General features: G+C 43.0%; 13 protein-coding genes and 1 long non-coding RNA gene across 28 annotated transcripts in view; 6 read left to right on the forward strand and 8 right to left on the reverse strand.

Moving 5' to 3' along the window:
* The window catches only part of LOC139392011 (PHD finger protein 14-like), a 139921-nt gene extending 102936 nt beyond the window's left edge, over nucleotides 1-36985 (forward strand). For both annotated transcript variants that reach the window (XM_071139649.1, XM_071139647.1), the window contains exon 20: nucleotides 35491-36985. In XM_071139649.1, the coding sequence (XP_070995750.1) occupies nucleotides 35491-35583 (93 nt within the window). In that variant the 3' untranslated portion in view covers nucleotides 35584-36985. The remainder of the gene's footprint in view (nucleotides 1-35490) is intronic.
* A 39096-nt stretch (nucleotides 36986-76081) lies between these two features.
* On the reverse strand, nucleotides 76082-108167 carry LOC139391661 (glucocorticoid-induced transcript 1 protein-like). Of its 2 annotated transcripts, none has more exons than XM_071139075.1 (8): nucleotides 107298-108167; nucleotides 90640-90785; nucleotides 87619-87708; nucleotides 81370-81513; nucleotides 80997-81146; nucleotides 80178-80394; nucleotides 79914-80034; nucleotides 76082-79747 (listed from the first exon to the last, which is right to left on the reverse strand). In XM_071139075.1, exons 1-8 carry the CDS (start codon nucleotides 107701-107703, stop codon nucleotides 79417-79419), a joined length of 1605 nt encoding a protein of 534 aa, XP_070995176.1. In that variant the 5' UTR covers nucleotides 107704-108167; the 3' UTR covers nucleotides 76082-79416. The 2 variants fall into 2 exon arrangements, with proteins under 2 accessions (XP_070995176.1, XP_070995175.1); XM_071139074.1 differs by having other exon boundaries at nucleotides 81370-81516; nucleotides 107298-108148.
* Nucleotides 108168-110669: 2502 nt separating this feature from the next.
* LOC139392240 (UBAP1-MVB12-associated (UMA)-domain containing protein 1-like) lies at nucleotides 110670-128757 on the reverse strand. Of its 2 annotated transcripts, XM_071140080.1 has the most exons (5): nucleotides 128623-128757; nucleotides 128420-128448; nucleotides 128219-128325; nucleotides 120191-120270; nucleotides 110744-115835 (listed from the first exon to the last, which is right to left on the reverse strand). In XM_071140080.1, exons 3-5 carry the CDS (start codon nucleotides 128301-128303, stop codon nucleotides 115533-115535), a joined length of 468 nt encoding a protein of 155 aa, XP_070996181.1. In that variant the 5' UTR covers nucleotides 128304-128325; nucleotides 128420-128448; nucleotides 128623-128757; the 3' UTR covers nucleotides 110744-115532. The 2 variants fall into 2 exon arrangements, with proteins under 2 accessions (XP_070996182.1, XP_070996181.1); XM_071140081.1 differs by lacking the exon at nucleotides 128420-128448 and having other exon boundaries at nucleotides 110670-115835.
* Nucleotides 128758-128965: 208 nt separating this feature from the next.
* On the forward strand, nucleotides 128966-130839 carry LOC139391785 (replication protein A 14 kDa subunit-like). The gene is made up of 3 exons (XM_071139331.1): nucleotides 128966-129180; nucleotides 129503-129614; nucleotides 129974-130839. Exons 1-3 carry the CDS (start codon nucleotides 129127-129129, stop codon nucleotides 130054-130056), a joined length of 249 nt encoding a protein of 82 aa, XP_070995432.1. The 5' UTR covers nucleotides 128966-129126; the 3' UTR covers nucleotides 130057-130839.
* Nucleotides 130840-140655: 9816 nt separating this feature from the next.
* Nucleotides 140656-143418, forward strand: LOC139391786 (uncharacterized). The gene is made up of 6 exons (XR_011629608.1): nucleotides 140656-140744; nucleotides 141017-141054; nucleotides 142086-142144; nucleotides 142325-142405; nucleotides 142571-142603; nucleotides 143350-143418. It is a non-coding gene; the product is annotated as an uncharacterized lncRNA (long non-coding RNA).
* A 99-nt stretch (nucleotides 143419-143517) lies between these two features.
* LOC139391789 (otolin-1-A-like) lies at nucleotides 143518-191769 on the forward strand. Of its 4 annotated transcripts, XM_071139336.1 has the most exons (14): nucleotides 143518-143591; nucleotides 143746-143812; nucleotides 175731-175860; nucleotides 179839-179871; nucleotides 180560-180630; nucleotides 180732-180803; nucleotides 180918-180984; nucleotides 188543-188588; nucleotides 189000-189068; nucleotides 189260-189323; nucleotides 189417-189452; nucleotides 189555-189591; nucleotides 189905-190131; nucleotides 190368-191769. In XM_071139336.1, exons 3-10 carry the CDS (start codon nucleotides 175846-175848, stop codon nucleotides 189313-189315), a joined length of 429 nt encoding a protein of 142 aa, XP_070995437.1. In that variant the 5' UTR covers nucleotides 143518-143591; nucleotides 143746-143812; nucleotides 175731-175845; the 3' UTR covers nucleotides 189316-189323; nucleotides 189417-189452; nucleotides 189555-189591; nucleotides 189905-190131; nucleotides 190368-191769. The 4 variants fall into 4 exon arrangements, with proteins under 4 accessions (XP_070995437.1, XP_070995438.1, XP_070995435.1 ...); XM_071139337.1 differs by lacking the exons at nucleotides 143518-143591; nucleotides 143746-143812 and adding an exon at nucleotides 175268-175423; XM_071139334.1 differs by lacking the exons at nucleotides 143518-143591; nucleotides 143746-143812 and having other exon boundaries at nucleotides 175456-175860.
* On the reverse strand, nucleotides 163508-174490 carry LOC139391787 (glycoprotein-N-acetylgalactosamine 3-beta-galactosyltransferase 1-like). Its single transcript, XM_071139332.1, has 3 exons — nucleotides 174241-174490; nucleotides 167418-168082; nucleotides 163508-164087 (listed from the first exon to the last, which is right to left on the reverse strand). The coding sequence occupies exons 1-3, from the start codon at nucleotides 174407-174409 to the stop codon at nucleotides 163911-163913; spliced, it is 1011 nt and encodes a 336-aa protein (XP_070995433.1). The 5' UTR covers nucleotides 174410-174490; the 3' UTR covers nucleotides 163508-163910.
* LOC139391788 (glycoprotein-N-acetylgalactosamine 3-beta-galactosyltransferase 1-like) lies at nucleotides 191576-196876 on the reverse strand. The gene is made up of 3 exons (XM_071139333.1): nucleotides 196684-196876; nucleotides 193397-194061; nucleotides 191576-192164 (listed from the first exon to the last, which is right to left on the reverse strand). Exons 1-3 carry the CDS (start codon nucleotides 196850-196852, stop codon nucleotides 191988-191990), a joined length of 1011 nt encoding a protein of 336 aa, XP_070995434.1. The 5' UTR covers nucleotides 196853-196876; the 3' UTR covers nucleotides 191576-191987.
* A 1046-nt stretch (nucleotides 196877-197922) lies between these two features.
* On the forward strand, nucleotides 197923-288299 carry LOC139392253 (protachykinin-like). 5 transcript variants are annotated; one of them, XM_071140104.1, is made up of 6 exons: nucleotides 197923-197966; nucleotides 198312-198441; nucleotides 284417-284519; nucleotides 284749-284772; nucleotides 287452-287508; nucleotides 287894-288299. In XM_071140104.1, coding segments are annotated over exons 1-6 (363 nt in total). In that variant the 5' UTR covers nucleotides 197923-197964; the 3' UTR covers nucleotides 287941-288299. The 5 variants fall into 5 exon arrangements, with proteins under 5 accessions (XP_070996205.1, XP_070996207.1, XP_070996202.1 ...); XM_071140101.1 differs by having other exon boundaries at nucleotides 197924-198441; XM_071140105.1 differs by lacking the exons at nucleotides 197923-197966; nucleotides 198312-198441 and adding an exon at nucleotides 283109-283507.
* A 1773-nt stretch (nucleotides 288300-290072) lies between these two features.
* Nucleotides 290073-306169, reverse strand: LOC139391636 (asparagine synthetase [glutamine-hydrolyzing]-like). The gene is made up of 12 exons (XM_071139021.1): nucleotides 306061-306169; nucleotides 303100-303355; nucleotides 300185-300425; nucleotides 299685-299870; nucleotides 299231-299332; nucleotides 298866-298993; nucleotides 297877-298003; nucleotides 297195-297301; nucleotides 296852-296952; nucleotides 296542-296623; nucleotides 295589-295744; nucleotides 290073-293785 (listed from the first exon to the last, which is right to left on the reverse strand). Exons 2-12 carry the CDS (start codon nucleotides 303346-303348, stop codon nucleotides 293576-293578), a joined length of 1689 nt encoding a protein of 562 aa, XP_070995122.1. The 5' UTR covers nucleotides 303349-303355; nucleotides 306061-306169; the 3' UTR covers nucleotides 290073-293575.
* A 689-nt stretch (nucleotides 306170-306858) lies between these two features.
* LOC139391637 (anillin, actin binding protein) lies at nucleotides 306859-321521 on the reverse strand. Of its 3 annotated transcripts, none has more exons than XM_071139024.1 (23): nucleotides 321355-321521; nucleotides 319623-319776; nucleotides 318679-319170; nucleotides 318117-318472; nucleotides 317495-317882; nucleotides 317073-317320; nucleotides 316767-316874; nucleotides 316499-316640; nucleotides 316069-316274; nucleotides 315718-315863; nucleotides 313315-313462; nucleotides 312808-312943; nucleotides 312473-312649; nucleotides 312102-312228; nucleotides 311960-312008; nucleotides 311808-311861; nucleotides 311235-311267; nucleotides 310944-310962; nucleotides 310603-310715; nucleotides 309805-309891; nucleotides 309450-309557; nucleotides 309034-309206; nucleotides 306859-308690 (listed from the first exon to the last, which is right to left on the reverse strand). In XM_071139024.1, exons 1-23 carry the CDS (start codon nucleotides 321370-321372, stop codon nucleotides 308576-308578), a joined length of 3597 nt encoding a protein of 1198 aa, XP_070995125.1. In that variant the 5' UTR covers nucleotides 321373-321521; the 3' UTR covers nucleotides 306859-308575. The 3 variants fall into 3 exon arrangements, with proteins under 3 accessions (XP_070995125.1, XP_070995123.1, XP_070995126.1); XM_071139022.1 differs by having other exon boundaries at nucleotides 317495-317885; nucleotides 321355-321507; XM_071139025.1 differs by having other exon boundaries at nucleotides 317073-317317; nucleotides 317495-317885; nucleotides 321355-321494.
* A 12185-nt stretch (nucleotides 321522-333706) lies between these two features.
* On the forward strand, nucleotides 333707-346865 carry LOC139391844 (putative tyrosine carboxypeptidase MATCAP2). Its single transcript, XM_071139437.1, has 7 exons — nucleotides 333707-334060; nucleotides 335509-336278; nucleotides 339748-339891; nucleotides 342466-342598; nucleotides 343009-343314; nucleotides 344352-344449; nucleotides 345174-346865. The coding sequence occupies exons 1-7, from the start codon at nucleotides 334036-334038 to the stop codon at nucleotides 345345-345347; spliced, it is 1650 nt and encodes a 549-aa protein (XP_070995538.1). The 5' UTR covers nucleotides 333707-334035; the 3' UTR covers nucleotides 345348-346865.
* Nucleotides 346866-353593: 6728 nt separating this feature from the next.
* LOC139391839 (endonuclease/exonuclease/phosphatase family domain-containing protein 1-like) lies at nucleotides 353594-380398 on the reverse strand. Its single transcript, XM_071139429.1, has 7 exons — nucleotides 379115-380398; nucleotides 367035-367086; nucleotides 361526-361636; nucleotides 356970-357104; nucleotides 356680-356812; nucleotides 356317-356511; nucleotides 353594-356089 (listed from the first exon to the last, which is right to left on the reverse strand). The coding sequence occupies exons 1-7, from the start codon at nucleotides 379963-379965 to the stop codon at nucleotides 355902-355904; spliced, it is 1665 nt and encodes a 554-aa protein (XP_070995530.1). The 5' UTR covers nucleotides 379966-380398; the 3' UTR covers nucleotides 353594-355901.
* A 19704-nt stretch (nucleotides 380399-400102) lies between these two features.
* The window catches only part of LOC139391669 (septin-7), a 42177-nt gene continuing 34779 nt past the window's right edge, over nucleotides 400103-407500 (reverse strand). For 2 of the 3 annotated variants that reach the window (XM_071139093.1, XM_071139096.1), the window contains exons 7-13: nucleotides 406748-406844; nucleotides 403595-403646; nucleotides 403159-403284; nucleotides 402762-402782; nucleotides 402017-402152; nucleotides 400945-401090; nucleotides 400103-400553 (exon numbers count right to left, since the gene is read on the reverse strand). In XM_071139093.1, coding sequence (XP_070995194.1) covers nucleotides 400517-400553; nucleotides 400945-401090; nucleotides 402017-402152; nucleotides 402762-402782; nucleotides 403159-403284; nucleotides 403595-403646; nucleotides 406748-406844 — 615 coding nt within the window. In that variant the 3' untranslated portion in view covers nucleotides 400103-400516. The remainder of the gene's footprint in view (nucleotides 400554-400944; nucleotides 401091-402016; nucleotides 402153-402761; nucleotides 402783-403158; nucleotides 403285-403594; nucleotides 403647-406747; nucleotides 406845-407500) is intronic. The other variant, XM_071139095.1, reaches the window with a different exon arrangement.

A 407500-nucleotide genomic window follows, 5' to 3' on the forward strand; every position in this document is an offset into this window, starting at 1 on the left:
CATCTGATATGAGAGATGGGAGGACATTTATAACACACGTCTGATATGAGAGATGGGAGGACATTTATAACACACATCTGATATGAGAGATGGGAGGACATTTATAACACGTCTGATATGAGAGATGGGAGGACATTTATAACACGTCTGATATGAGAGATGGGAGGACATTTATAACACACATCTGATATGAGAGATGGGAGGACATTTATAACACGTCTGATATGAGAGATGGGAGGACATTTATAACACACGTCTGATATGAGAGATGGGAGGACATTTATAACACACATCTGATATGAGAGATGGGAGGACATTTATAACACGTCTGATATGAGAGATGGGAGGACATTTATAACACACATCTGATATGAGAGATGGGAGGACATTTATAACACGTCTGATATGAGAGATGAGAGGACATTTATAACACGTCTGATATGAGAGATGGGAGGACATTTATAACACACATCTGATATGAGAGATGGGAGGACATTTATAACACGTCTGATATGAGAGATGGGAGGACATTTATAACACACGTCTGATATGAGAGATGGGAGGACATTTATAACACGCCTGATATGAGAGATGGGAGGACATTTATAACACGTCTGATATGAGAGATGGGAGGACATTTATAACACGTCTGATATGAGAGATGGGAGGACATTTATAACACACATCTGATATGAGAGATGGGAGGACATTTATAACACACATCTGATATGAGAGATGGGAGGACATTTATAAAACTTCTGATATGAGAGATGGGAGGACATTTATAACACACGTCTGATATGAGAGATGGGAGGACATTTATAACACGTCTGATATGAGAGATGGGAGGACATTTATAACACGTCTGATATGAGAGATGGGAGGACATTTATAACACGTCTGATATGAGAGATGGGAGGACATTTATAACACATCTGATATGAGAGGACATTTATAACACGTCTGATATGAGAGATGGGAGGACATTTATAACACACGACATTTATAACACTTCTGATATGAGAGATGGGAGGACATTTATAACACACATCTGATATGAGAGATGGGAGGACATTTATAACACGTCTTATATGAGAGATGGGAGGACATTTATAACACGTCTGATATGAGAGATGGGAGGACATTTATAACACACATCTGATATGAGAGATGGGAGGACATTTATAACACACGTCTGATATGAGAGATGGGAGGACATTTATAACACACATCTGATATGAGAGATGGGAGGACATTTATAACACGTCTGATATGAGAGATGGGAGGACATTTATAACACGTCTGATATGAGAGATGGGAGGACATTTATAACACACATCTGATATGAGAGATGGGAGGACATTTATAACACGTCTGATATGAGAGATGGGAGGACATTTATAACACGTCTGATATGAGAGATGGAAGGACATTTATAACACACATCTGATATGAGAGATGGAAGGACATTTATAACACACGTCTGATATGAGAGATGGGAAGACATTTATACACGTCTGATATGAGAGATGGGAGGACATTTATAACACACATCTGATATGAGAGATGGGAGGACATTTATAACACGTCTGATATGAGAGATGGGAGGACATTTATAACACACATCTGATATGAGAGATGGGAGGACATTTATAACACGTCTGATATGTTAGATGGGAGGACATTTATAACACGTCTGATATGAGAGATGGGAGGACATTTATAACACACATCTGATATGAGAGATGGGAGGACATTTATAACACGTCTGATATGAGAGATGGGAGGACATTTATAACACACGTCTGATATGAGAGATGGGAGGACATTTATAACACACGTCTGATATGAGAGATGGGAGGACATTTATAACACGTCTGATATGAGAGATGGGAGGACATTTATAACACACGTCTGATATGAGAGATGGGAGGACATTTATAACACGTCTGATATGAGAGATGGGAGGACATTTATAACACGTCTGATATGAGAGATGGGAGGACATTTATAACACGTCTGATATGAGAGATGAGAGGACATTTATAACACGTCTGATATGAGAGATGGGAGGACATTTATAACACACGTCTGATATGAGAGATGGGAGGACATTTATAACACGTCTGATATGAGAGATGGGAGGACATTTATAACACACATCTGATATGAGAGATGGGAGGACATTTATAACACGTCTGATATGAGAGATGGGAGGACATTTATAACACGTCTGATATGAGAGATGGGAGGACATTTATAACACGTCTGATATGAGAGATGAGAGGACATTTATAACACGTCTGATATGAGGGATGGGAGGACATTTATAACACACATCTGATATGAGAGATGGGAGGACATTTATAACACGTCTGATATGAGAGATGGGAGGACATTTATAACACACGTCTGATATGAGAGATGGGAGGACATTTATAACACGTCTGATATGAGAGATGGGAGGGCATTTATAACACGTCTGATATGAGAGATGGGAGGACATTTATAACACGTCTGATATGAGAGATGGGAGGACATTTATAACACACATCTGATATGAGAGATGGGAGGACATTTATAACACACATCTGATATGAGAGATGTGAGGACATTTATAACACGTCTGATATGAGAGATTGGAGGACATTTATAACACGTCTGATATAAGAGATGGGAGGACATTTATAACACGTCTGATATGAGAGGACATTTATAACACGTCTGATATGAGAGATGGGAGGACATTTATAACACACGTCTGATATGAGAGATGGGAGGACATTTATAACACACATCTGATATGAGAGATGGGAGGACATTTATAACACGTCTGATATGAGAGATGGGAGGACATTTATAACACGTCTGATATGAGAGATGGGAGGACATTTATAACACACATCTGATATGAGAGATGGGAGGACATTTATAACACACGTCTGATATGAGAGATGGGAGGACATTTATAACACGTCTGATATGAGAGATGGGAGGACATTTATAACACGTCTGATATGAGAGATGGAAGGACATTTATAACACACATCTGATATGAGAGATGGAAGGACATTTATAACACACGTCTGATATGAGAGATGGGAAGACATTTATAACACACGTCTGATATGAGAGATGGGAGGACATTTATAACACACGTCTGATATGAGAGATGGGAGGACATTTATAACACACATCTGATATGAGAGATGGGAGGACATTTATAACACACATCTGATATGAGAGATGGGAGGACATTTATAACACGTCTGATATGAGAGATGGGAGGACATTTATAACACGTCTGATATGAGAGATGGGAGGACATTTATAACACACATCTGATATGAGAGATGGGAGGACATTTATAACACATCTGATATGAGAGATGGGAGGACATTTATAACACGTCTGATATGAGAGATGGGAGGACATTTATAACACACGTCTGATATGAGAGATGGGAGGACATTTATAACACGTCTGATATGAGAGATGGGAGGACATTTATAACACGTCTGATATGAGAGATGGGAGGACATTTATAACACGTCTGATATGAGAGATGGGAGGACATTTATAACACACGTCTGATATGAGAGATGGGAGGACATTTATAACACACATCTGATATGAGAGATGGGAGGACATTTATAACACGTCTGATATGAGAGATGGGAGGACATTTATAACACACGTCTGATATGAGAGATGGGAGGACATTTATAACACACATCTGATATGAGAGATGGGAGGACATTTATAACACGTCTGATATGAGAGATGGGAGGACATTTATAACACACATCTGATATGAGAGATGGGAGGACATTTATAACACGTCTGATATGAGAGATGAGAGGACATTTATAACACGTCTGATATGAGAGATGGGAGGACATTTATAACACACATCTGATATGAGAGATGGGAGGACATTTATAACACGTCTGATATGAGAGATGGGAGGACATTTATAACACGTCTGATATGAGAGGACATTTATAACACGTCTGATATGAGAGATGGGAGGACATTTATAACACACGTCTGATATGAGAGATGGGAGGACATTTATAACACACATCTGATATGAGAGATGGGAGGACATTTATAACACGTCTGATATGAGAGATGGGAGGACATTTATAACACGTCTGATATGAGAGATGGGAGGACATTTATAACACACATCTGATATGAGAGATGGGAGGACATTTATAACACACGTCTGATATGAGAGATGGGAGGACATTTATAACACGTCTGATATGAGAGATGGGAGGACATTTATAACACGTCTGATATGAGAGATGGAAGGACATTTATAACACACATCTGATATGAGAGATGGAAGGACATTTATAACACACGTCTGATATGAGAGATGGGAAGACATTTATAACACACGTCTGATATGAGAGATGGGAGGACATTTATAACACACGTCTGATATGAGAGATGGGAGGACATTTATAACACACATCTTATATGAGAGATGGGAGGACATTTATAACACACATCTGATATGAGAGATGGGAGGACATTTATAACACGTCTGATATGAGAGATGGGAGGACATTTATAACACGTCTGATATGAGAGATGGGAGGACATTTATAACACACATCTGATATGAGAGATGGGAGGACATTTATAACACATCTGATATGAGAGATGGGAGGACATTTATAACACGTCTGATATGAGAGATGGGAGGACATTTATAACACACGTCTGATATGAGAGATGGGAGGACATTTATAACACGTCTGATATGAGAGATGGGAGGACATTTATAACACGTCTGATATGAGAGATGGGAGGACATTTATAACACGTCTGATATGAGAGATGGGAGGACATTTATAACACACGTCTGATATGAGAGATGGGAGGACATTTATAACACACATCTGATATGAGAGATGGGAGGACATTTATAACATGTCTGATATGAGAGATGGGAGGACATTTATAACACGTCTGATATGAGAGGACATTTATAACACGTCTGATATGAGAGATGGGAGGACATTTATAACACACGTCTGATATGAGAGATGGGAGGACATTTATAACACACATCTGATATGAGAGATGGGAGGACATTTATAACACGTCTGATATGAGAGATGGGAGGACATTTATAACACGTCTGATATGAGAGATGGGAGGACATTTATAACACACATCTGATATGAGAGATGGGAGGACATTTATAACACACGTCTGATATGAGAGATGGGAGGACATTTATAACACGTCTGATATGAGAGATGGGAGGACATTTATAACACGTCTGATATGAGAGATGGAAGGACATTTATAACACACATCTGATATGAGAGATGGAAGGACATTTATAACACACGTCTGATATGAGAGATGGGAAGACATTTATAACACACGTCTGATATGAGAGATGGGAGGACATTTATAACACACGTCTGATATGAGAGATGGGAGGACATTTATAACACACATCTGATATGAGAGATGGGAGGACATTTATAACACACATCTGATATGAGAGATGGGAGGACATTTATAACACGTCTGATATGAGAGATGGGAGGACATTTATAACACGTCTGATATGAGAGATGGGAGGACATTTATAACACACATCTGGGAGGACATTTATAACACATCTATGAGAGATGGGAGGACATTTATAACACGTCTGATATGAGAGATGGGAGGACATTTATAACACACGTCTGATATGAGAGATGGGAGGACATTTATAACACGTCTGATATGAGAGATGGGAGGACATTTATAACACGTCTGATATGAGAGATGGGAGGACATTTATAACACGTCTGATATGAGAGATGGGAGGACATTTATAACACACGTCTGATATGAGAGATGGGAGGACATTTATAACACACATCTGATATGAGAGATGGGAGGACATTTATAACACGTCTGATATGAGAGATGGGAGGACATTTATAACACACATCTGATATGAGAGATGGGAGGACATTTATAACACGTCTGATATGAGAGATGAGAGGACATTTATAACACGTCTGATATGAGAGATGGGAGGACATTTATAACACGTCTGATATGAGAGATGGGAGGACATTTATAACACACATCTGATATGAGAGATGGGAGGACATTTATAACACACGTCTGATATGAGAGATGGGAGGACATTTATAACACACATCTGATATGAGAGATGGGAGGACATTTATAACACGTCTGATATGAGAGATGGGAGGACATTTATAACACGTCTGATATGAGAGATGGGAGGACATTTATAACACACATCTGATATGAGAGATGGGAGGACATTTATAACACACGTCTGATATGAGAGATGGGAGGACATTTATAACACGTCTGATATGAGAGATGGGAGGACATTTATAACACGTCTGATATGAGAGATGGAAGGACATTTATAACACACATCTGATATGAGAGATGGAAGGACATTTATAACACACGTCTGATATGAGAGATGGGAAGACATTTATAACACACGTCTGATATGAGAGATGGGAGGACATTTATAACACACGTCTGATATGAGAGATGGGAGGACATTTATAACACACATCTTATATGAGAGATGGGAGGACATTTATAACACACATCTGATATGAGAGATGGGAGGACATTTATAACACGTCTGATATGAGAGATGGGAGGACATTTATAACACGTCTGATATGAGAGATGGGAGGACATTTATAACACACATCTGATATGAGAGATGGGAGGACATTTATAACACATCTGATATGAGAGATGGGAGGACATTTATAACACGTCTGATATGAGAGATGGGAGGACATTTATAACACACGTCTGATATGAGAGATGGGAGGACATTTATAACACGTCTGATATGAGAGATGGGAGGACATTTATAACACGTCTGATATGAGAGATGGGAGGACATTTATAACACGTCTGATATGAGAGATGGGAGGACATTTATAACACACGTCTGATATGAGAGATGGGAGGACATTTATAACACACATCTGATATGAGAGATGGGAGGACATTTATAACACGTCTGATATGAGAGATGGGAGGACATTTATAACACACGTCTGATATGAGAGATGGGAGGACATTTATAACACACATCTGATATGAGAGATGGGAGGACATTTATAACACGTCTGATATGAGAGATGGGAGGACATTTATAACACACATCTGATATGAGAGATGGGAGGACATTTATAACACGTCTGATATGAGAGATGAGAGGACATTTATAACACGTCTGATATGAGAGATGGGAGGACATTTATAACACACATCTGATATGAGAGATGGGAGGACATTTATAACACGTCTGATATGAGAGATGGGAGGACATTTATAACACACGTCTGATATGAGAGATGGGAGGACATTTATAACACGCCTGATATGAGAGATGGGAGGACATTTATAACACGTCTGATATGAGAGATGGGAGGACATTTATAACACGTCTGATATGAGATGGGAGATGGGAGGACATTTATAACACACATCTGATATGAGAGATGGGAGGACATTTATAACACACATCTGATATGAGAGATGGGAGGACATTTATAAAACTTCTGATATGAGAGATGGGAGGACATTTATAACACACGTCTGATATGAGAGATGGGAGGACATTTATAACACGTCTGATATGAGAGATGGGAGGACATTTATAACACGTCTGATATGAGAGATGGGAGGACATTTATAACACGTCTGATATGAGAGATGGGAGGACATTTATAACACGTCTGATATGAGAGGACATTTATAACACGTCTGATATGAGAGATGGGAGGACATTTATAACACACGTCTGATATGAGAGATGGGAGGACATTTATAACACACATCTGATATGAGAGATGGGAGGACATTTATAACACGTCTTATATGAGAGATGGGAGGACATTTATAACACGTCTGATATGAGAGATGGGAGGACATTTATAACACACATCTGATATGAGAGATGGGAGGACATTTATAACACGTCTGATATGAGAGATGGGAGGACATTTATAACACGTCTGATATGAGAGATGGAAGGACATTTATAACACACATCTGATATGAGAGATGGAAGGACATTTATAACACACGTCTGATATGAGAGATGGGAAGACATTTATAACACACGTCTGATATGAGAGATGGGAGGACATTTATAACACACATCTGATATGAGAGATGGGAGGACATTTATAACACACGTCTGATATGAGAGATGGGAGGACATTTATAACACGTCTGATATGAGAGATGGGAGGACATTTATAACACACATCTGATATGAGAGATGGGAGGACATTTATAACACACATCTGATATGAGAGATGGGAGGACATTTATAAAACTTCTGATATGAGAGATGGGAGGACATTTATAACACGTCTGATATGAGAGATGGGAGGACATTTATAACACGTCTGATATGAGAGATGGGAGGACATTTATAACACGTCTGATATGAGAGGACATTTATAACACGTCTGATATGAGAGATGGGAGGACATTTATAACACACGTCTGATATGAGAGATGGGAGGACATTTATAACACACATCTGATATGAGAGATGGGAGGACATTTATAACACGTCTGATATGAGAGATGGAAGGACATTTATAACACACATCTGATATGAGAGATGGAAGGACATTTATAACACACGTCTGATATGAGAGATGGGAAGACATTTATAACACACGTCTGATATGAGAGATGGGAGGACATTTATAACACACATCTGATATGAGAGATGGGAGGACATTTATAACACACGTCTGATATGAGAGATGGGAGGACATTTATAACACGTCTGATATGAGAGATGGGAGGACATTTATAACACGTCTGATATGAGAGATGGGAGGACATTTATAACACACGTCTGATATGAGAGATGGGAGGACATTTATAACACGTCTGATATGAGAGATGGGAGGACATTTATAACACGTCTGATATGAGAGATGAGAGGACATTTATAACACACATCTGATATGAGAGATGGGAGGGGATGGCCAGACAATGTTTCACCAACTAACCTCAGATCAGGTTTTATCTCAACAACAAAATCATCTGTTAGTATTCTATTGATCTTTCTATTGAGAATCCTTTCCCCCTCAGTTTGAATGTCAATCTCTTACCTTGGTCTAACACAGGTGAAAACAAGAATCCCTTTGTTCGAGTGCATGATCCCTACACTATTCTCTCTATTCCCTCCATAAGGGCACCTGCATACCTTAAAGACTGACCAGATCAATCAGCCTCAACAAGCGACTCGTTCTGAATCCAGCCAAGTGGCTAAAGCATGATCATCTCATAAATGGAGGTTGTATTTCACACACAGCCCAGGTTTAACCAAAGTTTAGTGTGATTTAAAGGCAAGAGGGGATGGCTAAACTCGACCGTGGGGACTGCTGTCGCAGCGGTCTGTGGCCCAGTGGTGGCCGGGTAGGCTGGGAGAGATGCTGAACTGAAGACGGAGGGAAAATCAATGACCAGAAGTCACCTCCATCACTTTAACTAGCCCACTCCGGCCCCCACGGGCCCCCGGCCGCCCCTCTCGGGCCAATTTGCAGAGAGTAAACAGTGTTGTGTGATCTGTGATTGCTGCTCTGCTGGGGTCCCCAGTGACCACCTCTATAGGACCATTACTCAGGAGCCAAGTTGAATAACCATGTTACATGGTGGCCACTTCACTACAGTGACCTCCTACAGCACAGTACATGCTGGATGGCCATGAAGTAATAGACATTCAGACGCCACCACTATCTGAGATGTGCTGAGACGGCATAGTAACCCTCTTGCAAGATGGCCACTTCACTAGGACCCCCTACTGTATGCTAGGTTACATGTCTAACACACGCAGACTAGAGCAGACCATGAAGATGGGAAGAAAGTGGGACTATGCCACCACTCCCTACGATGTACTGAGACAACATAATAACCCTGTTGCATGGTCGCCACTCAGTTCTAGGACCATCTCCACTACATACTGGATGTGTACTCAGTCCCCAGGATCACCTCCACTGCATACTGGATGTATACTCAGTCCCCAGGACCATCTCCACTACATACTGGATGAATACTCAGTCCCCAGGACCACCTCCACTACATACTGGATGTGTACTTAGTCCCCAGGATCACCTCCACTGCATACTGGATGTATACTCAGTCCCCAGGACCATCTCCACTACATACTGGATGAATACTCAGTCCCCAGGACCACCTCCACTACATACTGGATGTGTACTCAGTCCCCAGGACCATCTCCACTACATACTGGATGTGTACTCAGTCCCCAGGACCATCTCCACTACATACTGGATGTATACTCAGTCCCCAGGACCACCTCCACTACATACTGGATGTATACTCAGTCCCCAGGACCACCTCCACTACATACTGGATGAATACTCAGTCCCCAGGACCACCTTCACTACATACTGGATGTATACTCAGTCCCCAGGACCATCTCCACTACATAGTGGATGTATACTCAGTCCCCAGGACCACCTCCACTACATACTGGATGTATACTCAGTCCCTAGGACCCACTCCACTACATACTGGATGTATACTCAGTCCCCAGGACCATCTCCACTACATACTGGATGTATACTCAGTCCCCAGGACCATCTCTACTACATACTGGATGTATACTCAGTCCCCAGGACCATCTCCACTACATACTGGATGTGTACTCAGTCCCCAGGACCATCTCCACTACATACTGGATGTGTACACAGTCCCCAGGACCATCTCCACTACATACTGGATGTATACTCAGTCCCCAGGACCACCTCCACTACATACTGGATGTATACTCAGTCCCCAGGACCACTCGCTGAGACAGCTTATAACCTCTTTGCAATGCGGTTTGTTAGAAAAAATGTGATCCACATTTTAAAAATATATATATATATATTTTAAAAAAATAGAACTAAAAAAAAATACATATATACATCACATTGTTGGATTTTTAAGGAATTTATTTGCAAATTATGGTGGAAAATAAGTATTTGGTCAATAACAAAAGTGTATCTCAATACTTTGTTATATACCCTTTGTTGGCAATGACAGAGGTCAAACATTTTCTGTAAGTCTTCACAAGGTTTTCACACACTGTTGCTGGTATTTTGGCCCATTCATGGAGATCTCCTCTAGAGCAGTGATGTTTTGGGGCTGTTGCTGGGCAACACGGACTTTCAAAAGATTTTCTATGGGGTTGAGATCTGGAGACTGGCTAGGCCACTCCAGGACCTTGAAATGCTTCTTACGAAGCTACTCCTTCGTTGCCCGGGCGGTGTGTTTGGGATCATTGTCATGCTGAAAGACCCAGCCACGTTTCATCTTCAATGCCCTTGCTGATGGAAGGAGGTTTTCACTCAAAATCTCACGATACATGGCCCCATTCATTCTTTCCTTTACACGGATCAGTCGTCCTGGTCCCTTTGCAGAAATACAGCCCCAAAGCATGATGTTTCCACCCCTATGCTTCACAGTAGGTATGGTGTTCTTTGGATGCAACTCAGCATTCTTTGTCCTCCAAACATGACGAGTTGAGTTTTTACCAAAAAGTTATATTTTGGTTTCATCTGACCAATCTCCCAATCTTCTTCTGGATCATCGAAATGCTCTCTAGCAAACTTCAGACGGGCCTGGACATGTACTGGCTTAAGCAGGGGGACACGTCTGGCACTGCAGGATTTGAGTCCCTGGCGGCGTAGTGTGTTACTATTGGTAGGCTTTGTTCCCAGCTCTCTGCAGGTCATTCACTAGGTCCCCCCGTGTGATTCTGGGATTTTTGCTCACCGTTCTTGTGATCATTTTGACCCCACGGGGTGAGATCTTGCGTGGAGCCCCAGATCGAGGGAGATTATCAGTGGTCTTGTATGTCTTCCATTTCCTAATAATTGCTCCCACAGTTGATTTCTTCAAACCAAGCTGCTTACCTATTGCAGATTCAGTCTTCCCAGCCTGGTGCAGGTCTACAATTTTGTTTCTGGTGTCCTTTGACAGCGCTTTGGTCTTGGCCATATTGGAGTTTGGAGTGTGACTGTTGGAGGTTGTGGACAGGTGTCTTTTATACTGATAACAAGTTCAAACAGGTGCCATTAATACAGGTAACGAGTGGAGGACAGAGGAGCCTCTTAAAGAAGAAGTTACAGGTCTGTGAGAGCCAGAAATCTTGCTTGTTTGTAGGTGACCAAATACTTATTTTCCACCATAATTTGCAAATAAATTCATTAAAACTCATACAATGTGATTTTCTGGATTTTTTTTTCTAATTTTGTCTGTCATAGTTTAAGTGTACCTATTATGAAAATTACAGGCCTCTCTCATCTTTTTAAGTGGGAAAACTTGCACAATTGGTGGCTGACTAAATACTTTTTTGCCCCACTGTACACACACACACATTCATATACACACACACATACATTCATATATACACACACACATACATTCATATATACACATACATACATATACACACACACATACCTACATATACACACACATACATATATACACACACACACACACATATTTATTTTGTATTTATTTATTTATTTCACCTTTATTTAACCAGGTAGGCAAGTTGAGAACAAGTTCTCATTTACAATTGCGACCTGGCCAAGATAAAGCAAAGCAGTTCGACACATACAACAACGACAGAGTTACACAAGTTAAACAAACATACAGTCAATAATACAGTATAAACAAGTCTATATACGATGTGAGCAAATGAGGTGAGATAAGGGAGGTAAAGGCAAAAAAAGGCCCTGGTGGCAAAGTAAATACAATATAGCAAGTAAAACACTGGAATGGTAGATTTGCAATGGAAGAATGTGCAAAGTAGAAATAAAAATAATGGGGTGCAAAGGAGCAAAATAAATAAATAAATTCAATACAGTAGGGAAAGAGGTAGTTGTTTGGCCTAAATTATAGGTGGGCTATGTACAGGTGCAGTAATCTGCGAGCTGCTCTGACAGTTGGTGCTTAAAGCTAGTGAGGGAGATAAGTATTTCCAGTTTCAGAGATTTTTGTAGTTCGTTCCAGTCATTGGCAGCAGAGAACTGGAAGGAGAGGCGGCCAAAGAAATAATTGGTTTTGGGGGTGACTAGAGAGATATACCTGCTGGAGCGTGTGCTACAGGTGGGAGATGCTATGGTGACCAGCGAGCTGAGATAAGGGGGGACTTTACCTAGCAGGGTCTTGTAGATGACATGGAGCCAGTGGGTTTGGCGACGAGTATGAAGCGAGGGCCAGCCAACGAGAGTGTACAGGTCGCAATGGTGGGTAGTATATGGGGCTTTGGTGACAAAACGGATTGCACTGTGATAGACTGCATCCAATTTGTTGAGTAGGGTATTGGAGGCTATTTTGTAAATTACATCGCCAAAGTCGAGGATTGGTAGGATGGTCAGTTTTACAAGGGTATGTTTGGCAGCATGAGTGAAGGATGCTTTGATGCGAAAAGTATTTGTCCACGTATTCTAAGTCAGAGCCGTCCAGAGTAGTGATGTTGGACAGGCGGGCAGGTGCAGGTAGTAATTGGTTGAAGAGCATGCATTTAGTTTTACTTGTATTTAAGAGCAATTGGAGGCCACGGAAGGAGAGTTGTATGGCATTGAAACATACCTGGAGGGTTGTTAACACAGTGTCCAAAGAAGGGCCAGAAGTATACAGAATGATGTCGTCTGCGTAGAGGTGGATCAGAGACAGCAAGAGCGACCTCATTGATGTATACAGAGAAGAGAGTCGGTCCAAGAATTGAACTCTGTGGCACCCCCATAGAGACTGCCAGAGGTCCGGACAGCAGACCCTCCGATTTGACACACTGAACTCTATCAGAGAAGTAGTTGGTGAACCAGGCGAGGCAATCATTTGAGAAACCAAGGCTGTCGAGTCTGCCGATGAGGATGTGGTGATTGACAGAGTCGAAAGCCTTGGCCAGATCAATGAATACGGCTGCACAGTAATGTTTCTTATCGATGGCGGTTAAGATATCGTTTAGGACGTTGAGCGTCGCTGAGATGCACCCATGACCAGCTCTGAAACCAGATTGCATAGCAGACAAGGTATGGTGAGATTCGAAATGGTCGGTAATCTGTTTGTTGACTTGGCTTTCGAAGACCTTAGAAAGGCATGGTAGGATAGATATAGGTCTGTAGCAGTTTGGGTCAAGAGTGTGTCCCCCTTTGAAGAGGGGGATGACCGCAGCTGCTTTCCAATCTTTGGGAATCTCAGACGACACGAAAGAGAGGTTGACCAGGCTAGTAATAGGGGTGGCAACAATTTCGGCAGATAATTTTTAGAAAGAAAGGGTCCAGATTGTCTAGCCCGGCTGATTTGTAGGGGTCCAGATTTTGCAGCTCTTTCAGAACATCAGCTGAACGGATTTGGGAGAAGGAGAAATGGGGAAGGCTTGGGCGAGTTGCTGTGGGGGGTGCAGTGCTGTTGACCGGGGTAGGAGTAGCCAGGTGGAAAGCATGGCCAGCCGTAGAAAAATGCTTATTGAAATTCTCAATTATGGTGGATTTATCAGTGGTGACAGTGTTTCCTATCTTCAGTGCAGTGGGCAGCTGGGAGGAGGTGTTCTTATTCTCCATGGACTTTACAGTGTCCCAGAACTTTTTTGAGTTCGTGTTGCAGGAAGCAAATTTCTGCTTGAAAAAGCTAGCCTCGGCTTTTCTAACTGCCTGTGTATAATGGTTTCTAGCTTCCCTGAACAGCTGCATATCACGGGGGCTGTTCGATGCTAATGCAGATGTTTTTGTGTTGGTTAAGGGCAGTCAGGTCTGGGGAGAACCAAGGGATATATCTGTTCCTGGTTCTAAATTTCTTGAATGGGCCATGTTTATTTAAGATGGTTAGGAAGGCATTTAAAAAAAATATCCAGGCATCCTCTACTGACGGGATGAGATCAATATCCTTCCAGGATACCCTGGCCAGGTCGATTAGAAAGGCCTGCTCGCTGAAGTGTTTCAGGGAGCGTTTGACAGTGATGAGTATACACACACACACATATATATATATTTATACACACACACACATATACACACGCAAACACATACATACATATACACACATACATACATATACTGTACACACACAAACACATACATACATATACTGTACAAACACATACACACACATACATACTGTACACACAAACACATACATATATATACACACACAAACACATACATATACACACACATACAGTTGAAGTCTGAAGTTTACATACACCTTAGCCAAATACATTTAAACTCAGTTTTCACAATTCCTGACATTTAATCCTAGAATAAATTCCATGTATTAGGTCAGTTAGGATCACCACTTTTATTTTAAGAATGTGAAATGTCAGAATAATAATAGAATAATATTTTTTTATTTCATCACATTCCCAGTGGGTCAGAAGTTTACATACACTCAATTAGTATTTGGTAGCATTGCCTTTAAAGTGTTTAACTTTAACAATAATTTGGTTGAATTTTGGCCCATTCCTCCTGACAGAGCTGGTGTAACTGAGTCAGGTTTGTAGGCCTCCTTGCTTGCACACGCTTTTTCAGTCCTGCCTACAAATGTTCTATAGAATTGAAGTCAGGGCTTTGTGATGGCCACTCCAACACCTTGACTTTGTTGTCCTTAACCCTTTCACACGTACCATCACAAGGGTGTGATCGTTCTACAGTTGTCCCTGAAGCGTACAATCAAACCCGTGTGAATAGAATGCTTATTTAGAAAGGCCAATTTCGAATGATGCAACAACCAGTATTTGAGCTAGCCACACTTTTTTGTGTGTTATAAAACTGTATTTTTTTGTGAAGAATCAACAACAAGTGGGACACAATCATGAAGTGGAACGAAATGTATTGGATATTTCAAACTTTTTTAACAAATCCAAAACTGAAAAATTGGGTGTGCAAAATTATTCAGCCCCCTTAAGTTAATACTTTGTAGCGCCACCTTTTGCTGCGATTACAGCTGTAAGTCGCTTGGGGTATGTCTCTATCAGTTTTGCACATCGAGAGACTGAAATGTTTTCCCATTCCTCCTTGCAAAACAGCTCGAGCTCAGTGAGGTTGGATGGAGAGCATTTGTGAACAGCAGTTTTCAGTTCTTTCCACAGATTCTCGATTGGATTCAGGTCTGGACTTTGACTTGGCCATTCTAACACCTGGATATGTTTATTTTTGAACCATTCCATTGTAGATTTTGCTTTATGTTTTGGATCATTGTCTTGTTGGAAGACAAATCTCCGTCCCAGTCTCAGGTCTTTTGCAGACTCCATCAGGTTTTCTTCCAGAATGGTCCTGTATTTGGCTCCATCCATCTTCCCATCAATTTTAACCATCTTCCCTGTCCCTGCTGAAGAAAAGCAGGCCCAAACCATGATGCTGCCACCACCATGTTTGACAGTGGGGATGGTGTGTTCAGCTGTGTTGCTTTTACGCCAAACATAACGTTTTGCATTGTTGCCAAAAAGTTCAATTTTGGTTTCATCTGACCAGAGCACCTTCTTCCACATGTTTGGTGTGTCTCCCAGGTGGCTTGTGGCAAACTTTAAACAACACTTTTTATGGATATCTTTAAGAAATGGCTTTCTTCTTGCCACTCTTCCATAAAGGCCAGATTTGTGCAATATACGACTGATTGTTGTCCTATGGACAGAGTCTCCCACCTCAGCTGTAGATCTCTGCAGTTCATCCAGAGTGATCATGGACCTCTTGGCTGCATCTCTGATCAGTCTTCTCCTTGTATGAGCTGAAAGTTTAGAGGGACGGCCAGGTCTTGGTAGATTTGCAGTGGTCTGATACTCCTTCCATTTCAATATTATCGCTTGCACAGTGCTCCTTGGGATGTTTAAAGCTTGGGAAATCTTTTTGTATCCAAATCCGGCTTTAAACTTCTTCACAACAGTATCTCGGACCTGCCTGGTGTGTTCCTTGTTCTTCATGATGCTCTCTGCGCTTTTAAAGGACCTCTGAGACTATCACAGTGCAGGTGCATTTATACGGAGACTTGATTACACACAGGTGGATTGTATTTATCATCATTAGTCATTTAGGTCAACATTGGATCATTCAGAGATCCTCACTGAACTTCTGGAGAGAGTTTACTGCAATTAAAGTAAAGGGGCTGAATAATTTTGCACACCCTTTTTTTCAGTTTTTGATTTGTTAAAAAAGTTTGAAATATCCAATAAATGTCGTTCCACTTCATGATTGTGTCCCACTTGTTGTTGATTCTTCACAAAAAAATACAGTTTTATATCTTTATGTTTGAAGCCTGAAATGTGGCAAAAGGTCGCAAAGTTCAAGGGGGCCGAATACTTTCACAAGGCACTGTATGTCCAGAATGTGAGCAGTTTATTTTTGGATGCTGTGTTCAGATATTCACAGAAGTATCTATAGCATAACTCAATCAACCAAACCGGAAAAATGTAGGCAACAAGCGGCCATATTTTCTAACTCTCGGCTGACATAAACTACAATATGAATTAGCTAATAGCAATTACTATTTATAATTAATCACATCACAGGTGAGCTCACCATTGATCTAAATAATAGAGTAAAACACTTTCTAGAAATCCAAAGTAATCCGACGATTAGCATCAGCGCGCAGCCATGCTTTGTTTCCTCACAGAAACCAAAGATAAGAGAAGGCAAGATGAGTTTGGTCTGTTTATAGTATGCATGTTGAAGGGGTGTGTCGTCTACCATCGTTCACATCCCACAATTCACTTCCTGAAGTTCTCAAAAAATGAGTGAACCCTTACTCACCTCATTTTATTATAGCATCTTTGGTCCGACAGACGATTACGTGAAACCCAGAATGCATTGTATGTCAACAAACATGGCTCCACACATAGCTGGAATTAGCTTAGCTCATCATAAACAGTACAGCCTTCAAAAAAGTATTTTACACACATACTATGTGCCCATTACAGTCTATGCAAGAATCGAAATGCATGATTTATCGCCAGGACTTGAAAAACATGTGAATAAAACAGTAAATATATAAATAATTACCACAAAAAAAAAAAAACATTTTCTGATAGTGATTTGATACAAATGGCGCGTTCAGGCAGCCAATCACGTAACCTCTCCCTCCCACTCTGAGCCATTCAGTGTTGTTATGTACGTAGCTAGTGAGGTAAGCTGTAGCATTAGCAATGTCTTTCAAAAGGAGACAACTCACAAATGTGGAAATTTGAGATTTTTAAAAATTCTGACAATGAGTCTGAAAGTCAGGAATCAGATTCTGACAGTGAGGAGCTGTCCCCCAGCCATTGAGAACCCTGAATCTGAAGACCCCTTGTCCAGTGATGAAGTCCCAGTTCCCTTTGAAGATGCTGGTGGCGATGGAGGCAGAATGATAGTGGATGAAGTACAGAAGTGTGGTAGCTGGAAGGCTGCCAGTCATTTCACCCCTCCTGGCCCTGCTGTTTGCTCCTGGCCCTGCTGTTTGCTCCTGGCCCTGCTGTTTGCTTTGAGTCCCAGTCTGGAGTGCAACGCCCCTGGCCATTTCCATCTGAGGCAGAGTGCTTCAAGTTGTTTCTGACAGGGGAGCTGGTGAGAGACATAGCAGAGACCAATCACTTTGCCTTGGAGCTACAGGAGAAGAGAGAGCCAGGAGTGAGGGGGACAACCACAATTAGTGAAATGTATACCTTCCTGGTGACAGTCCTTCTCATGGGGATAGTAAAGAAGAACTCCCTAAGAGAATACTGGAGCACAGATCCTATGTTTGCAACTCCCTTCTTTGCCTCCCTCTTTTCCCAAGACCGCTTCCTAGTTCTGCTGCGATAACTGCATTGCATTAACAATGCTATTGCCATCCTAAATGACCCCTAAATTACAAAATAAGAAATGTCAACAGCTGGCAGTAAAGTGGTATGACAAACGAGACATCCATGTCCTCTCCACTGTCCATACAGCAACCATGTTGGCCACAGGGAAGGTGGACCACCTGACGGGAGAGAGAAAAATCAAACCTGACTATAACCTCAAAATGGGGACAGTTATTATATTTATTTTTTTTACCTTTATTTAACAAGGCAAGTTAAGAATAAATTCTTATTTTCAATGACAGCCTAGGAACATTGGGTTAACTGCCTGTTCAGGGGCAGAACGACAGATGTGTTCCTTGTCAGCTCAGGGGTTTGACCTTGCAACCTTCCGGTTACTAGTCCAACGCTCTAACCACTAGGCTACCCTACCTTTTGTAGTCCATACCTTCCTCTTCATAAAAGTCTTCATAGAGAGAGAAACTCATCCTTCCTGTTTATATTATGAGAAGAAGAAAGAAACTCTACCTTCCTGTTTATATTATGAGAGAGAAACTCTACCTTTCTGTTTATATTATGAGAGAGAAACTCTACCTTTCTGTTTATATTATGAGAGAGAAACTCTACCTTCCTGTTTATATTATGAGAGAGAAACTCTACCTTTCTGTTTATATTATGAGAGAGAAACTCTACCTTTCTGTTTATATTATGAGAGAGAAACTCTACCTTTCTGTTTATATTATGAGAGAGAGAGAGAGAGAAACTCTACCTTTCTGTTTATATTATGAGAGAGAGCGATAAACTCATCCTTCCTGTTTATATTATGAGAAGAAGAAAGAAACTCTACCTTCCTGTTTATATTATGAGAGAGAAACTCTACCTTCCTGTTTATATTATGAGAGAGAAACTCTACCTTTCTGTTTATATTATGAGAGAGAAACTCTACCTTCCTGTTTATATTATGAGAGAGGGAGAGAAACTCTACCTTCCTGTTTATATTATGAGAGGGGGAGAGAAACTCTACCTTCCTGTTTATATTATGAGAGAGAAACTCTACCTTCCTGTTTATATTATGAGAGAGAAACTCTACCTTTCTGTTTATATTATGAGAGAGAGAGAGAAACTCTACCTTCCTGTTTATATTGTTGATGTGAGCCATGACCAGCCTTTCAAAGCACTTCATGGCTGCAGGCTGGTGAGTGCCATGGGTCGGTAGTGATTTAGACAGGTTACCTTAGTGTTCTTGGGCAAAGGTACTATGGTGGTCTACTTGAAACATGTTGTTATTACAGACTTAGTCAGAGACAGGTTGAAAATGTCAGTGAAGACACTTTCCAGTTGGTCAACGCATTCTCTGAGTACACGTCCTGGTAATCCGTCTAGCCCTGCGGCCTTTTGAATGTTGTCCTGTTTAAAGGTTTTACTCACATCGGCTGCGGAGAGCGTGATCACACAGTCATCCGGAACAGCTGATCTGGGAGCTCGTCTGGTAGGCTCGTGTCACTGAGCAGCTTGTGGTTGTGCTTACCTTTGTAGTCTGTAATAGTTTGCTTGCAAGCCCTGCCGCATCCGATGAACGTCGGAGCCGGTGTAGTATGATTCAGTCTTAGTTCTATATTGACGCTTTGCCTGTTTGATGGTTTGTCGTAAGGCATAGCGGGATTCCTTATAAGCTTCCGGGTTAGAATCCCGCTCCTTGGAGGCTTATAGCAGCACCTAGATGTTCTACACAGATCCCGTCAGACCTGGGCCCTGACAGTAAATCTCAGTAAGACTAAAATAATGATGTTCCAAGTAAGGTCCAGTTGCCATGACCACAAATACCAATTCCATCTATAGTGGACACTGTTCCCAAACTGAGGTACACGCACAATTCTGTCGGGGGTATTCCAAATGCATTTTCTTGTGTTTTTCATTTTTTGACATGTTTTCAAACAGTCCATTTATATTTTCCAACGGTGCTATACATTTGGGTGAGGTTTTTCTCTTGCCTGAGTAGCCTCGTTTCACAGCCAAAAATAAAATGAAACCATCTAGTGTTCAGCCAAATTGCAACACAATGTCAAATACAGGTAGCCTAGTCAAATAATTAACATCCAATCACATTAATCGTTACTCTCTCGTGGGAATTCCACTAACGGTTTGTATGTAGCCAAATGTAGCTGCTGCTCATGTTGGTATCTGTACTGATGGTGCAAAATCCATGACAGGGAGACATAGTGGAGTGGTAACGCGCGTGCAAGCAGTTGTTCCCAACACCACTTAGGCGCCACTCCCAACACCACAGCTTGAAAGACGTTTTGGACACTACAGTGAAAATGGTTAACTTTGTTAAAGCAAGGCCCCTGAACTCTTGTGTATTTTCTGCACTATGCAATGATGGGCAGCAACCATGTAATGATTTTACAACATTCAGAAGTGCGCTGGTTATCAAGGGGCAAAGTATTGACACGTTTTTTAAAATTGAGAGACGAGCTAAAAGTTTTCTTTACTGACCATAATTTTCACTTGTTTGACCGCTTGCATGATACGGAGTTTCTCACACATACTGGCCTATCTGAGTGATGTTTTTCTCGCCTGAATTATCTGAATCTAGGATTACAGGGACTCTCCAACTATATTCAATGTGCAGGACAAAATTGAGGCTATGATTAAGAAGTTGGAGCTCTTCTCTGTCTGCATTAATGAACTCAAGCTTACAGACCATGTCAAATGTAATATAGTGAAGCACCTGTGTTGGGTTGGGTGCGCAATTACACAGGTACTTTCCTGAAACGGACGACACAAACAACTGGATTCGTTATCCCTTTCATGCCCTGCCTCCAGTCCACTTACCAATATCTGAACAAGAGAGTCTCATGGAAATTGCAACAAGCGGTTCTGTGAAAATTTAATTTAATCAGAAGCCACTGCCAGATTTCTGGATTGGGCTGCGCTCAGAGTATCCTGTCCTGGCAAAAATTACTTGAATCAGTTGTAGAACAGATTGACCTTTATGGTTGTGAGGTCTGGGGTCCACTCACCATACAAGATAGGGGGAGAGAGAGAGACTATACTTTCCTGTTGATAAAATAAATCAAATCAAATCAAAGTTTATTTGTCACGTACGCCGAATACAAACCTTACAGTGAAATGCTTACTTTACAAGCTCTAACCAATAGTGCGAAGAAGAAAAAAGTATGTGTGTGTGTGTGTGTGTGTGTGTGTGTGTGTGTAGGTAAAGAAATAAAACAATAGTAAAAAGACATTTGAAAAAAAGAGTAGCAAGGCTATATACAGACACCTGTTAGTCAGGCTTATTGAGGTAGTATGTACATGAACGTATAGTTAAAGTGACTATGCATATATGATAAACAGAGAGTAGCAGCAGCGTAAAAGAGAGGTTGGAGGGGGGAACACACAATGCAAATAGTCCGGGTAACCATTTGGATACCTGTTCAGGAGTCTTATGGCTTGGGGGTAAAAACTGTTGAGAAGCCTTTTTGTCCTAGACTAGGCACTCCGGTACCGCTTGCCATGCGGTAGTAGAGAGAACAGTCTATGACTGGGGTGGCTGGGGTCTTTGACAATTTTTAGGGCCTTCCTCTGACACTGCCTGGTGTAGAGGTCCTGGATGGCAGGCAGCTTTGCCCCAGAGATGTACTGGGCCGTACGCACTACCTTCCGAAGTGCCTTGCGGTCGGAGGCCGAGCAATTGCCATACCAGGCTGTGATGCAACCGGTCAGGATGCTCTCGATGTTGCAGCTGTAGAACTTTTTGAGGATCTCAGGACCCATGCCAAATCTTTTTAGTTTCCTGGGGGGGAATAGGCTTTGTCGTGCCCTCTTCACGACTGTCTTGGTGTGTTTGGACCAATCTAGTTTGTTGTTGATGTGGACACCAAGGAATTTGAAGCTCTCAACCTGCTCCACTACAGCCCCGTCGATGAGAATGGGGACGTGCTCGGTGCTTATTTTCCTGTAGTCCACCATCATCTCCTTAGTCTTGGTTACGTTGAGGGATAGGTTGTTATTCTGGCACCACCCGGCCAGGTCTCTGACCTCCTCCCTATAGGCTGTCTCGTCGTTGTCGGTGATCAGGCCTACCACTGTTGTGTCGTCAGCAAACTTAATGATGGTGTTGGAGTCGTGCCTGGCCATGTGGTCGTGGGTGAACAGGGAGTATAGGAGGGAAGCTCCAGTATTGAGGATCAGCGTGGCAGATGTGTTGCTACCTACCCTCACCACCTGGGGGCGGCCTGTCAGGAAGTCCAGGATCCAGTTGCAGAGGGAGGTTTTTAGTCCCAGGTTCCTTAGCTCAGTGATGAGCTTTGAGGGTACTATGGTGTTGAACGCTGAGTTGTAGTCAATGAATAGCATTCTCACATAGGTGTTCATTTTGTCCAGGTGGGAAAAGGCAGTGTGGAGTGCAATAGAGAGTGCATCATCTGTGGATCTGTTTTTGCGGTATGCAAATTGGAGTGGGTCTAGGGTTTCTGGGATAATGGTGTTGATGTGAGCCATTACCAGCCTTTCAAACCACTTCATGGCTACGGACGTGAGTGATACGGGTCTGTAGTCAATTAGGCAGGTTGCCTTTGTGTTCTTGGGCACAGGAACTATGGTGGCTTGAAGCATGTTGGTATTAGACTCAATCAGGGACATGTTGAAAATGTCTTGTGTATGTTGACCTGTTTAAAGGTCTTACTCACGTCGGCTAAGGAGAGTGTGATCACACAGTCGTCCAGAACAGCTGAGGCTCTCATGCATGCCTCAGTGTTGCTTGCCTCGAAGCAAGCATAGAAGTGATTTAGCTCGCCTGATAGGCTCGTGTCACTGGGCAGCTCGCGGCTGTGCTTCCCTTTGTAGTCTGTAATAGTTTGCATGCCCTGCCACATCTGACAAGCGTCGGAGCCGGTGTAGTATGATTCAATCTTAGTCCTGTATTGACGCTTTGCCTGTTTGATGGTTCGTCGCATAGCATAGCGGGATTTCTTGTAAGCTTCTGGGTTAGAGTCCCGCACCTTGAAAGCGGGAGCTCTACCCTTTAGCTCAGTTGTGAATGTTGCCTGTAATCCATGGCTTCTGGTTGGGGTATGTACGTACAGTCACTGTGGGGTGGGGGGACGTCCTCAATGCACTTATTGATAAAGCCAGTGACTGATGTGGTGTACTCCTCAATGTCATCGGAAGAATCCCGGAACATGTTCCAGTCTGTGATAGCAAAGCAGTCCTGTAGTTTAGCATCTGCTTCATCTGACCATTTTTTTATAGGCCGAGTCACTGGTGCTTCCTGCTTTAATTTTTGCTTGTAAGCAGGAATCAGGAGGATAGAGTTGTGGTCGGATTTACCAAATGGAGGGCGAGGGAGAGCTTTGTACGCGTATGTGTGTGGAGTACAGGTGATCTAGAATTTTTTTCCCTCTGGTTGCACATTTAACATGTTGATAGAGATTTGGTAGAACTGATTTAGGTTTCCATGCATTAAAGTCTCTGGCCACTAGGAGCGCCGCCTCTGGGTGAGTGGTTTCTTGTTTGCTTATTTCCTTATACAGCTGACTTAGTGCGGTCTTAGTGCCAGCATCTCTCTATGGTGGTAAATAAACAGCCACAAAAAGTATAGCTGAGAACTCTCTAGGCAAGTAGTGTGGCCTGCAGTTTATCACAATATACTCTACTTCAGGCAAGCAAAATCTAGAGACTTCCATAGATTTCGTGCACCAGTTGTTGTTTACAAACCCCCCGTCTTACCGGAATATGCTGTTCTATCCTGCTGGTGCAGCGTGTATCCCGCTAGCTGAATATCCATGTCGTCATTCAGCAACGAATCCGTGAAGCATAGGATATGCTTGACCCAGCCTCATCTACATCACCATCCCTAGCATGACTAGGCCCACCTATGCTGCCTGCATCTCATGGCCCCCTGCTTGTTGACCTCGATTTCCCCCACTGGCGCTTGTACCCTCACCTTGTCTACAGCCTTTATGTGGGCACGCAAAGCTCTTATGCCCCAAGTCCCCACACTCAAAGCACTGCAGACTATCTTTGCTGGCAAACCCGCGTAGAGCCCCTCCCCATGCCACACTTTAAAATGCACAATTTAACTGTTGCTCATTGTTATTCAGAAACATGAACACTTGCCTCCGGAACGAAACAACATGCTTATCGACATCTGCCTGAAAACCTGCCGACAGTACACGAAAACCGCAAGCAAACGACTCGGCTCTTTCCGGATTTGATCATCCGTAATTAACTGAAGCAGATTCGCAACTACCACCCTTGTCGAAGGAGTCGAAAGAGGAGAAATCGACACCAACACATCCCTTAGAAATATTCCACTAGCAATCAGTCTACCCACTAAATTTACTCTTTTCATGAACACAACCACAGCTTTGTTCATTCTGAATGCAGCATGTGCAGTACCAGTCAAAAGTTTGGACACACCTACTCATTCAAGGGATTTTCTTTATTTTTACTATTTTCTACATTGTAGAATAATGGTGAAGACATCATCTATGAAATAACACATATGGAATCATGTAGTAACCAAAAAAGTGTTAAAACAATCAAAATATATTTTATATTTGAGATTCTTCAAAGCAGCCACCCTTTGCCTTGATGACAGCTTTGCACACTCTTGGCATTCTCTCAACCAGCTTCATGAGGTAGTCACCTGGAATGCATTTCAATTAACAGGTGGGCCTTGTTAAAAGTTAAATAGTGGAATTTCTTTCCTCAATGTGTTTGAGACCATCAGTTGTGTTGTGACACGGTAGGGTTGGTATACAGAAGATAGCCCTATTTGGTAAAAGACCAAGTCCATATTATGGCAAGAACAGCTCAAATAAGCAAAGAGAAATGACAGTCCGTCATTACTTTAAGACATGAAGGTCAGTCAGTGCGGAAAATTTCAAGAAGAACTTCAAGTACAGTCGTAAAAACCATCAAGCGCTATGTTGAAACTGGCTCTCATGCGGACCGCCACAGCAAGGGAAGACCCAGAGTTACCTCTGCTGCAGAGGATAAGTTCATTGGAGTTACCAGCCTCAGAAATGGCAGCCCAAATAAATGCTTCACAGAGTTCAAGTAACAGACACATCTCAACATCAACTGTTCAGAGGAGACTGCGTGAATCAGGTCTTCATGGTCAAATTGCTTCAAAGAAACCACTACTAAAGGACACCAATAATAAGAAGAGACTTGCTTGTGCCAAGAAACACGAGCAATGGACATTAAACCGGGGGAAATCTGTCCTTTGGTCTGATGAGTCCAAATTTGAGATTTTGGGTTCCAAACGCTGTGTCTTTGTGAGACACAGAGTAGGTGAACGGATGATCTCCGCATGTGTGGTTCCCACCATGAAGCATGGAGGAGGAGGTGTGATGGTGTGGGGGTGCTTTGCTGGTGATACTGTCTGTGATTTATTTAGCATTCAAGGCACACTTAACCAGCATGTCTACCACGGTATTCTTCAGCAATACGCCATCGGATCAGGTTTGCGCTTAGTGGGACTATCATTTGTTTTTCAACAGGACGATGACACAACACACCTCCAGGCTGTGTAAGGGTTATTTGACCAAGAATGAGAGTAATGGAGTGCTGCATCAGATGACCTGGCCTCCACAATCACCCGACCTCAACCCAATTAAGATGGTTTGGGATGAGTTGGAGTGCAGAGTAAAGGAAAAGCAGCCAACAAGTGCTCAGCATATGTGGGAACTCCTTCATATCCTAACTGTTGGGAAAGCATTCCAGGTGAAGGTGTTTGAGAGAATGCCAAGAATGTTCAAAGCTGTCATCAAAGCAAAGGGGGTCTACTTTGAAGAATCTAAAATATATTTTGATTTGTTTAACACTTTTTTGGTTACTACATGATTCCATGTGTTATTTCCAGGGTTGGATAGATTACTTTCTAAATGTAATCTGTTAGTTAAATCAATGTTATAGTTTTCATAGCTGGCCATATATAGATGTTACATTTTACTTTATGGGTTGGTTAAGTAGGCTTCTTCTAGCCAATCACTTTCTACTACATATAATAATATGATTAAATGATATCTTTACATTAAAAACCATGTAATACCCCTTGATCTTCAAGAATAGGACTTGGAAAATTGGAAGTATAGATTAGCCAAATTGTTTTACGCGAGCATAACCCCAAAACGAAGGATTTATTAGACAGCCCTACTCTGTTGCTCATTGAGTCGAGTTGAAAATTAAATGCTGCACTCATGAAATGGCATGCTTTAAGCACTACTGAAAAGTGCTATTTACATGTGCAAAATTAATGCCATATGCTGCATTTGCTATAGGCCTATTGTTTACCTTTTTGTTGGTGACACTTTGATGTCTTGATAATATGCAGCTGTTTAAAGGGCAAATCCATTGATGAAACAATAACATTATTTATTTAATTCCAAGTCATCATCTCATATCTAGAGAGCTGCTGCCTACGCTGTCTGACAAAATCACTATTTTAGTAGTTCTTCAAAGTAAATAAGGCATAGTTTAAGGTCTGCTTAGTATCAACTATCAATAACTTCGATCATGTATTTTCAGGCTCGCAAAGCAACTTTTTTCTGTCCCTCTAGATATTGTGTTCTCTTTTCTCTCAGTCTTTGTGTCTGTTCCGGACAAGTAAGCGAGCACGCAATGGATTATGGTCATTGTAGTTAATTACCTTGTTTTCTGCTCTAAACAATGTAGAATAGTGGCCTGTTGGAAACTACAACTTCCTACTACATCTTACACTGTTAAGGCTTGATCGGATTTATCTCTACAGAAACTGCTATCGAGCTCACAGAAAAACAACTGAACGAAATGGAATTCAAACAATTGAACAGATGTAGGTCAATGAGTTGTAAAAAATAAATAATACCTGGAATGTCGGTTAATCGCTCAGCACTAATAGCCACATTCAGCAGTCCCTCAACCTGTAAGGCTTTTCATTGACTTGTCCTCTGGTCCCTCATTTCCAGCTTCTTTCAGGTTTCTGTTGTTTTTATTTGTTCCTGATTTCTTTGTATGTCCTCTCCATTACTCAGAGATAATGGAAGAGGCACTTTGGCCAGTTTGTCCCACAGATTCCTACCAAGCACTTTGCCTTTAGCCTTTATTTATGATTTAGTGCCACATTTTAAATGGTTCAAATTGGAAACTGCAGAGAAATGACTTCTCTTCTCTCACACACACACACACACACACACACACACACACACACATGCCGCCACCGCCACCATATATTTTCCCTGTGAGCATCAGCTCTTATCAAACAGAGGATAAAAAACCTCCCGCTTGTGCATTTTACCTCTGATTAAATTAAGCCTGGCTTGGTAGGCTCACCTCAGTATCTGTCATGCCTCACTAAAATGGAAATCCGCATCTCGGAAAAGAAGGGAGATTAATGAATGCCCTTTGTAATAAACGAAATGGGAATCACAAATATGCGCAGTCATGAAATTTAATTGTGCTGCTTTCTGGTGACTGGTTTGTCTGGGCGTTGTGGTGTAGGGAGTGACGGAGAGGAAGACGAGGAGTAGGGAAGAAAAAGAGAGGGAGAACAGGACCGGAGAAGAACGAGGGAGAGGAGAGGAGAGGAGGCCGTGTGTGTGTGTGTGGGTGAGATGTGTTTGAATGTAATGCACTGTCTGAAGGAACTAATGAAACCACTGTTTATGGCCCAACCAATTCTATTGTGTCCTCTCCTGAGTGGCCACAGAGGCTTTAAATCACACCGGTGCGCACATTCATACACACTCACACACATACACATACATTCATAAACTCCCACGCTCATACACACACACACAGACGTTCATACACACATTTCATGCTTATACACTGACACACACATACACTCTTCTTTTCTCACTCTTTCTTCCTCACTCACTCACACACACAGACACACCACCCTTCATTTGCTTAATCAATTCCTTTTGTGCCATTAGAATTTCATTTGTCCCTTTCAAAAGGACACAAATATCATCTTTGTGAAAGAGTGTTTGATGACTGTATGAATACACACAGGGCTTCACACCAGAGTCTGTCTTTGTACACTCTCTTTTTGGACATTAGTTTTGGTCATATGAGGTGTTTTAATCGTTAGTTATTTGTATGCTTTAATGTTGTTCACACCGTGGGTGTTTTCATGTGGTTCTAGGAGCATCAATACCTTGCAGGGATGCTGTAAACCCCTCAGAACCACCCAGCAGCACTTATCAAAGAAACCCAGTACCATAACACTACTTCCTCCACCACACACACACAGTGCACCACAGACAACCACACTGGTAAATACTATCAAAGCAAAAAGGAAAGTAAAGTCCTACTAATTAGCTGCTAATTCTTGTGAGGACTGCGGCAGCTTGATAAAGGGACGATGCTGAAGCTCATTAAAGAAGGAGATGTGGTGTTGGACATTTACATTTTATTTTACAGCATTGTTTTTTATCCCGCTTTATGAAGTTTTCTGCATGTGGTGTGTGGGCGGGGGGAGGGATGGAGGAGGGGGTTGTCTTTTGGAGCGATTGTGTTCTCCCTTTCAGCCAGTGGGGGTCTCAGCCTCGAGCACATTAGCAGCTCCATGGGCCTTTGTTGCCACCTAGGGTTCACTACTCTCCTCCCCCTCATCCTTGCTCTCCTCCTCTTGTTTTGGGGGAGTAGTCTCCATCTCTCTCCACCTCTCTCCTTCCTTCCAGACTCACATGTTGAGAGCAGCAGCAGCGTGTGAGAAAGCAGGAGAGCGGTAGACGACAGGCTCTGCATGCCCTTTAAGAACACCCAACTCAATTAGAATAAAACATGTGGCATGTCATTATCATACATGTATGTGCTGCTGGTGCCAGAGGGCTGGTGACCCATGGAGAGTATGTGTGGGCGGAACAGTCTCTCTCCCTCTACCTTTCTGTCTCTTTCTTCCCCTCCATCCCCTTCTCCCCCTACCTCTCTCCCAAAGGGGAGTGATGGAGATATGCCAGAGCCTGTCAGTTGCTCTCTCTCTCCCTCTTATCCCCTCTTCCTCCACCACTCTCTCCCTTTCTCCAGGCCCTTTGAGGGAATACCTCTTTCTTGTGGCTCTCTCCACTCTACTCCTCTCCACTCCACTCCACTCCTCTCCTCTCCACTCCACTCCTCTCCACTCCACTCCACTTCACTGTCTGTCAGGGGGCCCTGACGCAAGGCCGGTCCCACTATCTCGTTCTTCTGTTTCTGTGAGGGAACAGGCTCAGGGGTTCTGGTGCCAGATCTATTTGTGCTGTCTTGCTAACTCCTATGGTTGTGGTCATAATGGAAAGGGTACACCACAGCTTGTAGTAGTTGTTAGTTACTTGGCATTGTTCATGTCCTCCACAGCAGTGCAGTAATGATCATATCAGCATGTTTCCATGTTTTTATTAATGTGATTATTTAAACATGTTATGTACAGTATTTCACACTAGTAAAAATACTGAAAATGCTCCCGTCTCTCTCTGAACACGTTTTACTTGTGTAGCGTTAGCTCCTTCAGAGTATATTGTGTAGTGCCGTCATTCACCTGGCCTCTCTCTTTATCTCCTTCAGTGTATATTGTGTAGTGCCGTCATACACCTGGCCTCTCTCTTTATCTCCTTCAGTGTATATTGTGTAGTGCCGTCATACACCTGGCCTCTCTCTTTATCCCTATACTTTCTATACTGGACAAATTAAGTCTTTAAGTGTTTGCTGGAGCTGCTAACAGAACATGACCAGGTCAGCATAGGTACATTAAAATCAGCCAGTCAGTCTATTTACAGTACTTAAGGAGCTCCTCTTAGCCCCAACCCTGGCTGTTTATGAGACTGTTAGCATGCGCTAGCTATTGGCCAGCCTGGCCTCTCCTCGCCTCCTGTCTCCCCATTGCCTGGGGATGAGATAGTGAATGGTGCCACAGGTAATTGGAAAATTGGCAGGCTTGTCCGAGAGATTTGGTGGATGGCACGGCCCGATACGTACGTCGGCCGAGGTTCACGACATGTTGTCCCCGGCAACGATAGATTTATATCGGCCCGCGGGTGGGGCCCGGCCGAAGGAGGGAGGTGGAGAAGTATCCTGAGTTCAGGAAAGAGTAAGGCATTTTTTACCGGTGGGAGGCTGCATATCAAAAGTGCGTCCATAGAGGAGACACAGACAAGGTGTGTGTGAGTTACAGGGTGATATATGAACCAGAACTAAACTCTGGCCCTGGCTGATTTACGACTCCACTGCTAATGTCTTGCAGTTATCAAGCCTGGGAGATCCACTCTGCTTCGTAGTTAGGCTGCGTTCCACCCTATTCCCTATACAGTGCACTACTTTTGACCAGGGCTAATAGGGACTGCAATCTGATGTTTAAATACTCAATTGGCCCAATTAGCTGCTGTTGAAGTGCACTTGGGAGTTTGGGGAGATTTTCTCCTGTGTTATAATAACTACCATAGGAGTAGGGCTGGCACAATTACTTTATAACCATGTAACTGATGGTCAGAGATAAACACCGTCATGGAAATAAAATAACTGCCATAACTGAAAATAACTGCCATAAATGAACAGCTGACGGAAGACTGGACGGCTGGGCATTTGTGAGGTTGAGTCCAACTTTGTTTCTCCTTGCTGAAACAAGCCAGGGGTTTTAGCAAACGAGTCTTCATTTGCTTAGGTAATGCCCCCCTCCCTGCAGCAGCAGCACATGCAGTCAGGAACTGAGGAGAGAAGAAAATGTGCATCTTTAAAGATGTGTGTATGTATATATACATTGGGGAGAACAAGTATTTGATACACTGCCGATTTTGCAAGTTTTCCCACTTACAAAGCATGTAGAGGTCTGTGTCATTTCTATCATAGGTACACTTCAACTGTGAGAGATGGAATCTAAAACAAAAATCCAGAAAATCACATTGTATGATTTTTAAGTAATTAATTTGCATTTTATTGCATGACATAAGTATTTTGATCACCTACCAACCAGTAAGAATTCCGGCTCTCACAGAACTGTTAGTTTTTCTTTAATTAAGAAGCCCTCCTGTTCTCCACTCATTACCTGTATTAACTGCACCTGTTTGAACTAGTTACCTGTATAAAAGACACCTGTCCACACACTCAATCAAACAGACTCCAACCTCTCCACAATGGCCAAGACCAGAGAGCTGTGTAAGGACATCAGGGGTAAAATTGTAGACCTGCACAAGGCTGGGATGGGCTACAGGACAATAGGCAAGCTGCTTGGTGAGAAGGCAACAACTGTTGGCGCAATTATTAGAAAATGGAAGAAGTTCAAGATGACGATCAATCACCCTCGGTCTGGGGCTCCATGCAAGATCTCACCTTGTGGAGCATCAATGATCATGAGGAAGGTGAGGGATCAGCCCAGAACTACACAGCAGGACCTGGTCAATGACCTGAAGAGAGCTGGTACCACAGTCTCAAAGACAACCATTAGTAACACACTACGCCGTCATGGATTAAAATCCTGCAGCGCACGCAAGGTCCCCCTGATCAAGTCAGCGCATGTCCAGGCCCGTCTGGATTTTGCCAATGACCATCTGGATGATCCAGAGGAGGAATGGGAGAAGGTCATGTGGTCTGATGAGACAAAAATAGAGCTTTTTGGTCTAAACTTCACTCGCAGTGTTTGGAGGAAGAAGAAGGATGAGTACAACCCCAAGAACACCATCCCAACTGTGAAGCATGGAAGTGGAAACATCATTCTTTGGGGATGCTTTTCTGCAAAGGGGACAGGACGACTGCACCGTATTGAGGGGAGGATGGATGAGGCCATGTATCGCGAGATCTTGGCCAACAACCTCCTTCCCTTAGTAAGAGCATTGAAGATGGGTCATGGCTGGGTCTTCCAGCATGACAACAACCCGAAACACACAGCCAGGGCAACTAAGGAGTGGCTCCGTAAGTAGCATCTCAAGGTCCTGGAGTGGCCTAGCCAGTCTCCAGACCTGAACCCAATAGAAAGTCTTTGGAGGGAGCTGAAAGTCCGTATTGCCCAGCGACAGCCCCGAAACCTGAAGGATCTGGAGAAGGTCTGTATGGAGGAGTGGGCCAAAATCCCTGCTGCAGTGTGTGCAAACCTGGTCAAGAACTACAGGAAATGTATGATCTCTGTAATTGCAAACAAAGGTTTCTGTACCAAATATTAAGTTGTGCTTTTCTGATGTATCAAATACTTATGTCATGCAATAAAATGCTAATTAATTACTTAAAAATCATACAATGTGATTTTCTGGATTTTTGTTTTAGATTCCGTCTCTCACAGTTGAAGTGTACCTATGATAAAAATTACAGACCTCTACATGCTTTGTAAATAGGAAACACTGCCGATTTTGCAGGTTATCAAATACTTGTTCTCCCCACTGTGTGTGTGTGTGTGTGTGTGTGTGTGTGTGTGTGTGTGTATGTTTGTAAGTATGTATGATATATATATATATATATATATATATATATATATATATATATATATATATATATATATATATATATATATATATACACATACATGCATACATACATACATACATACATACAGTGGAGCAAAAAAGTATTTAGTCAGCCACCAATTGTGCAAGTTCTCCCACTTAAAAAGATGAGCGAGGCCTGTAATTTTCATCATAGGTACACAAAGAAATCCAGAAAATCACATTGTAGGATTTTTAATGAATTTATTTGCAAATTATGGTGGAAAATAAGTATTTGGTCACCTACAAACAAGAAAGATTTCTGGCTCTCACAGACCTGTAACTTCTTCTTTAAGAGGCTCCTCTGTCCTCCACTCGTTTACCTGTATTAATGGCACCTGTTTGAACTTGTTATCAGTATAAAAGACACCTGTCCACAACCTCCAACAGTCACACTCCAAACTCCACTATGGCCAAGACCAAAGAGCTGTCAAAGGACACCAGAACCCCACAGGGGGGACCTAGTGAAGGACCTGCAGAGAGCTGGGACCAAAGTAACAAAGCCTACCATCAGTAACACACTACGCCGCCAGGGACTCAAATCCTGCAGTGCCAGACGTGTCCCCCTGCTTAAGCCAGTACATGTCCAGGCCTGTCTGAAGTTTGCTAGAGAGCATTTGGATGATCCAGAAGAAGATTGGGAGAATGTCATATGGTCAGATGAAACCAAAATATAACTTTTTGGTAAAACTGTTTGGAGGACAAAGAATGCTAAGTTGCATCCAAAGAACACCACACCTACTGTGAAGCATGGGGGTGGAAACATGCTTTGGGGCTGTTTTTCTGCAAAGGGACCAGGGCGACTGATCCGTGTAAAGGAAAGAATGAATGGGCCATGCATCGTGAGATTTTGAGTGAAAACCTCCTTCCATCAGCAAGGGCATTGAAGATGAAACGTGGCTGGGTCTTTCAGCATGACAATGATCCCAAACACACCGCCCGGGCAATGAAGGAGTGGCTTCGTAAGAAGCATTTCAAGGTCCTGGAGTGGCCTAGCCAGTCTCCAGATCTCAACCCCATAGAAAATATTTAGAGGGAGTTGAAAGTCCGTGTTGCCCAGCAATAGCCCCAAAACATCACTGCTCTAGAGGAGATCTGCATGGAGGAATGGGCCAAAATACCAGCAACAGTGTGTGAAAACCTTGTGAAGACTTACAGAAAACGTTTGACCTCTGTCATTGCCAACAAAGGGTATATAACAAAGTATTGAGATAAACTTTTGTTATTGACCAAATACTTATTTTCCACCATAATTTGCAAATTAATTAATTAAAAATCCTACAATGTGATTTTCTGGATTTTCATTTTTTTTATTTTGTCTGTCATAGTTGAAGTGTACCTATGATGAAAATTACAGGCCTCTCTCATCTTTTTAAGTGGGAGAACTTGCACAATTGGTGGCTACTAAATACTTTTTTGCCCCACTGTATGTGTATATATATATATATTTATTTTTTTTGCTATTCAAAAAGTTATTATGGTGACTGTGGTTAATTGGCTGATCAATAACTGTCATCCAAAATTCTATGGCCATCACAGCCATAATGGGTAGCCTACACTGGTGTTTGGGAGCACTGAGGAATGTACCAATACCTTTCTACTATGTCGTTAGATATAGAGTATACTATAAGGATACTGTGAGGGGAAACAGAACCACATCTACACACCATACACACTGTTAGAAGAATCAGCGGACCTTCACATCCACACCAAGAATCTACACTAGGCCTACACCTCATGTAGGTCTGTCCAGCTGCACGTACACACACGCTCCTTAAAGCAGTCATTACATTTTCAAACTCGGTGTGTATATTAACCTCTAGAGAAGGAGATAATTGCATCTGTCAGAGTCATTTAGTCACTGTTGCGGCTGTCGCCACCGTCACTTTCACTTTGCCTTCCCTTCTGAATCAGCTGGGTGTCAAGTCCTGCCCACCCTGACTACAGCTCTTTGTTCTAAGAGGAAATGGCTGCTGAACAATGCCTTTAACACCAGCACAACACTAGCCTACCAACACTAACTACTTATCCCTGTTGGTATTGAGACAGACCTGTCTAGAAATCTCATTTATGGTTGTGAGTTCGGATGTGATTTGTCCAACTGTGGTCTAAAGGCATTTATATTTTTTACCTTCCAGAGACCCATTTTGAGGACCCAGGTGAGGAAAATACTGTGCCTGAATATTCTGTGCTGACCCTATTATATGTTTTATGTTTCAGGAAGAAGAGGAGGAGCGTGAGGAGGATGAAGAGGACGATTCATTCAAAGAGGAAATGACAGAGCACAACATCCCAACAGAAATTCCCAACTGAAACAAAAACAACTGTGTGACCTTATCTTTGAGCACAGTGATATTCATGTTATTGGTCAGCGGTCAGTCATTGTCATCAATTCCACTTCAAAGATCTGTAGGTAACAGGACAGTCTGTAATGTCTCACTGACATTACTGCTCATCTCTAGCCTGGTCCCAGATCTGTTTGTGCTGGTTTGCAGCTAATGACAACACAAACAAGATGGCATCAACAGATCTGGGATCAGGCTAACACAACTTTTCTCCTCAGTAAGATATGGGACAGAGTACAGAGGTACTAACCACATTTGTTTTGTAGCCAGAGGAACAGTATATTTTAGAGTAGAGAATGTATTTGGTAAAGAATGTACCGTGGAATCTTTTAGAGGGAATTCAAGTCATAGTATATATTTTCAAAAAGGACAGATCTGAAGCCTCACGCTCGCTATGGTAACTGGAGATGATGTCGCTGACGTGCAGGTTTTATCATAGAAATATACAATCTAGATTGTGTCTATGGTTTGTATATAAGATCTTCATGAAACAGCTCCTCAATGTATTCTGACTAAGAAGGTTTTTATTCGGGGGAGTCCAGTGTTAGATTTCTGTTTTCAGGTGCATCTGTCCGTGGCAGTATTTTGCAGCAGAGATTAAATCAAATATAAAACCCAGAGAAAGTATCTGGATGGACCAGACCAGTCAGACTGTTAGAGGATATGAACCTGCTTATGAACCTGACCAACCAAACATTTTCCTTCAGATCTATTTTCATACACTAATCATTATACAGTATGGTGTTCACACTATCCTCAGTAACCTGCTCCCTAATCTGGGATCATACTATCTCCTCAATGCCCTGTTTACATACACTGTATGTGAAGTGTTCAGTGGGGTCGAGTTTTTCTTGTACTATCTCTCATCACCTTTGAATTGAAACTCTATTTTCTGTACGGCATGGGAACACCACGGTCTTGTATCACCAGTTTTAAAAAGTTTTTGTTGGTGCTATCTGGTCTTCTCTCTATGGATTGTCATGACCTCTTTTTTTTATGAGTTTAGTTTTTATGTGTGTATGCATTTATGTTCACACTGTCTGACATGTCAGTAACCTCATACACATGGTGTGGCCTGTTGGTGGCACAAATCCATTTCAAGTCAGCTATCCTCTTTGTTTGTGGCTGCACTACAAGTCAAAGGAAACAAACTCTGGCTTATAACCCAGGCTGTCCAGGAACTACAACACAAGTCACCACGTTGACTTACCTGTTTAAGTGCTGCCAATGTATCATTTGTATGTTTTGATTTGACATTAAAGCAACAAGGGAAAAGGTCATGTATTTTTGGGGAATATGCATTTGCTAAGAGTATGTATTTAGATACTTTGTAAACGTTAAAGTGCCAATAAACTTCAATTCCACAACAATATTATGGTAATAACATTCATTTTGTCCCTATGACATTCGTTCTAGTTTTTTTTTTTTTTTAAGAATTGTTGTCAACATAAAAAAGAACCGTCCTTACACCAAGCGTTCGGACAACTGAAGTCATGAAAAGGGAAATTAAATGGCAACCATTAAACTTTGAATGCTTGATCATTGCACTACTTTGTCAAAAGTATTTAGGGAATAGGGTGCCATTTGGGATTCATTATAGATCCAAGCCTTCAGTAGTGGAGTGTTGAGGGGCCAGAGACAGCAAGGTGACTCCTTCTCTGTGTTCCTGGGTCATAATATGTTGCTCTATATGATTTATTCACACTAACCCCCATTTAAACTGCAGTCATGGGCCAGCACTAGTAGGGGTCTGTGCTCCACACACACTCATGCATATCTTCACAATCCTCCATACAGACACACTGCTCTCCCTATCTATCTCGCCTCTTTCTGTAACATTCATATACAAAAGGGTTGATAAATGAAACGATGTCTGATGGATCTTTATATCGCATTGCCTCACAATCGCCCCCCCCCCCTCCAACATCCACACCCCTGTCCCCACCCCCGCCCCTATGTCAAGGCGGGTAGCAGCATCTAGACATTAATGTATTAAGGGGCGTAATGCCAATTTGTTTCAAAGAGGAACTATTAATTTTCCCATTTCAAGGGAGGCAGGAGGGAACCCCTGTACAGCCTCTGAACCGTGAAAGACATTATCTGGAGAGCCTGTGTCTCTTTTTGGGGGGAGGAAAAGAGGGAGAGCGAGTGTGTGTGTCCCTCGTTCAGGAAAAGGAAAAGACACGTTAGAATTGATGCTCTTTGATGGGAGGGGGCGGCTGGTGGCTGGCGCCCGCAGAGGGTAGAGTCGGGCCTCCCGCCGCCGTTTTCCCAGCGTGCGGTCTGAGAGGGATGTCATTAGGCCTGTAATAACAGCGCTGGGCACGTTAATGGCAGAGTGGCCCGCTCCGTCGCCCTGTTGCCCGTCAATCTGTGTGTGTGTGTGTGTGTGTGTGTGTGTGTGTGCTCCGCCAATCTCCACCCCTATCTACAGTCGCAGCATATTAAACAGATCTTAATGGTCCCTATACAGATAGGCTCCATAGCAGATGGAGATGTGCTCAACAGCCAGCTGTCTAGAACAACAAAGAATAAAAGAGAAGAATGAAAAAAGCACTCGTGTTAATGTTTTGGGTGTGCGTGTGGCTATACATCTACGGGCACAAACGGGTGATGCACAGAGTAAGAGGGCGCTGCTTAGACCACTGCGTCACCGCAGTTCACAGAGCTTCTATCAAGCCGTGAGAAAACTTGATGATAGTTGATGGAAACAGTGCGTTGTTTTTTTTAATGGGGTGGATCAGCTTAATATCACGGAAAGATTGTTGCTTCCATCAATGGAATTGTTTGCATCATTTCCAATCCGCCATATATTTTTGGGGTAAATATGTATATTCATATACATACACGTAAGCATACATATACACATATATACCTATATAGATATACATACTTTTTTAAGAATATACCTTTATTATTCCCCGCAAACCCTACCATCCTTCCCCCAATTGGAGTAAACTAATAAACACTTAGGCTTCTACCTTCAGTTTATACATCTTATACACATTTTACAGACACTATCTATTTTACAATAGTTATATTTGTTTGCTTTTAGTCCTTCCTCTATTTCTGATGTCCATCCAGTTTGATTTGTCTTTGTAACTGTGCTATTTCACAATATTTCTGAACCTATATACATTTTTCAGACCCCATATTTTTTACATTGGTTATCTTATTATTAGTCCCACCCTTCAGCTCCATTCAACTCCCATCTATTTCCCAACATCATCCATTTTGGATTTCTATTTGTCATATATTTTTCAACTGTGCTGTGATATTTCACAAAGTACTGAACCTTTCTATTCTCATAGCTTCTACATATTATAAAGTAAATAAAAAATAAAACATTTTGCTCAAATAATTATTATGTTATTGATCGATTGACTATGGCTTTTCAAATCACCCAGTATTGCTGTCTGCAGCGTTAGTTCTAGGCAAATGTTGCAATTCTTCAGCCATTCTTGGACCTGTGACCAAAAACGAGCTACATATGGACAATACCAAAATAAATGATCTAATGACTCTGCCTCCTCACAGCAAAATCTGTAGAGCTGGGAAGATTGTATCCCCCATATATATATAACATTCTATTGTTTGTAAGAATTTTGTATAGTAATTTAAATGGAAAAATTGGAAGTTTTGAATCCGGCGTTGTTTTGCGTATCAATTCATAAACCCTGTGCCATACAATGGGTACATCGAAAGGGAAAAGGGCCATTCTTGAACATAGGATGAAACATTCCTACCAATTTACTAGAGAACCCGTTTGGATTTAAGTATAACTTTGTTTGACTGATGCCTTTAGAGAGGTCTAATGCTTTAATATTTAATCATTTCTGCCCTCCGAATTCATATTCGTTATATAAATAGACCCTTTTAATTTTGTCTGGCTTGCCATTCCAAGTCAAATTGAATATTTTTTGTTAATATAATTTAAAAAACAGGTCTCTAGGGGTAGGCAAAAGCATAAGCAAATAGGTCAACTGTGATATACAGTGCCTTGCGAAAGTATTCGGCCCCCTTGAACTTTGCGACCTTTTGCCACATTTCAGGCTTCAAACATAAAGATATAAAACTGTATTTTTTTGTGAAGAATCAACAACAAGTGGGACACAATCATGAAGTGGAACGACATTTATTGGATATTTCAAACTTTTTTAACAAATCAAAAGCTGAAAAATTGGGCGTGCAAAATTATTCAGCCCCTTTACTTTCAGTGCAGCAAACTCTCTCCAGAAGTTCAGTGAGGATCTCTGAATGATCCAATGTTGACCTAAATGACTAATGATGATAAATACAATCCACCTGTGTGTAATCAAGTCTCCGTATAAATGCACCTGCACTGTGATAGTCTCAGAGGTCCGTCAAAAGCGCAGAGAGCATCATGAAGAACAAGGAACACACCAGGCAGGTCTGAGATACTGTTGTGAAGAAGTTTAAAGCCGGATTTGGATAAAAAAAATATTTGCCAAGCTTTAAACATCCCAAGGAGCACTGTGCAAGCGATAATATTGAAATGGAAGGAGTATCAGACCACTGCAAATCTACCAAGACCTGGCCGTCCCTCTAAACTTTCAGCTCATACAAGGAGAAGACTGATCAGAGATGCAGCCAAGAGGCCCATGATCACTCTGGATGAACTGCAGAGATCTACAGCTGAGGTGGGAGACTCTGTCCATAGGACAACAATCAGTCGTATATTGCACAAATCTGGCCTTTATGGAAGAGTGGCAAGAAGAAAGCCATTTCTTAAAGATATCCATAAAAAGTGTTGTTTAAAGTTTGCCACAAGCCACCTGGGAGACACACCAAACATGTGGAAGAAGGTGCTCTGGTCAGATGAAACCAAAATTGAACTTTTTGGCAACAATGCAAAACGGTATGTTTGGCGTAAAAGCAACACAGCTGAACACACCATCCCCACTGTCAAACATGGTGGTGGTAGCATCATGGTTTGGGCCTGCTTTTCTTCAGCAGGGACAGGGAAGATGGTTAAAATTGATGGGAAGATGGATGGAGCCAAATACAGGACCATTCTGGATGAAAACCTGATGGAGTCTGCAAAAGACCTGAGACTGGGACAGAGATTTGTCTTCCAACAAGACAATGATTGAAAACATAAAGCAAAATCTACAATGGAATGGTTCAAAAATAAACATATCCAGGTGTTAGAATGGCCAAGTCAAAGTCCAGACCTGAATCCAATCGAGAATCTGTGGAAAGAACTGAAAACTGCTGTTCACAAATGCTCTCCATCCAACCTCACTGAGCTCGAGCTGTTTTGCAAGGAGGAATGGGAAAAAATTTCAGTCTCTCGATGTGCAAAACTGATAGAGACATACCCCAAGCGACTTACAGCTGTAATCGCAGCAAAAGGTGGCGCTACAAAGTATTAACTTAAGGGGGCTGAATAATTTTGCACGCCCAATTTTTCAGTTTTTGATTTGTTAAAAAAGTTTGAAATATCCAATAAATGTTGTTCCACTTCATGATTGTGTCCCACTTGTTGTTGATTCTTCACAAAAAAATGCTGTTTTATATCTTTATGTTTGAAGCCTGAAATGTGGCAAAAGGTCGCAAAGTTCAAGGGGGCCGAATACTTTCGCAAGGCACTGTAACTAAAGAGTTAATCAGGGTGATTTTTCCACATGGTAGCAAGATCTTGTCTATTTTTGCTACATTTCTATAAAAATGTATTGTGAGATCATTTCTATCTTTTGGGATTTGTAAACCGAGTATGTCCACATCTCCGTCAGACCATTTAATTGGTAAACTACATGGTAATCTCAAATGTGCATTTATTTGTGATCCAATACGTAATATCTCTTCATAATTTGGTTTTAATCCAGAGAGGATAGCAAAATTATCTTGATCCTCTATGAGGCCGTGGAGAGATTCTAATTGTGGTTTTAAAAGAAAACATGAATTATCAGCGTACAATGACACCTTAGTTTTTAAGCCACGGATTTCTAATCCCTTAGTATTATTGTTTGATCTAATTTTAACAGCTAAAATTGGCAATAGCTAACATTTTAACAGCTAACATTGGCAATAACGATGGCAATAATAAATAGGTATGCTGATAGTGGACAACCTTGTTTTACTCCTCTAGATAGTTAAAAACTTTCTGAGATGTAGCCATTATTTACTATTTTACACCTAGGGTTACTATACATAACTTTAAACCATTTTATAAGAGATTCCCCAAAATTGAAATATTCTAGGCATTTATATATAAACTCCAGTCGTACTTTATCAAAGCCTTTTCAAAATCAGCTATGAAAACCAGGCCTGGTGTCCCCAATATTTCATAGTATTCTATTGTTTCCAGTACTTGTCTTATATTATCTCCAATGTATCGTCCATGTAAAAAACCTGTCTGATTAGGATGAATAATATCTGACAATACTTTATTAATTCTATGTGCCAAGCATTTAGCAAGGATTTTTGCATCACAACACTGAAGTGTAAGAGGTCTCCAATTTTTTTATGGACTAGATCTTTATATTACTTGGGTCCTGTTTCAATAATAATGACATCAGACCACCTTGTTGTGTGTCTGATAATCTACCATGTATATAGGAGTGGTTAAAACATGCTAATAATAACAACAAGTTTCAATTGTTGCAAGTTGCATTTCTATATTGAATATTGAAAATGAATTTGGTCCATTTTTCCCCATTTTCCATCCAGTTCGCTTTATTTTTGTAATAAATTATACTGGATCTTTCTTGTGCATTGTTTTTTATTATGTTGTTTTTAGCCTTCCCCAAACCATAGCCCTAACCTTAACCCCTCAGAATGAATACCTAAACATAAACCTTTGTTTTAACCCTGTAACCACGCAGAATTAACCCTTTAACCACATGGAATTATTGCGGCAAAAATATAATTTATAAGTGAAACTATGAGATCCTGTTGAGGCCATACACAGGTTCAAGGAGATGTGCTCAACAAAAACAGCTGTTTCATTACATATGTCCACTTTATGAATGGATGTTCGTTTTATGTCTTCTTAACTTGACCATGTTATAGATTTACAGGGCTGCTTAAAAGAAAACTCCAACCATTTGTTTCATTAGTCCACTGTTGACATAGTCCCAAAATGTGTTGCTTGTCAGCTATTCAGTTTAAGATATGTAATTTGAAAATACAGATATCATCCCTGCAGGGCTCACTACTAACTTTTTTCCTCACGGTCCCCTTATTGTCCCGGAGTGTAATTTCAACTGTCCCAAACTGAACTTGAACCATCCCAAAATTTAAATATATATATTTGTAAATGTTTTGATATGCCAACATGGGTCTAGGTCATTTGCAGTGCTTTTTTAAAGTAAATGGTGTATTTCTGAGACATAAGCTTAATTTGTTAAGAAAAAAAACTTGTAGCATCTTAATAGGCAGCCATTACATTATTATAATGTATTAATTGAACATGCTAACCACGTATAGAATATATCTAAGAGAGAACAATGTCATTATGAACTGGTCACTGAGTAAATTGAAGTTAGAGACATTACATTCCACCACCAGCTGTCCCATTAATAAAAAACATAACACAACAATATACAATAAAGAACGTGTGTGTTCCCCAGCTTTCACTTTCTGTGCTTCGCCCTCCATCTTCAGTCACTGAAAAATGGTCACCTTGACCTTTTTGAGCACCACCACTTGGTAACAACCACGGCCTAAAATTTTCAACAGCCACTGTGTCAGGGAGATTAAAAAATCTACCAGCCACTCAGATTTTTTTACCAGCCTAAATAAATAAAAATTGCTCAAATTACACCAACAAAACAGATGAGATGGATATACAGCCTAATGGTAGAAACTTAGAAAGATGGGATATCTGAAGATGCAACAATAGGATTGTGCATTACTGCCTTTGGACAGTAGAATAAGAAATGCGGGTTTCAATGGCATATCAGGAAATCTTCGCTTTTTTTCTATTGTTGGATTTTGGCTGTAGGCTATTAAAAGCAAGGCAGGATGTAACATTTCCAGGTTTCAAACACTGATATGGCTTGCTCGGCATGGCACGTAATTATTTAAGTTATGAAATTGTATAATATTAAAATATAATTCCAATGGTGGGCAAATCGGCCTATTAGTATGCACATTTTACTGTCACCCAGCCTGTCTGAGGGCCCGCCAGCCCAGAGCTGAGGTTTCGTGTGACGGGAGTTTCTGTGTCATTTGCATTGTCTGTAGGCTATGGCTAGCTACTATGGTATTCTAGAGAATATTGTTCTATCTCCCTGACCTGAACATATTGCACACTGTAAAATGTGCAAAGTATTTCTGCATCACTGCCTGGCTGGGGGCTGTACGTGCGCATGTGAAGAGCTGAGTGACAGATTCATTTTTAGAAGCGCTGCACACAGGCATTAATTTACTTAAAACTGAAGTGAGACTTTGTCCTTGTGTTCCTTGGCTATTTACATTGTTTTGTTCACAAGGTAAGTTGTTTTTCAATGTTTGAGTTTCAACTACTATGGAAGAGAAACAATGTGGATGCTAGTCAGACTCAATCTCACAGGCACAAACATGACAGTTGCATTACCACGGTAACCTCCCGCCCTTAATGAGGCAGGTGAACATTTTTGTCTCATCTGGGATATTTTGGTTAAATGACAAAAAATGTAATGAAATTAAACAATACACCACATTACTTCTTACTAGTAATACATTTATTGTTTTAGAAACATTACAAAGCATGCTCATCTGTTCTTTTGTGTTTTGTCCCTTTTTCAGGACCGTGTCTTTCAAAGATAATTCGTCAAAATCCAAATAACTTCACAGATCTTCATTGTTAAGGGTTTAAACACTGTAAAGGGTTTAAACACTGTTCCATTGATCATGCTTGAGATGTTTCTACAACTTGATTGGAGTCCAACTGTGGTAAATTCAATTGATTGAACATGATTTAAAAAGGCACACACCTGTCTACAGTCGTGGCCAAAAGTTTTGAGAATGACACAATTATTAATTTTCACAAAGTCTGCTGCCTCAGTTTGTATGATGGCAATTTGCATATACTCCAGAATGTTATGAAGAGTGATCAGATGAATTGCAATTAATTGCAAAGTCCCTATTTGCCATGCAAATGAACTGAATCCCCCAAAAACATTTCCACTGCATTTCAGCCCTGCCACAAAAGGACCAGCTGACATCATGTCAGTGATTCTCTCGTTAACACAGGTGTGAGTGTTGACGAGGACAAGGCTGGAGATCACTCTGTCATGCTGATTGAGTTCGAATAACAGACTGTAAGCTTCAAAAGGAGGGTGGTGCTTGGAATCATTGTTTTTCCTCTGTCAACCATGGCTGCCTGCAAGGAAACACATGCCGTCATCATTGCTTTGCACAAAAAGGGCTTCACAGGCAAGGGTATTGCTGCCAGTAAGATTGCAGCCAAATCAACCATTTATTGGATCATCAAGAACTTCAAGGAGAGCGGTTAAATTGTTGTGAAGAAGGCTTCAGGGCACCCAAGAAAGTCCAGCAAGCGCCAGGACCATCTCCTAAAGTTGATTCAGCTGTGGGATCGGGGCACCACCAGTACAGAGCTTGCTCAGGAATGGCAGCAGGCAGGTGTGAGTGCATCTGCACGCACAGTGAGGCAAAGACTTTTGGAGGATGGCCTGGTGTCAAGAAGGGCAGCAAAGAAGCCCCTTCTCTCCAGGAAAAACATCAGGAACAGACCAATATTCTGCAAAAGGTACAGGGATTGGGCTGCTGAGGACTGGGGTAGTCATTTTCTCTGATGAATCCCCTTTCCGATTGTTTGGGGCATCTGGAAAAAAAGCTTGTACGGAGAAGACGAAGTGAGCGCTACCATCAGTCCTGTGTCATGCCAACAGTAAAGCATCCTGTGACCATTCATGTGTGGGGTTGCTTCTCAGCCAAGGGAGTGGGCTCACTCACAATTTTGCCTAAGAACACAGCCATGAATAAAGAATGGTACCAACACATCCTCCGAGAGCAACTTCTCCCAAACATCCAGGAACAGTTTGGTGACGAACAATGCCTTTTCCAGCATGATGGAGCACCTTGCCATAAGGCAAAAGTGATAACTAAGTGGCTCGGGGAACAAAACATCGATATTTTGGGTCCATGGCCAGGAAACTCCCCAGACCTTAATCCCATTGAGAACTTGTGGTCAATCCTCAAGAGGCGGGTGGACAAACAAAAACCCACAAATTCTGACAAACTTCAAGCATTGATTATGCAAGAATGGGCTGCCATCAGTCAGGATGAGGCCCAGAAGTTAATTGACAGCATGCCAGGGCAGATTGCAGAGGTCTTGAAAAAGAAGGATCAACACTGCAAATATTGACTCTTGCATCAACTTCATGTAATTGTCAATAAAAGCCCTTGACACTTATGAAATGCTTGTAATTATACTTCAGTATTCCATAGTACATCTGACAAAAATATCTAAAGACACTAAAGCAGCAAACTTTGTGGAAATTAATATTTGTGTCATTCTCAAAACTTTTGGCCACGACTGTATGTAAGGTCCCACAGTTGAAAAAACACACCATGAGGTAGAAAGAATTGTCTGTAGAGCTCCGAGAAAGGGGAAGGGTACCAAACAATGTCTGCAGCATTGAAGGTCCCCAAAAACACAGTGGCCTCCATCATTCTTAAATGGAAGAAGTTTGGAACCACCAAGACTCTTCCTAGAGCTGACCGCCAAGCCAAACTGAGCAATCGGGGGAGAAGGGCCTTGGTCAGGAAAGTGACCATGAACCCGATGGTTACTTTGACAGAGCTCTAGAGTGTTCCTCTGTGGAGATGGGAGAACCTTCCAGAAGGACAACCATATCTGCAGCACTCCACCAATCAGGCCTTTATGTAGAGTGGCCAGACAGAAACTACTCCTCAGTAAAAGGCACATGACAGCCAGCTTGGAGTTTGTCAAAAGGCACCTAAAGACTCTCAGACCATGAGAAACTAGATTCTCTGGTCTGATGAAACCAAGATTGAACTCTTTTCCAGAATGCCAAGTGTAATATCTGGAGGAAACTTGGCACCATCCCTACAGTGAAGCATGGTGGTGGCAGCCGTATGCTGTGGGGATGATTTTCAGCGGCAGGGACTGGGAGGCTAGTCAGGATCGAGGGAAAAATTAATGGGTCAAAGTACAGAGAGATCCTTGATGAAAACCTGTTCCAGAGCAATGTGAATGTTTCTGAATGTCCTTCAGTGGCCCAGTCAGAGCCCAAACTTGAACCTGAATGAACATGTCTGGAGAGACCTGAAAATACCTGTGCAGCAACTCTCCCCATCCAACCTGACAGAGCTGGAGAGGATCTGCAGAAAATAATGGGATAAACTCCCCAAATACAGGTGTGCCAAGCTTGTAGCTTCATACCCGATGCCAAAAGTTCTGAATACAAAGTACTGAGTAAAGGGTCTGAATACTTATGTAAATGTGATATTACAGTTGTTTATTTTATATAAATTAGCAAAAATGTAATAAAAATATATGTATTTTTAAATACATTTTGGCTTTAAGGCTGTAATGTATCAAAATGTGGAAAAAGTCAAGGGGTCTGAATACTTTCCGCAGGCACTGTATATATATATATATATATATATATATATATATTATTATTATTATTATTTTTATTTCTTTAACAGGACAATCTGCCCCTATGAGCATGACGCCTCTACATACACACTCCACCGCAGCAGTATGACTAATATCCAGTCAGTTTGAGATATTACAGTAAAGATTTACTTAAGTGGCTCTGTGACATTTACAAGGAGATTTGAGTAGTTCCCTCTGCTCGCTCGCTCGCTCACTCGCTCACTTTCTTTCTTTCTTTCTTTCTTTCTTTTTCTTTCTTTCTTTCTCTATCTCTCTATCTTCCTCTCTCCCGTCTCTCTCTCCTCTTCTCTCTCTCCCTCTTTCTCTTTCCCTCTTTCTCTCAGTTTTAATTGCTAAGGATAATTCCTAAGATATCATCTCAGTATGGAAGAGGTGCTTGGGTAACCTTTTCCAGGCTTACCATGTTATGACAGAGTCCTACTCCGTCTTTATTGCTCTGCGTGTGTGTGTGTGTGTGTGTGTGTGTGTGTGTGTGTGTGTGTGTGTGTGTGTGTGTGTGTGTGTGTGTGTGTGTGTGTGTGTGTGTGTGTGTGTGTGTGTGTGTATGAAGACACTCATTATGAGAGGAACTCTTGAAAAGGTTCCTGACACCATCAAGTCTCCCCCTTCACACAGCCACGTTAATGACTCTCTGACACACACAAGCGCACACACAGGTCGGTGTAAATCAGAAATGAGAGGGACTGAGTGTACAGTACGCTGGGACATAAGTCAGACAAAAGCAGAACTGAACTTTCACTAAACGCACACATACACTCTCACACCTGCACACTCACACTCACAGACTAGTTCATTCTGATACCTGGTTGTTGTGCCAGCTCGAACAAGGAGCTGGTAGAGTAGAACATGGAGGAGGAAGAAGACAGGGTTACAACTGTCATATATTTAGAGTTACTTTCTGTCTGTTGTGTAATATCCAGTTCATGTTGACAAAAGACTAATAATAATATTAGTTAAACATTTCACCATTCAGTAAAATTCCAAAGAAAGGACGACAAATCAGACCTTTCTATCTCAGTGTTTTGAGTTGTGCTTGATACTAACACAGGCTTGGTTGTGCCGTACAATGTCCGCTCTGATTTTTACCTAAATATTTTTTTCTAATGGTAAAGGAGTGACACTTAACTATGCTAAATATCTGTATGGTACCAATAACATTTGATTTTATTTTATTTGACATCGGGAAAGCGGTTCTGTCAAATTTACGGCCACATGAAAAGATAAATACCTTGAGGTACAAGGCCGTCCAGATACAGGCTACTGATAGTCTTCCTATTACAGCTTTATGTGTAATTCACACAGACACGAACAGGCTACACAGCACCATCTACACACGTACCTGTCTGTGTGTGTGCGTGAGCGTGTCTGTGTGTGCATGTATGTGTGTGTGTCTCCCAGGGCTACATTCACTCGCTGCCTTGTCCAGTGATAGGCCCTACAGTATGTCCAGATCAAGCAGATATTAGGAGACATACAGTACCAGTCAAACGTTTGGACACACCAACTCATTCAAGGGTTTGTCTTTATTATTTACTATTTTCTACATTGTAGAATAATAGTGAAGACATCAAAACTATGAAATAACACATATGGAATCATGTAGTAATCAAAAAAGTGTTAAATAAATCAATGCTTTTCCAACAGTCTTGAAGGAGTTCCCACATATGCTGAGTACTTGTTGGCTGCTTTTCCTTCACTCTGCAGTCAAACTCATCCCAAACCATCTCAATTAGGCTGAGGTCGGGTGATTGTGGAGGCCAGGTTATCTGATGCAGCACTCCATCACTCTCCTTCTTGGTCAAATAGCCCCTACACAGCCTGGAGGTGTGTTGGGTCATTGTCCTGTTGATAAACAAATGGTAGTCCCACTAAGCGCCAACCAGATGGGATGGCTTATCGCTGCAGAATGCTGTTGTAATAACCATGCTGGTTGTGTGCCTTGAATTCAAAATAAATCACTGACAGTGTCAGTTTAACACTTTTTTGGTTACTACATGATGCCATATGTGTTATTTTATAGTTTTGATGTCTTCACTATTATTCAACAATGTAGAAAATAGTAAAATAAAGAAAAACCCTTGAATGAGTAGAGTGTTGGGCCAGTAACTGAAAGGTTGGTGGATCGAATCCCTGAGCTGACAAGGTAAAAATCTGTCGTTCTGCTCCTGAACAAGGCAGTTAACCCACTGTTCCTAGGCCGTCATTGTAAATAAGAATTTGTTCTTAACTGACTTGCCTAGTTAAATAAAAAGAAATGGTGATCTGTTGTAGCAGGTACTTTGTCACAACAAAAGCAACAGGAAAGTAATTGACCTAAGTTATAGATCTGTACTCTTGTTCATTCACAGCCAAGGTGCCTGTAGCTAAGTACAAATACAAATTGTGGATTGCTGACTTTCAAGGTAAGTATAAATAATATTCAAATGTATCTGAAATACTTCTGTATGAGTACAACAAGGCATCATTCCTTCACCACAGTTGGCCCAGAGTCAAAGAATCTGTTCTATATCTATTTATATGGTCGTCTATCTATACTGTACCGACCGCATGCACGTGCACACACACACACACACACACACACACACACACACACACACACACACACACACACACACACACACACACACACACACACACACACGGCCTCGAGGAAGCTGATTGATAAATGCAGGCAGGAGTGTGTCTGTGTGTGTGTGTTTTTGTCTTTCAGGAAACACTATCTCCTGCAGGGACATAGAGCAGCCACCTCCGAGATGACACTGTGCAGTGCGCCACACCACCAAACACCATCTTTCTCACTCCACCAAGGACAGCAGCATAACTTATGACCCCTCTCCACTTCCTCTTCTTTTCTCTTCTCTTTCTCTTCTCCTGCCCCAATGCTTTAGCTTCCCTCAGCAAGAAAGCAACAATAGATCCCAAAGAAACAAACAAGCCTTTATAGTGTACTGCACTAACAACAGTTTCATAATGTTATTTATATGTAAATACCGACTTGTTTGTGTACTGTTAAATTGTGCTGAGAAAAAAAGCTCCCGAGTTATTATGCTAGAGCTCAAAGCGAGTGAGTGCCAATGCCCTCCACAGCAGCAAAATATGATTTATATCAGCAGATTGATACTCCTTTCTCTGTCTTTGCTCTCCTTATCTTAGTCTACATTTGTCTCTCCATTTTCCCTCTGCTTGTCTCTCAATATTTCTTCTCTGTATCTTCTCAATAACAAACACATTTCAATTCCCTCAACTGCTTTCAACAGTTAAGTTTTGTATTTGTATTTATTATGTATTCCCATTAGCGGCTGCCAAGGCAGCAATTACTCTTCCTGGGGTCCAGCCAAATTAAGGCAGTTATATACAATTTAAAACATTACAATACCTTCATAACAGATTTCACAACACATTAAGCATGTGCCCTCAGGCCACTAATCTACTACCACATATCTACAACACATAATCCATGTGTGCGTGTGTGTATGCGTGTGTCTGTGCCTGTGTGTGTCTCCTCACAGTCCCCTCTGTTCCATAAGTTGTATTTTTATATTTTCTTTAATCAGATTTTACTGCTTGTGCCAAATACAATGCTTTTAGTTTTTGAAATATTTAGGACTAATTTATTTCTTTGCCACACATTCTGAAACTGACTGCAGCTCTTTGTTAAGTGTTGCAGTTTCACTTACTGTGGTAGCTGATGTGAGTCAACATCATACATAGACACACAGGCATTACTCAGAGCCAGTCTCAGGTCATTAGTAAAGATTGAAACGGTAAGGGGCCTAGACAGCTGCCCTGGGGAATGACTGACTATGGATTATAGCTGCATTGCTTGCTGTTTGGGGTTTTAGGCTGGGTTTCTGTACAGCACTTTGAGATATCAGCTGATGTACGAAGGGCTATATAAATAAATTTGATTTGATTTGACTTGATTATGATGAAGAGGCTTCCATTAAAGATCACCCTCTGTGTTTTGTTAGACAGGTAACTCTCGATCCACAAAAAAACACAGGATGTAAAGCCAGAACACATAGAGTACAGTTTTCCAGCAGCAGATTATAATAATGTCAAAAGCTGCACTGAAATCTAACAAAACAGGTTCTACAATATTTTTTTATACATTTCTCTCAGCCAATCATCAGTCATTTGTGTAAATGCGGTACATGTTGAATGTCCTTCCCTGATAGCGTGCTGAAAATCTGTTGTTAATTTGTTTACTGTGAAATAGCATTGTATCTGGTCAAACACAATCTTTTCCAAAAGTTTACTAAAGGTTGGTAACAGGCTTCTTGGTTGGTTGTTTGAGCCAGTAAAGGGTGCTTTGCTAATCTTGGGTAGAGGAATGACTTTTTCTTCCCTCCAGGCCAGAGGGCACCCACTTTCCTGTAGGTTTAGATTGAAGAGATGGCAAATAGGAGTGGTAATATTGTCCTCTATCATTCTCAGTCATTTTCCATCTACAGTATGTTGTCAGATCTAGGTGGATTGTTATTGCTTTTTTCACCTCATCGACACTCACTTTACGGAATTCGAAATTACAATGTTTGTCTTTCAGAATTTGGTCAGTTATGCATGGATGTGTAGGTTCAGAATTTGGTCAGTTATGCATGGATGTGTAGGTTCAGAATTTGTTGTTTGCATGTTTGCTAATCTTACCATTGAAAAAAATAATTAAAGTAGTTGGTAAGTAGTTGGTTTTGTGATAAATTAGCCATCTGATTCAATGAATGATGGAGCCGAGTTTTCCTTTTTGCCCAAAATGTCATTTAAGGTGCTTCAAGGCTTTTTACTATCATTCTTTATGTAATTTATCTTTGTTTCTGGTTATGCAGCACTTTTGGTCACATAAGGTTACATCCTTACGTCCTTGCTGGTAGAATCTTGCAAAGGCCCATGGTCTGTTCCTGTAGTGTTATAGAACCTGTTTTGCCTTGATGCAGCTTTCTGTGCATCTCAGAGTCTTACAATGCCTCATTGCCTATAGCTCTCGCTATCTGTCCAAGTTCCCTAGCTGACATGTGATTAGTTTAAGGAAACTATAGTATGCTGCCATAATGCAGCTGTACTAGCCTGTGTGTGTGTGTGTGTGTGTGTGTGTGTGTGTGTGTGTGTGTGTGTGTGTGTGTGTGTGTGTGTGTGTGTGTGTGTGTGTGTGTGTGTGTGTGTGTGTGTGTGTGTGTGTGTGTGTGTGTGTGTGTGTGTGTGTGTGTGCAGTCTGAGAGTCATGACGAGGTTACTCTGTCTCACTTTAGTCTTCCTCCTGCCAGCCGTTTGCCTGAGAACTGTTATTAAATTGCCACGGCAACGTAGTGTTCTAGCTTCTCTCCATGACCTGTCTGTGATAACGGATCTGTTTGCTGTAAATTTCCCCCATCTCACACATACAGACATACACACACAGACCCTCCCAAATACCATCTGCTGCCCCAACAGCGCTGTGCCCACTCACAACCTCTAAAACTAGGCAGTCTGATTGACTCTCGAAAAGAAGGGGGTTCACAACACACCCCTGGCATAAAAACCCTTCAACCTCGTACATAATTCAGTCACTCAGGGTGTGGGTTATCGCTGTTTTCACCTCCTTCCCACCCCAAACACTCCACACAATTAATTTGACAAATTTGGTGCAAATCTAATGAAGCTGGTGTGTGTGGTTGTGCACGCAAGTGTGTGAGTACACTGTCATGACGTTGCCCTCTTTGGGTACAGCAAGCCCCATCCCCCTCTCCCTGCCTCCCCCTTTCCTCCTTCAACTAGGCTGCTGTGGTCAGAGATAGGTCGTAAATTCCTGAGGATCTCCTCATGGCCACACAGTATAAGAGACAGAGTGAATTTTCATAGAGAACAAAGGAATTTCTTCCACCTCACAGAACTTGAGGTCCGAACAAATTTCATGTTCCGGAGAAGGTATAAAAGGTCGGTGAAGAATCCAGCTACGAACTGGTTCGTTTGTTGCAACTTGGGGAAGCTCATGGGAGGTGGTGCGGCCACATTACCATACGCTGTTTATATAATAGCCTCAGATATGAGGTTTACATCTAATTGTTGTATAAGATGAATGAGTGAGTTTGATACTGTTTGTAAAATTGTGTAATGTGATTTTGGACTGTTTAATGAAGGAAACTCCAATTCCCTTTTGAGTTGAACTAAATCAGAGGACCGCCCCTGAGCCCAGTTAGGGTCAGGCATCCTGGGACAGCCACTTTTCTGCAATTCCGAATAAAACCCAACTTTGAGAAATTCTCAAATAGACCATGTTTCTCTCAATCACGGGAGTACAAAGTTTGCAGACCATTGCTGAATCTTTTAACCATACCACATGGTTAAACTCTTAGACTATCGATACCGACAGAATAGGAACAAGTCTTTGATATTAATTCTGCAGCTAGGAATTCGGTATCATTGAACGCGAAGAACGACAACCGCCGAAACATCCATTCTATAATGAATGAATGAATGTCACTCTGAACAATCCACTCTAACCACAACAGAGAGAGAGCAAGAGAGAAGACGGACAATTCTACAAAAGAAACAAACTTTTCAACAAAGATCCCGACGACACACTGAGCATAAATATATATATTGATTGCAATTGTTGCAAATGAGTGAGCGTTCATGTGCAAAGGATTAGCATTTCAATTGTTATAATTATCAACTCTGTAGTGTCTCATCTTAGTCGACCCCCACTTCCCTTTTGTCTGACAAGCCGCTTTGCCGGTTTAGCCCACTAGGGCACATTCTATCATTCCTTGTAACTATCTACTGTTTGTTTATCCATTTCTGTGATTGTTTAGTTAGTTAATAAATACATGATTTAAGACAATTGATGTATGGATGGACGTTTGGAATGAGGCTAACGTGAGGTAAAGTAAATAATTCATTAATTCGAAGACTAATTGATCAGATATAAAATAACTGAAAGGTTATATTGGGAAATTATAACTTTGTAATCGGAATATTTTCCTTGGTGCCCCAACTTCCTAGTTAATTACAGTTACATGATTAATCAGTTTAATCGCGTAATACTAATTACAGAGAGTCTTTGATAAAAACTAAAAGTCTTAATTTAATGATAGTAAAAACAAGACAACATGTATGTGCATGCGTGCGAGAGAGCGAGAGAGAGAGAGAGAGAGAGAGAGAGAGAGAGAGAGAGAGAGAGAGAGAGAGAGAGAGAGAGAGAGAGAGAGAGAGCGAGAGCGAGAGAGAGAGAGAGAGAGAGAGAGAGAGAGCGAGAGAGAGAGAGAGAGAGAGAGCGAGAGAGAGAGAGAGAGAGAGAGAGAGAGAGAGAGAGAGAGAGAGAGAGAGAGAGAGAGAGAGAGAGAGAGAGAGAGAGAGAGAGAGAGAGAGAGAGAGAGAGAGAGAGAGCGAAAGAGAGAGAGAGAGAGAGAGAGAGAGAGAGAGAGAGAGAGAGAGAGAGAGAGAGAGAGAGAGAGAGAGAGAGAGAGAGCGAAAGAGAGAGAGCGAAAGAGAGAGAGCGAAAGAGAGAGAGCGAGAGTGAGAGAGAGCGAGAGAGAGAGAGAGGGGGGGGGAAGGAAGTGAAGGAAACAAACATCTTTCTTATTCTAAATCTCTCACATGTTGGATGGATGCATGGAGCACATTCTATATAATTGGTTCCTGGACTCTTGTTTTACAGCCCTGCTTCGTCACACTGTGATTGGTCAGGTGCTGATTTATCAGTTTCTGATTGGTCAGGTGCTGAATGTCATTTGCTGATTGGTCAGGTGCAGAAATGGGGGATGGTGCTATCCAAATTTCATGAGGTGGACTGCAGTATGAGGTATGAGTAGTGTGTGTAGAGATGTTGTTTAGTGGGTCCCTGAGACGTATATTTCCAGTCTGGTTAGAGAGACAGGTATTCAAACTAAGTGGTTGAGGTGATGATAGTTATAGAAGGCCACAGAGAGTTATTTGGTATTTTATTAGTATCCTCATTAGCTGTCTCAAAAGCAGCAGCTACTCTTCCAGAAAAACATGAAGTAATACATGCTCGCACGCACACACACACACACACGCAAGCCCGCAAACACGCACGCACACATATGCAAGCCCGCAAACACACACACACAACAGACACCCCCATTGCCACTACAAATAGACTTAACTTTATCTTCAGAGTTGTATCTTCTCTTAAAAGAACCAAAACAGCTTTAGACCTACACTTGAATGTGATTTTATGTGTACTGAGAGTAAACATCATTCCAGTTTCCAATATGTTTGTCACGGTGTCTGCTCTACCTTAACCCACCCTTTTAGACTACAGTATTGGAAAGACTGATACTTCAGTGCCCTCCGAAGTGTAACAGAACTTTTTCACCACCATGCAGGGATGCAGATAAAATAGCGAGCTCCTTTGAAAAAAGCTGAAGAAATCTATAATAATCTCCTTCTAGCCAGAGCCCATATCTGCCCTCCAGCTCGGCTCTCTCTGCACATATTTAAAGGTCATCTCTAATTTTACAAGTGAAGTTAATGGTTGTTCCTACATGTCCATGAATTGGCTGATCTGTCAAGGAGAGCTTGTTTATGAGCCGTTTGTTACCCCTGCTGCTGCTGCCTTCTCCCCAACTCCTGTAGAGTTCCAGCCACCTCACGCTGCTCCCGGCTGCGCCACCAGAGCTCATTCCATTGGTCGTAAAAAACACAATTGCCCCGATTCATCACTGAATTAGTGGAAGCCTGACAGCCCACTGCCGAGCCCAGCCACAAGGCTGAGAATCGGTGATCCAGGTAGGGCTACAGTCACAAACTATTATTATATAAACTGATTAGTGAAGGTTGTCCTGTCAACCCTGGCCTGGGCAGCTAACTCTGGCTTGAGTTATGCACTCTGTTACATCATGCCATGCCAGAGTCTACAGTGGGAGTGGGCAGGAGCTGCACTAATACTATGCAAATATTAATACAGTACTATACTATACCAATATTAACACTGATACTAATAATATACTATACTTTACTATGATACTATACTTTACCAATACTATATTATAATGGGCTCCTGAGTGGTGCCTCGGAATAAGGCACTGCCTCTCAGTGCTTGAGGCATCACTACAGACACCCTGGTTCGAATCGAGGCTGTATCACAACCTATCTGGTTTTATATATATATATATATATATATATACACTAATACAAATCACATTTTATTCGTAACATACACATGGTTAGCAGATGTTAATGCGAGTGTAGCGAAATGCTTGTGCTTCTAGTTCCGACAGTGCAGTAAAATCTAACAAGTGAACTAACAATTCCCAAACAACTACCAAAAACACAAATAAATTCATTAAAAATCCAACAATGTGATTTTCTGGATTTTGTTTTCTCATTTTGTCTGTCATAGTTGAAGTGTACCTATGATGAAAATTACAGGCCTCTCTCATCCTGTTAAGTGGGAGAACTTGCACAATTGGTGGCTGACTAAATACTTTTTTGCCCCACTATACATGTGTGGCAGGGTAGCCTAGTGGTTAGAGCGTTAGACTAGTAACCGAAAGGTTGCAAGTTCATATCCTCGAGCTGACAAGGTACAAATCTATCGTTCTGCCCCTGAACAGGCAGTTAACCCGCTGTTCCTAGGCCGTCATTGAAAATAAGAACTTGTTCTTAACTGACTTTAAATAAAGGTTCAATAAAAATTATTGAAGTGGGATTGTTTAAAGTGACTAGTGGCCAGTGATTGGGTCTCAGCAGCCTCTCTGAGTAAGTGAGTCTAGCAGTCTGATGGCCTTGAGAAAGAAGCTGTCTCTCGGTCCCTGCTTTGATGCACCCGTACTGTACTGTTGCTCGGGTGGTTGATGTCCTTGATGATCTTTTTGGCCTTCCTGTAACATCGGATGCTGTTGGTGTCATGGATGGCAGGTAGTTTGCCCCCGGTGATGCGTTGTGCAGACCACACAACCCTCTGGAGAGCCTTACGGTTGAGGGCGGTACAGTTGCCGTACCAGGCTGTGATACAGCCCGACAGGATGCTCTCGATTGTGCATCTGTAAAAGTTTGTCAGGGTTTTGGGTGACAAGCCAAATTTCTTCAGCCTCCTGAGGTTGAAGAGACGCTGTTGCACCTTCTTCACCACACATTTGATTTGATTTGATTTGATTTGTCTGTGTGAGTGGACCATTTCAGTTTGTCTGTGATGTGTATGCCAAGGAACTCAAAACTTTCCACCTTCTCCACTGCTGTCCCTTCGATGAGGATAGGGTGGTTGCTCTCTCTGATGTTTCCTGAAGTCCATAATCCATCTCCTTTGTTTTGTTGACATTGAGTGAGAGGCTGTTTTCCTGACACCACACTCCGAGTGTCCTCACCTCCTCCCTGTAGGCTGTCTCGTCGTTGTTGGTAATCAAGCCCACTACTGTTGTGTCGTCTGCAAACTTGATGATTGAGTTGGAGGCGTGCATGGCCACGCAGGCGTGGGTGAACAGGGAGTACAGGAGGGGGCTGAGCACACACCCTTGTGGGGCCCCAGTGTTGAGGGTCAGCGAAGTGGAGATGTTGTTTCCTTCCTTCACCACCTGGGGGCGGCCCGTCAGAAAGTCCAGGACACAATTGCACAGGGTGGGGTTGAGACCCAGGGCCTCCAGCTTGATGATGAGCTTGGAGGGCACTATGGTGTTGAATGCTGAGCTGTAGTCAATGAACAGCATTCTTACATAGATATTCCTTTTGACCAAATGGGATAGGGCAGTGTGCAGTGTGATGGCGATTGCGTCATCTATAGACCTGTTGGGGCGGTATGCAAACTGAAGTGGGTCTAGAGTGGCAGGTAAGGTGGAGGTGATATGATCCTTGACTAGTCTCTCAAAGCACTTCATGATGACAGAAGTGAGTGCTACAGGGCGATAGTCATTTAGTTCAGTTATCTTTGCCTTCTTGGGTACAGGAAAAATGGTAGCCATCTTGAAGCATGTGGGGACAACAGACTGAGATAGGGAGCAATTGAATATGTCTGTAAACACACCAGCCAGCTGGTCTGTGCATGCTTTGAGGACGCGGCTAGGGATGCCGTCTGGGCCAGCAGCCTTGCGAGGGTTAACACGTTTAAATGTTTTACTCACGTCAGCCACGGAGAAGGAGAGGGGGGTGCAGTCCTTGTTAGCGGGCTGCAACGGTGGCACTGTATTAGTGTTTAGTTTGTCTGGAAGCGTGACATCGGTGTCCGTGACATGGCTGGGTTTTTGTAGTCCATTATTTCCTGTAGACCCTGCCACCCTGCCCACCTATTTTTTAGCACAAACAACTACCTCTTTCCCTACTGTATTTATTTTATTTATTTATTTATTTTGCTCCTTTGCACCCCATTATTTTTATTTCTACTTTGCACTTTCTTCCACTGCAAATCTACCATTCCAGTGTTTTACTTGCTATATTGTATTTACTTTGCCACCATGGCCTTTTTTTTTGCCTTTACCTCCCTTATCTCACCTCATTTGCTCACATCGTATGTAGACTTGTTTATACTGTATTATTGACTGTATGTTTGTTTTACTCCATGTGTTGTGTGTGTCGAACTGCTTTGCTTTATCTTGGCCAGGTCGCAATTGTAAATGAGAACTTGTTCTCAACTTGCCTACCTGGTTAAATAAAGGTAAAATAAATAAATCAATAAAAAAACAGACGTCTCATGTCTGAGCCGATGAGTTGCGACTCCACTTTTTGTCCTTGTACTGGAATTTAGCTTGTTTGATTGTCTTGCGGAAGGAATATCTACACTGTTTATATTCAGAGATATTCTCAGACCTCTTTCCATGGTTAAATGCGGTGGATTGCGCTTTCAGTTTTGCGTGAATGTCACCATCCATCCACGGTTTTTGGTTAGGGTAGGTTTTAATAGTCACAGTGGGTACAACATCTCCAATGCACTTCTTTATAAATGCACTCACCGAGTCAGCTATAGGTCGATGTTGTTCTCTGAGGCTGACTGGAACATATTCCAGTCCGGTGATCAAAACAATCTTGAAGCGTGGCTTCCAATTAGTCAGACCAGCGTTGAATGATTCTCGTCACTAGTACATCCTGTTTGAGTTTCTGCCTATAAGACGGAAGGAGCAAGATGGCGTCGTGGTCGGATTTGCTGAAGGGAGGACAGGGGAGGGCTTTGTATGCATCGAGGAAGTTAGAGTAGCAGTGGCCGAGGGTATTGCGCATGCACGTAGCATAATCAATATGCTGGAAGAATATAGGTAGACTTGTTCTCAAATTTGCTTTGTTGAAATACTATACTAATACTATACTATACTCTGTTAATACCATACTATACTATACTTTACTTTCCATTTGAGGTACATTTTCGGCAGATAATAAATCCCACAAACTAAGCAGAGCAGCTTTTTTTCAATTATTAATCGAACCAAAATCATAATTGTCTGCTTACCCTGACGTTTTGCAAGTGTAGGCGTTAATGGTGTAGTTGTTAAAGGTTTCTAAACTATTGTCCTCCATCCACACTTTGTGATGCTACCTACAGAGAGGTGTAACCTACATTAACTGATATCCTCTGATGATGTTGTAATATAGTTCAGGGTAGCTCCTCCGGTCCCACATTGCTGCTTCCACACACTCTTACCCACACCAAGCTCCACAGAAGCTGACAGTGAAGAAAAACGTGGTTGCCGTGGTATTGCCGACAGATACAGATGCTTAGACCTGCTCTCTGTGTATAATATTGTGAAGGGTCGTTCTTCTTTACCCTGCGTTTGGTTTTTCCTACATTTCTGTTCTATTTCTCACCTCCAGCTCTGTAGCGCAATGCTAAAGGTACGCTAGCTGGCAATTTCCCTCAGTTTTATCATCTTTATCTTCCTTTCCTCTGGTCTCGGTCTCTCTCTTCCTCTCTCCATCTCCCCCTCTTTCTGTCTCTCATTATCTTCCATTCCTCTGGTTTCTTTCTCTGTGAGTGGAGCGTGTCCTACACATCTGATGGTGTAATCTCCCTAGCGAAGCGCTTCATTTAAATAATGCCTTTTACAGGGTCATCACCACTCCTCTCTCTCCTTGACACCTCTCTCTCACAACCACCATAGGTTGGCTCATACAGAAATCTACACCCCAGATTTTCACTCTCACATGGCAGTATTCTGACTCAAAATGCCCTGTGGACATTTTGAGTAGGTGAGACACTATAAAGCAAGATCTGAAAACGCTATCCGGGAAAACACTATCTGAAGTTGACTGAGTGTCATCTATCCCAATCCTAATTTCATTACATCCGCTTCATCTGTATTTTGACTGGTTGACAGTAGACTGATACATATTACGGACAGGTCAGAAAGATGCCTGGATGCTAATCCATAATACAGTTCGACACCTGTCTTTCAGTAACATCACGTCCTATTGGCCAGTCTGCCTGTCGATCATTTGACTGTCATTAGATTGGCTAGTCTGACACCTGTCTATCATGGCTGGTAAAAAGCTCACCCTACTGTTGGTCGGTATGGCTTCCTCTCTCTTAGAAACTCAATGAAAGCGATGAGAGCCTTTCAGCGGATGATTTGGCCTAGAACTAAAGGAAAGGCATAGCGGGTGCCATGGCATGGCAGTATACCCTACCCTTCCTTCCTGCCAGCTTACAAGCCCCCAATATTCCTACAATGTTCCCACAGTGTCCCTGCAACGTTACAGAGCAACCAGTGCCATACGATTATCATAGTCACACAGCCTTAGACGATGTCATGAAAGAGGGGGGAAAAAACAATTGAGCATTAGAATGTGCTGGTTGGTGGAAAGCTGGCTTCAAACTTCCTCCTTGTCGCGAGAGAGAGAGAGAGAGAGAGAGAGAGAGAGAGAGAGAGAGAGAGAGAGAGAGAGAGAGCGAGAGAGACACAGAGAGAGAAAGAGAGAGAGGCTTGGACGACACTGGCAGACAAATCACATCGCTCTGCACCCTGAACGTCTGAACTGAATATGATAAGGCTTCATTACAATATGTTTATTTCCTCCTATTGAAACGGCTGCTAAAACAAAAGGGTAGTTGATTATTTTGCTTGATCATTGTAGCATTCAAGGCGTCTGTTTGAAAGGGAGAGAGAACAATGGGATAGGCTCACAGGGAGAAGGGGAGAGAAGGGGAGGCTGATGTGCATACAAGGCAAGGAGCAGGGCTCTGACATCCATGGGATCTGCCTGCTACCTGCCTGACTGTCCAGTTGAACACAATGGGCCCACGAGACAGAGACAGACACACAATAAAGCAGAGACTGTCAGTTCTGATCATCCCCTGTCCATCCACTGCCATGGCTACTGTCCCCTGAGAGCATGGAGTAACTCATATATTAGTTTTTCCTGATTCATAGAATACATTTTGACTGATTTCACAATAGGCTTGATATTTGAGGGGTTTGATAGAATTGATAGAGCTGTCTGTGACCAGGGAATCAATGCAAGAGTGGGCTCTGATGGGGGTTATTTAGGCCTTGAAGCAATACAGTTAAATCTACAGAAAATATTGGTGGAAATTTGGTTTAAGATAAATTATGTTTATACCAATTTGAACATTAGCCTTCTGTCTTCAATTTTTCCAAACATCCATAAATTAAAGTCAAGCATATCCATGTTACTAGCCTAAGAAACAAGGTTCATGAAATCGATAACTTGCTAGTAACAAATAACATACATTTTGTAATGGGGTGCGTGCTGGTGGCAGGGAAGTCAGGCGCAGGAGAACGAACTTGGTATGAACTGAGTATTTTAATAAATGCTCACAAACTCTGAAAACCAACATATACAAAATAAAGAAAGTGGGTACAAAACCCGTGGCACACCAGAACATACAAAGCACTGATACATACAACGAACAATCTCCGACAAGGACATGAGGGGAAACAGAGGGTTAAATACACAACATGTAATTGATGGGATTGGAACCAGGTGTGATGGAAGACAAGACAAAACCAATGGAAAATGAAAAATGGATCAGTGATGGCTAGAAGATTGGTGACGTCGACCGGCGAACACCGCTCGAACAAGGAGAGAGGCCGACATCGGCGGGAGTCGTGACACATTTACTGACTTATCTCTGAAATTCACTCAGATAATACATTTGATGATACAATGGTAGCAATACATGGTTTCACCATCTTCATGTTGCCGTTTGTGTTGTGTCATATTCATGTAAAGCTTAGAGAGGATCTCATGTCAAATGCTGTTGAAGTAATATGTCTACAGGTTCACCTGCCTCACCTAAAGCCCATTTCTGTGGGAAGCTGCTATAGACCACCAAGTGCTAACAGTAAGTATCTGGATAATATGTGTGAAATGCTTGATAATGTATGTGTTATCCATAGAGAGGTATATTTTCTGGGTGACCTACGTATTGACTGGCTTTCATCAAGCTGCCCACTCAAGAAAAAGCTTCAAGCTGTAAGGTTCAGGTTGTCAGTCAACCTTCCAGGGTATTTACAAACAGCACAGGAATGAAATCATCATCATGTATTGATCACATCTTTACTAATGCTACAGAAATCTGCTTTAAAGCAGTATCCAAATCCATCGGATGTAGTGATCACAATATAGTAGCCATATCTAGGAAAACCAAAGTTCCAAAGGTTGTGCCTAATATAGTGTATAAGAGGTCATACAATACATTTTGTTGTCTGGTGTGTAATGAGGAGCAACCAGATGCTGCACTTGACAAAATGATGAAATAAGCATGCACCAATGAAGAAAATTACTGTAAAAACTGTTAAATCCCAGGGGATTGATGAGGAATTGAGTATTGTACGGTAGATGTCAAGCCTGCTCCCGCTCCCTGGAGCTGAAAGGCACCAGGATCCCCAGCGTTACGCACTCCTGCCACCATCAGTACGCAAACCTGCATGCTCCCGCTCCCCCTCCCTGGAGCTGAAAGGCGCCAGGATCCCCAGCGTTACGCACTCCTGCCACCATCAGTACGCAAACCTGCCTTCTCCCGTCACACGCATCAGCGATTATTGGACTCACCTGGACTCAATCACCCGTGTCATTACCTCCTCTATATCTGTCTGTTCCCAAGCTCTGTTCCCGGCTTCAGGGTAATGTTTGTTTGTCTTTGAGACGCTGTCTCTGTCCTGTTTGATGTCTGTTCCATATTAACTGTTCTACTCCCCGTACCTGCTTCTCTTCTCCAGCATCGGTCCTTACAGTAGAAAGAGATGAGGCCAAAGGAATGGCAAATAAGTCTGGATGCACAGCTGATTGGCAAACGTAGTGTAAATTGAGAAATCATGTACTAAACTGAACTAAAAGAAGAAGAAGAAACTAAGATAAATTATATAAAGAAATGTATGAATTTATCAAATGAAAAAAAAAGGCAGACTCGGCTCCATCATTCATTGAATCAGATGGCTCATTCATCACAAAACCCACTAATATTGCCAACTACTTTAATGATTTTGTCATTGGCAAGATTAGAAAATGTAGACAGGACGTGTCAACAACAAATTCTGAACCCATGCAAAACTGACCAAATTATGAGCCCATGCATAACTGACCAAATTCTGAACCCATGCATAACTGACCAAATTCTGAACCCATGCATAACTGACCAAATTATGAACCCATGCATAACTGACCAAATTATGAACTCATGCATAACTGACCAAATTATGAACCCATGCATAACTGACCAAATTATGAACCCATGCATAACTGACCAAATTATGAACCCATGCATAACTGACCAAATTATGAACCCATGCATAACTGACCAAATTCTGAACCCATGCATAACTGACCAAATTATGAAAGACAAGCACTCTCATTTTGAATTCCATAAAGTGAGTGTAGCAGAGGTGAAGAAATGATTGTTGATCATCAATAACAATCCACCTGGATCTGACAACATACTGTAGATGGAAAATGACTGAGAATGATAGAGGACAATATTACCACTCCTATTTGCCATCTCTTCAATCTAAACCTACAGGAAAGTGGGTGCCCTCAGGCCTGGAGGGAAGAAAAAGTCATTCCTCTACCCAAGATTAGCAAAGCACCCTTTACTGGCTCAAACAACCAACCAAGAAGCCTGTTACCAACCCTTAGTAAACTTTTGGAAAAGATTGTGTTTGACCAGATACAATACTATATCACAGTAAACAAATAAACAGTAAGTTTTCAGCACACTTATAGGGAAGGGCATTCAACATGTGCAGCACAAACATAAATGGCTGGCTGAGAGAACTTGATAAAAAAAATATTGTTTCAGACTTCAGTGCAGCTTTTGACATGATCAATCATAATCTGCTGTTGGAAAAACATACAGCCCATGTACAGTGCATTCAGAAAGTATTCAGACCCCTTCACTTTTTTCACATTCTGTTACGCTACGGTCTAATTCTAAAATGGATTTAATAGTGTTTGTCCCTCATCAATCTACACACAATAGCCCATAATGAAAAAGCAAAAACTGTTTTACATTTTTGCAAATGTATATAAAAAACACTGGAAATATCACATTTACATAAGTATTCAGACCCTTTACTCAGTGCTATCTTGAAGCACCTTTGGCAGCAATTACAGCCTTGAGTCTTCTTGGGTATGAAGCTACAAGCTTGGCACACCTGCATTTAGGGAGTTTCTCTCATTCTTCTCTGCAGATCCTCTCAAGCTCTGTCAGGTTGGATGGGGAGCATCGCTATTTTCAGGTCTTTCCAGAGATTTTAGATCGGATTCAAGTTTGGGCTCTGGCTGGGCCATTCAAGGACATTGAGACTTGTCCCGAAGAAACTCCTGCATTGTCTTGGCTGTGTGCTTAGGGTTGTTATCCTGTTGGAAGGTGAACCATTGCTCCAGTCTGAGGTCCTGAGCGCTCTGGAGCAGGTTTTCATCAAGGATCTCTCGATACCTTTCTCTGTTAATCTTTGCCTCGATCCTGACTAGTCTCCCAGTCTCTGCCGCTGTTAAACATCCCCACAGCATGAGGCTGCCACCACCATGCTTCACCGTAGGGATGGTATTGGTCAGTTGATGAGCGGTGCCTGGTTTCCTCCAGATGTGACGTTTGACATTCAGGCATTCAGGCAAAATAGTTCAATCTTGTTTTCATCAGACCAGAGAATCTTGTTTCTTATGGTCTGTGAGTCCTTTAGGTGCCTTTTGGAAAACACCAAGCGGGCTGTCATGTGCCTTTTACTGAAGAGTGGCTTCCATCTGGCCACTCTACCATAAAGGCCTGATTGGTGGAGTGCTGCAAAGATGGTTTCACAGAGAAATTGTATGGTACCCTACTCCTCACAGAGATCTCCACAGAGGAACTCTGGAGCTCTGTCAGAGGGACCATCGGGTTCTTGGTCACCTTACTGACCAAGGCCCTTCTCCCCCAATGGTTCAGTTTGTCCGCGAGGCCAGTTCTAGGAATAGTCTTGGTGGTTCCAAACTTCTTCCATTTAAGAATTATGGAGGCCACTGTGTTCTTGGGAACCTTTAATGCTGCAGACATTCTTTGGTACCCTTCCCCAGATCTGTGCCTCGACACAATCATATCTCAGAGCTCTATGGACAATTCTTTCAACCTCATGGTTTGGTTTTTGCTCTGACATGCACTATCAACTGTGGGACCATTTATAGACAGGTGTGTACCTTTCCAAATCATGTCCAATCAATCGAATTTACCACACGTGGACTCCAATCATGTTGTAAAAACATCTCAAGGATGATCAATGGAAACAGGATGCACCCGAGCTCCATTGTGAATCTCATAGCAAAGGGTCTGAATACTTAAGTAAATAAAGTATTTCTGTTTTTATTTTTAATACATTTGCAAACATTTCTAAAAACCTGTTTTCACTTTGTCATTAAGGGGTATTGTGAGGGGAAACAATTATTTAATACATTTTAGAGTAAGGCTGTAACATAACAAAATGTGGAAAAGTCAAGGGGTCTGAATACTTTCCCGAAGGCACTGTATGTGTTATCGCTTTACATCCCCTGCTATATTGTGGATTGTGAGTTACTTGTCTAACATAACACAGAGGGTGTTCTTTAATGGAAGCCTCTCCAACATATTCCAGGTAGAGTCAGATATTCCCCAGGGCAGCTGTCTAGGCCCCTTACTTTTTTTTTATTTTTACTAATGACCTGTCACTGGCTCTGAGTTAAGACTGTGTGTCTATGTATGCTGATGACTCAACACTATACATGTCAGCTACCACAGCAATAGAAATCACTGCAACCCTTAACAAAGAGCTGCATTCAGTTTCAGAATGTGTGGCAAGAAATAAGTTAGTCCTAAATATTTCAAAACTAAACGCATTTAATTTGGAACCAGTCATCTATTTCTTGTATTGAATAATGTGGAAATTGAGCAACTTGAGGAGACTAAACTGCTTGGAGTAACCCTGGATTGTAAACCTTCATGGTCAAAACATATTGATGCAACAGCAGCTAAGATGGGGAGAAGTCTGTCCATAATAAAGAACTGCTCTTCTTTCTTAACAACACTATAAAAAATATGGAACAGTGGGTAGTGTGAAGAGACACACACACACAGGCACAGACACATACATACATACATGCACATGATAATATAAACACTATACACACACTTACACATGGATTTTGTGTTGTAGATATGTGGTAGTAGAGTCGTGCTTAATGTGTTGTGAAATCTGTTATGAAATGTATTGTAATGTTTTTAAAATGGTATATAATTGCCTTAATTTTGCTGGACCCCAGGAAGAATAGCTGCTGCCTTGGCAGCAGTTTACAGGGATCCATAACAAATGCAAATACTAAAGCATAGCATACTAACAGAAGTACTTTGTCAGTATTCAGTATTTCCTCATCTAAATCCTGTAGATAAGCCCAAAATAAGATCATATTCTTCCATTTGAAATCGAGGCAAAAAAACTTGTATAATTTTCACACTTCTATACCAAAGTGATCAATGTTTGAGCTTATCTACCGGACTATCTCAGTGTGAGAAGAGACAGAAACTCAAGTGAGGAAGTGTGGGTTTAACCTCTGAGCTTGGACTCTGTGTCCTGAGTGCTGATTGGTCAGGTGAAGAGGGCTCTGATTGGGGCCAGCTCTCACTAACTAGCCAGTAATTGAGGAGCTGATTGTTCTGGGTGTGAATTAAGGTGAAGGGGAAACTAACCTGTCTGCCTGTCTCTGCTCATCTCTGCCAAGTTTAGTCTGCCACACTTTGTGTAGGTACAATGCTTTATAACTTGTTACAACCACGTATAAGGCATTATAATGCATTATAACAGCATCATAATGCATTTTACCTGTGGGCTTTAAGTAAAGTATTACAGTTCAGTAAATGAATGTGAGGAGGGTGTTGTTGCCAGTTGAATCTCCGACCGTAGCATTTTTGTTTTTTGTAATGCAAGTAGATTGAGTACATCAATTGATCATGCCACATAGGCCTGCCACATACTGTATGACTGACGTTGGTAGTCATTGATTTGATAGAAATTCACTGGTTTGGCTTTGTTCCATTGCTTCTTTAATAGAAGGGCAGATTAGTATTGTTATTATGCATGAAATATTGGCTTTGAATAATATGGGAACAGCAACACTACTAAAACAGAGAAAACAGAGGATTACAAGAGGCTTTTTGTTCCATAATGTGATTTTAAAAGAAAGAGTCTTACCTTTGTTCCATGTTTCCCAGTAAGGTTGGTGGGAGGTGGAGATTAGCTCAGAGAATGGAGTTTGTCTGAAAGCCGATTAGCCAGAATTGAAACAGGGCCAAATTGAGTTTTCTCTGTTAAAAAAAAAGGCTGCCTGCTGTGTGTTCAGTCAAAAGTAAGAACTCTGAGAAATTATTCATATCATAACGAATGCCATTTCTACTTTGTGATCTTATGTTATTTTAATGCCTAGATGACATGCATTACATTGAATATTAGCAGGTAGACTGAGACATGTTGTCATAATATAAATTGCGTCCTTAAAATTAACATATTTTTAAACGAGCATATTTGTACCATTCCATAATATATTATGACTGCATTATATTATCAGAGGCATTTTAAATAGCACATCTTCTGCATTTGAATGTCATTTAAATCTCATAGGATCTATTATTATGTCCTCTAGATCAGTGGTTCCCATCCAGGGGTACTAGGACCCCTGGGGGTACTTGGCCTATCCACAGGGGGTACTTAAAATGACTCATGGGTCCATAGGGTTACTGGTAAAATGCACGTGAGGGGTATTTCATGGGTACTCCGGACAGAGGCAAATTCAGTTGGTGGTAACCAAAAAAGGTTGGGAACCACTGCTCTAGATAGCTCTAAACACCACACAGCTTTAGTTGACTCTCTTTTGTTCCTATATTGCCACCTAATGGATACAAATAGTACATATCATTGTTCCTTTTGAATTGTTTTTTAAATCAATTTTTAGGTCAGCCAAAATCCCTTTAACTGCTTTTAAAACACAAATTCTAATTTCAAATGTTGGAAATTGTAAGACCTACATAAATTCCCCTTCAATGCGTCCATTGAATTATGTGCCTAAACCTGAAAGTGTAGTTACGATAGGCCTAATAGGTATATGGTTCAAGATGCAAAGCTTTAAAAGAAGCCAGCTTCCTGTACGCAAAGGATCAAAACTCACGTTCTGCTTGGCATATGATTGACAAATGGATATGTCAAACTGGGATTTCCAAATCGATATGTCTCAAGTTTAACGTTAAAGTTTCCATTTAATGTCCCATAATCTGTTAAATATGAAGTCAGCTGGTAAATATATGCAAGTCGGCCAACATTTAATTTTTCAAGTAATGATATAAGACTTAATTCCTGAGTGTCTTCATTTGAATACTTCAGACTAAATCGACAGGCTTTTTGAAGTTTGAATAACTCAAGGCGAGACCCAGATGCAGACAGAGGCAAATGGTTCGAGTCTTAGATGTTTAATAATCCAAAAAGGAGTAGGCAAGAGAATGGTTGTAGACAGGCAAAAGGTCAAAACCAGATCAGAGTCCAGGAGGTACAGAGTGGAAGACAGGTTCGAGGTCAAGGCAGGCAGAATGGTCAGGCAGGCGAGGACAGAGTCCAGAATCAGGAAAGGGTCAAAACCAGGAGGACTAGAAAAAGGAGAAACAGCAAACGCAGGAGAACGGGATAAACCGCTGGTTGACTTGGACATAGACGACAAACTGGCACTGAGAGACAGGAAACACAGGGATAAATACACTGGCTCAGAGAGACAGGAAACACAGGGATAAATACACTGACACAGAGAGACAGGAAACACAGGGATAAATACACTGGCCCAGAGAAACAGGAAACACATGGACAAATACACTCGGGGAAACAAGCAACACCTGGAGGGGGTGGAGACAATAACAAGGACAGGTGAAACTGATCAGGGTGTGACAGGATATATCCAAATATAACCGAGCCGTGACCCACTGTCATCCACTTAACATTATGCATGTTTCAGCCTGCGTAAAGTTTTGAGGCTGTTTACAGTCCATGTGACAGTGCTTTCCTGTAGGCTGTACTATATTGTATGGTAGGTACCCTACTCCTCAGTCACTGTATAAACAAGCTAACTGCAGTGTTATCTGACAGACTGTCTGTCACTCCTCTCCTCCTCAAGACCACAGCTATGAAATAGCTACAGTTGAAGTCGGAAGTTTACATACACCTTAGCCAAATACATTTCAACTCAGTTTTTCACAATTCCTGACATTTAATCCTAGTAAAAAATCCCTGTCTTAGGTCAGTTAGGATCACCACTTTATTTTAAGAATTTGAAATGTCAGAATAATAGTAGAGAGAATTATTTATTTCAGCTTTTATTTCTTTAATCACATTCCCAGTGGGTCAGAAGTGTACATACACTCAATTAGTATTTGGTAGCATTGCCTTTAAATTGTTTAACTTGGGTCAAACGTTTCGGGTAGCCATCCACAAGCTTCCCACAATAAGTTGGGTGAATTTTGTCCCATTCCTCGTGACAGAGCTGGTGTAACTGAGTCAGGTTTGTAAGGCCTCCTTGCTCGCACACGCTTTTTCTGTTCTGCCCACAAATGTTCTATAGGATTGAGGTCAGGGCTTTGTGATGGTCACTCCAATACCTTGACTTTGTTGTCCTTAAGCCATTTTGATACAACTTTGGAAGTATGCTTGGGGTCATTGTCCATTTGGAAGACCCATTTGCGACCAAGCTTTAACTTTCTGACTGATGTCTTGAGATGTTGCATCAATATATCCACATCATTTTCCTACCTCATGATGCCATCTATTTTGTGAAGTGCACCAGTTCCTCCTGCAGCAAAGCACCCCCACAACATGATGCTGCCACCCCCGTGCTTCACGTTTGGGATGGTGTTCTTCGGCTTGCAAGCCTCCCCCCTTTTCCTCCTAACATAATGATGGTAATTATGGCCAAACAGTTCTATGTTTGTTTCATCAGACCAGAGGACATTTCTCCAAAAAGTACAATCTTTGTCCCCATGTGCAGTTGTAAACCGTAGTCTGGCTTTTTTATGGCGGTTTTGGAGCAGTGGCTTCCTCCTTGCTGAGCGGCCTTTCAGGTTATGTCGATATAGGACTTGTTTTACTGTGGATATAGATACTTTTGTACCTGTTTCCTCCAGCATCTTCACAAGGTCCTTTGCTGTTGTTCTGGGATTGATTTTCACTTTTTGCACCAAAGTACGTTCATCTCTAGGAGACAGAATGCGTCTCCTTCCTGAGCGGTGTGACAGCTGCGTGGACCCATGGTGTTTATACTTGCATACTATTGTTTGTACAGATGAATGTGGTACCTTCAGGCGTTTGGAAATTGCTCCCAAGGATGAAACATACTTGTGGAGGTCAACATTTTTTTTTCTGAGGTCTTGGCTGATTTCTTTTGATTTTCCCATGATGTCAAGCAAAGAGGCACTGAGTTTGAAGGTAGGCCTTGAAATACATCCACAGGTACATCTCCAATTGACTCAAATTATGTAAATTAGCCTATCAGAAGCTTCTAAAGCCATGACATAATTTTATGGAATTTTACAAGCTGTTTAAAGGCACAGTCAACTTAGTGTATGTAAACTTATGACCCACTGGAATTGTGATACAGTGAAATATAAATTAAATAATCTGTCTGTAAACAGTTGTTGGAAAAATGACTTGTGTCATGCACATTGTAGATGTCCTAACCGACTTGCCAAAACTATAGTTTGTTAACAAGAAATTTGTAGTGGTTGAAAAACGAGTTTATGTTCCTCAAAGGGGAGACGCAAGGTGAGATTGGAGGAAAGGGGTAGGGGGGACGCCGGGATGGGGCGGGGTGTACTTGTTGCCACTGTGTTCCCAGGAGGAGAAGAGAGAGACAGTAACCTCCCCGCCTCTCCCATCACTATGACAGCTTAGCCATGGTCACCCACTAACTAATGGCCGTGGGGCAACATTTATCTTGTTGCACTTTTCACCATAGAGGCTCTTGGCAAATATAGGGCGAGTGACCTACTACACCTGTACATGAGATACATTCAAAGTGTGTAGATTACATCTACCGATATTTGTTCCCCGCCACCCTGTTTTACTCAACACTTTAGCCACACATTCACATGCACCCTCAACACTTTAGCCACACATTCACATGCACCCTCAACACTTTAGCCACACATTCACATGCACCCTCAACACTTTAGCCACACATTCACATGCACCCTCAACACTTTAGCCACACATTCACATGCACCCTCAACACTTTAGCCACACATTCACATGCACCCTCAACACTTTAGCCACACATTCACATGCACCCTCAACACTTTAGCCACACATTCACATGCACCCTCAACACTTTAGCCACACATTCACATGCACCCTCAACACTTTAGCCACACATTCACATGCACCCTCAACACTTTAGCCACACATTCACATGCACCCTCAACACTTTAGCCACACATTCACATGCACCCTCAACACTTTAGCCACACATTCACATGCACCCTCAACACTTTAGCCACACATTCACATGCACCCTCAACACTTTAGCCACACATTCACATGCACCCTCAACACTTTAGCCACACATTCACATGCACCCTCTATCAATAAATCAATCATCCTCAATAAGGAAGATGTTGCGTCATAGATGCGGTATGTCTCCATTGAGATTCCAGAATCTACCCTGAAGCATGTATTTTGATTGTCCTTGTAGTTTATGATATCGAGGTCTACCACACACAAGCACGCGCGCGCATATACACACAAACAAACACACACACACACACCGGTCGTGTTCCTCTGCCAAGGCGTTTCTGACGCATGCCAGATCTTACAACGCCTGGATCGGTATTTGAAGTATCAGCTAACCACATCATGTTATAGCAATCTGTCAGTTGATGACACAGTTGATGACACAGTTGGGGTGGATATCACTCAGAGAATTAAAACAATTGGTGTATCGCTTTCATTTCCAGACACTCACCATCAGTGTCAGAAAGGTATTTACTGGAGCGCAGGCACCAGGTATGGTGTATTGAGAGTAATGTGTTTGAGATCAAGTGGAATCTATTCTGTAGTGGCCCCTTTCTATCACTAGAGAACACTCTACAGACACTCTGCTATTTCATAGCGACCCCTCAAAGATGGCTAGATAATAAACTGTACATGAAAAGGCCCAACCTGGCTGTGAAAAATAGATACGCGTTTGATAGTGTATGCATTTAAAAAATGTACATGAGGTATGCTTGTAAAACTTTTAAAATAAACTGTATAAGTGGACCTCGTTTTGACATTCACACAACTCCAGAGGAAGTGCTTTTGTTCTGCTAATAACTTTATTTAAATAAGACACAAGGCTTCTCTGTTGATTCAAATAAAAAAAGAGTCATCAGCCGCACACGGCTGTCCGTCCGTAACACAACACAAAAACAACGTGTGTGTCATCGAATCAGGACCAGTCATTTGAGAACAGTGGGCGGACTCTCACAGTACACCTAAAGGTACTGTACCCTCGGTATGCAAGCTCATCGCCTAACAACATTCTCCAATAACATCTTTGAGCACACACCAAGGAAATGGTGTGCAAAACAGAGGAAAACCAAACGTTGCCCTGTAGGGAGGCTTCTTACCAGTCTTCCTGAGTTTTTTCTAAATGTTACATATGGGCTAATCTTGCAACAGCGGTCTCTATTAACACAGAGGTGAGAGAGGAGCGGAGCATGTTCAAAGCTTTGTTAGTTTGATTGGTTGCTGTACACAGGAACATCGTAGCATTTTTACATGAATATTTCCACCGCTGGTTGACAGTTCATTTGTTGGTGGTATTGTTGTTGTAAAATGTGTTTTGGATAGTTTATTTTGTCTTGTTTCCTCTTCCACGGCAGGTCAAAAACATTCATGAAACCTTACACACTCTACTATAACTTTCACTCTCCCCTCCTATAACTTTCACACACTCTCCTCCTCCTATAACTTTCACACACTCTCCTCCTCCTATAACTTTCACACACTCTCCTCCTCCGATAACTTTCACACACTCTCCTCCTCCGATAACTTTCACTCTCCTCCTCCGATAACTTTCACACACTTTCCCCCTCCTATACTATTCACTCTCCTCCTCCTATAACTTTCACACTTTCCTCCTCCTATAACTTTTACACACTCCTCCTCCTATAACTTTCACACACTCCTCCTCCTATAACTTTCACACACTCTCCTCCTCCTATAACTTTCACACACTTTCCTCCGATAACTTTCACACACTCTCCTCCTCCAATAACTTTCACACACTCTCCTCCTCCGATAACTTTCACACTCTCCCCCTCCTATACTATTCACTCTCCTCCTCCTATAACTTTCACACTTTCCTCCTCCTATAACTTTTACACACTCTCCTCCTCTTATAACTTTCACACACTCTCCTCCTCCTATAACTTTCACACACTCTCCACTTCCTATAACTTTCACTCTCTCCTCCTCCTATAACTTTCAGTCTCCTCCTATAACTTTCACTCTCCTCCTCCTATAACTTTCAGTCTCCTCCTATAACTTTTAGTCTCCTCCTCCTATAACTTTCCCTCTCCTCCTCCTATAACTTTCACTCTCTTCTCTTCCTATAACTTTCACTCTCCGCCTCCTATAACTTTCACTCTCCTCCTCCTATAACTTTCACACTATCTCCTCCTCCTATAACTTCCAGTCTCCTCCTCCTATAACTTTCACACACTCTCCTCCTCCTATAACTTTCCCTCTCCTCCTCCTATAACTTTCAGTCTCCTCCTCCTATAACTTTCACTCTCCTCCTCCTATAACTTCCAGTCTCCTCCTCCTATAACTTTCAGTCTCCTCCTCCTATAACTTTCAGTTTCCTCCCCCTATAACTTTCACACACTCTCCTCCTCCTATAACTTTCAGTCTCCTCCTCCTATAACTTTTACACACTCTCCTCCTATAACTTTCAGTCTCCTCCTATAACTTTCACTCTCCTCCTCCTATAACTTTTACACACTCTCCTCCTCCTATAACTTTCACTTTCCTCCTCCTATAACTTTCACTCTCTCCTCCTATAACTTTCAGTCTCCTCCTCCTATAACTTTCAGTCTCCTCCTCCTATAACTTTCACACTCTCTCCTCCTATAACTTTCACTCTCCTCCTCCTATAACTTTCACACTCTCTCCTATAACTTTCAGTCTCCTCCTCCTATAACTTTCACACTTTCTCCTCCTATAACTTTGTCTCCTCGTCCTATAACTTTCACACTCTCCTCCTGTAACTTTGTCTCCTCCTATAACTTTCAGTCTCCTCCTCCTATAACTTTCAGTCTCCTCCTCCTATAACTTTCACACTCACCTCCTGTAACTTTCAGTCTCCTCCTCCTATAACTTTCACACACTCTCCTCCTCCTATAACTTTCAGTCTCCTCCTCCTATAACTTTCACACTCTCCTCCTGTAACTTTGTCTCTTTTAACTTTCAGTCTCCTCCTCCTATAACTTTCAGTCTCCTCCTCCTATAACTTTCACACTCACCTCCTGTAACTTTCAGTCTCCTCCTCCTATAACTTTCAGTCTCCTCCTATAACTTTCACTCTCCTTCTCATAACTTTTACACACTCTCCTCCTCCTATAACTTTCACTTTCCTCCTCCTATAACTTTCAGTCTCCTCCTCCTATAGCTTTCACACTCTCTCCTATAACTTTCACTCTCCTCCTATAACTTTCACTCTCCTCCTCTTATAACTTTCACACTTTCTCCTCCTATAACTTTCAGTCCCCTCCTCCTATAACTTTCACACTCTCTCCTATAACTTTCAGTCTCCTCCTCCTATAACTTTCACACTTTCTCCTCCTATAACTTTCAGTCTCCTCCTCCTATCATCCTATAACTTTCAGTCACCTCCTATAACTTTCACTCTCCCCCTCTTATAACTTTCACACTTTCTCCTCCTATAACTTTGTCTCCTCGTCCTATAACTTTCACTCTCTCCTATAACTTTCAGTCTCCTCCTCCTATCATCCTATAACTTTCAGTCTCCTCCACCTATAACTTTCACACTCTCCTCCTGTAACTTTCAGTCTCCTCCTCCTATAACTTTCAGTCTCCTCCTCCTATAACTTTCACACTCTCTCCTCCTCCTATAACTTTCATCTCCTCCTCCACTCTCTCCTCCTATAACTTTCACTCTCCTCCTATAACTTTGTCTTCTCCTCCTATAACTTTCACTCTCCTCCTATAACTTTCAGTCTTCTCCTCCTATAACTTTCACTCTCCTCCTTCTATAACTTTTACACTCTCCTCCTATAACTTTCACACACTCCTCCCATAACTTTCAGTCTTCTCCTCCTATAACTTTCACACTCTCTCCTCCTATAACTTTCACACTCCTCCTCCTATAACTTTCACAAACTCCCCTCCTTCTATAACTTGCACACACTCAGTGATGGTAAAAACAACACACAAACGGGTTAATCACATCAACAACCAATCCTTTTATTGTGTTTGTGCATGACCTTTTGCCCCACAGATCCAATGAAGAGCGAGCTGATTGGGTGAGCTGATGAACACTGATGACCTGCTAGCCAATAACTATGTGCTCTGGTGACATCATATCCAGTGCTGGTTTATGTGTCGAGTAATGGCTTTCTCAACAGGTTGTTAGGCTTTTCACACTACTGAGCCATACCGGGCCGAGCCACTATAGTTGCTGGAACCGTGCTGGAAAATAAATGATCAGAGCCAGCACAGTACAGTCCTATAGTGTGAATCTGGCTTAAGTGCTGATTTGGCTCTATACTCCAAACCAAAGGAATGAGAGAGAGGAAATGGAGTGGTGAAGAAGAAGCGAAACATATCCGACCCAACGGACACCAACACCTTGTCTATTATTGCACACATCTAGTTAACCAATGCCACATAGTTAATGTATGTAAGTCATTGGATAAGCTATATCGCTTGATAATAAGGTGCTAAATGATTAAAAACAACATCAACATTGCATTGATATTTTTAAAAGCCATATAGTATATCTAACAACGAACAAGAGTATCAATGTAGACAGGAATTCCACAAGCACACATTAGCATATCAAAATAAATAATGTTTCTGATTATGGTTTATCTTTGACTTGAATGTCTTATTAAAGGAATCATTGTACAGGTGGTGTTGTGTTCCATGCAAGAATGATGTTACAGACAAATCTGCAGAGGGAATTATTGTGCACAGAATCAAATATGGGACGCTCATAGGAGAATTGCTTCCTTTGAGGAAGATGATGTCAATAATTACTCATGAGTCATGACATTCTGAAGTGTAATGCTTTACAAAGACATGGACTGGATAAGGATCGGGACAGTTTACACCTTCCCTTAGAAATCCAAAGTTGAAACATCTACCAATTCTGCAGGTGCAATAAACCTACTAGGTCCTCTCTAATCAAACCTCAAACTCAGCGCACTGGAGGGCCTAAAGATCAACGTTTGGACATGACTTGATGAGTCTTCTCGACCCCTAACCAGCTAGAATCTCATGGAATGTCTTATGAATCAATAGTAAAGCATAATTATGTTGTCTATGTGATATTAAAACAGTCTCAGACTGGACGTCAGCTGAACGTAACCAATCAAATGCTTATTTTATTTGATGTTACTGCAGGCCATGACTTGACTAGGACCAGTCAACCCAGATTGACCTGAAGTTGAACACTGAAGTTGCTACCTGACCTTGACCACAGCACAACGGCTGCAGAGGGTTTGACCACACAGAATTGTCAGGCATCGACAGTCATGGCCATTACAGACTTCTCTCAAACATGCACAGCCGTTATCTCTCACAGTGGTCTTGGTCTGTTACTAGTCACTCATAAAGACAACCAAGACACCTAACAACCAGTGGTGTAAAGTACTTCAGTAAAAATACTTTAAAGTATTACTTAAGTAATTTGTTGGGGTATCTGTACTTTACTATTTATATTTTTACTATTTATATATTTAACTTTTACTTCACTACATTCCTCAAGAAAATAATGTACTTTGTACTCCACACATTTTACCTGACACCCAAAAGTACTTGTTACATGTTGAATGCTTATTAGCAGGACAGGAAAAAGGTCCAATTCCCGCACTTATCAAGACAACCATGGTCATCCCTTCTGGCTCTGATCTGACGGACTCACAAAGGCATCTTTTGGAAATGATGTCTGAGTGTTGGAGTGTGCCCCTGGCTATTCATACAATGGATGCCCCTGGCTATCCATACAATTTAAAAACAAGAAAACTGTCCCGCCTGCTTTTTAAAAAACTTTTACTTGAGTAACTTTCTATTAAGGTATCTATACTTTTACTCAAGTATGACATTGGGGACTTTTTCCACCACTGCTAACAACAGTCAACCTTTCATGTCAACCAAGCACAGGTCAAGTCTTAGGGCAGCACATCATAACACCATGTCTAGGGGGAATAAAAGGTTCCGAATTTCTGGAATGGAATCTGGAATGAGAGAAAGCAAAGCTTCAACAAGGAAATGCAGTCGGAGCCGAGTCAACCTGTGTCATGGAATATGGGCATACATTCCAAATTTCCTGAGTTTAGACTCCGTTTGTGATATATACCTGAAGCAAGGCCAGACGCAATGGAGACTGTGCAACGGATTGTGGCGGCCATTTAGAATTTTCTTCTTTATGTCTTTTTTTCCCACTTTTTTGATTATTCTTTGCATGTTTCAAAGGAGGTTTGGAAACATAACCTGGATTGTGTAAACATAAATCCTGAAAAAAAAAAATCTTCCTTTCTCCATTACTGTACATAACATAACACAGCAATACACCGTTTTCTATTTAAACAAGCGTTGTTTTTTTTCTTTTCACAAGATATATAATGTGTAATATGGTGTATAGAGCTTATTCATACTGTGGAGAATGTCAAAACAGAACACAATAACACATAAGTTAAAGAGATTCTCCGGTACTTTTGTATCATTTTTAGCCAGTAGTTCTGAAAGTAGCACACATGAGCCAAAAGTAGTCCCTGAAAATTGCGTACTACTTCACACATGCTCACAGATCTCTCTCTCTCTCGCTGAGCCATTAGGTCCAACCTGCAATTTTCATTGGATATCGCTAGCTGTCGTTCAAATGCCAGGGGCTGAAGCTCATTGGCTAGAACTCGAATTGCTAGGGGGCTGGCTGGCCTATGTAGGGGGAAATGTAGAAGAAAATGGCGCAGCACATCTTCAAGAAAATAGTGGCTTTCAAACTAGGAATTCTGTGGCTAATTGAGGTAAGACAGTAATTCTGCTCATAGATTATGCATGTATGATCCACACATTGACACATCCAGCCCAAAGCGGAAGGTTTAAAATATACTTTTTTAGTTGGCAAAGTACCGGAGCATGTCTTTAATCTTAAACACACTGCCAGTTTAAAACGCATGCCCCTTATCCAAAGTGTTTAATTTTCTTCCCATCCATCCCATGCCAGCATCCAATATCTCTACTTATTACGTGCTGTTAAAGAACATCATGTCTATCTCTGACAGGAACAGTGCTTTAGGAATAGGCTAGGAACATGTCTTTGTTTTCTCAGTTGTTAGTTGTTGTTGTCGTCGTCGTCAGGTACATTGTTGCTAGCACTACGCCATGCAGAGTATGTAGAGTTCAGCAGAGACAGAGAGGAGGGGGAGGTAATTTAGAGAAAGGAGACCAGACTTCAGTAATGATGATGATGATGGTGGTGGGGACGTAATAATCAAATGATTAATAACAATAAGAAACAGAACCATGTGACAGAGGCCAGCTCTGCCCAGGTCTAGCTGATGGCCAGGCTGTCTGTCTGAAGGGCAGTCTCTGGTGTCTCCCCCTGCTGGGGAGAGGAGGGCGTTGCAGGGGCAGCTTCCTCGGGGGTGGGAGCGTCGTCTGTGCTGGTGGAGGTGTGGACCTGAGAGGGGAGGACACGGCAGAATGCTGACATCATTGAGCTGGGGCCGGCCTCGGGGTCATCATCGGGGTGAGAGGTCACAGAGAGGTGCAGGGCACCGGGGGTCAGTCTGACGGGGCAGAAGGCGGAGCCGGTGGAGATGAAGTTGACCTTGTTCTTGTCGGGGCAGGAGAAGAGAGGGACGGACGCTGACTGCCTGGAGCTGGTAGGACAAAGGGAAAGAGACGGCGTGTTAACTCTTTTCATGACATGTATGAGTAACTGACCTTCAGTATCAACCACTTGGAAAATGTGGTGCGATAAAAGAGATCCTAAAAAATCTAATTAAACCCTCCTGGACCAGGTTCCTGGTCTCTTGCTGTACTTACCTCATTTCCTCAAACACCTTGATCTTCTCACAGCCCTCTGGGGGTTCTCTCTTGAACATGTAGCTGTTGTTGGGTTTAGGAGACGAGGCAAACTTAGGCAGCGGAGAGCTACTGCCACTGTCTGTAGACAGAGACAATGGTCAGAAACGGTTAGACACAAACACAGTCCAAGGTGGGAGTTCAGAGCCGTGCTCAAGGGCACAACAGCAGGATGGACAATGGAGGCCTTGCCCTTGGTCTGAGATGGAATTCTAACAGTCCTACCTTTATCCCTGTCGTAGAGCAGATCGTCAGTGGAGTAAGGGCTGCCCCCGTGTGAGCCGGACCCCGGGGGGCAGGCAGGAGAGGGACAGGGGGACAGGCTGGAACTACTGCTGGAGCGGCCAGGGACAGAGGGAGTCTGTGTGTCCACACTGCGGGTACTGCTGCTACGCTGTTGGGGGGGAAAGGGGGCTCGCCGCCCGTCTGGTACCTCCAACACCTGGGGATGGCAGGGGGATGAGGAGGGAGGAGGGGGGAGAGAGAGCAAGATGTTGGTCAGTAAATATTTGCAAGTAATAGGATTGACAGTGACACAACAGGTGAATGAATGGTGTTTGTGTGCGTGTTTACTCCTCTGTCACCTCCAGACACATGAGCCTGACTGAAGTCAATATGAAGTGTAAATATGTAGCCTTGTCTCATAGACTAGACGTAAAATAGTAATTGTAAATCCGGGACACTCAAATGAGTATGATATGTTACGTTTGGTATGGTTACATAAGATAGGTTACTTAAGGCAAAAAACTAAAGAGGGTGGTTGGTCTGGGCGTATAACGCAAACGTCTAGCCACCCAAAGGTTATGTGTTCAAATCTCAAGTTAGCGTTAGCCACCTAGCTAGAGTTAGCAACAACAAATTGCAATTCTTAATAACATATCATATGAAATGGAGGATGGACATCCACAAATTAATACATACCATATGAAACGTAACATAATATACTAAATTAATTGTCTCTGATTTACGTACAGAATAATACTAAATGCTCTGAGTCCAGGTTGAAATAAGTGATCGTATATGTCTAACAGTCCGTTCCCCCACCTTGAGCTCTTCCTTCTCTCCGTTATTGTCTCTGATGAAGACCTTCTCCAGCTCGTGGTTGATTCCCTCCATGCTGCTGGGCACTCTGGTGATGGAGGACTTGGGCACCGTCATGTTGGACATCTGAGATGACTTAGACATGCAGGACCACTGCAGGGACACAACCACAGAGAGAGACATTCAAAAATGAAACCTCCAACTTACACATATTATAAGAAGCACAGTTTTTGTGATTAAGCTTCACTGGCATGTTGGGTTGGCGAGGGCGCAGAGTTTGAACTTCTGGGCCGATTGCATTGGTTCCACTCTGCCAAACAAGCTAAACACACCGTTTTATTTTAACTCAGGTTTGGATGGCAGTATTGTGCCTCACCTGTGCTTGGTTGGCGGTGGTGTTGATGGTGTTGTTAGGTCCCTGTAAAGGAGACAGGCTGTCTTTGTCTCTTTGACACTGAGACTGACGACCTCCCTGCTGCTGTTTACTACCGCCACGCAGCTGCTGCCGGAGCTTGGCTATCTGCTGAGGAGAACAGAGAAGGAGGAGAGGAAGGAGGAAGAGAGGAGGGGGAAGTGGAGAGGGGGAGGAGGAGAAGAGAGGGAGAAAGACAGAGACAAAGGGAGAAAATAAACATGGGGAAAGAGAGAGGAAGGAATAGTAGCATGTTAACAGCTAAACTTTGTCACGTGTAATGTAGCCTATTTCATCTTATCACGTTTTTGACACCAATATATCCACCAGGGGTCGCTGTAGCTCAGGGAAAAGCCCCTAGGCAGGCAGCTCCAGTGATTAATACATCAGATCACATGTAGAGCTGGAAATGTATTTTCTTTAACGAGGCAAGTTAGTTAAGAACAAATTATTTTTTGCAATGACGGCCTACACCGGCCAAACCCGGACGATTCTGGGCCAATTGTGCGCCACCCTATGGGACTCCCAATCACGGCCGGTTGTGATAAAGCCTGGAATTGAACCAGGGTGTCTATAGTGACACCTCTAGCGCTGAGATGCAGTGCCTTAGACCGCTGCAACACTCGGGAGTTGTGCAGTCCCTACATACACTGTTCAAAAGTTTGGGGTCACTTAGAAATGTCCTTGTTTTTGAGTTGGAAAGAAAAAGAATCTCAGACTGGCCAATAAAAAGGAAAGATTAAGATAGGCAGAATAACACAGACACTGGACAGAGGAAGATTTTTAAAAAGTGTTATGGACAGACAAATCTAAGTTTGAGGTGTTAGGATTAGAGGTCGACCGATTATGACTTTTAAATTGTTAAATTATTTAAATTATTACCGATTATTGGAGGACCAATAAAAGCCGACACCGATTCATCGGATGATTTTTATATATATATATTTGTAATAATGACAATTACAACAATACTGAATGAATGAACCCTTAAATTTAACTTAATATAATACATAAATAAAATATATTTAGTCTCAAATAAATAATGAAACATGTTCAATTTGGTTTAAATAATGCAACAAAAAAAAGTGTTGGAGAAGAAAGTAAAAGTGAAATATGTGCCATGTAAAAAGCTAACGTTTAAGTTCCTTGCTCAGAACATGAGAAAGCTGGTGGTTCAATATTTCCTGTTCTTAAATACTCCCAGTTAAGAAGTTTTAGGTTGTAGTTATTATAGGAATTTCTCTCTATACCATTTGTATTTCATATACCGTAGACTATTGGATGTTCTTATAGGCACTTTAGCATTGCCAGCCTATTCTTGGAAGTTGATAGGCTTGAGGTCATAAACAGAGCTGTGCTCAAGCATTGCTAAGAGCTGCTGGCAAACACAGTAAAGTGCTGTTTGAATGAATACTTACACGCCTGCTGCTGCCTACTACCGCTCAGTCAGGCTGCTCGATCAAATATAAAATCATAGACTTAATTATAATATAATAAACACAGAAATACGAGCCTTTGGTCATTAATATGGTCAAATACAGAAACTATCATTTTGAAAACAAAATGTTTATTCTTTCAGTGAAATACGGAACTGTTCTGTATTTTATCGAACGGGCGGCAATACTAAGTCTAAATATTGCTGTTACATTGCACAACCTTCAATGTTTTGTCATAATTATGAAGGAAACCGCACAATTAGGAAACCGCACAATTCTGGCAAATAATTACAGTCCTTGTTAGGAAGAAATGGTCGCATTTACCCTGACTCTGCGTGCACTGAACGCAAGAGAAGTGACGCAATTTCCCTAGTTAATATTGCCTGCTAACATGAATTTATTTTAAATTAATACGCAGGTTTAAAAATATATACTTCTGTGTATTGATTTTAAGAAAAGTATTGACGTTGACGTTGATGCGCTTTTGTTAAATCATCACCCGTTTGGCGAAGTTGAAGTAGGCTGTGATTCGATGATAAATTAACAGGCACCGTGACCCCAAACTTTTGAATGGTAGTGTCCATCTAAAGGAGTGTGGAAGGAAGGCGACTAGCTGGCAGGCTAGTCATTGATCTAATAGCTAAAGGAAGAATCCATAAAACATAAAACGAGCACACAGACTGGGTCAATTTGAGTATGCAAACACATCTCGAAAGGCCATTTACGATGTACACAATATGTTTAATTTGCATGGTGCCATTCACACCTTTGAAAGCCCCACAGACGGTGCTAAACTGCATCTAACAGAAGATATGAGAGTGTTTTGGCTTCCTTATCTGGTTTGAGAATCCCCTGTGCTCTGACCAATAAGGACAAATGGCTAGAACTCCTGTCTTGTGTGGCTCTAGATATATATTTGACCCAAATCTTTGTCTTTATAATTCTGCATCCATATAGCCCACTGAGGAAAGTTCCAATTGCCAAAATAGCCTTTTGAACTCTCAGACAAGTGAGGGCCTTTCTATATCAGATATAAGCACAGTACAGTTAATGGCAAATCAGATAAACAGTTGCTTGCCACATGGTAGCCATCATATTCTTATTATGTATGCAGCATCTCACTACCAGCCAGGACAAGCCCCGACATGTTATTTTCCTTGCGCCTTTACACAGAAGTCATTTTACCATAGTAGCACAACACAGGTCACCTTTTACACCAGCAAGACATGCTATGGTGGAAGAAGATAAAGGATGGTTTGTGTAAATGCAATGTGAAACATTCCACCAAGTTGTTTATACTATAGAAACAAAACACAAACACCCAGCCTAACAGGAGGCTCTGTCTGAATGGACAGGCTGATATGTGATCCACTTTCTTTAGCCATCATGAACCTGGTGCACTCAACAGTTAGTCAGCTTCCAGATATAAAGAATCAGTGGGTGATAATAGGCCAAATCTCTCCTATAAGGCTGGGTCCAAAATAAAGACAGTAAAGAAAAGAAAAAAAGCCGACATGTATTATAAAATATGTTGCTCAACTGCTTTATGCCAGCACAGTAGCTAACTGAAAACAGGTAGCGCACAGTAGCTAACTGAAAACAGGTAGCGCACAGTAGCTAACTGAAAACAGGTAGCGCACAGTAGCTAACTGAAAACAGGTAGCGCACAGTAGCTGACTGAAAACAGGTAGCGCACAGTAGCTAACTGAAAACAGGTAGCGCACAGTAGCTAAGAAAACAGGTAGCGCACAGTAGCTAACTGAAAACAGGTAGCGCACAGTAGCTAACTGAAAACAGGTAGCGCACAGTAGCTGACTGAAAACAGGTAGCGCACAGTAGCTAACTGAAAACAGGTAGCGCACAGTAGCTGACTGAAAACAGGTAGCGCACAGTAGCTGACTGAAAACAGGTAGCGCACAGTAGCTAACTGAAAACAGGTAGCGCACAGTAGCTAACTGAAAACAGGTAGCGCACAGTAGCTAACTGAAAACAGGTAGCGCACAGTAGCTGACTGAAAACAGGTAGCGCACGCTGAAAACAGGTAGCGCACAGTAGCTAACTGAAAACAGGTAGCGCACAGTAGCTAACTGAAAACAGGTAGCGCACAGTAGCTGACTGAAAACAGGTAGCGCACAGTAGCTAACTGAAAACAGGTAGCGCACAGTAGCTGACTGAAAACAGGTAGCGCACAGTAGCTGACTGAAAACAGGTAGCGCACAGTAGCTAACTGAAAACAGGTAGCGCACAGTAGCTAACTGAAAACAGGTAGCGCACAGTAGCTGACTGAAAACAGGTAGCGCACAGTAGCTGACTGAAAACAGGTAGCGCACAGTAGCTAACTGAAAACAGGTAGCGCACAGTAGCTGACTGAAAACAGGTAGCGCACAGTAGCTGACTGAAAACAGGTAGCGCACAGTAGCTGACTGAAAACAGGTAGCGCACAGTAGCTGACTGAAAACAGGTAGCGCACAGTAGCTGACTGAAAACAGGTAGCGCACAGTAGCTGACTGAAAACAGGTAGCGCACAGTAGCTGACTGAAAACAGGTAGCGCACAGTAGCTGACTGAAAACAGGTAGCGCACAGTAGCTGACTGAAAACAGGTAGCGCACAGTAGCTGACTGAAAACAGGTAGCGCACAGTAGCTGACTGAAAACAGGTAGCGCACAGTAGCTGACTGAAAACAGGTAGCGCACAGTAGCTGACTGAAAACAGGTAGCGCACAGTAGCTGACTGAAAACAGGTAGCGCACAGTAGCTGACTGAAAACAGGTAGCGCACAGTAGCTGACTGAAAACAGGTAGCGCACAGTAGCTGACTGAAAACAGGTAGCGCACAGTAGCTGACTGAAAACAGGTAGCGCACAGTAGCTGACTGAAAACAGGTAGCGCACAGTAGCTGACTGAAAACAGGTAGCGCACAGTAGCTGACTGAAAACAGGTAGCGCACAGTAGCTGACTGAAAACAGGTAGCGCACAGTAGCTGACTGAAAACAGGTAGCGCACAGTAGCTGACTGAAAACAGGTAGCGCACAGTAGCTGACTGAAAACAGGTAGCGCACAGTAGCTGACTGAAAACAGGTAGCGCACAGTAGCTGACTGAAAACAGGTAGCGCACAGTAGCTGACTGAAAACAGGTAGCGCACAGTAGCTGACTGAAAACAGGTAGCGCACAGTAGCTGACTGAAAACAGGTAGCGCACAGTAGCTGACTGAAAACAGGTAGCGCACAGTAGCTGACTGAAAACAGGTAGCGCACAGTAGCTGACTGAAAACAGGTAGCGCACAGTAGCTGACTGAAAACAGGTAGCGCACAGTAGCTGACTGAAAACAGGTAGCGCACAGTAGCTAACTGAAAACAGGTAGCGCACAGTAGCTAACTGAAAACAGGTAGCGCACAGTAGCTGACTGAAAACAGGTAGCGCACAGTAGCTGACTGAAAACAGGTAGCGCACAGTAGCTGACTGAAAACAGGTAGCGCACAGTAGCTAACTGAAAACAGGTAGTGCACAGTAGCTAACTGAAAGCAGGTAGTGCACAGTAGCTAACTGAAAACAGGTAGTGCACAGTAGCTAACTGAAAACAGGTAGTGCACAGTAGCTAACTGAAAACAGGTAGTGCACAGTAGCTAATTGAAAACCCAGTCAGCAGCTGTGACAAAGTATGAATGTGTTCGTTGTCCGGCAGCATGACATGGCAAGTCAACAAACATGTTGTCCCTGCGACATTGCTGTGTGTGTACGCGGGTGTGTGTGAGTTGTAAGACATTAAGCTGGCACGGGCAGCATTTTAAACATGGCTGAAAGTGGAGCGAGTACATCCTATATAACGCTGAGGAAATAAGATCACAACAAGAGTTAAGTGACAGGAAGTGTTTGTAAATAATGAGGTCTATGAGGTTAGGATTACTGTGGATTACAATCGCTTAATAACACTGGGATCTCTTGAGGTTATATAGCCCTAACTGAAGGAGACTTCAACTCAACCCTGCTGCACTGCAGCTCCACTACAGCCCCAAGCTCCACTACTAGCACTAAGGAACATGCCTCAACACCACTATTTTAGCTGTTCTCCAGCTGCTAAACTAGGACGGTGAGAGAAAACAGAGAGATGGAGACAGAAAGGGGAGAGAAAGAATGAAAGAAAGAAAGAGGTTAAAAATGAAAGAGGAATCCGAGGCCTGCCTGGCTGTCTTTCCTGTCCATAAATTGCCTGTTGGGTTATGTGTCTGGTTAGTTAACGAGGGAGATAGATAGTGTTATCTGCCTCCTCCCTGCCTGTGACATTACAGCACCAGGGTGGAGCTGAGAGGGGATGATAAGACAACGACCGCCCGGCCCGGCGCGACGCTCTGTCTCTGACACCCAGCAGTAGAACAGACCAAGCCCTGAGCATGCGGAAGTCTGAGGTCAGACAGGAAGTTATATATAGAAGGTGGTACCGTGTGGAGAGAGAGAGAGAGAAAGAGAGATGGGTGGCAGGTGGTAGGCAGTTTCCTATAGACACTGATAACATTCTAGTATTGTCTTGTCAACTTCAAGCCATCTCAACATGGCAGAATCTACGTCTGGATTAAAGGAGGATGACAGCAATGATACGGATACATAGTGTGCTAGGACAGCATATTTCATCAGTTTTACAGGGAGGCCTACTGTACTGTATGTTGTCATTGTTGATTTGAAAACCCCTTTGGTCCAACGGTCATTACGAAGGTGCTGCAAGTTGTCGTTTCTTAAATAGGGTTTCTTGTGACATGTTTAAGTGTGGTGTGTGAGTGTGTACCTCTTTGAGCTGGTCGGCGCTGCCCCAAGACGCAGAGCGCTGGTGTGTGCTCCTCCTCTCTCCTGCTTCTTCACTCCAACATCCAGGTGTCTGTACACAACAAGGAAACAACCGATGATATCATGACCTAATTACCAACCTCTTATCCTCATTAGCCACGTCAATCATCATGATCATTATGGTCGGGAATAAAAGGCCTTTGCCCTAAGCCTAAACAGAGCTCTACTTTGCCATTTCAGATTTGCCCTTTGCGAAGTGTTAGGTTTGACATGGAAACCTTGATATGAGTACATCCTGTATAACAAGATCTAAAATGGAGCATAACTAGCCGTGAGTTGTGTGTGTCAGTTGACATCAGAACAAGGAGAGGTCTCTAAACGCCACAGCCTAGGTACAGCTACTGTGATGAAGAAGTTATTATGTCAACTGGACGGAGAGAAGCCCTTGGTTCGTCCCCTTGGTTACCCCTGGTCTGACCTGCTCCTGGTGCTGAGAGAGGCAAGGAGGAGGATAAGAGGAGGAGGAAGACAAGTGTAAACAGGAGAAAAAGAGAGAAGAAGGGCTCTCCACACATGGCAGGCATCAGACAGGGATTAAATACAGTGGGTGCTGTGATATAGATAGTCCTAGCTCTGTGTGTCTCTGCTTTCAAGAGGGCAGAGAGAGAGCGAGGATAGAGAGAGAATGTACACTTCGAATTAAATCCCAAGGTCAAGAACATTGGGAAGCAGCAGCACTCCAAAATGTTTTTTTAAAACAAAGACAACAAAGACAAGCGTTTCAGCGGTTATTCTTTCATCAGAGCATCCGAGAATGTACACTGTAAGGGCCAATGGAAGTGCTAGGCCAGTGCTATAGCCAGAAGCGGTAGTAGATATCGTGAAGTGGTGAGTTGAGTTATTCTATTAATCTGTGGAGACTTCACATTTCAAAGGTTGTCCTCTGTAACCCGCTCAACACCATCACCAAGCCAGGCAGGAAACAGAGAGAGAAAGCTTTAAACATTGTCTTTTTCATCTCCTATTTAAGGGAAGAGGAGGGGGAGCACACACTCACACACACACACACAAACTGAGTTACACGCATGCGCACACATACACACACCATCTCCTCTCCTCTTTCAGTGGACAATGTGTGACCACATACCGATCCCTGTTTGGTCCACCTTCCCTTCCCTGGTCCACCTTCCCTACGTGTAGATGTGGCAGATGTTTCCATGCATCTGGACAAAGAGCTGAAGTGAAGGAAAAGTGGAATGGGCGGGTTGATTCATACAGTAAACCGGCTGCCAGGTTGAGTCCACAGTAATATGATTTCTGGGATGATCTAGCAATGTGGCGTTTGGGTGGCCTGAGGAGCTTATTGGGCCCTGGTTGCCGAGCAGTGCAGTAAAAACAGGATGTAGGAGGTCATTATGGGATGTCATCTCTGGCTCCGGTGGTGTCATAACCCTGCTAGTTCACTCTCACTGAGGCTGGCTCCCACACTAGACCCAGAGAAGAGAAATAAAAAACTAAAGGCCTAATCTACCCCTTTAATGACCAGTTTGAGGGATCCAGAATATTGGGCTGACATTGTAAAATCCTGTTCAACGCAGAAAGCAGAATGTCCATTAAAAGGAGTTTTAGTCCAGTTGAGGAATAGGTTTAACCTAACCTACTGGCCCAGTACACTCACTAGCCTGCACAATCAATCTTCCACACACAAATACTTCTTCTCTCTTGGCATAATCTTAGTGCTATGTGTTTGGGCCTGTCTGTCATAACTTGGAAGGATGGTGTGGGTGTTGCAGGTCACAGCAATGTACAGAACAGAGCGAGGAAGAGGAGGAAGAAGAGGGGGAGGAGGAGAACATTCCAGGTCACAGACCCAAAGGCTGAGAATGACAGAAAATTACAAGGAAAAGGTGAAGAGTGGAAGAAGGAGAAAGAGGAGCAGGAGGAGAGAAAGAGGAGGGGGAAATTCCAGCCGCAGCAGGACTGGCAGCAACATGGCTCTGCACAAACAGTTGACTTCATCTGACAAGCAGAAGCCGTGTGTCACACAGACAGACAGGAGCTCGCATGTTCTCCACAATGACACCTTTGTGCTGCAGTGACACCCAGTGCCTACTTGTTCAAAACACAGAAGGCCAGGCAGGTCAATACAGAGAGTCAGGCTGGTTAATCTATTGTAAGTCTAGAGAGGCCCACAGATGCGTAGTTGGTAAATCTCAAAGTGACTGACGGAAACAGGGTGTATAGACCTGTGAAAGAGGTCAACAGCGGCTAACTAATATCTGTGTGTGCAGGTGAATCAGTGACTGAGTACTGTACAAACTTGACTGCCACTAGTCATTTGAAAAAGCCCGCTCCCTTATAGCGATGCAGCTCAGTACTCAGCCACTTCTGCTCACAGATGTAGGATCTTATTTTGATCACTTTTTTAAATCACTCTTTTGTTGCTGAGAATGTTCCTACAGATGAGCTTTGTCATTTACATAAATTCACTGAAAACTCACACTAACACACAGTTATATTAACAGTTTTGCACTTTTAATGTAGCCTACTTTTGACCAGCTAATAGCCTAACCATCCATCAAGAACCATTATGGAGTAAATGTTAAAATCCTGTTGCTGCTGGATTATTTTGCTGTGACAATATAAGTCAAATTAAGATCATACATCTGTAGTAGTTTCCTGTCCTTCACCTCAGCATGCTAGTTCAAAACTAGCATGATTTGCTGATCAAACTGTGCAGATCAGCAAACCAGAGCTATCAATAAACCTAGTTTCTTCTAGCTGGAATATCGTTAGGTCTTTGTCGTTGAATTAAATGCCACATGCATTCATCTCAGTAGGGGGACTGAACAAAGCGTGACACATGAAGGATAGGTTAGGGGGACAGGAAGTGGGGAGGCACCTACCTGAGTGGATTTGTCTTTAGTGCACAAAGAATAGTGTACAGTCATTCTTTCATCTCAGTGGGGGAACCAGACAAATCATGACACATAGTGGGGACAGGAATTGAGGGGACACCTACCTGAGTGGATTTATCTTTCATGCATGAGGGGTAGTGCACGTGGTGGTCACGAGGCCACTGGCCGGTAAGGTAGGGGCCGGTGATGGTACCCAGGGAGGAAGTCCGCCGGATGGCTCCCGAGTTACGCTGCTGGGGCTTGGACCTCTCTACCAGAGAGAGAGAGAAAGAGAGAGAGTGAGAGAGAGAGAGAAAGAGAGAAAGAGAGAAAGAGAGAGAGAGAGAGAGAGAGAGAGAGAGAGAGAGTGTGCAAGAGAGGAGGGGGATGAGACATTTTAATTGAGGAGGCTCTCACAGGCAACGATTTATTAGAATCCCCATTAGACAACGCCAATGGCGACAGCTAGCCTTACTGGGGTCTGACAGGTAACGATAAAAACATTACAGACAGTGGCCTCCCAGGTGGTGCAGTGGTCTAAGGCACTGCATTGCAGTGCTAGCTGTGCCACCAGAGATTCTGGGTTCGAGCCCAGGCTGTCGCAGCTGGCTGCAACCGGGAGGCCCATGGGGCGGCGCACAATTGGCCCAGTGTCGTCCGGGTTAGGGAGGGTTTGGCCAGCAGGGATATCCTTGTCTCATCGCACACTAGCGACTCCTGTGGCGGGACGGGCGCAGTGCACGCTGACCAGGTGTAAGGTGTTTCCTCTGACACATTGGTGCGGCTGGCTTCCGGGTTGGATGTGCATTGTGTCAAGAAGCAATGCGGCTTGGTTGGGTTTCGGAGGATGCATGGCTCTTGACCTTCACCTCTCCCGAGACTGTAACCACTACCAATTGGGTACCACGAAATTGGGGAGAAAAAAGGGGCAAAAAAAGAAAATAAAAAAACATGACAGACTTTACAATTTATATACACTACATGATTAAAAGTATGTGGACACCTACTCGTCGAACATCTCATCCCAAAATCATGAGCATTATTATGGAGTCGGTCTCCCCTTTACTGTTATAACAGCCTCCACTCTTCTGGGAAGGTGTTAGGGCATTGCTATGGGGACTTGCTCTTGTGGCTGAATGGAAGCATTACTGAGTTCGGGCACTGATGTTGGGCGATTATGCTTGGCTCACAGTCAGCGTTCCAATTTATCCCAAAGGTGTTAGAGACCCTGTTGAAGTCTGGGCTCTGTGCAAGTCAGTCAAGTTCTTCCACGCCGATCTTAACAAACCTGTATGAACCTCGCATTATGCACGAGGGCTTTGTCATGCTGAAACAGAAAATTGCCTTCACCAAACTGTTACCATAAAGTTGGATGCACAGAATCTTCTAAAATGTAATTGGATGCTGTAGCGTTAAGATTTCCCTTCACTGGAACAAGGGGCTATACTGAACCATGAAAAACAGCCCCAGACCATTATTCATCAGACTTTACAGTTGGCCCTATGCATTGGGGCAGGTAGCGTTCTCCCGGCATCCACCAAACCCAGATGCGTCCGTCGAACTGCCAGATGGTGAAGCGTTATTCATCATTTCAGAGAATTTCAGTTTCCACTGTTTCAGAGTCCAATGGCCGAGAGCTTTACACCACTCCAACCAACGCTTGGCGTTGCGCATGGTGATCTTAGGCTTGTGTGCGGCAGCTTGGTCATGGAAACCCATTTCATGAAGCTCCCGGCGAACAGTTCTTGTAGCTTCCAGAGGCAGTTTGGAACTTGTGAGTGTTGCAACCGAGGACAGACAATTTTTATGTGCTGCGCTTCAGCACTCGGTCCTGTTCTGTGAGCTTGTGTGGCTTACCACTTCACGGCTGAGCCAATTGTTACTCCTAGACTTTTCCAATTCACACCAACAACCCTTACAATTGACCAGGGCAGATCTAGCAGGGCAGAGATTTGACAAACTGACGTGTTGGAAAGGTGGCATCCTATGACGGTGCCACGTTGAAAGTCACTGAGCTCTTCAGTAAGGCAATTCCACTGCAAAGGTTTGTCTATGGAGATTGAATGGCTGGCTGTGTGCTCAATTTTATACACCTGTCAGCAACAGGTGTGGCTGAAATAGCTGAATCCACTTATTTGGGTGTCCAAATACTTATATATAATGTACACTTAAAAACATTAACATGTAGTGTGCATCTATCAGTTCCACATACATGTCAGTACATACACACAACAAGTAGGTCACATGGGGGAGAGGTGTTGTTTTAACCAGGTTTCACATGCGCTACATGAGATGGAAGGGACTTCCCTGTATAATACTGTATGTTTCCTTGAATTTGTTCTGGCCCTGGGGAGTGTGAAAAGAACCCTGGTAGAATGTCCAATGGGGTAAGTGTGTGTGTCAGTGCTGTGTGCAAGTTCACTATGTAAACAATTTGGAATTTCCAACATATTCATGTTTCTTACAAAAACAAGAAGTGATGTGGTCAGTCTTCCTCAACTCTTAGCCAAGAGAGACTGGCATGAATAGTATTGATATTAGCCCTCTGATTACAATGAAGAGCAAGACATGTCACTCTGTTCTGGGCCAGCTGCAGTACTTGACCATATGACTGAACAATAATCAACATATGATAAAACTAGAGCCTGTAGGACTTGCATTGTGGAGTGTGGTGTCAAAATAGCAGAGCATCTCTTTATAACAGACAGAACTCTCACCATTTCTACAACCACTGAATCTATATTTTATGACAATGGACAGTTTACAATCTAAGGAAACACCAAGTCATTTAGTCTCCTCAACTTTTTCAACAGCCACACTATTCATTACCAGATTCAACTGAGATCTAGAAGATCAGGAATTATTTGTACCAAATATAATGCTCTTAGTTTTAGAGATGTTCAGGACCAGTTTATTACTGGCCAAGCATTTCAAAACTGACTGCAACTCTTTGATAAGGGTTTCAGTGACTTAATTAGTGGTGGTTCGAAATGCGTATATGGATGAATCATCAGCATACATGGACACACATGCTTTGATTAATGCCAGTGGCAGGTCATTGGTAAAAATAGAAAAGAGTAGAAAGCTTTGAGAGCTGCCCTGCGGTATACCACACTTAACATGTTTGACATTAGAGAAGCGTCCATTAAAGAAAACAATCTGAGTTCTATTAGATAGATAGCTCGGAATCCACGATATGTCAGAGGTTGAAAAGCCATAACACATACAGTACCAGTCAAAAGTTTGGACACACCTACTCATGCAAGGGTTTTGAGGTTCTTCAAAGTAGCCACCCTTTACCTTGATGGCAGCTTTGCACAATCTTGGCACTCTCTCAACCAGCTTCACCTGGAATTATTTTCCAACATTCTTGAAGGAGTTCCCACATATGCTGAGCACTTGTTGGCTGCTATTTCTTCACTCTGTGGTCAAACTCATCCCAAACCATCTCAATTGGGATGAGGTCGGGTGATTTTGGAGGCCAGGTCATCTGATGCAGCACTCCTTCAGTCTCCTTATTGGTCAAATAGCCCTTACACAGCCTGGAGGTGTGTTGGGTCATTGTCCTGTTTAAAAACAAATGACAGTCCCACTAAGCGCAAACCAGATGGGATGGCATATCGCTGCAGAATGCTGTGGTAGCCATGCTAGTTAAGTGTGCCTTGAATGCTATATAAATCACAGACAGTGTCACCAACAAAGCCTCCCAAAACCATCACACCTCCTCTTCCATGCTTCATGCTTCACCTACTCTGCATCTTACAAAGACACAGCGGTTCGACCCAAAAGTCACAAATTTGGCTCATCAGACCAGAGGACAGATTTCCACCGGTCTAATGTCCATTGCTCATGTTTCTTGGCCCAAGCAAGTGTCTTCTTATTTTGAATTTTTTTCACCTTTATTTAACTAGGCAAGTGTGCTTTAATAGTGGTTTCTTTGCAGCAATTCGACCATGAAGGTCTGATTCACACAGTCTCCTCTGAACAGTTGATGTTCAGTCTGTTACTTGAACTCTGTGAAGCATTTATTTGGGCTGCAATCTGAGATGCAGTCAACTCTAATGAACGTATTCTCTGCAGCAGAGGTAACTCTGGGTCTTCCTTTCCTGTGGTGGTCCTCATGAGAGCCAGTCTCATCATAGCGCTTGATGGTTTTTGCGACTGCACTTAAAGAAACTTTCAAAGTTCTTGACATTATCTGGATTGACCAACCTTCATATCTTAAAGTAAAGTAATGATGGACTGTCGTTTCTCTTTGCTTATTTGAGTTGTTCTTGCCATAATATGGACTTGTTCTTTTACCAAATAGGACCGTCTTCTGTATACCACCCCTACCATGTCACAACACAACTGATTGGCTCATTAAGGAAAGAAATTCCACAAATTAACTTTTAACAAGGCACACCTGTTAATTGAAACGCATTCCAGGTGACTACCTCATGACGCTGGTTGAGAGAATGCTAAGTGTGCAAAGCTGTCATGAAGAATCTCAAATATAAAATATATTTTGATTTGTTTAACACTTTTTTGGTTACTATACGATTCCATGTGTGTTATTTCATAGTTGTGATGTCTTCACAATTATTCTATAATGTAGAAAATAGTACAAAATAAACCCTGGATGAGTAGGTGTGTACAAACGTCTGACTGGTACTGTACGTTTTCTCAACAACAGGTTATGGTCAATAATTTCAAAGGCTGCACAGAAATCTAACAATACAGCTCCCACATTCTTCTTATAATTAATTTATTTCAACCAATCATCAGTCATTTGTGTCAGTGCAGTACACGGTGAGTGCACTTCTCTTTAAGCATGCTGAAAGTCTGTGGTTAATTTGTTTACAGAGAAATAGCATTGTATTTGGTCAAACACAATTTTTTCCAAAAGTTTGGTAAGAGCTGTCAGCAAGCTGATAGGTCTGCTGTCTGACCCAGTCCATTACTTTTGCGCTTATAATCTATTAAAAAACGGATCAGATTACTATGCCAATCCACCACATTCTGTACAGTCAGAAGCACTTTTTAGCATCCCCACAATATATTTTTTAGAGGCAATATGTGATGCAGACAAACAACAATGTCACAGTGTTGTGGTCAGAGACTGCAGGTTGACTTGGTTACCCTTGGAGCAGCCCAGCCCATCCTTCCTCACGGCCAAGCCTTCATGATGAGGCAACCCTACACCTGATAAAAATACCTCACACACACCCCCAAGGCTCTTTCCAGGCTCCCTGGGACCTGAGGATCTGGGTCAAGGGCTGTGTGTTTGTTCTAGCAACACTCTCTGGTTGGTGTGTGTGTGTGTATGTGTGATAGAAACAACAATATTTACACCATCCTAACCCTGTGGCCTTGTAAGGGACTAGAATATTCAAAAACAAAAACTTTCAACTCACACGATGCTAGCTAGCGTATATATAGGCCTTTAGCAAAGTTGACCAAACAGGCCAGGTTTCTAAAAACAACATTCCAGTATGACATGAAACAGACTGGTGAAGTGCACAATAACACCTCTGATTTATGGAGGACTTGACCTACGCTGAAGTATCTCATAACTAGGAAGTATTGAGTAAATGTTGGTATTTTGTTGTGTTGCAAAAAAACTTCCGGCGCCGACAGAGATGGCCGCCTCGCTTTGCGTTCCTAGGAAACTATTCAGTATTTTTTAAATTTTATTTCTTACATTGGTACCCCAGGTAATCTTAGGTTTCATTACATACAGTCGGGAGGAACTACTGAATATAAGAGCAACGTCAACTCACCATCATTACGACCAGGAATATGACTTTCGCGAAGCGGATCCTGTGTTCTGCCTTCCACCCAGGACAACGGATCGGCTGGGATAGCCGGCAACCCAAAACAACGACGTCGTAAAAGAGGCAAACGAAGCGGTCTTCTGGTCAGGCTCCGGAGATGGGCACATCGCGCACCACTCCCTAGCATACTTCTCGCCAATGTCCAGTCTCTTGACAACAAGGTTGATGAAATCAGAGCAAGGGTAGCATTCCAGAGAGACAGAGAGAGACTGTAACGTTCTTTGCTTCACGGAAACATGGCTCACTCAAGAGACGCTAACGGAGTCGGTACAGCCAGCTGGTTTCTTCACGCATCGCGAAGACATAAACAAACATCTTTCTGGTAAGAAGAGGGGCGGGGGGGGTATGCCTTATGATTAACGAGACGTGGTGTGATCATAACAACATACAGGAACTCAAGTCCTTCTGTTCACCTGATTTAGAATTCCTCACAATCAAATGTTGACCGCATTATCTACCAAGGGAATTCTCTTCGATTATAATCACAGCCGTATATATTACCCCCCAAGCAGACACATCAATGGCCTTGAACAAACTTTATTTGACTCTATGCAAACTGGAAACCACATATCCTGAGGCTGCATTCATTGTAGCTGAGGATTTTAACAAGGCTAATCTGAAAACAAGACTCCCTAAATTGTATCAGCATATTGATTGCTGACAAGCTAAGCGTCAGTATAGAGACACAGTAGCGTCGCAATTCAACGGCTCAGACACAAGAGGTATGTGGCAGGGTCTACAGTCAATCACGGATTACAAAAAGAAAACCAGCCCCGTCACGGACCAGGATGTATTGCTCCCAGACAGACAAAATAACTTTTTTGCCCACTTTGAGGACAATACAGTGCCACTGACACGGCCCACAACCAAAACCTGCGGACTCTCCTTCACTGCAGCAGACATGAGTAAAACATTTAAACGTGTTAACCCTCGCAAGGCTGCAGGCCCAGACGGCATCCCCAGCCGTGTCCTCAGAGCATGCGCAAACCAGCTGGCTGGTGTGTTTACGGACATATTCAATCAATCCCCATCTCAGTCTGCTGTTCCCACATGCTTCAAGAGGGCCACCATTGTCCCTGTTCCCAAGAAAGCTAAGCTAAACGACTACCTCCCCGTCGCACTCATTTCCGTCATCATGAAGTGCTTTGAGAGACTAGTCAAGGACCATATCACCTCCACCCTACCTGACACCCTAGACCCACTCCAATTTGCTTACCGCCCAAATAGGTCCACAGACGACGCAATCGCAACCACACTGCACACTGACCTAACCCATCTGGACAAGAGGAATACCTATGTGAGAATGCTGTTCATCGATTACAGCTCAGCATTTAACACCACAGTACCCTCAAAACTCGTCATCAAGCTCGAGACCCTGGGTCTCGACCCCACCCTGTGCAACTGGGTACTGGACTTCCTGACGGGCCGCCCCCAGGTGGTGAGGGTAGGTAACAACATCTCCACCCCGCAGATCCTCAACACTGGGGCCCCACAAGGGTGTGTTCTGAGCCCTCTCCTGTACTCCCTGTTCACCCATGACTGCGTGGCCATGCACGCATCCAACTCAATCATCAGGTTTGCGGACGACACTACAGTGTTAGGCTTGATTACCAACAATGACGAGACGGCCTACAGGGAGGAGGGGAGGGCCCTCGGGGTGTGGTGTCAGGAAAATAACCTCACACTAAACGTCAACAAAACAAAGGGGATGATTGTGGACTTCAGGAAACAGCAGAGGGAGCACCCCCCTATCCACATCGATGGGACAGTAGTGGAGAGGGTAGTAAGTTTTAAGTTCCTCGGCGTACACATCACGGACAAACTGAATTGGTCCACCCACACAGACAGCGTCGTGAAGAAGGCGCAGCAGCTCCGCTTCAACCTCAGGAGGTTGAAGAAATTCGGCTTGTCACCAAAAGCACTCACAAACTTCTACAGATGCACAATCGAGAGCATCCTGTCGGGCTGTATCACCTCCTGGTACGGCAACTGCTCCGCCCACAACCGTAAGGCTCTCCAGAGGGTAGTGAGGTCTGCACAACGCATCACCGGGGGCAATCTACCTGCCCTCCAGGACACCTACACCACCCGATGTCCTTAATGATCTTTATGGCCTTCCTGTGACAACAACCACCCGAGCCACTGCCTGTTCACTCCACTATCATCCAGAAGGCGAGGTCAGTACAGGTGCATCAAAGCAGGGACCGAGAGACTGAAAAACAGCTTCTATCTCAAGGCCATCAGACTCTTAAACAGCCACCACTAACATTGAGTGGCTGTTGCCAACACACTGACTCAACTCCAGCCACTTTAATAACGGGAATTGATGGAAATTGATGTAAAATACATCACTAGCCACTTTTTACAATGCTACTTAATATAATGTTTACATACCCTACATTACTCATCTCATATGTATATACTGTACTCTATATAATCTACTGCATCTTTATGTAATACATGTATCACTAGCCACTTTAAACGATGCCACTTTGTTTACATACCCTACATTACTCATCTCATATGTATATACTGTACTCAATACCATTTACTGCATCTTGCCTATGCCGTTCTGTACCATCACTCATTCATATATCTTTATGTACATATTCTTTATCCCTTTACACGTGTGTATAAGGTAGTAGTTTTGGAATTGTTAGGTTAGATTACTCGTTGGTTACTACTGCATTGTCGGAACTAGAAGCACAAGCATTTCGCTACACTCGCATTAACATCTGCTAACCATGTGTATTTGACAAAAACATTTGATTTGATGTGCGGCTATGATCGGAGGTTTTGAGGGAAGAGGTTGACATGTTTTTCAAAGACATTAGCACAGCAGTGTTTTGCCCTCAAGTGTACTAGGTGGGCTTAGGGAGGCTGGCCCCCTTAACCTGCCCCTGCGCTGACTGACAGGTCCTGTACGCCTTAGTGGGATCAGATCCCACTGAGAAAGGCACAGGACAGGGTCACCTGGGGAAAATCCACTGGATTACAGGTAAATACTAGTGCATTCTGAGGGTACTTCTAGTAAGGCCTTGGCTGTGTTCTGACACACTATGTCAAGCAGCAGTTAGCTGTTTCAGGGAAGCAGAGGTCAGAAGAAGTAAGAAGTAACAGGAAGTAAGAAAGAGGAAATAATACGCTAAGCTCTTCTTGAAAGATGTTACTTGTGTTTCTTCTCAGGAAGCTAAAACAGCATGTCTGGTTGACTGTCTTGAAGTCTTTTTCCGACTAAACACAAAAGCTCTGGGATACTTTAGAATTGTCACATTATAATCTAATTCACATTCAAAATCACAAAATGACATGTGCAATATCCATATAGCAAGAAATTCATATCACATGCAATATTTTCAAATGCCACTCAGCCAAGTGCAATGTCCGTTTTTATAGTTTATTCCATGTTTCTCTCCTCTTGAGGAACAGTTGCATGCCGTTATGTTAGGTCAAATGCAGTCAACAGACTGTTCCAAACAAAAATTATGCTGCTTTCCACTTTGCTTCTTAATATAAATCATGTTATTTCTATGATTCCAACAGTTCACCCAAAAGTTTTGATCTATATCGCAGGTCAAATCGTTAAGACACTCCTCTTCAAACTTATTGGGCTTCTCATCATTTCATTTGTAGGAGTTGTAACTTGCTCATTTAAATGTTTGCTGTTCTACTACACTCTTAGAAAAAAACAGTGCTATCTAGAACCTTAAAGGGTTCTGCGGCAGTCCCTATAGCAGAACCCTATCAAGAACCCTGGTTGGTTCCTGGTATAACCCTTTTGGTTCCAAGTAGCATCGTTTTTCATTCCAGATAGAACCCTTTTGACAGAGGGTTCTACATGGAACACAAAATGGTTCTACCTGGAAACAAAATGGATTTTGGAACCCTTTTTCTAAAGGCGTCCGCATGCTTCCCAGCCGAAACAGTTCAAGCATTTATTATGACGGCATTTTGTGACGTTTTGTTGGTTTTTGACTTCAGCAAAGTTTTTTCGGCTGTTCGGGCGCACACACAAAATTCTCAAGGCAAGCCAAAGTCAAGAGCATAAGTCTACACCCCCTCATCAGCAATTGGTCAACAGTAGGGATTCGTCAATGAAGTGCCTGTTGTCATTAAATGAGAGACGACTCGTCCTCATGCAAATTATTTTCACTAGGGATATACTGCACCAAACATCCTAGTCAGATGCAAAACTGCGGGACAAACTTTTGTTCGGCAAAAAACGTCAAAATTAATGAGATATTTATTGAATTACCTCTGATTATTTTGAGGAAGTGTATCATGGCTATGGAGTCTCAAAATTGACAAACAGTACTATTGGCATATTTTTCTCGTTTTTCAAGCAGTCTTTTAAGGGAGTATGCAAGCTCAGCTAGGTGTCAGCCGAACTGAAGCATGCGGACACCTTATGAGTGTAGGCCTTCCTCACACCAGCTCTGTGCCTGTAATGGTTAGGTCTAGTCGGCAATACAAGCATTCATATCAACATAAGGGAACGAGAAAAACAGAGATCAGTTTGATTATATCTGTTGCAACGAAGCGTAAATCCTTATCACACGAGGGGGAAAACTGTAAGGGAATGGATAAATATGCAAACATTCAAAACAGACATTACGATGTCTTCTTCAAAGCTAGGTGATGTGACACACTGTCACAAGGAAGGTTCAAAAACGGCAACAGTCAGATAACAAAGAATAAACATTCAAGCTGAGCTCTTCAAAGTGCCTTATCAAAATAACATCCAACAGTTAAGGTCAGGTTTCACAAGGTTAAGCCTAACGTGGAGACTTTCATGAAGGAAAAAGAGCCAACCTAGCCTGCTTAAACCAGACGGAAGGCTGCTTTCACGATTAAAACATAATCTGTTTGGATGCCAGGCTAGGGCCAATCTGCAGTCAGTTTTAAAAATAATAGTTAAACAAAGCTGGAAAATATAGAATACGATACTATATGGAATAGGCCTACTATAAGTAAGCCTGTTAAATAAAGCCACATGACAGTTACAACAATACAGTACTAGACACGTCATGGCAGTTAGAAAGACACTTCTAAACCTACATACTTTCTCCTCAGGCCATAGGCTAACACCTACTGCTGAACATTGGTGAGGCAAGGACCAACTATGTATCAAATACACCCACAATGACTTAGATTAAGGTGATAGATGGCAATTACCGGGGGAACGAACAGAGAGAAAGGAATGGTGTTGACTGACGGAGAAACTCTCCCACATCACACCAGAACAATGTTTAAGGGAACACAGGCTTACATATGGAAAATCTATCCTAACAGGACAATGTCACAGGTTTAAGCCTAGGTTACATATGTGACAGAAACAACAACTAAAACATGCAATAACCAGTCTCAAGTCATTCAATAACCCTAATATGGTTATAGCCCCCATTACAATAGCATATTGACTATAATGTAACCATTACTATAGCATATCTCTCACCAATCTATCATACCAGGGGGAAAATGCACAGGTTTACATTATGTGGCTACTTACAGTGGCTTGCATAAGTATTCACTCCCTTAGACTTTTCCACATTTTACCGTTACAACCTGTAATTAAAATGTATTTAATTGTAATTTTTGTCAAAAATCTTCTTAAAATACTCTGTAATGTCAAAGTGGAAGAAATATTTTTTAAAGATGAATGAAAAATAAAACACTAATATAGCTTGGTTACATAAGTATTCACCCCCCTGAGTAAATAACATATGAAAAAGACACCTTTGGCAGCCATTAAAGCTGTCTTCTTGGGTAAGTTTCATAAGAGATTTGTGAATTCCTCTCCCAGTGTCTGGTGTAAGGCAGACATAAACAGCTTTTCCTCTAGAATTTAGAATGTGCTTAGCTCCATCTTGTTTCTTTGCATCCTGAAAAACTCTCCAGTCTTTGACGCTGTCAAGCATACCCCGAGTGGGCTCCCGAGTGGCGCAGTGGTCTAAGACACTGCATCTCAGTGCAAGAGGCGTCACTGCACTACCTGGTTTGAATCCAGGCTGCATCACATCCGGCTGTGATTGGGAGTCCCATAGGGCGGCGCACAATTGGCCCAGCGTTGTCCGGGTTTGGCCGGAGTAGGCCGTCATTGTAAATAAGAATTTGTTCTTAATGGACTTGCCTAGTTAAATAAAGAATACCCATACCATGGTGCAGCCACCACCATGCTTGACAATAAGGTGGCAGTTACTCACGGATGTGTTGGGTTTTCCCCAAACAGAAGGCTTTGCATTTAAGCCAAAAAGTGTATTTATTTTCCTTTAATTGCAGTATTACTTTAGTGCCTTGTTGTATGTTTTGGAATATTTGTATTCTTATTTTCACTCTGTTTCAGTCACTACAATGTTATTGATCCATCCTCAGTTCTCTCATCTCAGCCATTAAACTCCAACTGTTTTAAAATCACCAATAGCCTCCTGTTAACATTCCTGAGCAGTTTCATTCCTGTCCTGCAGCTCAGCTCAGAAGGACGACTGTATCTTTGATGTGTAAGGGTGGTTTAATACATAATTCACAGCATAATTATTAACTATACCATGCTTAAAGAGATATTCAATGTCTGATTTGTTATTGTTACCCATCTACCAAGCACTGCCCTCTTTTATGAGGCTTTTGAAAAGCTCCCTGGTCTTTGTAGTTGTATCTGTGCTTGAAATTCAATACTTGACTGGGGGACCAGACAGACGTTCTATGTATGGGGGACAGAGGAAGGGTTAGTCATTCAAAAAATCATGTCAACATCTATTATTAGTCCTTGTAACTCATTATTTGATTTGTTAAGCTAAATTGTACTCCTCAACTAATGTAGGCTTGCCTAAACAAAGGGGATGAATACTTATGCAACTATATTTTAGTTATACATTTTGTATTTAACTTAAATAAATGTTAGCATTGGGGTGTCAGTCCAACCAGGCCTCTACATTTAGAGCACCCGTCATCATACCATAAAACAAGAATGAAAGAAAAACACATATTCCCACTTTGGAATGATGCCCTGTGTGCATATGCTTTCTGGAAATTTCAATGATTTTTCTGCCAGGCCAAAAATAGAGATGTAAACAACGGAAGAAATAAGTTGAAATAGCCTAACATTTGGGTCTGGTCGCAGATACAAGCTTCTCTAGCCAAGATGAAAGCCTTTTATGTAGAAGCTATGGGACATTTATTTGACATTGGTGACAGAAAAGTATGTGATGATTCAAAATGATAGTTCTTAAATAAAGGTGATGAAATCACTCTCACTGTGTATCCGTACAGTATTAAACGGTTTACAAAAGGAGGTTAATAGTACAATAACACATGCTACTTAGCAGACGCTGTTATCCAAAGCCACTATTTTGAGTGTGTGTAGGCTATGTGATCCACGCGAGAATTGAACCCACAATCCTAGTGTTTCCAGAGGTTGAATGCTCAGCATTCATGCAAGATACGCAATCCCTCTCTATCTGCACGACTAACTCATTCATTCAACCCCTTACTATTTAAAGGCAACATTGACCCATATTGGAGTTTGGAAGAGAGACAGGTTGTGTTCTCAGTTCAAGGTGATGATGTCATGTGTTAATCACTCATAATCCCTCTCTCACTTTAAGTGTGGCTGACAGTTCAGCACAGGGTCGCACAAAGACTGTCACTAGCAGAACAAGCTCTGAGCATGACAGAGCCCTATAGATTTGTCCAAAAGTAGTGCACTATGTGCCATTTTGAACGGCTGTGGCTCTGGTCAAAAGTAGTGCACTAGCTTAATATAGGACGTAGCTCACAGATCTGCAGTATGGATCCTTTCATCAGGAAGTAGGTGGTTGTTGTTGTGTTGTGTTCCTTTAATGCCAAGCCTATTACAGGAAGCTGCCAAGTCTTTGTTTTACAGCTTCACGAGAGCGTCGTGAACTGGCTCATTAACTGTTGCGTCACACACTTTTCAGCGTAGTTTACAACCCTCGCTCTCTCTGAAGTTATACCTGGACAGAATTCACAAGTCCCTTGTAGGTAATGACTTCAGGTGTCAAAAGGAACATAGACTAGATTATATAATGCCTACGTCAACATATTCACTGTCCCATTTGTTCATAACTTGACACGGGGGGCAATTTTCTCGGGCACAGAAACACTTTGAATGCAGAATATCCACTGAATATGCTTTTTAGTCCTGGACCAGAATGAGGCTTAATCTGTGTCCAGGAAAGCGGCCATAAAGGGGTGACTACAAGAAATTGCTAGAAAGTTTAACTGCCCCCAACTTACTACCTGAAGATAAAAGGTTTAATGATAAAACGGCTACATTAAAGCTGTTCATGCCAGAGTAATGTATTCTAAATCACTCCCAGCCTGCAGTCCTCTATAAACCTGCTTTACAAGCTATACGCTTAAAGACCTGTAACCATAACATCCATCCTTTTTATACAACAAGGTATTGATTATTCTATACATGGTGGAATATGAGCCCAGATTCAATATGCTATGGAAATGCAAGCAACTCATGTCCCTAACATATATATGTTAGGTTGAAGCAGTACAAAATCATTGCCTTAACATAACAACCCTGTAGCAATGAGTTAGGCCTGTCTCTGCAGAAAGCCATAGATAGGATATAGGCCTACCTCCGACACAGAACTGACTGAGTGTCAATCAACTTTAAACAGATGGTTTTAAACACCTTCCTGTTATTTTTGGTTCATATAAGCTAGTTTCAGCTAAAGGTTGTGTGTTAAAAGGGCCTTTGAGTCAAGATGAATGAGAATGTTGTGGTGTCTCTCCAGGGGTTTTCCTGGTCTTTAAGCATGATGATGTCATCTCTCAGAACATTACCTTTTTTTAATGAGATGGAATGTCAGAACATGCCACACTGAACCAAGGAACGCTTTCAGCAGTGACAAACCAGAGTGTGAGCTTGCCTGCTTGTCACCCATTATCAAACAAACACCTACTTACACACAGACTTGTGCAAGTTGCATAACCAACACAGACTGGGCCCAAAGCACTACCTCATTTCATTTATTTAACCAGGATAGTCCACTCAGTAACAATGACCAGTGTTTTTCAGGGAGTTCTTAATGTTAATGTAGGAACTAAATAGTGTTAATTAGAGGTCGACCGATTAATCGGAATGGCCGATTTATTAGGGCCGATTTCTAGTTTTCATAACAATCGGAAATCTGTATTTTTGGGCACCGATTTTGCAGTTTAAAAAAATAAATGTATACCTTTATTTAACTAGGCAAGTCAGTTAAGAACACATTCTTATTTTCAATGACGGCCTAGGAACGGTGGGTTAACCTGGCTAAATACATTTTTATTGATGTATTATATTAAGTTAAAATAAGTGTTCATTCAGTATTGTTGTAATTGTCATTATTACAAATAAATACATTTTTAAAAATCGGACGATTAAGATTAATCGGCATCGGCTTTTTTTGGTCCTCCAATAATCGGTATTGGCGTTGAAAAATCATAATGGGTCGACCTCTAATGTTAATAGATGAGTTCTAATGACTGCATAACACATAGGGCCATCAACAATGACTGCATACACATGGCATACTAACACAGAGGGTATCAAATTACTTTTTCTATCATGTGGTTGTCACTTGTCATTCTTTGGAGACTAGACCCTACATGCTTGACCTGAGCTCAAATTCATAAATACTACAGTACAAATTACAAACTGTTAAAGATGAGAAATCTAGCCATTTGAATATCATATGGTTTTTAAGAGATTGCATGATAAGACATGTTAAGGCCTCCTTTTCCATTCAAACCCAGTCGTGGTGCCCCCTGTCCAATGCCCCCGACCTAAAAAGTACAGAAAATCTGTGGTGATCAGTGACCTCACAATATTGCATCCATAATATCTAGCTTGACATGGAGAGAGGTCAAGGCTTTCTAGGGGTCTGGGCAGTGGTATCCCGCTGTTCAATCAGTACTACTACCAGCAGACAGTCCTACTAAACCTGCAGAATCCGCATTGCACACCTAGGCTACTGAGGTCTCCTATTTTGAGAGAGGGTGCACAGAGAGAGCATATTGTGAACCTGGTAGCAAAATAAATGGATTGGAATACAGTCTCTACCTCTTCAAGAATCCATACCATCATAAGTTCTGGGAAAGAATAGCACTCCCTAATCACATTTCACCTCTTAGATAGATGTATTTACCTACCTGTCAAATACAGGAGAGTGCAATTGACTCTAAGGTGGCAAATAACACTACAGCTTTAGATAAACGTATTTACAACGAGCAAGAGCAGCACTCATATTTGCAATCGAATTATCGTGTTTACGTCTCGAGATGCGCTCGCTCCTGCTAGGCCCCAGTGTTGCCATAAGCGCGCGACCTTCTCCAGTCAACGACGTAATTATTTCCATTCCTTCGCGCTGGTAAACAAGCGTCCATTTCAGAGAAAATACCTAAATACATTTCCATGTCACTCTAATCATGAATGATATTGATTGAATACTTTTAACATGTCCGCCGATGTGGTTGCAGTTATTCATTTATTTTAATACGACGAACAAGTCGTGTTTATCCAACTGCCGCGCGCTGGCCTGGAGGTACAGTAACTGCATCGTCACCATAATAGCCACGGATACAGAAATCGAAAGCCCAAAGCAGTAGTTTGCAAATCAAACAACATAGTACATATCTGGTTTCAAAGCATCGCCTCGATGCCAATTCATTATTTGAACATGACAACATTTGGATACTGGGTGCATAATAATTCATATGACATACGCAATAAATTTCAGCATTTTCAGGGTTAGCTAGGTTTGTTATTTGCTATATCTGGATTGGTCTATAAACACACAAATGTTGGGCAAAACAATAAGTGTTTGCGTGCTAGTGATGCTGATGCGTCTAGCAGAGACCCCGATCTGACCCAATTAGCTTGCTAGCTATAGCAACAGCTAGCCTGTCTAGCTTTGGATGCAATAAATGGTGGGCAAACGGCACTACTGCACCTTTGAAAACAGGCGAGATCGGACACCGCTCAGGTGAGCTCTTGCTGTCCGGCGGCGAGCGTCTCTGCCTTGCGACCAGCCTGCCCTCCACCGAGCCGTTTCCACCCGGGTTCGCGAGCAGCAGCTGCGTCGGGCTGGAGGGACTGTTGCAAGGGGACGTCGATGTCGGTTCTGTGTTGCTCGCGACTGTGAAGGAAGAGGAGCAGGAGCGGGTTGGGCTGTGCTGACTTCCACGCAAGAGCTGGTATGGCACCGTGGCACGAATAGGCTGCAACCTGATCGTGGTGGTGCTGCCGTTGCTGCAGCCGGCCGGAGAGATGGTTGGGGAGACCCCGCTGTCACCGCTTCGCTTGACCCGCTGTTGCTGCTGTTGGGTTGAGTTGGTTGCTGATGATGCTGTTGACATTATGTTGATTGCCACAGTGCAACTCTTCCAGTTCACAAACTTGGCAAAAACAAATATACAAAGTTAAATCTTGAATAAGCCTCAAGTTACTTGCGAGTACTTTCGTTTGTTTACTCAAATATATCAATGTTACATGATAAAGCAAGTTGGTAACTTTCCCAAAAAAGCTGGAACATTTGTTCTTGTAAAAGTCCAGTTGAGTTTAGTTATTAATAAGCTGCCCAGCGTTAGCTTAGCTACTACATTTTCTCACTTTTTCTTCTACTTGTCCATGTTGAAGTGTTTCAACAAATATGCATTCTCGAAAAACTCAATTAAACATTTTCATATCGAACAAAACTATTTAAATCACTAAGTTCACTTATAAAAGCGCTATAACAACATAGCTAGCTAGTTAGCTATGTCTCTGTGTCGTCTGTCTTCCAACGCGCAATCCCTTTCCAGTGTCCCTCCTCTGGCAAACTACTGGCTGACAGACCAGGGCGGGACAAAATAACTCACTGTAAACCTCTGATTGGTTAATATTATAATAGAAGGACGAGGTCATCGGGCACACTATGCATCCTCCAATCGATTCATTGAAGTTGGCTGAAGATAGACTGCTCTCGAGCAAGCGATTGGTTGCAGAGTTAAATCTCAGAGAAATGGGTGGTGCACAATCTTCAGAAAAACAAAGGTCGTCTGGGTTTCTGTTGTTGACAACTGCAATGTTATTCTTATACCCAATCGACGTAAATTGAAACATCCACAGCACAGTTGAAATATTACAATACTGTAGCTAGATCCCTCCTAAAAATCCACATACTGCTGTACTAATGTAACAGACAGAAGCAATACTGTTACACTAACACATGTATTACAGTTTTATAAAGTACTAAGCCCTATATGTATTTTCACTACCAACAAGACAATAATAATACAAATATTTTTTTAACTTGTTTTTAATAGCCTGCTTTTGTACAAATTTGATCAAGTTCTTTTTTAAATTTATTTATTTTACTAGGCAAGTCAGCTAAGAACAAATTCTTATTTTCAATGACGACCTAGGAACAGTGGGTTAACTGCCTGTTCAGGGGCAGAACGACAGAACCTTCCTTGTCAGCTCGGGGATTTGAACTTGCAACCTTCCGTTACTAGTCCAACGCTCTAACCACTAGGCTAAACATACAAAAAAAAATATATATATATATATATATGTATAGCTGATTCACAATCAAATGCATATACGATTGAAAAACAAAGCGGATACAGAACCAAAATAAATGTTACAGTTGCTATCGGTTGTGTAAAGTACTTAAGTAGTAATTTCAATTATTTTTACTTAAGTCGTTTTTTGGGGGTATCTGTACTTTACTATTTATATTTTTTACAAATTTTACTTCACTACATTCCTAAAGAAAAGTATGTACTTTTTCCTCCATAAAAAGTACTTATTACACTTTTAATGCTTAGCAGGACAGGAAAATTGTCTAATTCACACACTTATCAAGAGAACATCCCTTGTCATCCCTACAGCCTCTGATCTGGCACACTCACTAAACACATGCTTGGTTTGTAAATATTGTCTGACTGTTGGAGCATGCCCCTGGCTTTCCATAAATAAATAAAAAACAAGTAAATAATGCCATCTAGTTTGCTTTAGATAAGGAGTTTTAAATTATTTATACTTTGATTTTGATACTTAAGAATATTTTAGCAATTACATTTACTTTTGATACTTAAGTATATTTCAAAACCAAATACTTTTACTCAAGTAGTATTTTACTGGGTGACTTTCACTTGAGTCATTTTCTATTAAAGGTATCTTTACTTTTACTCAAATATGAAAATTAGGTACTTTTTCCACCACTGGCTGCAATATGTAACTTTTTGGGTGACCGACCAAATTCACATAGAAATATAAGTCATAGAGTATGTCACTCTCATTGAAAGCAAGTCTAAGAAGTGGTAGATCTGTTCCATGTGCGCTATAAGTTGTCTTTAGCATCTTTTACTTTTGGTTTTGTACAGCAGCTTCAAACAGCTGAAAATACAATATTTTGCAAACTATTCGATTTAAAAGGCATTGGACAAGGACTGAAAAAGAGGTAGCGCTGAAGACCGGGTTCAGAATAAGGGGGTGTAAACTTTCCAGATATACCACAATGTAAAATAGTTTGATTTTAAAGTGCCATTCAAACTTCTTCACATGTAGGCTACATTTTCAAAGAAACCACAACTGAATGTTGAGGTTTTCCGGATGTACTATTGCATGTAACATCCTTCATAAACTCTTAATATGACTTTGAAGTTGCAGTGTTGGGGAGTAGTGAACTTCATGTAGTTCAACTAGTAATTTACCTACATTTTGAAGTAGCTTGGTGGTCGTTGAACTAAATTCAAATCAAGGTAGTATTTTCAGTAGTTAAATACTTTTTTTGCCATGTAGTGGAGTAGCTAACTACTAGAACTAAACTCTACTACTCTTTTAGCAAAAATAAAATAAGGGTGAAATCAGCATCAGACCTGTCCAATTCTCACTTAAAAAATAGTTTGATTAATATAACAAATTACATTCTGTTAACATCGGACAACAGAGGGATCTGTTCTTGACATTTTTCAACTATGACATTTCAGATTTACATTTGGATGTAGTGGACTACAATTTCAAAATATCTTTAGTGAAGTAAAGTGTATATATTTTTTTAAGGGTAGCTTTAGTGTAGCTTACTTTCTTCCAGTGTGAAGTAATTGGTAACAATATTTTCAGAGTAGCTTCCCCAACACTGAGTACTTGGTACATGATATCAGGATAATGTGCAAATACTTGGCTGATGCTCAGGTACTGCCATTATGAAAACAGAAGCAGGTAAGTAGGGCAGATAGAGGATATGTTGTTATTGGGCATGTAAAACATATTCTAACCCAATAAAAACATATTTCCTATGTAGTAGCTACTACTACTAATAAAAATACAGTACTCATGCTTTTACAGGTCAACCACCTTTAGAGAAACCTCAGTTCAATTACAAAAAAATAAACAGCAGGGCAAGATAATTAAATCATTTAAAAAACAATGTATTGTTAATAGCAAACATGCACAACCACATAAATGAACCACTTTGTAAGTAAACCCCCAAAATACATCCAAGTAAACCAAAAAAACTGAAGTTACTCAAACTTAAATCTCCCCAAAATACAAAAGAAAACAAGTATATACACTGCTCCAAAAAATAAAGGGAACCCTTAAACAACACAATGTAACTCCAAGTCAATCACACTTCTGTGAAATCAAACTGTCCACTTAGGAAGCAACACTGGTTGACAATACATTTCACATGCTGTTGTGCAAATGGAATAGACAACAGGTGGAAATTATAGGCATTTAGCAAGACACCCCCAATAAAGGAGTGGTTCTGCAGGTGGGGACCACAGACCACTTCTCAGTTCCTATGCTTCCTGGCTGATGTTTTGGTCACTTTTGAATGCTGGCGGTGCTTTCACTCTAGTGGTAGCATGAGACGGAGTCTACAACCCACACAAGTGGCTCAGGTAGTGCAGCTCATCCAGGATGGCACATCAATGCGAGATGTGGCAAGAAGGTTTGCTGTGTCTGTCAGCGTAGTGTCCAGAGCATGGAGGCGTTACCAGGAGACAGGCCAGTACATCAGGAGACGTGGAGGAGGCCGTAGGAGGGCAACAACCCAGCAGCAGGACCGCTACCTCCGCCTTTTGTGCAAGGAGGACCAGGAGGAGCACTGCCAGAGCCCTGCAAAATTACCTCCAGCAGGCCACAAATGTGCATGTGTCTGCTCAAACGGTCTGAAACAGACTCCACGAGGGTGGTATGAGGGCCCGACGTCCACAGGTGGGGGTTGTGCTTACAGCCCAACACCGTGCAGGACGTTTGGCATTTGCCAGAGAACACCAAGATTGGCAAATTCGCCACTGGCGCCCTGTGCTCTTCACAGATGAAAGCAGGTTCACACTGAGCATGTGACAGACGTGACAGTCTGAAGACGCCGTGGAGAACGTTCTGCTGCCTGCAACATCCTCCAGCATGACCGGTTTGGCGGTGGGTCAGTCATGGTGTGGGGTGGCATTTCTTTGGGGGGCCGCACAGCCCTCCATGTGCTCGCCAGAGGTAGCCTGACTGCCATTAGGTACCGAGATGAGATCCTCAGACCCCTTGTGAGATCATATGCTGGTGTGGTTGACCCTGGGTTCCTCCTAATGCAAGACAATGCTAGACCTCATGTGGCTGGAGTGTGTCAGCAGTTCCTGCAAGAGGAAGGCATTGATGCTATGGACTGGCCTGCCTGTTCCCGAGACCTGAATCCAATTGAGCACATCTGGGACATCTTGTCTCGCTCCATCCACCAACGCCACGTTGCACCACAGACTATCCAGGAGTTGGCGGATGCTTTAGTCCAGGTCTGGGAGGAGATCCCTCAGGAGACCATCCGCCACCTCATCAGGAGCATGCCCAGGCGTTGTAGGGAGGTCATACAGGCACGTGGAGGCCACACACACTACTGAGCCTCATTTTGACTTGTTTTAAGGACATTACATCAAAGTTGGATCAGCCTGTAGTGTGGTTTTCCACTTTAATTTTGAGTGTGACTCCAAATCCAGACCTCCATGGGTTGATAAATTTGATTTCCATTGATAATTCTTGTGTGATTTTGTTGTCAGCACATTCAACTATGTAAAGAAAAAAGTATTTAATAAGAATATTTCATTCATTCAGATCTAGGATGTGTTATTTTAGTGTTCCCTTTATTTTTTTGAGCAGTGTATTTCCATGCCTGTGAAACAAAATCAACATGCAAGGTTAGGTCAGTGATTGAATGACAAAGAGAGGAAGAGGCCTGGGAAAATCCACAGTGTCGTTTAACACAGACAGACAGAATACACTTGGTTTACAGCTATGCATAGCAAAGGATTGTCCAGAGAGGGTCAATACCAAACATTTCCTAATGTATACAGTAGAAAGTAACTTTACACAGGCTGCCAAAATCAGATTTTTTTTGCCCAATTATTGTCAAAAGAGCTGATCTGATTAGTAAAATAAAATAAAAATAATAATAATTGAGCTGCCTGTACAAACGCAGCATCTGTGGATGATTTCACATGATGTGGAATACCACAACATTGCAGTGAAAATACCAGTGCAACTTATGAGCCATCTTTTCAGATTCTTGAGTGGTTGTCTTGTGAGTTAACTACTCATAATTAGTTAACTTCAAAATAATTGTCATAAAATAAACAGTTTATTATGCAACATAATGTGGCTTCTCTTGGTAATTTATACAGCAGTCCAAAAGTTTTGATTGAGAGTTAACTGAATGTGTAATTGTTCACAAGATAATTTGCTTACCAGTCTGCAATGCAGTATATAGATACAGTGAATTCAGAAAGTATTCAGACCCCTTGACTTTTTCCACCTTTTTTTGTGACCTTATTCTAAAAGATTTTTTTTAAATCCTTATCTACACACAACTCACAAAGCAAAAACAGGTTTTTATACATTTTTGCAAAAGTATGTAAAAAAAAATAAACAAAACTGAAATAATAAATTAACATAAGTATTCAGACTCTTTACTCAGCACTTTGTTGAAGAACCTTTGGCAGCGATTACAGCCTCAAGTCTTCTTGGATATGACACTAAAGCTTAGCACACCTGTATTTGGGGAGTTTCTCTCATGCCGCTCTGCAGATCGTCTCAAGCTCTGTCAGGTTGGATGGGGAGTGTCGCTGAACAGCTATTTTCAGGTCTCTCCAGAGATGTTCGATCGGGTTCAAGTCCGGGATCTGGCTGGTCCACTCAATGACATTTAGAGACTTGTCCCAAAGCCACTCCTGTGTTGTCTTGACTGTGTGCTTTGGGTCGTTGTCCTGTTGGAAGGTGAACCTTCGTCCCAGTCTGAGGTCCTGAGCAGGTTTTAATCATGGATCATGGATCTCTCTGTACTTTGCTGCGTTCGTCCTGACTAGTCTCCCAGTCCCTGCCACAGAAAAACATCCCCACAGCATGATGATGCCACCACCATGCTTCACTGTAGGGATGGTGCCTGGTTTCCTCCAGATGTGACGCTTGGCATTCAGGCCAAAGAGTTCAATCTTAGTTTCATCAGACCAGAGAACCTTGTTTCTCATGGTCTGAGAGTCTTTAGGCATCTTTTGGCAAACTCCAGGCGGACTGTCATGTGCCTTTTAATGAGTGGCGTCCGTCTGGCCACTACCATAAAGGCCTGAGTGCTGGAGTGATGCAGAGATGGTTGTCCTTCTGGAAGGTTCACCCATCTTCACAGAGGAACTCTGGAGCTCTGTCAGAGTGACCACCGGGTTCTTGGTCACGTCCCCAACCAAGGCCCTTCTCCCTCAATTGCGCAGTTTGGCCGGGCAGCCAGCTCTAGGAAGAGTCTTGGTGGTATCAAACTTCTACCATTTAAGAATGATGGAGGCCACTGTGTTCTTGGGGACCTTCAATGCTGCAGAAATTATTTGGTACCCTTCCCCAGATCTGTGCCTTGACACAATCCTGCCTCGGAGCTCGATGGACAATTCCTTTGACCTCATGGCTGGGTTTTTGCCCTGACATGAACTGTCAACTGTGGGACCTTATATAGACAGGTGTGTGCTTTTCCAAATCATGTCCAAATCAACTAAATTTACCACAGGTGGACTTCAATCAAGTTGTAGAAACATCTAAGGATGATTAATGGAAACAGGATGCACCGGAGCTCAATATCAATACATTTGTTTTCAATTTGTCATTATGGGTTATGCTGAATGCTTTCCGATGGCACTGTATATTACAGGATACCTTGAAACACAGTCAAATCTGAACTGTGCCATGAGAACTAGAGGAAACTTAGTTCAGAATAAATAACAAATACAATGTTTGGGAGGTTACAACACATGATGACATCATGCTGAAGATGACCAAAAGAGAAGGCCACTCTCCTGAAAATAACTGTTGTAAATTAGGGGGTATATATTCTTACATTTTAAATACATTATCAAAAAGCTAGAAAGTTCCATTGTAGAAATGCTTATGCTACACAAACTTTTTTGGAAATGTCTTGTTAAAATATTCTTAACGTCATTGGCAAAGGTGAGGACACCAGGGTAAAAAACGTAACCAGATAAAGAAGTCATTTCCTTCCTAAGATTCCATTTGAAATCTGTCTGGTACGTACATTAGTGCAAACCCAAAAGGTGAATCAGTGATTCCTAAACCAACAACAACAGCTGAATCTAGACCCTGACTCTGTTCTTCAACGCAAGCCTCAGCTATGTTCAAGCATTCCTATCATCCGACATGAAGCTAACGCTCTTCTGACACACACACACTTAAAACAGTGAACCAGCACTACTATGACATGCATCAGCAAGTGATTAACATGCTTAACTAGCATTCCTAATCTGCAATCTTAAAAAGGTGGAATTCTGTGTACCCATCTACCTACATACTGTGTGTACCTACATCACTGCAGGCAGGTGCAGTTTTGACCCCACCTAATGCTGATCATCACCAGAACCAGGTTTATTATTAATTATAGTATTGCCATTCTCAGACAGAGCCCCATGGAACTGAAACTAAACCTGAATGGTAACGAGACAAGACAGTCCAAGGTTGTGTTCAGTAGAGCACATGTAGCTAAACTCTAAAAACAAAAATGTGCCTTTCTTATTAGGCAAGCCCAGGATGTCCCGCCCTGTTTCAGTATGTTTTCTTCTGTTTGCTGCCCAATGAACACGACCCAGGGTTGACAAAGGGTTGGTATTGGAGGAGGTTGACAGATCAAAAAGGTCAGAGGTCATACAGTCAGAAAGTAGACAGGTCAATGGTCACAGAGCACAGAGTTCTCCAGGGTGAAATCGTAAGTGAAGGAGGCCAGGTTGTGGTTGATGTCTCGGGGGGACATCAGCATCTCAGAAAAGAGGAACCCGGGACCCCCTGTCTGCATGGCCAGGACATGGGGGGCCAGGGTGAACGGGACATCTCCTAGTAGCTCTGGGAGAGACGGTGGGGCCTCCACGATGGGTGCAGGGGGCTTCCACATGGGCCCTGGTGATGGGGCGATCACGGAAGGTGGAGCGGGGGCTGGAGAGTGGTGGGCCTGGGAAGGTGTTGCACTGGAAGACTGGGGAGAAGAGGAGAGAAAATGTCCACCTTCAGGCATTACATTTAGAAACAAGTGTAGGTTACACATGACAAGGAACACTAATGTGGCACATTTTTGGCAAACATGAAAACAGATTTTTAAGGGCGGGTAGGTTGCAACTAAAACACTAGTGATCGAACACAAAACAGTATCATGACACGGTCAAGATGATGTTTCAGAGCTCTGCGAAGTCTTAAGGAAGGAAGCCACAAGGTGTGGCCACACACGACTCCAGCAACATTATCAAGTTCGCTGACAATGGTGTAGGCCTGATCACCGGCGACGATGAGTCAGCCTACAGGGAGGAGGTCAGTGACCTGGCAATATGGTGTCGGAACAACAACCTCTCCCTCAACATAAGCAAGACCAAGGAGCTGATTGTGGACTGTAGGAATTGGGGGGGGCGAGCACAGCCCCATCGACGGGGCGGCAATAGAGCAGGTAGACAGCTTCAAGTTCCTCAGTGTCCAAATCACTAAAGACTTAAAAATGGCCCAAAACACACATGCACAGTTGTGAAGAAGGCGCGACAGTGCCTCTTCCCCCTCAGGAGGTTGAAAAGGTTTGGCATGGGCCTTCAAATCCTGAAAAGATTTTACAGCTGTACCATTGAGAACATCTTGACTGGCTGCATCACTGCTTGGTATGGCAATAGCTCCACCCTCGATCGCATGGCACTACAGAGGGTTGTGTGGACAGCCCAGTACATCACTGGGGACGAGCTCCCTGCCATCCAGAACCTCTAGATCAGGCGGTGAGAAAAGAAGGCCCAGAAAATCGTCCAAGACTCCAGCCACCCAAGCCAGACTATTTTATCTGCTGCCGCACGGCAAGAAATGCTGGTGCATCAAGTCTGACACCAACAGACTCCTGAACAACTTCTATCCCCAAGCAATACGACTGATAAGTTGCTAACAAAATACCTACACAGCCCGAGTTTAACGTCTCTCTTTATTGACCTATTTCAATATTTGAACTGTCTCTATGCACACTAGAGGTCGACCGATTAATCGGAATGGCCGATTATTTAGGGCCGATTTCAAGTTTTCATAATAATCTGAAATCGGTATTTTTGGGCGCCAATTTTGTTTTACACCTTTATTTAATCTTTATTTAACTAGGCAAGTCAGTTAAGAACATATTCTTATTTTCAATGACGGCCTAGGAACGAGGCAGAACGACATATTTTTACCTTGTCAGCTCGGGGGATTCAATCTTGCAACCTTACAGTTAACTAGTCCAACGCTCTAATCACCTGCCTCACGAGGAGGCTAGCTAGCAAGGTAAGTTGCTAGCTAGCATTAAACTTGTCTTATAAAAAACAATCAATCAACGACTGGTCGTTGCTCCAATGTGTACTTAACCATAAACATCAATGCCTTTCTTAAAATCAATACACAAGTATATATTTTTAAAGCTGCTTATTTAGCTAAATAAATCCAGGTTAGCAGGCAATATTAACCAGGTGTGACGACCATCCCACTCTGTCTGCCGTATTCGCTCTTTGTTCTTGTTTCCTTATTAGGATGCCGGTGGGCAGAGTTGGGAGGGTCGTCAGCTACATGGGAAACACCTGGGCCCGATGTGTCCCAGGATAAATAGACCTCTTCCACATTCATGGAGGAGACTCTCTCCATGCAGACACCTTTCTAGATTTTGTTGTGCATCTTGGTGGCCTTTTGGTTGTTTGCTTTGGCACCTTTCAACACCCTGCATTATCACATTCATGCATGCAAAACACTCACTTACACTACTGATTACTGATTGCACACACTATTGTATATTGTACTTATTTAATAAATATATGTTTTGTTACTCCTTATCTCCACGTTGTCTCCCTTTTGTTACGGGCTTTGAGCCGGTTCGTGACACAGGTGAAATTGTGTCACTTCTCTTGCGTTCATTGCACGCCGAGTCAGGGTATATGCAACAGTTTGGGCCGCCTGGCTCTTTGCGAACTAATTTGCCAGAATTTTACGTAACATTGAAGGTTGTGCAATGTAACAGGAATATTTAGACTCGTGGATGCCACCCGTTAGATAAAATACGGGTGATCGTTTCCGGATTTGACCTAAGGCTCGTATTTGATATTTATAGAGCAGTCTGACTGGGGGGTGGTAGGCAGCAGCAGGCTCGTAATAGTCAAAGGTATATGGTTTAGAGAGAAATAGTCGACGCGTTATAATTCCTGTAATAACGTGCGGCTGAACTTCCTTCGTTATTTTACCGTTCATCTCCATAGAGAATGTCTTGATCTACTTCAGATAAGGTCTGTGTTTCGTGCTTAAACCACCTTGGTACCTGTGTAAATCTCACTAGGTAACGTTTGTCAACATATTTTCATAAATCCACTCTACAAAAAAAATGATCTTCGCTTATATTTAGCCAATATTGATCAGTTACTTTGTCCTATGGATATCTACACAGTTATAAAATTGGCAAGGTGGTGTAAGCCTACACGAAACACAGACCTTATTTTAAGTTAATCTAAAAAATATCCTATGGAATAGATGAAATAACCGCTTTTCAGATTTTACTAGAAGGTGTCATGGGAATTATGACTCGCACTTTGGTAGTCAATTCTTACCATGTCCATTATTAAAATAGGATTTCCTGCATATAGAAATTACAGTTTTTGTTTTCAACATTCATCACAGGTAACTTAAACTCTATTTTTATTCAAACAGTTGAGAGTATTTGTCTCCTAAGCAGACTCTTCAGTATCATTGTCACTTCAGAGCTGTGTGTGTGTTTTACAGATGGCAGAGAAAAGCAGAGCACCAGTGTAGGTATTACATGGAATTGGCACCAGGGAAAGCAAGGTGTCTTATTTGTGATAAAGATGTAAGCATGGAGTCAGCAACAGCTAAATCAAAAATAGGAATCACCTTAAGAACACCCATCCAAAAGCCCATATGCATTATATTAAGTTAAAATAAAAGTGTTCATTCAGTATTGTTGCAATTGTCATTATTACAAAAATGTGTATATATATATATATATATTATATATTATATATATTATATATTATATATATATATATATTCATTCAGTATTGTTGCAATTGTCATTATTACAAAAATGTGTATATATAACACACACACACACATATATATATATATATATATTCACACACACACACACATTTTAAACATCAGCTGATTAATCGGTATCGGCTTTCTTTTGTCCCCCAATAATCGGTATCGGCGTTGAAAAATCATAATTTGGTCGACCTCTAATGCACACGCACACACACACACACGATTTGCTCACTCACACATAATTTGTACATACATTTACTGGGGCAATTAACATAACATTCAGTTGGGACGTAACCACGGAAACATCCTTTAATGAGTCTGAGTGTTTGTGCTCTCAAACACGATGATGACGAGGACTCACCTGGGAGCATGAACAGCAGTGTGCTGTCTTTTCCTTATTTTTTATAACTTCTACCACTTCACATATAAAGTAAGTTCATATTTTTAAACCTTAACCACTATAGCCTAATATAACCTCTGTTACAACCAATACAGAACACTGTAGGTAGTGTCCCACCATCTGTCCCTCTCGATTTGTCATATATAGCCCACCCTGAAGCAGGACAGGTTTATAGTGTTGTAGGTAGGTGCCTGTACTGTATGAAGGTCAAGGGTCTGTAACTTCCTATGTGCACAACATGAAAGGGCAGGGCACGGCACACCGTAGATCTCAATCATTGAACTACGGGAGCCAAGCTGCAGTGCAATGTCACCATATGACATTCAACACACACAGCTTCCATTGACATATTGCCCTTGATTAAACTCATAATGGCCACAGGCAACTTCAAGGACTAGTAGCCCTAACCAGATCATACGGACAACTAGCAGCAACACAATAGAGCTTTTCTACAGCCACCATATGTCCAGACTGCAGTCCAGACCCAGTGTAGCAGGCATGGAGCATGCTGAATGGTAATGGCATTCGTTGGCCCGCAAGCCTCTGTGTGTTTACAGGATCACACCCATGCCACTCAGCATCTGTCACCAACACAGCAGCAGCAGACTGTAGGCAGTATGTATGCAGGCAGGATGAGCTAGGCCAGACAGGGAAGAAGAAAGCAAACTCACAGTGCTTTAAGTCAGTCAGTCTCACTGCTGTCCGTTTAAGTCTACAACAGTTGTGTTTCCTGGTACAGCACATTCAAGACGGACATCTTGGCAGTTTTGAGTAACGCAACCCATGTTGCGTCCTAAATGACTATATGGTGTGCTATTTTCGACCAGATACCATACGGAGTGTTATACTGTATGTTCTGCATAGCGCCGTCCCCTGGTTATAAAGACAATCACCTTTGATGGTTGCACAATGACGTTACATGATGGTTTGCTGATGTTTTGGATCTTCTGCCTCTGTTCCTCAACAGTTTCTCCTGGAGAGAAAAAAACAAAAAACAAGAGTCATTGTGTACACTGTGGGCGTAGGCCTAGATTCTTCATCAACATACATGTGCATGAGTCCCACTACTAGAACCCTCTCCAAGTCCTACTTTCCTAATGGTCTTCGTAACAGAAGTTATTAGCCTGACTGGTGTATTTTTTCCTTCATTGGGACAACCAGGTCAATTGGGTGATTAGATGTGGTTTAACGAGTAGAGTGGCCTTCTGATCACATTAATAGATTACACAGCATTAACACAGCAATACAGTCCCACAGAGCACTACGTGGACCAGAACACACCTGCAACTCTCTCTGGTGTGTAGCCTAGCCTAGCCTATGTTCCCAACCCTCACTCTGGTGTAGCCTAGCCTAGCCTATGTTCCCAACCCTCACTCTGGTGTAGCCTAGCCTATGTTCCCAACCCTCACTCTGGTGTAGCCTAGCCTATGTTCCCAACCCTCACTCTGGTGTAGCCTAGCCTATGTTCCCAACCCTCACTCTGGTGTAGCCTAGCCTATGTTCCCAACCCTCACTCTGGTGTAGCCTAGCCTATGTTCCCAACCCTCACTCTGGTGTAGCCTAGCCTATGTTCCCAACCCTCTCTCTGGTGTAGCCTAGCCTATGTTCCCAACCCTCTCTCTGGTGTAGCCTAGCCTATGTTCTCAACCCCATTCCTCTTGCATCATGTCATCTGGGGGACAACTACCAGGCCTTAGTAACTAGACTAATTGACTGCATGTTGTCAATGTCCACAGATAAACACTTTTCAAACTCTCCTCCTTCCCTTTTTCCTCCCCTCTGTAACCATTTCCATCTCCACTCCTACCCCTCTCCTCTGGGAGTAAACTCACTCTCCAGCATGGAGTCATCCTCCCTGATCTCACCAGCTTCCTTTGATCGGAGCTCAGTGCGTCTCCAGTCCACCAACGTCTCTCTCTATAGAGGGTTAAATTATCTCCATGAGAGGGAATTGAGGCCCAGAGCACCCTGACAAAACAAAGGTTACTCTACTCTGCACAGGAACAATGGGATCTATCGGCTCACTCTAGTCTAGTAGTACAATGTCTCTCAGCTTCACTAACATCAAGCTCAGATTATTTTTATTTTAATACAAATATTTTGTCTATTGTCTTAATTTATTGTTATGATGGATATTCATATATCCATCCATGTTTGAGGTATAGAATTATGCAATATAATATATGCCTTTTATGCCTTGAATTTATAGCTTTGATTTCCCCCCTCAGGTCTACAGGTACAAAAATATCCCTAGCTCTTCCCTCAATTTTCTGACAAGCCCACATTTCCATCCACATCTGTGAATTAATTCTTGGCATGGTAAGCATTGTTCACCTACAAAGCACTCATTATTCCACAGCAAGCAGTGCAAGTCCTAAGACAACAAGGGCATCTAAATAATGCCATGTAAAGTAAACCTAGCCTATATTCACCTCTTTATGTGTTGTCAGCATTGTACATGTCTCTGGCCTTGTCTCTGGACTCAGTCAGTTAGACACAGGCCTCTCTCTCTGGGCATGAGAGTACACATACAGGCAGTTAGGCCCTAACTCCCTATCTCTGTCAGTTTATTTTTTTTATTTTTTTATTTTACCTTTATTTAACCAGGCAAGTCAGTTAAGAACAAATTCTTATTTTCAATGACGGCCTGGGAACAGTGGGTTAACTGCCTGTTCAGGGGCAGAACGACAGATTTGTACCTTGTCAGCTCGGGGGTTTGAACTCGCAACCTTCCGGTTACTAGTCCAACGCTCTAACCACTAGGCTACCCTGCCGCCCCAGTAAAACACAGAGCATGCATCCGTCTGCTCAATAGCGTGCAGGAATTTTTCTCTCCCATTTACTAAATCCTTCAGAAGGAGAGAGGGATAACCAAGCGAATGTACTGAAATAAATAAATAAATAAAAAATAAATAAATAAATAAATATACACACACAATCTCTGCTTTACGATACAGAGGACAGGTTAGTTCGGTAGTACTTGACTTCACATTATTGTAAGGCTGCATGTCGTTTTCACGTTCAACATCGTGAAAATACCTTCACTTTGTGTGTCTGGATAACTGCCAGTGGAAACTGGACTGGCAACAACAACAAAATCTTTAAAGGACGTCAAAATGAAAATCTTGTCTAAACAGTGTCAGGGAAGGAGAGAGGCTTATAACGTTCTGGTTTGGATCATGAGCTGATCAACTTAACACAAGCGAAGAGGAATGAAAAGGAGCACAGTTACATTCTGCATCAACCTGCTCTGTGCAGTGTGGACCTTGTCAATGACATCACGTTATGTCATGATTCGTGCTGGAGTTGTGTGACCTGCTTAGAGTGTGGACCTTGTCAATGACATCACGTTATGTCATGATTCGTGCTGGAGTTGTGTGATCTGCTTAGAGTGTGGACCTTGTCAATGACATCGCGTTATGTCATTATTCGTGCTGGAGTTGTGTGACCTGCTTAGAGTGTGGACCTTGACAATGACATCACGTTATGTCATGATTCGTGCTGGAGTTGTGTGACCTGCTTAGAGTGTGGACCTTGACAATGACATGCAGCTTGTCAGGCTAGCAGGCTTCTTTTAAAACAGCTCTGCCAGTCCAGATAGGAAAGAACAAACTAGCTCTACTAATGATAGACACCGTTAGCCTCAGGTTTATTTTCTGGATGGGTTAAGTCACAATCTTCTCTTAAGCGACCAGTGATCAATGACTGAAACACTTATGAACTCACATACAAGTAATGCAAGGGTGTGCATCGTGCAATGACTTCAGGACTCCCTGGAAAACAGTGGCATTTGCTACTGAGTGCCCTACTATCTGAGCTAAATAAATAAAGACTTCAGACACAAAAACACAACCGCTGAGGACAAAGGTTAAAATGAATGTGGTGTGGGGGTGTAGGCTTATTGAACAAGAAGTTAGTGAAAGAGACAACTTCAACTGTCGTGAGACAGTAGACACTGACAGCCATCCAAATACAAGTAAGGCTATTGTCTGTCTACCGACTGGGCTTAGAGCCTGTGAGAGAGGGAGATTGGCTCCCAGAAAAGGCACAGGCAGCTGCTCATGACTTCAGCAGTCAACCAGGCCCACTCCTCAAGAGTGTCAGCATCAGACAGGGATGTGCAAACACACATCCTGCCTTTGAGGGACTGAAGGCCCTCGACTTGGATCGTCACAGAGATGACTAGGGAGATAGGATTTGTTTTATTATCTCATCTTATTCCATCTGACAGGACAAAAAAATGTGGTGTTACAGATGAACAGCTTAGACTGGGAAGAGGAATTCGTTGTTATTGTAATAGCTAATTAGCTAATCTTTTGAGGTAAAATGAGATTAAACTCCATGGCCCCTGACAAATGTGAGCCATCCCTCCATCTAGCGTCAGGGGTGGAGTCTGCAGATTTTTTCCCCTTAAAAGACTGCATGCAATCTTTTTTTATGAAATGTTTAAAAATCACACTGTATGTCTAATGTCGTGTAAACACACTGTGTGTGTTTATTTCATGAAAATAATATATTTTTTTGTCATTTATTTCCCTGAGCTTCCTTTTGCCATAGAAATGCTTAGTATGGTCATGTGGGCGTGTTGATACAAATTTGTATATATTTGCATATACAGCCCTGACTGGCAGATAGTCTAAAGTCTACCCCGCTTACCCCTTCAATGTAGGAGGATACAAACGCAAATAAAAGATGACTGGTTATTGGTCTGAACAATCAGACTGTGAAGTCATGCTGTGGGCCAAAACCTAAAGAGGCTGAAAACCCAGGCATAAAAATAACAGCTCTTTCACTAAAAGGTGATTATCATAATTTTCACAATTTCAGTGTTAATTCTACTGTACATTGTGTGTGTGTGTGTGTGTGTGTGGGGGGGGGTCATTAAAAGAGGGGGGGGGGGGGGGGTCTCATTTTTGAATGCACTGCCTGCCTCCTCTCGCTCGCTCGCCCGCTTTCCCCATGAGGATTTCTTTCTGCCTGAATAACCAAATGTGGATGGAGGCGAGAGGAGAGGATCCTGCTGCCAGCCTCCCAATCCCAACGGAAAATCCCAGTAGGCAGGGTTTGTCTCCCACAGCCTCAACCTGAATCTACACAACCGGCAGGCTGCTGGCTGGGAAAGTGAAAGGTTAGAGTGGCACATGATATCCACCCCCTTACCATACAGACCCAGACAGACGATATGCCCCCTGCCATACAGACCCAGACAGACGATATGCCCCCTGCCATACAGACCCAGACAGACGATATGCCCCCTGCCATACAGACCCAGACAGACGATATGCCCCCTGCCATACAGACCCAGACAGACGATATGCCCCCTGCCCTACAGACCCAGACAGACGATATGCCCCCTGCCCTACAGACCCAGACAGATGATATGCCCCCTGCCCTACAGACCCAGACAGACGATATGCCCCCTGCCATACAGACCCAGACAGACGATATGCCCCCTGCCCTACAGACCCAGACAGACGATATGCCCCCTGCCCTACAGACCCAGACAGATGATATGCCCCCTGCCCTACAGACCCAGACAGATGATATGCCCGCTGCCATACAGATGATATGCCCACGGCCATACAGACCCAGACAAAGCCCCACAGATCAGCTTTGTAAGAACTGCTTCCTTCGGTCTGGAGCCATCAGTACCAGGAAAGAGCATAACGTGAAAAGAGGCTGTGGTGCGAACGACAAATGTGAATGGCAGATTTCAGGGAAAACACGTAGCTAACCTTCACAGATTATTTTTTAAATTAACGTTTATACAGTAAAAACTATTTAAAAAGTCATTAAAAAAAAAAAATCTACAGAAAATTGTCTATGAATGTTCATGTTCAATGCAGCTGGACAAATTAGCCTAACAATGGCTTTCAATTAAAGTACAACCACAACTCCCATCAACATTCATTACACCCAGAGTAAATCTATTAATTCCATTATGGTGATTCACCTTTCAAACTCCCTGGTTTCCTCATCAGCCATCTGACTGAGCCCTTCCTTCCTTACAAAAACACACGCACAGTCATTGGCGTCTTTGAACAGAGAACGTGATTAAACAGAGCACAGTCATTGGGTTTACACTAGAACGTCTGTGAGCTCAGTCAGACTCTTTCTACTTTATCTGGGAAGAAACATTGGCTCTGAGACTGGCTCTCTTCTGTCTGCCAAGAGAAACAAACTCCTGACCATCTGTGTCTACTGCTCCACCAACAGCCAAAGCTGGGTTCAAGTACTATTTGAAATCACTTTAAATGCGTTTGGCGTTAGCTTTAACCTACCTGGAGTGCCAGATGGGTTGCATTTGCACTTTTGTGACTACTTTGGTTCCATTGCACCAGGCAAGCCCAATCAAGCCCAGCTAAAGTATTTGAAATGACTGAGTAGTATTTTAACCCAGGTCCACCAGCAGGGCTACCAGTCAAAGCCGTTTTTTAAAGAGCCAATTATACTGCTCTTTACTGGTAGAGGAAAGAGGGGGAGGGAGCTTCCTGACTTACAATAACATTTTCATTATTTGAGGCTTAGAATTTGAAAAGGTACTAAAAAGGAGGTTGATGCATTGGACCTTCAAAATTGGCAGGATTTACCTTCATTTTTCAGTAAAGAATGTAGCAATCCTATATTATGCAAAATTACCATGCCCATGAGCACCAGAAAACTGTTGTGCAATGCCTTACTTTCATTTCAGGTTCATCTCAACCTCAAGGAAGTGTTGAAAGACATTATTCAATGCTGGTGACATACTTAAAACTACACTGAACAAAAACAATAAAAACGCATCGTGCAATAATTTAAGATTTGAGTTACAGTTCATATAAGGAAATCAGTCAATTTAAATAATCTATGGACTTCACATGCATCCGTTGGTCACAGATACCTAAAGGTAGCGTCATGGATCAGAAAACCAGTCAGTATCTGGTGTGATCACCATTTGCCTCATGCAGCATGACATCTCCTTCGCATTGAGTTGATCAGTCTGTTGATTGTGGCCTGTGGAATGTTGTCCCACTCCTCTTCAATGGCTGTGTGAAGTTACTAGATATTGGCGGGAACTGGAACACGCTGTTGTACACGTCCCAAACATGCTCAATGGGTGACATATGTCTGGTGAGTATACAGGCCATGGAAGAACTGGGACATTTTCAGCTTCCAGAGATTGTGTACAGATCCTTGCGACATTGTGCCGTGTATTATCACGCTGAAACATGAGGTTACGGCAGCGGATGAATTGCATGACAATGACAATGGGCCTCAGGATTTCATCACAATATCTCTTTGCATTCAAATTGCCATCGATAAAATGCAATTGTGTTCGTTGTCTGTAGCTTATGCCTGCCCAAACCATAACCAGAAGGTAGCCTAGTGGTTAGGGCTTTGGGCCAGTAACCCAAATGTTGCTGGATCGAATCCCTGAGCTGACAAGGTAAAAATCTGTCATTCTGCCCCTGAGCAAGGCAGTTAACCCACTGTTGATGTTGATGAAGGCAGCACCTCTCTGAATCAGAGGGGTTGGGTTAAATGCAGAAGACACATTTCAGTTGAAGGCATTCAGTTGTACAACTGACTAGGTATCCCCCTTCCCTAACCCCACCATGAGGCACTCTTCAAAGTTGACATCAGCAAATCGCTCGCTCACACAATGCCATCTGCCCAGTACAGTTGAAGCCAGGATTCATCCATGAAGAGCACACTTCGCCAGTGGCCATCGAAGGTGACCATTTTCCCACTGAAGTCAGTTATAACGTTGAACTGCAGTCAAGACAACAAGCAAGATGAGCTTCCCTGAGACTGTTTCAGACAGTTTGTGCAGAAATTATTCGGTTGTGCAAACCCACAGTTTCATCTGGTGTCCAGGTGGCTGGTCTCAGACGATCCCGCAGCTGAAGAAGTTGGATGTGGAGGTCCTGGTCTGGAGTTGTGAATACAGTTGGACGTACAGCCAAATTCTCTAAAACGACGTTGGAGGTGGCATATGGTAGAGAACTTAAATTATCTGGCAACAGCTCTGGTGGACATTCCTGCAGTCAGCATGCCAATTCTACGCTCCCTCAAAACTTGAGACATCTGTGGCATTGTGTTATGTGACAAAACTGCACATTTTAGAGTGTCCATTTATTGTCCCCACAGGTGCACCTGTGTAATGATCATGCTGTTTAATCTGCTTCTTGATAAAAACAGATTATCTTGGCAACGGATAAATGCGCACTAACAGATATGTAAAGAAATGTGTGCACAAAATAAGATTTGTGTGTGTATGGGATCTTTCTGGGATCTTTTATTTCAGCTCATGAAACATGGGACCAACACTTTACATCTTGCGTTTATATTTTTGTTTAGTGTACGTGGACTGAAACCCTTTTTGAAGCTTAGTGTTACAAAGTAGAGGTTCAGGATTTAGTCTTGGAGATAAAAAAGAAGGTTCATTTAAATGTAAAAAAGGAACAAGAAACTCAAAATATATGCCTATGTTCTTGACTAAATGTGTACAGCAATTTGAAACATTTCAAATACAATTTTATAATAAAATAGTACTGGACACAATGACAACATTGTGTGCAACTATCTGAGACACAACCCCCAAAGCATTGTTCTGGGTGATATCAGTAGGTGATCAGGAGAGGCCCAGCCGCCATTTAGAGACCACTCGCAGATTTATAAAACAAGATTTGTACAACCAGAAGAGCATTGTGGAACCCACACATTTCACGGATTAAATAATAATCACAGCATTACTTTGTGTGTGTGTTCCACCCAACTTGTTAAATGGTGAGTGTTGGTTTCCAAACTGACCGGAGCCTACTGAGCAGTAGGATGGCCTGAAACCTCAAAGTTCTGCATCTAGACGTTGAGTGCCTATAGCAGATTTACATTTCTCACTCTTACAAATTCAGCAAGATGAAGTTTCGTGTGTTTCTCACCGATTATCACGAACCCATCTGTATCCCCCTCTGTCGATGACTTCTTGGAAGAGTCTTTATTACGATGTCCGAAAAAACTGAACATACTGACTGACTCCTTACGCTGTCTGCAAAGGCGAAAAAAACAACTAAGACCACATATTGCAACATCATCACGACACTTGGAATGATAAAATGCAGTAAACATTCTGCTGTTGTTACCTTTATGTATGTAGAACCTAGGACTATGCCTGAAAGTTGATCATAGATTGTAATATCAGAACTATATACAATGTGACTTTCAGTTTGATATCATTGTAACTTCCGAAGTATCAAATGTCACGTTTGACCAGCGAACTGACGTTAGCGGCTCTTTCTAACGTCTAGTTAGTTCGGTTTTTATCAAACAAATGCAAATGACTTACCTTACCAGTGTTAGGTTTCTTTAAAAAGTTGAGTAAAGTAACATACAATTTTGCTATTGTTAGATGATCTATGCAATTTCAAGATCTCAACAATGTTGTGTTGTTGTTATTGTGTCTTATGTGTTTCCGGTCATTCCTGTCCTATAAATGGTCCGTGTAGAAACAATTTCGATCATGATCTAATTCTGATCCGTTTTACAATGGTTATACCGCAATATATCGCTTGGATTCGGGTGTTTGGTTATTATACTAAACTTTTAAATGACTGAAGTGTTATTTATAAAAAGTATCCCTTCAGCTGGCATTTCAATATTAATATGAGAGACGATAATTAATACGAGCTTGTATCCTGAGAAAGAATGTAACATAGAACAATGCGGAAACATCGTCATACATTATATTTCCCGCGCTACAACTTGCTTGTCTGATAAACAATCGTTGTGCACAGCAAAATCTTTCGAAATAGCAGTTTTCGAGTCACAAAAAGCCAGGATTAACTCTGATATGCTGTCTCGATATATCAGCAGGCCGATTTGCTTCGTTGGAGACGTTGAGAAGGTAATATGCTAGTGTTATTGGTCCACGGTTAGTTCAGCACTATAAAATGGATTTCTAGTGAGTGATTCACTGTAAGTCGACTCGGACGGAGACGGGAGTGCTGCATCAGTGGAACTCAACGAGCCCGTAAGTACAGTCACAGCGTTTCTATAACGTTGGTTGCAAGACATAACTAACTAGCTAGCTACAGTAGACTGGTTGAACAGTAAGTAGCAAGGAATTGAGAATACAAATATCTGACAAAGACAACACTCAACTGAAAGTGAACATTGTACTTGAGTTTAGTATATTGCCTGATGTAACATTGTTTATTTTCCCCCAGCTTGATGAGGAGCTGAGCGGGGTGGTGGAGGTGCTTGGTATGGTGTCCAACAAAGGGACAATAATGGCCTCTGCATACAACATACTCAGAGAAGACAAAGGCATTCCTTTCGGTAAGTACATAATCCCTCCTGTGGAAAAGGGAATGTGTTCTCAAAGTTAGACTGCTAAATGACATTGTACACAGCAGGGTGACTTCCTGCAACAAAGTCAACAAAATATGTTATCTTCCCAATGTGGGCATATCTCAATGGAGAGCACATACTTGGGATAAATAATAATGGTGGTCTTGGCATATTTTAATTATTGTTGAGGATGGTGTTTCTAGGATGTCGCCCCACAGTATTTGAGGATATTGACCTCTTGCAGAGTCTACTTTTAAACGTACCAAAGACGGTGTTCAACTGGTTTGACATCTCTTTATTTTCTTCACATAATGGTTTAACTAATAGCATTTTAATTTTCTTTCCAGACCTGGAGCTGTACAATGAAGTCCTGAAAGTCATCCATGATTTCCCCCAGCACTATCCATTTGAAATGGCCACCAGTGGATGAGCACTTTGCACTTATTCATTACTTCCTAAAGATCATTGTCAACATGAAACTCCATTCTCTTGTTTGCCATTTTTTTTATCTACTTGTATATGAGTGTTAAATGTATATGTACAGTTTCTTCTATTTCTTCATATGGAAAATAAAAATGAGTGCTTTTATAACGGTCTGTTTAGTCATTACAACAAGATTCATTAATAAACCCAAAATAAGCCGTGTCTCAATTTGTTTGATATCATCATCCTCGACTAAAATCAAGCTTTATTATCTTAACTCAACCAAGTTACTGCATCAACTGTTTATAATATTGTCGTTAGCGGGTCTACTCCTTAGCTAATTAACTTGAACAGCGAGGGTTAGGAGGACTCCTAAACAGTAAAAGCATTTGGCTAGTAATTTTTTTGGGGGGGTGGGCTCCCGAGTGGTACAGGGGTCTAAGGCACTGCATCTTAGTGCTAGAGGTGTCACTACCGACCCTGGTTCAATTCCAAGCTGTATTGCAACCGGCCGTGTTTGGTTCACCCATAGGGCGACGCACAATTGGCCCAGCGTTGTCAGGGTTTTGCCGCAGTAGGCCGTCAATAATTTATTCTGAACTGACTTGCCTAGTTAAATAAAAATGTATATATATTCCCCTCCCATGTTTTCTGATCACCTTTTATTTATTTTTTGACAAGACTAAAAACACCAGCAAATCTGCTTCTTGCGATCAGTCTGCAGTCTACAAATGATTTGTAATTATGTTCCAACCCTCTGACCCTCCGCTCAAGAAAAAAATTGGTCCGTGGCTGAATCTAGTTGATCACTGAGCTAGAGGGGTCTCTGCAATATATATTGTATTTCAAATCTGACCATCTTCTACTCTACTGCATGCATGGCTGTGTTGTAACGCCCTCTGTTGATGCAAAGTGTTCACAAGCTGCTGTACTGCTGGAACCACACTTCTTACCACCATGTGGTGAGGTAGGGACTAAATAACCATCAGCAACACGATCACTGTATTACTTAACCCTAAAATAAAAAGTAGTTTCCCACCCCTGAAAAAACAATGTTTTTGTTTCATTATATCCCATCAGTATATTCATGGGTTGACAAGTTTGAGATTGTTCATCACTTTAGTCTTGGCAAATGCCCTCCAAATATTATGACATCTATGCATGGTTCACATTCTTTACCTGAAATCTGAGATGCACAATTGACTGAATATCACCGGGTGTAAAATTCTAATTGTTATTGTAATTTTCTCATCTATAGGACCAGCCCATGCAGTATGTGCGTAAAGGCAGTATTTCATTCTGTAATAAACACTGAGAAAGGTTTCATTTCTCAATGGAATTGTATTTAAGACCTGTTTTGAAATGAAAAATAAAATATTGCTTAATGGCAATTGTATGTCTGTGTATATCATCGAAGCACAGGAGCTGTAATGATTGTCTGATAGTGCTAATGTTATATGATATGCTGCTTGCTATATTGTGCTTCTTGGTGAGTGTGAGAGGAGCAGCTGCAGGGCAGCTGCCATATTGTGGGATGTTCAGACAAACTGTAGTGGGGATTGTTATGTTGCTATCACTGTCACTTGACATCATTTATCCAACCAGAGACAGTCTGTCAAAGATAACTGTCTTTTTGAGAGAGAGAGAGAGAGCTAACAGTCTCTATGAGTAACAGAGTCTGATTAAATCTTAGTTTACATACCAAGACATATCTCTTCTATTAGCTTCGTGGCTCTTTCCCATGAATGAAACAACTCTCCATCATACAATATGAACTGACATGTCTAAAACAACCTCTCCCCAGTTTCACACATCTATCCCAGTATCATGCCTATCAGGGGCCCATCTGAAAGGTTTGACTATGCAAATAGTCTTGGTGCTCCGGTACCACTTGCCGTGCGGTAGCAGAGGGGATAGTCTATGACTGGGGTGGCTGGAGTCTTTGACAATTTTTAGGGCCTTCCTCTGACACAACCTGGTATAGAGGTCCTGGATGTTGTACTGGGCCGAACGCGCTACCCTCTGTAGTGCCTTGCGGTCGGAGGCCGAGCAGTTGTGCAGCTGTGATGCAACCCATCAGGATGCTCTCGATGGTGCAGCTGTAAAACATTTTGAGGATCTGAGGACCCATTCCAAATCCTTTCAGTCTCCTAAAGGGGGAATAGGTTTTGTCATGCCCTCTTCACGACTGTCTTGGTGTGCTTGGACCATGTTAGTTTGTTGGTGATGTGGACACCAAGGAACTTGAAGCTTTCAACCTGCTCCACTACAGCCTCGTCAATGAGAATGGGGGCATGCTCGGTCCTCCTTTTCCTGTAGTCCACAATCATCTCCTTTGTCTTTATCACGTTGAGGGAGAAGTGCTTGTCCTTGCACCACATGGTCAGGTCTCTGACCTCCTCCCTATAGGCTCTCTCATCGTTGTCGGTGATCAGGCCTACCACTGTTGGGTAAGGGTATGTAACACTTTGAAGTCACATTTTGTACAGTTTGAACACTTATTTTTTTATTATACTACATTTTTAATCCAAGCCTCTGTGGTGCTTGTACACCAGCTGCAATGGAAATGCTGTAAAAAAATAAATAATAATAATGAAAAGGAAAAAGGTCACACACCAGATTCTCTGCAGCTTCACGTCTCTCTAAATGACAGGCCTTGGCAGAAGATCTCTTTGGAAATTATTTAGTGAAATACCATGGATGCCACTGCAAGTCCTGCCCAAGGTCTTATTCATTAGAACACTTTGAATGCTGCAGATAGAACATGAAACCTTTAGAATGTGTCTGATTGGTCATGGAACATTTAGAATGTTGCAGATAGAACATGGAACCTTTAGAATGTTGCAGATATGATATGGAACCTTTAGAATGTTGCCATATTTATATCTGCAGCAACGCTCTGAACATTGGACTCTGTTGAACAACATGTCTAGTCATGACACTATTTGGTGTTCTTGCCTCTTGGATGACAGACTGTGCAAACTCCCAACTGATGGAGAGACAAGACAACCTGGGTTGGAGTCCTCTATTCTCCATCAGAGCCTGCTGTCTATAGTTTTGTTTTGCAGTCTCATGTTTAGTCGCTGCATCCCAAGAGATGTCAGGAAGCCGCCCTTCAAACTCCCTGGCCGGTGGTGGCAGGGCTGGCATCGGTCCTGGCGCCCGGCTCTGTTGGTTTAACATAGCCTGGCCCAGACACACACCCTGAACCCAGCTACCGACCCAGTACTCACTCTCACAGTGCCAGAGCATGGCTTTCACAACAACCACACTGAATAATAATAACACTATATGCCACTGTGCAGACACTTTTATCCAAATTGACTTACAGCATAGCATCCCTGTGGGAATTGAACCCACAACCTTGGATTTGGATAGTGTCCTGCTCTTACCAATAGAGCAACACAGGACTTCAATTCCAGCCATGCAGTTATCAAGCATCATTCCTTGAACATTCTCAGAAGTAGAACTTTTTGGCAGATATGTTCTGTGGTTTGACATCTTTATAATGTGTGGAAGAAGAAGCAGCATGGTCCCTGTCACAGTGTAGATGTAGATCACTGTCCCCCTCCAGCTAATGAGCACCCTTCAACTAGGGAAGTTTCTGGCCGATTCCTCAGGATGACATTTTAAGTACTGTGAAAGACAAATATATGAGGCTACTAATGCCACCAACATGTGTCCTATTGTCAATATAGGTTGGTAATTTGTCATTTGAGCAAGTTTGTGAACCTGGGATCTTGTGATAGTGAGTGACCTTGATGAAGTCGCTAGGTGTCTTCATTACATCTCAGAAAAACATATTGTGTCAACATCTGTAGTCCTTCTGGCCCGTTGCACCAAACCTGATACATCTCATGGGAAGATTGTTAACCTTTTCAGTTGGAGCAATCCCTCTTTCTCAGACATTTTTTATTGACGTCCTCAGGAGTTGGCATGAAAACCCTCTTGGTCATGTCTCTGTGCTGTAGGTTATAGGAAGGAGACAGGTACAGTGATGATGTCTCTTTCACATTGAAGTCATCCAGATGAGATCTGGTGCTTGCTAGTCCCTGAACAGTGCTGGGTTGCTGCTTGGAGTGGATCCAAGATGTTATTCAATGGTCATTGATCAATAATATGTTCAACCTATTCCTTTCCTTTAACAGATCATTCACGCCATCCCTACACTCTTAGAAAAAAAGTGCCATCTAGAACCTAAAAGAGTTCTTCGGCTGTCCCCATAGGAGAACCCTTTAAAGAACCCTTTTTTGGTTCCAGATAGAACCCTTTTCACAGAGAGTTCTACATGGAACCAAAAAGGGTTCTCCTGTGGGGACATCCGAAGAACCCTTTAAAAACCCTTTTTTCTAAGAGTGTAGCAGTTGGGTGGCCTACATGTACTCCAGACCTAGGTCAAAATTATAACTCAAACTCTTGAGGTGCACTTGATTTAATTAGTTTGACCAACACACAAGGTGGGCCGTGTTTGCACTTTTGGTATTATTACGTTGGCTTCATTGTAGGCTAGCCTACCGGGCAAGTTAAATCAAGTGCACCTCCAGGTTTTGAAAGTATTTGGCTGACAGTAAGTATTGGCTCCAGGTCTGCAGTCCTCATGTGTTTTACCTATAAATCATAATTAGGGCCATATTGCCCCTGTCGACTTTTAGTGGCATGTCAGTGAGGATTGATATTTGACTCAATGGATCATGCTAGAAACTTGATCACTCTGAACCGGAAGGGCAACAGAGGTTCACCATGACTGTGTGTGGGTTCAATGGGACTCCGTAGTCTACAGATATGAATATAGACATATACAGTAGTCCAACTAACGTTATTTATTTCATTGTAGCACTTTAATAACATTAGAGGTTGGGTGGGAGGGATGTTGCACGTTGATAGGCCACAACATGGTTTAGTTGGTATGAATGATGACTGAGAAAACAAGGTGGTCTGACCTCAATGTTGTAGAGTGAACAAAAACGGAATGACTATTGATGTTATCAACGTCAAGAATGTGCAATAACCTATACTCATATTTCTTTCCATCAATCCGTTTGACAACAGTGTGATTGTCGGTGCGCTTCATAAAAATTCAGTGTTCCAGTGCAGCCCCCTTGTGCAGGTTTGAACCGATTCGAGCAGGTTGATCACAGTGGCTCTCTCCTGCTTTAGGACTAAACCGGGGATTAAAAAGGTTGCCCACCGGACTATGTATTTCAGAGCAAATTAGCTGACTATTACTGTGATTCAGTGTATTTAAATAAGAATCAAGGGACGGTTTAATTGATTTGAAACTATGTTATGTAACATACGTGTCAAGTGCACTGTAGGCTATTGAACATCAGGTCATCTCCAGAGAGAAATTTGTTGTAGGCAAATGACAATCGCATGTGTTGTATGTTGTGTTGCAGATCGAAATGCTATTTTTTTGAAATGATGATGGGTAACCCTGTCATTTTGATGATGAGTTCAGGGTTGTTTGTGCTTTTAAATGAATCAATCCTTTGATCTGGGAGCATTAACTAGTTCTCAGAGTAATTCTCAGGAATTATACATTTATAATGACATATTTACAATGAAATATTTGATATGAAATAAATCAATTGAAATGGAATTCAAGAACTGTAAAACTTTTTTGGAACTAAATGGGGAAAATTTCAGAAGAAAAAAGTTTTTTACCATATCCTGCAAATTACTGCTATAGAGGCAAAAGGTAACTGAGAATAATTTGGCATCAGAATCCATTCTATCGGGTGAATGAAACAGAGGATCTGACAGAGACTAGTAGTTCTGGTTCCCTTGGTAGTCATTATGTTACACCTGCAGTTATTCCCTCACTGGAGACTTCATGTGCAACCTGTTCCTATAAACGATTACACTGGCCCAAATTGATCTGGCATTAATTCATGTTTTGTATTATGGTGTTGGTGCCCATCTAGTGTGTACATAAGTCATAACACTCTTCAGTGTGTGTGTGTGTGTGTGTGTGTGTGTGTGTGTGTGTGTGTGTGTGTGTGTGTGTGTGTGTGTGTATATATATATATATAAAACAAAAACAAAAAACAAGTATGAGACCCAACACCAATGTCCATTGAAATAATAATAAAAGCCAGGTGTTTAGCCGTGAGACAGCGGCTGACAGCCTGAGGGTGACGTTGCTGATGACCGACAGCGTGGACCATCCCTGCAGCCCCAGTGCTGCGGCCGAGGCCAAGAACCACAACATTTGTCTGTTCACCATCAGGCTGTCGGACTACCCAGGCAGGGACTGGCCCACCAACCCCAGGCTACGTTCCATCGCCAGCACCCCGCCACAGCAGCACGTCCTCAGCCTCACAGACAACCTGCTGGAGGCTAAATTGAAACATACATTACTGAGCACTGAGTGTGAGCTATTATTGTTTAGAATGTGCTTGTCAACACGGGTAAGTCCCTTTTTTTGTAATCATCCATTGGGAATGTAAAGATAATTATCTCTGAGGTGTATATTTAAATGTTGCTTCTCTTACATTGTGTGATGTATTGTTGTCTCTACCTTTTTGCCCTTTGTGCTGTCGTCTGTGCCCAACAATGTTTGTACCATGTTTGTGCTGCTGCCATGTTGTGTTGCTACCGTGTTGTTGTCATGTTGTGTTGCTACCATTCTGTGTTGTTGTGTTAGGTCTCTTTATGTAATTTTGCGGTGTCTCTTGTCGTGATGTGTGTTTTGTTCTACACTTGTATTTTGAATCAAATCAAATTGTATTTGTCACATGCGCCGAATACAACACCTTACAGTGAAATGCTTACCATCCCAGCCCCTGTCCGCGCAGGAGAACTTTTGCCTCTTGGTAGGCCTTCATTTGAAATAAGAGTTTGTTTTTAACTGACTAGTTAAATAAAAAATCTATAAAATAATTATCTTGGTTTCAGTACCCACAGCCAAAGTCTTGTCTATGTGATATAGGAGAGAAGGAAGCCTAGTGAGTCCACTTTCTTATCTGTCTCATCAGCTAACCTAGATAGTGTCAAACTCATTCCACAGAAATCCTAGTGTCTGCTGGTTTTTGTTTTCTCCTTTCAATTAAGACCAGGTGAAAGGTGAAAGGAGTTATTTACAAATTAGTGACCTTAATTCATCAAAAGCATCCTCTAGTACCCAGTTAACGTCATACACTATAACGGTCAGTTCATCAGGAAGTACACTGAAATTTCAATTCCAATTTTCCTCTTGAAAGGCAATGACTGGTTTGACTGAATTTACATGAAATTGACCTCAAACCTTCACTTCATATTTCCCAGTGTTGTGTCTGTGTGTCGGATCTGGTGTGTTGAGGTGTCCAGGTTGACAGAGGTTTACTCTGCAGTAGGAGCAGTAATCCTCAGACAGGTCTGTGTTATTGCTAGCAAGTTCACCAGCTGGACAACCATTTGCTATAACCCCCCTACACACCCTCTGCATGCAACCAGGGGCTCTCCCAGGGTTAGTACCCCATTCCCATTAGGGAGATGAGAGGTTATATGGCACAGAGGCCCCTGATTCTGTTGAGTTGACTGAGGCTATACGGCACAGAGGCCGCTGACTCTATTGAGGTTACTAAGGCTATATAGCACAGAGGCCACAAAATGGCGCAGACAGAGATGGTCGCCTCGCTTCGAGTCCTTAGGAAACTGTGCAGTATTTCGTTTTTTATGTATTATTCCTTACATTGTTACCGCCCAATTTTTCAGTTTTTGATTTGTTAAAAAAGTTTGAAATATCCAATAAATGTCGTTCCACTTCATGATTGTGTCCCACTTGTTGTTGATTCTTCACAAAAAAATACAGTTTTATATCTTTATGTTTGAAGCCTGAAATGTGGCAAAAGGTCGCAAAGTTCAAGGGGGCCGAATACTTTCGCAATGCACTGTATCTTACATTACTCCAATCATATACAGTTGAGTACAGTTGAAGTCGGAAGTTTACATACACCTTAGCCAAAAACATTTAAACTCAGTTTTTCACAATTCCTGACATGTAATCCTAGTAAAAATTCCCTGTCTTAGGTCAATTAGGATCACCACTTTATTTTAAGAATGTGAAATGCCAGAATAATAGTAACGAGAATGATTTATTTCAGCTTATATTTCTTTCATCACATTCCCAGTGGGTCAGAAGTTTACATACACTTAATTAGTATTTGGTAGCATTGCATTTAAATTGTTTAACTTGGTTCAAATGTTTCAGGTAGCCTTCCACAAGCTTCCCACAATAAGCTGGGTGAATTTTGGCCCATTCCTCTTGACAGAGCTGGTGTAAACTGAGTCAGGTTTGTAGGCCTCCTTGCTCACAGACACATTTTCAGTTATGCCCACAAATGTTCTATAGGACTGAGGTCTGGGCTTTGTGATGGCTACTACAATACCTTACTTTGTTGTCCTTAATCCATTTTGCCACAACTTTGGAAGTATGCTTGGGGTCATTGTTCATTTGGAAGACCCATTTGCGACCAAGCTTTAACTTCCTGACTGATGTTTTGAGATGTTGCTTCAATATATCCACATAATTTCCTGCCTCATGATGCCATGTATTTTGTGAAGTGCACTAGTCCCTCCTGCAGCAAAGCACCCCCACAACATGATGCTGTCACCCCCGTGCTTCACAGTTGGGATGGTGTTCTTCGGCTTGCAAGCCTCCCCCTTTTCCTCCAAACATAACGATGGTCATTGTGGCCAAACAGTTCTACTTTTGGCTTTTTTTATGGCGGTTTTGGAGCAGTGCTATAGGACTTGTTTTACTGTGGATATAGATACTGTTGTACCTGTTTCCTCCAGCATCTTCACAAGGTCCTTTGCTGTTGTTCTGGGATTGATTTGGACTTTTCGCTCCAAAGTACGTTCATCTCTAGGAGACAGAACGCGTCTCCTTCCTGAGCGGTATGGCGGCTGCATGGTCTCATGGTTTTTATACTTGCGTACTATTGTTTGTACAGATGCATGTGGTACCTTCAGGCATTTGGAAATTGCTCCCATGGATGAACCAGACTTGTGGAGGTCTACAATTTGTCTTCTGGGGTCTTGGCTGATTTCTTTTGATTTTCCCATAATGTCAAGCAAAGAGGCACTGAGTTTGAAGGTAGGCCTTGAAATACATCCACAGGTACCCCTCCAATTGACTCGCATGATGTCAATTAGCCTCTCAGAAGCTTCTAAAGCCATGACATAATTTTCTAGAATTTTCCAAGCTGTTTATAGGCACAGTCAACTTAGTGTATGTAAACTTCTGACCCACTGGAATTGTGATACGGTGAATTATAAGTGAAATAACCTGTCTGTAGACTATTTTTGTTGATGTCCTAACCGACTTGCCAAAACAATAGTTTGTTAACAAGAAATTTGTGGAGTGGTTGAAATTCTCCAGCCTATGTGCATGTAAACTTCCGACTGTATATACTGTATTTTATACCATCTATTGCACCTTGCCTATGCCGCTCGGTCATCGGTCGTCCATATATTTATACGTACATATTCTCATTCACCCCTTTAGATTAGTGTGTATTAGGTAGTTATCTGAGAATTTTTAGATTACTTGTTAGATTTTACTGCACTGTCGGAACTAGATGCACAAGCATTTCACAACACTCGCTTTAACATCTGCTAACCATGTGTATGTGACCAATACAATTTGATTTGACACTATTAAGTTGACTGAGGCTATGCGGCACAGAGGCCCCTGACACTATTGAGTTGACTGAGGTTATTCGGCACAGAGGCCCCTGACACTATTGAGTAGACTGAGGTTATTCGGCACAGAGCCCTCTGACACTATTGAGTTGACTGAGACTGTATAGGCTTCTACTCAGGGTTTGAGGCGGATCATATACAGAGGTCACAGAAAGAGCATAGACAGGGGATTTACGCACCGAACGATCACAGTCACCTACACACACACAAACAAACACCATGGGAATGTTATGGGAACAACCAGGGATGAAAAAGGGCCCCAATAATATGTTATGTCCAATGATCTGTCCTCTGATGGAATGATATCTCCATTCCTGTGTAATTTGCATGGGCGAACAAGCCAGTCTGGATCTGACGGTACTCCAAGTCCTGAAGGATTTTGTGTATATTCTTTGTTTTGTCCTGAGATAATCTGTCGTGACAGAAGCAGTGTTTTTATATGCGTTGATGTTCGTTGGAATGTTTTTACATAGGTCGATGGCTGTACGGATGCATTCACTGTCTGGTCTCTGGTGTCACTGTAGGGGGAACCTGGTATCAACGGAAGGCCTGGGATGGAGGGTATCGAGGTACTGTAGCATGCATGACTAAACCAATCTACACAGGTATATTGTTGACTTATAGCTGATGTAAAGATTTCTATTGAGCTCTCTCCTGTTGTTTTAGGGTCTGCCCGGCACTAGAGGGGATAAGGTGAGATACCAGTACTACTTGGTGATCTTAAATTCATTACAGTACATGTGCAAAAACAACTGACCCATGATTGGATGCTGAATCATAGAGAAACAGCTGGTCAAGGTCCCAATGCTACCCTGACAACAAACAGTAGTGATTGTTCTACACTACATGCTAGCTAGATAATATCAGTCTGAACCAGTGCCCATGGTCCTCTGGCACGCCACTGTTTACAAAGGCTCAGCGCACTCAAAATTCAGTTTTTCTCAGCTTTTTCCTGTATTCCAGGGGAAGAGAGACAAGTGCGGCGCCCCCAGGATGAAGGGAGATCAAGTAGGTTTTTTATGAATTACTCTCCCCACTCTCCCCATGCCTCTGCTCTGTTCATTGTGAATGGCTCTCCTCAAAGCGAACTGCTGCTCAGTGCATTCTTTTGGCTTTCCGACTGTGGATGAAATGCATTGTTATGTGAAGAAATAGCTACAGTATACGCTAGACTTAACAGCCTGTAAGCTTGTAACTGTGAGTGAGAATTGCACATATCCTCAATAGGCTGTTTTGTCCCTTTTCCCCTCCCGACTGTGACCTGTTCCCACGGGGGCCAGACGGACCTCCAGGCCCTCAGGGACCCAGAGGAGAGCAGGTGACTCGATATAATACAATACAACTTTTATGGCCATAAATCCCACTCCCCACACAACACTCTGCCCATTCATACCTGTGTGTGAATGAGTGAGGGGTCAAATTGAACGATTCCTGTGTCTACACCCCCACATCTGACCCTCCACTGGAACCATCAGTATCTCATGGACATGCACACTGAGTATGAAGCTCTTCTCCCAGTCTGCACTTGTGGAATGTGAGTCCTGGCTAAGTTCTTATCCTTGTCCTAGTGGAGCCTATCTAAAGCAGTCAATCCAAGCCTGCAGTGCACTGTCTTTATCTCCCACCAGACTATTGTCCAGCAGGATTAGTGTTTTGCACATGTTATCCACTCCCTCTTAATTCCTCCTTAAATGCTTTTCACACCCCTCCAGTGTTGCCATGACGACAGTAGTCCATCGTCTGAATACGGTTGGTGGTTTTTAGATTTGAGTTTCAGACCTGGTCCAGACCATGTTCACATGGGGAGTGGAAAAATAATTTGATTGACCACACCCTGACCCTCCAAAATATACATGACCTGTTTGCCATACCATACTTTGTTCTTACATTTCCAGGAGAGAGACATTTTTTAAACTCCCAATCACGGCCGATTGTGATACAGCCTGGAATCGAACCAGGGTCTGTAGTGATGCCTCTAGCACTGAGATGCAGTGCCTTAGACCGCTGCACCACTTAGTGGAGGTCCTGGGGACCAGGGCCCTGAAGGACCTGTAGGACCCAAAGTAAGGATGATGCTAAACTTCCTATACCTCCAGAAATGTTCTAGATAAAGATTACAGTTAAAATGTACAAAGAAAGTTGGGGAAAGGTGAATGATGCCCCTCTTTCCCAGGGTGACCTAGTGGAGTGACGGAACATCCAGGGGATACTGGCATTGGGTTTCCTACACCTAAGGCCAGTTTAAATCTGTTGTTAGCGGTGACTCTCTAGGGGTGATCTCTCTAGTGATCTCTCTAGTGATATCTCAGACTCTAATCCTAATTTATCCTGTGTCCTATGGTGATAAAGGAAACCAGGGAAGACCTGGACCCACCAGTCCCATGGGTATGAGTGAACCAGGGCTGCTGGTAAGTTCACAGCATTCTTTAGTTTTTATGACTAGATATCTTCCTTACATTAATGCTTGACATAACCCTATTGTAGAATTACCCTGCAGTGTGTCAGGATGTACACTAGGCAGAGACATATTGTAAATAATTGAGCTTTGCTCTTTGCTGACGAATATAAATTATTTTTATCTTCTTTAGTATGTCTACTAGAGTCTGATTGGTCCTCCAGGGCTTCAGGGAACACAAGGGTTCCCAGGAGAGGATCTACCAGGGCCTAAGGTGATACACCATCACTAGCTGTTCCTCCCACTGATTAGTCTAGCTTGGATATGTACTGTATGTGTATGCTATGCTGTATGTGAGATATGACATGTACTGGAGTATTCTCATACTCGTACAGTGAAGTATGTACCTAGATAATGTCTCAGTGTCTTATTGTTTCAGGATGACATGGGTTCAAGGTTCAAAGGTGACAAGGTATGTTGACCCTAACCCTGACATTAACCTAAAACACCTCAAGATGTGAGGTATTGAAGTGCTGTGTGTCTATGGTGATGATGGTCATGAAAACATGGAGTACAGTAGGGCAAGAGTTCTCAAAGTGGGGTAAGTTCTCAAAGTGGGGTAATGCAGGGGGTCCGGCGACAGAATTGTCTCTCTGCCCCAAGTCTAAATTTGTAGAATAGCAGGAAGTGCTTTACAATGTGAAAATGGTCTCTCTGATGCCTTTTAAATGTTCAGTCCCGGGGGCCGAGACTTGATAAGTCCGGCCATGCACTGCAGAAGTCATAGTAAAACCTCTTGTATGCCATTTTTATCACACTGTAGTAGGAGTTGTGTTCTGATATTATGACAGCGTCCTTGATGAGATTGCTATCATAAATGGGGTCCCAACGCAAAAAATGTTTGGGAACCCCTGCATGGGCTATTTACAGATGGGCTATGTAGAGGTGCAATGATCTGTGAGCTGCTCTGACAGCTGATGTTTAATAGTGAGACAGGGTAGGATAGGTATAGGTCTGTAACAGTTTGGATCTAGAGTGTCTCCCCCTTTGAAGAGGGGGATGACCGCGGCAGCTTTCCAATCTTTGGGATTTTCAGACAATATGAAAGAGAGGTTGAGCAGGCTAGTAATAGGGGTTGCAACAATTGCGGCGGATAATTTTAGAAAGAGAGGGTCCAGGTCCTCTAATCAGGGACTGATTCAGTTGTCTTTTCCACAGGGTGACCAGGGCTTCCCAGGGCAGCACGGAACACAGGAAGAGAGAGGAGTCGTGGAGCCAGGGCCAAAGGTGAGTGGATGGCAAAGGTCTCCAATGCAGCATACAATACACAGCTGAGATGAGCAGGTGTTGAATGTGGAGGTGTGTGTCTGATCTGTGGTCGTTTCCAGGGTGAACCAAGACCTGACGGATCCTCTGGGATACCTGGTATACTTGGGGAAGATGGAGTGGTCGAATCTAAGGTAAGCAAGGTGTCAAAGTTAATTTAGAGATCATAGTTCATTAGGTCCCATTGTACATGTACTATAGAGTATAAAGAGCACAGACATTTGAAGTAGTTATTCCATAACTTGTTAACTTGTTTATAGTCTTCATTTTCTTTGTGTCTTGAAACAGGGTGAGATTGGTTTGCCAGGACTGCGAGGGACAGAGGGTGCCTGGGAAAGGTATTCCTGGAGAAAAGGTAGAGTTCTATTTTTTAGGTTTAGGATCTAGAATGTTAAGCCAGACAACCACCCACAGTCCTATAGAATCCTTTGTTAGTTCTGGCCTACCTGCATACACCTATGTTAAACACAGCATTGTCTGCTTCCAGTATAAGAGTCATACTGATTAACTCAAAGTTAAGCAATACAAGAAAGGATATCCTGAATAGTCTACCTTTGAAGTACAGGATGGACAAATATTGCGCTGGGCCTTACACAACTTAATTGAGTGAGTTTACCAGTCACCCTCTCCCGGGTGACAAAATATTGAACATGCCTTATACGTCAGGCTGGCTGAATAAACATTTCCTGAACACAAAGTCAATATATATCTACTACAACTAGACTCCCTGACTGTTGCTGTACCTTCAAAAGGCAATTCCAAGCAATATTATGCGTCATAATGAAATATGATAAGTTATGAATTGCACCTGTATTGATAACGGAAGCTTAAACACAGTAGTAGTGCTTTCAGAGAATCCAGACAGGGTTGGGTGTCCCAAATAGCATCTTATACCCTTAAAGTGTGGTCCACTCCACTCTCGTTGAACTGGGTCCTTTCTATGACTTCTGCAGTGAAACTTTTGACAATGACGACCAAAATGGTCAAGACTGGAGTCCCCTTTTATAGGCCCGCGGACCAATTTCCCCCCCAAAAAACTTACTGTTGATAGTTATATTATTCTAATACATAAGGTGCAATTTGGAAATTTGGTTGTGCGTCACCAGTCACTCAATTAGCCCATGTCATTTTTTTAAGGTTGGTAAATTAGTGTAGTGGCCAGCTATCTAAACTTGTAAGCATGGTTGAATTACAAACCGGGGTAGAGCCCATTGATCATCAGCTATCATGTTAAAAACTGCAAACATTTGCCTTCAACCTATGGCAACCTATGGCCCTTCTTCCAAGATTACGTAGCAGTGAAGACGGGGTTTGTTCGTCCTCTCGTGTACTTTTGTATTTTTCGTATTTTTTTGTACATATATTTCAATTTTATTTTCAATCTCTTTTCAATTTAATTCGATTATACCTTCCGGAAACCAATGTGATATGGAATCGCTATTAGTTTAAATTTTAGAACACATTCACGAACCTCCAGAAGCTAACCAGCTAATTAGCTACACGCTATTTAGTCATTGTTAGCCACTGCTAGCGGCTTTTACCTTCTGCACAGATAACAGCCCTGTTTTTAGCCTGGATAATACTCGCCAGTCTACCAGTATCGGACTATCTCTCCACAACAACGCCGGATTCCTGCCGTAATCCCTGGACCACTACTTCTGATCTTCACAGCTAGCTAGCTACCAGCTAGCTTGCACTCACCGTGGCACCCAGTACCGAAGCTATCCCTGAGGCCCACCTCCCGGCCTACTCAGCTGTTCACCCGAACCCCACTCATACACGGCTAGAGCCCAATACTCCACCGGATCCTTGCTGTAAACTCTGGACCTTGGCACCGGATCACCGCTGCTACCGATTGGCTATAGTGGCTAACGCCACTGCCACGAAGCTAGCACCAGTTAGCCGTGAGCCAGGCGCATCTCCCGGCTAGCAAACTAAATTCTACAATACCTCTTTCGCCATCTGGCTTGGATTCTCTGTCGACACGGCGCCCCGCCGCACCACCACAACTGGTCTGCCGACGAATACTCCATCCGCTGTGCCTTCAACGGGCCTCCGTCGGAGCAGACGCTCCTACTAGCCCCGGGCTACTAACTTTAAATGCCGTGTCGCCCGCGTGCTAGCGTAGTGGCGGCTTCCCTGTTCCATCTACTGCTGCCCCCTGGACACTATGATCACTTGGCTACATAGCTGATGCCTGCTGGACTGTCCATTAATCACGGTACTCCATTCTGTTTATTTAATTTTTTATCTGTCAGCCCCAGCCGCGAACTCAGGCTCTGTGTGTAGTTAATCCGACCCTCTCTACCTAGTCATCGCCATTTTACCTGCTGTTGTTGTGTTAGCTGATTAGCTGTTGTTGTCTCACCTGTTGTTTTAGCTAGCTCTCCCAATCAACACCTGCGATTACTTTATGCCTCGCTGTATGTCTCTCTCAAATATCAATATGCCTTGTATACTGTTGTTCAGGTTAGTTATCATTGTTTTAGTTTACAATGGAGCCCCTAGTTCCACTCTTCATACCTCTGATACCTCCTTTGTCCCATCTCCCACACATGTGGTGACCTCACCCATTACAACCAGCATGTCCAGAGATACAACCTCTCTTATCATCACCCAGTGCCTGGGCTTACCTCCGCTGTACCCGCACCCCACCATACCCCTGTCTGCGCGTTACGCCCTGGATATATTCTACCACGCCCAGAAATCTGCTCCTTTTATTCTTTGTCCCCAACGCTCTAGGCGACCAGTTTTGATAGCCTTTAGCCACACCCTCATCCTACTCCTCTTCTGTTCCGCGGGTGATGTGGAGGTAAACCCAGGCCTTGCATGTCCCCAGGCACCCTCATTTGTTGACTTCTGTGATCAAAAAAGCCTTGGTTTCATGCATGTCAACATCAGATGCCTCCTCCCTAAGTTTGTTTTACTCACTGCTTTAGCACACTCTGCCAACCCTGATGTCCTTGCCGTGTCTGAATCCTGGCTTAGGAAGGCCACCAAAAATTCTGAGATTTCCATACCCAACTATAACATTTTCCGTCAAGATAGAACTGCCAAAGGGGGAGGAGTTGCAGTCTACTGCAGAGATAGCCTGCAAAGTAATGTCATACTTTCCAGGTCCATACCAAACAGTTCAAACTTTTAATTTTAAAAATGAATCTCTCCAGAAATAAGTCTCTCACTGTTGCCGCCTGCTACCGACCCCCCTCAGCTCCCAGCTGTGCCCTGGACACCATTTGTGAATTGATGGCCCCCCATCCAGCTTCAGAGTTTGTTCTATTAGGTGACCTAAACTGTGATATGCTTAACACTCCAGCAGTCCTACAATCTAAGCTAGATGCCCTCAATCTCACACAAATCGTCAAGGAACCTACCAGGTACAACCCTAAATCTGTAAACATGGGCACCCTCATAGACCTCCTGACCAACTGGCCCTCCAAATACACCTCCGCTGTCTTCAATCAGGATCTCAGCGATCACTGCCTCATTGCCTGTATCTGCTACGGGTCCGCGGTCAAACGACCACCCCTCATCACTGTCAAACACTCCCTAAAACACTTCTGCGAGCAGGCCTTTCTAATCGACCTGGCCCGGGTATCCTGGAAGGATATTGTCCTCATCCCGTCAGTTGAGGATGCCTGGTCATTCTTTAAAAGTAACTTCCTCACCATCTTAGATAAGCATGCTCCGTTCAAAAAATGCAGAACTAAGAACAGATATAGCCCTTGGTTCCCTCCAGACCTGACTGCACTCGACCAGCACAAAAACATCCTGTAGCGGACTGCAATAGCATCGAATAGTCCCCACGATATGCAACTGCTCAGGGAAGTCAGGAACCAATACACGCTGTCAGTCAGGAAAGCAAAGGCCAGCTTTTTCAAGCAGAAATTTGCATCCTGTAGCTCTAACTCCAAAAAGTTCTGGGACACTGTAAAGTCCATGGAGAACAAGAGCACCTCCTCCCAGCTGCCCACTGCACTGAGGCTAGGTAACACGGTCACCACCGATAAATCCATGATAATCGAAAACTTCAACAAGCATTTCTCAACGGCTGGCCATGCCTTCCTCCTGGCTACTCCAACCTCCAACAGCCCCCCCCCCCCCCCCATAGACCCATAGACCCATAGAAATCAGCTGAGCTTGACAATCTGGAACCTCTATTTCTGAAACTATCCGCCGCCATTGTCACAACCCCTATTACCAGCCTGTTCAACCTCCTTTTCGTATCGTCTGAGATCCCCAAGGATTGGAAAGCTGCCGCGGTCATCCCCCTCTTCAAAGTGGGAGACACCCTGGACCCAAACTGTTACAGACCTATATCCATCCTGCCCTGCCCATCTAAGGTCTTCGAAAGCCAAGTCAACAAACAGATCACTGACCATCTCGAATCCCACCGTACCTTCTCCGCTGTGCAATCTGGTTTCCGAGCCGGTCACGGTTGCACCTCAGCCACGTTCAAGGTACTAAACGATATCATAACCGCCATCGATAAGACAGTACTGTGCAGCCGTCTTCATCGACCTGGCCAAAGCTTTCGACTCTGTCAATCACCATATTCTTATCAGCAGACTCAGTAGCCTCGGTTTTTCTAATGACTGCCTTGCCTGGTTCACCAACTACTTTGCAGACAGAGTTCAGAGTGTCAAATCGGAGGGCATGTTGTCCGGTCCTCTGGCAGTCTCTATGGGGGTGCCACAGGGTTCAATTCTCGGGCCGACTCTTTTCTCTGTATATATCAATGATGTTGCTCTTGCTGAGGGCGATTCCCTGATCCACCTCTACGCAGACGACACCATTCTGTATACATCTGGCCCTTCCTTGGACACTGTGCCATCTAACCTCCAAACAAGCTTCAATGACATACAACACTCCTTCCGTGGCCTCCAACTGCTCTTAAACGCTAGTAAAACCAAATGCATGCTTTTCAACTGTTCGCTCCCTGCACCCGCACGCCTGATTAGCATCACTACTCTGGATGGTTCGGACCTAGAATACGTGGACATCTATAAGTACCCAGGTGTCTGGCTAGACTGTAAACTCTCCGTCCAGACTCATATCAAACATCTCCAATCTAAAATCAAATCTAGAGTCAGCTTTCTATTTCGCAACAAAGCCTCCTTCACTCACGCCGCCAAACTTACCCTAGTAAAACTGACTATCCTACCGATCCTCAACTTCGGTGATGTCATCTACAAAATAGCTTCCAATACTCCACTCAGCAAACTGGATGCAGTTTATCACAGTGCCATCTGTTTTGTTACTAAAGCACCTTATACCACCCACGACTGCGACCTGTATGCTCTAGTCAGCTGGCCCTCGCTCCATATTCGTCGCCAGACCCACTGGCTCCAGGTCATCTACAAGTCCATGCTAGGTAAAGCTCCGCTTCACTGGTCACGATGGCAACACCCACCCGTAGCACGCGCTCCAGCAGGTGTATCTCACTGATCATCCCTAAAGCCAACACCCCATTTGGCCACCTTTCCTTCCAGTTCTCTGCTGCCTGTGACTGGAACGAATTGCAAAAATTGCTGAAGTTGGAGACTTTTATCTCCCTCACCAACTTTAAACATCTGCTATCTGAGCAGCTAACCGATCGCTGCAGCTGTACATAGTCCATCGGTAAATAGCCCACCCAATTTACCTACCTCATCCCCATACTGTTTTTATTTATTTACCTTTCTGCTCTTTTGCACACCAGTATCTCTACCTGCACATGACCATCTGATCATTTATCACTCCAGTGTTAATCTGCTAAATTGTAATTATTCGCCAACCTCCTCATGCCTTTTGCACACAATGTATATAGACCCTTTATTGACTTGTTTATTGTTTACTCCATGTGTAACTCTGTGTTGTTGTCTGTTCACACTGCTATGCTTTATCTTGGCCAGGTCGCAGTTGTGAATGAGAACTTGTTCTCAACCAGCCTACCTGGTTAAATGAAGGTGAAATAAATAAATAAATGTGTAGAATTGCAGGAAATTAGCTGTAAAACTGCTCATTTTTATCTCCACCCCATGGCAAAATGATTAGAAATGCAGCAAACTTGCTTTAAAACTGCAACATTTTCTCTATGCCCCATGGCAAAATGTGTAGAATTGCAGTAAATTAAATTTAAAACAGATTTTTTTCCCCTTCGCTATTACGAGGGGGCCGCTAAAATGTTTTACTCGCAAGTTGGAGGGGTATGGATGTGGGTACACAGACCCACGAGCCACTGGGGCCCCTTATGATGAGTTCAGATTTTTAGTGGGCCCCACCCCCATCAAAGTTGCCCATCCCTGCTGTAGATGTTAGAGAACGTTAGGGTTTAAGGCGGGTCATCTTTAATAGAGGAGGCATTAGGATTTATGCCTGGGTTTGGATTTAAGTGTTTTTTGAAGGGAATTCTAGGGGCTAAGTTTAGGGTTCGATTATATGGCTGTTACGAGTGTCATCTGAGGTTCTTAGTCAAGTTACATGTGTGGAAGGCCACTTGGAATTCTTCAACTTGGGTGGTTTTCCGACTTGAGATCTTCACCCAACATTTTTAAGAAAGTCTCCCATTGACATCAACGAGTCTGAGATGTGCCTATCTACATTTTCAAGCAGGCCTTCTATGCAAATGTTTCCCAGAAGCATTGACAAGAAGCCAGCAACCATTGTTTTGCTTCACTGCATTTTACAGCCTGGTATCATAGACTAGACATAACCAGTGGTGATTTTAGCATGGAAATCTTGGTGGGGGAAAAATCAATGTTGGGATGCATGCCAGCAAAGCCACTACGCAATACAACACTAAAAAATACAATAATTGCACAATAACGGTGAGGAATGGTGCCCACAAACTGTTAGTTTGTCCCAACTGCATTGATTACCAACAACTACGAGACAGCCTACAGGGAGGAGGTGAGGGCTCTGGGAGTGTGGGGCCAGTAAAATAACCTCTCACTCAACGTCAACAAAATGAAGGAGATGATCGTGGACATCATGAAATTTTAGAGGGAGCACCCCCCTATTCACATCGACGAGACAGCAGTGGAGTAGGTGGAAGGTTTTAAGTTCCTTGGCGTACACATCACTGACAAACTGAAATGCTCCACCCACACAGGCGGTGTGGTGAATAAGGCGCAAAAGCGCCTCTTCAACCTCAGAAGGCTGAAGAAATGTGGCTTGTCACCCAAAACCATCAAACTTTTACAGATGCACAAATGACAGCATCCTGTAGGGCTGTATTATCACCTGGTATGGCAACTGCACCGCCCACAACCGCAGGGCTCTCCAGAGGGTGGTGCGGTCTGCGCAATGCATCACCTGGGGCAAACTACCTGCCCTCCAGGACACCTACAGCACCCGATGTCACAGGAAGGCCAAAGGAAGGCCATCAAGGACAGCAACCACCCGAGCCACTGCCTGTTCACCCTGGGGACAGAGAGAGTGACAGCTTCTATCTCAAGGCCATCAGACTGTTAAATAGCCATCACTAGCACAGAGAGGCTGCTGCCTATATACACATACTTGAAATCATTGGCCACTTTAGTAAAGTGACTTGTTTTCCATTTGTTAATATCAATTTAATAATGTTTACATATCTTGCATTACTCGTCATGTACAGGTATATTATATACTGCATTTTATACTATTCTACTGTATCTTAGTCTATGCCGCTCTGAGATTGCTCGTCCATATATTTACATATTCTGAATTCCATTCCTCTACTTAGATTTGTGTGTATTGGGTATATGTTGTGAAATTGTTAGATATTACTTGTTAGATATTGCCGCACTGTCGGAACTAGAAGCATAGAAGCACGTGTATGTGACCAATAAAATGTGATTTGATTTGAGCAGTCCCAAAACCTTACCACTGCTACACCTGGCTATCCGCGGAGCCTTGTCTGGCAGTGAAACAGTTCATTCAGCCTCATTTACTGCCTTTTTAAAAAGAAACATAGCTGATATGGCTGATTTGCTGAAACAAATGTGGTTTCTAATGACAATTGAGATGTACAAACTATGGCATGAGGGGATGACAAGCGGATGAGGCAATCCGTAATTTAGATTAAGACATTAATGAGCGAGCAGCGACGGATGTAGTCAATAACTATTTGTTCAGCACTTTTGAAATGTACAGCAACAGAATTGAGAACATGGGCTGTTCTTAAAGTGTTCTCCCTGTACACCAAGTCAGAACAGTAGGATAAATAAAGGGGGCAAAAAAGCAGACAATGAAAGCTCTTACAATATTTGATGATTGCATTTCTCAAAACAGGTTATAGGCTACATGTGCACCACCAATTCAGAACAGTAGACAAAATTAAGAGGGGTAAATAGACCAAATTATTATGGTGAGGCACATGGGCTACTAACAGCTTACTATACAACATACACTTTGTCTTACTTTCTTAGCTACAGTATACTTACAGTTGAAGTCGGACGTTTACATACACCTGTTGGGGGGTTAGGTAGTGTCAACAAAAATCTTCAACACATTCAACCATTGATTTGAGGGCAGAATATATGTTTCATTAATTAGTGTTTGATTAAATCCGCAATCTTTGTTTGTGGTAACCATGGTTCCAAGCAAAGATGTACAATAGAATAAAAAAATTCCATACCATTTGTTCATTAAGCGATTTGAAAGGGATACTGAATATTTTGTAGGCTTACTCTGTAATCAATATTTATGTACTCCCTCCCTTCAGCATTCTTCACCTAATTTACAAAAAGACTTCAATAACAACTAAATATAATAAACAAAATAATGTGTGATTTCTTAGTATCAATCTTTTAAAGCAATATGTTGGGTGAATTTTGGCCCATTCCTCCTGACAGAGCTGGAGTAACTGAGTCAGGTTTGTAGTTCTAGTTGCTCGCACACACTTTTTCAGTTCTGCCCACAAATTTTCTATAGGATTGAGGTCAGAGCTTTATGATGGCCACTCCAATACCTTGACTTTGTTGTCCTTAAGCCATTTTGCCACAACTTTGGAAGTATGCTTGGGGTCATCGTACATTTCCGACCAAGCTTTAACTTCCTGACTGATGTCTTGAGATGTTGCTTCAATATATCCACATAATTTTCCCCTCTCATGATGCCATCTATTTTGTGAAGTGCACTAGTCCCTCCTGCAGCAAAGCACCCCCACAACATGATGCTACCACCCCCGTGCTTCACGGTTGGGATGGTGTTCTTCAGCTTGAAAGCCTCCCGCTTTTTCCTCCAAACATAACGATGGTCATTATGGCCAAACAGTTCTATTTTTGTTTCATCAGACCAGAGGACATTTCTTTGTCCCCATGTAAAGTTGCAAACCGTAGTCTGGCTTTTTTAATGGAGCAATGGCTTCCTCCTTGCTGAGCGGCCTTTCAGAATATGTTGATATAGGACTCGTTTTACTGTGGATATAGATATTTTGTACCTGTTTCCTCCAGCATCTTCACAAGGTCCTTTGCTGTTGTTCTGGGATTGATTTGCACTTTTCGCACCTTCTTTTTGGCTGATTCCTTTTGATTTTCCCATGATGTTGTAACGGGATTCTTCCTGGGAAGGAGAGGAGAACCAAAACGCAGCATGATTGAAGTTCATGGTTCTTTAATTAGAAAACTGAACATGAACACTTAACCAAAACAACAAATGTGAAACCCGAAAACAGTCCCGTGTGGCACTGACACAGGAAACAACCACCCACAAAACCCAACACAAAACCGGCTACCTAAATATGGCTCCCAATCAGAGACATTGACTAACACCTGCCTCTGATTGAGAACCATATCAGGCCCAAACACAGAAACAGACAAACAAGACATCCAACATAGAATGCCCACTCAGATCACACCCTGACCAAACAAAACATAGAAACATACAAAGCAAACTATGGTCAGGGTGTGACAGATGTCAAGCAAAGAGGCACTGAGTTTGAAGGTAGGCCTTGAAAGACATCCACAGGTACACCTGCAATTGACTCAAATGATGTCAGTTAGCCTATCAGAAGCTTCTAAAGCCATGACATCATTTTCTGGAATTTCCCAAGCTGTTTTTTTTATTTCAGCTTTTATTTCTTTCATCACATTCCCAGTGGGTCAGAAATCCACACACACTCAATTAGTATTTGGTAGCATTGCCTTTAAATTGTTTAACTTTGGTCAAATGTTTCAGGTAGCCTTCCACAAGCTTCCCACAATAAGTTGGGTGAATTTTGGCCCATTCCTCCTGACAGAGCTGGTGAAACTGAGTCAGGTTTGTGGGCCTCCTTGCTCGCACACACTTTTTCAGTTCTGCCCACACATTTTCTAGGATGAGGTCAGGGCTTTGTGATGGCCACTCCAATACCTTGACTTTGTTGTCCTTAAGCCATTTTGCCACAACGTTGGAAGTATGCTTGGGGTCATTGTCCATTTGGAAGACCCATTTGTGACCCAGCTTTAACTTCCTGGCTGATATCTTGAGATGTTGCTTCAATATATCCACATAATTTCCCTCCCCCGTGATGCCATCTTTTTTTGTGAAGTGCACCAGTCCTTCCTGCAGCAAAGCAGCCCCACAACATGATGCTACCAACCCCATGCTTCACGGTTGGGATGGTGTTCTTCGGCTTGCAAGCCTCCCCCTTTCAAGTTATGTCGATATAGGACTCGTTTTACTGTGGATATAGATACTTTTGTACCTGTTTCCTCCAGCATCTTCACAAGGTCCTTTATTGTTGTTCTGGGATTGATTTGCACTTTTCACACCAAAGTACGTTCATCTCTAGGAGACAGAACTTGTCTCCTTTCTTAGCGGTATGATGGCTGCGTGGTCCCAAGGTGTTTATACTTGCGTACTATTGTTTGTACAGATGAACTTGGTACCTTCGGGCATTTAGAAATTGCTCCCAAGGATGAACCAGACTCTTGGCTGATTTCTTTTGATTGTCCCATGATGTCAAGCAAATAGGCACTGAGTTTGAAGGTAGGCCTTGAAATACATCCACAGGCACACCTGCAATTGACTCAAATGATGTCAGTTAGCCTATCAGAAGCTTCTAAAGCCATGACATCATTTTCTGGAATTTCCCAAGCTGTTTTTTTTATTTCAGCTTTTATTTCTTTCATCACATTCCCAGTGGGTCAGAAATCCACACACACTCAATTAGTATTTGGTAGCATTGCCTTTAAATTGTTTAACTTTGGTCAAATGTTTCAGGTAGCCTTCCACAAGCTTCCCACAATAAGTTGGGTGAATTTTGGCCCATTCCTCCTGACAGAGCTGGTGAAACTGAGTCAGGTTTGTTTCTCCTTGCTCGCACACACTTTTTCAGTTCTGCCCACACATTTTCTAGGATGAGGTCAGGGCTTTGTGATGGCCACTCCAATACCTTGACTTTGTTGTCCTTAAGCCATTTTGCCACAACGTTGGAAGTATGCTTGGGGTCATTGTCCATTTGGAAGACCCATTTGTGACCCAGCTTTAACTTCCTGGCTGATATCTTGAGATGTTGCTTCAATATATCCACATAATTTCCCTCCCCCGTGATGCCATCTTTTTTTGTGAAGTGCACCAGTCCTTCCTGCAGCAAAGCAGCCCCACAACATGATGCTACCAACCCCATGCTTCACGGTTGGGATGGTGTTCTTCGGCTTGCAAGCCTCCCCCTTTCAAGTTATGTCGATATAGGACTCGTTTTACTGTGGATATAGATACTTTTGTACCTGTTTCCTCCAGCATCTTCACAAGGTCCTTTATTGTTGTTCTGGGATTGATTTGCACTTTTCACACCAAAGTACGTTCATCTCTAGGAGACAGAACGTGTCTCCTTTCTTAGCGGTATGATGGCTGCGTGGTCCCAAGGTGTTTATACTTGCGTACTATTGTTTGTACAGATGAACTTGGTATCTTCGGGCATTTAGAAATTGCTCCCAAGGATGAACCAGACTCTTGGCTGATTTCTTTTGATTGTCCCATGATGTCAAGCAAATAGGCACTGAGTTTGAAGGTAGGCCTTGAAATACATCCACAGGCACACCTCCAATTGAGTTATGTCAATTAGCCTATCAGAAGCTTCTAAAGCCATGGCATCATTTTCTGTAATTTTCCAAGCTGTTTAAAGGCACAGTCAACTTAGTGTATGTAAACTTCTGACCCACTGCAACTGCGATACATAAGTTAAATAATCTGTCTGTAAACAATTGTTGGAAAAATGACTTGTGTCATGCACAAAGTAGATGTCCTAACCGACTTACCAAAACTATAGTTTGTTAACAAGAAATTTGTGGAGCGTTTGAAAAACAAGTTTTTTTTTTTTCTTCAATTTAAAGTTTTATTAAGTTTTCTTGTTTTTCAATCAACCAACAAAACACATTCCACATTCACAGATGTGACAGGCTTTAAAAAAAATAAAAAAAATAAAAAATAATAATACTTTTGAAAAAATAAAAACACAATTAAAATGAATGATAAAGTCAAATAAAAGCATTTATTTTTCTTAATCTATATATTTTCCTTGGTACATATATATATATATATATATATATATATATACATACATACATACGTACATACATACGCACATATACATACACACACACACACATACGCACACGTCCTCAAAAACTAAATAAAAAAATAATAATAAAAATAAAAAAAACATAACACTTGCAGCAGCACTATTAAGGTTCTTATCAGCTATTTCAAGCATTCGCTGAGACGACGGGCCAATAATTCGTTTTTAGGTTTTACAGTACCTTACACAACATGTATCTGCGCATTTCCCTAGTCACCCCGTTCACTCTGCCCAGTTTGAAATATAGTTGAATAGTGGAGACCAGAGTCTATCAAACTTGGGCTGTCTCTTGTGGAGGTCATAAGTGAGCTTTTCAAGAGGAAGAAAGTCAACAATCTGGTCAATCCACATTTTAAATGTAGGAGGAGTATTAGAGGCCCACAATAGAAGAATACATTTCTTAGCAAAGTATGTAATAGTCATAAGCAAATTTTCTCTGTCAGGATCAAGAACAAAGTCCTGCTGGGCATTAAGAAGATAGATACACGGGGTCATATCAAACTGTACCTCTAGTATTTTCTGTGCAGCAGTATGTACAGATTGCCAGAATCTGGCAATCTCCCTACAGCTCCAAAATACATGCATATAGGTTCCGCTTTCAGAGGTGCATCTTTTACAGTTAGGAGACATATCTGTTTTCATTCTATGGAGTCTCAAAGGAGTATAATAAAATTTGTACAAAAATTTGTAATTAGATTCTTTCATTTTTACACTGGTAGAGGAGCAGTATACCCTGTCGCAAACCTCCGCCCATAACTCATCACTGATAGTCAGACCAAGGTCCTTTTCCCAGATTATTTTCAAAGGAGTAAAAGAGGAGCTTCCTTTCTCAGAAATGAGTCTATAGATGTAAGATGTTTTGCCTTTAATTGATTGTGCTGTGACAAGAAGGGTTTCAACTTCATTCAACTGAGTTCTAAACCTCCTCTTGGAGGTAAATGAGGAAATTACATGTCTAATTTGAAGATATTTTTAAAAAATGGGATCTTGGCACATCGAATTCACTGCAGAGCTCTTGAAAGGATTTCAGTGTAGTGGTTTTCTGATGAAATAGGTCTGAAAAGGTCCTGATTCCTAGGGTATGCCAAAGATTAAAGTTGGCATCCCTCAGGGCTTTTGGCAAGTCTGGGTTGCCTACTATAGGCGAGTGAGAACATATTTGGGAGGAAATGCCCAGGTATTTCTTACAGTCCCTCCACGCTAGTAGGGTGCTGTAAATCACAAAGGTTTTGGCTATGTTGCCCACTTCACTAAAGTTATTAATGAATATAATTGAGCTTAAGGGCAATGAACCACAGGATTGGGCTTCTATCTGAATCCACGTTGACTCTTGTCTGTTTGTGATCCATGTTAGCATGTTGCGGATTTGGGCAGACCAGTCTGTTGGATCCCCCGCTCAGTCTCAATTCTGTGTTCCGAATAAAACAAAAACCGGGAACAGTTAGCAACGCACAACGTCTCCCTCTCCCCACCAAAGAAATGCCTCATCCTCTCCACCACGCATTGAGTAAATAACACAGTTGCCCTCGTCCAGACCATAGTAAAAGAGGGGAGAAAAATAAAATCAATAGCCCAGCCTACATATGCCTCTCCCAAGGGACATAGGGAACCCCAGGTAATAATAGCAACAACAAAAAAACAGGGAAATAAAAGTAGGCTGAAACATTAGTAGGCCTAGGTTAGGCTATACAGCCCATCCCTCTCAGTTAAAGCACAATAAATATAAATTGGATGGCTATAATGACATTTAGGGGGTGGATCTCTGGATATCGGCTATATGTCGTCTTACCTCCTTTAGTAATGGCATTAATCGCATTTAGTCATTGGTCTGTTTCTCATTGGCCAGGATTGTCTTTCAAAAAACGTTTTGCCTCTTCGGGAGTTTCGAAGTGTCGCAGGGCTCCTTGGTGAAGAATCCTGAGCTCGTTTGGGTATTTGAATCCCCTGAAGATGCCTCGGTCAATGGAGTATTTCTTCACTTCGTCAAATTCTCTGCGCTTTCGGCGTATTCCAGCTGACAAGTCCTGGTGTAAAGCGAGTTTGGCGTTTCCCACTGTGATGGTCTCTGCGCTTTCGGCGTATTCCAGCTGACAGTGATCTTCAGGTCGTAGCTTTTGAAAGAGGCCCGTGTTCCGAATTTACAATTCCGAGTTGGATGAAAGTTCAAAATGTATTTTCCCAGTCATAACTCGTTTTTCCTGAGTTCCCAGTTGTCTTGAACTCACTAAAGTCAGATTTTGCAGTTCCGAGTTAACAGTTGTTTTGAGCACGGCACAAATCATGCTTCATTGACAGTATGGCCAATGTTGAATGTTTATAGTTTTAAACTAGGAAAAGAGACTCTTAATCTTAGACTTTGGACCACACAGCCACTCCACTGAATCACAGGCTAATAATTGCTAGCCACACTGATTGATTGTTAGCCACACTGATTCCTTCCAAACCACTCATTGTTGAATTTGCAATTTCCAACTTGTTGTGTAATGTTTTTGGCCGATGAACACCAATAAGTTTCATCTATAATTTTACTTCATTATTTCTCTTCATATGACAAGGATTAAAAAGGATTTGCCAGTAGATTGTCGACTTGATTCATGATGATGACTGATCAGTGCAATCAAAGCTATTGTAGATGTAATGTGATTTTACATTTTATCAGTGGCCAATGACCTTGAGCCTTCTTGGATGGGCACTTCTATTGTAACTCTATGGCAGCACCCAAGGGGCTGGAATTTTCTAGCTCTACCCTTAGACTTGGCGATGATGATGTGTCCTCATGAGTGACAGAACACTGAGACAATCACGGTGCAACACTACCACAGAAAACACTGAGCTACGCTGAAACACCTGCATTTTGGAGCTGATTTACTCAAGAAAACAGAAAAGAGACCACGTTTCTATGCGGCTTTATTATCTCAATGATATATATTCTTTTACATTGTTTGCAAACTGATATGTGACGCGTATTAATGCCAAAATAACATGCAAAACAGAAAAGCCCCCCCAACAAATGTTTTGGGGCCCCACCTGCCCTGAAATACGGGTCACCACTGGACATAACATAGTAAATCTAAATCCTGGACACTCAAATTAAGGTCCTGGTGTAAAGCGAGTTTGGCGTTTCCCACTGTGATGGTGTTGTTTTTCGCCGCCTATAGGACTCGTTCCTTGTCGGTGAATCTCAGGAGACGTATGGTGATTGGGCGCGGTGGTTGTCTGGCTGCTGGTGGGGGACTCAGTGCTCGGTGAGCTCTCTCGAGCTCGATTGTACCACATACCTCCTACCCCTTGGCCCTACCCCATTCCCCTGTATCCTCTATCCCGTTCCACCTACCCTGTTTCCCCTACCCCCTAGCTCCTACCTTGTAGCCCCTAACGCGTAGCCCCTAACGCGTAGCCCCTACTCCCTAGCTCCTACCCTCTAGGCCTTTTCCCCTACCCCTAGCTCCTACCCCTAGCCCCTACCCCCTACCTCCTCATTCCTACCCGTAGGACCTACCCCCTATCTCCTACCCCGTAGCCCTACCCCATAGCCCCTACCCTGTATCAGTAACCCCTACTCATAGCCCCTATCCAATAGCCTCTACCCTATTCCCCTGTACCCCCTAACTCCTAGCCCCTACCCCCAGCTCCTACCCTGTAGCCCTGAACCTGTAGCCACTACTCCCTAGCTCCTACACGTAGACCCTACTCCTAGCCCCTACCCACTACTCCCTAGCTTCTAGCCTCTCCCTCTAGCCCCTACCTCCTAGCTCCTGCCCCTACCCCCTAGCGTCTAACCCTAGACCCCACCCCTTACCTCCTAAGGGTTGGGGGGGGGGTGGGGGGGGGCAGCAAAGTACGGGATGTATTTATTATTATTATATATTTTTAACCCCCCCCCCCCCCCAATTTTGCGGTATCCAATTGGTAGTTACAGTCTTGTCCCATTGCTGCAACTCCCGTACGGACTTGGGAGAGGCGAAGGTTGAGGGCCGTGCGACCTTCCGAAACACGACCCAAACAAGCCACACTGCTTATTGACACAATGCCCGCTTAACCTGTAAGCCAGCCACACCAACTGTGATACAGCCTGGGATCGATGCAGTGCCTTAGACCACTGCGCCACTCAGGAGGCCCCCGCAAATTGATTTTAACAAACAATTGGTCCCCCCCAAAATGTGTCCCTCCGTTAAATTGCAAAATCCCAATGTGGCCCTCGAGCCAAAAAGTTTGCCTACCCCTTCCCTAGCTCCTACCCCTGGCTCCTACGCCTAACTCCTACCCTCTGGCTCCTACCCCCTAGCTCCCACCCCTGGCTCCTACACCTAACTCCTACCCCCTAGCTCCTACCTCTAGCTCCTACCTCTAGCTCCTACCCCTAGCTCCTACACCCTAGCTCCTACCTCTAGCTCCTACCCCTAGCTCCTACCTCTAGCTCCTACCCCTAGCTCCTACCTCTAGCTCCTACCCCTAGCTCCTACACCCTGGCATAGACCCTTCATTTGCTGTAGATCTGTTTGCTGACACATATTTTCAACATCTCTTGTTTCTTTTCAATACCAGTGTCCTTTTTTAAAAAGGTCAAATGTTTTTCTTTTTGAAAATTGGCATGTGGAACTGAACTAATGTTTGTTTTTTGTAGGGTTCTGTGTGTATTGTTTGTCTTTGTGTGGCTTATCATATCTTGTCGTATCTGTACATGGATTTCTTCACACATTTCCATACACCCACTATAAATATTTTGTCTATGGTAGGCTCAGATCTGTTTTCTTGTTCAGATTACATCATAATGTTACTAAACCAGTTATCACATCTTCAACAAACAGATGGTATTAACCCATTTGTCTCTCTGTAAGTCAGTTAAAATAGAAAGTAATATAATATAAGCATTTATAAAACAAGTGTAATGCTTTATAACTTGTTATAATGATGTAGAAGACTTTATAAAGTCTGACAAAAACCTTGTCTGTTCCAGTGGTGGGGTGCAGACAGCTGTTGGACCCTGGGCCATGTTGGACCCTGGGCCGTGCCCAGTTCTGGTACGGAGGTTGCCAGGGCAACGGAAACCAGTTTGAGTCGGAAGCCAGGTGCAGGAGCACCTGCGTCCGCACGTAACAGACAGTTGTGCTTTGTTTAAAGAGAGGAGGGCCGTGTGCAAAGCCTGCACATTTCCCAATGTTGATGTCAGAGGGATGCACTGAGGACATGGGGTCCTATCTATCTATGGCTGCATCCCAACTCTCCCAAGGATGTGGAGTGTGTAAGTGCATACTTTGGGATAAGGGTGGAGAATCGGGACACAGCCTCTCTATCAGTTACAGTTTGACCAAAGATCAGGTGAACAACAGCACTGCTACACTGATGCTCCAGAGAGGACCTGTATACTCTATTTCTCTATTGTGTTCTTTATGTAGTCTGTGAACTACCCCCTGTACTGTACAAATATTCTACCTCTTTATATTTTTTATATTTTCACACACCCTTGTTTTTACTCATTGTGTTGCTTCAAATAATTGTCCATTAAAAGACACCTTAACTTCCAAACCAAAAACACTGAACAGATTATCACGGGTCAGGAGTCTCATAGAAATATAGAAATATAGAAATATAATTTTAAGTTGAAATCTTGACTAAGTTCAGCACACGTCTTTAGCTAACAATCTGAATGTAATATTGCGTTAGACCTTCAGAAATCTATAGAACTCATTAAGTACATACTTCTATTTTCATTTGAACATAATATCACTATAACCTATGTTTTACTTGAAGTTGTAAAATATATATATTTACATTGTACAACAAAAGCAAAGAAGGAAATGTGAAACTCAAACAGAATGAATTTAGCTGTTTGGTTGAATAAATATATAATAAAATATAGAATGCCCGAATCATAAGAACCTTTAATAAATACAGTGCCTGGCAAAAGTATTCGGCCCCCTTGAACTTTGCGACCTTTTGCCACATTTCAGGCTTCAAACATAAAGATATAAAACTGTATGTTTTTGTGAAGAATCAACAACAAGTGGGACACAATCATGAAGTGGAACGACATTTATTGGATATTTCAAACTTTTTTAACAAATCAAAAACTGAAAAATTGGGCGTGCAAAATTATTCAGCCCCCTTAAGTTAATACTTTGTAGCGCCACCTTTTGCTGCGATTACAGCTGTAAGTCGCTTGGGGTATGTCTCTATCAGTTTTGCACATTGAGAGACTGACATTTTTCCCATTCCTCCTTGCAAAACAGCTCGAGCTCAGTGAGGTTGGATGGAGAGCATTTGTGAACAGCAGTTTTCAGTTCTTTCCACAGATTCTCGATTGGATTCAGGTCTGGACTTTGACTTGGCCATTCTAACACCTGGATATGTTTATTTTTGAACCATTCCATTGTAGATTTTGCTTTATGTTTTGGATCATTGTCTTGTTGGAAGACAAATCTCCGTACCAGTCTCAGGTCTTTTGCAGACTCCATCAGGTTTTCTTCCAGAATGGTCCTGTATTTGGCTCCATCCATCTTCCCATCAATTTTAACCATCTTCCCTGTCCCTGCTGAAGAAAAGCAGGCCCAAACCATGATGCTGCCAGCACCATGTTTGACAGTGGTGATGGTGTGTTCAGGGTGATGAGCTGTGTTGCTTTTACGCCAAACATAACGTTTTGCATTGTTGCCAAAAAGTTCAATTTTGGTTTCATCTGACCAGAGCACCTTCTTCCACATGTTTGGTGTGTCTCCCAGGTGGCTTGCGGCAAACTTTAAACGACACTTTTTATGGATATCTTTAAGAAATGGCTTTCTTCTTGCCACTCTTCCATAAAGGCCAGATTTGTGCAATATACAACTGATTGTTGTCCTATGGACAGAGTCTCCCACCTCAGCTGTAGATCTCTGCAGTTCATCCAGAGTGATCATGGGCCTCTTGGCTGCATCTCTGATCAGTCTTCTCCTTGTATGAGCTGAAAGTTTAGAGGGACGGCCAGGTCTTGGTAGATTTGCAGTGGTCTGATACTCCTTCCATTTCAATATTATCGCTTGCACAGTGCTCCTTGGGATGTTTAAAGCTTGGGAAATCTTTTTGTATCCAAATCCGGCTTTAAACTTCTTCACAACAGTATCTCGGACCTGCCTGGTGTGTTCCTTGTTCTTCATGATGCTCTCTGCGCTTTTAACGGACCTCTGAGACTATCACAGTGCAGGTGCATTTATACGGAGACTTGATTACACACAGGTGGATTGTATTTATCATCATTAGTCATTTAGGTCAACATTGGATCATTCAGAGATCCTCACTGAACTTCTGGAGAGAGTTTGCTGCACTGAAAGTAAAGGGGCTGAATAATTTTGCACGCCCAATTTTTCAGTTTTTGATTTGTTAAAAAAGTTTGAAATATCCAATAAATGTCGTTCCACTTCATGATTGTGTCCCACTTGTTGTTGATTCTTCACAAAAAAATACAGTTTTATATCTTTATGTTTGAAGCCTGAAATGTGGCAAAAGGTCGCAAAGTTCAAGGGGACCGAATACTTTCGCAAGGCACTGTATCATATGTACAGATAAGACCTACACAGATTATACGATTAACAGTTGTGGTCGATAGTGCAAGCCTACAGTTAAAGGCAAAGTCTGGAAGATTCCTTGCTTCTCAATGCAAATTTGATTAATGATATGCAAATGCCTTATGAGCTTAGTTCAACAGTCTCACCCTGTCACAAAAATAAACGATATTACTCTATTGTTCATGTATTTGTTGTCTATGTAAATAATGTATAGCTTCAAAATATGTTTAAAACTACAATGTCAGTGAATTTGAGAGTGGTTCCATTTCCTCAGTCTCATTGCTCAGCTTACCAAAGAAAGTGGCAATGTCAGGCTGTTGTTTCGACATTTAAACATGACACAGTAATAAGTTCTTTCTTCAGTGCAGTAGTCCGTCTGTGATATCTCTGTATTAAGCAGAGACAGGTGTGGTGGTGTTACTCTCAATTTCAGCCGCTACAGCATCAGGGTTGTACCTGTACTTGTATCCATAGGGCCGTAGATGATAGGTGAAGTATTCCAGCGTGTACATCTCTACAGGGTAGATGTAGTGAAATGATACAATGTGATCTGAACAACAATCTGGGCCCTGGGGGAAAGAACAACGACAGTCTGATTAAGTATATTAATAGTCGTTTAGGTAGTATGCCAAATGCTTTATTAAGCCTGTATAAAACATTATACAAGTGTTTATATAAGGCCCTGCGATAGACATCAAGCTGCCTCACGATACAGTAACAAGATATAGGCTCTTGTCTTATGAGCCTTTCCTGCTCGCACAAACCTTGGCTACTTACTTATAATAAGTACAAAGCCATGAGTAATTATTTTCTTTAGCTACTCATAAGCCATAATCATGACACACTGAATTCTAATCCCAAAGCATCTATGACACCTTTCACAATACATTACACACAATACATTTCTTTGTAGCTGTTTAGATACCACTACAGTCAGAGGCTGGCACCAAGATAGTATTGAATGAGCTGAATTCCGTCATAAGCAAACAAGAAAACGCTCACCCAGAGACGGCGCTCCTCGTAGCCAGGGACTTTAATGCAAGGAAACTTAAATCAGTTTTACCTCATTTCTACCAACATATTCAATGTGCAACCAGAGGGAAAAGAACTCTAGACCACCTTTACTCCACACACAGAGATACATACAAAGCTCGCCCTCCATTTGGCAAATCTGACCACAATTCTATCCTCCTGATTCCTGATTACAAACAAAAAAATAAAGCAGGAAACACCAGTGACTAGATCAATAAAAAAGTGGTCAGATGAAGCAGATGCTAAGTTACAGGACTGTTTTGCTAGTACAGACTGGAATATCTTCCGGGATTCCTCCAATGGCATTGAGGAGTACACCACATCTGTCATTGGCTTCATCAATAAGTGCATCGATGACGTGGGTACCACAGTGACCGTACATACCCCAACCAGAAACCATGGATTACAGGCAGCATCCACACTGAGCTAAAGGATAGAGCTGCCGCTTTCAAGGAGCGGGACTCTAACACGGAAGCTTATAAGAAATCTCGCTATGCACTCTGACGAACCATCAAACAGACAAAGCATCAATACAGGACTAAGATCGAGTCATACTACACCGGCTCTGATGCTCGTCGGATGTGGCAGGGCCTGCAAACCATTACAGACTACAAAGAGAAGCCCAGCCTAGAGCTGCCTAGACACGAGCCAACCGGACGAGCTAAACAACTTGATACTCAATTCGAGGCAAATAACACTGAAACATGCATGAGAGCACCATCTGTACCGGAAGACTGATCACACTCTCCGCAGCCGATGTAAGACCTTTAGACAGGTCAACATTCACAGGGCCGCAGGGCCAGACGGATTACCAGGATGTGTACTGCGAGCATGCACTGACCAACTGGCAAGTGTCTTCACTGACATTTTCAACCTCTGTCCGAGTCTGTAATACCAACATGTTGTCACACCCTGGCCATAGAGAGCCATTGGATTCTCTATAGTGGTTTAGGTCAGGGTGTGACTAGGGGGGTGTTCTAGAATGTGTATTTCTATGTTGGTGGTTTTGTATGGTTCCCAATTAGAGGCAGCTGGTAATCGTTGCCTCTAATTGGGGATTATATTTAGGAAGCCCTATCTCCCACCTGCCCACCTCCCTCTGCAACTGGATCTTGGACTTCCTGATGGGCCGACCCACAGGTGGTAAGGGTAGGTAACAACACATCCGCCACGCTGATCAACACAGGGGCCCCTCAGGGGTGCGTGCTCAGACCCCTCCTGTACTCCATGTTCACTCATGACTTCACGGCCAGGCACGACTCCAACACCATCATAACATTTGCCGATGACACAACAGTGGAAGGCCTGATCACAGACAACAACGAGACAAACTATAGGGAGGAGGTCAGAGACCTGGCCTTGTGGTGCCATGACAAAAACCTCTCACTCAACATGATCAAGACAAAGGAGATGATTGTGGACTACAGGAAAAAGAGGACAGAGCACGCCCCCATTCTCATTGACGGGGCAGCAGTGGAGCAGGTTGAGAGCTTCAAGTTCCTTGGTGTCCACATCACCACCAAACTGGTCCAAGCACACCATGACAGTCGTAAAGCGGGCACGACAAAACCTATTCCCCCTCAGGAGATTGAAATAATTTGCCATGGGTCCTCAGATCCTCAAAAGGTTCTACAGCTGCACCATCGAGGGAATCCTGACTGGTTGCATCACTGCCTGGTATGGCAACTGCTCGGCCTCCGACCGCAAGGCACTACAGAGGGTAGTGCGAACGGCCCAGTACATCACTGGGGCCAAGCTTCCTGTCATCCAGGACCTCTATACCAGGCGGTGTCAGAGGAAGGCCCTGAAAATTGTCAAAGACTCCAGCCACCCTAGTCATAGACTGTTCTCTCTGCTATCGCACGGCAAGTGGTACCGGAGCGCCAAGTCTAGGTCCAAGAGGCTTCTAAACAGCTTCTACCCCCAAGCCATAACACTCCTGAACAGCTAATCAAATGGCTACCCAGACTATTCACATTGCCCCTCCCCTCCCCTCCCCTCTCCACACCACTCTCTGTTGTCATCTATGCATACTCACTTTAATTAACTCTACCTACATGTACATACTACCTCAACTAACTGGTGCATCCGCACATTGACTCTGTACCGGCACCCCCCTGTATATGTTATTTTTTACTGCTCCTCTTTAATTACTTGTTACTTTTATCTCTTATTTTTAATCTGTATTTTTTTTAAAATTGCACTGCCGGTTAGGGGCTCGTAAGTAAGCAATTCACTGTAAGGTCTACCAGGCGGTGTCAGAGGAAGGCCCTGAAAATTGTCAAAGACTCCAGCCACCCTAGTCATAGACTGTTCTCTCTGCTATCGCACGGCAAGTGGTACCGGAGCGCCAAGTCTAGGTCCAAGAGGCTTCTAAACAGCTTCTACCCCCAAGCCATAACACTCCTGAACAGCTAATCAAATGGCTACCCAGACTATTCACATTGCCCCTCCCCTCCCCTCCCCTCTCCACACCACTCTCTGTTGTCATCTATGCATACTCACTTTAATTAACTCTACCTACATGTACATACTACCTCAACTAACCGGTGCATCCGCACATTGACTCTGTACCGGCACCCCCCTGTATATGTTATTTTTTACTGCTCCTCTTTAATTACTTGTTACTTTTATCTCTTATTTTTAATCTGTATTTTTTTTTAAATTGCACTGCCGGTTAGGGGCTCGTAAGTAAGCAATAACCTGTTGTATTCGGCACATGTGACTAATAACATTTTATTTGATTAGATTACGCATGGAGATAGCATCACACCCACATACAGACCTGAAAAGATAATTGAATAGAGTGATATATATGATCGTACTTGATGTAAGTGTCCACTTCATTAGGGTTAGGCTATGCTCACCTCTCTTGGTTTGTAGTGGTCGTATAAGAGATACCAGGGCAGTTTTCTGGGTGGCTCTTTGACCAGGTACTTCTGTGGTGGATAGGGATGAAATGTCTGCCTTCCCTTCACATCTCTGGAGTCCCCCGGCTCCACACCCATAGTCTCCATACACTTCCCTAGAGCCATGTCTTCTATGGTGGAGAAGTGGGAACATTTCCCAGTGTCGAATCCCTTGATGAACCTTCTGACGGCTTCTTTACTGAGGACATAGCCGGCTCCACCACTCATGTAACCCTGCTGGACGAACGGGCGGAACCTTCTCCCAAAGTATACAGGCTTCTCCGCGTCCTGTTTAGACAATGTGTGTCGGAGGTTCTCGATGACCACGAACGTGTCATCGTCGGCTTTGAGGACCCAGTCGTAGTCGTTGCGGTGGTGTTGGTAGATGTACTGGAAGGCTCTGATGGTCTTCCAGTAGAGCTGGTCTCGTCCCTCAGTTACGTTGAGCCCCACCGTGGGGAATTTTGTCTCCACTGAGCTCATGTAGAGGACTTTGTTGCATCGTTTGCCCCAGGTGGCCCGGATGTGTTTGGTTCTGGACTCCAGGTTCTTAGGCCCAGTCATGATCCAACATAGTACTCGTACATTTTGGGACAGGCTGGCTGCAACACTCCTGTCCTCATCTGAAAGAGATCATTTAAAAATAATGAATAAAAAGTGTGGTCAATTAGCACATGGTGTCCCAAACTTGGTCCTGGGGTGCGTGCTTAGACACCTCCTGTACTCCCTGTTCGCCCACGTCTGCGTGGCCGCGGACAATTTCAACACCATCATTAAGTTTGCTGACGACACAACGGTGGTTGGCCTGATTGCCGACGACGTTGAGTCAGCCTACAGGGAAGAGGTCAGAGACCTAGCAGTATGGTGCCAGGACTACAACTTCTCCCTCAACATCAGCAAGACAAAGGAGCTGATCGTGGACTACAGGAAACAGAGGACCAAGCCTGCACCCTTCCACATCGACAGGGCTGTAGTGGAGCAGGTCGAGAGCTTGAAGTTCCTCTGTGTCCACATCACTATGGAATTATCATGGTTTACACACACACCAACACAGTCATGAAGAGAGCATGACAACACCTCTTCCGCTTCAGGAGGCTGAAAAGATTTGGCATGGGCCCTCAGAACCTCTAAAAGGTATACAGCTGCACCATTGAGAGCATCTTGACGGGCTGCATCACAGCTTGGTATGGCAACTGCTTGGCATCTGACCCCAAGGCGCTACAGAGGGTAGTGTGTACGGCCCAGTACATCACTGAGGCCGAGCTGCTTGCCATCCAGGACCTCTGTACCAGGTGGTGTCAGAGGAAGGCCCTAAAAAGTTATTCTATCTGCTACTTCATGGCAAGCTGTACTGGTGCACCAAGTCTGAAAGCAACAGGGCCCTGAACAGCTTTTCAAATCAAATCTAATTTTAGTTGTCACATACACATGGTTAGCAGATGTTAATGCGAGTGTAGCGAAATGCTTGTGCTTCTAGTTCTGATCATGCAGAAATATCTAACAAGTAATCTAACAATTTCACGCCAACTACCTTATACACACAAGTGTAAAGGAATTAATAAGAATATGGACATAACAAATATTTGAATGAGCGATGGCCGAACAGCATAGGCAAGATGCAGTAGATGGTATAGAGTACAGTATATACATATGAGATGAGTAATGTAAGGTATGTAAACATTTTATAAAGTAGCATTGTTTAAAGTGGCTAGTGATACATTTATTACATCAATTTTTCATTATTAAAGTGGCTAGAGATGAGTGGCTAGAGATGTGTGTTGGGAGCAGCCACTCAATGTTAGTGATGGCTGTTTAACAGTCTGATGGCCGTGAGATAGAAGCTGTTTTTCAGTCTCTCGGTCTCCGCTTTGATGCACCTGTACTGACCTCGCCTTCTGGATGATAGCGGGGTGAACAGGCAGTAGCTCGGGTGGTTGTTGTCCTTGATGATCTTTTTGGCCATCCTGTGACATCGGGTGGTGTAGGTGTCCTGGAGGACAGGTAGTTTGCCCCCGGTGATGCATTGTGCAGACCTCACTACCCCCTGGAGAGCCTTGCGGTTGTGGGCGGAGCAGTTGCCGTACAAGGCGGTGATGTAGCCCGACAGGATGCTCTCGATTGTGCATCTGTAAAAGTTTGAGTGTTTTTGGTGACAAGCCGAATTTCTTCAGCCTCCTGAGTATGAAAAGGCGCTGCTGCGCATTCTTCCCCATGCTGTCTGTGTGGGTGGACGATTTAAGTTTGTCCGTGATGTGTACACCAAGGAACTTAAAACTTTCCACCTTCTCCACTGCTGTCCCGTCAATGTGGATAGGGGGCTGCTCCCTCTACTGTTTCCTGAAGTCCACGATCATCTCCTTTGTTCTGTTGACATTGAGTGTGAGGTTATTTTCCTGACACCACACTCCGGCAGCCCTCACCTCCTCCCTGTAGACCGTCTCGCCGTTGTTGGTAATCAAGCCTACCACTGTAGTGTCGTCTGCAAACTTGATGATTGAGTTGGAGGCGTGCATGGCCACGCAGTCATGGGTGAACAGGGAGTACAGGAGATGGCTGAGAACGCACCCTTGTGGGGCCACAGGGTTGAGGATCAGTGGGGTGGAGATGTTGTTACCTACCCTCATCACCTGGGGGCAGCCTGTCAGGAAGTCCAGAACCCAGTTGCACATTCCGGGGTCGAGTTTGGGGCAAGACCCAGGGACGAGTTTGGAGGGTACTATGGTGTTAAATACCGAGCTGTAGTCGATGAACAACATTTTTACATAGGTATTCCTCTTGTCCAGATGGGTTAGGGCAGTGTTCAGTGTGATTGCGTCATCTGTGGACCTATTGGGGTGGTAAGCAAATTGGAGTAGGTCTAGGGTATCTGGTAGGGTGGAGGTGATATGGTCCTTGACCAGTCTCTCAAAGCACTTCATGATGACAGAAGTGAGTGCTACGGGGTGATAGTCATTTAGCTCAGTTACCTTCGCTTTCTTGGGAACAGGAACAGTGGTGGCCCTCTTGAAGCGTGTGGGAATAGCAGACTGGGATAGGGATTGATTGAATATGTCCGTAAACGCACCAGCCAGCTGGTCTGCACATGCTCTGAGGACACGGCTGGGGATGCCGTCTGGGCCGGCAGCCTTGCGAGGGTTAACACGTTTAAATGTTTTACTCACATTGCCTGCAGTGAAGGAGAGCCCGCAGGTTTTGGTTGCGGGCCGTGTCAGTGGCACAGTGTTGTCCTCAAAGTGAGCGAAGAAGTTGTTTAGTTTGTCTGGGAGCAAGACATCGGGGTCCGCGACGGGGCTGGTTTTCCTTTTGTAGTCCGTGATTGACTGTAGATCCTGCCACATACCTCTCGTGTCTGAGCCGTTGAATTGCGACTCTACTTTTTCTCTATACTGACGCTTCGCTTGTTCGATTGCCTTGCGGAGGGAATAGCTACACTGTTTGCAATCGGTCATGTTTCCAGTCACCTTGCCCTGATTAAAAGCAGTGGTTCACGCTTTCAGTTTTGAGAGAATGCTGCCATCAATCCACGGTTTCTGGTTGGGTAATGTTTTGATAGACGCTGTGGGTACAACATCACCGATGCAATTGCTAATAAACTCGCTCACCGAATCAGCATATTCATCAATGTTATTGTCCGACACTATGCGGAACATATCCCAGTCCACGTGATCGAAGAAATCTTGAAGCGTGGAATCCGATTGTTCGGACCAGTGTTGAACAGATCTGAGCACGGGCGCTACCTTTTTTAGTTTCTGTCTATAAGCTGGGAGCAACTAAATGGAATCGTGGTCAGATTTTCCGAAAGGAGGGTGGGGGAGGGCTTTATATGCGTCGCGGAAGTTAAAATAACAATTATTCAGGGTTTTGCCAGCCCGGGTCACGCATTTAATATGCTGATAGAATTTTGTGAGCCTTGTTTTCAGATTAGCCCCAGCTACAATAAATCCACCCTCAGGATGTTTTTTCCAGTTTACATAGAGTTTAATATAGTACTTTCAGGGCAGTCGATGTGTCTGATTTGGGCGGGATATACACGACTGTGATTATGATCGAAGAGAATTCTCTTGGAAGATATTGTGGTCGGCATCTGATTGTGGGGAATTCTAAGTCGAGTGAACAAAAGGACTTGAGTTCCTGTATGTTGTTATGATCACACCACGTCTCGTTAATCATAAGGCATACACCCCCGCCCTTCTTCTTACCAGAGAGATGTGTGTTTCTGTCGGCGTGATGCGTGAAGAAGCCGGGTGGCTGTATCGACTCTGACGTATCCCGAGTGAGCCATGTTTCCGTGAAACAAATAACGTTGCGATCTCTGATGTCTCTCTGGAAGGCAACCCTTGCTCGGATTTCGTCTACCTTGTTGTCAAGAGACTGGACATTGGCTAGTAGTTTGCTCGGGAGCGGTGTGCGATGTGCCCTTCTACGGAGCCTGACCAGAAGACCGCTCCGTCTGCCCCTTCTGTGGCGCCGTTGTTTTGGTGTCACCGGCTGGGATCCGATCCATTGTCCTGGGTGGTGGACCAAACAGAGGATCCGCTTCGGGAAAGTCGTATTCCTGGTTGTAATGTTGGTGAGTTGACGTTGCTCTTACATCCATTAGTTCCTCCCGACTGTATGTAATAAAACCTAAGATTTCCTGGGGTAACAATGTAAGAAATAACACACATAAAAATAAAAAAAATACTGCATAGTTTCCTAGGAACGAGAAGCGAGGCGGCTATCTCTGTCGGCGCCGGAAGTAAGACTGCTAAATATCCGATAGGCTAAGGTACAGGCAGAGAATTTTCGAAATGCGTTTTTAGTGAGGCAGGCAAAAACTATCATACACGGGAGGATTAAATTACGGTGGAAACAGAGCTCTGAATAGAAGTGTGTCACAAAAAAAACAATACCTCACAATGATGGGGTGCCTCAAACTGAACTAAATAGTGTGATAATGACACACAGGTGTGTGAACAGGTGATCAGAATTCAGGTGATTGGGATCTGGAGAGTGAGTTGCATTCAGGGGATCTATGTGGGGTTTGAGCATATCATGAAACAAGGTGAGATCCAGATGCAGACACAAGAGGCAGATTGTTGGAGCTTTACAGTGTTTATTAATCCAAAAGGAGTAGGCAAGAGAATGGTTGTAGACAGGCAAAAGGTCAAAACCAGATCAGAGTCCAGGAGGTAAAGAGTGGCAGACAGGCTCGTGGTTAAGGCAGGCAGAATGGTCAGGCAGGTGGGTACAAAGTCCAGAAAGAGGTAAGGGTCAAAACCTGGAGGACTAGAAAAAAGATAAATGCAAATAGCACGAGAACAGGAAAAATGCTGGTTGACTTGGAAACACAAGACGAACTGGCACAGAAAGACCGGAAACAGGGATAAATACACTGGGGAAAAACAACGACACCTGGGGGGGTGAAGACAATCACAAGGACAGGTGAAACAGATCAGGGCGTGACAGAGCATGTGAGTTGGAAGCAGACATTACAGCTGTTACTGTTAATTATCTATCTTCTTGACTAGTTACTTTATCCTTACCTATATGTACATTCTGTACAATGACAATCTAAATGATTCTGTGTGTTCAACTTTGTGGCAACAGTTTGGGTAAGGCCCTGTCCTGTTTCAGCATGACATTGCCCCCGTGAACAAAGCAAGGTCCATACAGAAATGGTTTGTCGAGACCGGTGTGGAAGAACTTGACTGGCCTGAACAGAGCCCTGAACTAAACTCCATCTTACACCTGTGGGATAAATTGGAACGCCGACTGTAAACCAGGCCTAATCGACCAACATCAGTGCCGACCTCACTAATGCTCTTGTGGCTTAATGGAAGCAAGTCTCCACAGCAATATTCCAACATTTAGCGGTTTCCTTCCTCTCTGGCAGCTGAGTTAGGAGGGACGCCTGTATCTTTGTAGTGACTGGGTGTATTGATACACAATCCAATGTGTAATTAATAACTTCTCGATGCTCAAAGGGATATTCAATGTCAGATTTTAGTTTTTACCCATCTACCAATAGGTGGGGTTTCCTTCTTTGCTAGGCATTGGAAAACTTCCCTGGCCTTTGTGGTTGAATCTATGTTTCAACTTCACTGCTTGACTGAGGTACCAAAAATCATGTTAAACACTTATTGCACACAGAGTGAGTCCATTAATTTATTTTGTGACTTCTTAAGCACATTTGAACTTTTCAAAACATTTCAGCTATTCATTTTTTATACATTTGTAAAAATGTCTAAAAGCATAATTCCACTGTGACATTATGGGGTATTGTGTGTAGGGCAGTGACACAAAATCTCAATTTAATAAATTTTAAATCAGGCTGTAACACAACAAAATGTGGAAAAAGTCAAGGGGTGTGAATACTTTCTGAAGGCACTGTATTTGAATCAGCTGTGTAGTGATAGGGCACCCACGTTTTTTTGTTGGGGGGCCAGGACCGAGTTTGGGAAACTGTACTTTATCCAAAGTATTTGGTTGTCATTGAAACAACTGCATATGGCCTATGCAGGAATCAAACCCCGAACAGTAGTGTTCCCAGCACTGTGCTCTTATCCACTGGCATCTTGGAACCAGAATTCTTTCAGGAATCACAGATGTTAGAAGATTCTCTCACACACACAAAAAAAGCTTTCTACTTAGACCTTACATCGTCATAGCAAGTGGAGAAAACCTCAAAACGCATTTGTTTACATTACATTCGTTTTTGATGAATAACATTTTACTACAATATTGGGATTAAGAAAGCCACAAATAAAATGCAGTGAATGGATATTCAGAAGTCAATTACCTGAGTGCATGTGTCTTGGAACCCTTTTGTCATTATGAACTCCACTGGAGTTACCCAGTGAGAAAACAGCTGGTTTTGCAGTGCTGGTGTCTGAGTAAACAATGTATTGAATAGACAGAAATCCTATACACAGCCCAGACACAAAGGGTACCAGTGAAAGAGTGATCATAATTCCCCTCTTTCAGACCAAACACTGTGAGTGATACAAAAAAATAAGTGAGTTAGGGCAGGTGAACAAACACTTGTTACTTCCAACCTGTCAAAAATAATTTGCAAATATGCTATATACAGTATACAACTGACGTTGATTGTGCTATCATGTTCAAGATCACTTTACAAGTGGGGATGCATTTAAAATAAAGGATTGTAATAATGACTCTCAATCAAAGTTACTGTTACTTTTAAAGTTACAATAACACATTTTGCAACATTTTGATATTTAAATATTTTGATATTATCGTTGGTAATTTTTACTGGAAGAAAACGGGCTTACCTGTTCATACAAAAAGGTTTAACACAAATATTCTCCTCTGATTGTGGATAACGCATAGAAGCATGGATTGACAAGAGTAAGAGCACATAGCGGTGGGAGTGAGTTTTATAGGCAGGTGAACTCATGGTTTATCAGGTACCTCCTATACTCATGCATGGAATGTTACCAAGCAGTTTGTCTGAATTTTGCCATGTCTGATACATCTGATGACGAGACTGCGAGTATGTATGTGCGCTAGTAGGCTATAATTGACACATTTTCAGTCTGTGCATGATCATATCCACTGATACAAATGGTATCCGTATTTGTTGTTTAAATTCGGATATTGAACGAACGGTATACGGATCGTGCTTTCATACATTTATCTGCAATCACGAGAATGTTCTAGGAAACAAAAATCGATTTAGTCAGTGTCGCCCCTATTTTTTTCTCTTTCTCTTTGGGGGAGGGAACTCAAATAAAAATGTCATTTTTTATAATAAATAACAACTTTGTAACAGTTCTATAACATGTTCATAACCACTCTTCATAATACTTGTCTCAGGTTACGATGGACATTGAGAATCCCCTGACTGATTTGTTTCTTGTCGTTTAGGCTACTGCTTAGTGCTGCAATGCATATAGAATTTGATGCAAGTCATTTCCAATAACTGGAACATATGAAATTCACGTGAATAACTTTCTACAAAGGTATTTGCTTTCACCTGCTTGCTCTCACATTTGTCACGAAAGGACTTGTGAACGCGATGTTTCGCTTGAAACCTGAATGTTGTGAGTTCGAGCCAGCAATCACAGATTAGTATAGCTAGTTTAGTTAACATTCACCTTGTCATACAATCAGCCACCAAGTTGTCTTTGAAGGAAAGTCAAGTAGCTAACCGTCATACATAGTTGGCTAGCGATCTTACTAGATTTATTTGTTTTTGCGTGTTTCTCTTGCCAACAACTTCATGGCGAATCCTTCCCATGTATCAAGAGTTTTCTCTTTGTATAAGAGGATTCTACTGTTGCACCGGTTCCTGCCCATTGATTTGAGAGCGCTGGGAGACCAGTATGTCAAAGATGAATTCAGAAGGAACAAAACGGCGGCGCCCGAGGAGGTCACTATCTTCATGAGGGAATGGGGGGTAAGTTGGCAACACTACAGAACACATTGCATGTGCACGGTCAATACATATACATGTGTAGCTAATAAATGAAATTGATAAGCACGTACTTATACTTATGGCCATGTTAGTTATTGCCTTGAATAGAGGATATTTGAGGGGACAGGAGATTTAACAAATATCGTTGGTCCCTTTTTTCTAGAAGAACATGTGCCGTTTAATCCCTCGCCGCACGATGGCGGTGTTTACCATAATTCCAGAGCCTAGACAATATCTCTGCATCTCTGATTCAAGATTTTAGCACAGCACGCAATGAACATATGTTATTGATCATCAGTATTGTAGTACATGCAGCGTATCTATTAAGCCCACGTAGCCATTAAGCCCACGTGAATCTTTGGGTTCAACCCATTTATCTGGTTGTCATATCCATGACCGTTTTTATTTTAAGCCATTCAGATATTTTATTATTAGGTTATTGACAGCTGTGTAAGTACCCACTAGTGACCACTTTCAAAGCTGTAAAAAAACGTTGGTGTTGAGGTGACCCCCAGATAAACACATTTTTCAGATATGTTTTGTATCTTCTCAGATCATACTTTATGTACAATTAAAATATGAATGTGCATATATATGCACAGGATAGCACATGTCATGGGCATTAATGACTATTTCTTACCAATTGAAAATATTTTTCATGCTAGTTATTGAGCCTGTATGTCACAGTCACACAATAGCAGCATCATTTGGTTAACTTCTACAATATAATAGATTTCAGGCATTCACAGCTTACATTTTGAAATGCATTTAGTCTTATTTTACTGTTAAATGAACCTTGTATTGTTATACATTTTCGTCAGTTTGTAATTTTTCTCAGGTGAGCTTAAAGCGGTGGTCACCAAGCTTTTCTGAGTCAAAATGCAAGCCGAGATCTACCGCTCACATGTATTGTTGTTCAGACCATTTAAAAACATGATACTGATGGTCAGTCACAGGGTCCACCTCTCAACGTCCCTCCGCTCTCCCTTTCCTCCACTGACACTGTCTTCCAGCTGATGGCGAAACTCGAGTCGCCTCATGCACAAATTCATGATACACTTTCCTACTCCTTCATTACAGTTGGTAGGTAGGAAGAAGTAGGAAGTAGGAAGAATGCACATTTTATGGCTTATAAAAGTGTTGAATAAAAAGTGTTGACAGTGCTGAATAAGAACTTAAACATAAACTCACTTTTATAAACAGTCTCTGACAGTTTCTCTCTAGTCATGGTTTTAAATGTTTTGAAATCTCACAGTATCAACTTTGCTGTACCTTTCTTTTACGCCTGCTATGTTAATGCGGACACAGTAATCTTAGCCATCCGATTAGCCAGCGGTCGGCATATAGTGCACTTGATTTGTACCTTCAGACACATGAAATCTAGATCAACCGGTACCACTGGCTTAAAGGGTGCAGTAGCACAAAATGTAAACGGCAATAAAGAAATGTTGTTCTATATCATCAACACTAGCGTTGCATAATATTGTAGTCTATAGCAGCGGTCCCAAACCACCGGGCCGCGGACATTCGCTACCGTGCCACACAGAAAGGATAAATATTATTATTTTTCTTTATTTTTTTGGGGGGTAAAATAATAATTCTATACAATTATAGGCTATTTGTGCAGTAATTACATTGAACTTGGTGCAATCTGTTGGTCTCTTTCTCACCACTCTAATATCTCTGTCAGGCCCACAACAGTTTACAGACTTTGAACTTGAGTAATACGTGCGCAGCGAGTTCATCACGGTCTGCGTGAGCTGTGTTGCCCGACAACTTTGTACTATGTTAGCTGACATGAATAAAAACAAACAAACATAGCTGGAGAGCTTCTTCAGAAGGTGTAAGGGAGATAAAAGGCCCAACGACGTTGTTGGTAATGCAGACAGCGGTGCCCGAGACTGCAAAAAAAAAATTGCCTCATTCAATAGAAAATATGATGTTCTACCTAAAATATGGCTTTATTGTGTCAGGTGACTTGCATGTTCCAAGCCCCCTGTGCGTAGTATGTGGAGATAGGCTATCTAACGAGGCAATGAAGCCCTCAAATCTGCTTTGGCACATCTAAACCAAGCACCCTACACTTAAAGACAAACCTGTTAAATTCTTTGAGCGAAGAAAACGTGAACATGAAGGACAGAAGTAAGTCTTGAAAGCCACCACATCAACAAACGTGGCTGCACTGAGAGCGTCATACTTAGTGGCTAGCCGTATTGCTAAAGGCCAAGAAGCCTTTCACTATTGGCGAGGAGTTAATAATCGATCAAATTGTAGACGGGGCAATCTGTATTCAATACAGCAAGTAAACAAACCATGCTCCTTTTTACGTCTTGCGCAACTCTCAATAGTGTAACGTTGTTCCAGGATGTTCTTATTCTTCGTTGCACAAATAAATAACCTCAACCAAATTCCAAAGACTGGTGACATCCAGTGGAAGTGGTAGGAACTGAAAAATGGTTCCTATCAAATATCCCTTGGCAAAGACAACTGAGGGAGCAGTCAGAGGCAAAAAAAAGTTAGTCCTCAGAGTTTTGCCTGCTACATAAGTTCTGTTATACTCACAGACATGATTAAAATAGTTTTAGAAACTTCAGAGTGTTTCCTATCCACATCTACTAATAAGTTGAAATTGGGCGCGCTATTTATCCAAAAGTGAAAATGCTGCCCCCTATACCTTAAAATGTTAAACTATCCTGTTAGTTGTTATTCGTACAAGCCATCCGTCCTACCTAACAACACCCATTTAGTATCCCGGCTTAATAACTCGGGCAAACGGACCTCTGTTATTAAGTTTAGTTTATTTCTGGTAGCGCACCTGACCGTAGGTCTTCGCTGACCTATTCCTACTGTGTATACAAAACCCTGTGTATATTGGTCATACAAAACCTTGTTAATCTGTTTGGAGTAATGAAGCTCCTATAATTGATCAATTCAAAAAAAATGTAGAACATTAATTCAAAGATAACTTTCATCGTTCCCCCCAAATTCGAGAATAAAGGCTACTGACCTTGTCACTGACTGGGAAAAGCAATGTTCGTTGGATCTAGTCACCGTCCCTATCGGTCTGGGGTGTATAGAGCCTCAATGTCAGGGGACAGGACTTTGTTATACGGGACGTCCGTGCACGGTTCTCGGCTTATTACCTTCAGATGACAGGGACAGGTATTTAGATCCGGCTCGAAGGACCAATTGTTAAAGGAATTAGATTCCTATATGATTATCAACCAATTCAGTTAAAACACTCTGCCCATTTATAAGAATTTGTAAGATACTTATTTGCATAAAATAGACAGAGACCTGTCTCAAATTCAATCAAAAGCGTTTATTCTCGAGAGTACTGATCATGGTACAATTTACAACAGGTTATAAACTAAAAATGATGTCATAGGTTTTAAGCTATCCTTCCTCCACTCCGATACAATGGCAGTATAGTTCACAAGCCTTCCCACATCGTCCACCACCTGTTAAATAATTTACTACTAGCCCAGGGTCTCTCCTCTCCCTGTGTAGAGATAAGATGTCCCATAAGGAACACAGCATTCCAGCCAGTCTGACGATAGCTCCATTCGTTTCTAACAAGGAACAGACAGTCCTTCTAATTCTGGACGAAAACTACACACATTCAGTATTATGATTATAATAAGATTCATACATCCATACAGTAACATAGTAGTATTCTGTTTAGTCATTGGAGTCACCTGGGCTCAAAGTATTTAAGATCCAGACTGGCCGTGATTGGGAGTCCCATAGGCCTAACACAAGGGTTCCCAGGAGAGGATCTACCAGGGCCTAAGGTGAGACACCATCACTAGCTGTTCCACCCACTGATTAGTCTAGCTTGGATATGTACTGTATGTGTACGCTATGCTGTATGTGAGATATGACATGTACTGGAGTATTCTCATACTCATACAGTGAAGTATGTACCTAGATAATGTCTCAGTGTCTTATGTGTTTCAGGATGACATGGGTTCAAGGTTCAAAGGTGACAAGGTATGTTGACCCTAACCCTGACCTTAACCTAAACCACCTCAAGATGTGAGGTATTGAAGTGCTGTGTGTCTATGGTGATGATGGTCATGAAAACATGGAGTACAGTAGGGCAAGAGTTCTCAAAGTGGGGTAAGTTCTCAAAGTGGGGTAAGTCCGTCGACAGAATTGTCTCTCTGCCCCAAGTCTAAATTTGTAGAATAGCAGGAAATGTGCTTTACAATGTGAAAATGGTCTCTCTGATGCCTTTTAAATGTTCAGTCCCGGGGACTGAGACTTGATAAGTCCGGCCATGCACTGCAGAAGTCATAGTAAAACCTCTTGAATGCCATTTTTATCACACTGTAGTAGGAGTTGTGTTCTGATATTATGACAGGGTCCTTGATGAGATTGCTATCATAAATGGGGTCCCGACGCAAAAAATGTTTGGGAACCCCTGCACTAAGGGATTACCTCTCATCCCCTGATCCTCTAACTTCTGACCTCCAGGGAAACACAAGAGCCCCAGGGTTCCCAGGATTGATGGGTTTTCCTGACCGCGGCAGCTTTCCAATCTTTGGGGTTTTCAGATGATACGAAAGAGAGGTTGAACAGGCTAGTAATAGGGGTTGCAACAATTGTGGCGGATAATTTTTGAAAGAGAGGGTCCAGGTCCTCTAATCAGGGACTGATTCAGTTGTCTTCTCTACAGGGTGACCAGGGCTTCCCAGGGCAGCACGGAACACACAGGGAGAGAGAGAAGTCGTGGAGCCAGGGCCAAAGGTGAGTGGATGGCAAAGGTCTCCAATGCAGCATACAATATACAGCTGAGATGAGCAGGTGTTGAATGTGGAGGTGTGTGTCTGATCTGTGGTCGTTTCCAGGGTGAACCAGGACCTGACGGATCCTCTGGGATACCTGGTATACTTGGGGAAGATGGAGGGGTCGAACCTAAGGTAAGCAAGGTGTCAAAGTTCATTTAGAGGTCAAAGTTCATTAGGCCCCAGACATTTGAAATAGTTATTACATAACTTGTTTATTGTCTTCATTTTCTTTGTGTCTTGAAACAGGGTGAGATTGGTTTGCCAGGACTGCGAGGGACAGAGGGTGCCTGGGAAAGGAATTCCTGGAGAAAAGGTAGAGTTCTATTTTTGAAGGTTTGGGATCTAGAATGTTTAGCCAGACAACCCCCCACAGTCCTATAGAAACCTTTGGTAGTTCTGGCCTACCTGCATACACCTACATTAAACACAGCATTGTCTGCTTCCAGTATAAGAGTCATACTGATTAACTCAAACTTAAGCAATACAAGAGAGGATATCCTGAATAGTCTACCTTTGAAGTACAGGATGGACAAATATTGTGCTGGGCCTTACACAACTTAATTGAGTGAGTTTACCAGTCACCCTCTCCCGGGTGACAAAATATTGAACATGCCTTATACGTCAGGCGTGCTGAATAAACATTTCCTGAACACAAAGTCAATATATATCTACTACAACTAGACTCCCTGACTGTTGATATACCTTCAAAAGGCAATTCCAAGCAATATTATGCGTCATAATGAAATATGATAAGTTATGAATGGCACCTGTATTGATAACAGACGCTTAAACACAGTAGTAGTGCTTTCAGAGAATCCAGACAGGGTTGGGTGTCCCAAATAGCATCTTATACCCTTAAAGTGTGGTCCACTGCACTCTCGTGGAACTGGGTCCTTTCTATGACTTCTGCAGTGAATCTTTTGACAATGACGACCAAAATGGTCAAGAATTTGTCCAGGTCCTAGTTATAGGCTAGCTACCTGAGCAGGTAATATGGGAAATGTTAGGGTTAACTGCTGGTTGGTCACAACTGCTGTGGAGAATTATAGACTGGAGTCCCCTTTTATAGGCCCGCGGACCAATTTCCCCCCCCAAAAACTCAGAGTCTCAACTTACTGTTGATAGTTAGAATAATAGAATACACAAGGTGCAATTTGGAAATTTGGTTGTGCGTCACCAGTCACTCAATTAGCCCATGTCATTAGGTTGGTAAGTTAGTGTAGTGGCCAGCTATCTAAACTTGTAGTAAGCATGGTCGAATTACCGACCGGGGTGGGGCCCATTGATCATCAGCTATCATGTTAAAAACTGCAAACATTTGCCTTCAACCCATGGCAAAATGTGCAGAATTGCAGTAAATTAGCTTTAAAACTGATTTTTTCCACCTTCGCTATTACGAGGTGGCCGCTAAAATGTTTTACTCGCAAGTTGGAGGGGTATGGATGTGGGTACACAGACCCACGAGCCACTGGGGCCCCTTATGATGAGTTCAGATTTTTAGTGGCCCCCACCCCCATCAAAGTTGCCCATCCCTGCTGTAGATGTTAGAGAACGTTAGGGTTTAAGGCGGGTCATCTTTAATAGAGGAGGCATTAGGATTTATGCCTGGGTTTGGTTTTAAGTGTTTTTTGAAGGGAATTCTAGGGGCTAAGTTTAGGGTTCGATTATATGGCTGTTACGAGTGTCATCTGAGGTTCTTAGTCAAGTTACATGTGTGGAAGGCCACTTGGAATTCTTCAACTTTTTCAGTCTGGGTGGTTTTCGGACTTGAGATCTTCACACAACATTTTTAAGAAAGTCTCCCATTGACATCAAGGAAGTGTGAGTTGTGCCTATCTACATTTTCAATCAGGCCTTCTATGCAAACGCCTGCCCAATATTCCAAATATGTGCACTGTTTCCGCCAGGGTTCCCAGAAGCATTGACAAGAAGCCAGCAAACACTGTTTTCCTTCACTGCATTTTACAGCCTGGTATCATAGACTAGACATAACACTTATCTCCCTCACTAGCTTTAAGCACCAACTGTCAGAGCAGCTCACAGATTACTGCACCTGTACATAGCCCACCTATAATTTAGCCCAAACAACTACCTCTTTCCCTACTGTATTTCATTTATTTATTTATTTTGCTCCTTTGCACCCCATTATTTTTATTTCTACTTTGCACATTCTTCCTTTGCAAATCTACCATTCCAGTGTTTTACTTGCTATATTGTATTTACTTTTCCACCATGGCCTTTTTTTGCCTTTACCTCCCTTATCTCACCTCATTTGCTCACATCGTATATAGACTTGTTTATACTGTATTATTGACTGTATGTTTGTTTTACTCCATGTGTAACTCTGTGTCGTTGTATGTGTCGAACTGCTTTGCTTTATCTTGGCCAGGTCGCAATTGTAAATGAGAACTTGTTCTCAACTTGCCTACCTGGTTAAATAAAGGTGAAATAAAAATAAATACAAATAAATAACCATTGGTGATTTTATCATGGAAATCTTGGTTGGGGAAAAATCTATGTTGGGATGCATGCCAGCAAAGCCACTACGCAATACAACACAAAAAAATACATTAATTGCACGATAACGGTGACGAACGGTGCCCACAAACTGTTAGTTTGGTCCCAACAGCATTGATTACCAACAACTACGATACAGCCTACATGGAGGAGGTGAGGGCTCTGGGAGTGTGGGGCCAGTAAAATAACCTCTCGCTCAACGTCAACAAAATGAAGGAGATGATCGTGGACTTCATTAAAACGCAGAGGGAGCACCCCCCTATCCACATCGAAAGGACAGCAGTGGAGAAGGTGGAAAGTTTTAAGTTCCTCAGCGTACACATCACTGACAAACTGAAATGCTCCACCCACACAGACAATGTGGTGAATAAGGCGCAACAGTGCCACTTCAACCTCAGGAGGCTGAAGAAATGTGGCTTGTCACCTAAAACCTTCACAAACTTTTACAGATGCACAAATGAGAGCATCCTGTCGGAATGTATTACCGCCTGGTATGGCAACTGTACCGCCCACAACCGCAGACCTCTCCAGAGGGTGGTTCGGTCTGCGCAACGCATCACCGGGGGCAAACTACCTGCCCTCCTTTGACACCTACAGCACCCGATGTCACAGGAAGGCCAAAAGGATCATCAAGGACAGCAACCACCCGAGCCACTGCCTGTTCACCCCGGGGACAGAGAGACTAACAGCTTCTATCTCAAGGCCGTCAGACTGTTAAATAGCCATCACTAGCACAGAGAGGCTGCTGCCTATATACACAGACTTGAAATCATTGACCTCTTTAATAAATGGAAAACTAGTCACTTTAGTAATGTCACTTTAATAATGTTTACATTTCTTGCATTACTCCTCGTGTACAGTATATACTGCATTCTATACTATTCTACTGTATCTTAGGCTATGCCGCTCTGAGATTGCTCGTCCACGTATTTATATATTCTGAATTCCATTCCTCTACTTAGATTTGTTTGTATTGGGTATATGTTGTGAAATTGATAGATATTACTTGTTAGATATTGCCGCACTGTCGGAACTAGAAGCATAGAAGCAAGCATTTCGCTACACCAGCAATAACATCTGCTAAACACGTGTATGTGACCAATAAAATTTGATTTGATTTGAGCAGTCCCAACACCTTACCACTGCTACACCTGGCTATCAGCGGAGCCTTGTCTGGCAGCAAAATAGTTCATTCAGCCTTATTTACTGCCTTTAAAAGAAACGTAGCTGATGCGGCTGACTTGCTTAAAGAAATGTGGTTTCTACTGACAATTGAGATGTAAAAACTATGGCACAAGAGGACGACAAGCGGATAAGAGCCAATCCGTAATTTCGATTAAGACATTAATGAGCGAGCTGCGACGGATGTAGTCAATATAACTATTTGTTCAGCACTTTTGAAATGGACAGCAACAGAATTGAGAACATGGGCCGTTCTTACAGTGTTCTCCCTGTACTCCAAGTTAGAACAGTCGGATAAATAAAGGGGGCATATAAGCAAACAATGAAAGCTCTTACAATATTTGATGATTACATTTCTCAAAACAGGTTATAGGCTACATGTGCACCACCAAGTCAGAACAGTAGACAAAATTAAGAGGGGTAAATAGACCAAATTATTAGGGTGAAGCACATGGGCTAATAACAGCTTACTACACAACATACACTTTGTCTTACTTTCTTAGCTACAGTATACATATCTCCCTGGCATATTACATATTTCACGCAGCAGCATACACTACATTTTCTGGACTCACATTGTTGTACTCACTTGAACCGGAAGGTGGCGCAGCGGTCCTACGTGGGAAAATTGTATCATCAAACTTTGTCATCAAAGTCTGGCATTCATTTGGGAAAAAGTTATATTTTGACATTCCCTGGATGACTATTTAATAATTTGATAGCTTGAAATTAGCTTGAGGTTGATGACAGTCTGTGTTAAACTGTGTATCTTTGCACAGCCCTGGAGAGTACGCTGCTGTTTATCTTATCTGTACATGGATTTCTTCACACATTCCATACACCCACTATAAATGTTTCGTCCATGGTAGGCTCAGATCTGTTTCCTTGTTCAGATTACATCATAATGTTACAAAACCAGTTCTCACAACCAGTTCTCGCAAGTAACAGACAGTTGTGCTTTGTTGAAAGAGAGTTGGGCATTGTGCAAAGCCTGCACATTTCCCAATGTTGATGTCAGAGGGATGCACTGAGGACATGGGCTCCTGTCTATCTATGGCTGCATCCCAACTCTCCCAAGGATGTGGAGTGTGTAAGTGCATACTTTGGGATAAGGGTGGAGAATCGGGACACATCCTCTCTATCAGTTAAAGTTTGACCAAAGATCAGGTGAACAACAGCACTGCTACACTGATGCTCCAGAGAGGACCTGTATACTCTATTTCTCTATTGTGTTCTTTATGTAGTCTGTGAACTACCCCCTGTACTGTACAAATATTCAACCTCTTTATATTTTTTATATTTTCACACACCCTTGTTTTTACTCATTGTGTTGCTTCAAATAATGGTCCATTAAAAGACACCTTAACTTCCAAACCAAAAACACTGAACAGATTCTCACAGGTCAGGAGTTTCATGACATAAAATGATCTGTTGTGTACTGAACTTAGTCCAAATGTAATCTTTAGCTAACAATCTGAATTTAATATTTCACTAGACCTCCAGAAATCTGGAGAACACATTAAGTACATACTTCTATTTGAATTTTAATAACATATTATGTTATCCTCTGTTTTACTGTAAGTTGTAAAAAATATACACTTGACTGAAGAATATATATATTTTTACATTATACCTTTACAAAATTAAAAAAGGAAATGTGAAACTATCAACAGAAAGAACTCAACTTAGTACAACTGTCTCCCCCTGTCACAAAAAAACTATATTACTCTATTGTTCATGTATTTGTTGTCTATGTAAATAATGTATAGCTTCAAAATATGTTTAAAACTACAATGTCAGTGAATTTGAGAGTGGTTCCATTTCCTCAGTCTCATTCCTCAGCTTACCAAAGAAAGTGGCAATGTCAGGCTGTTGTTTCGACATTTAAACATGACACAGTAATAAGTTCTTTCTTCAGTGCAGTAGTCCGTCGGTGATATCTCTGTATTAAGCAGAGACAGGTGTGGTGGTGTTACTCTCAATTTCAGCTGCTACAGCATCAGGGTTGTACCTGTACTTGTATCCATAGGGCCGTAGATGATAGGTGAAGTATTCCAGCGTGTACATCTCTACAGGGTAGATGTAGTGAAATGATACGATGTGATCTGAACAACATTCTGGGCCCTGGGGGAAAGAAGAACGACAGTCTGATTAGTATATTAATAGTCGTTTAGGTCAGGGGTTCTTCAACGTTTTCAGCCTGGGACCCAAATGAGAAATTCTGTGTTTTCCTGGGACCCAAGCATAGAAAAATATGCAACTATATATAAATATCAGTACATTTCATTGCACTTATGCCTAAAACAAATGCAATATAGACAAAAACAAATAACAATTAAATATCCATATAAATATATATTCATGTTAATTTTCCCCCATTAAAAACACTCTTACATATCTGTCTAGGTTGGAACTGTTGCTGTTAAAATACAAGAAATCATTTTCATTCTGAACTGGAATAAACGGATTGATCACATCCATGAGCTGTGGATGTTTGGTCAGGACGTGTCGTTTTATTAATTTGTTCGTCATGAGAGACTCATTACTAAGCACTTCCACACGCAAAACACATTGTGGGCGCTCCTCGTTATAAGTTTGTATGAAAGAGAGAGAAACTCATCGCTGTATATGTGTTTCATGACAATTGAGCTCAGTCAGAACTTGTGGCTAGCATCAATCCATTTGATAACAGCGGTGAGTGATGACGATTGGGAATGACAAGTCCACACCGCATCTTTTTTATTCTGTTTTTTATTAACAAATCAATACAGGAAGTACATGTGGGAACACAAGTATATATAAATAATATACAATGGACAATTGGGCTAGGCGGTACAATATCACATTACAGAAGGACCTTAAGGGACATACATACACTCATTATTCTAACAGCTTTTTTGTTAGTAGAGTATTTAATTGTCTTAAAATACAGTTCAATTTATTTTTGTGAGGTAAGAAAATGTGTTTATTTGTTTGTGAATTTACTTTTGTGAATATGAAATTTGGCCAAAAGAATAATGAAATGAATTACATAAAAATGTTTCAGCTTACTTCTATCATAGATAAAGAATCCAAGCAGTACATCTCTCCGCAATAGTGTAAGATCATAATAAATGTGTTCAATTATAAATCTACTAATGTCTTGCCACAGTTTTCTTGCATGAATACAATGCCAAAAAAGATGCAACACTGTTTCTGGGTGGTCATTACAAAAGGGGAAATTTGAGTTGATGCTTTCCTTAAACTTCTTCATATAGTGGTTGACAGGATAATATTTATGAATAATTTTAAAGGAAACTTCCTTCATTTTGTTAACAAGTGTGTGTGTGGCAACATCCAAACTTTTTTCCAACAGATATTATCAATAAATCCATTCCAATAAGGCATGACATAAGGACATACAACATCCTGCTGAAACAAGGTTCGTATCGCTCTGTTGTTGAATGGACCAAAAGAGAAACAAATCTTTCCTACTGATGAGTCAACAGGGTCAATAGAAGGTAGGCTCTGAGGGCCAGGTCTTGACATGTTCCTGAATAACATAGCAACACCTGAGGGAACGGCATCTAAAACAATTGCAAAATCTTTAGGTGTTACAGGGACCTTGTAAAGTGATAAGAATTCTTTATAACTGAGTAAAAGACCCTCTGCATTTACCAGTTGGCTCACCAATAGGATATTATTTCAGAAGCAATATTCTAAAAACAAAGAAGTATTTTTATACAATATATCCCGATTATTCCATATATAATATCTGTGTAGAGAAAAATTATGCTTATAAATTAAGGACCATGATAAGAAAACCTGCCGATGAAAAGCAGAACATTTCGTGGTCGTTAGTCTTGTCCCATCGCTGCAACTCCCATAAGAACTTGGGAGAGGCGAAGGTCGAGAGCCGTGCGACCTCCGAAACACGACCCAGCCAAGCCGCAACCCTTCCCTAGCCCCTACCCCTGGCTCCTACGCCTAGCTCCTAGCTCCTACCTCTAGCGCCCACCCCTAGCTCCTACACCCTGGCATAGACCCTTCATTTGCTGTAGATCTGTTTGCAGACACATATTGTCAACATCTCTTGTTTCTTTTCAATACCAGTGCCCCTTTAAAAAAGGTCAAATTATTTTCTTTTTGAAAATTGTCATGTGGAACTGAACTAATGTTTGTGTGTTTTGCAGGGTTCTGTGGGCCAGCCAGGTCCACCAGGTATCCCAGGAGCCCAAGGTAGGGGCATATTATCATACTGGACTGGCATGGTGGGGTGTGCGATAATGATCATCATTTTATTTTACCTTTATGTAACTAGGCAAGTTAGTTAAGAACAAATTCTTATTTACAATGACGGCCTAGGAACAGTGGGTTAATTGCCTTGTTCAGGGGTAGAACGACAGATTTTTACCTTGTCAGCTCAGGGATGTCAAACTAGCAACCTTTCGGTTACTGGTCCAACGCTCTAACCACTAGGCTACCTGCCGCCCCAGTTATCTGTATGTTCAGAGGGAAATTGGTTTTGGTACTATCACACTGACGTGGCACAATATTCTGTGTGCCACTGTATACAGTGTTGTGAGCTGTTATAACAGTAGCCGTGATTAACCATGCTAATCATTAGTCTGGTCTTCTTGTGACCTTCAGGGGGAGCCTGGGTTCCAGGAGCCAATGGGCCCTCGGGGGCCTCCAGGGGGTGGCTTTCCAGGAGAAAAGGTACAAACTTAGCCAACATGTTTTATCCCTGCGGGAATTGAACCAACAACCTGAGCCACACAGGACTGTAACTGCCAAACAAACACACACAGACCGGTTCAATGACGACATGGACACACACAACCATTTGCTGTTCACTATAAATGTTCTTGTTGATGTGCTTAACATTACTGTCATATTACTGTACACAGGGGGATTGGTGGAGACTGTGGGTGGAAGGGAGAATTTGGAGAGCCAGGGTCTGTAGGACACATGGTATGATAGTCTTCTGGTCCCATCATGGTTATAAAATAACTTATTTCATGGTTCATTTATATGTTGATTGCTAACCTGTGTCCAAACTTGCAGGGGAAATCTGGTGAGAAGGGGGAACCTGGCCTGACAGTGAGTAGAGCACAAAATGCATACTGTTTCATAATGGCACCTTTGTTAAGTCTCTCAACCATATTTTTATATCTTAATAACGTTTTCTTCTTCCTCCCACAGAGAGAGGATGTCATCAAAATGATCAGGGACATTTGTGGTGAGTTAAAACAGCTCATTGACTGTGAATGGATGTGTACAGAACATAAACACTATTGACTTACAGTTAGCTGACGGATCTTCCTTCTAAGGAACTGTGCCAAGAGCTCCCTGGAAAACAGTGGCAATTGTTACTATTGCTGGACTATCCTTTTCTAAATAGATCAAAATGAATATATTAAATGTTCTTCTGTTTGCTCTTTGGGTTCTAGGCCAGGTTACTGTAAAACACTTTGTGACAACTGTTGATGTAAAAATGACTTTTAAAATACACTTGATTGATCGATAAAGACACTCTTTCTGTTTGTTCTCAGGCTGTGGTCTGAAGTGCAGAGAGAGTCCTCTAGAGCTGGCGTTTGTGATTGACAGCTCAGAGAGCGTTGGACCGGAGAACTTTGAGGTGGTCAAGGACTTTGTGAACGCTCTGATTGACCGTGTGTCTGTGAACTGTGAGGCCAGCAGGATCAGTGTGATCCTCTACAGTCATTTGGACATGGTGGTGGTCAATGTGAAGCAGCAGTCCAGCCAGAACGATGTTAAGGTCAGTAGTATTGAAGCAGATGAGTACCTGTTGCAGACTGGGTTCAAATCCAGCGTTTCCTGCATGCCACAACTGTGTTAGCCTTCTGAGCTAATGTCTAGACATTCTTGAAGCAGACCTGTGTTCATTCTGCTGTATCCTTTTTCTGTCTGATGTTAATTACACTCACACATTCATCCACTGGTATGTCTGTCTGTCTGTCTGTCTGTGTAATTTCTCTGACTGCTGTGAGGAAGATGCTATACCTGGGCGAGGGCACCTTTATGGGTAGTGCCATCTTGAGAGCCAACCAGCTGTTCCAGGCCTGTTTGTCATCAGAGTGGTAAATAAGAAAGACCCGCTGTACGCAGAATTCCAGGCTGACATGATTGCTATCACCTCTGGCCCAGATGAGGAGCATGTGTACCTGATTGACGACTTCATGAGGCTGCCCACTATGTGGTTCTAGATCAAGTTCAAGACTCTAGATCAAGTTCAAGACTAGATGCTAGACTGCCTAGTATATGGTTCTAGTTGAGTTTTATTTACACTGACACTCATAGCAGTCAATACAACATGGAATCCATGCAAATAACATAGGCCTATCTAAATACATTGATAAAATAACTACCAGAACTTAATAGCTTGAAATTAGCTTGAGGTTGATGACAGTCTGTGTTAAACTGTGTGTATCTTGGTACAGCCCTGGAGAGTACGCTGCTGTTTATCTTATCTGTACATGGATTTCTTCACACATTCCATACACCCACTATAAATGTTTCGTCCATGGTAGGCTCAGATCTGTTTCCTTGTTCAGATTACATCATAATGTTACAAAACCAGTTCTCACAACCAGTTCTCGCAAGTAACAGACAGTTGTGCTTTGTTGAAAGAGAGTTGGGCCTTGTGCAAAGCCTGCACATTTCCCAATGTTGATGTCAGAGGGATGCACTGAGGACATGGGCTCCTGTCTATCTATGGCTGCATCCCAACTCTCCCAAGGATGTGGAGTGTGTAAGTGCATACTTTGGGATAAGGGTGGAGAATCGGGACACAGCCTCTCTATCAGTTAAAGTTTGACCAAAGATCAGGTGAACAACAGCACTGCTACACTGATGCTCCAGAGAGGACCTGTATACTCTATTTCTCTATTGTGTTCTTTATGTAGTCTGTGAACTACCCCCTGTACTGTACAAATATTCAACCTCTTTATATTTTTTATATTTTCACACACCCTTGTTTTTACTCATTGTGTTGCTTCAAATAATGGTCCATTAAAAGACACCTTAACTTCCAAACCAAAAACACTGAACTGAACAGATTCTCACAGGTCAGGAGTCTCATGACATAAAAAGATCTGTTGTGTACTGAACTTAGTCCAAATGTAATCTTTAGCTAACAATCTGAATTTAATATTTCACTAGACCTCCAGAAATCTGGAGAACACATTAAGTACATACTTCTATTTGAATTTTAATAAAAATATTATGTTATCCTCTGTTTTACTGTAAGTTGTAAAAAATATACACTTGACTGAAGAAAATATATATTTTTACATTATACCTTTACAAAATTAAAAAAGGAAATGTGAAATTATCAACAGAAAGAACTCAACTTAGTACAACTGTCTCCCCCTGTCACAAATAAACAATATTACTCTATTGTTCATGTATTTGTTGTCTATGTAAATAATGTATAGCTTCAAAATATGTTTAAAACTACAATGTCAGTGAATTTGAGAGTGGTTCCATTTCCTCAGTCTCATTCCTCAGCTTACCAAAGAAAGTGGCAATGTCAGGCTGTTGTTTCGACATTTAAACATGACACAGTAATAAGTTCTTTCTTCAGTGCAGTAGTCCGTCTGTGATATCTCTGTGTTACGCAGAGACAGGTGTGGTGGTGTTACTCTCAATTTCAGCTGCTACAGCATCAGGGTTGTACCTGTACTTGTATCCATAGGGCCGTAGATGATAGGTGAAGTATTCCAGCGTGTACATCTCTACAGGGTAGATGTAGTGAAATGATACGATGTGATCTGAACAACATTCTGGGCCCTGAGGGAAAGAAGAACGACAGTCTGATTAGTATATTAATAGTCGTTTAGGTCAGGGGTTCTTCAACGTTTTCAGCCTGGGACCCAAATGAGAAATTCTGTGTTTTCCTGGGACCCAAGCATAGAAAAATATGCAACTATATATAAATATCAGTACATTTCATTGCACTTATGCCTAAAACAAATGCAATATAGACAAAAACAAATAACAATGAAATTAAATATCCATATAAATATATATTCATGTTAATTTTCCCCCATTAAAAACACTCTTACATATCTGTCTAGGTTGGAACTGTTGCTGTTAAAATACAAGAAATCATTTTCATTCTGAACTGGAATAAACGGATTGATCACATCCATGAGCTGTGGATGTTTGGTCAGGACGTGTCGTTTTATTAATTTGTTCGTCATGAGAGACTCATTACTAAGCACTTCCACACGCAAAACACATTGTGGGCGCTCCTCGTTATAAGTTTGTATGAAAGAGAGAGAAACTCATCGCTGTATAAGTGTTTCATGACAATTGAGCTCAGTCAGAACTTGTGGCTAGCATCAATCCATTTGATAACAGCGATTAGTGATTTGGAATGACAAATCCATGGCTAACAGCGCATCATCCGCTGCCTGAACGACAGCGCTGCATCGGGTGGGTCGCGGAGTGATCTTCAAGAAAACTGCAGAAAAAAAGATCCGGTAAAACGGGAAGCACACGGGCACCTCCCTCTCACACTCGCGCAGCTGCCAAACTGAGCAGGGACCGCTGCTAAGCAGAGAGCGCAGATGCACTTGGCCTAATCAATAATTATACATTTACACTGACACGTCGCGACCATACTTTAAGAAAGGCTGGTTTAGGTAGTATACCAAATGCTGTATTAAGCCTGTATAAAACATTATACAAGTGTTTATATAACAGACATCATCAAGCTGCCTCACGATACAGTAACAAAATATAGGCTCTTGTCTTATGAGCCTTTCCTGCTCGCACAAACCTTGGCTACTTAGTTATAATAAGTACAAATCTATGAGTAAATATTTACTGTAGCTACTCAATCATAAAACACTTTGAATGCCAAACCCAAAGCATCTATGACACCTCTCAATATACATTACACATGATTGAGGGAGTATCACACCCACACACAGAGCTTGACATATAATTGAATAGAGTGATATGTATGATCATACTTGATGTAAGTGTCCACCTCATTAGGGTTAGGCTATGCTTACCTCTCTTGGTTTGTAGTGGTCGTATAAGAGATACCAGGGCCGTTTTCTGGGGGGCTCTTTGACCAGGTACATGTCTGGTGGGTAGGGATGAAACGTCTGCCTTCCCTTCACATCTCTGGAGTCCCCCGGCTCCACACCCATAGTCTCCATACACTTCCCTAGAGCCATGTCTTCTATGGTGGAGAAGTGGGAACATTTCCCAGTGTCGAATCCCTTGATGAACCTTCTGACGGCTTCTTTACTGAGGACATAGCCGGCTCCACCACTCATGTAACCCTGCTGGACGAACGGGCGGAACCTTCTCCCAAAGTATACAGGCTTCTCGGGGTCCTGTTTAGACAATGTGTGTCGGAGGTTTTCGATGACCACGAATGTGTCATCGTCGGCTTTGAGGACCCAGTCGTAGTCGTTGCGGTGGTGTTGGTAGATGTACTGGAAGGCTCTGATGGTCTTCCAGTAGAGCTGGTCTCGTCCCTCAGTTACGTTGAGCCCCACCGTGGGGAATTCTGTCTCCACTGAGCTCATGTAGAGGACTTTGTTGCATCGTTTGCCCCAGGTGGCCCGGATGTGTTTGGTTCTGGACTCCAGGTTCTTAGGCCCAGTCATGATCCAACACAGTACTCGTACATTTTGGGACAGGTTGGCTGCAACACTCCTGTCCTCATCTGAAAGAGTTCATTTAAAAATAATGAATAAAAAGTGTGGTCAATTAGCACAGGGTGTCCCAAACTCGGTGCGTGCTTAGACACCTCCTGTACTCCTTGTTCGCCCACGTCTGCGTGGCCGCGCACAATTTCAACACCATCATTAAGTTTGTTGACGACACAACGGTGGTAGGCCGGATCACCAACGACGATGAGCCAGCCTACAGGGAAGAGGTCAGAGACCTAGCAGTGTGATGCCAAGACAACAACCTCTCCCTCAACATCAGCAAGACAAAGGAGCTGATCGTGGACTACAGGAAACAGAGGACCAAGCACGCACCCTTCCACATTGACAGGGCTGTAGTGGAGCAGGTCGAGAGCTTCAAATTCCTCTATGTCCACATCACTAAGGAATTATCATGGTTCACACACACCAACACAGTCATGAAGAGGGCATGACAACACATCTTCCCCCTCAGGAGGCTAAAAAGATTTGGCATGGGCCCTCAGAACCTCTAAAAGGTATACAGCTGCACCATTGAGAGCATCTTGACTGGCTGCATCACGGCTTGGTATGGCAACTGCTTGGCATCTGACGACAAGGCGCTACAGAAGGTAGTGTGTACAGCCCAGTACATCACTGGGGCCGAGCTCCTTGCCATCCAGGACCTCTGTACCAGGTGGTGTCAGAGGAAGGCCCTAAAGAGTCTAAACTGTTCTCTCTGCTACTGCATGGCAAGCTGTACCAATGCACAAAGTCTGCAAGCAACAGGACCCTGAACAGCTTCTACCCCCATAAGACTGCTAAATAGTTAGTCCGGGTAGCTATTGGTAAACTACTTAACTATATGCATTGACCCTTTTTGCAACTCTTTTGACGCATCACATACACTGCTGTTGTCATGAACATGATGGGAGACAGAGAGCTGGTTTCAAGCGCAGGGCACAGCAGGTGTTGATTTGTAAAGGACCACAGGAGGAGGCAGGTAGCTGGGCCCAGGGGAAGGTAGAAGGTCATACACAGGCGGTCCGAAAAGGCAACAATACAGGCAGGGAAAAGGCTAGTAATGTCATACCTATCAGGCAGTAGGTTGATCACAGGAAATCCGATAGGCTTAGGTACAGGCAGGGAATAGGCAAAAGGCATTTTTAGTGAGGCAGGCCAAAACTATCATACATGGGAGGATTAAATTACAGTAAAACCAGCACTCCAACTAGAAGTGTGTCAGAAAACAATCAATACCTCTCAATTATGGGGTGCAAAGAACTGAACTAAATAGTGTGTGATAATGACATGCAGGTGTGTGAACAGGTGATCAGAATTCAGGTGATTGGGATCTGGAGAGTGAGCTGCGTTCAGGGGATCTACGTGTCTATTATCTATCTTGTTGACTAGTCACTTTATCCTTACCTATATGTATATTCTGTACAATGACAATCTAAATTATTCTGTGCTTTCAACTTTGTGGCAACAGTTTGGGAAAGGCCCTTTCCTGTTTCAGCATGACATTGCCCCTGTGAACAAAGCGAGGTCCATACAGAAATTATTTGTCCAGATCAGTATGGAAGAACTTGACTGGCCTGCACAGAGCCCTGACCTCAACTCCATCTAACGCCTATGGGATAAATTGGAACGCAGACTGTGAACCAGTTCTAATCGCCCAATATCAGTTCCTGACCTCACTAATTCTCTTGTGGCTTAATGGAAGCAAGTCTCCACAGCAATATTCCAGCATTTAGCGGTTTCCTTCCTCTCTGGCAATCTTTGTAGTGACTGGGTGTATTGATACACCATCCAAAGTGTAATTAATAACTTCTCGATGCTCAAAGGGATATTCAATGTCAGATTTTAGTTTTTACCCATCTACCAATAGGTGGGTTTTCCTTCTTTGATAGGCATTGGAAAACCTCCCAGGCCTTTGTGGTTGAATCTATGTTTGAACTTCACTTCTCGACTGAGGTACCAAAAATCATGTTAAACACATTGCACACAGTGTGAGTCCATTAATTTATTTTGTGACTTCTTAAGCACATTTAAACTTTTCAAGACATTTCAGCTTTTCATTTTTTATACATTTGTAAAAATGCCTAAAAGCATAATTCCACTGTGACATTATGGGGTATTGTGTGTAGGGCAGTGACACAAAATCTCAATTTAATAAATTTTAAATCAGGCTGTAACACAACAAAATGTGGAAAAAGTCAAGGGGTGTGAATACTTTCTGAAGGCACTGTATTTGAATCAGCTGTGTAGTGATAGGGCACCCAAGTTTTTTTGTTGGGGGGCCAGGACCGAGTTTGGGAAACTGTACTTTATCCAAAGTATTTGGTTGTCATTGAAACAACTGCATATGGCCTATGCAGGAATCAAACCCCGAACAGTAGTGTTCCCAGCACTGTGCTCTTATCCACTGGCATCTTGGAACCAGAATTATTTCAGGAATCACAGATGTTAGAAGATTCTCTCACACACACAAAAAAAGCTTTCTACTTAGACCTTACATCGTCATAGCAAGTAGAGAAAACCTCAAAACACATTTGTTTACATTACATTCGTTTTTGATGAATAACATTTTACTACAATATTGGGATTAAGAAAGCCACAAATAAAATGCAGTGAATGGATATTCAGAAGTCAATTACCTGAGTGCATGTGTCTTGGAACCCTTTTGTCATTATGAACTCCACTGGAGTTACCCAGTGAGAAAACAGCTGGTTTTGCAGTGCTGGTGTCTGAGTAAACAATGTATTGAATAGACAGAAATCCTATACACAGCCCAGACACAAAGGGTACCAGTGAAAGAGTGATCATAATTCCCCTCTTTCAGACCAAACCCTGTGAGTGATACAAAAAAATAAGTGAGTTAGGGCAGGTGAACAAACACTTGTTAATTCCAACCTGTCAAAAATAATTTGCAAATATGCTATATACAATATACAACTGACGTTGATTGTGCTATCATGTTCAAGATCCCTTTACAAGTGGGGATGTATTTAAAATAAAGGATTGTAATAATGACTCTCAATCAAAGTTACTGTTACTTTTAAAGTTACAATAACACATTTTGCAACATTTTGATATTTAAATATTTTGATATTATCGTTGGTAATTTTTACTGGAAGAAAACGGGCTTACCTGTTCACGTAAAAATGTTTAACACAAATATTCTCCTCTGATTGTGGATAACGCATAGAAGCATGGATTGACAAAAGTAAGAGCACATAGCGGTGGGAGTGAGTTTTATAGGCAGGTGAACTCATGGTTTATCAGGTACCTCCTATACTCATGCATGGAATGTTACCAAGCAGTTTGTCTGAATTTTGCCATGTCTGATACATCTGATGACGAGACTGCGAGTATGTATGTGCGCTAGTAGGCTATAATTGACACATTTTCAGTCTGTGCATGATCATATCCACTGATACAAATGGTATCCGTATTTGTTGTTTAAATTCGGATATTGAACGAACGGTATACGGATCGTGCTTTCATACATTTACCTGCAATGACTTTATTTTTTTATCTTTATCTTTGAGGGAGGGAACTCAAATAAAAATGTCCTGTTTTTATAAATAACAACTTTGTAACAGTTCTATAACATGTTCATAACCACTCTTTATAATACTTGTCTCAGGTTACGATGGACATTAAGAATCCCCTGACTGATTTGGTTTTTGTCGTTTAGGCTACTGCTTAGTGCTGCAATGCATATATAATTTGGTTCAAGTCATTTCCATTAACTGGAACATATGAAATTCACGTGAATTAACTTTACTTCCAAATACAAATTCACCGCTAGGGGGCACTATAAGAAAACAGTCATCTTGAGGTTTTCCGATCCAAGTCTGTGAATGGTCAAAGTAAATTCTACTTCCGGGATAAACAAGGGCACGCTGTTTTGTTGAATAACTGTCCTTGTTTTAATGTGACTAAGTTGACAAAACTGCACATCTACAGAGGTATTTGCTTTTATCTGAATGTGTCATGCGACATTTGTCACGAAAGGACTTGTGAACGGGACGTTTAGCTTGAAACCTGAAAGTTGTGAGTTCGAGCCAGCAATCACAGATTAGTATAGCTAGTTTAGTTAACATTCACCTTGTCATACAATCAGCCACCAAGTTGTCTTTGAAGGAAAGTCAAGTAGCTAACCGTCATACATAGTTGGCTAGCGATCTTACTAGATTTATTTGTTTTTGCGTGCTTCTCTTGCCAACAACTTCATGGCGAATCCTTCCCATGTATCAAGAGTTTTCTCTTTGTATAAGAGGATTCTACTGTTGCACCGGTTCCTGCCCATTGATTTGAGAGCGCTGGGAGACCAGTATGTCAAAGATGAATTCAGAAGGAACAAAACGGCGGCGCCCGAGGAGGTCACTATCTTCATGAGGGAATGGGGGGTAAGTTGGCAACACTACAGAACACATTGCATGTGCACGGTCAATACATATACATGTGTAGCTAATAAATGAAATTGATAAGCACGTACTTATACTTATGGTCATGTTAGTTATTGCCTTGAATAGAGGATATTTGGGGGGACAGGAGATTTAACAAATATCGTTGGTCCCTTTTTTCTAGAAGAACATGTGCCGTTTAATCCCTCGCCGCACGATGGCGGTGTTTACCATAATTCCAGAGCCTAGACAATATCTCTGCATCTCTGATTCAAGATTTTAGCACAGCACACAATGAACATATGTTATTGATCATCAGTATTGTAGTACATGCAGCGTATCTATTAAGCCCACGTGAATCTTTGGGTTCAACCCATTTATCTGGTTGTCATATCCATGACCGTTTTTATTTTAAGCCATTCAGATATTTTATTATTAGGTTATTGACAGCTGTGTAAGTACCCACTAGTGACCACTTTCAAAGCTGTAAAAAAACGTTGGTGTTGAGGTGACCCCCAGATAAACACATTTTTCAGATATGTTTTGTATCTTCTCAGACCATACTTTATGTACAATTAAAATATGAATGTGCATATATATGCACAGGATAGCACATGTCATGGGCATTAATGACTATTTCTTACCAATTGAAAATATTTTTCATGCTAGTTATTGAGCCTGTATGTCACAGTCACACAATAGCAGCATCATTTGGTTAACTTCTACAATATAATAGATTTCAGGCATTCACAGCTTACATTTTGAAATGCATTTAGTCTTATTTTACTGTTAAATGAACCTTGTATTGTTATTCATTTTCGTCAGTTTGTAATTTTTCTCAGGTGAGCTTAAAGCGGTGGTCACCAACCTTTTCAGAGTCAAAATGCAAGCCGAGATCTACCGCTCACATGTATTGTTGTTCAGACCATTTAAAAACATGATACTGATGGTCAGTCACAGGGTCCACCTCTCAACGTCCCTCCGCTCTCTCTTTCCTCCACTGACACTGTCTTCCAGCTGATGGCGAAACTCGAGTCGCCTCATGCACAAATTCATGATACACTTTCCTACTCCTTCATTACAGTTGGTTGTAGCAGGAGTGGAAGTAGGAAGAATGCAAATTTTTTGGCTTATAAAAGTGTTGAATAAAAAGTGTTGACAGTGCTGAGTAAGAACTTAAACATAAACTCACTTTTATAAACAGTCTTTGACAGTTTCTCTCTAGTCATGGATTTAAATGTTTTGAAATCTCACAGTATCAACTTTGCTGTACCTTTCTTTTACGCCTGCTATGTTAATGCGGACACAGTAATCTTAGCCATCCGATTAGCCAGCGGTCGGCATTTAGTGCACTTGATTTGTACCTTCAGACACATGAAATCTAGATCAACCGGTACCACTGGCTTAAAGGGTGCAGTAGCACAAAATGTAAACGGCAATAAAGAAATGTTGTTCTATATCATCAACACTAGCGTTGCATAATATTGTAGTCTATAGCAGCGGTCCCAAACCACCGGGCCGCGGACATTCGCTACCGTGCCACACGGAAAGGATAAATATTATTATTTTTCTTTATTTTTTGGGGTAAAATAATAATTCTATACAATTATAGGCTATTTGTGCAGTAATTACATTGAACTTGTTGCAGTCTGTTGGTCCCTTTCTCACTACTCTAATATCTCTGTCAGGCCCACAACAGTTTACAGACTTTGAACTTGAGTAATACGTGCTCAGCGAGTTCATCACGGTCTGCGTGAGCTGTGTTGCCCGACAACTTTGTACTATGTTAGCTGACATGAATAAAATAAATAATAATAATAAAATGTTTTTGCCGTGGTCCATGCTCAATCAGGCACGATGCACCCCCAAATATTTTAGTCACTTAGTTGAGACAATGTTCAGTTGTCCCTTTAAGGGCGGAAGGTTGCCGTGGTAATAGTGAAACTCGCATGTCTCTGAATGAGACTGAATCTCTGTTATTCGCTAGCACATGCAGCAAACTCAAACTAACATTGAAAAATAACTTGGTGTGTGAACAAAAGGAAGTAAATAGCCAAGAAGCACGGGGACAAAGTCACACTTCTAGACTTTCGGCTAAATTAGACAAACTTCTGTGTGGTGGGCTTCATTTTTAAAACCTTTCAGCATTTCACTTAGATCTACAGTGCAAGCACAGCATAGAAATAGAATGAATAGAATGGGAATCCCCATTCAAGTCAATGGTGTCATAATGGATGCCCGATTCGTATCATATGTTACGAATCCAAAACAGATAAGCCTTATTTACGCAATTATTCAGACCCTTTGCTATGAGACTCGAATCCTGTGCATCCTGTTTCCACTGATCATCCTTGTGATCTTTTTACAACTTGATTGGAGACCACCCGTGGTAAATTCAAATGATTGGACATGATTTGGAAAGGCACACACCTGTCTATATAAGGTCCCACAGTTGACAGAGCCTGTCAGAGCAAAAACCAAGCCATGAGGTTGAAGGAATTGTCAGAGAGCTCCGAGACAGGATTGTGTCAAGGCACAGATTTGGGCAAGAGTACCAAAAAATGTTTGCAGTATTGAAGATCCCCAATAACGCAGTGTCCTCCTACATTCTTAAATGGAAGTAGTTTGGAACCACCAAGACTCTTCCGCGAGGTGGCTGCCCGGCCAAACTGAGCAATCGGGGGGGAAGGGCCTTGGTCAGGGAGGTGACCAACAACCCGATGGTCACTCTGACAGAGATCCAGAGTTCCTCTGTGGAGATGAGAGAACCTTCCAGAAGGACAACCATCTCTGCAGCACTCCACCAATCAGGCCTTTACGGTAGAGTGGCCAGATGGAAGCCACTCCTCAGTAAAAGGCCCTCTTGGAGTTTGCAAAAAGGTACATAAAGCCTCTCAGACCATGAGAAACCAGAGTCTCTGGTCTGATGAAATCAAGATTTGGCCTTAATGCCTGGCGGGAACCTGGCATTAAGGCCAAACAGTATAACAACCCTAAGCACACAGCCAAGACAACGTAGGAGTGGCTTTGGAAACAAGTCTCAATGTCCTTGAGTGGCCCAGCTAGAGACTGGACTTGAACCCAATTTAAAATATCTGGAAAGACCTGAAAATAGCTGTGCAGTGACGCTCCCCATCCAACATGACAGAGCTTGAGAGAATCTGCAGAGAAGAATGGGAGAAACTCCCCAAATGCAGGTGTGCCACGCTTGTAGCGTCAAACCCAAGAAGACTCAAGGCTGTAATCGCTGCCAAAGGTGCTTCAACAAAGTACTGAGTTAAAGGGTCTGAATACTTATTTAAATGTGATCTTTAAGTTCATCTTTAATGAAGAATTTGTAAACAGTTCTAAAAATCCATTTTTGCTTTGTTATTATGGGGTATTGTGTGTAGGTTGATGAGGGGAAACAAAACCATGTAATCCATTTTAGAATCAGGTGGAACTTAACAAATTGTGGATAAAGTGAAGGCTCTGATTACTTTCCGAATGCACTGTACTTTGTTTCCCTCATTTACTCAAGTGTTTCTATTATTTTGGCAGTTATCTTTACGTTGAAAAGTGTGTGGTCATACGCACATCCTTAAAAACATAGTTGCTGGGCTAATAAAGAATACTTGTATAGAACACGAAGGCCCTCACACTGTTAAAGCTCCCAATTCAACGCTTTATTGACAACGTTTCCACCCCAAACAGATCTTCCGCTGGTCAAATTATTGCATCACAATACCAGGCAGCCGTTAAGTGTACCGCTGAGTTTACCCGTCAATCTTTTTTATTTGACCTTTATTTAACTAGGAAAGTCAGTTTTAAGAACACATTCTTATTTTCAATGACGGCCTAGGAACGGTGGGTTAACTGCCTTGTTCAGGGCCAGAACGACTTGTTTTTTTTTACCTTGTCAGCTTGGGGATTTGATCTAATGTCTAATGCTCAAACCACTAGGCTACCTGGGTTCCAGGTTCCAAGCCCGTCCTTTCATTCTATTTGGGGTAGCCTAGTAGTTAGAGCGTAGGGCCAGTAACCGAAAGGTTGCTGGATCGAATCCCCGAGCTGACAAGGTAAAAATCTGTTGTTCTGCCCCTGAACAATGCAGTTAACCCGGGAGGCCGTCATTGTAAATAAGAATTTGTTCTTAACTGACTTTCCTAGTTAAATAAAGGTTACATTTAAAATAAAAAAAATGTATACATTAAAAAAATATATATTTCTGTGGCGCACATCCCCCCAGACACAGCTGCTATGCAAGATGGGAAATGGGATTGGTATTTCATTGTGCGATTACCATGCAGTGAAACAAAATAGCTATGGCAGCAATTTATTTTGAACATATTTTTTGGTCGCAAATGTCAGTGAAATGGTCGCGCTGTAGAGCCCTGATGTAACCAATGCATTCAGATTCAGAATCCTCCTATCTCTCTCTTCCCCCTCTCTTTCTCTCTATTCATTCATTAAGGAGTGGGTGAATCACCACTCCCTTCCTCCGTCCTAGCTGCCTCAGAGAAGTGCGGAAGGGCGGCAGGCAGAGCCCAAAGAACAGACAAGGAGCGAGACTCCTAAATGTGATTACATACACACACTCTTAGACACACCCACGCATACATACACACACTCTTTCTCTCACACACACACACACACAGAGACTCCTAAATGTGATTACATACACACACACACACTCTCTTAGACACACCCACGCATACATACATACATACACACACACACTCTTTCTCTCACACACACACACACGCACAGAGACTCCTAACCAGATTACAAGCACTGAGTGTTCAGTCTGATTCAGTTACATAGGACCCGTGGAATAGAGCTCCTCCTAATAAATCGCCCTGTATCAAAACAGACAAGCTCTCACATGAGGGGGAGGGACACCACAGAAGCAGGGACCAGGTCTGCTTAATACAGCCAGTATGTTAGGGACTCGGGAGAGAGTGGAGTGGGAATTACCTTTAGAGAGAGTGGAGTGGGAATTACCTTTAGAGAGAGGGAGAGAGAGTGGAGTGGGAATTACCTTTTAGAGAGAGTGGAGTGGGAATTACCTTTAGAGAGAGTGGAGTGGGAATTACCTTTAGAGAGAGGGAGAGAGAGTGGAGTGGGAATTACCTTTTAGAGAGAGTGGAGTGGGAATTACCTTTAGAGAGAGTGGAGTGGGAATTACCTTTAGAGAGAGAGTGGAGTGGGAATTACTTTTAGAGAGAGGGAGAGAGAGTGGAGTGGGAATTACCTTTTAGAGAGAGTGGAGTGGGAATTACCTTTAGAGAGAGAGAGAGTGGAGTGGGAATTACCTTTAGAGAGAGGGAGAGAGAGTGGAGTGGGAATTACCTTGAGAGAGGGGGAGAGAGAGTGGAGTGGGAATTACCTTGAGAGAGAGTGGAGTGGGAATTACCTTGAGAGAGAGTGGAGTGGGAATTACCTTGAGAGAGTGGAGTGGGAATTACCTTTAGAGAGAGGGAGAGAGAGTGGAGTGGGAATTACCTTTTAGAGAGAGAGAGTGGAGTGGGAATTACCTTTAGAGAGAGAGAGAGTGGAGTGGGAATTACCTTTAGAGAGAGTGGAGTGGGAATTACCTTTAGAGAGAGTGGAGTGGGAATTACCTTGAGAGAGAGTGGAGTGGGAATTACCTTTAGAGGGAGGGAGAGAGAGTGGAGTGGGAATTACCTTTAGAGAGAGTGGAGTGGGAATTACCTTTAGAGAGAGTGGAGTGGGAATTACCTTTAGAGAGAGTGGAGTGGGAATTACCTTTAGAGAGAGTGGAGTGGGAATTACCTTTAGGGAGAGAGAGAGAGTGGAGTGGGAGAGAGAGTGGAGTGGGAATTACCTTTAGGGAGAGAGAGTGGAGTGGGAGAGAGAGTGGAGTGGGAATTACCTTTAGGGAGAGAGAGAGAGAGAGAGAGTGGAGTGGGAATTACCTTTAGAGAGAGAGAGAGTGGAGTGGGAATTACCTTTAGAGAGAGAGAGAGTGGAGTGGGAATTACCTTTAGAGAGAGAGAGAGTGGAGTGGGAATTACCTTTAGAGAGAGGGAGAGAGAGTGGAGTGGGAATTACCTTTAGAGAGAGTGGAGTGGGAATTACCTTTAGAGAGAGGGAGAGAGAGTGGTGTGGGAATTACCTTTAGAGAGAGTGGAGTGGGAATTACCTTTAGAGCGAGGGAGAGAGAGTGGAGTGGAAATTACCTTTAGAGAGAGTGGAGTGGGAATTTCCTTTAGAGAGAGGGAGAGAGAGTGGAGTGGGAATTACCTTTAGGGAGAGAGAGTGGAGTGGGAATTACCTTTAGAGAGAGTGGAGTGGGAATTACCTTTAGGGAGAGAGAGTGGAGTGGGAATTACCTTTATAGAGAGTGGAGTGGGAATTACCTTTAGAGAGAGAGTGGAGTGGGAATTACCTTTAGAGAGAGAGTGGAGTGGGAATTACCTTTAGAGAGAGAGTGGAGTGGGAATTACCTTTAGAGAGAGAGTGGAGTGGGAATTACCTTTAGAGAGAGAGAGTGGAGTGGGAATTACCTTTAGAGAGAGAGAGTGGAGTGGGAATTACCTTGCGAGAGAGTGGAGTGGGATTTACCTTTAGAGAGAGAGTGGAGTGGGAATTACCTTTAGAGAGAGTGGAGTGGGAATTACCTTTAGAGAGAGAGAGATTCGCAGCCGACCATACGTTTGAGTTTTCGAGATTCAGAGGGAGGTTTTGACCAGCCAAAGCTACCCTAGCAAGACTAGGGACTACTTTACCCACATTGCTTTGGCACAAATCCAGTCGTATAGTTTAGACTAAATAGGTTTACGGAAGAGATGCATTAAAAAAGTACACCGATTGTCAGTTGTTCAAAACTTACTCTGAGAAAGTAGAATAGATTTGGATATCAGCTTTATACTGAATTTGTTGTTACCAATGGACAAATAAAGTTGTACTGTAACCTTGAGAAAGTCATTTCTACATGACAGTCAACAGGTTTCCTAAAAAGTTTGAATATAAATGTGACATTGAAATGTCTGTCCTGGGTCTCCACGACAACCCCAAAATGATTTTACTAGTGGCTCCAGCACACGACTGCTCTCCTCTGTCTCCAAGAAAATATGACCCCTTGGCCAACACTCAAAATAATTCCATTATGTACAAGACAGGAGAAAGCCTTTTAGACAAATGGCCTGTTATTTCTTAAATTGAACCGCTTCCAGAACCTTCCGATGTCTTTATGAATGGCTCGATGCAAGGTCCTAACATTTGTTCCAGACAGGGATTCGTATTTAATTTTTATGAATAAAAACAGATGTTTGCTCTATATCTCCTTGTTGTTGATTCGTAAAAGGTCTTGACACAGATTTAACATGTCTGTCTGAGCTGTGTCCAATGACACACTATGTTGTCTTGGACATGCTTCAGCATAGGTCACACTAGCTTGATGGACATCATCTGTCCCAGTAGCATAGCAAGGAGGATACCAGGGAAAAGGAATAATTGAAAAGGATTTGTTGACTGTTCTGTTAGCTGTATTTGCCACTCCACGGTTACAGTGATCAACCTCTTATATTGATCAGATTGTCCTGCACAAATGTGATCACTATGCAGTGCTCTCACTGCACTGTATTAGTTAAATGGTTTGGTCCTCTTTATGCAGTAATGTGTGCTTTGAGAGCTGCAAGAGGGTGCTCTGAAGGGTTGACATTTTAGAAAATAAAAATGGATTCCCGTCCCCGATATCTCTTATAGTCAGTGTCAGCCCTAGACTCTTGCCTTTCCTGATATTGTACAATGTACAGTCGTGGCCAAAAGTTTTGAGAATGATACATATATTAATTTCCACAAAGTGTCTTTGGATATTTTTGTCAGATATTACTATGGAATACTGAAGTATAATTACAAGCATTTCATAAGTGTCAAAGGCTTTTATTGACAATTACATGAAGTTGATGCAAAGAGTCAATATTTGCAGTATTGACCCTTCTTTTTCAAGACCTCTGCAATCCTCCCTGGCATGCTGTCAATTAACTTCTGGGCCACATCCTGACTGATGGCAGCCCATTCTTGCATAACCAATGCTTGAAGTTTGTCAGAATTTGTGGGTTTTTGTTTGTCCGCCCGCCTCTTGAGGATTGACCACGAGTTCTCAATGGGATTAATGTCTGGGGAGTTTCCTGGCCATGGACCCAAAATATCGATGTTTTGTTCCCCGAGCCACTTAGTTATCACTTTTGCCTTATGGCAAGGTGCTCCATCATGCTGGAAAAGGCATTGTTCATCGCCAAACTGTTCCTGGATGGTTGGGAGAAGCTGCTCTTGGAGGATGTGTTGGTACCATTCTTTATTCATGGCTGTGATCTTAGGCAAAATTGTGAGTGAGCCCACTCCCCCCACCCCACACATGAATGGTCTCGGGACTGTTGGCATGACACAGGACTGATGGTAGCGCTCACCTTGTCTTCTCCGGACAATCTTTTTTCCGGATGCCCTAAACAATCGGGAAGGGGATTCCCGTGCAGATGCACTCACACCTGCCTGCCTGCTAATGAATAGATTCGTGTTGTAGAATGGCTTGATTCATGCATATCATATTTTCCCCAGTGAGGGTGGTAAAGCAGGTCAATGATGTTTCTCTAGGGATATGGGACTCAAGGGATATGGGCTTTCCATATTGATGTGATATATTCATACATGGCCTATCTATTGTGTTTCCTTAATCATTTTCATTAATTCAGCTGAATTGGCTACTGAAAATCCTCTGTAGGCAAGGGTTTGCCAGAGCAATGGATTCGCTGGAGGGGAATGGAATGGTTAGTTCTTTGATATGTCTAAAGCAGTGGTTCTCTGTGTGTACCTGGCCTATCCACACAGGGTACTTGGGAAGACATAAGCTGATTGATCATTTGCACATCAGGGGGTACTTTGAGCATGTGATTAGTGGTACAGGAATCAGAAATAGGGCTGTTATGGTGACTGTATTACCGCCACACTGGCAGTCATCAGTCATGCCAGCAGTAAAATTCCATGTGATCGTTGAGTCTGCTTTCATGCACTCTGGACATGTATTGGTAGTACCCAACTCGCTAACGATCATCAGTCCCTATTGGCTTGGTACTCAGGGCTCTATTGTCCCTCCAGGTCCTAATGGCATGGTACTCAGGGCTCTATTGTCCCTCCATCAACAGGAATATCACCTGTCACGCAGTGAGAGCATGTTCCTCAAACAGGGATATCACCTGTTGGGGCAGTGAGAGCATGCTCCTCAAACAGGAATATCACCTGTCACGCAGTGAGAGCATGCTCCTCAAACAGGAATATCACCTGTCACGCAGTGAGAGCATGCTCCTCAAACAGGAATATCACCTGTCACGCAGTGAGAGCATGCTCGTCAAACAGGAATATCACCTGTCACGCAGTGAGAGCATGCTCCTCAAACAGGAATATCACCTGTCACGCAGTGAGAGCATGCTCCTCAAACAGGAATATCACCTGTCACGCAGTGAGAGCATGCTCCTCAAACAGGAATATCACCTGTCACGCAGTGAGAGCATGCTCCTCAAACAGGAATATCACCTGTTGGGGCAGTGAGAGCATGCTCCTCAAACAGGAATATCACCTGTCACGCAGTGAGAGCATGCTCCTCAAACAGGAATATCACCTGTCACGCAGTGAGAGCATGCTCCTCAAACAGGAATATCACCTGTCACGCAGTGAGAGCATGCTCCTCAAACAGGAATATCACCTGTTGGGGCAGTGAGAGCATGCTCCTCAAACAGGAATATCACCTGTTGGGGCAGTGAGAGCATGCTCCTCAAACAGGAATATCACCTGTCACGCAGTGAGAGCATGCTCCTCAAACAGGAATATCACCTGTCACGCAGTGAGAGCATGCTCCTCAAACAGGAATATCACCTGTCACCATGCTTCAAACAGGAATATCACCTGTCACGCAGTGAGAGCATGCTCCTCAAACAGGAATATCACCTGTTGGGGCAGTGAGAGCATGCTCCTCAAACAGTAATATCACCTGTTGAGACAGTGAGAGCATGTTCCTCAAACGGGTATATTACCTGTCACGCAGTGAGAGCATGCTCCTCAAACAGGAATATCACCTGTCACGCAGTGAGAGCATGCTCCTCAAACAGGAATATCACCTGTTGAGACAGTGAGAGCATGCTCCTCAAACAGGAATATCACCTGTTGAGACAGTGAGAGCATGCTCCTCAAACAGGAATATCACCTGTTGTGACAGTGAGACCATGCTCCTCAAACAGGAATATCACCTGTTGAGACAGTGAGAGCATGCTCCTCAAACAGGAATATCACCTGTTGAGACAGTGAGAGCATGCTCCTCAAACAGGAATATCACCTGTTGTGACAGTGAGACCATGCTCCTCAAACAGGAATATCACCTGTTGAGACAGTGAGAGCATGCTCCTCAAACAGGAATATCACCTGTTGAGACAGTGAGAGCATGCTCCTCAAACAGGAATATCACCTGTTGAGACAGTGAGAGCATGCTCCTCAAACAGGAATATCACCTGTTGTGACAGTGAGACCATGCTCCTCAAACAGGACTATCACCTGTTGAGACAGTGAGAGCATGCTCCTCAAACAGGAATATCACCTGTCACGCAGTGAGAGCATGCTCCTCAAACAGGAATATCACCTGTCACGCAGTGAGAGCATGCTCCTCAAACAGGAATATCACCTGTCACGCAGTGAGAGCATGCTCCTCAAACAGGAATATCACCTGTTGGGGCAGTGAGAGCATGCTCCTCAAACAGGAATATCACCTGTTGAGACAGTGAGAGCATGTTCCTCAAACGGGTATATTACCTGTCACGCAGTGAGAGCATGCTCCTCAAACAGGAATATCACCTGTCACGCAGTGAGAGCATGCTCCTCAAACAGGAATATCACCTGTTGAGACAGTGAGAGCATGCTCCTCAAACAGGAATATCACCTGTTGAGACAGTGAGAGCATGTTCCTCAAACGGGTATATCACCTGTCACGCAGTGAGAGCATGCTCCTCAAACAGGAATATCACCTGTTGTGACAGTGCGAGCATGCTCCTCAAACAGGAATATAAAATATAAATATAAATATAAAACTGAAGTTGCCTACAAAATGGACCGGTGGGAGAGCACACGGCCTCCATTCGCTATAAGATTGCATGCAGATCTGTCTTTTTTCCCCCTGCCCCTGTTCCTGCTCATTTAATAATGGGCCATTCTAAATCGAAACAAATTCAACGTATTAGCAAATACGAGATTAAATTGAGAATAATCTGATGGGTGAAATTATGATCGATCACTTGATGAGGACTTTCTCAAGTCATTAATAGTCTCTAGTCGCTTCATGCAGCCCATATATCTTTTGATTTCTAAGGCATTCTAAGCTTTGTATCATTCACAACTAAAGTTGCCAAATAACTCTAAATCTAGCATATGTTTCAAATGATCACTTTTACACTCAACATAGCCACTTCATATGCACACTCGCTCCGGAATGGGATAAATATCCTTTCTATTTTATTCAGCTAAGTTCAATTATATTCTTCTTACTATAAAATCATATAAAATAATGCCACGGGACTTATAAACATATCTTGTCTGCTAACTGAACAAGCCTACAGTCTATGGCATGGCACATAGCCAGATAACATACAGTAGACCAACTCATATTCTGTTCTTCTGAAATACATTTTCTTCATATCATAATGTTTCTTTAGAGCTGAATAAAATACATCATGGATGTATTGTGATGGTGTATATTAAATTGATTTATTAGACTTTTTAAAATGTAGATGCTCCAAAAGCACACATCAGTGGCTGGTATGCATGGAGGCCTGGAGATGCTCAACATGTTGTTAATTAACGGTCAGTTACCGTGAGAACGGATGTATTTTGCATGACAGTAACCGTCTGAATGTCATTACCGCCAGAGCCCTAAATAAAATAAATAAAAACACTGTCATGACACATGTATTTATAGTTGTTGTGACAACATGGCGTTATTCTATGGCTGGTTTTGACACCTACATAAGAGTTTAAAACCTACCACACAAGGCAAAACATTCCATTACACCATAGCCTACTGGTCAGTAGTATGTTTATGTTATATAGCATTTTCAGAAATGGACCATATTAAATGATCATTGTAATTGTGCACACATTGATGTCAGGCATGCAGCTACCTCACTGCTCTGCTTCTGATGACTGGGATGAATGCAGGAGCAGATTTCAGGATTAGGACAAAACACCCTCTTTTTGACTGATGACTGACATAAGGCCATGTACGTGATAGGCCTAAATGGATTATGATTGATGGTCATAACGCTTTATGACACTGTCAAAAAGCATATCTTCTTAGTCCAAGTAAAGTGACACAGGATGGTCATAATGCTTTATGACAGTGTCAAAAAGCATATCTTCTTAGTCCAAGTAAAGTGACACAGGATGGTCATAATGCTTCTTGACACTGTCAAAAAGCATATTTTCTTAGTCCAAGTAAAGTGACACAGGATGGTCATAATGCTTTATGACACTGTCAAAAAGCATATCTTCTTAGTCCAAGTAAAGTGACACAGGATGGTCATAACGCTTTATGACACTGTCAAAAAGCATATCTTCTTAGTCCAAGTAAAGTGACACAGGATGGTCATAATGCTTCTTGACACTGTCAAAAAGCATATCTTCTTAGTCCAAGTAAAGTGACACAGGATGGTCATAACGCTTTATGACACTGTCAAAAAGCATATCTTCTTAGTCCAAGTAAAGTGACACAGGATGGTCATAATGCTTCTTGACAGTGGCAAGTGTAAAAACGTGACTTTAAAGAATTCAGTACAACAACAACAAAGAATTTAAGAAACAAAAAACATTCAAAAGAAAGGAATCTTCTTGGCAGGGAAAAAACACATTTCAATAAATGTGGGTTTTGACACTCTAATGTAGGTGTCATAACCAGGCATAAAACGCAATATATGTCACAACAGATGTAAATATATAGGTCATGTCAGTGTTACGACCATATTGTGACAAGTTGTCAGCTGTTATGACATGGTTATGACCGTGTCATAACGTGTTATGACAGTAGGTGTCAAGTGAAGTGTTACCGGAAATTAATTGTCTTAATGATCCTTTATTTCTCTGTCTCTGCTCTAGAACTACCAGGACAGTCTAACTGTTCCTTCCCTGTCTCTGCTCTAGAACTACCAGGACAGTCTAAATGTTCCTTCCCTGTCTCTGCTCTAGAACTACCAGGACAGTCTAACTGTTCCTTCCCTGTCTCTGCTCTAGAACTACCAGGACAGTCTAAATGTTCCTTGTCTGTCTCTGCTCTAGAACTACCAGGACAGTCTAACTGTTCCTTCCCTGTCTCTGCTCTAGAACTACCAGGACAGTCTAACTGTTCCTTCCCTGTCTCTGCTCTAGAACTACCAGGACAGTCTAACTGTTCCTTCCCTGTCTCTGCTCTAGAACTACCAGTACAGTCTAAATGTTCCTTGTCTGTCTCTGCTCTAGAACTACCAGGACAGTCTAAATGTTCATTGTCTGTCTCTGCTCTAGAACTACCAGGACAGTCTAACTGTTCCTTGTCTGTCTCTGCTCTAGAACTACCAGGACAGTCTAACTGTTCCTTCCCTGTCTCTGCTCTAGAACTACCAGGACAGTCTAACTGTTCCTTCCCTGTCTCTGCTCTAGAACTACCAGGACAGTCTAAATGTTCCTTGTCTGTCTCTGCTCTAGAACTACCAGGACAGTCTAAATGTTCCTTGTCTGTCTCTGCTCTAGAAATACCAGGACAGTCTAAATGTTCCTTGTCTGTCTCTGCTCTAGAACTACCAGGACAGTCTAAATGTTCCTTCCTTGTCTCTGCTCTAGAACTACCAGGACAGTCTAACTGTTCCTTCCCTGTCTCTGCTCTAGAACTACCAGGACAGTCTAAATGTTCCTTCCCTGTCTCTGCTCTAGAACTACCAGGACAGTCTAACTGTTCCTTCCCTGTCTCTGCTCTAGAACTACCAGGACAGTCTAAATGTTCCTTCCTTCCCTGTCTCTGCTCTAGAACTACCAGGACAGTCTAACTGTTCCTTGTCTGTCTCTGCTCTAGAACTACCAGGACAGTCTAAATGTTCCTTGTCTGTCTCTGCTCTAGAACTACCAGGACAGTCTAAATGTTCCTTGTCTGTCTCTGCTCTAGAACTACCAGGACAGTCTAAATGTTCCTTGTCTGTCTCTGCTCTAGAACTACCAGGACAGTCTAACTGTTCCTTCCCTGTCTCTGCTCTAGAACTACCAGGACAGTCTAACTGTTCCTTCCCTGTCTCTGCTCTAGAACTACCAGGACAGTCTAAATGTTCCTTCCTTCCCTGTCTCTGCTCTAGAACTACCAGGACAGTCTAAATGTTCCTTGTCTGTCTCTGCTCTAGAACTACCAGGACAGTCTAAATGTTCCTTGTCTGTCTCTGCTCTAGAACTACCAGGACAGTCTAAATGTTCCTTGTCTGTCTCTGCTCTAGAACTACCAGGACAGTCTAACTGTTCCTTCCCTGTCTCTGCTCTAGAACTACCAGGACAGTCTAACTGTTCCTTCCCTGTCTCTGCTCTAGAACTACCAGGACAGTCTAACTGTTCCTTCCCTGTCTCTGCTCTAGAACTACCAGCACAGTCTAACTGTTCCTTCCCTGTCTCTGCTCTAGAACTACCAGGACAGTCTAAATGTTCCTTGTCTGTCTCTGCTCTAGAACTACCAGGACAGTCTAAATGTTCCTTGTCTGTCTCTGCTCTAGAACTACCAGGACAGTCTAACTGTTCCTTGTCTGTCTCTGCTCTAGAACTACCAGGACAGTCTAAATGTTCCTTCCCTGTCTCTGCTCTAGAACTACCAGGACAGTCTAAATGTTCCTTCCCTGTCTCTGCTCTAGAACTACCAGGACAGTCTAAATGTTCCTTCCCTGTCTCTGCTCTAGAACTACCAGGACAGTCTAAATGTTCCTTCCCTGTCTCTGCTCTAGAACTACCAGGACAGTCTAACTGTTCCTTCCCTGTCTCTGCTCTAGAACTACCAGGACAGTCTAAATGTTCCTTCCTTCCCTGTCTCTGCTCTAGAACTACCAGGACAGTCTAACTGTTCCTTGTCTGTCTCTGCTCTAGAACTACCAGGACAGTCTAAATGTTCCTTGTCTGTCTCTGCTCTAGAACTACCAGGACAGTCTAAATGTTCCTTGTCTGTCTCTGCTCTAGAACTACCAGGACAGTCTAACTGTTCCTCCCCTGTCTCTGCTCTAGAACTACCAGGACAGTCTAACTGTTCCTTCCCTGTCTCTGCTCTAGAACTACCAGGACAGTCTAACTGTTCCTTCCCTGTCTCTGCTCTAGAACTACCAGCACAGTCTAACTGTTCCTTCCCTGTCTCTGCTCTAGAACTACCAGGACAGTCTAAATGTTCCTTCCCTGTCTCTGCTCTAGAACTACCAGGACAGTCTAAATGTTCCTTCCCTGTCTCTGCTCTAGAACTACCAGGACAGTCTAAATGTTCCTTCCCTGTCTCTGCTCTAGAACTACCAGGACAGTCTAAATGTTCCTTCCCCTCTGTCTCTGCTCTAGAACTACCAGGACAGTCTAAATGTTCCTTCCCTGTCTCTGCTCTAGAACTACCAGGACAGTCTAAATGTTCCTTCCCTGTCTCTGCTCTAGAACTACCAGGACAGTCTAAATGTTCCTTCCTTGTCTCTGCTCTAGAACTACCAGGACAGTCTAAATGTTCCTTCCCTGTCTCTGCTCTAGAACTACCAGGACAGTCTAAATGTTCCTTGTCTGTCTCTGCTCTAGAACTACCAGGACAGTCTAAATGTTCCTTCCCTGTCTCTGCTCTAGAACTACCAGGACAGTCTAAATGTCTGCTTTAGAACTACCAGGACAGTCTGTCTCTGTCTCTCTAGAACTACCAGGACAGTCTAAATGTTCCTTCCCTGTCTCTGCTCTAGAACTACCAGGACAGTCTAAATGTTCCTTCCCTGTCTCTGCTCTAGAACTACCAGGACAGTCTAAATGTTCCTTCCCTGTCTCTGCTCTAGAACTACCAGGACAGTCTAAATGTTCCTTGTCTGTCTCTGCTCTAGAACTACCAGGACAGTCTAAATGTTCCTTGTCTGTCTCTGCTCTAGAACTACCAGGGCAGTCTAAATGTTCCTTCTCTGTGTCTGCTCTAGAACTACCGTGATACCTTGCAGACCCAGGTGCTGGAGTCTGCTAGGGACCGTTTGAAGAAGGTGGAGTTTGGAGCAGAGCTGTCGGAGGGGGATCTCAAACTGTTCCAGGACGAGCAGGTGGGACAGCTGTATGAGCTGATGCTGGAGTCCACCAAGCCCAACAGACAGTTCGACATCCAGGAGGAAGGACTGAAGAAGTGAAGGAGTAGATGTGATGCTCCCATACTGACCAGAGAGGGAGGTGGTCCATCTCAATAGTTTAAAGTGTCTCTTTCCTTGTCTTCTCTCCTTCATATACACAGGTTTTTTTTTCTTCATTGAACCTGTATTTTTACAGGACAGGTTAGTCTCATTTAGTCAGTTATTGAAGCGAGACGTTTCATTTCACACAGTGGACACCCCACAGATATGTCCAATTCATCAGTGCAGAGGGAGAAAGACACTTTAGACCAGGGGTCGGCAACAGGCAAGCCGCGGGGGCAAAGTGATTTTGTTTGGCCCGCCAAAGTTTTTAGTGAAATAAGACTAGCATCGCCAGGAATTCATCTCAAAAATGTAATTCAGGAACATTTGTTCCCAAGTATTCCCAGAAATGTAAAGAGGGACATATGTGATGGTGTCTCAATGTAATCAAGGTATGAAATGATTGTTATTTTCAAATACAGTCTGTTTTTGGGCTTGCTTTTGGTCAATTTGCAGTGTGCAAATGACAGAAATTGGCCTGCGGTTGAATCTAGTTGTCCCCCTGCTTTAGACTAGTGCGCTGGAGCCAGGGAGAAGAGTAAGGGATTTGTGACTACTCTGACTGGTACACCTCCGAAGAAACGAACTGCACTCAAGCCCCAAATGAAATGGATGCTTTTAGGAAATGTTGTAATTATATTAAAGTACTGTCTGTGAAATAAAAATACCACTGCATGCTCAGTATCTGTTCATTTCCTTTCTCTCTTGTTGTGTTTGTGAGGACAATGGAGGTTCCTGGAGAGGACCTGAAACTGGCACTACACTGTCACACTGCTGCGTCACAACTAGCACCCTATTCACTAAATAGTGCACTACTTTTGACCAGGGCCCATGGGCACTACTTAGGGAATAGGGTGCCACTTTGGACCCTAACACAGTCAGTAATTAGCTTCATGGGAAGCTTCTCACAGGAGCGTGAAGCAGTACTCATGTCTCAATATAGAGACGAAACAGAGACGATGGCAAAGAGAGAAGATGCATCTTTCCTCCAAAGATGCGAAGTATTAAAAAAACCCGATTGAATCAATAACGCCACCTTTGTTCGGTCCCCCTGCATAATCTGATCCATTGTAAGGGAATCGTGTTTGTGTCTGTCTTTGTGTCTGTGAGTTTCATTGTCAGTCATGTGGAAATATGAACATGTCCCCTCGTGTAGCAGCGAACGCTGTGAACCAAGATTAAGGGAGTGAAGGCAATGTGACAGAAGTCGTTGTGCATCAACACATGTCATATTGCTCAAAAGCTCACACTTTTTATTCTACAATGAAGAGCAATTTGTATGGCGTTGCACTTCGCAAGTATTTTGGGATAAAGAAATAGACCTTGCAGACACAGAATGGCACAATGAATGGGGATTATCAACTAGATGGACAGTGGACAGAGCCTGCTTTTACCTAATGGGTCATTTTTTATTTTATTTAACTAGGCAAGTCAGTTAAGAACAAATTCTTATTTTCAATGACGGCCTAGGAACAGTTCAGGGGCAGAACAACAGATTTTTTTACCTTGTCAGTTCGGTGGTTTTGATCTTGCAACCTTTCAGTTACTAGTCCAATGCTCTAACCACTAGGCTACCTGGTGCCCCATTCAATTATTGCTTGATCAAATGGCAATAGCACCTGAGGCTGTAGTACCCTCTGGTGTCAGTCTGGGACCTGAGTTCTATTCTTCATAACTAGGAATAGATTCAATGTTTTTTTGTTGCTGAAAGATTCTGTTTCATGATCATATCTACAATATTCCATCCGATGTTCCATTCTGTTTTTCCTTTTGTCTGTTGTTTGGTCAGACGTTTTGGTTTTCACAACCCAGTATGATGTACTCAATCTTACACATTGACGGACCGCTGGTCTGTAGTGTATGGCTGTATTGTCACACACACACACACACACCTGAAACTGAAAATGCTCCCTCATTGCATCATTTGAGGGTAAATTGGTTAGTTCTTTTATTTTTTTTATTTTTTATTTCACCTTTATTTAACCAGGTAGGCTAGTTGAGAACAAGTTCTCATTTGCAACTGCGACCTGGCCAAGATAAAGCATAGCAGTGTGAGCAGACAACACAGAGTTACACATGGAGTAAACAATTAACAAGTCAATAACACAGTAGAAAACAGAGGGGAGTCTATATACAATGTGTGCAAAAGGCATGAGGAGGTAGGCGAATAATTACAATTTTGCAGATTAACACTGGAGTGATAAATGATCAGATGGTCATGTACAGGTTGGTGTGCAAAAGAGCAGAAAAGTAAATAAATAAAAACAGTATGGGGATGAGGTAGGTGAAAATGGGTGGGCTATTTACCAATAGACTATGTACAGCTGCAGCGATCGGTTAGCTGCTCAGATAGCTGATGTTTGAAGTTGGTGAGGGAGATAAAAGTCTCCAACTTCAGCGATTTTTGCAATTCGTTCCAGTCACAGGCAGCAGAGTACTGAAACGAAAGGCGGCCAAATGAGGTGTTGGCTTTAGGGATGATCAGTGAGATACACCTGCTGGAGCGCGTGTTGCCATCGTGACCAGTGAGCTGAGATAAGGCGGAGCTTTACCTAGCATGGACTTGTAGATGACCTGGAGCCAGTGGGTCTGGCGACGAATATGTAGCGAGGGCCAGCCGACTAGAGCATACAAGTCGCAGTGGTGGGTGGTATAAGGTGCTTTAGTGACAAAACGGATGGCACTGTGATAGACTGCATCCAGTTTGCTGAGTAGAGTGTTGGAAGCCATTTTGTAGATGACATCGCCGAAGTCGAGGATCGGTAGGATAGTCAGTTTTACTAGGGTAAGCTTGGCGGCGTGAGTGAAGGAGGCTTTGTTGCGGAATAGAAAGCCGACTCTTGATTTGATTTTCGATTGGAGATGTTTGATATGAGTCTGGAAGGAGAGTTTGCAGTCTAGCCAGACACCTAGGTACATATAGATGTCCACATATTCTAGGTCGGAACCATCCAGGGTGGTGATGCTAGTCGGGCATGCGGGTGCAGGCAGCGATCGGTTGAAAAGCATGCATTTGGTTTTACTAGCGTTTAAGAGCAGTTGGAGGCCACGGAAGGAGTGTTGTATGGCATTGAAGCTTGTTTGGAGGTTAGATAGCACAGTGTCCAATGACGGGCCGAAAGTATATAGAATGGTGTCGTCTGCGTAGAGGTGGATCAGGGAATCGCCCGCAGCAAGAGCACCTTACGCTCACACAGTGGGAGGTAGGTGTCAAAGCCTCTAAGATCACACACCCTGCTCAGGAAACGTACACGATGTTATGCTAGCAGACACAGCATGCTAGCAGAAGTCTGTGGGGTAACACTAGTTAGCATTTGCTCCTGAAACGACCTGTAATTCTCTTCATAATGGACACAGAGACATAAATGTATCCACGAGTTCATCTGACTCTGGGGAAGTAGATACAGGGCCTTTTTGCCAAAACCCTGAAGTATCCATTTAAAAGCAGCACTCTTTACTTCAGCAAGATTCACACACAGAGGGAGCGGGGATAGATCCATACGGAACCAGTCAGTAGAAGGGCATGTCACCTGGCTCTGAGCGGTTCCGACGAGCCAGAAGAAAAGTGTGTATCCAGGGGATTAGGGGGCGAGAGGAGCGATGTAGCGTGTAATCTCTGTCTGTGAACACTGGGAAAGGAGAAAAGGAGTGATCAACCAGGGTCGTGTTTGGCAACTTTTCAGATGCACTGCTGCTGCTGCTTCCACTGTAGAGAGGGAGGAGGGGAGAAGATCTTAAACACAAATCAATGGCCCCGGTACAGCTTTATGTCTTTATGTTAGCTGAATGGAGGAATATTCCCTTTAGCCACGTCTGCCCGTCTTACTGATCAATGACAGTCTGTGGTAATACTGAAATCTTAATGAGACCAATAGATACACAAGCACAAACAAACAAGGATTCTCCAGCATCATGATCACATAGTTTAGAAGCATATGTTGTTCTACACCGTGATTGTTAGGTTCCCCAGTTTCTGTGTTGTGGGTTTGTGTGTGTGTGTGTGTATTTGAGGAAATGGCTTCCTGGAATCCTAAAGCAGCTGATTGGCCGGCCCCATCGCTGATTGGCGCTCTGACTCCTCCCTCTCAACAGTTGTCTCTGCAATTACCAACTCCTCCAGCTTGATAAAACCCAGTGTTCCTTTGTCAGAAGAGAGCTTATTTTTATGTCCTGTGTTGGTTGTTGGTCAGTGAAAGTTTTGTTGATATGATTTTGTAGCCGCTCCTTCAGAGGTCTGTGTATGCCAATAGGACTTAACGTTTTTGGTTGATGAAATTTTTCACTTAAAGTATTGGTAATTATTCTGTTTAGTTTGTTCCCAGGGGGGAAGGGGAACGCACCTTGGGAGTGTTTAGGCAAGAGGCCTACGGGTATACATAACCCGTAGTATTTAATCTGTATAATCTCTTCCTCTGTTGTCCTTCCCTGCATTTAAGATCACATACTGTTTCACTCCACGGGGAGTTGAGATGTAGCAGGGTGTTGCGTTCCCTCCTCCAAGAGGGGTGCCTAACATAATGGGGGCTCATCCGGGATCATTAAACCCACTGGACCCTGCTGCTCTGAGCTTTCTGTGATTGGTGATTAAGGTGTGGTGGTAAGGTTGTGAGTTTAGGTTACGTGTGTTCAGTAGGCTGCTGCTCTGAGCTCTCTGTGATTGGTGATTGAGGTGTGGTGGTAAGGTTGTGAGTTTAGGTTACGTGTGTTCAGTAGGCTGCTGTGTACAAAATGGCTGCCTCAGCCGTCTCCAGTTTTATTGAAGCGCCCTCTGTTGTTGTGTAAAGTAGACCTTTGCGCCATAGCTGACCATTGTAGACTCTCTCATTATGAAATCCCTAAAGGCTGAGCCTTTGGTGCTACTCAGGGAGGGTTTAGTGAGAAAATACATTTTCTTGTTGAAAGGTGAGGGAGGCTTCAGGAGAGGAGACGGGTTGACCTTCCAATGCCAAGTTGGAGGACGGCACGGAGGAAGGGGTTGCTCGTACCCCCTTTGCCCCAATTTGACCTTTTCTCTTCTGCTTCGGGTCGTTCCGACGGGACCGCTAGGCTAAAGGTGAGGCTGGCCCGTTTGGAAATGGAGCAAAAAGATAAAGAGCTCATTAAACAGCTGGAGTTTGAAAGCTAACACCTTTGCTGATATTCGGGAGTTAATTCTGTTGGAGGATTTTAAAAGTAACCTCCCTGATAGAATTGGAGTTCATTTAAATTAACAGAAAGTGGCGACATTGGCGCAGGCAGCAGTGTTGGCAGATGAGTACGCTCTTACACACAACTGTTTGGTGCGCCTCGTTTTGAAGGCCGAACGATTACATCATCAGTGCCTCGTCCGGGTCGTTTTTCTCCTCCGGTGACCCTAAGACTTCTCACAACATCTGTGACTGGAGTTGGAGTTAAAGGGCATCTACAGGGTGGTGGTGGAGGGACGCTGGATCAAAAACACACCTGGGTCAAATAGGAGACACTGGCCAAGATTCAAGCCAACACTGTCACACCCTGATCTGTTTCACCTGTGCTTGTCTCCACCCCCCTCCAGGTGTCGCCCATCTTCCCCACTTATCCTCTGGGTATTTATACCTGTGTTTTCTGTTTGTCTGGGCCAGTTTGTCTTGTTTGTCAAGTCAACCAGCGTTTTGTCTCAGCTCCTGCTTTTCCCAGTCTTTATTTTTCTCTGTGTCCTGGTTTTGACCCTTGCCTGTCCTGACTCTGAGCCCACCTGCCTGACCACTCTACCTGCCCCTGACCCTGCCTGCTGTCCTGTACCTTTGCCCCATCACTCAGGATTATCGACCCCTGCCTGCCTTGACCTGTCGTTTGCCTGCCCCTGATGCCGTAATAAACATTGTTACTTCAACACAGTCTGCATTTACCTGAAATGTTAAACACAGATCAACAACCTGCGCATGGTGATTATGCATATGGATATCCCCTTTAAGAGTAAATGGCAGTGCACAGATTCTCTGTTAGTTGGAATCCCAGCCACAGGAGAAATATATTCTGGATGGTTCGCCAGTTCTTAGTCAAATGATGTACTGTATCTCCTACTGTATAGTCTCCATTATAATGGTGTGTCTGATCTACCCCTATGGAGGCTCTGTCCATATTAGAGCTCGACAGGAAGCACATACACCCTTTCAGATCTAAATAGGCTGCAGTACGGAGGTGAAGTGAAAGAGCTGTCTGTAAGGAAGGAGGTTGTCTCTAATTTTGGAACACCACCCGGAAGGAAGTAATAGAGACAGCGTTTCATTTATTACAGTCAATTAAATGTTCTTTGGTTTCAGGATAGACGTTAGTGTGGAAAGTCTCCATGCACACTGTAACGTATACTCAGGGAGTCAGGAAGCAAGTGCAGTTAGTGAGTTTAATGACAAACATGGAACGATACAAAACAAGGGAAGCGATTAACATGGAAACATAAACCATATTGCCTGGTGGGTGATGACAAAGGAGGGTTGCCAGGACTGATGGTTAGTAGACTGTGGAGCGCAGGAGTAGATTTGACACACACACAAAGTAGCCAGGCTACCTGAAATAACGGATAAATAGTTTAGTGCACCTAGCCCTTCATGCTGTTCTTCTGTCCTCAGGTAGTGTACACAGGACAAAATAAGTTATTTTAGTTTACAGAAACGCTGTGATTATTGTTGACTTAAAATCGCTGACTTTATAGACCTATGATTTTGAGAAGAGAGTATAGTCTCCATTAGAATGGTGTGTCTGATCTACCCCTATAGAGGCTCTGTCCATATTAGAGCTCGACAGGAAGCACATACACCCTTTCAGATCTAAATAGGCTGCAGTACGGAGGTGAAGTGAAAGAGCTGTCTGTAAGGAAGGAGGTTGTCTCTAATTTTGGAACACCACCCGGAAGGAAGTAATAGAGACAGCGTTTCATTTATTACAGTCAATTAAATGTAAATTATCAGTTGTAAATGAATATGTATGAGACATATACAAATATATTATTTATTTGCGTATATGAGCATCCATGAGCTCCATTGACCATAATTGAGCAGTATTAAAATAAGATAGATCTTCGGTTGTCTGCTGTCCAATGGAAAGTGACAGGTTGTTATCTGAAGGGGCCCAGAGACACCTGTGTGTGTGTGTTATCTGAAGGGGCCCAGAGACACCTGTATGTGTGTGTGTTATCTGAAGGGGCCCAGAGACACCTATATGTGTGTGTGTTATCTGAAGGGGCCCAGAGACGTGTGTGTGTTATCTGAAGGGGCCCAGAGACACCTGTGTGTGTGTTATCTGAAGGGCCCCAGAGACACCTGTGTGTGTGTCATCTGAAGGGGCCCAGAGACACCTGTGTGTCATCTGAAGGGGCCCAGAGACACCTGTGTGTGTGTGTTAGCTGATGGGGCCCAGAGACCCGTGTGTGTGTGCATGTTATCTGTGGGTGCCCAGAGACACCTGTGTGTGTATGTTATCTGATGGGGCCCAGAGACACCTGTGTGTGTATGTTATCTGATGGGGCCCAGAGACACCTGTGCGTGTGTGTTATCTGAAGGGGCCCAGAGACACCTGTGTGTTATCTGAAAGGGCGCAGAGACACCTGTGTGTATGTATGTGTTATCTGAAGGGGCCCAGAGACACCTGTGTGTGTGTGTGTGTTATCTGAAGGGGCCCAGAGACACCTGTGTGTGTGTGTGTTATCTGAAGGGGCCCAGAGACACCTGTGTGTGTATGTTATCTGAAAGGGCGCAGAGACACCTGTGTGTGTGTGTGTGTGTGTTATCTGAAGGGGCCCAGAGACACCTGTGTGTGTGTGTTATCTGAAGGGGCCCAGAGACACCTGTGTGTTATCTGAAAGGGCGCAGAGACACCTGTGTGTGTGTGTTATCTGAAGGGGCCCAGAGACACCTGTGTGTGTGTGTGTGTGTGTGTGTGTGTGTGTGTGTGTGTGTGTGTGTGTGTGTGTGTGTGTGTGTGTGTGTGTGTGTGTGTGTGTGTGTGTGTTATCTGAAGGGGCCCAGAGACACCTGTGTGTGTGTGTTATCTGAAGGGGCTCCGAGACTTTGTCACTGATGATTCTATTATTTATTTACACAGTGAATAATTCATGAACCAGGGGTTTGTTGTCTTGGATGAACAACAAACAACACCCACGCCAAGTAAACACATTAGCATGACAAAATGAAAAAGTATTGAGTTATTGTTATGACACAATGTTTCTCTATGGAAATAGTCTCTTTGTGGGAGAGGGAGCGCTAAGCATCACTATAACCGTGTTTTTTAATGGATCATAACCAGAACCAGCACAGCCATGGGTTTCCACAGAGCGGACTGCAGCTTGTTCCTTCTGTTTATTTTGCTGCATTTTTTTATTGTAAATGATGTCCCCCTGTTTCCTACTTCTCCCGTTTCTTTTATCACAGCTACTGTATCTTTTGGAACCCCAATGGCAAACTAAAAGATATTGGATGCCCAAAGAGATGATTCAAAACTCATTGTATTGTGGCATTTTGGAGTCACTGTTATTGTGAAAAAGAATAGTGTGTTCCTAAACACTTCTACATGAATGTGGATGCTACCATGATGACGGACAATGAGTGACTGACTGAGTTGTGAATAATAATGAGTGAGAAAGTTAGAGGCATGTCGAATGGCAACAATAAGATGGGTGGATGCCCAAAGAGAGGATCCTAACTCTGACTCTGTGTAACGTCTTACGTTACTACTACAGTACATCAACATTACAGGGTTGGGACTCGTGTGTAACCATGGTGAATTCAGCAAGACCTTTAATCATTTTAGTCATTCTACACTGAACAAAAATATAAACGCAACATGTAAAGTGTTGGTTTCATGAGCTGAAATAAGATCCCAGAAATGTTCCATAAGCACAAAAAGCTCATTTCTATCAAATTTTGTGCACAAATTTGTTTACATCCCTGTTAGTGAGCATTACACAGGTGCACCAATATAAGGCCACTCTAAAATGTGCAGTTTTGTCACAAACAATGCCACCGATGTCTCAGGTTTTGAGGGAGTGTGCAATTGGCATGCTGACTCCAGGAATGTCCACCAGAACTGTTGCCAGATAATTGAATGATCATTTCTCTACCATAAGCCACCACCAATGTTGCTTTAGATAATTTAACAGTACTTCCAACCGGACTCACAAATGTCAACTTTGTGAACAGAGTGCCCCATGGTGGCGGTAGGGTTATGGTATGGGCAGGCCTAAGCTACGGACAACACAATTGCATTTTATCAACTGCAATTTCAATGCACAGAGATACCATGATGAGATCCCCATTGTCGTGCCATTCATCCATCACCTCATGTTTCAGCATGATAACGCACACCCCCATGACGCAAGGATCTGTACACCATTCATGGAAGCTGAAAATGTCCCAGTTCCTCCATGGCCTGCATACTCACCAGACATATGTCACCCATTGAGCATGTTTGGGTGGCTCTGGATCAACGTGTACGACAGCGTGTTCCAGATCCTAGCCAATATCGATCAACTTCCCACAGCCATTGAAGAGTGGGACAACATTCCACAGGCCACAATCAACAGGCTGATCAACTCTATGTGAAGGAGATGGTCACACCAGAACTGACTGGTTTTCTGATCCACGCTCCTACTTTTCTTTAAGGTATCTGTGACCAACAGATGTATATCTGTATTCCCAGCCCAGTGAAATACATAGATTAGGACCTAATGCATTTATTTCAGTTGATTTCGTTATATGAACTGGAACTCAGTGAAATTGTTGCTTTTGTTTTTGTTCAGTATATTTCTATTAAGACAGTACTTCAACTTGTTTCTAAAGACTCCTTTCATAACTCATTCTAAACTCCAAAAGTAGTGTGCAAATTCACTCACAACATTTTCAGTCAGACAAAGTTTGGAGGATGACAAGGACTCTTGCATTGATTTGGGGATTCAAGCCTTTCCACTGTGCATTGAAAAGAAAACATTGCGTACTTGACCGCTCCATCGACCTTGGATAATAAAAAATACAAAAACTGGAGAAGTGAATCAAATATGTAAATAGTTTGTGTTAACATAGAGAGAGGAGTGTGCTAGAGGTTGACTTGAAGGACCATAGGATGTTAGGGTCATCTGTGACTCACCCGAGCCCTGTTGTTCACTGAACAATTGATGTAGGTTGAAGAGCTCTCTCTCTTCCTCTTATTCACTTGTTCTTTCTCTCCTCTTTATCTAACTGTTTCTCTTTGTCTGCACCAGTGTTTCAAGAACATGGAGGCTGAGGAGCTGCTTCTCTCTCTCGCTCTCTCCCGCTCTCTCTCGCTCTCTCTTTCTCTAAAAATCATTGTTGCCGTGCATTTGTGGATGTTGTGTTGTTGCTCAACAAAATACATGAAAGAAGATAAAACATGAAAAATATCATGAACAATGTGATAACTTAAATAAGCATATAATTGTCAAGCATATTATTACCAAAATGAAATCTCAAGTAGAGGCTAAGAACAAGTAGACCATGTTGAGTACAATCTACGCTTGTATCCACACACACTAGTCCGCTACATGCTCCCACTGTCCCTCTCCTTCTATATATATTTTTAATAAATAAAACTAAAATACAACCGTTCCGTAAGTATTCAGCCCCTTTGTTTAGGCAAGCCTACATTATTTCAGGAGTCACGTGTGCTTAACAAATCACATAAGAAGTTACATGGACTCACTGTGTGAAATAAGAGGGGTTGACATGATTTTTGAATGACTAACCCTTCCTCTGTCCCCCATACATACAACATCTGTCAGGTCCCTCAGTCAAGTATTGAATTGAACTACAAAAGACCAGGGAGCTTTGTTTGAAAGCCTCATAAAGGGCAGTGGTTGGTAGATGGGTAACAATAACAAATCAGACATTGAATATCTCTTTAAGCATGGTTAATATGCTGTGGGTTATGTATCAAACCACCCAGACACATCAAAGACACAGTTGTCTGAATACTTTTGCAAGACACTGTATTTAGGGTAGGCACTAGTAAAAACAGCATCGTCTGATGTCACTATGTAAAGTTCAGGCAGTTGTCATCATACACCCACTCCTGGTTCTCACATGCTTGTTATTTACCCTCTACGACACGGTTCAACCTCTTCCAGAAATCTCTCCACGCGTTTCCATTCAAGATGAATGTTGTTCCCTTTTCGTGCAACGTTGAGTGTGAACAATCAACCCCTCTGTCCAAGCACTGAATCTGATGACAAATATGTTCAAATCCTAAATACACAAAGCTGTCGTGTCTTATGTTATAATTGCTTCAGTTGCTCCAATGTAATGTAAAGCCTTTGGTGTTTTTTTGTGATTTTTTTTTAGGAGGGAATTATGTTATTTTCTTCTGTCTTTGTCCCAATCCAATAGCGCAGCTGACGCATCACATTCTACACTTTATTATCTGATTGGGAATCCCAAATACAAAAGCCGGACCTACTGTTTAGCTGAGCTGTGGAGAATACAAGTCATTAACTGCGTTGATGTCTGAAATGGTGATGGAAACTACTGCTATACTATACTATTAGTTTATTTTTATCTCAGCCTGATACATAAAACATGTAGAAATGTAAATGTAAGGAGATCTTCCTCTCTTCCCCCACCTCTCTCTCTCTCTCTCTCTCACTCACTCTTTCACCCTTCCCCCCCTCCCACTTCTCTCTCTCTCTCTCACTAACTCTTTCTCTCCCCCCCACCTCTCTCACTAACTCTTTCTCTCTTCTCCCCCACCTCTCTCTCTCTCACTAACTATCTCACTAACTCTTTCTCTCTTCCCCCACGTCTCTCAATTCAATTCAAGGGGCTTTATTGGCATGGGAAACATGTGTTAACATTGCCAAAGCAAGTGAGGTAGATAATATACAAAAGTGAAATAAACAATAAAAATTAACAGTAAATATTACACATACAGAAGTTTCAAAACAATAAAGACGTTACAAATGTCATATTACGTATATATACAGTGTTGCAACGATGTACAAATGGGTAAGGGTACACAAGGGAAAATAAATAAACATAAATATGGGTTGTATTTACAATTGTCACGTTCTGACCTCTATTTCCGTTGTTTTGTATTTATTTAGTATGGTCAGGGCGTGAGTTGGGTGGGCAGTCTATGTTTGTTTTTCTATGTTTTGGGGCATTTCTATGTTTTCGGCCTAGTATGGTTCTCAATCAGAGGCAGGTGTCATTAGTTGTCTCTGATTGAGAATCATACTTAGGTAGCCTGGGTTGCACTGTTTGTTTGTGGGTGATTGTCTATGTTGATGGCTTGTTTCAGCACAGTCCATATGATTAGCTTCACGGTTGTTATTTTGTTTACTGGTTTTGCATAGTTTTCAGTGTTCACTACTTTCTTTATTAAAGATTGACCATGGACACTTACCATGCCGCGTATTGGTCCTCAGATCCATCTCGCCTCTCCTCTTCAGATGAAGAGGAGGACGGCCGTGACAACAATGGTGTTTGTTCTTCACTGGTTGCCCTTTTCTTGTTGCAACAGGTCACAAATCTTGCTGCTGTGATGGCACACTGTGGAATTTCACCCAGTATATATGGGAGTTTATCAAAATTTGATTTGTTTTTGAATTCTTTGTGGATCTGAGGGAAATATGTCTCTCTAATATGGTCATACATTGGGCAGGAGGTTAGGAAGTGCAGCTCAGTTTCCACCTCATTTTGTGGGCAGCGTGCACATAGCCTGTCTTCTCTTGAGTGCCATGTCTGCCTACGGCGGCCTTTCTCAATAGCAAGGCTATGCTCACTGAGTCTGTACATAGTCAAAGCTTTCCTTAAGTTTAGGTCAGTCACAGTGGTCAGGTATTCTGCCACTGTGTACTCTCTGTTTAGGGCCAAATAGCATTCTAGTTTGCTCTGTTTTTTTTGTTAATTCTTTCCAATGTGTAAAGTAATTCTTTTTTTGTTTTCTCATGATTTGGTTGGGTCTAATTGTGCTGCTGTCCTGGGGCTCTGTGGGGTTTGTTTGTGAACAGAGCCCCAGGACCAGCTTGCTCTTCTCCAAGTTCATCTCTCTGTAGGTGATGACTTTGTTATGGAAGGTTTTGGGATCGCTTCATTTTAGGTGGTTGTAGAATTTAATGGCTCTTTTCTGGATTTTGATAATTAGTGGGTATCGGCCTAATTCTGCTCTGTCTGCATTATTTGGTGTTCTACGTTGTACACGGAGGATATTTTTGCAGAATCCTGCATGCAGAGTCTCAATTTGGTGTTTGTCCCATTTTGTGAAGTCTTGGTTGGTGAGCAGACCCCAGACCTCACAACCATAAAGGGCAATGGGCTCTATGACTGATTCAAGTATTTTTAGCCAAATCCTAATTGGTATGTTGAAATTTATGTTCCTTTTGATGGCATAGAATGCCCTTCTTGCCTTGTCTCTCAGATCGTTCACAGCTTTGTGGAAGTTACCTGTGGCGCTGATGTTTAGGCCAAGGTATGTATGGTTTTTTGTGTGATCTAGGGCAACGGTGTCTAGATGGAATTTGTATTTGTGGTCCTGGTGACTGGACCTTTTTTGGAACACCATTATTTTGGTCTTACTGAGATTTACTGTCAGGGCCCAGGTCTGGCAGAATCTGTGCATAAGATCTAGGTGATGCTGTAGGCCCTCCTTGGTTGGTGACAGAAGCACCAGATCATCAGCAAACAGTAGACATTCGACTTCAGATTCTAGTAGGGTGAAGCCGGGTGCTGCAGACTTTTCTAGTGCCCGCGCCAGTTTGTTGATATACAGTGGGGCAAAAAAGTATTTAGTCAGCCACCAATTGTGCAAGTTCTCCCACATAAAAAGATGAGAGAGTCCTGTAAATGTCATCATAGGTACACTTCAACTATGACAGACAAAATGAGAAAAAAAATCCAGAAAATCACATTGTAGGATTTTTAATTAATTAATTTGCAAATTATGGTGGAAAATAAGTATTTGGTCACCTACAAACAAGCAAGATTTCTGGCTCTCACAGACCTGTAACTTCTTCTTTAAGAGGCTCCTCTATCCTCCACTCGTTACCTGTATTAATGGCACCTGTTTGAACTTGTTATCAGTATAAAAGACACCTGCCCACAACCTCAAACAGTCACACTCCAAACTCCACTATGGCCAAGACCAAAGAGCTGTCAAAGGACACCAGAAACAAAATTGTAGACCTGCACCAGGCTGGGAAGACTGAATCTGCAATAGGTAAGCAGCTTGGTTTGAAGAAATCAACTGTGGGAGCAATTATTAGGAAATGGAAGACATACAAGACCACTGATAATCTCCCTCGATCTGGGGCTCCACGCAAGATCTCACCCCGTGGGGTCAAAATGATCGAACAGTGAGCAAAAATCCTAGAACCACACGGGGGGACCTAGTGAATGGCCTGCAGAGAGCTGGGACCAAAGTAATAACGCCTACCATCAGTAACACACTACGCTGCCAGGGACTCAAATCCTGCAGTGCCAGATGTGTCTCCCTGCTTAAGCCAGTACATGTCCAGACCCGTCTGAAGTTTGCTAGAGAGCATTTGGATGACCCAGAAGAAGATTGGGAGAATGTCATATGGTCAGATGAAACCAAAATATAACTTTTTGGTAAAAACTCAACTCGTCGTGTTTGGAGGACAAAGAATGCTGAGTTGCATCCAAAGAACACCATACCTACTGTGAAGCATGGGGGTGGAAACATCATGCTTTGGGGCTGTTTTTCTGCAAAGGGACCAGGACGACTGATCCGTGTAAAGGAAAGAATGAATGGGGCCATGTATAGTGAGATTTTGAGTGAAAACCCCCTTCCATCAGCAAAGGCATTGAAAATGAAACGTGGCTGGGAGTCTTTCAGCATGACAATGATCCCAAACACACCGCCCGGGCAACGAAGGAGTGGCTTCGTAAGAAGCATTTCAAGGTCCTGGAGTGGCCTAGCCAGTCTCCAGATCTCAACCCCATAGAAAATCGTTGGAGGGAGTTGAAAGTCCGTGTTGCCCAGCAACAGCCCCAAAACATCACTGCTCTAGAGGAGATCTGCATGGAGGAATGGGCCAAAATACCAGCAACAGTGTGTGAAAACCTTGTGAAGATTAACAGAAAACGTTTGACCTCTGTCATTGCCAACAACGGGTATATAACAAAGTATTGAGAAAAACTTTTGTTATTGACCAAATACTTATTTTCCACCATAATTTGCAAATAAATTCATTAAAAATTCTACAATGTGATTTTCTGGATTTCTTTTTCTCATTTTGTCTGTCATAGTAGAAGTGTACCTATGATGAAAATTACAGGCCTGTCTCATCTTTTTAAGTGGGAGAACTTGCACAATTGGTGGCTGACTAAATACTTTTTTGCCCCACTGTATATGGTGAAGAGGGTGGGGCTTAAGCTGCATCCTTGTCTCACCGCACGCCTGTGTGAAGAAATGTGCGTGGTTTTTTTTTCAATTTTAACCGCACTCTTTTTGTTTGTGTACATGGATTTTATAATGTCGTATGTTTTACCCCCAACACCACTTTCCATCAAGTTGTATAGCAGACCCTCATGCCAAATTGAGTCAAAGGCTTTTTTGAAATCAACAAAGCATGAGAAGACTTTGCCTTTGTTTTGGTTTGTTTGGTTGTCAATTAGGGTGTGCAGGGTGAATACATGGTCTGTTGTACGGTTATTTGGTAAAAAGCCAATTTTACATTTGCTTAGTACATTGTTTTCATTGAGGAAATGTACGAGTCTGCTGTTAATGATAATGCAGAGGATTTTCCCAAGGTTACTGTTGACGCATATCCCACGGTAGTTATTGGGGTCAAATTTGTCTCCACTTTTGTGGATTGGGGTGATCAGTCCTTGGTTCCAAATATTGGGGAAGATGCCAGAGCTAAGGATGATGTTAAAGAGTTTTAGTATAGCCAATTGGAATTTGTTGTCTGTATATTTGATCATTTCATTAAGGATACCATCAACACCACAGGCCTTTTTGGGTTGGAGGGTTTTTATTTTGTCCTGTAGATCATTCAAGGTAATTGTAGAATCCAGTGGGTTCTGGTAGTCTTTAATAGTTGATTCTAAGATTTGTATTTGATCATGCTCTTTATTCTTTGTTATAGAGCCAAAAAGATTGGAGAAGTGGTTTACCCATACATCTCCATTTGGGATGGATAATTATTCGTGTTGTTGTTTGTTTAGTGTTTTCCAATTTTCCCAGAAGTGGTTAGAGTCTATGGATTCTTCAATTACATTGAGCTGATTTCTGACACGCTGTTCCTTCTTTTTCCATAGAGCATTTCTGTATTCTTTTAGTGATTCACCATAGTGAAAGCGTAGACTCAGGTTTTCCGGGTCTCTATGTTTTTAGTTGGACAGGCAACTAACTGTTTCTCTCTTCCCCACCTCTCTCTCTCACTAACTCTTTCTCTCTTCCCCCTCCTCTCGCTCTCGCTCTCTCCCTCGCCTTCGCCCTCGCCCTCTCTCTCTCTCTCTCTCTCTCTCTCTCTCTCTCTCTCTCTCTCAATTCAATTCAATTCAATTGACTTTATTGACATGGCAAGTTCATTATTACTTACATTGTCAAAGTATACATATCGAAAAATACAAATAAAATAAAAATATATATTTATATCTAAAATATTTATGTATATAAATAAATGGTGGGACCAACAGCAATAATAATAGTAGTAATGGAAATGGGATTACCATTAACAACAACTACAACAACAATATTAAAGGGTCAACATGACTGAGAAGACACATGACCTGATATGAAAGACAAAACAAAACAAGATGGGAAATATTATCGACATTACTTTGCACTTTTCACTGGCTCTCTCTCAGGTTGTGGCAGGAGTACACATATTTGGCTTTTCACCCAATAAATAGTTGATTTTTGTTATAATTTCAAATTCTTTGTATTGAATTATAATTTTAGGAAATAAATGTTCTCTTTGGTCCGAGTATTTGTCACAGTGTAATAGGAAATGCAGCTCTGTCTCTACCTCTCCCCTGGAGCAGAGTGAGCACAGCCTGTCCTCTCTGGGCAGCCAGGTTTATCTGTGACGACCGGTCTCTATAGCCAGACTGTGCTCACTGAGTCTGTACCTAGTCAATGTTTTCCTCAGTTTTCTATCAGTCACAGTGGTAAGATAGTCTGCCACCATGTACTGTCTGTTTAGAGCCAAATAGCATTGAAGTTTACTTAGATTTTTTGTGGTGTCTTTCCAATAGGTGATATATTTTTATTTTTGCTTTGTGATGATTTGGTTCGGACAGATTTTCTGAGTGCTGTCCTAAGGCTCTATGGGGTTGGTTTGGGTTGGTGAACTGAGCCTCAGAACCAGCTGGCTGAGTGGACTCTTCTCTTTTTTAATCTCTTGGCATTGTATAGCTGTGTGATGGAATGTTTTGGGGTCACTTGTTTTTAGGTGGTTGTAAAATTTGATGGCTCTTTTTTCTATTCGAATGAGGAGGGGGTATTGGCCCAATTCTGCTCTACATGTGTTATTTGAAGTTTTTCTTTGCACTTGCAATACAGTCTTGCAAAACTCTGCATGCAGTATTTCGATTGGATGTTTGTCCCATTTGGTAAATTCATTATTAGAGATTGGACCCCATACTTCACTGCCATATAGAGCAATTGGTTCTATAACTGATTGAAACATTTTGAGCCAGATTCTAATTGGAATTTCGATTTTGATGTTCCTTTTAATGGCATAAAAGGCTCTTCTTGCTTTGTCTCTCAGCTCATTCACAGCCATGTGAAAGCTACCTGTGTTGCTGATATTTAGTCCTAGATATGTGTAGTTTTTGGTGTGTTCTAATAGAACTGTGTACAAATAATTTATATTTGTCATCCTTATATTTATTTCCAGACCCCTATTTCAGCCCAGGTCTGACAGAACCTGTGAAGATGATCTAGATGTTGCTGTAACCCCTCTTTAGTGGGAGACAGCAGCGCCAGGTCATCAGCGTACAGCAGACACTTGATTTCATTGTAGTGTAGGGTGATACCAGGTGCTGCCGATTCTTCTAATGTTTTTGCCAATTCATTAATGTAGATGTTAAATAGTGTTGGACTTATTGGGCAGCCCTGTTTCACTCCCCGTCCCTGAGAGAAGAAGTCTGTTTGCTTGTTGTTAATTCATTAATGTAGATGTTAAATAGTGTTGGACTTATTGGGCAGCCCTGTTTCACTCCCCGTCCCTGAGAGAAGAAGTCTGTTTGCTTGTTGTTAATTCATTCATGTAGATGTTAAATAGTGTTGGACTTATTGGGCAGCCCTGTTTCACTCCCCGTCCCTGAGAGAAGAAGTCTGTTTGCTTGTTGCCAATTTTAACCGCACATTTGTTTTTAGTGTACATTGATTTTATAAAATCATGTTTTCACTCCAATACCACTTTCTATTAGTTTATAGAAAAGACCTTCGTGCCAAATTGAATCAAATACTTTCTTGAAATCTACAAAACACGAGTAGATTTTGCCTTTGTTTTGTTTTACTTGTTTATCAATTAGAGTGTGGAGGGGTGTAAATGTGGTCTGTTGTACGATCATTTTTTAGAAATCCAATCTGGCTTCTGCTCAGGATGTTGTGTTCGTCAAGGAAATGATGTAGTCTGCTATTTATAATACTGCAGAGAATTTTCCCCAAGTTGCTGTTAACGCAAACTCCTCTCTAATTATTTGGGTCAAATTTGTCTCCATTTTTATAGATTGGTGTGATCAATCCCTGGTTCCAAATATTGGGGGAAATACCTGCAGTGAGGATAATATTGAAGAGTTTGAGTATTGCCAATTTGAATTTGTGGTCTATATATTTGATCATTTCATTTAAAATACCATCAGCACCGCAGGCCTTTTGGGGTTGGAGAGTGCATAGTTTTTCCAATAATTCTTCTTCTGTAATTGGGGTATCCACAGGATTCTGATAGTCTTTGACTGATGATTCAAGGATTTGTCATTTTTCTTGTATATCTTTTTGTTCTGGGCTCTTTGTTATATTCCTGTAGATGTTTGCAAAGTGATTTCTCCACATATCCCCATTTTGGATAGCCAATTCCTCATGATGAGGTTTGTTTAATTTATTACAATTCTCCCAGAAGTGGTTTGATTCAATGGATTCCTCAATTCCACCCAGCTGATTTCTAATGTGCTGTTCCTTTTTTGTTCTTAGGGTGTGTTTGTATTGCTTCAGTGTTTCCCCATATTGAAGTCATATATTTTTGTTGTCTGGTTCTCTGTGTTTTTGATTAGATATATTTCTCAATTACTTTCTTAGATTTTTGCAATCATTATCAAACCATTTTTCATTATCTGTTATTTCTGGTTTGCTCTTATGCTTCTTTAAATTAGCCAAGGAGGCTAACTTGTCAAAACCTAAAGTTTATGTTCCAAACAGCCAAATTTACACCTTCATTGCTGTAGGAGAATGTTAAGGCTAAAACGTTATCCAGGAGAGATTGTATTTTTTTGGCTACTAATTGCTTTTTGGTAGATGTCTGTACTGTTTGCACTCCATCTATAGGCCTGTTTTGTACCATGTCATTTATTGGGCCGTGATGCTTCATGGTTAGGTTCTGCTCTTCTCAAATTCACTGTGATTTTACTGTGGTCTGAGAGAGGTGTTAGTGGGCTGACTGTTAAGGCTCTGAAAGACTCTGGGTTTAGGTCAGTAAGGAATTAGTCTACAGTGCTGCTGCCAAGGGATGAGCTGTAGGTGTACCTACCAAAAGAGTCCCCTCTCAGCCTACCGTTGACTATGTACAGACCCAGTGTTCCACAGAGCTGTAGGTGTACCTACCAAAAGAGTCCCCTCTCAGCCTACCGTTGACTATGTACAGACCCAGTGTTCTACAGAGCTGTAGGTGTACCTACCTAAAGAGTCCCCTCTCAGCCTACCATTGACTATGTACAGACCCAGTGTTCTACAGAGCTGTAGGTGTACCTACCAAAAGAGTCCCCTCTCAGCCTACCATTGACTATGTACAGACCCAGTGTTCCACAGAGCTGTAGGTGTACCTACCTAAAGAGTCCCCTCTCAGCTTACCATTGACTATGTACAGACCCAGTGTTCCACAGAGCTGTAGGTGTACCTACCTAAAGAGTCCCCTCTCAGCCTACCATTGACTATGTACAGACCCAGTGTTCCACAGAGCTGTAGGTGTACCTACCTAAAGAGTCCCCTCTCAGCCTACCATTGACTATGTACAGACCCAGTGTTCCACAGAGCTGTAGGTGTACCTACCAAAAGAGTCCCCTCTCAGCCTACCATTGACTGTGTACAGACCCAGTGTTCCACAGAGCTGTAGGTGTACCTACCAAAAGAGTCCCCTCTCAGCCTACCATTGACTATGTACAGACCCAGTGTTCCACAGAGCTGTAGGTGTACCTACCTAAAGAGTCCCCTCTCAGCCTACCATTGACTATGTACAGACCCAGTGTTCCACAGAGCTGTAGGTGTACCTACCAAAAGAGTCCCCTCTCAGCCTACCATTGACTGTGTACAGACCCAGTGTTCCACAGAGCTGTAGGTGTACCTACCAAAAGAGTCCCCTCTCAGCTTACCATTGACTATGTACAGACCCAGTGTTCGACAGAGCTGTAGGTGTACCTACCAAAAGAGTCCCCTCTCAGCCTACCATTAACTATGTACAGACCCAGTGTTCCACAGAGCTGTAGGTGTACCTACCAAAAGAGTCCCCTCTCAGCCTACCATTGACTATGTACAGACCCAGTGTTCCACAGAGCTGTAGGTGTACCTACCAAAAGAGTCCCCTCTCAGCCTACCATTGACTATGTACAGACCCAGTGTTCCACAGAGCTGTAGGTGTACCTACCTAAAGAGTCCCCTCTCAGCCTATCATTGACTATGTACAGACCCAGTGTTCGACAGAGCTGTAGGTGTACCTACCAAAAGAGTCCCCTCTCAGCCTACCATTGACTATGTACAGACCCAGTGTTCCACAGAGCTGTAGGTGTACCTACCTAAAGAGTCCCCTCTCAGCCTACCATTGACTATGTACAGACCCAGTGTTCCACAGAGCTGTAGGTGTACCTACCTAAAGAGTCCCCTCTCAGCCTACCATTGACTATGTACAGACCCAGTGTTCCACAGAGCTGTAGGTGTACCTACCTAAAGAGTCCCCTCTCAGCCTATCATTGACTATGTACAGACCCAGTGTTCCACAGAGCTGTAGGTGTACCTACCTAAAGAGTCCCCTCTCAGCTTACCATTGACTATGTACAGACCCAGTGTTCCACAGAGCTGTAGGTGTACCTACCAAAAGAGTCCCCTCTCAGCCTACCATTGACTATGTACAGACCCAGTGTTCCACAGAGCTTCAGGAGCTGTACTCTGTTTTTGTTTTTCACTTTGTCATAGTTGTTTCTGTGGGGGTATGTAGGGAGGGAAAGGTTGTTGCTTCCTGGTAGGTGTTTATCCCCATGACTGTTAATAGTGCCTTGTTCTTCTGCTGTTCTACCATTCAGGTCTCCACAGACCAGTACGTTGCCTTGGGCCTGAAAGTGACTAATTTCCCCCTCTAGAATGGAGAAACTCTCTTCATAGAGTAGGGCGACTCTGAGGGGAGAATGTATGTGGCACAGAGGAAGACGGTTTTATCTGTCAAGACAGCCTCCTTGTTGATTTTTAACCATATAAAGAATTCTCCTGTTTTGATCAATTCGATTGAATGAATTAGTTCAGATAAATACCATAGTAGCATTCCCCCTGAGTCTCTGCCCTGTCTGATTCCTTTTAATTTAGGGGGTGGCATGATTATCACCCTATAACCTAGTGGACAGCCATTGGAAACATCACCTCTGCACCATGTTTCCTGTAGTACTACAATATCAACATCATCAATTTCTTTCAGGAAGTCTGGGTTTCTGCTCTTTAGTCCAAAAGCAGAGGACTTCATTCCTTGTAAATTCCAACATGCAACGTAAAAAGATTTCATAACTTTTTAAAATTTTTCTTTACCTTCAAAATGAGAGAAACACTCACAATCCAACAAGAACTATTAAAATAAGATTTTTCAATTAAAGTAAACTCTTATTATGCAAATGTGATTTGTTTATCATTTAAGATAGAATTTGTGTCATGCCACTTGGGTGGGTGTAGTGTGAGGATGGTGGAGTTCTTGTGCTCGGCCTATCACATGTAGCGTCCATGACCCTCGGCCTATCACATGTGAGCATAGTAGACTCAGCATTTGTTTAATGTCACTCATTTGGTTGGTGGGGCTGGGCCAGTTGCTCCTCTCACAGCCTGTGCGTAGCTCTGACTGCTGGGCTGTGGCTCCTCCAAGTGTGGGTCTGCGGTGGGGGGCAGGGGATGGGAGGCCTCGTCCGGGTGGCTCTGAAGCTGGGCTGGGGTGGTCTGTGCTGCGCTGGCTGTGGTAGGCATTGAGGTTGGTGGTGCTGTGGTCGTGGCTGGGAGTTCCAGGGTGCTGGTGCAGGATGTTGTCTCTGTGATCTTGGGGGGGTGGAGGTTGCTCCGCTGTTCCTGGGTGGAGAGGTCGGACTGCAGTTTAAAGCGACGTCCTTGAGAGTCTTGGCAAGGATGGGGACGGTCTCCCTGTACAGGTGAACATGGTCATAGAGACAGTCCAGATCGAGGGTGGGATGATGGGGACTGTCTCCCTGTACAGGTGAACATGGTCATAGAGACAGTCCAGATCGAGGGTGGGATGATGGGGACTGTCTCCCTGTACAGGTGAACATGGTCATAGAGACAGAGACAGTCCAGATCGAGGGTGGGATGATGGGGACTGTCTCCCTGTACAGGTGAACATGGTGTCCAACATACAGGTGAACATACAGGTGAACATGGTCATTCAGATCGAGGGTGGGATGATGGGGACTGTCTCCCTGTACAGGTGAACATGGTCATAGAGACAGTCCAGATCGAGGGTGGGGGATGTACAGGTGAACATGGTCATAGAGACAGTCCAGATCGAGGATGGGGACGGTCTCCCTGTACAGGTGAACATGGGTCATAGAGACAGTCCAGACGGTCTCCCTGTACAGGTGAACATGGTCATAGAGACAGTCCAGATCGAGGGTGGGATGATGGGGACTGTCTCCCTGTACAGGTACATAGAGACAGTCCAGATCGAGGGTGGGGATGGGGACGGTCTCCCTGTACAGGAACATGGTCATAGAGACAGTCCAGATCGAGGGTGGGATGATGGGGACTGTCTCCCTGTACAGGTGAACATGGTCATAGAGACAATCCAGATCGAGGGTGGGATGGTGGGCCAGGTGTACATTGGGTCGCAGGGCTCAGTCCCGGGAGAGGCTGGCGTTTATTCTTTGGATTGTGGCAGGGTGGAAGTCATTCCTCTGTAGAAGGGTGACACCATGATTCTTGAGTTGGGGAAGATTGCAGAGGCCTTCTCAATCACTCCCCGTAGGGAAGTCGCCACCCTCTCTTGCTGAGCACGCAGGTTGTTGCTTCCGGTATGTATGATTATGTGGCTTGGCGACCCAAGATGGGCCTTATCAAGCAGCTCCATGGCACTCTGCGTTGTTGGGCACCACACCTTTCTCCTTTTGTGTCGAGGGAAAAGTTTCTTCTCCTGAACAAATTTCCCATTTGAGTCCATCAACAAGACAATGTCAGACGATGTCTCTCTCTTTCTCTCTCTCTCTCTCTCTCTCTCTCTCTCTCTCTTCCCCCACCTCTCTCACTAACTCTTTCACCTCTCTCATCCAGCACCCCTCTCTCTCTCTTCCCCCACCTCTCTCTCTCTCACTAACTCTTTCTCTCTCTCACTCACTCACTATTTCTCTCTTCTTACCCCACCCCCCACTAAATTTCTCTCTCTCTCTCACTAACTCTTTCACCTCTCTCTTCCCCCACCACTCTCCCTCCCTCTCTCCCTTCCCCCACCTCTCTCTCTCTCTCTCTCTCTCTCTCTCTCTCTCTCTCTCTCTCTCTCTTTCTCTCTCACTCACTCACTATTTCTCTCTTCCCCCACCCCCCACTAACTCTCTCTCTCTCACTAACTCTTTCACCTCTCTCTTCCCCCACCCCTCTCCCTCCTCTCTCTCTCTTCCACCACCTCCCTCTCTCACCTCTCTCTCTCTTCCCCCACCTCTCTCTTACCCCACCTCTCTCTTACCCCACTCTCTCTCTCTCTCTCTCTCTCTCTCTCTCTCTCTCTCTCTCACTAACTATTTCTCTCCCCCCACCTCCCTCTCTCACTAACTCTCTCTCACTTCTCTCTTCCCCCACCTCTCCCTTCCCCCACCTCTCTCTTCCCCCATCTCTCTCTCTCTCTCTCACCTCTCTCTTCCCCCACCTCTCTCTCACTAACTATTTCTCTCTTCCCCCACCTCTCTCTCACTAACTATTTCTCTCTTCCCCCATCTCTCTCTCACTAACTATTTATCTCTTCCCCCACCTCTCCCTCTTCCCCCACCTCTCTCTCCACTTTCTCTCTTCCCCCACCTCTCTCTCTCTCTCTCTCTCTCTCTCTCTCTCTCTCTCTCTCTCTCTCTCTCTCTCTCTCTCTCTCTCTCCCTCTCTCACTAACTCTTTCTCTCTTCCCCCACCTCCCTCTCTCACTAACTCTCTCTCTCTTCCACCACCTCCCTCTCTCTTCCCCCACCTCTCTCTCTCTTCCCCCACCTCTCTTCCCCCACCTCTCTCTTACCCCATCTCCCTCTCTCTCTCTCTCTCTCTCTCTTTCTCTCTCTCTCTCTCTCACTAACTATTTCTCTCCCCCCACCTCCCTCTCTCACTAACTCTTCTCTCACTTCTCTCTTCCCCCACCTCTCCCTTCCCCCACCTCTCCCTTCCCCCACCTCCCTCTCTCTCTCTCTCTCTCTTCCACCACCTCTCTTCTCTCTTCCCCCACCTCTCTCTCTCTCTCTCTCTCTCTCTCTCTCTCTCTCTCTCTCTCTCTCTCTCTCTCTCTCTCTCTCTCTCTCTCTCTCTCTCTCTCACTAACTACAGTGCCTTGCGAAAGTATTCGGCCCCCTTGAACTTTGCGACCTTTTGCCACATTTCAGGCTTCAAACATAAAGATATAAAACTGTATTTTTTTGTGAAGAATCAACAACAATCTCCCTCTCTCTCTCACTAACTCTTTCTCTCATCTCTATATCTGAATTTTTTTTTTGGGGGGGGGGGGGGGGGGGTATGATATGCCTCTAACTTTCTCACTCATCATTATTCACACATATTTTAGGATAATCCATAATGATGGTAATATCCACATGAGTGTAGAATTGTTTAGAAACGTTCTATTCTTATTTACAAAAAATTGACTCCAAAATGACACCATATGATTTACCATTCATTTCTATTTGGCCCAAAATAATCTGAAACACAATCAAAAACAAACAGCAAGTGCATCCAACAAGTTTGTAGAGTTGCAAGCTTAATATAATCATTGCATGCTAGGAATATGGGTCCAAATACAAATATTTTCACTACATTACTACACATAAGTGAATTTGTTGAAAAAGTTATGTAATTTCTAAACGGTTCACCCAATATGGATGAAAATACCCTCAAATTAAAGATAACAGGCTGCACTTTACCCTCAGCCAAAACAACAACACAATTGTCACTGTCCCAATACTTTTGGAGCTCACTGTAGGTGAAAGAAGCATTCATTCTTAAGTCAATTCATTCAACAGGCTTCCACAATGGAGTTGATTCCACTGTGGATAACTGTGCTCTTGCTCTCTCCCTCTCTTTCTTTCTTTCTCTCTCTCTCTCGCTCTCTTCTATTTTTTCTCTTACTCTCTCATTATCGCTCTCTCTTTCCCTTTCTCTCTCTCTCATTTTTCCTCTCGTTCTCTCATTCTCTCTCTCTAGAGAGGTGGGAGGAGATTTTAATAAAGGCCTTAAAAATGACATTGATTTGTTGGTGCCTTGGCATTGATACCAGGAAGTAAAAGTCCAGAGAGATGCTCTCTCTGCAGAGATGACACGGCGTCAGCCATCGTACAACATCCACTTAAAGGATTGTGGGGGACTTTACTAAGAAGTAGAAATCAATACACTGTCCCAGACAATACTTGTGAGTTATTTATGATAAAACAACCTGTTGATTGTTGTTTTTTCAAAACGTAAAGAAATTATGCATGAATAGCTACTCACTTAATTCCATCACATACATCAGTCACCTAGTTTCATACAATATTACCCTCTACTACACAAAACCCATCTATTCATATTTATAGTAGGGCTTAAAATGCATGATGTGTGTAAAGTTCAATGAACAACCACATTTCCCCCCACTGAAAATAACTCAAAAGCCAGGGCTCCCTTATTAAAAGAGATTCCCATCTTAAGGGTCTATTGACTTTGCACCCGTGCGTCAATCTAAGTAACATAATTTTAAAAATCCCCATCAAAATCCATCAGTTTAAGCTAGAGATACTGTATGTCTCGATCCGCCAATGTTGGCCTTCCGCATCTGCGGTGGAAGGTGGCCGAGCTACTGCTGTGTTTGTCAGACTACGAGACATCCCAAAAATTGGTCTTCTCACAAAAACATCTGTAGCTTCCGAACAGTTTGGCCTATTAACAGGATTGTGTTCTCCGTTTTGCTCTCCAAGCCCCACGGGACTCGTCTGAAGTCAGAAACACTGATGTCCCAACTTCTGTCTGTAGTGTCCAAACCATTTGGGCTACAAACTAATATGACCCCACTGTGGAAAGGGGAGACTCACGAACATGATGGTGTTCTTTGTTTTGTGTTTTCACAAGTGGCACGGGACACGTCTGGAGGTAGCCCATACTAATGCATGGAAGTAGTTTTGTGGCAAGACAAATAAGGGGTTAAATATGTGTCAAAACCTTTTTTCATGTATTTTTTCCATTTATGAATGTGTTATTCAATGCATTTCTATTGTCTACAGTAGTAAAGGCCACATTCAATATTTTATCAAATGTTTTTTTTGTATACCCAGAGGTTCTAAAATTCAAATAGGCGGTTAATGGAGGTTGAATTGTGACAGCAGGGTTTCTAGGGAACAGTGGGTCATCCCATATACATTCTCAACAAACATCTCTCCACTAGCAATCCATAGAGTAGCAACTTTCTCAGTAATTTTCTACAGGGAAACCTCCATGCCCAGAAACCATCATGTAAAAGTTTGGTATTTATTCCGACTCTCAAAAGGCCGTTCTCAGCACAGACTGTCAGAGCCCTGAGGAATAGGGTTGTATTTTATTCCAGACATATCTGTTCAGGAAGGGAGAAAAAACTCACATATTTCGGTGAGCTAACATTAATTTCTCAGCCCTTCTTCCAGTCCACAGTGTCTTTGCACACTGTAACAGAGGTGGTTCAGTGAATCACACTCATTATGAGTAACCTTTCTTTGAGACCCAATGACTTGTGTTAGCTCCCCTGGGCTAGGCTGCCTTGGGTTTTAGTTTAGCGGGATAACATAGTTATGTGGCTAGTAGGAGACCCGGGCTTGAACCGAGGCGGTCACAGCGGCCCTTTCAAGAGTGTGCAAAGCTGTCATCAAGGCAAAGGGTGGCTACTTTGAAGAATCTCAAATATAAAATATATTTTGATTTATTTAACACTTTTGGTTACTACATGATTCCATATGTGTTATTTCAAAGTTTTCATGTCTTCACTATTTTTCTACAATGTAGAAAATAGTACAAATAAAGAAAAACCCTTGAATGAGTAGGTGTGTCCAAACTTTTGACTGGTACTGTAAGTATTCAGACACTTTGCTATGAAACTCGAAATTGAGCTCAGGTGCATCCTGTTTCCATTGATTGTCCTTGAGATGTTTCGCCAACTTGATTGGGGTCCACCTGTGGTAAATTCAATTGATTGGACATGATTTGGAAAGGCACACACCTGTCTATATAAGGTCTCATAGTTGAAAGTACATGTCTGAGCAAAAACCAAGCCATGAGGTCGAAGGTATTGTCCATTGAGCGCTGATACAGAATTGTGTTGAGGCACAGTGCCAAGCTTGTAGTGTCATACCCAAGAAGACTCAAGGCTGTAATTGCTGCCAAAGGTACTTCAACAAAGTACAGAGTAAAGAACACTTACAATTGAAGTCGGAAGTTTACATACACCTTAGCCAAATACATTTAAACTCAGTTTTTCACAATTCCTGACATTTAATCCTAGAAAAATTCCCTGTGTTAGGTCAGTTAGGATCACCACTTTATTTTAAGAATGTGAAATGTCAGAATAATGGCAGAGAGAATGATTTATTTCAGCTTTTATTTCTTCCATCACATTCCCAGTGGGTCAGAAGTTCACATGCACTCAATTAGTATTTGGTAGCATTGCCTTTAAATTGTTTAACTTGGGTCAAATGTTTCAGGTAGCCTTCCAAAAGCTTCCCACAATAAGTTGGGTGAATTTTGGCCCATTCCCCCTGACAGAGCTGGTGTAACTGAGTCAGGTTTGTAGACCACCTTGCTCACACACGCTTTTTCAGTTCTGCCCACAAATGTTCTATAGGATTGAGGTCAGAGCTTTGTGATGGCCACTCCAACACCTTGACTTTGTTGTCCTTAAGCCATTTTGCCACAACTTTGGAAGTATGCTTGGGGTCATTGTCCATTTGGAAGACCCATTTGCGACCAAACATTAACTTCCTGACTGATGCCTTGAGATGTTGCTTCAATATATCCACATCATTTTCCTGCCTCGTGAAGCCATCTATTTTGTGAAGTGCACCAGTCCTTCCTGCAGCAAAGCACCCCCACAACATGATGCTGCCACCCCTGTATTTCACGGTTGGGATGATGTTCTTCGGCTTGCAAGCCTCCGCCTTTTCCTCCAAACATAACGATGGTCATTATGGCCGAACAGTTCTATTTTTGTTTCATCAGACCAAAGGACATTTCTCCAAAAAGTACGATCTTTGTCCCCATGTGCAGTTGCAAACCGTAGCATGGATTTTTTAGGGCGGTTTTGGAGCAGTGGCTTCCTCCTTGCTGAGCGGCCTTTCAGGTTATGTCGATATAGGACTTGTTTTACTGTGGATATAAATACTTTTGTACCTGTTTCCTCCAGCATCTTCACAAGGTCCTTTGCTGTTGTTCTGGGATTGATTTGCACTTTTCGCACCAAAGTACGTTCATCTCTAGGAGACAGAATGTGTCTCCTTTCTGAGCGGTATGACGGCTACGTGGTCCCATGGTGTTTATACTTGCGTACTATTGTTTGTACAGATGAACGTGGTACCTTCAGGTATTTGGAGGTACCACGTACCTGATTTCTTTTGATTTTCCCATGATGTCAAGCAAAGACGCACTGAGTTTGAAGGTAGGTCTTGAAATACAGCCACAGGTACACCTCCAATTGACTCAAATGATGTCAGTTAGCCTATCAGAAGCTTCTAAAGCCATTACATAATTTTATGAAATGTTCCAAGCTGTTTAAAGGCACATTCAGCTTAGTGTATGTAAACTTCTGACCCACTGGAATTGTGATACAGTGAATTATAAGTGAAATAATCTGTCTGTAAACAATTGTTGGAAAAATGATGTGTCATGCACAAAGTAGATGTCCTAACCAAACTATAGTTTGTTAACAAGAAATTTGTGGAGTGGTTGAAAAACAAGTTTTAATGACTCCAACCTAAGTGTGTGTAAACTTCAGACTTCGTAAATGAGATATAAAACCTGTTTTTGCTTTGTCATTATGGGGTATTGTGTGTCGATTGAGGAGGGGGAAAAACAATTTAATCAATTTTACAATAAGGCTGTAGCGCAACAAAATGTGGAAAAAGTCAAGGGGTCTGAATACTTTCCGAATACAATTCAGCACCACGGACAGCTCCGCATTCAGTGCTGTACAGAGAATTTACACCACAGATTCAGCACCACGGTCAGAGTTAATTAGTAGCAAAAGGAGATATCTTTTTACTCTGCATAAGCGGCACACACACTCTGACCCGCTGGTCAAAGGAACAATGCTGCAGTGAGGTCACCATGTTTGTGCCACAGTTTGAGCCTCGGAGAAGGGAGGCTGGGCCATACAGAGACAGGAAGGATGGCTCACTCAGAATGAGTACACACACACACACACACACACACACACTGACCCCGTCACAGAGGATGAGAGGCTGGCCACAGAGAGAGGAGACAGGAGACAGAATGTATCTTCCTGCTGCTAATCAGGAGGATGATGTGAATAGGCAGGGGAGAGAATGGAGTCAGCGTTGTGAGTGACACCTCATTGAGGAGGCAAGACGTTCCATCTATCCTCATGTTTCTGCACGCTTGCTTCGGCGACACACAGTTGATGATGCCAGCATCATGATGCACAGACAGAGACAACTCAATCAATAGGGAGCTTCAACAAAACAGAGACTGTATATCTCATAGTCTGAGTTAGGGTTTGAGTGACTTCATGTTATTTTTAGGTGACAGGAAGAATATGGTTAGGGGTAGCAATGTAACAATCATGGTGCAGCTTTATATAATGATTGTGGTGACTCTTCAACACATGTACTGTACAGACTCAGTCAATGTTTATTCAATCAGGAACTGCTGTCAAGGTGTGAATGGATGTCAAATACAATTTGAACATTCTTTTAGAAAATGTCATAGAGTAGGTGTCTGAGTAAGATGTCACATGTGCAGACTTGGTCAAGGTCTTTTTTCATGTCCCGATTGGACGTAATTCCAGGAAATGGTCATATGGTGTGTACATGCTGTAACAAACAGGGATTCCACAGATGAAGAATCCACAAGGACAATGACACCATAGTGCATATAAATTACAAACAAGCAGAAGAGTCCATGTTCAATGGCAGAATAGGGTCTGTAAAAATGTATCCACTTTATCTCCAACTACAACTTACCTTGGCGTTGTCATTGACAGGAAAGGTTGTTACACTGATTATCTGGCATAACGTACTCCACAACAGAGTTGATATTGACATTGTGTACCAATTTACAGATTACAGATATGCATCAATTCATTTTCTGTAACCAAGGTTGTGGAGGAGGTAAGAGAAGGGTTTGTCACGTGCGCCGAACAGGTGTAGACCTTACAGTGAAATACTTACTTACAGGCTCTAACCAATAGTGCAATTTTAGGGTAAAAAATAGGTATTAGGTAAACAATAGATGAGTAAAGGAAAAAAAACAGTAAAACGACAGTGAAAATAACAGTAGTGGGGTTATATACAGGTGGTACCGGTACAGAGTCAATGTACTTGAAGAATTAAATAAAGAAGTTGTTGTATCCTTACTGTTGGTCCTTCAGCACCACCCTTTACAATACGACCAAGAGAGGTTAAACAAACATCACAAACAATGACACAGCTCTGAATAGGCTCTCTCTGGTATTTGTTAACAAACCCACTCATGCGAGGTGACAAATGACAAGCCAATATTTTATTTAGTGTTATTATAATAAATGCAGCCGTGATTCAGATACACACAGTCCTTGAACATGGACATAAAACTTAACATAGCTCCAAGGACAAACTGGGAAGAGTAATACAATTAAAGACATAGGAAATTAATTATGACCCTGTAAAATTGTAAGACGCATAAACTCAGCAAAAAAATAAACTTCCCCTTTTCAAGACCCTGTCTTTCAAAGATAACTTCACAGATCTTCATTGAAAGGGGTTTAAACACTGTTTCCCATGCTTGTTCAATGAACCATAAACAATTAATGAACATGCACCTGTGGAAAGGTCGTTAAGACACTAACAGCTTACAGACGGTAGGCAATTAAGGTCACAGTTATGAAAACGTAGGACACTAAAGAGGCCTTTCTACTGACTCTGAAAAACACCAAAAGAAAGATTGCAATGTCCGTACTGTGAGATGCCTAAGACAGCGCTACAGGGAGACAGGACGGACAGCTTATTGTCCTCGCAGTGGCAGAGCACGTGTAACAACATCTGCACAGGATCGGTACATCCGAACATCACACCTGTGGGACAGGTACAGGATGGCAACAACAACTGCCCGAGTTACACCAGGAACGCACAATCCCTCCATCAGTGCTCAGACTGTCCTCAATAGGCTGAGAGAAGCTGGACCAATGGCTTGTAGGCCTGTTGTAAGGCAGGTCTTCACCAGACATCACCGGCAACAACGTCGCCTATGGGCACAAACCCACCGTCGCTGGACCAGACAGGACTGGCAAAAAGTGTTCTTCACTGACGAGTCTCGGTTTTGTCTCACCAGGGGTGCTGGTCGGATTCGCGTTTATTGTCGAAGGAATGAGCGTTACACCGAGGCCTGTACTCTGGAGCGGGATCGCTTTGGAAGTGGAGGGTCCATCATGGTCTGGGGCGGTGTGTCACAGCATCATCGGACTGAGCTTGTTATTGCAGGCAATCTCAATGCTGTACATTACAGGGAAGACATCCTCCTCCCTCATGTGGTACCCAGGTATTCTAGTGGTTAGAGCATTGGGCCAGTAACCGAAAGGTTGCAAGATCGTTCTGCTCCTGAACAAGGCAGTTAACTCACTGTTCCTAGGCCGTCATTGAAAATAAGAATTTGTTCTTAACTGACTTGCCTAGTTAAATAAAGGTTAAAAAAAATTGTAATAATATATTTTTTAAAGAAGGCTCATCCTGACATGACCATCCAGCATGACAATGCCACCAGCCATACTGCTCGTTCTGTGCATGATTTCCTGCAAGACAGGAATGTCAGTGTTCTGCCATGTCCAGCGAAGAGCCCGAATCTCAATCCCATTGAGCACGTCTGGGACTTGTTGAATCGGAGTGTGAGGCCTTGGGCCTTTCCCCCAGACATGTCCGGGAACATGCAGGGGTTTTGGTGGAAGAGTGGGGTAACAGCAAGATTGGCAAATCTGGTGCAGTCCATGAGGAGGAGATGCACTGCAGTACTTAATGCAGCTGGTGTCCACACCAGATACTGACTGTTACTTTTGATTTTGACCCCCACCCCCCCCCCCTTTGTTCAAGGGACACATTATTCCATTTCTGTTAGTCACATGTCTGTAGAACTTGTTCAGTTTATGCCTCAGTTGTTGAATCTTGTTATGTTCATACAAATATTTACACATGTTAAGTTTGCTGAAAGTGAACGCAGTTGACAGTGAGAGGATGTTTCTTTTTTTGCTGAGTTTGTCTACACATCCAGAAATGCACACGAGAAACATGATCCACTCTGACCTCGGAGCCAGGTCAGATGAGAGGCGTTGAGGTGGAGGAATTAATTAATGAATACAAGAGGAGGAGAAATGGGAGGATGGTGAAATAAAGGAGAAAGGGAAGAAAAAGAAAGGAGTGGGAGGGAAGAGGGTGAAATAAAGGAGAAAGGGAAGGAAAAGAAAGGAGTGGGAGGGAAGAGGGTGAAATAAAGGAGAAAGGGAAGAAAAAGAAAGGAGTGGGAGGGAAGAGGGTGAAATAAAGGAGAAAGGGAAGAAAAAGAAAGGAGTGGGAGTGAAGAGGGTGAAATAAAGGAGAAAAGGAAGAAGAAGAAAGGAGTGGGAGGGAAGAGGGTAAAATAAAGGAGAAAGGGAAGAAAAAGAAAGGAGTGGGAGGGAAGAGGGTGAAATAAAGGAGAAAGGGAAGAGGGTGAAATAAATGAATAAAGGAGAAAAGAAAAAGAAAGAGTGGGAGGGAAGAGGGTGAAATAAAGGAGAAAGGGAAGAAAAATAAAGGAGTGGGAGGGAAGAGGGTGAAATAAAGGGGAAAAAGAAAGGAGGGAAGAGGGTGAAATAAAGGAGAAAGGGAAGAAAAATAAAGGAGTGGGAGGGAAGAGGGTGAAATAAAGGAGAAAGGGAAGAAAAATAAAGGAGTGGGAGGTAAGAGGGTGAAATAAAGGAGAAAGGGAAGAAAAAGAAAGGAGTGGGAGGGAAGAGGGTGAAATAGGGGCAAGCTATTATGACTTCTAGAAAAAGAACACACAGAAGAGAACAGATGCAATTTTCCTTTTCCAGTTATGTTATCATTTCTTGAAGATACTATCTCCATTTGATGGGGGAAAATAAATTTTACAATGGAGAGAATCAGTCACTTCCTGTGTAAATTGCTGGGAGAATACCATGTCCCTGTCTTGTGATACAACACCTGGTGCTGAGTGGAGAACAACAAAAAGGAGGATTCAAACATTGTATTCATATTCATCTCACTATTATACAGAACATAAAGAGCAGATTAAAGACGACATTAAAATAGCATTTGGACGCGTTGCTCTTGAACAACAGCCAGTGTCTAAAAGTCTTCCAAAAATGGAAAGAAGAGAGAAACATCCCGTAAAATGATGCAACTATGAAGTTTTCAGTTCCTGGTGCTCTTTATCCACCTGTTAGTCAGTGTCTGTTGATGTAAGGGTCACATGGTTTCACTGACCTTTAATACCTATGGTAATACTGTTCTCATGTGGCTGTCAGCACTAATCCACTGGTTTAATCACAGTGCTGGAGAAACCAGACTATTTATCACATGGAGGGGGTCTCCTCTCTTCCTCCTCCTCCCCTCCTTGTCTCCTCTCCTCCTTCCCCCCTGCCAATTAGGTTTGAAAGAGATATCGGCCGCTGTAACGGAGCACCAGGGATCAATGGAAAAATGCTGCTTAGAATTCTGGACACTTATCTTCTCCATACAGCACCACGTGCAATCTGACATGGCCCACGTTTCCTACGCACACACAAACACAAACACAGGTCTCAGCCTCTCCCTCTTCAAAAAAGCTCCTCAAACACCAGACTATGGAAGAGGGTGGATCTCCAATTTGGCTCGCGATCATATGTTGAGCAAATGCAGAATAACCTTTTCTATTGAATTTCATAATTTAAAAAATGTATCCTGTGTTTTTTGAGTAATAAATACGCTGCTATTCAACTGACTGCCTGGCATAAAAGCCTTGGTCCACTACCCAAACGACATCCAGCCAACTTGACACAACTGTGGGAAGCATTGGAGTCAACATGGGCCAGCATCACTGTGGAATGCTTTCACACCTTATAGTCCATGCCCCGGCAAATTGAGGCTGTTCTGAGGCCAAAGAGGGTGCAATGCAATACTAGGAAGGTGTTTGTAATGTTTTATACACTCAATGTATATAGACAGTATATAATGTATATATATGTATAGACAGTATGGACAGTATATGAATAGAAAAGGTGTGTACAGCAGTAGTTATATAGGATGAACCATGACTACAATACTGTATTATACATATAAAGTGGGTGAAACATTATGTAAACATTATTAAAGTGACCAGTGTTCAAAAACTCTATGTACAGGGTAGAGTACCGGGTGGTAGCTGGCTAGTAACAGCACGTTCAGGGCAGGGTACTGGGTGGAGGCCAGTTAGTGGGGAATGTTTAACAGTCTGAAGGCCTGGAGATAGAAGCTATTTCTCAGTCTCTCGGTCCCAGCTTTGATTCACCTGTACTGTCTCCTCCATCTAGATGGTAGCAGGTCCATGTATGATCCCTTTATGTGTCACAATCAGAGTCAATGAGGACTGGTGCCAACGTGAGCTTAAGGTACCAGAATGTTTTGTGTGTGTGTGTGTGTGTGTGCGTGTGTGCGTGCGTGCGTGCGTGTGTGTGTGTGTGTGTGTGTTTGCGTGCATACCTGTCTGTGTACGTGCATCCATACGTACGTGCTCTTTACTACTGTGGGTAAAATCAGTTGAGTTCAACATCACCCTGAGAGAGAAAGGACCGCAGTGCCTTAATAAACACCGCCTACATTATCTCCATGCAGCCGCAATTATCCTGTCAGAATCACAGCCGGAGGTCATGTGACCAGCCAAGAGAGAGAATATCCTACAGTCTAACATGTCAACATCATAGAGATAGATACAAATTGAATCAAATTACATTTTATTTGTCACATGCGCCGAATACAACAGGTGTAGTAGACCTTACCGTGAAATATTTACTTACAGGCCCTTAACCAACAATAGTTCAAGAAATAGAGTTAAGAAAATATTTACTAAATTAACTTAAGTAAAAAATTCAAAGCAACACAAGGGGGTACCGGTACCGAGTCGATGCGCGGGGGTACAGGTTAGTCAAGGTAGTTTGTACATGTAGGTTGGGGTAAAGTGACTATGCATAGATAATGAACAGCGAGTAACAGCAGTGTACAAAACAAGGAGGGGTGTCAATGTAAATAGTTCGGGTGGCCATTTGATTAATTGTTTAGCAGTCTTATAAATTGGGGGCAGAAGCTGTTAAGGATCCTTTTGGACCTAGACTTGAAACTCCGGTACCGCTTGCCGTGCGGGAGCAGAGAGAACAGTCTATGACTTGGGTGACTGGAGCCTTTGACCATTTTTTGGGCCTTCCTCTGACACTGCCTAGTATATAGGTCCTGGACAACAGGAAGCTTGGCCCCAGTGATGTATTGGGCCGTACTCACTATCCTCTGTAACGCCTTAGCAGTTACCATACCAGGCTGTGATGCAACCTTTCAGGATGCTCTCGATGATGCAGCTGTAGAACTTTTTGAGGATCTGGGGACCCATGCCAAATCTTTTCCGTCTTTTCCGCCAGATCAGAGGCAGTAGGAATGACCATTGTGTTAATTGGACCATTTTCCTGTCCTGTTAAGCCTTCAAAATGGAAGAAGTACTTTTGGGTGTTAGGGAAAATGTATGGAGTAAAAAGTACATTATTGGGCCTCCCAAGTGGCGCAGCGTCACTACAGATCCGGGTTCAATTTCAGGCTGTATCGCAGCCTGCAGCAACCGTGAGACCCATGAGGCGGCGCACAATTGGCCCAGCATCGTCCGAGTTAGGGGAGGGTTTGGCGGGCCGGGATGTCCTTGTCCCATTGTATTCTAGTAACTCCTGTGGCGGGCCGGGATGTCCTTGTCTCATTGTGTTCTAGTAACTCCTGTGGCGGGCCGGGATGTCCTTGTCCCATTGTGTTCTAGTAACTCCTGTGGCGGGCCGGGATGTCCTTGATGTCCTGTGGCGGGCCGGGATGTCCTTGTCTCATTGTGTTCTAGTAACTCCTGTGGCCGGCCAGGATGTCCTTGTCTCATTGTGTTCTAGTAACTCCTGTGGCGGGCCGGGATGTCCTTGTCCCATTGTGTTCTAGTAACTCCTGTGGCGGGCCGGGATGTCCTTGTCCCATTGTGTTCTAGTAACTCCTGTGGCGGGCCGGGATGTCCTTGTCCCATTGTGTTCTAGTAACTCCTGTGGCGGGCCGGGATGTCCTTGTCCCATTGTGTTCTAGTAACTCCTGTGGCGGGCCGGGATGTCCTTGTCTCATTGTGTTCTAGTAACTCCTGTGGCGGGCCGGGATGTCCTTGTCTCATTGTGTTCTAGTAACTCCTGTGGCGGGCCGGGATGTCCTTGTCTCATTGTGTTCTAGTAACTCCTGTGGCGGGCCGGGATGTCCTTGTCTCATTGTGTTCTAGTAACTCCTGTGGCGGGCCGGGATGTCCTTGTCTCATTGTGTTCTAGTAACTCCTGTGGCGGGCCGGGCGCATGCACGCTGACTTCGGTCGCCAGTTGTACGGTTTCCTCCGACACATTGGTGTGACTGGCTTCCGGTTTAAGCAAGCAGTGTGTCAAGAAGCAGTGCAGTTTTGCAGGGCCGTGTTTTGGAGGACGCATGGCTCTCGACTTTTAGCTCTCCTGAGTCCGTACGGGACTTGCTGCGATGGGACACGCCTGTAACTACCAATTGGATATCATGAAATTGAGGAGAAAAAGAGGTAAAAAAGTACAACAAAAAACAATTACATTATTTTATTTAGGTATGTAGTGGAGTAAAAGTAAAAGTTGTCAAAAATAGTAAAGTACAGATACCCAAAAAAACTACTTAAGTAGTACTTTAAAGTATTTTTACTTAAGTACTTTACACCACTTTAAACCTTCACATGATGAGTAATCTTGCCATGACATAATATACTTTTGTAATATGCATTTGTGAGGAAAAATGGCGACCCACCACCACTTTGTCAATCTACGCAAGAGGCTTTGAATGTTTACCAGGAATCCTTTAACTTCAGAGCTGTACAGCATAGAACAGAACGATTGAAAAGGAGCTTTCTTTTCAGATCTGTCCATGCGCTGTCCACAGATGGGATTTGTATCTCTCATGCCCTCCCCCTTGACCTAAGGGGTTGGTACTCTTGACCGGAGTACCAAGAACAGGTTCACGTTTTACTGCCTGAATAGACCTTCTCTTTGACTGTCTAATGCATGGGGGCTTGGAGAGAGCTTCACTCCGCTAGAGCGATGACAAACCCTGTCTTTCTCTCCCTTTACCTTGGCATTCAGGACACTTGACATCCAAGTGCTTTCAGCTGTCAAGGACATTGCTGTCCCCCTTTCACCCAACCTCCATCCCTATAAAACAACCCTTTATGCACCCGTTGTCAGATCGAGAAGCTCCTTGCTTTCAAGAGAAACCATTTTAATTACTGCCTGTCTCTGAGGTCCATCCCATATTCATGTAAGAAAACCACATAAAGGACAGTAAGTGGTGGGAAGAAGAGATGAGAAGATGTGGTAACTGAGTTTCTGTGGTCACACTCAGCCTGCCACTGAAGGCGTCTTTCTGTGAGTCACACAGACCAGGCGATCAGGTCAGTGTTCTGTATAATGACGATCAGGTCAGTGTTCTGTATAATGAAGATCGATGCATAATGACGATCAGGTCAGTGTTCTGTATAATGACGATCAGGTCATAATGATCGATCAGTTCTGTCAGTGTTCTGTATAATGAGTGTTCTGCATAATGAAGATCAGGTCAGTGTTCTGTATAATGACGATCAGGCAAGTGTTCGATCAGGTATAATGACGATCAGGCCAGTGTTCTGTATAATGGCGATCAGGTCAGTGTTCTGTATAATGATCAGGTCAGTGTTCTGTATAATGGCGATCAGGTCAGTGTTCTGATCAGGTCAGTGTTCTGTATAATGACGATCAGGTCAGTGTTCTGTATAATGAAGATCAGGCCAGTGTTCCAGTGTTCTGTATAAAATGGTAAAATGGCGATCAGGTCAGTGTTCTGTATAATGGCGATCAGGTCAGTGTTCTGTATAATGACGATCAGGTCAGTGTTCTGTATAATGACGATCAGGCCAGTGTTCTGTATAATGACGATCAGGCCAGTGTTCTGTATAATGACAATCAGGCCAGTGTTCTGTATAATGACGATCAGGTCAGTGTTCTGTATAATGACGATCAGGTCAGTGTTCTGTATAATGAAGATCAGGTCAGTGTTCTGTATAATGACGATCAGGCCAGTGTTCTGTATAATGGCGATCAGGTCAGTGTTCTGTATAATGACGATCAGGCCAGTGTTCTGTATAATGACGTTTACCTGTATGTGTCTGGAATATATTACAGCGAACTGAAGGAAAAGCTACAGACAACAAGTACATATGATGCTGGTGATGGATATTCCAACAGCAGCTGTAAATGGATTATGTTTCAGCCTTGGTGAATTCAATTTAAGGTTTTCTTTACAAGATTGAGAAACACGTTGTGAACGTATTATATCAGATCTAGAAAGTGTTTGGGGTGAAAAGAAACTATTACAAAGAACACAATGTGAAAGAATACTGTGGTGGCCATTACTTGATAGAAAATGTAAAAAATGTTACATTACAGTAAATGTATTAACAATCTCAAACCGAAACTGTCCATTAAAGAGGACAACAATTCCTTGCTGGGTCTCAGGGGGAGGCAAACCTGACAAACTTGCTGTGTTTTTTTCTTAGTGCAAGGCACTTGGCTCCACTCTCTTGACTTGTATTACTGGACCAAACTGAAATAGACCACTGCATTGGAGAAAGAACATGTTAATGAAACAATGTTTTACTGACATAGACACAGGAAATTGCATCCCTTCTAAATGTTTGATCACTTTGTTTGTTTTAATTTAGATACATGGCTTCTGTGTGGGTGGCAGACCAGCGCTCTCGATATCTCCTTTTCCTCTTGATAAACACAACAGACCATTGTGCAAACACACCTGCTATTACAAACGCAAACCTATCACTACCCACCAATTAAGTGCTCATTGAAAATAACCTGTTGAGAACTAACTGAGTCAGACACGTCATGAAAGTACATAATGTACAGTACTGAGGTGAAAATGTCAAATATGTCAAGAATACTTCAATTCATGAAGCAGTCGCACCTATTGTTCCATAGTGTGTGTGCCACACCACACACACACATGCACCCACGCACCAAAACACGAAATGCACACACATACACATATGCACATTCACACACACACACCCATAGCTCTGCTGGCTCAGGGACGTGAACTTACCTTGAGCATAACGAGCCTGATGACAGCAGAGTCCCCTCTCTGAGGGTCATGCCTCTCATTCCAACTCACACACACCAGAGAACACCTTCCTAACTGTGGCATAAAACTAGCCTTGAATCCTCCACAGTGCTGGGTGAGTGAAATTTAAGCTGCAGTACGATATTCAGTGGGGTCAGAAACAAAAACCCATGTTCCTACGTTCATCCTAAAGAAGCGCTCAAGGACACATGTTTTCAATGGAAACTCAATTACATTTTGTGGAAGGCTGTACTGAAGCAAGAGGGTTGAGAATAATGTTGGTGGGAATGAAAACAGGATATTGAAAAGATTATAATGCACAGAGTAACGCAGTGAGTTATGCCTAAATCCTACCAAGTTCTCAACCTTCAGCCATTGATGTTGAGATTGGCATGGCAGTTATGCAACTTTACCTCACATTGGTATTTGGCCCTTGATTGATTGAACTGTTAATCACACCCTTCTCCAAGTGTTTGTTTTACCTGACACATCTGAAGTGGGGATGAAGCGCTGTCAGAGGGTGTCAGAGCCACAGCAGTGATGGCTCACCTAATAATCTTGGACATAAATCTAATCTCTACTCCTCAGGTTTACTCTGTTGGGATCTCTTCAAATCCATCACTCTGTGTGTGTGAGAGAGAGAGAGAGAGAGTGAGAAAGAGAGACACACAAGGCTTCTGCTCTCTGCTAAGCCAAACCAGGCTGATGAATCACAGTGCATGACAGACAGAGTGGACGCTGGCATTTTACAGGAAATCCTCTGGGAATAAAAAGGCCTCACTTCTGGAAAGGCCTCACTTCTGTTGGGCAGAGTTCGGGGGAGAGAGATGGAGAGAGAAAGAGAGGGAGAGAAAAAGAGAGAGAGCGAGAGAGAGAATGGGAGAAGGGAAGGGAGATTGAGCTATAGAGAGAGGAAGGGAGAACAAGAGAGCGGAATAAAGAGAGAGAGAGTTTAGAGGTGTCACGACTTCCGCCGAAGTCGGTCCCTCTCCTTGTTCGGGAGGTGTTCGGCGGCCGACGTTACCGGCCTTCTAGCCATCGCCGATCCATTTTTAATTTTCCATTTGTTTTGTCTTTGTTTTACACACCTGGTTTCAATTCCCCAATTACATGTTCATTATTTAACCCTCTGTTTTCCCCATGGTTTTTGTGTGTGATTGTTTTATGTATGTTCAGTCCGTTATTGTGAGCTCGGTATTATGACATGTTATTGGAATATTTGAGTAAAGTTACTTGTGTTACTCATCTCTGCTGTCCTGCGCCTGACTCCTCTGCACCAGCTTCACCCAGACCACTACAAGATGTTAAACTGTCTGTGACAGCCTCAGGGCAGTCAATAATCATTTTCCTAATGAATTATCAAAGTAGAAATGCGATTGTTTAAAAGCATTATGGAACTCAATGACTGTTAACATAGTGTCCCATGGCAGTACAAGGGTATCTGGTACAGCTATGAAGATGAATAATAATATCTGATATAATTATAGTGTTCTGTTTGGCCCTGGTATCATCGGATGAGGCCCACAGTGTCTCCTGACCCCTACTGTCTCAGCCTCCAGTATTTATGCTGCAGTAGTTTATGTGTCGGGGGGCTAGGGTCAGTTTGTTATATCTGGAGTACTTCTCCTGTCTTATGCGGTGTCCTGTGTGAATTTAAGTATGCTCTCTCTAATTCTCTCTTTCTCTCAGAGGACCTGAGCCCTAGGACCATGCCTCAGGACTACCTGGCATGATGACTCCTTGCTGTCCTCAGTCCACCTGGCCGTACTGCTGCACCAGTTTCAACTGTTCTGCCTGCGGCTATGGAACCCTGACCTGTTCACCGGACGTGTTACCTGTCCCAGACCTGCTGTTTTCAACTCTCTAGAGACAGCAGGAGTGGTAGAGATACTCTTAATGATCGGCTATGAAAAGCCAACTGACATTTACTCCTGAGGTGCTGACTTGCTGGTCATTTATGAACATTTTAACATCTTGGCCATGTTCTGTTATAATCTCCACCCGGCACAGCCAGAAGAGGACTGGCCACCCCTCATAGCCTGGTTCCTCTCTAGGTTTCTTCCTAGGTTTTGGCCTTTCTAAGGAGTTTTTCCTAGCCACCGTGCTTCTACACCTGCATTGCTTGCTGTTTGGGGTTTTAGGCTGGGTTTCTGTACAGCACTTTGAGATATCAGCTGATGTACGATTTGATTTGATTTGATTCTGAAGGGCGAGGGTCTGCAATACTAATCGGTGCTGAAGCTTATTTTCAGCAGGGCACACACACACACACACACACACACACACACACACACACCATTGTGTTTCATCTGAATACATGTCAACAGCTCTCCAGAGGAAACTTTAGACAACAATTTACTGAGCCTTTGAGTAAAGCAGCGTCATAAAAATTGGGGTGAGAACTTAAATCATTTCATCTATCAATCCTGAAACAATAGTCTTTAGAATATAAGAAGGCAAGCAAAAGCGTAATCTTACGACGCTCACAAGATCTCTGGAAAAGTGACACAGATTGACACAGATTGATGAGGGAGGATAGAATGCAATCAATGCAATCAATGATCAGAAATGACGAGGCTCCTCAGAGACAGTTAGTCATTTAGCTTTAGTGAGAGAGAGGAAAGGATGCATGGCATGCCACAGTGTGCACTAAGTCATGAGAGTATTCACCCTCGCTCCTCCTGCCTCGATGCTCAGCTTAAATGGTTTGGTTGATGACACCACGAAGAACACCATCCCAACCGTGAAGCACAGGGGTGGCAGCATCATGTTGTGGGGGTGCTTTGCTGCAGGAGGGACTGGTGTTCTTCGGCTTGGAAGCCTCCCCCTTTTTCCACCAAACATAACGACGGTCATTATGGCCAAAGTTCTATTTTTGTTTAATCAGACCAGAGGACATTTCTCCAAAAAGTACAATCTTTGTCCCCATATGCAGTTGCAAACCATAGTCGGGCTTTTTTATGGCGGTTTTGGAGCAGTGGCTTCCTCCTTGCTGAGCGGCCTTTCAGGTTATGTCGATATAGGACTTGTTTTACTGTGGATATAGATACTTTTGTATCTGTTTCCTCCAGCATCTTCACAAGGTCCTTTGCTGTTGTTCCAGGATTGATTTGCACTTTTCACACCAAAGAACTGTCATCTCTAGGAGACAGAAGGCGTCTCCTTTCTGAGAGGTATGACGCCTACGTGGTCCCATGGTGTTTATACTTGCATACTCCTCTGCACCCGCTACACCCAGACCACTACAAGATGTTAAACTGTCTGTGACTCTGCGGCGGATGTCTGTCCAAAGAAGTGTCATCTCTAGGAGACAGAAGGCGTCTCCTTTCTGAGAGGTATGGCAGCTGCGTGGTCTATTGTTTGTACAGATGAACGTGGTACCTTCAGGTGTTTGGAAATTGCTCCCAAGGATGAACCAGACTTTTTTCTGAGGTCTTGGCTGATTTCTTTTGATTTTCCCATGATGTCAAGCAAAGAGGCACTGAGTTTGAAGGTAGGCCTTGAAATACATCCACAGGTACACCTCCAATTGACTCAAATGATGTCAATTAGCCTATTAGAAGCTTCTAAAGCCATGATATCATTTTCTGGAATTTTCCAAACTGTTTAAAGGCACAGTCAACTTAGTGTATGTAAACTTCTGACCCACTGGAATTGTGATACAGTGAATTATAAGTAAAATAATCTGTCTGTAAACAATTGTTGGAAAAATGACTTGTGTCATGCACAAAGTAGATGTCCTAACTTGCCAAAACTATAGTTTGTTAACAAGAAAGTTGTGGAGTGGTTGAAAAACAAGTTTCAATGATGACTCAAGCCTAAGTGTATGTAAACTTCCGACTTCAACTGTAGGTATAGTTAAAGTAACTATGCAAAGATGATAAACAGAGAGTAGCAGCAGTGTAAAAGAGGGCGATGGCGGGTGGGGTTGTGGTGGGACACAATGCAAATTGTCCGGGTAACCAATTTGCAGTTTCCGTACCAGGCAGTGATGCAACCAGTTGATGTTTCAGCTGTAGAACCTTTTGAGGATCTGAGGACCCATGCCAAATCTTTTCAGTCTCCTGAGGGGGAATAGGTTTTGTCGTGCCCTCTTCGTTTGACTTATCGAGAACTTGAAGCTTAAAATTTCACATGATCACAGACCACAACTCCCTCTCTCTGTAGTAGTTGGTGCAGGTGCGTTGGAGCTGAGTTGTCTGCACTGCTATTTATTTCACCGACACGGTTGTGTTGTGAGGAAACTGGAAATAAGCTTTCAGATAAAACACTTTTCCAAACACCTGAGCTATTATAACAGAGTGAGGTTTTCAACACACCAGTCATATGCCAATGCCGTAAAAATGAAAATTGTGTGCTGACCGCCGATGTAATCACACATAAATTATTGTGTACTACCGTCACATGTAAATTACTGTGTACTCTGGCAGCTAAAGTGGCACGCAACAAGTGGAATAACAGATTATTCAAACATAGTGGTTGAATTGATGCTTTTGAGTTGATGAGAATAGGGCATAGGCTACCCAGTAAACATGTCATATGCTTCCATAATACTGATGCCCTAGAGGGGGGGGGTCTTTCAAATGCAGGCTTTTTCCACAGACTCTTCCACACTGATGGGTAGAAGGGTTTGTCAAACTGTACATACACCTCTGATACCTCTTAAATAATATGTAAATTATATTACACTTGTCTTAATAGTCTACTGTGTATGGTTTGGTATACATAACAATATGTGGCTTACATTGTGGCTGTAGACATGGGTATACAGTCTAGACTACACAATAATAACAGAAGAAGTGAGGCACGTCAGCAAATACAGTAAACCAGTAAAGTACTGTAAAGTAAATACAGTAAACCAGTAAAGTACTGTAAAGTTTATTTTATGGAGTCTTCACAGTCATCAATAACATCGTATAACTTTATTTTAGTAGTAAATCTAATGCCGAGCCCCATAAAACATTTTATCATTCGTTTAATCTCTTGCCGTAAAACCTGCTACTATAAATTGAGCGTCTCTGGTTCAGCTTTGTGTGTACAATGTGAGTTCAGCCTCAGCACCCAGGAAATTTGATATTTTGTGTGGATACAGGAGGCAGATATGGCCTGTACTAAACATAGCTGTGTGTGTGAGCGTGTGCGCGTGAGCGTATGCTAAGTACTCTGGTTCCTCCAGTGTGTGTGTGTGTGTGTGTTCATGGATCTAATTCTAATAGTACTTACAGTTCCAATATATTAGTACCTACCTGTAGGCCTATGTGGCTGGGATTCAAAATATTGTATTTTTAAACATTTTAAAGTTTGGTTTTGTAAAGTTAATATGTGGCTGAATAGGAAATAGACGTTTGTAGGGGAGGTGTTCCCGTTCATTCTTTTGGAAATTCCTGGATTGATCTCTGGTGCTTCTCCCAGTGGGCCTGATTTAAGACTGTCGCTGTCCAGTGTCATGTGGTGCTGCGCTTCAGAATTCCAATTCCGTCGCTGCAGTTCATTTCATAAATGTATTAGACCACAAACTAGTCCATGAACTCAATGAAGCTGATACGAAATTATATTACCACATGGACATTGATTTTGATCCTCAGAGAAACCTTTACAAACATTTTACTGGGCATGTTTGACATTGTCTTTCATTAACAGGCATATTTCTTTGTTGGAATTCCTGGAAAAGTCATGACCTTGAAAATCATTTGTTCACAGAATACTGTTTTCAAGGTCCTTTTCAAAAGAGAAATTTTACTCTTACTTATGATTTTGCTTCCTTCTTCAATCGATTCAGTTATGGGCATTAGGTCTAGTGTAGGCTTATAAAAAAGAAATTTTCTCTAGAGTCAGCCTCATTCAGTTTAAGGAGAAATTACAAATTACAACCTAACCTTGAGTCAAGGATGTTCCTCCACATACAGTATGTACAAGTATCTGTTCACTACATTTGTTGACCTCTTTTTCTGTGAATGGACTGAAGGACATGTTTTCAGCTTGCCGTTAATTTTACGAGTGTTCAGGAAAGGTGGAGTAATTCACATTGGAAGAGAGATTTGTCAATATCTCATAAATTGGAGTCAGACACGGCAAATAGCTCTGTGTAATGCATCCCTCGTAGGCATGACATTCCATGGAGAGTTAATGCATTAGAGAGCCTTAAGGAGATGGTTTTTCAACCGAAAACAATCTCCTTAAGGCTCTCTAATGCATTAACTCTCCATGGAATGTCATGCCTACGAGGGATGCATTACACAGAGCTATTTGCCGTGTCTCTTTCTGATTTCGCTCATGCATATTATTTCAGCAAATAAACTGAAACCAGAGTTCAGATAATTGAAAGCAGTGAAGAAGTAAAAAAGCGGCGAAGAGACTCATCTCGATAGACATATAATTTGACACAACTGACAGTGTATCCCATGCACCTCTCCACTACAGGGACATGACATCTCTAAAGGGACAAAGAGGATTGAACAAGCTAAGGATGCTTTACATGCTTACATTATTCTAAAGCACTTTCTATGTGCTTACATGATTCTATGTGCTTACATGATTCTTACTTATTGTATTTTTTTTACCCACTTTTTATCCCCAATTTCGTGACATCCAATTGCGATCTTGTCTCATCGCTGCAACTCAATAACGGGCTCAGGAGAGGCAAAGGTTGAGTCATGCGTCCTCCGAAACATGACCCGCCTAATCGCGCTTCTTAACATCCGGGTCTGTAGTGACGCCTCAAATACTGCGATGCAGTGCCTTAGACCTCTGCGCCACTCGAGAGGCCGTGCTTACATTATTCTAAAGCACAATATATACTGAGTGAACAAAACATTAAGAACACCTTCCTAATATTGAGTTGCACCCCACTTTTGCCCTCAGAACAGACTAAATTTGTCAGGTCATGGACTGTGTCGAAAGCGTTCCACAGGGATACTGGCTCACGTTGACTCCAATGCTTCCCACAGTTGTGTCAAGTTGGCTGGATGTCCTTCGGGTGCTGGACCATTCTTGATACACATGGGAAACTGTTGAGTGTGAAAAACCCAGCAATGTTGCAGTTCTTGACACACTCAAACCGGTGCGACTGGCATCTACTACCATACCCCGATCAAAGCCACTTAAATCTTTTGCCTTGCCCATTCACCCTCTGTTGTCTCGAGGCTTAAAAATCATTCTTTAACGTGTCTCCTCCCCTTCATCTACACTGATTGAAGTGAATTTAACAGGTGACATCAATAAGGGATTATAGCTTCACCTGGATTCACCTGGTCAGTCTATGTCAAGGAAATAGCAGATGTTCCTAATGTTTTCTTCACTCAGTGTACAGTGCCTTCAGAAAGTAATCATACCCCTTGACTTATTCCACATTTTGTTGTGTTACAGCCTGAATTCCAAATGGATTCATTTGTATTTTTTTCTCACCCTACACACAGTACCCCATAATGACAAAGTATTATAAAAAAAAAATGACATTTTTGCTCATTTACAAAAGTATTCACATCCGGAGTCAATACAGCTTTGCCAGTGATTACAGCTGTGAGACTTTCTGGGTGAGTCTCTGAGTGCTTTGCACACCTGGATTGTACAATATTTGCCCATTATTCTTTTCAACTTTATTTAAACTCTGTCAAATTGGTTGTTGATCATTGCTAAACAACCATTTTCAAGTCTTGCCTTAGATTTTCAAGCAGATTTAAGTCAAAACTGTAAACTCAGCCACTCAGGAACATTCACTCTCATCTTGGTAAGCAACTCCAGTGTAGATTTGGCCTTGTGTTTAGGTTATTGGCCTTTCTGAAAAGTGAATGAATCTCCCAATGTCTGGTGGAAAGCAGACTGAACCAGGATTTTCTCTAGGATTTTGCCTGTGCTTAGCTCCATTTTGTTTATTTTTTATCCTGAAAAACTCCCCAATCCTTAATGATTACAAGCATACCCATTACACGATGCAGCCATCCCTATGTTTGAAAATATGGAGAGTGGAACTCAGTAACGTGTTGTATTGGATTTGCCCCAAATGTAACACTTTGTATTCAGGCCAAAAAGCTAATTGCTTTGCCAAATTGTTTTGCAATATTGCTTTAGTGCCTTGTTGCAAACAGGATGCATGTTTTGGAATATTTTTTATTCTGAACAGGCTTCCTTCTTTTCACTCTGTCAATTAGGTTAGTATTGTGGAGTAACTACAGTGTTGTTGATCTATCCTCAGTTTTCTCCTATCCCAGCCATTAAACTCTGTAACTATTTTAAAGTCAACATTGGCCTCATGGTGAAATCCCTGAGCGGTTTCCTTCCTCTCCGGCAAGTAAGTTAGGAAGGATGCCTATATCTTTGAAGTGACTGGGTGTACTGATACACCATCCAAAGTGTAATGAATAACTTCACCATGGTCAAAAGGATAGTCAATGTCTGCTTTTTTATTTTTTACCCATCTACCAATAGGTACCCTTCTTTGCAAGGCATTGGAAAACCTCTCTGGTCTTTTGTGGTTGAATTTGTGTTTGAAATTCACTGCTCGATTGAGGGATCTAACAGATAATGTGTGGGGTACAGAGATGAGGTAGTCATTCAAAAATCATGTTAAACAATATTATTGCACACAGAGTGAGTCCATGCAACTTATTATGTGACTTGTTAAGCACATTTTTACTCCTGAACTTATTTATGCTTGACATAAAACAAAATGTTGAATACTTATTAACTTAATTAAGACATTTCAGATTATCATTTTTCATTCATTAGTAAAAGTTTCTAAAAACATAATTCCACTTAGACATTGTGGGGTATTGTGTTTAGGCCAGTGACCAACAATCCCAATTTAATCCATTTAAATTCAGGCTGTAACACAAATAATTTGGAAAGAGTCAAGGGGTGTGAATACTTTCTGAAGGCACTGTATGTGCTTAACCAGCCATGACCTCTTAACACCAATCATAAGCCATACAGAAGCATAGACATCAGCCAATAACAATAGAGTGATATGTAGCATGTGATGTGTAAAATAATACTGCCTATTAAGTACTGTGAATGATACTGTATATTTGTCTATGATTCCACAGCCTTGTGAACACTAAATGTTCACATTAAACTAGAGAGCAACAGAGTTCCACAAGAAACACATAATTGCAGTGTAATTATAGCAATGACAATGGAACAGAGACATGTGGCATGTTAAATAGACCTTAATGTACTGTTAATGGGCTTTGTCAACTGTTTTAAACAAAAAGCATCTTTGAGAAACCAAAAGGTTATTCTGTGGTTCGGATGCTTAGGGTGGGGGTTTATATAAAAATTAGACAAGCAGAAATAAGTAGCTATTATCAATCATTAATGCACTCTGGTAGGTATATTGTAGTCATGTACAGTGACAGAGTTTTTGTTAGCTTAAGTCTTACAGTCTTACCACGATTTAAAGTCCAGAATCACTTTTAAAAAATTGCAACAGCACAACTGTCTACTTTGACCTCGTTCAACAATCCCTCAATCATGGACCAAAAACCTTCTCATTGGACCACAGCCATTCGGGCTGTCAGATTTAGCTAGAAAATCAAATTCTGTCTAATTTCCATATTTGGTAAATCAATCTAGGAGTCCTGCATCTTATTCACTCTGACCGACAATCTGTGAATCTGATTTACTTTGTCAAACTTCAGAGAAAAGAGAGGATAGCCGTGTCTGTCTATTGGGACTGACGTGCGTGAAGAGCATATGAATAGGACCAGAGCCATAATACATATCTCTCTATACAGGAATACTGTATATGTGTATACAGTGCATTCTCAAAGTGTTCAGACCCCTTGACGTTTTCCCCATTTTGTTACATAACAGCCTATATCTTAAACTTGATTAAATATAACTGAAATACCTAATTCACATACAGTATATCACAAAAGTGAGTACACCCCTCGCATTTTTGAGAATATTTGAGTATATATTTTCATGTGACAACACTGAAGAAATGACACTTTGCTACAATGTAAAGTAGTGAGTGTACAGCTTGTATAACAGTGTAAATTTGCTGTCCACTCAAAATAACTCAACACACAGCCATTAATGACTAAATCTCTGGCAACAAAAGTGAGTACACCCCTAGGTGAAAATGTCGAAATTGGGCCCAAAGTGTCAATATTTTGTGTGGCCACCATCATTTTCCAGCACTGCCTTAACCCTCTTGGGCATGGAGTTCACCAGAGCTTCACAGGTTGCCACTGGAGTCCTCTTCCACTCCTCCATGACGACATCACGGAGCTGGTGGATGTTAGAGACCTTGCACTCCTCCACCTTCCGTTTGAGGATGCCCCACAGATGCTCAATAGGGTTTAGGTCTGGAGACATGCTTGGCCAGTCCATCACCTTTACCCTCAGCTTCTTTAGCAAGGCAGTGGTCGTCTTGGAGGTGTGTTTGGGATCGTTATCATGTTGGAATACTGCCCTGCGGCCCAGTCTCCGAAGGGAGGGGATCATGCTCTGCTTCAGTATGTCACAGTACATGTTGGCATTCATGATTCCCTCAATTAACTGTAGCTCCCCAGTGCCGGCAGCACTCATGCAGCCCCAGACCATGACACTCCCACCCCCATGCTGGACTGTAGGCAAGACACACTTGTCTTTGTACTCCTCACCTGGTTGCCGCCACACACGCTTGACACCATCTGAACCAAATAAGTTTTGGTCTCATCAGACCACAGGACATGGTTCCAGTAATCCATGTCCTTAGTCTGCTTGTCTTCAGCAAACTGTTTGCAGGCTTTCTTGTGCATCATCTTTAGAAGAGGCTTCCTTCTGGGACGACAGCCATGCAGACCAATTTGATGCAGTGTACTCTGGATATGAAGCTGAGCACGTGCACTCAAGTTCTTTGGTCGACCATGGCGAGGCCTGTTCTGAGTGGAACCTGTCGAGTTAAACCGCTGTATGGTCTTGGCCACCGTGCTGCAGCTCAGTTTCAGGGTCTTGGCAATCTTCTTATAGCCCAGGCCATCTTTATGTAGAGCAACAATTATTTTTTTCAGATCATCAGAGAGTTCTTTGCCATGAGGTGCCATGTTGAACTTCCAGTGACCAGTCAGTATGAGGGAGTGTGAGAGCGATGACACCAAATTTAACACACCTGCTCCCCATTCACACCTGAGACCTACCAACACTAACGAGTAACATGACACCGGGGAGGGAAAATGGCTAATTTGGACATTTTCACTTAGGGGTGTACTCACTTTTGTTGCCAGCGGTTTAGACATTAATGGCTGTGTGTTGAGTTATTTTTAGGGGACAGCAAATGTACACTGTTATACAAGCTGTACACTCACTACTTTACATTGTAGCAAAGTGTAATTTCTTCAGTGTTGTCACATGAAAATATATACTCAAATATTTACAAAAATGTGAGGGGTGTACTCACTTTTGTGATATACTGTAAATATTCAGACCCTTTGCTATGAGACTCGAAGTTGAGCTCAGGTGCATCCTGTTTAATTTGATCATCCTTGAGATGTTTCTACAACTTGATTGGAGTCCACCTGTGGTAAACTAATTTGATTGGACATGATTTGGAAAGGAACACACCTGTCTATATAAGGTCCCACAGTTGACAGTGCATGTCAGAGCAAAAACCAAGCCATGAGGTTGAAGGTATTGTCCGTAGAGCTCCGAGACATGATTGTGTCGAGGCAGAGATCTGGGGAAGGGTACCGAAACATTTCTGCAGCATTGAAGGTCCCCAAGAACACAGTGGCCTCCATCATTATTAAATGGAAGAAGTTTGGAACCACCAAGACTCTTACTAGAGCTGGCCGCCCGGCCAAACTGATCAATCGGGGGAGAAGGGCCTTGGTCAGGGAGGTAACCAAGAACCCGATGGTCACTATGACAGAGCTTCAGAGTTCCTCTGTGGAGATAGGATAACCTACCAGAAGGACAACCATCTCTGCAGCACTCCACCAATCAGGCCTTTCTGATAGAGTGGCCAGATGGAAGCCGCTCCTCAGTAAAATGAAAACCCACTTGGAATTTGCCAAAAGGCACCTAAAGGACTTTCAGACAATGAGAAACAAGATTCTCTGGTCTGATGAAACCAAGATTGAACTCTTGGAATGTGAAAAGCTGTCATCAAGGCAAAGCATGGCCACTTTAAAGAATCTTAAATATAAAATATATTTTGATTTGCTTCACACTTTTTTGATTACTACATGATTCCATGTGTGTTATTTCATAGTTTTGATGTCTTCACCATTATTCTACAATGTAGAAAATAGTTTTAAAAATAAAGAAAAACCCTTGAATGAATAGGTGTGTCCAAACTTTTTACTGGTACCGTATAAAGGGAATCTACATGTATCTGTCTCTGAGTAGGACCAAACATGCAACAAAGGAAGCATAAAGGAGACATGAAGTAGATCCTTGTCTCATCGCGCACCAGCGTCTAACCAAGGTTGCCAGGTGCACAGTGTTTCCTCAGACACATTGGTGTGGCTGGCTTCCGGGTTGGATGCGCGCTGTGTTAAGAAGCAGTGCGGCTTGGTTGGGTTGTGTATCGGAGGACGCATGACTTTCAACCTTCGTCTCTCCCGAGCCGTACAGGAGTTGTAGCGATGAGACAAGATAGTAGCTACTAAAAAACAATTGGATACCACGAAATTGGGGAGAAAAAGGGGTACAATAAAAAAATAAAAATGTTAACAAATAATTTTAAAAAACGGACCATCCTACCGATCCTCGACTTCGGCGATGTCATCTATAAAATAGCCTCCAACACTCTACTCAACAAATTGGATGCAGTCTATCACAATGCCATCCGTTTTGTCACCAAAGCCTCATATATCACCCACCACTGCAACCTGTACTCTCTCATTGGCTGGCCATCGCTTCATACTCGTTGCGAAACCCACTGGCTCCAGGTCATCTACAAGTCTCTGCTAGGTAAAGCCCCACCTTACCTCAGCTCACTGGTCACCATAGCAGCACCCACGCGTAGCACTCGCTCCAGCAGGTATATCTCACTGGTCATCCCCAAAGCCAATTCTCCTTTGGCCGCCTTTCCTTACAGTTCTCTGCTGCCAATGACTGGAACGAACTGCAAAAATCACTGAAGCTAGAGACCCATTTCTCCCTCACTAACTTTAAGCACCAGCTGTCAGAGCAGCTCACAGATCACTGCACCTGTACATAGACCATCTGTAAACAGCCCATCCAACTACCTCATCCCCATACTGTATTTATTTATCTTGCTCCTTTGCACCCCAGTATCTCTACTTGCACATTCATCTTCTGCACATCTACCATTCCAGTGTCTAATTGCTATATTGTAATTACTTCTCCACCATGGCCTATTTAATGCCTTACCTCCCTTATCTTACCTCATTTGCACTCACTGTATATATATTTTTATTTTTTCTACTGTATTATTGACTGTATGTTTGTTTATTCCATGTGTAACTCTGTGTTGTTTTATGTGTCGAACTGCTGTGCTTTATCTTGGCCAGGTCGCAGTTGCAAATGAGAACTTGTTCTCAACTAGCCTACCTGGTTAAAAAAAGGTGAAATGAAAAATATATATATATAAATACTGAGTTAACTATGTCATACAGCCTACTACTATTCTATACAGCCTACTACTGCAACCCTACTGAGTGAACTATGTCATACATCCATTCTATAGATTCCTACTGCAACACTACTGAGTGCAACACTCTCTACCATGCCCCTTTCTGTTTCCATCCTCACGATTTCTCTCCTCCTAATCCTACTCTCTCTCTCTTTCTCTCTCTATCTCCCTCTTCCTCTCTCTCCCTCTCTCTCTCAATCTCTCCCGCCCTATACCCAGTCCCCAAACCTCTTTCTTTCTCTTTCTCTTTTACTCTCTCTCCCTCGCTCTCGCTCTCTCGCTCTCTCCCTCTTTCCCTCTTTCCCCTCCCTCCCCCTATCTCTCTCGCTCTCTCTCCCTCTACCAAGAGGGGATCCGGCATATGCCCATATCTGTCTGGCAGTAAATGATGACGTCTAAGGCCAGTTACATAGGCCTTCCCATCAGTACCACAGACTGACATCACTCAGAGGTGTATCCGATCTCGCTTGGCATAAGGAGGACATCACTCACAATTTTCTACTTCCTTTATCCACCATCGTTTGGATTCCATGACATCTAAACGTTCCTTCTCTGGTCTCTCAATAAGCTACATACAATGTAATGGTCAGTTAGATTCATTCTGGACAAATGCATACAGCTCAGCTCAGGAGACTGGGTAGACCAGAGAGGATACATTTTATGTCTCTATATTACTGCACTCGATGACCAAAAGACTGTACCAGACGAACAATCAAGAATCAAATATACCACACATACCACACAGCTTCAGGCATAGCTAATCAATCCAAGCCCTTCTGATCAATAACCTTATCAAATGTGCACTTACACAGCCTTCTCTCTTCCTCATGTTAACTTTTAACACCAACTGTAAAACCAATGAGAGACATAAACTCTTTATTGTTCCACAGGCTCTTGAACATGGCTTGGGTCTGTTTGTGGAGCCAGAGATCAATGATAAAGGCACTGATAGTCAGAGTGTTTTAGAACCTGCCCATTCATGTTTCATTCATATTCAATATCTCTCCTGAATTTCCATATCCTTCAAGTTATTCTCTTTGACTGGATCTGTGGGAATAGGTAGGACGGGGGTCCCAGGTGGGCTAGTGATATACTATGGCCTTTCAGACAGGCTCTGTATTTACACTCTACTCTTGTCTGCTCCTTTGTGTCTCTCTTCAGAGAGAAAGAAGAAGAGCTCTGCTACCTGAACAATGATGTGACCTTCTGCTTCAGATGATCTCCTGAGATACACTCATCTGAAGGAGACAGTCTAGTGTATAGCTAGAGGATATACTGTTGTGGAGGAAATACTGATAAAAGACACTAGGAAGGGATTGCATTTTCACCCGCTTGGACTCAGTGCCTGCCTGCCTGCCTGTCTGCCTGCCTGCCGTCACAGCCAACTGAGTTCTCTGGTTCTATGAATGAATCATCCCAGTCGTTTTTGAACGGCACTCCGCCCCGGGGCGCTATTCCATTCAGGATCATTGATAGAGTGCTTTTAATTAAGGTGGCTGGGCTACTTAGGCTGGCGGTGGAACGTTGCCGGCGGGCGATGGCAGGGCTTGCCAAGTCCAATGGAGGTATAGCATGGTACTCAGTCACTCTCATCCCCTCCCTCTGCTAGCCAGCCCTCCATTCATCCGCCTCTCAATGAGGTCCCATATGGCAAGCTGCAAAGACAAAATTGTCTATATTGTGAAAATGTATGAACACAACAAATATGTTTTTTGGTGTAGGCTTAAGGTCAGTGTAAGGGCTAGTAGATAGTTAGTTGAACATCTACAAACCACCTGTAGGGGAAATTCCAAATAAGGTGTTATCGACTGCTCTAACTCATAAATATTCATGGACATATTTTGGTAATTAATGAATGATTTAATTAATTGGCAATTTAGAGGATTGTCTCTGTTGTTGATCACTCTTCAGATATCTACTGATATCTACAGATATTTTTGCCCGCTTTGAGGACAATACAGTGCCACTGACACGGCCTGCAACGAAAGCATGCGGTCTCTCCTTCACTGCAGCCGAGGTGAGTAAGACATTTAAACGTGTTAACCCTCGCAAGGCTGCAGGCCCAGATGGCATCCCCAGCCGCGCCCTCAGAGCATGCGCAGACCAGCTGGCCGGTGTGTTTACGGACATATTCAATCAATCCCTATACCAGTCTGCTGTTCCCACATGCTTCAAGAGGGCCACCATTGTTCCTGTTCCCAAGAAAGCTAAGGTAACTGAGCTAAATGACTACCGCCCCGTAGCACTCACATCCGTCATCATGAAGTGCTTTGAGAGACTAGTCAAGGACCATATCACCTCCACCCTACCTGACACCCTAGACCCACTCCAATTTGCTTACCGCCCAAATAGGTCCACAGACGATGCAATCTCAACCACACTGCACACTGCCCTAACCCATCTGGACAAGAGGAATACCTATGTGAGAATGCTGTTCATCGACTACAGCTCGGCATTCAACACCATAGTACCCTCCAAGCTCGTCATCAAGCTCGAGACCCTGGGTCTCGACCCCGCCCTGTGCAACTGGGTACTGGACTTCCTGACGGGCCGCCCCCAGGTGGTGAGGGTAGGCAACAACATCTCCTCCCCGCTGATCCTCAACACTGGGGCCCCACAAGGTTGCGTTCTGAGCCCTCTCCTGTACTCCCTGTTCACCCACGACTGCGTGGCCACGCACGCCTCCAACTCAATCATCAAGTTTGCGGACGACACAACAGTGGTAGGCTTGATTACCAACAACGATGAGACGGCCTACAGGGAGGAGGTGAGGGCCCTCGGAGTGTGGTGTCAGGAAAACAACCTCACACTCAACGTCAACAAAACTAAGGAGATGATTGTGGACTTCAGGAAACAGCAGAGGGAACACCCCCCTATCCACATCGATGGAACAGTAGTGGAGAGGGTAGCAAGTTTTAAGTTCCTCGGCATACACATCACAGACAAACTGAATTGGTCCACTCACACAGACAGCATCGTGAAGAAGGCGCAGCAGCGCCTCTTCAACCTCAGGAGGCTGAAGAAATTCGGCTTGTCACCAAAAGCACTCACAAACTTCTACAGATGCACAATCGAGAGCATCCTGGCGGGCTGTATCACCGCCTGGTATGGCAACTGCACCGCCCTCAACCGTAAGGCTCTCCAGAGGGTAGTGAGGTCTGCACAACGCATCACCGGGGGCAAACTACCTGCCCTCCAGGACACCTACACCACCCGATGTCACAGGAAGGCCATAAAGATCATCAAGGACATCAACCACCCGAGCCACTGCCTGTTCACCCCGCTATCATCCAGAAGGCGAGGTCAGTACAGGTGCATCAAAGCTGGGACCGAGAGACTGAAAAACAGCTTCTATCTCAAGGCCATCAGACTGTTAAACAGCCACCACTAACACTGAGTGGCTGCTGCCAACACACTGACACTGACTCAACTCCAGCCACTTTAATAATGGGAATTGATGGGAAATGATGTAAATATATCACTAGCCACTTTAAACAATGCTACCTTATATAAATGTTACTTACCCTACATTATTCATCTCATACGCATACGTATATACTGTACTCTATATCATCGACGGTATCCTTATGTAATACATGTATCACTAGCCACTTTATACTATACTATGCCACTTTGTTTACATACTCATCTCATTTGTACATACTGTACCCGATACCATCTACTGTATCTTGCCTATGCTGCTCTGTACCATCACTCATTCATATATCCTTATGTACATATTCTTTATCCCCTTACACTGTGTACAAGACAGTAGTTTTGGAATTGTTAGTTAGATTACTTGTTATTACTGCATTGTCGGAACTAGAAGCACAAGCATTTCGCTACACTCGCATTAACATCTGCTAACCATGTGTATGTGACAAATAAAATTTGATTTGATTTGATTTGATTTGATACTGGAATTCAAACAAGAACCAATAAGTATCTGCTCCACTGAAGCTGAATATTCATAACTTCCCTTTCAAAGAGACTTTAAGCTTTAACAATCTATAGATGTATGGACTGTCCTTAACCTTTAACTCATTCAGCAAAGTTCCTTTTATTCCTCCGTATTCTCACACACACTCCGTCACACACACTCTGTCACACGCACTCTGTCACACACACTCTGTCACACACACATGCAAAAACACACACACAAACAGACACACACACAGACACACCATTGAACACTGCAGTGGTGCCAATGTAGTGACATTGTCTGTGACTCACCAAGCACAGTCTGAATGATGATGAGGCTCCCTCTGAGAAACAACCTACATTAATAGGATTGTTTTCTTGTCTTGCCCAAATAAGGTGGATGAATGGCAGAAAGATGGTCAGCCCTGGACTGAAGGCGTTGCCCATATAAGGTGGATGGATGGCAGTAGGATGGTCAGTCCTGGACTGAAGGTGTTGCCCATATAAGGTGGATGGATGGCAGTAGGATGGTCAGTCCTGGACTGAAGGTGTTGCCCATATAAGGTGGATGGATGGCAGTAGGATGGTCAGTCCTGGACTGAAGGTGTTGCCCATATAAGGTGGATGGATGGCAGTAGGATGGTTGGTGCTGTACTGAAGGTGTTGCCCATATAAGGTGGATGGATGGCAGTAATATGGTCAGTCCTGGACTGAAGGTGTTGCCCATATAAGGTGGATGGATGACAGTAGGATGGTCAGTCCTGGACTGAAGGTGTTGCCCATATAAGGTGGATGGATGGCAGTAGGATGGTCAGTCCTGGATTGAAGGTGTTGCCCATATAAGGTGGATGGATGGCAGTAGGATGGTCAGTCCTGGATTGAAGATGTTGCCCATATAAGGTGGATGACAGTGAGATGGTCAGTCCTGGACAGAAAGTATTGCCCATATAAGGTGGATGACAGTAGGATGGTCAGTCCTGGACTGAAGGTGTTGCCCAGATAAGGTGGATGACAGTAGGATGGTCAGTCCTGGACTGAAGGTGTTGCCCAGGTAAGGTGGATGAGAGTAGGATGGTCAGTCCTGGACAGAAAGTGTTGCCCAGATAAGGTGGATGGATGACAGTAGGATGGTCAGTCCTGGACAGAAAGTGTTGCCCATATAAGGTGTATGGGTGGCAGTAGGATGGTCCGTCCTGGACTGAAGGTGTTGCCCATATAAGGTGGATGACAGTAGGATGGTCAGTCCTGGACAGAAAGTGTTGCCCATATAAGGTGGATTACAGTAGGATGGTCAGTCCTGGACTGACGTTTTTGCCCATATAAGGAGGATGACAGTAGGATGGTCAGTCCTGGACTGACGTTTTTGCCCATATAAGGTGGATGAAAGTAGGATGGTCAGTCCTGGACTGAAGGTGTTGCCCATATCAGGTGGATGACAGTAAGATGGTCAGTCCTGGAGAGAAAGTGTTGCCCATATAAGGTGGATGACAGTAGGATGGTCAGTCCTGGACTGATGTTTTTGCCCATATAAGGTGGATGAAAGTAGGATGGTCAGTCCTGGACAGAAAGTGTTGCCCAGATAAGGTGTATGACTGTAGGATTGTCAGTTCTGGGCTGAAGGTGTTGCCCAGATAAGGTGGATGACAGTAGGATGGTCAGTCCTGGAATGAAGGTGTTGCCCATATAAGGTGGACGGATGACAGTAGGATGGTCAGTCCTGGACTGATGGTGTGCCCATATAAGGTGGATGACAGTAGGATGGTCAGTCCTGGACTGAAGGTGTTTCCCATATAAGGTGGACGGATGACAGTAGGATGGTCAGTCCTGGACTGAACGTGTGCCCATATAAGGTGGACGGATGACAGTAGGATGGTCAGTCCTGGACTGAAGGTGTTGCCCATATAAGCTGGACGGATGACAGTAGGATGGTCAGTCCTGGACTGAAGGTGTTGCCCATATAAGGTGGATGGATGACAGTAGGATGGTCAGTCCTGGACTGAAGGTGTTGCCCATATAAGGTGGATGACAGTAGGATGGTCAGTCCTGGACATATAAGGAGGATGAAGTGTTGCCGTTTTTGCCCATATAAGGTGGATGACAGTAGGATGGTCTGTCCTGGACTGAAGGTGTTGCCCATATAAGGTCGATGACAGTAAGATGGTCAGTTCTGGAGAGAAAGTGTTGCCCATATAAGGTGGATGACAGTAGGATGGTCAGTCCTGGACTGATGTTTTTGCCCATATAAGGTGGATGAAAGTAGGATGGTCAGTCCTGGACAGAAAGTGTTGCCCAGATAAGGTGGATGACAGTAGGATAGTCAGTTCTGGGCTGAAGGTGTTGCCCAGATAAGGTGGATGACAGTAGAATGGTCTGTCCTGGACTGAAGGTGTTGCCCATATCAGGTGGATGACAGTAAGATGGTCAGTCCTGGAGAGAAAGTGTTGCCCATATAAGGTGGATGACAGTAGGATGGTCAGGCCTGGACTGATGTTTTTGCCCATATAAGGTGGATGAAAGTAGGATGGTCAGTCCTGGACAGAAAGAGTTGCCCAGATAAGGTGTATGACTGTAGGATTGTCAGTTCTGGGCTGAAGGTGTTGCCCAGATAAGGTGGATGACAGTAGGATGGTCAGTCCTGGACTGAAGGTGTTGCCCAGATAAGGTGGATGACAGTAGGATGGTCAGTCCTGGAATGAAGGTGTTGCCCATATAAGGTGGACGGATGACAGTAGGATGGTCAGTCCTGGACTGATGGTGTGCCGATATAAGGTGGATGACAGTAGAATGGTCAGTCCTGGACTGACGTTTTTGCCCATTTAAGGTGGATGGCAGTAGGATGGTCAGTCCTGGACTGAAGGTGTTGCCCATATAAGGTGGACGGATGACAGTAGGATGGTCAGTCCTGGACTGAAGGTGTGCCCATATAAGGTGGACGGATGATAGTAGGATGGTCAGTCCTGGACTGAAGGTGTGCCCATGTAAGGTGGATGACAGTAGAATGGTCAGTGGATGCCCATATAAGGTGGATGACAGTAGGATGGTCAGTCCTGGACTGAAGGTGTTGCCCAGATAAGGTGGATGACAGTAGGATGGTCAGTCCTGGACAGAAAGTGTTGCCCAGATAAGGTGGATGACAGTAGGATGGTCAGTCCTGGACTGAAGTTGTTGCCCATATAAGGTGGATGACAGTAGGATGGTCAGTCCTGGACAGAAAGTGTTGCCCATATAAGGTGGATGACAGTAGGATGGTCAGTCCTGGACTGACGTTTTTGCCCATATAAGGAGGATGACAGTAGGATGGTCAGTCCTGGAGAGAAAGTGTTGCCCATATAAGGTGGATGACAGTAGGATGGTCAGTCCTGGACTGATGTTTTTCCCCATATAAAGTCGATGAAAGAAGGATGGTCAGTCCTGGACAGAAAGTGTTGCCCAGATAAGGTGGATGACAGTAGGATGGTCAGTCCTGGACAGAAAGTGTTGCCCAGATAAGGTGGATGACAGTAGATGGTCAGTCCTGGACTGAAGGTTTTGCCCATATAAGGTGGATGACAGTAGGATGGTCAGTCTTGGACTGAAAGTGTTGCCCATATAAGGTGTATGGATGGCAGTAGGATGGTCAGTCCTGGACTGAAGGTGTTGCCCATATAAGGTGGATGACAGTAGGATGGTCAGTCCTGGACAGAGTCTTGCCCAGATAATCTGGATGACAGTAGGATGGTCAGTCCTGGACTGAAGTTGTTGCCCATATAAGGTGGATGACAGTAGGATGGTCAGTCCTCGACAGAAAGTGTTGCCCATATAAGGTGGATGACAGTGGATGTTCAGTCCTGGACAGAAAGTGTTGCCCATATAAGGTGGATGACAGTAGGATGGTCAGTCCTGGACAGAAAGTGTTGCCCATATAAGGTGGATGACAGTAGGATGGTCAGTCTTGGACAGAAAGTGTTGCCCATATAAGGTGGATGACAGTAGGATTGTCTGTTCTGGACTGAAGGTGTTGCCCATATAAGGTGGATGACAGTTAGATGGTCAGTCCTGGAGAGAAAGTGTTGCCCATATAAGGTGGATTACAGTAGGATGGTCAGTCCTGGAGAGAAAGTGTTGCCCAGATAAGGTGGATGACAGTAGGATGGTCAGTCCTGGAGAGAAAGTGTTGCCCATATAAGGTGGATGACAGTAGGATGGTCAGTCCTGGACTGAAGGTGTTGCCCATATAAGGTGGATGGATGACAGTAGATTGGTCAGTCCTGGAATGAAGGTGTTGCCCATATAATGTGGATGACAGTAAGATGGTCAGTCCTGGACAGAAAGTGTTGCCAAGATTAGGTGGATGACAGTAGGATTGTCAGTTCTGGACTGAAGGTGTTGCCCATATAAGCTGGATGACAGTAGGATGGTCAGTCCTGGACTGAAGGTGTTGCCCAGATAAGGTGGATGACAGTAAGATGGTCAGTCCTGGAGAGAAAGTGTTGCCCATATAAGGCTGATGACAGTAGGATGGTCAGTCCTGGACAGAAAGTGTTGCCCAGATAAGGTGGATGACAGTAGGATGGTCAGTCCTGGACTGAAAGTGTTGCCCATATAAGGTGGATGGATGGCAGTAGGATCAATCCTGGACTGAAGGTGTTGCCCATATAAGGTGGATGGATGACAGTAGGATGGTCAGTCCTTGGACTGAAGGTGTTGCCTATATAATGTGGATGACAGTAAGATGGTTAGTCCTGGACAGAAAGTGTTGCCCAGATAAGGTGGATGACAGTAGGATGGTCAGTCCTGGACAGAAAGTGTTGCCCATATAAGGTGGATGACAGTAGGATGGTCAGTCCTGGACTGACAGGTGTTGCCCATATCAGGTGGATGACAGTAAGATGGTCAGTCCTGGAGAGAAAGTGTTGCCCAAATAAGGTGGATGACAGTAGGATGGTCAGTCCTGGACTGACATTTTTGCCCCTATATGGAGGATGACAGTAGGATGGTCAGTCCTGGACAGAAAGTGAAATGAATAGGTGAAATAAGTGAAATTGTTCAAGACTGAAACTGAAAAAACTCAAAACTATTGCTTGAAGATTATACCCTGCCTTCAGAAAGTAATCATACCTCTTGACTGGTTCCACATTTTGTTGTGTTACAACCTAAATTCCAAATTGTTTAAACTTTTTTCTTTCTCACCTATCTACACACAATACCCCATTATGACAAAATGAAAATATGTTTTTCAATACTTTGCAGAAGCCCATTTTACTTGTGTGAGTCTTTCTGGGTAAGTCTCTGAGAGCTTTCCACACCTAGATTGTGCAACATTTTTGCCCATTATTCTTTTAAGTTCTTCAAGCTCTGTCAAATTGGTTGTTGATCGTTGCTAGACTACCATTTTCAGGTCTTTTTTTCAAGTAGATTTATGTCAAAACTGTAACTCGACCACTCAGGAACATTCATTGTCTTCTTGGTAAGCAACTCCAGTGTAGATTTGGAGTTGTGTTATTGTCTTGCTGAAAGCATACTGAACCAGATTTTCGTCTAGGATTTAGCTTGTGCTTAGGTTTATTCCACATATTTTTTATCCTGAAAAACTCTCCACCCTTAACAATTACCGGCATACATACCCATGACATGATGCAGCAACTACTATGCTTGAAAATATGGAGCGTGGTACTCAGTAATGTGTTTTATTGGATTTTCCTCTAACATAACACTTTGTATTCAGGACAAAAAGTGAATTGCTTTGCCAAATTGTTTTGCAATATTGCTTTAGTGCCTTGTTGCATGTTTTGGAATATGTTTTATTCTGTACAGGTTTCCTTCTTTTCACTCTTTCAATTAGGTTAGTATTGTGGAGTAACTACAATGTTGTTGATCTATCCTCAGTTTTCTCCTATCACAGCCATTAAACTCTGTAACTATTTTAGAGTCCCTATTGGCCTAATGGTGAAATCCCTAAGCAGTTTCCTTCCTCTCCAGCAACTGAGCTAGGAAGGGTCTTTGTGGTTGAATCTGTGTTTGAAATGCACTGCTTGACTGTGATAATTATACTGTATATATGTGCCCTCGGTCCTTTTCGGTTATTGTTACCATGTCCGTTGGACTTGTGAGTACCTGTGCTGTTGTATCGGCTTCTATGCTACATGTTATTGTGCACTTGTTTTACGGGTCTCTTCCCGTGTATTATTTAGAGGTTTACACATCGCTCTTTTGTTTGGGTGGAGAAAATAAAAAACCCTATTACATATTCCTGCACTTGTCCTATCATTATACAGCGTGACAGAACCACTGCAATGTGGTCTGACCTCCAGTCTGGTATAGTTGGTCACCTTGTGAATATGAACATTGATTCATGTTAACAAAAGCCTTATAATCCCTTTGTGACAGTGACACCGTTCTGTTTGAACGAAGCCCAGTCATTGATAACCTCACTCAATGTCATTATTCTACACAATCCCAATTAACCAAGTGACAGAAGAGACCATGTACATGAATAGAGCACAGTATCCTTCACCGTGACCTAAGGCTGCATCCAAAATGACACTAAGTGGTGCACTATATAGTGAATAGGTTGCCCTTTCGGACACAACACTAGTTATCATGGATACATTCATCTGAATCTGTTTCAATTTCCACATGTCATGTGATAAAAACCCAGGATAAACACAGACATGCATTAATCTAACATCAACGGTTTGACATTTGAGAGTCATTATTTCTACCATTGATAGAGCCTACACTTTCTCATGCTGTTTTGAACCTCTAATGCTGTAGGGATAATACGGAAGGGAGTGGTTTGTGGCACACACCAGTGGAGGCTGGTAGGAGGAGCTATAGGAGGACGGGCTCATTGTAATGTCTGTAATGGAATAAATGGAACGTTATCAAACACATCCAACACATGGAAACCACATGTTTGACTCCATTCCATTTTAGCCATTTCAATGAGCTGGTCCTCCTACAGCTCCTCCCACCAGCCTCCACTGATGTCAGCTCATACCGCAGTTACACCTCCAACACCATCAAAACATCTGCTATGTGGATGTCGGCCAACGCTGGTTAACGTCTTTTTGGACAGAATAATGTTGTTTCTCTCATATTTTATGTGCTGATTCACTTTAACCTCACATATTCAGAATTCACTCTGCTTTGCCAAACAATTGCATGTATCACTGTGGGATATGTAAAATTGTCCACACACAATCAGACTATCCTTTACTCTTACTATCTGTTTATCTATCTGCAGCAGGCTGACTTGTTCATTACACATTTTATGCACCACATAATGACTCGCAATTCAAATCCACTGACACTTTCAGTAAGGTACAAAAACCACAATATGATCCGGGCCAAGAGACACATTATCCTGTTTTATATGTTTTAGGATTCCTTGTTGTGGGAAAGTCTCTGTCTCTAAAAGGAGAGAGAGAGGGAGAGGATAGAAGAGGAAAATGGGAGAAAGAGAGAGAGAATGAGAGGGAAAGAGAGAAAACGTTATTTTGTATAGTAAAAGCCCAAACAGAAACATCATATGCTTTTTCAAAAAGATTTTCTGACACGGGACTTGATGACAGTTGGTTGTGATCCTGTAATCTCAGAGTTCCATACAGCCCTGTGTTACGTTATCAGATGGAGATAGTAGTGACATGTTGAGTGATACCTGCTGGGAATCAAGCTTGATTCTATTATCTACATGGTGGTGACATAGAGCCTCACCCCGGTCACCTGCCATGCCATGCTGTGTCATATCATGCCATCATATCTCTACAGCTTTTTATATAATTAGCATAGCTATATCTGTTTCTCTCTGCCTCTCCACCCTGCTAACCTCCCCTTTATCTTCCTTGTCCACCCTGTCTACACTCCACCCCTCCTCTATCTACACCTTTACTCCCTCTACCTCCTTTTACCTCTCTCTACCTCCCTCTTACCTCTCACATCTCTCCAGCTACCTCACATCTCGCCATGTACCGCCCACCTCTCCCCTTCTACCTCTGCCTTTTATCTTCCTTCTTTACTCCCATAGCTCCCAGGGCTCTCCTCACATTCTTCCTCTACAGCAGCACGCCCACCTCTCACTCCTTCTCTCACTTGCTCCCTCTCCTCGTTTCTCTTTCATATTCTCTTTCACTCAGTCTCCATCTTCCATTGTCTCTCCCACAGAATACCTGCTTCTTCTGATTTAAGAGCCCTTTCCCCTTCCTCCCCCTCCCTCTCCCTCTCTCCGTCCCTCTCTCTTTTTCCCTTCTTCTCTCTCTCCTCAGTACCTCTCCTCTTCCCACTTTTAATTCGATAAGCAGTCCTAGTTGTGAGGATGATTAAAATCCATCTAAAGTGTCTTGGTGACTACAGATACAGTGGCAGCACAGATAATGTCATTAATATTAGCAGCAGCGTAAATCCATCCACCATAACTTTGTCTTCAGACCCGCCACTGCTGATGAACTAATCCTGATCCATAAATGTAATATTTGTTATTTATAAATTGAACGTTTTAGTAATATATGCATGTGATCTAATGACAGGCACAATGTGACGAGGCAAAAGGTCAAATTTCAAAAAGAGGAGTAGATTCAGGTGTCATTAGAACACATCCTATAGGTTGGATCACTGTAAAATGTCCACATTTTGACTGGGTCAATCCTAAAGTACTCATTGTAAATTATGCACATCATCATTGTATCTCTGTCAAGGCTATTTGTATTGTGGTGTATGTGTTATAAATGTACACATCCCACTATGTGATTGATGGTGACAGTGTGACCTATTAGATCATCCGTAGACTATATATACTGTACATGACAGTGACATTATATATATATGCATCGTGACTGAAAGACACCTTGTGTTATTTATTGGTCAAATTAAAATGAGCAATTTTCCATTAACAACATGTTTAAATAAAAGGAGCCCGTTGTGGCTGGGAGAAAGGCACTTGAGTTGTCAAGCACTCGGTGAGCTGCGTGGACACTGTGAACTGTGTGTTGTCAGTGTCAGTGCATCTCTCTCTTCACATCCAACACCTTTCTGCTAAACAAGCCAAGCTTTGTAATGAAAATCAGCTGGCTCCTTTCTGTCTCTGTGGGGTCAGACACCTGTTTAATTCTATTCTATTTCAGTTTAAGGGCTTTATTGGCATGGGAAACATGTTCAAATTGCCAAAGAAAGTGAACTAGATAATAAACAAAAGTGAAATAAACAATAAAAATGAACAATAAACATTACACTCACAAAAGTTCCAAAAATAATAAAGACATTACAAATGTCATATTATGTGCAAATAGTTCAATTACAAAATGGAAAATAAATAAAACATAAATATGTGTTGTATTTACAATGGTGTTTGTTCTTCACTGGTTGCCCTTTTCTCGTGGCAACAGGTCACAAATCTTGCTGCTGTGATGGCACACTGTGGAATTTCACCCAGTAGATATGGCAGTTTATCAAAATTGGGTTTGTATTTGAATTCTTTGTGGGTCTGTGTAATCTGAGGGAAATATGTGTCTCTAATATGGTCATACATTTGGCCGGAGGTTAGGAAGTGCCGCTCAGTTTCCAGCTCCTTTTGTGGGCAGTACATATAGCCTGTCTTCTCTTGAGAGCCAGGTCTGTCTACGGCAGCCGTTCTGAATAGCAAGGCTATGCTCACTGAGTCTCTCACTGAGTCTCTCACTGAGTCTCTCACTGAGTCTCTCACTGAGTCTCTCACTGAGTCAAAGCTTTCCTTCACAGTGGCCACTGTGTACTCTCTGTTTAGGGCCAAATAGCATTCTAGTTTGCTCTGTTTTTTTGCTGATTCTTTATGTGTCCTGAACCATTGTCAAATAGCCTATATCTGGGTAGAGACAAAGATAACACACACTTCTGAGAGAAGCCTATAGTGCCTATAGGGGAACCTTGTCTGTGTGCTTTTAGAGAAGGGGTTATGGATATTTGTTTTTTAAATGACTAAATGGTTATGGATCACTACAAATGAGGTCACTACAAATGAGGTTCTGTATCTAAGAGAAAAACATTTTTATTTTCTCATCATGCAACACATTAAATTCTAATAAGAATGACACCACTTTTAGGACCGCTTAGCAATTATAATGATTCAATTTCCAATGATTAATTTTTAGAAAAGTGACTTTCAGAATCCAAACTACTGTCAATGTGAAGAAAAACATGTTCCACTGATGAGTAAGGTGCAAATCAACTTTCTTTTTATGTTGAATTTTTGCTTTGGCGTAGGACAGGTCTTAAAGACTTACGTGAAACCTTCAACTTCAGTGCGTCATCAGACTCACTTACATCCTTCGCTTCACTTGGACAGTCCGATTACAACGGGAACAATACACTGAGTGCCAAGGAGGGTCATAGGGGAACGTTTGAAAGTAATATTGACCATATGCAAAATATCACAACGGATATTAGTCATCACACAGCTCCGAGGAAGTACCTGTCAAGTAAATGTACTTGCTTAATTGATATAAAGCGAATTAGATACCTGTCACCCTTCTATCCCTTGCTATATAACCTAGTGCAGTACTACCGTGTGGTCACAAAGACACAACAGGACCAAAGTGAAGGCATTAAAGAGCAGCAGAGCTCGCTTACTGGAGCAGAGATAGAACTGAGGCGAGGTTACAACCAAGGAGGGAACATATCATTTTTGCGCACGCTTGAGGCACTTATATGGAGAGAAGATACCAATTTCCGCAGGTGTCAACATCGAGCTCTCAAAAGTCATAGAGAGTGGCTAAAAAACATTTAAACTCAGTTTACAAGTGCCCGAACAGCCTATTTCTACTTTTGAAAATCGAAACAAACGAAGAAAGACTTAAACGGCTGAAGAGTTGCACGCAACAGATTGCTGCATCATGAAATTACTGCTACCGCTTGTGATAGCTTTTCTTGCTATCGCCCAAGTTTTTTGTGAAGAAATTGGTCCAAAGGAAGATCTTGATTATTGGATGAACGATCAAATTACGGTAGGCATTAATGATTTGATGTAAGACAAGAAAATATGTTAGGACAATTGTTTGTTAGAATCGCCTTGTAAAAAATTGACATGGGAAAATGTAGGATTGCTTAACTATGGGGAAAATACGTTTTTAATTGGATGGCACAGCCTTGTGTTTTGTTTCATCAAAATGATTGAATGGAATTTCAACCAATTTCTATAAAATAAAATAAAATGTAAAATATTTATATGCTTTTATAAAATAAGTCACCTGTTTGGAGAGTTTGGTCATGCGTAATTACGCATGTATACAGACAAAACATCAAACATTCTACCAGCAACACAAATTCTATGTCCGTGAAAGATGTATTATGATTCAATGGGGATAAAGTATGAGCTCTTAGCTCAGTGTGCTTCCACCATTACCTTAGTCCCAGAATGAAGCTCTATTCACATGTAGCGCACGTTCTTCCTCTGACATTGCGGGTTGGGCGCCTGCCAAGTCTCCGGGCGGGGCTCTTATTTCTCATCATCTGCAGTCGGTTTGGGAACATTCAGCAGATTACGCAAAGCGTTTTAACGAGGCGGGAGGGCTATACAATAGGGAAGGAACCAACGGAATTGGTTAATTGATGGGCACTTTAATGTGCATGGTCCATTAGCCATAGAGGCGGTTGGACTACTACTTAGACTAATGCTGACCTGTAGGCAACCCCGTCAGATACAAATAGGTCGGATATAAAAGTTCACACGGGGGTGTCTTTACTGTTTTATATTGATTGCTCTGCGAGATTAAATCTAGTGCTATACAAGTGTACAATATTTTACGTAAAGGTATAGGTTGGAAGGCAATAAGGAAGTCAGTTTCCCCACCCCTCGTCCTATCTCCTTCTCTGGTGTCTAATGTTCCATTAATTAGATTTTCTCCCTCGTGCAGGACGAGTGGCTGTCATCTGACCCATTCGGAGAGATACTGCGGAGAATGACGCGGAAACCGAGGCCGCATCAGTTCTTTGGCCTAATGGGGAAACGCTCCTCCGGTAAGACTGTGCTTCCTCGCGCCTCGCCCTGTCCTCACCCTTCACGCTCTTGAAGGCACTTTCCCGTTTATTGAAATTAAATGCCAATATTGATATGCATTATTAATGCCTTTAATAATTACATATTGTATATCAATATATTTATGCACGTTTTGTAGCGTATTCATACATTCTTGAATTAGATAATTATAGGCCTACATTGACTGAAGTCCCCCCTTTATTCCAACAGCAAATCCACAGATAACCCGAAAAAGTAAGTGAAAAACGTATTAATAATTACTTAATTCATCTTTTAAATTAATCTTGGAGAACATTTCCCAGGAAATGTTGCAATTGTCCATGCATACCAACAAATTAAGCCATGATTTAGTTATAATTCGTTTTTCTGACATTATGTTACAAATGGACAGGGACTGTGTGGGCAGTGTGTAAGGCAGGCAGGGGAAGCCAATCAGAACATTTGGCAAAGTTGGGGAAAATCTATTGTGACATCAACCCAAGTGATGATGGCTTTATTTGCACATGGGCCAGGTGGACCATGTGACAAGTGATGAAGTGTGATGAGTTAACTCCATGAGTAGGGGGGATTAGGGATGACACAGGTCCTTCACCTGTATTTCACCTGTATTTCACCAGTACTTCACCTGTACTTCACCAGTACTTCACCTGTACTTCACCTGTATTTCACCTGTACTTCACCTGTATTTCACCAGTACTTCACCTGTATTTCACCAGTACTTCACCTGTACTTCACCTGTATTTCACCAGTACTTCACCTGTATTTCACCAGTACTTCACCAGTACTTCACCTGTATTTCACCAGTACTTCACCTGTATTTCACCAGTACTTCACCTGTACTTCACCTGTATTTCACCAGTACTTCACCTGTACTTAACCTGTATTTCACCAGTACTTCACCTGTATTTCACCAGTACTTCACCTGTACTTCACCTGTATTTCACCTGTACTTAACCTGTATTTCACCAGTACTTCACCTGTATTTCACCAGTACTTCACCTGTATTTCACCAGTACTTCACCTGTACTTCACCTGTACTTCACCTGTATTTCACCAGTACTCCTATGTGGGCGAGAGGAGTCGTGCTAACCAGAGGGGTGACATGATGTGAGAGGTGGGGTGAGAGGGGTGTGAGGGAGAAGACAGGCTGGTGTCACATATCCAGTGCCATAGGCCAACAGGTCCTCATTATCATTCATGGGAGGGAGAACACAAACCACATGTTGCCCAGCAGCAAAAAAACTAACAAAATGCAGGGGTTGAATAATTATATTTATTTTTGCATAATGGTAAATAAAAGTAGATAGAGAGAGAGAGACCGGAAAATAAACCTGACAAATGTTTTAATTAAATCACAACCCACACAGCTAACAGGTCGTTTGATGGGATTTTAGGATGCAGTAGGTGGTAGTCTTAGTTCTGCCTTGAAGACAACTCTAGTCCCTCGCTAGGATACATAGTCTTAATTCTGCCATGAAGACCCCTCGCTATGTCTCCCCTCTGTTCAGTCATTGAGGCATTTCCTTAATGACTCCCCCACTCAGCGATATGAGGCAGCAAGTACGTCATAAATACGTGTAGACCAACGTGTTGCCGGAGCCTTGATGCAGGCATGACTATGTCAGTCATTACAGGCAAAGAGAGAGAGAGTGAAGGAGAGAGAGAGAGTGAGAGAGAGAGAGAGAGTGAAGGAGAGAGAGAGAGAGAGTGAAGGAGAGAGAGAGTGAAGGAGAGAGATAGAGAGAGTGAAGGAGAGAGATGGGGAGAGAGAGGGTGGGAGAGAAAGGGGGAGAGAGAGGAAGAGAGCGAGTGCTTCGATCAATGCCCCAAGGACATTTAGGCGTTCAATTATATTGGTTACGCTGATGATGGAAAGATGGACCCGAGCAGCTCACCCTTCCATTGACACAAACCTATAATATAATATATACATTGTACAGTGTGCATATATATAAATATAATATGATCTATACCTTTTAAGATATATATAGTATGTTACACACAGCAAGGGGCCAAGCACTTATGATGTCCGGAGGGACAATTGAGAAGTGACTCATGACTAGACCACCAATGGAAGATGCACATGATGCCATCGTCCCTTTATGATCGTCATGATTCCCATATTTCTGATGGGAATATTGAAGCATTTAAGTAAATTGATCACATTTGAGTTTACCCCACTTAATTTGAATGAGTATGATGGGTGTGTTGACAGATAGGGTATCCCAGGGGTCTCACGCAGAGTTTTATAACCCCACTACTCCCCCGTCTCCCCTACATCCTCCCCCGTATCCCCATTCCCTCCACCCTTATATTATATTCCATTAGGGGGATTGACAGAGGCTGACAGAGACAACAGTCAGTCTGGGACGCAAATGTCCCCTCAGTACGTACATCCTATCCCTGCCCTCTTAGGAAAAAATCTCCAATCACAACCCTTCATTCCAAAACCTGTGGGTGGGCGCCGCTCTATCCCTCAGTCACTAGGGCAAGGGGATGGAGTCCGTCAGTCAATTTGTACGATACTAGAGATCAGTAGGAGAGGTCACACTCTGCCACCATCGAGGTTATACACCAGGCATTGCATCGCTAACAAAAAATTATGGGTCCCACTATATTTTGATAGTCCCATATAGATGATCTACACATGGTCATACTATCAACACACTATCTGTTGATAAGCAACTGCTTGCTAAGGTAACGGTTAGGTTTAGAATAAGGGTAAGGGTTAAGGTTAGGGCTAGGTTTAGTTTAGGGTGTAAATAATAATGGCAGTTATTGGAAGAACTCACACCTTTTTGTTCAGCACACTAGTCACTGCATCACTCACTGTCTGTAATTGCAGTGACAATGGTTTTAACTGTTACAGGAAGAAACTCACACCTTTTTCTCCTCTCTTATCTTCTCTTTCAGGGCATAAAATTAACTCCTTTGTTGGACTGATGGGTAAGAGGAGCCAAGAGAAACCAGGTAAGGGCCTCATATGAGCTTTTTACACGACTGATCGAACCGAGCTGTTCTTAGGGTGGCAGGGTAGCCGAGTGGTTAGAGCGTTGGAAGGTTGCAAGTTCAAATCCCCGAGCTGACAAGGTACAAATCTGTCGTTCTGCCCCTGAACAGGCAGTTAACCCACTGCTCCTAGGCCGTCATTGAAAATAAGAATTTGTTCTTCACTCTCTCTCTCCTTCACTCTCTCTCTCTCTGACTTGCCTAGTTAAATAAAGGTAACATTTAAAAATGTAAAAAATTAGCTGGCCTGGTTACAAATCCACAATAATTGCTGGATCTGTGCTTAAAATGACAATCTGAAAAGAAACTGTGCTGTGTTATTTACAAGCTTTCTCTTCAACTACAGATTCATATGAGTGGAACGCACTACAGAACTACGACAAGCGCCGCTAACCGGTTGGTCTTTCTTCAGTCCTCTGCTATTGGTCCGCTTCTCATCCAGTCATTCCTACAGACAAATGGAAGGGGTGTCTGATGCCGAGTTTTGTTTTCTGCAAAATATGGATATTTAGTCAAAGTTATTGTAAGTTAGCATAATAAAATGTCTTGTTTTCACATCGTGGTTTTGTAGCTGTATTGTACCTGACAGTGCCAATTTCATTTGTCCAGGAAGAAGGGAGCTCAAAGGAGGGCAGGAGTGTGATCTAAAGAGGGTTACAAAATGACGGTCGTTTTCCCCAAAATTCACAGGTTTTCCGGAAATCCCGGTTTTAAGATTAAAACAGAAGGGAAATCGTAAACCAGAAATTCTCAGATTCTGGGAAATCCTGGGACATTTGGGAAAGTTTGCGGAATTTTGCCACGCGCGGTGTGATCTGGTACTCCTACCGTACTTTACAGAAACATAATGTTATTTAATGTATGTCACAGTATTAGTGCCATCAGCATAACATATGTTCCAGAGAATGCTATTGTCGTGGAACATCAAAGCAAAGCTCTACCCCAGGGTATGTAGAACATTGCACTGCCAAGCCCACTGTCTAGTGCCTCATAAATGATTGTGCTGTAAATCAACTACACACTCTGGTACATGCTGCTCTATCAGAGCACGCTCTCGTTTAAATTGACTGTAAATCAAACTGTCATGTTTATAAAACCAAGATGTATGGTATGATATGACAGAATACTTGTGTGTGATTATGGCTTGATATATTAAAACTATTTTCTTTATTGGTGGAACGTGAATTTCTTATTTTCACCGATAGGAATATGCTGTGAAAGCGAAGAAAGGCAATTGTTCAACGGATGTAGATATCGTGGAGTGGTGCACCCTCTGAGGGACAAAGAAAGTAGCACACAGAGTTGTAAAATTGGGCAACCCCTCCCTCTCACACTGAAGAACAGACAGTACACACATCCAGGTACTTTCCACAGGTGATGGAGTTGTAGGCAAACTCATGGAAAACAGAAAGCAAAACGCTGCACACTGCCGCTCATGCTCCCAGGTGATATTTATTTACGTTTGCACCCTTAGGTTTTCATCAGGCATCCATATCCCAGGTGGGGGTGGAAGGTCCTATATATAGAGGCAGTACCCAGTGACATTACTTCCTGAAATAGGAGGTAAAAAATGTATGACATAGTTTCACAATATTAACATTCAATGTATCAAAATATATGATCATACACAGGGAATGTGATCAATATTTACAGTAATATACATACACATACAATATTCAACAATGATTTTTTTTAAACAATTTGGACATATTGAAACTATAAAAACGGTTTCAAGTCAAACTTCTCGTTAAGGCCAAGAGCCTGTGTGTTGAGCCTGTGTGTTGAGCCTGTGGATCCAGAAAGATTCCATTTGAAGAAGTTTCCTCTCAATGTCCCCTCCCCTGCATGACACCTTGACCATTTCTATTCCAATGTATCTCAGAGAACTAATAGGAAGTCCAGCTTGTACAAAATGAGCAGCAACAGGATGTTTTATCTCACCTGTCCGTATATTGCTGCAGTGCTCACTGGTCCGTGTCTTAAGGCTTCTATGGGGTTTCCCTGTGTAAGACGGGCCACAAGGACAGCAAAGCTGTCAAGGCAAAGGGTGGCTACTTTGAAGAATCTCAAATATAAAATATATTTTGATTTGTTTAACACTTTTTTGGTTACTAAACAATTCCATATGTTATTTCATTGTTTTGATGTCTCCACTATTATTTTACAATGTAGAAAATAGTAATAAAATAACGAAAAACACTGGAATGAGTAGGTGTCCAAACTTTTGACTGGTACTGTATAAATGTTTTACTTTCTGTTTCAGGAAGTGATGTCACTGAGTACTGTCCCTATGTATAGGACCTTCCACCACCACCTGGGATATGGATGCTTGATATCACCTGGGAGCATGAGCAGCAGTGTGCAGTGTTTTCCTTTCTGTTTTCCATATTAGGATACCCATAGTACTTAGAATGCATTCCCAATATATTGCGTTATACTTAAGTTGTATGTTAGTGCGGATATTGTAATGCAAACTCATGAATATCATGACCACACACACAACAAAAAAACACATCAGATAGATATTGTCAAGGGTATGGGGCACTTTTTATATCAGTAGTGGTTAGGATGAAATACAGTAGACAGACATAGCATTATGTACATAACTTTAGACATCTAATGCTGTAGTTCCATCAGTCTAGAATCTAGATGGATCGTAGTTGAGAAAACAAAGTGCAATCAAATGCACCATGGTTAGCATCTAACTTCCAGTGTGTCTTTTGGTTTCACTATTTTCCTTAAGTAATGTAACCCATTATACGAGTCTGTCTCAAGTATGTTTCGTCTTCAATTGAATCATGTTGTTCCCAGCTTGACATTCAATCTGTAACACATTCTATTGTTATCTCAAGACACACTCACGCAAGAACCCTCACATAAATACAAAAACACACATCCACGCACACACTTTATTGTGGTTTATAGACCACTATTACACCATGTCATGGCCTTTGCTCTGATTAGGATAATCAGGGGGGGGGGGGGTGAAAACATGTTGTTATGATTATGGCCCAATAGTCAAGCTTTTTATAGTTGCTTCAATAAAATACTACTTTTTTTATGGTGAGTGAGTGTTGAGCATTATCCTTTTCAATAAGAAATGTTCAAAGAAAGATAACCTTGGGGATTGATCAAGGCATCAAAGCATTACAAAGTTCCATCATAATTCTGTTCTGACATTTAAAATGTTTAAGAGACATGAGTTGAATTGGGATACTTCTCTTTATCATGTTGGGTAAAGAACAGGAGAATGTCTATACCAGTGGAGGCTCCTCAGAGGCGGAAGGGGAGAACCATCCTCAGTGAATTTCATTTTTTTTTTTAAGTAAAACTTTTTAAAGTAATTATTTTTTAGATGAAACAATACTATAATAAATATAATCACGTCACCAAATAATTGATTAAAACACTATTTTGCAAAGAAGGTCTACAGTAGACTCAGCAGCACTCTGTAGGGTAGCACCAAGGTGTAGCAGGAGGACAGCTAACTTCAGTCCTCCTCTGGGTACATCGACTTAAAAAGAAAACCTAGGAGGCTCATGGTTCTCAACCCCTTCCATAGACTTACACAGTAATTATAACAACCTCTGGAGGATGTCCTCCTACCTATCAGAGCTCTTGCAGCAATGGGGATCCATAATCAATACAAATACAAAATGACATGTTGTCCACCCAATCAAAGGATCAGATAATTAAACTAGTACTGAAAGCATAAGCTATAGCTAGCTAGCACTGCAGTGCATGTGGTGCATAGTTGACTCAAAGAGAAAGACAATAGTTGAACAGTTTAACAAATTAATTTCTTCCATTTGCAGGAGAAGCAAGAGAGAAGTGTATATAGAGAGAGATTGTTGTTTTTTTTAGCTAGTAAATGCAGCTAGCTAGTTTAGCCTACTGAAACACTCCGCCCAAACAGCAGGATGCTATGTTAGTCATAGCTGGCAAGCTATCTAACACAACACTGGAACTCTTCCAAGTCAAGGTAAGCTTGTGGTTTTATTAAATTATTGCCCCCGGGGCCTGATGGTGTAACTGCTTACTGACTATACACTGTAAAGTTACTGCATGATTGTAGTGGGTTTACTAACGCATTAGTTCTATTAGCCATGTTGACTAGGACGTTACTTTAGCTAATATGGTGACAAAGATGCAGGCTGTGTGTGGTGGTTTGGCTTGGAACGTTTTTTTTGCCTGATCACATACAGCTGATGTGTTGAGCATTGAAGTCCACAAGCGACAGGAAGAGGTAAGAGGAGGAGCGCGCAGATGCGAGAAGAAATACAACGTGGCTGTGTGTTTACGCGTGATCAGCGGTATATTCATTCCGCGGATTCTGTTGAAACGCGTTTCTTAAAAAGTAAGCAAACGGAACAAAACGGGGAGAAACAGAGTTGTGTCATTGTTAGACATCGCAAGTGTCACTGATAGTGACAGTCCATATGAGACCCAGGCCATGCAGGGTGTTACCCTCCAGTCTAGGCGGGGGCGCTGTTTCAACTGTTGGACCAATGATTACGTCCTATATCAGCTAGATGCAGGACAGTGTGTGCAAGGCGGTATTGAATGTCACCGTCTGTCACCTCAAATATATGTCTCTGGACCTGTGTTAAGCTACGTTATAAACGTTAATTCATAGGCTAGGTTGTAGCAGCCTCATGATGGGTATAGGGAAAATATGAGAAGCACGTAGTAGTCTGAACCTATCGCTGTTACATTGAACTGGCTGAATGGAATATGAATGACAGTTATCCAACATGCTGAAATAGAACGGCACTGACCGCAACTGATCTATACCTAAAAGCTATCCGGTCTATTGTCTCCTGTGACATAATCAAGACATCGGAATTGAACCTATTACAGCCTGCTCCCTGTCTGGGTAAGAGGCAAAAGGACAATTGCAGTACCGGTTATACGCATCTAACTTAATGTAAATGACAGAAAAAAGCACTCATTAGGAACAGTTAAATATCATGTTAAGGTTTAGCCAATGTCTGACGCTGTTAAAATATGTATGTCATTTAGATATAATAATATGTACTATGTAATCACCATATGGTACAATAATCGATGAAAGCATTACAGTAGTGCTACTGAATTCCAGATAGATGGCCTACAGCATCATTCCAGTCTTCCAACATTATCAACTATTCCTAGTGAAACAGCAGTTTCACAAATCAGTACTGACCCTGTAACTGTAATTAACACTGGTTAATTACTAGAGCTTGATGATTTTATTTTATTTATTTTTACCTTTATTTAACTAGGCAAGTCAGTTAAAAACAAATTCTTATTTTCAATGACGGCCTAGGAACAGTGGGTTAACTGCCTGTTCAGGGGCAGAACGCTCGGGGGTTTGAACTTGCAACCTTCCGATTACTAGTCCAACGATCTAACCACTAGGCTAACCTGATTCCTCCATAGAGCTGCCATAATTATCGCATAATTGTGTAACCGACAATTATGGTCAATAACGTGAAGTAAAAAATAGTCTTAATAAATTCATTTTAGGAAAAGGGGGATTCAACTTTAGATTCAAGTAGAAAAAATTTACCCAATAGCAGTTTTACATGAAATGGGTAAAGTTGGTAATCATTTTATGAGCGGAACGGCACGGTTGGGAGAAGTTTCATTTCCAAAAGTTCCAAGAGGTCAAATCCATTCGTTTTTCTTTTGTCTTATCTAAAGACGCATTATGAAGCGTTACAAGGTCAAACCATTTTTAAACAAAAATTACAATAACCGTGATTATTTGCATGAAAAGTAAGCCTAATCGTTACCCAAAATTCCAGAAAAATCACAACTTTAGCATCAGACTGTTTCCAGATAGGTATGTTGTGAAGGGGAGGTGTAGTAATGGTGTGAAGATGAGGTGTAGTAATAATGGCACAAGTGATTGACAGCTGACACAGTCTACGTTCCAATATCCATACTAGCATACCACTTAGAATGCATGCCTGCTCAATAGACTGCTTCACTCTAAGTGCTACGCTAGTGAGGACACTGGAAAAGAGCCACTGTTGTTTCTGTATCACTGGTCCTTGTCAGGCTTGTAGATGGAGAGGGTTCTGGCTGAGGGGTCTGTAGCATTGATCCAGCGGGGCATCCAGTAGTGGCTGAGCCACTCAGCTTGGCCCGGGTAAAGCTTCTCAAACACCTGGCGGTAGAAGTACGCCTCTTTGGTTCTGGGAGGGAGGAACGGGAACGTCTTAGGAGACTTCTCCAGCTGGAAGTCGTTCACCTTGGAGGAGTGAAAGAAGGAGTCAGAATGTGTGTGTGGGTGTGCATACGTCATGTGCCAGCGTGCCTGTGTGTGTGTGTGTGTGTGTACATGCGAGCCTGCTGTGTGCGTATGCACGTGTGTGTGTATGACTGCGTGTATGTGTACCTTGCTTTTTTCCATTTTTACTAACGACATGCCACTGACTGAGTAAAGCCAGAGTTTCTATATATGCGGATAACTCAAAACTATACAGGTCAGCTACTACAGCGACTGCAACGCTTAAAGTGCTGCAGTTAGTTTCAGAGTGAGTAGCAAGGAATAAGTTAGCCCGAAATATTTCTAAAAATAAAAGCATTGTATTTAGAACAAAACACTCACTAAACCCTAAACCTCAACTAAATCTTGTAATAAATAATATGGAAATTGAGAAAGTTGAGATGGCTAAACTGCTTGGAGTAACACTAGAATGTAAACTGTCATGGTCAAAACATATTGATACAGTAGTAGCTAAGATGGGGAGAAGTCTGTCTATAATAAAGTGATGCTCTACCTTCTTAACAACACTATTAACAAGACAGGTCCTAAAGGCACCTAGTTTTGTTGCACCTGGACTACTGTTCAGTCGTGTGGTCAGGTGCCACAAAAAAGGAGTGTTAGGAAAATTGCAATTGGCTCTGAACAGAGCAGCACAGCTGGCCCTTGGATGTACACAAATATAATATTAATAATATGAATGTCAATCTCTCCTGGCTGAAAGTGGAGGAGAGATTGACTTCATCACTACTTTTATTTATGAGAGGTATTGATTGACAAGCTGAATGCACCAAGCTGTCTGTCTAAACTACTGGCTCACAGCTCGGACACCCATGCATACCCCACAAAACATGCCACAGTACCAAAGTCCAGAACAGACAATGGGAGGCACACAGTACTACATAGAGCCATGACACAATGGAACTCTATGCCACATCAAGAAACTGACGCAAGCAGTAAAATTAGATTTAAAAAATAAATAAATAAAAAACTGATTAAAAGGGCCTCCCGGGTGGCGCAGTGGTTAAGGGCGCTGTACTGTGCCATCAGAGTCCTTGCGTTCGCGCCCAGGCTCTGTCGTAACCGGCCGCGACCGGGAGGTCCGTGGGGCGACGCACAATTGGCCTAGCGTCGTCCGGGTTAGGGAGGGCTTGGTCGGTAGGGATGTCCTTGTCTCATCGCGCACCAGCGACTCCTGTGGCGGGCCGGGGGCAGTGCGCGCTAACCAAGGTTGCCAGGTGCATGGTGTAGCCTCCGACACATTGGTGCGGCTGGCTTCCGGGTTGGATGCGCGCTGTGTTAAGAAGCAGTGCGGCTTGGTTGGGTTGTGTATCGGAGGACGCATGACTTTCAACCTTCGTCTCTCCCGAGCCCGTACGGGAGTTGTAGCAATGAGACAAGATAGTAGCTACTACAACAATTGGATATCACAAAATTGGGGAGAAAAAAGGGTACAAATTCAACAAAAATAATAACAAAATTAAAATAAAATAAATATTTAAAAAACCCTTATGGAACAGCTGGACTGTGAAGCAACACAAACATTGGCACAGACACATGCATACACACACACGACAACACTATACATACACATGGATTTAGTAATGTAGATATGTGGTTGTGGTGGAGTAGAGACCGGAGAGAACACAGTGTGTTGTGAAATCTGTGAATGTATTGTAATGTTTGAAAATGGTATAAATTGCCTTAATTTTGCTGGACCCCAGGAAGAGTAGCTGCTGCTTTGGCAGCAGCTAATGGGGATCCATAATAAAAACAAATACAAAATACCTCAGACTCCATCTGGTCCTGCAGGCTGTTGTACCAGGACTTCTTGACAGAAGTCATTCCGTCACTGAAGGCCTCTTTACGCCGCCATAGGATCTCGTCTGGGATCAGGTTCAGACCTTTAAATGAGTCTCTGAGGAGGTGCTTCTCCACTCCATCCTGGTTACACACACATCCCTCAGTCAAACTGAACTGTGTTTGGAATTATAGCACTGGAACCCTTTACATGTTTAGAGACAGATTTTTATTGCAAGGACTCTGATTTGGATACACAACACTTACAATCACACAATACACATCTTTTCCACTTTTGCAATAATACTGATGGGTTCTGACTTCTAAACGTGAAAATATGAAATATGACACTGAGGGACAGAGAGGGCATTGAAGACCGTTTACGTTATTGTTATACATCAGGTATCCTATGGAAAGGACTTGCTACACCAGAAGGTAATGGTAATATGTAGGAGGAATGTATATGGTGGGGTCAATTAAGGATGGATATGAGCTAGGGCCTTGGAATGTTACTGAGTAAGGGAAAGGCAATCACATGGATGTGGTCATTAATAAGGGTGGAGAGCTGTGGATTAGTGAGGAATGGGGGCCGAGGTCAGGTCACATTAAGGGAGAAGGAACAGTTTATTACCCACATCACTACGCTTCCTGCCTAGCAATAAATATGTAATGTTTAGAGGGAAGGAGGATACTTCACCTAACGTAGGGTAGATATACTTGGGCTGGTGGGAACATGGCTTTGTCTGTTCAGCTGTCTGACCCATTGGGCGAATAAACTTGGTTTGAGCTTTTCATAGTTGTCCGTCAGTTTTTACTCTGTTATTTAGAACCTAACAGTACATTACTTCCGATTTCATACTCCATTATCTCATCAGAGACAAATGTAGGGGATAGGGAGATTGGGATAGTGAGCATATGGTGATAAGGCTGAGAAAACTGACCTTAGGTTGCCTCATCTCCTCAGGCAGGGAGAGGTAGTACGCTGTGAACCTGTGGTCCAGGAAAGGCACTCTCAGCTCTAGACTGTAGAGAGAAGAGGAGAGTCAGAATCCTAGATCTTCTGTATTAAACCTATAGCTTCTTAAAAGAAAGAAAGAAAGAAAGAAAGAAAGAAAGAAAGAAAGAAAGAAAGAAAGAAAGAAAGAAAGAAAGAAAGAAAGAAAGAAAGAAAGAGCAGATAGCGGTCTGACAAGTTTGAGGAATGGATGTAAAAATGAATGAATGTATTGAAAAATAGGTTGATGCCCCTACCCGTGTGCAGAGGTGGTGCGGTCTGCTCTGAGCACGTCAAACAGGTACAGCTCCTTCAACAGACGAACACTGTCCTCTGCTGCTGCCTTGGGAGTGGGAGCCTGGAACAGGAAACACAACAACTCAGCTCATATTCCCAGACATAACAACTGGTTCCAGGGTTGGGTTCAACTCCATTTTCAATGAAGTCAAACCAGGAATTTCCCATTGATTTCTAATAAATATTTTCAATTCCTGCACTTCCTGAATTGACTACTGCAGTCACCACAACACTGTCTGGTACATGAAATTTGGTGAGGGGGAGAGAACGACACATCTCTGATGTGGAACAGACTTACAGTACCTTGTGGAAGTAGATGTATCCTTGTGTCAGCTCGTCAGAGCCTTCCCCAGAGAAGATCACCACGCTGTCAGTCTTCTCACGGATGTACTTTGACACTAGGTACATGCCTGCAGAATGAGAAAGGATTATTGGAAACAGAATTGAGTTGAAGTGCTCTCTTGGCTATAACTTAAGCCTTGCCAAATATACTGTACATTTCTTATAAAAAAAGTTATTGCGCCATCTAGAGGCAAATAAAACCATCTGTATTTAGCAGGAAAAAAGTCAATGAAAGTAAACTGATCATCACATGAACTTTGGTCTTAACTTGAAGTATGCACTTTTGGGACTGTTCATTTGTACCAGACAAACTGAATCACGTATTTCATCAACATATTAGGCCAAGGTCTGGCTGATTGCTTCTCTCTATTGACAGGCTTTTACAGGCCACACTCACTAATCTCCCAGGATTCCACTGGGATTCAATCCAGCCAATCAGGAGGAAAAGGAATGCAGCTTGTCCAGACTCCCTTTGTCCAGGTCATTGGGCACATTGACAAGGTACAAAGAAGCTGTCTAGTGTCTCGGTATTTCACAAATGTGTCATTCTCATAGCCTATCAATTCATCTTCAATGGGACACCACTTCTGATTGGTGTTTGGAGGTCTAGGCCAATCTAAGATGGGACAGTGTGCTCTCTCACCAACAGAGGCGCGTATGGTGGTGATGTCATAGGTCTCCAGGTGAAAGATGACCTCCTCCACGGCTTTGAGACCCTCTTCAGGGGTGAAGTTCACCTCGTGGTGCTCACTGCCGATGTAGGACGCCACCTGGAACAACACAAGGCATTCACCAAGAGATTCATTCATGTTCTATTTATTGCCTTCAGTTTATTGAGAACACATACTCTTTTACAATTACAGGGAGCAGTGACTTCACAGGCTTCTTCACAAAGGAGTCTTTGGTATTATATTTGTATTATTCTATTATGTTGCGTTTTCATTATTTTAAATGCTCCTTTGTAATGCCCTGGGAGCTGTAATGTATTGGGTAAAAGGTGATACAAAAATAAAGTTAGATTATTACTGATTATGAAGTTGTTTTTTTAACGAAACTGATTAACTAGCCTGCTAATATTGTTGCGCTCGCTAAGTCTAGAAGTCTTAGGCCTAGTTAACTGGTCTGTAACTTGATGTAAGATGTGCAACTATGTGAGAAATCAGCGTATGAGGTCAGTGTTGTATGTACATGCGCTCAGGAGACAGCAAACTTACAGGGATCCAGGGCCAGCTCCGTCCTGACTCCTATGGGTCAGCTAGCCCAAGCAGATGATTATTTGTTGTTGAAAAGGGTGACCAAAATATATATTTACAAAAATAAACTTCAAAAGACCACTCCAAAACTGAAAAGGTTAACTAAAACAAAAACACAAAGACTTGCAGGCCGAGGGGCTCTATGGCCACCTCTCTATGAATCATTCACGCTCAACCTGATTGCCTGTACCTGTGGGCTTCATCAAGGCTTGACAGAGCACCTGGACCCGGTTGCTGCTGCCCCCCTGGGGATGGAGTGTAGAAGTGGTAGTGTCTAATCATGCTGCTAAGACCTACCCAACCCGTTCCATAACAATATCATCACCATTATATTATAAGGCAGAGTCTCTCTATGGAGGCTGGAGAGAGCCTCACTCACCTTGCGAGCAGCCAGAATGTCTGGGCTGTCTTCAGCCCCGATAGCGAAGGTCTGGATGGGGTACTTCAACTTCTCCTCTTTGGCCAGTTTAACCAGCGTAGCTGCCACCAGACTAGAGTCCAAACCACCTGATAGAAATATATAATAACAGTCATACACCTCATTTACTAGATTATCACACGTTTAATTTGACCTATGGTGTAAAGATAATAAGAATGTATTATAATTGATGTATTTGCACAGACAAGCATTAGTGAAAACAAGTAAAGTAAAAGACCTCAAGCATTACTAACTCAAGCCACAAGCTTTCATGTGTGACACTACACAAAGAGGCAAACATACTCTGTAATAATCATTATTTGTACCTGAGAGAAGACAGCCGATCCTCCTGTGGGCCATGAGGCGTTTCCGGACAGCGTTCTCAAACAAAGACCGGATGTTGCTCTTCACTGTCTCTGGGACAAAACCTAGAGGACAGCAAGACATCTTACTGTCATCACACAGGGACCAGTCAACTGAATGGTTGAAGACCAGCAAATCAACTCTAGCATACTACACATCCAACTCCTATTGTCAGTGACTACAATGATTTCAGTTGGACAACAGGCTTCATTCATGGCAATACCCTCAATACCAAAAACCTGCATCCTAAAAGAACAATCAGTGACCCATTCCTCTCTTCATCTTATGTGTCAAACAACATCTGTCATCTTTCACTGATAGCTAGCGACAGGTAGTGACACAGTTAAATAATCTGTAACCTTGGCCGCTGTCAATCATGATGCTGACATTATGGAAATACTATGGATGGGTGTGTACCTGAGGGGAGCCTCTCTACTGTGTCATAGGCAGCGTGGTTGGGCTCCTGGGTGCAGCAGTGGAAGCGGTCCATCTGAATAGACCCTACCTTCCCTGTGGGCTTCAGGTCAAACACCTCAAAGTGTCCTGGGAGGAATGGAGTGATCTTAGGAGGTGAGGACATTGAGTGGGTGATATCAGTCAGACCTGGGAACAAACAGAAAAAGCATGTGTTTAAGAACAAACATGGAAACACTTTACATTAAGTTGTTATCATACCTGTGTAGTAACACTGTTGTTACACACTAGAAACAACATCTTAGCATTTTGTTACAATTGTACTTGACCAAGTGAATTTCCATTGAATAGCAATAGAGTTGAGCAGTTTTTTTTTTTCTCTACACTCTGTGACAAAGTTCATCCTATCCTATCCTGAATAGGTATTGTTCTTTAATCCACTTGTGTAGCAACCAAAACAGCTCAACCCCAATGGAGATATCAAGTAAGTAGTCCCCTCTCACCTTTTGCCTCAGAGCACACAGCCAGGAAGCCGTCGTCAGTCAGTAGTTTGAACAAGGGCCGCACGCCATACGTATCCCTCCCCAGGAAAACCTTCCTATTGGCTGTGTCCAGGAGGACGAAGGCGAACACTCCATCCAATAGGGACGCCATCTTCTGAATGCCGAAGCGCTCATACAGGTGAAGCAGGATCTCACCATCTACTTTGGTCTGGTAGTCAGTAAACTCAAACCGCTCCTTCAGCTAAAGAGGGAGGAAGATGGAGAAAAGTATTAGGATTATTATGAGACATAAGACATTACAAGTGGTCATACATGCTCATGACATACACTCACCAACATATTTATTTGGACAGTGAAGCAAAAACTTTTAATTTGGTTCTATCAGTGGTGGAAAAAGTACCCAATCATCCTACTCGAGTAAAAGTAAAGATACTTTAATAGAAAATGACTCAAGTAAAAGTCACCCAGTAAAATACTACTTGAGTAAAAGTTTAAACTATTTAGTCTTAAATATACTTAAGCATCAATAGTAAATGTAATTGCTAAAATATACATAACTTAAGAATCAAGAGTAAAAGTATAAATAATTTCAAATTACTTATATTAAGCAAACCAGACGGCACTATTTTCTGTTTTTTAAATTTACAGACAGCTAGAGTAACACTCAGACATAATTTACAAACGAAGCATGTGTTTAGTGAGTCTGCCAGATCAGAGGCAGTAGGGATGACCAGGGTTGTTCTCTTGATAAGTGAGTGAATTGGACCATTTTCCTGTCCTGCAAAGCAAATACATTCTTTAGAAATGTAGCAGAGTAAAAGTAAAAGTTGTCAAAAATATAAATAGTAAAGTAAAGTACAGATACCCCCAAAAAACTACTTTGTAAGTACTTTAATTTATTTACGTAAGTACTTTACACCACTGGGCTCTATACTCCAGCATATGAGGCGACAGTACAGAATGTCCCCTTTTATTTGAGGGTATTTTCATACTTACAGTGCCTTAGGAAAGTATTCAGACCCCTTGACTTTTTCCACATTTTGTTATGTTGGTTACAGCCTTATTCTAAAATGGATCAAATTTTTAAAATCTTCAGCAATCTACACACAATACCCCATAATGACAAAGCGACCCTTTGCTATGACTCAAAATTGAACTCAGATGCATCCTGTTTCCATTGATCATCCTTGAGATGTTTCAACAACTTGATTGGAGTCCACCTGTGATAAATTCAATTGATTGGACATGATTTGAAAAGGCACACACACCTGTCTATATAAGGTCCCACAGTTGACAGTGCATGTCAAAGCAAAAACCAAGCCATGAGGTTCAGGAAATTGTCAGTGGAGCTCTGAGACAGGATTGTGTATTGAGGCACAGATCTGGGGACGGGTACCAAACCATTTCTGCTGCATTGGAGGTCCCCAAGAACACAGTGGCCTCCATCATTCTTAAATGGAAGAAGTTTGGAACCACCAAGACACTTTCTAGAGCTGGCCACCTGGCCAAACAGAGCAATTGGGGGAGAAGAGCCTTCCTTGGTCAGGGAGGTGACCAAGAACCCGATGGTCACTGTGGAGATAGGACAACCTACCAGAAAGACAACCTACCAGAAAGACAACCATCTCTACAGCACTCCACCAATCAGGTCTTCATGGTAGAGTGGAAAGACAGAAGCCACTCCTCAATAAAAAGGCACATGACAGCCTGCTTGGAGTTTACCAAAAGGCACCTAAAGACTCTCAGACCATGAGAAACAAGATTCTCTGGTTTGATGAAACCAAGATAGAACTCCTTGGCCTGAATGCCAAGTGTCACATCTGGAGGAAATCTGGCACCATCGCTACGGTGAAGCATGTTGGGATGTTTTTCAGCAGCAGGGACTGGGAGACTAAGATGAACGGAGCAAGGTACAGGAAGATCCTTGATGAAAACCTGCCCCAGAGTGTTCTGGAACTCAAACTGGGGTGAAGGTTCACCTGGCTTCAGGACAAGTCTCTGAATGACCTTAAGTGACCCATCCATAGCCCGGACTTGTGGATGCTACAATGATTACAGATAATCATAAATGAATCGTGAATAATGATGAGTGAGAAAGTTACAGATGCACAAGGATCATGCCCTCAAAACATGCTACCCTCTCACCATTACAAATAACAGGGGAGTTTAGCATTTTTAGGGGGTATGATATTTATGCCTCTGATACTTTCTCACTCATTATCTAAACAGTAAATCAGATATGTATGAAAATACCATAAAATAAAATGTACATTCTGTACTGTCACCTCATATAAAACTTTTGATCTCAACTCCATAATGCTAGAGTATAAAGCCAAATTAAAAGTTAGCTTCACTGTCCAAATTAATACAAAGGGTAGTATACATGCTTATAACTGAATCACAATGGATTGTAAGTAATGTATGCACAATCACATCCAACAATTGTGCATACTACAAAAGATGTGAGATAATAATTTAATGCCATTTTTTTAAGAGACAGATAATACCATTATCAATATGATCTTTGAAGATATTACGACTTTCTTCCCTCCCTGTTTTCACAAACTCACATTAACAAAAGTTTACTTAACTTCTTTGGCCACGTAAGTCTCTTTGGCATAGAAATAGTACCTTCTTAAGAAAGGAGGAGTTAACTGGCCTAAAGCCATACTATATCCCTGCTTCGTGACCTGCAAGTAGAAACTCAATACGTTCCACACCAAAACTTGGCCAGATACTAGGGTTCCTTGAGGCCTGGTACCATCTCCATTCCTACAGTAGCCTGGGGCTCAGAAGTTTGGATTCCAGGCTATACCTTATATGTCTATGGGCCATAACTACTGTGGTGTTTACAAATCTATTGAGCCTGGGATTTGTGAAACAGTGAAACAATGTGGATTCCAGGCCAGACCTACCGTATGGTGGTTGTAGATTTCTCCGTTGTAGACAAGCCAGAGGTAGGGGAACTTCTTGATGCGGATGGGCTGCATGCCATACAGCTGGTCTACAATAGCCAGGCGATGGAAGCCGAAACAACAGTTAGTGAAGCCGTTGATGTTCTCAAAGCGAAAGGCGTCAGGGCCCCGGTGGGCAATCTTCATAGCGCTGGTGCACTGAACCGACAGGCACTCATCACTGCCAAACAAGGCCCATATACCACACATCCTGGGGCTGGAGAGAGCGGGGCGGGGAGAAAGAAAGAGGGAGAGGGTGTAATAAATACATGCCACAAAGGGCAGAGAAGATGGTCCAGAGACTAGTGCCCCTTTCGTAACTGTTCTTTACAACCTTTCAACCAGTGGAGGCTCCTCAGGAGGAAGGGCAGAACCATCCTCAGTGAATTTCATAAAAATAGTAAAACATGTAAAAAGTTATCCTTTTTAGATAAAACAATACTAAATATAATCACGCCACCAAATAATGATCAACACACTATTTTGCAAAGGTCTACAGTAGCCTCAACAGCACTCTGTAGGGTAGCACCATGAGGTAGCCGGAGGACAGCTAGCTTCTGTCCTCCTCTGGGTACATTGACTTCAATAAAACAATCTAGGAGGCTCTTGCTTCTAACCCCTTACAATAGACTTACACAGTAATTATGACAACCTCCGGAGGATGTCCTCCTACCTATCAGAGCTCTTACAGCACGAACTGACATGTTGTCCCCCCAATCAAAGGATCAGAGAATTAATCTAGTAGTGAAAGCATAAGATATAGCTAGCTAGCATTGCAGTGCATGTGGTGAGTAGTTGACTCAAAGAGAGAGAAAGACAATGAAAATTAAGGAGAAGCAAGAGAGAAATGTATAGAGAGATTGTCATTTTTTTCCCACTTTCAGTTTCACTTACTTAGCTAGCAAATGCAGCTAGCTAGTTTAGCCTACTGAAACACTCCGCCCAAACAGCAGGATGCTATGTTAGCTAGCTGGCTATGACTAAAACAACACTGGAACTCTTCCAAGTCAATGTAAGCTTGTGGTTTTACAAATGTATTGCCACCGGGGCCCGACACTGTAAAGTTACTGCATGATTGTAGTGGGTTTACTAACGCATTAGTTCAATTAGCCATGTTGACGAGGACGTTACTTTAGCTAATATGGTGACAAAGATGCAGGCTGTGTGTGGTGGTTTGGCTTGGAACGTTTTTTTTGCCTGATCACATACAGCTGATGTGTTGTGCATTGAAGTCCACAAGCGACGGGAAGAGGTAAGAGGAGCGCGCAGAAGGAATAAAACGCAAGAAGAAATACGTGGCTGTGTGTTTACGCATGATCAGCGGTGTATTCATTCCGTGGATTCTGTTGAAAAAAAAGTTTATTGAATGGAAGCAAACGGAACAAAACAGGGATTAACATACTTGAATTTGTCCAATAGAAATTATCGTTTGCATCCGTCTCTCGACCTGTGTGCACCTACGTTATAAACGTTCATTAATAAGCTAGGTTGTAGCAACCTCATGATGGGTATAAGGAAAATGTGCGTATCACGTAGTAGTAGCTATACCTATCGCCGTTACATTGAACTGGGTAAATGGAATATGAATGACAGTCGTCCAATATGCTGAAATAGAAATGGACATAGTGCACCTTTGCCAATCAGATAGGAAACTATAACACACCACACTTTTGGGTGGGGGCCACAAAATCTGAACTCATCACGAGGGGCTGCAGTGGCTCGCAGGTCTGAGTACCCACATCCATAACCACACATGCAGCGAACTTGCGAGCAATACATTTTAGCGGCCCTTTTGACAGGGGAGAGAAATTGTTTTAGTTAATTTCCTGCAATTCTACACATTTTGCCATGGTCGGAAAGAAACGTTTGCAGTTAATGTGCCATCTGAGTGAGAGTGACTAACAAATTCAACGGGGGTCCCCCCCAGACTGTAATTTGACTATGACAAGTTTAGATAGCTGGCTAGACTAACCAATCTAAAAAATGTTAGCTGACGCAGGCTAATTGAGTGATTGACATAACTGCTGATTCACAACCAAATTACACCTTGTACAGTATACTATAACTCTCAACAGTAAATTGAGACACCGACTGAGTTGGGGGGGGTTGATCCGCCAGTTGCCCATCCAAAACTTAAACTGTCTTGACTGTCCACTAAAGCACCTCTAAAAATACCATCCACCAGTAAATCTTATTTAATAACTTTCCAACTGTATTGCACTTAAGTCATTATGAGTGTCACTGCTAGTGACAGTCCATATGAGAGACATGCAGGGTGTTACCCTCCACCCTCCAGTCTAGGCGGGGGCGCTGTTTTCAACTGTTGGACCAATGATTACGTCCTGCTAGATGCAGGCAAGAGTGTGCAAGGCGGTATTGAACGTCACCGTCTGTCACCTCAAATATATATCTAGACCTGTGTGCAGCTACGTTATAAAAGTTAATTCATGGGCTAGGCTGTAGCAACCTCATGATGGGTATAGGGAAAATGTATCTCGTCAAAGAAATAAGGCCGTGGTCATGTAAAAAAAAATCGAGAAGGAAGAAATACTTGAAGGGTTATGGACTATTGGACATATTGTACCTTCGCTAATCAGATAGGACACTATAACACACCACACTATGATACTTTTTTACAAAACTATTGACGTCAACGTATTACACTGTGTATTAGAAGTAGTATTACTGTTAAGACATCAAAACCGGTTTCACAAAGCGAGTCCCCATCACATTTATTAATAAACAAATACTGTGTCGCTCTCTGCTCCACACATGGTAATGTAAACGTATGTGCCATGTGGCTTTGTCAAGCCGCACGAACTACCCGGCCATAGAAAAGACGAGTTAAGATTCACTCCGTGATAAATACACATTCGATTGAAATGTCTAAAACGCATTAACATAGTTTAGTGAGAAACATACCTTTGTCGTTGACACAAAGGGGTGAATTAATAGTATTCTCCTCAGCGCCTGAAATGATGCAACGACAGAACTTCTGTACACGGTAGTGATGACTGTCCTTGACTGAACTGGGAGGGGCGTGACTTGCAACTTCATGTTCGGTTGCATCACTTTATGGTTATATTTGAGATTCACATTTGACATACATTCTGGTTAGTTTTCGAGCCAAAGGTAACATGTTACAATAAACATACACTACATGACCAAAAGTATAGGGACACCTGCTCGTCGAACATCTCATTAATTAATCATTGGCATTAATATGGAGTCAGTCTTATTCTAGCAAAGACAGTTTCAATTTATACTGAATAAAAATATAAATGTAACAATTTCAAAGACTTCACTGATTTACAGTTCATATGTAAATCAGTCAACTGAAATAAATAAATTAGACCCTAACCTATGGATTTCACATGATTGGGCAGGAGTGCAGCCATGGGTGGAGCTTAGATGGCAAACAGCCCCGCCTCCCCCCAACAAATGTCCACAACATTTTAGAGACAAACTTCGTTATTGTGTGTAACATTTCTGGGATTAAAATAAAATGTTTTAAAAAATTCAGCTCATGAAACATGGGACCTACACTTCACATTTTTGTTCAGTGTAGATAGGTTTTGGAAGTGACCATGTACAATTTAACAAACACTGAAATATTTCTCACCCTTCATAGCCAATTTTAGATTGACATGCTACATATGGTCTAAAACACCAGAAAGTACCTTTCAAATGCAACCCTAATCGTCTTGAAACAAAACACTATTTTGGTTAAAGCTGGCATTTATTTAAGTCTCATCGTTTCAGAATTACCAGTACATCAGGAATATTTGGAGTGCTTGTTGTGCCAATGAAAGACAGGACAGATCAGAGGATATAATAGAACTGCCAACATGTGGAAAATTAACCTTGTGCATTAATTAATGGGTAGATAAGACATACTATTCCCCCCAAAACATCCATGTAAAAGCACAAAAAGGTGATGCACTCAGTCCTCTAAGCACATGCTTAAAACTTGGACTGAGAATAAGCTTTGCAGTTCATGACAGTGCATAGCTAAACTAAAATCAGAATAGAAATGTGCCCATAGGTTATTGCAATAACATCAACTGTCAAAGTTCACCATTACAATATAATGGTGGTAAAATATACTCATATCTGCTGACCCACACCCAGTTTAACTGTAACCATTTAAAACATGTACACAAAAATAAAACATCTACATAAAACAATATTAAGGGTTCTCGTTCCGTAGTCTCATTGACCTCCAGAGTGTGCAACATGATAAATACAAGATTAGCTATAGTTAAGATTTCAAAGGGGAAAAAGGGAATAGCAAAACAAGAAGGGTATTGGAGTGGATAAGTGTGCGGCTAAATCTAAAATCCTTTTACGGTTGGTTGTTCAACAGTGCTTCCAAATCATGCCATTCTCCCAATACGATGAGAAAGAGGAGCATTCACATGTATGTATATAGAGAAAATTCTGGTGCATCACCTTGGCACTGACGCAGATTATTCTAGAATTGGGTGTGACAAAGTTAAATATTGAATAATGTTCCTCATATCAGACAACAGATTCAACCGAAAAAGCCACATCTCGTCAGGAGTTTGATCATGTGAGTAACAGCACAGAAAACCAAAATTCAACCGTCTCAAAATTCTCTCAAAGTTGGTAGTATGGCCTCAACACGTTGGAAATGCATAGAAAATACAGGGTCAGCATGGATTGTGTAAAAGCACCAGCAGCCCTTGTCAATACTGTAATATCTACTAAAGTACAGCTTTATTGTTCTCTCTCGCACTCATAACTTAAACCAGGGATGGGCAACTTCGATGTGGGTGGGGGCCACAAAATCTAAACTCATAAAGAGGGGCCGCAGTGCTCACAGGTCTGAGTACCCACATCCATAACCACACATGCAGCGACCTTGCGAGCAAAACATTTTAGCGGCCCTCTTGACAGAGGACAGAAAATGTTTTAGTTAATTTCCTGCAATTCTACACATTTTGCCATGGTCGAAAAGAAACGTTTGCAGGTAATGTGCCATCTGAGTGAGAGTGAATAACAAAATCAATGGGGGTCCCCCAGACTGTAATTCGACTATGACTACCACAAGTTTAGATAGCTGGCTAGACTAACTTACCAATCTAAATAAATGTTAGCTGACGCGGGCTAATCGAGTGACTGACAAGATAAAAACTGCTGATTCACAACTAAATTACACCTTGTATAGTCTACTATAACTCTCAAAAGTAAATTGAGGCCCTGACTGAGTTGAGGGGGGATTGATCCACCAGTTGCCCATCCCAAACTTAAACTGTCTTAAAGCACCTCTAAAAAATACCACCCACCGGTAAATCTTATTCAATAACTTTCATACTGTATTGCACTTAGTCATCGTGTCACTGATAGTGACAGTCCATATAAGACCCAGAGCCATTCAGGGTGTTAACCTCGGGTCCAGGCGGGGGCTCTGTGCTCAAACAGGCCTGTAGCAGGAGTCTGGCTGCCACATGCGCAAGTCCACTAGGATCTGGTTGAGCTTCTGCATCCACACGTTCCTCTCGTCCTTGGTGTCGGCACACAGCCAGTTCCTGCAGGTACACGGAAAGAGTCATGTGTTTCAGTATACAGGAACGGAGACCCAAGTCCAATTCAGTTTCCTTCTCCCTTAAGTGTGTACTCGTTAACTTCCTTGAAGGATGTGAAGGTATTGGATTGGTTTAAGAAATATGTTAATACTAGACACTGCCTACTCCAATCCAATTATTTTAAAATCTTTGAAGGGAGTAAACAAGTGCTCACTTCAGGGAGAAGAGTGCAAAAAATAGGAAACTCGGGGTCAAGTGCATTAAATGTCAAAATCAGCCAACATTCTTCACGCAAGGTATTTGCCTATAAAACACAGTGCGATGGCAACTTCGACCAGAGACTTACTTGGTGACACACATTGTGTTTTTACACTGGCTGACGAGCGTCTCTATGTCACTCTCTCTCTGAGGCCGGACGGTGATCAGCTCAAATGTGTTGGGCCGGGCACAGAACTCCCTGTTGGCTGGCTCCACCTTACAACTGGTGCAGTTGGCCAAGTTGATGCGTCCAATTGGCTTCTAGAAAGACATGGATCCGCCCAAAGAAATAAATTGAAAATTAAAATATAAAAAGCTACTAATTGTAAACAACATGAATTGGCATAAGGGTACATTAAAACTCAAGAATTACCTAAATAAAGCCTGAAGGCTGATTTCCACTGGAGTCCTACAGTATTTTGAAATGAGGCTCACAGGGCTATTCATTCAAGAATAAAGGCTCCAATAGTGATCAGGCAGGTTGGCTTCCACGTCCTCTCTTACCTTGCGTTTCTCATCATCAGGGTAGGTCCAGTAGGAGATAGAGTATCCTGACAGGACACACCATCTCCTGTGCCATGCTCCGAACCCACTCACATCCTCAAACATTGTCTGAAAAACAGAAGGAAGCTATTGAAACTGCTTGTGTAATAAACCTTGACTGAGACATGAAGACATGAATGCCTAGGCTTGGTCTCTGCTTCCTCTGTGGTCTAAGCAGGGTTCCTATAAACACACTGACAATTACTGTGTAAAAAGGATTGATAAATACATTTCATTGATTGATACGATTTAGCTCAGCAGGCTAACAGTCTTGAGGTGTACAGGGGCCCCGCGTTCAAAGCCAGTGTGTACTCACCAAGAAGCCTCTCTCCTCCACCAAGGAGCCCACCTCACACTGCATCTTCAGGTAGAGGTGTCCCTCCAAGGGGCACAGGAAAGGCACCTACAGATTACACAGGACATGTAACAGTCCTCAGCTGTAAGACTACCAACACAAAATGCTTTCATCGGGCGACAGGACAAATTGTGTTAATCGAGCTTTAGACTGAAACGCAAGACTTGTCTTCTTGTAGAGAAGATTCAATTGGATGGTGAAATACATTAACTGGAAACTGCCTGAAACACCCCAAAAAACATCCAGCAGAACTTATTTTCCTTACAACAATACCAACCAACTTGTAGATTGAGGTTAGAAATGTTAGATGGTGCCACAACAGAACCACATTATGTCACAAACCCCAAAATATTAAAGTGGTCGTGGATCGATTAGCAACCTTGCTGTGAAACATATCTCTGAGAAGCGCTCTTTCAATGCCTTCATATTTGATCTAAGAGAGAGAAACAAGGTATGTGTGAGTGAATGAGTGTCAGAGTCTGGCAGGTAGCACACAGACCGTGCAGGTGGGGAAAAAAAAGAAAAAAAACTCAGAATGGGAGGTCCTTCTCCCTGTCAGTTCCAAACGCTAGAAATGTTACCCCCTCCCCTACGACTACACTAGACATTAGCTGGCATTGTGTGCAGAGATACAGCCAGACTGGAAATAGAGGGTGAATTCAGGATATAATGGAAGTGACTGCATTGTACAACAGTGAAAGCAAATGAGTTAGAACATTAATATTATATATTTTTATGTAAAAGGTCTATGGATTTTACCTTCTCCAATGGGAACTTGTTTTTCCCAATAGAGGCTAGCGTTAGCTTGTGAGACCCGACCAGGACAAAGTTACTGGTTCGTACTGCATTAGGGCCCCCAGGACTGGCCACCACTGCAAAGAGCATTAGGAGGATGTTTCAGCAATGTTTTTGTAATTGCGCAGACATTATCGTCATCCAGAGACTTGCAACAATAAGTTCAATTAAGTAGGTGAGACAATCACACATCACAACAACTGCAAGTAAAACCTTCAAAAAAATATTCACTAGCAGCAGAATTATTTAAACAAGCACAGTAAGACATCAGGGTTCAAATTCATCAACCGAAAAAGTACCCTTACCTGGAGTCAGACTGCTCTTCTACAGGAGCAGCGAGCCAGATATGTTAGAAAGAGAGGCATGTTTTGAATCATTTACAAGATGGCTGGCTGTGCATACAACATGCATGACAGCATAATCTACACAGTAACAGAATATTACTATAATGCATTCACCGATGCAAGTCTACATTTCTCATGTGGCAATCATTCCTACTTATCACCCCCATAACAGATCCGATGTGTTAAAATATTCCGCATATGACCACAAGGCAGTACGGTCTGTTTTAGAGGTTGGTAAGAATGAAAGCTTACAGTGATGGCGAGGAACCTCTTGGGAGTGATGGCCTAGAAAGAGAAACGGTGATTCAGTTTCAGAAGAGGTTACGTTGGGACACAAACAAGTGAATGGGTAATTCAAATCACTGACTAAGCCAACTGCATTGCCAGCTGTGAACAAAGCCTTCCATCCTACAAAAGGGACCCTTCACCGTGTGGAATGAAAAGTAGAGCCTGCAGGCCTAGTGTGTGTATTTGGCAGCAGCAGGCCCAGGGCCTGGTAACACCAGCATTAGATGTGTTCTACTGCCGAGTAGTAACATTACAGTACACCCACACAAAAAGGTGAATTGGGTTTAAAATCAGTCCCTACAGACAAGCACAACTCGTGGGCCTTGTGAACATGGCTACAGAGTGTTTGAACACACACCATCTCATCTTAGTGACAGGACATCATTTGAAAGTGGCTCTACATGCATATTCTGATGCATAACAATGGCAGTGTATTCAAGCAGAAACTAGCAGCCAAGATACAAGACTATACTCAGTTCCAACATTCAATAAACTGATTTGTAGTTTGTTATGGCACATTTGAGAAAATATAACTACCTTTGACTTGCTGGGCTTCTTCCTCTTGTCAGGGTTCAACTCACGCTTCTGCACCTGAAGAAATAACCAGGGTTAGAGTAATATCCCAGATCAAAGAAGTCAGAGACCTCCTCAAACAATATCTGCATTTGCCGAAAGTAGCAAAAACTCACCAGGCAGTAAACCTCAATATCAATTGCAAATTCATTAGAGACATCAGGCCTAAAATGGAAGCCAGAGAAAGACATTAGAACAGGACATGAGTGGTATTATTCTACAGAATTCCAGAGAGAGAATGTGTGTAGTTTAACTCACATGGTGAACTTGGTAGAGAAGGTGATCGCGTCTCCACTGATAGCGCTACGTGTGCTGGCTAGGGGAGTAGCAACTGTATTCTCAGCTCCAGCACGGATCATGATGAAGAAGTAATGGCTGGACCACTCTTGAATAAACACATACAATAGAAAACTTAATGATTTCAGTCTAACACACTATACATGAAGTATATTGAGCAATGTACATTTGGATCTTGTTTTTGACAGCACAATGTGGGAAACAGGAGATCAAGAACTTTGTCCCTTAAAAGCAATTTGGTTGCAGGCAAATTACAAAAAAATATCCATCATAATTAAAATAAATCAATTCTAAGATAACCAAGTAACAATTGTTGTGTGTTGGGTCTCTACCTGGATTGTTACCAGTGGAGCAGACAAAGTCAGCTTTGAGGGGCAGTCGTAGTTCCAGGAGGGAGATGGATCCCTTGGAGGCTGTGACCCCCATGTCCCCACCCTGCCCCATTTGACCGCTAGGACCCTCTCCCTTCAGACCGTCCAGCTCTGCCTTCAGGGCCCCCCGCTTCTCAGCTGGAGGTAGACAAGAATATAAGAAAACTGAATGCAATAATGCGAAATGCATGTAGATAATCTCAAGATATAATAGCAGGTCCCCAAGGGGTATGGAGCAAATTGGGATTGGCTGTCAGTATGTCCACCCATGTTTTAGGGGTGGAATGGGAACTCACTGGCTATAAGCAAAAGCCTCTCAGCCTCTGCCTCCACCTGCGAGCCTTTCCCATGCTCCTCATCAGTACAGCAGTTCAGGGCCTGGCTAGCCTGGCTGATCACTGTTTGCTGCAGGTTTATTTCATTGGTCAGAACCTACAAGGAATCAGAAAGAAGACATCTCATTGGTCACATGGAATGAGGAAATCAACATCAGTGGTCAGAAGAACCTACACGGAATGAGGGAGAAAGATACTTGATTCTATGAAATCAGGTTTTTGTACAGAGTGAGATCCTTCTCACAGTAGGACACCGGAATTGTTCTTGTGCTGGCATTGTGGTCGAGTCTGTTTCTATCCAGCCAGACTGTTGGTCTGCACAGTACGGGACCATTAGTTTGCTTGCTGTCAGCACGGCGTGTTATAGGGACCATATACGCAAATTACAGCCGGCACTCTGTTCAGAGGTGCTAAGTACTCTTGGCCGGCAGACGCACAACAATCCTACCGGTCTGTTCATGCCTTTACCTTGATCTTCTGTTTGATGTTGGTGTGTCCTTGGCTCCTGGGTTCCTCTGCTGCTCTACGAGACACATCCTCCTTCCTCACGATGACCTGCCTCACACGAGGCCTCTCCGTACTCTCCTTGATTCTGGTCGACCTGTACGCATCAATACTGGAAGAGAAAGGAAAACATACGTAAAGACTAAAATCGATAGTTATATGGCAATATTATTTTTGGACGATATCGATATTTGACTCAAAATCAAGATTTGAAAGAAAATATATTAAAACAAGTTTGCTACTGTAGGTAGCGTTAGCTTGCACTAGTCGGCTGTACCTGCGCCAAAACGCCAGTATTTTCCTCCTATTGTTCGTTCCCCCATCTTCGTTAAATAGCAAGCCAACATTTTCAGCACTTTCATTTCACTGACTGATCAAAATGCGTTTGCTCATGCTCTCTCTGCAGCAGACAGTGAGCAATATGTTTGGAAAATCAAATCACAATATTCAATCACAACACACATAATTGTGAATATGGCAATAGTATCGATTCATATCAGCACCTAAGTATCGTGGAAATATCGTATCGTGAGGTCCCTGGCAATTCCGCCCCGTAGCACTCCGCCCCGTAGCACTCACTTCCGTCATCATGAAGTGCTTTGAGAGTCTAGTCAATGACCATATCACCTCCACCCTACCTGACACCCTAGACCCATTCCAATTTGCTTACCGCCCAAATAGGTCCACAGACGATGCAATCTCAACCACACTGCACACCGCCCTAACCCATCTGGACAAGAGGAATACCTATGTGAGAATGCTGTTCATCGACTACAGCTCGGCATTCAACACCATAGTACCCTCCAAGCTCGTCATCAAGCTCGAGACCCTGGGTCTCGACCCCGCCCTGTGCAACTGGGTACTGGACTTCCTGACGGGCCGCCCCCAGGTGGTGAGGGTAGGCAACAACATCTCCTCCCCGCTGATCCTCAACACTGGGGCCCCACAAGGGTGCGTTCTGAGCCCTCTCCTGTACTCCCTGTTCACCCACGACTGCGTGGCCACGCACGCCTCCAACTCAATCATCAAGTTTGCGGACGACACAACAGTGGTAGGCTTGATTACCAACAACGACGAGACGGCCTACAGGGAGGAGGTGAGGGCCCTCGGAGTGTGGTGTCAGGAAAATAACCTCACACTCAACGTCAACAAAACTAAGGAGATGATTGTGGACTTCAGGAAACAGCAGAGGGAACACCCCCCTATCCACATCGATGGAACAGTAGTGGAGAGAGTAGCAAGTTTTAAGTTCCTCTGCATACACATCACAGACAAACTGAATTGGTCCACTCACACAGACAGCATTGTGAAGAAGGCGCAGCAGCGCCTCTTCAACCTCAGGAGGCTGAAGAAATTCGGCTTGTCACCAAAAGCACTCACAAACTTCTACAGATGCACAATCGAGAGCATCCTGGCGGGCTGTATCACAGCCTGGTACGGCAACTGCTCCGCCCTCAACCGTAAGGCTCTCCAGAGGGTAGTGAGGTCTGCACAACGCATCACCGGGGGCAAACTACCTGCCCTCCAGGACACCTACACACCCGATGTCACAGGAAGGCCATAAAGATCATCAAGGACATCAACCACCCGAGCCACTGCCTGTTCACCCCGCTATCATCCAGAAGGCGAGGTCAGTACAGGTGCATCAAAGCTGGGACCGAGAGACTGAAAAACAGCTTCTATCTCAAGGCCATCAGACTGTTAAACAGCCACCACTAACATTGAGTGGCTGCTGCCAACACACTGACACTGACTCAACTCCAGCCACTTTAATAATGGGAATTGATGGGAAATGAAGTAAATATATCACTAGCCACTTTAAACAATGCTACCTTATATAATGTTACTTACCCTACATTATTCATCTCATATGCATACGTATATACTGTACTCTATATCATCGACTGTATCCTTATGTAATACATGTATCACTAGCCACTTTAACTATGCCACTTTGTTTACATACTCATCTCATATGTATATACTGTACTCGATACCATCTACTGTATCTTGCCTATGCTGCTCTGTACCATCACTCATTCATATATCCTTATGTACATATTCTTTATCCCCTTACACTGTGTACAAGACAGTAGTTTTGGAATTGTTAGTTAGATTACTTGTTGGTTATTACTGCATTGTCGGAACTAGAAGCACAAGCATTTCGCTACACTCGCATTAACATCTGCTAACCATGTGTATGTGACAAATAAAATTTGATTTGATTTGAATTCCCAGCCCTAGCCATCTCTTGAACTCAGTGAAACTAAATCAAATTCAAATTAAAGTTGTTGATGTATCAGTAGAAGGGGTGAAGCTCAGCCAGCTACATTAGAGTTTGGGTATGGGCTTTAACTGGTTGGTTACCTGTAGGGCAGGTTGTGGCCATCATCGGTCTCTAGCCTGTCTGATGACCCAGCCCGGAGCATGCGAGCCCTCTGGAACTTACTGGGTCTGGAAACACTGTCAGGAGTTAGGCTCTTAGCGTTGAACGAACTGGCTGGGGTTGACATCTGGGCAGGGATATACATGAAAGTAATTAGGTTGACCCCAAAAAATACATAATTTGCCATAACATTATATCTAGTCCATGGGCGCAAATAAAATATGACAAGCTGGCATTAAAAAGCAGTTGTACGTCCCCAAGACATTAAATGGCTGGAAGATTTTACTACTTTGTATGCTTTAAGTTGTTTCCAGCTTTGTACTTTAACTCACCATCATCTTCACTGGGCTCTTGACCACAGCAGCCACAGTCTCAGAGAAGGGGGTGAGGATGGACATAGAGGAGATGTTCAATTCATCTTCCTCCTCACCACTCTGCACCTCGCTCTGGTCATGGAGCCCGTCAAAGATCCCGTTGATCACATCAGAGTTGATGGACTGGTCCACGTTCACCTCTAGCTCATGACTCACATCTTCGTCTGTAGTGAGACAATCGTGAGTGGAATATTATATAGTGACGCCAACGGTATGAACTTCGATTGTAAGGACTGCTCTAATTAAGTTAGTTGTTGACCGAAACCATAGGACATTAAAACACTAACTTACAACCGATTCAAGCAACCAATGACTTATTATTATGATAAGTGTACTATTCGAAAGCCAAGTTAGTATGATCAAGTAGTATACTCAGTAAGTACAGTACCTGATTCCTCCACTGAGAATTCAACTCGCTTCACAGGGCTGAAGGTTGGGTTGGTGGCAGCAGGTACATTGGGTTTTTTGGGTGCTGAATTCAGGCTATCCAGAGGGGAAGCGGTTTGCTCATCAGGCTGCTCAATCAGATCCTGAGAATAATTATTACAGGATAATTTAACATTTCCTTCCTAATTGCTTTGCAGTCATCCATCATACAGTCTGCACATAAACGTTTGGTCCAAGCGTGGTCAAAATAAATATACTTCACCACCAACCTTGGCCTCTGTGTTTCTCTTGGTGTCTGCCTCTTCATCCTTGATCTTCCAAATGTTGTTCCCTTTCTGGAACCGGTTACGAATCTGAGCCAGTTCCGACTCGCGCTCCTGCAATAAAGAACAAGGAAATGACGATGTTTCATCAGTTTGTCAACAGTCTGGTCACAAAACAAATGTCATAATTACATGTGTAATACTTTATTTTCAAAAAGAGCTTAGAAAAATAAAATGCCAAAGTGCTGTACAAAGGCAAAACTAAAGACATTAAGGCAGAAAGTCTGAGCAAATAAAGTGAACTGTACGTACCAGTTTCTGTGCAAGGTCAGCGGTGGTGGTGTTGGCAAACTGGGCAGCTCTCAGCCTCTCCTGCACCAGCCTGGTGTTGGGGGTTCCAGAATGGCTCACCACAGGGGTATGACCAACCAGGCCTGCCCCAGACGAGTTTACTACGGTTGGAGTATGAGCGGCAGCTCCATGGCTGGTATCAGTGGAACTCAGGCCGGAGCGCTCCTGGCACCTTTCCCCAAAACGCTCCATGAACGACTTGACACCTGCTGGAAACAGAAAAATATTTAGTAACTCTTGTGAGGACAATGGAAGTGGACAGCAACAGACAAATGAGCAGAGACTGCATATTAAAACATCTGATATTTTAGAACCACCTAATAAGTTGTCAACTTCAGCTTAGGAAAAAGAAAAAGCTAAATTGAGTGCTCATTCTAGCTCACTTGGAGTTCCAGTTGCTCCTGTGGTGCCTCTCTGCTGCAGGGGAGTGGCCGGGGTGGCTTCCTTGGTGAACCTCTCCCTGGTCTGCAGGACAGAGGGCCCAGTGTTCGAGGGCTGTGTAGGGAGCTCTGACTTCTTGGGGCTGGCATTGACCTCCAGGGCTCGGGACAGGGCCTGGTTCTTCAGGGGGCTCTGAGGCACAGGTGAGGGAGCACCTTTTTGGGAGCTGGGTGTGAAGGCTGAGGCTCTACCCTGGCAACTCCTCTGGGGACTGGGTAAAGGAGAGGGGAGACCTCTGCTAGTCTGTCTAGCTGGTCTGGCTTCAGGTACTTCAGTCTTCTGGTGGCTGGGGTGAACCACTCCGGTGGACTTGACTGGGGAGTTGAAAGGCTGCTGAAGAAATGCAAGAGGGAAATTTATTAACCAAACTATTTAAAATAACTTGTTACTGCACACTGCTTTCTTGCAAAGCATCACCACTTCCTATCTTAATTTCTACTTTGAATCATTTTCACATCCAAAATGCCTCTGTAGAATCAGCCTCTCCCATGGGAGGACATATTACTCACAAAAGTTACGTACATCATGATTAATAACCAAGCCAACTGTCGCATTATGACTCGCCTGGTTGGAGTCCAGAAAAGGCTTGCTGTTTGTGGACTGACTCATTTGTGTCCGGTCTGCAGCCACAGAGATGGGTTTGATACCTGCCTCTCTCCTCCAAGCAGGGGTGGCGATACTGACACTACCAGGGTTCCCTTGTGCATGGTCTCTGGTACGAGGGGCGGCGTGGCTGAGGTCGTCCTCCCAGGACCCAATGCTGGCAGCAAGGTTGGCCAGGCGACCCTTCCTGCCCATGGGGGCTTCTGAGGATGCAGCAGCAGGGACAGGTGTGGGGACCGGGGCCAGAGCCTGCCTAGGGTGGGTCTGGTTCTTTACTGGGGACAGGGCTGCTGGGATGTCTCGAATCTCAGAGGTACCTTCGACAGGAAAAACATGGGCATTCATATTTGTCAGGAAAAAACAAATATGCTTTTAATATGATTGTTAATATGATTGTAGGAGTCTAATTCCAAACTGATATTGTTGTGTAAAAATGTTGGTTTTCAGGTGATCTATAAAGGTTAAGCAGGTGCTACATGTGCAAATGAAATTATCTAGCTAGTCAACAGGCCACGTGCCTTACCTTCAGAATCCCAGTACTGCCTTTGTTCAGCCAGTCTGGCCAGGCGAGACTTCATGGCAGCAGGGGTAGAGGAGGTGGGAGCCTCCCTCTGCGCTTCTCGGTTCCCCTGAAGAACCAGGCTAGCAGGCACCACCTCCACATTCTTGGTCCTCTGTGGCTGTGGAGCAGCACTCACAGCCACCTTCTCTGGTTCTGGGGCAGAGCGTGCTACCTCCCTGGCCTGCTCTGGGACAAGCTGTGCTGCCAACATGGGCTCTGGTTCAGGAACGGGAGCTGGAGGACGGACAGCCACCCTCTCCAAAGAGGCGGCAGAGCGGACGCTGGCTGGGCCCGTTGGGGGCTTCCGGTCAGTCTGGGGGTCTGTCAGAGTAGGGGTCAGGGTGCGAGAAGTCATTGAAGGCTCCCTGTTCTCCTCGCCAATCATGGTGGGCTGGCCAAGTTCACCTGAACGACTCCGCTTTGAGGGAGAGGGCTTGCTGGATGGGTGAGGGGCTGGGGGGGTCAAGTGAGAAAGACCATAAGTTAAGTTTACAGTGGGAGATTTCCAATCCACAAAATTAATATTTAAGTATTTACCTTGAGTGCCATATTAAAGCTCACAAATATACATTAACAGATGATCTAAAACTTCACCATTTTGTCTATATTCGAATACAGCCTAGGGAAAGCTTCAGCCATAGACCCATCCCACCGACTTGATATGAACAGATAATTCTCAGTGAGCTGTTTCAAAGGTCAAGCTTCAGGTATGGAAAGCCATACATGTGCAGGGCATGAAGTTCAACCACCTCCTAAAGGCTAATGGAGACATCTAAGGGTTAAATTAAAACGATTCCCATCAACGCAATACTTACTATCGCAGCCAGAGCGATCACAGGGCTAGAAAATGAATGTATTGATAAATTATGTTGTATCATATTGAGAATAAATGAGTAAGATCGTACCTTTTTCGATGACAGGCACTGTGACCAGGCTGTTGCAGGTCTCAGCAAGAGGCTCCCTAGCTCGCTTGGCCATCTGTCTGTTAGCAGCAGTGGGTCTCTCTGCCATCTTCTTCTGCAGGTTCTCCCTGCGAGCACGGGTCCTCTCCAGGAGTTTCTGAGCAGGTAAAAAAGCACGTTATTAGAAAATGTAACACATTTGCAATTAAAAGCAGTGTCTACACCATTTCTTGCTTTTTTTCTTCTAATTTAAATTAATCTAATAAGAACATAACTCAGGAGTAGCCGGACTTACCATCTGTACAGCACTGACTTGCACAGATAAAAGTGAAGGACAATTGCACAACATTGTAAACTTAAGTTTGTGCCATTTTACTAAGTTTTCCTTTCTGCTATTGCACCCATATTGAGCAGTGGATTGCAGTGGTCTATAGCTTTAAAATAGTGAATAAGTTTTAGTCCATGTCATAGGGTCAAGAAAAACTACTAGGTCTGGGGGAGATAGGGCTGCAGTTGTCTCTACACTCCTCCCTGGCCTCCTCCTCTCCTGTCAGTTCTCATCTGAACACCAAAACCCTAGCTGGCCTCCCAGTCCAAGGCAAACAGTCCTGAGGCATGATTTATTGCCCTGGCTGCTACAGTGCAAGACTCAACACATTCCTGCCTGTTTCAGTTGCCTACACGTCTCACACCCAGCCAGGATGTGTGGAAAACTTGTTAAAGTGTATGTGTGTCATTCCTCAGGAATGAGCCACTTCTGACGTGTTGTGGCTACTGGATTTGAAATCTCCCAGGCATTTCTATTGGTTGGAATTGACATTTTATGGATTTTGCTGCCAGCCACTGCTTTTTTGCTATATCAGTGTTGTTATGAAACACACTTAGTTCCTAACTTGAGTGACTTGAGTGAAAAAATGAAATATACACTCACTCCTCCTGGCACATTTGGTAAAATTGATAAAGCTGACTGAGTGCATCAGAAAGGGAAATTGACAGACATATGTTGTTTGGAAATGAAGGTGGAAAACATTACTGTATTCATACTATTCTCTTCTTCATACTGTAGTTGACCAAGGAATCCATTCATTACCTATTAAGGGAATTGTAGTATTCTCAGATTCCTCTCTCCCTGCTCGCACGTTAGGGGAGGGGCTGAGGTTTTTTGACAAGATGACAATCATCTGACTGCCTTGTGCTGGCATGCAATTTTAGTACAGTATTATGAATTATGAAGAGGAAAGGTAGCAGGCTAACATTAGCTATAAAATGATATACGTATGGAAGGTGTCAGGGTTTAGATGTCACTTCTATACTATTTGACTTGGCTATCTAACGTTAGCAACGTTTCCAACAACGTTCAGTTAACGTCATACATTTGAATTAAGCTAAAGTTACCCAGCTACACTAGTTAAGATATTTAAATTCACATTTGTTGAAGAACAAGTATTAGTTTGACTCCAACCAATACTTTCAATGTTATGTCCCAAACGTTACTACCAGTTAAAGTTAGCTACCTAACGTTACCACACAAACGTTAGATATTTAACGTAACTAACGTTGTTTTGAATCCAGGTTTTACAACATTATTTCAGTTCCACAAATATGGGTTTGACAGTGACTATCAAACAGGATTACCATCTTTATGCAATGCAACAAGAAATAATGTTTTGTTGGCTAACGCGTTACGTTATCGTTAGCTGGCCATGGCAGTTAGCTAGAAACAAACTGCACTCACCTCGGTAAACGGATCCATTCCGATAAGAGTTTCTTTGTTCAAATCTATTGATTTAGCTAACGTATACTGAATAATCGTTGTTTATCTATCCTAATACACTAAACGCGGACAGCTTCTCAGCCGCTGTTTCTGCAGACGCGTCGTTCGTTCCTTCTTTTTTTAACAAACAGATCTGTTCAATATTTGAATTTCAGTGCTGTGTTCACTGCGCAAACTCCGACGGTTGGAATCACGCAACAGCCAATGATAAACCCGATGGGCGAGGACAGACTGAGTCTAGCCATTCAAGTCTCTCTCCATTTAATTCAAGGGCTTTATCTCTCTCTTTCAATTCAATGTCATTTAAGGGCTTTATTGGCATGGGAAACACATGCTAGCATTGCCAAAGCAAGTGAAGTAGATAATGAACAAAAGTGAAATAAACAATAAAAGTTAACTCACTGTTGATTCACTGATGTGATCTTCCTGTCTGGGTTGGCGCCCCCCCCTTGGGTTGTGCTGTGGCGGAGATCTTTGTGGGCTATACTCAGCCTTGTCTCAGGATGGTAAATTGGTGGTTGAAGATATCCCTCTAGTGGTGTGGGGACTGTGTTTTGGCAAAGTGGGTGGGGTTATATCCTTCCTGTTTGGCCCTGTCCGGGGGTGTCCTCGGATGGGGCCACAGTGTCTCCTGACCCCTCCTGTCTCAGCCTCCAGTATTTATGCTGCAGTAGTTTATGTGTCGGGGGGCTAGGGTCAGTTTGTTATATCTGGAGTACTTCTCCTGTCCTATTCGGTGTCCTGTGTGAATTTAAGTGTGCTCTCTCTAATTCTCTCTTTCTCTCTCTCGGAGGACCTGAGCCCTAGGACCATGCCTCAGGACTACCTAACATGATGACTCCTTGCTGTCCCCAGTCCACCTGGCCGTGCTGCTGCTCCAGTTTAAACTGTTCTGCCTTATTATTATTCGACCATGCTGGTCACTTATGAACATTTGAACATCTTGGCCATGTTCTGTTATAATCTCCACCCGGCACAGCCAGAAGAGGACTGGCCACCCCACATAGCCTGGTTCCTCTCTAGGTTTCTTCCTAGGTTTTGGCCTTTCTAGGGAGTTTTTCCTAGCCACCGTGCTTCTACACCTGCATTGCTTGCTGTTTGGGGTTTTAGGCTGGGTTTCTGTACAGCACTTTGAGATATCAGCTGATGTACAAAGGGCTATATAAATACATTTGATTTGATTTGATTTAACAGTACACATTACATTCACAGAAGTTCCAAAAGAATAAAGGCATTTCAAATGTCATATGTCTATTTACAGTGTAGTAACGATGTGCAAATAGTTAAAGTATAAAAGGGAAAATAAAAACAAATATGGGTTGTATTTACAACGGTGTTTGTTCTTCACTGGTTGCCTTTTTATTTTGGCAACAGGTCACAAATCTTGCTGCTGTGATGGCACACTGTGGTATTTCCCTCAATAGATATGGAGTTTATCAAAATTGGGTTTGTTTTTGAACTCTTTGTGGGTCTGTGTATTCTGAGGGAAATGTGTCTCTAATATGGTCATATATTTGGCAGGAGGTCAGGAAGTGCAGCTTAGTTTCCACCTCATTTGGTGGGCAGTGCGCACATAGCCTGTCTTCTCTCAAAGGTCTTTATTCTCATGGGAAACATGTTTACATTGCCAAAGCAAGTGAAATAAACAAAAAAAATAACAGTAAACACTACACTCAAAAGTTCCAAAGGAATAGAGACATTTCAAATGTCATACTATGGCTATGTACACAGTACCAGTCAAAAGTTGACACACTTACTAATTCCAGGGTTTTTATTTATTTTTAATATTTTCTACATTGTAGAATAATAGTGAAGACATCAAAACTATGAAATAACACATATGGAATCATGTAGTAAGCCAAAAAGTGTTAAACAAATCAAAATATGTCCAAACTTTTGACTGGTACTGTACGTTGTTGTCTCTCTCACACACACAAACACACACACACACACACACACACACACACACACACACACACACACACACACACACACAGTCTTGTACAGCTAACCTTCTGGGGACACACAACTAAGTTTCATTCAAAATCCTATTTTCCCTAACCCATACTCTTACCTTAACCCAAAAGCCTAACCTTAACCCTAGCTCCTAACTGTAACCCTAAAAATAACCTTATATCCTAACCCGAGCTCCTAACCCTAACACTAATTCTAACCCTAACCATAAACCCCCTAGAAATATAACTTGACCTCGTGGGGACTAACAAAATGTCCCCAGTTGGACTTCTGGTCCCCAAAAGAATAGTTAAACACATCCACTATTCTGTCCTACGTGTGTGTAGACTGGCCACGGTCGGAGACGATGTCCTCCGGAAGGCCATAATGCTGGAAGACCTGCCGGAACAGAGCCTCAGCGACCTGAAGAGAGGTAGGGAGACCAGAGAGAGGAATAAACTGCCATGATTTAGAAAATCTGTCCACAACCACCAGAATGGTGGTGAAACTGTCAGAGGGGAGATCTGTCACGGGATGGAGTTTCCCTGCTGAAGCATGTCAGGGAGACTTAGTTTGGACACACACAGAACAGGAGTTGACATAGCGAGTAACGTCCTGCTTCAAGGTGGGCCACCAATACTTTTCGGAGAGTGATTGTATAGTACAGGTGATCCCAGGATGTCCAGCGATGAGAGAGGTGTGTGCCCAGGTCAACAGTCGTGTCCTTATCCCAATGGGAACGTAGAGACGCTCAGGAGGACAGGTAGTGGGAGAGGGTTCCCTCTCCAGAGCCTGGTGAATGTCCACCTCTATGTCCCAGACCACAGGGACTATGACACGAGAGAGAACATGAAAACAGGTCCATCTGCATTCGGGGGGGGACCAGTCCGTGATTCTCATCTTTGACCATGAGAGGCCGGCTCATAGTCTGTGGCAAAAATGAGGGAACGCGAACAACAGGTATAGGCCAATCAAAAAGGTTCTTTATTGTAAACCAAAACTATTAACTTTAAACAAAGAAAAAGGAATGAGGTGTGAAAGTATCATAATGTAAGGTGTATGTAAAGTGCAGGGATGCATGAATCTGTGTGAATGACTGAGTGAAAACTATGCACAACTACAAAGGAACAAACAAAACAGGATCATACCTGGAGGAGCAGAGAGAGAGAGAGAGAGAGATTAGTGAAGCAGTTTAAATACCCTGAGCCCAGGTGACTCCAATCACTAACGACCCTCCTCTGCCTGCAGGAGGAACCGCCCCTGCACTGCAAAGGGGCCGTGACACCCCCCTCCTTAAAACCCACATTTTGGCCCAAACATATTCACAACAATAAAATTCCCCAAAAAGAAAAAAAGGATACCAGTCCCGGCTCCTAGTAGTGGCCCCGTGTCCTCCAACTGACTGTCCGCCCCTCAAACTCAGCAGCCCTGGTATCTGGGGAGCAATTTAAGAGGAAAGAGGCGCAGACAGCCCGTAGGGGTCAGCAGAGAGAAGATATAAACTAGGTTAAAGGAGCACGGGACAGAGCATCAGCAATGATATTATCCTTACCACTAATGTGTCTAATATCAAGGTTGAATGGTTGCAAGAACAGAGCCCAACGCATCAGGCGCTGGTTGGGATTTTGCAGGGACCTCAGAAAAATAAGTGGGTTGTGGTCAGTGAACACAGTTAAAGGGGTCAAACCAGAACCAACATAGACCTCGAAGTGCTGTAAAGCCCAAATGAGACCTAAAGCCTCATTTTCAATTACAGAATAGTTTTGCTGATACTTGTTAAATTTTCGGGAGAAGAAACTGACTAGACACTCAACATTGTTATCATTCTCCTGGAGAAGCACAGCCCCAGCACCGATTTGACTGGCGTCTACCTGCAATTTGAAAGGTTTCCCAAAATTTGGTGCTACCAACACAGGTGGCAAACACAAAAGAGCCTTAACTGCATCAAATGCCTCTTGACACTGGGTGGACCAGATAAATTCAACCTTGGCCTTCAACAGATTGGTCAGTGGGGACACTACTACCGAAAACTTTTTACAGAAAGCACGGTAGTACCCCGCCATTCCCAGGAAGCTTATCAATTATTTCTTTGTGGAGGGCTGTGGGAACTAAAAGATATAATTTATTATTTTGTGATATCATTAAGGATAGTATAACAAGACAACTGTAACTCTGAAGGTGTACACATTCTAGATCAGGTTTGCATCTAATGTTGTATAAAATAAATTATTAAGTTTAAGAATATTTTTGTGAAGATAACAATGTGATTTTAGCCTTCTAAATGATAATTGTTTTTCATATAAACTTTTGCTCAGTCAGTAACCATGATCAAGTGAGCACAGAAATTGTGTTGGCGTAATGGAACGCCCTATTTTTACTCAAGAATAAAAGGACTCGTGACGAAATGTACATTAGACCAGAGAACGTGAGGACGTGGTCCACATGTTGAAATGGTTGGAATTTAAATAGAGACCAGACAGCATGGAGCGGTGGCTACACGGCTGACAAATGGTTTAAAACTACAACACCAGAATGAGTGAAGAAGATAGACTACACCGAAACATTCAGTCTGTAGTTAAGTCTGGTAGTCTAGTAAACTCGACCAAAGACCACCGCGTGTGTAAAATTTGGAGTATACTTTGTAACAAACACTCAGAGACAAAGAAGCTTACAACTGCAAATAACAGTTCTCTCGTAGGTACTCCAGAGTATCCATCCTAAGGACACTCTAAGATAAAGAAGCCTACTACAACTAAGGGCATTTTGAGCTCTGGTGGACAACCAGAGATTTACACAACCAGAGACTTACATTGAAATACTCACCATAGATGGATCAAATGGTTTCATCAGAGAGACGACAGAGAAAGAGCGTAGTTTCCAAATGTATGGACATATAAGCCCACTCTCTTTGTCTCTCACACTCCTTATCGTTCCCGACCTCCTTTCCATTGTGTAACAAGCCGCCATATCGTGTTAGTCCACTAGGGACTGTGTTTCATTGCATTATGTTAGTAATCAATAATGTGTTTATGTATTTCTGTGTGATTTTTTAGTTAGTTAGTAAATAAATAATTAAGCCAATTTGTGTATCACTTTGCAGATTACATTATTTATTTATTTATTTAACCTTTATTTAACCAGGTGGACCAGTCGAGAACAAGTTCTCATTTATAACTTTCCTGAAGTCCACGATCATTTCCTGTGTTTTGTTGACATTGAGTGTGAGGTTACAGGAGAGGGATGAGAACGCACGCTTGTGGCGCCCCAGTGTTGAGGATCAGCGGGGTGGAGATGTTGTTACCTACCCTCATCACTTGGGGGTGGCCCGTCAGGAAGTCCAGGACCCAGTTACACAGTGCAGGTTCGAGACCCAGGGTCTAAAGTGAGTTGTTTAGCTCAGTTACCTTAGCTTCTTTGGGAACAGGAACAATGGTGGCCCTCTTGAAGCATGTGGGAACAGCAGACTGAGATACGGATTGATTGAATATGTCCGTAAACACACCAGCCAGCTGGTCTGTGCATGCTTTGGAGGACATGGCTGGGGATGCCGTCTGGGCTGGCAGCCTTGCGAGGGTTAACGCGTTTAAATGTTTTACTCACGTTGGCTGTAGTGAAGGATAGTCTGCAGGTTTTGGTAGCGGACCGTGTCAGTGGCACTGTGTTGTCCTCAAAGCAAGTTAAGTAAAAATACTTAAGTAAAAATACTTTAGAGTACTACTTAAGTCGTTTTTTTGTGTGTCTGTACTTTACTTTAGTATTCATATTTTTGACAACTTTTACTTCACTACATTCCTAAAGAAAATAGTGTACTTTTTACTCATACATTTTCCCTGACACCCAAAAGTGCTCATTACATTTTGAATACTTAGCAGGACAGGGAAATGGTCTAATTCACTCACTTATCAAGAGAACAGATCTGGTCATACCTACTGCCTCTGATCTGGCAGACTCCCTAAACACCAATGCTTCATTTGTAAATTATGTCTGAGTGTTGGAATGTGCCCCTGGATATCTTTCACTTTCCTTAACATAAGGAAAGTGAAATCATTTGTACTTTTACTTTTGATACTTAAGTATATTGTACCAATGACATTTACTTTTGATACTTAAGTATATTTAAAATCAAATACTTTTACTCAAGTAGTATTTTACTGGGTGACTTTAACTTTTACTTGAGTAATTTTCTATTACGTTATCTTTACTTTTACTCAAGTATGACAATTGGGTACTTTTTCCACCACTGGCCTTCTCATTACCCTCCACAACCACATAGGCAAAAACCCAGCAAAAGCTTACCACCACTCCTCTTCAATCTCATTAACAGCACCATCATCTCCACAAACAAGTCTCTCCTATCTGACCTGCCTGTCTTCACACTGCTCAACACTGCAGCTGAATCAGAGCAGATCACCACTCAGGTTTCACCTCCTCCACCCATCTCAGACCTATAATCATGACCATCAACTTAGCCGCAATACACTGACACATAATCATTTAACTGCTTGCATACTCAAATATTGAAATCTGTGATATACACCCCTGCCCCACCCTACCACTGACTGAATCCTTTGAAACATCTGTATATATCCTTAAAAATGAATAAAACCGAGTATCTATATACAGTATCTCTCCACACACCGTCTAACGTCCTCACCCCGTTCTCTCCTGCCCTCAATCATGTCCACATCTACACTTGGTTTCGGAAACAGCCACGGAGGAACGTTCCCGAATGCAATTGACGGCCCTATCTCTCTCTCCCCCAGTCCATATTCTACCACCTTTAGCCCGATTGTTGACCCGAACGCCCTCTGCTTACCCCCACCTTTCTCACAGCATTCCCCAGTTGCCATGACCGCATGATGTCCTTCTGAACTCCCTTTCAACCTCGCCCAGTACGCTAATGCAAGTTTGTCCCGCCTTATCCTCAGTGGCAGATCCCCACTATTCACCTGTAACATGTGTTATCTGACCCCCAATCATATCCTGCCACTACCCTGATGAGGTTCAGCACCTTCCTACACCTAATTAAAATATACTCAATATGTCTCTTCCAAGTAAGCCTCAACAAACTACATACCTACCAATTAAACTCAGACACCTACCTACTGTATGTGCAGTCTAACATCTTTAATCTTCCTTCTTGAAAACACCATAAAGCAGGACTTGGCCACAGACATCCTAAACCCCTATGTTAGAGACCAATCCTCCACAACTCCCATAGCTTCTTGCATCTTCCTCATCACATATTTCACATGCCCACCTCTGTTCTACAACCCCATCATTGGCATAGAAGGCCACACCCACTCCCTGTCCCACATCCTTAAATATGTCATCTAGCCATCAGGGTGAACAACACCGGACTAACACATCACTGAGGAGTACCATTGTCCACTTCAAACCACATTGACAACTCTGACCCCACCCTCATCCGTAGGACTCAATTGAAGTCCATGATCCAGTTATACAGAAGTCAGCCAATGACTCAACTTGATCAACAAGCATTCCCTCCACATGGTATCATAAGCTTTCTCAATGTCAAAATGCACAACACTCATCACCTCTTTTTTTGTCAGGTCCTTGGCTATCTTTGTACTAACTGTCACCATGGCATCCATGGCAGACCTCCCTTTCCAGAAACCCACTCTGTGCTTCACTCATCAAACCACTGACTTTCAAGAGATACATCATCCTACTCACTATCATCTTTTCCATAAATGTACACGTTGGATGTCAGAGCGATAGGCCTATAATTGCCCACCCTAGCGGGATCTTTACCTGATTTTACAAACGGCAGCACCACCTCACTTTTCCATCCAGCAGGTATCAATCACCCCAGTCCTCCACACCTTATTATACAACCCTAACACTGCTTCCAACATACTCTACAATACATGCTTAAACATCAACTGTACTACTGATGCAAGAAGCTATGAAACATCTTCCAGCGCCGACAAAGATGGCCGCCTCGCTTCGCATTCTTAGGAAACTATGCAGTATTTTTATTTTTTAATGTATTATTTCTTACACTGTTACCCCAGGAAATCTTAAGTCTCATTACATACAGCCGGGAGGAACTATTGGATATAAGAACAACATCAACTTACCAACATTACGACCAGGAATACGACTTTCCCGAAGCAGATCCTCTGTTTGGTCCACCACCCAGGACAATGGATTGGATCCCAGCCGGCGACCCAAAACAACAGCGCCGTGGAAAGGGCCAGACGGAGCGGTCTTCTGGTCCACCGCTCCGAGTATCGCCCACTGCTCTGAGTATACTACTAGCCAATGCCAGTCTCTCGACAACAAGGTAGACGAAATCCGAGCAAGGGTTGCCTTCCAGAGAGACATCAGAGATTGTAACATTCTCTGTATCACGGAAACATGGCTCACGTTATAGACACCTGGTTTCTTCACACATCGCGCCGACAGAAACAAGCATCTCTCTGGTAAGAAGAAGGGCGGGGGTGTATGCCTTATGAATAACGAGTCGTGATGTGATCAAAACAACATACAGGAACCCAAGAGAATTGTCTTTGATTATAATCACAGTCGTGTACACCCCCCCAAGCAGACACCTCAACGGCCCTGAAAGAACTTTATTGGACTCTATGTAAACTGAAAACCACATATCCTGAGGCTGCATTTATTGTAGCTGGGGATTTTAACAAGGCTAATCTGAAAACAAGGCTCCCTATATTTTATCAGCATATCGAATGCACGACCAGGGCTGGGAAAATTCTGTATCATTGTTATTGTAACTTCCGCGACGCATACAAAGCCACCCCTCGCCCTCCTTTCGGAAAATCTGACCACGACTCCATTTTGTTGCTCCCAGCCCATAGACAGAAACTAAAACAGGAAACGCCCGTGCTCAGGTCTGTTCAATGGTGGTCCGACCAATCTGATTCCACGCTTCAAGATTGCTTCGATCACGTGGACTGGGATATGTTCCGGATAGCGTCGAACAACAACATTAATATATACTCTGATTCGGTGAGCGAGTTTATTAGCAAGTGCATCGGGGATGTTGTACCAACAGCAACTATTAAAACCTTCCCCAACCAGAAACCGTGGATTGATGGCAGCATTCGCGCAAAACACTGCTTTTAATCAGGGCAAGGAGACCGGAAACATGACCGAATACAAACAGTGTAGCTATTCCCTCCGCAAGGCAATCAAACAAGCAAAGCATCAGTACAGAAACAAAATAGAGTCGCAATTCAACGGCTCAGACACGAGACAGGGTTTACAGTCAATCACGGACTACAAGAAGAAAACCAGCCCTGTCGCGGACCCCGATATCTTGCTCCCAGACAAACTAAACAACTTCTTCACTCGCTTGAGGAAAATACAGTGCCACCGACACGGCCTGCTACCAAAACCTGCGGACTCTCCTTCACCGCAGCCAACGTGAGTAAAGCATTTAAACGTGTTAACCCTCGCATGTTTTTACGGACATATTCAATCAATCCCTATCCCAGTCTTCTGTTACCACATGCTTCAAGAGGGCCACCATTGTTCCTGTTCCCAAGAAAGCGAAGGTAACTGAGATAAATGACTAGCACTCACTTCCGTCATCATGAAGTGCTTTGAGAGACTAGTCAAGGATCATATCACCTCCACCCTACGTGACACCCTAGACCCACTCCAATTTGCTTACCGCCCCAATAGGTCCACAGATGATGCAATCGCAATCACATTGCATACTGCCCTAACCCATCTGGACAAGAGGAATACCTATGTAAGAATGCTGTTCATCGACTATAACTCAGCATTTAACACCATAGTACCCTCCAAACTGGTCATTAAGCTCGAGACCCTGGGTCTCAACCCCGCCCTGTGCAACTGGGTCCTGGACTTTCTGACGGGCCGCCCCCAGGTGGTGAGGGTAGGAAACAACATCTCCACCCCGCTGATCCTCAACACTGGGGCCCCACAAGGGTGCGTTCTCAGCCCTCTCCTGTACTCCTTGTTCACCCATGACTGCGTGGCCATGCACTCCTTCAACTCAATCATCACGTTTGCAGACGACACTACAGTGGTAGGCTTGATTACCAACAACAACGAGACGGCTTACAGGGAGGAGGTGAGGGCCCTCTGAGTGTGGTGTCAGGAAATACAACCTCACACTCAACATCAACAAAACAAAGGAGATGATCGTGGCCTTCAGGAAAAGGCAGAGGGAGCAGCCCCCTATCCAGATCGACGGGACAGTAGTGGAGAAGGTGGAAAGTTTTAAGTTCCTTGGCGTACACATCACGGACAAACTGAAATGGTCCACCCACACAGACAACGCGGTGTAGAAGTTCAAAATTTGGCTTGTCACCAAAAATACTCACAAGCTTTTACAGATGTACAATCGAGATCATCCTGTATCACCGCCTGGTACGGCAACTGCTCCGCCCACAACCGCAAGGCTCTCCAGAGGGTAGTGAGGTCTGCACAACGCATCACCGGGGGCAAACTACCTGCCCTCCAAGACACATGCACCACCCGATGTCACAGGAAGGCCAAAAAGATAATCAAGGACAGCAACCACCCGAGCCACTGCCTGTTCATCCCGTTATCATCCAGAAGGCGAGGTCAGCACAGGTGCATCAAAGCAGGGACCGAGAGACTGAAAAACAGCTTATATCTCAAGGCCATCATACTGTTAAACAGCCATCACTAACATTGAGTGGCTGCTGCCAACATCCAACAACTCAAAACAACTCAAATCGCTAGCCACTGTAATAATTAAAAAATGGATGTAATAAATGTATCATTAGTCACTTTAAACAATGCCACTTTATTTAATGTTTACATACCCCACATTACTCATCTCATATGTATATACTGTACTCTATACCATCTACTGAATCTTGCCTATGCCGTTTCGCCATCGCTCAGCCATATATTTTTTGTACATATTCTTATTAATTCCTTTACACTTGTGTGTATAAGGTAGTTGTTGTGAAATTGTTAGATTACTTGTTAGATATTACTGCACGGTCGCATCTAGAAGCACAAGCATTTCGCTACACTCGCATTAACATCTGCTAAGCATGTGTATGTGTCCAATAAAATTTGATTTGATCACATAACATACCCTATCTCTAGGAGCAGCTTGCCCACAGCCTTCCAACGCCAACATCATCTCAAACATAGAGAACTCTGCATTCATAGCTTCTCCTGACTCTTTCTCTTAAAGACATCTCCATGCTTCTTTAACTTTTCCCTACATCTCCTCTTACTCTCATCACACAGGTGCTCACATCTATGAACCGGTGCAAATGCACCACGTAGGACATTTTACTTTTCTTTACTTGATACAGCTGTGATGTTTCCTTCTACCAACACTGGAATTCCATCAGTTTTATCTTTCCCCGTATTAAAAAAAATATATACATTTTCCAAAGTGTACCAATTTCGGTCCCTCTAACAATAGTGGAACAAAATTCCTGCCATGCGTACCTTTTCACTGTCTTAATCATTCTTCTGGCCATTGCTCTCTGTCAAGCCATTCTTAAGTACCTGTAGAGTGGTCTGGAGTTCATCTGAAATGTACCATTATGTTTCACATGATAAAAATGTTTTGATTGATGGAACAATCCAGCCAATGGTTAGGCAGCTGTGGTTTTGGCAGAGGAAACTGATTGGTCAGGACTCATGAGTAAAAGGTCCTGCCCCAGAGCAAATCTCTACAAATGAACAAAACTTTCTACAAATTTACAAATCTCTTGGTAAGGTGATAACAGTGACAGAACTCTGAGTACATGCAGATTCAAAATCTGCAAGTGTATCTTAAATTCACAGTAGAATATTCATACTCGTAAATTCACTTTATGCTTTAAATCATATTGAATGTATTCAAATGTCAAATTACAAGTTTGCGACCATTCTTAAATCTTTCACACATCATGATACAAACTTGCGAGTCATACTTGCAACCATGAATCATAAATAGTGTGTGTTCACGAAATTCAAAATACAAACCCTGTGCTTCTGTCATCATTATAATCCCATAATTCAAGGCCCTACCTTCAGTGAGACATAAGGAGGATGGAATTTGACCTGCCCGGTTAAATGAAGCATATGCTTTTCTTTATGCCATTGAGTCTGAGTCACAAATTTAAAACATGCAGAAATACATGGAATCAGATGAGCAGATATTGAATGAAGCTACATTTATTAAACAATTTGGCGGAATTTGTATGAGGTTTAGTTAAAAAAAAAGTGAAAAACATAATACAAATATGTATAAACTGTAATGACACTTATATAATAATATTAGTTGCAAAAAATCGAATCTCTTGTATTTTTAATGAAAACGTCATCTCACAGAAGCACAATCGTTTCTGTGTGACGTTGCCTGGGCACCATGGAAACCGCTCTTAGCTTGTGTCATTTCTTTCTTCAGTCTCTATAACAGTTTGAGAGCTACAGGAGTACGGAATGACTGATGACATTCTCAGTTAGCTGGTTATCTGTTATCGTTATTTGACCATCTAGTTAGTTCGCTAGCTAGCTAATCTTGTTTAGTTTGATCTAGCTAGCTAGTTAGGTTAGTGACAGTTGGTAAACTGGTTAGCTAGCTACATTAGCCAAGGTTACGTATTAGCTATCTAACGTTAGCTAGCTACTAGTTTTTTTTGCTTGGAAGACGTTGTTGTCAAGAGGTGGTCCACAGAACAAAGACTCGAATCAATGCTCGAATCAATAAAAGTCACTGGTATGTATGCACTTCATCTGTGTATGACTTGAATTTGCTTGAATTAGCTAACATTAGCTTTCCAATCTGTCCAGAAAGCCAGCAACAACAAAAACACACTGCACTTCAAACAGATAAAATGCTTATAATAAGTTGTGCTGCATATATGCTGCATTTCCACTCACTCTGAAACTGGCTGTTGTTTTGACATCCGTTAATTTGATGTTTTTAATAGTAAAAATGTATTCTATTTTTAAATCCGTTCTAGAGCAAAAAACAACAAGCACTAGTATCATGACAGGTCAACAGATAGAGAGAGGCCAAGTTGAAAGCTGCATCCTCTGAAGATGGAGAGGGTCAGTTTATGGCTTGAGCGGAGTGAGCTGGTCAGGGAATGGTAGACGATGGTGCTGGAGTCTGCTGATGATCTTGTAGAGACATAATAGACATGTTAGACATTATAAAGCAGTCATAACGTACATGCTTAACTTTTCAAGCACCTTTCAAGACACCAAAAGTCACTTTTACATACACAAGATAAAACATCTATAAAAGCACACATTTAAAAGAGTAAGCATATAAAAAGTACACCAACATTGTTATATCAAGTCTAACAATGCATTATTACTGTCAGTAGCTGTTGCAGTACTTGTTAGTACATTGACATGGTCAAAGGATATTTATCCATTCTTAATGTATTTGTTCCATGACCAGCTACGGACTCATCTTTTGGAATGATTCAGCTTGGGCACTGTTATCTGAAATGGTTTGTTTTGAAATCTGTTGTTGCCATGTGATCTGCAGAAGTCCTGAATTGGTTGAGTTGTTAGTGCAGTGGTTGCATAGCTTCCACATCAGTGCTCCTGTCTGAACAAAGTAGTTATACACAGTGTGATGACGCTCCTGGTCAACCAGCCCATCTCACTGGAGCACAGAACACAAGGCTCTGCACTATGGCTGCTACCCTGTCAGACTCTGGAGGCACGATGGGAATCATTTGGCGACACGCCTACATCATAACTGACTGTGCTTTGTGCATAATAGTCCCACTAAGGACTGCTGGTACAATTGCTATAAAGCTGTAACTGGAGAGGTTGTCGGAAATGTCCATTTGAGGTCTATGCACTGTGATTCTATGAAATGGAGGAGGATAGAAGCAGCCTTTATTGCCTTGGGCTGAGTGAGTCAGTGTTGCTCTGCAAACACAAACTAATGATATCACCCTCTGAGCTATTGAATAATCCTCTATTGGGTTCTGTAAACAACACATGCACACATGACATACTTCACAGAAATCTAGCTTTAGAGCTGAACTGGCTGCAGACTGAAGAAGCTCCCCTGTCTCGTTCTGTAAGAGGATTAGTCTATGTACTGTTCAGTGAGTGAGTGAGAGAATCTAAAATAAGTAAGCTGCTGCGTCAGTATTACTGACTCAACCCTCGGTCAGTCATCATCACTTGTTGTTTCAGAAAGGCTCCATTGGCCAGAGATGGAGCAGTCTAAAAAGTACCTACTGAGCTTGACAGTGCCGGTAGAGATGGAGATCTCTAAGAAGTACTCAAGCCCCACTGTGCCGGACAAGCAGCCTCTGAGCCCCACTCAGGTGTGCCTGGAGAAGCTGTCCTCCAGCATCCTCAAGGACCTCTTCACCACAGGAACCAGCAGCTACAATGTGCTCCTGCAGGGCGAGGAGGAGGAGAGACAGAGCCCAAAGCACTCCCCGTACCGCAGGCCCAAGAAGACTGTGAGATGTGCCTCTACATCCAGCAGGTCACACGATAACCACCGCCATCCGTCTGTAACTCCTCTGTTACTGTTGGGCCAGCAGGGCAGTGGAGACACCAGGGACACCAGGCACTCCTCCCACCACCATATCTTCTCCTCCGCCTCAGGGGGCTTTGCCAGCGGACAAAAGGCAGCCCACAGCATCACGGTCCTGGGTAGCACCATGGGCCTGTCCCCCCGCCCTGTCACCCGGCCACGGAAGACCTGCTTTTCCAGCTCACCCCGTACCAAGCTGCCCTCGCTGCCCAGAGGAGGGGTGATGCGGGAAGGGGAGAACGCCGGAATCAAGAAGCTTTGCATCCTCACTGCCATCAAGCCGTCCAACGTGGAGAAGGAGAAGGTGAAGTTCTTCAAGTCGGACTTTAGCTACAATCCTCAGTTTGAGTACAGCAACCCTGTGTCTCCGCTGGTGCTGGCTCGCCACAACAATGCCTCCGACCGCTTCCTGACACAGGTGAGACCCAGGTCAATTAATTAATAGTGTTTATTTGGGCCATTTTAAACCATAAATGTCCCTACACATCAGCTATAACAGTGGAGAGGTGAGGAGCGAATTATCATGCCAATTACTGTTACAGGTAAGTCTAAGGACAGGAGACAAGTTTTATACAACTAAGGCAAGAAGTAGACTAGGCACAACAAACAGTAAGCACTTCCAGAGGTCGGTACAGATGACCTACCCTGTCCTAAACCATGTCCCAAGTGCCCAATACTACTGCTGAGCCGGCTGATTTTAAATAGTGAGGCACATTGTGCCGGGGTCAAGCCCAGAGCCTGTGGCCAAACAATTTCTCTCTGCCAAACCTCTTATTCTCCCAGGACTGAGCTGAAGTAAATATGCTCACTCGGTGAAAGCCACATAGCCAGGCAGCAGACAAACCCTGACAGACAAGCTTGGATAGATTAGTTGGGGGGGAAAGGTGCTTTAAAACTCAAGCTTAGCACACCAGTCAGGGGGTGGAATGAGACACCAGTGCTCTCTCTGTCTGAGCTGTAGTCTGGAGATCTATCCACATTAGTATTTATCAAATGGCTATCCACATTAGCCCTTAGAAAGGCCAGATAGCCAACAAGCTACTCTAACGACAGATCAATAGCTGAGTGAGTATGTTAAAAGTCATGTTGTGATTACCCCAACAAGAGAGACAAGAGAAATCAGACATCATAAAGGTTATTGGATACATGAATATTACTGCACATCTTTGTACCTCACGCAATAGTTAGCGGAGCTTCAAGAATGAATTGAGGGAGAAATACATTTCCAAGAAAATATTATTTCAAGCACTACTGTAAATCACAGTGATTGTACTAGGTAGCCTGCTGTATAACATATAGTCCAGTAGAATTAATAGAATGTAGTCTGGGCTAGTGTTTTGAGTGTGGTTGGAATTTAATAGCAACCCCTAAGGTGTTCTGTTGTGTGCTTGCTATCTGGGTAACACTAGTATACTGATAGGAACCTATGGCAGCCTCTTTTGTTGAGTGAAGACTACAGAAAATGTAGGTAACGTGATCCTGTGGTGGACGTTGCCGTTTGTGCTATCATGTTTACTTTCTTCCACTCCTGGGATTAGTATTGTTTTACACATTCCCATTGTGTATAGCTGTGTGGCCATTCACTACACTGATGTAGAATAGAACCCCTTTTTTTGTTTTGATCCTCAATGCTGACAATCAACTGTTATTAAACTTCAAACGATGAAACACAAATTAGCCTATCTGCCCAACTTCATGTTGTTTAGGCTACCTCATGCAGTTATCTTAACCCTGATAAGCTTCAGGAACTCATTTACACTGTGTGACTTCAACAGCTAATTGTGCTATTGCGCAACAACTCCAGTTACTGTACATTTAACAGAACTGACTTGATTTCCAGTCTCTATTTGATCTCTATGGCGTGTGCGCTGGGGCGAGAGAGAGGATGATCTCTGTAATGATCTGTAGGGAGCAGGGACTGTTTCTATTAAGCTTAGTCCACAGCCCTGACCACACCACAGAGAGAAGAGAGAAAGCACTGACCTGTCCTGCCCTGGCCTTGCCACCTGACAAAACAACTCCAAGTGCTATTCCTAAAAGGGAGCTATTTACAGTGCCTTGCGAAAGTATTCGGCCCCCTTGAACTTTGCGACCTTTTGCCACATTTCAGGCTTCAAACATAAAGATATAAAACTGTATTTTTTTGTGAAGAATCAACAACAAGTGGGACACAATCATGAAGTGGAACGACATTTATTGGATATTTCAAACTTTTTTAACAAATCAAAAACTGAAAAATTGGGCGTGCAAAATTATTCAGCCCCTTTACTTTCAGTGCAGCAAACTCTCTCCAGAAGTTCAGTGAGGATCTCTGAATGATCCAATGTTGACCTAAATGACTAATGATGATAAATACAATCCACCTGTGTGTAATCAAGTCTCCGTATAAATGCACCTGCACTGTGATAGTCTCAGAGGTCCGTCAAAAGCGCAGAGAGCATCATGAAGAACAAGGAACACACCAGGCAGGTCTGAGATACTGTTGTGAAGAAGTTTAAAGCCGGATTTGGATAAAAAAATATTTCCCAAGCTTTAAACATCCCAAGGAGCACTGTGCAAGCGATAATATTGAAATGGAAGGAGTATCAGACCACTGCAAATCTACCAAGACCTGGCCGTCCCTCTAAACTTTCAGCTCATACAAGGAGAAGACTGATCAGAGATGCAGCCAAGAGGCCCATGATCACTCTGGATGAACTGCAGAGATCTACAGCTGAGGTGGGAGACTCTGTCCATAGGACAACAATCAGTCGTATATTGCACAAATCTGGCCTTTATGGAAGAGTGGCAAGAAGAAAGCCATTTCTTAAAGATATCCATAAAAAGTGTTGTTTAAAGTTTGCCACAAGCCACCTGGGAGACACACCAAACATGTGGAAGAAGGTGCTCTGGTCAGATGAAACCAAAATTGAACTTTTTGGCAACAATGCAAAACGTTATGTTTGGCGTAAAAGCAACACAGCTGAACACACCATCCCCACTGTGAAACATGGTGGTGGCAGCATCATGGTTTGGGCCTGCTTTTCTTCAGCAGGGACAGGGAAGATGGTTAAAATACATGGGAAGATGGATGGAGCCAAATACAGGACCATTCTGGAAGAAAACCTGATGGAGTCTGCAAAAGACCTGAGACTGGGACGGAGATTTGTCTTCCAACAAGACAATGATCCAAAACATAAAGCAAAATCTACAATGGAATGGTTCAAAAATAAACATATCCAGGTGTTAGAATGGCCAAGTCAAAGTCCAGACCTGAATCCAATCGAGAATCTGTGGAAAGAACTGAAAACTGCTGTTCACAAATGCTCTCCATCCAACCTCACTGAGCTCGAGCTGTTTTGCAAGGAGGAATGGGAAAAAATGTCAATCTCTCGATGTGCAAAACTGATAGAGACATACCCCAAGCGACTTACAGCTGTAATCGCAGCAAAAGGTGGCGCTACAAAGTCTTAACTTAAGGGGGATGAATAATTTTGCACGCCCAATTTTTCAGTTTTTGATTTGTTAAAAAAGTTTGAAATATCCAATAAATGTCATTCCACTTCATGATTGTGTCCCACTTGTTGTTGATTCTTCACAAAAAAATACAGTTTTATATCTTTATGTTTGAAGCCTGAAATGTGGCAAAAGGTCGCAAAGTTCAAGGGGGCCGAATACTTTCGCAAGGCACTGTATATAGCCTAATCATAGATAGCTCTGCTATTCAGTATATCCCTCCAAACAAATCAACTGAAGGATCTTGTTATTTCCCTCAATATCATCTGAACACGTTGTACTCCTGAACTGAATCAAGCCTTTGTAGCTGTATCCTCACTGAGATAACACCTAAGTCCATTATTAGATTTTAGCATAATGTTTTCTGTCATTGTGTTTCTCTCCCCCTACAGGCGGTGCGTATCATGGAGTTGGCCCTCCAGAAGTATGGGAATTATGAGAAGTTTGAGCAAGCCACAGGAGGCAACCTACTCACCAAGTGCCGTATCTGGTACCTGGTCAAGAAGTACATGGAAAAGGAGGGTTGTATTGGGGAGGTGAGAGGATATGAGCCAGCTGGAGTAATCTGATTCTAGAACTGTGGTCAAGGGCAACTTTTACCTGGAGAATGGTAGAAGGAACCCCTTACCACAGATCCAGGGTCAACTACAGTGCCTTCAGAAAGGATTCACACCACTTGACTTTTTCCACATTTTGTTGCTACAGCCTGAATTTAAAATAGATTAAATATATATTTTTTGTCACTGGCCTACACACAAAACTCCATAATGTCAAAGTGGAATTATGTTTTTAGAAATCTTGAGTCAATAAGTATTCAACCCCTCTGTTGTGGCAAGACTAAATAAGTTCAGGAGTAAAAATGTGCATAAAAGTCACTTAATAAGTTGCATGGACAGTAATAGTGTTTAACATGATACCCCACACATACAATTATCTGTCCCTCAGTCGAGCAATGAATTTCAAACACAGATTCAACCACAAAGACCAGGAAGGTTTTCCAATGCCTCACAAAGAAGGGAACCTATTGGTAGATGGGTAAAAAAATAAAAACAGACATTGAATATCCCTTTGAGCATGGATAAGTTCTTAATTACACTTTGGATGTTGTATCAATACACCCAGTGTAACGGATCTCGTGGGTTGAAGAAGGAGACCAAGGTGCAGCGTTGTAGGTGTTCATGATTTTTAATAAACTGAACACTGCAACAAAATAACAAAGTAGAAAAAAACGAAAGCGCACAGCTCTGTCAGGCAACAAAACAGCTAAACAGAAAATAACTCCCCACAAAACCCAAATGGAAAATGACAACCTATATATGATCCCCAATCAGAGACAACGATAGACAGCTGCCTCTGATTGGGAACCATACTCAGCCAAAAACACAAAGAAATAGAAAACATAGATTCTCCCACCCGAGTCACACCCTGACCTAACCAAACATAGAGAATAAATAAGGATCTCTAAGGTCAGGGCGTGACACCCAGTCACTACAAAGATACAGGCGTCCTTCCTAACTCAGTTGCCAGAGAGGAAGGAAACCGCTCAAGGATTTCACCATGAGGCCAATTTTTTTATTTTTTATGTTTATTTAACTAGGCTAGTCAGTTAAGAACAAATTCTTATTTACAATGATGACCTACCAAAAGGCAAAAGGCCTTCTGCGGGGATGGGGGATTCAAAATAAATGAAATAAAAATATAGAACAAAACACACATAACGACAAGAGAGACAACACACCACATAAAGAGAGACCTAAGACAACAACATAGCATGGCAGCAACACATGACAACACAGCATGGTTGCAACACAACATGACAACAAAATGGTAGAAACACATGGCAGCAGCACAACATGGTAGCAGCACAAAAGAGGGTACGAACATTGTTGGGCACAGACAACAGCACAAAGGGAAAGAAGGTAGAGACAACATGATTGAGTCTTTGAATGAAGAGATTGAGATAAAGCTGTCCAATTTGAGTGTTTGTTGCAGCTTGTTCCAGTTGCTAGCTGCAGCAAACTGAAAAGACAAGCGATCCAGGGATGTGTGTGCTTTGGGCACCTTTTTAACTGAATGTGACTGGCAGAACGGGTGTTGTATGTGGAGGATGAGGGCTGAAGTAGATATCTCAGATAGGGGGGAGTGAGGCCTAAGAGGGTTTTATAAATAAGCATCAACCAGTGGGTCTTGTGACAGATATACAGAGATTACCAATTTACAGAGGAGTATAGAGTGCAGTGATGTGTCCTATAAGGAGCATTGGTGGCAAATCTGATGGCCAAATGGTAAAGAACATATATTTTGGTGACCAATGGTCACTTTAAAAGAGTTTAATTGCTGTGATAGGAGAAAACTGAGGATGGATCAACAACATTGTAGTTACTCTACAATACCAACCTAAATGACAGAGGGCAAAGAAGGAAGCCTCTACAGAATAGTGTTGACTCAGGGGTGTGAATACTTATGTAAATTTGATATTTCTGTATTTCATTTAAATACATTTGCAAAAACTAAAAACATGTTTTCACTTTGTCATTATTGGGTAAAATATATGTAATCTTTTTTTAATTCAGGCTGTAACACAACAAAATGTGGTTTAAGTCAAGGGGTATGAATGCTTTCTGAAGGCACTGTATGTTCATCCATCTAGTGGTTATGTCAGAGAGCAGTTCCCAGATGTCCCATGGCTATAAAAGAACAGCCACACAGTTACAGGAGAAGGCTGACATCCCCGACTTGTACAAGGTTTCCATTTCCATGAGCACATCCGCTTTACAGCCCTGTTGTTTTTGTTGAATAAATGAATAATAACTTCTGACACGTTCTGAGTCATGAAGGTCATAGAGACCATGGGAAACAGACATAAGAAAATACCACTCTCCCAGGGCCTGGTTAATCTTGTTCCTCCTAAATCTCCCAAAAGAACAAACCCCCTAAGATCACTATAATTAACATTCTGCACACCAGAATCAAAGCAATTCCCACATAGTAACCCCATATTCTGCTATGGTACCGTAGCGCTTATTAAGGTAGACTTTTCTTAACCACATATCTCTATGTGGTGTCTTTGCCAGAAAAATCGCAAAATCTCTCCCTCTCTCTGTTGTCAGATAGTGGTCAACGTGACAGACGACCTCCTCTCCAGAGCGTCCATGACGGTGGTGAACAGCCGGCCCACTCTGACCATCAACATTGCCACAGCCCGGGAACACTGGCTGGAGGGCATGCTACAACACGAGATCGGTTGGTACTATAACTCCATTATACCTCTAGGGGTGCTTAGTTTTGTCAAGAGGTGCACAAATCCCAGTGTTTGTTCCAGTATTGCAGCCACACAGTAATTCAAGGGTAACAATGCACACAGTTGTCCTGGATCAGGGAGAATGGGTCAGGAGTGCTAGGTGCAAAATATGTATTGGTTGATAAGAGGCACTTCCACAACCACAGCACATTTAAATGAACACAATCATTACTCATGGTCCTGGACCACTCAATACTGAACTTGCTGTTTGCTCTCAGTAATTCACCGGCCCACTAGTCTGCTCTGCTGTACTCAGCAGCACTGTTATTTTTTCTAGGATGCTGGGACTCCTCACCCTGGTGGTGCAATATAGCCACTGCGATCATTTCCTGTGTCTGTACCCTCTGCCCAGGCACACACTACTTCCGGGGCATCAACAACGCCCAGCAGCCGTGGAACAGCGGAGTCGGCAGGAAGAAGCACAACCTCCGACCTTTGAACCCCACGGAGGAGGGGCTGGCCAGCATCCACTCTGTCCTGTTCCGTAAGGACCCTACCCTGTGGAGGGCTGCCTTGCTCTACTACACTGTGTACCAGGCCAGCCGCATGTCCTTCTCTCAGCTGTTCCACAGCCTGGGACGCTTCGTCCAGGACCCCAACACACGCTGGGACTATTGTGTACGAGCCAAGAGGGGACAGACCAACACCGCACAGCCAGGTAACTAACACAGACATAACCGTTTGTTCACACGCTCATCCAGATGTAGTATCTTAATTTGAGCCGGTTTGCTACAGCAGGAAAATAATCAATCCTGCAGCAACAAGAAATGTGAATTATTATGTGGATTATAATTAATGGACATTTTTGTAGGGGTCGATACATCTTTCGTAAGGGAAAATCAAGTCTGAAATTTGAAGGTGTAAATTGCAAACTTCAGAAGCCTTTTTAAACCGCCGATACACCACACGTTCTGAATGTTCTGCATTGCAGGAAAGTATTCCTGCAACGGGGTGATCAAATTAAGCTCCTACATCTGTACATAGGCGGTCCTGCATGCAGCTACACGCCTATCTCTTACTTGAGCTTTTCCTCCTACTGGAGTCAGCATTTTCTACCAGGCCTTGACTGTTTTTAACTTCTGATGTAATGAATGTGGCCTTGGCTGTTTTTAACTTCTGATGTAATGAATGTGGCCTTGGCTGTTTTTAACTTCTGATGTAATGAATGTGGCCTTGGCTGTTTTTAACTTCTGATGTAATGAATGTGGCCTTGGCTGTTTTTAACTTCTGATGTAATGAATGTGGATGTAACAGCTTTCTTCTGTGGACAAAGGATCGGACCAAAGCGCAGCGTGGTTAGAGTTCAACATGTTTAATCAAGACCATAAACGTGAACACTACAAAATACCAAAACAACAAATGTGGAAAAACCAAAACAGTCCTATCTGGTGCATAGCCACAAAGACAGAAGACAAGAAACAACCACCCACAAAACCCAACACAAAACAGGCTACCTAAATATGGTTCCCAATCAGAGACAATGACTAACACCTGCCTCTGATTGAGAACCATATCAGGCCAAACATAGAAATAGACTAACTAGACATACAACATAGAATGCCCACTCAGATCACACCCTGACCAAACAAAGCATATAAACATACAAAGCAAACTATGGTCAGGGCGTGACAGTGGACTTGGCTGTTTCAGTACGTACTGATGTCATCTCCATGGGCTTGTTGTTGTATATTTCAGGTTGTTTCAGTAAGGACCAGGTTTACCTGGATGGCATCCTGAAGATCCTGAGACACAGAGAGAAGATTGACTTCCAGCTGCTAATGTCCCTGGGGAAGGTGGGTAACAGGGGGTCTGTTTAATATATCAGACTAGGACCCATAGACATAGCAACAGTAGGTTTATCAGGAGGCTGCCTAACCTGCATCCTATGCCTTTTTGTGAGTAATGATTATTTTTCAAAGGGTTTGCATTACACTGCAGACAGGAGACGCAAAGGGCGATGTGTTTGACTGCACAGCTTTCGTATCGCTCTCCTCTCTCCCTCTCTCTCCACCATAACTACAATGCCTATTTGCACATGAATTTAAATGAGATGCCAGGCTGAAAAAGCTTACGTAAATACAGCAGTATGAGGAGAAAGCAGAGCAGACCATATTATGACTTCAGGCATAGAGAGGGAACACATGACTCAATGTGTTTCACACAGATGGGCTTCCAGTGTTACTGCTGTCTGTTCTAGGCATATCTGTATAGCACAGGTGGCCAACCCTCCTCCTAGAGAGCTACTTGGTATGCAGGCTTTTGTTCCTGCCATGCTTTAGCACATTTGATTCTAATGAGCTGCTCATCAGAGCATGGATTCACAGTTCCTGGTGTGTTAGAGTAGGGCTGGAACAAAAGCCTGCCTGGAGAAGGGTTGGCCAGTGGCAATCCCTGCTGAATAGAAACCTGCTTGCATTACATTATTCCATCTGGATTGTTTCTGTCTGATGTTTTTATTTGCTTGTTCTAAAACACATTAGCATGATCTCGATTGTTTCTGTCTGTCTGCTTGCCCAGGTGTCGTACAAGGACGTGGATCGGCTGAAAGGCCTGGCGCAGATGGAGCCCGTGAGGATACCTCACTTCCTGCAGGACACAGCGTGCTACGCTGAACAGCTGGAGAAGATCATGGAGGTCAACCAGCTGACTGATGAGGAGCTCAGGGTGCTCATCCGAGACATGGAGGACTAGTGGGCCTGCACACTCAGTTACTCCAACACATAGCTTTTATAGGTTAACAGCAACCGGACCAAGATCCATTTGGGATTGAAACATTTTGTAAATAACAAAGGCATAGAGGTTGTTATAAGGTTGTTATAAGGTTGTTATAAAGGTATGTGTTGGAGTACGTGAGTGTGCGGGTTCTTCTGTCCCAGTACCCCATGAAAAGTGACCATATGCTCCTCATCTGAGCATACCCAGAAAGAAGTGACCCCTGACCCTCCAGCATGCCACACTTCCACTGAGCTACTGAGCTACCGAAACCTCATTAAAGTCAGTGACATCATTCACAGTGACAACCCTGCATCTCTCACTACCATCCCCAACAGGCAAAATGGCATATGATGTCATGATGATGTAGTTTCCTGGTTGAAAACTGGTTTTCTACTACGTATGGTAGCTGTGTGACGTGACATGACTTGTGCAGCGTACTGTATTGTATGTAGGATTTCCCTCTCCATATTTCTCCATCTCTCTATCTCTCTCTTGCACCCCAAAGGTAAGTGCACTTCTATTTTCAATCTTCTGTTCCAAAGACAAATGGGTTCCTATGCTTTTACTGTGCCCTTGGTTGGTTGCTGTTCTTATAGTTGATGTTCAGGGAATTACCCATGAACCAGAGAGAGTGTGTGGTTGTCAGGATCGGGCTGCAGTAAGAGACATACAGGAGAGAGATGGCTATGGTATCATAAAAGCACAACACTGATTCATGATGTGCCAGGTCACAGTGGAGGAAGGCATGTGGAAGAGGCAAACTAACGAAGCACAAGACAGCAGCATAGTGCTGAGATAGTAGGATTGTGATAGCATAGAAGTGCATTGTGGATCATATGTATTTGTGCCCCGTTGATGTATCCGGCAAGAGGTTACCTTGGTGCAGCAGCATCAATCCCTTCAAACACCCACCGTCTTAAGATTTGCACTTTTCTCTCCAGCATTTATAACCTTTCACCTATGAACTTTGAACTGCTTTGTTTCTGGCAGTTTCCTTAGAGAAAACCTTATAACCTTACACTTATAAACTCTCCTTGCTGCATTTTAAAACCAACCAATAGGCCTAGTGTTTTTAAAGGCACAGTACAACAGTAATATTGTACTGTAATGTTTTTCTCCATTTGTCAAACATGATTGACAGGTTGTTGATGTTCTTGCTTTTGGTACCTGTTATGAGAACTGAACACTGTGATATTTGATAAATATTGTTCTATTGACACTTCCACCTAGCCTGGTCCTAGATCAGTTTGTGCTGTCTTGCCAATAGTTATTTCTAATGACCATAGGAGTTGGCAGGACATCACAAACTGATCTGAGACCAGTCTAATTTTGACCTGATGTAGGTAGCATGTTTGCTGCCGATACTTCACCACAAATGGCCCTGGGCATGATCCAACTGTATGATGAGCACTATGTATTGTATTGCACTGTATTTTAATACCTCCTGATGTTCACTGAAGCCCCGGGAAACCCTAATAAAGTGGATCCATCACCTTGGAGACTTCTGTCTCAATCTGAGGAAAGAGGTGTTGCAGTCACCTTGTCACTTCATTAATCTCCGGTTTCGCTGTGAGACTTGACTCCATTGTGGCTCTGTGTTTATTGGCACCTACAAGTACTGACATGCTGGACAATAGGCCTCTGTCTACACGGATCACCAACGGATCCTGGGCGGTCACTCTGCTCCATAGAACCTGGGTTGTATTCACTAGGCATGAAATGGAAGAAAACAGGCTGAAACAGGGAGGTACTATCGGAACTTGTCCAATAAGAAATTTTCTGTTGCAGAACATTTTTAAACGTTTTTCTACTGGTGTGCCCTGATTTGTTAAACTGATAGGTGCTTGTCCTACTTGAGGAGACAACTTCATAGTGGGGGCTGGTCCGGAGGTGTTTTCTATGGTTAGATATGGGTGTTTATCAGTGGAGCCTGCTGAGGGGATGACGGCTCATAATAATGGCTGGAATGAAGTCAGTGGCATGGTATCCACCACATAGAAACCATGTGTTTGATACCATTCCATTGACTCCATTTCAGCCATTATTATGAGCCGTCATCCCCTCAGCAGGCTCCACTGGTGTTTATAGTCTATTGGTCGAGCTTGACCTGGCTGTGTTATACTACTAACAATGGAATCAGGTTCATTTTAACATGGAAACCAGATGATAAATGTATGAGATTCTACTTTTTACGCAAGACAATGTCAAAAGCCAAGTTTCTAAACATTCTGAGTCAGTTTTTATTTTGTTAGGGGGTGTTTCACATGGCTTGGAAGCCAACCATAAATATTTCACAGAGCCATTTTGTTTTAGAAGCTTGTCTGGTAGAAGTGGGTTAAATGTTTGTAGGACATGTGTGACAGCTGATGTGTGGGTGGGCTCAATGAGAGGAGGCCTCTGCAGTCCACATCTTTCACCGCTAGAGGGCAGTCCCATCCACTACTTTCTCCATAGCTCTATTCGGCAGTGAAATGATTAGACTATGAAATGTGAAATCACTTAAAAAACGGAAGAAAGCGGCAACTCAACTCCCAACATCATATACCAATGATGAAAGTAGAATTATGCATTTTACTTTAAACACATTCCATCCTAATGTGACAGAGCCAGTATTGACCGATAATAACCACACTCTTAGTGAGGATATGTTTGTATACATGACATCACAGACCGAAGGTTCCTTCTGAACTTCCTCATCCTGTAATACATGATGTTGACAGTGATGTAACCATAGCAACAGAGGATGTAACATCCCCCAAGCACAGTTCACTCCGACATGTGCCACTGAAAGAAGAACTTGGCTGAACTGAAACAGATAAGCTGTCGCAAGAGCAGAGGTCGACACAGGCACACTTACCTTCAGGATGTCCCAGCTTCCAAAATAGGAACCTCAGCAATGAATAGTCCTTATTTTCACATTAATCATGTGGTTGGAAAGCCAGGTCTACTTTTTTAGGATATTGATAATGAATACTCTTAAATGTCTGCCCACATGACAAAATACTACAGTTTACTATAGAATAGTACAATACTTACTATAGAATTATAACGGAAACTGTAGTATACTGTAGAATCTGTATACTGTAGGATCCATCGATCATGTATATTGTAGTACTTACTATAGGATGTTGTAGTATACTGTAGAATACTATAGTAAATACTACAGTGCTATCTGCAAAAAAACTGTACTAAATACTACAATAAGGTCTGCAAAAACACTGCACTTTTAAATAGTAAATACTACAGTGTTTAATTTGCATATACTCTGCCAATTCCCCTCCCCCATATCGCAGTTTGAGCCACCAACAAGTGAGAAACCTACATGCTATGTATAGACCATATATTGTGTTCCCTACAGATTATAGAAAAGGGCAGAAGCTCTCAACTATCTGTTCCGACCCCAGTCCTATCTACCTACAGGTTATGAAAAATGTGTTCTTTTAGTATTTCTCCAGTAGGTTTCCTGAAGAAGAAAGCCTCCACTTCTATGTCAAAGATAATAAAACAAAAACACTACAGTAAATACTACAGTATACTACAATACACAAAAACACTACATTAATTACCATAGTATATTCTACAGTTGTCTTTTACCACAGTATTTATACCATAGTTAACTGTAAATACTACAGTATACTACAGTAAATACTACAGTATCCACTGTAGTGTTTTTGCAGACTACAGTGAATACTACAGTAAATTCTGCAAGAACACTACACTGAATACTATAGTATTTTTTCATGTGGGTAGTGAAGTGTTATAATAACAGTCAGCCCTAGGATTCAAACCCACTTCTCTAACCTCTGTTAAGAGGTTACATTCCATCACTATCCCTAAGCTCAACATGAATAAAAAGGAATAAATCAAAGTTAGCGGGATTGCAGAAGATCACTTGTACGAAAAACAGTCTCTGTTTCTGGGGCTTTTACAGAGCAGCTTTAATCTGTTAAATGTCACCATTGTCTGTATATTGCACATTGTCTGTCACCATTATAGTGGTAGCCAACACACTTCAATGCAAAAGATCCACTGTCTGTTCACCTGTTCTACTATACTACTACTATTCTACTATATGTTATAAACCTAGCTCCCTTTCGGATGCATAGAGCAAAACATTTAAATGATAATAGCCTATCTAATAGGCCCAATTAAATGAGAGATGCTCATGGTAATTTGTTATATGGCTACTTCAGGAATATGAACTCATCGTAGCCAGAAAAGGTGCAATGGTTATGATATACACTGAATTTACAAAACATTAAGAACACCTTCCTAATATCAAGTTGCACTCCCCGTTTTGCCCTCAGAACAGCCTCACTTCGGGGACACATGGACTCTACAAGGTGTCGAAAATGTTCCCCGGGATGCTGGCCCATGTTGACTCCAATCCTTCCCATCCTTCCATACCAGTGTGTCAAGTTGGCTGGATGTCTTTTGGGTGGTGACCCATTTTTGATACATGGGAAACTGTTGAGCTTGAAAAACCCAGCAGCATTGCAGTTCTGGCTAACCTAGACTCAGAGCATTTCGTATTATTCTGTACGTAAATCTGTACGTAGACCCTCCATTTCATATGATATGTTACGTTTCGTATGGTATGTATTAATTTGTGGATGTCCATCATTTATTTCATATGATTTGTTACGAATTACAATTTGTATGGTATTTTACGAATTTGCAAATAGTTAGCATGTTAGCTAACTCTTCCCCTAACCATAACCTTAACCCTTCCCCTAGCCCTAACCTTAACCCTTTAACCTAGCCATCTAGCTAATGTTAGCCACAACATATTGGAATTCGTAACATATCACACATTTTTAAAGTACATAACATATTTAGCAAAGTAGCTAAAAAGTAGTAAGTAGTTGAAAAGTTGCTAATTAGCTAAAATACTAAAGTTGTCCATGACGAGATTTGAACACACAACCTTTGGATTGCTAGATCAAATTATATGCCCACCCACCTTTTGTTTTTGCCTTAGGTAGCCTTTTGTCTTAAGAATTTAAAATGGATTCCATTGAGATCGTATCACTGGCTGACACACAACACCCCATAATGTCAAAGTGGAAGTGTGTTTTTAGAATTTTTCTTTTACAAATAAATGAAAAATGAAAAGCTGTAACATCTTGAGTCAATAAGTATTCAACTCCTTTGTTATTGCAAGCCTATATCAATTCAGGAATAAAAATATGCTTAATTAACAGGATTTTTAAATGACTTTCTGTACCCCACACATACAATTATCTGTAAGTGGCTGCATCATGATATGGGCATGCTTGTCATTGGCAAGAACTAGGGAGACATTTTCACAGGGTGCAACTTCGGTTTTAGAAGTGGGAGGGGGGAATTAAAAAAAAATCCAGTTGGATAAACACGCCAAACAGCCTACCCGACCGCTCGGAGACGTCCGCATGGTCCTAAAGCACACCGTTGCTTTGTTTTGTATCACATTCTAATGATAAAACTGTGAGGGAGAAAAATGCAATTTCAGAATATCCCCGCGTCCCCAGTGAAAGTTACGCCCCTGTTATTTTAGGATAAATAGCAGAGCTAAGCACAGGCAAAATCCTGGAGTTAAACCTGGTTCAGTCTGCTTTCCAACAGACACTGGGAGACAGATTCACCTTTCAGCAGGACAATAACCTAAAACACAAGGGCAAATATACACTGGAGTTGCTTACCAAGACGACATTGGTCGAGTTACAGTTTTGACTTAAATCAGCTTGAAAATCTATGCCAACACTTTAAAATGGCTGTCTAGCAATGATAAACAACAAACTTGACAGAACTTTAAGATTTTTTCAATAATGTGCAAATATTGTACAATCCAGGTGTGCAAAGCTCGTAGAGTCTTACCCAGAAAGGCCCACAGCTGTAATCGCTGCCAAAGGTGATTCTAACATGTATTTAGTCAGGGGGTTGAACACTGTAGTTCAGAGATATATGTGTGTGTGTGTGTGTGTGTGTGTGTGTGTGTGTGTGTGTGTGTGTGTGTGTGTGTGTGTGAGAGTTTACATACTGTATCCTATCTTCATCTGAACAGACAATGTGTTGGAAGGAGCTAGTAATTGGTTGCCGGGCTCCATGTCAAGTTGCCTCACTTCAGTTTACTTATGGCACTGCCTACTCCTGATGATTTGTTTTTCAAATCATAGGAGCAAAAAATATTTAGCTTTATCTGGGACGCTAAACCAGACAAAATAAAGTGTTCCTATCTATATAATGAATACGAATTGGGTGGGTTGAGATTATTACATTTTAAAAGCACTAAACCTCTCTCTAAAAGCTTCACTTATTCAAAAGTTTTACTTGAACCCTAAATGGTTCTCAAGTAGATTACTAAGAAAACCTCGTCCATTGTTTAAAAATGGCCTTTTTGTCTTTGTGCAGATTGCCGTGTCTCATTTTCGATTAATTTCAAACAAGCATTGCAGAGCTGGCTACAATTTCAAATTTATCCCCCGGAAAAGATAAAACAAATATTACAACAAATATTATGGCTCAAAATTATGGCTCAAAACTCAAATGTGCTGGTTGATAAAATACCTGTATTTATGGGAAAGATGTTTGAAAAGGGTATTTTGTTCTTAAATTATATTGTAAATTGGAATGGTAGAGTTATGTCTTTCATGGAGTTATCAGAATTGTATGGGACGATCGGCTCAATCCAAGAGTACAACCAATTTATTACAGCATTAACCCAAAAATGGAGGAGGCAGGTGGCAGCGGGAGGAGATGGGGAACTGGTCTTTCTGCCAAATATAAAGGATCAAAACTGTCAGAGGAATAAAAATAGCATAAATATGAATGTATACCAGTTTCATTTGAGGACCAGGATGTTGACAACTGTGCCACACAGACCGCAAAATTGTTGGGAGAGAGTTTTGATGTACTGATTCCATGGTACAGGGTGTATGAGTTGATATATAAAACGATGCAAGATTCAAGACTTCGTGCTTTTCAGCTAAAATTATTATATAGAATTCTTGCCACCAACAAAATGTTGAATATTTAGGGCGCAAAATCATCAACGCTCTGCAGATTTTGTTGTGAGGATACAGAATCAATAGACAATTTATTTTGGTATTGCCCTCAGGTAGCCTGTTTCTGGTCTCAGGTTCAGGAATGGCTGAAAATGCATAACATAGATCTAAAATTGACCCTAGAAATAGTACTGTTAGGAGATCTGGAGAGACCGGGTCAGTCAATTACTAATACTGTTAGTAAAAGTATTTATCTTCAACTCACAATATGTGGATTCTGTTTGATTAGATAGATTGAAATTGTACGTTAAACATCACAGCATAGTTGAAAGATATATGTTGCACAGAAATCCGAAGAGGGTGGCCAGCAGAGATGTGTTGGGCTGAGGGAAGCTGAGGGTTGGGATGTGGAATTGGAGACAGGTGGGAGTGGAGTTGCTGGGCGGGAGATGATGATGTTCAAAGATAAAAGTATGAGAAATAAAGTCAAAATAAAACATAATAAAAAGTCTGTTTGAATGACACTGAGGGGCAGTGTTTTTACAGCTAATGCTGGTTTGCCTGAGGATGATGCAGTGCAGGTGTTTGTACACATGCATATGCACACACTCTCATTCCAATACACACATATGTAAATAGTGTCAGACATGCACTCAAACATCTTACAGTCGACCTTGCTGTTATGATTTCAGTTGTCCTTGATGTCCTTTGTTTTTTTGCATTTTTTCTGTTTTCCTTTGTCTTTTTAGTAAATTGTCTTGGTTGTTGGAGCACTGGGGGGTTTCTTGGGGGTGGGGAATGTAATACATTTCATTTATTATTATTTTTTCTTGTGGGGGGGACTGTGGGAGGGGTAGCTATTGGGGAACTTGGAGGGTTTGGGTCCCCGTTTTTGGCCTTGTGGGAGATCTGTTGACTGTATGTTTTGGATATTCAATAAAAAAAATATGTATAAAAAAAAATTGCCTCACTTCCAACGCACACACACGTAAAGTGCCTAGAGCAGCTTTTTTTGTGTTGAATTTTACCCCTTTTTCTCCCCAATTTCGTGGTATCCAATTGTTGTAGCTAATATCTTGTCTCATTGCTACAACTCCCGTACGGGCTCGGGAGAGACGAAGGTTGAATGTCATGCGTCCTCCGATACACAACCAGCCGTACTGCTTCTTAACACAGCGCGCATCCAACCCGGAAGCCAGCCGCACCAATGTGTCGTGAGCCGTACACCTGGCAACCTTGGCTAGCCCGGCCCGCCACAGGAGTCGCTGGTGCCCGGTGAGACAAGGAGATCCCTACCGACCAATCCCTCCCTAACCCGGACGACGCTAGGCCAATTGTGCGTCGCCCCACGGACCTCCCGGTCGCGGCCGGTTTCGACAGAGCCTGGGCGCGAACCCAGGGACTCTGATGGCACAGCTGGCGCTGCAGTATAGCGCCCTTAACCACAATAGAGCAGCTTTTAATGGCTTCAACAGCTGAACTCCAGCCTCCCATTTCCCTCAGAGTCAAATGTACCAGTATTACTGTGCATCAGTGTGCAAGCTATAGGCTACAGCTAGGTTATGTACAGTGCATTCAGAAAGTATTCAGATCCCATGACCTATTCCACATTTAGTTACATTATAGCCTTATCCTAAAATGGATTATTCTGTCCCTTCATCAATCTACACACAATACCCCATAATGACAAAGCAAAAACTGTTTTTTTTGGCAAATATATAACAAATTACTCAGTACTTTGTTGAAGCACCTTTGGCAGCGATTACAACCTCGAGTCTTCTCGGGTTTGACTCTACAAGCTTGGCACACCTTTATTTGGGGAGTTTCTCCCATTCTTCTCTGCAGATCTTCTCAAGCTCTGTCAGGTTGGATGGGGAGCGTCGCTGCACAGCTATTTTCAGGTCTCTCCAGAGATGTTCGATTGGGTTCAAGTCCGGGCTCTGGCTGGGCCACTCAAAGACATTCAGAGACTTGTCCCGAAGCCACTCCTGCATGGTCTGGCTGTGTGCTTAGGGTCGTTGTCCTGTTGGAAGGTGAACCTTCACCCCAGTCTGAGGTCCTGAGCAGGTTTTCCATCAAGGATCTCTCTGTACTTTGCTCCGTTCATCTTTCCCTAGATCCTGACTAATCTCCCAGTTCCTGCTGCTGAAAAACCTCCCCACAGCATACAACTGTAGGGATGGTGCCAGGTGTCCTCCAGATGTGACGCTTAGCATTCAGGTCAAAGAGTTCAATCTTGGTTTCATCAGACCAAATATTCTTGTTTCTCATGGTCGGAGTCTTTTAGCTGCCTTTTGGCAAACTCCAAGTGGGCTGTCATGTGCCTTTTACAGAGTAGTAGCTTCCGTCTACCATAAAGGCCTGATTGGTGGAGTGCCGCAAAGATGGCTCTCCTCCTTGAAGGTTCTCCCATCTCCACGGAGGCACTCTGGAGCTCTGTCAAAGTAAGCATCGGGTTATTGGTCACCTCCATGACCAAAGCCCTTCTCCCCCGATTGCTCAGTTTGGCCGATCGGCCAGTTCAAGGAAGAGTCTTAGTGAATCCAAACTTCTTCCATTTAAGAATGATGGAGGCCACTGTGTTCTTGGGGACCTTCAATGCTGCAGAAATGTTTTGGTACCCTTCCCCAGATCTCTGCCTCGACACAATCCTGTCCTGGAGCTCTACGGACTATTCCTTTGATCTCTCCGCTTGGTTTTCGCTCTGACATGCACTGTCATCTGTGGGACCTGTGGACATCCAATTGAGATGTCCACAGGTGGACTCCATTCAAGTTATAGAAACATCTCTAGGATGATCAATTGAAACAGGATGCACCTGAGCTCAATTGAGTCTCATAGGGTCTGAATAGTTATGGAAATAATATAATTTTTTAAAATAAATGTGCAACAATTCTAAAAGCCTGTTTTCACTTTGTCATTATGGGGTAGTGTGTGTAGATTGATTAAATTTATTTTTTTCCTCAGCAATTTTAGAATAAGGCTGTAACATAACAAAATGTGGGAAAAGGGGGTAAGAATACCTTCCAAATACACTGTAGGTCACAGGCACAAGTACAACAAAATCATGAGAAATTCACATTAGTTGTGTTTGCTTGTATAGTATTAGGGTAACACATTCAGATTCAATTCCTGGTGGCATTAAAATCACTCCATAGCCAAGCTCATAACACTAACAGACATGAACATGCTAGGGCTCTAGTGGTTGGATCTCATATCAAAGATGAGCACAGGGAATGTCCATTTCCTTTTATTTCATATACATTTAAAAAATGTTTTGGCACACTGATGTCTAACACACTATCAGTTTTAAATTATTTACTGCAAAACCATGTCATGATAAGTCTCGACTGTACATTGATAAAGGAAACTAAAAAGGCAATCTCGGTGCTTCAATTCACATTCGTCAGGTAAATCCACCCTTCGATCCACTGCAAAACCCAGGCCAAAGCAGGATCCAATCCAGGGCAAAGTCAAGTCAGTCTGATATCACATCCACCGTGCCACAATCTTCCTTCTGTATCTCTGTGGCGACAGCGAGCCGCAGTCACCGCTCGTGTTTCGACATACTTTCTCCTCTCTCTACCACGGAAACTCTGTTTCTCAGCTCCTTCTGTGCCACGTCCACGTAGAACTCGGCCATGACAGGACAATGGTCGGACACCACCCCGCCCCACGACCAGTTGTCAGGTATCCAGGGGTTGGTCAGGCCCTCTCGCACCACCAGGCAGTGTCCTGCAGGGGGCAGCACACACATGGAGATAGACAGGTCAGAGGGTAACACATTCAGATTCAATTCCTGGTGGCACTAAAATCACTCCATAGCCAAGCTCATAACACTAACAGACAAATTCAAGTCTAGCATTCATGTGCCAATGGTTAGATTGGTATGTTAATGCAGTTAGAATATGTAGCGTTCATACCATTTCTAGTTACACCGACACAGTTACAAACAGACGTACCTGCGTAGATCTTCTTCAGTGACTTGCTGACCCAGATGTTGTCCAGACAGAGGGAGCCCTTGGGGGAGCGGGTGCTGATGTTGGTGAACATGTTGGGGGGCACCAGTGGGCTCAGCCTCTCCTTCCTCAGCTGGTCCAGCTCACTGCTCTGGGGGGGCAGGCCAAAGTCTCCCAACACCACCAGGCCCTTCTGAGCTGTCACACAGATGAACCACAGATGGACATTAGCAATGTAGCTACATTAGCTTTGTAACTAGGTCAATTCAACTAAAACATTAAACCACTGAAGAGAAAGATGGTAAGAATAAAGGAAGAGGATGTAAGGTTAGTAAAGACAGAATAGGGTGACCTTCAGCTACTGACCTTTCAGTGTGTCCTGGATCCTGGAGGTCAGTCTGTGGGCCTTGACTTCCTCAGAGGTGTGGTTCCTACATTTGGACTCCCAAGCCCCAGCACTCATGTGGACATTGACCATTGTCATCGCCAACGATCCAACCTAGTCACATATTAACCATTAAAATGATGTTAGTCTCTCTGGCAGGACATTATATGGTTATAATGGTTTTGATAGGGGCAATAAAATGACTCATGCGTTCTATTCGTAATATCAGTTTAGGGAGTTCCAACCAAACACACACTCCTTGTTGACTTACATAAAAGTGGGCGAGATATGGCCGGGGGTGGGGGTGCATCCCGTTACCGTTGACGACAGGACTCTCCAGGACTGAAGCATCTTTCAGGTCAATCCCAGAAGAGCTGTCCCACAGGAACCCAGAATAACTGACTCCCTGGAGGAGAGAGGACAACAGGAGACACAGTCAGACAAATAACGTCCTCCCTTCCCTCAGGGAGTCAAACAGAGAGGAATAAAGAACACTAGTTCAACTTCCAGGATGCCCTTGAACCAGTATTGGAGTCAACTCAGTCTTCAGTGCACTTCCCAAAGCCAGAGCTCAGCCTCTAGCAACTAAACTATATCTACAGTGCCTTGCGAAAGTATTCGGCCCCCTTGAACTTTGCGACCTTTTGCCACATTTCAGGCTTCAAACAAAGATATAAAACTGTATTTTTTTGTGAAGAATCAACAACAAGTGGGACACAATCATGAAGTGGAACGACATTTATTGGATATTTCAAACTTTTTTAACAAATCAAAAACTGAAAAATTGGGCGTGCAAAATTATTCAGCCCCCTTAAGTTAATACTTTGTAGCGCCACCTTTTGCTGCGATTACAGCTGTAATTACCCTGACATTACCCCAAGCGACTTACAGCTGTAATCGCAGCAAAAGGTGGCGCTACAAAGTATTAACTTAAGGGGGCTGAATAATTTTGCACGCCCAATTTTTCAGTTTTTGATTTGTTAAAAAAGTTTGAAATATCCAATAAATGTCATTCCACTTCATGATTGTGTCCCACTTGTTGTTGATTCTTCACAAAAAAATACAGTTTTATATCTTTATGTTTGAAGCCTGAAATGTGGCAAAAGGTCGCAAAGTTCAAGGGGGCCGAATACTTTCGCAAGACACTGTATATCACACAGGCTGACAGTACAAGATGACAGAACTCAGCCTCTATACTATATCACACAGGCTGACAGTACAAGAGGACAGAGCTCAGCCTCTATACTATATCACACAGGCTGACAGTACAAGAGGACAGAGCTCAGCCTCTATACTATATCTATATCACACAGGCTGACAGTACAAGAGGACAGAGCTCAGCCTCTAGCCTCTATAATATATCTATATCACACAGGCTAACAGTACAAGAGGACAGGGCTGGGAGGCTGACAGTACAAGAGGACAGAGGGGAGGACAGGGCTGGGAGGCTGACAGTACTAGAGGACAGGGCTGGGAGGCTGGCAGTACAAGAGGACGGGGCTGGGAGGCTGACAGTACAAGAGGACAGAGCTGGGAGGCTGACAGTACAAGAGGACAGAGAGGAGGACAGGGCTGGGAGGCTGACAGTACAAGAGGACAGGGCTGGGAGGCTGACAGTACTAGAGGACAGGGCTGGGAGGCTGACAGTACTAGAGGACAGGGCTGGGAGGCTGATAGTACTAGAGGACAGGGCTGGGAGGCTGACAGTACAAGAGAACAGAGGGGAGGACCAGGCTGGGAGGCTGACAGTACTAGAGGACAGTACTAGAGGTCTGAGGGGAGGATTTGTGATGTCCTTCCAGACTCCCTCTGTCTACCCAAGGACGTCAGAGGACAAAAAACAGAGGAACTCAATTTAACCTTGCGCAATACCCTAGATGCAGTTGCACCCCTAAAAACATTTCTCATAAGAAATTAGCTCCCTGGTATTCATAAAATATCCGAGCTCTGAAGCAAGCTTCCAGAAAATTGGAACGGAAATGGTGCCCGACTAGCTTGGAAAGACAGTACCGTGCAGTATCGAAGAGCCCTTACTGCTGCTCGATCATCCTATTTTTCCAACTTAATTGAGGAAAATAAGAACAATCCGAAATTCCTTTTTGATACTGTCGCAAAGCTAACTAAAAAGCAGCATTCCCCAAGTGAGGATGGCTTTCACTTCAGCAGTAATAAATTCATGAACTTCTTTGAGAAAAGATCATGATTATTAGAAAGCAAATTACAGACTCCTCTTTAAATCTGTGTATTCCACCTAAGCTCAGTTGTCCTGAGTCTGCACAACTCTGGCAGGACCTAGGATCAAGATAGACACTCAAGTACTATATCTCTTGACACAATGATGAAAATAATCATGGCCTCTAAACCTTCAAGCTGCATACTGGACCCTATTCCAACTAAACTACAGAAAGAGCTGCTTCCTGTGCTTGGCCCTACTATGTTATATTTTACCTCTTGGGGATGTCATTCGAAAACATAAATGTTAACTTTCACTGCTATGCGGATGACACACAGCTGTACATTTCAATGAAACATGGTGAAGCCCCAAAATTGCCCTCGCTAGAAGCCTGTGTTTCAGACATAAGGTAGTGGATGGCTACAAACGTTCTACTTTTAAACTCAGACAAAACAGAGATGCTTGTTCTAGGTCCCAAGAAACAAAGAGATCTTCTGTTGAATCTGACAATTAATCTTGATGGTTGTACAGTCGTCTCAAATAAAACTGTGAAGGACCTCGGCGTTACTCTGGACCCTGATCTCTTTTGACGAACATATCAAGACTGTTTCAAGGACAGCTTTTATCTACGTAACATTGCAAAAATCAGAAACTTTCTGTCCAAAAATGATGCAGAAAAATTAATCCATGCTTTTGTTACTTCTAGGTTAGACTACTGCAATGCTCTACTTTCCGGCTACCCGGATAAAGCACTAAATAAACTTCAGTTAGTGCTAAATACGGCTGGGATCATATTACTCCAGTGCTAGCCTCCCTACACTGGCTTCCTGTTAAGGCAAGGGCTGATTTCAAGGTTTTACTGCTAACCTACAAATCATTACATGGGCTTGCTCCTACCTACCGCTCTAATTTGGTCCTGCCGTACATACCTACACATACGCTACGGTCACAAGACGCAGGCCTCCTAATTGTCCCTAGAATTTCTAAGCAAACAGCTGGAGGCAGGGCTTTCTCCTATAGAGCTCTATTTTTATGGAATGGTTTGCCTACCCATGTGAGAGACGCAAACTCGGGCTCAACCTTTAAGTCTTTTCTGAAGACTCAACTCTTCAGTGGGTCATATGATTGACTGTAGTCTGGCCCAGGAGTGTGAAGATGAACGGAAAGGCTCTGGAGCAACGAACTGCCCTTTCTCTCTCTGCCTGGCCGGTTCCCCTCTTTCCACTGGGATTCTCTGCCTCTAACCCTATTACAGGGGCTGAGTCACTGGCTTACTGGTGCTCTTTCATGCCGTCCCTAGGAGGGGTGCGTCACTTGAGTGGGTTGAGTCACTGATGTGATCTTCCTGTCTGGGTTGGCGCCCCCCCTTGGGTTGTCCCGTGGCGGAGATCTTTGTGGGCTATACTCGGCCATGTCTCAGGATGGTAAGTTGGTGGTTGAAGATATCCCTCTAGTGGTGTGGGGGCTGTGCTTTGGCAAAGTGGGTGGGGTTATATCCTTCCTGTTTGGCCCTGTCCAGGGGTATCGTTGGATGGGGCCACAGTGTCTCCTGACCCCTCCTGTCTCAGCCTCCAGTATTTATGCTGCAGTACTTTGTGTCGGGGGGCTAGGGTCAGTTTGTTATATCTGGAGTACTTCTCCTGTCTTATCCGGTGTCCTGTGTGACTTGAAGTATGCTCTCTCTAATTCTCTCTCTCTCTCTCCCGGAGGACCTGAGCCCTAGGACCATGCCTCAGGACTACCTGGCATGATGACTCCTTGCTGTCCCCAGTCCACCTGGCCGTGCTGCTGCTCCAGTTTCAACTCTTCTGCCTGCGGCTATGGAATCCTGACCTGTTCACCGGACGTGCTACCTGTCCCAGACCTATTATTTGACCATGCTGGTCATTTATGAACATTTGAACATCTTGGCCATGTTCTGTTATAATCTCCACCCGGCACAGCCAGAAGAGGACTGGCCACCCCTCATAGCCTGGTTCCTCTCTAGGTTTCTTCCTAGGTTTTGGCCTTTCTAGGGAGTTTTTCCTAGCCAACGTGCTTCAACACCTGCATTGCTTGCTGTTTGGGGTTTTAGGCTGGGTTTCTGTACAGCACTTTGAGATATCAGCTTATGTACAAAGGGCTATTTAAATTAATTAGATTTTATATCAGGACTAACTTCCTCTGAGGATAAACACTGCTATTTACGCCTTCTGGTGGTCGGGAAGACAGAGTGTGTGTGTGTCCTCTCAGAGAGATTCTTAGTGGTTTAAGACAGACATTCTGGGAACTGAAAGGACCTCTAAAAAGGGTCCCATAAATCAACCCCCTTTTAAATCATACATACCTTTGATCCCTACAGCAGGCCTTAGATCATGTGAACTATTTTGCTACGTCTGGTTACTGATAACAACCCCTTAGTTGGTTCTGTTTAATGAGTGTAGAAAGGTTGTTCAAGAGTTTATAGGGTTATTACATGTTTTACTGATAATGGCTGTGTTTACATCTTGGCTGTGTGAACTATTGAGATGGGTGGTCTGTTTCAGATGGGATGTGAAAGAGGGGTTGGAGGGGGGGAACAGAGCGGGAGAGAGTTGGAAAAAGAGAAGCAAGAAAGACCGACAGAATGGGAAAGAAAACGTTTTTTTGTGCAGTGATGTAATCAGTACCCCTACCTTGTTGAACAGTCCTGTGGGTTTCTCAGAGACGGTGCTCTTCCAGACTCCCCGTGGTCCTCTCCACTTCCGCACGCTGTCCAACGAACCCTGGTTCAGTTCCACACAGAACTGCAACACAATAGAGGGGTACGTATTTTTACACAACACCGGACAGTCGACCATTGAAATAGTGTACTAGTCATTCTACATTCTCATCATTTCATTTGAATGAAGTGGGCATTGCAATAGATGTAGGGTGTGTAGGACTACACAGAGCAGTACATCACAACTACAGTCAACACAATTTGTCTCAATGTTTATTTATCCTCTACGATCTGTTCTTAAAATAGCCACAGAAGATATTTAAAATACATACAAATAAATGAGCACTGTTTTAGTATGAAGTGAAAGATATAACTGAAATGTCTCCTCAAATGATACCTTTAAACCAAAATTATACCATTTGAAATTACCTCAAGTAGTACCGTATTCTACAGGAAATAGACTCAGAAAAAGGAAGTGACCAAATGTATTTCAGGGTGCACCAGACACCATTAGTGTTGAAACGTCACTGAAGTTTGTCAACGATGGAATGGGAGAAAGTCCTTCTCTTCCTGGCTGAGCTGCTACCAGGTCTACTATAAGTCCTGGAGGGAGAGCTTCCCTACGGGGAACCAGAAAAGCAGAGGGTCTGTAACGCAGTGTGACTACCATCAATAAATACCCCATCGTCCTCTCCCGTCAGCCTCATTAATGTCAAGAACCAACTCAGTCTGACACAGCGACAAGTAGCCCACCATAAATTATGCTAATAACAAAAGTTTCAAAATGGCAGCCGGAAGAAAACAAGCAGGATTTACTATCGCCATGATGCCTGGATCCGACAGAAGTGGAGGGAGATATGAGGATGGATGGAAGGCAGCTCTACCCAGGAACAATAAACACACAGCCATAATTCAACCAGGGATGAACCAAGACGTGTGTATAGAGGAGGCCTTGGCACAGCTCCCGAGACCTGCGAATGTAATCATCTAGCACAGCTATTCCCAAACTGGGGTACGCAATACTGTCGGGGCAATGCAAAATATAAATGGGATTCACATCATTTTTTACCCTTCACATTTTCAAACAGTACATTTATATTTTCCAAAGTGGCTATACATTTGGATGAGGGTTCACTCCTTCTTATGTTTAATAAATGTATTGTATAGTGTGTGTGTGGCAGGCTTACAATGATGGCAAAAAACAACATTTGAGAGTGCGCTGACCCTGGTGCTAGAGGGGGTACGTAGCTGGAGGTTGAATGTTTGAAGGGGTACAGGACTATAAAAAGTTTCGGAACCACTAATCTAGCACAATGATGGGAAACTCTGATGGGGTGGGGGCCACAAAAGAAAATCGGAACTACGGGTGGCAGTTGCGCCACCATACCCCACCATAGAAAACTATCGCCAACGTGCTTCAACACCTGGTTTTAAAGCAAGTTTCCTGCAATTCTACACATTTTGCCGTAGGGCGGAGAGAAATGTTTGCAGTTTTTAATGACATCTTAGTCACTGACAACAACAAACAAATCTATGGTGGCCCCCCTTGGCAGTTATTCATCCATGAATACTACAAGTTTAGATAGACTAATTTACCAATCAAAAAATATTTAGTTGACATGGACTAACTGACTATCAGTGACTGACATAAGAGAAAAACTTAATGCCCAATCAAATTTCAAAATTGCACCTATTGTAACTCGCAACAGTAAGTTGAGACTGACTGAGCCATCCCCCTGGTTGATCAAAGGGCCTTCAAAAGGGGGGCAGACCGAATTAAAGTTAATCAGCCTTGATCAATACTGCGGACAGGGGGCCATAAAACACTGTATGTACCTGGTCACCATGGAGACATTGGATGTTTTAGCAGCAGTGAGTGCTTTATTCCAGATAGTTACTTGTTGTCATGGAAATAAGGAAGCATAGCAAATCCACACGACTACCACGTTTCACTACTGTTACACAATAGAAAAATACAGTACTAGTCTGAGGGAAAGAAAAAAGGAAATGTGTGGGAGTGTGAAACGGGAAGATAGACAGCAGTATTGTGGGGGGTGTTCGTAAGGGTGAAAATTGTAAATAGTGTGGGTGTGTGTTGTGATGTAACTGACTAGATGATGGTTACCTCCACCATGTTGCTCTACTACTGATTGTTGTTTGGTTAGCCCAGGGTTAACAAGTGCTTGTGTGAAACAAGGGCAAGTCACCTTGGTCAGATTTAACCTAGGTTTAATGCTAGCACTGGGCTAAGAAATGTGTATGTGAAAGACCCTACTGCCAGTCAGCCTCAGCCCTAATGAAACACAGTCAAGTTGTTCTGAAGCTTACACTAGCAAAGCCTGGTAAACAACTAGAAGAACACCAAGAGTAATCTTTAGGGGAAAAGGAATCATTGCTCAGTAATTCACCATAAACCACAGAAGGTTCCTTAACAACAAAACAGAACAAGAAAACAGTGACCAAGACTGCTACATGCTTAGAGTGACTAAACAGTGAAAAATGTCAACCGTCAGTAAATACGCCAACTCAAACTGCTGCTTTAGTCATAGTGTCATAGCGTGTGCTGTGTCATGCTGCATCACAGATGGACACCTCATAAGATGTGTTGACCATATTTGCAAAGATTAAAGGTAAACAAATGACAGAGAAAGCCAATCAAATAATGTATTTGTGTTGGGGGTTTGTCCAGTAGTAGTGCCATCACCCCTGGAGGCAGCTGCTCAAATCAGCGATTACAGCCTGGAGTCTTCTCGGGTTTGACGCTACAAGCGTGGCACACCTTTATTTGGGGAGTTTCTCCCATTCTTCTCTGCAGATCCTCTCAAGCTCTGTCAGGTTGGATGGGGAGCGTCGCTGCACAGCTATTTTCAGGTCTCTCCAGAGATGTTTGATTGGGTTCAAGTCCGGGCTCTGGCTGGGCCACTCAAAGACATTCAGAGACTTGTCCCGAAGCCACTCCTGCATTGTCTTGGCTGTGTGCTTAAGGTCATTGTCCTGTTGAAAAGTGAATTGTTGCCCCAGTCTGAGGTCCTGCGAGCTCTGGAGCAGGTTATCAAGCATCTCTCTGTACATCTTTCCCTCGATCCTGACTAGCCTCCCAGTCCCTGCTACTGAAAAACATCCCACAGCATGATACCACCACCATGCTTCACCGTAGGGATGGTGCCAGGTTTCCTCCAGATGTGACACTTGGCATTCAGGCCAAATAGTTCAATCATCTGACCAGTGAATCTTCTTTCTCATGGTTCATGAGTCCTTTAGGTGCCTTTTGGCAAACTCCAAGTGGGCTGTCATGTGCCTTTTACTGAGGAGTGGTTTCCTTCTGGCCACTTTACCATAAAGGCCTGACTGGTGGAAAGCTGCAGAGATGGAAGAACCTTCCAGAAGGTCAACCATCTCCATGGAGGAACTCTGGAGCTCTGTCAGAGTGACCATTGGGTTCTTGGTCAGCTCCCTGACCAAGGTTGGTGCCCTTCCCCAGATCTGTGCCTTGACACAATCCTGTCTCAGAGCTCTACGGACAATTCCTTCGACTTCATGACTTGGTTTTTGCTCTCACATGCACTGTCAACGGTGAGACCTTATATAGACAGGTGTGAGCCTTTCTAAATCATTAACAATCATTTGAATTTCTCACAGGTGGACTCCAATCAAGTTGTAGAAACATCAAGCCTGATCAATGGAAACCGGATGCACCGGAGCTCAATAGCAAAAGGGTCTGAATACTTATGTAAATAAGCTATCCGTTTTTTATTTGTAATACATTTGCAAGAAATTCTAAAAACATGTTTTCACTTTCTCATTACGGGGTATTACATGTTAGATGTTTAATAGATGTTAGATGTTTAAAAAGAAAATCAATTTAAGAATGAGGCTGTAACGCAACAAAATGTGGAAAAAGTCAGGTATGAATACTTTCTGAATGCACTGTATGTATCTACAGTTAAATCTTGTTTTGTCTGATTATAGGGGAGGAACTCTCAACTGGAAGCTATGAAACCATTATGGCCTATTTATTGCCTTCCCTCCCTAATCTTACTACATTTGCACACACTGTATATAGACTTTTCCTATGTGTAACTCTGTTGTTTTTTTTGGTCGCACTGCTTTGCTCTCTTGGCCAGGTCGCAGTTGTAAATGAGAACTTGTTCTCAACTGGCCTACCTGGTTAAATAAAGGTGAAAAAATAAAGTAATTTCAGTTTTGTAATTTTATCTAACATTCAATTTGTGGAATTCCATTGGAGAGTTAAAGAATCCCTGCAGGGAGTTGATGAATTAGTTTGGGGAATAAGACAAGGGGGACAGATGTGATGTTAGAGCAGTGACCGATAGAGTCTCTGGCAGCCTGCGTAGCCTTTGGGTTTGGTGTGAAATCAGAACCGTTCAGACTTCATGACTCACTGACTGCCTGAACTGCAGAGATAGAGGGAGAGAGAGAACATTTTATATGTGGAAGACGAGCGGAAAGAGGAATCAATGGATCATTTCTCTTCATAGAGCAACCCCCTTCCTTCCGCCTGTATTTTCCTTTCAGCTCTCTTCCCTCCTCTCTTTAGAGAGAAACTATCAATCCCTCTCTTTAGAGAGGACCTTTCTCTCTGTAACTCTCTCTGAGAGACAGCAGCTCTGCCGACCTAGTTCTCTCTCCAGGAGCACATCACATACGGTCTCTCTCCCCCTCGGTGTAAACTATGTTCTATTTCAAGGCAAACATTTAGAGTGTGAACTGTGAAGCCACTCTCCTGTGCTTTCACCACTATAAATAAGTCAGTAGTTGCTACGGTAGGTGTGGAGAAAGGGAGAGGGTGTCTTCTTTACGAGTGCGAGGAGATAGAGATGGGGGACACTGCCCTGGTATGCTGCTGTATACCGCTAAAATACCTGCTTCTCCATTACTGGATGTAATGTCATCAACGCATTAGGGGTTCTCTATGCACATCTGTGCTCTACTTTGGTAATGAGGTCAGGAGAATGTAGCTGTGGACAGAATCAGAGAAGGTCATATCTAGGGGCTGCCTGATGTACGATAATGAAGCAATAGGACGGTGATGTTTGGTGAATATGCACTCAGTTAACTGGATAGACGTATAGATAAATGATCTTCAGACTAGATCTGATCTGTTGTGTGTACAAGTAAAATGTTGGCCAGTGTCTAGATGATATTGGTGTTTATATCAGTGCTGGAGCAGACTTTTAGTAACAGCTGTGTGAGTGAGAGAGAGAGAGAGAGAGAGGAGAGAAGAGAGAGGGAGAAAGAGAATTATGCTTAATTGAGAAAGAACAGAAGGTTAAGTGGGTGAGAGAGACAGCAATCGAGGGAAGATCGCTACATGTTTTTATTGTCAAGAGCATCTCATAATTATCACAAACATAAAGATGATCTGTACTGGTGGACTAATAGGTACACACAGCTTTACTCCCCAAATCAATAAGAAAAGGTATTTTATCTAGTAGGTGAAGTAAGGGACTGCTACACTGTACCTTGTCAAGGGCCTCCCGATCTACCAGGTCTTGGACGGCCAGTAATTTGATGCTGGAGAGAGAAAATGAGACAGAAAGATGGTGTAAGACACATGGATGCATCAATAAAACAGTGGTGATTTAATCTCTGTTATCCAAGCTGACATTATTAGCGATATGATAGGATAGTACACACACACACACACTTCTGGTAATAGAGGCCAATGCATTATTTACACAACAACCACAAAGGTTATGAGTAAACACAGTCCATATCCAGGATGTTCCTGTCTCTACAACACATAACATGACTCAGTCTTTTCCCCTGAAGCACCATGTGATTAAGTTCAATGGATATGTCTGAAATGGCACACTATTCCTTACATAGTGCACTATACACAGCGGCTCTAATCTAAAGCAGTGCACTAGGGAATAGGGTGCCATTTCGGATGCATGAAAATAATTTATTATGCAAAGAATAGCAGAGGGGGGAGAGGAGACTGAACTATGGGTGGCAGGTAGCCTAGTGGTTAAGAGCGTTGGGCCAGTTGGTGCAGAGATAGTAAAGTAGGTTCCATGCTCTCGTAAACATTCATCTATTTACTTTCTAATGGTTTTTCTAGCCCACTAGCCAACATAACAAAAAAGGACAAAGCACTATTCTCTCTCTCCATCCTGCTGTGCACACTGTGTTCACGTCTCCTTCACTGCTGTCTATTAACTAAATGAGTAAACTGAACATTCCTCAGTCGTTCACCGACTCATTCAGACTTGTTTAAAACAAATACGCCCCAGAGAAACCTCATTTGATAATGGGATTTAGAATTATTTTTTATCTCCAAAGGAGGGCTTAGACTATGGACTACTATTATAACAGAAGAGGTATTTCACAGGCCTATTTCACAGATGGGATAACACACACCACTGTTACATTATGTCCATTATGGAAATATTTCACAGCGCACATCTTCAGGCTCCAATGCCGACCAGGTAGTGTTTTATGGCCCCCTGTCCACAGTATTGATCAAGGCTGATTAACTTTAATTAGATAATTACATCTACGGCAGTGAAAAATGAAACTCCATTTTCTCCAGGATAAAACATGTAGTCTAGTGTATTTTATGCCTATTGTGAAGAGCCTCTCGCTATGTGCTAAATAATCACACACACACACACCTAGTAATCCTAAAAAGAGGCAGCGAAATGAGGCTGCATAGGCAGGGGGGGTTTCTATTTGTGAAACGCTGCTACTACTGCAGAGGCCACCACAAGCTTAGCTCCACGCCGATCATTAAAAAAAAGCCTTTCAACAGATTGCATTCTTTCATAAAGTATTTGTGAAACTGGGCCAGTTACATGGTGGGTTGCTGTGGCCCACATGTACTCCATGAATGAAGACAATCTGTTGGGATAACAGTAATGATGTAAGACACAATCACGATATGTGGCAAATGTAGGTGGCAGTAATAATAACGGCCCTAAATGAGTTGGTTCTGCGTAGTTGTGACAGACTTACGTCATGTGATGCAGCAAATGTTGACAAGGTGTTGGGAATGAAATTGCCTGAGGGGATGTTTGTCACGACATGATTTCATAATTTGTGGTCCTACAAGATGGTGAGGGGCCAACCACAGATGCAGTCAGGCTTCTCAATGGTGTATTATTCAAGTTCATACCTCCTCCCTCTCCCCTTAGTACGCTGATCACATTATCCTTCTGCAAGAAGCCCCATCCTCAATTAGCATTTTCTGCATCAGGGCAATCAATCAATATGAAGGTCAAAGTTGTGGTCTCTACTTCACCTGGTGCCAGGTCTCATAGGTGCTCACTCCACCTAGCTGCTGCACTGGGCCCTCACTCACTCCCTAAGACAGCACCACACACAGGGCAGTGGACTCCCGCTCTCTACCACCACGCAACAGCCTGGGGAAACGTTTCTCACGTTAGGCCCCTCACCCCGCAGATCCAGAATGCTGTGGAATCTGTTATCTTCACTCCTCAACCTTCACTTCAGTTAGTTCTGGAACCAGGGGTCCAGTACATTAATATCAACTCAGCAAAAAAAGAAAAACGTCCCTTTCTCAGGAAAGATCATTCGTAAAAATCCAAATAACTTCACAGATCTCCATTGAAAAAGTTTAAACCCTGTTCCCATGCTTGTTCAATGAACCATAAACAATTAATGAACATGCACCTGTGGAATGGTCGTTAAGACACTAACAGATTACAGACGGTAGGCAATTAAGGTCACAGTTATGAAAACGTAGGACACTAGAGGCCTTTCTACAGACTGAAAAATACAAAAAGAAAGATGCCCAGGGTTCATGCTCATCTGCGTGAATGTGCCTTAGGCATGTTGCAAGGAGGCATGAGGACTGCAGATGTGGTCATAATAAAAGGTAATAAAATTGCAATGTCCGTACTGTGAGACGCCTAAGACAGCGCTACAGGGAGACAGGACGGACAGCTGATCGTCCTCGCAGTGGCAGACCACGTGTAACAACACCTGCACAGGTACATCCGAACATCACACCTGCAGGACAGGTATAGGATGGAAACAACTGCCTGAGTTACACAAGGAAGGCACAAGTCCTTCATCAGTGCTCAGACTCTCAGCCTATTGCGGAGAGGCTGGACCGAAGGCTTGAAGGCCTGTTGTAAAGGCAGGTCCTCACGAGACATCACCGGCAACATCGTCATCTATGGGCACAAACCCACCGTCACTGGACCAGACAGGACTGGCAAAAAGTGCTCTTCACTGACGAGTCGAGGTTGTCTCACAAGGGGTGATGGTCGGATTCGCGTTTATCGTTGGAAGAATGAGCGTTACACCGAGGCCTGTACTCTGGAGCGGGATCGATTTGGAAGTGGAGGGTCCATCATGGTCTGGGGCGATGTGTCACAGCATCATCGGACTGAACATGTCATTGCAGGAAATCTCAAAGCTGTGCGTTACAGGGAAGACATCCTCCTCCCTCATGTGGTAGCCTTCCTGCAGGCTCATCCTGACATGACCCTCCAGCATGACAATGCCACCAGCCATACTGCTCGTTCCGTGAATGATTTCCTGCAAGACAGGAATGTCAGTGTTCTGCCATTGCCAGCGAAGAGCCCGGATCTCAATCCCATTGAGCACGTCTGGGACCTGTTGGATCGGTGGGTGAGAGCAAGGGCCTTTCCCCCCAGAAATGTCCGCGAACTTGCAGGTGCCTTGGTGGAAGAGTGGGGTAACATCTCACAGCAAGAACTGGCAAATCTGGTGCAGTCCATGAGGAGGAGATGCACTGCAGTACATAATGCAGCTGGTGGCCACACCGGATACTGACAGACCTTTGATTTTGATCCCCCACTCCCCCACCCCCTGTTCAGGGACACATTCTTCCATTTTTGTTAGTCACATGTCTGTGGAACTTGTTCAGTTTGTCTCAGTTGTTGAATCTTATGTTCATACAAATATTTACACGTTAAGTTTGCTGAAAATAAACATAGCTGACAGTGAGAGGACGTTTCTTTTATTGCTGAGTTTATATCAGGAGACAGACAGGACAGCTAAGCCTAGACTGATTTTCTAATTCTAGCATTCAGCTCAGTCACTGTGGATGTGACTGGAGATGTGGACTAGCAGGATTCATGCCCTGCCACTCTCTACTGCCAAACATGTCTCAAGCACAGTAGGTTGGCTGTTTTCCAGCAGTTATTATTGAACATTACACAACACTGCCGTTGCATCTGTTCTGATTTTGACCCATTATGCAACGCCGCATCTGCTAATATAAGTAGAAGAAAATCGTGTCAACGTTAGCCTCTCGGTCTTCTCTGCTAGGGACTGAGGTGGTGGTGGTTCACAGGAGCACCCAGTCCATAAAAAGAGGGAGGGAATGACAAAGAGCATAAACGAGAGAAGGCAGGGATGACCGACGAGACTAAACTGATAAGAACAGCAGAGAGTCCACCCAGAGATAGGAGACTATTTCGCAGCAATATAATCGACTGATAGTATATGGAGACAAATTATTACATAATGTACTATGGACCCATTTGCAAAGGAACACTCCATAACCAGCACTTAAGGAACTTTTTTTAGCTGCTTTGGTTGTGGTCTTCAAATGGTTTGATGCTTTTGCTTACCCACCACACTAGAGCTTCCACCCTACCCTAAAACCCTAATTCTTTCATAATAGATTGTGAGCGAGATCTCGACATCTCTGGTCTCCAAACAGGAACTACGCAATCAGAGATAGTGAACACAAACAGGTCTGGAGCCAGAGCTCTCTAGGAGGGTGACAACAGCCCTTCCTCTTCTCTAGGTGTGATCACACAATGTGAGGCTACAATAGAAAGCCTCTGGGACTCCACTGCCTCCTTGCACTGACCACGGGTGACCTGGCTGCAGTGCACACATGGGGCCTGATGCTAGTGTGACCACGACCTTACAGGAGAGTGGAATTTACACACACACACACACACACACACACACACACACACACACACAGTCAGAAGTTTGGACACACCTACTCATTGAAGGGTTTCTTTATTTTGACTACTTCTACATTGTAGGAAGACATCAAAACTATGAAATAAGACACATCTATGGAGTCATGTAGTAAGGGTTAACCAAATCAAAATATATTTTACTTTTGAGATTCTTCAAAGTAGCCACCCTTTGCCTTGATGACAGCTTTGCACACTTTGCATTCTCTCAACCAGCTTCAGACCCCTTGACTTTTTCACATTGTTACAGCTTTATTCTAAAATTGATTTAAAAATAGATACTGTATAATTCTCAGCAATATACACACAATACCCCATAATGACAAAGTAAAAACTAGAGGTTGACCGATTATGATTTTTCAATGCCGATACCGACTTTGGAGGACCAAAAAAAGCAGATGCCGATTAATCGGCCTATTTTTTAAATGTATTTGTAATAATGACAATTACAACAATACTGTATGAACACTTATTTTAACTTAATATAATACATCAATAAAATCAATTTAGTCTCAAATAAATAATGAAACATGTTCAATTTGGTTTAAATAATGCAAAAAGCAAAGTGTTGGAGAAGTAAAAGTGCAATATGTGCCATGTAAAAAAGCCAACGTTTAAGTTCCTTGTTCCTTTCATTATTTATTTGAGGCTAAATAGATTTTAATCACACCATTTACTCAGTAGTTTGTTGAAGTACCTTTAGCTGCAATTACAGCCTTGAGTATGATGCTACAAGCTTGTCAAACCTGTATTTGTGGAGTTTCCCCCTATTCTTTTCTACAGAACCTCTCAAGCTTTGTCAGGTTGTATGGGGAGCGTCGCAGTAGAGCTCTTTTCAAGTCTCTTCAGCGATGTTCAATCGGGTTCAAGTCTGGGCTCTGGCTGGGCCACTCAAGGACATTTTGAGACCTGTTCCGAAGCCATTCCTGCATTGTCTTGGCTATGTGCTTAGGGTCATTGTCCTGTTGGAAGGTGAACCTTCACCCCAGTCTGAGGTCCTGAGCGCTCTGGAGCAGGTTTTCATCAAGGATCTCTGTACTTCGCGCCATTCATCTTTCCCGCGATCCTGACTAGTCTACCAGTCCCTGCAGCTGAAAAACATCCCCACAGCATGATGCTGCCACCACCATGCTTCACCGTAGGAATGGTGCTCTAGGAATCTCTAGGAGTCTTGGTGATTCCAAACTTCTTCCATTTAAGAATTATGGAAGCCGCTGTGTTCTTGGGGACATTCAATGCGGCAGAATTGTTTTTGGTACCCTTCCCCAGATCTGTACCTCGACACAATCCTGTCTCGGAGCTCTACGGACAATTCCTTGGACCTCATGGCTTGGTTTTTGCTCTGATATGCGCTGTCTGTGGGACCTCATATAGATAAGTGTGTGCTTTTCCAAATCATGTCCAATCAATTGAATTTACCACAGGTGGACTCCAATCAAGTTGTAGAAACATCAAGGATGATCAATGGAAAGAAGAAGGACCTGAGCTCAATTTTGAGTCTCTTAACAAAGGGTCTGAATACTTGTGTAAATAAGGTGTTTTTCAATTTTTTTTATACATTTGCTAAAAATCTCCCCCCAAAAATTCACCATGCCATTATGGGGTATTGTGTGTAGATTAAATAAAACATGTGCCTCTTCAATGAATTTTAGAATAAGACTAACGTAACAAAATGTAAAAAAATAACAGGATGTTATTGTGTTCAAACTCCTCCAATGCTCACTCAATTCTCCTCACAGCTCGACAGGATAGGCAGATGAACAAATTCACCCTGTCAACGATTAAGGCAAGCACCAAAAAAAACATTAAAAAGAATGAGTAAAGGGCTCTACTGCAATGTACAAACAAGTGAGAGCGAGTGTGCGCACACAGAATGAAAAAAGTTGGAGGGGGCTTGCAGCAAAGGTCTTAAAGATCCACACTGCATCAGAGAAGAGGGAGAGCAGTCACACTATATACGGCTCAGAGAGAAACTGTAATCCCTCAATGTCATTACAATGGAGAAAAGACCCACTGTCACGCAGAAACTTAGAATGATTTACTTGGGTAGGAAATCTACTGTAGACGTACGCACACACACACACTGAATACACAATGAAGGAAAAGTCTGTATTTGTCAGATAAGAGTAAATCTGATAACACTGATATCGTTTTGTAACTAAAATAAACGAGCTGCAGCATGAAGGTCACCTTGGAATAATCCTGTCTCAGTCTACTGTACTATATAGTGGTGTATAAGTGCAGACTGGTTTGAGAGATGGTGTATCAGTGTAGCTTGGTTTTCAGGTCAATTGAGAACCGGTGCAATACTGGTTTCAAGACAGAGTGTACCAGTGTAAACTGTTACAGCAACAGAAGGGACTGGGAATGATGGCTCCTGTCCTGGCACTGAGAGGAGCAGTGTTTTCTGAGCAATGCTTCTCACGCAGTCTGTTGCCACAAACTGCTGCGCTGATGGAATCTTCCACCAGCACCTTCTCCCTCTGGAGCTTGCGCTGAGTGTTAAGATCACACACACACACACACACACACACACACACACACACCGTCAGCGGCGACCTCCCCAACACCACCGCTCATGACCTCAGCATCATCCTGTGTCACACACACACACACAAAACACGCTGACAGGGCTGAGAGAAACGGTGCCTCTCAGATAGCTCCCGATTTCATTGGGGTGCACAGAGGGTGTGTACCATTGCAGTAGAGTCCAGCACATAGTCATGCTGTCTGTTTTAAAAGGCAGTCTGTTCTGTGAGTCGGGGGACAGACCTGCTGTTGCAGGTGAGATGTAGATGTGACCTTCCCATCATGTACTAGGACAGGGATTACCATGGTGAGTGGCAGGCAGGCAGCACCAACACCTGCCTTTACGCGTTTTTAGATCATTTATGTTAAACTCTGATTTTGTTACAATTTTCACACACGTTGTAGCCTGGACCCTATTTTACATCGGCGGTGTTTGTGCTGTGCCCACCATCGACTCTTGAATACAGGGTGCTGTGTTTTTTTAAGAAAGTATCAAATATAGTTTGACAACACTGTTTGTAATCTTTTAAATGATATCAAACATTTATCTTTTGCAGTGATGAAGGCATGGATGTCTCATGGTAGGGTATGCAAAATGGGTCAACTTTGAACACCTCCATCCTAAATGTTTTGGCATTCAGGTCTTAAAAACGGATAGAACATAATGCTTCAATATTAGAAGCGAGAGAACACAGTTGATCTGTAATACCAGTAATCTGTTTAGAAGACGGGAAGATCTTGTCCAGAGATTGTGTGGTGATGGGAATCATTGGATGATTACATTACAAGACTGATCGACTGACCTTTGAATAGCTAACTAGATACGCTGATCCGATTTTCCGTTATCAGATCATGTCCATTCAGATGAACACAGAACACATTGTTTCTGTTATTGGGTTGGTCCGGTTGAATCGATTTATATCAGAAACACTGTCAGGGTTCTAATGACAAACCTCACTAATGATGAAAATCAGAACACATTCCAATAGGTATCTAATCCACACCCCAGTCGTCAGTGTGTCAGACATGCCTTGGGGTGGGGGGAGTTTTTTTTAGGGATGATTGTATAGAAGTTCAGACTGCAGTGAAAGCAATTGTTCATTTGCCCTCAATGTAAAAACAAGAGTGGATTCCTCAGTACATCAAATCAGTTCAGACACATTGAAACCTTGGAAGTTCTTTTTCACTAACCCTGTAGAGGTTGACCTAGAAAGAGAGTATGTTTAGGGCAGCATGCGGGTTTATTTTCCCAAGAGCTGCACATCCAAGGTTAACCTATGTGGTTTCTCAGTTTTTACTAATTTATGTCCAAATCTAATATCCACAGTAGTTATTGCATAACACTGACAAGATCCTCAACCACTAGCTCAGAAAAAAGAAGTTGCCTCTCGTGACAGCCAAAGTGAAAAAATTGCACAAATCAATATCGCAATGCATGGCACCGATCTTGCAAAACTGACATTACAGCATTTCTGTGGTAACCTTACGATCCCCGTCATGTCCCTGCTAGCCTATAGTAACCTACCTATCCATGTCATGTCCCTGCTAGCCTATAGTAAACTCCCAATCTCTGTCATGTCCCTGCTAGCCTATAGTAACCTCCATATCCCTGTTATGTCCCTGCTAGCCTAGAGTAACCTCCCTGTCATGTCCCTGCTAGCCTATAGTAATCTCCTTATCAATTCGCTGCTAGCCTATAGTAACCTCCCTGTCATGTCCCTACTAGCCTATAGTAAACTCCCTATCCCTGTCATGTCCCTGCTAACCTATAGTAACCTCCCCATCATGTCCCTGCTAGCCTATAGTAACCTCCCTGTCATGTCCCTGCTAGCCGATGGTAACCTCCCTATCCCTGTTATGTCCCTGCTACCCTATAGTAACCTCCCTGTCATGTCCCTGCTAGCCTATAGTAACCTCCCTATCCCTGTCATGTCCCTGCTAGCCTATGGTAACCTCCCTATCCCAGTCATGTCCCTGCTAGCCTATGGTAACCTCCCTATCCCAGTCATGTCCCTACTAGCCGATGGTAACCTCCCTATCCCTGTTATGTCCCTGCTAGCTAATGGTAATCTCCCTATCCTTGTCATGTCCCTGCTAGCCTAGAGTAATCTCCCTATCCCAGTCATGTCCCTGCTAGCCTATGGTAACCTCCCTATCCCAGTCATGTCCCTGCTAGCCGATGGTAACCTCCCTATCCCTGTTATGTCCCTGCTAGCTAATGGTAATCTCCCTATCCTTGTCATGTCCCTGCTAGCCTAGAGTAATCTCCCTATCCCTGTCATGTCCCTGCTAGCCTATAGTAACATCCCTATCATGTCCCTGCTAGCCTATAGTAACCTCCCTATCATGTCCCTGCTAGCCTATAGTAACCTCCCTGTCATGTCCCTGCTAGCCTATAGTAACCTCCCTATCCCTGTCATGTCCCTGCTAGCCTATAGTAACATCCCTATCATGTCCCTGCTAGCCTATAGTAACCTCCCTGTCATGTCCCTGCTAGCCTATAGTAACCTCCCTATCCCTGTCATGTCCCTGCTAGCCTATAGTAACATCCCTATCATGTCCCTGCTAGCCTATAGTAACCTCCCTGTCATGTCCCTGCTAGCCTATAGTAACCTCCCTATCCCTGTCATGTCCCTGCTAGCTAGTTAGCCTGATGGGGCCACTTCCCTTTTCCCTTAGTCTCCGTCTGTGTCTCAGCCAGGGACTGGTAGAAGGAAGACCAACCGCTCAGCTGACTCATTACACAACTCGAGGGGTGTTCCTCTCCTCCAAGGCTGCGTCAGGCTGGTCGGCACTGGTTTACGATTGTCTGTCTAACCTTTGGTTCCGTGTGGTGCAGCACAGAGCGGAGGAGTTCATTGAACTCCAGTGACTTGCTCCCTGTGCTAGCTGGAGGCAGGCCAAGACAATCCAGCTCAGCCTGCACTGTAAACTCAAGTATCAGCCCTGCTGCCTGTGATCTTTCGCTCCACAGCTCAGCGCTAAGCAAACAGACAACACCCTCTCCAACTTCCCTCACTACACCTCCCTTTCCCCTTATTTCTTCCCTCGCTCTATTCCCATCCACCTTCTCGCCCTCCCTTGCTCCCATTCTCTCCATCTCTCTCCTGTTGTTCCCTCTCCTCTCTACACGTCGATGTCCCCAGCCAGGACCCCCACCTACAGGCTCACAGAACGCAGGAAAAGGGAGGGACAGCCAGGGGAAGTATCATAGCTTTGAAAATAGCTTTCGCTTCCAAACCTGTACAGAGGAAGACGAGGAAGGAGGGAAGTATCTGGGGTCAAAGTACTGTGCTAACGGTGGTCAAAATCATTATGAAAGGGCTTTGTTTTCTCTGATTGTAGTGCATGTAGGACTTTCAGTTCTGCATTAGTAGGTGTGTATGTGGGCATGTTTAACTATACTTGTGGGGACCAGAAGAACTCACAAGAGTAAACAAAAACAAACATTTGAACAAGTGGGGTCCCCAAAAGGAAAAAAGCGATTTTTAGGCTTAGGGATTAGGTTTATGGTTAGAATTAGGGTTAGAGGTTCGGGAAAATAGGATTTTCAATGGGAATCAATTGTGTGTCCCCAGAAGTTTAGTAAAATAAATACGTGTGCGTGAGTGTACTTTTTATAGACTAGGGTGGGGGCAGTATTTAGTGTTCTTTATATTAAGCGAAAGACACGAGGGGATCATGTGCATGACGACAGTACTCTCTCGTGACAGATTGGATTTGGGACTGCATGTAAGATTTGACTCTGAGCACCGAAATGACCATGACAGGTACACCCGTTCTGACGGTAGCAGATTCAGGGGCAGCCCACCCATTAGGGCGTTAGGGACTGCCCCCCACTTGTGATTGACAAAAATGTTATATAGAAAGTGTACAAAACAGTATGAACATCTTCCTAATACTGAGTTGCACATTCACCCTCTGAATGGTATACATAGACAATCAATTAATTGTCTAGGCTTAAAAATATATATTTTAACCAGTCTCCTCCCCTTCATCTACACTGATTGAAGTGCATTTAAGTATCATAGCTTTCACCTGCTCAGTCTGTCATGGAAAGAGCAGGTGTTCTAATTGTTTTGTACACCAGTGTATATTATATCATTCATGGATTATGTTTTAAAATGCTCATAAAAGTGCAGTAAATATGTATATATTCCTGTTTAATTTTTTTAATTTTTTTATACTACTCTGCCCCTCAAGGACTGCCAGTGTCAACAGCTCCGCTCCCATAGGTGCATAGGCCATGCAAACATTGCTTGGTGTGTTATTCCAGCTATTTGCTATGAGGGGGAACTGCCCCAATGAAATCGCAGAATTTCATAGCATAAATTATACCAGTACAAAGTAAATGGATGGTCCTGGGGCACACATATGTGCATTCGTTCAGTCAAAACTTATGGGTCTGCTCTAGTCTCCTCTTCCCAATGAGTCTCATGCAAGACGGCTTACTTCCGAATACACCTACCTGCTTCTAAAGCCAAGACATAATTTTCTGGAATTTTCCAAGCTTTCCAAGCTGTTTGAAGGCACAGTCAACTTAGTGTATGTAAACTTCTGACCCACTGGAATTGTGATACAGTGAATTATAAGTGAAATAATCTGTCTGTAAACAATTGGAAAAATTACTTGTGCCATGCATAAAGAGGATGTCCTAACCGACTTGCCAAAACTATAGTTTGTTAATTAACAAGAAATTTGTGGAGTGGTTGAAAAACGAGTTAATGACTCCCAACATAAGTGTGTGTAAACTTCCTACTTCAACTGTATATGCCCACCCATCCACCGTGATCAACCACCCTTATTAAAGTAACCATACAAAACATAATATACTAATTTGAGTGACTCGGATTTACATTTACCATGTTATATCTAGTCTATGAGAGCAGGCTGTGTATTGTCCATGTCCCAACAAAGTTAGGCTGTTCTGAGGGCAAAAGGGGGTGCACAACTCAATATTAGGTAGTTGTTCCTAAATATTTTATACATTGTAGATTACGCTGTACAATGTACATGTCATTATGTCAGGACAACATATGTCTATTAAAAGGACAGTTTGTAGGTTTCAGATCAATACTTACTCATTTTCAAGCAGTGTCATACACACGACCTCTTTGATGCCAGGGTTGTTGGCTTTTTCACAGGAGCAGTTCTGGAGGTTCCAGGTAGCCACCCTGACCACCGCCTTCCCCTCCCGCATCCCTGAAGGAGGCTCCACGTCGGGCCGCACCGACATGATCCGAGTCGGCCCCCCGGCTGGGAGATCCAGGTCCTCACTCAGGAGACTGAACGATGTGGGGCTCGGATGAGATTTGGTGGTGTATGTCAACCCCCCGTTGGTATTGGTGGAAGGTGTTCTGGAACGCTCCACATACACTTGAAAGCGGATTTTGTCCAATAGAGACGAGTTTATGTGATTGACCCTCACCAAGTCTTCGATGCTTTTAAACGGACCGTTTTCTAACCTGTATTCTACTACGTTATTCGCTATTTTACCCGTGATGCCACGGATGCTCATGAGCTGCGCCGGTGTGGCGGTATTAATGTTCATACCTGTGCATGACAGGTGGGGCTCGAAGTCTTTACGCAGCGACGACGGCGAGTGTTGGGACGAACTCGTCCTGCTCGAAACGCATATTTCCAGTCTGATGATCTCCAGTTTTCCGGCACCAATTCCACTCACGAGAGCCAAATCTTCTACCTTTTTAAACCCCGCAATGCAGTCCCGATACTGCACGATATTCTGCGCTACCATACGGTTCACTCCCGGTAGAGTCATCAGCTCCTCCTCGGTGGCCGTGTTGATATTCAACCTCTCCTGGTTCACGAGGATGTGGCTGAAGTTGCACGCTGCGCTAAACTTGCGCTTGCTGTTGCTGAAATCCGTCGGGTCTTTGGGGATCGAGCGGTGGCACCCCAAATTCCCACCCATGGCTGCGGCTCAGTTGGCAGTGCAATTCACCGTGGCTTCAAAGCCTAGAGACCGTGGATAGACCGGGCAGAGCGGCGAAAGCTGCCGCACCACAGCAGCAGGCGCGCAACGTGGAAAAGTAGCCTACAGTGTGATTGATCGACTATTGCTTAGATACATGGCCTGCATTCAAGACTGTTTTTACTCATTGACAAACATATGAGCCGTAGTATATTATCGTGTACTTGCTTTTTCGCGATTAAAATATATATAACATATGCACAAAACAGCGGTTCTCCTCGCAGGTCCAATTCTTCAGCTGTCTCTCACTCCATTTTTGTCATGAAGCTTACTGGTGTTATTTCCTTGCTGAGTATTCAGGTATATTAACAGTCCACACCGGTCAGTTTGCCTAGAGGAACTGTCCAGCGGCAAATTGATGCTGCAGAATCGTGTTCGGATTAAACACCAGCTGGTCTCATCGTCACACCAGGGGGGCGTGGCTCTAACCTGACCGAGGACTCCGTTTTTTCTGTCCACGTGTTCTACTCTGAAGATGACTTCAGATCTGATGCAGAGTACATTATTAAAACACATGCTTAAATCAAAATGGTTACAGTCTAAAGAGAGAAGAGCTGTCAAAATGTTATATCTCTATTCAGGCTATCACATGTAAAACGTAGCCTAATAGTTTAAACTAGCCTACTTTCACTTGCATACTTTTCACTTTTTTTTTTACAAAAGGATTAATCAACTGTGGATAGGTATAATCCATTGTATGTGTTATAAGGAATATTACTTAATCAACAGGTTATAAAAAACTCCACATCAAAACCCTAAAATTAGATTTTCGATTAAATCTCCTAATCTGTTGGTCTCTGTTTGACACCTCTGAAGAGGGTCAGAAGGTTACATAAGTGGGTACACAGGATTTATTTCAGTTAAGTAGGCAGCTTTTTTCACCTTATCCTCTTTTCTATTTTACTAAAGAAGCGATTAGGAGTATTTCTGTCTGTAATAAAGCCCTTTTGTGGAAAAACAAATTCTGATTGGCTGGGCCTAGCTCCCCATTGGGTGGGCCTGACTCCCAAGTGGGTGGGCCTATGCCATCCCAGGCCTGATTTGACTGATTTCCTTATATGAACTGTAACTATTTACATTGACCCCCCCCCCCCCCCCCCCCCCATTTGTTTTGTACACTGCTGCTACTTGTTGTTTATTATCTATGCATAGTATGATTTTTAATGAATTTATTTGCAAATTATGGTGGAAAATAAGTATTTGGTCAATAACAAAAGTTTATCTCAATACTTTGTTATATACCCTTTGTTGGCAATGACAGAGGTCAAACGTTTTCTGTAAGTCTTCACAAGGTTTTCACACACTGTTGCTGGTATTTTGGCCCATTCCTCCATGCAGATCTCCTCTAGAGCAGTGATGTTTTGGGGCTGTTGCTGGGTAACACGGACTTTCAACTCCCTGCAAAGATTTTCTATGGGGTTGAGATCTAGAGACTGGCTAGGCAACTCCAGGACCTTGAAATGCTTCTTACGAAGCCACTCCTTCGTTGCCCGGGCAGTGTGTTTGGGATCAAGACCCAGCCACGTTTCATCTTCAATGCCCTTGCTGATGGAAGTAGGTTTTCACTAAAATCTCACGATACATGGCCCCATTCATTCTTTCCTTTACACGGATCAGTCAACCTGGTCCCTTTGCAGAAAAACAGCATGATGTTTCCACCCCCATGCTTCACAGTAGGTATGGTGTTCTTTGGATGCAACTCAGCATTCTTTGTCCTCCAAACACAACAAGTATTTTGGTTTCATCTGACCGTATGACATTCTCCCAATCTTCTTCTGGATCATCCAAATGCTCTCTAGCAAACTTCAGACGGGCCTGGACATGTACTGGCTTAAGCAGGGGGACACGTCTGGCACTGCAGGATTTGAGTCCCTGGCGGCGTAGTGTGTTACTGATGGTAGGCTTTGTTACTTTGGTCCCAGCTCTCTGCAAGTCATTCACTAGGTCCCCCCGTGTGGTTCTGGGATTTTTGCTCACCGTTCTTGTGATCATTTTGACCCCACGGGGTGAGATCTTGCGTGGAGCTCCAGATCGAGGGAGATTATCAGTGGTCTTGTATGTCTTCCATTTCCTAATAATTGCCCCCACAGTTGATTTCTTCAAACCAAGCTGCTTACCTATTGCAGATTCAGTCTTCCCAGCCTGGTGCAGGTCTACAATTTTGTTTCTGGTGTCCTTTGACAGCTCTTTGGTCTTGGCCATAGTGGAGTTTGGAGTGTGACTGTTTGAGGTTGTGGACAGGTGTCTTTTATACTGATAACAAGTTCAAACAGGTGTCATTAATACAGGTGGAGGACAGAGGAGCCTCTTAAAGAATAAGTTACAGGTCTGTGAGAGCCAGAAATCTTGTTTGTTTGTAGGAGACTGAATACTTATTTTCCACCATAATTTGCAAATAAATTCATTAAAAATCCTACAATCTGATTTTCTGGATTTTTTTTTCTCATTTTGTCTGTCATAGTTGAAGTGTACCTATGATGAAAATTACAGGCCTCTCTCATCTTTTTAAGTGGGAGAACTTGCACAATTGGTGGCTGACTAAATACTTTTTTGCCCCACTGTATGTAACAGAGCTGTGCAACAGTTTATTTGATTATTTTGTTTTGTTAGAATGCTATGAGTCTTAATTAAAAGCATTGTGGACGTTATGTTGTGTGGGTTCAGCATAACAAAGCAGTGGACTTCCCTTTTGGAACTGTGCATGCAGGCTTTTGCTCTAGCCCTTCTCTAAATACACCTGATTCATCAAATCTAGGCCACCCCTGCCCAGGAATCTACCTAGCATAAACCAGGAAGCTGTAGACAGGAAGCTATCTGATCGCCATGCAGCCTACTCCACAGTACCCCCACCAGTACTGATGGGGAAAGCCATGCTTGCAGTGTTACCATCACACCTCTTTATATAGCATCAGAGTGTTTCATGAAATGGCTCAAAGTCAGAACACTTGCACATTCACTTCAACACTGCTCTCATTACGCAATACTAACGTCAGAATCACTGAGAAAACAACAACAGGTATGTCTGCAGATGATAAAACCACAAAACAAGATGTACCAAAACAGTTTGATAATTTTGGATAATCCAAAACAAACAAAGTAAACACAGTCAAAAATAGCTGAGGAGATTTAGATGAACAGACAGATATCGAGGTGCCATCTTCCTCTGCCAGTAACCCTGTGCTCTGTTCCATTCCACTTCTTTGCCAATATTGACTTACTAATCCTATAGTTGGGGTAGCCAAGGCTCCTGGACCCACTTGACCTGCAGAGAGAAAATTGGAGGTTGGTCTACAGAGCATGGAGCTGGAGTGTGACCAGAGGACAACCAACATCTTGTCTTCTTAACCCCTAACCAACTTCTCTCAGTTACTCTGATCATATAACCACTAAAACTTACTTGCCCATGTGGACACAGACAAGTAGACGAAGTGTGTCACAGTTGGCAAGACTGGTGCTAGCACTGCCAAGGTAGTGGGTTCAATTCCCACAGGGATCACATACAAAAAATGTATGCCCTCACCAACTGTAAGTGGCTTTGGATATAGGTATCTAGAACATGTACAGGTTTGAAGAACCCTTTTTGGTTCTCGGTAGAACCTTTTTGCTTCCATGCAGAACCTTTTACACAGAGGGCTCAAGATGGAACCCAAAAGGAGCCCTTTTTTCCTTTTTACTTAAGTTGCGTTTACACAGGCAGCACAATTCTGATATATTTTTTCATTAATCGGTCTTTAGACCAATCACATCAGATCTTTTTCAGAGTTGATCTGATTGTTCAAAAGACCAATTAGTGGAAAAAAGATCAGAATTGGGCTTCTTCTGTAAACGCAGTCAGAGATGCACAAAGACACACAGACACAAATATTGTCTGGTCCAATGACGTAATGGGATTCTGGCTAACAAAAGGCCAGTCTCCATGGTGGCAGAGACCACATGTGGTGAAACGATGCAGACACACAGACAGAATAGAATAGAATCTGGCCCCTGATCCCTTAGTGGGTCCAGAGACCAACGTACTGCTCTGCAACCATACTGCATGGCACAACAAGAGAGAATTAAATAGAGAGAGTGAGTGTGGCACACTAAGCGAGTGCACCGTGTGTGTTGGCTGGGCTCCCTGCTTGTGCCATCAAACTATTGCAACTTATCCAGAATGCCGCAGTTCACCTGGGGTTCAACCAAGTTCTCCCATGTCACCCCGCTCCTCCACACACTCCACTGGCTTCCAGTCGAAGCTCGCATCCACTACAAGACCACAGAGCTTGCCTACGGAGCCAGCAAGCAGGTAGCCTAGCGGTTAAAGCATTGGACTAGTAACCGAAAGGTTGCAAGGTCAAATCCCTGAGCTGACAAGGTAAAAATCTGTCCTTCTGGCCCTGAACAAGGCAGTTAACCCACTGTTCCTAGGCCGTCATTGAAAATAAGAATTTGTTCTTAACTGACTTGCCTAGTTAAATAAAGGTAAAATGAATAAAAAAAGAAGAACTGCCCCTTCCTACTTTTAGGCTATGCTCAAACCCTACACCCCAACTGGAGTACTCTGTTCTGCCACCTTTGGTCTCTTGGCCCTCCCACCCTGGAGGGAGGGCAGCTCCCGCTCAGCCTTCAAAGCTTGCCCCTGAAGCTAGCACAGCAGAGTCCCTGCCCATCTTCAGAAAGCATCCGAGACCCTACCTCTTCAAAGAGTATCTCAAATAATCCCACAGCACGCCCCCTTGCAAATGTGTGCGTGTACTGCCTGTGTGTGTGGAACAGCAAGTGTGTGTCGCACAGTGTGTGTTTATGTGTTGCCTTGTTCAAGCCATGGGAACACAGAGAAAAGGACTTAAACTTGCTGACAGCGCAGCAGCAATTCTTCTCCCTCTGTTGTCTGTCTGCTTGGACCCACTCCAGCACACCACACACAGAGCTCTAAAAAAAAAAAAAATCAAAGGAGGTCATTGTCAAAACGAGCTATTAAGCAGAACAGACTGTGCAAGCCAAGTCGGGGGACTGCATTTAGCAAGAGCCCCTGTGTTTCACCAGCTATGGAACTGTATTTGGCAAAATGGAGGTCTCGGGGGTGATAGACTAGAGAAAGGCACCGAGCGCTGTGGACAGCAATTGAGATCGGAGTGCCATACAGTGTTATGTAACAAGACTGCATCCAGTTTCCCATGGACCAGGCAGCAAGACTGCTGATGCCAGTGGTTTAGCATTAGTAACCACTCCACTGAGGCATAGAGCTGAATAGGGCACTGTAATTAGTCAGGGATCCTTATACCTAAGTGGACGGATAGAGACAGTCACAGATCCCCCCCCCCCCCCCAGTATTGCTGCTCATTCTGTTCACCAGTTCCGGAGGTCGACATCACCGGCCTTCTAGGCTGCACTGAACTGTGTCATTACGCACACCTGGTTCCAATTCCTCACTGATTGTATTTGTATAAATGTGCTCTCTGTTTCCCCATTGGACTGTCGATTATTGTTCCCATGTCTGTTGTTGGCGTGAGTACCTATGCGTTGTCTCAGCCTGTGTTGTGTGTTTTGTGCATTGTGTATTACGGGTCCCGTGGCGTTCTACGAGGTTGACCCTCGCTCTTTTGTTTGGGTACATCCCAGTGTTTTGTATACATGTTTGTTTTGGGTGTATTAAAACCCCGGATTATGTATTCCTGCGCCTGTCTCCAAATCATTTATACCAACGTGACAGAGACGCATACAGTGTCTAGAGAAAGCCCACAACTGAGGCAGGCCTCAAAGTGACAATACACAGAGATGATAGAAAAGCTGAGGAAGATATCTTTTTCAGTTACTTCATTGCTCCCTGGCAGGTCAACACAGTACATGTGTGATCAAAATGCACTACGCCGAACTGAACTTTTATGCAATTACTTTGAGTGGAGTAATTGGCTATTATCCTCAGTTCAATATAAATGATTAAAACCTGGTTTGTAGGGACGTTCATTCTGGACTGCATGGTTCCATGGGTGCTGACTGAGCACAGGGCCAGCAGGATGTGAACCTTGACCTTTGTCCAGTTTGACTTGGCTGGGATGATGTGGTCGACAGACAAACACCAAGGACCAATGCCAACACAGCTTTCTGTGTCAAAGGGTGTCGGTCAACAGTAGACCCAATTTCTATTGGCAGGCTTTTACTGCTTAACTATTACGATCAGCTAATTCCTAGATCACCATCGTATCTTTTACAATAATTCACTTTGGTAACGCTTTACTTGACACCCAGAGTCATAACACGTTATTATGACACGTCATAACTGTATCATAATACAAGCATTTCACTTGATTTGATTTGATATTTCTACAGCTGACATAACTTGTCATAACATGATCATAACACTGTCATGACACATGTATTTATAGTTGTTGTGACAACATGGCGTTATTCTATGGCTGGTTTTGACACCTACATAAGAGTTTAAAACCTACCACACAAGGCAAAACATTCCATTACACCATAGCCTACTGGTCAGTAGTATGTTTATGTTATATAGCATTTTCAGAAATGGACCATATTAAATGATCATTGTAATTGTGCACACATTGATGTCAGGCATGCAGCTACCTCACTGCTCTGCTTCTGATGACTGGGATGAATGCAGGAGCAGATTTCAGGATTAGGACAAAACACCCTCTTTTTGACTGATGACTGACATAAGGCCATGTACGGGATAGGCCTGGGTGGCTTATGTGATTCTGATGGTCATAATGCTTCTTAAGTGTCATAAAGTGCATTTTCTTAGTCCAAGTAATTATGATGAAAAAAAACGACAGTAAAAAATGTATTACAACAAAGGACTTAAGAAACCAACTTTCAGGGAAAGTTCTTGGCAGGGAAAAAAGTCAAGCAAAGTCTTACCAATTATTTGGTCTCAAAATCATCTTAACTGGACGGTTCCAAAGTTTATTTAGACGACCAAGATGATATTTAGATATGAACAAGTTGTTTTGCATTAACTTTACATTGTTCAGTCAGAAATGAACAGCAAATACACAACAGAATATACTTTACAGAACAGAGTTATAATTGCCAGGGGTATCAGTTAACTTTTTCTTTGCGGGAGACAATATTGGGAGACGGTCCAATGCGTGGCCTACATCCCTGTCTCCACGAATGGTCAGTCAATACCACACTAGGGGGGCTGAAACATTGGACCTTTAGACTGGTCTGTTCAGATTGGTCAAGGCACCAATCACCTGGATGACCAGGTAAAACCCTAGACCAATCCGCAAGTAGAAAGGTCGGCAAACATAGCCGGCTGACAGAGGGGCTATGGCGTGATTCTAGGGTGGCTGGGGCAGTGTGTGTGAGTTCCACACAGCAGTGGGGAGTCCAAAGGGACCCTTTTTGTTTGAATAACACGGAAAGAAAAAAGTACAAACAGGAAAAAGTAAACTATACTGTGTTCTTTGGACACTGTGTTAACTAACCTCCAGACAAGCTTCAATGCCAAACAACTCTCCTTCTGTGGCCTCCAACTGCTCTTAAATGCAAGTAAAACTAAATGCATGCTCTTCAACCGATCGCTGCCCGCACCCTCCCGCCCGTCCAGCATCACTACTCTGGACGGTTCTGGACAATTACAAATACCTAAGTGTTAGACTGTAAACTCTCCTTCCAGACTCAAAATAAGCATCTCCAATCCAAAATTAAATCTAGAATTGGCTGCCTATGTTGCAACAAAGCATCCTTCACTCATGCTGCCAAACATACCCTTGCAAAACTGACTATTCTACCAATCCTCGAGTTCGGCGATGTAATTTACAAAATAGCCTTCAACACTCTACTCAGCTAATTGGATGCAGTCTATCACAGTGCCATCCGTTTTGTCACCAAAGCCCCATGTACTACCCACCACTGCGACCTGTATGCTCTCGTTGGCTGGCCCTTGCTACATATTCGTCGCTAAACCCACTGGCTCCAGGTCATCTATAAGTCTTTGCTAGGTAAAGCCCCTTATCTCAGCTCACTGGTCACCATAGCAGCACCCACCCGTAGCACACGCTCCAGCAGGTATATTTCACTGGTCACCCCCAAAGCCAATTCCTCCTTTGGCTGCCTTTCCTTACAGTTCTCTGCTGCCAATGACTGGAACGAATTGCAAAAATCACTTTCGCTGGAGACTCATATATCCCTCACTAACTTTAAGCATCAGCTGTCAGAGCAGCTCATAGATCATTGCACCTGTAAATAGCCCATCCAACTACCTACCTCATCCCCATATTGTTTTTATTTTCCTTTGTACCCCAGTATCTCTACTTGCACATTCATCTTTTGCACATCTATTACTCCAGTGTTAAATTGCTAAATTGTAATTACTTCGCCACTAAGGCCTATTTATTGCCTTACCTCCCTAATCTTACCTCATTTGCACCCACCGTATATAGATGTTTTCTATTGTGTTATTGACTTTACATTTGTTTATTCCATGTGTAACTCTGTGTTGTTGTTTGTGTTGCACTGCTTTGCTTTATCTTGGCCATGTCGCAATTGTAAATGAGAACTTGTTCTTTAACTGGCCTACTTGGTTAAATAAAGGTGAAATAAAATAAATAAATAAATAAATAGGAATTTGGACAATGAGAAAAGAAAATAGTACAAGTCAACTTATTTCAGCTTGTTGGTCAATTTGTTTTTGTGCTAACTAAGCACTATATTTCCTCGACCAAGGAATTTCTGTTTGCCACTTACATTAAACGAGAGACTATCTACTTTTACCTTTAGTCTCTTTCACCTGATGTGGGTAAAAGTAATCAAACATAATCAGCGATCTACCCAATGGACTCATGCAAAATCTGAGTGCATTTCTCTAGTCTGCAGGATTCAGGTTTGGAGTACACCATGATGAGATGATCAGGTACTGAAGTCTAAAGAGATGCATGTTCAAGGACAGAAGCATAGCCTGGAAACTCCTGAGATATGACCTATGACTGACTGACTGTATGGCAGGGTTCCCAAACTGGACAGTTAAAAACACCAGGAAATCAGCTCCAAGTGATTACAACTTTGGAAATCTGTTAAAGTATTCTCACGCATAATAGAGATATCACGTTTCAGGCATGACCCAGATACAGACAGTGTCTAGGAAACAAACATTTATTTCTAATACAGGTGCAGGCAAAGACATGTCAAAGGCAGGCAGGGGTCAGTAATCCATAGAAGGTGCAAAGGGTCCAGAACGGCAGGCAGTCTCAGGGTCAAGGCAGGCAGGGGTCAATAATCTAGTGAGGTGGGGGAAGGAGACAAAGGGATGTGAGACATGGGTTTAACTCTGGGCACATGAAAGGTGGGATGTATATGAAGGGTATGGGGCAACAGAAGATGAACAGCAGAGGGGGTAATGAGTTTGGAGATGGGAAACGGGCCGATAAACCGGGAGGAAAGTTTGCGGGAGTACACCCGGAAGGGCAGATCCCGGGTGGACAGTCATACCTTCTGCCCGAGATGATACCGGGGAGTCAGGGTCCGTGGCGATCTGCTTGTCGTCGATACCTGGAGGTGGTCTTGAGGAGGGCTTACCGGGCTCTCCTCCAGGTATGACGACAGCGGAGGACAAACATCTGGGCTGATGGTATGCCGACCTCTTCTTCCTGCTCAGGATAGAGTGGGGGCTGATACCCCAGTGAACACTCAAAAGGTGATAGGCCCGTGGCAGAGCAGGGAAGGATGTTGCGGACGTATTCAACCCACACAAGCTGTTGGCTCCAGGTGGAGCCTGGTTGGCTCACTCCAACTGGCCGTTGGACAGGCTGGCCGAGGACAGGCTGGCCAATGACCCAATGAGGGTGCAGAACGCCTTCCAGAACTGGGACGAGAACTGAGGACCTCGGTTGGAGACCACGTCAACGGGCAGTCCATGGATCTGGAAGGCGTGCTGCACCATGAGATGGGCCGTCTCTTTGGAAGAGGGTAGCTTGGGGAGAGGAATGAGGTGAGCGGCTTTGGAAAACTGATCCACAACGGTCAGGATGGCGGTGTTGCCATCAGACGGGGGGGGGGGGATCCGTGATAAAGTCCAGGGAGATGTGAGACCACGGATGGTGAGGGACTGGCAGAGGTTGGAGGAGACCAGCCAGAGCTTGCCGAGGAGTCTTGTTCTGTGCACAGACCGTGCAAGCGGCGACAAATGCGGAGAGCCCGGAACTCAGCCTGGAGGAGTCCGCGGAGCGGACCGCGTCAGGCACGAACACCCGGTTTTCTGGACCCCCTCGGGTTTGGCTGGGAACCCTGTGCCTCCCGAACCTGCTTCCCTATTCCCCAGCTGAGTTCCGTCGCCAGGCACAAGGTGGGAAGGACGGTCTCAGGTTCTGGGATAGTAGTCGTGGGGCTATACCACCATGACAGCACTTCCCGTATCCGCACCAGGTGGTAGGAGTTCCGTAGGTCTAGCTTGGAGAACGCGGTGGTCCCCTGGAGCGGCTCGAAGGAGATGAGAGGTAGCGGGTAGCGGTTCTTCACCGTGATGTCGTTGAGACCTCAGTAGTCGATGCACGGGCACAGGGTTTTGTCCTTCTCCACAAAGAAGAACCCTGCGCCGGCAGGGGAGGCAGAAGGACAAATGAACCCAGCAGCTAGGGAGTCCTCAATGTAGGTCTCCATAGCCTTGGTCTCCGGACCCGACAGAGAGTACAGTCATCCCCGGGGTGTAGTGGTACCTGGGAGAAGATCAATCCTGCAGTCACCTACATATACGCTACGGTCACAAGACACAGGACAAGACACAGGCCTCCTAATTGTCCCTAGAATTTCTAAGCAAACAGCTGAAGGCAGGGCTTTCTCCTATAGAGCTCAATTTTTATGGAATGGTCTGCCTACCCATGTGAGAGACACAAACTCGGTCTCAACCTTTGAGAAACTCTGGAGCAACGAACAGCCCTTCCTGCCTCTGCCTGGCCGGTTCCCCTCTTTCCACTGGGATTATCTGCCTCTAACCCTATTACAGGGGCTGAGTCACCTGCTTACTGGTGCTCTTTCATGCCGTCCCTAGGAGGGGTGCGTCACTTGAGTGGGTTGAGTCACTGATGTGATCTTCCTATCTGGGTTGGCGCCCCCCTTGGGTTGTGCCGTGGCGGAGATCTTTGTGGGCTATACTCGTCCTTGTCTCAGGATATCCCTCTAGTGGGAGCTGTGCTTTGGTGGGGCTATATCCTTCCTGTTTGGCCCTGTCCGGGGGTATCATCGGATGGGGCCACAGTGTCTCCTGACCCCTCCTGTCTCAGCCTCCAGTATTTATGCTGCAGTACTTTATGTGTCAGGGGGCTAGGGTCAGTTTGTTATATCTGGAGTACTTCTCTTGTCTTCTCTTGTCTGTGTGAATTGAAGTATGCTCTCTCTAATTCTCTTTATTTCTTTCTCTCGGAGGACCTGAGCCCTAGGACCATGCCCCAGCAAGATGACTCCTTGCTGTCCCCAGTCCACCTGGCCATGCTGCTGCTCCAGTTTCAACTGTTCTACCTGCGGCTATGGCTGTTCACCGGACGCGCTACCTGTCCCAGACCTATTATTATTTTTTATTTTTTTAGCCCTTTTTCTCCCCAATTGTTGTAGTAGCTACTATCTTGTCTCATCGCTACAACTCCCGTACGGGCTCGTTGGTTGAAAGTCATGCGTCCTCCGATACACAACCCAACCTAGCCGCATTGCTTCTTAACACAGCGCACATCCAACCCGGAAGCCAGCCGCACCAATGTGTTCGTTAGCAAGCACTGCGCCCGGCCCGCCACAGGAGTCACTGGTGTGCGATGAAACAAGGACATCCCTACCGACCAAGCCCTCCATAACCCGGACGACGCTAGGCCAATTGTGCATCGCCCAACGGACCTCCCGGTCGCGGCCGGTTATGACAGAGCCTGGGCGCGAACCCAGGGTCTCTGATGGCACAGCTGGCGCTGCAGTACAGCGCCCTTAACCACTGCGCCACCCGGGAGGCCCAGACCTATTATTTGACCATGCTGGTCATTTATGAACATTCAAACATCTTGGCCATGTTCTGTTATAATCTCCACCCGGCACAGCCAGAAGAGGACTGGCCACCCCTCATAGCCTGGTTCCTCTCTAGGTTTCTTCCTAGGTTTTGGCCTTTCTAGGGAGTTTTTCCTAGCCAACGTGTTTCAACACCTACATTGCTTGCTGTTTGGGGTTTTAGGCTGGGTTTCTGTACAGCTGATGTACGAAGGGCTATATAAATTGGGTTCTTGTGGTCAATTTACAATCCTACAAATTATTTGTAATTATGTTCTGGCTCCCAGACCATTTGCTCAAGAAACAAAATCATCCAATGGCTGAATCGAGTTGATGATCCCTGCTATTTGGGATATGACGGAGTCAGTAGTTATTGACTGCCCCCTGCTGGTGAAATATAGCGTGCATCTTGGTGAGGAGGACAATGAATTTCAGAAGACAGTTTATGGCTTGCGCTAAGCCTCGTCTTACCAAAGTAATCTCCTTCCATCTTAACCAAAACCTTTTTAACAAAAACGGGTTGAATCATCACAAGTTTATTATGTGACTATACAGTTGAAGTCGGAAGTTTACATAGACTTAGGTTGGAGTTATTAAAACTTGTTTTTCAACCACCCCACAAATGTATTGTTAACAAACTATAGTTTTTGCAAGTTGGTTAGGATATCTACTTTGTGGATGACATAAGTAATTTTTCCAACAATTGTTTACAGTCATAATTCACTGTGTCACAATTCCAGTGGGTCAGAAGTTTACATGCACTAAATTGACTGTGCCTTTAAACATCTTGGAAAATTCCAGAAAATGATGTCATGACTTTCGAAGCTTCTGATAGGCTAATTGACATAATTTGAGTCAATTGGAGGTGTACCTGTGGATGTATTTCAAGGAATACCTTCAAACACAGTGCCTCTTCGCTTGACATCATGGGAAAATCAAAAGACATCAGCCAAGATCTCAGCAAAAAAATTGTAGACCTCCACAAGTCTGGTTCATCCTTGGGGGCAATTTCCAAACGCCTGAAGGTACCACGTTCATCTGTACAAACGATAATATTCTAGGAGACACGTTCTGTCTCCTAGAGATGAACATACTTTGGTGCGAAAAGTGCAAATCAATCCCAGAACAACAGCAAAGGACCTTGTGAAGATGTTGTACAAAAGTATCTATATCCACAGTAAAACGAGTCCTATATCGACATAACCTGAAAGGCCGCTCAGCAAGGAAGAAGCCACTGCTCCAAAACCGCCATACAAAAGCCAGACTACGGTTTGCAACTGCATGTGGGGACAAAGATTGTACTTTTTGGAGTAAAATCCTCTGGTCTGTTGAAACAAAAATAGAACTGTTTGGCCATAATGACCATCGTTATGTTTGGGGAAAAAGGGGGAAGCTTGGAAGCCGAAGAACACCATCCCAACCGTGAAGCACGGGGGTGGCAGCATCATGTTGTGGGGGTGCTTGCTTCAGAAGGGACTGGTGCACTTCACAAAATAGATGGCATCATGAGGTTGGAAAATTAGGTGGATGTATTGAAACAACATCTCAAAAAAGCTTGGTTGCAAATGAGTCTTCCAAATGGACAATGACCCCAAGCATACTTCCAAAGTTGTGACAAAATGGATTAAGGACAACAAAGTCAAGATATTGGAGTGGCCATCACAAAGCCCTGACCTCAATCCTATAGAAAATTTGTGGGCAGAACTGAAAAAGCATGTGAGAGCAAGGAGGCCTACAAACCTGACTCAGTTACACCAGCTCTGTCAGGAGGAATGGGACAAAATTCACCCAACTTATTGTGGGAAGCTTGTGGAAGGCTACCCGAAACGTTTGAACCAAGTTAAAGAATTTAAAGGCAATGCTACCAAATACTAATTGAGTGTATGTGAACTTCTGACCCACTGGTAATGTGATGAAAGAAATAAAAGCTGAAATAAATCATTCTCTATACTATTATTCTGACATTTCACATTCTTAAAATAAAGTGGTGATCTTAACTGACCTAAAACAGGGAATTTTTACTAGGATTAAATGTCAGGATTTGTGAAAAACTGAGTTTAAATGTATTTGGCTAAGGTGTATGTAAACTTCTGACTTTAACTGTAAAAACAAAACGACAAAAAATACAGAGATGCAGGACATGAACAGAGTTAAATATGATGTTTTGGAAGGGAACACGACAGTTGTTTATTACAGTCAATATAGACTTACAGTCATTGGAAATTGTAAGTAAACAACAATAGGGTTGTGTTAACGGGTTGAGTCAACAACCAAGCATTCCTCCCCGCAGTCTTCTGGGGAGGAATGCTTGGTTGTTGAGTGAAATCCAGTGTGCACAGTAGACCTCCAAGACCAGACTGGAAAATGCCTGCAAACAAACATGAAACGAATAACGAACAAACGATTACTGTAGCAGGGCCAATGTAAGAGATCCAGAAATGTAAAACAGACAAAATAATAATAAATGAAACGTTCTAATGTGACTGAAGTTATACAATGGGGTCCATGGCTAGATTATTTAAATTGCCAGAGATGAAAGAGCATATCAGTTTGGTATGAATGCAAAATTCTTATTTTTTTATAAAAGTGACGACTAAATAACTGAAAAACCTAAATCATTACAAAACAAATCTCTGAGGTGAGTAGCTTCCTACTCCACCGTTTGGTGTTAAATAGAACACTACAACATAGCAGTGCAGTCTGTCTCCAAGGTCATCTAACTAGAAAGAGAAATAGAAAGTGAAAAGAAAGAAGGAAGAACAGTGGTGTTGCTTTCTGGGGTTTAAAAAGAAAATCCTCTCTGAAATCATGAAAGAGCTGATAACTGTGTGTTTTGTTTTTCTGTGTGTGAGACTGTATGTGTGTGTGTGTGTGAGACTGTGTGTGTGTGAGACTGTGTGTGTGTGCATGTGCGTGTGAGACTGTGTGTGTGTGTGACTGTGAGACTGTGTGTGAGACTGTTTGTGACGGTGTCTGTGACTGTGATACTGTGTGTGTGAGACTGTGTGTGACTGTGTGTCTGTGTGACTATGTTTGTGTGTGAGACTGTGAGTGAGAGAGACTGTGTGTGACGGTGTCTTTGTGTGTGTGTGGAGTATGTTTCTCTTTTACAGAGTGACAGTGAGATAGACCCTAGACAGAATCATGCAGCATGAGGGGAGAAAGGCTTTTAAATTGAACCTTTATTTAACTAGGCAAGTCATTTAAGAACAAATCCCTACTTACAATGACGGCCTACCGGGGAACAGTGGGTTAACTGCCTTGTTCAGGGGCAGAACAACAGATTTTTACCTTGTCAGCTCGGGGATTCGATCCAGCAATCTTTCGCTTACTGGCCCAACGCTCTAACCACTAGACTCTAACCACTAAAATACCTGCCACTTTGGATTGGGCGGAGTGACCAGCAGTGTCTCTTTTCTGATGAGAAACTGGAAGCCATTCTGAGGGTGTTGGAGCTGCAGTGATGGGCTTCCTGTCTGCCTCTAAATCATCCTCTGATTGACAGCTCAAGCTCAAGCTATGGACTGTACCCATGTTTAATTACTAATGATGCATTTTGTAGTGTTAACATCAGGTAAGAAAAGGCCTATTATCTCCTTTTCTGTTAATTAAATAAATTTAACCATTCAAAACGGTGGTGCGTCTTTTTAGTGAGATTGCTCTATGGAAAATACACAAATAAACATGGGAACAATCAGAGTATTTCAGTGATTTGATTGAGTGGTGTGAAGGTGTTCTGTTAGGTTCCTGTACCTCTTGCTCAGTCTTTGAGCTTCTGGATCTTCATCTCAAACACCTGTTCCATTTCCATCTTGGCCACGTGCTCCCTCGATCTGGGCCAGGGGAGTCCTGCAGGGTTTAGGCATGTGCACACACATCCATCAGTTTAAAGCCTTGCACCCCAGCCCAGAGTAGTCAAACTCAGACTTTGGGCCAGGGTGGAAATTCCTGTCACGATCTCTTGCATACACTTATGCCTGGAGGAGGATGAGGACGGGCAGGGGAAGGCCCTGGGTGTGGAAGACCCAGCGATTCAATAGCCATTTCTGCATGTGTTAGCAAAGCCACCAACAAGCTCTACTGGTACGGATGCTGAGTGAAGCTCACGAAGCAAGCAAGAGCCTAAACACAGGACAACTATTAGAGACTATTCTACCAACAAGCATTCAATGAAGACTTCTGGGCAGTTTGCTAGAGTGCCGTAGAATGATATCTATTTCATGACCTGGTAGGGGCCTCTTGCGTCAAATAAAGAGCAGCATCTCTATACAACACAGATATCTGTACGAGGGAAAAACAGAGGAGAGTATAGAAACATAGCTAACAAGGGGTTCTTGAAGAACTGAAATGACACTTACATGCCTTCATTTGTGTCAAATCTTTAAAAAAACATTAACATACACACACTTAGCATGCTGATATTATGATGACCGTGCGTGAGAGAGCTATTAGCTAGCTAATGAATGCTGGTGGTTACTGTGATATTACAGTGCATCATTTTAGTGAGGTTCTCTGTGCTTGACTGAATCTAAACTCAGCAAAAAAAGAAACGTCCCGTGTCAACTGCGTTTATTTTCTGCAAACTTAACATGTGCAAATATTTGTATGAACATAAGATTCAACAACTGAGACATAAACTGAACAAGTTCCACAGACATGTGACTAACAGAAATGGAATGTGTCCCGGAACAAAGGGGGGGGAGGGGGGGGGTGAAAATCAGAAGTAACAGTCAGTATCTGGTGTGGCCACCAGCTGCATTAAGTACTGCAGTGCATCTCCTCCTCATGGACTGCACCAGATTTGCCAGTTCTTGCTGTGAGATGTTACCCCACTCTTCCACCAAGGCACCTGCAAGTTCGCGGACATTTCTGGGGGGAATGGCCCTAGCTCTCACCCTCCGATCCAACAGGTCCCAGATGTGCTCAATGGGATTGAGATCCGGGCTCTTTGCTGGCAATGGCAGAACACTGACATTCCTGTCTTGCAGGAAATCACTCACGGAACGAGCAGTATGGCTGGTGGCATTGTCATGCTGGAGGGTCATGTCAGGATGAGCCTGCAGGAAGGGTACCATATGAGGGAGGAGGATGTCTTCCCTGTAACGCACAGCATTGAGATTTCCTGCAATAACAAGCTCAGTCCGACGATGCTGTGACACACCACCCCAGACCATGATGGACCCTCCACTTCCAAATCGATCCCGCTCCAGAGTACAGTCCTCGGTGTAACGCTCATTCCTTCGACGATAAACAGGAATCCGACTATCACCCCTGGTGAGACAAAACCACGACTCGTTAGTGAAGAGCACTTTTTGCCAGTCCTGTCTGGTCCAGTGACGGTGGGTTTGTGCCCATAGATGATGATGTTGCCGGTGATGTCTCGTGAGGACCTGCCTTACAACAGGCCTACAAGCCCTTGGTCCAGCCTCCCAGCCTATTGCAGACAGTCTGAGCACTGATGGAGGGATTGTGCGTTCATTGCGTAACTTGAACAGTTGTTGTTGCCATCCTGTACCTGTTCCGCAGGTGTGATGTTCAGATGTACCGATCCTGAGCAGGTGTTGTTACACGTGGTCTGCCACTGCGAGGACGATCAGCTGTCTGTCCTGTAGCGCTGTCTTAGGTGTCTCACAGTACGGACATTGCAATTTATTGCCCTGGCCACATCTGCAGTCATGCCTCCTTGCAGCATGCCTAAGGCACGTTCACACAGATGAGCAGGGACCCTGGGCATCTTTCTTTTGGTGTTTTTCCAGAGTCAGTAGAAAGGCCTCTTTAGTGTCCTCCGTTTTCATAACTGTGACCTTAATTGCCTACCGTCTATGAGCTGTTAGTGTCTTAACATGCACCTGTGGAACGGTCGTTAATTGTTTATGGTTCATTGAACAAGCATGGGAAACAGTGTTTAAACCCTTTACAATGAAGATGTGAAGTTATTTGGATTGTTGCGAATTATCTTTGGAAGTCAAGGTGCTGAAAAAGGGCAGTTTCTTTTTTTGCTGAGTTTAGTTGATGATCCCTGCTGTTTGGGATATGATGGAGTCAGTAGTTATTGACTGCCCCCTGCTGGTGAAATATAGCGTGCATCTTGGTGAGAAGAACAATACATCTCAGAAGACAGTTTATGGCTTGTAATTTGACTCAAGGGTGAGCTAAGCCACATCTTACCACAATAATTCCCTTCCATTTTAACAAAAACCTTCAATAAAACTACGCTGGGTTGTATCACAAGTTTATTACGGGACTATAAAAACAAAACAAAAGACAAATAAAAATAGAGATGCAGTACATGAAGAGTTAAATGTGATGTTTGGGAAGGGAACCCCACAGTTGTTTATTACAGTCAATATAGACTTGTTTATTTACAGCTATTCGAAATTGTAAGTAAACAACAATAACAACGATAGGGTTGTGTTAACGGGTTGAGTCAACAACCAAGCATTCCTCCCCACAGTCTTCTAAAACAGGGTTCTCTAGCCGTGGTCAAGGGGGCCTACTATGTGTCAGCTGGAGTCAAATCCAGTGTGCACAGTAGACCTCCAAGAACAGACTGGAAAACGCTTGCAAACAAACATGAAACCAATAATGAACAAATGATTACTGTAGCAGGGCCAATATAAGAGAGCCAAACATTTTAAACAGAAAAAATATGCCATCCATGGCTAGATCATTTAAATGACAAGGGATGGAAGAGCATATCATTTTGGGATCAGGATTACAAAAATAAAAAAGGGGCAACTAAATAACTAAATCGTTACAAAACAAAACGCCTGAGGTGTGTAGCTGGAGGTGAGTAGCTTCCTACTCTGCCGTTTGGTCATTTGGCGTTAAATAGAACACTACAACATAGCAGTGCAGTCCGTCTCCAAGGTCATCTAACTAGAAAGATAATAAGCAGTGCAGTCTGTCTCCAAGGTCACCTAACTAGAAAGAGAATAAGCAGTGCAGTCAGTCTCCAAGGTCATCTAACTAGAAAGATAATAAGCAGTGCAGTCAGTCTCCAAGGTCATCTAACTAGAAAGAGAATAAGCAGTGCAGTCCGTCTCCAAGGTCATCTAACTAGAAAGAGAATAAGCAGTGCAGTCTGTCTCCAAGGTCATCTAACTAGAAAGATAATAAGCAGTGCAGTCCGTCTCCAAGGTCATCTAACTAGAAAGAGAATAAGCAGTGCAGTCAGTCTCCAAGGTCATCTAACTAGAAAGAGAATAAGCAGTGCAGTCAGTCTCCAAGGTCATCTAACTAGAAAGAGAATAAGCAGTGCAGTCAGTCTCCAAGGTCATCTAACTAGAAAGAGAATAAGCAGTGCAGTCAGTCTCCAAGGTCATCTAACTAGAAAGAGAATAAGCAGTGCAGTCAGTCTCCAAGGTCATCTAACTAGAAAGAGAATAAGCAGTGCAGTCAGTCTCCAAGGTCATCTAACTAGAAAGAGAATAAGCAGTGCAGTCAGTCTCCAAGGTCATGTAACTAGAAAGAGAATAAGCAGTGCAGTCTGTCTCCAAGGTCATCTAACTAGAAAGAGAATAAGCAGTGCAGTCAGTCTCCAAGGTCATCTAACTAGAAAGAGAATAAGCAGTGCAGTCTGTCTCCAAGGTCATCTAACTAGAAAGAGAATAAGCAGTGCAGTCTGTCTCCAAGGTCATCTAACTAGAAAGAGAATAAGCAGTGCAGTCAGTCTGCAAGGTCATCTAACTAGAAAGAGAATAAGCAGTGCAGTCAGTCTCCAAGGTCATCTAACTAGAAAGAGAATAAGCAGTGCAGTCAGTCTCCAAGGTCATGTAACTAGAAAGAGAATAAGCAGTGCAGTCTGTCTCCAAGGTCATCTAACTAGAAAGAGAATAAGCAGTGCAGTCAGTCTCCAAGGTCATCTAACTAGAAAGAGAATAAGCAGTGCAGTCTGTCTCCAAGGTCATCTAACTAGAAAGAGAATAAGCAGTGCAGTCTGTCTCCAAGGTCATCTAACTAGAAAGAGAATAAGCAGTGCAGTCAGTCTGCAAGGTCATCTAACTAGAAAGAGAATAAGCAGTGCAGTCAGTCTCCAAGGTCATCTAACTAGAAAGAGAATAAGCAGTGCAGTCAGTCTCCAAGGTCATCTAACTAGAAAGATAATAAGGAAGTGAAAGAAAAACAGTTGTGGCATTCTGGGGTTTAAAGTGAAAAAAAATCCTTTCTAAAATCCTTTTTCTGTGTGTCACACTGTGAAACACAAAACATGATTGTACAACCATCTAATGTGCCCACTTCAGGAAGAAAATACATCTATACATAAAAAAAGAGGGATAAAAGGAGAAATAGTACAGTGATATAGCATGTTCCAGGACTGAGTCTGTCTGAAAGTGAGTTTGAGTTTAATGGAGGAGCCGCTCTCCCTCTATCCCCCAGTTAGAACCAACTTCCCCCAGACAGACCACGCTGCTCCGTCACACGTACAGTATCAGTAACAGGTTGTTGGTCGACAGGCAAACTGACGGTCCAGGCTGGTAAATTGGCAACTAGTACATTGTTACATGGTGGTCCTCCTGCAATACTTTTAAAATATCTTCTTTTTTTTGTTCTTCTCCAAGGTCCTGTAGGGGCGAGAGAGAGAGCTATGTTAATTAAGAGGCAGAGCTTTTCATAAGGTGCTGTATATACAGTATTGGCTGCGGTGTGTGTGATATCAAGGAGCACTTTGGCTGAGCCCTGTGCCGTTTGACTTTCAACAGGTGTGTATTGTCTCAAAGGGTGTGTGTTTTGATCTCTGCCCTTTCCTCCAACCATTGAGACAAGTCTGTTTCTCAACAAATGGACACTAAGTAATAATCCATCATATTCTATGAAGGTACAGGAAGAGGTGAGGAGTAGAAAAATAAATACTGTATTATACAACACCACATAAATAGGTTGAATAATTGTTCATGGTTGACTCCATGTAATGCTGTTGTATAGAAATGTATATGTTGTAGTAGTGTGTTGGACCTGGAGGAGTCTAGTTTCTGTTGCTCCAGCACCCTCTGCTGTGCCTCCCAGTTGTTCTTCTCATCCTCCAGCTGGCGTCTCTTCTCCTCCAGCTCCTTGTGCTGGGCCTCCAGGTTCTTCTTCATCTGCTCGTGGCGCCGCTGGAGCTGCAGACAGGACAATTTGCATCATTTGCATGCTGGAGTCGTGTGTGTGTGTGTGTGTGTGTGTGTGTTTGACTGAGTATGATGTAATCAAAGCTATGACCATATTAAAACATTTCATCATGTCTGTTGGAGACAGCCCAGGTCTCTGGCAGTGTGAGCAGTACTGGACATCCCAGCTCAGACATGTGACCATTCTCCTTGAACACAGCCAGCACCCGTCTGAGCAGGAGCAGAACCTTCTGGTTGACTGGTACACGGAGGAGAGGAATATGTTTCTCTTTTACAGAGCGACAGTGAGATAGACCCTAGACAGAATCATGCAGCATGAGGGGAGAAAGGCTTTTAAATTGAACCTTTATTTAACTAGGCAAGTCATTTAAGAACAAATTCCTACTTACAATGACGGCCTACCGGGGAACAGTGGGTTAACTGCCTTGTTCAGGGGCAGAACAACAGATTTTTACCTTGTCAGCTCGGGGATTCGATCCAGCAATCTTTCGCTTACTGGCCCAACGCTCTAACCACTAGACTCTAACCACTAAAATACCTGCCACTTTGGATTGGGCGGAGTGACCAGCAGTCTCTCTTTTCTGATGAGAAACTGGAAGCCATTCTGAGGGTGTTGGAGCTGCAGTGATGGGCTTCCTGTCTGCCTCTAAATCATCCTCTGATTGACAGCTCAAGCTCAAGCTATGGACTGTACCCATGTTTAATTACTAATGATGCATTTTGTAGTGTTAACATCAGGTAAGAAAAGGCCTATTATCTCCTTTTCTGTTAATTAAATAAATTTAACCATTCAAAACGGTGGTGCGTCTTTTTAGTGAGATTGCTCTATGGAAAATACACAAATAAACATGGGAACAATCAGAGTATTTCAGTGATTTGATTGAGTGGTGTGAAGGTGTTCTGTTAGGTTCCTGTACCTCTTGCTCAGAGTCTTTGAGCTTCTGGATCTTCTCCTTGACCTTCATCTCAAACACCTGTTCCATTTCCATCTCCATCTTCATCATCTTGGCCACGTGCTCCCTCCTCTCCTCCTCCATCTGGGCCAATGGACTCCTGCAGGGTTGAGGCATGTGCACACACACATCATCCATCAGTCTAAAGCCTTGCACCCCAGAGCAGTCAAACTCAGACTTTGGGCCAGGGTGGAAATTCCTGTCACGATCTCTCCTGCATACACTTGTGCCTGGAGGAGGATGAGGAGGAACATGGGAGAGGAAGACCCAGCGATTCAATAGCCATTTCTGTCTGTGTTAGTAAAGCCAAGCCATTGCATCGCTGAGTTAGTGAACGCCAAGAGTTAGTGAACGCCATACGGACGCTGAGTGAAGCTCTACTGGTACGGACGCTGAGTGAAGCTCTACTGGTACGGACGCTGAGTGAAGCTCACAAAGAAAGCAAGAGCCCCTTCACAGGACAACAAATACGATTTTCCAGGAAGACTATTGGAGACTATTCTGCCAACAAGTATTCAATGAAGACTGGGCAGTTGGCTAGAGTGCCGTAGAGTGATATCATCTATTTCATGACCTGGTAGGGGCCTCTAGCGTCAAATAAAGAACGGCATCTCTAAACAACACAGATATCTGTACGAGGGAAAAACAGAGAGGAGAGTATGGAAACATAGCTAACAAGGGGTTCTTGAAGAACTGAAATGACACTTACATGCCTTCATTTGTGTCAAATCTAAAAAAAAAACAGAAACATACACACACTTAGCATGCTGATATTATGATGGCCGTGCGTTAGAGAGCTATTAGCTAGCTAATGAATGCTTATGGTTACTGTGATTTTACGGTGCATCATTTTAGTGAGATTCTCTATACTTGGCTGTGAATTAGCAGTGGCTCAGGCTTATGAGACTGTGTTAGATCCAGCCCAGATGCTGGGCTGTGTGTGGATGACTGTTAGTCCCTGTGATCAGAGGAGTGGATTGCGTTAGTGCAGGGCCTCATTTCCTTCCCTTCATCCACGCTGTTACAGAAGACCTGGCTGGAATGGAGAGAAATGGAAAACAGAACCACATACAAACACCTTTGGTCAACTTTTGGTTGGTACTCACTTGGTCATTGGTCCCTTGTTCTTGTTGCTATCCACTCCGTTGTATGTGACGGCTGCTAGCTTCCTGCTGCGGTAGTTCTCATAGTGGACATTGTTGGTCACGTCTTTCAGGTCCTGCATGTGAGTTCTGGATCAAAATCAAATTAAAACTTTATTTAGATGACATGTAAGTTCTGAAACAAGAAGACAGAACCACTGAAATCAAATACAACTTTATTTCAACTAAAATTAACCACAGCAATACACTTTACAGTAAAAAAGATAGTGACACTAAAATCCATTTAAACAGTCAGAGAGAGCAGTGAGGAATGACATTGCACTGAAAACTTGCACCATAATCTCCCTACCATCTGCTACTGCTCATGCAGCGTTTAAACCAGGACACTCAGTGGAGCATGACCATAATGCAGAGGAGAGTGTGTGTGCTGTAACGGTACCTGATGAGCATGTTCCTCAGGATGGTGAAGTCACAGTGCTCTCCATTCTCCACTAGAGAGCGAGACAGAGCGAGACAGAGCGAGAGAGAATGGAGAAAGAGTTAGAGAGAGTACAGTCAGTAGCCACCAGGGGGTGTGGCAGTCACAGGAGAGAGAGAGAGAGCGTGCTAGAGAGTTAGGCTCAGCTCCAGGGAAGATGCAATTGAGATCTTTTCCTAGAGAGCTGTGGGGAGGAGACAGAGAGGAGTGTATGGGTGTAATACTGTCAGCAGCCACAGGGTGGTGCCAGACACCACATACTCTTCCACATACACTAGTTCCTCTGAGGTTTCTGTTTGACTGCTGTAGGGAGTGGATCACAAAGCTGAAGAGTGGCCTTGCCCTCTCCCGCCCTCTCTATATTTACACACTTACATGGTGCCTGAAACATTTTTTAAATTCCAAAACTCACTCCCCATGGGCGGTTAACATGGAACCACCACAGAGGTACTCTCTAGTAGTAGTAACCACACAGTTCATCCAGTCGAGAGCACACAACTATGTCTTATCCAGAACTACAGCCACACACATAACTCATTACAGATCAAATACCATGACTTGTTATCTGGCCATAGACAGAAATAAAGAGCTGTATCTGAATTGTAGAGTTTAGGCTACAACTGATTTGACCATATACTCATGCAGCGGTAGAAAACAGTGGGGAGCAGAGGGGGGACATGAAGAAGTTATGGGGTTAGAGGGTATTTAATGTGTGTGCGATTTGAGCTCTGGGGTGATGACTGCTGGGGTCATGAGGTTAAATTTCAGAAGAGCTAGCTAAACTTCATAAACATGTCTACTCGACTAAGACCAGTGCTGTAGATTGTAGACTAATTTACAACTGTTCTTAACATGTTTGAGTGAAGAAGACGAGATGCAGAGAGGCATGAATAGGAGCCGCGTGTTAAATGGTAAACCTATCCTCTTTCAAATCATCTCTCCCAGGGAGCTGTTGCATTCCTGCGTGCACATATTTCTTAGTCGGGTGCATTCGTTTTTTTTTTAGGTAGTGGAAAAATATTTTATTTGTGCTAAGGCTCTCCTGCAGCTTCATACAGTTTTCCATCATGAGAGCGTCATACAATCTCAATGTTTGTCTTTTTTGTGTGTTTTTTTTTTTACATTAACAAATGTCATGTTCGCTGTATGCAATATGACATAAGTCCTACTCTATTTGTTTAGAACATTCCATGGTCATTATGTCACCAGTAGATAATGCTGAGTTCTAGCAGACAGAGTTTTATCACTCAAGACACACACAGGGCCAGAGAAAACATAACAAGTCTATGTTGATAACACAACATACCTCTAAGTGTCAACTGTTGGGCAGGAGTCTACTGAACTTAACCTGGTTCTAGTAATCTAATGTTTAGTATAGGAAGTGTGTGACATTTTAATACACTTTTTGCAGCCATGTAAATACTTGTGTCACTTCGACTATGTGAGCTGAAACTAGAAACGTAGATGGGACTCTACGCTGGCTTCGGCTCAGGCTGATTTCAAGGTTTTACTGCTAACCTACAAAGCATTACATGCCAACACGTACGCTACGGTCACAAGACGCAGGCCTCCTAATTGTCCCTAGAATTTCTAAGCAAACAGCTGTAGGCAGGGCTTTCTCCTATAGAGCTACATTTTTATGGAATTGTCTGCCTATCCATGTGAGAGTCTTTATTGAAGACTCATCTCTTCAGTAGGTCCTATGATTGAGTGTAGTCTGGCCCAGGAGTGTGAAGGTGAACGGAAAGGCACTGGAGCAACAAACCGCCCTGGCTGTCTCTGCCTGGCCGGTTCCTCTCTCTCCACGGGGATTCTCTGCCTCTAACACTATTACAGGGGCTGAGTCACTGGCTTACTGGTGCTCTTCCATGCCATCCCTAGGAGGGGTGCTTCACTTGAGTGGGCTGAGTCACTAACGTGATCTTCCTGTCCGGGTTGGCCCCCCCAGGTTCGTGCCGTGGGCGACACTCGGCCTCGTCTCAGGATAGTAAGTTGGTGGTTGAAGATATCCCTCTAGTGGTGTGGGGGCTGTGCTTTGGCAAAATGGGTGGGGTTATATCCTGCCTGTTTAGCCCTGTCCAGGGGTATCGTCGGACGGGGCCACAGTGTCTCCCTCCTGTCTCAACCTCCAGTTTTTATGCTGCAATAGTTTGTGTCGGGGGGCTAGGGTCAGTCTATTATATCTGGAGAATTTCTCCTGTCTTACCCGGTGTCCTGTGTGAATTTAAATCTCTCTCACTCACAGGACCATGCCTCAGGGCTACCTGGCCTGATGACTCCTTGCTGTCCCCAGTCCACCTGGCCGTGCTGCTGCTCCAGTTTCAACTGTTCTGCCTGCAGCTATGGAACCCTGACCTGTTCCCTGGACTTGCTACCTTATCCCAGACCTGCTGTTTTCAACTCTCTAGAGACAGCAGGAGCGGTAGAGATACTCTGAATGATCGGCTATGAAAAGCCAACTGACATTTACTACTGAGGTGCTGACCTGTTGCACCCTCTTCAACCACTGTGATTATTATTATCTGACCCTGCTGGTCATTTATGACCATTTGAACATCTTGGCCATGTTCTGTTATAATCTCCACCCGGCACAGCCAGAAGAGGACTGGCCACCCCTTATAGCCTGGATCCTCTCTAGGTTTCTTCCTAGGTTCCGGCCTTTTTAGGGAGGTTTTCCTAGCAACTGTGCTTCTACATCTGAATTGTTTCCTGTTTGGGGTTTTAGGCTGGGTTTCTGTACAGCACTCTGTGACATCAACTGATGTAAGAAGGACTTTAAATACATTTGATTGATAGAAATGTGAGCATTTGCATTGAGACACAGAGCAGGCCTATGGGGCAAAGCAGAACTGTCACTCTAAATCAACATCACCTGCAGATGCACTTCCCCCAACACACACACAAACTATAAGAAGAGTGCTGTTTCCCGGATAATGTACTGACCCCATAGTAGGGTGAGATAGCTTGTACTTCTTCCAGACATAAACCTTTCAAATTAAACAGTATGTGTAGGACAACTTTTGTGCTAATATTGAATAACACCCAAAGACTGGTGCGTGTGTGTGTGTGTCCAGGCCAGTACCTGACTGTGACCTCTGACCCATGACTCCTCACCTTCCGCCACACCCCAGGGGTACTGCCTCCCTCGCACCCGCTTCTCATTGACCACGATGATGGTGTTGCTACCAACAACAGCCAGGGGTAAGCGATCCTGCAGGAGGGAGGGACAAGTGTTACACAGCTGACACACAACAAAAATAAATGAACAGCCTTGTCTAACAGGTTTCTGCACACACACAGTCTGCAGAAGTCAACTTTAGTGTGACCGTCGCTGCAGTCAAGTATATTCACCAGGTTTCCCTTTTTTAAATTAGATGGAAAACTGACTGGAGATAAAGTAGTGTATTGAGATCACACCAGCTCAGTGACAGTTGAGAACAGTGCTTAGTGTGTGTGTACAGTGGCTTGCAAAAGTACTCACCCACCACATTTGCCTTACAAACGGGAATTAAAATGGAATTTTGGTGGGGTTTGTATAATTTGATTTACACAACGTCTACCACTTTGAAACAAACAAGAAATAGGATGCGAAACAGAAAACTTGAGCGTGCTTAATTAACTATTCACCCCCCCAAAGTCAATACTTTGTAGAGCAACTTTTGCAGCAATTACAGCTGCAAGTCTCTTGGGGTATGTCTATAGAAGCTTGGCACATCTAGCCACTGGGATTTTTTCCCATTATTCAAGGCAAAACTGCTCCAGATACTTCAAGTTGGATGGGTTCTGCTGGTGTACAGCAATCTTTAAGTCATACCACAGATTCTCAATTGGATTGAGTTCTGGGATTTGATTTGGCCATTCCAAAAC

Source organism: Oncorhynchus clarkii, chromosome 32 (genome assembly GCF_045791955.1).
Source record: "Oncorhynchus clarkii lewisi isolate Uvic-CL-2024 chromosome 32, UVic_Ocla_1.0, whole genome shotgun sequence".
Classification (NCBI taxonomy): Eukaryota; Metazoa; Chordata; class Actinopteri; order Salmoniformes; family Salmonidae; genus Oncorhynchus; species Oncorhynchus clarkii.

Bases quoted from the DNA above. Each gene is read 5' to 3' on its own strand.
- LOC139391661 (XM_071139074.1), bottom strand. From the start codon at position 107,703: ATGTCAACAGCATCATCAGCAACCAACTCAACCCAACAGCAGCAACAG. The intron at 87,709-90,639 runs GTAGGTGTCCCC...TGTTGTGTACAG, and splicing joins TGAAAGATAAATCCACTCAG to ACACCTGGATGTTGGAGTGA. The intron at 81,517-87,618 runs GTACACACTCAC...TGTTCTCCTCAG, and splicing joins GCGCCGACCAGCTCAAAGAG to CAGATAGCCAAGCTCCGGCA.
- LOC139392240 (XM_071140081.1), bottom strand. From the start codon at position 128,303: ATGTTCAGTTTTTTCGGACATCGTAATAAAGACTCTTCCAAGAAGTCA. The intron at 120,271-128,218 runs GTGAGAAACACA...TTTTCTCTCCAG, and splicing joins AGATGGGTTCGTGATAATCG to GAGAAACTGTTGAGGAACAG. The intron at 115,836-120,190 runs GTGATTGTCTTT...TCTTCTCCCCAG, and splicing joins TCATTGTGCAACCATCAAAG to TCTTCCAGTGCAACACCTTC.
- LOC139391785 (XM_071139331.1), top strand. From the start codon at position 129,127: ATGCTGTCTCGATATATCAGCAGGCCGATTTGCTTCGTTGGAGACGTT. The intron at 129,181-129,502 runs GTAATATGCTAG...ATTTTCCCCCAG, and splicing joins TCGTTGGAGACGTTGAGAAG to CTTGATGAGGAGCTGAGCGG. The intron at 129,615-129,973 runs GTAAGTACATAA...TTTTCTTTCCAG, and splicing joins AGACAAAGGCATTCCTTTCG to ACCTGGAGCTGTACAATGAA.
- LOC139391787 (XM_071139332.1), bottom strand. From the start codon at position 174,409: ATGATCACTCTTTCACTGGTACCCTTTGTGTCTGGGCTGTGTATAGGA. The intron at 168,083-174,240 runs GTAATTGACTTC...GATCTCTTTCAG, and splicing joins TCCAAGACACATGCACTCAG to ATGAGGACAGGAGTGTTGCA. The intron at 164,088-167,417 runs GTGAGCATAGCC...TCTTTCCCCCAG, and splicing joins ACCACTACAAACCAAGAGAG to GGCCCAGATTGTTGTTCAGA.
- LOC139391789 (XM_071139334.1), top strand. From the start codon at position 175,684: ATGGCGAATCCTTCCCATGTATCAAGAGTTTTCTCTTTGTATAAGAGG. The intron at 180,985-188,542 runs GTAGAGTTCTAT...TGTGTTTTGCAG, and splicing joins AAGGAATTCCTGGAGAAAAG to GGTTCTGTGGGCCAGCCAGG. The intron at 188,589-188,999 runs GTAGGGGCATAT...TGTGACCTTCAG, and splicing joins AGGTATCCCAGGAGCCCAAG to GGGGAGCCTGGGTTCCAGGA.
- LOC139391788 (XM_071139333.1), bottom strand. From the start codon at position 196,852: ATGATCACTCTTTCACTGGTACCCTTTGTGTCTGGGCTGTGTATAGGA. The intron at 194,062-196,683 runs GTAATTGACTTC...GAACTCTTTCAG, and splicing joins TCCAAGACACATGCACTCAG to ATGAGGACAGGAGTGTTGCA. The intron at 192,165-193,396 runs GTAAGCATAGCC...TCTTTCCCTCAG, and splicing joins ACCACTACAAACCAAGAGAG to GGCCCAGAATGTTGTTCAGA.
- LOC139392253 (XM_071140101.1), top strand. From the start codon at position 198,265: ATGGCGAATCCTTCCCATGTATCAAGAGTTTTCTCTTTGTATAAGAGG. The intron at 284,773-287,451 runs GTAAGTGAAAAA...CTTCTCTTTCAG, and splicing joins TCCACAGATAACCCGAAAAA to GGCATAAAATTAACTCCTTT. The intron at 287,509-287,893 runs GTAAGGGCCTCA...CTTCAACTACAG, and splicing joins GAGGAGCCAAGAGAAACCAG to ATTCATATGAGTGGAACGCA.
- LOC139391636 (XM_071139021.1), bottom strand. From the start codon at position 303,348: ATGTGTGGTATATGGGCCTTGTTTGGCAGTGATGAGTGCCTGTCGGTT. The intron at 296,953-297,194 runs GTACTGTAAGTC...TTCCTGTTCCAG, and splicing joins GATACATCTACTTCCACAAG to GCTCCCACTCCCAAGGCAGC. The intron at 293,786-295,588 runs GTATTTTGTATT...CACTCCTCCAAG, and splicing joins AGGACCAGATGGAGTCTGAG to GTGAACGACTTCCAGCTGGA.
- LOC139391637 (XM_071139022.1), bottom strand. The intron at 316,275-316,498 runs GTACTGTACTTA...GTCTCACTACAG, and splicing joins ATTCTCAGTGGAGGAATCAG to ACGAAGATGTGAGTCATGAG. The intron at 312,229-312,472 runs GTAGAGACCCAA...TGTTTATTCAAG, and splicing joins CTCCACTGGTAACAATCCAG to AGTGGTCCAGCCATTACTTC.
- LOC139391844 (XM_071139437.1), top strand. From the start codon at position 334,036: ATGCTCGAATCAATAAAAGTCACTG. The intron at 336,279-339,747 runs GTGAGACCCAGG...CTCCCCCTACAG, and splicing joins CCGACCGCTTCCTGACACAG to GCGGTGCGTATCATGGAGTT. The intron at 339,892-342,465 runs GTGAGAGGATAT...CTCTGTTGTCAG, and splicing joins AGGAGGGTTGTATTGGGGAG to ATAGTGGTCAACGTGACAGA.
- LOC139391839 (XM_071139429.1), bottom strand. From the start codon at position 379,965: ATGGGTGGGAATTTGGGGTGCCACCGCTCGATCCCCAAAGACCCGACG. The intron at 367,087-379,114 runs GTAAGTATTGAT...TTCTCTCTCCAG, and splicing joins ATGACACTGCTTGAAAATGA to CATCAAATTACTGGCCGTCC. The intron at 357,105-361,525 runs GTAGGGGTACTG...TCTCTCCTCCAG, and splicing joins CCACAGGACTGTTCAACAAG to GGAGTCAGTTATTCTGGGTT.